Below are 576,716 nucleotides of genomic sequence, written 5' to 3'. Positions count from 1 at the left end.
TTTGTAGGTACTGTATGAAACATAGTTCTTGTATGAAGAGCTGCCACTTTAAAGAGGACTGGACTGAAGAATGATTTATTTAAGTCTACTCACCCACCAATATATGTGCAGCTAGAAATTGCGGTCATGCATAAGGAATTCATTTCTACCCCAAATCAATATGCCATATGAATTCACTGTTTCCTCCTGTCTTCCACTCACCTGTCCTTGTGCATTAGTGACTAGTTGACCTGTGACCCCCTGTAGACCGGAGAGTGCATTGCCAAAGGCCTGCGAGCTGGCTATGGAGCCCATGGCGGCGGCTGCCGCTGCTGCCGCTGCTTGGCTTGCTAGAGGATTATTAACCAGCTGGAAAAAAAGGAAGAAAAGAGCAATGCGTAAGGCCACTCATAGCAACTCAGCTGCTACATACCTATATACTGCTAATGGATCTTAGGGTATCAGCATGATGGGAAAGTACCGTTGATCTGAAAATTTCACCGTGTTTAGAGAGCCTGTTAGATTATGTGCGTTATCGGCCAGTTTGAACCCAAACTCTTTGCAAGTCCTGCTAGGATCAGCTGAAATGATTCCACATGAAGTGACTCATTGTCAAGAGGAACATGCCCAAAGAATCTTTTCCATCTGCAGGGACTTCTTCACCTGAGGATTGTTGTTGTTTAAATTTATATAGCCACCCTTCATCTGAGGATCACAGGACGGCTTACAGTTTAAAAACACAAAAATACTTAACATAAGAAGAAGAAGAAGAGAAGAAGAGTTTGGATTTGATATCCCGCTTTATCACTACCCTAAGGAGTCTCAAAGCGGTTAACAATCTCCTTTCCCTTCCTCCCCCCCAACAAACACTCTGTGAGCTGAGTGGGGCTGAGAGACTTCAAAGAAGTGTGACTGGCCCAAGGTCACCCAGCAGCTGCATGTGGAGGAGCGGGGAATCAAACCCGGTTCACCAGATTATGAGTCCACCTCTCTGAACCACTATACCACACTGGCTCTCTAAACAAACAAAACAATACCCCCCAGCATGGTTTAAAAGGCCATAGGTTGTTTAACTGGCCAAATGCCTGGCACCAGGTGAGCTACTGCAGAAAAGGCCCATTCTCACATTGCCACCCTCTGAACCTTTCATGAAGGAGGCACATGAAGAAGGACCTCAGATGATTGCAGAGTCTGGGTCGGTTCATATGGGGAGAGGTGGTCCTTGAGTTACTGTGGTCATGAGCTGTTTAAGGCTTTATAGATCAAAAGCAGCGTTTTGAATGGGGCCAGGAAGCTAATTGGCAGCCAGCGCAGTCAGGCCAGTATCGGTGTAATATGCTGAAACCATCTTGCCCTGAATTCTGCGCCAGCTGAAATTTCCAAACCATCTTCACAGGCAGCCCTACATATATCGTATTGCAGGAATTCAGCCTAAGATAGGGGGTACAGCTGGGCCACCAGCCGAAGCTGATGGTAGGCACTCCGTGCCACTGAGGCCACCTGAGCCTCAAGCAATGGATCCAGAATGGACCCAGAAGGACCCCCAAGCAGTATACCCACTCCTTCCAGGGGTCTCCAAGCTTTCCTTGCCTTGGGTCGGTGTCTCGAGTGAGGGTGGGGGAGCGCGCGCCGTAAGCACACACTATTTTCGGTGCACTTACGGGTTGGAGGAGCACTAGAAATAGCTTGTGCGCATGTGCACAGGCCTCCTCCGACCCGGATGTGCACCAGAAATAGTGTTTGCGCATGACCCTATTTTCGGTGCACATCCGGGTTGGAGGAGGCCTGTGTGCATGCGCACAAGCTATTTCCGGTGCTCCTCCGACCCGGAAGTGTGTCCCCAAGCTGCACCGGTAAGAGCAGGTGGCAGCAGGTGGCGGGCCAGATAAACGAGTCCCTCTGGCCTTATCCGGCCCCCGGGCCTTAGGTTGGTGACCCCTGGCATAGCCCCATCAAGAGCAGGCAACCTTCCATCCATTTGTATAACCACCCACTAACAGTGCCTCAGTTTTATCTGGACTGAGCTTCAGTTTGTTGGCTCTCATCCAGTCCATTACTGAGGCAAGCCAACGGTCCAGCACTTCCACTGCCTCACCTGCAGATGTAAAGAAGTAGGGCTGTGTGTTATCAGCATATTGCTGACAATGTACCCCAAAACTCTGGATGACTCCACTTAGCGGTTTCGTGTAGATGTTAAATAGCATGGGGATGAAACTGAGCCCTGAGGAACTCCGCATTGAAAGCTCCACTGGGCTCCTCTGGGACCGACCATCCAAGTAAGCCCTGAAACCACTGCAAAGCACTGCCACCCACCCTCAACTCAGACAGCCACTTAATTCTCACTAAATTTTAGTAAGTTAGTATTATTATTTTATTAATTGCCTTCTAAACCCCCACCTCAAGGTGATTTACACAGAAAATAGTTAAACACAGTTTAAAATACAAAACAAATAAGACTAAAACCCTGAACAATATTCTGTTTTCTTAAAAGTTCTGTGCACAGTTGTTTGACACAGGAAATTTGCGGCTTCCTAGGATTATAATAATCAATTCACATGTTATTTAATACTTTTTCCTACTAAAGAGAGGAAACCTGTTTTTGCATTTAAATTTAGTAGCTTAACATCATAGAAATATGTAGACCACAATATCAAAAGGTTTGGTTTTTCCAGTGACTTTAAAAATAGCTGGTTTTCACAGATATCTGCTCATTATATACATTTGTTGTGGCTGAGATATTTGCTGTCTAAATCTACTTAAAATCAAATCTACTGCTCTCAGGAATAAGTTCTGATAGGGATATTGCTGATGCAACCTGACTTGATTCAATATGAATTGACACAACCTGAGGTGATGAGAACAGCATATCCTTCAACATACATCCTGGTTCCACTCATTATGTGGCAAAGATTATGGGTGGTCTCCAGCCATTTTTAGTGTGATCAAATTAGAAACCTAACCAAAATGCTGCCATCCCAAAGCAGCCCTGAAACAAGTGATTTCCAGCTGTAAATGTATTTAAGCAGCATTATTTTTAAAAGTGTTCTTTTGTGAGGATGTTGTTGCATATCCGCATATGCTGATAACGTATGATTAGGATATAAATGTGATAGAAGAAAGTTAAGGAATGCTTTTAGGACCCGGTCCAGACTCACATTATCAGGGGAAAGGGGTGCATATTTGCTGGTCAAATATGTAAGTTGATAAATTACTAAGAAAATAATAATTTATTTCCGCTCAGTCTGCTAACATGGTCAATGCACAGAAGAAAGCCATAGCTAATCTCCTGTTGAGAACAGGAATATATGTAAAAATCTTGATCCAAGAAAGACAATCATATTTTCCTATCTGTTTGAGATTCCCTAACTGTGTGTCTTATTTTGTATGTTAACTGATTGTTTGATTGTGAGATCTGTTGATTGGATCAATAAATTCATTGATTGACATACATTTTGAAATGTATTATATCTAAGGCATTTTATGCGTATACCTAAAAAGGCAAAGTGTCATTGCAGGCCATCGGTAGTGTTTGGGTGCCACCTGATGAATCAGGGCACAGGGTTAATGGCAAGAAGATCTTTGTTGGGCTGGGTCCTTCATTTTGCAGCTTTTCAGACCTTCACACTAGTCATCTATCAGAGCACTGTACAGTAACAAACACAATTTCATGAGTCCTACTATATGATGGCCAGGCAGCGATACTAACCATACAAGAGTGTATCTAACTAACATACTGGATCAGAATTATGTTGGCGGCCGACACACAAAATAATCACAATACCTGTGATGCCGCGCTGGCACAGGTGTGTGTGTGCAACTTTCAGATGGTGCTTTGGTGATGCACTAACTCAGGTGAAACAAAATGTACAAAAATTCCAATTCTGATTTTATTTGAATATTGTGCAAACATTCACTCTCCCCCTTTGTCACCACTGGGCCTACAGCTCTTGCTTTGGCACCCTCAGCTGTTCCCAGGGGTGTCAACTTGAATGAAATATTGTGGGGGCCCAGATAAACCCTGCATAATTGATCACATGGTGCAATGCACACAGATCATTTGAATGGGAATGCCTATCAACTTTGTGGGGGCCTGGCCCCCTCCAGTCTTTTATTGTCTCCTATGGCTGTCCCTGTTTCCTCCCTGGATCTGCTGGATCCTACAAAGATCCCACAAGATCTATACAATCAAGGATTACACCAACGAGGATGTCACTGTAGGAAAATGAAGGCAACTGAAAATGAAGATAAGTGAGGTCAATGTGAATGAAGAAATTAATATTTCTGAATTGAAAAACTGCCAAAACGGTGAGCTGTTTAGGGTTTTGTGAAAAACTGAGTAGTTTTGACTCAGCTTCAGGTGAAATGAGAACGAAGTTAGAATCCAAATAAAGAAATACGTATGCAATTCTTTGTCAACAAAAAGCACCCTATTTGTTTTTGTGCTAATTAGAACGATATTGTCACAGGCTGTAATTTTTGCTCTGCTCTAGAGGCTGAATGTCATACGAATGATTCTGCTATAACTGGAGCTGTATATGAAGGGAATGCCCAAGGATTGATGTGGAAATTGTTTCCACAGAGAACCCTCCCTCCTCGGCAGACTTTCATGAGATTCAGTGCCAGCAAGACACCTACTGCCAAAATGAGCTCTAAGTCCCGCTATGGACGCTGCTCTGTCAGGGGTCTATTAGAGAGGCTACACAGGGCTTACAGTTACTGGCTAGGGTTGGGACCAGTTCAATTTCAGGCCTTAACAACAAGGTAATTTCAGGTGGAGTTTTGTTAAAGCTATTTTAAGAAGCTCAGGAAACGGCACACCGGGTGTTCTGAATTCTTAGTGTTCTTGAATCCTTAATGTATTTTGTGCAACTTCTATCTGCCACCCATTCATGCTCCAAAGCTGAATTTATTTAATTTTTTATTGCATTTTACTCTTGTCAGCTCTGTTCAGTCAAAGCCACAATTTGGAAATCTTTTGATGAGGACGGTTGCAGCATGAACAGAGAGCACGTGTGTCAGATCAGGGTCAGTGTGGGGAAAGTACTGGTTCCTTGCTCCCTGGGCCATCATTACTGTTAATATGTGGAGGGAACTGAAGGTTTGTCAAACCAGCCAGAAAGCTGTAATGAGTAACTTGCTAGCTGCATCTTTTCAAACTGGAAGACAGGTGAGCTACAGGACACAATAGTATGCCACTTTCCCACGATTTCTGCATCACCTCAACGTTTCTGGCTCAACAACTTGTGAGGACATGACTGGCGGCTGATGGGAGTTAAGAGCCCAGCAATATCTAGAGAGCAACAGACTCTTCCTTCACCAGATTCAGTTGCAAATATAACATTTTAAGTCTAAGTGCATTATACAAATGGGACACTAGATGGTGATGGTAAGCTAATGGCAAATTCAATATATATATATATTTAAAGCATTTTCACAGTGTTTTTTTTTTTTAATATGTGCTAGATTCCACCCTAGGCTAAGTGGCTGTATTGAACCCAGCTTCTTCAGATAGGTGGAAATGGACTGATATGTTAGGCAGGTGGCACGTAAATTGGGCACAGGATCTGTGGCAGGTAGCTAGTCTGGTGGCACAAAGGGAGCATCTTGTTACTTCCTTCAATGACCAGTTACACAGAGGGAAGGCTGTAGGTTTGGGAATCTGTATTTCAGCAACTGGCTGTAGTGTTGCAGCTTCTTAGGTCAGGGGCCCCGTGTTGGTGTGCGAGAGAAAATCTGAGCTGTAATTCCTGTAGTTCCCTCTAAGCTGTGATCCTGGTGATGGAGGAAGCAGAGAACCAGGTGTGATTGGCAGGACTGTTGTTTGGAGACCCACAACACCTGATATCACAGCAGGATAAATACTCTTGGGATAAAGAAAGGAAGAATGATGCTCCAATATAGGTACAGTACCACAGGTGGACTTGAGCAAAAGCAGCCAAAATTAAAAATGGCAAACTACCTTTTCCACAGCAAATCTGGAAATCTGTAACAACCTGAAAATCTGTAGGTTTTTCATTAAATCTCACATTATTGCCTTACAGTTCACAAAATCTTGCTCTTCCACAAGGCATTGTTGATAGACAGCGGAATTTCTTCATGTATCAACTCTTTCCTACTTTTATATCTTGACCAGCATCACACAAAATATTTATGGACCCTTTAGGCAATCTTTTGCACTTTATAAAACAAGGATATTTTTTGTGGTAAAAAATAATAAAAGCTCTAAGTTTCTCTCAGGTCTGATTTTGATATCTTTCAAGTCGATGAAAACATGCAGTGATCACAATAAAATGTGGGGTTTTTTTATTTAAAGGTTGGGTATATACAGATTAGGGCCCTTTGGCTTCATATGTACTATAGATATTAACATGGCAGAGCCATTTAAAATCCCAGTATCTGTAAGACAGACTGATGTTTTACGAGTTTGTACTTGGTATTTATCTATACTCTGAGTATGTTTTGTTTTCCTTTTGGTGTACCTCAGAAATAACTCCACTGAAGGTAGAGAAGTTCCAAAGTCACAATGGGAAGGGAATAACCCAATAAAATGCAAGGGCCTTACTCCTCTTACTAAAGTATTTCTGAGTAGCTGTTAAGTTGTGGGTGAACATATCAGACGACACAGCGATTCTTCAAACAGCTCTTGTTTATTCAGAGGCCAGAACAGAACTGAGCTGAAGGGTTCAGTCAGCCTGCTTATATAGAGCTCCAGTACAACGTAACTGTAACAACTTTCTAAAACTATCCAATCACTGAACGTCACTTTCGATCCCTTATTTGCATAACTATCTACAGTATCCCCCTGCTGGCCCAGGGTGAGAACTTCAGTACATAACACCAGCAGTGTAAAGGTATGGACTTCAGTGGACCTAAATCACTTGGATATGAGCATTTTCTTGTGTGAGGCACCGTGAAGGGAATCATTGCTACCTCAAGCACAATGATGTTCCTCTCAGGCTCACAGTCTATATCGACATGGCACTTGACCAGACCCTTTTGCATTCCCTTTAGATCCTTTCTCACTTTGATTTGTGGTCACATAGTCAGACCTGAGGTGTTTCAAAGCCTTGTGTATAAGTAAGCGGTGGTGTTTCCAGAAAGAAACCACACAGCAAACGGTGTGCATGTAAACATTGTTATGTCTACATGGATTTCAGTCTTGGGAACCTTGACACAGTAACTTGTACAACCTCAATTATGCTTGTGAGAGCTCAATAAAGGCAGGCTTTGGCAGCAAAAGACATTGCTTGCTTGTACAACAGTTCAAATCCTTTCCTCCTAATACAGAACAAGAGCCAAATTTTTATCCTCAGAACTGAAGAGAGAACACGACCTCATGTAGTTAGCCGGGGGGGGGGGGACCGGGACCGACTTGAGGTAACTCTGAAAACAAAGAATATTTCTTACGAAGAACAGCCACTGCCTCAGTAAAACTTCCTTTTATCTCCCACATTTTTGTCTCCTAATTGTAGTTTCCAGTACCAGTGAATGTCACAGATGTTGAATGTTCCTAGTCAGCCATATTTAATTACAGTAACATCACTTTATGCTAGGCCCCTATCTTTGGGAATAGTGGTCCCTGCCTTGCAAAAAAATAAAATAAGGATGTTAATATGACTTTGTACTGACATGAACTTATAAAAGTAGACACAGGTGGAACTTTCTAGTGGAAATTGAAACAAGAGATGTGATCCTTTGGGTAATCTGGAATGGTTCTCAACAAGGAAGTATTTTTATGCTGAGTAATACTTTAACCTATGCTGTGCTCGGAAGATAAGGTGGGGTAAAACTAAGCAAATAAATATGAATTTACCTGTAAATTCATAAAGTACAGTATTTCAGTGTAATGGGTGTGATGCAAAGCTCTTAAAGGCCAATTGCTTTCTATGCAGAGTTAAATATATGTGTTTAGCGCTCTCTCATTGAAATCAATAAGACTTCCAAGTGAAAGTCTGATTGGATCATGGCTGGAACATGCCCAATTATTGTATAGTATCACCCTGTAGTTTGAAAGAGTCATATTAAGCATTTCTCTTTTCTCGCATACATTATATTTAAGGAAATATTTTATTCATTTCACTCTATAAAAAAGCTGCAAAGTTTATAACTGAGTCTACTTTGAGATAACTTGGTACGATGTCACTTTATGACAATTTTAAATATGTGGGAAGATTCTCTCATTTATTAGTTCCAAAGAAAAAAAAGCTAAAATTATGCTAAGCAAATATCATATGCCGATGAAATCAAATTCTCTTTCAATCAAAAATGTTCCTACATTCATATACATTTTCTTCATTGTGATCTTTCAAGAATTTTGCAAATTTGCAAAATAGCAACAAACCAAAGTACCTTGCAAATAGCTTTATTGTAGAGAGAAATTTCGTCACATCTAGAATCAGATTCTTGTTCTGCCCAGTAATCAAGCGGAAAGAAGCAGCTGAATAACATTGATGCAATTCTTTGGTTTTTCTGCTTTTCATAGAGGATTAAGGTCTGGAAACCTAATTTGCTCTACTAAACATGCAATCAATAAAAGGTGTTCCCTATCTTGCAGGATTTCCATTTTGCCAAAAAGCGGAACTTTAAAAGCACCCATTCATTTAATACCTATAAGTTATCAGTGCCAATAGGAAATAAAAACTACATTCAATTAATCAAATAAAAAGTTTGGTTTCATCATTACTTTCTGAAACACTGGTTGAAACACTGCACATTATAAAAGGAACTGTTTTATTGTGCACTAGTGAGAAACCATTCATCAATGTGAAAGGTAAAGAAATTGCATTCTACTTTTGTAACATTTTAATATGAGAACTTATAATTAAGAAATATAGCCTCAGCTAATGTTTCATATAGAAGGTTTGGTCCTCCTTTAGAAAATCACGTCCAGATTTGCCAGAGATTTCCTATGTGACCTTGGAGAAATTTCTTAATCACCCAAGTTTTGCATTTGAATAGCAAAACTTTTTGTTCCTATTTCTCTTGTTTTGATTCCTAGAAATGGCAGTGATAACTAATTGCTCCATTTAACAACCATCAACTGCAGTAGGTGAACATTACACTACACTGAAACAACAAGCCATCAATAGGACTGTTTTGATATGATTGTACAAAGTTGTAGGGTCTCTATTATCAATTTCTATGCCATCCTGTGGGAGGTGATCTGCTGTTGCTGCCCATTGTAAATGGCTCTAGGACCACTTGTATGTGACTCAGTGGCAGGCACCATTATGCATAGAAATATAAATATTATTTTTAAAAGGAGCTATTAAGTGATTAACAGAAGAGGGCACTAATTTAAAAAGATTAAAAAGAGAAAGAAAACCACACATTCACATCGTGAGTACAGGTTTCATTTTATTGGTCTTAGTACAGACCTGCACAACTTCTGATGCACTGATGGTCCACCAACCCTGTATTGCAGTGTTCTTCTATATCACTGGTCTTCAGCTTTGGTTCTCCAGATGTTGATGGACTACAACTCCCATTGTCCCTACATTGGCTGGGGATGATGAGAATTGTAATCCAAGAACATTTGGGGACCCATAAGTGAAGAAAACTGTTCTATATGCTTGAAAATCCCCTTGTTTTCAGTCTCCTAAGACGGAGCCGAAGGCAGCCGTTTTTGCCTCCAAAATGTAGGAAGGTAGTGTTACAAGCCCTACTCAATAAGCCAAGGCCCTTCTACCATTCATTCCCTGCTCCAAACATTCCAAACTCCACTTAATGCCACTATCAATGGAAGACTATCTATAAGCCATGATAGCTAAATTGAATCACCATGTTCAGAGTAACCATAAAACTGAATTGCAGGTGCTGGGGACTAAGTACAGGTCAACCATGTTGCCCTCATGCCAACATGAGTAGTCCAAAGTGATGGGCTGCTAGGTGGAAACAAGTGCTACAAACCAAGGTTACAAACCAAGGGTATGGCAGGTGGGGTGGGGTGGGGGTGGAGGGTGTTGTTCAATTAATTTACCCCCAAGATTAGTTTCCCGCCCATATCTCTCCAAATCAATTTGCCAATGAATAATTCTTCCAATTCATTTTTCATGCATATCCTAAAAATCACTTCCCATTCATTTTCTCCAAAATGTTTGTTTCTCCATCAGATCTCTACAATTAGTTTACTCTTCTCCTCAATTAATTCCATTTTGGCTGTGACTCCTGGAAGACCTGCTCCCTGCTTTGCAGTCCTTTTCCTATCTGACCTGGGAGGGCAGAGCCCTGACTGACTTCAGCTACCAAAACTGAGGCTGCTGAACAAAATCTTGGCTGGAAGGGTGGTTTTTTGGGGGGTGGGTGTGTTGCTGTTATTGATATTAATATTTGTATTTTATTTAGATCTTATGGGTTATGTGGTTTTTTCAGTTTGGTTGTGTACTTTTTGATGTTCTGTTTATTGCCTGTGACTACTTCTGTTATGTTTGTAATTATGTATTTTTCCATGTTGCAAGCCGTCTTGAGCATGGTTTGAAACCTATGGAAAGCAGGCATACAAATAAAATTATATATGTATGTAAAGTATTTCTCATGGTTTCATCTTGCAGAAACGTTGTACATTCCCAAATGAACATTCCCATTTTTTAAAATCCCTTTTCAGCACAATCCCCCAAATTAATTTCTTCCTTTGCTTTCTCCCTCTGTTTTCCACAGTCACACCCAAACATTTGGAGAACTCAGTTGAGTTCTGACCTTAGCTTTTTATTGGGTGGGTTTATGTACTACTGTTGCAAAGCACTCTGATTTTTTTAAAATAGTGACGTCTTTCTTATAATTAAATAAAATGGCATGTTTTGCTTTGTGCAAAAGATTTATGCTACCGTTTCATAAATAAAAAAATAATGTTTTTGGGAGGGGTTTATTGGTTTGTGGGGGTTTTTGTTCTTTATTTTATTACGTATTTTGTGTTTTTATATTGCATTTTTATCTTGTGAACCACCCTGAAATCTACAGATGAATAGCAGTATACAAATTTAATAAATAAACAAATAAATTTACTTTCTGTTTATATAGGAACAGTGTGGTACAGTAAAGCAGTGCTGAAGTTGCGCCAGCTTTCCAGTGAAGGCTGCCTTAAATGCCTTGGGAATTCTCCTGGTGCAGTAAGAATTTTCAGATTTCTCAAGATCACTGCTTATCACTTGAGTAAGTGCAGGAGAGCAAATGAAAATATTCATTCCCAAAAGTGACAAACAGTGTGTTCCAATAATGGGCAAAACCAAAATGCCATCTCTGTGTTGATAACAAAAGGTTTAAAGGACATTAATGTCATTTTTCAATGCACTTGCCACCTGACTATGGGTCAGATAGTGCCACAGTGCATGTAATCTCCTGAATGGAAAAAAATTAGATTCAAAGTGCCAAATAGATGCCCACAACATAATATCAAGTAAAACAAACATATTCCTTTTCTGTGCCCCCACCTCAAATGTTTGAGAAATAGAGAGAAATCCCAGTCATTTCTTATTACTGTGAAGGTCAGCCTAGCTGGGAAAATTGTTTCTGCTTTACAATTCCCCAAACTGTAGAAAGCAGTTAGAGTTCTGGACAAAAACTAATGTTGCATTCAAAGGGAAAAGAGGCTGATATGGCATTGCTGAAGTAATAAGAGAATTTTTTACTCTTTCCACTTCCCTGTGAACCTAATCAACTGTGACATGAGAAAATACACTGGGCTCACCCAGCTAGAATCTGACTGCCATCTGAAAATGTCCTCAATATTCCACTGTTTGGGACTTTACAATGATCCTTCCGACATCAATTTTGTACATGTACATCAAAATGCCATTAGAAATGCTTACAAACACCTCCTTGCTCACAGGGCTGCACTCAGGCTCCATCCGAAGCCCACCTGTAAAATGCTCCCTAGTGGTTGGCAAAAGGTTTCTTTCGATTACTCATATGAAATAATCTGGCGATGGTAAAGGCATCTTGGGGGGACGGGACATGGAGGCGATCTACAGATCTCTCCCTTGACTTCTCTTGGAAGCTTTCTTAAATGTCATTAGATGTTCAAGGAGCCTTGAAAACAAGCTTTGAACGGGAACCTGTTGACTTGTCTCCTTTGCTTTTCATGGGGCACACTAAGCAGGCGGTAGCCATTAAAGGCTAAGAACATTATTATACAGTATTATACCAGCTGCACTGGCTCCCGGTGGAGTACAGGATCAGGTTTAAGGTGCTGGTTTTAACCTTTAAAGCCCTATACGGCCTAGGACCCTCGTACCTACGGGACCGCCTCTCCTGGTATGCCCCACAGAGAAACCTACGGTCTGCAAATAATAACATCCTCAAGGTCCCAGGCCTCAGAGAGGTTAGGCTGGCCTCAACTAGAGCCAGGGCCTTCTCGGCTGCGGCTCCAAACTGGTGGAATGCTCTGTCACAAGAGACTAGGGCCCTGCGGGACCTGACATCTTTCCGCAGGGCCTGCAAGACAGAGTTGTTCCGCCAGGCTTTTGGTCAGGGCGCAGCCTGACTCCCTCCTCTGGCAACCTGCACAGAATTTTGTTTAATCGGTTGCCATCAATTTGATTTTAACTAATTTTTATAATGAAATATTTTTAGAATGTGTTATTATTTGATTGTTTATTTGATTGTTGTTAGCCGCCCTGAGCCCGGCTTTGGCTGGGGAGGGCGGGATATAAATAAAAATTATTATTATTATTATTATTAACAGCCCCTGGTGCAACAAGAGACTATACAATACTTACAATAAGCTTTGTTGAGACACGTGTACTATTTATTAAAACAGCTTGCATGGATGTATTTGACATGCATGGGCACATGTATAAATGAAGTAGACTGCCTTGATAAATGTACGGTGTGCTTAATAAAACTTTTTATGACAGTTTTATTATCTTTTCAGTGATGAAAAGCCAAACAATTCTAATGTGACTGAATACCATAGTATTATGAGTCTTCTCCTGCGTTCTAATATTTACAGGAAATATTACAAGTGTTTGACATATAAATGGGGCATTGGGCTGACTTTAATAACCATGTGATCAATAAGAAGTGATATTTTTATAGCTTAAGTTCAATACATAAAGGGCCGTAGGTGGCAAATCTTTAGCAAAGCAATAAGGCTAAAAACTTTGTAGTGAGAACCCAGAATTTTTAAATGTTGGGTTTCAATTCTTAGATGCCCAAATCTCATATGTCTTCAAAATGTCTCAGTTGCCTGCTGTACTGAGATGAAGATTTAAGACTGTTGTTTATTTATTAAATATTTATTGGGTATAACATCCTGATGTTTAAATATGTCTAACATACAGTACTTTTTTACTTATCTTTTTAAAAAATCTGCCAGCCAGCTGTTATCTTAATGCAGTAAAACCTCCGCAAACGTCCACCTTGTCTAGCGTCCATTCCGGTGAACGTCTGCAGCAAACCCGGAAGTACCAGAATGGGTTACTTCCAGGTTTGCAGCTCGTGCGTGTGCAGAAGCACTAAATAGCGCTTTGCGCATGCGCAGACACAGCACTTTGTCCTGCGTCCTTTTCGGCTAGCGGCCGGGGCTCCGGAACAGATCCCGGTCGCAAAACAAGGTACAGCTGTACATATACAAGAGGTCCTAGATGGATGGATAGATAGGGTGTGTGTGTGGGGGGGGGGGCATTGCTTATTTCTCCACTCCTTTTGGAAAAAAATAGTACCGGGAGCCAGATAACTATTTTAGAAGTACCCAAAGTATGGCAGGTGGTGAATGATCTCCCTATCATTCTTTGGGATGCAATTGAAAGTCCCATTCTTCCTACCCCAGTCCCTCACCCCATGGGAGCTTTCAAATTCCTTTCATTAGACAGCACCACCCAATTCTGCGAACCAAGATGCTTGGTAAAATTAGCTGATTTTAATTGTTTCGAATTTAACACATGAATTTCCTCATTTAATAGATTTACATTCCAACTAATTAAAGGACTATTAAAATATAGTCAAAACAGAAGAATAAAAAGCAGCAGCTTCATTCACTACAAACCGCAAAATTTGGGATCCTCTCCAAACTGGTGCCAGAGTTTTGCAGTAGTTTTGCAATGAAAACTCTACTTGTGCTGTGCCTTCTTCCCGGAACAGCCCTTTCTTCAGGGTGAGAGTGTGGAATGGGTCACATGACTGCTCCCAGAAGGAACACATCCTGGTTTTTGATCTTAAAAAGTTGGATGGTATGTAAGCATTGTGAAGGCTACAGGCCTTCCAGCAATATTGCCTCTCAGCCATTTGTATAGATACTTTTGCATGTACTGAACATTTTCTGATCCACAATCTGCATTTCGCATTGCCCTTTGCCTTAGGTTTCTGCAGTTGGAATTGTAAAAAAATCAGAAATGTTTTATTTGTTATAAAAATCTCAATAAAAAGTACTTTAAGAAAACACAACTCCATATTTCCAGTTACAGATAGGTAGCCGTGTTGGTCTGCCATAGTCAAAACAAAAAAATTCCTTCTAGTAGCACCTTAAAGACCAACTAAGTTAGTTCTTGGTATGAGCTTTCGTGTGTAAGCACACTTCTTCAGATACCAAAGGGGTATCTGAAGAAGTGTGCTTGCACACGAAAGCTCATACCAAGAACTAACTTAGTTGGTCTTTAAGGTGCTACTAGAAGAAACTCCATATTTGTAACTATTGACTTGTACGTTCTGCTTTCCAAAGAGACAGAGTTATGTCAAAACTTTGGCACTAGTTGGGAGTGAATTGGACAATACAGTATTGGATTTCTGGTTGTTAACTACAAAACCTGACTTGCAAAAAGTGGGGTTCACACTGCTAAACGACTGCAAAACTTTGGCACTGGTTTGGAAGGGACCCCAAATTTCGGGGTTTGTAGTTAATGAAGCTTGCATTCTTAACCTTTTTGTTGCAACTTGCCCAGGCTCCCCCAGCCACACCCTTCCCCACGGGATTCTACATAAAAGGAAGTTGCAGACAAACAACAACAACAACAACAACAACAACAACAACAACAACAACAACAGGTGGGGACCACTTCTCTTCAGGCTACCCCATCTCCAAACGGCTTTAACAAACATGACTACCTTAACTTTTGTTCCATATGTCTGCATCAAACATTTAATCCTTCCCTAGAGAATATTACTAGTGGCTATTTTATAAACAATGCTCTAAAACAGGAATATCTGATACTTGTTGCGTATAGATTGAAAATATGGGTGCATAAATACAGATACACCCACATATATGCTGACACTTCAAGTCACTGTTTTCACATTTTAAAAAAAATAATTGCACTCTTGAAGGCAACTATATATTTTTGCTGACTCCTCTCCTCTTTGACTTGTAGCCCCCTCCCCACCGGGGGCTAAAAAACTGTTTCCTGTGTTCCAAGTCACTGTTGTTTAGTGACTTGTGAAAGTGTATGCCTTATGCTCAGAAGATTTTGCATTTTGCTACATTTCCCCGTGAAAAACTCTAATGCCACCCACTGCAAATTATAAATACCTTTAAAACATCATATATATTACATACCCAATACTACAGGAAAAATAATCTGTTTTAAAGTGCTTATTGAAGTGTCATTTTTTGGACATGCTTGGTAATCTTGAGAAAATAGGTACATGTTGCTATCACATTAGAAGAAATAGAAGTTAAATAAAAGATCTTCAGCAGCAAACATGGAGGTTATCAATACTGTCACTCAGATGATTTGGAACGGAGGAGGGAGATAAGAATTTTCCAAATGGCTCTTCAAGGTTCCCTGCCCCCCTCTAGATTGTGAGTTCTTAAATATATTTGGAATAATCAGGGCTTTTTTCAGCTGGAACTCTCCATAACTCAATTCCAGCATCTCTCACATGGGCACCATTGCTATCCTAAGAGAATGAGGAAGGTGATCATGGTGAGTTCCAGCACCTCTTTTTCTAGAAAAATAGCCCTGGAATAATATATAAATAATTTCTAATTTTGTTTTATCCTTGCTGCAGCAGGGATTGCTGAAGGTGCTATATATTGTAATTTGGGTGGCTTAAAATGGTCGAATCCACTAACAAAGCTTGGGCACATGTTATATTGGCCTCGGTTTTGGCACCATTTGTCCCTAGAAACTTCCCAGAGCCAGATACCACAACTTTGTTTCCAAAAACTGCCTTGGTTGCAATGGGGGAAAGATCTTGCAACAGTAGAGTCAGGGCTGGATTCAGGTTTGATGAGGCCCTAAGCTCCTGAAGCTAATGGGGCCCTTTATAGGTCCAGCTGTCCTTTGTCAACAACCAATTGTCGCTGTTAGAAATGAGCAAACCAGTGATATTTTAGGGAGCGGGCTAGCATCACTTACATTATAGGAGCCAACACAACACAAAATGCTGTTATTTTATTTGTTTTTTATCTTATATTTTGGAAATGTACACCCAGTTTTTCCCCTTTTACATTTTTTGGGGGCCCCCAAGAGAGTGGGGCCCTAAGCTATAGCTAGTTTAGCTTATATGTAAATCCAGCACTGAGTGGAGTCCTCATTTGGAAGGTATCCATTGCTGACAGGAAGCCGTTGAACTATAGTTTCCAGTTCCTTTTGATTCAATCCATTGAGACAAGCAGAATTGAAAAGTATAATTCCTGGCAGGAATTAAAGCTTCTGTGGATATCCACCACAGGCACTGGCTGAACTTAATGATGGGACCTTAACCTTTGCAAGCCTTCCTTGCTGCCAGCTTTCCTCTCCTCGTCTCAAGGTAAATTTGCAACATGGGGGAGGGAGGATGATGGTGGCAGGGGTTTGACAGAACCTTCCTAGGCTTAGTTGGTATTTTTGAGCTTTCTCTGAAAATTCTCCAATAAAGCTCAGGAAGACAAAATTAGAATGTTTGCTGTAGGAAGCTCGCTTGCCATTACAAAATGTTACAGATGTTACAAAATGTTACCTATAGGGTTAAGGAAAGGGAATAGATTTCCACAAACATATTCCACAGCATTAAAACATTTTCAGAAACATTAAAACCTGCATGTTACAGTATGAGGCTATTGAAGGTGCATAAAAGGTAGTCAGCTTCAAACCATGGTTTATGGTTTGTTTCAGTTAAACATAGTTAAGATGAACCACAGTTTAGTGTTTGGACAACACACCAAACTGTGGTTCATCTAAAACAGAAGTTTCCAATCTCCCCCTTGTGGCCATGCCAGATAATAGAGAAGGGATAATCCAAGGTTTATGGAGGCTCATTCTTGTAATTCTACACTATTCAATACCCTGAACATAGCCAGATGGATAGGTGGACCTTTTTATGTGCCTTTAATAATTCTATGCTGAAGAAATACAACCTGTGCCGTTAATTATGATTGTGCAACCCTTACAGCACATAGGCGACAATTATTCACACAATTAATGTTCTTGTTCAAAAACAAATTTTCACCATTTATCAGATTTGTGAGAATAAGACAACTACTTGATTTACTGATTTGATTGGGAGCCGCCCAGAGTGGCTGGGGAAACTCAGCCAGATGGGTGGGGTATAAATAATAAATTATTATTATTATTATTATTATTATTATTATTATTATTATTATTATTATTACTTACAAAGTGCCATAAAAACTTATAAGCTATCTAAAATAAAGTGAACTTGCAGTGTCAGATTTTACTAAGTTCTCAAAACTTCTTGACTCTATTTTTGTTTTTTCCTTGTTTTTTAGGTAAGTTCAAGAAGAAGGTAGGTAAGTTCAGCGATGTTCCCGGTAGCTGTGAAGTACAGATGGAAGACAGGGTGCCAGCGTTCTATCTCCATTTCTCCCTAGCAGTCCATAAAGTTGAAGAGCTGCTATCTCGCCCCCGACAAGGCCAATTTATTGGGGTTGGCTGATAGCCCACTCCCTGAGCACAGTTTTCTGGACTTCCTCAATAGTCTTGAGCCATTACTGTGACTACAGTGGACACTCGGGTTGCAAACGTGATCCATGTGGGAGGCATGTTCGCAACCCGCAGCACTGTGTCTGTGCACACGCGGGTCATGATTCGGTGCTTCTGCACATGTGCAAGCTCCGAAACCCGGAAGTAACCCATTCTGGTACTTCCAGGTTTGGCACAGTGCGCAACCTGAAGCATCTGTAACCCAAGGTATGACTGTATTAGTACTAAATGTAGTTATAGAACAATTTCTTGGCTTAAGCATAAATAACTGAATAGCTGAATAACTCTATAGCATACAGGCATTGGGAGGTGAAGCTTTTCCCAGCAAAGGGCTCTATTCATTTTTAAAACTTTATATGGACATAGTTATCTGGGGAACACAGGGAATATAAATGTAAGTGATCAGTTGATATGGATGAATGAAATTCACATTTTTCTGCATATTTCTATCCGATTATATAAGTATACCTTCAATTTACACTAAAGAAATGTGGATAATTTTAATAGCAAAGAAACCTATTAGAAAATAGATGAAGTATAAAGCTTACTCAGCAAACAAGGCAGACTGGATCAAATGCAAACATCATTACATGAACTGTTTTCATGTAATCGGGTACCATTATGGTTGGAACTGTCAAACAAGCTGTAATTGATGTCATATGGTGCTTTATTTACTTTCAATCGGAAAAGACCTAGAAACATTTAAAACTGCTCATGAATTTTGATTTGAAGACTTTGGGTGTTCATCCAGCTCACACCCATTTCTGAAAGTGTGACACAGGAAGGGATTGAGTTCAATGAAAATATATAAACAAGACAGTACTTGAGTTGTTTTGAGTTCTTGGCATCCTAGTGTCCTGTCCTGCATCATTGCTAAATTATGCTTTCAAATGCAGATATGACTTTTAGGACCACTCTCATCTTTTAAAAGGGGCATTTAGTATAATTTCATCAGGCTATGGCCTGGAAATAGGTTCATTAAACAGGGGAACCTGTCATTAGACTCCCATATTCATTACGACCTTGACAGATTAGAGAATTGGGCCAAAACAAACAAGATGAACTTTAACAGGGAGAAATGTAAAGTATTGCACTTGGGCAAAAAAAATGAGAGGCACAAATACAAGATGGGTGACACCTGGCTTGAGAGCAGTACATGTGAAAAGGATCTAGGAGTCTTGGTTGACCACAAACTTGACATGAGCCAACAGTGTGACGCGGCAGCTAAAAAAGCCAATGCAATTCTGGGCTGCATCAATAGGAGTATAGCATCTAGATCAAGGGAAGTAATAGTGCCACTGTATTCTGCTCTGGTCAGACCTCACCTGGAGTACTGTGTCCAGTTCTGGGCACCACAATTCAAGAAGGACACTGACAAACTGGCACGTGTCCAGAGGAGGGCAACCAAAATGGTCAAAGGCCTGGAAACGATGCCTTATGAGGAACGGCTAAGGGAGCTGGGCATGTTTAGCCTGGAGAAGAGGAGGTTAAGGGGTGATATGATAGCCATGTTCAAATATATAAAAGGATGTCACATAGAGGAGGGAGAAAGGTTGTTTTCTGCTGCTCCAGAGAAGCGGACACGGAGCAATGGATCCAAACTACAAGAAAGAAGATTCCACCTAAACATTAGGAAGAACTTCCTGACAGTAAGAGCTGTTTGACAGTGGAATTTGCTGCCAAGGAGTGTGGTGGAGTCTCCTACTTTGGAGGTCTTTAAGCAGAGGCTTGACAACCATATGTCAGGAGTGCTCTGATGGTGTTTCCTGCTTGGCAGGGGGTTGGACTCGATGGCCCTTGTGGTCTCTTCCAACTCTATGATTCTATGATTCTATATGTTCTGGCCAACATGGCCTATGGTGAGGGATGAAGAGAGCTGTGGCTGCACTGGAGGGCTAGTGGTTCATCATTCCTGGACTAGAACTTCACCTCTTGTCAGCACTATTTGCCTCAGTTCTTTAGACTGTGGAATTTTTTCCAGTTCTAGCGATCAGCCCTATACCTTCCCCTGTGAAGACTGAAGCAAAGAATTCATTCAGCTTCTTGGCAATCTCCTTTTCCTTCTGTAGCACACCTTTGAGTTTGTTGTCATCCAAAGTGACTCAATTGCTTTCCGAGCCAGTCTACTCCTCCAATTCTTTTTTAAATACCTCTTCTTTTCTGCTTGCATTTCATTTGTAAGTGTTCTCTTTTGTTTTCTTCTTTGGGGCAAACCTTTCATTTTCTGAAAGAAGAATTATTGCCTCCAACAGGTTTCTTGATTCTGATTTTTGACCACACTGAAATCAGCGCACTTTGAGACCTAAAGGATTCCCCATTCAGCGCATGTAAGCACATGTTTTTATACTTCCTTGTTGGATGGTACCAAACTCTGACTGCAAGTTTGGGTACAGAGTTGCTTGAAAAGCCATCCCTCTAGTGCTCTGACATTTCAGTGCATTTACGTGCTCCGTGTGTGTTTTTTTAAAGTTAATTTCAGCTGTGTACTTAATTGGTATCTAATGTATCTGTTCACCTCATCACAACCTTCTTGTTTGGACACTCAGTCTGCTTGGACACTCAGACCACACAACAGTATTATATGGATGTAACTTAGTTTACAACATGATTTCACTAAATGGCTAAAATTTCCAAGGATATGTGAAATCCATTTATACATCCCTCCCAAAGTATTCATTCTATAACATGGCTTTTAGTCTGAGCTGTCTTTCATTGCCCTCATCCAGCCAAGGGATTGTATGGATCAGTGCAAACTTTGCTGGATTCCATGGTGAATGTGAAAAAAGCTGCCAGTTTTCTGAGTGTAAACTAAGGCTACCACAGTATTCAGAAAAATGGAAAATATGTATGTCTGTGGAATACAATTTTATTTTCATGATTTATATATGCTTCTAAATGTGAAATTTGGATTTTAAGGAAATGTTCAAAAGTTTGTGTTTTGAAAATTCTTTAACAGAACATGTACATATCTCACTCCTTTGACTTGTCCATTATGAATCTCTCACAAAATCAAATTAACCCATTTTCTCCTGCCAAATATTGCAGGGCAAATTCCAGAGGAGTAGCTGTGATAAGGATAGTGGGGTTGCGGTGGTAAGGTGAAATAGCACTTATAGCACCTTCAAGATTTACAGATTTACATACATGTTTATCATCATCATTTCTCCTGCACAATCATCTCAGCTGAATAGAGCCCATTTTATTAGATGCATGCGCGTAGATATATTTGTCCAATATTATTGATAAGTTGTAAAAAATGGAGGAAAAAGTTGATGACTTTCGTGTGTGTATGTAAATAACATTGTGTAAGGATACCACGTGTATCTGATGAAGTGGAATCTGGTAAATAAAAACCTAAAGCACAATAAAACCTGGAAGCCTTTAACGCAACATAATATAAACTCTTGGCAGGTTGCAGAATTATCCTTTTGTAGGGCAGGCACAGGCAGCAAATGAGTTTTGGAATTTGTCCAGCTTGCCAGCACAATTCGGGACCCTACTTAGTCTTCCTCACAGTCCTTATTTTCCTGGGTTTAGAAGAAGACACTGAGAAAGAGGTTGCTACATATGCCATAAAACCAGGAGCAACGCAGGCTCTTGCACATAGGAAAGAGTCTTTCGTGTAACTAGGTCTCTTTCCTTTTCTGACATGTCTGGGTAGTGTTAAATCTTGTCATTGGGAAATGTATAAACCTTTGCCTATTTCACATTTTTAAAAGCAGAGGTGGTAACAGACCCTGAAAAAGGACTGAACAGTTCGGTGCAAATACATCTTGCATGTAAAATATCATGTTGCATTTGAAATCTGATAAATATTTATTATCAATGCTGTTTGCTTTTAATCTCTTCTAGATATCATTTCTCCAGCTTTTTAGTACTTAAACAAAAATGGCATTTACATTGCAATATTGCTTGCCAACAATCTCATTTTCTGGTTTAGTCAGCAGCCTTCATGCTTGATTAGTCTTTAATTATACAAATACCTACATATTAAAAAAAAGTTTTTTTTTTCCATACTTTGAGCATGTAATTATTTTCTCTTGCATGCAATAACCTTTAATTTTAGGATTAAGCAACTGATTCTCTTTAGTATGGATGGATTTTTTCAAGTGTTAAAGTAAATTTGTTTATTGTATTATGAGTGGGAAAATTAACTTTAGGAAAACCTTTCATTAGCACATTTGACAGCACAGCGATCAGCTCCTTCAAAAAGAAATAAACCTTCAAAAATATCAGTGCTTGGAGGGAAAAATGCTTGGAGGTTGGTCCTGCTACCTTAGGGCAATTTCTAAAGTTTCATCTTCCTGTTCACCGTTTGAAAGTATCTGTGTAAGGAAGTGGCTAGAAAAGCAATGGCAGGATGGTAAATTCTTAGGACTTGCCAACTAAGGAGAATGTTCTGTGATCTTGCAAGACCTCAGTTGCTTAGCATTTTTTCAGACACCTGTGATATTTTTTCTTTTAAATGCACAATTATTGTTATGTTGATGGAACCCAGGTTCCCTTCATTAATAATAATAATAGTAATAATTGTTTATTTATACCCCGCCCTCCCCAGCCAAGGCCGGGCTCAGAGCGGCTTACAAGCAATAATAAAAACAAGATGAATGATTACAACTTAAAAACAAAAATAAAATACAACATTAAAATAATGGAACATTAAAATATTAAAATGTAGCCTCACTGCAGGAGGAGAAGGAAAAGAAAAAAGAAAGAGAGGGAGGGAGGGAATCAAACTGGCTCCAAGCCAAAGGCCAGGCGGAACAACTCTGTCTTACAGGCCCTGCGGAAAGAAATCCGATCCTGCAGGGCCCTGGTCTCATGAGACAGAGTGTTCCACCAGACCGGAGCCAGAGTTGAAAAGGCCCTGGCTCTGGTTGAAGCCAATCTAACTTCCTTAGGGCCCGGGACCACTAGGGTGTTGCTATTTATGGACCTTGAGGCTCTCCGTGGGGCATACCAGGCGAGGCGGTCCCGTAGGTACGAGGGTCCTAGGCCGTGAAGGGCTTTAAAGGTCAAAAGCAGCACCTTAAATCTGACCCTGTACTCCACCGGGAGCCAGTGCAACTGGTAAAGCACTGGGTGAATATGCTCCCATGGCAGAGACCCTGTGAGGAGCCTCGCTGCAGCATTCTGTACCCGCTGGAGTTTCTGGGTCAGCTTCAAGGGCAGCCCCGCGTAGAGCGAATTACAGTAGTCAAGCCTGGAGATGACTGTCGCATGGATCACTGTGGCCAGGTCGGGGCGGGACAGGTAAGGGACCAACTGCTTGATGCGGCGAAGGTGGAAAAATGTCGCCTTGGCTGTTGCTGTAACTTGCGCCTCCATGGAAAGGGAGGCGTCAAGGATTACACCCAAACTCTTAACGGAAGGCAATGGCACTAATTGGGCCCCCGCAAGAGAAGGGAGTTGGTCATTAGCCATGTTTCTATTGCCTGCATATCATGCTTCCCTCTCAAGGTGCTTCCCAGTCAAAGGAAAGCACATGGCAGATAGTTAACTCTTAATTGTCAAAGATAACACATACAGTTGCTTCTGGAGCTCTGAAGACCTATGCACCCCAATCTAGCATATAGGAAATTATTCCCAGGTTCCTGCTCTACAGAGCAGTTTCAGCAACAGGGGACCACTCTCCCTCTACCAGTTTATGTACCTTCCCCTGACAGGCTGCACACATGGAGCCAGAGACTGTGCCTATGTTCCCCTGCCCATCCCTTTTCCATCCCTTTCTGGTGCTGGGAGACAGTGGTGCAGGCGAGGGTGGGGGAGCACCTGGACCTTCACTTGCCTGACCTACCTCTTCCTTCTCTTCTTCCCACCCATCCTGTGCTCCACCCTCCAGCTCTGAAGCTTCCCTTGCCTCCGACTCTTGCCTCCTGGCTGGTACAGTTCCCCACAAATCACTGATCCCGTCTCCCAAATCAGACTTCACTACCCCTGTGCACATCCGGCCAGCCCCTGACACTCCCCTAGACACAATCCATAAATGGTACCAGGCAGGGGGACAAGAGGGCGGAAATGTGTGGACACCATTAAATGTTTTACCCCATTAAAACCAATGTAACTTGTTTAAGAAAAAATAAGTTTAAGATAGGATAATTTAATGTGAAATATACCACTATTTCTCTTTTAGCAATCATACCTAGGATAAGACCCTCCTGCCCAGACATTCACTTTGTACACCCCCACCATGCTTTTTTGTAAAGAAGCACGGGCCCGAATGTGAATATGTATCCTTCACCCAACAAGTTTTGCTCGGTACAATATAGTGCAGAGATGTTTGAGCAAATTTCTTTCAGGCTTATTATCAACAGCAGCCTTAATGGAGTAGGGCAAGTGAGACTTAAACTCCGACTATATAAGAGCTAATTTCCATGTTTAGTCTGCGTTCCTATTGAGCTTAGTTACCATTTTTAATATGTTACATGCTCCTTTTTATCCAGATAAATGTAACTGAAATTAGACTTGCTTTTTGTTAGAAAATAGTTTTCTTTCTTTCTTTCTTTCTTTCTTTCTTTCTTTCTTTCTTTCTTTCTTTCATGAAAATTTTCTTCAGTGAAAGAGCTGTGTAGCTTAGCAGCTAAGAGTGTGCTCTCTGATCTGGGAAGCCTCCAGTTCGAATTTCACTCTAGCCATGCAAATACTAGGCAGCCTTAGGCAAGCAACAGTTCCCTCAACCAGCAGTAGGGTGGTAATAATATTGTACGGACTACTGAGATAATATGTCATACACTTGGAACACACACACACGCTCTCTCGAGTATGACTTTTTTAAAAAAAAAAAACAACCTCTCAATAGTCTTACATTCATGTCTTCTTCTTTTTTTAAAAAAATAAAGTTTTATTTCTTTCTCAATAATTGTTTTGCTACACACCTTGTTCATGCTACATTTGAATGCATAGGTGTGATTTCTCTCATCCTTTCATAGAATCATGGAATCATAGAGTTGGAAGAGACCCCAAGGGTGAGCTAGTCCAACCCTTGCAATGCAGGGATCGCATCTAAAGCATCCATGACAGATGGCCATCAGGGGTGCTAACTTGGGCCCCAGGTTATGGGTGATGTCACGTTGCATCAGTGGCGCTTCCAAGGTCTTGCGGGGTCTTGGAGTTTATGTCCGAGGCCTTGTGAGACCTCTGGCATGACTTCCAGTTTCTACTGGAAGTTGCGTTCAGAGGCCTGGCGGGGTCTCGGAGATCACGTCCGAGGCCTCGCGAGACCTCTGGTGCGTCTTCTGGTCTGGGGGTTGTGTCGGCACTCAGACAGTAGAAACTGGAATCTGTGTTGGAGCCCTGTGTTGTGGGTGCCCTGGCACCCAGAACCCTCTAAACCTGGCGTCTATGATGGCCACCCAACCCCTGCTTAAAAACCTTCAGTGAAGGAGAGTCCACAACCTCCCAAGTAAGACCATTCTACTGTCCAACAGCTCTTCCTGTCACACACCCTTTTTGGGTTATTTGTACCCCTCCTGACTTCCCTAGAGCTCACACATGATCTATCCAGGGTACTTTGCAGCATGATGAAGAACACGACAGTTCTATGATTTAAAAATGAGACTTCATATCCACCAGACAGGTGAAATGTCTGATGTAATTATTGATCTACCATCTTCCACAGGATTTCCCTGCCCTCGTGTGCTATTGTGCCCATTTATAGTTCTCAGCACTAATTTTAAAAGCTTCGCTTCCAAAAAATAAGACAGACTTTGTTTGTCCCAGGCCGCACAGCTGGCCATCGTGACCTATTGATATTTTTTTTCTTTGCACACTTCAGGAATAGTGTGTTTGTTTGTGGGTGGGCTGGAGTATAAGGTGTGGGAGAGAATGTACCGTGTGCATAAAAGAAGAAAAATCTCCCCATGTATATATGGTGTGACCACGGGGATAAAATGATATATCCTTCTCTCCCCCGCCTCTATTTATTTAGCCCTTATTTGTTTCTAGTAGCCGCAGTAAGGTCAGACGAAGCCAAGAGAACGAATGGAATAAGCGTCCTGATGGGCTGCCCGAAGCTGGCTGGTGTTACGGATCAGCGTAAAAGCAGCTCTTTTCCCTGTGCCTGGGCCGATGTAACTCACTGGAGTGGCAAATTACATCAGACCTACAGCTGTAACCCGGCATTATGATTAATTTGATCAGTAATTTCTCCTGTTTTTCATTTTAATCGGTGTGACTATTCTGCTGTGGCAGGTCTTTCAGATCTAATTAAGATAAATCTCAGAGTAAAAGACTTGGCAGAATTTTCAAGTCAAATCCGAGCGTCAAGTGTGAAAGACCTGCAGCACCAGTCAATCAATCCCCGGTAAAAAGATGGCAGGTTCTAACTCAGCAATCAACAAATTTCATACATTCCAAGAGTGCTTAGTCACTCTCTCAAATGATCCTGGCTTTGGAAAAAAAGAAAGTATCATTTTTATTTATTTTCAAAGCATTCATTAATCAAATCAACTGTAACTACACCAGGATCCACAGGTGGACATGATACGTTATTTCCTAGAGTTTGCTGCAAATGTTCGGTTTTACGTTTCTCCGTATTTCAAAGCAAAGCAACTAGCCTTTCAGAGTTCAGATCCAGAGTTCTCTGCCTGCGGCGTCTTCCACATACTTGGGGCTTGTGGAAGGTCCTTGACAGAAAGAAGTATGTACTATCCTCTCTGTTCAGCAGTTCATAGTTGGACAACTGTAGGAACCCATCACCATAGGAAGTTGTTGGTTGTATGGTTCAGGGACGATGAAGACAAATGACCTTTTGCAACGTAACCACTTGGTGAGCTAGTCATCTAACTCCATTCAAGCACTAAACTACCTCGTGGTGAGGTCTCTTAACCAAGGGTGGCTTGATCCTGTGCTTCCTTCTTGCCAAATAGAAAGAATATGATTACACACTGGATGCAAATGCACAGTAGTTATGTAGTAAAATAGTATCATGTATCCACCGCAGTCCCAGGCATCCATTCTGCATTACATTTCACACACCCCTGAAGTGTGCTAAAATCTTCTTTTGCCATTTGGCAGAATCATACAAATGACTAAACCAGCTTGGAGAAACCTTGGTGCAAAGTACCTTGGTTTTCTGAATGGACTCAGTTGTTCAGTTTACCAAATGGTTACATGCATTACCTTGTTGTGAATCTCGCTAATCTCAGTTTCTATCAGCTCTCAGTATTGCTCTGCCATGGAGTAAGGAGAATATTTCTACACTCCTGATTTCTGAACAGATCAGGTAACTTATCCTCCTCACCTGGCTAGGGTGATACTGATGGTATGCAATGTTATGAATCTTCACAAACTTGCTTTTATCTTCTCTGCAACTGGAAGGTGTGGAGTTGGAAGGAAAGCATCTGCACAGGAAAGTGTTTGTAATCTGTCAATTTCAGTTTCAAATCTGTCCATTTCAATTTCTCTCAGTTTATTTTTCACTTAAGCTCTGTTTCCCCCCATTCATGAACGGTTTCTTAAAAAGTCTACAATGAAATTCACACATGTTTTTAAGTGTATTTCTCTTAATATACGCATTTTTGTAAGGAATTTCCACTAAGATAATGCTTTTCTCATGCAGTATTTTCATTAATATACACAGTTTTGTGCACGCTGTCCCCTGATATATGCTGTTTTGTAGACTTTTTATTGGCCGCTTAACTGCATCAAAGGTTAACTGTATTTCATTTCATGTATTATTTGGGAAATGTAAATTATGCAGGTTTACATTAATGCAAGAACTGCAGGTCCCTCTGTATTTATTTGCAAGCTATTTCTTTTTTGAATTATGGAGGTGGTTTGGGGAGGGGACAAGGGACTGGGAAACCAACACAACTGATGTCCCATCCACACACTTCAGTGAATTCTGCAGCAAATGCTTTCTGGTATTCAATTCAGGGCTAGCCTCTTGGGCTTTAATAATGCCAATTGTTTTACTAGAAGATTAATTTCTTTCACTTTAAATGTGACTCAGAACAATTCTTCCTGCGCTTCTAAAAATAGCAACACCTGCAGAGAGTATATTTGGATGGACCAGCCAAGCAGGGCATCAGCAGAGAAGAGCTTTCCTTAGGGAATGGAAAGGTTCTTGTACACATTCCCTTCCCAAACCCCTTAAACATCACTTTATTCTGTTTAAATGCAGCTTTTCAAAACCCTGCAGTGAGATGAACAAGTGCTTAATCAACCCAAAAGGTAGCAAGCTCCTGGAATAGAAAAAGCTTGCTGGAAAATATACCTATATATATATTTTTTTGCCTAATACAGGGTAGGTATACAGACTGATCAGCATATAAATCCTACTCATTTTCTACAGTTGACGGACTGTACTCCAGTAATTCAAATCCATTAATAACACAGGCAGAAATCAGACATCTTAATCAGGGATGGAAACCTCAGGCCAAAGGATAAAATATGGCACCTCAGGCTGTCCCCAGGCCATATCCCTCACAGCACCCCCTTGAGTGCATTTGCCCGGCTGAAATGTGTCCTTTGAGTGCCACCGGCTTGTGTGCATGGAGGAGAGAAGAGTGTGTGTTTGTAGAAACTGCAGACATTTGTGTGGCTGGAATGTCGCCTGTACAGAGGTAAGAGACATATATGTTGCTCCACCCCTTTTGCCTCTGGCAATGCCCACCAATGTCAACACAGCCCCCATCAAGCTGTCCAGCAATGATTGAAAAGATTTCTCACTTCTGGCTGCAGTATTCTTTTTGGAAAACTCTGCCCAGAAAAATCCTATCTAGAAACTGAAAGTTTATATTCAACCATATAGCCTTTGCTCCTTTCTATTTCTTCCTCCCATCAGTGAATTCTATGATAGTTGGTACAAACAGAGTTCCCCCCCTGCTCCGTATTCACTTTTGATGTTCTTGGGATGGAGGATTCACAAAGTGTGTGTGTTGGGTGGGGGAGCAAATGGTTGTCTGAGAAAGGAAGACCCCCCAATTGCCTCTTGATTCCCCATTCCCTGCAATGATTCTCCCTGGTAAGGTGAACCCAGCATTAGTCACGAAGTGGAGGCGGAATGAATCTGATTTGTGAACAACCAGCAGACACTTGCAGTCTACCAAATGAGTATTTGAGAGCTTTGGCTGGATAGGGTGGGCAGAACTCATGGCATCTTGGACATGAATGCTGACAATTACAGTCCTACCTCTTTTGGAGCCCCCTACTTTTGTAGAGGACTATCCAACTGTGAATAAATGTTGTCGTGTCAAATTTCTCTTAGGCCTGTATTTTGGCTCAAAAGGATGTGTCTCTCACAACCACTTCATCATGTGGTAACTGTGTGGAAGAGCTTTTCCATGTCAGTTTCCAGCTCTGCCCACTGAGGGACAATGTAGTCACCTGTACTCATCACCATGTGCTGAACTGTATTTTTGGTTCACACCTGATGGTGTGCCTAAAGCTGATTCTGGTGCACAACCACAAATGAACACAACTGCCTTGGCACATAGCAGATGCACACAACTCGTGGCTCTCACATAAAAGATGCAGCCAGACCCATCAGAGGCTTTTTCACCAGGATACCACACCCTGAAGTGGTGGTGAGAATAGGCTTTTAAATCAAGGAAGCAAGCAATCAAACAATGTGCTGTTGCTTTGCATTCTAACAATCTAGTGCTTTATTCAGTGCTACTGATCCATAACAACTTTTGTAGATGGCCATTGATATTTTAGCAGGCTTTTCAAAAGTGGTGCACTCAAGAAATACTAAAGCAGGGACAGGCAACTGGCAGCCTGAAGGCTCCATCGGTTCCCATGGGCTTTCCGTTTAGCCCCCACCATAATCCCAGGGGACCCTCCCTCTCTTGCATTTCAACTAACTTCAGTCACAGGAGACAGACAACTCTAGCACAAATAACACCGGTGACATTCTTAATGCTCTGCACAAGTCAAGGCACCTGCAAAGGAAAGCATACAGCCAAGGTATCTCCTTGCCCAGTTGAGGTCGGGATGGGGAGAAGGGTAGGTGGACAGGACCAAGCTAAACCTGAAAGTGGCAGGTCCATGCCAGGGTCAGGCTGCTTGCTGTCGAATCCCTGGAAAGCACAACATGGGCAGCTGAGAGACCAGAGCTAGAACTTTCCCCACATCTTCCTTATCCTAGTCAACTTGCCACACCAAGAACATGGGGACCTGTCCTGCACTGAGCCAGACCCTTCATCCATCTACACAGTACCCTGACTGGTAGAAGCTCTTCAGGGTTTCAGACAGGAGCCTCTTCTACCCCTATCAAACCATGGTCGACCACGGATCTATGGCTCTTCCTCAAACAACTACTCTCAAATAGAGATGGGGGAGGGGAGAAATTTGACTCAGTTTTCATTTAAAGCTGAATTTATCAAATTCACACATTCCAAAACAATACAAGAACCACAACGCGGCCATCCTTCAAAATCTGCACTTACCCAAATTTGGCAATGCAGTTTTCTGGAAAAACAGCGTTTACAAAAATGCATATTATCAGGGGTAGTATGTATAAAAATTAATTATATTAGTGAAAATAAGATACATATATAAGGAGAAAATGCTTGTAAAAGTGTGCACGTTAGTTAAAACCACAGACAAAAATGTGTTTCTTAAGAGAAATCTGCACTAAAATGCTGAAGAATGTGTGTGTGTGTGTGTGTGTGTGTGTGTGTGTTTCTTAAAAATCACAAATCGCTGCAGAAAGCTGGAGAACTGAATTTAAGATTGGGAAAATGAGAAACGGAGAAGTGAAACTGACAGATCCTTCCATCCCTACTCTCAAAGCAATATAATTTTTGCTGTCCACACCTCTCCCAAATCTTAAAGATTTGTAGCAAATTCCTGAAAGTGTCAGTGAACGTTGAATTGAGCTCCTTAGAAAAACAGTTTTATCTTCTTCTTTTAATGGAAAATCAGCCCTTGAAAGCAACGTTTGTTTGTTGTGTTTTACTTTCACGAAGATGCAGGTTTTGGGGGCATCTGTGCAGGTGCTCTTTCTCATTTAAGCTTGAGCTTTCCCATCTATTTTCCGTTGCCATAAAATATCTAGGTGCCAGATATATTATTTAAGATTAGCATGAAAATTTAATCTGAAGTAGAATCTGGTTTTGCAATCTAAGGTTTTGCTTTTATTTGGGCTGGTTTCTTTGGTAGTTATAAGTCTTGATGTTCCACACCTCTCCTCCTGCCTACCCAAACACCCTCTTCTCTCTTTTTATTTACCCGTCAAGTTCCTTCTTTGGCTTTGCTTATTTTGTGTAGGTTTCAACAACACAAAGGTGCTTTATCATTGAGTTCTGAAAATGGTCAGAATAATTCTACAGTCAAGGCAGCCCTTGGGAAATCTCCTCATTTTCTGTCGATCTTTGTAGGTGAGTAAAAGAGTGAGAATCAGTTGGGTTCTTTTTCCAGCTGCAGTATAGCTCTTCCTCTGCATAGCAGATTTTTCTCGTTTGTGTGGTTCAAATATATGGATAGAACTGAATCGAACACTAGCACCAGCTAGCGTCAAAATAAAATACCACCATCCCCCAATTTACAAGGATTCAAAAATAGCATAAGACTACAATTACACATGGTCCTTCTAGTTAAACAAGAAAAAAACAAGATACATAAAATGTGATTAGATATTTCATGCTATCAGTTTGGGCCTGAGTTTGCAGCCACCGTGGTAGCATACCTTTTGCTACATATAAAGTTCACATTAATTTATGGCTAGGTAAAGGTAAAGGTACCCCTGTCCGTACGGGCCAGTCTTGCCAGACTCTAGGGTTGTGCGCTCATCTCACTCTAGAGGCCGGGAGCCAGCGCTGTCCGCAGACACTTCTGGGTCACGTGGCCAGCGTGACAAGCTGCATCTGGCGAGCCAACGCAGCACACAGAACGCCGTTTACCTTCCCGCTGGTAAGCGGTCCCTATTTATCTACTTGCACCCGGGGGTGCTTTCGAACTGCTAGGTTGGCAGGCGCTGGGACCGAACGACGGGAGCGCACCCCGCTGCGGGGATTTGAACCGCCGACCATGTGATCGGCAAGTCCTAGGCGCTGAGGTTTTACCCACAGCGCCACCCGCGTCCCAATTTATGGCTAATGGTGTCTTAATTGTGCATTTAACAGGCTATGCATGTGGCCTCATGAGCAGTGTAACATAAAAAGGGAACTCACTGTATTTCACAGATCAATTGGTTTCAGAGTATACTTTGCTCACAGAAGTTGATCTGTGAAATTGTGTGAATTCCCTCTTCAGTGGGATGTTTGGCTCACATGAGTAGACACATGGAGCTATTAAGGTGGTGCCAATGCAAATACTAGCGCTTCAGAAGAGGGGTTTACCTCAGGACCACACCGGGGAAGGGAAGGGTTAAATTCCTTTCACATGCCAAAGCTGTGGCAAGGCAATGCCTGAATCAGCTGTAAGTACAGCCAGTATTTCATGCATCCCCCCCCCCCCCCAGTTAGTGCAGAAAACCTGAAATAATATTACTTAGGTCGAGAAGAAAGTCACTCTGGTCAGGCAGAAAGGAACTGAAGTCAGTTTCTCTAGAGTCTAAGCTTACTGACTTACCGTAATCCCTGACCATGCTAGCACCACCTAAGACTGGTCTTCTAGATTACTTTTTGGCAACTCTGTCTTATCACTAAACTGCTAGCTTTTATTTTTAAGGCTCTTCACTACTCTCCCCTTTCTTATTTCCCCTTACCTCCTTTTAATTCCCCAAACACAAAAGCAGTGACTATTCGTTTTTATCTCTAGTAGTCAGTCATATTTTAAGATTTATCTGTTTTCTCACCAATTGCTTGGTACTGTAAGTTGATTAATTTATCACAAGTAAAAAAATGCAGATTTTAATCAGATCCTGTTGCATTAGATATGGATTTATAAGGGTTATTTGTATAATGAACCAATATGATCTGGCAACTTCATATGTATGATTGAATAAAAAATGAAAAAAATCCTTCCAGTAGCACCTTAAAGACCAACTAAGTTAGTTCTTGGTATGAGCTTTCGTGTGCATGCACACTTCTTCATGCACACTTTTTCGTGCATGCACACGAAAGCTCATACCAAGAACTAACTTAGTTGGTCTTTAAGGTGCTACTGGAAGGAATTTTTTTATTTTGACTATGGCAGACCAACACGGCTACCTATCTGTAACTGAATAAAAAATGGTTCATGCTTGGACGAGTGTATGAGTGTGTACTTTTAAAAGAAGGACCACTGAGGCCTGGAAGTCCTTGGCATGAACTGCAAGAAATTAGAACCCAGACCTTCAGCTGCTATCCTGTTCCTACCACAATGTACGGTATGGTTTACTTTAATTGTGCAAACTGTTTTCTGTTCTTACTCTCAATCACATGCTTGAAAGGATACTTCATGTTAGGAACTCTGGAAGTACTTTCTCCTGAAGGTTGCAGAAATAAGTCTATGCACCTGAAAAGCATGTTTGTGCTGTAAATTCATGACTATCACAATCTATGTGAGGAGTAACACCACCAAAACAGGTTAAAAGTGTGGTCAAAATGGCCCTGGTAACCAGTACAGGTAGCCATATATATTATTTGTGTATCTCTCTCTCTCTCTCTCTCTCTCTCTCTCTCTCTCTCTCTCTGTGTGTGTGTGTACACACCCACACCTACACACATCATGCAACCTGGAAATGCAGCACTGTCTGCTGACCTAAGTGCAAAACAGTAATAAAATCATAGCGTGACACAGAAAAATCTGACAAGAATCATTCTGAATTTTGTAGCTCTGTTTGCAGCCCAACACCACCATCAATTTAAAATCAACAAAAGAAAGTAAAATACCTCACTCAGGTATATGTAACAAAGTCACTTTCATTTAATTTTCTGTCTGAAGACATGACAGCACCTGTACATTTTTAGTTATAATTGTTGTTATCCTTCAGAGCCTTTTGAAATAAATGCAATCATCCTTCTGTATTACTGGCTTCTCCATGACAATCTTTCTAAGTTGCCCTGTTCTAAACCAATATCTTTCAGACAGCCGCTGAATAATGTAAGAAGATAAAACCCACATGAAAAATCAAGAATTCAGAAATGAAATTTAACCTGTCAAATTGTAACTTAGTTGATCTTTATTCCCTTAATATTCTTCAAACTGAAACTGCTTCGTTCTAGTTCATAAAGACCATTTACCTTGGAGGCTATTATTTCCTAGAATTTAATTCCAAGTCAATATTTAAGTTAAAGCAACAGACAAAAAACAAAAAACAGACACAAACACAAACCGGCTTCTTATAGGCTTTTACAATAGTGGTTGTGGAAAATGGTGTCAAGTACCTGCTGTGGGCTATTGTAAGTCCCCTTGTTCTAATGTAGGCATCAGCAGCTAGAGAGCCGGGGGTCAAATCTGGCCAGTGAGGAATATCAACTGGTCCCTGAGCTTAGTGGCAAGAAGCAGTGCACTGTGGCAACAGGATTGCTTGGTACCTGGAAAATACAGGGGAGGACTGGCCTCCCACACTCTGATCCTTCCTCAGAATGGTTTCCTCATAAAACTAGTGGCCAGTCAAGGGTCAGGAGGAAACAAAACAAAACACCTCCCAGCAAATCCTACAGAAGCATTCAAATAATTTTAAAGATGGCAAGACGAAAGGCAACAGTAGCTGCTTAGGAGTACAGCAAACAGATGGGTAGTTAACAAGCAGTTTAGGATATGTCTCATGCAGAATTTACTCATCTATGCTGGCTTGGCAGCGGCACTGAGGCAAAAATGTGACAGCAACCCCTTTGGATCTAACTCTCTTCTTCTTCTTCTTCTTCTTCTTCTTCTTCTTCTTCTTCTTCACCACCACCACCACCACCACCACCACCACCACCACCAATCAACCTATTAAAGAGTCCCTAAGCTCTTGCTAACAACAATAGACTGCCCACGAACCTTAAGTACTCATTGGCACTATATTATTGCCATGCCTTTTAAAGAAACTTGAGCTTTTGAGGCCAAAGAATTCTAAACTAATACCCTTTGCACTATGGCTACATGGGAACCTTTGCAGCAAATGGTGGATTTCTCTTTCAGAACAACAGGTTTTTGTGATGAAAACAGAACATGCTTCCCCCGCCAATCAAGATCCAAACTGCCTCTCCCCACCCCGTAAAACTTGGCCCACATCTGTAGTTCAGTCTTTGGCATGTTGACTCAGAAGGAATTTCCATTGTATTCAGTAGGGTTACCGGCAGGCACAGACCAGGGTGCCATATCTGGCACTCTAGGTCTCTCTGTACAGCCCTAGGTGACTCTAAGGACATTCCCCTTCCCCAGGCTGCTCTCCTCACCAGTCCTGCTCCACAGCCTCCTCAAGTGCTATTGACTGGCTTGAATGTGTCCTAGAATTGTGATAACGCCATTTGCTTGCCTGATGGAGAGAATGTGTTGGGATGTGTGTCTAAAAGCTCTGACTTTAGTATGACTCACACATGCATAGTAATTGCTCTCATTCCTGGATCCTATCTACAGGTAGAGGTACATTGTCCATACAAATGGGAAGTGATCTTTTGCACTGATCACCTATTAATCTATTCAGCCAATAGCATGACAGCATGGCACACAACAATATTTATTAGTATGTGCATATGAGTGAGATTTTCCCATCCCCTCTTTAATCAATAGAGCAAATCAGGTCAATAAGAAAATAGCCTGGATTGCTTTTTATGCAGGAATCAGCTGGTGAAACTCTTTACAGGGTTGACATACATTTTACCATCTGGTAACATTGCTGCAGATCAAAAGGCTGTTAAAGGGACAACTTCAAGAGACAAAGATAGAGGTGTGGGGTGGCCAAAATCTTTATCTTGCTTGCCATCTTGTGGAGTTCTCTTCTGTTTATGTTTCGAAATAAATTTGGCTGCCTTTTCTGTATCATGTGAAGGATAGTTACCACAGAGGACCTGTCCATACTACCAATTCATATTGGTGGCTTCCCCCAAAGAATTCTGGGAAGCGTACTTTGATGAAGGAGGTGGACCTTCTCTGTGGCAAATACTAATCTCCTCTCACCAATCCCAAGAGTTACCTGGGTTTAAGGTTGCAATCCCATGCACATTTAGGAATAAGTCTTACACGTAAGCACGCAGGGGGCATGGCTGCACGTTTGCAGTGCAGAGAACATCCTGAGTGAATGAGACTTGTGTATGAGCTTCCCCAAAGATGCTGGGTGATGAACGAATAAAAATCCACCCCACTTCCAAAGCTGTGGGAAACACATTTCCCTGGCTTTCCTATACTTGTGCCTATGGCTTATTTTGTGTAAGTTGCTGATAACACACTAGAAAAAGAGGCATTTACCCTTCAGTGGAAAGCAGTCTAGGAATTCCCACTGTTCGGTTTTGCTTTTTTCTTATTGCTTACGTAAAAGCTGCTGGTTTGGTACAGCATGCATACAAAAGATTGATTTAAATTAGCTGGCAGCAATCAGCATGTACATGCAACCCCTGCAGGGTTCATTTTATTTTCCCTGCAGTGAGTGGATCATTGCCTTCCTGAGGAATGAAATGGACTCTCCTTAGTTACCACATGGGGACTTAGGGTACATTCGTACCAGCTGTTTTTCACAGACTGCTTTTCTTATTTGCAGATGCTTGCAGACTGCACTATACGTCTAGTCATCAATACCACCATACTCCTGTGTTTGTGTGTGTGTGTGTGCGCGCAGCCTGCATCCCTTCTTTAAATAGGTACAGATGATAGTGTAATGCTATATACCTGGGACAAACCAAGAATGAAATAGGTCTTGGTGCTTAAGAGTGGGTATAAACTGGCTGATAGTTGTCAGGTTGTTGTGGGAAAGTATGAGGGGCAGGAGAGTGGTGACCAGAAAGAGGTGGAGGACAATAGCCACTTTTATGGGCAAAAGTTAATTTGGAAAAAAATATTTTCATTTAGCCTTGAACAAATTAAACCCAAGTCCTGTTTTGGGGCTCCCCATAGACATCTGGTTGGCCACTGTGAGACCACGATGATGAACGATGTAGGTGATTGGCCTGACCCAGTAGGCTCTTCTTATGTCCACATGCCCTTAAATCCCTGCTCAGCCATGAAGCCCACTAATTGCCCTTAAGTCTCTCACTCACTCTCAACCCAACTGGTCTCACAAGATTGTTGTGAAGATAAAACGAGGGGAGAGAGAACCATGGAGAGATGATATCTCTGCCCATCAGTAGCTGAGCTGGCAGCTTGTGGGAGGCATCTCACCTTTCCCTTCAGTTATCCCATAACTCTCCATCTCTACCCACCTGCCCCCAAGGTCGTAGACAAGAGAAATAGTGGGTCAAACGGTCAAGAAGGTGGTTTCTGAACATGCTGTAGAGGAAAGGGTAGGGCAGGTGGGGCTCATCAACCTGGGAAGGCAGCCCATCTAGGAGAAGGAAAACTCTGATCCTCCATATTTGGGAGAAGACAAGTCTAAGAAGGAAACCCTATATAAATCCACAGTGAATTCTTTAAAATGGTAGGATGGCATCGTTCTGGCAACCGCTGCAGCCAAGCTAGTGCAATCGTATTGCTCTGCTTTCCTTTGGACCACATCAGTGAGGTCAAGGGAGGGTCTTGTTGTCTGGGCAGCCCAGGACCTCCATACACAGTGCCCAGGCTTGTGCCCTAGGGGAGGTCACTTCAGTACTGTTAACACAGCTGTTTGATTTCATCCCCAGATGTTTGTTCCATTGTCTCTCAAGAGTCAAGACAGATGGATGCCAGCAACCAAGTGAAAACAACCAATGGATGCCAGCAACCAAGTGAAAACAAGCAAATGGTTACTCAAACAAAACGAAGAGGTATCCTGAGAAGCAAGAGAAACTTTGGAAGAAGTGGCCAGAACAAATTCTCAGATAACCAGGGGCCTTACCTGGAGTGAGTTTGGTGACGTGAGAGGTGAGGGAAGGCCATGCCCTGGTGACTGGTTGGGCTTTTGAGGAGAGCTTGAAGACTGCTGGGCTGGTGGCGGCTGACTCTGGCTTTGGGTTTGCTGCGTCTGTGGTGGAGGCGGGGGCTGCGGCTGCTGAGGCTGCTGCGTCTGTGGCTGTGGCTGAGATTGATGTTGTGGCTGGCTGGCTTGTCCCTGTGGCTGCTGGCTAGTTTGGCCTTGCTGTTGTTGCTGCTGCTGCTGCTGCTGGAGATGTTGAAGCTGTTGAAGCTGCTGAAGCTGGGAATTCAGGGATGAGGTAGCTACAAGTAAAAAATAAAATAAAATTCAAATCAGAATTACATGTGTTTCTTTGTGTAGATTGCAAAGATATACTGCCAGACTCCAGAGCACTGTCAGAAGAGCAGAGGAGAAAACAAAAGCTGGCCACCTCTGCTATAGGCTTCTGCCTGCAGATATAAAAGCTCAAAATGTGAGTACAGTCTCAATGTGCATGATTTTCCTGCTCCCTCTGAGACACATTCTTACAGTAACAGCAGTCCTCATAGACAGCTCACTCTTCTTTTGCATAGGTAGGGGAAACGATTTGAACATAGATAGAGAAAGCACCATTGGTCAAACCTCTTGAAGGAAACTAGAATCCAGAAATTAGTGGGAGCCAAGAAAGTGGAAGCTGGAAGAAAAGAAGAAGAAGAAGAAGAAGAAGAAGAAGAAGAAGAAGAAGACGACGAAGAAGAGGAGGAGTTTGGATTTGATATCCCGCCTTTCACTCCCTTTAAGGAGTCTCAAAGCGGCTAACATTCTCCTTTCCCTTCCTTCCCCACAACAAACACTCTGTGAGGTGAGTGGGGCTGAGAGACTTCAGAGAAGTGTGACTGGCCCAAGGTCACCCAGCAGCTGCATGTGCAGGAGCGGAGACGCGAACCCGGTTCCCCAGATTACGAGACTACCGCTCTTAACCACTACACCACACTGGCTCTCTAGAAAAGATTGTAGGGCAGGTCTGTACCGCCAGTCACTTGCCAAGTGAAGAGAACCCGACAATTAATGTTTGGCAGCTGAACAGAAGCGTTAAGAAATGTTTTTTGAGCCTGTGGGGCAGTTGCCAAACACCTGAGATGCCAAAACACATAGTTGGTGTTCAGTTCTATGAGTCTCAAATCATGAAGCCCTCCTATAAAGATACTGAGTAAAGTAATAGGCTAACGTTTCTTAGCAACAGAATGAATGCTATCACTGTAAATCATGGACACCTAATCTGTGGCCCATTGGATGTCATTGAACTACAATTCCCATAATCTCTGACCATTGGCCATGCTTGCCTGCAACTCCCATTATCCCTGACCATAGGCCAATATTGGAGTTGAAATCTAATAACATCCAGAGGACAAGTTAGCCGCCCCTGCTATAAATTGTGTGGTGACAAATTTTTCAGCAGTCAAGGTTGTCCACCCGAAAGTGGCCTAGGTCTGGGAGAGAGATCTCTGTTTGAATCCCAGTTCTTTTTTCTTTGTCTTTGCAGATCAGCTTTAGACAAGTTAGTGTCTCTTGGCATCAGTTTCCCATCTGTAAAATGGAAATACTGGCACTTTATAGCTCACTTCATGAGAATGTGATGATGGGGTAACTGTACTTTTTAAAAGTCTTTAAAAGAAATATATAATTGACAATCACAAGCCAAGAAGGAAATTCCTAGGAGTCTCATTGTGCAAATGGATAAGAAGAAAACGGCCTCAATTTGTTACAGCTGTTTTATGGCTGTAGAGCTCTGTGGGCTGGTGAAGGATATTAAAAGGAATAAAATAAGATTCAGTGCTAAAGTGCAAAGTTGCCTGGAGGTCCTAAATGATTATACATGGAAGCATATGCATGGTGCCAAAGAAATTAAGATGCACGTCAGGATAAAACAGATTAAGACAAGAACTTTAGAAGAGAGCCAGAACCCTGGAGATTTGCAAAACAAGTGTTATTTTAACTCTAGACACAATCAAGCCAAATGCCAGCATTTTTAGATATCATGGTCCTTAACTTTAACTGGATGGTGTGTTACTATAATTAAAATAGTATCCAGAAAAAGATCAGCGTATTTTCTAATTTTTGGAAGGTTAATGAAGAAGAGTTTCTGTATATTGAAAAAAAAAACATTAGACAACCCCTCTATGTAATAGTTCAGAACCACTTGACAAGATGGAAATTGTTGGCTACCCTTCTTCATGAGTCCCTCGGGATTCAGATCTTCCAGTGTCTGCTGGTCCCACTGCCCAAAGGGCAGAACAATCCAAGCATCCATTCCACCATGCAAGAGGGGGGTTGGATAAGATGGGGGGTGTCTCTCTGCCCAATTGCGACATGCTCCACTGGTCAGTGGCTTCCACTACTGGGAACTCCTGACTGCACCCACCTAAACCGCAGGTGGGCACAAGTGATTGCTGAAGTCCTGGCATATCCCTGGTGGAGACAGCCAGTGTATGCCCTTGAGAGAGGCCATATGTGTGGGGGGAAGGGATGGAGTCAGGACAGCCAAAGATCTGCTGGCTCCAATCTGTGCTACCCTCTTCAAATTAAATCCTGCTTGAAATGTATCCACCTTGCTGTACGGGCTCTAATCTGCTGTAGTGGGAAGCTTTAAGGTCTGCCACCCTTATCCAGCCAGAGAGACCTGTACACAACCTACTATGCTGGTGGGGGTATGGATGGGCAACGGGCTCCACTAGGATACCCATCAGACCGTATTGAGCAATTTGGCTGCAGATAAACAGGGATGCATCAGTAGATATACCTGACTAGTTTCTGTGATTATAGCTGGATCAGGGTTACATGAAACCATCTGCAGCACACCTTATTTTTGTTTAAAAATATTCTTTCTAGTGCCTGGAAACACCCAGCGCTTTACTCAGTGATACAGCCCAACATGATCCTGCTATAGTAACTGGCAGTAAATTTGTCATTTTCATCATGTTCAAGATGGCATCTTTAAAACAATCCTGTGATTAGCTCAAGGTCCTTGTAATCATATAAAGGCCAGACCATCTAGTTGGTGCCACCTAGTCTAGCAGTTTCTCGCCTACTCTGACCAGCAACAACTCTGCAAGGACTGGAGCAAATACCTTTTCCAGACCCTCTACCAAGATTCAGACATGCATTCATCCATTGAGCTATGTTTTCCTTCTCAAAAGCTCTGCTGGGAGGACGGCAACAGTCAAATGTAGAACCCCACCAGTACAAACCTACCAAGATGGCATGATCCAGGCTTCTTGAGATAATTCCCCCTCCCCTGGAAGACCTTAAGACCCAGCTCCTCCTCTGTGGTCATGAATCATAGAATCATAGAGTTGGAAGAGACCACAAGGGCCATCGAGTCCAACCCCCTGCCAAGCAGGAAACACCATCAGAGCACTCCTGACATATGGTTGTCAAGTCTCTGCTTAAAGACCTCCAAAGAAGGAGACTCCACCACACTCCTTGGCAGCAAATTCCACTGTCGAAGAGATCTGAAGCCACAGCCATGTGGACAAATATCAGTCACACCTGCTGAGCATGTCATCACTGAGCTGGGTTTGGAACTCAGGCACTCCCATCCCCTCACTATTTAATCAGGTCCAGAGATCTAAATCCAGCATTTTTCATATTTGCAAAATCTGAATGTTTAGTGTAAATGTTGTATATGCCAAGATGCCAAAGGGAAGTATGTTCAGTATCTTTTCATAAGTTTTACTGGAATGCCAGTTACCCCCCATCTTATATTTGTGCATCTGGTTCTTCCTGCCTAAGTACAGAACCTTACATTTGTCCCTGTTGTGTTTTATTCTGTTAGTTTGGGCCCAGTTCTCCAATAAGTAAAAGTCATTTTGAATTCTGATTCTGTCTTCTGCGGCATTATTTCCCCCTGCTAGTTTAGTACCATCTGCAAATTTGATCAGCATCCCCTCAAGTTGTTTATAAAGACAAGCAACAATGGGCTCAGGACAGGACACCACTTGTCAGGCTCTGCTGCTGCTGGGCTTTCTCTCCCAATCCAAAAACTGTCCGGTTGGAAGGATCCTAACAAGTTTTTATATGATGATAAAGGCACCTCATGAGAAAAGAAGACTCCCTGGAAAAGACCCTGATGTTGGGAAAGATGGAGGGCACAAGGAGAAGGGGGCAACAGAGGACGAGATGGTTGGACAGTGCTCTCGAAGCTACCAGCATGAGTTTGACCAAACTGCAGGAGGCAGTGGAAGACAGGAGTGCCTGGCGTGCTCTGGTCCATGGGGTCACGAAGAGGCGGACATGACTAAACGACTAAACAACAACAAAGGCACACACACTCGCCAATTTATGCACACTCAATTTGTTCACGACTGTGCATACACACATCATGCTGATCCAAAAATGCCAAAGAAAGAGGTGGAACGGGGCAGGGCAGAACAGGGTATTTGTAGACTTTTTCAATGGTGGTTCAAATATACACGAGTTCACTGATGTGCATGGTGCTTTAGAATGTAACCCCCACAGCTGCAGTTTGTTTTTTAATGCAGTTTTAATGTTACTTGTAAGCCAGCTTTAATGGATTTGTATCCTGAAAGGCAGGATATAAATAATTGCAACCAATCAATCAAATTAAGAGTTCCCTGTACACTCTAAATGTCTTCACATAGCTCAATGGATGCATATGGCTTGATTCTGCCTGATTACTGAAGTGTACTTGTATCAGGCAAAATATCTGTTGGGCATCTAAAGCAACCCTCTACCACATGTTCTGTTGTGTTACTTTCCCCCACAGTCTTTTATTTCCATAATTCTGCAGATGTTACACAATTGTGCCTTAATGCGAAATAATGCAATGTACAATGGACTAAAAAGGAGAAAATCATACATTAAGGCTATTCGTATTCGACTGAGCAGAGAATTTGGCTCTCGCTGTTTTGAGAAGACTAATCCCTTCCTCCCCACCCCCCACCCCAGTAATGGAGAATAGATTTATATATTGCCTCAAACTGAAAAGTGTAACTAACTTAAGGATCTGGGCCTGTGCTGACATTGACATTGTCTGCTTTTCTTATCTTGTTTATCTTTTAATGAGCAATACTCCTTTTATTTTCCTTGAAGTAGATTTCTAGAGACTGAATGCACACAATGAATAGACTAATGTAAGCCTGCATTTACACTGCTACGTATTATGTAATGAAGGGTGTGGGCAAATGCCTGTTTTCCCCCATACATGCTCAATTTTCTCTTTTGAGGAGGGAAAAGTTGCTGTTTTTATATGATAGAGGGGGGTGGGCAAAGAGGGTGAGGCTAAAACTTGATGCCTCAACAGATTACTAATGGGTTACAGAGCATATTACTTCTAGATCAGTGGTTCAAATCCAGTCTAGGTCAATACAGGGAACAAAAGTCAAGGCATCCTGATGGTTGCAGAGTGCCCTATATTGTATAAAATTAATTGGCTGTCTCCTAGTAAATACATTGGCTGCAAAAGGAACTGGCAGCCTCCTGACTACCATAAAATCATGTTTGGGGTTTCAGGGCAGAAGTTTAAGAATTAAAGAATGAAGAGCTAGACCCAGAGTTGAAAGCATCCCTGCACTGCCCATTCCAAGACAACATTGTGGTGACTGTGATGGGATGAGTGTGAGTTCACTGGTGAATCTTCATAAACACCAAGGATCTTCACATATTGACAAGAGACTCATGGTATGTTTCCCAGCTGTTATGGAAAATCACCAAACAGTGATCAACAATTTGAACCGACCGCAGATTTTGTACACCCCTCATTTAATAGCTATAGTTTCCATGCATATTAACTTCCAAAGCAATCATCATAGGGTTGCAAATGAATGGAATTGTTGCACTTAGGTCTCACTAAAATAAACTGGAAGAGCTGGCCTTGACTTAACTCATGTCCCATTGATGTCAATGGGAATGTGCGCAGCTAGATTCAAATCAGATAATAGAGACGTTGATAAACTACTGTGCGAACTACCCAAATGATACAACACATGTCCATTTCCTAATATAATGGAAGACCTATGCATGTCAACCTGGCCACATGTGGCCCTATTCATGCTGTCACTTTGCATACATTCTCTGATAGGTTATCTTAATAAATAAGGGGGAAATAAATGTTTTAAAGAAATCCTTATACTGGAGCCGGCCTTATCTATCTTTGTGTCCAAGGCAACATACTAAAAAGCCTTTACTCTGCATTCTTTTTGGGGCTAACTACAACCTTAATTTTTTGCTGTAGAATAATTTCTTTGAGAAGTTCATGCAACTTAAATATTGAATGCAACAAAATTCAAACATTAAGAAATTCTAATAACTTATCAATAATTTGTGATCTTTTAATATTGCAAAGTACGGAAATGTCTACCGCAAAACTGATTATTTCTCTCCTCCCTCCCCAACCCTGTAATGTTGAAAAGTGGAATCATTTTTCAGGATGTTCTGGTTAGGAAGATCAACTAAAGAGCAGCATAAAATATATTTGAAGCTGCTTTCACCTGAAGGTAATGTAATTGTTTTCTTTTCCTCTTGGTTTATGACAGTGTTTTTGATTCAGTTTCCCTGTGTGCACTGTAAAAACTGTACTAACTTATTTTAAATGTCCAAATGCAAGAAAATGGCTGAAGAAATTAGATTTTAATACACTATTTGCTTCCTTGGTGCAAATGGGAATTAAAACACCATATTGTATAGAGGGCTATAACATCATTCTCTAGATTGGTTTGACTCATGAAAAAAGGTAGCAGAGCAACATTTGGGGCCTTTCAAAATGGTGTGTGTGTGTGGGGGGGGTTGGAATCCCGTCTTATATTTATTTATTTTGGTTACAACAGAAATAGAACACCTAAGCTGCACTTACATAGGATTAAGCCCATTGATTCTAACTGGATTTGCTTCTGAGTAGAGAAGGTTAGCTCTGCAACCCTAATTATATATAGAAAATAAAATTGCATCCCTGTGGTCTTGATCCAGCTCCAGCCACACAGCACTAGTCATGCACATGGCCCCTGGCGCGCACACCCAACAAAAAATACATGCACCCAGTTCGACAGGATGCAGTTGAGCATCACCATCCGGAGGTGACTAGACCATTCAGCTGTACATTCTCATGGCTGCTCCCAGATCTCCCTTGCTGATGGGGAGTAAGTATGTGTTCAGCTGTGGCTGCTAAGTGCTGTTCTAAGCAGGAAAGGCTCAACAGCATTCAGGCTCCTGTAGGGGAAATGAAGTTCCATCAGCTCTGGTACAGCCACTGAGCAATATCTCTGGGTCCCTTTGCTCTTCACACCTGGAGCATGGTGAAGTCAATAAGGCACTTCTGGTTGATATTAGTGGTCCTGATGGGACAAAGGAGAAAAAGCATTCTCTGAGGTATATGGGACCCAAACAACTAACTGTTTTATGGTTTAAAATAATAATAAAAATTCTTAGTTCAATAGATGATTATTTGAACAATAATATGGTATTGAAGAAGTTGTTCTCTCCAGTTGCTGCCCCATAACCAAATATTCTTGTCTGATATCTGGTTTGTATGATACACCTCTCTTGGAGAAGAGGTGCAGAACACAATAGAGGTTCTGAACTGAGATTAGATAGATAGATAGATAGATAGAGATAGATGATGGATGATAGATGACAGATAGATAGATAGATAGATAGATAGATAGATAGATAGATAGATGTCATCATCACAACCCACACATAGCTCTAGCTTCTCCCCATTACTATTCTGGATTTCTTTGTCCCACTCATTTCAGATTCCCCTGACTGCAAAAGTAGCACTCTGGGCTCTGTTTTTGTGCAGCACCCAGGGATGGAGAACAGTGGCCCTCTTGATGTTGTTGGACTCCATTTCCCATCAGACCCAACTGGCATGGCCAATACATAGGGATGAAGGGAGATGTTATTAAACAACATCTGAAGGTAAACAAGTTTCCCATCCCTATGCTTTAACGTACCGTATTTTTCTGTGTATAAGACTAGGGTTTTTCCTTTAAAAATAATGTCAAAAATTAGGGGGTGTCTTATACATGGATACATCTCCCCCCATTTTCTTAAATCTGAGTCCCCCACCAGCTCAAGCTGACTAGCAACCCTGGTCTTTGTTTTGCTCCCTCTTGATCATATGATTTCACTTACTTGCTTGAATGAACAAGAGTTGGACTCAATTTAAACCCAACATGGCTAAAATTACATGGCCATGCAGAATTCCACACAACTGGTGTCACCCCCAAAACAGGGAACCCACTCCTATGCATACTGCACCCTAATGTATGTCCAGCAGCCAGCAGGAACCCAGTGCAGATGTGTGATGTTCTACTAGCAAGTTTCAGTGCTGTATTCAACATCTGCTGGTGGTAATACATTGTCTAGATCACGTAAGCTGAGCTGGGTCAAAGAGGCCGTGGCTGAAAATGTCACACAGGGGCTTGGAATAAGTGACCTTTTCTTCCCCTTTCAATTCTATGATTTCAAACAGATTAGGAAAATTTCGCTTTGAAATGCCAGGATCTGAATTTCTACTTTGTTTTCCCCGGCGGAAATTTCAAATGGTTTGTGTGGTCAAGGCCAGGCTACCTGCAAAACTACCTGGCCCATTCTGTGCATTTTGATTACATTATCAGTGCAACATTCATTCATCTAACTTGTTTACAACGAAACTGGAGGGTCGGTGGGTGCTTTCGTTTTGTTTTTGTGTCGTTCGGGAATATTTATCCAGGAGTAACAAGGGTTTGCTTCTTTGAACATCAGTCATCATTACAAGTATCTTCAAAGAGACACTTTGAAGTAAATCATCTTTCTCCTTAACTAAAAGTGAAGTTACCACAACTGAAAACAAGGCTTTCAGCAATACAATGGGATGGTGGATCAAAGTGTTTTGGTTGGGGGAGTTTAAATGGCTGGTTCCCAGTGTCAGCTTATCTAAGGACCCCCCTCCCCACGACAAAACAAGTCACGTACATAGCGCCCTCCCTCATTCCACCAAGGAGCGCGGCAGAGAGCATTGTGTCTGAATGATGATTTAGGCTTGTGAAACGCTTTATCTGAGGGCCCTTATTATACCTCTACACGGCACCTCGTTTTAATGTCAGTCTGGTAAGCATCTGAATAAAACCAAGAACCCACTTTATTTAAACATGTGAATTTTCATTATATTCCTCCTCTCATCTTGTGTGTGTTAAGATGGCTTCAAAATAAATGAAAAGCTCTTTAGACCAGGGAATATCTCGTGCTAGTAATTTGTAGTGAGAGGAACACAATGGGAACCTCTCATAATAAGAGCTCTAGACACCAGTGCAATACAAATTTGTAACAACAGTATCTTAATAGTGAGGGAATCTTAACACAATAGGCGGTCTAACGTGCCTAAAATCAAACCATCAGACATAATGCCAACATATTGACATTGCTTTTGCCCTTCCTTTTGTTTCCTTTGAAAAGGTATCTCTACAGCTGTGCGTGAATATGGGGTGTACAGCAGAGCTCCTACATTTGCCTATGCAGTCAGCAAAATATCTAATTAAACACATCAGGGTCCTGCTTGTCTGACAAGTTATTCTTTGTCCCCTGCAGCCTGGGACCTCACCTAGGAATTGTGTGGCATTCACAGAGTGATCTAAAAGTGACTTTGAGGGCAATTAAGGAGATTTTAATGTACAACGGGCACAAAACACATTCATTGGTGAAACTGAAGTACAAATAGTTATTCGCTGGTGTGTTGTGGGGAGGTTTATACATAGATATGCAGAAGTGAAATAGACAATGAGTCTGTATTATTAACAAATAGGTGGGCGCCATTGCCATTATAAGAAAACAAGGGAGACGTTCATGATGAGTTCTGGCACCTCTTTTTCTAGAAAAATAGCACTGAATTTATCACAGGTTATTTTATCATGTGCTAGCAAGCAGAGTGACAGAAGTTTGAAAACCTGGTTTAAATCAGGCTAACCGAGTGATCCTTCATCTTCCGTGAACTGAGACAACCCCCTGTTACAGCACTTCTTAACCTTCCTTGGGGCCTCTTTGAGGATCTGTTGAAAGCTATGAACTCTCTTAATAACATTCTACAAAGAAAATTTTCAAACATAAAGGAAATTGAAGTTAAAAAGCCACGATTTTTGTGTGCGTGCCTTGTTCGTGGACCCCCTGAAGCCTGTCCAAGGATCACAGGCTAAGAACCGCTGCCCTGCTCTGCTTTTGGTCTTCTTCCTGGGCTGTCACCTTTTCTTACCTCATAATCCAGCCATTTCCAACTTGGTGCCTTCCAGATGGTTGGACCGCAACTCCCATCTTTCTCAGCTGACACAGCTGTAGGGGCTGGAGGTGATGGGAGTTGAGGTCCTAAACATCTAGAAGGCACCAGGTTGGCTTCACAGCCAGAAGGAAGATGCTGCCAAGGTCACTTGTCCAACTACTTCCTACTCTAGAATCTGATTCCCATTCAGCAACTTCACATTTCATTGACATGTGGCAGGAGCAGAAGGGCTGTTATGCCGAAACTCCCACAAGTTGTCTTCTGATCCTTTTCTTGGATACATTCCACTTATGAACATAATTCTCTGTGTTTAAAGCCTCCATAATAATTTGTTTATAGATTAAAGGCCATACAATATATGCTGTTAAATGTGTGAATGCGTTCCACACGTGTAGCTTCTGCTCACTCTAAAAGTGGGAGACAGGGAGACAAGGATCAAGACAGGAGAAATGGGTGTGGTTTTTATTAGTTGATAAGCTGCTTTCACCTTCACAGTGGTCCCAATGTTAATGCACCACAACCTCCAAGTTACTGTCATCTCTGGGAGGGAAGTTCCATTGGAGCCAGTGGAGGCCTTCTCTTCTGGGGCACCTATCATTAGCTCATGGGGAGGAAAAAGAAGAATCCCCAACACTGGTCCCAACATGGTCTCAATTCTGACGGCCTCCTCTTGCGTGTACTTTTTTATTTATTTTTTGGCGGGGGGAACTGGACACGTTAAATGAACATCGCATCGCATTTAGACGAGCTGGGATGCCTGAACGTGGGCTAGGCTGGTTGGGGCTGACAGGAGCTGGAGTCCAGCAACATCTGGAGGACCACAGCTTCGCCACCTGTGCCTTAGAGGAAACTTGTTTGCACTTTACAGAGCATGTTTGCTTCTTCTGCATGCACTGTCTGATTCAGTATTGTGGGATCTGTTTCACCTGTTACTGCCTGAGGATGTAGACAGGAGGTGCAGCCAAACCCAGCCAACGTGGGCTGGGCCTTGCTGTTCTTGGCTAATAAAAGCAAGGTGGGAGGGACCGGCCAAGTGTGTCTAGGTCATGGGAAATGCCTTTGTGAGAACGGGTGGTGCCATACAGAGAGAGCAGTATGGCCTCTCCTCAGCTGGCCCTTTCTGGACCCTGTGGATAGCTACCACCTTGCCAATGGGGAATGTCCATTGTTTTGGGTGCATCATTCTCTGTGGTGGCACCTCAGTTGTGGAACTCCATCCCTGACAGCTTAGGAGACATCCTTTTATCCAGTATTTTGTGCGTGTCTTTGTGTGTGTGCTTAATTTTCTGCCTGATGGCTGCTGCTGACGTTTTTACGGCATCAGTGCGTGCTGCTTGACATCCTTATTGCTTTTGAAATTTAAATGTATATTTGTACTTTAATGTTGCAATTTGATGTTGGTTTGTCTTGCAAACCTCCCTGGGACTCTATGGGATGAAAGGCAATCTACAACTGTAGTAAACAAATACAGACAATATAAAAAGGAAATGTACAAATGTGGCTTTGCAGCTTCAGCCTACGTGTTCTAAGTGCCCCAGTTTCTCAAGGCCATAGCCTGTTTTCTGGTGCATGCCACTGTGCTCTCTCCCCATAACAGTGTATTCTGAGACTTAATGTTGCTAAATATGTTTACGTTTCAGCCAAATCTATTGTGAGATTAAACATATATTAAATATCCATCAGTTTTAAGAAAGAAAACTTCTTCTGACCAGTTTCTTAACACATCCGTAAGCCCATCCAGGACGTACGTAATATTGCACAGGAAAGAAATAAAGCAAGTAGCAGGAAAAAGCATTTAGCAATCTATGGTGGAGGGTACTTAGGTCTTGTTGTGAAAACAGAGGTGTAAAAATACACAGGAGCGTCCCAATTGTCATCTATGGAATGCTGGAGGGTACCTTATGGTGCAAAGGTGGAAAGTTTTAGCGAGGAAATTGAAACTTCCAGACACTTTTCTTAAAATCACACTCTGTTTTGCTTTGATTTTTAATAAAAAGAAAGTTGGAGTTACACAGTGTCTCTCAAACCACAGTAACTAAGCGAGGATAACACTATGAGTGCACTGAGAAATCTGAAACCGCTAAAATTGGATTTGTTTTGCCAAGTTTTAACTAAATAGATGCAAAATGGTTTTCTTCAGGGGACACTGCCAAGCAGTTTTTCTTTACTCTGTTGATCTTAATAGCCTGCTTGGAAGCTTGGAAATGAAAATTTCTTTCCTCATCAATTTTAAACCTTTTCCATTTGGCAATCATGGATTCCCCCCTCCTCTCTTACATGTTTCCAATGAAGCTGAAATTAATATAACTCTGGTTGGTTTTGTTTCATAGCACCAGAGAGCAGAGGGCTAGTCTCCCTGATCCTGTGCAGCCAGAATTTTTAGCACACATAAAGACCTAGCAAACCTCTGAAAATCTTGAGCAGCTGTCCTGGAAGTTTCAATATCCTTTCTGAGTTTAACTGTAACAGTTGCTGTCATCATAACTAGCGGAAGCTTCAGGAATTCTTCCCAGCATCTACATCTGGTCCAAGCTGGACTGTAGGGGCTAACATTTATGGCATTTACTTATTTACAGGGCTTGTACGAAGGGACGTTTACAAGTTATATGGTGTGCACATATAGCCACTTGGGGGGGGGGGCTGTCTGGGAGGATACAAACAGCCATGTTATCACATGTCTGACCACACATTTTATCACGCATCAATCCCTGAGGAAAAATACGTCTAGCAACACAGCAGGATGATACAAACAGTGAATCTGCTTTGGTGACAGAACTTAATATGGGCAGTTTGGCTGTCTGCAAAAAATAAGTAAAAATTATATAATTGCCAATGGAGCGTCCTTTAATGGGGATAAAAATCTGCACTCATTATGTCTGATACTGGGAACAGACTTTAGCAATCTCATTTCTTCAAAAAGAGCTCTGCAGAAACAAAATCTCTCATATTATATTATATTATATTATATTATATTATATTATATTATATTATATTATATTATATTATATTATAGTACGTTTCCGAGCACGATTCAAAGTGTTGGTGCTGACCTTTAAAGCCCTAAACGGCCTCAGTCCTGTATACCTGAAGGAGCGTCTCCACCCCCATCGTTCAGCCCGGACACTGAGATCCAGCGCCGAGGGCCTTCTGGCGGTTCCCTCATTGCAAGAAGCAAAGCTACAGGGAACCAGACAGAGGGCCTTCTCAGTAGTGGCACCCGCCCTGTGGAACGCCCTCCCAGCAGATGTCAAAGAGATAAATAATTACCTGACAGTCAGAAGACATCTTAAGGCAGCCCTGTTCAGGGAAGTTTTTAATATGTAATGCTGTACTGTTTTTAACACTGATTGGGAGCCACCCAGAGTGGCTGGGGAAACTCAGCCACATGGGCAGGGTATAAATAATAAATAAATAAATAAATAAATAAATAAATAAATAAATAAATAAATTATTATTATTATTATTATTATTATTATTATTATTATTATATTAGTGTTATGTTATGTTGTTATTTTCCCTACATAGATATCATCAATATTTTGCTTGTCCAGTGTGTACAGTGAACATAGTGTTAAAATTTAGAGTGTTGGAGTAGGAATGGTAAGACTCTGAGGTTCAAATCTCCACCCAGACACTAAGCTCAATGGGTGGCCTTGGGTCGGTTACCATCTCTCAGTCCAGCTACCTCACAGGGTTGTTTTGAAAATAAAATGGAGGGGAGGATGTATGCCATCTTGAGGTCCTTGGTGGAAAGGCAGATTTAAATGTCATAAATATATAACTCATCTGGGACCAAACACTCAAAGCTTTTCATCAGGGATAGGCTTGCCATACATCAGGAAAATTCCCGACATGTCTCGGTTTTTGGGTGTAAGAATGGCGCCGGGGGGAATGTCAGGGAGAACTCAGAAGTATGGCCATGGCAATGTGATGGGAAAAGCTCAGGAATTTTACTTTTTGAAATATGAAAACCCTAATCAGGGAAGACTCAAAAAGCAGGCTTTGGATATTTGCTTTTGCTTTAGTGGCATCTCTCCCCCCCCCCCCGACACTCGGAATGAATCACCTTTCTCTATGATCTCCTAGTAATTAAGCTCTCTTTTAAAATTGCTACTCAAGTTTAGAAGCATTACATAAACTTGAATAATGTGAAATTGTAAAAAAAAAAGTAAACCAATGAACCAAAATTATAGCTGCTCTCATATTTCACAGTTTTACATGCAATACTCCTTCCTCAATAAGTATTAAATATTGTCTCATCTAAACCAAACTACTGATAAGCACTTTAGGGAACATCTGTCTCTCTCTCGTGTGTGTGTGCGCGCACACAAAAACACACACACGCACATTTTCTCTATGACAGCAAGTAAGGCAAAAGAAAGCCCAAAATGAGGAAAGATAACAGAGACAAAAACAAATTCAAGTGAAATAACTACGAGCCCCAAGTGGGCTTATTATATCAACAGACTGAGGGTAACTACATACTTCTACTGTGGTGGTTCATAAATTTTGTCATCTTGTTAAGACTGCAAAGACCTCTGACCTCACTTCCTCCATTAATAAGGCTGTCCTCCTTTACTCTTTTTAAACTTTTGTTGTTGTTATGAACCATGCACACTGCATCAATGTCTTCTATCTGCTGCCATTGCTGCAAAAATCGCAACTCAGGAAGAAACTGACACTCCACCACCTTAGAGCTCTAAGGAAAAGAATTAATACGAGCATCGCTGAGTCCAAGAGCATGTTACTGGCACCACATGGAGGGAACTTGTAGACTGCCATTTTACCTGGAAGAAAAATCATTGAACTCAATGGGATTTAGTCCTAAGTTGGCATGCATAGGATTACACTGCAAATTGTTCAATGGGACAGTTTCTACCACATGGCGAACCATTTGTGTATAGTGACTTATCACAAAGATCTGGTGTTTATGCTTCAAAGGTTGATTATCTATTAATCTACCGTATTTTTCACTCTATAAGATGCACCAGACCATAAGACGCACCTAGTTTTTGGAAGAGGAAAACAAGAAGAAAAAAATTCTGAAGCCCAGAAGCCAGGACAGCCAATGGGATTGCAGCAGAGGGGAAAAGTGCATCTTATAGAGCGAAAAATATGGTATCTATTTTTAAAAGGAGTTGTGACACTTGCAATGTTCACATGGTTTGTGCCTAAAAGAGCAGATGCGACTCCCGCTAGTATGGACTGGCTTCGCCCTCCCCAGGCTGGATACCTGGAGGTCTCCATCTATCTCAGCCAATTGCCCAATCCCACCTGGGTAGGTGTTGCTAGGGGATTGGCCAGGTAGGGGGAGGGACTGCCCTGCCCACACAATGGAAGGTGAATCTTACCTGCGAAGTGTCAGTTGGCTAAATGGGGGGGGGCATGAAGCGGTGACCCACATCCCCCTTGCAGCGGTGATCCCAGGGTTCCCTGTTAAAGGGGTCTTGAGGGGAGGCATTGGCCATATGCTGAGAGGCTGTCATTGCTCTCCCCTGCAACGGCAGCAAAATGTTCTGCTTGAACATATGTTCTCCAGAGGCAGCCCAATCACCACACATTTTGGATAACCCTGGTGTCTCCCAGATCCCCGGCTGGGGACTGGGAAGGGTAAATGCCCAATGCCTCAGCCAAGGTCTCCCTACATCTGAAACTTAATAAAGTTGTGGCCAGTTTTAACCCCATAGCACGTTGTCTTGAGTCATTATTCTGCTCAGGGGTCGCCTGGGGTTGGGAGGACTCCACCTGCCCACGCAAAAGTCACAGATTTAACAGCCAAAGTGTGCTAGCCAGTCCCAGCACCTTTTTTTCAACTAAAATTATGGTTGTTGTACATCCAAAGAGAAGACTGGTGTGTGTGTGTGTGTGTGTGTGTGAGAGAGAGAGAGAGAGAGAGAGAGAGAAAAGACTGGCTTGAGAGGTTTTTTAAAATTACAATAGTTGCAGCTCAGATATTATTATTATTATTATTATTATTATTATTATTATTATTATTACAGTGGTACCTCGGGTTAAGAATTTAATTCGTTCCAGAGGTCCGTTCTTAACCTGAAACTGTTGTTAACCTGAAGCACCACTTTAGCTAATGGGGCCTCCTGCTTCTGCTGCGCCGCCGGAGCATGATTTCTGTTCTCATCCTGAAGCAAAGTTCTTAACCTGAGGTACTATTTCTAGGTTAGCAAAGTCTGTAACCTGAAGTGTCTGTAACCTGAGGTGCCACTGTATATACCACCTGGCACCTGAAGATCACAGGGTAGTTTACAACATAAAGCCCCAAAATAAAAACACAAGATGTAGTGATGACCACCAACTAGGACAGCTTTAAAAGAGAATTGGACAAATTCATGGCTAATTTCTCATATGCCTGTCAACATCAGTTGCTAGGAATCACAAAAGCAGAAAGTGCTGTTGCACTCAGATTCTGCCTGCATGCATCTTGTAGGCATCCGGCTGGTCATTGTGAAAACAGGACGCTGAACTTAGATAGGCCTTTAGGCTGATCCTGCAGGGCTTTTATTATGTTCTTAACACCACAATGATGATGATGATCAAATACAATTATACAAAAATATGCATCTCACGGAAAGGAGAATTAGAAGGATCCTAAAGCAGGACAGATGCATTTAATACTACTGAAACGGGTGTAATCATACATTCAGTTGAGCACCTGCTCATGAGGAATATGCATAGTGTTGAGTCCTAGAACTGTAGAATCGTGGAATTGGTCGGCCAATTGGTGCCAAAGAAGGACAGAACTTTTTTTATGTATGCCACAACAGCAGCAAGAATACTCATTGCAAAGTATTGGAAGACACAAGATCTACCCACCCTGGAAGAATGGCAGATGAAGGTGATGGACTATATGGAACTGGCGGAAATGACTGGCAGAATCCGAGACCAGGGAGAAGAGTCGGCGGAAGAAGATTGGAAGAAATTTAAAGACTATCTACAGAAATATTGTAAAATTAATGAATGTTAGAATGATGTTGGATAGAAATTAAGTGGTTTTCAGCTGTAATACTATAAGGGAATATGAAAAATGGATTATTAATAGGTAAAAATTTAACGTTACAATATTTTAAGAATAAAGACTAGGATAAACAAAGAGGCTAAGGATTTGCTGAACCAACAAACTGAACTGGAATACAAAAAAGGGAGGTGTGAGGAGGTCCGGGAAATAAGCTAATGAAAAATAAGGAATGGAAATAATGAGTTGTTTTTAAACATTTTTATTTTGTATTTTCTTATTTTTTATTTTTACTTTGTAATACTTTGAAAATCTTAATAAATATCTTATAAAAAAAAATAGAATCGTAGAATTGGAAGTGACCCCATCTAGTCCAACCCCCTGCAATGGAGGAACATTTTGCCCAATGGGGACTCCAACCCACAACCCTGAGATGGAGAGTCTCAGGCTTGACGGACGGAGCTATAAGAAGACCTACGGCTGGTTCACATGTTGGTCTTGATGAGGACCAAATGAGAGCCAATCCCTTCTCCCTGGAATTCTGAATCAGGGAATTTGGAATTCTGAATGAAGGAAGAACCTTCAAAGGGGGCGGGCCTCAGTTCGTGGTACAGCACATTCAACCCTTGGCATCCCTAGTTTAAAAAGGTCAAGCGGTAATGCGAAAGATCTCCGCCTGAGACCCTTGATTGCCAGTGATAGTCAGAGTAGTCAGCAGTGGGCTAGATGGACAAATAGTCTGATCCAGTCCCTGCAGGTGAAGATCAGTGCTCAAAGCCCTTGTTGGCCCCTGTGATCCTGGGGAGAAGAGAGACTGCTGCTGCTGCTGCTTTCTGCTCTTTGGCAAAACATTGTCAGAGGAAATACGAAATTGCTGGGTCAGGCAGTTGCCTTCTTTGTTATTATGCAGTGGTCCTCCTATTCCCTCCCCCCTTTTCTTATGACACAAAGCATTCTACTAATATACTGTTTATAAGCACATACACTTGTGTGAATGTGAAGTTGCTTGTTTTAATCACCATCTGGAATATTTCTCTTGATTATGGAATAGTTACATGTAATCGTTGAATAAAGTAGTGTGTGTGTGTGTGTGTGTGTGTGTGTGTGTGTAAGTCAACTTGAATGCCTCTAGTGCTATTGGAAATATCTTCCATACATCCATCATTTCATCCTTTAGCTGCATAAAGTACTGTACCAGCATTCCACGGACAGCGCATGTATGAGTGCGCACACTCAAGGATTGGGAAAGCGGCTTGCTTTGAAATATTGCCCACCATTTCTGAAATGCACCTATAGCTCTTTAGATCATTGGTCTCCTATCAGCTGCTAACTACCAGTGTCTACACCTCTGCTCTTCTTACTCCCCCTTCTTAAGAACATCCTATCTTTTTTGGCTTATGGTACTCAAAGCTCACATTTATCTTCTCGGGCTCTGAATTCACAAAGAAAAAGTTTTTGTTTTGTTTTTTAAAAAGGAATAGTAAAAATCTAGAGTCAAATGTGAGTGGCACAGCTATAATTCTTTATGAAGCAGCAGGTAAGATTGATTGTCAAGGGTCAAAAGGCTAGGTCAAACTCTGCTCATTCGTCAGCTGAATGTCATTTTTGTTTTCCCTGTCACCAGATAGCTTTAAAAAAATTGCAACTCCTTCCTCATTATCTGGGACTTGGCTCCTTCCCTGCCATCCAGTATTAATGAAACTGTGCTTCAAGTCTGGCCTTCATCTTTGTGGCTCTCCTTCATGTACCTCTTCCCCTTCCTTTAAAGCACTTCAGAGCAAGCACAATTTTATTGAAAAGATAGCGTTCTTGCACAGCAAAGTTGGAAAATAGCTGCTACACTGAGAATGATCTGAAAACATACATGCAGTAGGAACGTTTGAATGAGCAAAAATGTAATCAAATCATAGCAGGTCCAAAGCTCTTACAGCAGCAAAGCTGAATTGTGACAATGTCTGTGATCATGACTGTCATATAGAATCCACGGAAGCCTATTATGATACTGGTACTATTATGATACTGGAGATAGATAGATATTCATTCATTGAGTAAACATGGGACAATAACAAGGAAATCATCCATCAATTTACTTTGCTTCCAAGAAGCCAGATGGCTGTAACCCTGATTTTTATGTAATTATTTCTCTAAAAGATAACTTTATGTTTAAAAAAGCTATGAAACTGAAATGATACCCAAATGGGCAGGAATGTTACTGTAGAAATAAGATATTTGGGAGTCACTGTTTAAAAGCTTGCTTTAAAAACAGTAGTAGCAGCAGCAGCAGCAGCTACACTGTCATTTGTACCAATATCAAATGTGTACAAAGATGGGTGAATTTTGTGTCTTTTTAAATGCAACCTTCAGCCTGGCCAGAAGGCTGGCCCTAACAAAGGGAGTAGAGCATAGGGGAGACCTCTCCAGCCTCCAGGCGGGAATTCAACCATTCTTCCCACCATCCACTTTTGTTCTGGAAAGAGGTTTACGCAGGTCCAGGAGCTTGACCCACAAATGTTCTCAGCATCTTTGTGCCATAATACTGAAAGGTCCCAGTCCCTAGACATTTTTGCACCCAAGGTCAAAAGTCACAAGATCCTTCTCCACTCATTTCTTTTACAGAAAGGATCTGAAGGCAAGAGCATGCTAGCCTCTGGGAGTTGTGCTACCCATGCAGACATGAAAATGTGGGTCCTGGCTATGAAAATGTTAAGGCTTAGATATTGGGGTGCGGTTTGGTCTTGCATCCATATTCTTCTAAGGCCAACTTCTAGGAGAAGTGGTAGAGGGATTAGATTATTCCCAGTCTATGCCACTTAAACAGGTGTTCATTCATAGGTTTGTTCCATTCCATTCAATATAGTGCAATTTTGTGCACTATATAGAGAGAGCGCACAAAATTGCATTTAAATATGTGCTTGAGAGAATATTTTTCTCAAATTACTCATTTCTTAATGCATTTTCTCTCAAAACACACATTTTATCCCAAAACAATTTTTTTCTAATGGAGCTTATATTAAACCAAGCAATTTTAAATGCACTTTTGAATTTTGAAACTGTATTACAAAATTCAGAGACATGTGAAATTTGAATGGTGACCATGTCCCCATCTGTACCTTAGTTCAGAAGATGTGGATCGGGCCAGTTAAGATCAAAATTCATAACGATCAGATTTTTCAAACATCCGTATCTAGGACCCTAATGAATTTTGGAGTCCCCGTATGAAAGCTAAGCATCTGAAAGACTGCACTGTGATGGAGCACATATAAGTCTCACAGTATATACCACATATGACAGACTATGACAGCCTTCGTTTAATATCTTCATGCCTAACATTTTAAGGTCAAAGGATATTGAAAGTAAATATTTCATTCCTTGGTTCCTTGAGGTAGTAAAAAGAAAACAAGGAAGATTTTGTGGCTATGTTTTCATCCGAAAGCACTGTATTTTTTTATTGCTTCTGACCAGGTTGTTGGTATGACCAGTTAGAATAGACAAGTGAAGCTAAGAGAGATTGATGGATAACATTTAAGATTTCAGTACTCTGCTAGGTGATACCACAGTAAAGCTCTTTAAGCATCCTAGTAGTAGAAAAAGTGGAAAAGCCATTGTATTGTGAATACTTTAGGTATTCTACCTTAAGAAGAATACTGTAGTTTCCATCCAAGAGAGCCAAAGGACATTCCCAAGAGCACAAAATACCTGTATTCATTACACTAGCAACAAACAGACACCCTCCCACCCACCCCATTTTATTTCCGTACAGTATAGTAGTTGCATTCTAATAAGACAGCACCATATTTTATTTTAGTATGTGGATATGAGTGTGTTTGTGATCTTTCTCGAGCTATGATCTGCTAGAGGGGCAAAGTAAAACTGGGGATGATTGATGGATAATGTGTACAGTTTCAGTACTCTGTCTGATAGATAGCATCATAGGTGGATGAAGCTTTTAAAAACCATTCCAGCAGTAGAATCCCAAAAGCCAATGAATACTGTGAGAAATCATCCAGCTCTCAGGGAAAAAGTTCTGTCTCTATTACTGGGACAGCAACATGAGGGTGTTCTGGCAAAACAAACATCATACAGAATTTAGAAGTATCCATTGCACCAGCAGTGAAACGGTTAGCATGAAAGTATTCATTTGTTTTATTTATACCTTGATCTTACTCCAAGGAGCTCAACACACCTTTCACATGGCATATCTATACACTGCTCTGCGCAAGACACCCTTAGATTTCATAGCTGAACTATGTTGTGTTCATTCGGATCATTCTCTGGGCCATCTTTCATATCATAGTCAGTTTGCACATTTCATTCAGTATCAACCCAAAGATTAGTAAAACTAAAATACAACTGGCAAAGGGGTGGAAAATCTATGCATTCACTGCCCATCCATTTGTGCAGAGAAGCAATAAACATATGTAATGGATCGTGTATCATGGACCAAATTCACTTGGCCTTATTCCATCTACTCAAATTACCCGTGGCTAATAAGTATGGTAAATGTATTAGCATATAATCCAAAATTTGCAAATCATAAACATCATTATATAATGTATGTATCAGTCCATAAACAAGAAATAGTCAACGTAATGAATTGCTGTCGATGCAGGCAAAATGCCTTTCAATAGATAATGTCCAACAGTATTGTAGTGGTTGGTGCTCCGACGTGTAGCTGAATTCTTGTTTATGGACTTATACATACATTATATAATGGTGTTTATGATTTGTAAATTTTGGATTATATTCTAACTACTAATAATAATGCATTTACCATACTTATTAGCCACGGGTTGCGGCTGTATTTGAGCAGATTATTCTGTATTGCAACACAGCGGTTTTGTTTTTGTCACTCATCCCATCTATAGCATCAATTATCTAAATTATGGAAACAGAAAACATGCATTTTTGACTCTGTTCTGTGAACTTGTGTTCCAGCAAAACAAATGACTGCATTGTGTGGTAGAATCTCAGCAAAGACCCAAGTGTCATTGCATTGTTGCTGGAACCTAAAACCAGTCCCACTGCAAGCAGAGAAATCATTCTATTTGTGCTTCCCCTTCCCCTTGCTTAAGCCCAGCTGCACTACACAATGGCATCTTGGCTGTGGTTGGTATGGATCAGGAATGGGAAAGGGAATGTTCTACTCCTGCTGCCTTGAATGCCTTCCTATCTTTTAAAAAAATCCTTGCTCATGGTATCAGAAAAACTATCATTAAGCTTAATCACATACAGGCCCTACACTGGAAAGGCCAGGCCTTCTCTTCCCCAATCCTAAATCAGGAGAAAACTGAAGATCTGGCAAGATAGGTCCAGTCTACCAGTGGAGTCTGGTTGCTTAGGGTGAATGGGCACTGCCTTCTCAATCTCAGTCTGTCTCCAGCCAGCTCTCACCTATCCTGTCTTCTTACTTATAATTCCCCATCAACTTCCTCCTCCTCCTCAGTCTCAGTATTGTCCTTTTAGAACTCATGAGGGAGGAGGATGGGACAAAACAAGAATTATTTGGCCCTGGCTCCACCTACTGTTCGTCTCTCTGGCTTCCACCCAATGGGCACTAGTCCCCACTGCAGTAAGGGGACAAGCAAAGCAGGAATGGTGCTCTCAGCTATAAACCCAACTTATATCGAGAACCGTCTAAGCTTTGAAGGTAGTCTGCTACACAAACATCTAGTGACTCTGTCACTGATAATTTTTGAAATAAGGCAAAACAGTAATAATATTTTAAAGGAGAAACTAAGACGATGGAGAAAAACATTGCTCAGAACTTTTCAAAAGTGCTCCTCCACTACCTGCCCCCTCCGAAACCACCCATTACTTGGTGAACATCTGAGTATCTCACTGCCAGCCACTGGCGGGTGCTCCCTGCCCCATGGCACCTTACGAGCTTCTAACCAGCCAACAAAGGCTTTTCTTACAGCTGGAAGTGGGCCTTATGGTGATTATTGGCATGCACAACTTTCTTCCCACAACAAAGTGAGACTGGAAGCAAGACGTCACCACTTGTCTCCTTGACCATTGCCCCAGCATCCTTTCTCTCACAACGGTCTGAAAGCATATGTTGCTGTTAAACTTGGAGTTTTCCTGGTTTGGCCCTATAAGCTCCCTGAATGGGAAACTGCCTGGGAACCTCATGTAAGCCCCTTTGAGCAATTTGGAGGAACAGGGAGGGACTACTGTAATGAATGAATTCACTCAGCTACCTCTTCTTCTTCTGCCCTCTGATGGGAGGATAGTGGCCTATTGGTGGAATTCATTTTTAGGGTGGTTCCATTAGTGCTTCATAAGGAATGCTCTTCTGCCAACCCTTCAGAATGTTGTTTCCCTCTCCAACTCCACTACATTTACTGCCATAAAGGTGTTGTAAGGAAATGTCACTGACAATTTATTGCGACTACTTTAATACACATATGACCCACTGTCTGGAAGACAGTGAAAATTATAAACTGACCACAGATTTACTGACACCCTTGGCAATGCTGTTTTACAGCAGTAAACATTTAATTTGATCTTCATTGCCTGGAATAGCGGTCTTGCTTCTCATGCAAGAATGCAAGGCCTCCTTTTGAAGAAACCCATTTCAGATCCCAACCATTAGCCTTCCCGGTCTGCTTTATCTGTGCATATAATAGCAAATGAAAGGAGTCACATGAAATCTCCATTTAATGTATAAATGAAAGCAACAAATTGATACTGTTCACATTTTGGCATTAAAATCCTCATAAAGCCCTACTAGCCCAATCTTGAGATATCATTTCTGCCCATGATCTTTTAAAAGTGATTTTCATGCAGTTTTCTGGGCTAGCAATTTATGAACTCTTTCTGCATAATATGTAACTTTTGCAACACACCCAGGGCCAGTCACCAGCATATGTATGCTTGACTCTGATTCTCTTCTCTAGGTTTAGTTATTTTCTCTCCAGAGATCCAGAACGCATTGGAGAACAGGCTTTCCTCTTATTACTTTGTTATTTGTGTGTTGACTATTGAGGCTTGATAACTCATTCAAGCTCTCAATAGGCCTTGGTAACATAACAGGATTATTAAGCCGGTTTATATACAGTTCCTCGGCAGGGCTCCTAATACAAGCCTGCAGCAAGATTTTTTTTAGTCCAAGGAAATGAGGGAGGGGGAGTCTGAAGTCTGAACTATTTTAACGGGACACGCTTAATTCACTGTGCATGAATGCAATACAAGCCATATTGCCACAAAGCTTCATTTTTCACTGGTTGGGGAGGCTGACATCCATGGAATTATTATGTGTAATTTCTGTTTCATTTCATAATACACTCTTACCTTAGTCATCCTTACAAAAGTCCTATGAGGATGGAGAGAGTTATATTCTCAGTAAGCTTCATGGCTGAGAGAAGTGATTCAATGCCTGCCAGTTTTTACATTGTGTTAAAAATCTAGTACAAACGTTCAACTGTGAAAACAATTCTATCTTTAGAAAATCAACACTTCTGTTAATTTGGGCCATATGTCTCTCTTACTAAGAACCCATCTACACGTTCAAACGAAACATGTGCCACAGACCGCCTTGGACTGTACCACTTCAGAATGCAGATGGAGGACTGCATTATTAAATGATTTTTCTCCATACAAGCACACACAATATTTTTTTAAGAACCCTTCTTGTCACAAAGAAGGTTTGACCGCTGTGGGAAACAGGGAGCAGTTCTGGATGGACCTTGGATCCAATCTAGCCGGACTCTTCTTCTGTTCTCTACTCTCACTACCCTGTTAGGCTGTGCAGGATGCACACATCAACTTTGTGAAATACATAACTACGGGTATTTGTAAGTACAGTCGTACCTTGGTTTTCGAACAGCTTAGTTCTCGAACGTTTTGGGTCCCGAACACTGCAAATCTGGAAGTGACTGTTCCAGGTTGTGAACTATTTTTGGAAGCCAAATGTCTGACAGGGCTTCCGATTGGCTGCAGGAGCTTCCTGCAGCCAATCCGAAGCCGCACTTTGGTTTCTGAACATTTTGAAAGTCAATTGGACTTCCAGAATGAATTCTGTTTGACTTCCAAGGTAGAACTGTATTCATTTACAGTACCTCAGGTTACAGACACTTCAGGTTACAGACTTCGCTAACCCAGAAATAGTACCTCGGGTTAAGAACTTTACCTCAGGATGAGAACAGAAATTGCGCGGCTGTGGCAGCGGGAGGCCCCTTTAGCTAAAGTGGTACCTCAGGTTAAGAACAGTTTCAGGTTAAGAACGGACTTCAAGAATGAATTAAGTTCTTAACACGAGGTACCACTGTATTTAACAACTGTCCTTATATATAAGTAAAAACAAATCAATCAGTTTTATATCAATAACATGTTTAATTATAGAGGATATTTGTGTCTATAACATGGAGGTGGGCAGAGCATAGGAGCAAGAACTGTGCATCTACAGAGGTTGGGTTCAAAATGGCTCACAGAGCAAGCCTATAGATATCAGACAGCCAGATTGCTGACTGATCCCACCACCCAGCTCACATGCTGAGAGAACGTTGGTGGGGTGGCAAGAATCAAAGGTCCACTACCATGAACTGACAGTTGGCTATTCCTGCCATCTGGGCATGTGGCCGGTGTGCCAGCCTCTGAGCTGGACTGAGGCCTTGGCATGCAAAGATGCCTAAAGGGATCAGCCAGTGGGGTGTGGGAAGACCGCCCCCATTTACCCCTGCTATGGATCGTGCTGAATACTTCCAGCACATGCACGATGAACTCATGATGAAATATTGCAACTGGATGACAAAGTGCAAATAAGTCTATGTGGAAGGTGAAATTGCATCACAGAAAGCAATCATGAGTGCAGGTTCATGGCTCTGTCAATTGGTAGCTCACCTCTGTCCATAGCAAAGCAACAAGAGCTGTAACTAGGGCAGGGGACACTGAAGTAGGTGATGGTGGCAATGCCAGGTCCCTAAAGTTTCTCTATGAGACCCATCCTGACGCTCTGTCTTCAGAAAACACCAGTTTCAGGTTCCTCTCTTGATATATTATTTGTATAAATCTACCAAGCACTTCCTCTGAGCTTCTTGCCATTCATTCTTACGAGACTTTTTTTTTGCAGAATATCTTCTTGGTTTGCATCTGCAGTGCACAGCAGATTAAAGGAAGAAATATTTCTACTATTTCTTTGTTCTGCTTGAACAAATATTAAACTCTGTGTAATAGCATTAATACATGCTATTACATTGCTGAAGTATGTTCAGAGCTGGGTGTGGTGGACTAAGGTCATATTTGGATTGATATAGTGTAGACATTATTGAGTTCTCATACATGTACAAGAATACTTTGTAGAGACCTCATGTAGGAAAGGACAACACATGGACTGATAAATATTGTTTAAAAGGCTAGTCCAATGTGAATGGTTCTGTCATAGGATTGGTTAACTGAATGAAGGAAGGAATAAAGGGGTGTGGGGGTGGGGGTGTAAGCTAGCTTACTATACAAAGCTAACATTTACATTAATTGTTCAACCAACTTTTGCCTCAGGCATGTTGCCGCCCCAAGGTTGCCCAGTAGTTGATGCCTACAGCTTCATCATCTGTTTTGCTTTCATTTTAATAGATTAAATCAGGAAGTATAATTTCCCCCTTTGCATTTAATCTATATAAAGGTAAGGGAAATCTTTGAATCTAGCCACTGAAGAGTTAACCAAACTTTAGCTAATAAGGGACAATTCTTCCCCACAGGTCTTCAGAGACACTTGTAATTAATTTGATCTTCTCCAGTCATTAACTCAGATTCATAGTGAGTGCTCTATTAATTCACTAGAGATCAGTTCTCAGGATTCATTTAGTTAAGCAGCCTTGCTGGATTACATTTTTAAAACTTTAAAATGGGTTGTAATTGATGTCTGTTTATAGAACCTTACTTTAATGGAGTCCAACAGAGATGAAAACCTAGCATATTACTCAGAGGGTAGTGCCTTTGCTGTTTAAAAAGCCTGTCTCCAAAGGCATCCTTTTAAATGAGAGACACTGCAAAATAAAATAAAACCCTCATTAATCACTAACAGTTCTTGATGTTTCTAAAAATATTTCTTGGCTCTCCTTCCTGCTAGTACCTTGGAAATGTATGCATTGTTGGAATTCAACCAACAGTTTTTTTGTTTGGGTGTAATGAACATAATTATCAGCCCTTGATGAGGCAAAAGCACCCACTATAACCCTCCTACACTTCCAAAATACCCAGCACGTCCCAAACATTAGGAATCTGTGTAGTATACTCAACATGTGGACGGGAGATTCAAGATTGCACTTCCTGCTCCTTCTCCAGACTTCCATGTATTGATCAGTTCTGTGTGCACATAGCCTCCGAGTGTGGAGTATAGGGTCCAGTATCATACCACCTGTCCTCACACAACAAACTCCACATGTCGACTGCCTTGGTGAGAATGCACATAGTATTTCTGTACATGACTGGAGACCCTGACCATGTGCTGCAGAACTGACCAACATGTGAACATTGAGGCAAGCACTATGGACATGATCCATGCAGTGATAGAAATAGGTTCTGGATGTCCCAAAAGAGCTCCAAAAATGTTTTAGCACTTTTGTATCCTGTTCTTAGTTAAAATATGACTTCCAATTTGGATGGCTTTGAAAGGGTATTTGACAAATTCAAGATGGGAAATGTTATCAGTGCTATTGATGGCGGCTACATATAACCTCCAGTATCACAGAATTTGTTGCTCGCTAGGAGTGCTAATGTTGCCTGCCTCTATGTTTTAGATGCATATTTGTAAATAAGCCAAACAATTTTTTAAAAACCTTTCATTTCCGGTGAGCTTTCCAAAAGCAAAACCCATAGAGCTTAGCTTCTGGAGCTTCTCACCTCTTTGTGAAACGGGAAGCATTCTTGATGAGATTACCTTAAAATGTTTTATTTTGTTGATTTTTAAAAATCAAGCCATTATATAAATGTTCATTATCTGTTGATGGAGACGCTAAGAACAATTGTTCCACACTCAAGTATGTGAGCCTGTTGTTGTGGCTTCTGTCCCCTGCGCACCCATGGGAGAAAGAAGGGGAGTGGGTTTTGTGTTTTTAATATTTTGTCGTCATCATCATGTGACATAAAAAGTAACCACAACAAATGCTCCTGTAAAACATACTGAGCTGAATCCAATTACTGTAAGTTCTACTCAGAGTAGAAAGTCAAATCTGGAGAATGCAATTTCTGACTAAACACTGAATACATGTCATGTACATGACATATAAATGAATGAAGTCAAGGTCTAGATGAACATAATATATTACTTTAACACCTGTATGTAAGAATTTGAAATTACATCAAAATATAACCTATAGCTGATTCCTTATAGAATAGGCACAAAATAATATTGTGTGGCCATATAAGATTATTCAGCTATTATTTCATATTATACTGGCTCTTAGCCATTGGTTGTATTTTGGTACACTGTACAGGCAGCGACCAATCTGTGTGGGGTTTCTGTTCCTAGCCCCTGCGCACATTGTTGAAGCATGCGTAAGTGTGCCATACCCTTGTTCCGCCCCGATTCTGAACACTTCCGGGTTCAAAAGGACCCATGTGTCAGCGATCGCACATTAATTGGACATCCCTAAAATGGCCGCAGCCTGTAGTTTTAAATTCTAACATGCATATGTTAAAGTAATACATTATGTTCATCTAAACCTTGAATTTGTTCATTTATCTCTACCTAGACCAGACCCATTGAAATTAATGGACCTAGGTTAGTAATCTCAACAAATTGTGGTGAGGACTTTTGGCAGGATTTACAGATGTGGATGGAAGGGTTTAACTCCCCCTCCCCATGTGCAGTAGTCCTGCGGGAAATCGCATCCCCACTCTCCCCCCAACACCGAGGATTAAATGTTACATGGCTGCAAGCCATTTCATTAACAGATAGGCATTGACTAGGCATTTCACCAGACTATTGTAAGGATTACAGAGATACCATAAGTAAAGCCCTTTGGGCAGTTAGGTAAAAGCATTAGGCAAACTCTGGGCTGTGCTATTGCGGACTTTTACCCCAAAGTAAAAGTGAATTTGAAGAGTGCAATGGATTTTACCAGAGTGAAATGAATTGTGGAAATGGTTCTTTCTTCTCCTTCAGTACATTTTGAGTGTTTACGAGAAAAAGAAGAACCTACTGTTTACCTGTGGCACAGCCAAAGGAAACTCAAACCGTCCAAGTGCCCCTATTTTCCAGGGGTGTCCCTGGTTTGGTGAAGCCATCCCGGATTCTGATCTGATCCTGGAATATCCCACATTTCCTTAGGATGCCCCTATTTTCATCAGAGAAATGTTGGAGGGTATGGAGTTCTCTGACCCCTGAGCTGTCTGAAGGCAATCCTGTACAGTATAATGGAAGTCAAATGGAATCTGTTTTGGAAGTCCTTTCGACTTCCAAAAGGTTCAAAAACCAAAGCGCAGCTTCTGATTGGCTGCAGGAAGATCCTACAGCCAATTGGAACCCGTATCAAACATTCAGGTTCCAAAGAATGTTCACAAACTGGAACACTCCCAAGTTTGCACCGCTCGGGAGCCAAAACATTCGAGTCGCAAGGCATTCGACTTCCGAGGTACGACCGTATAGGGAAAGTTTGTTTAAATGTTTAATACTTTATTATGTTTATATATATATTGGAAGCCACCCAGAGCGGCTGGAGCAACCCAGTAAGATGTGTGGGGTATAAGTAGTAAAATTATCTTTATGGAATGGGACGTCCCTATTTTCATCAGAGAAATGTTGGAGGGTATGGCAGGCATTGTGAGATCTGTGAGAAACCCTGTTCTGACCTCGGAAGTAGAAGTTGCAGCAGCTGGGGGAGAATGATGGCACCAAGCACAGCAAAATACGTAAGGCTGCAGTCGTCTCCCCACTTTACCTGGGAGTAAACCCCTACTGAATTCAATAGGACACTTATGAGTAGGCATGGTTAGGACTGCATTGTAGGGACACAGCGAAGGAAGCACACTCCAAATATAAGCCGAGCCTGCTGTCTCCAAAGGCACTCCTCTACTTCCCCACTTTTTTTATTTAGCTTTTTCATTGCTCCCCCCCCCCCTTTAGTAGGGCTGTAGTGGGCATTCTTGTTGTTGCAAGCAATAGGGAAAGAAGCAAATTGTTGAGGATGGATGCGCAGCCAGATACGCCAAACTCCCGTTGATTTAAATGGGGCATAAACATGCTTGAATGTTTGCCGAATTGATCAGACTGTCTTCAAGCCGTGGCCCAGCCTAAAGACGGCAAATTGAAGCAGGCCTCTTGTTTCATAAGCGTTTCCAAACTCTCCTGCCAAGTGGGCCTTGATTTTTGTGTGGAGAAGTGATTACCTTTTAAACACAAACACTAAGAAGCAGGGGAAATGCTGGCTGAATCTTTTCTTATTATGGGACCCTAATTGGAACAACATATTTACTCAGCCTGTTTGAGGTCCACTCAAACCTCCACGCTAAAAGTATAGCTTGAGTGCGTGGGGGACAGTATATGCTTTTACAACAAGATGAGACAAATTGCCACAATCTTCCTTAATGTGATCTCATACCAGATGAGCTGAACAATGCGCAAGGGGAGAGGCAATGGCAAACTTGACTCTTTTCTGCCAAATAAAAGTGAGGTGGAAATGGAGGTCGGTGATTTTCTTGGTGATAGCGTTCTTCTTGTCAGAACAGAAGTGAAAAGGAGTTGGGCAAAACTCACAGCAAATGTACCGGGTAATTTTGTTAAGTATATGTTATTCACTGCAGCTTATAATATACAAAAAAATAGAAGAAAGGGAGGGGGCACCTTGTCTGGCTCTCAGTGGCTTGAAAGAATTGACAAATACCACACAAGCAAAACACAAACTTTTGAAAGTTATCCCTTTGCTTCCATTTTATAAAAGTTTCTTCATGCTCTACGAAGAATACACCACTGCAAGTGTTTGAAAAAGCGCAAATGATCCATGCTTCGGATCTTGCACCTCTGGAATATTCACCCTCTGTATGATCAAAATAGGGTGTTCTCAGTGGTGGCACCTGAATGTAAGAATTAGCTCCTCAGAGAGACTTCCCAGTAGGCTGGTGATTTATTCATGAGCAAAAATAAGAAAAAGATAAAGAAAGAAAAGATAGAAATCTGCATAATCTATGTATAGGATGAGACGCAGATTTAGAAATAATCTCCATAATTTCAAAAGCAATACCAAACTCAAGACAGAGGCTCCACAAATGAAAAAAAATGAAGAGATTAGGTAGGGCCAGACATAACGATTTGCCATATGCTGCTGTATATCCCATGAGTTTGTGCACATTTTCTCCTCCCCTGCACCATTGATGTGCAAACACAATTTATCCATCATTTACACAAACATAAACAGATCAACACCTCTCCCTCCCTCCCTTCCACCCTACTCTGCTACCCCAGGCAGACAGATGGTGCAAGGAGGTGGGGAGGACATTGCCACCATACATGCAAGCAAGCAAGCAACTTCCTTTCATGCTTCTTTGTCTCTTCCTTATAGGTCAACTAGAAGTTGTCTTCCCTCCAGCTGCCAGTGCCCTCCCCTAATCTAATCTAAATCCATCTATATCTAATCTAAATAATAATAAAAATATATCAAAGGTAGGAGCACAGACCACTGTCAAGTCTCTACCCAATGGGGCGGTCTGGGTATGAGGAGACAGGATTCTTGGATGAAGCTGCCTGTACCACTGGAGAGTTTGATTTCTGATACTAAGGCAGGACAAATTCCAAGTCCTCAAACAGCAGACAGAAACTTGTACCATCTGGAGAAGAATCTGTCTGCAGGCAAGGTCTCCTTGGAAGGAAGATCCTTCACTTGAGGAGGCCTTGGACGAAGGATCCAGCTGAGGTCAGGGTGGAGTTTTAGCAGCAACAGCTCAAAACAGTTCCAGTCTTTAGAATCTTAATTTGTACATGGCCCTGTGCACCATTGGTGGGAAGGCAAAATAGAAATTTTAAAACTATAATGGGATTTGTCTGATGCCAAGTGCCATTTTGTTTCAGAAACCTGGTTCCCCCAACCCAACTGGAAGCCACGGGAGCAGAGAAGCAGGGTGAATCACATTGCAAAAGGCTACTACAGGTAGAATTTCCCAGAATGGACCTGGCAGGCAGGACTGTGCACATACAATCCTGTAAACAAGCAGCAACATGGGGGGCGGTGCTGGATTTTGTCTCACCAACTCTACTCCCCCCAACAATGTATAGATATGGTTGTAGCTCACTTTACAATGCTATACAAGGCAAGTCTACTTAGGTGATCTAGCCAACCACTGCAAAGTTAGTTCTGAAACTGGTCTGTTCACTGTTTTAACCTAAGCATCTCCTTTTATCATTTAGTCACAGGAAAGGTTACCATTTTAATCAGGTACATCAAGAGGGTACTTTATTTATTTATTTTTAAAATAATTTTTATTAGATTTTTTCTCTTATAACAATACAGTGGTGCCTCGCATGACGAAAAGAATTCGTTCCGCGAGTCTTTTCGTCTTGCGATGTTTTTCGTCTTGCGAAGCACGGTCCGTCGCAACTGCGCCTCTTCAAGAGGCTTTAAAAAAAAAAGCGCAAGACGTTTTCGTCTTGCGAAGCAAGCCCATAGGGAAATTCGTCTAGCGAAGCAACGCAAAAACGGAAAACCCTTTCGTCTAGCGAGTTTTTCGTCTTGCGAGGCATTCATCTTGCGGGGCACCACTGTATCTGTAATCATTACATTCAAATTTCAATTTCCCCCTTCCCTGCTGACTGCCCTCAACTTCCATCCCTGGTTTATTACATCTCATATTACATTCTGCTGTTTGTATATACTTCTATGTTGTCATACTATTATGTTTCTTGTTTTTTATAAATAAAATTGCAAATGTTTATTTAAATCCTGCCAATGACTCTATGGTTTTTTTTTGTTTCTGCAAATATGGTGTAAAAGGTTCCCATTCTTTTTCAAAGTCACTATTGTATTTTTCATGGAGTTTATCTGTTAACTTTGCCAACTCTGCATAATTCATCAACTTCTCTTGCCATTGTTCCTTTGATGGTATTTCTCAAGTCTTCCAGTTCTGTGCTATCAGTATTCTCACCAAGAGGGTACTTTAAAGCTCAATAGTTGCTCTTCTCTTCTTCATTTTTAACATTTTCACTGTCTGAGTCAAATTTAGACTGTAATGCCCTTAGGGCAAGCACCTGTCATTACATTTGTGCATTAACTGCAACCATCTTCTGTTACATGAATTATCCCCACAAAAAGCAAACGTCTTGTTCTCCAAGTGCTCAGTTGTTGCAAACCCAGTTTCAAACTATTGTAGCAGTGGGGAATATACGATGGGAGGGAGAAATAGTAGTGATTGGAGTCTGACTTGCTGCTAATGAGGAAGCTGTATCCTAAAAAGCCAGAGGTGGAACAAAATATGCCTGCCCCACAAGGAAATTCCAACCACCATCATGACTCTCTGCCTTCTTCCTCCCTAGATTCTAGGGCTCATAGTTGCCATTTTGATTGGGCAGGCAGCTGCCTTCTTGATGAGCACTGCTTATGCTTACCAAAAAACCTCATAAAAAACCTTTTTATGTAGTATTTACTTTAATAACTGAATTGGCCTTGATTACCCTAGTGGGTGACCTTTATCGGGAGGAGAACAGCAGAAGTGTGACCCTGTTATTCCTACTTGATCTCCCAGGAGCTTTTGAAACTATTGATCATGGTATCCTCATAAACCATCTCTGTGTGGTGGACTTTGTAGGCACTGTTTTGCAGTGGTTCCAATCCTATCTCCAGGGTTAGTTTCAGAGAACAGCACCAGGTGGGTTGCATTTTGCTGCCATCTTGTTCCCAGTGCTGTTGAATATCTATATGAAGCTGCTGGGAGTGGTCAGGAGGAAGCCTGGGGCAAGGTACATTCAGTATGCTGATGTTACCTAGCTCTACTTCTATGTAACATCTTAATCAGTAAGTGGTGCACAAGTCCTGGACTGCTGCCTTGACTTGATGGTGGGTTGGATGAGGGCCAACAAATACTTTGTCTCCTTTGACAGACCGTGTAAGTTTGCCATATACTGATTATTGGCCCCAGCTAACCCAGCACTATCTAAACTTCCATCTGTTCCCAACACCAGATGCTGCCTCTGGCAGTGGAGGGAAAACATAGCTATCATGACTAATAGCTGCTGATAGCCTTGGCCTCCATGAATTTGTTTAGTCTTCTTTTGAAGCCATCCAAGTTGGTGGTTATCATTGCCTCCTGTGGGAGCGAGTTCCATAGTTTAACTCTTCATGGCTACAGCCTTGCATTTCACCAGAAAGCTAATAATACTGAGTAGTGAGTTGACATGCTGCAAATTCTCTGGACCATTATACAATAGACACCATGAACACTACTGCTGGGAAATATTGCTCAAGGTTTGCAGTGGCAGATTGAAACATGCTTATTCCAATAAATGCTACACTGTGAAAGCTAGAGGTGGATGATAGTCCCCCAGACTAATTTTGGATTAGGATTGAAAATGATGAACAAAAGCAGTGAACACTCGGAAAATATTACCCTTGCACAGGCACACCGAGCGTTCTTAATTTGCTCAGAATTACTACTCCTGCTCCATGAATAACCAGTTCCCCTTTCCTGGGAGTCGATCTGCTGCTGGTTACTGGTGTGGCTGCATCCTCTTCTGCTGTTGTTGTAAATCTCTGGATAGCTCAGTTGGTTAGAGCCTGGTGCTGATAACACCAAGGTTGCGGGTTTGATCCCCGTATGGGACAGCTGCATATTCCTGCAAGGGGTTGGACTAGATCACTTCTTCTTTCTGTCCCACCCTCCGCCTAAAAACTTTTGCAAAATGTTCCGCATGAAGAAGGCTTTCCTTTATTTAATTATTTTCAACCACACATAATTCTGGAAATTTAACTGAATACGATGTGCCTACCTCCTTTGTTCCGGCACCTGTATGGCCTTACATGACAAGGAGAAACTGAGCTGGGTATCATCTGCATACAGGTAACACTGCACTCCAACCCCAACACACCATGATAATTCCCATGGCTTCATACCTATGGGGTACAAGATGTGGCCCTGATGAACCCCATGGCATAATTTCACTTTGGACAAAAAGCACTCTCTCCCTGCAGGTAGGAGGAGCAGAACCACCATTTCACCGATCCCTTGCTCTCAACTTCCAACCTGTCGAGTGATTCCGGGAGGATACCACACAGGTCATCAACCAGAACGGCCAAGACCATTTCAGTGCCAAATCTGGGCTAAAGCCAGAAGGAAATGGGTCTAGAATAATCCACTTCTTTCAAGCATACTGGAAACTGGACAGCCACTATGTCTCTGAGCACCTTGCCCAAGGAGAGATATTTGTGGCTGGGTTGTCACATACCTCTGGGTCCAGGGAAAGCTGCACTGTCACCTCTTTCAGGACAGCAAGAACCCGTCTCCTTTCCTTCAAGCATCTTGTCTACACCATTGGGCCACATCAAATGGACGGCACTGAATCAACAACTTGATTCAATGGCACTCCCTGGATGCCTCCTTCCAAACTGAGCTAATTGTTGTGTCAAATTCAGTATGAATGCAAGCAACTTTGCCCTCCAAGTTCTTGGAAATTTGTCACAGCAAAGCCTCTGAGGGCTCCAAAATCTCTACCATTCACCTCTCAGAACAGCTCTGCTGAACAGTTACTGAAGAGTACAATGGAGAATGGAAGTGAGATGCTGATCTGAGAGAAGAGAGTGCACTGACAGTCTGAGCAAAGCTGGTAAAAACATTCCAAGTCATTGCTGCCACCTTTGACTCAGGTCCCCAGCCTGCATGTATACTCTTTTAGGCTCCGAATGGTCCCAGATCTGGGCCTCAACCACTGACTCTAGCCAAGCTTGGAGGAAAACCTGTCTTCCATCTCTCTCACCTCCCTGCTCTAGGACCCGGGAAAAGACTCATTTCTTAAGGGTGAGCTATGCTGATCTTAAATTGGACATCTATATTATTTCCTGAAAACCTGCATATCCTTTCTGAGGGGCATAAATTTCTGTTTTACGACTATGACAATGCAAAGCAATTTTAAATGCCCGGAGGAAAGAACAAGAAATGACGAATGGAAAGCAATTGAATGATTCATTAGACTCAGAGTATGATTGGATGAGGAATTCTATAATTTTGGAATTCAATTTAATTTAGTTGACCTTCCTTTAATTATCTTTCTCTTTGCTTTCATGTAGCTTTGCGTAAAATATAGTTTCTGAGGACCACATGCAGTAAGAAATATAGTATTATAGTGGGAAGAATACGTCTGGTAATACAACAGTCTGGGGGTGACCATTCTACAGAATCAAGCAGGTTGGATAATTTTATTGAAGGCTTAGCTCACATATCTGTTACTGTCTCTAAAATGTATATTCTCTAGCTAGAAAATTGGATCTTTGTTACACATTCATATGAAATGAGAGTTTGTTTCAGTTACATTTCTAGAGAGGTTTTTTGGGGGGAGAAGGGCTAATACATCAATATAAAAAGGTCTTGCATATTTGCAACTGATTGAGCTATTTACACTATTCATATTCACAGATTGGATCCCAGAATCTAAACCCAGCCCTGACAATCATACCTGTGATGATGCAACTTCATATGAAAAACATGCTTGCCCTATATTCACTAATGTTTGGGGCAAAAAAATGTCATTTAAATGCACTTCTTCAAGAAAGAAAGTATGCTAGATGCTCAATGGACAACAATCATGGCTCTTCTGTTGATTTCCATTGCATATCGTGGACTGGGTCCTACTGTACCTTTTTCTAGAAATTTCAGAGTCGAGCAACTTGCAGTTTTGCTATGTGAATTTACTACTACATGGCATTTTCTCACATGATCAAATATCCCTTTAAAAATATGTACCGGTACGTCAAAATAAGCCTTCTAAGCAGATAACGTCTCTTCCCAATTGGTTCCAAAAAGGGAACTGCAGCAATGGTTTTGTTAGTTTAGAAGCTTAATGTTTGACTCTAGATGTTGGATTTAAATGAGGGGAGGGGCGAATACTGAGCACAACCAAAAGGGGGAAAAGGATACCCCCTTGATTTCAGAAAAAGCTTAAGCCTTCCCCATAAAAATCAATGTGCAGCACAATCCTTAAAATGGTTAGTAAGTGCCACCAATTTGAAATACACTCTAATCTTTTGCCTTGTTTGCCTTTACAAAAACTGTGAGGCAGATCACTGTCGGTTGCAGGTAGAAATAATGAGGTTGATAAGGGAGGGCTGAACTGGCGTTTTAACTCATGACCAGCCATTAAAACTCACCGTTCCCTAATCCACATTGTCTCTTGTTCAATCATGACTTGTTCTATTGTTTTGTGAGCCATGCAAAAGCTTTACAAAATGTATGAGCAAGTAGAAGAAGAAAGCTGTGGGAGGAGCAGGACTCTGCTGCGTCAAGTGAGAATTCTAATTATTATTAATTTTTCTTTAAATCCTATTAAACCTATACGAATAAGCATGTCACGCCCAGTTACATTTTACCAAACAATTTGTTGTTTTCTCATCTTCCTTAATGTTTTAATTACATTAATTACTGGGAGGAGGGAGCAAGGAGAGGGGGCTGGAGGAGCACCTGCACTTTCTAAAGATTAATCTATAAAAACCAGCAACTCTTCTCTTGTTATGGTCCCTTGACATTCTGGGCTCACGTACAACCCCTCCTGCAGGAACTCAGGCTCGAAAGTGTCATTATGCTCATTGTCCTTCTGGAAAAAGTTCATTTCAGAGAACACAGTTCACCATAATAGCTTTGGTTTTAAACAGAGAGATCTCCTGTGATACACATTGACTCTGAAATAAAAATAACAATAATTTCACAACTGTTCCCAATAAAGCAAGGACAATATTTAGAGAGCAACCATGCTGTGAGCATACAGTGCATCTAAAGGAAAATAAACGAAATGAATAAAGAGAACCTGAAATAACCTCACTGGTAGAAGATTTGCTTTTTTGTTATCATCCTATGGCACATTCATGTGAGAAATCTCACCATCAGCCTCTGACGTGCTTTCAACTAACTCCTCTTACTTATACATTTTACTTTAATTTTGTATACATATGAGGACAGCTGTATTATTGTTTATGGCATCTTTCCTAGCCTGAAGAATACTTCCTGCCATATGATGACTATGCTGAAAATATATCTTTTGCAAAATGAAACCTGAATTGATTACAATTATTTGTACCCATTCTTCTCCTTATAAATGTCTTCTGGCTGTTGTTTAGAGTAACTTTAACCTTTTCACTGACTAAAACTGGATTAAGCGGTGTAGGCTTTGCTTACAAATAACTTTCCCTCCAGGTCAATTTAGCTTAATTTGAAAAAAGGTTCCATTCCATAATACTCTTAAATTAATTATATCAACAGCTGTAGTTAATGCCATTTAAACAACAGTTAAAGCACTGCTGTCCCTTTTACTGCTATTCCTGGGATCATGTTGGGCTTCCTTCTCTTTTTACATCCAACAACATGATCTCATAACAGGATGAGTGGATTTCGAAATGGAGCATTTAAACAATGAAAGGAGAGAGAGGGGGGAGTCAGGGAATATTAACGAGAAGAGAGACTCATCCATGGCTAAGGGGAGGAATGAAGAAGACGTTGCTTTAAGAGGCATTTCCACAACTGCTTCTCTATCACGGGGTAAAATCTTTAGATAAGGCTTCCCACCCCTCCCCAAGCACTGATACAAGATGTTATCAAACCCAGCTGTATGCTATTTAGTCTCAAGGGCTGACTTAAAAGAAATGGCACCAGCCGGAAAACAGCAACACCACGGCATGCGCACAAACTGGGGAAGTAGTAAGGGAAGTAGAGGGAGATATTTGGCTTTGATACATCACTAGAATCAAAGCTTTGCTTTCACAGTAAACAGATTTTCATTTGGAGTGGTTGGTCACTGTTGAGGAGAGTGTGTGTGTGTGTGTGTGTTTGTGTGTGTGTGTGCGCGCACACACACACAACCACACACACACACAATCTCAAGACATGCATTTATATATTTCCCTGTGAAAGGGGGGGGGCTACGAAAGTGTAGAGGAGAGATACAGTAGATAGAAACTAAAATTGAATGCCGGCTGCCAAGATGGAAATGATATTTGTTTTCTATCACACCAGAGAGGCACCATCCCTGCTTTTGTCCTTCAAAGCTGCGAGCGACCACGCTTTAATGCCTGCAGGTTGACCATGCCTTGTTATTATCCAGTCTCCATGTTCACATCATGTGTCATCTGACCAAAGGAGAGTCTACAAAGTGAAAGCCTCATGCAAAATTTATGCTTATATGGCTGTTTCAGTCAGTGGAAAAATCAATACTGCAGGCTTGATGCACAGAAATGACTGAGTGCTCTCTGACTGACACTAAAAGCACTGGGAGATTGAGGGGCTGCATTTGCCGTTCCAAGGAATCGAGTGTATTAGAGCTCTCATAATAGTCTGCTCACCTTATATTAGCCTTTCCTTGGGATTATTTTTTGATAACAATTATGATTGTGGGGTTTAAGGCAATTACACTATTACAAAGAAAAAGCTGCTTTTTATGTCCTGTAAAGCTGTCATATATTTCACACCACAACTGCCTTCCAATTATTTTTGCTACAATGCACTTTGGAAGCAAAATGTCCTAACTGATATATATTAGTCCTTTATGTTTTATAAATAAAAATCAAACCCATAATGTAATCCTTCAAAAGAAGCGCCTCACATGCCCAGATGTGATTTTTAAAAGAGCAAAAAGCAACATATTCTGAAAGTCTTGGAATAAAAAAGGAGGGAGAGAGGGAAAGAGACATAGATAGCTGAGGCTCATATAGCGGGGAGTAGCGTATGCCAAAGAGTATATTTAAGCTTCACTCATAGCTTAAAGAGTTACTGCAACATGATAAGGTTGTGCCCGGGATTGTGGAGTTTAATGATACAGGGTGCACAATAAAGTGTCCCAAAACGGAAAGCAGAAAAAAGAAAGTAAAAAACTAACTATATCGTTTAGAGCCAAAAATGAATATTTCACACTTCATTTGGATATGAGCCCATAAAGTCTTCTTGATCAGCTTGAAATGAATCACTATCAAATTGGGTCCTGGAGACATACTATCTTCATGCTTCAATATTTTTATTACATAAATAGGTTTTTCATTGGGCCGGTCGTATAGTATAGTCATATGATACTGTCTTAATTTCATATATGGTACTGTCATAATTTCACCTATTCAAAGAGGGAGATTTAAACACTGGTCCTACATACATTAAGGGCATTTTCACATGTTATATACCTGACTTGCCACTGAGTGTTTGCTTTGCAAGGAGCTCTGGCCAACCCTGGTCTTCTGCCCCCATGCCAGAATGAAGGTGTGAGTCAAAATACGGATATTTCTCAAGGGCTGCAACTTTATCATGGCATATGGAGATCTGCAACAAGCAGCAAGATCCCTTCCAACTAAACACCACCCCAAAAGTCCAAGCTTTCTAACACTTAAGCTAAGAACTAGAAGTGAACTCTCCCACTGCCTACTTTAAGAAGAGTGATATTGCCATGTACTGTACATGCTGGACCAGTCAATAACTGAATATTACTTTGCTTTGCCTGTTCACCTTAAAAATGTGTCAAGGAAGTGTGTCTTAACAATTTCTGTCACCCCAGTTGGACAACTGGAACAAGACCACCAGCAGCCCATGGGACCTCCCTCTCCACCTCCCCTCTCCATCTCCCCTCTCCACCTCCCCATTTGAGATGGCTTAATTTCATATTCAAGACGTCTCAGGATACTCACTTCCATTGGTAAATGTAAAGGGACCCCTGACCGTTAGGTCCAGTCGCGAACGACTCTGGGGTTGCGGTGCTCCTCGCTTTACTGGCTGAGGAGCCAGCATTTGTCCGCAGACAGCTTCTGGGTCATTTGGCCAGCATGACTAAGCTGCTTCTAGCGAACCAGAGCAGCGCACGGAAACACCGCTTCCCTTCCCGCCGGAGCGGTACCTATTTATCTACTTGCACTTTGACATGCTTTTGAACTGCTAGGTGGGCAGGAGCCGGGACTGAGCAACGGGAGCTCACCCCGTCACGGGGATTCGAACCACCAACCTTCTGATCAGCAAGCCCAAGGTTCAGTGGTTTAGACCACAGTACCACCTGCTGACTTCCATAGCCTGCCCTTAATTCCCTCCCAACCTGCCTAACATGGTTAATGGGTACAAAAGGAAGAGAAGCTAAGCTGTAGACTCTTCACTCCCCAGGTGGAAAAAGGCATTTCCAATTGTGAGAAGCCTTTAAATAATAATAATAATAAATACTCACTCACATGAAGAAACTGGCCAATCCCGCCCTACTAGGCTTTAAATGGATGGTTGTCTGCCAACTCTGATTGGCTCTGTAGCAGCATCACCACAGAGCACCAGGTCACCACTGCTGAGGCCGTGACAGAGGCGGCAGTCACGAGGGTGGGAGAAGGCGGTGGGCGAAGGTGCAAGGAAGGGAGTCAAGAATATGTAGCAACTGATGTAGATTACAAATATGATAATGACGCATCTCCAAGTACCACCTGCTTTTCTTGGCTAACCCAAGTGTATCCATGAAGCAAACTAATCTATTTTTCACGCTCCCTATTACCGTATTTAATGTTAATAGTTCAGCCGCTTGTATCTTTGTTTGGCTGCTTAGTTTGTTCGTTGCTGACCATCTTCCAAAACATTCCAAGCAGCCTCTGAATATCATGCGCTGCACTTGGCTCAGGTGTCATAAAAGATGCAGCTCAAATGCTGCCACTGCAGCAAACGTTTAGTGGCATTTCACAGACCTAATTGGCTGGTTAATGCATGAATTAACACCAGACGATTCACAGAAGGGGTGTTAATCATTAGTCCTATTCTCTGTCACTTACATAAATCTAAAGCATAGTGTGAAAAGAACAGAATGTTCTAAATGGTCCCCGTACAGAAGATAAGGATGATAAGGATAAGAATGAAGCACCCATCTACCCCATGGTAAACAGGTATAGATATTAATTCATCCCAATGTATAGTAGAAGAGGGCTTTAATTTTCTTCTCAGAGTGCAGTGTCTCACTTGAAACATTACTGCGGCAATATACAATAACATTTATAAATGCACATACACAGAGAACACATGGCACATCTGAGGGTTCAATTCCCAGGTTGCAGCAATCAGTTTCTCAGTTCCCACACCCTGCTAGGCTTCTATATATTGTTGCAGGCCACTGAGAGGTGTGAGATTCCAGGGGTTCCAGATTCTTACTCAGGGTTCAGTTTCCTCGGAATGAGGGTGTGGTGTCTTTATGACATATGGTTTATTTACACATATATACAACCTGATGGTGACAGCAGTCACGAAATTAAAAGACACCTGCTCCTTGGGAGAAAGGCGATGACAAACCTAGACAGTATCTTAAAAAGCAGAGACATCACCTTGCCAACAAAGGTCCGTATAGTTAAAGCCATGGTTTTCCCAGTAGTGATGTATGGAAGTGAGAGCTAGACCATAAAGAAGGCTGATCGCCGAAGAATTGATGCTTTTGAATTATGGTGCTGGAGGAGACTCTTGAGAGTCCCATGGACTGCAAGAAGATCAAACGTATCCATTCTGAAGGAAATCAGCCCTGAGTGCTCACTGGAAGGACAGATCGTGAAGCTGAGGCTCCAAGACTTTGGCCACCTTGTGAGAAGAGAAGACTCCCTGGAAAAGACCCTGATGTTGGGAAAGATGGAGAGCACAAGGAGAAGGGGACGACAGAGGACGAGATGGTTGGATAGTGTTCCTGAAGCTACCAGCATGAGTCTGACCAAACTGTGGGAGGCAGTGGAAGACAGGAGTGCCTGGTCCATGGGGTCACGAAGAGTCGGACACCACTAAACAACAACAACAACAACAACAACAACAATCTGAGCCTACAATCGAAGGGCTCATAGTATTCAGAACCCAAGAGCTTCTTGCTTCTCCCATAGCCAGGGACTTGGATTCAAACAGAGATCTGGCACGCCTCTGCATCCCTGGCTCCCAGCCGACTGCCTGCCGCTTTTAGATTCTCCCTCACACACCTCAATTCTGGCTTTTGTCCTTCTAACTACCAGACAGTTGAGCAACTGAGTAGGCACAGAGCCACTGCCTTTGTTACCTTAATGACCCATACTTGTGCCCTTATCAAGAAACTTGCCTGGCGATTCCAATCATAGGATCCTTTTTTGTATCCAGGAATTAGAACGGACTCAAGCATACAGCCAACCCACCCCAAGCTCACAACAATGTCTTATTCCAAATGATGGCGAAAGGTACTCCCCTCCTCCCCTCCTGTGGTTCTTTGTCTGGGGTTTACACTTGATAGAACCCAATTTCAATGCCGCATTTTTCAAATCCAGAAAAATAATTTCTCATACCGCTCACAAAACCTCCTCCCTCTCCCCACAACCCAACCTGGCTATTAGCAGCATGTCAAACTGGAGATGTGGAGCCAGTGAAACTAAAGGATGCTCCTTTCAAACAGATGAAAAATAAATTAAGAGCCTGAACCCAGCACTCTAAAGTCGAGAAGCTCTCTGACCTCTGGGCTAGGAATATAAGACCTACCTACGTTAGATGAAACCAAAGGTGCACCCACTAGTTCAACACTCTGGCCGGGATCTAAAAGATTGCTAACATGTTCTACATGGGACTTTCCAGCCTTCTCATTCTTACTGCAGCCCACGTGCCTCTTCCCCCCAAAGCCCCTCCGGAAGATCAGAGCAGGAAAATAAATAACTGTTCCAAGTGCTCTTTGGACTCTGGTCTCTGTCTCCCAACTACATTTATTTCTGATTACATTTTAATTCTGCACTTCCTACAAGGAGCTCAAGGCAATGGACATGGCGCTTCTTTCATCACAACAACCCTGTAAAGTAGGTTAGGCTGAGAGATAGTCCTAGCCCAAGGCCTCCCCGTGAACCTCATGTGGACCAGGTCTCCTAAGTCTTAGTCCAGGAGTACAGACCGCCCCTGGCCTTGTCTCCTTCACTTATTCACTTGCTTCTAAAAAGTGTTTGTTCTTTTTCCCTTGGGTGAGTTGGGATCCATATGGGAAGGTACAAGTCAGTGTCTCCCGCTATATTTCTGTTTTTGAGCATTACTGCATGGTTTCATGGAACTCAGAGTGAAGTTGGCCACAGTTGCTCAGGGCTTGAGATTTACTGGATCATGGAGAAGGGCATTGGGACTGACTGAAGGTCCCTCCAGAGTATAGCTAGCTGGCTTTCTGCTCCAAAAGGATACCTCTGACCTCTCCCAACCCAAATCGAAAGCTAAGTCTCCACTGAGACACTCTGAACTCAGCAGCAGCTCACACTGAAATGCCACTCTCCTGTGCTCATCCTTCTGCAGGGCAGGTAGCCCATTCTTGGCCACCCGTCTCTCTAGTTCAGGCATGGCCAAACTCGGCCCTCCAGATGTTTTGGGACTACAATGCCCATCATCCCTAGCTAACAGGACCAGTGGTCAGGGATGTTGGGAATTGTAGTCCCAAAACAGCTGGAGGACCAAGTTTGGCCATGCCTGCTCTAGTTGTATTCCATGGTCTTATTGTCCTCATTAAAATTCCAGCTGTTTGTATGTCAATTGTTCCCTTTCCATATTCTTCTTAGTCTCTTTACTGTTCTGCTGTGTTTAAATTCCCAACCCAGAACTCTATATAAGACCAATCTCTCTATTTGCATTAAGAACCGTTTAAGTATGTGGTCCAAGCAATGAAGGCTAGGTGACCTGTGTAATTTGTAAAAAACCCCAGCCATTTTATCCTTTCATATTTATGTATTGCCGCTTCCAGTCACAAAATCCATTTTTACTCTCTGTAAATACATATTTTAAGCATAGCAATTGTACAGTTGTGCTACTTCCCGAAGTAAGCGAGATAAGATTGGCATTTATTAGTCTTGGCTAATTTCCCCCCAAAATAAGCATGGATGTAATATTGGCATTTTTCAAGGTTACCGTGCCCATTGCAATAATTTCTAGGGGCACATCCATCTTCAGTATAGCTCCCAAATTAAAAGTTTCACAAACAACACTTGTAATATGTGTATGTGTACACATATGTAGGCAGGCACATAAGCAGATTTGGTACCAAAGGGTTGATTCACACAACCCTTTAAACTGCAAGTTCATTTTTCTCCACAGTGGTTCTCCCCTTAACATCTTGTTCTTATAATAGTTTGTTTTCAGATTATTTTGGAAACTTGCTTTACCTTTTTTCAAAGACACCTGAACACGACCCAGCCTGAACACAATTTCAGTCTTTTTGTGACACTACCCCTAACTGGTAGGAAGAAATTAATCTCAATAAATCAATTGATTGATCAATAGACACACATGCATTCATACTGTCATGCTTTTGTATTTCAATTCAGAAGATAATGGTTGTGTTTAGATAAGTTCAACCTTCTTTGAACCATAATTTTAGATTCAACGTTTTAAATTTAATTTTTTGTCAATATGTTGTTTATTTTAAATTGAAAATAAAAGTATCAGGAGGTGAAATATATTAAACTGCTGTGAAATCAAAAACTCAAATTAGAGTTGGTAGAATACATAATGACAACCCCCAGTTTTATCTGGCCACGGATCTCTTGAATTTTTTTTCTGCCAGCTGAACTGGGAGGACATTTGTCCTAGTTTTCCTTTAGAACATGGTATTATGTTGGTTGATATGTAAGTAGTACTCAAAGCAGCAAAGAACACAAACATAGGAGCATATTCTGCCATTGCAGAATATATCAAGCCTGTGGTTTATTTCAAAATGTAATTCAATTATTTATAAACAGGTAGCATTTTTATATCATTCAGATCTATTATATCCCAAATCACAAAACCCAGATATTTTTCTATTTGTATTTGATAGCATGTAGTTACCAAAGCTATAAAAAATGAAATAAAGTGCACTTTTAGTGCAAATCGTGATTAATTTTTATTAGGATGATATACTTATATATTATACACAGACACTTTATTTGTAGATACTTTCCCCTGCGAGCTGATTTCTGTGGTGTAGAATGCAGAATTGTATATAAGATATTTGAGTGTCTAAAACGATGTATGATAAATGAAGTAGCATGCCACTTATACGCTTATCATGTTCCCTGACTAGCAACAGGTTCAGCAAAGGGCAAAGCCAGTAAATGAAATTTTCCACCAGGACAATATATCATCACAAGAAATGTATGCACTGGAAACTTACAAGCTCGCTCGAGATGTGGACAAGGTGTGAAATGGTAAAAAATGAAAAGCAGAAACAGCATATAGTAAATTTCAAATTCAGTTGTATTTCCATATTGGCTGAGGCTGCATTTTAACTGTTTGAAGCCATGCAGTTTGTGTACATACACCTATCTAGTATCTGCCTTAATGCACAGATTGCACACACATGTGCCCCACAAAGACATTGTACATACATGTATTGTGATTTACCCTTTAACTAATTTTAGCATAAATTGGAGCGGACTAGGTTATAGTTATGTATCTTAACCTATCATTACTGCCCTGAGCATTCAAGACGTAGTAGCCCATAAATGTGAAGGAATGAAGGAATGAAAGATAGTGGCATAAAAAGATAACATTCTCCTCCAAACCCACAGAATCGCGGTTGGCAGCGTTCCTGAAACACACATTTCCATGATAGGAAAATTCAAATGGATGAAGGATTTATTCTTGAAACTCTTCTAACTTTTGTTCAGTGTTTGCTCAGTGTTTACTGAAATACTGGTCAATTATGCAGCAACAAAAAGTGGCTTTCGTTACCCTAGAAAATACATTTTGCTTTTCATTGCTTATGCTTATGATCAGATTTAGTACGTTATTTCTGAAGGACTGAAGACTAAAACTGATATATTAATATATGTTGGGGTGAAACCAGTGAGACTTCCACACCATTGCCACAGACTAGCAATCTATGTGTGGAAACAAATGTATGTACACTATATTTTTCCACGAAAAGGATGAGGTATATGTGTGGCACACCATGTTGGCTCCCTTGGTCTACATTGAATGGCAGCAGCTCTCTAGAGTTTTGAACTGGAGTCTCGCCTAAGAGATGCTGGAGGCTGAACCTGGGACTTTTTGCCTGCAAAACATATGCTGTACCACTGATCTCCATTCTGCCATTTTCTCAGTCCTCCAGCAGTGGCATGGGGCTGCTAATTAGTTTGAAGAAAAAGCAAATCCCAGCAATGGACCTCCATACCCTCCAACATTTCTCCGATGAAAACAGGGACATCCTATTCCATACTAAGAAAATTGTTGTTATTATTATTATTCATACCCCACCCATCTTCCATCTGACTGGGTTGCCAGTCACTCTGGACAGCTTCCAACATATATAAAAACATAATAAAACATTACACACTTAAAAACCTCCCTATACAGGGCTGCCTTCAGGTGTCTTCTAAAGGTTGTATGGTTACTTATCTCCTTGGCTTAAAGGGTAAAGGGACCCCTGAACATGAGGTCCAGTCGTGGCCAACTCTGGGGTTGCGGTGCTCCTCTCACTTTATTGGCTGAGAGAGTCGCCGTATAGCTTCTGGGTCATGTGGCCAGCATGACTAAGCCGCTCTGGTGAACCAGAGCAGCGCATGGAAACGCCGTTTACCTTCCTGCTGGAGTGGTACCTATTTATCTACTTGCACTTTGACGTGCTTTCAAACTGCTAGGTTGGCAGGAGCAGGGACCAAGCAACGGGAGCTCACCCCATCGTGGGGATTTGAACCGCCGACCTTCTGATCGGCAAGCCCTAGGCTCTGTGGTTTAACCCACAGCGCCACCCACGTCCCTTTATCTCCCTGGCTTAGGGGCCGCATAACTCTAACACTTCTCTGATGAAAAGAGGGGTGTCCTAAAGAAAATTGGGACATTTGGGGATCAAATCAGAAACCGAAATGGCTTCTGTAAATCCAGGACTGTCCCTGGAAGATAGGGACACTTGGAGGGTCAGGATCCCATGTGTAACATCTGGTCAACCCTCATTCATCTCGGTGCAGGAGCAAGCATTGTGCTTTCTAGCCTTTAGGAACATAGTCAGCTGTGCAATGCAGAGTGAGGCCGCTGGTCTGTCTAAGCTCAGTGCTGTAAACAGCGATGGGCAGTAGAAGCTCTTCAAGATTTCAGGGTATGGAAACTTTCCCAGCCCTATCTGGAGATGGAACTTGGAACCTTCTGCACACACACTAAATGCTCTACCTCTGAGCTAAGGCCCTACACTGTCCACCACAGACCACAGGCACATCTGCAAATGTGGCAGGAACTGTTTTGCTTCCCATAAAGAGAGAGAGAGAGTGCTCACTTCATTAGGAAACACTTTATGAAGAGAATAAGCAAGGAAGGATGGCCAGCCCCGAGAAAGTCACAACAGCAGCGTCCAGATGCAGAGGCTGGAATAATTAAATAGTATGTCCACTCTGGGATTTTGTTGTTTTTAAAAAAATCAAAATGACATTATTTGAAGCCCACCAGAGAGCCTGCAAGAGTCTGTCTCCTTTACAGAGGCAATAAGAAGTCAGGCGGAGGGCATGGAGTTTGCCCTCACTTTCCAGAACTTTTAGTTGGAGGCTGCCTTGTCAGATGGAACTGAAGCACTGCTTCCAAGATGGGAAGATCCATAGATTCAGAAGCAGGTATGCAGCCCACTCTATGAATGATCTCCAGACCAAGATCAATGGTTGCAACCAAGCAGAGATATATGCATTCCATTCTTTGAACGTTTTTACTGCCTACTATAAGGTGTGCTCTGGTCCATGGGGTCACGAAGAGTCGGACACAACTAAATGACTAAACAACAACATAAGGCATCAAACAGGATGAGGTGAAGAAACCTAAGATAATCATTAATTTTCACAGTAACAAATAAGATTTAATTAGTAGCACAAGGATACAGCGAAATAAATGTATTTTGTCTAGCATAGTGTTTAAAGTGAAGCCCTCCTCTCCAACACAATCAAGGCGAGATTACATGTCTCAGGAACTTACGGATGTAATAGATCTTTCCATTCAGCTATCGCCTAAACGCAATCCACTATTTGGTGGTCTACAAAGATGTTATCTGATCACAGAGTGATGTACTTGTGGTTCAGAGAAAGTGGGTACCCTAAAGATCATTAGAGTTTAAATCTTCTCCCTGAGGACTTTTTACCCTTCTGACATACTCAGCAATTCTACCAAAAACACACTCGACAGAACAGTAATCATTAACTCATACATAAGCACAGGGGCAAAGGCCTGGGTTATAGCAGCTATTAATTAGGATAATTATTCCCAAGACTACAATTACAAACCACAAGATCCACTTAGCATCTATTCTCAAATTTTCCCTTCCTGCCATTCTAATGCTTCTGAGAGGTTCATTTACCACCATTTACCAAATGCATCCACTGTCGTATATTGTTTCAGATGGGGAGGATGGAAAGCCAATACCCAATATTGACCTTTTGAGTATCCTGTGATTAGCAAGGCCGCACCCCCCATCATTAGCTACATAGGTTTATTGAGAGACAGAGAGCGTGCAATGGATTTGTGATTTTCTTTTAGAAGCGCATATGAAATAAAACACCACTCAGGAAGGTTTGAAAGCATTTGCTCTCAGGAATTGTTAAATCGCAAACCTAAGGGCAGGGCACTTCTTGAGTCTCAACCCCTAACACTTTTTTGATGCTTCCGAAATATAAAAATGAGAGAAGGGATTATTCTTTCCCCACCTTAGAATATTGCTATTACCTAGGCTGCTCAGCATTCCGCCTATCACTTAGATGCCGCTACACCCCCCCTTGATATGACAGTTGGAGATACTAGGGACCCCAGAATGGGGTGGGTGGGGGTAAAAAGAGATGAGAGCCCCCAAGATTATACACCCACCCCAAGACCTGACAGAGAAGGCTGAACCCCACCAGGAACAGTCATGCAAAAACCCAACCCCCATCTTTGACCGTAGCCATGGGTATCCACGGGGGCTGTTGCCTCTCCTTGGATGAACTATAACCTCCAGATTATTGGCTTTCATTTCTTTAAAAGAGTGCATTTCTATAGCCTGAGAAATTAGAAAAATATAAAGACATTCTGCTTTTACGTTTTTGAGAAAAAGCTGGAGGAGACCCTTGTGAGTCCCATGGACTGCAAGAAGATCAAAGCTATCCATTCTTAAGGAAATCAGCCCTGAGTGCTCACTGGAAGGACAGATCCTGAAGCTGAGACTCCAATACTTTTGTCACCTCATGAGAAGAGAAGACTCCCTGGAAAAGACCCTGATGTTGGGAAAGATGGAGGGCACAAGAAGAAAGGGACGACAGAGGACGAGATGGTTGGACAGTGTTCTCGAAGCTACGAACATGAGTTTGACTAAACTGCGGGAGGCAGTGGAAGACAGGAGTGCCTGGCGTGCTCTGGATATGGGGTCACAAAGAGTTGGACACGACTGTAAAGGAAACAACAACAATTTCAATATTTTATTCCTCCCCCCAAAGGCAACCCCCAACAGTTCCTGCAGACATCTATGGCTATAGTCAAGGTTAACCAATAAAGGTCAGTTTTGCTTAGAGGCCCAGCGAGCGACTGCTATGCATTGCTTGCTATGATGTGGGAGCAGAGCTTAGCTGCGTGGAAGGAAGAGCTGAGCCCTAATGTGTGGAATGAGAGGATGAGAGCTGAGATGCTTATAATTCTCCTATTATTCTATAATATGAATGATCTGAGTCTTTTCAGTACCGTTTGGATCACTTCTGAATTTTATTTAATATAAATCTGCCTTGAGTTCCTTCCGTACTGGGCAAACACTGCCAGGATATAGTGTCCAACACATGGCGTACTTCTTAGTACCAGAGGCAGATTTAGAGAAGCATGACTCGTTTGCCCGCACTGGGAGCCGAGGAGGCGCCATAACAATGACGAGCAATTGAATGTGAGCAGCAGTGACAGAGGTATGAATTTTGGGTGTTGCATGGGGCGCCACTGAAATTTTAATGCCCCAAGCCCCCTACTGCTTGTCCCATCAGCCAATGGCATGAAGGAAAGAAAAGTGTGATCTATTGAAAAAGGCAGAAATACTCATACCCACAGGGCTGGCTCTCCTTATAGGAAGGACTGGTGCCATACTTGAAGGCAGGAGGAGCTCATGAAGAAGTGTCGTTTGTGCCAGGGGAGCCCATTTGCCCTCCACCCACAGAAAGAAATCAGGGGGCCATGTTGGAGGACGGGCCACGTCCCATGTGACCTGCTCCATGGATAGACCCTGCCAGGCAAATGCTTCAGGCTGATAGCTCTCACGTTTGTTGCATCTTCTGGAGATGCTTTCCCCCCAATGCTCCCTAAATTCCATGCAGAAGCAGTAAATGGAAAGTGGAGTGTTTCTTTTAAACGTGCTGTTAGATTGTATTTGCAAGCATTTGATGTTCTTCTTTAATAACCTCAAGTACAGGGCTGAATGAATTCAACAACAGTGGCTTGGAAAAAAAAGTGCAATGACTCATATTATAAGAAAATGGGGAAAAGGATACAGGACTCTCCACTGAACACAATCCTATATTGTAGGCAATCTGTGATAACACCCTTTTCATTTCAGTTCAGTCCCATAAAATTACCACTAACATTACAACTCATGCAGAACACAGATAAATGTAAAAATGTCACCGAATTCTTCCAGATGGGACTTTTAGTTCCACTAGATCACCATCTACTTTTTTACTTGTCTAATATTTCATTACAACCTTCCATAAGTTAATTTTCTTTCCACTGACCATGTAAATCACAAATCAATTTTCATTTAAAATGCCTGACTACAGATTGCTCCTGAAAGCTCAAGGCATATGCTTCAGTGAACTCTCCAACGTTCTTAATGCACATTAGAAAAATGTTGTGGCTTTTTTCGGTAAATATATATATATATATATATATATATATATATATATATTTGTTTTCGTAGATTTTCACGGGTACAGGAATGCAGGTTTTGGTGTCCTCGGGTGTCTTCCCGTGTAAAAGTTGGGGTGTCTAGGCGACGTTTCGACGAGGTCTCACTCGTCATCTTCAGGCTGGTGCTTTCGGCTTCTTGTTACTGGAACAGAGCCAGTTACTGGAACAGAGCTCTGTTCCAGTAACAAGAAGCCGAAAGCACCAGCCTGAAGATGACGAGTGAGACCTCGTCGAAACGTCGCCTAGACACCCCAACTTTTACACGGGAAGACACCCGAGGACACCAAAACCTGCATATATATATATATATATATATATCCAAAGGAATTAATTTTACATTAAAAATACAAGGCTTCAATGGTCTGGGTTTCCTTCTCTCCCCGGCCTTAAATGCAGTTGTTTTGAGAAACACAATTTCGTATATAATTACATATTTGCTATAATATAATCAGTAGCATATCTAACTCTAATTCTCAGATTATGCCACAACTTGACTGAAAGAAACTCAAAATAAGCAGCCCCTGGTGTATTCTCGGACTGTATTGCATTCTCATAAGGCCTGATCCAGCTGTTTCTTTAGATGTGCCATCAGGCATGTTCAGCTGTCCCGTTATGTAAGCTTTCCCCTTACTCTCCCCTGGCTATATATTCTGCTTTTATTACGGTTTGTTAGCCACCCTGAGGGTGCATTCAGACGTGTGGATTATTGCTTTAAGTTTTCCTGGTTAGGATGCCAGAACGTTTGTCCCAGTTTCTAACATTCCTTTTGCACTGCATTTCCTGTTGAACTAAGGAACGGTGGCTTTCGACAAATATACCACCATGCTGTGCCGTGACGTGGTGTGACACAGCAGCAGGTGTTGACATGCACCCAAGCTTTTATGCACATGTGTGCTTCTGTTGCCCTGTGATCCACCCACAAAAATAATGGGGAGGAGCTGTAGGACAAAAGAGCACTGAAAATTTAGTCACCTCCATGAAAACCAGGGGATAATTACAGCACAAAACTCACACAATTTTCTGGGTTAAATTGAGTACACACACACACACACACACACAGAGAGAGAGAGAGAGAGAGAGAGAGAGAGAGAGAGAGAGAGAGAGAAATAAGCACTAAACCTTAGCCAGATTCTGGTAGATTTCCAGAAATAGCTTTTATATCATGTGAACGATCACATAACCTGTAGCGTTCAGGTAAAGAAACACCAGGGAAACAGAATAAAGTGCTGTCTGAATGCAGCCTAAGACTTTTTGGAGAAATAAGCAGGATAAAAATTGTAATAAAGAAATAAATAACAATAAATAAACGATAGATGGGGAAGAGGAAAAGCAGCAGAAATCCCTGTGCGCTGAGCAGTGCATGACGAAGAAGGCAGGGAAGATACTAAAGGGCTTCGCTACTGAGTCATGCAGGGAACAAGAAATTGATCGTGTTAGCCTGCTGATTTATGATTGGCCGTGCAGGCCAAATTTGGCAGGTGGGAGGGTTTGTCAGCCTGTCAATCACATGGCATCGGAATGACATCATGTGCAAGGTACCGTATTTTTTCCGTGCATAAGATGCCCCCATGTATAAGACAACCCCTATTTTTTGAGCCCAAAATTAAGAAATAAACAATTGCAACATTCCATGTATAAGACGACCTCCAATTTTAAATTTGGGGGAAATTGGGGAAAAATATAGTCTTATACATGGAAAAATGCAGTACTTTGAAGTCAAACACCTTGCAAGGCACTGCTAAAACAAAGGGCTTCTTCCCTCATTTTAAAAGGGGTCTGCAGAAATCCCCTGCTCTAGGCAAGAGTTGCAGGAAGCAGCAGGGCTTTTAATTCTGTTTGTGCTTTTAATTCTGCTGGGAGCCACCCAGAGTGGCTGGGGAAACCCAGCCAGATGGATAATAATAATAATAATAATAATAATAATAATAATAGAAATGTGGAGTGTATGTACAGTGGTGCCCCGCAAGACAAATGCCTCGCAAGACGAAAAACCCGCTAGATGAAAGGGTTTTCCGTTTTTCAATGCGCTTCGCAAGACGAATTTCCCTATGGGCTTGCTTCGCAAGACGAAAACGTCTTGCGAGTCTTGCGATTTTTTTCGCTCCCCCCCTTTTCTAAGCCGCTAAGCCGCTAATAGCCTTTTAGCCGCTAAGCCGCTAAGCCTTTAATAGCTGCTAAACCGCTAATAGCGCTAATCTGCTAAGCCGCTAATAGGGTTGCTTCGCAAGACGGAAAAACCGCTAGACGAAGAGAACCGCGGAACGGATTATTTTCGTCTTGCGAGGCACCACTGTATAAATAACCCTAACCTCTGCTAACTCAAGGGACAAAATAGCCCTACACCTACTGCCGAGTATGCCAGACGAGCCCCCAATGCTGTTAGAAAGTGATGGTGGCACTTAGTCAAAGACATGCTTGAGTACCATGCATACCCACACACACAGGCACAAAGATCTACAATCAATCCAGTATACCATGCCTTAAAGCCAGGGAGTAATTTAATCTTCGCCCCCTAGCGCATTTACCTGAGATTTCCATCTCAATGTATATGCTTAGAAATGTGGTGAAAAAGACTTCTGACCTATTCTATCTTAAAGGTTCAGGACAGATGTGAAATAATAATAATGATAAAATGAATTCAATAAAAATACACTAAATCATATAAGGAATTCACTTACAGTGGTGCCTCGCAAGACAAAAATAATTCATTCCGCGAGTCTTTTCGTCTTGCGAAGCACGATCCGTTGCAACTGCACCTCTTCAAGCGGCTTTTTTAAAAAAGCGCAAGACGTTTTCGTCTTGCGAAGCAAGCCCATAGGGAAATTCGTCTAGCGAAGCAACACAAAACCGAAAAACCCTTTCGTTTAGCGAGTTTTTCGTCTTGCGAGGCATTCGTCTTGCGGGGCACCACTGTATTTATGGAAGCGAATACTACAAAATGTGGTGGCCACTATTTTTGTTGGCTTTTTGAAAGATTCCACAAATTTATGGGGGATAAGCCTGTCTATGGCTGTTAGGTATCACAGTTCAATGCAACTAGGGATGCTTGAGGAATATGATCTTTCTGAATTCTGATATTAGCCAGCCTGACCTGTGCTCCCCCCAGACTAAGGTACAGATTGCAGTTTTCTTATCTGCTGGTTTTTGCACTTCCCAAACCTTGTGATGCAGTTCTTGGATTTTTTAGAAAAGTTCAAAATGTTAAAAAATGTGTACTTTGAGAGAAAACACGTATTTTGGAGATGCATATTTTGAGAGAAAATGCATTTCTGTGCATATTTTTTTTCAAAAACAAAGATTGCAGAGAAACAGGACAGGACAGACTTATGGGTGAACCCACAGACTAGAAATTGACTGACTGAACTATTCAACAGCCATATAAAGAGATGCCTGTACACCATATCTATTGTATTTTTATTATAATTGTCGGATATCCTTGCCTAAGCACAGATGTATATGAATCATTCACTGCCAGCACATTGCACTTTCCCATGTGAGTCTTGCACCTACCATTTGACTGCTTGAATAGTGAAATATGGATTATTATCATGAATAATTTTCTCATATCACTTATTATAGCTTGCTTCCCGTCATTAGATAGTCAAGGTGATATTGTAAGATAATGATCTATGACCGTAACTTCTCATAAACACATTATGGTTCAAATGAACAAATCAAACTCTGCAAAATGCTATCGTTTAAAATGCAACACAGAATTGAATCCTTCTATATCAGACATTTGCAGTTTAGCTCTGTTCATTCTCATCTCCCACCAATCTCCTCTCCTTCCCATCTCCCACCAATGGACTATTTCCACATGGCTCTGATGTCCTCTGTTTCTTAAGATCCAATCTCAAGCTCCTGTATCTGGGAGTAAGCCTCATTGAACACAGTGGGATTTACATCCGAGTAAGAAGAAGGGACGCGGTGGCACTGTGGGTTAAACCACAGAGCCTAGGTCAGCGGTTTGATTCCCCGCGGCAGGGTGACCTCCCATTGCTCAGTCCCTGCTCCTGCCAACCTAGCAGTTCAAAAGCACTTCAAAGTGCAAGTAGATAAATAGGTACCGCTCCGGCGGGAAGGTAAACGCTGTTTCCGTGCGCTGCTCTGGTTCACCAGAAGCGGCTTAGTCATGCTGGCCACATGACCTGGAAGCTGTACGCCGCTCCCTTGGCCAATAAAGCGAGATGAGCGCCGCAACCCCAGAGTCGGTCACGACTGGACCTAATGGTCAGGGGTCCCTTTACCTTTACCTTAAGAATGCACAAGATTATGCCTTTCCCACCACAGAGTTGCCTCTCCATACAGTATCTGAAATCCATTTATCTGCTGGGCTTCACCACTCCATGTGTATACCATTTGTCGGCAATAGAATTCAAACTGACCGCAGCCCCTACTTCTCGAAACATTCTGAAGTAGGAATTTTAGCTTGCGGGGGTTGATGGAGAGGATGTCACTTTTCATAAGCTGAATGCTCATGACAATTGAAAGTACTCCTATGTTAAGTGGGTCTGTTTGCGATAATGCAGTGTGTCAGCACTGACCACTGAAATTGAAGGAAGGAACGTCCAGAAGACCTTGCTGGGCAGTATCCAGGTTCTCTAAGATTATTGGCCAAATCTTTAGGTCTGATTGTGGTTAACCCTCAAGGAAAGGTTCGTTATATTGTTATATTGTGCAGAATATATTATTATGGAATATGCTTTACTACAATGTCTTCCCCATAGGGCTTGGCCACTCATGTTTTGTGCTAATGGGCCATTTAGCTCCTTTAGGACAAGCTTGGACTATGAGTCATATCTACCAGTCTGTGTGTCGCAAACTAGCGCATGAATGCCCTTCTGATAGCTGTCTGTAGTTGGCTGACATTTATTTTGCTGGACTCTCTTACTTTAGGTTGATCTCAGCTGCTGTCTGGGGGTAGATCTCCTTCCTGCCAGTCTCTTTTGCTAACCTTGTCCTCATTATTTACCAAATGGCACGCTGACACATAACCAAAAGAGACACATGCATGCTTGCCAACTTCTGTGGTTTTATGTCAAGACTTAAAGTCTTAAGTGTTTTAGTAGCCCCATCTGATAAAATCATGACATACTCTGCTTCCACTTATTAAAAAGTATATTTTTAGCCTGTGTGGTGTCAGAGAAAAGATTTACAGCATGACTGCAGTGCACCCTAAAGGCCTGGAATCAGAAGGTACATAAAAACAAGCCCATGTTATTTTTAAGCCTGTCATATGGTGGAGAAGGCTGAGTTATGATGTCTGAACATTTGTGGTTGACAATCGCATGCATTCCAGTTCCTGATTAGGAACCCAAGGCAAGCAAAAAGAATGCCAACCAGCCGAAAGACTAAGATGCTCACAAGAATAGCAATAAATTACCATTCGTTTATAAAGAGCAGTCAAGTGCCCTTTGAAATGGCTATGCAGCCGTGGCTGGCAACAGGTTTTCATCAGAATTCAGATCTGGACTGTGGAAGAGTTAGAGGAGAGGTAGCCTTGTCTCCACCCACTGACACACTCTCATACAAGAGGGGACGTGGGGAAAGGATTTATCATGCCCCTTAGGCTCCCCGAGACCTTTTAATCCACTGTCCTCCCTGATGAAACTATATGGGAAATTGCTGAAGAGCTCTTTGCTTGCCCAGGAAAAGCAGCTGAATTGTAGAATTCAATATGGCAAGCCTGGAATGGGATTCTCTTTCGTTTTCACTGTGTGAGTCCTTTGGCATTGGTGGAACATCTGAAGCCACTTGGACTAATTTGGGTTTTGCATGTGGGACACGGGGGGCACTGAGGTCTAAGCCACAGAGCCTAGGGCTTGCCGATCAGGAGGTCGGCGGTTCAAATCCCTGCGACGGGGTGAGCTCCCATTGTTGGGTCCCAATTCCTGCCAACCTAGCAGTTCGAAAGCACATCAAAGTGCAAGTAGATAAATAGGTACTGCTCCGGCGGGAAGGTAAACGACGTTTCCGTGCGCTGCTCTGGTTCGCCAGAAGTGGCTTAGTCATGCTGGCCACATAACCTGGAAGCTGTACCCCAGCTCCCTCAGCCAATAAAGCGAGATGAGCGCCGCAACCCCAGAGTCGTCTGCAACTGGACCTAATGGTCAGGGGTCCCTTTTCCTTTACCTATGCCGGGCTCTAGTCTTCTCCATGGGATTATGATTTGGTAGCTTACTCTCTAAAGGGGACAGCTCCTCCTTGTATCTAATGCAGCTCAGCAGAGGCCTAGAGGCCTTACTTCATGAAAGGAAAAGGAAACACAGTCAGTGGGAGTGAGATGTGAGATCTTGCACTGGAAGCATCTTCCAAAGTTCTGGAGAGAAGCTAAGATGGGTTTTTTTAAAAAATAAAAATAAGGAAAAAATGAACAAATAACCTGGAGAGAGGTCTACCAATGGCTTCTAGCAATGATAGTAAAATGGAATCCTTGTGTTCAATGATAGGGTGTCTCTAACACCATATGATGAAGAACAAGCATTATGGGATGCTTGTTACATTTGCTTATAAGCTTCCGGATTGTTGCCCTGCCCCAGTTGGAAACAGAACTAGATCAGCCTTCACCCACTTTGTGCCCTCCAGATGTCTAGAATACCGCTCTCATCCGCTCTGGTCATGTTGGTGGGGCTGATGGGACCTGGAGTTTCCAAAAATCTGGGGGGCACCAGGTTGGTGAAGGCTGAGCTAGATGGACGCCTTAATCCAATTCACCTGAGCTGTTTTGATATAGTCTTTTACTCTACCATTTCCCCTTTTCGTTACTATGTCTGTGAGTATATGTGAATGCAGGCGATTTGCTCTGTTTTTTCAACGTGGCATATTGTACGTACCCGCAGTGCTAACACACAAACATACAAAAGCAGGTCTGAGTCAACAGCGTTTCTAAACAACAGTGCACAGTGGAACATTTATGCATCTTCTAAGCTCCACAGCTACAATTTCCAGATCCCCTTACTTCCAGCTACCATGGATGACTTGGCCACTTGGCTGCATCTCTCATCTAGAGCCCTCCAAGGTTAGAAGTTGCCCCTCGCTTCCCCCAGCCCGGCTCCTGCATTCAACTGCTGTACTGAAGACATGAATGCATCCCATTGTGAGCTGCGCTGCCGTGAGGAAGAGGTGAACTAAAGAAGAGCCTTACTGCTGGGGTGGGTAATGGCAATCCTGCTCTTGCAGCAAACCCCCGCTAAGCAATCCACAGAATGACACTGATGGTTGCTCCGGAGGGAGTCACTTACCCTCCAAGCTAGAGGTAAGATGCCAGATAAGCAGTAGCCTGTAAAAAAGGATTTAGAAAAAGAGAGAAAACCAGGGGGAAAGATTAAGATAATTTTGCCTTCCACGTTACATCCATCACATAACCCAATGTCAGTATCTATTCCATTGTTCAAGTACCTGACACAAACTTCCATTTCTATCTTCTCCATGCAAGCGCTTCTTTCATTTGAAAAGTTGCCTACCTCTCGTGGTTTTATAATAAACTGGAAGTGAGTAACAGTATGATATCAAAGGAAATAAAACTCCAGTTGCAATTGCTGCTGGGGTTTGCCTTCTGAATGTGGCTTCTACAATATTTCATCTGTGCTGACACCTTTCACTCTCAATTATTTGGCTGCTGTCAAAACAAATCAATCAAATTACAGCGTAGTGTGTCTTCATGTTACTGTTCCATTGTACGTTGGCTGCATTAGCTCTGAAATATATGGAACTATAAATTTTTATCTCTATTATTTATTTAATGCAACTTTTCCCTTGTGAGGTGGCTCACAAACATAGGAAACTCAAATTAGTTCATGTCAAATGTTCAATATACACACACATCTATATGTATATGAAAAAGACTGCTCAAAAAATCTAAAATAGCAACATACATGAGGATGTTATTGCATTAAAAATGATAGATATCTTGGTCTCTCTAGATTAACTGTTTCAGATGTATTGTGCAATTTTTAAAAATGAAAACAGGTAAAAGAGAAGATGTGCATTAAAATTAATCACAAAGTTTTGAGAAGTGTTGCTTATATTTCCAGGATAAAAAGATGTGAAATGAACACACCCAAACATTTTTCAAAACAATAAATTTTGTGAACAAAACATTTTAAAGCTTTAATGCAGCGTCCTACACAATGGTGCTGTCAGCGACAGTAATGGATCATTTTGGTAAACAGCAGACAAAGGCTCAGGTTTTGCTGAATGAATTCAGAATATTTTGATGGCACTTTAGCCACCGCAATGGGTATAATTTTGTCAGGACAACGCAGTATTTCTATCTGTCTGTCTTAAGCTTTATGCTGGTTTTGCTGCTAAGGCTTCCCTGACAGGATCAATTTGTAGGAACTGTAGCTTAGTGAGGGTGCTGAGATTTCATTTTTTAAAAAAAAGTTACAATCTCCCCACACAGAACTACAATTTCCAGTCCTCACAGGGGAAAAGGAATGACAGCATTAGACCTGAATCTAAACAAAACATACGCAGAGCAACACATCCGATCAGCAAAATGTTGGTGTGTGTGTGTGTAGCTAGGACTGCACTGGCACAACCTAGCTATGGGGTTGTGGGATGACTTTAGCACACGATTCTCCATTTGTTTAGCTCCGCAACAGCCCCAAGCTGGATCAGAAAGGCTCAAGTGCAAATCTGGCAACCCAGATCTACTGCAAACACAATAAAAGCAGTGGGGGACAGCATAACTGGGAGGAGATAAAGTTGTGGGCAAAAAAGTTGTGCTCCCTCTCCTCTGCACAGCCCATCCAGTGCAGCCTTCTTCCAGCATAGCAAGCAGTTGCCTGACTGGGGGGAAGCAGCTGGGGAAGTGAAATGTTGAGGAGAAGTGGCAGGCATGGAAAGGGTTAAGCCACACTCCCCTACATGCGCTTCTGCCATCCAAATCCTGCCCCTTCCCTTCACCACTTTTCAGATGCTCAGCAAGACCCACACTCCCTGTCCTCCATCTCCTGCTCACCATCTTGGCTGCCTTGCAGGCTGCCCAAACATGGAAGAAGCCTGCGCAGCAAGCGGATCTGGAAGCATATTTTTGAAATGGGAAACCACATAGACATGAAACATAGTGGGACGGTCACATATGCTAAAATATATTGTGCATATTTTAAAATGACAGTAATTAACAAGGGGAGCAATCCCCGGGTGTGAAATGTGGTTATGAGATGAAAAAGGCTAGCAATATATGCTACGAATGAGCAAATAACAGAAAATGTGGGCTCATCATAGGCTGTGTACAGACTGCTGTTTACTCTGGCTCCAAAGCACTCCCACCATAGACATATGACGTGAGCCACAACCCACCTCCATCCCGTAGTTTGATGCTTTCCCCCATCCATCAAGCTTCAATCTGTAAGGAAAACATAAGCCACAGGCACTTGGTGGTGAAGCTAAGGTGAGCACATTTGAGGCAGCCATTGCTCAGGTGCAGAGGCCCACAAATGCACAGGTGACAACTTCATGAATAGGAGTTTGGCGGTGGTGCCAGTGCAGGCAAACCAAACGGGTAATGCACACTTGAGTGAAAGCATCCCTGCCCTCTCTATCTGGTGTGCACAGCAGTGTGCAACTGTGGGGAAAGCAACCTTGCTGGGTTTTAAGCCACTAATGTATATATGGCCTTAAACAACAAATGTGAAAATGCTCAGCAGTATCAGTTAAGCAGCACCAATAAACTATGCCATGCAAGAGGGGTGAAGCAGTGTGCATTCCTGGCCTGGAAGAACAATTATTTTATACGCCATAGAGAGAGTGCCCAAACAGTGTGTGTTGCAGTAAGTGACAACTTAAGCATAGGTAATGTGCATCACATTAATCTGAATTTCAGCCCTAAGTAAAATGCAGGGCAGGTTCCAAAGATTAGTACTGTGAGCATAAAGGGGCTCTCTGAGTAGCAGGACCACCCTCACCCTGCTTGCTTTTGAAAGTGAGGTAGGCTTGCCATACGTCAGGAAAATTCCTGACATGTCCTGGTGTTCAGGTGTGAAAATGGCCGGGGGGGGGTGGCATTCCCCCCCCCAAAAGCTCAACAATTTGGGGTTTTCCCCAATTTCGGTGGTTCGCTATAAAAAGCTCAACAATTTTGCGGGTCTCAGGAATTTTACTTTTTGAAATATGTAACCCTAAAGAGCCATAAAAGCAGCAGATAGATAGATGATAGATAGATAGATGATAGATAGATAGATAGATAGATAGATAGATAGATAGATAGATGATAGATAGATGATAGATAGATGATAGATAGATAGATAGATGATAGATAGATGATAGATAGATAGATAGATATAGATATAGATATAGATATAGATATAGATATAGATATAGATATAGATATAGATATAGATATAGATATAGATATAGATATAGATATAGATGATAGATGATAGATAGATAGATAGATAGATAGATAGAGATAGATAGATGATAGATAGATTCGTATTCACTGGGCTAGTACAGGCCCCTGAAATGAACCCTTGCCCTTTTTAGACCCCAGACTGAATTTGGATTACCAGGGACTGAGATGTCTATCATGGAGTCTCCTGGAGCCTCAGAAAAGTGGCATACAATTTTTAAAAGAAATAAATAAAATACTGAAAGCAACCCAAGGAAGCCCATGGGCACCTCAGTTCCAATGGAGCTTAAACATGCTTAACTTTCTAGAGAAAGCAGACCACAGATACAGAAATTTGCAACAGGCAATGGCGGGGGGGGGGGGGGAACGTGAGCAGTTTGGATGACGGGGGTGGGGTGAGAGAGAAAGAAAAGAAATTGCATGTAAAATCAGGCAATATTTCCCTTCTCGTTTCCTGCACCTGCCACTCAAGTTCACTCTTGTGATCCGTAATGCCACTGGAATACCTTAGTGGAAAAACCCTCTGCATGTTTTGATCCCAACGTATTACTCCACTACGATGTTACAGCAACAAAAGTGTGTGTGTGTGAAGGGAAGAACACTGCAGTTGTAATGGATAGAAGGACAACAGTAGCTTCCACCTAGAGCCAGAGAGCACACAAGCCTTCACATGTCGTCGTCTCCTCCTCTGAAAATGACTCTATAAATATCTCTGCTTCACCTCAGCGTTGATGTGGCCGCAGGAGACTATTACCCAGGGGCAACACTTGCTCCTGGCTTTCTCCCAGTGCTAAACTATTTACAATTCATGCACTTCATTTGGGAGCCTCCAGTTAAATTAATGCGCCACCGCTTTGAAAAGACTATTATATGCATACAGGGAGGCACTCAAGACCCCTTTTGGCATTTCAAAGTATACGAGCCGCAGAATGTTTTTCCGTTTTTGTTTCAAAGGGTCCCTAAGAAATGCATTGAGAACTTTTGTAACCCTCCCTCCTCAAGTTCTATTGATTTTATGGTAACAAATATTCAGAGGAATTACTTGATATTAATTTATCTGCTGGAAACTCTTGACTGCACATGAAGCCAATGCTTCTTAAAATACAAAACAGACCTCCTTAGGAAAGGAAAATTCTCTCCATGGCCCCAGCCAGATTTCTACAAACTTGTATGTATGTATGTATATATATGAAGCTGGTTCACAGGTTAATTTCACATTGTTTCACATAAGGATTCTTGGCAGATTTTTTTAATGAATCAAAGTGGTTATGCACAAAAGAAATGGGCAACTGCCTCAGAAATGGTAACTTGTTCTTTGCCAAGGCTGCAAGACATACAAATGGTGCTCATTTGTGGGTTTCAGAATGCAGTATCAGGTGGCGCTGTGGTCTAAACCACAGAGCCTAGGGCTTGCCGGTCGGAAGGTCGGTGGTTCGAATCCCCACGACGGGGTGAGCTCCCGTTGCTCAGTCCCAATTCCTGCCAACCTAGCAGTTTGAAAGCACGTCAAAGTGCAAGTAGAAGGTAAACGGTATTTCCGTGCGCTGCTCTGGTTTCGCCAGAAGTGGCTTAGTCATGCTGGCCACATGGTCCAGAAAAACTGTCTGCAGACAAATGTCGGCTCCCTCGGCCAGTAAAGCGAGATGAGCGTCGCAACCCCAGAGTCGTCTGCAACTGGACTTAACTGTCAGGGGTCCTTTACCTTTACCTTTACAGTCTCTACAAAAAAGGATGCACAGAGAAAGCAAGGATAACATCTCTTGGCAATGTAACACATGCTTTTGGTAAACCTCAGGTAAGCATAACCCATGACCCATCACAGCATGTGTGATGTCCCTCTACTGAAAAACGGAGGAAACTGGTGTTTGATCTGTGAGGGCTCGTTTTGATTTCTGTTGTGTTTTTAGGACATGCAAGTTGATTTGGACAGGCTATGCCTATAAATACCTTTATAATTGATAAATACAGTATAGGCAACCACTGATTGGCACAGGGGTTGCGTTCCAAGTCATTGTGGGTGATGGCAGAATGCCATTTCCAACATGTTATGCTCCCACCCGGTTCTGCCCCCTTTTCCGGCCACTTCTGCGTTGCTGTGATGTGTCAACTGGATGTGAGTAAACTGATCATTGCTTGCGCAGAGTCATATATTCAAATCACCACTTGCCATTACAGTAATAATGGAATGGATGTATATGTGTAAAGCAGCTCAAAGCCAGCTATGTGAGCTGGGACATCAGTACCGCAGTATTGTGGGTCCAGCTTTGTGGAACCCCCTGCAGTTGAAGTCAGACAGTCTCCCAGCAGGCTTCTCAATTAAACTCTGATTTTATCTTTTCAACTCATTGCTGGTCTTACTGCATCAGATCACCTGTATGCCACTTAGAGATGACTATGATGAAGCCATATCTAAATTGTTGAAATAAGCAAATAAAATAAATTACAATACCTAAACGAATAAGGGTTTTGAGGCCTTATTTTGATGCCTTATAAACATCATATTGTTTTCATTTATCCTCATCATATGCATCTTGTATGTGCCTGTTATATGTGCTTAATCCCATTGATTTTAATGGGGCAAAGCATACTTCTGTATCAGATTGTTGGTAGCCATTGATTTTACTAAAACTTTACCATACCTGTCCTTCAGTTATGTGATATATAGTAATGCAGGGATTATATTATTTGCAGTTATGGCTCCAAAGTGAAATTACTATTGAGCATAGTCCTTCTTCTTACTGTGTCATCCTTGTTTTGGTTATGTTAGTACCATGTAGAAGTACCTGGGAATAAACTATTCCTCTAAGTGAAACATCATTTTGATTATTACTGACATTGGTGCTCATTAAAATACATAACCGAAACACTGTTTTCTGTAGGCTCTGAAAGCTATTTCGTGTAACTAGATGGGGAATACAAATGTATAGGGACTGCATCACTTTAGTTAAAAGAGAGAATGCCCTTCTGAGGGAAAAGGGGCTCTGGACTTTAGATCAGTAAGCAATTGAAGTTGGCACTTCAACTACGTCCCCTCCCCCCTTGTTGCCTAAAAAAGCCCAATACAGAAATGCATTAAATGAATTAATACAATTTTTTGATATTTTCTTGCAATCAAATTATACAACTATGCTAAAAAATATTGTGGCTTTTTTGCTGTTTTTTTAAAGGGCCAATTGGACCTCTAAGCAATTCAAGATTAAAGAAACCCTCTTTCTAAAGTGTTATGATATATGAATAAATATCGGTCTGAAGATTCTAATGGCCATCTTCTAGCTCCCAGTTCTTTTGCTGTTTAATGCACATGTTTAGCCATGAAATGATGCTTAAAATAACCTGCTTCTTCTTTTAAAAAAAGGAAATTTAAAGATCTAACAGTTTCAGAGGAAAGCAAGGTCTCATTTCAGCACAGGGACATTTCACTAATGATAAGGGAAGACAATTGATTGTTATTGGCTGTAGGATCCATAGATGGGGAAACAAACTGAGAAACATTCAAAGTTTGGGAAATAAAATGTTAAGTTTTATGGTGTGATAATCTTTCAATGCTTGACACTGTTTGCCCATGGCTTCTGAAGAACAAATAAAAGTATCACACCCTAATAATAATAACCTCTCATACTTTGCAGGCTCAAATCTGGCGTTATGTAGTATAGATATCTATTTAATCCACAAGGCAGTAAGGAGAGGACTGGTTATCACCCTCCCTTCTCCTCAAGAAAACCAGGAATTGAGTGATGAAATAGAAGTGCAGAAAGGCCTTGAATTGTCCGACTATGTCAGAGCATGCTCAGAACAGCAGCAGCCCACCTGCCATGGCCCTGGCTTGCTGGAAGAAGCCTTCGGGAACTGCTCCTCTGGACCTCACTCTCCGCAGCCCTGCACCGTGCAGGATGAAATTTTGACAGTCATTTATGAAGGATCTGTTGCTGGCTTTTTAAATATCCAGATATTTTATAGAAGGTGCAACATCACTTTTCTTCATGTCCAAGCTTCATGATCTTCTCTTTTGCAGCTTGGCTTCTAATGATGGTAAGGTAAGGTAAAGGGACCCCTGACTAGTAGGTCCAGTCGTGACCGACTCTGGGGTTCCGGCGCTCATCTCGCTTTATTGGCCAAGGGAGCCGGCGTACAGCTTCCGGGTCATGTGGCCAGCAGGACTAAGCCGCTTCTGGCAAACCAGAGCAGCGCACGGAAACGCTGTTTACCTTCCCGCTGGAGCGGTACCTATTTATCTACTTGCACTTTGATGTGCTTTCAAACTGCTAGGTTGGCAGGAGCTGGGACTGAGCAACGGGAGCTCACCCCGTTGCGGGGATTTGAACTGCCGACCTTCTGATCGGCAAGTCCTAGGCTCTGTGGTTTAGCGCCACCCACGTCCCAATGATGTATAGTAGTTAAAGAGAAATCAAGGACAGCTAGGAATGCAGGACACACCTCTCTGTGAGGGTGGAGGCTGAACCCAGAGCTCTGCTTCAGAAGGGATACCGAGATGGAGTGTGTGTGTGTGTGTGTGTGTTCAAGATCACGACTGCCAGTCAGTCTAAAGGCCCGCCTCTTCCCCACCACTCAACTTGTACATTTAGAAATTAATGTACAAAACAAAACAAACCTCCCAAGTCTCTACTATTCTCTTCTCTTAAGGAAACTGGCCCTGGAAGATTATTCCTGTGGCATCCTACGACTTGGGGACGGTGGTGGTAGAATATTATCAGGGCTTGTGATTCCTGACACCCACCGTAGCCATTCCCAGCCATCCTGGTTATTGTTTGCCAGGATATATTATTTCTTACCTCTTAACACTGCTTATAGAACAGCTTCTTAGAGGTTACTTTGTGGATTATGGAGAAAGCTAACTAAGACCATGACCATCACCTCCTGGCAAATAGAAGGGGAAGAAATGGAGGCAGTGAGAGATTTTACTTTCTTGGGTTCCATGATCACTGCAGATGGTGACAGCAGCCACGAAATTAAAAGACGCCTGCTTCTTGGGAGAAAGGCGATGGCAAACCTAGACAGCATCTTAAAAAGCAGAGACATCACCTTACCAACAAAGGTCCATATAGTTAAAGCCATGGTTTTCCCAGTAGTGATGTATGGAACTGAGAGCTGGACCATAAAGAAGGCTGATCGCCAAAGAATTGATGCTTTTGAATTCTGGTGCTGGAGGAGACTCTTGAGAGTCCCATGGACTGCAAGAAGATCAAACCTATCCATTCTTCAGGAAATCAGCCCTGAGTGCTCACTGGAAGGACAGATCCTGAAGCTGAGGCTCCAATACTTTGGCCACCTCGTGAGTAGAGAAGACTCCCTGGAAAAGACCCTGATGTTGGGAAAGATTGAGGGCACAAGGAGAAGGGGACAACAGAGGACGAGATGGTTGGACAGTGTTCTCGAAGCTACCAACATGAGGTTGACCAAGCTGTGGGAGGCAGTAGAAGACAGGAGTGCCTGGCATGCTGTGGTCCATGAGGTCACGAAGAGTCGGACACGACTAAACAACTAAACAACAACAACATCAACCTAAGGGTAAAATGTCATTTCTGCATATACGGTAAGTTCTAACTTAGATATTCCCATGAATCCATTATTTACTCCATCTGATGTTCCGGAATGAACCTGATGGACCCCTGGAACTATACAGAGAGGGCTAGAAGGCATCCCATCTACCCTTCTGTGATAGTCCTATGGCTGACCCATGCAAGCCCCATTTGAATGAATGGAGCCTGCACCACAGCAGGGCTTGGAGCTGAATCTTCACATTTCCTTCAGCCAAACTGGCGCACATAAGGTAGCCATAATATCCAAATTAGTAAGGCAGAATGAATTTGCAATAAAAAAATGTGTATCAGCTTATGTTTATTTATAATACTATATCCACAGTAACCATAAGCTAGAATCCCCTGGAGCCAAGCGATACACTTTTATAATGCCTGTGTCTTCATTAAGATTTCATCATCCACCTACACTAAAAAGCCTCTTCCTCCACTTTGTTATATCTGCTTTTACCCGGACCCTGTCCTTGCATTATTTTTTTAATCTCCAGTTCCCTACTTTACATGCACTCTCAAATTTTAAACAAGCAAAATTTGTGCATTAGTGTGTCCTTTTCATCTATGATTTATGAATGACAGGTTCCTTGGTGCAGCTTAATGGTATGAGAGGGAGACATTATTTTAAACATTAAAGTGAAAACCATTTGCAACTATGATAAGAGAGGTCTGTTGACATTAAAGTTTAAAATCTGCGCAAGGTAAAGGCGAGCCTCTGAGCCAACAGGTGAGGGCACACCATGCGTGCCGGTTGTAAGGGAGTTTGTCCAACACATTAGCTGCCTCCCTTTCCTACTGTTTCACAACCTGTAGCATTCGGTGCATCACACAATCCACAGTCATGAGCAGAAACTGGAGTTTAATCACTCAAAAAGTACTTTAGAGTGCTGTGCAGAACATTCACTTAACAGAAGCTTTATTTTATCTGTGGGATACTTTCCCCTTCCAATTATGTCAGCAAAATATATTTTAGGAACACAAAAGGGTGGGTGTGGCTGTGCGTACATGTGGGTTTGTTTGTCTCTCTATGCCAGGCATAGGCAAACTCCGGCCCTCCAGATGTTTGGAACTACAGTTCCCATCATCCCTAGCTAACAGGACCAGTGTTCAGGGATGATGGGAATTGTAGTCCCAAACATCTGGAGGGCCGGAGTTTGCCTATGCCTGGTCTATGTAGATCACATAATATATATATGATGTGTGTGAAAGAGAGAGGAAGAGAGATGAAGAGGAAATAATAATAATAATAATAATAATAATAATAATAATAATAATAATAATATTTTTGTACCCCACCCATTTGATTGGGTTTGCCCCAGCCTCTCTGGGCGGCTTCCAACAGAATACACGAAAACATAACAAACATAACAACATAACAAAAACATAACAAAACATAACAAAGCATCAATACAGGGCTGACTTCAGATGTCTATGGAAGGTCGTAAAATTGTTCATCTCTTCAATGTCTGAATACATATATACGATGTGCACCCCAAATCATAAAATGCTAAATGGTGTAATATCTGAGCTATTTGTTACATGATCTTCTGCTCTGCAAAAACCTCTGTCTGCCCTAGCTGCTCTGCCACTTTGCAGGAAGGCAGCCTTTAAATGCAGCGCTATGTGCCCAGGGTTAACTGGGGAAAATTAAGAAACAAATTTAAAACTCAGAGGAGAAGATCTCAATTCAGATTAACACCTGATGTTCCAGAGGCCTCTAACTGGCTGGATCCTTCTCTGCCCCACATCCACAAGGTGCAGGTCATCTCGTGATATGGGTCCCTAATTTCCCTCCTGTTGCATTTAAGTTCATTCTTCTGTTGCCCCTCACTGTCCCTGACATTTAATCTATCATCTTATCTCCAACTGTTTCCAGCTAAATTTTGGTACACGCTCACAAAAGGGATGTTTCTACATCCTCTGAATGTTCTCAAATGTTTTTATAAGTGGCTTTCATATTGTTTTGAAATGTATTTTTTTTAATGCGTCATTTTGACTTTTTGATGTTTCCTGCTCTGGGGAAGAAATGTGATAATTAAAATATAAACGAATGAATGAATGAAGGTGATGGCCTTCCCCAGATGTTTATCTGTAGCTGCTAGTACTCAGGGTAATGCTGAAAATAAGGTTCCATTTATCTGTTTTGCTATATATTTCCTTCACGACTGTCATCATTGGGTTGTTGTTGTTGTTTTAAATATAATTTAATCTAGTGGGCATTATGGTATATTATGACAACAAATTTCATACACGTACTACGTTTTATTTCTGGTGCTGTGATATACAATAATAGATATTTCTGTCTCTCTCTCACACACATAACTGTTTAATTGTGTTTTTTTTTTTAAAAAAATTGCTTCTTCCCAATGTTTTTCGCTGTTTCTAGGCTTTATCATTCCATGCCAAACCACCTGGTGTCATGTGCTCTCACGACTCAGATTTTCTTCAAATTTTTTTATGTGTAGATACTATGAAATAAACTCAAATTAATTTTTTTAAATTTTTCATCCAAAATTGGGTGCAGGAGAAATTTTTTAAAATTTTGATTTTCACACAGTTTAGGCTAATGCAATTTCTGCGTGAGTTTAGAAAAAACAAGGGATCCCAGATGTATTTTGTTTTTATTAAATAATTAATAAAACTTTTTAAAAAAAAAATTATTACCACAAAAAACACCCTTCTTATTTTTAAAGCATAACAAGTTCATGGTTAGCCCATCCTACAAAAAAAGTATGATACATATTGTTAGTTGTGGTTTGCGTGCTATGGCTTATCGAACCTACCAAGGTACAAAATGACTAAAATTCACTTTGAATGGTCAGTGACCCTTTTCTGTGGCACTCAATACCATATTTATACCTTATTTTGAAAGAGACCAATATTAGCTTTATTTTGATACCCAAATATGCCCAACTGGTTGAAAAATAAGCGAATCAGGAGGTTTTTTCCCCTAAACTGACACAGAAATTGCATTAACCTAAATCGTGCGAAAATCGAAATTTGTGAAAATTTCTCCTGCGCCCAATTTTGGACCAAAAAATCTTTCAAAATGAATTTGAGGTTATCCCTTGGGTATCTACAGAGAAAATATTTTTGAAGAAAATCTGAGTTGTGAGAGCACGGTCGTGTACAGTCCAGAGCCCCGGATGCTCAATGAAAGGGACGCTCGACAAAGCGCCACTCTGTGCATGTGCAAAGTGCAATTTAGCACTTCTGCCTGTGTGGCAAACCCGGAAGTAACCCATTCCGCTACTTCCGGGTTTGCCGCAGACGTTCGACGAAATGGACCCTAAACGGGGCGGACTCAAAACGAGGTATGACTGTATTGAAATCAGGACATTTGACGTGGGATGACCCTAATAGCTTACCCTCTTGTGTATGCACAGTTGGGGGGGGGGCAAATACGACCCAGGAACAGAGAGGCAACACTGTCAAGGAACTGCCATTGGAACAGGGAAGGGAGGTAGAAGGGCCGTTGGGATACAGGGATCTTCCGAAAGTCTTGCGAAGCAGTTCCTCTTCCTGCGGTGGGGAAAGCCACACCTCCAGTGGGGAATAATAATAAAAATAATTTATTATTTATACCCCGCCCATCTGGCTGGGCCTCCCCAGCCACTCTGGGCGGCTTCCATAGAAACCAAAAATACAACAAAACATCACACTTTAAAAACTTCCCTGAACAGGGCTGCCTTAAGATGTCTTCTGAATGTCAGGTAGTTGTTTATCGCTTTGACATCTGCTGGAAGGGCGTTCCACAGGGCGGGCGCCACTACCGAAAAGGCCCTCTGCCTGGTTCCCTGTAGCTTTGATTCTCGCAATGAGGGAACCACCAGAAGGCCCTCGGCGCTGGACCTCAGCGTCCGGGCAGAATGATGGGGGTGGAGACGCTCCTTCAGGTATACTGGGCCGAGGCTGTTTAGGGCTTTAAAGGTCAGCACCAGCACTTTGAATTGTGCTCGGAAACGTACTGGGAGCCAATGTAGGTCTTTCAAGACCGGTGTTATACGGTCTCGGCGGGAAGAGAGAAAGGGGTCAGGGGATGCTGCTGGTCAGGGGATGCTGCCCAGCACCGCTCCTGGTCAAGCCGGCCAGGAGGGAAGCACGCCTCTTCCGTCGCCCACCTTGCACAGAGGGGTAAAGCGCAAAGAAGGAAGGACAAGGCTGGGGGTGACGAAGTTCTTATGTTGGGGACAAAACCAGAAAAAGCCACTCCCAGATTCTGCTAGCGATTGAAGCAGACATGAACTTTGGGGTTCCGCCCTGCAAATAGTTTTTGCACTAAATAAAACCTGTAAAACACAGGTGGTTACTCGTGAGCAACCACCATTGCCATCTGACACAACACATTTCAAGTGCAAGAGCGGAGGGAAAGAAATGTTCTGCACCTGGAATGGCCCTGACAGGGATGTGGAAAGGGGAGGATGGTCTCTGCTCCAGACTCCCGTGGTGTGGATGTAACCATGGAGGTCCAGCGTAAGCACTGTGGCCCATTCTGCTGCTTGAGGTGAAATGGGAAGTGCCGCCTTGCCCTGCCTGATTGGAGCAAGATTTTGCCGAAATTGGCATTGACACCAGTACTGCTTCTTCATTGACGTGGGAGGTGGCAGGGCAGGTGGGGCACCCAAGGAGCTGCTGCCACCTGAGGCAGCCGCCTCAGCCTGCCTATGAGCTGACTTGGTTCTTGCATATTAAGGTCACAAAAAACCCTCTTCGAGGTCAGGAATTTTCCACCCAAAACACATAAGGCACACCAACATAATTAGGAAGGCTAATACTCAACTGGTCTTAACCAATAGGTCTGAAATAAACTTGAGCTATAACATGTGCTGTTAGAGTTTCAGTGGCCCAAAGGAATGGAAGTAATGAATTTCCTTTTTGAATTCCAGATGCTGTTTTTGTATTTGCAAAAGTTTGGTGTGTCAAAACCGACCAACGAAATGAATTTCCAATGTCTCTGTCAGGTATCTCAGTCAACTACTGTAAATCTGAATTCCTCTTAAAAAAATTACGACCTAAAACTGAAAAATTAATTTATTTTATGTCTAAAATTACAATACGTGCCAAAATAATTGAATATTTAAAAATTCATGCAAATAAATGTTTGCATTTATATGCAAAGTTATTTTAAATGAATTATAATCCAATTACATGGAAATTAGAAACAAAAACATGCAAAAAACCAAAAATCTCTCAATTTTGAGGAGAACAGCTACAATTCAAATGTTGTTTCTAGCAAATTTTCTATTTTTATTTCAAACTTTACAAATCCTTCTTTCTGATAATTTTTTGAATAAATGGCAATTTACAGTAGTGGATTTTATTCTGTCCCTTAAAAAAAAAAGCTAGACTAAATTAATCCTTTTGTTCTACAGAGCTCAACCTGATGATGAGGTATACCATATATATAATTTATATAAATTATAAATATATAATTTATATTCCGCCCTATATCCAGAGGTCTCAGGGCGGCTCACAGAACAAAACCAGAACACAAATTCACAAAATATATAATCAAAATAAAAACAACACTACAACAAAATAAAAACTACTCTGTACCCTATAATCAATGGGGGACCAAATTAACACTGGGGAGACACTGAAATCAGACTTTCTAAACATCTCTTATTACAAGCTCTTCCATTTAAGAACTTTAAACCAAATCTACTGAACTCAGTCTACATACCTATTTTATAGTTTTGTTTTTCATCTTTTAATTGCCTTCTGTTGTTATGATTGTTCACTCGGTTTTATATACATTATAAAATGAAACAATGAAAAAATCAATGGAAAAAGGAAATGGAATTTCCAATGCGATTTACCTTGTAGATTTTGCAACGGCAAAGTCATGATGCCTCCTGCTGCAGCTGCGGCCACCAGCCCTTGGATGTTGGTGAGATTAGCGGTAGGCAAAGTCAAGACCAGTCCTTGCTGGCCCCCCAACTGACCCGCCATGTTGAAAGGAATAAGGATAGGTTGATTCAGTGCTGGCGTGCCTCCCGGCATCACCCCTGCGACAGCTGAGGCTAGCTGCTGCGCCGTCAGTAGTGGCTGAAAGGAGACGTAATGATCAAATTTTAACATGTAACAAAATAAAGGCACAACAGCACGGCTGCAGTGGTTTCACTAGAGGAGCCTCCCCCCAAGCTGGTGCCCTCCAGTTGTTGTTGGACAACTCCCATCAGCCTCAGCCAGCACAGCCAACCTTCAGGTATGACAGGAGTTGCGTCTCGAGGTCCCCAAGCCAGCCCAATAAAATACAATTGACACTTGATTTTAGTTTAAGGATTTTGGCATAATTTTGGCCACAACTTTATTAAAATTACAAACAATGTGAGTGGTTGCTTGGGCATTGGTTACAACTATCTGACCCCGCACAGGGACAGACTGACATTCGCACGCCCGCAAAGTCAGAAAGGGAAAACATTTTGGGGAGAGAGACGGAGCTGGGAACCATGCCTCACCTCTCCCCGAATGCTCCCAGGGGCTCTTGCATGGCCCTAGCCCCTTGGCAGGTGTTCGGACAAAAGCATGGCAAACCCCTGGATTCCTTTAATGGAATTCCTTTGCAGCAGCAGCAGCATTGTGGAGGGGCAGGCACAGCCAATCCATGCCCCTCCACCAACCAATCTCTAAACCAATGCCTAACCGCAACCTTACAAGTTGTGACAATTTGCTACGCAGTAGGCAAAAACCAAATGGCACCAGCCAAATGGACAAAATTCCTACCAGGCCCCCGCCCCAAAAGCAGACGACCCCGTGACAGGCATAGTAAGGTCAATGCGAACAACCTGAAAATAGGGAGGGAGGGTGATCCAATGTGCGCAGCGAAAAGAGAAAGCTCAACGCTGCATGCAGGGTATTTAAAGGCTATGGCTGTCAATCACAAAATGGCAACATTCAAATCTCCCCAGCAACAGAAAGCACGTGTTAATGGTGGCCAAAGCAACAGTGGGTGTCTTGCTAGCCCCCACCGCAACACGTGCTCTCCATGAAGGAGAACATGCTTTGTAGTCTAAAAGCTCTGGTGGACACCATGTTGTGCAAACTGACCCAGAGCCTGTGACTTACTTCTGATTTGTTTTAGATTTCTGACTACAATCACGGGGCGTGGGGCGTGTGTATTAGGCCAGCAGCATTTAGAAATGCTGGATTATTTAGATCAGGCACATCCAACTCCCAAGAGACTGCAATCTACTCATAGTATAAAAAGACCGGCTGTGATCTACCCACTGTCATTGCCAAGAGTTGTTGAGGTTTTTTAGGGCAGGGTTGGCCAAAGCTAATCACTAAACTTCAAACCTGGGACACCCAAGCGATTTACTGGTAGATCACGATCTACCTGTTGGACATGCCTGATTTAGATTAACTAGTTAAAAACACTTTTAATTGACTGAAAAAGGTGTCCCAATCAGCCAGCAGTTGTAGATACAGATGATATAGATACAGATATAGATACAGACATTCTTCTTCACTGTGATTAAAAAATATAGCTGGCAAGTGTCTTCTCAAAAGAGGCATTCTCTCTTTTCCATTACGTTGGGAGGAACACCTCTTCTAAGACGATGCCTCCCACAAGAAATTTATGTGCCGTCTAAAAACAAAGGCAAAAATGCTTCTGGCATCAGAAACATTGTTTTTACCCATATGCAAGTTTCGCTGATTAATCAACTAAAAGTAATATGAACAATCAATTTCAATTGATAAATTTGCAGGGAGTTTATATAATAATTTATGAAAGGAAAAAATCAGTGCCTGAGAGCTTTCTCAGGCAAAGCTTTCTAGAGAAGGTGTTGCTGCACTACAACTTTAATGCGCAAACTGGCTTCCAAGTAAATATTTTGTACTCCATGTGGTCATTGGCCAAATGGGGGCCCCATTGTTTGCCCCACTGGCCTGAGAGGTTCCAAACCCCTGATGAAAACACTTACTGTAGGTACCCAATGATATTTTAAAATGCAGTAGCTATTTGCCAAATTTGGTGATAATTAAAGCCTTTGTTTAAGATTTGTAAATCACTTTTCAAACAAAATGCTTCCCAAAGCAGTTTGGACACATCCAGCATACCAGTAAACCCAACATGACCTACCAACCCAAAATAAGTTTGTTGGCCTGGTTTTTTTTTACTAACATTCCTTCAATCATATTCTCAAGGTGGTTTTCAAAAGAACAAAGCAATAAAAATGTAAATACAGGGCTGTTCTTTGTGTTTGCTTTTTGCAGAGGTATTCTGCAACAGTAATAGTGCAACAATAGTGCATTTGTACGGAACATCATTCCACTTTATTAGTTGCTTCCCCAATATGAGCACATTATGGCCACTTAAGAGGACCGCTCCTGCACTGCTGTGCAACAGAAGTGGCCCAGAAAATAAATTGGAACATCTGTGGCATAAACAGTTACAGGATTTCAGCAGGAAATTACAGGACTCGTATTTATTGGAAACAAAGAAGTATGTCCGCTCCTAAACATTTGCAGGTGCAAACAGTACTAAAAGTGAGATCATATATAACTGTCCCAATACAAATCATCACCAAAGCACAACAAAAAGGATATCTGGATGGACCGGCTGTTGTTGCATAGACAAAAAATAACCAAATTTGTAACCCCCCCCCAAAAGCTCAGGAGGTCAATCTATAACCCACATGGAGTTGTTGTTCCACATATACTTTTATGCTGTGAAGAGCCCTGAAATCTACGGATGAAGGGTGGCATACAAATTTAAGAAATAAAAATAATATAGGTCTGATTTCTGGCAGTGAGGGCTGCTCTACAGGCTGTCCCTTCTCACGAGTAAGCAGATCTGTTCAGAGATCAGAGGAAGTGTGTTCCTCTTTGCTGCTCTCAGTCTCTCTTTAGGAAATATAATACTCTGCTCCTTTACACTCACAAACGCTGATTTGTTGATTTCCTCTGAATTCTTTCCAGTTTCACATCCATAGCATATACTAGACCAGGTCGGGTAATATGGACCCCACCTGTGCTCTGAGCTGCGCCATCTAGAATATAAGTATTGGTTGCTCTTGAAAGGACGGCTTGATTAAACCCAATCACCGTACATTTCCTAAGAAACAAAGCCAAACAACTCTTTTGAGCTGGCAGCCCCCAGGGGGCAGATCTGCAAAAGCTGCCAACTATAGTTCTGGGGGTGCTACTCTGACTGGCTTTGGCCCTTCCGGGTCATAGACAGAGGTCTTGAGCATCACATGCAACTTGATGGTTTTGTAAAAAAATAAATCAACGACGCCAAGCATTGAACATGGGACCTTTTGCACGGACAGTTTGTGTTGTACCATTGAGCCTAGGACCCTCCCCAAATATGTAAAGCTTCGTGAATCTGCATGTAATCTTTGTGCAGGGGTCACGCTCAAATTGCTGCATAGTTCAAATTTTAATACAAGTGCTGCCAAAGCAAACACAAATTGTCAGACTAAAGCTCGGAGGGTTCTTAGGAGGAACTTGTGGCAGTTCAAATGGCACCAGCCAATTTAATTCTCCTGTGGAGATATGCTCAGAAACTGGGGGCCAGAATGTCTGCCAGCTCTTCCCTAGCAGCCTGGCTCAGTCACTTTGTAAACAGAAACCCTTCAAATTTTTACTTAGCATTACAGCACAATCCACATAAATACTTGTTGGCTCCCAACTAGGATAAATGTAATTTGAAACAAAGTCTGTTCGCAACACACACAACTGTCAAACCCAAACTGTTGACTCAAACTTACATTAAAAGTCCATTTAGCAGTTTCACATCACCTCAGGCTGTATTTAAAGCAGAAGGCTGATGTGAGGCTCCAGTAACTTAAATTAAGGAGCAAAAATCCCTAGCCCAAATCTGAAATTTGACTTGAAAACTGTACATAGATTTCTATCTTTTTAAAAAATGAGATGAACAAACTCTCTCACACATGCACACACACACATTTTTAAAATGTTAATTGCTAAGCATACATTTCAAACGACAGCATGCAGCCAAATAATTCTACTTTATCCATTTAGCTGATTGTTAATATTTGCTTTCAGAAAAGCAAATTTTATTTCGAGTCAATGATAGAAACTGACCTGGGGCCCGACAGGGAACGCTGGATGGGATTGACTGGGTTGGTGCTGATCAGATGTGCTTGTATCAGACAGTGCTGTGTTTCCTCTGGCTCCTGGAATTCAAAGAAAAAGCTCTACCTTAATATCTAGCCTGGGGACTAGCACATTACATTTTGCTGTGATGTCACATAGCATCAAGCTGAAAATGATATGCTAAAGCGGTTTATCAATAACTCAAGTGCTCAAATCACTTATCAGCTGCATAAATTATGCTAACATTCATTCAGGCCAGCCTACTCACTCGGAGGGAGATACGGAAATCTGACAGCAGTGAAACTGAAGCCATCATCAACACAGCTAATGTGGATTGCATTATACATCCATTTACATAAAAAAAAATAAATCGCACAAGCTCTCTGCAGGGGAAAGAGCCTCTTTTTTTTTAATGCTAAAGTGAGCAACAGCTATCCTAATTTCATAGAGGAAGAATTAACTGGGCCAAAGTAAAGTGACTTTTACTGTTTATCTCTGTGAAAGAGTACAATATCAGTAAAATATCACAGTGCAAACTAGTGGATCCAAGGCGATTGGACTTTGCACAGATGAAGAGTCAGGGTTTGGGACTAAGAGTCAGCCTAGGTTCTACAAATTTCACAGAACGAGAGACTAGAGGTACTACTTGATACTAGAGGTAAAGGGGCTTTTAAAATTTGTTTTAATGCTCCTCCCCATAAATGCCCCAACAGGTAGACAATAGAGGAGCATAACAGAAAGAGGGCTAGATTACACTTTCTTACTACATGTAATGTACCATTCATTTGGGGAAGTGTTTCAATTAAGTTACCGTATTTTTCGCTCTATAAGACGCACCAGACCACAAGATGCACCTAGTTTTTGGAGGAGGAAAACAAGAAAAAAAATTCTGAATCTCAGAAGACAGAACAGAAAGAGGGATCGCTGCGCAGTGAAAGCAGCAATCCCTCTTGCTGTTCTGGCTTCTGGGATAGCTGCGCAGCCTGCATTCGCTCCATAAGACGCACACACATTTCCCCTTACTTTTTAGGAGGGGAAAAGTGAGTCTTATAGAGCAAAAAATACGGTACTTCACTGGCAGCAGGACGCATTGCCATGCCACCTCAACTGACTAGTATGTTCTGCACAGATTCCAGAATAGTTTTAAGCAGGGCCAGCCCAAGACATTGGGGCACCTGAGGCAAGCCACAAAATAGCACTGACACCCCACTTCCTTGCCACCAGAGAAGAAGGGGAGAGTAATGATCTACATCAGGGAAAATGGGGGGAGGGGACACACTGAATCAACCCAATGGAATCAAAGGTCTGGGGGGGGGGAGGGTCTGCTCCGAATTGTGGTGGGCAGGTGTACCATTGTAGAGGCAGCATTGCCTTCAAGGAGTGCACAGCCACGGGCACCCTAGCAGCAACAGCAGGCAATGCATTCTTGGGAGGCCAGATCTGCCGCTTTGTGGAAACTGGCACCCGAGGCAGTTGCCTCACCTTGCCTCCTGGGTGGGCCGGCCCTGCTTCTAAGAGACGTAGAACCAAATCCTTGCTCTGGAACAGACTGCCCCAGTTCCTAAACCTGCCCTCCAAATGCTTTGGATTACAACTCCTATCAGTCCCAGCCTGTATGCCTAAAAGGTAAAGGACCCCTGACAATTAAGTCCAGTCATGAACGACTCTGGGGTTTCGGCGCTCATCTCGCTTTACAGGCCGAGGGAGCCAGCGTTTGTCCGCTTCCGCAGACAGTTTTTCCGGGTCATGTGGCCAGCATGACTAAGCCGCTTCTGGCGAACCAGAGCAGTGCACTGGAAACGCCATTTACCTTCCCGCCGGGGCGGTACCTATTTATCTACTTGCACTGAGTGCTTCCTAACTGCTAGGTTGGCAGGAGCTGGGACTGAACAACGGGAGCTCACCCTGTTGCGGGGATTCGAACCGCCGACCTTCCGATCAGCAAGCCGTAGGTTCAGTGGTTTAGACCACAGTGCCACCTGTGTCTCCAGCCTGTATGCCTGGAGGGTGCCAATCGGGACACTTGGAGGGTATGAAATAGTTACCTGATTGCCACCAAGTTCCTGAAAGAAGGTCTATGCAAGCAAGAAGCTGGGCCTCAGCCTGTTGTACCTGGCCGTGGTGCTGATCAGCTGAGTACCCCCCACCTCAACACCTAGGAGTCCTATTGCCAATCAATCTGACCAGAAGAAGAAGAAGAAGAAGAAGAAGAAGAAGAAGCAGAGTTTGGATTTGATATCCCGCCTTTCACTCCCCTTCAGGAGTCTCAGAGCGGCTAACATTCTCCTTTCCCTTCCTCCCCACAACAAACACTCTGTGAGGTGAGTGGGGCTGAGAGACTTCAGAGAAGTGTGACTGGCCCAAGGTCACCCAGCAGCTGCATGTGGAGGAGCGGAGACACGAACCCGGTTCACCAGATTATGAGTCCACCGCTCTTAACCACTACACCACACTTGCTCTCAGAGCCATACAGTGTTGCCTCGCAAGACGAATGCCTCGCAAGACGGAAAACTCGCTAGACGAAAGAGCTTTCCGTTTTGGAGGTGCTTCGCAAAACGAATCTCCTATGGGCTTGCTTCGCAAGACGACAATGTCTTGCGAGTTCCTGCTGGTTTCCCCCCCCCCTTTTTCTAAGCCGCTAAGCCGCTTATCAGCTGATCCGATCAGCAGATAAGCCGCTAAAAGCCTCTAAAAGCCGCTAATAGCGCTAATCCGCTAATCCTTCAATGGGCTTGCTTCGCAAGACAAAAAAACCCGCTAGACGAAGAGAATCACAGAACGGATTCTTTTTGTCTTGCGAGGCACCACTGTACTTCCTCTAGCAGCTAAATTGGAGTACCCATCTGTCGATGCCGTTCAATATCCACTTAGAGATACATGCACGTAAGCCTGCTTTCACCTTCTTATTCCTCAATAAGTAGGTAGGGGTGTGTGCATTATTTCTGCAGGTGAATGGCTATTAGTAGCAAATAAAAATAATAAAAAATAAATCAATGAAGCAGGAGCCTGCCTGTTTATTGTTTCTGGGGCAGGTTGCATGAATGCATATGGCAAAGAAGCGTCAGGAACGCAGGTGCCTGTGTATCCCAGCAACAATTTTTAGGATTTCTGCCAGACAGTTTGGTGTAGATTTTGTTTTCTGTGGTTTTACTGATGGCTATAGAAATGGAATTCCAACTCAACCTTAATAAGATCCTCTCCCCCCACTCCCCACCCCACGTTTGTCCTATGAATAGCAAGTGCAAGGCAATTCAGAACTATTTTATTGCCACGCCATGGTCTGTGAAGGGAAAAAAAGGGATCTGATTCTGCCATACTTATAAATTTTAAAGAAGGTATTATCTGCTCATTTAAAACAAATTCTTCTATATATTCTCCAAGGGGACAGACTTATAAATAATGTAAATGTGAAAGAAATACATCACCACATTAAGGTACAAATAAAATAGACTGCTACATATTATTCAATTGACTTCTATCTCTATAGCAATGTGTCAATCTTAACAATATTTTATATGGGGATTAAGCAATAAATGCAGAGAATCATTAGGCAGAAACCTGGGAATCTTATTAATTTGTAATTTAAAAAAAACCAAAAGGAAGTCAGAGAGGCACATTGGTTTGGGAATACTTACAAGTGTTGTATTGAAATTCTTACATTGATTTAGAACAGGTTAATAATAAAAGCATGTTGATGTTTCTATAAAATGAACAGTGCCAACATTGATATCACATTTAATGTTCTTCCTCTCTTTAAAAAAGAAGTTTTTAAATGTATATGAACTCCAGCAGTTGGCTATTACATTTTTTTTAGGACATACAGTCATCAGAACATTAATTTTAAAATAAAACCAGTGCAATTGTACATTCCAGTTCAGGAGACGGGGAGCACACAGTCACCAAAGAACAAACAGATAACGCCAAAGTTCCACCCAGGATTAAGGGCAATAGCTTAATAGAGGAAAAAGGCATAGTCTTATTGGTGTTTGCCACTTAGGGGAAAAAAGTAACACAAAGTAGAAATAGTAATACATGCAACATCTTTACATGGCTTGCGTATGTTGTGGCAGTTTCAACAAATTCATATCCAAATTGCTCAGGTTATGTCTGTCAAAGTGCAAGCTGATGTGGTTCAGTGGCTAAGAAAATGAATTGCAAGTCATACAATTCCCTTTTTTGCTTCTGCCATGTTCTCAGTAGAGTCATCTTCATAGAATCTTTGCACATACAGTGGTACCTCGGGTTACATACACTTCAGGTTACATATGCTTCAGGTTACACACTCCGTTAACCAGAATTAGTGCTTCAGGTTAAGAACTTTGCTTCAAGATAAGAACAGAAATTGGGCTCCGGCGGTGCGGCAGCAGCAGGAGGCCCCATTAGCTAAAGTGGTGCTTCAGGTTAAGAACAGTTTCAGGTTAAGTACGGACCTCCGGAACGAAATAAGTACTTAACCCGAGGTACCCACTGTACACAGAATATGTATGGGGTGGGGGTGGGGCGGGGGGAGACATGGAATCCCACCAGGAACCCCCACCATATGTAAGTTTGATTTGTGGGATCACCAGTCTCATATAACCAACATGCTTAAGTCTAATTAATGCACGAAGGGGTTAAAGCCATAGAGTAAGCTGTCCTGCCAGGCTTACCTAGGTCACTCCCCCTCACCTTGGGAGAAAATAGGTAATCAAGCTTATTGTTGTACCTCAGTCTACCTAAAAAGCTCAGCGTGTAAAGAGGTCTGAGCTGGCTGCTCTAAGCTCAGACTTCATGGCGCTTTCAAGTGTTCTTATACCAATAATTTAGAAACTTTCACCCCTGCAATGAAGCCAAGTTTTACTGCCTGTGTTTTCTGACTAATGTATGGAAAAGCTCATGAACTTGACCTTTGGAGATTTTGTAAGTAAACCATTTTTAACTTACCAAATGTGTGGTCTTTTTCTATGCTAGGGGAAGAGAAGACTACTTTGGAACTTGCAAGGGCATATTTTAAAGGTCTAATAGCCTATATTTCCACGCTTTACTTTGCTGCACATTTTATTATTTTAAATCTCTGCTGGGGTTCTCTCGCCAAACAGTACTTGCCCCAAACCTGGATCTTGGTATCCAAGAATTCTCCTTTTATACCTGTTTGTTCATTGCCAACCAACACAACTGACAGTCAGAACTTCTTGTGTTTAAATACTGCATAGCCAAATTCTCTCCACATCATCTTAAACCTTCAAAAGAAGCCACAAGTAGTATTGGAGGCAGGTGTCCCTCCTCACTGCTCGTGTAATGACAATATTCTCCGCCTTGCTTCTCTGCTGCTTTCACCCTAAGGATCAGTTTGTACAACGAGAGGTTTTCAGCGAAATAATTGCAACAACCAGGTGAGCTTTGTTTTGTGAAAGAGACCCAAACCGACCCTTTTGGATTGTCTAGTATAGAGTCATAGATTTGGGACAGACATTGAAGGCAATCTATCCACCTCAAGGCTCAGTGCAGGAACTACAGAGCAGGATTCGACTGCATCATCCCTCATGCAGTGGCTCTAGCCCAGCAACAGAAAACATGTCTGCTCCTTCATCTGCATGAAGGTCCTTCAAATGTGATTCACAAGTCAATTCACATATTAATTATCATCTGATGAGCTTGTCGTGTTCTTCTCCACTGATAGGTGCTATAGGCACATGTTTAAAAGGTCGCACCTCTGTCAGTTAAAATATGATGGAAGTTGCCAATTCCAAACTGGTGATCGTCACATGAAATACAGTAAACACATAATTAGGCAAATCCTTCCTTGGTGAGAAAGAAAGATGATAGCAAAAGGCTATTCAGATGTTAACTTCCACATTCACATATAATCACTGAGAAAATTGATTCTTCAGGACTTATGCCCATGAAAGATGACAGCATTATTCTGATTATTTACATCAATTGGCCTTGGCATGGCCTTGACAGCATTCCTGCTTTCTCCTGTAATGAAAGTAATGCATGAGCTATAAAAAATTAGCCCACTATTCACTTCTCAAACATCTTCCTCAATCTGTCTAAAAGTAATGGGCCGGTCCATACATACTAGTTCAGGGACAACCTATATGGCGCCCTTCACATGTTATGCACTATTACAACTCCTACAATTGGCCATGCTGGCTCAGGCTGATTGGAATTGTAGTCCATGGCATCTGAAGGGTAGAACATTTTCCTTCCTCACTTGATCACTGAGAAATCAAGTGATGGCTTTCAAAAGTTATTGAGCCATCAGAGATCACGCCCCGCATGCAGAGCCGTCATGTGACTTCTTCCTTTAAACCCAGGGTTCATTAGCCGTGAACCATCAAGTGTCAAACAGTGAAGCAATGCACATGGTTGTGTGAATCAGCCCCTTGTCTAACTCTGTGTTGCTTAGCACAGTGCAAAAAAAGCTAAAAATCACCTAGTTCCTTACTGAACCTAAAGCACACCCCCAGTGAATTGAACAATGACTTATTTTATTGTTTAATAGAATATAAACAAATCATTTATTTGGAAGAAAGCAAATAATGTAGAATACCATCTTCAGTGCTTATACAAATAAATTACTGTCAGACCTTAACTATCTACAATATTAGTTCCAATAATTTACAAAGTGTGTCCATTTTTCAACAGTTCTAGTTTTCTGGTTATTGTTACACCTTCTATGTAACCCACCCATTGGTTAATTTGTCTAACTGTGAGATCTAAACACATCAATAACCCACACAGTCATGATTATTCCATTTATGAACCCTCGTAATTTTTGCTAACATTAATAGATTCATAATTAGAGATTTTATGCACATCTGATTTTTTAAAAAATAATAATCCAATGAAATAAGAACAGCAAAGGTCTTAATCCCAATCCTAACCTTGCATTTTCTGATACTGTGGTCATTACATTTCCGAGCACAATTCAAAGACCTTTAAAGCCCTAAAGGGCCTTGGCCCAGTATACCTGAGGTCCAGCTCCGAGGGTCTTCTGGCGGTTCCCTCCCTGCGAGAAGCAAAGTTACAGGGAACCAGGCAGAGGGCCTTCTCAGTGGTGGCACCTGCCCTGTGGAACACCCTCCCACCAGATGTCAAGGGAATAAACAACGACCCGACTTTTAGAAGACATCTGAAGGCAGCCCTGTTTAGGGAAGTTTTTAATGTTTGAAGTTTTATACTGTTTTTAGTGTTCTGTTGGGAGACACCCAGAGTGTCTGAGGAAACCCAGCCAGATGGGTGGGGTATAATAATAATAATAATAATAATAATAATAATAATAATAATAATTTTCCAATAATCATGTGCCACCTGGCACACCCACACAGATGAAGTAAACAATGAGATGCACATAACCAACATTTGTGGCTCTGTGGAACGAACGCCCCCAACTGAGATACATCTCACTCCAACTTTGTCTTCTTTCAAATTTTTTTAAAAATATTTATTAAAGGTTTTAAACATTAAATTCACATATAACACAATACAAAGCACAAAAAAACAGCAAAAAAAAGAAAACCAACTTTGTCTTCTTTCAGACAACAGGTTAAAACCCATCTTTTTCACCAAACTTTCAATGACACATTAAACGTCATTTTATGTTTTTAATTATGCTATGTATGGAATTTATTAGAATTATGTTGATGCTTTTGTTTGTTACATGTTAGTAAAGGTAAAGGGGACCCCTGACCATTAGGTCCAGTCGTGGCCGACTCTGGGGTTGCGGTGCTCATCTTGCTTTATTGGCCAAGGGAGCCGGCGGTACAGCTTCTGGGTCATGTGGCCAGCATGACTAAGCCGCTTCTGGCAAACCAGAGCAGACCACAGAGGGGCCGTTTACCTTCCCGCCGGAGTGGTACCTATTTATCTACTTGCACTTTGAGGTGCTTTTGAACTGCTAGGTTGGCAGGAGCAGGGACCGAGCAACGGAGTTCACTCCATTGTGGGGATTCGAACCGCCGACCTTCTAATCGGCAAGCCCTAGGCTCTGTGGTTTAACCCACAGCACCACCCGCATCCATGTTACATGTTATGTTTTTATATAATTTAATATAGGATCAATTTCAATGGGATTACTCTGAGCATGGCTTTGTTAACTGTCATCTTACGTCTAGATCTAGTTGTATATTTTTTTAATTTTAAAATATTTTTGTCCTATCCTTCCTTGATTCGCACCCAAGGCTGTTTATGCAACAAATAAGTTACCAATTATACCAAGTGAATTCAACAACAATAACATTTCTATTATGTCATCTATGATCTATTCTGTCATATATGATCTAGTTGCAAGGCGTTGGACTAGAGTTGGAGTCCCTTCCAACTCTAAAATTCTACAATTTAATAATAATAATAATAATAATAATAATAATAATAATAATAATAATAATAAATTGAGGAAGCCAAACAAACAGAACCACCAGCACCAAAAAAGCAGTAGGCTAAGATAATGCTCAATCAAACATCCTTTTAAAGACAAGGTACCATAAATGAGAAGTTCTTGCCTCCATTTCCCATCTGTCTAATCTCTAAAATTAAGCATATGTGATGACCAGAGTTACACAGAAGAAGGCAATCCTCCTTCTGGGTTCAGATGTCCAAGGTGTTAATGCCAAAACCAGAACTCTGAACTGTTCTCAGAAACAGGTATGATAAAATTTCAACAAGCAATTTGGGGGGAGGATTCAGAACAAGATTCTTGAATATATTCAAGAGCTTTAAAAATGAACTTATTTTTAAAGCATGTGCTTTGGATACTTTTTGTACCTCACAGTTATAACCAGAGACACAGCTGCTATGAAGGCAGAATTAAAAATATGTGGGACCCTGCATACATTCTGCTTTTCACAGAGGTATTTTAGCATGAAATTTTGCATAACCTTAAATGGCTGTACTTCCCGTTGCACAATATTCAAGAGGACTCTGGTTTGAAACTCAGCATCTGATTTGTCCAGCTCTTTTTCCAAGCCAGTTTAGCAATGCCTGGGAAACAGCATACAATTTCATGTGTATGAATGAGGCTTTACACAGCCTCAATATGAGATTATTCATGCTGGCTTTCCAGGATCAAAGAGGGATGTATCCTCCCGACACACATATCTCTTTCACTCATGCACTTGTACTTCACTTAGCCTCATAGGCCCTCCTCCTAAGCTACCCACCGTATAGGAATTGCACCAGAAGCAGGCTTTGCTTGAAAACCAGAAGAATGGCCAGAAGAAGAATTGTGAGTTAAGAACCAAGAAAATGCAGCAAAGCAAGAATTTCAAGCTGGCTGGGAGCTCCATTGCATCCAGCAGTCCTGGTGAAAATTTATTCTCTGCCATTTATTACTGTCTGTGAGAGCATAGGTGGAAACACCCAAGAATGAAAACCACAGCCACAAAACATTCAGATAAGGCCATGATTCTTTGTTTACTTGAAGTGCTCTCTATATGAGCCAAACGGGAGAAGGAAAACTCTGATCCTAAAACTCTGATGCCTTGTGGGATATCTTTGGGAGAAGAAAAGGCTAAGTAAACCCTTACAGTCTAAAACGGTTGGATGGTGCCTTGTATACCTCCTTCCAGCAACTCCTGCAGACAAGCTAGTGCCAAGTGTATTGCTCTGCTTTCCCTTTAACAACATCAGTGAGACTGAGAAGGGGGTCTTGTCCTCTGAGTACCCCCAGAGGTGCACGCCATTGTCTCTCAAAACAAGCAGATGCCAACAATGAAAACTACAATAATAGTGACTATTATTTGGTACTTAAAAAGGTAAAGAACGCCTGACAGTTAAGTCCAGTCATGAATGACTCTGGGGTTGTGGCGCTCATATCGCTTTACTGGCCAAGAGAGCCGGCATTTGTTACGCAGACAGTTTTCCAGGTCACGTGGCCAGCATGACTAAGCTGCTTCTGGCGAAACCAGAGCAGCGCACGGAAACGCCGTTTATTGGTATCTATTTATCTACTTGCACTTTGATGTGCTTTCGAACTGCTAGGTTGGCAGGAGCAGGGACTGAGCAACAGGAGCTCAGCCCGTCATGGGGATTCGAACCACCGACCTTCTGATCGGCAAGCCCTAGGCTCAGTGGTTTACACCACAGCGCCACCCGCGTCCCCTATTTGCTACTTAGACATCAACAGTTGAAGCCTCAAATTTGTTGCTGTCCACTCTTCCTGAGCAAAGAAACCCCTCTACAGCTGCTTGACCAAGTCATAGCCACCACTATGGGCTGCTTTGACTTATTCTGGCTGCTTATATATGAAACTGCTTGGAGTGGTCATTCAGAGTTTTGGAGCAAGTTGGCATCAATAGGCTAATGACACTCAGCTGAATGTTAGGGAGAATGGAGAGGCCAACCAGTGCTTGGATGCAGCAGCGAGATGGACGAGAAAGAACAAGCTAAGTTGAATCCTAGCAAGAGAGGGGCACTGTGGGTAAATGGCTGCCATGTATGAGAACTTCTGGATGGGGTTGTCAGACCCCTAAAGGAGAATGTTCTCTATCTGAGAGGGTTCTGGATCCAGCTTTGTCACTGGAGGCCAAGGTAGCCTCAGCAACTAGAAGGTACATTTCACCTGCTGGTACATCAGCTGCGACCATTCCTGGACCAGGAAAACTTGGCCATAGTAATTCATGAATTGGCTACACACACACACACACACACACACACACACACACACACACCCCTAGCATGCCAGTGCAATGTGCATCGCAACACAGTTCCTCTCCATCTCTCTTCTATTTAGAGGCTGATGCAAGCCTTACATCCATACATCCATACTGAGCACAGGGGAAACGAAGGAGAGCTGTTCTCAGGATGATCCTGTGTGCTAGTCATTATCAAATTAAAATGTCCCTGAATGCATGAAGCATTCAACAAACTAGATTCAATCTTTACTGGTTGAAAACTAAACAGGACCCTCTACTTTTATCATTGAGGCCAATCCCAGCTTCCTGGCAATTTGAACTACGTGATACACATTTTTGTCACATTCACACTTAACACTTTTAGGTGTTCAGCAACCCTTTTGCTCATTACTTTTTCGTTCTCTCATTTCCACGCAGCAGTCCATTATTTACATTATTGCCAATCCCACATCTTGATTTATGCAGTTTTGCAAAATAAAAATGCATGTTCATATTGGAGCATCTTGTATTTTTACAGTCTAAATGAGAGCTGAGAAGCAAGGTCACTACATGAAATGGGAAGAGATATCATGGTAAAATCATGTTCCTTATTTAAAATAAGCTGACGCCCCTTCCCCCTGCCTCTCCCCGCCACCCCCGCCACCCTGAACGGTGCACAAAGATCCCTCTGTTAATGGTGCATGCATCTTTTATGAACTGGACCCTGCCCATTGTGGGTTGTAGTTTCTTTGCTACTGAATGCATTAGCACACATATAATCATATTAAGGTCACAAAGACTCTATCAATTTTCTACGAATTCATACAATATTTCTTTTGCTGTTAGCACTGCTGAATATAGTGGTGATAAAGGTTGCCTATTAGAAGATGGACAGTTGAACACATTATTATTTTATGTTGGACAGCTGATCCCTAACTAAACAGGGCAGAAGACGCTCTAAATTAAACTTCCTTTCTTTCCATCCTTGCATCCTTACTAAATGCCAAAGGGGGAGCATGTTAAAAGAACATCTATTATTTGGAGCAACTGCTACTATTTGCCTTTAAAAAAATATCGCCAGCCATCAATTTCTCGTGAGGTTCTTCACTTAATTTATATATGTTTTCATCTGATTATAAAGTAGAAACGATTTTATCTTTAAGCAGAGTTGTAATCCATGCTGTAATCCTTGCAGGGTTTACTAATCCCAAATGTTGACCAGGCTCATCTCCCAAGATTAGCTTCTCTTACTTAATAATAATAATACACCTAGTAGATCTAAACTACTGATCTGCCATTTAGCCTCATCAATCACAAAACATTGGAATCGGTCTTTCATAACTCTTTACCTAGAACCATAAATTTCAGAAATTTGCAAAAGGCAAGGAATGCTGAGATTCTTTCTAGCCTCCCTAATTGGTTTCCAAATAGGGTTGCCACCTTTGTTCTGACAAAATATGGGACAGGATGGCTGGGGCTGGGGGCAACCCCCACCCCCCACCGCTGAAATGACATCAAAGCAATCCATTAAAATCTATTGCAGCCTAACCGGATGGCCACTCTGGAATTTGTCGCACCCACACATGAATTAGTAAATTTGTGCTTTGCTACCCAGAGCTTAAATGGACGACCTTTCACATACCCTTGCACACATGCACAGAACTGTACAGTGATACATGCAGGCCAGGGCAAAAACTAAACAGGGGGGCATATTCTGATGTGGGGATGAACTATGTTCCACATATTAAATTTATGAAGGAGAGAAAATAATATTAGAGGGCAGTGGAAAGGGCAAGCCTTGTGGGGAGATACGTCTCCCCCACCCTCCTCTCTCAAATATCATGTGGGGCTTCTGGGCTACACTGACACAAAACCGCTTGTTTCTAGGGACTCACAGAACTTGTAGTTCTCTGAGGAACAGGGCCCAGCACTCCCAGGCTGCAGCTCTGCAGATGGCCGCCTTCACCCAGCCAAAGCTTCAGGGAACTGGAAGCAACAACCTGAAAACCTTGCCCTGATTTGTTCCTCTTTAGGGGTGGGATGAGGAGAGGGAGCAAGGAGAAAAATGGAAAGGAAGGAAGTGAGAGGTGGAGAGAGAGAGAGAGAGAGAGAGAGAGAGAGAGAGAGAGAGAGAGAACAGCAGAATACAAACTACGGTACATCCCGTATTGAATCAATACAGGGCATAGGATTTTACACTGAAATAATGGACAATCCTGTATTATACAGGACAGGTGGCAACCCGGTTCCCAGGGCAAACAGGCATCAGCACTGAGAACCCTGATCTTAGAGCAGGGGCAGGCAAACTAATGCTTTTGAATTCTAGTGCTGGAAGAGACTCTTGAGAGTCCCATGGACTGCAAGAAGATCAAACCTCTCCATTCTGAAGGAGATCAGCCCTGAGTGCTCACTGGAAGGACAGATCCTGAAGCTGAGGCTCCAATACTTTGGCCACCTCATGAGAAGAGAAGACTCCCTGGAAAAGACCCTGATGTTGGGAAAGATGGAGGGCACAAGGAGAAGGGGACGACAGAGGACGAGATGGTTGGATGGTGTTCTCGAAGCTACCAGCATGAGTCTGACCAAACTGCAGGAGGCAGTGGAAGACAGGAGTGCCTGGTGTGCTCTGGTCCATGGGGTCACGAAGAGGCGGACATGACTAAACAACAACAACAACAAGGCAACCTAAGGCCCAGGGGCTGGATCCGGCCCAATCCCCTTCTCAATCCGGCCTGCGGAGGGTCCTGGAATCAGTGTGTTTTTACATGAGTAAAATGTGTGCTTTTATTTAAAACGCATCTCTGGGTTATTTGTGGGGCATAGGAACTCGTTCTTTTTTTTCTTACCAAAATATAGTCTGGCCCCCACAAGGTATGAGGAACAGTGGACTGCCCCCCTGCTGAAAAAGTTTGCTGACCCCTGTCTTAGAGCAATGAAGCAGGATTGCGTTTCCCCACCTCAAAATTATGACCATTCCTTTAGCAAACTGCAACCTTTTACTCAAGTGGCTTGGAACGTGCAATATATATATATATATAATATTCAACCAACCACTAGAACACAGAACTTAATTATGTTTGGGTTCTCTGGACTATTTGCATTTATTTACAAATAGTTGCATTTATTTACACATACTGTACTTGTGAATCTCCCTTGCAAACAAATTACATTGCTCCCACACCAGTTCCTTAGGGTGGCAGCTAGCCCCCAAGTTGCTTTAAACTCAGCTCCTTGTGACTTTCTCAATCTCGCTCTCAGTCTGTGATGCATTGTTCTTTTCACACACAGAGAGACACCCCCACCTCACCCTGCCCCCACCCCTTGCTAGAGGGCTGAAGATCTGGATGAGTCATCTTTTTTGACCATCACCTAGCCTTCTGGAGCCATATTAGCTCCCATGGAGACCCAGCAACTGAATTTTAAAGGTCATATTTTTGTCAAATCCAGGTACTGCCTCAGGTCGACCCACACGAGGGCAACCCACCCTGATAATCCCAGAAGTCTGACAGGAAACCCACAACAAGCCCTTTTGGAATTAGAAGGTAGAGTGGGCTTGCTTAAATCAACAGATAAAATAAACAAAGTACTCATGGGTAAAAACTCGAGTCCATGCTTGAAATGGCACTGGCGGCGACAGTGGGGGAGCTTATTCATAAGGAATCCATTCTGCTAAGACCCAAATCATTATCAGTTCAGCTACTTCAGATTTTGGATCTGAAGCCCCAAAGCTGTTCACAGGAAGCATGAATCAAGATACTAGCTTAGAAGCCAATGAGCAAGCTTAAAACAAACCAAAATATTTAATTGGTAGAAGGGTTAGGAGTGCAGAAGAGGGTCTCTACCCTGGGAAAAAATTAGCATCTTTTCATTACTGAGTTGTGTTTTCACCAGATTGTGTTAAACTGTGAGAGCAGACAGGAGATGGTGCTTTATGAAACTCTCTCTCTTGGTACTTAGTCCACTATTCTGGTCTTGCTTCCAGCAGCGTTTTTGACAATTTCCTACTCTGCTCTGTGGTTTTTATGCAGCCCTACGGGGCGGCTGAATCAAGAGTCTCATTACAGGTTGTTCAGCTGCTCAGACTTTGCTGAGACTCTTAAAAGAGTAGCCCCACAGAGAGGCATACAGTAGGAGCCAAGCAGTGAGCTAAGGGGATGACAGCAGTTTTGGTCTGTGGACATAAGGCCAGGCTTTAAGATCAGATGAAATTACAAGCGAAAAAGAAAGAATAAAAATAGAAAACCCTGCTACAAATGAACATGCATATAGCATGCATTGTGAAATGTTTGTGTTTGCAAAAATTCTGATACACCCAGCCCCCCTCGGCAAGACCTCAACAGCATGAGACCTATAGCAAAGATCTCATGAAATGTCTCAGCAGGGCAAGCCATTATTTCAAATGAGAGCATTGGCTTCTATCCGTAGCAACTCGTGGTATATTTGTGGCTGAAGATTGTGTGTGTTTTTGACGGAAATTAACCTGTGATTCTGTTTGCAATACAAAACCCACCAAAGGAAATGGCTGTGACAGAGCTTGACAAAGGATTCCCATATCATGTCAATTTAGCTATACTGATGCAGTTCCTAGGGAAATAGTTCACATGCTTGGTTTGAGAATATGAAAAGCAACACGCACACCCATACAACATGTCTATTCTAAATTCAAGAAGAAAAAATGTACTGAATGAAGAAAATAAATGCTAATTTGTGTTTAAATATTGGGGAAACTGGAATTAATAAATTGAGGAACAGAAGTATTAGATCTTAAGGCAGCATAAAGAACAGAAAATGTAATAAAATATATTGTCTGATCTACAGGAAAATCAAGAAGACGTAGGAATTTTTACATATCAGCCCATGAAAATACTTACCTACAAATAAGTATGAGTTCAATAGGACTTAATCCCAAGTAAGTGTGAACTGGATCACAGCCTCAGATTGATTCAGTCTGATTGCTTTTATAATGCATAAAACTTGGTGACATGCTGAAATATCATCTCCAAACATCTTCTTTATGGCAAAACCTTTCCATAATAACATGCTGTGCGGATAGCATGTATGCAAAACAATTCAGGTCACCTACTGAGTCAAAAGTGACTGACAACCGGCAACTGAAAATGGCCAGGCTGTTCAATACCTACCAATCTTTCAGAGGCAAAATTAGGCGCACTGGTTCTCCCCTGTTCTCACACCAAATCATGTGGCTTCCGTTTACTGTTTACCCTTCTCTGCCTACAGTCAATTGCTATGAAGAGTCTGTCTGCTCCTGCAGCCTTTCGAAGCAGGCTGCGCTAGTAGGGTGTTGGCCATAACAGTTTCCTATTTATTAAAATAATTGTGGGTGCGGAACCCTTGATCTCACAATGGATTTATTTCTTGCATTTATAGCTCACCTTTTCCTCCAAGGAGCTCACAGTTGCATACATGGTTCTCCCCCTGACCTATCTTAATCGCCACAAAAAGGAGGGTAGGGAAGGCTAAGAGGCAAGTCACTGGCCCAAGGTGAGCTTCATGGCCAAGTGGAGATTTGAACCCTGCTCTCTACGGTCCTGGTCCAATACTCTAACCTCAATGTGGAGTAGAAAAAACAACAACCATCATTTGCTATCAATAGGAGGGAAGAAGTAAATGTCATTTTCTGTCTGTGTGTCACATGGAACATATCCCACTCTCAGGTGCGAACTGCAAGTTAGAAAACACTGGTGACCTTGAGGGGGTTGGGGGGGGAGTGCCTTTGACAGGGGCACATTCTGAGCATAGAAATGGGTAGGTAAAGGTAAAGGGACCCTTGACCATTAGGTCCAGTCGTGACCGACTCTGGGGTTGTGCGCTCATCTCGCTTTATTGGCCAAGGGAGCCGGCGTACAGCTTCCGGGTCGTGTGGCCAGCATGACTAAGCCGCTTCTGGTGAACCAGAGCAGCGCACGGAAACGCCGTTTACCTTCCCGCCAGAGTGGTACCTATTTATCTACTTGCACTTTGACGTGCTTTCGAACTGCTAGGTTGGCAGAAGCAGGGACCGAGCAACGGGAGCTCACCCCGTCGCGGGGATTTGAACCGCTGACCTTCTGATCGGCAAGTCCTAGGCTCTGTGGTTTAACCCACGAGAGGAGTCATTTAACCCTTTCCCCACTCAAGTCCCCACACCCCACAATCAGAAGCTTCTTTTGCCTTTTGGAGGGCTTCAAATGCAGGCAAAGATTTGCTGAAGAGCCAGGGCCGTCTTAAGCATATCCGGTGCCATGTTGCAAAGATCCTTCCAGTGCCCCATCCCCCCCATTTCCCAGAGTTGTCGACCTTTTCCCAAGGCTCTGCGGGGATCGCTCTCCTCCCACGGGGGCTTGGGGAGGAAGCTGCACGCCTGCCAGCCATATGACTTGGCACAGCTGGTGGGCATGCAGGAGGGAAAGGGGAGGTCACCGGCAAAGCCACGCAGCTCCCCCACTCGCTGGGGGTGCCCCTGAGAGGCCGGCACCCTGGCCCAATGCACCAGTAAACCCAATGGGAAAGACGGCTCTGTTAAGAACATAAAACGGGCCTGTTGGCTCAGGGCAGTGGTTCATCGAGTCCATCATCCTGTTCTCACAGTGGCCAAGCAGAAGGCCTTAAGCAGGACTCTTCCCTGCCATAGTTTACATCAAATGGCATTCAGAAGCCTACTGGCCCCATCAGCGGAGGCAGCACATTGGGTTTGTAGCCACAGTGGGCTGTGTATCTGAAGAAGTGTGCATGCACACGAAAGCTCATACCAAGAACTAACTTAGTTGGTCTTTAAGGTGCTACTGGAAGGAATTTTTTTATTTTGACTATGGCAGACCAACACGGCTACCTATCTGTAACGGTGGGCTGTGTTAGCCTAATCCTCATTCAAAGCCTTTCAAACCTGTATGAATGGATTCCATTGCAAACTACGCACTGTGTGCAGAAGCACTTATTTTTGTCTGCCCTGTCATGGCACCCCCTCTGTGGAATAGTTTGCTTGGGAAAAATCCACTTGAACGGCATCGTTATATATTTCAGGCCAGGTGTTTAAGACCTTTCTTTATCTGCCAAGCATACCCCTACCCTCCGCTTCCCTGCTTTTACAGTGGAATTATAATTTTCTGTGTTGTGTTTCTACGGCTGTACTTAGTTAGGTTATTTTGAATTAATATTCAATACCAGTTGGGGTTAATAGAATTAATTCTTACTGACATGCTGCCTGTTGCCTTGAAGTCAAGGAAAGGGATCTAAGAAAAAAGTGAATAAATAACTGTGAAGAATCCTATATTTTAAATATTGGGTTTTAAAAGGAATTTTAAGCTATGCCACTTGCAATTCATTCTCTTAGACAGCAATCTTAGACACAAATACTAGGTCTTGAGGCTGACTGAACACAGTAGAACTTACTTTTGAGTAAATAGGTATAGGATTGTGCTGTAATTATAGTAATGCAGTAACTGCAAAGCTCAATTTGTAAACAAGTGTGTGGTTGTCTATATATTGTTAGTATATTAAACAAGTACCCCTTTTGCTCATATATAAACTCATTTTTAAACATTGATATTTTTTGACGTTCCTCTGAAGAGCATCTGTGGAATACTATGGCAGCTCCCCAAATAGCAACAATGGATGAACACCAGCTTGAGAAATTCATGTCTATATTATTTATGAAGCTACAATTCTCCTGTAAATAACCCAGTTGTTAAAATGATATGTATCTATGTAATTGAGTCTTCTGTATACAAATAAATAAGGCTTTATTGCAATGTCAGAAGTTAACAGACCAGTCAATAAAATCAATAACTCACTTTTTCTTGCTTATATATCTACCTTTTCTCCACCTTTCTTGTGTCCTCTGTTTGTTCTCATTACATATTAACACTCAAAGGATATATTGTGCTTATGTTACTGTTTATTAAATGGCAATGAGCAAAAGAAGGCTTAGGAATCACAACCTCAGCAATTTAATAGACAGCCTATTTGTTGTGTGATTTCATGTATACCTACTGGAGATATACAAGGAGGAGAGAAAATGTCTCTCTTGATATATCAGAGTGCATGATACTTTTTAATATGAATGACTAGATGAAGGTTTAAATAAATTAGGTTCATGTTGATACACTTAGCTAAAAGTGCTTCAGGGCTGTATTGCATTATCCCATAACTGCTGTCAAAACAGTGCTTCCAGATTACAGCCTAGCACCTCTATTGCAAGGTTGTGTCAGCAGTTCCGATTATAAACTAGGTTTTTTCAGAAGTTTCTGACTTAGCCATTAAAAAAACTAAGCCTTTAAACTGTATGCATATAACCTTCATACGGGAGTTATCAAGATAAGGCCTATACAACACACATCCAATTAGTTGGTTCTTTTAGTATAGGAATCCGGATATTTGTATGATTTTTCACAATGCCTTTTACACATGTATTAGTAATAACGATAATGATGAAATACCATATTTACGCAAATCTAATACGCCATCAAATCTAATAGGCACTCTGATTTTCGTGACATAATTTGGCCAAAAAGGGGGTGCATTACATTCAAGTAAATATGGTAATCTTTACTAGTAGGAATGTCAGATGCCATCAATAAGAAGGCTTCCTGGATCAGGGAGGTTTGCCTCCTGCCCCCAGCCCTGGTTTTTAAATTAATTCTATTTGCAAATTTCAGTACAGAAAAAGGGCATCAACAAAACAAAGAGCTGAGAGGGAGTTGGCGTACAACTTCCGGGTCATGCGGCTAGCATGACTAAGCAGCTTCTGGCGAACCAGAGCAGTGCACGGAAACGCCGTTTACCTTCCCGCCAGAGTGATACCTATTTATCTACTTGCACTTTTTGCCTGCTTTCGAACTGCTAGGTTGGCAGGAGAAGGGACTGAACAACAGGAGCTCACCCCGTCGCGGGGATTCGAACCACCGACCTTCTGATCAGCAAGTCTGTGGTTTTAACCCACAGCGCCACCCGTGTCCCTAGTTGGGTAATTAGGAGATCGTGAAATCTCAAGAGGTGGGTTTAAGAAAGTTAAGAAATTGTGCCAGGTTAAATTGAGTAGAAGCAGTTTGGCTCCTCGCTTTCTACCTATCATGCATTAGGGGTGCCAAACCTTTTTTCAAAGAGGGCCAGATTTGATGACATGAACATGCGTGAGGGCCGACCAAAGTTGTTGAGCTATTTTTAGGATTTTACCCCAGGACATATACAGCCACGGCGGCCAGATTTAATCGACCAGCAGGCCAGATTAGGTCTCCGAAACGGACTTTGGACATGCTTGCATCAATCTTTTGATGAATTATGAAAGCCGGCTTCTGATTTGATTTGATCCCAGAATGTCCCCATTTCCCCCACTGCCTCTGCTGAGCTCAGAGAGGAGGATGAGCTGGTACTTGTCCCGAGCGAAAGATGCGGTGGCAGTTGTGAGGGACCATCTTGTTGCCAGATATTATACTGATTCTGGCCTGAATTAGTTTCCAGGCTCAATTTAAATTGCTGGTTATAAGGCTTTATGTTGCTTAGGACCCCAATACCTCAAGGACTGTCTCTCTTCTCATGAACCAGCCGGGACCCTGCAGACTCCGTCTGAGGCCCTTCTCAGTGTGCCTTGTCCAAGGGAGGTGGGGAAGAGAACTACACAGCCTTTTCCAGTGGTGGCTCCTCAGCTTTGGCGAGACCCTGGAAACATGCCTGGTGCCACCACTGCCAGCTTTTAGGTGCCAGGCAAAGGCATTTTTATTTACCAAGGTTTTTGGTGCGCAAGTTAGCCTCTACTAGTGTGCTCATCTTTTAGTCGGGTGGAACAGGACTTGCCCTTCTTATGGAATGATCATTTTTAGGCTTTTTTTTTACTGTGCATCATTTGGCTTTTAGCTGTTCGCATATTAAGTCACTTTGAGGCATTTATTTTACGTATACAGCGACTAACAAATTCAATAACTGATAATTAATAATATGATATCTATGATTCTTCAACCGGGCTGCAGTCTTGAAGTGTAAGAGCATGCAGGGTAATTTAAAGCCAAAGACTGCATGTTATAGTTGTCTCATGGAATTGGCACTGCCGTAAAGAGCTCTCCAGCACCAGCCACTCACAGCACCATTTACTGTCATAATGAGCTTTCCCATTTATGCTCCACGCCATCTGTAGCCAGTGTGGTGTGTGCTGCAAAGGTGCAACTTGCTACGGGGAGAACACTGCAGCCCTGGTGAATGTCATGTGTACTCTGGACCAGAGCCTAGAAAGTTACTCCAGCCTTCTCACAGCAGAGATGCGAGTCTCCTTCCGCTTCCAAGGATAAGGATTATTGTGAAACATGCAAGTACCTCACACCATGCCTACAGTATATTTTGCCAAACAATAGCCCTGTTCAGAAGCGATCCTTTATGTGTTACAAGAATGCATGGGAGCAGTCAGAAGGATTGTATGTGCTGCTAGTCCCAACGAAACATCTCTTGTCTTCTCCACCTTCACCTCCAGACCTTTGTATGCTGGGTAGGGGCATAGGAAGTGGGGTGGGAGCGGACTGCCCCGGGTGCCCTCACTGAGAGGGGTGACATTCGGCACGCCGCCTGCCCGTGACTCCCAAGCCTACCCCGAGCCGTTGGGGTAAGGGGGGAGTTGCGCCACTTTGCTGGTGGCATTCCCCCCCTTCCCCCTTCGTTTTGACAGCTTGGGGGAGGCTTGAGAGTCACGGGCAACCAGTGCGCCAAATGTCCACCATGGATGGCTCATTCTGCCCCCGGCTGCAGAAACCTGGTTGAAAGAATAATTGTGGAAAAGGATGTAACTGAATTACAGTCATACCTCATGTTGCATTTGCTTCATACTAATTTTTTTCATGTTGCGTCCCGCAGCTACCCGGAAGTACCGGAAAGGGTTATTTTTGGGTTTCGCTGCTCGCGCATGCGCAGAAGCATTAAATTGAACTTTGCACATGCGCAGAAGCGCCAAATCGCGCCGCACACCTGCGCAGATACGCCGCTTCAGGTTGCGGTCTTTTCATGTTGCAAACGGGCCTCCGGAACAGATCCTGTTCGCAACCAGAGGTACCACTGTATAAAGAGAAGCAATAGGCTACAATAGACTCCTACTACCCTTATTCAGAAACTACCCGCCATATGTTGCACCTCTATGCGTTCTTGCAACATACGGTGAGTAGTTTCTGAATAAGGATAGTAAGAGTCTACTGTAGCCTATTGTTCCTTTTTATAATTCAGCTGCATCCTTTTCCACAAGTATTCTTTCAACCAGGTTTCTGGCAGAGCCAGAAAGCCAAGCAATTGCACTGTTTTATAACCCAGTTTTAAGCCTGCCTCATCCATCCATTTCCTGTACTGTGTCTAACTCAGGACTACTTTGCAGAACCATAGCCTGTGCTCGCCTTTGGAAATTTCCTGGAACAGTAGCCACACATTTTATTCCAATATATTGGCGATAACTTTAAAATATTTTTATTCAGCATTGCACATTATAACATTCATCTGCTAAGTTGACTATTTCTTTGGCTCTGGCCTTGGCAACTTGTAGAATTCCACTTCCCACCCTTTCTCATATTTTGTTTGTACAGTATGGAAGTCAAATACTTAGTTATACTTAGTTTCATACCCTCCAACATTTCTCCAGAGAAAATAGGGATCTCCTATTATAACAAAATGGGCACTGAAATTGGTTTTAAAATAGAAGTTGTAAAATCTGAAAAAATACAGATTGTGATCTGTTCATTAAAACCTTGGTGGCATAACAAAAAGTGCTGATTACTCTACTGTGCTATAAAATTTGAAATACTCAATCTTAGCAAGGCCACATCTCATTTAGCCACTCCATAAACACTATGTTCACTTTTCCTTATAAAACAGCACTTAAAATTTGTCCCCTGACTGAGATTAATCTTAGAGGCCCTTCTTTGGGTCTGATATTTTGGCCTGACTAGTGGCATATAAATCAATCCTACTAATAAATAAGTACCGTATTTTTCGCCCTATAGGACACACTTTTCCCCCTCCAAAAATGAAGGGGAAATGTGCCTGCATCCTATGGGGCGAATGCAGGCTTTTGCTGAAGCTTGGAGAGCAAGAGGGGTCGGTGCGCACCGACCCCTCTCGCTCTCCAGGCTTCAGGAGAGCCCCACCGCCAGACCCACAAGCTCGGGGGACAGCGGGGAGGCGCAGCGCGCCTTTCCCACTGTCCCCCGACTTGGTTAGAAGGCTGGCGGGGGGCTTCCCCCTCCTCCAGCCCCGCAAGCTCCCAGAGCCATGCCAAAGCTGCACGCAGCTTCGGCATCACTCTGGGTCCTGTTCTGGGGGCCCCACGCCTGGGGGAGGGGAAAATAATTTTTCCCCCTTTATTCCCCCCCCCCCAAATCTAGGTGCGTCCTATGGGCTGGTGCGTCCTATACGGCGAAAAATACGGTAAATATGTGTTATTTATAAATAAGAGCAAGGGAATATGCATGCCCAATTTGTAGAAAAGCCATAAGATGTCAACTTTTCCCACATGACGAACCCTTACTGCCTTCAGCTTAGAATACTTCAGGGTTTTTGTACAAATATCAGAAAACATGTGGTGGTGATCATACATTATAAGATTCCAATATTGTTTCTTCCTTCCAGTAATGAAGAAGCAGAGAAATTATTCAAAGAGAACTAAAAGGGTATTTTACATAAAGGGTATCTGTGCTTTGAAAAACAAAAATGTTTTCTTTTGCAACCAAAATGTTATAAATCCTATCCCCTTAAGTAAAGTGAAGCAAGTTTTACATTTTCCCTCAAAAGCATTGGTCAATACCTAATGCAAGTTAATTTCATCTATAGCAGAGACTGCAGCCCAGACCATGTTTACTGCAGTAGGATTTACTCCCAGGTAAGCATGCCTTAGCCACGACTAACTCGGGGCACTTAGTTACAAATAACCATTTGACGGATTTTGTCCATTCTGTAATAAAATATCCCTTTTCTCTCATTCCTATACATTCTTCTTTCCCTTGCAATACACCTCTATTGTCATGGGTACACCAATGGGTCTGGAAAACCTTTTTCTTTACCTTGTGTGTGGGAGGCAGAAATCCAGTCAAGAGACAGGATAATTCAGCAGTAACTCAAAATATTCACCAAGGGAATCTATTTTAAATATGCATTGTTTGCAACAAAGGAATAAAGCTATGAAAAGTTTCTACTTGAAAATTAACTGTGGCTTTAAATTAATTTCTGTAATCACTGGTCATTAATATTTAACATATTCTTATAAAAGGATATTCTGCTGCAATTCCCCCAAGCACCTGACATTTAATATTGTGGAAATACTTCATCGTCTTGCCATCCCTAGGACTAGATTTGCAATAACAAGTAATGTTAAATGTATTTTTTGATAAAAAAATCAATAATAAATAAATACATAAGCACTTCCCAGCAGATTGCTCCTGATGTTATTTACAAAATTAAAAAACAACGATGGAGTGACAGGGGATTTTATAACCATTTCATTACTACCTCTTTAATTGTATATGGTGGAACTGCATAATCTGTTTATTGAAAATGAAATCTTTGGAACTGATTCTCCCTATAGACATTTGCCATAAGCATCCGGTGCAATAGCACAGCATGTAACGTAATATTAACATTATATGCATCAAGCTTTAAACATCCCTGTGGTTTCCCTGCTGGATCTGAACATTTTCTAACACTCTTGTGTTTTGCCAGTGCATTAAATCTCATATCTAATTTACAGACTGTAAAATACAATATTCACAGATTACAATAAATAAAGAAAGATACGTTCTGAAAACACACTTGAAATTGGTACATGGACAAGCTAGGCAATATTTAATAAAATGGAAATAAAGCAGACTCTTCCAGGAAATCTGAATGAGGCTCTATTGGAAAGAGATCACTTTCTTTCCACTGGACACATCAGGATGCTATTGACACAGAAGTTAGTTCTGGCCAGAGTATACTGCTGGGTATTTTCTAGTCATAAGTAATGCCCATTGGGTGATGGGAGGATCCTCGCTGGGTGTAATCCTGCTCCCTTTGAAGCAAACAGCCATTTTGAGATGGGTTATTAAGACAGGTAGGATTTCACCCACTGCCTCTGCTGGGAACACTCACCTAAGCAAAAGTATTGATGTGTTTGCTTGTAGAATTTATCCCAAAAGGATTAATCAAAACTAAGGAAAGCTCACATGAAGAATCCATACCTAATTCTTATTGACTTTAAACGTGAACTATATATATAAAAAAAGATTTTTACAATGGATTGATGCTGTTTTTTCCTTATCTTACAATACAATGACCAAAATGAAGTTTTAAAACTCTTTCAGTTACAACTTGTAAGTGGTGTGTGTGTGTGCGGGGAGCGTTTCTCATTTTGATCCATTTATGGAGTTTTTCAAAGAGCCTGAATGCTGTCAATATGTTCTAAAGAAAACATCACTGGGCACTCCCTTGCACAGATATTATTGCCCTATATTTGGATTCTCTTTCCTCCATGTGATGTAAATTGCCTTACTCCTCCTCATCTTCTCCACCTTCCCCACTACCTCATTTGTATGACCTTAAGCCTTCAATTTGTTTAAGTTTCTATTTCCCAGAATGACAAAAAGAGATGCATTTAAAACGCACCTTTAGCTTTTTGATTCGTTTTTAGCTGTCTGTCTGCAGTACTTTCTCACTGAGCATGATGTGAAGTAATAGCAGAGTGAAGACAATGTATAAACATATCATACATGAAAGGAAACTCTTTTAAATAAGGACACAATCTAAAGACAGTTAGGTACGCGTAAAGGTAAAGGGACCCTTGACCATTAGGTCCAGTCGTGACCAACTCTGGGGTTGCGGCGCTCATCTCGCTTTATTGGCCGAGGGAGCCGGCGTACAGCTTCCGGGTCATGTGGCCAGCATGACTAAGTCGCTTCTGACGAACCAGAGCAGCGTACAGAAACGCCATTTACCTTCCCGCCAGAGCGATACCTATTTATCTACTTGCACTTTGACGTGCTTTTCGAGCTGCTAGGTTGGCAGGAGCAGGGACCGAGCAACGGGAGCTCACCCCGTCGCGGGGATTCGAACTGCCGATCTTCTGATTGGCAAGTCCTAGGCTCTGTGGTTTAACCCACAGCACCACCCACATCCCTTAGGTACACCTAGGTGCTAAGAAAATGAAATGCACCTGATATTCTTTGGATTAAACCCTCTTCCACGTTTTTGTTTTTGAAATGGTTTTGATGGTTAAAGAGACTTACAGCTGATCAAACATCACTGGGATGTTAGGGGACCAATCCTATGTCCAAATGGCTGGTAATATTTGTAGAGAGGAACCTCATGGCAATGGCAGTGCCATCATTCTTTCCAGTACTGGAAGTCATGGCCTGGAAAGCAAACATGCCCTCCTGCCAGTGCAAGGTGGCTGGCTCCTTTCTGCATATAGTGTCTTGAGAACTGCAATGTTGTTGGCAACCTGGGGTGGTGGAGGAGGATCTCCCCTTTCCCACCCCTTGGAAGAGGGAGCAGGCATGCCAACTCTCCCCTCCAACCTTCCTGTGGAATGGAGAGCCTTGGTGGAGACTGGGGAGGGAAGCTGAACAGGAGGCAGCAGCCTTAACAGGACAGTGTTGTTTTGTTGCCTAGAACCAGGTGCCACCTTTGCAGATGGGAGCAGACCCACCTTCCCTGACAGAGTGCACACTTGCAATCTTGACAATCCCATAAACTCAGAGCGGTAGGATAACCAGACTCATATAACCAAAATGCTTGTCTAATTCATGCATGGAGGGGCTAATGCCATAGAGTAAGCTGTCTGGCCAGGCTTAGCTAGGTCACCACCCCTCACCCTGGGGAGAAAGATGTCAAGTCTATTGGTTCCTCCAGTCTAACATGTGAACTCTTATATGTAAAGAAGTCTCAGCTGGTTGATCCAAGCTCTGACAGCATGGCTTTTCCACTTTGGAACTAACCTAAGTTTTGCTGCCTGTGTTTTCTGACTGCTGTGTGGAAAAGCACATGAATCTGACCTTTGAAGTTTGTAAGTAAATCATTTTTAACTTACTAAACATGTGGTGCAAGTGGGAAACTTTGGAAGGAACTCAGAAGGGCATATTTGAAAGGCCTAACTGTCTGCATTTTCACTCTTCACTTTGCTTTTTGTTTTGTGATTTTAAATTTCTGCTGGGGTTGTCTCACAACAGAATACATGCCCCAAAGCTGGATCTTGGCATCCAGGGAATTCTCTTTTTATACCTATTTTTTCCTTGCCAACCATCATGAATCTCATGACTGAGTGCACCATGCCTTGCCTTCAAAAGCTGTTGGGAGGGGCAGGAAAACTTGTTGGGACATCTTTGTCACTTCCATCCAGTTCTGAATTTCTTGCCCTCTTCTGGAACTCCTGAATCGTGGCTCCCAAGCGCTGTGTCTGATGCCGAATCTGTACCACTACTTGCATGAATAAATACATCTCCCCTACTTAAACAGCCTCTGTCCATGTGTGCTGGGCTGGAGTCAGGACAGATATACCCAGAATGACATGGGATCCAGCCACATAGAAATGGCTGCCATTAATACTGTAATTAATGTATAAATTGGCCCTTAGTAACACAATCTGTGGAGTTCACTTGCAGCTGTTTGGCTCCCTCTTTCATAAAGAAAAGGGTGCCTGCCAGTGATTCCTGTGGCTTAATGGACATCCTGTCTTGTGTGAATCACTGGCACAAACAGAGAAGGTCACGCCCTGTTTCTGAAGTTCCTGGACACATAAAATTTGGTTTGGTTGGCACTGGAAACAGGATGCTGGACTAGATAGATTTTTGGTCCAGCAGGAGCGGTCTCATGCTCTTATATATACAGAATATATTTCTGTAAGTATCCAAACATGCAAAGCATTTATCACTGGAAACATTTTGAATCTGAAAAACCAATTTGAATTGACTATTAGAAGACAACCCTAAGAGAGTTGCACACTTTGAGATTGCTCATGATGGATAATGAAGGGCCTCTGTGTTTTGTTTTGTTTAAAAAAAACACAATTTTTTTTAAGGGTTGCAAGAAAAAAGCCAAGGAAAAAGAGAGCTAAACCTTTGTTTTCTCTACCTTTCAGCTATAAGAAATGTCAGGTTTCATCTTTTTCCATTTTTTCCTTTCCCAGTGACAAAGTTTGCCTGTTATTCAGAGACCAAGACTGGGAGCCTTCACAGCCCTTCCAGAGAAAGGGCAAGAGTGCTGACTCTTTCTTTCTGCAGCAGTTTGGGCATTAGATAGATGTTAACAAAAAACAAAGACCACAATATAACAAATGAAACTTTTTCATTTCCCAATACGCCATAGGTCCATACCTAACCTGTTGTCCTATGCTATCTCCTATTGTTGCGAAGGTTTTTCATTTCCTTTTTTTAAAAGGCTGGGCATTCAGTCTGAAATGCTAAAAAAGGGGGTGGGGGCGGGAAGAAATCAAAGGATGCCAAACACTTTGAAAAAGCCTTTCAGGTCTTTTTCATATATCATTAGAAACCCAAACATGAAAACAATTTGCTGCAGGTTGAACTAGATGACCCCCCAGGGTCCCTTCCAACTCTACAGTTTGTTGAGTCTATGAATTTGCCAGACTGTCATCACTGGAAAATATTTATTACTGAGACATATATAAGATTTATTACATTTAGTTAAAATTCTTATTACAGCTGTGCACAGAAAAGTATTCAGTTTTGAAACCCGCCTTGTTGGCTGAGATAGTGGGCCACTTCAGCTTGGAGCCTGAAACTCTGCTTCACGTCAGACTGAGCCAAGGCTGAGGTTGCCTTGACTCGTTTTGCAAATCCTCCGGTGCCTCCCCCACTGGCTCTAATGGGAAACCAACAAACGCTATAAACTTTTCATACAGAATTGGATGAAATCTGCAAGCCTAGTAATGGGTGTAGCTCTCCCCCAACAAAAATCCTCTGCTAGTAGTCCCTTCTGATTCTGCCAAATTTCAAACCAATAGGTACAGGGGCTAGGCTGTTATGAATAAAAAACAGTATTTGAGGCTTTTTCAAAAAAAAAAATTATTCTGCTCAGTTTGCACCAAAATCACAGAATATGCAAAGCTGATTAGGATGAAGTGCCTATGGACAGAGGCACTGAGAATACCGTGTTCATTTGTAACATTGCTTGGCAGGCAAGACTCTGTGTTGGTTTTCATCCTGTGTTGCGTACAGGTATATTGTGTCACTGTGTTCTGGTATAACAAGCCCTAATGAAAGACTCTTCTTTCTTGTAAAGTCTTAAGAATCCCTGTCTCAGGCAAAAAAGAACTCACTGCCTAAGGGTTGGCTCATTTGAGGGATCGTGGATGAAATGAGTCTTTAGGCAGAGCTGGAGAGTACTAGAAAGGAAGGTGAAGAGATGGCTCTTTCATTGCAACACTCTTTCACCCGAGTAGGACTCTTGCAATGGAGCTCAAATTTTGCTTGAGGCAACCTAGTGATATATGGCACGCATGCTGAAATTTCACTAACCAACGTTATTTTAATTCCCATGAAATTTCCACAGAGCTTTTGCTTGAACCAGACCCTACGCATTCTCATTTAATTTGCTTCCATCAAATATTTCTGAATTTATAGTTAGAGGAACAAAATGGACATCTGCTTAATAAGGGACGCTTGGCATAGGAATGGAACAACTTAAATGCCTTTAAGTGTGCTTTGACAATCTCCTTCATTGCCAGTTCAATTGTCTTCCTATTCTTTTTTTTCTTAGTAACCCAACACACTTCTTCAGCCAGAGTGGCAGTCTTGCTACAGAAAAGGCCAGTAAAGCTATTTGGAATTATCTATTGCCATAATGCACACAGTTACTCAAACAAGTTTCTTGACCATTCTTTCTCTTCTAGGAAAACAAGAAGTCTGACGAAGGCCCTCTAACAAATCTGCACAAGGCTCCAAAAATGCTAGGAGAAGTTCTGGCAGTTTCCAAATCCTAATTCTTTAATGCCCCTAAAGCCTGAGTGGAATTAATGATTCCTGACAAAAGTTATAATAAGACCATCTGATTTTAAAGGTGGGGGTCACTACAGTTGATATAAATGTATTAATGACTGTGTCAGACTGATTGTACAAATACACATATATGCAACTGAGAGGATGAAACTTTATAAAAACTTTCAGTCATCTTCATTTGGCTCACAGATATGCCTTTCTCTATGCTGTTATCACTGGCCTTAAAAGGAGAGGCATCAGTAGCTGATGCACAGACCCATCGGCTCCTGCTCATGCAAGTTGCCCCAATCATGGTGAGGGCAGCTCTGAATCCATAGGAATATTCAGATGTTTCCACTTCCATTGAAATGGAAGGGGAGGCTCCTGCAAGGAGGAAATTCCACGGCGTATCAGATCCTTTCTGTCTGCAATAGGCGCTGGATTGGGGTAAATAGTTTTCTTCTCCTTGTGACGAAATATTTGCCCAATTAATTTACAGAAAAGGGCAATGTGTGGGCTGCATTACAAAGATCTAGATTTCAGGCAACTTTTGCTTTGATGAGACCATAATCAAGGTGCATTGGCGATTTTCAAAATACAGGAGGAATCCTATGACTATGAGAATTACAGGTGGTGTCATTAAGCACAGAAATCCTAAAGCAGTCTTGACAAGTATGCATGAATTTATCTTTGCCACTCTATCATGCCAAAAGCTTTCCATCCTCTCATTTGAAGGATTAAGACTCTACCTAGAGATGTGTCAAACAGGCCTCCTATGAATCCTAGATGATGAGAGCTGGGAAATTTTATTATGAAACCTCCTTCACACGCCTGTGCTACACATTATAATACATGGTAAAACTCTCACGTGCTACTAAGGAGTTGTCCTTGGTTGGACAATTGAATAAGAAAAATATCAGCTGCAGCCTTCCCTTTAAGATGAATTAAAGCTCCACGTGTCATGAATTCAGGAACTTGAAAGACATGAGTCAATTGGAAGGCACATTTCAATTTTATTCTGTGGTTGCATTGCAGCGAAAGAGACTTCAACATAGAATTCTGTATTAACAGTAATAAAAGATGACAATGAAAGCAGTACTTTCTCAGAAAGTTTTACAGATAAGCATAGTACCTGGAAACTCATGCCACATTTAATTGCTTTCCAACTGTGTATTTTATAAGTCAACTGCTGAGGGAGTTAAAATCACTTTGTACAGCTTTTAATCAGCATTCAATAATGACTGGTAAGGACCATTTTCACCCAAACCAAGTTCCAGTTATCATGTGTATAATGAATAGATTCTACATGGTGATTTTTCCTTGTCATGTGTGCCAAAGCCCAGAAAGGATTCCGACTAAATGGGCCGCCATATGGGGAGAGCAAAACGTACCACTTCTTGGGAAATCATAACACAGGGTGCAATAATCTATCAGTTTCACCATTCCTATTAAATATTCAACAATTCATTTTTTCCACTGACTTGTAGGAAAAGAGCCCATTCTTTCTGGCCATATTCTTCTCAGCTCAAGACTCTCTTTTCCTGTCGCCTCATACCCAGTTGCCCTGACAAACCCCCAGTCTCTGTTCACACCTCAGGGCAAAGGGGGAAGGACAGTTCTCTGGCATTGCCAATGGCCCTCAATGGCTCTGTGTTGTTTCTGAAGGGCCTAGCTTGGCCAGGTCGTTTTGCATACGCTAGCCTGGGAATTCCTCTGCAGCTGGTATTTCTCCCTTCACATCTCAAATAATCAAAATCCTACCATTTATTAATTTCTAGGATTTAGGAGAGCCGCCCTCCCAAATCTATAACAGCATTGACATTTTTGCTGTTTTCCAAGAATGGAGTCTAGACAGTCTGATCTGCCAATAATCTTTGAGGAATTTCTGTTTTAACCAGAAAACAGTACTATGGAGAACATGGATAGAGACAATTGTTTCTCTTTCCCTCAAAATAATAGAATACAATGAAATTGACTGGCAGTAGTATGAGACTGACAAGCGGAAGCGCTTCTTTATGCAACACATAATTAAATTGTGCAATTCACCACCAGATGTGATGGCTACTAGCTTAACTGAAAAGCATTAGACAAATTCATGGATGATAGGTCAATAAATGGCTATTAGCTATGATAGCTGGATGGTACCTCCATATTTAGAGTCACTATGGCTCTAGGGCTGACACGGGGTGCCTGTCACGTATGGTCTAGCGCTTGTCACATATGGACTAGTGCTTATTACATATGGGGACACTGGGGACAAAGAAAAGGGGATACTTATCATGTTTGTGAGTTTCCAAAAGCATCTGGCTGGCCACTGCTCAAACCAAAATATGGAAGCAGAGCCAGAGGGCAAATGGCTCCAATGCTTTTCTGATCATGTAAATTGGACTTTATTTGGGCTGTTAGACTAATCAGTGCCTCCCAACAAATTTAAAAAATGGAGATAGCAGTCATGAGAGGGCTGACATACAAATTTATCCTTTTGCTGCTCTTTCACTGCTTCAGGGTTGCACTGCCGTTGTCCCATTAAAGTCCAACCCGGAGCACTGGGATGTTAAAATGTACCTGCCAGTCCATTCAGCAGAACAGTAGCTATATTCTATACTAAAGCACGGCTGCAATTTTCTACCTAAGTTTTTATTTGATATTCATCATGCATGTTGGTGTTCAGCAGCAGCCAGGAGACGGACCGTAACAAAAATGTTACTTTAAAAATAGTTTTAATTTAATGCATCAAAGGAAAGCCAGCATTTGTAACGGCTAACAGAGGACTCAAAGTATGGCAGGAGGAATGAAGAGCCGGGGAGCCAAAAATCTGAGCAAAGGAGGAGGTTATCGTTTTCTGCATAGAATTATTTGAACTGCCATGTGGTGGATAATTACAATGACGTTGATGAAGTGAATATTGTACGTAAAATACATTTTTAGTAACTTGAAATACAACTGATGTCATATTTTCAAGTCAAATCCAGCTTCAGCAGATCTATGGCAAGGTGGCTAGACGTAAAGGAATTAGGGTTTCCAGCTACTTTGAAAATCTCTTATTTTAGTACCTAAAAGGGAGTGGATAAAATGAGGCTTGAATGCAAACAGAAATGCTGGAGGAAGCCAGACAAAGCAGATCCATGCTTCCCTTCTCCACACCTGTGCATCACGCGCATGTGAAGAGAACCCCACAATGGAGAGGTGTCCATGCTGGCCTAACAGGAAGAGTTTGAGAGCCCTCTTCCCCTTGAATGGGTGGAAGTTATTACACTGCTTATTTTTGATGTGGCAGAGAAATGTAGAGATAGGAAACCCAGGTCATTTGCGCCATTTGTTTCCCCTGTATCAATATCTAACCCACGCTTAGACACAACTCTGATATTATTGCAGTAGCATTCGAATCACTTCCTTGTGCTTGAGAGCTATGCACTTCAATAAAATCAGGCTGGGCGAAGGGCACCGTTTCTTCCCAGAGCAAATGTAAGGTAAAGGTAAAGGTAAAGGTAAAGGTACCCCTGCCCATACGGACAAGTCTTGTCAGACTCTAGGGTTGTGCGCTCATCTCACTCTAGAGGCCGGGAGCCGGCACCGTCCACAGACACTTCCAGGTCACGTGGCCAGTGTGACATCGCTGCTCTGGCGAGCCTGCACCAGCGCAGCACTCAGAACGCTGTTTACCTTCCCGCTATAAAGCGGTACCTATTTATCTACTTGCACTTAAGAGTGTTTTCGAACTGCTAGGTGGGCAGGAGCTGGGACCGAAAGACGGGAGCTCACCCCGCTGTGGGGATTCGAACCGCCGACCATACGATTGGCAAGTCCTAGGCACTGTGGTTTTACCCACAGCACCACCCGCGTCCTCCAGAGCAAATGTGCCCCCACACAAAAAAAGCATCTTGGCTGTTAAACCAGCTTCCAAACCAGCTTCTAGGTGGTGACGTGGCCACATCAGTTAACCAGTCCAGGATAATAATAATAATTTATTATTTATACCCTGCCCATCCGGTTGGGTTTCCCCAGCCACTCTGGATGTTCTAGGGTGAAAATTTACAGAATCAATATCTTAATGTCATAAAGTTTGGGCTCTTTGAAATTGAGCATGAGCCATCAAGATGCGATTCAGCCCTGCCCCATATTTTGTGACTTGTTTGCAATGTGAAACCACTGAAAATCTGCTCTAGACAAAAATCTTACAGAGATGTTTCTTTTGGCTATCCGGATGCTAAATGTGGCACTTCCTTTGAATGGGTTGTTCTACTACGCTATCTGAGGACAGAAAGGCATATTATAAGTACAGGGGGCCTATTGCCCCAAATGGAAGGTATATGTTGAGTTCTCCTGTTGTCCTAACATTTGTGTCTCCCTACCCTGCCCCCCATTACCAGTGCTGTGGATTGTGCCTGTACTGGTAGTGCTGGGGCAGGAAGAACACTGTGTGATGGTGTCAAGACATAGAGTAAGTTTTACCACTAGTTTAGAAGAACTTGACACAGGACTGTTACAGGATGGCAGAACTAAATGAAAAGTGTCCAGTCCTGCTTATTATACCAAATAGGTTTATGTTCTGTGTTCTTCTTCTTCTGGAATGAAGAATGTAAGCAATGGTTTGTTCATTTTTTAAATGTTTTGCTAGATTCAGGGTGAGCAAATACTTTCCCCAGCCTCTGCTGCATAAACACAGAGCCTAAAAGCTTCAGGCGACTTTTACCCCTGGACTCTGTTTTTGTCAGATCAATGACAAGTCACGTTAACAGCGGTGTTTAATTCTATCAATATGTGACCAATTGTGTTAGATTGTTTGGCCATTGATTTCACTTAGTGCTACTGTTGAGCTCTGAAAAGGAACTAGTTCTCCCTACATTACCTCATACAGTGACAAATGCCTATGCCGACTTTCCATCTCGCCAGCACACAAGGCATGCTTTGAGAGGAGCCTCTTTGTATATTAGATGAAGGCCACCTCAAGAGAATATTCCTCTGAAATACAATGGCCTATAATGACTCCCTGATTTTAAAGAAAGAATAAATTAACACAATGCCACTACAGCCCACCCCACCCCCAAAATAAATGGACTATTTTTTGGCTATGTTAGGTGTGATAGTAGTTTTACTACATAAAATACACTGAAATAAAAATGCAATTAAATTTTATGATTTATATATATTCAAAACCTGTTTATTTAAACATGCAACAAGAATATAGGTAATGCCTCAAAGCTCTTGAGCCTAAAGGTTTCCTGTCATAATCAAATGAGACTTCTTTATATGTTTTTAAATCTTCTTTTGCCAGCCTCATCTGCAAGGTTTGAAATAGTCTCGTCTAGACAGAAGTTGATCAGTATTTCATACAATTCCATGATGCCTGCAAACCACATGTGATGCCATCATGATGAGATTATGCCACACCACGTACTAGATACTAAATAGAAGTGAAAATCACTGCACAGAGGTGGTATGGATAGAGTTATGTGTAGACTAGCTGTAAATGCAAATTAAGGACATTTAAGAAGGACCACTCTTGGAGAGAACTAGCTGCTTCCAGCAGCCTTCTGAAAGATCTGAGTACTTGCTGGGAAGGGTACTCTACTCGGGTGTTAAATCTCTCTTTATGCTTACCTTACCTCCATACATTACATGGGCTACATTACTATAGCTGTTTTTTCTTTCTCCTCCCAGACCTTTTTTAAAGTATCTACAGAATCAATGAGCAGTCAGATTCTTATTGAGTGCTGGAAAAGTATATTCACTGGGGCCTGGGATATAGATTTACACATAATGTGAAGACGGCATTATTAAAATGCTTCTCTTGTGCCTGTTCATCACTTGGTGAGGGCACTGCCAAGGGGTCATGTGCATGTGCTAATAAGCAATCGCTTATCAAAACCGCATGTGAAATTTGCATATTGCCTCCTATCACCTCAGACACAATGATTTTCAATGGAATTAGTCAATACATTCAAATGTGAGGTGTCAAATTTTGAGTAGTCAAATAATGCATGCAAACGTGAGATCGGGATGTCAGACTTCTGAAGTTTGTATTACAGCATGCTTTTTCTTCTTGGGTCATCTCCTACTGCCAGCTTACTGGTGACCCATCCATTTAGCTACATACTGTATCTTGATAACTCAGAAGCTTTCTCCCTTAACTCAAGTTTTCTGGTGATTACTAGACCCACATCTCCCAATTTTGGGCTTCCCACAGGTATCTGATTGCCACAGCAGGGAACAAAATGCTGGACCAGAGAAGCCTTGGGTCTGATTCATGAAGGCTCCCCTTCTGTTATATTCTTATCTGTCAACCACACCTGACTACTTCTACATTTTCACCCAAGTTGAGGTTGGTAAGGTTAAAGTCTGGGGAAAGCAGATCCAGAGCAGGTCAGATATGGAACAGCATCTCAAAAGATTAATAACTGGAATCAGAAACAAGAATGTTCAGATACAGGATCCTAGAGAGATCCCACAGAAAATTAGACATGTTCCAAAGAGTGCTGGGGTGTGTGTATTAAGCTGTGACCCTATTGTTACCTGCAGTCCACAGCATAATTTCATGTGGCTCTCAGCCTAGGTTAAAAGCCCTCTGCAAGTGATCAGTTCAGACCTCTGGTCTGTCCCTCCAGAAAAGCCCACTGGGTGGGAAGAATGGGGGGCAGAGGGAGATGGGATGGCAGAAAGTGAGACAGAAGGAGTGGTCCCTGCAATCATTTAGCTGTGACCCTAGCAGGTATGTGGTCCTGACAGATTCTAGCCCATGGAACACAGCCTTTGACGAAAATAAAAATCCCAGCTCTGCCTTAGGTATTTCCTGACCTTGACTATGTCTGCCCATTTGCTGATGCTCTCTATTATTATTGGCTGGCCGCAAGCATAATGCCCTTGGCAAGATGGAAGATGATTTAATCAGAAGCTGCCTTGGCTCAGGGGTCTCCAGCCCAGGGGTCTCCAATTCAGGCAGTTCCTGGTTGCTGGACTCACACTCAGTGTCAGGACCCAAAGGTTGTGCTTCTGTGAATCGCACAGCCCCCCACCCCCGGTCAGTGGCCAACTCCAGTGGACAATCTGGGGTGTGACCGCCCCATTGCCTCTCCTTGGCATCTCCAGCTAAAACTATACCAGGGAGAATATAGGGCTGGGGAAAATATCCGCCTAGAATCTTGGATAGCCCCTGCCAGTAATAGGCTAGATGGGTGAATGGTCTGCCACAGTATAAAGCAGCATAGCAGACAGATTCATAGGAATCCTGAAATTCAGCTGGCAAAACATAATTGCTTTAGATGGTTGTCGTTCACAATACAGAAACGTACTTAACACTTCCTCACTGAAGTCCACAGCAATATTCAGTGTAATTTCAGTGTAATGCAACACACACGGAAACAAAAATTGAACCAAGAGACAAAGAAAAGGGAAAGTATCCATTATTCCTCTAAGGTAAGGTGCCATAAAGTTCAGGGTCTTGTTTTACTTGATTTAAAGCTCTGCTGCCTTGAAAGCAGCATGTCGGACACCCAGAGGTGGCTGCATGCCACTCTTAATTAAGATCGTCAGGAGGTGGGCATACATCAGGAGATCCTAGCCAGTGGGCTGCTGGTGCAGCTGCCTAAAGCTCTCGCCCACACAAGCCCCTTTTCCTAGCACTCGGCTTATCAATTTACTTGCAAATGGCTCTCTGAAGTATTAACCCAGGTTAATTATTCGTCAAATATGATTATGCAGTCGTAATGTAAAAAATCGGAAATGTAGGATGGAATTTTTCACTCCAACGGTTTGGCAATTGTGGCAGCTGGTGGAGTCGCTGGAGTAATTACCAGCCCATTCCAGTCGGTGGATCAGCCTTCTGGTTCAGCGAGGGGAGGGGAAGGAGTGGCAGGGAGGTGGAGGAGAGAGAGAGAAGGAAAAAGCAATAAAGAACCAAGGGAGCGGGAATATGAGCCTTGCCAATCGACAAGGGGGGGGGGGATTTCACAGCTGCTGGTGGTGATAAATGAGAGACGGTGGCCCTACTTCTAATCAATACATGTAAATGCTACTCATTACAGCTTTTATACACACTTCTCAATTAGCCTTTCCTCCCACTGGTAACAAGGAATGTCATGCTTTCTGGACTGTGAAAGTGGTTGAGCACTAAGTTCACCTGCATCTGAAAAGACACAGTAACAATGCTTCGGGCTCAGCTTGGCAGCAGGTGGTAGCAGTGGAAGTCGAAATTCCTTCTGTAATGCAAACTAAATAAAATCCCAAGTGCTGCCATTTAATTAAATGGGTGCTTTTTGTATTTTAAATACAATTTCCTTTCTCTTTCTCTCCACCCTGGACCCCACAGTTCACCAAACTTGAGAATTACAATTTTCGCACCTTTGGAAAAGGAAAACAACACGTGCACCTCCAAAGGGCAGGCGTGCCACTGGAAACCTAAAAGCATTTTGGGCACAATGCTTCTACGAGTAAGGTCTTTCGTGCAAGTCCCATATATGAGAGCTAAGCAGTAGCACAGGGGTATTTTCATACATTTCCAATTAATTTCAGTAGGGCAGGAGATTCTCCCTCTCTAGTAGTTTGAGTTCTCTCTGAGTTTTAAACGCTTCCAGCAATGATTTAAAGAAAATGGTTTCAATATAGTCTTAAAACATTTGATCCAAAGTAAAAAGTTTTTGTGAAGTTGGTGTTTTAAAATACACACCTCAATAACATTTCAGGGAAGCAGATTTTCTTTCCGGTACTGTGCAACTGAGAAGAGTGGAATTTGTAGTACAGCCTGTTCCATTTGTGTGTGTGTGCGATGGGAGGGGGCAAGGATGTCTCCCTCCATGTCAGAGGAATTCATACAGGCACCGAGAGCCAGATTGTGACCTTCCTCATGAACATGGAAGGGAGCTGATCACCTGAGACAATGAGACTGCAAGTCCTGTGAGTAATTGCTCAATAGTAGGAGAAATAGGTTGATGATCCAGACTTAAAAGAGACCGTGTAACCAGGGCCTGCTGAAAAACCTGCCTTTGCCGAACAATAGACTCTCCAAGCTCCATTGAGAAGGGTATTTTTCCCCATCTTCAGAACAAAATGGCCTCATTCCATCAGGTCACCTACTTCTTTTCTAAACTGACATATCCTACTTTGCTCAATTAAGAAGCCATTAGTTATCAATTCCTCTGTTAATTGTATGTTGTGTAAGTTTTCTTTTTAACTCAGGGTTGCATACAAAAACAGAGACCTTCACCGTAGTTCAAAACATTATATGTGTGGACACCTCACACAACTGTGAGGTGTGTATCTGAAGAAGTGTGCATGCACACGAAAGCTCATACCAAGAACTCACTTAGTTGGTCTTTAAGGTGCTACTGGAAGGAATTTTTTTATTTTCACACAACTGTGTTTGTTGTAAAGTTTAATATCTTTTTGTAAACGAGAACTGCTGGTGCATGAGTGTATATGCACACACATTGTGTCTTAAGGCTACAGAACTGTCTCTCATAAAATTTATTTTTTAAACTCTGAAACCATGTTATCAGTGTTGCCACTCACATATTCCTGCATGAATGGGACCTTTGTGGTAATTTCTTACCTGATTTCTTGAGTGATGTACTGAGGCCATGTGTGTGGTAAACTGAAAAACAGGGAGAGTAAATGTTTCTCTGGGGTTTACTCCCCGTCTGGTACAAGTGCTGCGTATTTTCTATAAACGGCATCCCTCAAGTGAAACTCCATAGCACTCCTAGCTTGTCAATCATTGTGCTTCAACCTGCACACCTGCTGTGCCTGGGAGTTGCACCTGTCTATTTCTGCACCTTTTATCACACAGCACTAACTTGTCCTGCAGTTAGGAACAGCCTTACAACTTGGCATATTCCAGAAACACTCTTGTGAGCGAAAAAGGGTTTGGCAAAAATAACATCTCATGTCAAAGGCAACCTTTATGGCTTCATATGTTCTGGCATTGACTATCGCAGGGCCTTTCTTGAAGATGAAACAACAACCCCCCCCCTTTTTAGCCCATCCCAGTGCAGCACCAGAAACACAAGACCTCATCCCTAGCTAAAACATAAGCACCTAGAATTGCTCTAGAGGAGGGCAGCTCTTTCAGAGGGTGCAGGCAGAAGAAATGGGAGGTGTGGGCTTCAATGCTGGAGAAGAAAAGCACACAGATAACTACATTTTCAGATGGGGAGGTGAGTAAGTTTCATAATTTCATTCATAATTTATTTATTATTCTATTATTCTATCATAAGAGCTCAAGGTGGCATAACACTTCTCCCCTCCATGTTATCTTCACAGCAACCCTGTGAGGTGGGTTAGGCTGAGAGACAGTGACTGGCCCAAAGTCACCACAGGCTTCATGGCTTAGTTGGGTTTGGACCCCTGGTCTCCCAGGTCCTAATCCACCACTCTAACAACTACCCCACTCTCCCTCTCATGATACAGAATGTATTGCTGAGAAAGAGGAAGGAAGTCTTGATGACATTCACAACTTTCCTTTTTTCATAGGGCTTCCTATGAAATCCTTTCCGGCATGCGGCATGGAAATGCTCAAATGCTGTATGGAAAGCATGAGAGGAATTACTTCATCAGTGATGTCATATTCACTATCCAATAGATGCCTATAGAATATTTGCAAGAACAGTTAAAACTAGAGGACAGTAATGTGTACAGATGTTGCACATTTCCAGAAACAAAAGATTGCTAGTTCTCCCCATCAGAAGTGTTTCATTAAAGGAAGATACCTGGATTGCCCCCAACAACTGGGTGACAACTGACCAGTTATGTGCTAAAGCCTATCATCTGAAATTAAGAAGCTAATAATTATATTTTAGCATCAATAAAGCATCTTTCTAAAGGCCCCCACGGTGTACCTTTTACACACTGAAGGCTCATCCCATTAGAAAACCATTTTAGTCTTTTTGCTTACTGGCCAAAAAATTGTTAACAAACTCAAAATTAAGTTGGTAACACTCAAGTCAGTATATACCTATCATGTCCTTCAGATTGTTGTTGTTTTTTAACTATTCAATTTAATGTATTAATGCTTATCCTGAAATCTGATGTTTGGCACCTATGGGACAAACAGCTGGTTCCAAAGATGTCATAGTTAGCTGACTTAACTAAGTATGACTTAGTTGGAGAAGGCAGGGAAATGGAAAGTTCCGTGTAAATAGTTCTATCCTTTTTGGGGTCTACTTACAAAGCAGAGGACAATATATTTAGCTTCCACATTTTCCCCTTGAGGGCAATCTCTAAGAATCTGCTATATTGCATGGACAAAAAATCATTAAAGACTTTGCTACCTGTCATTGCCCTGAAGCCCAAGTAAGACCTACGGGCTTCAGATTCTGCACCTATTCCTCCAAATTCTGAAGGTGCAACTCTGAGGAATGGAATGCTGACTGCTTTGAGGATTAAAAAAAAACTCCTGCAGGGCTTTCACAGACCAAGCTCCTGGAAAAACACAATGACTGCTCCAAGAGACTGGGTCCATAATGGGCTGATTGCAGGACTCAGAAGGCAAAGTTTGGCCTTGAACACCCAGGCCAGGCTGTTAAGATCTGTGTGGCGTTTGCCTCCTAGGATGGGTCATAAGGAAAGGGTTAAAATAGGTGTGATTTGATTGGCCAGTGAGAATGCAAGGGGGGAATAAAAGTTAGAGTGGGAGGTTTTGAAAGTTAGTTGAGTTGAGGTTGAGGTTGAGGTTTGGGAGTTGAGTTGAGGTTTGGGAGTGGAAGAAGGAAGAGGGAGGTTTAGGTGTGGGTTGGTAGAGTTGTATTGTGAGAGAGTGAGAAGAATTGTTAGGCGGAGTCAGATAGATAGTTGGTATAATCAATTTGGAGTTGTTAGGAACTAAGAATAAGAAACTGCCAAGTAAAATGAACTGTAACCATAAGCTTGTTCCTGCATTTAAAAATAAACTTGATTATTTGTTTATGTTAATAACTGACTGGACTTCGTGTGCCCCCGTGAGATATGGGGTGGTGGCAGCGGAAAAAGCAATCGCAGGGTCAATAGACCGCCAAACGTCCGGGGGCCCTGTGTGTGATTGCCACAATCTGGCAATTGTAGCAAGCCTGCATTGTAACAATTGGCTTTTCCTATTCTCCACTCTGGGATTGTTGCCAGTGGTTCTGAATCTCTTGCGCCTGCGTTTGAACCACATCCCTGTTCATCTCTGGAGTCTTGATATCACACCAGCATGCAGCTGGTTTGGGCAGCTCTCTTGAGCACACAGAAACGGGCCCTCAAAGCCCTTTTGTAAGCCTTGCTTAACCAAAGCCTACAGCAAATGATCCAATGCCCCATTACTGTCCATGAATATATGAGACCCCTTAATGCCTAACCCGTTTCCCTCCATTTTATCTCTTAAGACTTCCCCTCCATCCAAAACACTTAGGGTGAATTCGGATTGCATAGTGAAGAAAGCAATTAAGAGGCATGAGTTCTTATCTAATGAAGGAATACTAATGGGGAAGAGCTAACTGAAAGGACTAATAAAGTCTCAAAGCATGCATAAACAGGGACTAAACTGAAGTTGAATTTCTGAGTTTTGTTGATTTTTTTTCTCTTTGAACATTATCTTCACGGAAACATAACCAACACATGGAGAACAATCGCATAATAACTCAGTGGCAGAGGATATGCTTGGCCTGCAGCAGCTCCCAGTAACAGGTGATGGGAAAAACTTCTCCTGCCTGAGACTCTGGATGCCTCCTGCTAGACAGAGTTGATAAGGCAGTTTCTTATGTACAGTGGTGCCTCGCAAGACGAAAAGAATCCGTTCCGCGAGTCTCTTCGTCTTGCGGTTTTTTTGTCTTGCGAAGCAAGCCCATTAGCGGCTTAGCGGATCAGCTGATAAGCGGCTTAGCAGCTTGGGAAAAGGGGGGGGGAAGGGGAAAAAACCCGCAGGAACTCGCAAGACATTTTCGTCTTGCGAAGCAAGCCCATAGGAAATTCGTTTTGCGAAGCACCTCCAAAACGGAAAACCCTTTCGTCTAGCGGGTTTTCCGTCTTGCAAGGCATTCGTCTTGCGGGGCACCACTGTACATCTAACAGGAACAGCAGCAACAGCAACAGGAGTTCCTGTACGATACAAACACGGCCACATACATGTGGAATATTGTAAAACAGATAGTGGTACCTCTGGTTTGTAAAACAGTACAGTGGTACCTCTGGTTACAAACTTAATTCATTCCAGAGGTCTGTTCTTAAGCTGAAACCGTTCTAATCCTGAGGCCCTTTTTGCTAATGGGGCCTCCTGCTGTGCGGACGCCTCTGGTGCTCGATTTCCATTCGCATCCTGGGGCAGAGTTTGCAACCAGGAGCAGCTACTTCCGGGTTAGCGGAGCTCGTAACCTGAAGCATTCGTAACCAGAGGTACCACTGTAAATAAAAGCAGAGCATGTTTAAACTGCAATCCTATGTACACTTTCCTGGGATTTCTAAATAGTCATACAGAGGATTGCATAGTATTTTAAGGCTTCTGCTCTCTTGAAATAGTGTGATCAATTACAGCATTTGAACTATATGAGGTGAACTATGTGAAGAGATTTCTATCCAGCTGTCCAGTAAGCATCTTGTTAAGATGCCAAACTACCAGCTTGCATAAGATTTACCACGGATCTCTCTGTCTGTCTCTCTCACTTCTGAGCTCTCTTCGTACTCTCCTGAGTCTAGCAGGGTTGTTCCCTCCCCTCCCCCGGCCGCCCTTCAGGGTCTCCCTGTGCTTTCAAGTAATGGCACCATATGCAAGCACCAAGTCTTCCCCATATTAGTCTGGAGAGTGCATGGTAATTGTTTTGCCCCCAAAGAAGCACTGAGAGTCAAAATAAGCTGAAATATATTTATCCACCCCCCAGTATCTTGCTAGCTGCATTAATTTTGCATGCAACCATATTAATTTGCACCTGTCCAAAGGGAGAATGTAGCCAGCCTCTATATGCACATTGTGGACATTATAGCACAGAGGAAAAACATGGTATCCACTGCCTTGCACACACACAAAAAGCTGTTAATGAGAGCTACTGAAATGGTAGCTGTCACCTTGCATCGGATCAGGGCAATCTGTACAATGTAAGGGGAAATTAAAAGCTCCCCGTGGCAATGGATCCTATTTCAGTCATTAACTGCCAGGGAGTGACAGAGACCATTCAGAGGACCAAACCCCTGTGAGCTTCTTCCATCCTCAGGGGAATTCACTGCTAATGCTGTTTTATGACCCACTTCCTTATGATGTGTAGTGAGCAGAAATGAATAGTTGCATTTATTTATATATTTTGATGCAGCTTATATTTCAGGGCGGTGGGGAGAGAACAGCACAGGCTGACACACAAAACCCAGAAGCATTGAACTAATAAGCAAGCTAGCAATTCGCAACTCGCTCGGCACATATATAATATTAAAGCCTTTGTCCAGCTGTGTATGTAAGGGAAGCAACATGGAAATGGATTAGAATACAATGAATAACAAGTGTGAAGTTTTTCATCCTCTCCCATTCTCCTTTGAAGTATCTTCTACTGAGAATGAATAAGAAAAGCAAAAGCTCCAGTAAGTCACATTCCAGTATCAGAAGCATGAAATATATATTTCTATATGTGTTGGAACAAGAAGTTTCCAAATATTTGCTTCAGTCCTCCCGTTTCCAAAAGCGAGCGAATCAGACAGAAGGACAGAAGGTTACAGATTAGTCCTGGTCATTGCTCAAAGAGTGTGGGTTATAAATAATAAAGGAATAAAGGGTGAAGGACACTCAAATATAACTTGGGGCCCAGAACAGAATAATAAAAAACAACAAATCTAATTTTCAGCTTTAAAATATCAAGCAACTTTGAATTCTGAGATATATAGACACCCCTCCCCACCCTCAATACAAAACATATAAAGATATATCTTTATATCTAAAGATATAACTATACCCACACGCTTACGGTTACAAATTGAAAAATGTACAGAAATGACCTATTTTCTAGCACATGTAAATAACAATGTATGTTGTATAGGACTGTTAAATATTAGCTACGGTAATTCATCATACACAACCTTCACCTCTCATTGGGACAGAAGAGAAGGCGCTGAATGATTTTATATATGGAGGAGACACAATAGTTCTATCACTTCCTATTAGGGTTGCTGAAGATCCTTCATTTTCAGAAACATCCTTATTCCAAAGGATTGTAATATCTTACTGGGGGGAAATTATAGCTCTGTAGAATGCAGAGGGCATCAAACTTGGCAAACAGCAAATTTTAGAAATTTTGACTGAAAAACACTGTTTCCCTTGGTTGAATCCTTCAAAATCAACCTGCCCAAAACCTTTTGCAGGCAGACTCTATCTGTGCTGAGAAAATGAGGGAAAAAACCTCCTCTATATTTTCTTCGCAGTTCATAAATTACATAAGAAGTCAACTGTTAATATAAGAAGTCCATCTAGCCCAGTGTTTTCTACTCCAATAGGCAGTTACTCTCAAGGAGCTTTGGTAGGGGTGTTTGCTACCCCAACTTCCTATGCTCTTTAAGCCAGAGATACCAAGAACTGAACTAGGGACCTATTATGGACCCTGCGAACATCTCCAGTCGATTTCACTTGGGCTTCAGTGCTTCACAGAACTGTTATAGCTTTATTCAAATGTCTACAATGCACACCTGTGCAAAACAATAGGCTGCCAACGTTCATTCATTTGATGATCCAAACATGAATCTGTGGTCTGTATTTTTGTCCCCATATGAAGCCATAATGGGAAGGGAACTCAAAAGAGAGTCGGGTTCACAAGGAGGGTCTCTCTAAAAGTGTATGGAGAAGCTGTTGGCAGGAGAACAGGATGGAAGAAATACTATGTCTGGGTGTTGCCGAACCCCTAACTGGAATGACAATATAGGGCAATGGAGAAAGGGCAGCAAGATAAGACGGTCCGTGCCTACTAGCTAGGATGGCTGTGTTCTGCATCCATGGTCAGAGGCCATCACTTCTAAATAACAGTTGCTGGAAACCACAGAAAGAGAGAGTGCTCAAGGACACAAAAGTTGGACCATGCAAAAATGTCTGCTACCTATAATGTAATCCTAAAGGATCTTCTTTATCATCATTTATTGAGCTGTGATCTTCAGTTTTGTAGTGATTTACCTACTGCACAGATAAACGTGCACTGGGTTTGATATTTTGTTTATGACGCGGCCCCCACGCCTTATTTACTACACCCAGCAAAAACTGTACATCAGAGTGTAGAATGATCAATTTCCGTATACATGCTTTTTATGATGCTACCATTATATTTGACACTTTCATAAAAATGAACAACTCAACACACCAGTAAGGTATGATGGTATTATAAAGATCCACTGATGTACGCTTAGATGTACAAGTTTTCACTTTAAAAAGAAAGAAAATCATGGTACAAGAAAATGTGATTCAACAGAAGATCACACTTTGGCATCTCCCATTCCTTTAGATAAACTTTGTTAGCAGAACCCACAACAAAAAACATAAAATAAAAACAGGCATGTATATAGTACTTCAGAATGTTCAGAGTGCTTCGTACCTCTCTTCTTGTAACCCTCACAACTATCTGTCAAGTCAGGTCATTACTATTATCATCATCTCCATACTGAGATGTCGGTTTCATAAACTCTGCAACTAGGCCTGTTCTTGAATTCTCTAAAACAAAAACATGGCACCAGAGGAACCAGGTGTCCTTGAGAGAAGCTTTTACTTACTGGTAAAGCCCAACCCCTAAAATGCTATAGCTGTGCACAGAACTGAGGCAGGCACACTGTATTCCCCCAAAGTTTTGGGCTGGCCCTGCCACTGGGCAGAGTGAGGTGGCAACCTCAGAGGGCAGGTGAGGGCAGGTGTTCTTGGGACAACAGCCCATCTGGCCATTTGCTTCTGGGTCTGTTATTCTCTTTGTTCCCACTTCGGAACCTGTCATTATTTGTTTTGTTTAAATTCTGCCCTTCTCCTGGTGCAAGGCCCAAAGTGGCTCACAACATCAATTAAAAACGGATGCAGATAAAAAACAACAACCCCAAAACTATCAGCTACAAATATATTTATCAACATATATAACAAATTAAGTTATAATATTTTTTTAAAAGCACAGAATAAAAACAGCTTAAAACCATTTAAACTTTAAAACCATTAATAGGAATATGAAGTCTCATACCCTTTAAACTATTTTCCTACTTTTTTTATCAAACTGAGAGAGTTCAAGGAGAATCTGGGTCGCTTGCTCCATGCGGGGTTCAAGAGAACCTATAAACACTTGTTTGCCTACCTTTGGCTCCCCGTCATACCTTTTTTCTGGTTGTTTCTACATAAGATGGGGCATCTTGTTATCTGAGACCCAGACGGTTTGGCCACCCAGCTATTTGTACCTAACCAATAAAAAAACTTCATGTACATGCATCGCCCTAGACTCCCAGATCACCAAGTCTATCCAAGAACCTGCTCCTGTGTCTTCCCCCCACTCTAAAAAATTGGCCATCCACTTCCATCTCTCTTATTTCCCTGACCTTACTCTCTATTCTATCCTCATGTGGTTCAACTCCAAGTCATTTCAGGTTTCCCAGCTGTTATCTTAGCCACTGTCCATCCCTACTTCCCTCCCGTCTCATGATACAGCAATAGAAATGTTCTCCATTGACTAGTTTCATGGAGAGCAAGAGGGAGAGATCGTTGGAGGTCTCTCTCACCCTCTTACTCCACTTCTCCACAGAGCTAGTCAAGGAAAATGTTGGTTCAGGCAGGATGGTGCCTGGAAACTCTTGCATATAGAGTTTCATTAACTGCTGCTTTATATGTAATGAATACAAGTTACTTTTCACTCAGTTGGGAGTCTGTGTTCTACTGGCATGCAAGGGAATGTCCCTGATGTGCGCTGTGACTCCAGGCCCAGGATCTTGGAAACTATGCCCTCTTTGGCAACACGCGCACACTGTCAAGTGATTGAAACGTGTGCTAACACTATGCAGGACACTGTGATACGGGAATCATTTCAGTATTCTTCTGCATATTGCTATGACAATGTACACAGAATGCATGGTGTACTGCTATAAACAAAATTCATCCATTGCCAGAACAAAGTTGTAGTCACATTTACAATGACAGAGCCTATGCCACTCTGGTAATAAATGTTGTCATGTCATAATTTCCAAACTACAGTGGTCAGCTTCCACAGAAAATGTACCCTTGGTGTGGGAAGTAGCCACACCAGTTGCTCAACAGATGCTACAAGACACATGGAATACAGACCCACAGAAGTGACTTTCAGGCTGCTGCCCTGGTGATCCTAGAGAAATGCAACTCTGCCTGCCTCTCTCTCTCTCTCTCTCTCTCTCTCTCTCTCTCTCTCTCTCTCTCTCTGTGTGTGTGTGTGTGCATACATTCACACACATACACAGAGCATTCGAAATTTGAAACTAAATGTTTTTGGCTTTCTCTTTGACAAGTATAAAATTGTACAAATGTCAGCACACGTCACTGTAAATAAAGAAAACTCTCAATAAAGGTCAGTCCAGAGGAAAGTGAAATTCTTTCCCACAGATATACAGCAGAGTACAAAATTAATACCTCCCCTCCAAGTACTTGCTCTGTTCAGCTTCTGCTTGCAACTTTCCTAACTTCCAATCTTAATGCTAAAAATACAGCTGCTGCGTCCCCCAATTCAGCTTTGGGACACAGTGCTGAGGAAGGGGCTTGCTAAACCTTTTCCTCCCCATTCTTTTTCCAATCCAGATTTCCCCCTCTGAAACAGCTGTTTGCTTTGAAGTGCAAAACATGTGAGACTCTGTACTCCTGCTTCTCCCACCTACATGCTTCCAGACTCATATAGGCTCTATACTCCCTGTTAAGCTGTGGGTGAACATATCAGACGACACAGCGATTCTTCAAACAGCTCTTGTTTATTCACAGGCCGGAACAGAACTGAACTGAAGGGTTCAGTCAGCCTGCTTATATAGAGCTCCAGTACAACGTAACTGTAGCAACTTTCTAAAACTATCCAATCACTGAACGTCACTTTCAATCCCTTATTTGCATAACTATCTACAGTATCCCCCTGCTGGCCCAGGGTGAGAACTTCAGTACATAACACTCCCAACTGCCCTCTTCCCAAATTGTTTTGCTCAAATAAAAGTGATTCACTATCACCAACCTCATGTATATCTATATAAAAAGAATTGGGACAAAGCACATTCCATAAATAAAACTCTTTACCCCCGCCCCACTGCCACAAAAGCAGTGAAATCTCATCTGCCTTAAGTGGTATTAGGAAATTTACCAAGGATGTACATTGTCATTAGACTACTTGGTATGAAATTAAATTTTAACATTAAATCAGGGAGCATGCAATCAAAACAAATTACTAAAATGCAGAGGTGCTGAGTAAGAATGGTTTTAAGGATGGGCAGATGGGACACGACTGTGAAATATTTATAGGGGATAAATTTAAATCACTGACTTTGCCCATAATTAAGAATATAAGAATAACCTTCTGGCCTTGGACCAAAGTCTATCTAGTTCAGCTTCGAGTTTGCACCATGGCAGCCAGATGCCACTGTCAGGACATGCAGAGAAAGATATAGAGCCATAGAGATTACGCAGGCATCAAACACAGCGCAGTTCACACCAATACATACCAACAAACCAGAACACCATTTTCAAATCAAATAAAAACAAAAATGTAATTACCTAAACTGCTCAAAATACTGCTAACCCCGGGACTGACTATTCTCTGTGAATTTATTCAGTCCTTTTTCAAAACCGCCTAGGTTAGTGGCTGTCTTATGGTAGTATATTCTAAAAGTTAGCCAAATGGCTGCTTGCTGTGTGCAACTCACAGCCGGCATCTCACGTTTACTCTCTGCTTTCTGTGGTGCTTACTCCCAGGAAAGTGGACATAGGGCTCCAGCCCTGAATTCTAGAAAGTCAGAATAAAAAGAAAGGGGTGGGGCTCTTGATTCTAATCAAATATACAAAATGACGAGAACGTTAAAATATAGCCAATGCAAACAAGCCCACCATAATTTAACTGCTAGAAGAAGAAAAATCAATACATGCACAGTGCAGAAGTAGACCATGCAAATATATTCTAAAATAAAGAGAAAGTACTATAGTCACACATACCATAAGCAATAGTGAGAAAAGACCCAAAAGAGTAAAATTAAAATACTGGTAAGTAATATACACAGTGACTGACTTTGATCCTAGATCTCTGGATCTTGTAAGGATTCCCCGTGGCATGTATGACATAATACCACCTCTTGGTTTTATATAATTACCTGCTTTGAAGGTTAATTACATGACTTTCTTTCTACCCTGGCCTTAAGGTGGCCATAGTGGAACAAAATAAGTCCAGAGCAGCGCATGGAAACGCCGTTTACCTTCCTGCCGGAGCGGTACCTATTTATCTACTTGCGCTTTGACGTGCTTTCAAACTGCTAGGTTGGCAAGAGCAGGGACTGAGCAATGGGAGCTCACCCCGTCGCGGGGATTCAAACTGCCAACCTTCTGATCGGCAAGCCCTAGGCTCAGTGGTTTAACACTGTCATTATTGTTACTTTTCTGCATTTCCCTTCCTTCTGTTTTCACTGTTTCTGATCACCAGCAGCAGCCTCACAACAAAATGCATTTATGTACCAGCAACTCGGGGTACCACTTCATGCATCTGATGTACTTCACAAAATAAACTGGCTAGTTTTTAAGATGCCAGACTACCCTTCTGGAAATCATTTCTACATTGTTGTTTTATTCAGGATACTGTGCATGTGCAGGTTTGTATATGTAATTATTACACTCAATCCATGAAGTGCTTCTTCTTTAAAATGTGAGGACATTTTCTGTTGGAGCCATCTTTTTTCACACAACACAACACACTTAACCCTACACATTTAAAGCAGGTGGGGAATGGGGCTTACTGGGTTGTGTGTTTTGTTCTTGTTCTTAGCACGTATTTTGCTTTTATATTGTATTTCTATGTTGTGATCCGGCCTGAACACCTACGGATGAAGGGTGGTATACAAATGTAAAAATAATAAATAATAATAATAATAATAATAATAATAATAATAATAATAATAATAATAATAATAGAAAAAGCCTTGGCTTCCCCCAAAGAAGTCTGGGAACTGTAGTTTGTTAAAGGCGCTGAGAGTTGTTCGGAGGCCCTTATTTCCCACCCAGGGAACTCTAGGATTATCTTTTGGGTACACCAGCCAAATATGCTTTCCTCAGAAAACGGGACAATAATGGGATAATTTAACTTTTTTAAAAAAGCTAAAAGATTGTTTAACATCAAGAACAGTGTTTGACATATAGTTGAATATCAAGTTTATCTAGGTACGCACAGAATGTAAATAGTCTCCTTTTCTTTCTGTTGATAAATGCTGTGTGATGCCAGCAGCATAAAATATATGCATCGTTTTGGACCCGAGTGGCTGTGCCTATTCTTAATTGATTAAAAAGCAAGACGTCTCACAAATGTGAAAAGGGAAACAGCTCTGTAAGCTGTATCAGTGCTTCGGGTTTACATTTCCCCTAGTGCAGAGGCTCGCCGAGTCTATAATGTATTTTTCACCTTCTCGTGTTTGCTCAAAGGCTTTCAAGCACAATATAAATTCCACTGTCAACCTGCACAATTATTTTTACTAATCCGTTGAGAGTGCCACAAGCCAGAAACATTTGAACACTGTCAGTCTTGTACAATAACCCAAGAGCTCATTCAAGCACGTGCAGGAAGTGTTATGTAAATTCCAACTAACTTCTCTCTCTCTCTTTTAATGCATGAGTTCATTATGCTAATAATACTCCCCAGGCATCAAATTCATTCCTGTTACAGTCACTACCAGCTCATCATAGCTCACTAGAGTGGGATCAACTGTAAGAACTGCAAATGGGACTTGTTTTACAAACTACTCTGCCTAAAAGGGCAACAATCCTAAAGAGAGATCCTGGCTTTTACTTGTACAATAAGTAATCAAGAGCAACACTGCGGTGCCTCACAACAACGGACAGGCTCAGGTTTCCAGGGAGCTGCTCCTGCGTTTAACTATATATTGAACATTTTCTTCTGAAACTAATCGGAAAGCCCTCCCGTTGTGTATCTAAGAGAAGTGTCCACATAACCAGAACATTTGTGAAGATTAAGGTGGAAACACCACTATAAACATGTTTGCCAGATAATAAGCTCGATTTCTAGCATGGACCATTGCAACTGTCTGGGTGTGTGATTTTTATCTAGCTTTCTTTTAAAAAACACGTATCTTCAATTTACATATTGAATATTGAATACCAATCAGCCAAATACCCCATCACAAATTATCATCAGCTGCATGGCTGTGAGAAAACTAAAATGTGCATTTGCTAATATTCTCAGTTTACCATTTTTAACCCAATTTGCCATTCAAATTCCAGTTTTGAAATCCTAATTTGCGCCATAATGTGCATACAGTATAAATCTTCAGGTGCGCAGATATGACGCTTTTCTACCGAGCAACAGATTGGGCAAGATTCTAGCAGGTGAAGGCTGCAGTGGGTTCAAACTTGGCCCCACCTGCTCCTTCCTTGCCACATACTGCTGACTGCCTTTAAATGTGTTGTGAACTTCTAGACAGACTATCCCTGATTCCTTTTGTTTTATGAAGAAATCTCCATAATAATAGGATTGTTTTGAGCTTTCTAATATTCTGTCAAAGCCTTTGGAATTTATGAATTAATGTCTCAAGTAATCCACGGAATGCAGGAATTGACTCTGAAGTTATTGCATTTCAGACAAACACAAGAATGACGCAGAAATTACAGACATATCTAATAGACTTTGCCCTCTGGAGATGAAAATTTCCCAGGAGAATTATCTTAGAAAAATCTCTTTGCCAGCCGCCCTCACTGACACAGACACTGCATGGATCCTGTTGAGTGTACGATGAAAGCAGGTAACACAGCAAATTCACATACACATTCAGTTTTGACAGTAGGAGTTTCTCTCTCATGAGATCATACAAGAACCTGTTAGGGTGTGACAAAAACACTCCAATTTGCTCTCCAAAATGCAACCCTGGGCTTTACTAGGCAGCTGGAGAGTCACATCCGTTAGAGACCACTAAGAAAGCCATAGCTGTCAACTTACAGATTTGAAAATAAGGGACCAGCAACCTCGAAAATAAGGGATCAGCAGCCAAAATAAGGGATTTTAGTCAACCAGCAGCCAAAAGAAGCCTCAAGTGGTGGTTCCCATAGTGCAGCAACCCGGCAAAGGGGATGCAACAAGGAAAACCACCGTCACCTCTCCGCTGGGAAGCGCTGAGCAAAGGCGAGTCCCTAGGCAACGTGGATGATTTGATCGGCACAAGGCATGCAAGCTCCACCCCCCAGTTGTTCTTAGACTCCTTATTGGGTGAGCAACGCAGCCAAGAAACACAGTTGGAGCCTCCCTCCTCCCTGGCCGGCAGGGAGGGAGAGAGAGAAGCTGCTTCCTTTGAAACCCGGGAAATTTAAGGGACATCATCAATAAGGGACAGCAGCGGGACATGGCGCTGGGATAAGGGACTGTCCCACCAATTAAGGGACAGTTGACAGCTATGAAGAACGTCCAAAAGTGTCCCAATATGGAGAGTGTTTCTTGCCTCTCTTGGCTTTTCCCTATTCTTTGGGCAGTTCAGGCAGTGGGATCTCCCTTGTATCTTCCACAGAGATGAGAGATGCAAAGAATTAATTCAGCTTCTCTGCAATCTCCTTTTCTTTCTTTAGCACAACTTTGACACTGTTGTCAACTGAAGGCTGAATCTGTATGTGGAATGGGACGGTGAAGGATATCTTCCTTCACATCAAGCAGAAAAATGTCTTGGTCCAACCTTGGAACCAGGTGTTATCTCCCATTACGCCCTTCCTGTTAATTGTATTAATAAACAACTGCTAGTAAAAAGCTATGCACTTTGCTTCTCCTCTGCTTTCAACACCTCTAAGAATGTATTTCTAATGAAAATATGTAATACACCACCTTTTCTGAAACCTAAGTTTTCTATACACTTTGCATAAGAGAACCGTCATCAAAATATATCAGACAAACTTAGGTCCAGGACTCGAAAACACTGTTTCTAAACCATAAACTAGTAGTAACACACACAAAAATCTGCTGAAATTCATTACATTTAGAACCTTGCAATTTCTAATTCTCCTTCATATTGAAGAGAATGATTCTATGATTTGATTACGTTATATAGTTCTGATCAAGTTAACCTTTCTCCTATTGTACAATATACTTGACCTATTCTTCTCAAAAGTTGGTTTTTAATTTGTGTGATTGTTTTGGTAGAAAGATGCAAAATACCCTGAAATAGATTATACCAGTTTTATTTCTGTGTGTATTATAATGACTCCTTTAAGGGAAAAAGTTCACTGAAAGTGGTTAACAGTGGAATTAGGGCATGGTGGGGAAAGTGGCCCGGTGGAAGAAAAACCTAAGGATTCACTTCTAAGCATGGCCAATCAGAAGTAAGGACAGGACGGAGTCCTCTGCAGCAGTCCATTTAGTGATTGCAGCTTACGTAACTCAAACTCAAGTCCCACAGGTGTGAGGAGCAAAGAAAAATAGGTGACTGTCTGAATTCAAAAAAGTACATGGGGCTCACTCTTAGCCAAAACAGTTGTTTTGGCAAATCTATGTAGCATTTGCAAAGTGTAGGAAATGTTAGACTCTTTTATGTTCCAGTATTGAGCACTTTCATTCTGCTTCTCTCATAGTGAATAGGCCACAATCTTGACTAAGTTGAATTGCTTTACTTACAGTAACCGATCAATGCTACAGCGGAAACAATGCAGACAAGGTATTCTTGGTTACAAATTGCAGAAGTTGGTGGCAAACACAGAGTCTGGGCATAGAGCTCCAGGCTAATGCATCTACTCAGCTTACATGGTTCAAACAGAAAACAACCCTTGCTCCTCACTCCCCAAAGCTGAAGGGTCATGGCCAATCTGAGTCTTCTCTACCACTTAAGAACTCTGTGCTCCCTAACCCCTTTCATATTGACAATTATGCATCAATCTCCTACAGGGTGGTGGCTGAGGAGACTTTTAAAATGGAATATTTTCTTTTCTTTTTAAGGAACAGCAAATTACCGTATGTTCTGGGTTTGATAACAGAGATTTTTTGGTGTGAATTTTTTTTTATGGTACTGATGACTGTGAACTCTCACAGGGGAGGCAACAGATTGCATTGTTCACGAGCACATGAGCTACAGCCAGGCTTGCCCTTGGGTTTGCTTTTTATGAGCTTCGTTCCCTTCCCTACTCATAAGTAAACCATCCTGAAGTCAATGCAACAGAGTCAACGTAAGCTAATGGTCCAAATCCAGCTGTACTTGTACATAGTACCTGGATGACAATTGATAAATTATCTTGCGACCTTAATTCCACATTTGTTTGATTTAAGATTGTGCATGATTTAAGACTGCACATTTCACATTCACTTAAATGGAGAGGGCAGATCTGGACATGTGTACATGTGTAGATCAGTGTCTTCCACTATATTGAAGGGTGGGTGCTTCATGTAAACATGACAGATCCTTCAAATTTGGTTGGCTTGGGAGAAGCATAGTTTAACTTAGAAAACAGAAAAATTAGTATTTTCTGTTCAAGAATATCCTACATCTGTCTTTATTCTATGGATCATATTCCAAAAATAAGGGTAAAACAACATTACTCAATATTTTTATGCAGGGCTTTTTTTCCTGCCAGAACTCTCTGGAGCTCAGTTCCAGCACCTCTCAGGTGGGCACGGTTGTCATTATAAGAGAACAAGGGAGGCGTTCAAAGTGAGTTCCAGCACCTCTTTTTTCTAGAAAAATAGCACTGGTTTTTATGAAGCATCTTCAAAGAGACACCATTTTTAAAAGTGTTTTAATAAAAAATACAATTCTAAGGGGAAATTCTATTCCTAGATGTATTCTGGATGGATTTCCTTCTCTCCAAGGGTTACACTAATCAATTGTAATCCTGATGTAATTAATCATTTATTCGTTCAATTAACTAGCTTCAAGGAGATGAACTCTACCGGTATGTAATTGTGAAACTGGACTGGTAAGATGTTCAGTTCATAAACGGGAGTATAATGGGAAAGAGGCAATGCAACTGAAAATTCATAAGCAAAAGAGTGCAGTGAAAGTACCTGCTTGGTCTCAAGTGGCAGGCAGTTCCAAAGTGCCTGTGAGGTGGTGGGACTGAGGGAAGGGCCTCCCATGAAGATCTCAGAGTCCAGACAGGTTTCTGTGTGGGAATACGGTCTTTCTGATAGCTTGGACCTAAGCCAAATAGGGCTTTATAACCAGCACTTTGTGCCCAGAAGCAGATGGTTAGCCCGTGGAACTGTTGTGTAGCAAGGCAGCTGTTATGGATGCTCCCTATACCAGCCCCGGTCAACAGCTCCTTGAGCCAGTTGAAGTGTCCGAGCACTTTTTCAAAGGCAGCCCCACATAGACCACACTACAGTAATCCAAATGGGATGTAACTAAGGTGTGTATACAAGACTGGCTCCAAAAGCTGACAGAATATGCCGAATTAGATGGTCTATCAGAAAAAATAAAGAATAAATCAAGACAGGAATTTGTTTCAAAATGGGAGGTTTTCAAAAATATTTGAAAAATAAATACAGTAGTTTAAATTCTGTTGCAGCATTTGAGGAACTTCAGTAATAGTTGCAAGGTAGATATAAGAAATTAGATATATTAAGAAAAAGTTTAATTATGATAAAAGTGTGTATTGGCAATAAGTAATATGAAATCGAAATATGGAATAGACGGGAGGTTGGGTCTTTAGTGTCAAGACCAATATATGTTAAGAAAGTTATGTGTCTATGGTTATTCCAGTGTGTAATTTGGTATTTGTGCTTTTTTCTTTTTTCTTGCTATACCAATATTTTTTTTTTTTAAAAAAGGTGTGTGTCCTTGTGTCAAAACCAGACATCTCGAGGAAAGGGTGCAGCTGGCACACGAACTTAAACTGTGCAAAGGCCCTCCTGGACACCACAGGGACTGGTACCCCAGGCAGCACAGGTCGAATCCCTTTTCCCTGTTCTGCATTCCGACTGACCAAGAGCACCTCCGTCCTGTCTAGTTTAAGTTTCAATTTGTTCACCCTCATCCTCTCCATGACACCAGGAGCACAGCGTGGGGAGGGCCAGGGGGGCTGTGGCACACAATATTTGAGGGGGCGCGAACCAGGTGACCCCAGAGCAGTGCAGCCTGGGAGGCACTCCAGCAGCGTTGGCGGCAAGGGCCGGGCTGGCGCCTCCCCACCCGGTGGGCACACCCCTGCCCTGCATGTGCAAGCGCAACCACCCTTGGCACTGCCTTGGATTTAGCTGGAAACAGAGCTGGGTGTCGTCAGCACACTAGTGACACTGAACCCCTAAGCTCCAAGCAACCTCCCCAGCAGTTTCACATAAATGCTAAATGGGGAGAAGAGAACCCTGCAGGACCCCACAGACCGACAGTCAAGGTGTCAAACACCGCCCCCGCCCCCCGCACCACCTTCTGGGTTTGCCCCTCCAGGAAAGAACAGAGCCACTGTAAAACAGTGTGTGGATAGGAAGCATAACAGGGGAATGTTTCTCTTTTGTGGCACAAAAGGGGAACGACACACAGGAAACAACACAAGACGTTTTAGCCATGTAAGAAAGCAAAGGTGCAATCCTATACACCCGTACCATGCTTCTAGCATAGGGCTTGCTTCTGAGTAGACACACACCGGATCATGCTGTACGCCTGCAATGCCCACTCAGTTCACTGGAAGTGAGTTTTATAGAACCCAATGTGGCTTGCGTATAGGATTGTACTGTACCTGTGAAGTTCTATGCATATCTCAGATAAGGGTGCATAAGATTGTGGCTTTTAAAACACCCTGAGCAAGAAAAATGTTAATGATAAGAAAAGGCAGGTGTTTTACTTCCTAGCCATAGGTTTCATTATTAATTGAAAAGCCAGCTCAATAATTTCAATAATTCTACAAGGCCAAAACAACAGCCCCACTTCAAAAGGGAAAGCCCATGAAAGCAGCGGTAGAATTGGATAAGTGCAACATTTGTTTGGTTTGGTTTGTTTTAAGTAGATGGAGGCTGATATTTTGTGTTAGATAGTATTTTATTTTCTTAAACCTTTTAAAGGATTTAATGAGCTGCCTGTTTGTTAGCTTATACTGCTAATGGTTGGACAAAACTAACTGAAATAAAGAGAGAGAGATTGGTTTAATCTAGGTAGGCATGCATTCAACTCTGACCCTCACTGACCCTCACTATTGGCAATAAGTAATATGAAATCGAAATATGGAATAGACGGGAGGTTGGGTCTTTAGTGTTAAGACCAAGTATATGTTAAGAAAGTTATGTGTCTATGGTTATTCCAGTGTGTAATTTGGTATTTGTGCTTTTTTCTTTTTTCTTGCTATATCAATAAAAAAAATTTTTAAAGGTGTGTGTCCTTGTGTCAAAATCGGACATCTCGAGGAAAGGGTGCAGCTGGCACACAAACTTAAACTGTGCAAAGGCCCTCCTGGACACCACAGAGACCTGGGCATCTTTGCTCAGGGCTGAATCCAGAAGAAACCTGTGTCTTCAGAGGGACTGGTACCCCGGGCAGCACAGGTTGAATCCCTAGTCCCTGTTCTGCATTCTGACTGACCAAGAGCACCTCCGTCCTGTCTAGTTTAAGTTTCAATTTGTTCACCCTCATCCTCTCCATGACACCAGGAGCACAGCGTGGGGAGGGCCAGGGGGGCTGTGGCACACAATATTTGAGGGGGCGCGAACCAGGTGACCCCAGAGCAGTGCAGCCTGGGATGGAGGCACTCCAGCAGCGTTGGCGGCAAGGGCCGGGCTGGCGCCTCCCCACCCGGTGGGCACACCCCTGCCCTGCATGTGCAAGCGCAACCACCCTTGGCACTGCCTTGGATTTAGCTGGAAAGTAGAAACAGAGCTGGGTGTCGTCAGCACACTAGTGACACTGAACCCCTAAGCTCCAAACAACCTCCCCAGCAGTTTCACATAAATGCTAAATGGGGAGAAGAGAACCCTGCAGGACCCCACAGACCGACAGTCAAGGTGTCAAACACTGCCCCCCCGCCCCCCGCCCCACCTTCTGGGTTTGCCCCTCCAGGAAAGAACAGAGCCACTGTAAAACAGTGTGTGGATAGGAAGCATAACAGGGGAATGTTTCTTTTTTGTGGCACAAAAGGGGAACGACACAGAGGAAACAATACAAGACGTTTTAGCCATGTAAGAAAGCAAAGGTGCAATCCTATACACCCTTACCTTTAAAGCCCTAAATGGCCTCGGCCCAGTATACCTGAAGGAGCGTCTCCACCCCCATCGTTCTGCCCGGACGCTGAGGTCCAGCGCCGAGGGCCTTCTGGCGGTTCCCTCATTGCAAGAAGCAAAGCTACAGGGAACCAGGCAGAGGGCCTTTTCGGTAGTGGCGCTCGCCCTGTGGAACGCCCTCCCATCAGATGTCAAAACGATAAACAACTACCTGACATTTAGAAGACATCTTAAGGCAGCCCTGTTCAGGGAAGTTTTTAATCTGTGATATTTTACTGTATTTTTGGTTTCTATGGAAGCTGCCCAGAGTGGCTGGGGAAACCCAGCCAGATGGGCGGGGTACAAATAATAAATTATTATTATTATTATTATTATTATTATTATTATTATTATTATTATTATTACCATGCTTCTAGCATAGGGCTTGCTTCTGAGTAGACACACACAGGATCATGCTGTACGCCTGCAATGCTGACTCAGTTCACTGGAAGTGAGTTTTATAGAACCCAATGTGGCTTGCGCATAGGATTGTACTGTACCTGTGAAGTTCTATGCATATCTCAGATAAGGGTGCATAAGATTGTGGCTTTTAAAACACCCTGAGCAAGAAAAATGTTAATGATAAGAAAAGGCAGGTGTTTTACTTCCTAGCCATAGGTTTCATTATTAATTGAAAAGCCAGCTCAATAATTTCAATAATTCTACAAGGCCAAAACAAGAGCCCCACTTCAAAAGGGAAAGCCCTTGAAAGCAGCGGTAGAATTGGATAAGTGCAACATTTGTTTGGTTTGGTTTGTTTTAAGTAGATGGAGGCTGATATTTTGTGTTAGATAGCATTTTATTTTCTTAAACCTTTTAAAGGATTTAATAAGCTGCCTGTTTGTTAGCTTATACTGCTAATGGTTGGACAAAACTAACTGAAATAAAGAGAGAGAGATTGGTTTAATCTAGGTAGGCATGCATTCAACTCTGACCCTCACTGTCAAAGGATTATTAATGTTTGCATTTTCCTGAAGGGAAATAATGAGACAAAAACTTATGTGTCCAGAGTAGGTGTAGAATTTGAACCCAGGGCCATTGTATCCTGATGTTGTCACATTTGATGCTGGTTATATACAAAAATTAAAAAATCAAAGATTCATTTATAAGGTATTTGCATAGCTACAGTATACATTTGCTTGTGTAGTATATATCTGATACTAGCATATCCCTTTGTGACATGCCTATATTGCAAGATTAAGTCCCATATGCATCACATAGTTGCTCACGCTGCTTTGCCACTGAGGAAACTGGCGATTCTGCCTGACTTTCTTATTATTTCTTTTCTTTCTTTTCTTTTCTTTATACTGTTCCACAAATCCCTTGAGATTCCGTGTTAAGTGAAAAAGCCCCAAGACTGTGAGACTGTTTCAGGTTAGTGCTGCCTTTATTGCTGTGTATAGGGAAAACAGAAAATCCCAAGGCCTTTTTCCTTAAGGCAAAAAGTAAAAATAAAAAACCCCACCTGTTCATAGAATAATCTCAGTGTTCCACATCAACCAAGAAGATGTGCAATTGGGATGGCTTTCTGTCCTTAATTTATAAATATGCTACTTGATTCTGTTTCTTGGTGTCAAGCATCCTAAAGTTTCTTTCAGTAAACAAGGCACGAGCCCAGAAAAAAACTTTCAGGTACCAGTCTTTAAATTGCCAGTTTGTGCCCTAGGGCTTTTCTTAGGCAAAGATTTTATTAACCGCAGGTTCTGTTCCGCTCAATTTTGCCTCTGCTACTGAAAAACTGAAGCAACCTAGAAACAAGGAAGGCACTTTTGTGCTGGTCCCTGCGTCTTGATAACTCTTCCTGTCACTTCCTCACCAGTAATTGTCAGCAAAAAGAAAGAGGTGCATGAAACCGAAATGAGAAGCACCAAGAATCTGCCTGATATTAATAAAAAAACTGGCCAAAAGGAAACCCTCAAAGAAACTGCCTTCGCATAGCCAGCGATGGTTCTAGAAATGCGTTGCCTGCAGTCCAGGATTAATATAGGCCCTGAATAATTGTTACATTTGCATTTACTTAGTTATTTCTTCACTAAACGTGTCTCCTCCTGCTGCTCTAGCAGACCCACATATACATAATGAAGGGGGGAAGTCTTCAAAGACCTCTGAAATTAAGGCCGTGTCCTTCACACCAGCTTCTTCCAACCTGTCACCCTCCAAAGGCTTTGGAATAAAACACGAGCCCTGGCTGGGGCTGTTGGAGTTGTGATCCAAGACATCGGAAAGGCACCAGGCTGGCAAAATGCACACTTACCAGGGAGTAAGTTCCACTGAATTCAGGCTTTCCTTCTGAGTAGGCATACCTACAATCAGAGGCGTACCTAAGGGTTGGTGAAACTGCTCCTTGCCAGGGGCGTAGGCCGAGTGGCAGGGGGCAAAAGCTGAGAGCTGGGCGTTAGGAGAAATGACAGTAGACTGCTGGAGACTATGGAGTGTAGTGACCGACCACCACTGTTCCGGTGACATCAAATGCAGAAGAAGTGGGGTTTTTCTGGGGGAGAGTGCCAATACAGCTCCTGGCAATTGCACTGTAAGTTACCTATGCCTGCCACTAGAGCTGTTGGCTTTGTGTTTAAAGATTTAAAGTAAGAAACAACAAAGAGGCTTAGTAGCTTGGTTTTTTTAGGTAAAGGTAAAGGGACCCCTGACCATTAGGTCCAGTAGTCACCGACTCTGGGGTTGCAGCGCTCATCTCGCTTTATTGGCTGAGGGAGCCGGCGTACAGCTTCCAGGTCATGTGGCCAGCATGACTAAGCCGCTTCTGGCGAACCAGAGCAGTGCACGGAAACGCCGTTTACCTTCCCATCGGAGCGGTACCTATTTATCTACTTGCACTTTGATGTGCTTTCGAACTGCTAGGTTGGCAGGAGCAGGGACCGAGCAACGGGAGCTCACCCCATTGCAGGGATTCGAACCACTGACCTTCTCATCCTCAAGTCCTAGGCTCTGTGGTTTAACCCACAGCGCCACCTGCGTACCTGTTGGTTTTTTATGGTCAAATTAATGCTTTCAGAAATCCCTGAAAAGAAATCATATGAACATAGGAATCTCCCTAGCCCAATATTGACTACTCTGACTTGCTCTCCGGAATCTCAAGAGAGAGAGGTCATTACATCACTTCTTACCTGATCATTTTAATGAAAAACGCCAGGGGTTGAATTTGGAGCTTTCTGAACAAAACCCTCTGGAACCTCTACCTTTAGATTTTAACGAGGGGGATTTCTCTTTCTTCTAGCAATAATTACCGTTCTCGTCAGAAGAAACAGGTAAAATAACATTGATAAAGCAAGTTTCTTACATGCTTGAAGTGTTTTTTTTTTAGTTAACTCAGCAGTCCTGAAAACAACAACCCTCAAATCCCAGGATAGAAAACACGGTGCCCATCCAATGTTTCCAACTAGAACTCCCACCAGCCCCACTCAGCATGGCCAATATGCAGGGATGTCAGCACCTGTAAGCTAAACATTTAGAGGAAACGACAATGTCTGCCACCGCTTATGGAAAACCAGCAGTGGGAAGGGACAGGGTTGGGGAATATGCAGAAATAAAGCAGTTTATCTAAAGCTATCTTGTGTGTCCATGGGTGAGCCCGGGTTTGAACCCAGAACTTTCTTGTTCTTAGCACATGCTCTGCTAACCAATATTCTACTTCAGTTCTTAAACCTGCCCCTTGGGGGAACCTGTACGGACCACTTGAAAATTGCTGGTGGTCTCGGCAGACCACTTAATGACTTTTCTCCCTATTGTAGCAACTGTAATGCACTGTGCTTCTTAATTGTTTTATTATTGCTTTTTTATTTCTTATGCTGTGTTTTATCGCACTGCAATTTGCATTCTGCAGAATTCAGACTGTAACATAACAAAATGCAATGCAAGACATAAAAGGCGCAATAGATATACAGTTAAAAATCAAGATGAATATTGAATGCAGACATGCTGTGTACCATGTGAATGAAGCTCATAAACCACTGGTGGTTTGTGGACCACAGCCTGGGAACCCCTGCTCTGTCTGAGAGAGACATTTCTAATTAATGCATCTGAGAAACTATTCAAAGGACTTCTGATTGGTAGTTAAAGAGAAAAGTGCCACTAAAGCAGAAAGCATATTTAAAAGTCTAAACTCTCCCATGCATTTGTTTAAATAAGGATCAATGGCCTCTTATAAAGCGTCTTGCTTTGCACTCTAGGTCAGTGTTTCCCAACCGGTGTGCCGCGGCACACTACTGTGCCGTGAGACACCGGCTGGTGTGCCGTGGGAGGGAGGCGGGCGAGTCGGGCGGCGAGAGGCGGCGGCAGCGGCGAGGATCCGCGTCGAGCCGGGGGCGGCTCCGCGGTGGTGGTGCCGAGCGGCGGGGCAGCTCGCGCAAAAGGGAGGAGCGCGAGACAGCGGAGGAGGAGGAGGCCGGCATGTCCGGGCAGCAGCAGCAACAGCAGCAGCAGCAACTCCCGGCGACGGCTCCTCCTCCGCCCGCTATCGCCGCCGCCGCCTCAGCTGCCCTCGCTCTGCTGCCTCCTCCCACCCCGGCAAGGGGAAGGGAAAAAACGTTCACTTTTGTGCGTCCCCCCCCCCCGCGTGACGCTGCGCGCTGACGTCACGGGGCGGGGCTTTAATGGTGGTGTGCCGCGAGATTTTTTTCCGGTAAGCAGGTGTGCCGTTGCCCAAAAACGTTTGGGAAACACTGCTCTAGGTATTTTCAACAGGGAGTAGCTTGGTAGCTTTTCCACTTTGTATTTTCCATTCTTTTGTTGTTATCATTCTATTGGTAAAAGCATTTCAGCCAATTCTACCTTTGTTGGAGCCGGGACCCCTCAACATTCAAAGGGTGTTCAGCTCCGCCCCCTGGCTCCTCACAACATCACACAACATCATGCACAAGTCATCAGGATGTCACGTTGGGACCCCTCAATCATCTTGAGAAGATGACAACTCGGGAATGAGTTCTAAGTTTTGGCCCAGTTCTTCAATCCATTAAGATCATCTTAAATCCTGATTCTACCTTCTGCAGTATTAGCTACCCCTCCCAGTGTGGTGTAATGTACAAGTTTGATGAGCCCCCCCTCAATTCCTTCATCCAAGTCATTTATAAAGATGTTGAACAACACTGGGCTCAAGGCTCTTAGGCCCTTAGGCTCTCCACTTGTCACTTTTTTCCAGGGTGATGAGGAACCATTGGGGAACACTCTTTAAGTTTGATCAGTCAAACAGCTACAAAGCCATCTAACGGTAACACCATCTAGCCAATATTTTACCAGCTTCTCTGCAATAATTTCATGGGGAACTTTGTCAAAAGCCTTAGTTGAATCAAGATACGCTACATCCACAGCAACCCACTGATAAGAGCTTGCAAAAAAGAAGTAAATTAGTCTGGCATAACTTATTTTTGAGAAACCCATGCCTGCTCTTAGTAAGCAGGGCATTCTTTTCTAATTGCTTGCAGAAAGACAAGACAAATTATCTGTTCTAGGACCTTTCCTGGTATTGATGTCAAGATGACTGGCCGGTTCTGGCCTGGGTCTTCTTCCCCCCTCCCATTTTGAAGATGGAGACAACAGGACCTTGCAGGCAGCAACAGGTGCAGCCTCAAGTCTTTGCTACTAGAGAGTTGGTAGCCTGAACTTGGACAGCAATGATCATTGCTTGGGGGGAGTTCACTGATTCCCCTCCTGCAAAAGATAAACGGTGTTTGACAAAGGAACAGCGCCCACAATCTCCGTTAGCAAAGCAAGCGCATGTTGCGCAAGAATACCCTGTGTGCCTGCCTCTGGTGCTGAATGTGGGCAGAGTGTCCTTTTCAAACACAGAGCTGACTTGGAAAGGCAAACTGCATGGAGAACCTGGTTTCTCTACACATCAGCTGCTCTTGCTGGATTGAGGCAAGAACAATTGTGCAGTATTTAAAGTCTCAACCTAGATTACTCTCTAGATTAAATTGGCTGCTTGTTATACAAGGTATCTGCATATTCCATCAAGGCTCATCCTTTACAAAGATGTTACACATTTGGTATAATGACTAATAGAAAAAAATGCTACAAATTGTTGTGGTTGAGGTATAATTTGAAATCAAGCTGGATTTCAGTTTGTTAGTATCTCTGGAGACCTTTCTCTTACATCATGGATGTTGGATCATATTATGGGTGTATGATGTGTATTGTTTTATTGCGACTGTTGCTACAGGTTTGCCTCTGGCTAGAACAATAAACTTACATTGAACTGAATATTGGATATAACAAATGCATATTGATTCACAGCCCTGTCCAAGCCCACTCTTGCCACTGCTATCAGTAAGACCTGATTCTTCAACTTAAAGGAAGGCGAGGGTGAAGTTTGCTTTGTAGGCTATCAATATAGCACCACAAGGTAAGATTTTATGCTGGTGCAAACCCAGAGCAAATGTTTAGGTTTTAAATATTAAGAATTGGACAAAGCTCTTCTTGATAAGGGATAAGGAATATATTGAAATATCAAAATCTGCACACACACAAATTCATTTCTAGCTGTTTAGTAAGCAAGTTTACTTCTTTTATTTTTTTTAAAAAATACAGAAAACATTTTAATTCCGGGTGGGGAAAAGCATTTCAAAATCAACTGGCAAAACATCTTTGAAATCTAACAGAAATGTGCCATTTTAATGCCTCCTAATCACACAAATCGATACCCAAGATTTTTGTACTTGCACATGACCTTCCTCAAATTATCCCTCTATTTTGGCTGAATCAGAATGAGCGGCGGCTATTTGATAAAAAACACTAAGTGTGTGAAATGAGGGGCCCTCGTCGCTTCTGCCAGACTCCTCTTGACAGCGTGATGATAGAAGCATCACATCCCTGGGAGAGTAAATGCAAACTGACAAGAGATGAGCCTTTAGATGTTGAATATAATCTTGAATTGTGCTTGAAGTGTCTTATTATCTTGTCTTTTGATGTCTGAAGGGGTGGCTCATTGTTAGAAAAAGGAAAAACCCTTGCACATCTTTTGCCATCTTTAAAAATTGTTTGGCCTTTAACAACTGCTTTTCCAACTAATGTCCATTTCTCCTGACAATAAATATGGCAGGTCGTCAGCAAAGTGACAAACAATTTACTTTACATGCCAGGCTTTTATGGGTTTTGAGAGCTCATGTGGAAGCATATTTTAAAAAGCACTGGGAAATTAGCACCATTACAAATGTTAAGACGACTGAGGTTTGGGTGTGAGTATATATTGTGCCTCATGGTTACGTGATCACTCATTACCCCCATTTCCTGCTGTTTCTGTTTTGTGGGTGCCCTTTAATGTCTTTCCTCCACCACAGTCAGATACTGCGGATGTTTGTTTGTTTTAAAGCAAAGGGGTAATAAAGAACGAATTAAGGGGGATAGAAATAAAAGAACAAAAAAAATTACCCTCTTTCAGAAAAGAGAACCAAGTACAATACATAGGGAATGCATAAAATCACATGTATTAATCACAACAAATCGATATCTGTATCGGTGTGGCACAGCTTTGCATGCATTCTAAGCATCAAACAATCACAAGCGTTTCCCCCCCCCTCCCACGTGCTTGATATCTCCCTCCCCTTAACTTAAAAGTTTAATGATGAAATCGGATCAATATGATTTCTTAGCAACTAAGTCACGGGCATGGCTCGGTGTTTCGCCAAAGTAGTCAGCTACTGCTCTCCAGGTCTCTGTGACACTGAGGTTCTATGAGAATTCTCAGATGAATCATGAACGGTTACAAGGTTCAGGTTATTGCATCATTATAAAAACGTCTTGATACGCTACAGATGACAAGACATTGCTGGGTCTGTGATGGTCTACTACAAGTGCCACCTGAAAAACTAACTGCGGAATGAGTCAGCATGAGTAAGAAGGAAATACAGTGGTGCCCCGCAAGACGAAATTAATTCGTTCCGCAAGTTTTGTCGTCTAGCGAATTTTTCGTCTTGCGAATCACGAAATCCCATAGGAATGCATTGAAAATCAATTAATGCGTTCGTATGGTCAAAAAAAGTCCAAACAAAGCCAAATTTGGTACAACAACAGTTTATTAACTGCTCTTTAAAGTCACACATACTGTAAAGAGCAGTTCAAAAATTGAAGGGAAAATAAATTAACTTTATAAACAAAACATGTCTTTGTTTTTAGACAAAGGAAGCAAAGTCGCGGGACGTTTTCGTCTTGCGAAGCAAGCCCATAGGGAAATTCGTCTTGCGAGGCAAATCGAAAACGGAAAAACCTTTCGTCTAGCGAGTTTTTTGTCTTGCGAGGCATTCGTCTTGCGAGGTACCACTGTACTACACTGACAAAAACACAAACCAGTTGATTAATATTATACTGAATTCTAACCGTATTTTTACATTCACCTCTTAAAACATTCAGAGCAGAATGCCTGATTTGGTTCCCGTTTATGTTGAGGAGTACCTTTTAAAGGAAGTTAGGAACATTGAACTCTCAATGGAATAAATGTGGCTACAGTACACCATTAAGCTTTTGTGTCCTCTTGAATTCCATAGGACTTTAAACAACATTTGTCTGAATTGCATTCAGTGCTCATAATCCTGAAGATCACAGTTATCAAAGTCAGCTTTCCTGCATCCACGGATCATATTTCTCAGAATTCAAGCCAATGAGCAGAGCTTGCACAAGTCTTTATGAAGGGATGGAGTGGGCAAGTAACATAAATACATGATATAATTCTGTAAGTGTTTCACAGATTAACAGCACATGTAAGAGCTGAGGGAGAGCATCAAAGCAGAGGACCAGGACATTAAGAATTAATTGCATTTTAATTTGTGGATGTTATTAACTACTCCAGCAAGTCAATGTTTGCTTAATTCAGCCCTTGACTCTAATATGTATTTTAATTACTTGTAATATAACAGTGGAGGGACAGTACAGAGTTTCAGACAGACCAGGGAGATTTGGGTTCAAAGCTGGTTCACCTTTGACTAGCCATTCTTTCTTTGTCTAATTTTATTTATTGATTTAGCAAACTTTATATGCCACTTCATTCTTTTAGCATATATTAAACCACCTTGAAAACTCTGTAATAGTGAAAAGGTGGAAGTATAAAATGGGTAAATAAATAAATCATAACAAAGATTTGGGGGGGGGGTTATTCCACAGATAGTACTGGATTTTATTTTTTTTCGAGAACAGCAAGTGAATGCTATGAAGAAGTTTTTTATTATATGTATGCAGGCACAATGGATAGTATTCAGAGATGCTTCTTTTACTGGAGGAAACGCCTCCCTCTTGGGATCCTGCCCAGAGTATAGGAGTTGTTCAAGAGAGGTGTCCAACCCATGCCAAACATTAGAGTGGTCTTTCTGGTCAACAATAACAGCAAAATGAAACTGACTCACAGAACTGTGGTTCCCTGCTGGATAATGTCAGTACATATGTGTATCAATTACACAGCGCAAAAATAAATAAGACCCCCCCCCCATATTTGCCTGTTGTAAATTGCAAAGAGAATGGTGGCCTCATCCAGGAACATAGCTACTGTAAATCATTAAAATCATATCTGCTCATCCATTCTATCCATTCAGTAAACTCTTCTGTGTGGGTGGGTAACCCGTGGCCCTCTGACATTTTGTGGCAGCAAAACCTGCAGCACTTTTCATCTCTCTATCCCCCAAAACATCTCCTTTTAAAGTATGTGTTGTTAAGAGTTGCCAATTTTTGGGGGGGGGGCACTATTAATAGATGTTAAGCGATCTTTCCCAAATGTAGCCGACAGTTGCTGCCTGTGTTGCTATCAGCGGCTGAAAACTGAAGAGGAGGCAGAGACTGGAAGCAAGTGATTTTAATTTTATTTTAAAGGAGGGTCTGGGTTGGGCCCAGAGGAGATGCCGCATGGCAGTACACAAGGTTCTAAAGCAGGCAAAGCTTCTGCCTTCTCAAGTCTGGAAAGTGGATCCTCTTCCCAGCACCTGGGATACCTCAGTTAGTAGAGAAGGAGATTCTTAATCTTAGGGTCGTGGGTTTGAGGTCACGCTGGGCCAAAGATTCCTGCATTGCAGGAGTTGAACTAGGTGACCCTTACAGACCCTTCCAACTCACAGTTATTTGATTGTATGATATTTTCTTTAAAATACCTTGAGTCGCACTTGCCAAAATCTAAGCATGGCATTAGGTGGGTTGTAGCCAGTGGTGTGCCTCTGGGGATGGAAGGCTCCCTGATCTAGCTGAGGTTAGTGCCAGCGGGTTAGGAAAGGAAGGCAGTTTCCACACTCGCTGTCAGGGACTGGGCAGAGGAGGAATGGTGGAGACCACCTCCTCATCCTGACCCTTCCAGGGATGAGGAAGAGGAAGACTGTGTAGACCAGGCTTCCTCAAACTCGGCCCTCCAGATGTTTTGGGACTATAACTCCCATCATCCCTAGCTAGCAGGACCAGTGGCCAGGGATGATGGGAATTGTAGTCTCAAAACATCTGGAGGGCTGAGTTTGAGGAAGCCTGGTGTAGATTTACAACAGGGGTTTGAGGGAGGTAGACACTCAGAGGCAGATGAGGGGGAAATCATGGGAGAGTCAGAACAACACCCAGCCGACATGTCATTCGAAAGCATTCCAGACCCTCCATCTCCTAGAACCTGGCGAGCCTTGAAAGTAGGAGAGCAAAGAGCTCAAAGACAGAAGGCACGTAGCAGCACTCATAGGAGAGACAATGGGAATGACCAAGGAGGGAGAGACGGAGGGTGGAGATTCATTCGGGACAACGCCATTATCCAAGAGGCTGGGTTCTATAGCCTCTCTCTGTAAAGGTTGAAATAAAAAAGGATGGTACGAAACTTTTCCTTTCCTTTATACTTTCCTGGGCAACCAGCCAGGAGTCGCTGATAGCATCCTGACACTTGCACACATATACTGTGAGGCCCCTTTGCTGCCACCCCCAAATCTGCTCCAAACTTGAAGAGCCTTCCATCAGTGGACGATACCGCAGGATACAATTCCCATTGGTTTTAATGGGACTTAAATGTATATTGGACTATGTAATGGATTTATTTCAAATGAAAATAGATATACAGGACACAGAATATGACCAAATATACCTCTTAAACAGCTTATACATGAGCAATTCTTACAGTAGTCACTCTGGAACACACACATGCCGCTCATGTGAGAATTTAATGCATCTAGTCCCAGAAAAGATCATGACTTATTCAAATTCTTGAATAAATATTGCACGCCCATTGCAAATATGAGTATTTACCAAGGGCTTTCCATGATGAAGCAGATGGTTTGTGTTAGTGAGACAATCTATATCTTGTAGAGCTGCGGGCAAGCCTGGAAGAAAATATCATCTTCATTATTACTACATTTATATCCCATCATTCCTCCAAGAAGCTCAAGGTGGCCCGTGTGTCTCCCACCCCTTTTTATCCTTGCGCAATCCTGCGAAGCAGGTTAGGCTAAGAGACAGCGACTATGTCAAGTGAGCTTCACAACTGAGTAGGGATTTGAACCCGGACCCACAGACTCTAGTCCAACAGTCTAGCCGCCAGACCACATTTGTTCTCAGGGGGAAAATGTTCGCCCATGCAATTCCATTGGCTTCAGATTTCATTGTACATTGATACCCTGCAGTGGTATTATGCACTGAAAAAGCTATGTGTGTATACAGTTCTTTTACAAATATAGGGCAACATTGCAACAGGCATGTACCATCAACTTTCTTTTTAAAATGTGGCTGCTTATAAGAGAGGAATGTTTTGTCTGATGGGTAGCTTCCCCTTAGAAGAAAGCTATTTGCCATTGCTGGACCAAGCACACACACACACACACACACACACACACACACACACACACATATGGAGTGGATACACACTGATGACAAATCCTATTATAACAATCTTAATGTTTTAGAATGGCAAAATAACAGGCGTAGTAGAAATGTCATCAGCTTTCTGTGATGCTATTTACCCTCCTGTAAAAACACAGGGTTCAAACAAGTAGAAAAGAGCCAGATAAAAGTGTATCTCCACTGATCGCAGGATAAGATCACTGGCAGATAAGAGAATGAGCTATAAGTTGGGAAGACTGTGGTTCAAATCTTACCCCAGATAGGAGCTCACTGAACAAGATCATCTCAGCTTCGCACTACCCTCTCGCCCCACTGCCACCTCCTGTCATATAGTGATCCTCCTTTTTTAGTTTAGTGCATTTGATTTATACGTTGCTTCGGACAACTGAAAGCGGTTTACAAAGAACAGAAAATACAAACTATCTAAAATTAAAAATAGATTAAAACAAAACAGATATACTAAGAGTTTTTGTCTAAAAGTACTCCACCCCACTCTGAAATAAACACAAACAGCCAGCCACTAAAAGCCGTACTATTAGTGTTGCCCAAATGCCCAGGAAGAAAAGAATAACGTCTTTGGCAAGTGCCAGAAAGAAAGACATTTTCTGAAAGTGGCACTCCCTCTCCCAAGAGATGGTTCTCAGTGACCATCAGTTAGGCAGGAGAGGGTCTTGGGTACCATAAGAGAACATGGGTCAGAGAGGTCATTGTGGGTGCATTCAGATGTTGGCGATGCCACGTTAGTTCTCCTGCTCACAACGCCAGCACCTCTGTCCCATTGTCCAGTGCTCCTTTCACACTGAAGTGCCTACTGCTACGGATGTGACGCATACCCAGCCTCCCCTGTACCCTTGGCAAGGAGCTGCATCGGTGCCTCCAGAGCTGGGAGAGACCATGGACCAGATACTCAAAAAGTTTGCTTTCCATCACCTTTCACACTCCATCAGTGACCTCCTCCGTGGCAATCGGCGTTGACTCTGCTCTGCTCTGCTACGGGAGAGGGCTGCTGCGATGGCCTATGCCAGCAACCATAGAATCATAGAATCATAGAGTTGGAAGAGACCACAAGGGCCATCGAGTCCAACCCCCTGCCAAGCAGGAAACACCATCAGAGCACTCCTGACATATGGTTGTCAAGCCTCTGCTTAAAGACCTCCAAAGGAGGAGACTCCACCACACTCCTTGGCAGCAAATTCCACTGTCAAACAGCTCTTACTGTCAGGAAGTTCCTCCTAATGTTTAGGTGGAATCTTCTTTCTTGTAGTTTGGATCCATTGCTCCGTGTCCGCTTCTCTGGAGCAGCAGAAAACAACCTTTCTCCCTCCTCTATGTGACATCCTTTTATATATTTGAACATGGCTATCATATCACCCCTTAACCTCCTCTTCTCCAGGCTAAACATGCCCAGCTCCCTTAGCCGTTCCTCATAAGGCATCGTTTCCAGGCCTTTGACCATTTTGGTTGCCCTCCTCTGGACACGTTCCAGTTTGTCAGTGTCCTTCTTGAATTGTGGTGCCCAGAACTGGACACAGTACTCCAGGTGAGGTCTGACCAGAGCAGAATACAGTGGCACTATTACTTCCCTTGATCTAGATGCTATACTCCTATTGATGCAGCCCAGAATTGCATTGGCTTTTTTAGCTGCCGCGTCACACCAGATTCCTCCACTGAGGTGCCCAGAGCCAGAGTAAAGAGGCATGATTTTTGCACCCACCAGGACTTGCACCCTGGCCCAGGGCCAACTCAGCCAACCCCTAGGTACGCACCTGTATGGAACTGTTTTTTGGGTTTGTTTTTTTTACCGCTATACTGGCATGCTGCACAATATTTCATTCACTCCAGTGGGCATGGTGTGACACGACAACAAATGTCATTAGACAGTGTCACTACTTCCACCCCTCTTCCCGTGCATGCATGTTTCCATTCCTCCATGAACCGCCTCCTGAAAACAACAGGAAAGAACAGTTTGCAGGGATACTGCCCCAAATTTTGTCACTTTACGCCAGCAATTTTCCAAGTTAAATGGGGCTGCAAGTGGATATTTCTGGAATCAAATATCACCGAAAGGGGCAATAAACATACACTATATTCCATTAGCTTTCCAGAAGTGGCTTTTATGTCATGTGAAAGCTCAAATGTAATGTGAAAATTAAAGCTAGGGAAATAGAATAAGCTGTTGTGTGAATGCAGCCTGCGTTTTCGATCGGGGTACTTCACTCTGAAGCAACGTAGGTAAAAAAACATACAGTAACTGCTTTATTTTTCATTCCCTGTTACAGTAACTCACCAGAACCAAAATCCTATTAAAAATAAACAAGTGTGGTCTTAACTTTCAGCCCCACTGATTAATCAACTAGTTTTAGCTGATTAATTCACTGATTAAACTGGCTGCAGCTTGAAACTATACTAAGAATTGTTGGAGTTTAAACAATAGCTGGAGGCAATTCAGGGTCTCAGAAAATGAAATTTCATTTTCCAGAGAGGAACAAGTTCTTCTTCTGTTTTTTACCAATTTGAAAAGGGAAAAATTGACACTGAACTAACAAGTAGTAGGTTAATGTTAAAGAGACAGACAACAATTTTAAGGGGCTGCACCTTGATTAAGTACTTGAAATACTTAGAAAGCAAATACAATTTCAGCTTCTTTAAGGAGAACAGTCTCTTGAGTCAGAATGGAAATGGAGTGTTATTCTTCTCCCGATGATCTGAGCTTTCAAACTAAATAGGCTTTGTCCCATTTCTGATAGTGTCAAAACTGTATCAGAACATAGGCATGGAGATGTCACATCCAAACGCACTTTTGTTCCCTTCGGTTTTACAGCTGGTTTTTACAATGATACATAATCAGACAGGAACATAAAAAATAAAATAAAATTCTCCCCCAATCAGGCTTTTTAAAGGATATATTACTGATGGAACTAATTAATTGGTATTGCCAGAAATAAGCCCCAAATTAGAAATTTGTGGTTGCAGCCAGAGCTGAGGGGAAAGAATATCCGCAAGTCAAGGTGAAATGGCATGAAACATAAATGCAAGTGAATATATGTGTTAACACGATAGGTATTTGAAATTTTAAGCCATATTAATAAATTTAATGCCAAGTGCTTATAAGACATACCATATTGCTTTGGGTGTGTGAGTGGTCCCTAATCTTCTACCTACATCCACATTGTGTGTTTACATGCCATACTGATGATGTTCCACACAATCTCTAAATGGGATTTATTACATGCAAATAACTCTCACTATTTTAGTAGAATTATCTTCCTAATAATGGGGTATGAGATCATCTTAAGTGCCATTACTTCAACTTAAATTTCATTTAAATCTGTAAGTCTTATTTGCAGATAAGCAGCTTTAGGAATGTGGTGCGTGGAAGATTTTGTGAAGGGCCCATTGCCCAGTATGAACATCTAAAAATACATTAACTGATTTCTTACTCTCCAGTGCTAAATGCCAAACATATGATGAGGAAGTTTTGTATAGAAAAGGATTTAAAACCGAAAATTACAGAAGCACCAGGAAGAACAAAAGCTAAAATAGAAAACACAATAACAGAACTATATAAGATAGGATATTAGAGAGAGAGAGAGGTATGCAAGAAGGCATTAAGTGATAAAAGGCTGGTGCATATTTGGGCAAATCTAACTTTTCTTCTGGCTAACCTCCACATTCCCATGGAGAGTTTGAATAAATAACTATGTCCCATTCTCTCCCCCTTCACATCCATCTCCTTTTAATGTGTGAATATCTGATGTATTATTAATCTCAACCACAAACCAGCAAGGTTCTCAATCAAAGAACATACCCGTTCTCTCTCAAATTATCTGTTTACAGTTTGCTAAGAAATATGTTCCTTTAGAAACAGCAAGCATTTAAACTGTGGTTTTATAAAAACAAATCTCTCTGGGGTTATGTTTTTCTATACAATGCTTAACCGTTTGGCTGAAGTTGATGAAACTAACTTTTGCTCAGAAAAGACCCACTGAACTTAATTACTAACTTATTAATTTTAATGGGTCTACTCCAAGTAAAATTACTAACCTATTAATTTTAATGGGTGTACTCCGAGTAAACACTAGCTGAACACAATCCATATGGATTATGTCAAGGGAATTTGTTAGAAAATTGACGGCCAAGATGTGACCTTCCTACATGTTTGATGGAGTTGCCCGAAGCTGATGTCATTTGGTAAAAACACTTTAAAAGAAACTGAGAAAAGTATAGTACACATCAGTATTACCTGATATGCCAAAAGTGTAGAAATTTAAGTAATGAAATGAAATCTGAAGGTACGGAAACTATTTTTAAAATTTGCTAACAGCAGCTAAATCAGTCATTGTGGGTTCAACTACACCAGACATCTTTGTCTCTTTGGTCCCAATCCACTGGTACACATGCATAGCAATGAAATTAACTCTATCTGCCAATCAGATGATTGGCACTGTCAGTTTTGACAGCAGCAGTCATATGTGCAGGAGCAAGAGGAGACTGAATGCCATGTCCTCATTTTCCAAAAAGGCCATCCATGCTGACAGCTCTAACTGTCAAATCTGGGGTACAATTGCAGTTCCAGATCCAGAAACAGAAACTGTGGGTTCAGCTCTGATTGCTAGAGGAAGCAGGAAAAATTCAGTAATCATGGAAACAACATTCACTTGCCTGCATGGTTCTTGATCTAGCTGGGTATGTATATATGAGAGCCACCTCATGCTTTTGTGCCAACCTCTCTGGATCAGCAGAGGGTAGCTGCATTCATTTTTCAATGAATGAGAAAATGAAGTCAATAAGGCTCATTTCTTTGAATTGTGTTGTATGTTCATGTCACATAGAGGCATTTTACATTAGGCAACACATAAATGTAATTTAGGGACGTGAGTGGCGCTGTGGTCTAAACCACTGAGCTTCTTGGGCTTGCCAATCAGAAGGTCAGCGGTTCGAATCCCCACGACGGGGTGAGCTCCCGTTGCTTGGTCCCAGCTCCTGCCAACCTAGCAGTTTGAAAGCACAACAGTGCAAGTAGATAAATAGGTACTGCTCCAACGGGAAGGTAAACGGCATTTTCGTGCGCTGCTCTGGCTTCGCCAGAAGTGGCTTAGTCATGCTGGCCACATGACCCAGAAAAACTGTCTGCAGACACTGCCAGCTCCCTTGGCCTGTAAAGCGAGATGAGCGCCCCAACCCCAGTCGTCTGCGTCTGGACATAACTGTTAGGGGTCCTTTACCTTTACCTTTAGAAATGTAATTTAATAAAATCATCACCATCATTTTCATTCATTCAAAAATGAATGCTCTGTGGAATGAATGAAGGGCTCCAGTTTTTGTTATTAACATATCCATCCCATTTAGGGATAAGGGGGCCTTATCTTTCTCCAGAGCGGCAACAGCAGAACTAATTTGGGCAGATACTCTTTCCATCCGACATTTTATTTTCCCCAAATGCCCTGAACTTTGGATCATTGCAGGGAGAAAGCTGACATGTTTGTGGTGGCCAGTGATTCTCCACCCCCCCCACACACTTGGAATGCCCCAATGATGCAACATTTAGAGCATTCTGTGCATATAAAATGGACAGCCACCCAAATCCGCTTCATTGCTGTTACCTCCATAGCAAAAAAAGAAAAGTCAGATAAAAACTACAACAATAACAATTTTATTATTTCTATCCCAATCGTCTGACTGGGTTGCCCCAGCCACTCTGGGGGGCCAAGTCAAAGAAACAAGTCAAAGAAAAATTAGAAATTTGAGTCTAATAAATTAATAAGGAAACAAATGGTAATTGATACTGAAATGAAAGGTTTCAGCAAAGGAAAACAAATGGACTAAAATAATTAGGAAAAATGTTCTGCATACACTTAGATCAGATGGTTAACTTGACATTTTACATTAATGGCAAAAGTTAATTATGCATAGTTACATATGAGTAATTTCTATTTATAGCAGTGTGGCTAACTTCCAAGTAAATAGTTTTGGGGTTAGATTGTAAGAACACTTTTAAGTAATAGGTTCTAGTCATTGGTTATGAAACAGGAGTGAGTATTGGTTTCCCTCAACTACTGCAGAACACAATGTTGCACGTGTGTGTGTGTGTGTGTGTGTGTTTGTGTGTCTGTCTGTCTGTCGGTTTCATTTGCTCTGTTTTGCTAGTATTTTGTGACTTTTAAGCCATGACTAAGCATATACACTTTCCAAGTCTAAGTCATTGAGTAATAATCACACCATATACAACTAAATATATTGCACATTTTAATGATGATTTGCATAGAATACCCAGTCCTAACCCTGCTTCGAAACGATGAAAACTAGGGACAAATTACTTCTTTTGAATTAAATAATTACAGTGCTTTTTAATTGTCTTTATGAACCTGAAAAAGGTCCAAAAAAACTTGATCAAGAGAAAAACACCTGAAAACCATAATCTAAGTACATGAATATATATTTTAGCACAACCTTTCTCTACAAACCATTTTCATAAGCAATTTTGTTTTGCATGATTACCCAAATTGCTGTTCCTGAACATGTCTGCAAGGATTTATACTTAAGACCGAGAAATCATGTTTTGATGGTTCTTTTGTATACAACATTTACTCAGTATTTGTTTATTTGTTGTGAGGTCTCCTTCCTCCGAGTTGCTCAGAGCATCAATTTTAGACATTCATGTGGTCTGCCATACAAAAGAGAAATTAGTGCCTGATTTATATCTATAAGGGAAATATTATGGCTGTAATTTCCCACTCATACACTCCGTGAAGTTATGTGGAGCCCAGGTGCAAAAATGTACAAGGAATACAGGACAGGACTGCAACCTAAAAGCTACAACTTGTGGGTGCAAGAACAGGTGGCATCATATACTGCTGTAATAGTTTCAGCATATAGAGCAGGAGTATTCTCTAAAGTTTTCAGCACAGTTGTTTCTGCTGCCAAAGAGGCAAGCAGATTTTTATACTGAAAAGCAAAGTACATGTCTGGCAGTCAGAGAGCAGTTCAGTTGCAAACTGTGTTTCTCTGTACCGAGATTTCATTTTTCTTCTTCTCTTTCGGACTACAGTCTTTGTTACTGAAGTAGTTTGCTAGATAATTAATGACAGATTGATCATTAACTGTTGTTTATTTATTCATCAAAACTATACCGTTTATCCATTTTGGGGGGAAAGTTTGGCTTATTTTAAAGCTCACAGGACTATGTAATATTGCACTCCTTTCTTGTTCTGAGCAAAGCACATAGATGGGGAAATGTTGCATATGTTAGATAAGAATATGCCCAAATGCTTTGATATATGTTGCAAAATCATGAATGTGTTTTAACCAGAGCAGATATGCTTATATACAACTCTTAAAAGCATTTTGTTCAAGAACATGAACTCCCTTGAACATGGAAAATTCCAAAACATAACAAGGAGTCGCAAAGTATTTTCCACCATCCAATTCATTCCCCAAACTTTCCATTAAGAAAAACCTTAGAGTCCTCTATAGCATGGATAAAAACCTCAATCTCCTAATAGCGGTCCTTTCTGCCCCAAACCAGTTTTTCAGGCCTTGGTCTCAAAACATCAATACTTCCTAGTGGTCTACTTAAATAGCTGCCAATATTTGGTGTTGGTCTGTCCCCTAAAATGTCTATGGGCATCTGACAGCAGATGAATGAAAGCAAAACTAAAAAATTGTGTTTTTTAACTAGCCAGTTAAGCACTGAAAGTCTCGCCCATTTAATTGGGAGAGCTAAGAACGTGCATAACTCTTTCCCAGTGAAATCAATGGGAACCAAGCCTGCAAGGGTAATTCCATAATTCTTATACACAGTTAACTGAGAGTACAGGCCCAAGGAGATGAGGTGCTGAGAGATTCATGATCAGATCTTCTATGGATTTGTTTGTTTGTTTTAGTTTTAGTTATTGGGGAAGGGGCTGAATAGGAGCAGGTGTGAGAGTATGTAACCTTTTAGAATTGTGTTTTTCTCCCCTTATCTAAATCACCTACGAACCTTTCCCTGTAGATCAGGTATGTGGTGCCTGTTCTAGTGCTACAGTGGTGCCTCGCAAGACGAAATTAATCCGTTCCGCGAGTCTCTTCATCTAGCGGTTTTTTCGTCTTGCGAAGCAACCCTATTAGCGGATTAGCGCTATTAGCGGTTTAGCGGCTATTAAAGGCTTAGCGGCTAAAAGGCTATTAGTGGCTTAGAAAAAGGGGGGGAAAGCGAAAAAAAATCGGAACACTCGCAAGACGTTTTCATCTTGCGAAGCAAGCCCATAGGGAAATTCGTCCTGCGAAGCAGCTCAAAAACAGAAAACCCTTTCGTCTAGCGGGTTTTCCGTCTTGCGAGGCATTCGTCTTCCGGGGCACCACTGTATTCTCCCCGTGCTATTTGGGGATCCCCACAGCTGTTCTAAACTAAAGCAAACACTAAAAGAGATCTAATCATATATCTCCCAGCATCTCAACTAGTTATTCTACTGAAATCAGGGGGGCTATACATAGGATATACATTTGGCTATGCCCTGTTTCTTTTTCTTTTAAGGGAGTAAACCACTGGATTTTATTATTTTAGCACTTTAATTCTGAAAAGTTATGCAGCATATGCATAAAGCAACTGACTTCACCAACTTGCTGCTCTCCTGATGTTTTAGACTACAACACCCATCAGTCCCAGCCTGGGGCCGGTGGGAATTGTAGTCCAAAACAACTGGAGGGCACCAAGTTGATGAAGGCTGTGATAAATCCACTAGTGCTAACAAAGAGTACTATGCGTGTGTGTGTGTGTGTGTGTGTGTGTGTGTGCGCGTGTTTTTTCCAGGCACTGTTGTAATGATCACTAAACAGTCTTAAATGTTCACAACACATGTCAAGAAGTTGGCTCAAATGTTCCCATTTCCCACACCATAAATGGATTTTCACTTTGGGTTACATATATAGGAAAGCTGGAATTGGATTCTATCTGACTATTAATGTAATGTATTATTTTCCTCCACCCGATTGGGAGGACCAGTCAAAATTGTCGGTCACTTCTAAAGCTGATTTCAGGGGCAGTTGGGCTGTACCTCAAATGGAAGACTTTGGTTTTGCAGATGAACTTTATTTACTATACGTTCTAAATCCCACGCTTCGATACAGTGGTGCCCCGCAAGACGAATGCCTCGGAAGACGAAAAACCCGCTAGACGAAAGGGTTTTCCGTTTTTCGATGCGCTTCGCAAGACGAATTTCCCTATGGGCTTGCTTCGCAAGACGAAAACGTCTTGCTAGTCTTGCGATTTTTTTCGCTTTCCCCCCTTTTTCTAAGCCGCTAAGCCTTTAATAGCTGCTAAACCGCTAATAGCGCTAAGCCGCTAATAGGGTTGCTTCGCAAGACGATAAAACCGCTAGACGAAGAGACTCGCGGAACGGATTAATTCCGTCTTGCGAGGCACCACTGTACTAACAGCATCGTTCTGTGCTGCCGGGGAGTAGGAGCCTAAAAGAGTTTCTTATCCTCTTCCTCTGGCAGCCCAACCCACTCCTTGAACTCGGGTAGTGACAACGACCTGTGGGAGGCAGCGGTCTCTGCGTGGCCCAGCACAGCCCCACAGAGCAAGCCAAGGGGGGGAGCTGTGGCAAAAGGAGAAGAAGGTCTGCCAGTGGCCCTAGACCACCAGAAAGAGCCTGTCCCCTAACCCGAGAACAACTTTGGTATTCCGTAGGACTGCAGCAAGAGACTTTTTAGGGACATGCAGGGCACAGGTGGAGGTGCAAACCTCTGAGATACTACAATTATTATAGGGAATATGGTCAGGGCTGTTGCCCTTGGTATTTTATGCCTGTTCACATGAAGAGACTGGTGGTGAATGCTTAAAACAAAAATATAGTTATGGTGTATATAAATGCCATGTCAAGGATTAATAATTATTTGTTCTAAAACTGTTATTAGGTTTAAAACATCATGCGGGAAATAGTATTCACAGAGTCAAATTATATAGTACACATTCTGTCTGCTGTTAAGCTTGTAAGAGACCTAAAAGTGTGCCAATGTCATGAACTGGAAATGCAGAACTACAGTGAACATATATTTATTAATTCTCTGCACGGCGGCAAGCTTATAAATTAAATCATTCGACAAACTTTTTGCTTATTTCTTAATATTCTCATGCTAACTAAAATAGGGATCAACTCCCCTCATACCACTATTAATAGGAATAAATAATGTATCACTTAAATGCTACATGGTCTTCTGTGACCTCATGTTTCTCAATGAAATCTGGATTTATATCACATTAGTGTAATGTAGCTCTTAGAACTATGCAAGTTAAGCAAAATATTACTCTTGATGTAATACTTTAGTGAACACAGTGGTCCTTTATCACGACTTTTGCATTCACTTTAAATGGAACTTGGGTTCACCCAGGTAATATTTCCCCAGAATTAAGCACAGGAAAGATATCAGATGTTTATAAGCTGATGAGCACAATAATTAGGGTTTCATTGCGGAAGGAAGGTACTTTTTAAATGAAGGTACTTCACAAAAATGAAGACTAGGACATAAAAATATATTAAAACCAGTGACGTTAGCCAAGGATCTTTGTCAAAGTTCTTAGCATTTGTTTGAAAGCTAAATAAACTCAGACTAGCGTTCTTCAGTTCTCTGGCACTGGTGCCAAAGTGTAAATTTTGGAGGCGAGCCAGACCTGTGTTGTATTGCCTTCACAAGCCAAAAAAGAAAAAGGTGGAGGAAGAGGAGAAAGTAGAAAGAGTACTATCAATCTTAATCCTGAATCTCTGCCACCTAAACCTGGAGCTGCTGCCTGGACAATGTCCTATCAGATATTAACACATAAAACCGTCTAACACTACAATTGTGGGAAACTGTGAGATACTGCAACGCCGGGGGGGTGGGGGGTGGAAGTTGAGGGCCTCAGCCCTTATTCCATCCCCTTGTCTGCGTTAAGAAGAGATGCACTCTTGGCAAAGATGCAGAGCCCTATACAATAATAAAAATGTTTAACTAAATGATGAAAGCGTGACATCCGGATACATAAACAATGATGATAAAATGTGACCCAAATAATGACATCAACTTTTCTAAACACTGGGAAAGTGTTACGGAAGACAACAGCGCCGTGGGGAACTTTCTCTTCTACAGACAAGAAAATTGAATGTCCTAATTTTGTTTAATTAAATATACAAAATCACACCACAAATTACAGGAATTACATGGTCTAAACATTCCCACGTGTCTCTGATACACTTCTATTGCCTTTTATAGCCAAAGCCTCGTCCCTTTCTCCTCCTACATCTCCCCTTAACTAGAGGTATATATAGTCTGAATGCAAAGTACAACTCTATAGAAGTGCCTTCTATACAGGGATATTTAGTGCCGCCCCCCTCGAGCATTGTCACTCAAATCAATGAAACTGTTTCTGATTAAGGCTGCAATCCTGTGACATTTACCTGGGATTGAGTACTATAATCTCAATGGGTCTTGTTTCTGAGTAGACATGTATAGGACTGGCCTGTTAGTGGTTTAAAGAGGATTATTTACAGCTATTCACTCCAGCTGCATCAAATACATGCAAACTAGGAACTTGATCTTTTGCTCTCTTGGTACTGTTAGAAGAAGGAACCATCAGCCAAAATTCAACTGTTTCAAGTCCCATTGATACAAATATAAGATTTAAGTGCTAAATATCCGTTGAAATCATTGAGATTTCACATTGTTTATATTAATTGAAGAAGATCTAAATTTTAGTCACTTTTCTTGCATATTTTTCATCATGAATTGACCTGTTGCAATTTAATTCTATGGCAATTTAAAACAATATGGAAATATTATTCTTATTCTAGCAATACCTGAACAGAAGTTTCCTACTATAAATAACCATATAATCATCATTAAGGAGATGCTATTCTTTATTATAAAACTTGTGTCTGTACTTAAAGCACATAGCCTGATTGAACAGCAATCAAGAGTACAAATAGTTTTGTTCTAAGTTTGATGTCTAAATGAATTTAGCAATAAATAGTGTTGGATAGCCAGCTTCCAAAGCAGCCAGATTTTTTAAATCGATCTCTTACTTTTCAAAATACTTGGACATTTAAGATTATTAAAATTGTTCAGATGTTACTTGGAAATATCAGCTTTATAATTTTTGAAAACATCACATGTCACTCCCTGCATGAAATAGATTCAATTAGACGGCAGCTAAACATTCACATGTGAAAAGGAAATTGTCTTATTTTTTCTTCTTTTCATAGAAATAGATATCACTAACAACTTGCATTTAATAGGAAATGACACTCTATAGTAGGCATTATATAATTCAAATACAATTATGCAGTTGGTCATGTTATATAATTACATTATTTTTGTGCATCTACCTGTCTCTCTAAAATGATAGGGCATCTCTTTTGATCAATATTGCATGAACCTCTTGCAAATATCATTTTGCAGCTTATTGCTGTAGTGAAAATACAGACATCTGAGTATATCTTCACCTTCCTTACAGATTTCAAAAATAATAATAATTTTGGTTGTTGTTTTTTAAAAGGTACATTCTTTTTCCAAACAAGATACTTTTGTAAAATACAAATGCATGTTTCCTGTACAGGCTTCCTAGCCCTTTTTAAAAAAAGAGTAACACGTGGAAATAATTAAAAGAGACTCTTTCAGAAGCAATGGCTGTAGAATCCAAATGTCACATTCTGCTGTGTAGTAGTGCTCCAGCACAGACATATATCAACATCTATCACTCAAGCACACCCCCCCCCCCCCAGAACATGCTCTGCTCCCTTTTCTGATTAGAGATTACAGTTGCTTGAGTTGTCTTACAGGGTGTCACTGGTTTGAATGACAGATGTCTGGGCTGGAGTGTCACACTTCTTATTTTCATTTTGGATATGAAACCAATATTCCTGAAAGGCTACGTTTTCTTTAGCTATTATCCAGCTGTTTAAAACACACAGTTTACTCACAGTGTGCCAGAATGTACCATTCAATACATTTCTAGCCCACATTTCATTTCCTTCTTTCATTTAAAATGCATCATTCTGAATTAAACTCAAATCAAATTTCCCAAAAGTGGAATTATAATGGCTAACCAAAGGTGAAGAAACATGATCTCTTTTTAAAGAGCGACAAAAAAAAAAAAAAAAAAGAGGGGGGCTCCTCTTCTAAATATTTAAGAAAAGTTTACTCTGGACAAGAGAGCGTTCAGAGACAGCGCAAGGAAAATCTGAAAAGCTGCCTGCACCCTCCAGATTTAACGCAGTAATTCATAATAAAACCAAAGCAACTAGCCCAGGTGATTACTTTTTTCTGGACAACATGGTAGCACAAGAATGAAACATCCAAGAGACAAAAGGTAGCAAGAGCAGCATGGGGGGTGGGTGTCCCAAAGATGCCTATGGGGCTGTTTGAGAACTGCCCCAGAGCGTGCGGCTTGCAGGTGGCAGCTGGGCAACTGCACAGAGCCACCCCCCCTCCAAGATCAAACTTTTGCCAGCCACCAAGCTGGACAGGGAGGCGACGTGGGCAAAGTGGCTCCGCAGAAAGTGGTCCCCATCTCCTCTCGCCTCCCATCTCTCGCCTCCTGTGACACCAGCCAGTGCGGAGGCAAGAGCCACCCAAAGATGCCAGACCTAGGCAGGCAGACTTACCGAAGAGCTTGCTGGGAGCGTCCTCGTTGTCATTTGATTCCACAGGCGCAAGCAGGGGCTCATTCAGCTCGTTGTCTGAAGCAGCTGCCTTGTCCTCACCTCTCAACTCTGCATTCATTTCACTCCGCAGTGACAGCAAGGGCTTACTGACTTGTCCAGCTATCATTGGATCCTAGGATGCGGGGGGAAAAGAGTGAGGGGGGGAGGGAAGTGGCAGCTTTGGTGCGCGTATTCCTATCTCTCACTCCCTCTCTCCCCTTTTTCTCTCTTGCGCACACACACACACACACACACACACTCCTTCTCTTATCTCTGGCTGCTCCTGCTGTTATTGCTGGCTGCAGTCAAGTGAAGAGCTATTACAGATCCAATGAGTTTTCCATTACTCCCCACCCTATTAAAGCTCAACTAGCATGTGAGAGATTCCGGATGCTTGGGAGAGAAAACTTCAGGGGAAGCGACACAGGCAGCGCAGCTTTAATTGTGGGACGTGCTGCTTTCGTGTGCATGTTTTTACACCTCGCTCTTTTACTTTAATGCGGTAAGAAAAGGGTGATGGTCCAGCAGCGCTTTTTTCTTTCTTTTTTTTAAGCCTGCGAATGTCCTAGAGCTCTCTCTCTCTCTCTCGCTCTCTCTCAAAAGGAAGAGCTTTCTCACTCCAATAGCAATCAAATCAGAAGCAAAACAGCAACGCTCACAATATTAAAACTGTTTCCACAACACTGCAAAGTAATAATTCAAATGGCACAAGTATTTCATATAATCAAAAAACAATCAAGGCAAGGAAAGGAAAGGTTTTCTTTTGCCTTTGGGTTATTAGGCTCTGAAAGTCCATAATCTCACACTTAAGGAAAAAGATAGATATATACAGGCAGGCAGACAAATAAAAGAAACATATATATTCACATTTGAAAAAGACAAAACTAGGAAAGGATACTTACTAAATTTTTGCAATCATGCTGGTGTTTGGGACATTATAATTCCATAACGCATCTACGCAATATATATGTATAGTTTTCAAATGTTTCCTGATTATCTGAATCTATTTGATCTTCTCATTCAGAGGAAGGCAGGGGGAGGGAGTTCAGTTATGATTTCCAAAACAATCTAGCATTCTTCAGTTTTGCCAATAAACAGCAGAAACTGGGGTGGGGATGGGGATGGGGAGCCGAAAAGAAACAAGTGACCTTGTTGTGCGATCTCCCAACTATTTATTGCTAAGTTCATGCCTAAATGGTTCTTATGCAGAGAACAGGTGACCAGCGCAGAAATAGGTTGGTTAGCATGTTCCCTCTGCCCCAACCGCACATTGGTCGATGTGGTTGCCTATGGGTTTTTTTAATGTATTCATGTCTGAAAAGTGAATTTGATATGACACATGATAATCTATGAAAATGTTAATCAATACAAATAGTTTAAGCTGTCATCAAATGCACTTCTTTAGTCAATACTCATATCGCCGAAAACAATGTCACTGTCACCAGGGTTTAATTTGCACAGCACTTAAATATTGGACTCTGTGCATCAATGCACTCTTCTTCAAATACTGTAGGTAAACACATTTTCTCCCTATTTAAGGCTGAAGCACTCAGCGCGCATTTAGTTCAAGCCGAACCCTCCCTTTTGAATACCTTGATAGGTCCACTGGAGGGCAAAATTAATACTTAATTGAATCTCACAGTCATCAAAATAATCAATACTTTTTTATTATTTATTCTTTACAGTCTGTTGACTGTTTCAAACCTCAGAGGGAATGGGGTGGGGGGGGGAGGATTCATGGCTTTGAAACACTGTCATTTAACAAGGTAATTTTCAGTGGGACATTAGGGGTTGTGAAACATATAATAAAACAAAAATGGTGGCTTATAATAGGAAGAAAGAAAAGAATTATATTTCTGCCATCTAACAAAACAGGATAAATAAAAAAGAAGCAGCAAGTGCAGGGAGAGAGGGAGGAGGGAGGGAGGGAGACTGGCTTTTGAAGGGTTTTATCATATCAAGAGCAGAGCTGAGCTTTCATAATGCTGACATTTCTCATCCTGACAATCCTAAACAAGTGGAAAGGATGAGATCGGAGATATCATCTTTCATCACATTCCCCAGCTTAAGAACCAACATGACAGCTTCTCTCCCCTTTACACTGTTAATTACTAAATAAAATACTACTCTCTGTCAGCATTAGATTATTGCAGATAGGAACCAATAACATTACTCCATTGTTGTTGTTGTTGTTTGGCTGGTGGTGTTTTATTTTTTAAAAGTCCAGCAATACTTACCTTGAGCTTTTCAGAAAATAAATTGGGCTGTTTTCATCCTGCCTGGAATGTAATTAAAGCTGCGATCCTGAATCCGCTTACATGGGAGTAAGCCACATTGAATTCAATAGGGCTTCCTTCTGAGTAGGCATAGTAAGAATTGCACCGTTAATCAGCGATGCCAATTTGCCTGCTAGTATTTGTGATGTATTAATTAGTGTGAATGTGGCAGACATTTTAATGAACTTTGAGGTGTGTAGAGTCAGGCATTCGTGGGCTTTAATTAATTTTTTTTTCCATAATGCATTTTTATAGCATCTACTCAAGTGTATGCTGCTGTCAAACAGTCTGGTTTTCAAATAATTTGCATCTAAGGTGATCTCCAAGGAAAAGACAACATCCATATTCTTACTCTATTTTGCCCTTAAAACAAACCTTGAGGCTAGGTAAAGCTGAGATAGAACAACATACCCAAGCCATCAAAGCCACCTAGATGGAGTGACCGAACCCAGGTCTCCCTTGACCAAAGCCAAAAATGCTATCCATCAGAAATATCTGGGTGCTAACCGGATGGAGTCCAGTCTTGGCAGTGCCTTGGAAATGCTGGTTACCCTCCGATCCCTTTGAAACCTTCCATAGACCTGCAGATCTGAGGGCATCTCTCCTGATGGGAAGGGCTTGTTGCAAAACCTTTCAACCAGGAAATGAGAACTAGTTCTCATAAGGAACCAATATGTTGGCAATATACCACTTTCTGGGCAGACAGCAGGCGAGCCCAGAAGTCTGGCAGGAATGAAGCTCGTCTAGAAACCACCTTCCCAGGTGCTAGTTTTCAGAGAATATTTTGCGTGGAGGAGGAACTCCGTCATGTGGGTTCCTTGTCCAGACATCACCTCATTTACTGCTTGTGGGAATGAGGCCTCAGAGTGGGATTTGTTTGTTTGTTTGTTTGTTTGTTTTTTAAAGCTCTCTCTTGTTTTTATTGTTGCAATCTACAATTTTAACTGTGATTTTTTAAATGGTTTTGGATACCCTGGACAAGGGACACGGTAGCTTATATATGCATAAACAAACAGATTTTTTGTTGACATCTGTCTGGATGAAGTCAAACTGTGTAGTGACCTCTCGGGGGGGGGCAAGCCTGGGCAGCGTATATGGAGGTCCTGGGCTGTCCAGAAGACAAGACCAGCCTCCCCACCTTTCTGATGTCGTCCAAAGGAAAGCAGAGCACAAATGCAGGATTTGCTGGAAGGAGGCATACAAGGCGCCATCCAAGCATCTTAGGGCCTCCACTCCAGATCTGTGTAGCATTTACAGTGGTACCTCGGGTTACAGACGCTTCAGGTTACAGACGCTTCAGGTTACAGACTCCGCTAACCCAGAAATACTACCTCGGGTTAAGAACTTTGCTTCAGGATGAGAACAGAAATTGTGCGGCGGCAGTAGGAGGCCACATTAGCTAAAGTGGTGCTTCAGGTTAAGAACAGTTTCAGGTTAAGAACGGACCTCCAGAACGAATTAAGTTCTTAACCTGAGGTACCACTGTACTCTTTAGACATTACTTCTCCCGAAGATGTTCCGCAAGGCAGTCGGTACAGATTTTTCCTTGGGGTTTACTCCCAACGCCTTTCTCTCACAAATGAGTACAGTGGTACCTCAGGAGTACCTGTTAAGAACTTAATTCGTTCTGGAGGTCCGTTCTTAACCTGAAACTGTTCTTCACCTGAGGTACCACTTTAGCTAATGGGGCCTCCTGCTGCTGCCGCCACGCGATTTCTGTTCTCATCCTGAAGCAAAGTTCTTAACCCAAGGTACTATTTCTGGGTTTGCGGAGTCTGCAACCTGAAGTGTCTGTAACCTGAAGCATCTGTAACCCGAGGTACTACTGTATAGATACATCCTCAAAAATGGTACCATGTATGTCCCTTGTGCTGTTTTCACAGAAGAATTTCCAAGGGAAACTGTGTCAAAATGCATGGAAGCATTTATCCTGCCTCTGATACCAAAGAAGGCAAATCAGATGCAAGGGGTCGGCCACACTGGGCAGCTGGGAGGTGAGGAAAGAAGGCCACCAGGGATGGCTAACCTGTGGCCCCCTCAGTGTCGCTGGACTACAACTCCCAGCATTCCTCTCAGTTTTGCTGTCTGGGGCTGATAAGAGTTGGAAGACAACAGCATCTGTAGGGACACAGGTTAGCAACTCCTGCTATGCACACTTACATGGGAGCAGGCTTGCATAGGATTGCGCTATAAGACTGTCTCTGCCAAGTGTCTAAGCAGAACAGTTTCAGGCTGATATATATTTGTAAATACTGAGGGGTTTTTTTTAGAAAAAATTAAACATCCCTATCATAAAACAATTAAAAAGAAAAGCCCCCCAAGTGTTACTATGACTAAACACAAGCTATCAAAGAACTTAGTGCTGTCAGTTAGGATGAAATTTATGACAATTACACACAGTCAATTTATTATCACACATTATTAGCATGCATTAAATGAACATACGGCTTCTGCCTGACCCCCGGGGCACCCCCAGAGGTACAAGGCTCATTGAAATAAATGAGATTTATGTTAGCACAGTATTTGAAGAGGAGACAATCATTCATTAGGAAGACTGGGAAAGGGCAAGAACCTGCACAGAGACACAGATTTTAAAATAAATAAATAAGCGATCAAGGCTATCAAAGAGCTGAGTTATTTTCCTTGCGGTGATTTGCCCCCAATATTTGGCAATGCCCTTTCATAGCAGAAAGGCTGCAACATTTGCAAGTCCCCGTCTGATATTCATACTGTGTGTGAAATTGTGATGGAAGTCCTGCTGTGCTTATTGTTTTATTGGTGCTCCATATTAACCAATGGAGACATGTTTCTTGAATTTGTCTTTTTCACAGTTACTGTCCACAGATTCTAACAATGCCATAGCTAGTTGGCCCCTCATTACTTGACCTCATCAGAAAACTTGTCCGGGAGAGTCAAGAGCAGGAGGAAAGAGTGGGTGATAGAGACAGAGAGTGGGGGAATTGCTGGGCGGCAGGAAATTGGGGGGGGGGAGGATTTGCTTGGGCTTCGTTTCTTAGACCAAACCCTCTTTTCAAAAGGGTGACTCTTTTTTTTAAAAAAATGATATTTATTGAAGTTTCAAAAAAGGTTACAAAAATAAGAAAACGAAAAAAAGAAAAGAAAAAATACAAAATACAGAAAAATAAAAACACTTAAAAACAAATCAATCTTTCCATGTCTTGTCTTTCATTTACTTGTTTCCCTGACCTCCTCACACCTCCCTTTTTTGTATTCCAGTTCAGTTAGTTAATTCAGCAAATCCTTTCCCTCTTTGTTTTTATCCTAATCCTTTAACTTAATATATTGTAACTTTGGATTCTCACCTATTAACAAACCATTTTTACATACTCCTTTGTAACATTGCTGCTAAAACCACTTAACTTCATTCTGACATCATTCTAACATTCATTAATTTTGCAGTATTTCTGTAAATAGTCTTTAAATTTCTTCCAATCTTCTTCCACCGACTCTTCTCCCTGGTCTTGGATTCTGCCAGCAAAAGGGTGACTCTTCTGATGTTTTACACTTTGAGACCCCCTTGCAGTTTCATGGTTATTGTTTGTTTAGCTAATGTATATAAAGGCTGGTTGAAAGTCACTTATTACTTCTTCCAATTACCTGTCTCAGGACCAAACTACACTGTGACATTAAATGTCTTTGCACTGAATACATAGGTTTTTTTAAAAAAGCAAATTGTGTCAGCTGATGGTGCTGGTAATTAAAAGGATGAGAGAGGAATGGAGAGGGAAGTTAACCCTTTCCTACCCTGCTGCATTTCAAGAGAAAGTCCATCTTCTGATTTACTTTCCTCCTTGTGCAAAGACTGCTTCTGGCTCCACAAGTCTGGACCGTCTGGGGAATTAAAGATGCACAGTATGACTTTCAGGGGCTTCACTCTGGCAGTGGCATGCCCACTGTGAATTTAAAGCACACCTGTGTGGCTGTGGGGTCTCAGACCTGTGCCTGACACTCTGGCTGAAGAGGCCTCACTGCCTTAATCCCTTGATCGGATACTGATCCAAAATTTGTATGGCCACTTCCGATTCAGATGTTAACAGAGAAACACAGTTGGGTGCCATCACCACTTCTAACAGCTTCATAAGGATGTTGAACAGCACCTCATGCCTCACCTGCCAAGGCTTTGGCCTCACAGTGAAATGGAGGAACCTATTGACATAGTCGCTTCTGAATGTGCTCTGAAATCTGCAGTTCCTCCTGGTATTTTGGGGAGATGTATGTGGTGCAGCAGGCTGGATGACATCTATTCTAGAGCACATAGGTGGTGTAGAACTGGCTCCCAGGCTGGCGGAACACAGGTCAGGGCTCTTCAGCCCCCTGCTGTTTATGTCATGGGATGCCATGGGAAAAAATTTGTCCCCAATGCTAGCCAACAGCTATACAGTATGAAGCTACTGGGAACAGTCATTAAGAGTTTGGGGTGATACCTAAACTCTATTTCTCCATTACAGCTGAGTTAGGAGAAGGCCTGGAACGCTGCCTGGAGGCAGTGGTGAACTAGACAAGCATCAATAATCCACAAGGCCCCAAATAACTTAGGCCCAAAGTAACTTAAGGATAGTGTCAGGGAACTGACATCGGAGCGAGAGGCGAAGGGGAGGCTCCCAGATGATGCTGGCGAAGGACCCAGCAGCAGGGGAGAAACAGCTCAGTAGAGGGGGAAGCCAATCAGCGCAACACCAGGGATAAAGGGGGGCAAATGGGGGAAGTGGAGAGGGGGCTCCAGGACTCTTCACTGGACATCAGTGAGGAGAGCCCAGGTCCTCCGCTACCCACGCCTTCCCTGCGCAGAAGACTCCCGCGCAGTGAGAGGAGGAGGAGACTGGGTGTCAAACAACTTTTATGTTGGAAGAGGTTCAAGAAACGCCCACTGACGGATTCTGCCAGTGACTGAGGCAGCCACCATGAGAAGGGGCTGTGCAGTCATAAAGGTTTAACAAGGCAAATTAACCGAGAAAGGCACCAGTTTACGCACGAGTAACTCATACCCCTCTCTACAGATAGTCTGGTGACTTATATGCTGATCACTAAGATCCTGGGATGGGGCACTTCTAGTGGTTCCATATCTTCACTAGGGACTGAGCCTTTAGTCTGGCAGGCCATGCCCTGTGGAACTACCTGCTAGTGGAGGTTCAGCAGGAACTATCTTTGCTTTTCACACATCATCTGAAAGCTACCATTTAGACTGGCCTTCACAATATGAACTTCTCTTTTGAAGCAACCAGTATCTACTGATGTTTTATTGATGTTTTTAATTATGGATGTCTATTGACTAATCTTATAGAATCACAGAATTGTCATCTAGTCCAATCCCCCCCCCACACGTATATAGTAAGCTGCCTCGATATACTTGATTGCATCTACAACAGTGAAGCTAGGGACGGGTGGCGCTGTGGTCTAAACCACTGAGCCTCTTGGGCTTGTCAATCAGAAAGTTGGCGGTTCGAATCCACTCGACGGTGGTGAGCTCCCGTTGCTCTGTCCAAGCTCCTGCCAACCTAGTAGTTCAAAACCACATCCGTGCAAGTAGATAAATAGGTACCGCTGTGGCGGGAAGGTAGACGGCGTTTCTGTGCCCTCTGGTTTCCGTCACGGTGCTCCATTGCACCAGAAGTGGTTTAGTCATGCTGGCCATATGACCTGGAAAGCTGTCTGTGGACAAAGGCCAGCTCCCTCGGCCTGAAAGTGAGATGAGCACCACACCCCATAGTCACCTTTGACTGGACTAGGGGTCCTTTACCTTTACCTTTACAACAGTGAAACCACATGCCTTCATCTGCTCCAGCTGCAACAAAACACATCTTTCCTGCATTGATGTCTACAGCCACAAGAGACGCTATAACTCTCCAACGATTTGACGTTACCCCTGATGGCGCGCTCTTCTATTGTCTCTCGAGACAAATGGATGTCAACAATTTTTTTTAAAATAATGAATAAATAAACTTCCATGGGGCTGAGTTATAATCACTCCACAAATGCCATTTTCTAAAATGAACCTTAGCAAGAGTGGAGACCACTGAAAGACATTGCTTCCAACTGCCAACTGACAGAGCTGCTCTGGGAGGATACCGCGGTCAATGGTATAAATGGCACTGTCAAACAGTGCAAGAACTACAGAGCTGTACTCTTCCGCCCCTCTGTTGACTAAAACTGATCCATTCCCATAACCAAGTCTTAACCCAGAATGCTATGAGTCTACATAATCAGTTTCCTCCCGGTGTGTCTGGAGCTCCACCACCCCTTGAGCACTTCCCCCAGAAACAAGGTATTTTTGAGTGGGCTGCAATACTAGTGCTTGGAGAGGGGCAAAACCAGCTTATTCAACCCTATTCCTATCCTGGTCACAGTCCTAATCAGCTCTCATTGGGATGACATTGTTTAAAAACTTCTTTTCCTGACTGTGAATCTGTCCAGTCAAGGGACACCTTATCAACATGATGACATCCCACCACCATGCAGCCGGCTTTTTTGGGGGGGGGGGTGGATCATGGAACCAATCCAAGAGCGAGAGCTGGAAGAACTGCCCTTAATCTGAAAGGGTTCACACTCTTGCCCCAGTTCCCTTGGTGAAAAGTTTGGCAACAGGCAGCTTGCAAAAACTTTCACAAAAAGCACTCACTTTCCCCCTTAGCCTTAGATGAAATGTCCAAAAATCATCAGGGGTCCATGGAACTCACCAAAGCTGAAATTTGCAAGAACAACTTTTAGCATCACTGCAGAAATAATTACAGGTGTTTTTTCTCTCTGTTTCAATGTATGAAAGAGCTTGCAGAGCTTGTTTGAGATATTACAAAACTCTTACATAAAAGGCACATTGCTGCATCCTACATGTAGATCACCATGTGCACTGATGGCACCCATGGCATTTTTTTTGTTATTGTTTGACATTAAGCATATATGTCATGGAACCTGAAGACAGAACACATCAATGAGGAATCACAATCTGCAACGAAGCTCATTTTATTTATTTCCAACAAAAATGTGGGCATTTTCTTATCTTTGGAGTAGCTTTCCTGCAGATTGCACCAGCTGACTTGTGTTGCAATCCTACCCACTTACTTGGGAGTAAGTCCCATTGAATTCAATAGGATTTACCTCTGAGTAGATTGGTTTGGATTATTATCGCTGTAGGAATATGTGATTGGACTATCTTGGACATAGGGGTGCAGAAATAGGGGAAGAAAGAGGGTTATGCACAAGGATTGTGGGAATAGATTGGAACAAACTGGGATTTATTGTCCACAGTTTGAGATGCTGGAATTTGGAGTATTTGGTGATGGCTGGAGGGAAGAGAAGTTGAGGATACCTGAATAGTCATGATGGTGTAGAACTGAAATCACATAATAGATGGAAATATTGGAAATGGTCTGGTTTCTGTGCACATGGGGGCTTGAAGGAGTTGGATACACAAATTAATTAAAATGGCAAAGTTTAAATTCCAAACACCTGTAAGATTCAAACTGCACCATGGGGAAAGCAGCCAGCTATCACATAAACCGCATGAATCCACAGGTAAATCTAGAGTGTGGCTTGAAAGGCTGGAAACAGTATCAAAATTGAAAATTGGTTTTCATTAGACGAGAACATAAACCTTTTTTGAAAAGAGACAAAGAGACTCAATTTGTATATGATAATACTAAGCTGCAAAACTGGCTCTTCTAAGCCTTTGGTGAGTGGTGAGTTCCACAACATACTCATTAATCACTCCTTTAATTGAGCACCACCTAAAAGCTAACCATATTTGGTAGTGAAAAGAGCCAATTTCATGATTAAGCACATAAACAAATCAAAGGTCCCACCATTTTACAAATACATTACTATTTGTGGTTCTTTCTTTCGTCAGCAAAAGTCACGAGAAAGTTGTCTCTTCACTCACTTCTCATGGCACCTGATGACTTTTATCCTGGTGTTTCTCAGAGTATAAGAGGAACAAAACTGCTGATGTTTGAAGTTTTTTAAAAAACTTTTATCTTGAGCCAATCTCCATCCATCAACCATATTCTCCTTCTGTAGCATCTTATGCCAGAATCTGGTGTCTCCAACATTTTTCTTTTTCCAAACACCCCCTTTATGGTTCTGTTGAGGGATTTATTTCATCCTATTCCCGTAACTATGAATTAGTACTTCTCTGAAACTGTCCAGAGAAATCCATCCCTACTTCTGTCCTTCTGATCTTCTGAAATGGATTCTGACTGGAAGATTGGATCCCGCGTGACATTTGTCATGTATATTGCATTACATGTATGCATATTTACTTTAATATCAACTACTGAGTAGCAGCTCCAACACTGACCTCCAAGGAAGGAGTTTCAGAAAGCTCAGACATTCCAACAGACACAGTAGCTCCATCTGAAGAGGACTCCCATGTAGGGGGTGACTGCTGAAACAATGACCTGAATGAGCAGCTTGAGACCTCTGCAAAGACCTCTTCTCAACTGCCCATGACTCCATGCTCCTGTGTAATTCATTGCCTACTATAATCTGCCGTTCTTGTGAGATCTTTTGATGAAGGTTGGTATATAAATCAAAAGAAATAAAAATAAAATGAAAGCTACAAAGCACCACAGACTTCAGGTCAGAGTACAGAGCTTTTATGCCCTTTGCATTGATGGCTTGGCACAGTCATCTGGGCCCACCCCTGGATTTCAGCTATGCTCTGTGGAGCAAGTTGTCGGCTTCTTCTTTGAGCCACCTAAGACCTGGTACATCCTCTGTTTGACCTAAAGCTCTTTCTCTCCCGGTGCTTTCCCCCTTTAGTCTGCCCCCCCCATATGTCTCCTTGCTCCAACTTGCCTTTCATCTGCCCACATACACCTCCAAGTCACAGTGGACTATGTGCAGCACAAACTGGACACCAGTGGAGACCAGTCCATTAGGGTGAATGGGAAACAAACCTCAGGGGGCCCTCAGCTAGCCCCTATCTCCCTGCTTTACTAGCAACCAGTCCAAGAGGTAACCCTGCCCATAAGCTTCCTCCTCCTTATTCCCTAGTAGAATTCAGCAGGGAAAAGGATGCGTACAAAGCTATAATTAGTTGTCTCTGGCCCCATCTACTGTTGGTCTTCCTGCCTTCCATCAGTCCCAAAGGGCATCAATGACTGCCAAGTACAACATGGGATAGATACAAACAAGATTTATAAAGAAGATGAAGGAGAAAAAAGATATTGTGAGGACAGAACATGGGAGAACTATGAAACAATAGACCAGATTTTCAGGGTTGCTCATGCCATCGCATTAACGAATGCTTTGAGGATGTCATCTGCCTTCTACTACTGTTGTCACAATCCCAAGTAGCACCAATATTTTTGTACACAACCTTCTTGCCTCATTTGGATGTCATAATATCAGCTTAGGACCAACACAATATAGCAGACATAGTTCAGTGGTCGCCACACTCCCCCAGCCCCGAAGAACACTTAACATTTATACAAGTTTTTCTTCAGTACTTTAATATCCTCCCCATTCTTCACACCCCATTTCTAAGGTGTAGAATCTTGGAAACAGAACTTTTAATATTTCTTCCTCAACATTTTACCACTTTATGGTGTCAGCTGCTGTGACTGCTTTCGGTATTATTATGATCTTTTCTCTGAGGAATTAATACTTACTTTCATCACATCCCACTTTGATTACCTGTACGCAGAAGACGTTTAGGGCCTTCTAAAACCACCTGTTTCTAACCTCAAGGGGATTTCTAACTCTACTGCCAAGTTAATTCCTCTTACTGGGGAAGAAGTGTATTATTCTTGCTTCTCCCATTCAATTCCTTGTCAGCATCACCAGCTTTTTACTGCTCTTGGCATTTAAAGTATACTAGCATCTTCTACAGACACTCACAAATCTCATTGGGCTGAGTCACATTCTGCCTTCCAATGCCGCTTTAGGAACTTCCACTTATATTCATCTTAGTATTTATATTCTCTCTTCTTCTGTCAATACTAGAAACACTACCTGACAAAATCATACCACTGCTGATTTTTTAGTAGCATTGTAAAGCATTGTCCATATACATCTCTGCTTTTTTTAAAAAAGAAGAGAACTATGTAGTTTGCACTTCTTGTCACCTATCTAGAACTTATAAGAATAGGTTGTGCTAAATAGGAAAATATGTGCTTGGGTGCTACTAATGGCATCCAAATGTATTTATTTATTAACAGTATGCGGCCTAATAACTAAGTTCTTTGGGTATCTTGCAATAACACAATTGTAAATCCATGGTGCTTAAGGAATCCTTCCCCACTGCTTGTTTCAAGAACTTGAGTTGAAAGTAACAACAACAACAACTAACAACTTGACAATATTGTGTGGTATGAAGTTTATATCCAACAGACCTTTGTGATCGCTAATACTTCAGAAATATTGTTGCTCACAATAAAACATTCACAAATCCAAAATGTTAAGTACGAAGTAGGCTACTAAGTGGGACACGGGTGGCACTGTGGTCTAAACTACTGAGCCTAGGGCTTGCCGATCGGAAGGTCGTCGGTTCAAATCCCCGCAACGGGGTGAGCTCCCGTTGCTCGGTCCCTGCTCCTGCCCACCTAGCAGTTCAAAAGCATGTCAAAGTGCAAGTAGATAAATAGGTACCACTCCGGCAGGAAGGTAAACGGCATTTCCGTGCATTGCTCTGGTTTGCCAGAAGAAGCTTAGTCATGCTGGCCACATGACCCAGAAAATCTGTCTGCGGACAAACGTCGGCTCCCTTGGCCAGTAAAGCGAGATGAGCGCCGCAACTCCAGAGTCGTTCGTGACTGGACTTAATGGTCAGGGGTCCTTTACCTTTAGGCTACTAAGTACTCAGCCTTTCGCCCAGCAATCCTCTGTCAGTGCCCCATATAACTGCTGACTTCACCTACTGCTCTCCAATCTCTAATTGATGCAGAACCTGAGATAGTCAAAAAGCATAGCTTCCCAACTTTAGGGAATATGACATATTGCTGGGTATCATCAATAAACCTACAGCATTATACCCCAAAGCCATTTCTGAGAGGTCTCACGTAAACATTGAGATAGTGGAATGGACACCTGCCCAAAGATTGGGACCTTTAATACGAATGCTCATCACTTGCCAGCAACCAAATTCCTCAGTCTTCTCAGAAGTAACTTCAAAACCACTTTAATCCCTCAACCAACCAACTATATTATATTTATTATAACTCATTTATTATATTTATATTCCACCTTTTCTCTAAGGAGCTGAAGGTGGAAAACATACTTCTCCCCCTCTCCATTTTATCCTTACCACTCTGAGAGGTAGGCTAGGCAGAGAGAGACTGTGACTGGTCCAAGGGGAGCTTCCTAGCTGAGGGGGGAATCGAAATCTGACCTCCCATGTCCTAGTCCAACACTCTAGCCACTAGGCCACACTGGCTCTCAATATCTTAAAGAGACAATATGCTGCATTCAGTAGATTGAATATAATCAGGATAGTGTTTCTCCCCTTACCCTTGGTTGGGATAAAATTATCCACCACAGACGAAAAGGTCAGTTTCTGTGTCTTATCAATCTCAAAAACTCAACCGCAAAAAGTCAAGGATATTAGCGAATCAACCACTACTGCTTGTTTACTGGTTCACTCACATACACAGACAACTCACTCCCAGTTACAGGACAACATGGTCTCAGCCGAGCTCACTACTGTACATTGACTGCAATGATAATTTTTTCTTAGCATGTGCATGGCTTGACCTTTTATGTATGTGTCTATATTGGGTCATTGTTGGAGTGGCAATCCTTCCTTTTCAGAGCCCTTCCTCTCTCAAACTAGACGGACCATTAGCCGGACTCTCTTTATCCAGTGGTTTAAATAGGTTGTGCAGCAATGCCACAAGGACCTAAACCTTCTCTAGATGTTCTACATCAGTGTCCGTGAGTACAGGAGGGTTCTCACTTGAGAAGCTCACCCTACAATCACTGGCGGAGGAAGAGGAGTGCCCCCAGAAGAGCGATCCTGGTGGGGTGCCATTGCGGCTGCTCCCCACCCGCAGGCGGCATGCCATGCCCCCAGAAAGTGCGCCATCTGCTCTCCACGCCGCCCCCTGGTGCTGGTGCTGGAGCATGAAGCTCTGCCACTGCCTACAATTCTTGGAGGGCAACAGAAATGGTGACTGGAGATGGAGCTAGCACATTTATTCTCATTCCCCCCTTGCATCTTCTATTTAACTCCGATGCAGAATGCCTGATGAGGGTTATGGACTTTCCTTCTCCCTTCAGTCAGTTTGCTTCTCACCTTAATATGCAAGTACGTCTCAGCAACCTTTTGGTGTTTTAGGGCCATTTTTTTGTCATTAAAAGGGCTTCTGCATGGCAATGTCTCTCTGTCGTTACAATTAAAAGTTTACTATGAAGTAGCACATATATGAAGTAGCACATACTGTATAGTATTGGGGGTTATTACAAAAGCCAAGATGGCTTCGGGATTTCTTAGTGTATTCAAATAAAGTGCCTCCCCCCCCACCCCAAGAATATTTCCTAATTTTGAAGGGTGAAGGATTGGTTTTCTGGGGGGGCATGTCTGCTATGTGTGCACCTTATAATTCATGTAACATGAGTATGGTAAGAAAGACAAATTCTATTTTTTTCAAGTTTAACTTCTGTTTTCTTGTCTTCCTTTATAAAAATCCACATAAACAATGCAGCCCAATTTTAATGGGGAAACCAATTGGTGACCTAATCAAAACAAAAATACGCAGCTTCCATTGTTATTCCCCCCCCCCCCACAAGCCTTTTCTTATTTACAAAAACGGATAAATTACAGTAATTGTTCAACTTCACCATTCAGGAGTATCTAGCACAAGTCGCCTTTGATGACATAAAGTGGACAATTCTTTTGATTTTCTAGAAACACTAAATCAATCCTGCCTTTGATGTCATATTTTGGTTTTAAATGAAGGTTGATCATACGTTCATTTTAACAAACTCGTTGTTTTCCCCATCGACATCAACAAAGCAGGATGTAACCTGAGTCTCTTATATGTGCATGCTGAAGAAAAGCAATCGGGAACGATGGCTGTGATCTTCCTGCCAATAAAGCAAGTGGCAATGTTTTCACTGCGTTAAAAAAAGTGCAGGGTTGCACTTAATGGCATTGTGCTGGCTTTCTGTTGTTTTAATACAGGTTTCTATCAAGTCTCATAAAAGCAAACATCAGACATACAGATATTTGAGCATTCCATTGATAACTGAGCATACAAATATGCAGCCCACACTGTACACAGTAATAGCCTTTCATTCAAAACAGAGAAAGTTCCATCAGACACTTTTATCAAAAGAATGGATGTTCGTACTCTTTGGTTCACCATTGGCTCAGCCAGTAACTGGCTGCTAGGCATGGCTTAGATCATTTGCATTGCATTCAGGACTCAACCATCTGCAAAATGGGCTATGGAAAGCATGTCTAGTTTCATTCTCAGAAAGTAAAAAATGGAACCCCTCACATATTCTCTTTCATACCAGCAGAAATCTGAGAACGTCATTCACAACCAGCTTTAGCGCTGATGTCTTCTAATGGCTCATTTCTCTTTTACTGGAAGGTTAGTTGCCAACTGCCTCCAGACTTCTTAAAACAAACGAACACAAATAATAACACAAATCAGTTTTTTAGTGCTCTGACATTTTCTGACATAGCTGTAGAACATTTACCTTACAGTGGAATCACATCAACAATAATGTCAAGGATTATATCATTTTAGCCCTGGATTAGTAGCCATAGGATTAGTAACTGGTATCCTGTTAGTAGTAGCAGAAGTAGCAGCAATATGTAGTTGCGGTAAAGATTGCTAATAGCCTATTGCTGCAGATATTAAAATTTCCCTCTATAAACTCACATAAATATATGGCACTCAAAGGCCAGCACCTCTAGGATGGGGTTCATAATGTTCTTATTGTGTCCCTTGACCTTTCATGGGAATTTACTAGCTCCACAAGATTCAGGAAGTGACAACCATCGTCTCGTGGGCATTTGAACAGTCCCCTCTTATTTATAGGTGTAAAGGTTTTGCTTGAAATGATGGACAGAGTTGGAAAACTCTCTGCCTTTTACCTACAGTATCTTGCTTGAAGCTGTTTGCTACTGAGGCTAAAGCATATTAATAGGATCTGCCTGTTAGTTGTGAAATCAAGTTGAGTGGGCAATGGCATTACACCATGTGTAAAGTTGATACCAAGCCTTTCGGTGAAAGATTGCAGATCAATAAATTATATTGTAGCCATTGACAACACAGTTTTATTGGCTTGGTTTCCAGTTTACCATATGGAAGGTGGAAGCCATATGGAACCATATGGAAGATTTGGAAGCCACTCTCCTTTAATCCTATGTACTCCTGTCCTCCTGGGAGGCCTAGCACATGGCTCTTTTCCACAGAGTCAGCAACGCACCAGGGAGGACAGCACCAGTTCCATGGGGAAAATCCCACATGGAAGACCATGGTTGCAGACTTTTCAATATTACACCAATTGTTGGCATCCGTCTGTCAGGAATGAGCCAGCTCCCACGGAAGGTTTGCAGCCAGTTGCAACAAACTGAAGAAAGCTGCCAGGAACAGAGAGGGTTAACTGCCAGGCAGGATGAGTATCAGCGATGCCAACTCCCCTGCCCCTTGGAATGCCAGCTGATAAGAGAATGGCTGAGGGCGAGCAGGAACTCAGCCAATTGCTCTACTGGCGCGAACAGAGAAGGAAGCAGTTTGTCAGAACGGGAAGAGATTGTTCCTGAGCCAATCCCTCCTAAGACTAGCCTAAGGGGAGAGCTTTTAGACCGGAAACAAGGCAAAAGGCGCAAAGTGAGAAGGTTCTATACCTTCTGTAACCAGAAGGGAAGCTCGGAAGGGTCCTGATGATTGATGGTGGTGGCGGCATGTTAGAGCCATCCAGAGAACTCTGTTTGTTTTTGCAATAAATCTTCCTTTTTAATTAACCACGCTTGCTGTGTTATCAAGTCGGAAACCAGGACTCCTGACGCAGTCTATCACAAGAGACGATGGAATGAAGTCAAACCACAGGAGAATCACAGCGCCTGCTATGGCTGGAGAGACCAGTAACTCATAACTGCTGCCTCCCGCAGTGTGTTTATGTATAAAGTTGTTGTTTATGTATTTTATTATGTGAATCATTCCTGTCTCGGTGACATCCACGCTTAGTCATATCCACTGAATGGAAGATGGCGCGATCCCCAAGGACATGCTGTACAGGGAGCTGACTTGAGGGACCAGGCCTGTTGGCAGACCAACTCTGTGTTACAAAGATGTCTGCAAAGGTGACATGAAGGCTGGCAGTATCAACCTCACCGTGTGAGAATCCCTTGCAGGTGACCACAGTGCTGGGAGACAGTCAGGTTTGTATCCACAGCAGTGACCAGAAGAGGAATAACTGCTGGGAGGAGCGCAGAGAGAATGAATTCCATGGTGTATCTGTAAAAGCAAAACCAGATGCCTTCATCTGTCCCAGCTGCAATGTATCGGTCTCTATGGCCACAGCAGGCGCTCTAACTCTCCAATGGTTTTTCTTCACCCCTGATGTTCCATTGTCTCCCGAGACAGATAGATGGCAATAACAATGTGAATCATCTGGCATGGTTTTATTGTACTCACTCTCTCACTCTCTCTCAATCTGTGTATGTTTAGCTATTGTAAAGCACTTCCAGATATTTCAGTTAGCAAGTGATCTAGAAATGGAAATAATAAATATATAGATTAAAAAGCCAACCCAGATGAAGGTGGTATCTGGACCTGTAGCCTTAAAAATAATAATAATAATCTTCCACAAAGCAGGCCAAGTCCTGGTCAACACTGATTGCTTCTCTCACAAGAGAGCCTATACCTTCAGTATAATTGTGTCACAGTGGAGGTGTGCAGGAGCATAAATGTGTGGCTGCCATTTCCAATGACATCCACACACGTGGTCCGGAGGCTGGACTCTAGGGCTTCAAGCTTTTCTTGTCTCATCTCCTTAAGTGCCCCAATAGAAAAGGAGTAATTTTTAATGTGAAAATAATACCGATGTCTTTTTTCAATATTTGAGACTGTACAATCTCTGAAAATAGTTCGGTATTTCTTTGCCTTTTGTTAAATCACTGAAATACCTTTACGTTGCTTCTTAAATGTGTTTTGTGTCCTTTAACATGTAATTTTCTTTTATGTCAATCAGTTTGGACTTTGCTATTACCTGCCACTTTAAGTACTTAAAAGAAATGAAGTATTTCCCCCCCCCCTTTAATGTGGCACAAAAATTGAACTTGAACATTTTTGCAATTGTGGAAGATAACATGGTTGGCAGTATTGGTATAATTTGAAAAGAAGCAAAAAGAGGACATCAGACAAGAAAGCACGTATGTACGTGAACGGAGCCCATGCTAGGGATAGGAAAAGGAAACTCTACTAATCTTTTCTTAACAAGATTGCATTATTTCATCTAAGATTAACTACCTATTGCGCCCGACTTTTCCTTGCACAGTGGGTTGGACAAGCTAGTTCAGTGTTTCCCAAAATAGGCAATACCACCCCCTGGGGGGGCAATGAAACAATCTGGGGGGCAGTAGTAGCCTCAGGTGCAATTGGGGGGCATTGAATAAAAATAAGGGGGCACTGGAAGCATGAAGAAAGAAGAGAATTTTGAAAAACCATTTGCATATGTTTCGTGTGTTGTGTAATGACGCTTACCAATGTACCATTGAGTTAAAGTTGTAGTGATTATTTTCCAAATAAACACACAAAAGGCAAATTATAGGATGTAAGTAGAAAAATAGATAGGAAAATTTGTTGTTGCATCTTTCTTTCTGTTTTTTGCTTAAAGAAGGTAGATTTCCAGGGTGGGGAGCGCCCAGTATTCCCCCCCCCCAGAAAAAAGAGCAGTGGGCCAAATAAATTTGGGAAACTCTGATCTAGTTGCACTTACGTTAGCCATTCCGACTAACTTTTCACATTTATTTAAATGGATTCCAAGTTAGTGACTACGCTAGTATGAACCTTCAAATATTGCGCAGTATTTACTCAAACCTCTGCCACTGTTTTGAACCACTACTTGCTCTCTGTCAGTGTTCCTCCCTTCTTACGCCCAAGCCATAGCATATTGCGCAACCTGCCTTCCCTTGTGCAACCTTGCTCCCCCACCCCACCCTGACTTCATGCAAATCCAGGATTGTGCTGCAGCACTACAAATCCTCCAATCAGGGCTGCATGGTGATATTTTCACATAGATGTCAGCACTATTTTTATTGTCAGCTGATTTTCCTTTCCCAAAGGGTTAGATCATTGCACCCTCCTCAAATTCTAGGGATGCGAAAAGCAGACGAGTGCTTAAAATGGTTCCTCGGAAACTACAGGGTTTTGTTTTGTTGTTGTTTTTTTGTATAAGCTCTTCCATCATAAATAAGGGCCTCCATATAGCCTGCTGCCTGATCTACAGAACACTCTGGAGAGAGGGAGTAAAGGCACATTTTGGATGAGAATTATCAATCAAAATCTTCCACAGAGTTAGAACTGCTGTTGGAACAGATCGATAAACACTACTTGTTGATCTACAGCAATGCAACCATGACATAATATATATCTTACATAAGTGAGGGTGTGTTATGTATCCGTAGCTAGATGAACACGCATATACTAATTATATATTAATATAAAATATGGGCAGAATTTTACCTACAAAATCGTCCTATTGACAGCTTGCAATGAGGTGAAGTCACACATTAATGGAAAGTGGGTTTTGTTTTTTTTGTTTTTGTAGAGCACCAATAAATATAAACCTTGAGATCAAATTAGGCTAAAACAAATGCCTCTCTCTCTCGGATACACACACAACCCATGCGCATGGTGCTCCAAAAGCACTTCTTACCCCAGTAGGCTTGCAATTTAGAAAACAGATACCAGAGAAATAGCAGAGGGAGGGAAACTGAGCATGGGGAAAGAGAGGAAGAAAATTTGGCTCTTTCAGTTATGCTAGGGAATGGCTATGAGGGGGTTGTGTAAAAGAAAGTCTTTGTAGAAAATGCTTTGAGGAGGGAATTTAAGGAAGTAAGAGAGGTGTTCATGCATAAGAGGACAGCAAGCAAATACCACCATGGTACTATTAAAGAAAAGGAGTTTGTGTTCCACACAAGTAAAACTGCCTGGAAAAGATTTGGCAGTGTGATGATCTCTTGTTTCTAAGTGCCCACAGAAAGCCTTAATTTATGTGTCTAGTATATTAATTCCAAGATTTCATGAAGGAGAAAAATGGATAAGCCAACATTAAAATCTACATATGCTTTTAGCCAGTAATATGGTAATCAGAATTTCAGGGCCCAATACTGTGAAACTTGCTCATTTGAACAACTGATAAATTTTACTATTTGCACGCTTCATCTTGCATTAAATGTATTAATGTGTTCATTAAAGTGTACAGAAAATCATATACTTAAAACCAGTGTTTCTGTAGCAACCTAATCCACAAATGGCTTGAATTTCTTCTGCAACCCAGTCCATAAACCTTGGGAAATAATGAAATGAAGGCGACATTTCCTGAACAGTTAGGAAGTCGGTTGTCACTGAACTCACTTGCAGTTTGTTTACGTATCATATTATTCAGAATCACTATTTGACACCCAAATATATTTGATACTAATTTTGAATTGCTATTTGCCTTAAATAGTTGATTTTAATATTTGATATTTGTCCATTTTTTTACCACCAGTCTTTGACAATTGGCATACAATTGTTTGTAACACCTGAAGGCACGATAGCAGACATGCAATATTTAGTATTTGCCTGCATTCAGTAGGTGCTATCTATGCAGTAGTAATTCGTGGGTGACTTGCAGTGGAATTTTTATTGTATAGCACTCAGTAACTAAGATGCAAGGTATGTGATCTAATAGCAGGAAGGGTACAACCCTAAATCCAAATATTCTTGTCAAGTCTAGCTACTAGTATAAATGTGCTCACCTTCCCTTTTATTCCAAATGGGCTTGTTACTTCATCCCCCAAAACAGAAAGAAAACAAAAGGAAAACAGTCATGACATTACATGACATCCAGTTGTTGTGGAACCAGGCACAGTGGACTAAGCGGGGGGCGGGGTGGTACTCACACAATAAAACACAGGACAGCAGTGCTGGGATTAAATCAGGCCACAATTTTTATTGATTAAAGGTGTTAGAAAGTTTTCGTGTAGGTGTCGGGTGTAGATCCTGAAATCAACCAACTTCTGGGAATTAGATTCCTTCCCTGGTTGTTGGAAATAAGCGGATCAAATGAAAAGGAGCGTTCTTACCAGTTAGTTTCTTTAATAATCACAGCGAGAGACAAAGGAATGCTTATCTCTCTAGAGATGGTGTTGCTCCCAGTAAAGGTTCACTCCTCCGTTCCCATTAATCTACGTCATTCCTACGTCGGGTAATTAGAGCTTGTTGCTGCTGAGCTCTCTGTTCTATCACTTTCAAAGTCCATCTAGTATTAGGCGAAGGGGGGTCAGGAATGCTGTCCAGGGACACTGAATCTGCCAGTTGTCCCTCTCCTGGTGTTTCCTCTTCTAGCTGTTCCTCACCCAGTATTTCCCAGCTTTCCCCCTCTGGACTATGCCCTTCTGCACACCACTGTTCTAAATCAATTCTGCCCTCCTGCCCCTGGGAAGGTTCAGGAAAAGGCGTGTGTGGCTCCCACCATTCCTCCTCAGTTCAGCCCCTGACACCAACCCAACTGCTGACTGATGGTTGAAAGGGATTGACCAAGGTTAAGGATCACCCTATGGCATGCACCGTATCACCGGCAGGGGGCGCTAAAGCCTGTCAGCCCCTGAGCTGGGCGTCTGCACATGTATCACCCTCACAAGCTCCCTTAAAGGGATACCCAAAAACAGTGGCATAGGAGGGCCTTCACCCTGTGCCCACCTGGTCTAAGGATCCAACCCAATGCCTTATGCACAGCAAGTTGTGATGGTTGTTATGAGATAGTGAAAACCCACATTGCTCCCGAGCCATGCTCCCTCGCACACACCCAACTGGCTGCTGAACCTTGCAAGCGTGTCACAGCAGATGGCATGGCAAGATGAGGAGGAAGCACTAAAGCTGTGAGGGGGAAGCTCTGCCATGGCTATGACACAGCATCTGCTCCCCATGATTTGGGGGCAGGAGACAGGCAGCTTGCTTAGTGTGATGGCCTGGGACTCAGGCTTGGACTTGGAACCAGAGGAATCTCAGTCTGCACCAGATCCTTTGCCTCAGGCATCATCTGAACCAAGTCTGGGGCCTGGTCCTGAAGAGTTCCAGTCTGCACAGGTTCCCCTGGAACAAATACCAGCTGGGTTGAGTCAGGGGCCTGAGCCTGCCCTGGTTCCAGATGCCTTCATCTGGGCCATCGCTTACAGCTGCTCCACTACCGGTTGGGTGAGGGGAGGCTGAGGCTGGCTCTGGGTCTAGTAACCCACCGACGTCTCCCGAGCTGCAGAGACTCATGTCTGAGAGAAGGAGAGACCTGAGTACTCGCAGGAGGAGTGCTTGCCTTCGGGCGAAACAGGGAGGTGAGTCGCCGGGGGATCAGGACCGGCCGCTACCCCGACAAAGATAAAAGGCTGCTGGACCCTGCCCCAGGTTGCGGGAGCAACATTGCTGTATGCTAGATCCTGCCTGAGATCCTGTACCTGTCCTTGCCTGGCTTCCTGCCTTGGCCCTGTTGGACTGACCTTCGGATTCTGGTCTGGTCCTGGACCACGTTTCATGGGTTACCCCTGGGCCCAGCACACTTAGGTACTGAGTCTGTGACGTAAACACGTTTTTCAATTGTTCCATTGTGAATTTTAAATTGCCATTTACAAGATGGGGTTCCAAATCTGAGAGAAAATGATTTCCCAAGGCCGTGGAGTGAGTCTGTGGCAAAACATCGTAACATTAAACCTGTTTCTAACATTCCAGCATGATGGAGAATCAGAACATAGGATGCAGAAGCAGTCTGAACCTCAGTCGTTGGATTCAGTGGAGGGGTATGAGAGACAGGGTTTCGTTTCAGGCCCAGTGATGTACATGGATCTCTTCACTTTCTTCTATAAAGATGAAAATGCCTTTCAGACCCAAGAATGGGAAGAAAAGTGCCACAGTTTTGGACACTAAAGGTGGACTGGTCAAAATCTGTCCTCCATTATTACTTGCAATATACATCCTTCTGAACACATTATACACATCAGGGATTTTGCTTGCCATTCAATAAGTCCCACAAGTCCTCAAGGAGAGGAGCTTGTGGCTGTCTGGGGAGGGAAAGGAGGGGCAGCAAGTGGAAAAATTGAGGGAGATGTATTTGGGACAAGAAGATAGAGAAGGGGGCTCAAGAGTACATGTTCACCAGGAATAGAATCATAGAATCATAGAGTTGGAAGAGACCCCAAGGGCCATCGAGTCCAACCCCCTGCCAAGCAGGAAACACCATCAGAGCACTCCTGACATATGGTTGTCAAGCCTCTGCTTAAAGACCTCCAAAGGAGGAGACTCCACCACACTCCTTGGCAGCAAATTCCACTGGCAAACAGCTCTTACTCTCAGGAAGTTCTTCCTAATGTTTAGGTGGAATCTTCTTTCTTGTAGTTTGGATCCATTGCTCCGTGTCCGCTTCTCTGGAGCAGCAGAAAACCACCTTTCTCCCTCCTCTATGTGACATCCTTTTATATATTTGAACATGGCTATCATATCACCCCTTAACCTCCTCTTCTCCAGGCTAAACATGCCCAGCTCCCTTAGCCGTTCCTCATAAGGCATTGATAGGGGGCGGGGTGTCTGAGTGTGTGTACAGTTTGGATGGGGTCAAGAAAATGGGACCAGAAAGAGGTAGAAATTGCTAAGTAAACATGAGACTGGAGGTTTTTGAAAATGTGCTGGCTTCACACCTTCCACAAAAACAAAGCCAAGATGGCGTCCTTCTAGTTGACAAAGACTGGTGGTGGTGGTGGTGGTGGCAAAGTGGAGAGGTGCAATCAGTTAAATATACTGGGGTTCTCTGAGAGGAAAATTTATGTGAGGAAACTCAAGCAAATGTTTCTTACACATTAATTTTTGCCAAAGAGGAAACATATTTATATTACATTTTATAAAGCACAATATATTAAAACCTATTAAAGAATGCAGGGCTGGTCCTATCATTTACTGTCTAAATTGAAAGAGATGATAGTATCACTTTAAACAATCCAATATTCTAGACGTATATAATTTATTATATTGATAAACTTGGTCAGACTCCCACTAAGTTTTCTCTGAACCAGACTGAGGTCCAACGTTCCAGAGAGAGGGAAAATGTTAAAGCCATTTGTCAGCCGTCATTAAGTACTTTTAAATTTAAAATTAGCACCAGGTCTTAGGAAGCTTATATTGAAACCCATTTTAGGAAGGCTCAGGTGCTGTTTTAAATGATAATAATATAAAGTGAAGTGCCCCTACTCTGGGCATAGAGGACAACACAAACAAATCCTTTCGGGTGAGCGTACATTCTGCTTGAATTGCAAATGACCCTGCTAAAAGAAATTATGTTGAAGTAGCATTTTAAGTTATTCTCCTGCATGCATGTATTTCAGCACTCTTAAGGGCATTCTCCTTACTTTTAGCAAACAAACTTCGACTGCCTTCTGCGGAGGAAAGAAGATTTTTCCACAAGCTCTTGGTTAATTTATTATTAAATGTTTGTTTGAATTAAGTAGCCTGTCGGTGCCCTTATTTAGCCAGGGTATTGTGACCTGGCTTTGCACCCACAACCATCAGTTTCTGACACAATCAGTTCCTTACGTTTTGACTCAGTTACTGGAAAGGATGCTGAAACTACAGAAGGCTTGCTGATTTTTAATTCTGAACAGTATCTGTTACCATCATCATTATCATCATCATTTCAATGCATTTATGCAAAGAATAAGCACGGATAGAACAAAGTATGCTCATGTAAAGTATGCTCATGTAAGACGGACGCAAATCACCCAAAAGAAATTCTCAGAAGTATTATTTTGAGGATAACAGCAACTTTGATACATAAAAAGTCAAGACCACTTTCATCAAGTATTCATTTGCAAGACTCTCGTCCTTCCATAGTTTTGATGAAGCTTGTTTACCTACTTTGCCTGCACAGCAAAGTTTCAACAAGTACCCCTCTGCTGTTAGTGCAGTTTGCAATCTCTGCTTGGAAACATCTTACACAGCTTTACTCAGGTGTCAGCTCAGCTGAATTCAATGGGGCTCCACAGCAAAGGATTGAAGCTTAATTCTTGTCCCACTGCTGCTATCACGCGACATGTGTGCAAGTCTTGCCCATGGAAAGCAATGGATTTTAAAAAATGCTCAATTTGCATTGGATCCTGCCCATAGTTTTATCTTTTGCATCCTTACATATTTTTCATATAACATATTTTAAACAAAATCTAAATATAAAGAACACTTTAACAATAATATTGCTTTAGAGCAGTTTTTGCAAGTCTAAAGTGTTTCACATACTACATTTATCTGTGATTTCTTTATAACAGCTCTGTATTCTGATAAGGTGCTGATTTCCTTCACAATCTTATGTATGACTTTAATCAGTACAGTAAAGAAGGCAATTTCATAATTCTAATCTCAGTTACTCTGATGACTATCTGAAACCTAGTTCACAATCCAGTTAAATCACTTTACATACTAATTTTAAAGGCCAAATCCGCTTAAGTATTGGTGATTTGGCTTAGCTAGGTTTTAGGCTGGGTTTCTTTGATCTGAATTCCATTCAGACTAAATTTCTTTCAAAATGTACACGGACAGACAAAAAACCTGGCTTCATGCATTCAATACTGCCTTAAAAAAAAAAAGACTCCTTGCTACAATTATGCGCTATTGCAACATTGCCAAAACCTCTCTTTTCATTACTTCCAAATGCTTTCTTCACCATGAAGTAGTAATGCACTACAATGAGGAGGAAATCCTAAAAGCACTTTCAGCCACTTTGGAAACTTCTTTAAAAGACGGCACTTGTTAGCTACAAGTTTATCCCAAACTCCCTTAAAAGAATACAGTATCATTTCAACAATCCACAATAATTGTCAGCATCCTGTAGAAATCTAGACTTATTAGACGGATCTGTCTGTAGAACAATAGGAAATCGAAAGGAAAAGATATCGTACATTTAAAAGTTTTCAAAAACCATCTCAGTCCAGTCACCTAGGAAGAGAAATATATCTAAACAAAATTTACAGCAATGAGTATCCATTATATTTGTGCTGCTGATCTTTTTGCTTAGTCTTCACCCGACAGGTTCTCCAGCTGACTTGCCCGGCTGTGCCCCCATTGTGACAAGTCCCAGTTACAAAAAAAGGGAAAACAATGCTTTTGCAGGGTCTCTTGCACTTAGCCTTCCTGAACTACAGAAAACCTGGTTTGAAGCTCTGAGACTCACACCCACCAGTGTCCACTTTAAATGGGGAGGGGGGGTCTCATTGATTGCAGGGAATACTCCCGTCTCCCTCTCTCTTTCTGGGTTTATTATTATTATTATGAATCGATTCCCTTGGCGACCTTCTGCAGCATCAAAGCCCGGAGCGAACCCAATCTGACCTCAACTTTATGTGCATTGTTATATTGAGAGACTGAAACTACTTACAGTCCATGCCATTGTGTCCTAAGAAATGTAATAAAAGTATTCTAGAACTGCTCCTGCAGAGAACACTTCATGCACTTGGCATTTCCTTTCTCTCTCCCTCCCCAACAGTCTTAAAATTCTTTTCTTTGCTGGGCACAGAATATCTCTCTCTCTCTCTCTCCCTCCCTCTCTCTCTCTCTTTCTCTCTCTCGGACAGCTCAAATGAGCAACTTCAGACTTTGACTAATACTCACATAACTCTCAGTAAACAACATCCTTCACACAGATCTATAACTAATAATAATGCCCTTTATTAAGCTCTCCTGTGAAACAATATGTCTAATAAAAGCTGCTCTCTATGCTGTTTTAATTATAATAAATCACCTTCATTATGATGCATACTTCAATACAACATGCCTAATGTTTAGCTACCTAGGATACAACTGTAATGAGAACAGAGAACAGACACATCACAAACAAAGATATTTATACGTACACACACTGGAGAGGGCATGCGGAGGAAAATTCAGTCATACCCTCCTGCTTTGCAACCTGAATTTCAACAACTTTTATCTTACCTTGCTGTTCATAACATCACTGCTGAGAAGTGGGAAGAGGAAAGGGGGGGGAGCCCTGAAAAATGCTGTATACACAAATAATAGCACCCTGAACGCCATTCACTAGCATAGAAAAATAAGTCCTTGCAGTGCAATCATTTCTCTATAAATGTATAAAAGTATTTTACCACCCTGTGCAACAAATCAGCAAAGAGACTATAGGCTGTTGTGCCCTGGTACCTGGGGATTTCATGTCAAAGTCAACTTCCTTGGCAATCCCATGGGAACTGTGCTGTGCACATTCTCATGAAAGGTGTGAAAATCTGATTTTCTAAAATGGATCAGTAATTCTCTATGAAGGGGGAAAGGATCGATAAATCTTTGCTAAGTAGATTGTAAAGGAAAAATTATTCTTTCAGTGACAGTACATTAGGATCCTCCAAACAATCTCAATAAACTAAAGACATAGCATTTCTCCACCAGCTACTTTTGACTCCTGATATATTTTTGTAATCTCCGATCATTCTACAATGCACATACATTTATATTTCCTAAGCAATGTTCCACGTTGAGCTTGATTTATGAGGATATGCCTTTATAATGCCAGGCTGTGAGTAGAAAGAAGAAAATTATTAGCTGCTTCTAACCTGATAGATGCGATACAAGGAAATGTCATTACAGCCATGCACACATATATGATTTCTACTATATCACTCCTTTTCTACATTTACGCTATAGAAATTGCATGTATGGATGTATCCGGCAGTTTGGATCTGTATAGAAACATTGACCATACTTTGCATGCTCATGTCTGTAAAAGAGCAAGTGAGATGGGATCTGTAAGTATCCTAAACATTTGATCACAGCAAGGGTAGATGGATCGGGCATAATTTGGTCCATGCCTCTTGTGCATGTGAATGACAGTAAATCCATCCCGTCACATTTTCTTATTAAAAAAGATATATTTTAGTTCAAAAACAGTAGCCAGTACATCAAATAAAACAACATGTATGCTACATAAATGTACAGAAGAGAATACACTGGTACCTTGGGTCACAGACGCTTCAGGTTACAGACTCTGCTAACCCAGAAATAGTACCTCGGGTTAAGAACTTTGCCTCAGGATGAGAACAGAAATTGTGTGGCAGCGGTGCGGTGGCAGCAGGAGGCCCCATTAGCTAAAGTGGTACCTCAGGTTAAGAACAGTTTCAGGTTAAGAACGGAACTCCAGAATGAATTAAGTTCTTAACCCGAGGTACCACTGTACTCAGAACTCCCCTCAAACAAAAAAATGAGTGAACGAATCCCCCTGCATCCAGAACACACATCCTGTACATAAGGCACACACCTTACCATTAAGACATGCTTATCACTAAACAGTAAATATAAAAGAGGGGAAGGCATGCGCATGCTGTAGGACACAATAAGAAATGACTACCCCACCTTTGATATCACACCTTGTCAACAGGATAGATGAGCGAGAGGTGGCCTGGGTTCCCTTGGACTGGAATTAATTTAAGACAGAGAAAGGACACCTTTGACTTCGCCTGCTGCTAGTTTTCACCCAGCTGGGTAAATTTTTCAGATAAAGCTTCTTGCCTATTTCAGCAGATGGAAATGCTGAAAAGTTATGCCTTTAAAGATGATTGATTACTTTTGTAATATACACACCCATGTATTTAAAACTCCTTAATCCAGGCCTGTCTTAGTTGTTGAAGGTATGGCCAGTGATTTGTGAATCCGATCAAACAGAAGCGCTTCCACAGCCAGTGCAAAAATGAGAGGGGAAAGAGGATATCCCTGTCTCATTCCACAATTGATCTGGATAGTCTCAGATCACTATTGTTGACCAAGACAATGCTACCAGGGCCACTATAGACCTGTTTAAGAGCATTGCTAAAATGAGGGCCAAGATTAAATTTCTCACAAACACATATTAGAAAAGGGCCACTCAATGCAGTCAAATGCCTTGAACACGTTTAAAGACAAAAGGGACAGAATAATGTATCAAATTTAACACCCCAAGAACCAATTCAGTTGTCTTCCAGGCATAAGGCCAGTTTGATCCTCAGCAATAAATTTGGTCAAAAAGCAATTTAATCAAGTGGGCAAAACAGACAAAGAGTTTGGTCGTTGGTATGATCACAGGGACATTGGATCCCTGCTCAGCTTTGGAAGCACTACACATCAGGAATGATGCTCTATTTCTGAAATCCCACCTTTGCCCAGAATGCCATAGCAGAGCTGCTGCACATATGGGAGCAGAACTGTCTGAAAGGCTTTGTAAAACTCACCTCTGAACCCAAATACACCTGGGACTTCCCATTGTTTAGTTAGTTCGTTTTAATTGCTGAGGTAACTTCCTCAGCAGATCTTGATGTTCCAGGCTACATTGGGGAAGATCAACTTTATCAAAGCAAGTATTGATAATGGCAGGGTCAGGAAGATCAGAGGAATACAGTACAGTACAACATAAAGTATGCAAAAGCACGACATATATCCATTTTTATACCAAACATCCCTTTGGAAACCCACAGTGGTGAATTTGGGCAACTTTTTTTCTCTAAAATTCTGGCCCGTAACCTAGGACTCATTTCTGAATACAGAATACATTCTATTTAGATATGCCATAGACTTTTGGATTTTATGGGTATCTGCCACTGCCATCTAGTTTCTTTTGCCCACAATTCTATGGTATACCCTAACATTACCAGTGCATTTGTGCTCCAAGCAGCAATGTCCGATATCTATTGTGTCCAAATAGCTTCCCTCTGCCTTTTTAAGGTAGAAGTGGCATTGATGCAGGCCCCCCCACCTAAGCACAGCTTTAATGGAGTCCCAAAGCAATTCAGCTGAGATTTCTGGGAGGTCACTGAACCGAAAGAATTCCTCCATGTCTTTTCCCAATTGTTGCTTCACTAGGGGGGAGTCACAAAGAAGTAGGGGTTTAAGGCATCAAGCACAAAATCTAGCACTGTGGTTATCAAGTGAGTGTAGGACACAGACTAGTGCATGGTCCAAAAGACTGACATTGACATTACCTTCAGACAATACTTCATTAATCAGGGCCAAATTAAGCAGAATGTGATCTATACATGAGTAGAGCTTGTCTTGTTGAGAAAACAGAACAATCTCTTTACATCAGATGCAGTATATCACACAAGGCCTGGTTGTCAACAACATTTCTACATTTTTTACAATTGCCATTTAAAGTACTTGTTTGCTCACAAGCTCATTGGTGGTTTGAAGGATGCCTTTTAATTTTTGTTTATATATTACAAACAACTAGGAAGTATAAATAGGTTGCAAATCCTTGTGGAAATATTCCAGGAAGTGGCCATACATGATTGTATGTGGGGAAATATGGCTGAAATATCCAAACCCCACCCCCTGTACAAAACTCCTGGCAGCCTGTGGCACAGCAGGCACCACACTTTCAAATTGCACCAATCCCCCCCCCCAAAGGAGTTATCATTTTGTCAACTGTAAGCAGTCTGACCATGCAATAGAAAGATTACTAGAACTGTGGATTAATGAGATCAATGGAGTGTGAATCAGTGTGAGTCATCCAACAGGGCGGCCAAGGTATATCCAGGTCCAAACTCAGACCGGAATGAATTCAACAAGCTGTGTAAACATATTGTTCTAAAGATGCTGCTTCCACCACTGGCCTAGTAAGTGGAGTTTAAGGGAGAAAAAGTTTGGCAGTTTGGGATGGGTGGGAAAGAAAACAGGAAAGGGGGCTGGGGATAGCAGCCTGTGGGCCAGCCTAAAAGGTAAAGGTAAAGGGACCCCTGACCATTAGGTCCAGTCGTGACCGACTCTGGGGTTGCGGTGCTCATCTCGCTTTACTGGCCGAGGGAGCCGGCGTACAGCTTCCGGGTCATGTGGCCAGCATGACTAAGCCGCTTCTGGCAAACCAGAGCAGCACACAGGAATGCCGTTTACCTTCCTGCCGGAGCGGTGCCTATTGATCTACTTGCACTTTGACATGCTTTCAAACTGCTAGGTTGGCAGGAGCAGGGACCGTACAAAGGGAGCTCACCCCGTCGCAGGGATTTGAACCGTGACCAGCAAGTCCTAGGCTCTGTGGTTTAACCCACAGCGCCAGGCCAGCCTACCAAGCCACAAAAAGTGGAACACCAGCCAGCCCCAGCCCTATTTTTTCTCTTAATCTGACCAGGAGGTATCTGTCTGTTCTTTGGAGAGTGATCAGTACTTTAAGTCCCAATCGGGAGACAAAATCTCTCTGCCTGCCCTTCAGAGATCCACTCTAAAGAACAGTCAGAGGGATCTTTAACCTCTGGTCTCAGTACAAAACACCACAGTGCTAAAATTGGAGATAAGGCCTTTTCCTGCTCTTTTAATCTTAAAAGATCAGATGCAGGGCTTATCTCTGATCTTAACTGTTGCGGTACCTTGCATTGAGATCATAGATAAAAGATCCCTCTTTCTGCACTTTAGAGATCCCCCTAGGTATCCTTTATCTCAGCACTAAGAACCACACCATTTAAACTGGACAAGAAGCCTGCCTGCTCTTTCAGACTAAAATACAAGATTTCCACTCTACCACAACCCCAGAATGATCTGTGCAAAAATAAAACGTAGAGTTTCCAGCCACTTCCATCCCAGTGCTTGAATTGGGGAAGACTGGAAATACCAATTGTCAGTGGCGTAGCGTGGGGGGTGCGGGGGGGGGCCGGCCGCACCGGGCGCAACATCTGGGGGTTAGGGTTAGGGGGCACAAATCCACAGGTTAGGGGGTGCAAATTACTTGCCTTGCCCCGGGTGCTGACAACCCACGCTACGCCACTGCCAATTGTGCCTACGTTTATTTGCATGTGTGTTTGTGTATGAGATGTGCACGCATGTCTGTATGTGAGAGTGAGGGAGAGAAAGAAAGAAAGAGAGGGAGGGAGAAGGAGTGATGTGTGCCTGCATGGCCAGTTATTGTGGGTGTTGCATATTTATTATTACATTTATATCCCACTTTTCTTCCAGAAGCCCAGTCATCCTCCTTCTTCCCATGAGGCAGGCTAGGCTAAGATATAGAGACTGAGCCAAGGTCACCCAGTGACCTTGCAGATCCTAGTTTTACTCAGAGTAGACCAGGGGTCAGCAAACTTTTTCAGCAGGGGACCGGTCCACTGTCCCTCAGACCTTGTGGGGGGGCCGGACTATATTTTGGAAAATAATAATAATAATAATGAACGAATTCCTATGTCCTACAAATAACCCAGAGATGCATTTTAAATAAAAGGACACATTCTACTCATGTAAAAACAAGCTGATTCCCGGACCATCCGCAGGCTGGATTTAGAAGGCAATTGGGCCGGATCCAGCCCCCAGGCCTTAGTTTGCCTACCCATGGAGTAGAGTGGACTCATGGAAATTAATGCATATTCCTTAATTTCAGTGGGTCTGCTCTCAGTAAAACTTAGTTGAACTTCATAGAAATAAAAAAAATCTAGATTTTCTGTAACTTTACCATGTATTTCCACAAAGGCTGGTTATTTCATGCTACCACAGGTGCTGAGTGCTGTGCTGTTTTTAAATGAAGGGTAGTGTAAGACTTGTAACTTACTGTGCTCAGTCCAGGTCACTTCTAATGCTAGTAAGAGCCCTTAAACACTGGAATGGGGAAACTGAGGACTCAACTACATTAGTCAAAAAACAGTGCTTTGAATGCATTATAAACATGCAACACCAGATGGCGCTGGAGAACAAACAAATTTTCTAAGCGATTTTTACATAGGTTTTCCCCCCTTTTGTTATAACAATTTAATTTCTGACTTATTTATAGGTTTTTTCCTGTGTGTAGATCCACCCTAACTACGCAAGACATTTCATTCCAAGTAAACACTTCCTTGCATTTTTATTCCGCATTTTTAAAAAACCAGAACTAGAGCATCAGACTTTAAGCACTTTAATTAATAGATTAACAATGGAAGTTTTAGCTGATTAATTTGTTGTGGTTGCATTGATAAGAAATTTAAATAACCTGAGGAAAGTTAAAGGCAGCCTTGTATACATTTACAGGCAATGTTGATTGTGCTATTATTATAGCAGGAGCTATTGTTTCTTACATTTTCAACAGTTTTACATATCCTTCAATATCTCAAAAAGACACAGTGAGATTTTAGCAATATTTAATGACTTTCCATTTAAATGACTGGTTTGTTTAAACTCACATTACTCAAATGAAATTATTTAATCAGGTGTCAGACTTAGGCTGCTTCCGGATTAATTCAATTGTAACAGGCATTACAAAATATCATCTTACAAAATGTATACCAGTTGTGCAATTAAAATGTATTTGGTATTCTTGCGCAACAAACCCACTTCCAAAAAAGCCAGCATTTCTGTGATGGGAAAATGCACTAGAAAGTAAAGGATGACAGCAACTTCATCTAACCTCTGAACATACAATTTTTGTGCAAACAAATCAGGAGGAATTCTCATTAAATAGGTCACCTGGAAGAGCCCTTAGTTGAAGCTCTTTGTCTCAAATCAGGAAGAAAAATACAACAAAACTAAAGACTATTAATCAATTCAGAATATGTCCCCCTGGCCTTAATGGGGTTCTAGTTCTTCATCCATATTGCTATCCTCTAACCCTTCCTGAACCACTACCAAACTGTACTCTCTCGGTTTATGTTCATGTTCTCCTTATCCCCTTATACATCTTTCTGTTTCAAGGAGTCTGCGGCAATCAACACTTCATCTTTACAGATACAGCTGCAGTTCCTCTCTTCTTCCTTTTATTTGCTCTTGTGAGCAATGTATGGGTCACCCACGAAGTCAAGTTCACCATTTGGGAACTAATTGAATGCCATCTTGCTGTTGAATGGAGATGGCTCAAAATCAGCCCAGGCTTGTCTACTCAAAAGTAGGCGCCTTAGAGGTGAAACAGGCAGATCTTTCTCCCTGCTGGCTTGACAATATGGGCAGACTATTAGGGTGTGACAAGTATAGCATTGTTGATGAAGAAAAAGGCAGGGAGGCTCTATTCTGTATGGCCCGTAATGAACCCCCTCTTTAAAATTTATTTGCATTATTCCTTCTTTTGCACAATTTGATCCTAAGTTTATTAATATGCAGTGGTGACCACATTTTCCTTCAAATATGAAGCAATAATAATAAGAATAAGAATAAGAATAAGAATAAGAATAAGAATAAGAATAAGAATAAGAATAAGAATAAAGGTGTAAACTAAAAGGGTGGTGACTACTTTCCATGCAGAATAAAATGCAACAGTAAGCTGACAGTGTATTTGAGAAACATTTCAGTTTCATAATGATGGTCCACAAATCCCATAATTAATTCTATAGAAACACCTGCTCTATGGCCCATCAAAGCAACATCACAATGGTGTACTTTATGCATAAGGTTGACACATCTTTTAAATATTAAGCTCTGTTTGGTTCTACGGTTCCACACATCATGCTCCCATTAATGTCAATGGGAATTATTGAGAAAAGGGGGGGGGGATAGAATATGGTCTTTAGCAACTTTTTAAAAAAGATATTGGGGTGGGATGGGAGACATTTCAGTACATTTATTTAATCCGTCAGCCTAGCCTAGCACATGCCTGCCTCAGCTGCTGTCAATGCTTGGTCAAGCCTTAAAAACCACCAAGCTTAAGCAAACCTTGACACAGTACAGAAGTAGAAAATGAAGACTGCCAACTGCTTGAAGAAAGCAAACTTTTTTAATAAAAAGAAACAACCCAAAGAATAAAGGATTAGTGAATGGAAAAAATAATTATTTCTCCCATTTTTCTATATTAAGGAATATATGCTGTTAATTGAAAAACTGCAGTTTGGAGGTGTTTTAATAGAAGAGCAGGAATCAGCATTCCACTACACTGTCATGTGAAAAATATGTATCAAAATTAGGGTAGAGCTATTGAAAGAGCAGGGGCTTTTTTTAGCCTCCCCCCTTTTTTTACAATATTTGGGCCTTTTTACAGCAATCCTGTCACAACTGAGTGCATTTGTTATTACTGCAGATCATGAGAGTCTATCAGGGTTTGGGTCAAAAGGCAGGTGTTTCTCTTCCAATGTTGTTCCCTAACCAGGGCCAACCTGAGACCTTTGGGGGCTGAGGCAAGGCATGACACCAATGCCGCCCCCCCCCCCCATGATCTGGGCCCACAATAGGAGCATGTCGGTGCACTGGCCATGCTAGGTGTTATGTACTGAAGTTCTCACCCTGGGCCAGCAGGGGGATACTGTAGATAGTTATGCAAATGAAGGATCAAAAGTGACATTCAGTGATTGGATAGTTTTAGAAAGTTGCTACAGTAACGTTGTACTGGAGCTCTATATAAGTAGGCTGACTGAGCCCTTCAGCTGAGTTCTGTTCTGGCCTCTGAATAAACAAGAGCTGTTTGAAGAATCGCTGTGTCGTCTGATATGTTCACCCACAACTTAACACTAGGGCAGAAAGCTAGCTTTGGGGCTGCAGGGCAGACCACGTGGCAACGTTTCTACCCATTTTCCACCCCTCACTCTGCCTCATGGTAGGGCCGGCCCTGTCCCAAACTACAGCCTGCATACTCTCTCTCATTCAAATTTACGGGCCCAGTTGACTTACAAATAAAATAGCTCAGATCAGCAAGACTATTGGGGTTGGCAAAACCTGTCACAGCTACTTCCAGAGGTCTCTGCAGTGTATGAGCTGTCTCTATCTGTTATAATGGCAAATTGATTAATTGCATATAAAAGGACAAAAGGTATAGGTCTTCTTGGACATGCAGAGAGAGAGAGAGGTTCGTTGTGACCTCTTTGAAGAGACCAGTGATAAGGAATCATGGATCAGCTACGTAGTTATTCTATAGTACAGTGATATTTGAACCCAATGGGCAAGGAGCTTCTCTCTCATAACTTGCCCCCCTTGCTTGGAGGTGGATTCCTTCTAGAATATTGACTCTGACCCACTATTCTCTCTAGAAATTAATCCTGAAACTGAAGCTCCGATCCACTTGTAAGGTTGGAAATACTTGTTTATTTTATCTTAACTAGAGATAAGGGTACCTCACAGCCACACAGATAGGTTCACCACACAGATTCAGCACTCCTGCATCAGCTATAAATGGGAGAGAGCACACATTCAGTTGTAATTTTTGCCAATATGCTGAATTGGCATAGGAAAAAAAAGCATGAATAGTTAATTTAGTCTTGATAAGTGAAGAACCGTTTCAGTAGTGACTCAGCCAACACTCCATCTAGAAATATATCCTGTTACTGCCGCTGCCCAGCAAGAGATATTTAAGAAAGTAACTGATCACCTGCTTTGGCTATCACAAGTTCACACACAGTTGAACATGAAGTTGCATTCTTACCAGAATATTAAAGTATTTCCCTCCATGCTACCCATAAAAATTAACAGATCATATGAAAAACAATTAGTGAAATCCTACACATGCCTAAGTCTAGTAGGGACGGCAATGAGTTCAATGGGGCTTACTCCCAGGTAAGTGGATATGGTATTGCAGCCATAACATTAGGAGGTAAGGTGAATACAACTACAAAAGCCTTACATATGTACTACACTTGGGGGGGGGATTACTTTTAAGTTTGGCTTTTAATCCATTGGGATGCAAACGTTTTTCCCAGTGTCCATTTTGAGTCAGTGCGTCAGTTTCAATGTGCAGTTGCCCTGAAGCAGCAGACCCTGCTTATCCCATTCCTGGATTTTTGTTTTTCTTTTAGCCTCTTTCCAGAGCAACAGGGGGAAATGTAGGGACCTAATAACCTGACAAGCAGAGTACATAAATTAAAAACATAAATTCTTTAGAAATAGGGCTCTTGGTAGCACATTTAAAGTATAACTTCTGCAAGAGACCCAGAGAGTTCATATTTAAAATGAATGGAATGCTCCCAAGAAGAGGACACTTCAGAATTATTTCATCTGCTGCTATGCTCTTATTGGCGCCACTATTTCTAGTGTTTTGGGGCAGCACTATTAGAACTTAAGCTGCTTAAGCAAGATCTGTAAACTACACAACATTCAGGGAAGTATGCATATGAAAGCCATTAGCAGCACTAGGGACTGGATTAGTTCTCAATTTGCTATCAAAGGAGGAAAAATTCCACACACACTCCAAATGCAAGCAGAAGGTGCTGCTGGGTTTTCTTCTCTACATCTACTGTTGGGGGAAAAAGAAATCTCCCCCCCCCCTCACCCCGCTGCAATCTTCTGACTTAATAATATATCTCAAGGCGAGTATTTGTTTTACTATTTCCTGCTGAAGCAACACAAGAATGTTCTCCGTATGGTGTGTAACAGATAACGAAGAATGGCAACAGTACCCAAGGCAGTTTGTTTCTTCTGGGTTTTTCAAATTAAAGAAATCAGACCCAACACAACTCTAAGAAATGGAAAGCACGCATCCATTTCTAAAGGAGGGTCACCAAAGCATGAGAATAAAACTGGACCGAAACACAGTGATAGGCTAGCACAGAAACTAAGTTGGTGTCTTCGGTTTGCTCCTACAACCAAGCAAAGACGCCTCTGGCATAGCATAGCCGCCAACGTTTCCTTTTTTCAAAAGGGAAATTCCCTTATTCCGAATAGGATTCCTCGCAAGAAAGGGGAACAGTTGACGGCTATGTAATAGTAATAGTGCCACTGTAATAGTGGCACTATTGCTATTAAAGTAATAGTGCCACTGTATTCTGCTCTGGTCAGACCTCACCTGGAGTACTGTGTCCAGTTCTGGGCACCACAGTTCAAGAAGGACACTGACAAACTGGAACGTGTCCAGAGGAGGGCAACCAAAATGGTCAAAGGCCTGGAAACGATGCCTTATGAGGAACGGCTAAGGGAGCTGGGCATGTTTAGCCTGGAGAAGAGGAGGTTAAGGGGTGATATGATAGCCATGTTCAAATATATAAAAGGATGTCACATAGAGGAGGGAGAGAGGTTGTTTTCTGCTGCTCCAGAGAAGCGGACACGGAGCAATGGATCCAAACTACAAGAAAGAAGATTCCACCTAAACATTAGGAAGAACTTCCTGACAGTAAGAGCTGTTCGACAGTGGAATTTGCTGCCAAGGAGTGTGGTGGAGTCTCCTGCTTTGGAGGTCTTTAAGCAGAGGCTTGACAACCATATGTCAGGAGTGCTCTGATGGTGTTTCCTGCTTGGCAGGGGGTTGGACTTGATGGCCCTTGTGGTCTCTTCCAACTCTATTATTCTATGATTGTATGTGGCACAGCTGAGCATAAACCCAGCTGTGTCAGAGCTGGTGAGTTGTTGGACCCGCCACCTGCTTAGAGATAAATAAGACACAGGGAGACATGAATTCAAGGTTAATGGGCTAAAGAAGGCCACAACTTTCTTGGTTACAGCATGTGAGTGGTATTGGCTTTAGGCACTGGATCAAACAGTCTATACATGGCTCAGCGGAGAGTCAAGGTGAACAACCAGTGGGAGGAGCTTGTTGATGCAAATACAACTGGAGGCTTCCCCTGATGTCACCGGGGGTCATGCCATGGCCCTAGCCACCAGCAGGGCATCGGACAGGATCCACGACCGCCAGATTCCTTTAATGGAATACCCAACAAGGGGAGGGGTAGGTGATGGCCACACCTGCCCTCCAACACACGACACATATTCCAATGCCCAACCGCCAATATCCAAAAAGTTGTGGCGGTTTGCTATGAGGTAGGCGAAAAACCAAGCGGCTGGTTCCAATTTGCCAAATGGATAGAAATTCCTACCAGTCCCCCTGGGCAACCAGGGCAACCACCCACCTGAGTCCATAGCAAGGTCAGACGCATAAATAGGACCTAAAGGGAGGGTGAGCGGGTGATCCGAGGACGAAGGGGCGCAGAATGAGAAGATGGAGCTGCCGCGGCCACTTGAATGCGGCTAAACCCCGCCCACAAGCTAGCCCTATTGGCTGGACTATGGGCGTGGCACAGCAGCCAGGTAAGCTGGCGCAGGGGGCCAAATACGACCCCTGCCAAGGCGGGAACCGGCTCCCGCTCAAAACTCCTCCCCTGTTAGGAGGAGAGGCTTTGCAGCAGAAGGGGCTGGCTACCTACCCATTCATATTGAAGGAGTGAAGGTCAGGCTGACCTGTTGAGAGCCAGGCCAGAGTCATGTTTAGCCTTTAGAAGCCATTTTATAAACGCAGGCAGCTAAAAACTATTTTTCTCTCTCTTGCATTGCAAGAGCAAGCTTTGCAAACAGCAAGTAGGTCACAGGAAGATTCTGCAGGTGCAGGAAGTTTGCCAGTTGAGGTTAAGCCATTTCTGAGAAACGACCCCTGACAAACAGGACGTAGCTAACCTCAAAAAGTCCAGGTATACCTCTTAGAGAGAAACTGTCAAAACCACAGGACATGCATCGGTACATTTCTGGGAAACATCTGCTCAGGGGTAGTTAGTGGAATTAAGTAAATAGGTTAAGCAGTTTATAAGCTTCTGGCGCCACCTAGTGGATAGGGCAAGCTTGGAACCGAACACGGCCACCGCCAATCTGATTGGCAGAGCTATGATGAATATGCATTAAAAAGGGAAGTGCCAAGGGGCTGGACTATGCTTAGCAAGAAGGTATATAGGTAGCCTACCCCCAAGGAGGGGTGGGCATTTTCTCATTTTTCTGAAATGCACCCTTTGCTTTTGTCTTGACAAAACCAATAAAAATCTTCTTCTTTAAGAAACTTGCTGCCTGATTTTTACATTCCTGGTCTGAATGCCGATGTCCCTTTCATTTGGTGCCTAAAGTGACTCGGATCTGAAGGACCCTAAGTCCTGACCAGGAGGCAGCTCCCTTGCCCTCTGGGCAAGGACGGCAGGGGGCCAACGGACCTCCTGCCTCCAAGGCGCGCCCCGAACTTTTCTTCGGAGGAGGACAGAAGGGGACTTGACCCTCTGTTGTCTGCATCCTGGAGGAGAGCAACGGATTGACGAATCGAGGTTCCTAAGTCACAAAATCGGCCGTCAGTGGGTGAGTAAATGACAACGGGTCCCGTTAGGATAACCTCCTTATTTAATAATTAAGGAGAAGGCGGATCTTGATCACATCCGCAGGGTGCCTGGATAAAGGGGAAGGAGTGTCCCCTTGGTATCCAGTCACGCTTAAGTATTGAGGAGAGAGAGAAAGGGGGGCGGAATTGTTGGGTGGTTAGTTTGTTGTACAACGTCTGGCGAAAGAGGCACTCATTGTGCATGTATGTTACAGGGTGACTGTATGGATGAATGAGCGGCCGGGATTTAGGTATCCCTTGGTCAGGCGCGAGTAGGGTTGTGCAGTTCTTCGCCCGGGCGACCGCGGCAAGTCACAATCTGCAGCGAAAGTTGTATGTTTGGAAAGAGTGACACCGTCCGGACAAAGTGTGAATTGAGTCTGTGAGTCTGTGAATTTTTGGTGTGGTGACGTTGTAAAGGGCCATACTGAATATGGGTGGGGGTGCATCGACCGGGAATGTCACTCCCCTTCAATGTATGTTGAACAACTTTAAAAAAGGATTCAGTGGAGACTATGGTGTCACAATGACGCCGGAACGCCTAAGAACTCTGTGTGAACTAGATTGGCCGACCCAAGGAACGCAATGGCCGTCCATTGGCAGTTTTGACCGGTCCCTGGTCGCCAGTTTATGGGCAAATATCATCAAGGACCAGGGGGGACATCCTGACCAAATCCCCTATATAGACAGTTGGCTGAGTGTGATAGACCACAACCCCCCCTGGTTGAAGAAGTGCAGGACTGAATATTGCAAAGTCATGGCCCTCAGGGCTGAAGTTAGGGGCGTAAAGGCAGGAAAGTGCCCCAAGAAACCCATTTACCAGGGACCCGAGGCAGAAGTCCTAGCCCCACCGCCGTACGTTCCACCAACCGTGGTGGCCCCCTTAGGAGAACAGGGGCAAGTCCCTCAGGTCCCCAACGCTCCACCACTGCCGCCGCCCCAATATACCCCAATAGGGGCTGAAGGGGGAAAACCTGTCACCCCAGGAGAAGACAAGACAGAGCCTAGTGAGCAGATCCTAGAAGAAATATATCCCCACCTTAAAACTTTGAGGGAAGAGGTGGCCAAAAAGAGGACCAACACCACCATGTATCGAGACGCTGTAAAAGCTTATCGCCATGCCCGAGACAAAGCATTGGGCTTATATATAAAACAATGTAAGGCCGTTACAGACGCAGGAACAGCAGTCATGACCCCCCTCCGCGTAGTCTTCGACAACCCGCCTCCAACGGCCCCGGCGCCTGCGGCAGGAGCAGCCGGCGCCGGTGCCCCACCGCCACCTCCGCCGCCCCAAAGAACCTTTACCCTTCAATATGTTCCTTTTACCACTACTGATCTGTTTAACTGGAAGACCCACACCCCGCCATTCGCTGAAAAACCCCAGGCAATGTTGGACCTACTGTCCTCTATATTTGCAGCCCATGAACCCACCTGGCCAGATTGCCAGCAATTACTGAGCACCCTTTTCACCTCTGAGGAAAGGAGGAGAATCAATACCCAGGCTTTGGAATATTTGAGGGATCAACAGGTGGCTGAACAGGAATGGCCAAATCGATATCCCCTAGCGGACCCACATTGGGACCCAAATGATGCGGACAACCGCACCACCCTAACCACCTATCGAGAAATTCTCTTACATGGGGTTCGTAGGGCAGCTAAGAAACCGACTGACCTGTCCAAAGTTTCAGGGGTCCTGCAGAGGCCAGATGAATCTCCAGGCGATTTCTTGGAACGCCTGATGGACGCTTACAGAACTTGGACCCCCTTTGACCCCGAGATCCCCGCACATGAGTTAATGGTCAATGCCTCCTTCATAGGACAGTGTGCAAAAGACATCAGAGTAAAAATTCAAAAACAACCGGGGTTCCAAGGCATGACCAGGTCCCAACTCATGGCCATCGCCCAGAAAGTCTTTGAGCAAAGAGGGGATGTTGAGAAGAGGGAGAAAAAGCAGTGGATGAAGGAAAAGGCAGCCGTAATAGCCGCGGCAATCGCGCACCGGCCAGGGAACCGGGAGGTCCGTCGCAGTCAGTCAGAGCCCCGCAGCCGGGGGGGGAGGAAGAAATCAAGCCTTAGGAAGAAACCAGTGTGCTATATGTAAACAAGAAGGCCACTGGAAAGCCGAGTGTCCCCAGAACCAGCCAGGAAGGATGGGGGGAAGCCGAGGACGGGAACGTCGAGGCAGGATAGTGGAAGGAAGATACGCCAGAGGACCAGACCGGACAGACCTTGTGGGTCTGGCAGCCATGGGCGAATATCAAGACTAGGACGGACCGGGTTCCTCCCTTGTAGGCACACAGCCAGCCTTCTCAGGTTCCCAATCGGAACCCATGGTCAAAATCAAATTAGGGAACCGACTTATCAATTTTATGATCGATACCGGTGCCCAATACTCAGTCCTAACTACCCCCCTTCAACGTGAAAGCCAGAGAACAGTGAACATAGTGGGGGCAACTGGCAATTATTCAAGAAAACCTTTCCTACAACCCTTGGACTGTCAGATCGGGGGGCGTCACCTGACCCATCAATTCTTGTACATACCCGAGTGCCCAGTGCCCTTGTTAGGAAGAGACGTCCTCTCCAAACTACAGGCTCAAATTACCTTCACCCCCAAGGGACCTGAGTTGAAACTGCCCCCACAGGCAAGTGGCATAATGTCAGTCACGGTGCCCAGAGAACATTCTTGGGGCTTTTTAGCGGCACTGGCCGCCGAGCCTCAGCCAGTCTCCTCGAATGACCCTATCCCGAAAAACCTCAGAGCGCCCCCTGGTGTCTGGGCCGAAGACAATCCTCCGGGATTAGCCATCAATATACCACCTATCATAGTCAAATTGAAGCCTTTTGCGACGCCAGTGTCTGTAAGACAGTATCCCTTGCCACGCCAGGCAGTGGAAGGAATAAAGAAACATTTAGACCGTTTGCTCCAATACGGGCTGCTCAAACCTTGCCAGTCTGAATGGAACACTCCTTTACTGCCAGTCAAGAAGCCTCACACCAATGACTACCGTCCGGCGCAGGACTTAAGGGTTGTCAACCAAGCCACAGAGACCCTACACCCCAACGTACCAAACCCATATACCTTACTAAGTCTCATCCCACCTGAGGCCACCTTCTTCACCGTTTTAGACCTTAAAGACGCCTTTTTCTGTTGCCGCCTGGCCCCTCAAAGCCAACCCCTTTTCGCCTTCCAGTGGGAGGATCCAGTGACCGGTACAAAAGGGCAACTCACCTGGACAAGACTTCCCCAAGGCTTTAAGAACTCTCCCACTCTTTTTGGCACAGCACTGGCCAAAGACTTGGCAAGGTACCCTTCTGTACCTGGCCACAAGGTGGTGCTACAGTACGTTGATGACATCATTCTGGCTGCAGTAGACTATGAGACTTGCAGGGAGGGCACCGAAGAATTGCTCCACCTGCTGTGGGAGGCGGGATACAAAGTTTCCCGGAAGAAAGCTCAATTATGCCAAATAGAAGTGAAGTATTTAGGTTTTAATGTGTCACACCAACAGAGGGCACTGCGCCCTGAGAGAAAGGAAGCCATCTGTTGCATGAAGGAACCCACTACCAGAAAACAGTTGAGGGGTTTCCTAGGAGCAGCAGGCTTTTGTAGAATCTGGATCCCAGGCTTCAGTATTTTAGCCAAACCTCTCAATGAGAGTACTAGAGGAGGAGAAAGAGATCCCTTTGAATGGGGACCGGCCCAACAAGAAGCCTTTGAGACTATTAAGCAATGCCTCATGGCCGCACCAGCCCTGGGTTTGCCAAATCCCGGGAAAGCATTCCAACTGTATGTGCATGAGCAAAACGGCGTGGCAGCTGGGGTCTTGACTCAGAAGCTAGGCAGTTGGAACCGGCCCGTCGCCTATCTCTCCAAACAATTGGACCCTACAGCGAAAGGATGGCCGCCCTGTATGCGGGCCGTCGCCGCCACGGCCACAATAGTAGAAGAAGCAGGCAAGTTCACGTTCGGCCAAGAGATGCATGTGAATGTGCCCCACTCCGTTCTTACCCTTATGGAGTTTAAGGGGAACTATTGGATGACCAATCCTCGCATGGCCAAGTACCAAGGACTTTTGTGTGAGAATCCCAGGATACACCTACGGGTTGTCAATACCCTCAATCCAGCTACTCTACTGCCCTTGCCTGACACGGACACAATAGAACACCACAATTGTCTCCAAGTCATGGATGAGGTTTACTCCAGCAGACCAGACCTGAAGGATGAGCCGCTGAAAAACCCAGACGTTGTGTACTACACAGATGGCAGCAGTTTCATTTTGGACGGCGTCCGGAAAGCCGGCTATGCTGTAGTGACCAATGAGGAAGTTGTGGAAGCAGAACCCCTGTCCCCCGGCACCTCTGCCCAAAAGGCCGAACTGATCGGATTGACCAGGGCCCTGCAATTGGCAGCTGGATGTAAGGCTAACATCTATACAGATTCCAAGTATGCCTTCTTGACCCTGCATGCGCATGGAGCCCTCTGGAAGGAGCGCGGCTTGATCGGAGCCCACGGGAAGGCCTTGAAATACGGTCCAGAAGTTGAGACGCTACTGGAAGCGGTGTGGGCCCCCGAAAAGATCGCCGTGATGCATTGCAAAGGCCACGGGAGAGGTCGGGACATGGTCACTAGGGGCAACCGGAAAGCAGACAGCGCGGCTCGTGAAGCAGCTTTGAAACCTCCACCAGCACTCGCTGCAGCCCTCATCCCGGAACTCACCCCAGACGATGTGGAACCGCGCTACACACCTGAGGAAAAGCAGTGGGCACACCAGGAAGGAGCAACACTCCAGGAGGGATGGTTCCGTTTACCAGACAACCGGGTGTTTGTGCCCCAACATCTGGCTAGCGTGATTGTGAAGAACTACCACGAGTCCACTCATCTAGGGGGTCCAGCTGCCAGAGCACACCTTGGGAGACTTTTCTATATCACTAACCTTTCTCAACTAGTTGCTGCTATATCCCAGAGGTGTGTCCTGTGCGCCAAGAACACCCCCAGACAAGGCCACCTCCCTCCACCGGGTGTACAACATGTGGGCTTTACCCCTATGGAAAGCCTAATTGTGGACTTCACTGAACTACCACCAGCTAGGGGCATCAAATACCTGCTTGTGTTTGTCTGCACCCTCACGGGTTGGGCAGAAGCGTACCCCACTAGAACGGAGAAGGCTCGTGAGGTGACCAAGAAACTGTTGCATGAACTCATACCCCGCTTTGGCCTCCCCAGGAGTATTGGCAGTGACAACGGGCCAGCCTTCATTGATAAGGTTGTGCAAGAAGTATGCAAAGCGTTGCAGATTAGATGGAGGCTCCACACAGCCTACAGGCCCCAGAGTTCGGGGAAAACCGAGCGCATGAATCGCACCCTGAAGACCCATTTGGCCAAACTGACACAGGAGACAGGACTATGCTGGATAGATGTCCTGCCCCTTGCCTTGTTTCGGGTCCGGAGCGCTCCAACCAAAAGACTGAGACTCTCACCCTTTGAACTTTTGTATGGCAGGCCACCCCCTTTCGTCAGAGACATCCCCGCCAGCTTGGGCCGGGTGGGAGACCATATTACCCAGGAACAAGTGCAATCCTTGTCCCGTGTGTTTGATTCCCTTTCCAGGTACACCCTCGAGCGCACGCCGTGCAGTCTCGCTGAGCCGGTCCACCAGTTCCAGCCAGGAGACTCCGTGTGGTTAAAAGAGTGGAAGCACGACCCGCTCATCCCCAAGTGGCGAGGCCCATACACCGTCCTCCTCTCCACTCCAACTGCGGTGAAAGTAGCCGAGGTGATTCCCTGGATCCATCACACGCGCCTGAAGAAGTCTGAAGGTGTCTGGACTTGCAAGAGAAACCCCGCTGACCCTCTGAAGCTGACTTTCTCCAAAAACCCTTGTGTCTGACGCCACCGGGAGTGCGTTAGGCCACGGGCAACGAGACCCTGCGACGGAACATCACCCTTGTGTCTGACGCCACCGGGAGTGCGTTAGGCCACGGGCAACGAGACCCTGCGACTGATCACAAAGACTTTCCCTTTTTCCCATTCTGTCTTGTATCCTATGCCCTACAGCCCTCACCCCACCGAGCCATATCAACCCTTCTGGCCTGCTGACCGCTGCTACGAGTGGTTCGTCTTGCCGGTGGTAAGGGACGGGGTGCTCGTCGACTTCTGGGAACGAGGGCCTAACAGGGCAGCCGCGCTGAGGCATCCCACTGACCCCCTGTGGCTGATTGTCCACGATACATCCCAGCGCACGTGGGTATTGCTCCTACGGGAGGTCGAGGATACGGTCGAACTCTATCGAGTTTTCGCCCGCTCCTGTTTTGGGGGGGGGGGATATCCAATTGTCTAAGGGGAGGCGGAGCACAGTACCAACCCCATTTGGTACATCACGCCCAGACCTTGGCCCGGGCGTTGACAACACATTGGTTCAGGCGTTGAATGGGAGGGAGCTTGACCCCGGGGCGTATTGAAATTGCTGAACAAGTGCCCATAAACCCTGCAGCCCCGCCTGTAGTTGTTGTGGTGGCCCGAACCTCCCAAAATTCCAGAATAAAACCTGAACTAATAGGCTTGGTAACTCCACACCTAATACCCTTGGATGTAGCAGGATATTCGTGTGGCTGCATCAGGGTTGCCACCCCAGGATTTCAGCCTCCCTTCGCCCTGCTCAGAGGCCACGTGGGTGACAACCACCCAGTAGGACCAGCAGGTCGACAGACAGTACTCCTAGCCCCAGAAGAATCAAAACCCTGGTATAGGCCCTGGAATGTTGACGGTGCTGAATTAGCGGAGCTCCTGGACATTGCATATCTCCAGGCCCAGACAGGACGCTACCGGTGGTATCTTGGTAACTAGGTATAGAAACCCCACCGTATGCAGAGACGCCCTTCCCCTTTAGAGCCATATCACGAGGACTGGTCAGAGCAGCAGTGTTACCAGTGGTTTGCCCGACCAGTAACCCGAAGAAGCTTCTTTTTGCAGGAAGGCGCATTCAGGTGTGGCCACTACACCTTTACCCTACGTCAACACATCACTCTTCCCTTGTGGCTGGTCTATAGAACTTCGGAGGCTCAGGAGTGGGTTCCCAGACCTGCCGGCCTAATCCGGGGAGTAGGCCCCGCTTTTGAAGCTTACAGGGTCTACTGCCATCCCCACAGTTCCCGAGGCCTAGCAGTGTATCACTCCCGGACGAACACTTTTCCCTGGGAAGAGTGGGAACGCTACGTGTGTGCACGCTGTTCACGCCGTAGCAGGGCCAGAAGTTAGAGGCCCCATGCCCTGGCCTTGGTGGGCCACCCTCCTTTTTGCTTGCGGGACTGCCCTTTTTGTAGCATTTCTGTGTTGGTGGTACAGTCCCCTGTTGTGGGGCACTGAACAAGATGAGGAATCAGGTCATCCCCTGGCTCCTATGGGCCCTCACCTCGCAAATGGCCACAGGGTGGAAGGACAACACCTTCCTGAACATGACAACGGCGGTAGCCAAGAGCCTGAATAGGTCAGAATGTTGGGTATGTGTGCATGTCCCCATGCACCTGGGGCAGGGGATCCCCATAACGGGAGTACCTTTCCCTATGAATGAGACTTCCTTTCAACGTCTGCCGATATGGGGGCCTCCGTGGCTGAACGAGACCTACAAGGTTCCCCAACACCACATTTGGAGACTTGACAGGGTCATAGAGGGAGGCCCGTGCATCCACAGGAGTGTAGCACCCTTGGACAGTGCCTTTTGGAGGGCCAAGTACCCTACTGACCTTTGGAAGGACTATTGGTGGCAGCCGGATATTCCAGACGAGATTTTTGTGGGCAATCATTCAGGGTGTACGTACATATATAATGTGACTCGCCCTAAATGGACCAAAGACACCTATCCCCCCACCTTTCCCCTTGCCACACCGGGGTGGAAGAAGGGATGGTTTTGGCTATGCGATCACACCGCCTACAAAACATTGCCTCGTAATTGGTATGGGACCTGCACCTTAGGAACCTTGGCCCCAGGGCTCACAATCCATGACACTTTCCCGGGAGAGGTACGCCCCCGCTACCGCAGGGCAGAAAATCCCCTGGCAGTCAGAAACACCGGTTTTCACTCCTTTATGAGGGCATTTTTCCCTGGCCTTGGAGTTTTTGAGGTGGAACGAGCATTGGTCAATATTTCAGCCTCCCTGGAAATCTTTGCGGCTTCTACCGCAGATGCTTTAACCACCCTGCAGGAAGAGGTAGCGCAAATGGCCCTAATGGCTAACTCCACGGCTGATGCCCTTATGGCCCTTCAGCTGGAAATCAGGCAGATGGCCACCACCACTATACAGAACAGGATTGCTTTGGACTACCTACTGGCCAGCCAAGGAGGGGTTTGTGCCTTTCTGAACTCCTCCTGCTGTGTATACATTAATCGAGACCAACGAGTGCTGACTGATATTGGACGGATAAGGAAGTTAGCATCCATATACAACCAAAGTAAACGTGTGGAGGATGATGTTGAACGCATTAGGAAGCAGGCCGACTTGTTCCACAAGGTTAGTCAAGACGGGGCAGGTCTACCCAGCATATGGAGTTGGCTTACTTCTTGGCTCCCAGGTTGGTCATGGTTAAAAGAGATTTTGCTTGTGATTCTGGTTTTCTTTCTCATTGTAATCGCCTTATCATGTCTTGTGCCTTGCCTTATTCAGATTGTACGCCGAATGGTGAGCCGCTCAGTTAATGCAGCAACACGCACACAAGTTCTGGCTCTCTACGACTTTGCATCGATAGATCCATCAACCGAAAATGAAGAACCATAACCGGTCTGCATTTTCGTGATGGAAAGGGGGGAATGAAGGAGTGAAGGTCAGGCTGACCTGTTGAGAGCCAGGCCAGAGTCATGTTTAGCCTTTAGAAGCCATTTTATAAACGCAGGCAGCTAAAAACTATTTTTCTCTCTCTTGCATTGCAAGAGCAAGCTTTGCAAACAGCAAGTAGGTCACAGGAAGATTCTGCAGGTGCAGGAAGTTTGCCAGTTGAGGTTAAGCCATTTCTGAGAAACGACCCCTGACAAACAGGACGTAGCTAACCTCAAAAAGTCCAGGTATACCTCTTAGAGAGAAACTGTCAAAACCACAGGACATGCATCGGTACATTTCTGGGAAACATCTGCTCAGGGGTAGTTAGTGGAATTAAGTAAATAGGTTAAGCAGTTTATAAGCTTCTGGCGCCACCTAGTGGATAGGGCAAGCTTGGAACCGAACACGGCCACCGCCAATCTGATTGGCAGAGCTATGATGAATATGCATTAAAAAGGGAAGTGCCAAGGGGCTGGACTATGCTTAGCAAGAAGGTATATAGGTAGCCTACCCCCAAGGAGGGGTGGGCATTTTCTCATTTTTCTGAAATGCACCCTTTGCTTTTGTCTTGACAAAACCAATAAAAATCTTCTTCTTTAAGAAACTTGCTGCCTGATTTTTACATTCCTGGTCTGAATGCCGATGTCCCTTTCAATATATCTGCTGAAATCTGTGCCCTCTGTACTTAAGTCTAAAATGTTGGCCCAGGGTTCTTCATTGATCACTGTCTCCCCAAATATTTACCGTATTTTTCGCTCTATAAGACGCACCAGACCACAAGACGCACCTAGTTTTTGGAGGAGGAAAACAAGAAAAAAAATATTCTGAATCTCAGAAGCCAGAACAGCAAGAGGGATCGCTGAGCAGTGAAAGCAGCAATCCCTCTTGCTGTTCTGGCTTCTGGGATAGCTGCGCAGCCTGCATTCGCTCCATAAGACGCACACACATTCCCCTTACTTTTCAGGAGGGAAAAAGTGAGTCTTATAGAGCAAAAAATACGGTAATTTGTGCTTGGAATATTCTTTATTATAGTGCACAGTAGGCTTTGCTCTTCATATTTAAACTGTGGTTCTGATATTGCTGCTACGGCGGTGGTGATCTTGATTTCAGATTTTAATCTCATTAGTAATATCCCTTTATGCCATTTGGGATATAATTTTGTCCTGCCCGCTCTATAGCTGATCCAAAAAATCAACAAAGCTTTTGAATTACTTTGTCGTTCAACTTTATTTATTTTTTATTTTTTGCAACGGGCTTACGAAACCTGAGAAATTACACCAGGTGATCGCCAAACGTACAAAACCAGGGCAAAATTCCAAATTCCTCACACTTTTGTCTGTGTCATCCATTAAGGCCAACTCCTTTTCATGTCCCATTCTAATTATTGCGGATTTTAACCCAGATCTCCAAGACACCAGGGGAAGACCTTAGATGTTCAAAGAAGCCAAGGCTTTCTCTCTCTACAGTTTAGAAGGTAATTGTAATACTGACTGCGTGTACTGAAAGAGCGTCCAAGGGGCCTGCCACTCTCACAGAGTGAATAAATATTAATTTGGATATGGCAATGCCTCATTTGCCGCTTGATCTCAAGCTGAGAGAAAATCAAGCCAATTATTTCTGAAGTAAATGATAATGCAAGACGGGTAAGGAAAGGATGTGCTTCAGGAAAACAAACTTTCCCCAATTTCTTGTGAATAGTCAAATCTCCCTCAATAAACTGAATAGACCGAAGGAAGCAAGGTGGCATAATTGCATTTGAATTTGCACTCAGCAAAAACCGCAGCTATGTCTTTCTTTCTCCTCACCTCGCACACTGAAGGAATACACAAGGGTAGCAGTGAAAAGCCTATCGTTGTTGACAACAACAACAACAACAATAATAAAAACCATTCCTTCACACTGAAACCTTCCAAACAGGGTCTATTGAGACAAAAAATAATTCTATTTCTATATAAATGATATGGTACCCCTCTTCCACCCTCCAAAACTATCAGGAAAGCATATCATTGTGCTGCTTTACGCAGATGGCGCAGCCATTCTCTCAAGAACTCCTACAGGACTTCAAATAATAATAATAATAATAATAATAATAATAATAATAATAATTTTTATTTATATCCTGCCCTCCCTAGCCAAAACATGGCTCCGGGCAGCTAACACCAAATATAAAAACAATTGATTTAAATACAGCTTAAAAACAAGATTAAAATACAACATAAAAACATTAAAATGCAGCCTCATTTCAGTGGAAACTTAATCAAAAACTTTTGGGGGAATGAAAACGTCAAATCTTCACCAAGGCCAACTATCCAGACTGGTCCTACTTGGGCCAGAAAAAAGCCAGGGAAATCCCCAAATAGGAGTTGCATCACAGAAGGAGAAAGGAAAAGGGAAAGAGGAAAGATGGGGAGGGGATCAAGTTGATTCCAAGCCGAAGGCCAGGCGGAACAACTCTGTCTTACAGGCCCTGCGGAAAGAAAGAGGCATGCAAACACTGGCAGCATACTGCAAGGAGAGCAAGCTAGAACTAAATTATCCAAAAACCAAAATCACGGCCTAAGATTGAGCAGGTCACCTGCTTCAAATATTTGGGTATAAGCCTTCATTCCTTGGGAAGCAGGAAAAACCACGGGGATTACGAGGAAGGAAATGCCCAGAGAAGCGTAAATGCAATACTCAGGACTAAAGGCGGACAATATATACCTGCAGCCCTCAAACTGCTTGAGGCCAAATCCATTGCGCAGCTTGTATACGGTGCCCAATGAGCCAAATTGTGCATCATTAGAACTGGTACAATCTAAATTCTTAAGATCAGCCCTACAAGTGCCTAAACACACCTCCGATGCGACCATACATCTCGAAAGCAATGGAGGCCAGAGTATGGCTCGCCACGCTAAATTCCTGGTTGCGACTATCCCTCCTCCCATGTGGCCTTGCTCCCTTTAAGGACGGTTTCCAAACAACATGTAAATGTGCTGTGATAAACATAATGACAACTCTGATAATAATAATAATAATAATAATAATAATAATAATAATAATAATAATAATAATTTATTATTTATACCCCGCCCATCTGGCTGGGTTTCCCCAGCCACTCTGGGCGGCTTCCAACATAACACTAAAATACAATAACCTATTAAACATTAAAAGCTTCCCTAAACAGGGCTGCCTTCAGATGTCTTCTAAAAGTCTGGTATTTGTTTTTCTCTTTGACATCTGGTGGGAGGGCGTTCCACAGGGCGGGTGCCACCACCGAGAAGGCCCTCTGCCTGGTTCCTTGTAACTTGGCTTCTCACAGCGAGGGAACCGCCAGAAGGCCCTCGGCGCTGGACCTCAGGACTCTAGGCTTCAGCCCGCAGATCCTAGTTGACATGGGGTGTGAATAAGCCTCCATCAAACAGCACCTGGAAGATACCTGGTGTTGGACTTTTGGAGGAAGAGAGAGGAACTAGCCCCGTTGTATATCAGGGGTGGGTGGGTGGAGAGAGTCTCTTCCTTTAAATTCCTGGGAGTTCACCTTTGTGAAGACCTCACTTGGAAAATCAATACAACCTGGGTGGTTAGGAAGGCCCAACAGAGACTCCATTTCCTCAGGGTCTTGTGAAAGAACAATGTCAAACAAAAATTGATGATCTCCTTCTAAAAAGGTAAAGAGACCCCTGACCGTTAGGTCCAGTCGTGGCCGACTCTGGGATTGTGGCACTCACCTCGCTTTACTGGCTGAGGAAGCCGGCGTACAGTTTCTGGGTCAAGGGAAGCTTTTAATGTTTGATGTATTATAGTATTTTAATATTCTTTTGGAAGCCGCCCAGAGTGGCTGGGGAAGCCCAGCCAGATGGGCGGGGTATAAATAATAAATTATTATTATTATTATTATTATTATTATTATTATTATTATTATTATGTGGCCAGCATGACTAAGCCGCTTCTGGCAAACCAGAGCAGCACACGGAAACGCTGTTTACTTTCCTGCCGGAGTGGTACCTATTTATCTACTTGCACTTTGACATGCTTTCGAACTGCTAGGTTGGCAGGAGCAGGGACCGAGCAACGGGAGCTCACCCCGTCGCGGGGATTCGAACAGCTGACCTTTTGATTGGCGAGTCCTAGGCTCTGTGGTTTAACCCACAGCACCACCCACGTCCCTATGTATGGTATAATCACCTTTTAATTACTAGTTTTGATCCTGTGCCTCTTTAAAGTCTTACATGTCCATTTTATCCAATGTTTTATCATAAGCTGGTCTGTAACCGAAATAAAGTTTGATACTGATACTGTTTGAGACAAAGGGGGGGGCGGCACACCCTATTTGTGTTTATGGGGAGAAACAGTTGTCCGCCACATTAGTGGAAAACAACAACTTCAGACAGCCAGTCCCATGCTGAAATGTTTGAGATGAAATCAAACTCTGAGAATTTTTTAAAATGTTTTCAACACATCAGCATGAAGCATCGACCTAGTTGGAATCACTTAGATCTAAAGCAAATGCACTGATTGTTTTCACAGCATGCTCTTCTTCTTCAAGCTGCAACAGGCAAGGCTGGCAAACTGCTGTTCGGAAAGGTTTTCAGCCCCCTGCCTTGGTCTACCGTAGCCGGTGACACGATCAATAGCAGGGTTAGAAGGCAGAGGAAGCCAAGGGGAGATTATGAAGATGAGGTGAGTGGCAGAATTACCTTACAGGATTTGTTCTCCATCACTCACCTTGAATCTCATCTGCCTCGGACAAAGATAAAAACCCACCGGACCAGGAAAAACACGCACGCCAGAAAGGGGTAGGAGGAGGCCTTGTGTGTACGCAGGCAAATGTTTTTAAAAGGCAGGGTTAAAAGAAGCCCTTTAGAGGAAGAGAAAAGAATTCTCCTGGAAAACATTGCTTCTTTGGTACTGGCAACTGGTCTCTCTCCCAATTAAAGAAATCTTGGCCCATTTATCGCATAGGTTTTAAACCACTGATTATTCATGATTCATTATCTTTATTAGTCACTTCCCCCCCCCCCAAAAAAAAATGAACCTCCAAGTGACTTTTTAAAAAATGAACATTGAAAACAATGATTAAAATGGCCTAAAATACGTAAATAATAATGAACTGCATAAAATTGATTTTGAGGAAAACCTGGTGACATTGAAGGAGCAAAAGTAAAAATTAAAAAAGAGTATTTTCTCTGTTTTCATATGATGCAGACACATAATGCAGCCAGCAGCACCTCTCATGTGTGAGGGAGGGAAAGCCATGTATCTTTGCAGTTTTTGTAATTACTGATTATTTTTAGAATATAACCCTATTTACATTTTTCCAGCTCTAAGCTCATTGAACACAGTGAGACTTCCAAGCAAACATGTACATGACAGAGCTGTTAAAATAGTTATTGAGATTTTGCTTCCCAGTTAATCCCAGGCACCTTTTAAATCAGTTAATCTAATTAACCAGTTAAAAGTTGTAGCCATATAGGTTCGTACAATTAAAGTGGATTAAAGCGCAGTACTGTATTGCTGTGGAACTAAAAATTCGCCTTTCAGAAATGGACTTTTGCAGTTAGGAAAGTGATAAGGAAACATACTAAAAAAGTGTGGGATGAGCAGTTGATTGAATAAAAGATGTTTAAGCTCTATACATCAAATTAGGATGAATGTTCATTTTTTTGCATAACCATGCCACAAACTAATTATTATGTGAGTGTAGGTGTGTTTGCTCGGCACTGGGACTCAGGGTGACTCACAAAAAATACCGTAAATACAGATAAAACACAAATAACTGATTACTTTTTAACAATAACTTCCTATAAATTTTAAAACTATCTGTGGAATTTAAAATATGCAAAATAATATCTATATACAAAAATGCAATAAAAACCAGTACAGTGGTGCCTCGCAAGATGAAATTAATCCGTTCCGCGAGTCTCTTCGTCTTGCGGTTTTTTTGTCTTGCGAAGCACGGCTATTAGCGGCTTAGCGGATATTAACGGATTAGCGGCTTTAAGAAAAAGGAAACAAACTCGCAAGAACTCGCAATACGTTTTGTCTTGCGAAGCAAACCCATAGGGAAATTCATCTTGCAGAAGGATGTTGGATAGAAACTAGGGGGTTTCCAGCTGTAATGCTTTAGGAGATACGAAAAAAAAGGTTTATAAATGGGTAAAAGCTTAATGGTAAGGATTTGCTGAACTAACAAATTGAAGTGGAATACAAAGAAGGGAGGTATGAGGAGGTCTGGGGAAATAAGCGTAAGGAAGATATGGTATGGAAAATTATTTGTTTTTTAACTGTTTTTATGTTGTATTTTGTATTTTGTTTCTTTTTTATTTTTTCATTGTTATATTTTAAAAAAACTTTAATAAATATCTTTGGGGGGGGAAGGAAATTCGTCTTGCAGAACGACTCAAAAAACGGAAAACTCTTTCGTCTAGCGAGTTTTTCGTCTTGCGAGGCATTCGTCTTGCGGGGCACCACTGTACACCACACTATTAAGAGTTCTTTCCTTAAAAGCATTCAGTTGCCAAAAGCCTGTATAAAAAAAGTTTACCTGGCCATGGAAGGCCAACAAGGAAGAAGCTAGTTAAGCTTCTCTAGGAAGGTAGTTTCAAAGCCTGGAAGCAGCCACCAAGAAGGCCCCTCGGAACAAATTGGAACAAGTGCTCAAGACCTTGTACAACCCCATGTAAGCTTTGTGGGCAAAAGTTCGGACTAAACAGGTCATCTGGAGGAACCCTGGACATTCAGATGCCTTCATACTCTTTCAGATACTGTCGCTGACTCATCAATGAAAAAGGGACCATTTTCACTACTGCAAGAGTTTGCTATTTTGAAAAACATCCTTTCCATTCACCTCAGTCTGCCAATATGATACGCTGGATTTCTGCTCCACTAACTCCTAAACAGAAGTGATACTACCGACCATTGGCTGAAAAATACTTGTCTATCAATGGGATCTGACTTGACTATTCATCCAGCCCCAAGTGTTACCTATTACAGCTACTGAATAACAAAAGAGATTAGGCGAAAGCAGCTGTTTTCAAACATTTTCTTACATCCAAGGCATACTTTCCTCAAGAATTTGACTGCCAAAAAACTTGATGCATTGCAAATGATCCTGAACCAGTGCATATGGTCTCAAACCAGAGACTTGAGCAGTAAGGCCCCAGGCACTTTGATCTCTGCTGTGCAGCAGTACCATCCCTGCAACAGCCAAAGACAGAGCTTTGTCAGCTCAGCGAGACCATGTGACCCAAGGAGTGGTAGAGGTCTAGCTGGCCCTATATAAGTATTCCTACAGGCTTGGTTCCAGCTGGGATGGTTACAGCGTGGTGCTGGTTACACCAAGGTTGCAGGTGTGATCCCTGTATGGGACAGCTGCAGGGTCCTTTCAAACTCTACAGTTCTGTGATTCTACGACAACTGCCCCTTGTGCTTAGCCACTGAGCTTTAGGTGATAGATTCTCAGTGAAGCATCCTCAAGTGACTCTGTCCACCCTCCTGGATGTTTAAGAAGTTTAAGAGGGCTTCGTACTCCAGTTGCCCTTGCTCAAGCAAAGTGGAGTCCCTTAGTTGTGGCCTGTTCCTGTACCGTTGGTTGTCCGGTGTCCTTCTGGCTTGCCCCTTGATCTTGCTTCATGGTTCATCACCTGGTTCTGACCTTTGATCCTGATGCTTGGCTTTGTCCCACAGCTACTGGTTTCTGACTCACCTTAGACCTCTCCTTGGTCTGTCCCTGGCAGGTCCTCAGTTTGAGCAACTCATTTATGAGAAAAGGTGCTAGAAGACTCTGCTTCCCTCGCACTCACTTTGCCTCTAGACATAATACATGTGCATGTCAAAAAAACAACCAACAAACCCCTAAGCAATAGCTCATGTCTAGGAAGATGGCCACTCAGTCTGTTAACTGCTGTTATGTAGATAAATTTAATCGGCCACTGAGGTGCCAACAATTATGCACTACAATTATGGTGAGAAGATAAAGGAGTATCCAGGGTTAGTGCAGATAATTATGTGAGCTGAGCAGATATTAGGCCACTGTATAATAAAATCAATAATGTTGAAGTCTGTAGCTTTAATTCCACAAATGTGTCTGACTTCTGTGTGTCCTCCTATTCATATAATGTTTGTACTACCAACTGCTTATCATTGCTTATCTTACTCCATGAAACATGATGAAAAGCCATTTGTCTTTTGGCCACTGAATACAAGTTACTCTGTGAAATATTTCAGTATTATCTTCCTTCCCGTTCATCATAATCTCTAGTTGTTTTTCCAAGGTTAAAAGTTTTAAATAAAGTACTATAGAATGTCATAGGGGACTCTCTGTGAATTGATAGTAATTAAGCAAGCACAGGTTAAGGCACATGCCAATTTACCTCATGCTAAATTAATTCTGCTATAGATTTCGTGTATAGCTTTTTAAAAACGTACATTTATTAAGTTGTGTACTCCCTTTCATTTTTAGAACTAGTATAAACCAACAGCAAAATGCAAACAAGTATATGCTAAAGCGGCAATTCTAAGCACAAGGCTTAAGCCCAAAGGGAACATGTTTTCCAAACATTTTTGGCGGTGTCAAAAAATTTGTCCTCTTGTTTAGAAATTTTTCACACACTGAAACAAAGAGAAGCAAAAATATTCACTCATTGAGAATGAGAGCAACACTTCCCAAAGGCTGCTTCATTTCCTGCAATCCTATACAGGAGTAGACAAATCTAATTGCCTACATACTGATGTGGCATCATCCTGTGCTGGCCCACCCATGAGACAAGGTGAGATCCTGATGTTAAAATCATAGAACTGTCAAATTGGAAGGGACCCCAAGGGTCATCTAGTTCAATGCCTACAATGCAAGAATCTCAACATAGTCTCCCATCCAATTTGAAACCATACTGGACCCTTCTTAGCTTTGCAAATGTGCTAGCAGCTTTATTGTTACACCAATCTTTTCCACTTGTTCCTGATTTAGATCAGCCCTATCTCCTCCTCCTTCTGTCACCTCAGGTGCCAAAATGTATTGGGCCAGCCTTGACATCATCCAACCTACCACATGATCCGTGATTAGTTTGGATCATTCATGTAACTATTCCCAGCCAGTAATCAAGACAAAATTTTGCCAAAGCAGCATCAGATTGGAGGAGTGATGGCAGAAAACTGCCTTGAAAAAATGAGAATATTCATATAGCCATGTTAGGGAGGACTATTTAGGGTCTCCCTGAAAATAATCACGTCCTGAAAATGGAAATGGCTAAATATTCAGCATAGCTCTGCTTAACCCATTTACAAGAAGGTAAATGATGTTTCTTAGAGCCAGTCTACAAATCCAAGATACTTACAGTCATACAGTATTGCTGGGACTGTACCACTTCAGACTATAGATGGGGGATCATTACAGGGCAGAATTTTTCTTTTCTTTTCTTTTCTAAGGAGGGAGTCAAACATGCGTGCTCATCACCCATTTCTCCTTCCTCAGTGACTTGTATTCATAAAACTGGGGATGTCAGTTACTGAAGAATATTATTTCTGAATGATATGAGGGAATCACAAGGAGATATCATTGGTGTACAGTCTGTGACATGGAAGCCATCACTTGAAGTTGCACTCACGATGAACACATAGGCCTCACTCTAATAGCATGTTCATATTTTGATAAGAGACGAGTATATTAATTTGCATCAATGAATAGCAAGCTGCATGTTTCATCATCATGGTTTGGGATAATGGTGGAAGTCTCTACCAATCCATAGCTAATATTCTTCCATTTAAATTGTTGTAAATCCTGTTGACTTGCATGGATTAGATAAAGCTCAACAGGCTACCTTTTGTGGTTAAACAGAATTTCCACAACTATGGACAAGCTTGGGGTGGGTTGCTTTTCCCATTATTGCTATGGACGTACTACACTATAACAATAGCAACATGACAACTGAAGGATGGTTTACAATGCCTAGGCCTCCCTTGACTCCAAAGTAATTCTCCAGCTAGAGAACCAAACCATTTGTCTCTTGTCCAGCATTTATTATGATCATGACAGAATGCCCTTAATCATAAAGAATCTAATCTGTAAAACGAAAGCCAACCTGATAGTTCAGTCTGTGCAATCCTCTGTATTCTTCCCCTTATCCCCTCTGGCAATATGACACTGATATTTTGATTGTTTTATGAAATTTGTTAAGGGCAATCTACTGTAACTCACAATTATTGCTATGAGAAGTACTGTGCAGAAAAGAGCGAGATAACACAGCCTGATCCTAAAAATGTTTCCTTGGAAATAAGTTTTATTGAGTTCTAGGTGGGATCTCTTAGTACATAGTGTTCCAAGTTTGCAAACCAGACATGTGCTCCATAACCTTAAAATTACCAATAAATGCAGGACAAAGAACCTAAGGCTTCTCCTTCCCACTGCTCCCTTCGTTCACTGCTTGCCTTGTTTTATAGCACACCTGGAATCCCTTTTGCGGCAACGGGCATGCATGGTAGAAGACTAGACAGAGCTGGGGCAGGGTGCCAGAAGAAGCCACACGTGCTTTGTTTACAAAGTATTTCGACAACCTTATGGTAGTTAAGGTGAATTTCTGGACTGCAACCTGCAATCCTATCAGTAAATGCTTCTTAATTACCCGTAAAAGTAAAGGGACCCCTGAGCATTAGGTCCAGTTGTGGCCGATTCTGGGGTTGTGGCGCTCATCTCGCTTTATTGGCGAGCCGGCGTACAGCTTCCGGGTCATGTGGCCAGCATGACTAAGCCGCTTCTGGCGAACCAGAGCAGCGCACAGAAACGCCGTTTACCTTCCCTCCAGAGCGGTACCTATTTATCTACTTGCACTTTGACGTGCTTTCAAACTGCTAGGTTGGCAGGAGCAGGGACTAAGCAACCGGAGCTCACTCCGTGGTGGGGATTCAAACCGCCGACCTTCTGATCAGCAAGTCCTAGGCTCTGTGGTTTAACCCACAGCGCCACTCGCGTCCCAATTACCCATAGATGGGTTATAAAATGGTAGCATAAACAAATCCTTAAACATGGCAATTCAGCGAATGGTTAGCCACTACATCTAAGGGTCTTTGAAGCTTATCACAAGGATTAGCTATATACAAACACTGGTTGGCATTCGGGAGACAATGAAGGGGTGTGCCTTGGGGGTGAGGTTTAACTGTTGGGAGGCCTGCTGTGGCTGTATAGGCTGATGTGGGAGAGACATGTTTTGTTGCAGATGGGGCAGGTGAAGGCGTCCAGTTGTGCTGATGCAGAGGCACCATGGAGTTTTTCCCCTCTGCACTCCTCTCAGTGGTCATTTCTCACTGCTATGGATACAGGACTTGTCTGTCTGTCTCCAGGCACTGCAGTTGTCTGCAAGGGGTTGCTTACAAAATCAGGGTACCTGAGTTTGTTCCAGAGGCTGTTGACTCAATACAAGGGAATCCCTTTTCAGCTCACTACAGGAACAAATGTTTAATTATACAGTCTCTCCCTTGCTTTCTTCTTATTTTGATTAATTCCTCAAGCGTGAAAATTAATCAAAAGCACAAACTGAATTATGTGGCTTGTTTTCTTATGAATTCTGAAGCTGTAATCCTGTTCTGATTTACCTTGGAGTAAATCCACTGAACTCAATTCGACAGATTTGTGTAAAGAAGTCTGTGTAAACAAAACTACAGTTATTTCACTTACATAGGTAGTCAAACCTGCAAAAAACAACAACACCCCACCCACCTAATAATAATTTATTTTACACAACTCCATGAGAGCAGATGATGCAGCCACTTTGTTGAAGCTAAGCAGGTCTGAATCTGCAGTGGCGTAGTGTGGGGGGTGCAGGGGGGCCGGCCGCACCGGGCGCAACATCTGGGGGTTAGGGTTAGGGGGCACAAATCCACGGGTTAGGGGGCGCCAATCCACGGGTTAGGGGGCGCAAATTACTTGCCTTGTCCCGGGTGCTGACAACCCATGCTACGCCACTGTGAATCTGGTTAACACCTACATTAGGGTTGCAATATATCATTAGAGTTTTGTGTACATCACTGTGGATATATGTGGCACATATATACCTACAATAAAAAATAACACAATTTACAGCTAAACTTAAAGTTAACTTTAAGTACTTTTATTTTAACGTAGATCTGAAAATCAGCTGGAATAAAATGTACTGGTTTAAATCCTAGTACTTCAGTTTAAATGGGATCTGGATTGAACTATCTGCAACATAGTGTGGTCTGCAGATTAAAGTCATGATTTTATCCTCTCATGTCCTCATTGGCAGTACAGTGCTATATTTATGCCTGCCTAGAAGCAAACCATCCTCGCTTTTTGCAAAATAAAGATGCCTGTTGAGTATGCTGCCATCCATATGAAAGCTGCCAGCTACTGAAGATAAAGAGGAACTCTGTTGGGCAATATGATTAAGGCATAGTCTACACAAACAGCAGGTCAGAAAGCAACCTCAGAGCAGCAGTCAGGGAGGGCTGTATGTCTGAAAGCTACGAGGAAGAGCCAACTAAGTCATACTCCGAGTAGACCCACTGAAACCATTGGACCTCTGAGTATGACTAATGTTGGGTATTGACCTACAGCTGGAGCTGCGAAGGTCACTGGGTGACAATGGTCAGTCACTCCCTTTTAGCCTGACACCTAACCCACATCGCAGTGTTGCCATAAGGATAACAGTGCCGGGAGGGACCACTATGATGATGATAATATTCTCCCCATCATATTCCCTGATTTCTAATTTTCATTGCATGTTGTCCTCAGTTTCATCTGCAGCCCAGTAACAGTTTCACATGTGATCCATGGTCTAGACAGAAACACATATTTCTTCCACATACACCCAAGTTATCTTTAGAATTGCACCACTCTAATTTATCCACAGGTTCACATAGTGAGCACCTAATGTTGCATATACTGAAAAAACACTGGTATTGACTTGAACTGATGCAATTTTTTCCTCCACAAAACATTTCTTTTTTTAAAAAAATAATAATGTCAGAAATGGAAAAGCAGCTTGCCTGGCAATATGTCTGCTGACCAAACATTGAGCATAAATCACCTTTCAAACTTATTTCTATATGGGTATTTCTTTTTAAAATTTATCAGGCAGCTTTCCAAAAATCTTTACTGAAGGCACAGAAAGTTTTAATTTGTTTTACACTACTCTATTGTGGTTTTAACTTTTGTATGTTTTAAATTATGAATGTAATTTTTTTAGTGATAATTTTATGGTCTTCCCTTTTTTTTGTAAACCACTTTGGGGGTTTTTATGTTCAAGTGGTATATAAATTTTATGGATGTATCATTTTAAAAAATGAAAAACAAGGTTCCAGTAAAACCACAACTATACATAATAAAATATCCAATAATAAATTAACATAGCAAATTAATATATTAAAACTACTTCATAGCCAAAATGCTAGTCCGAAACAGAAATACCATTATGAAAGGTAAGAGCTTCGCTTGGAAAGGAATTGTGCAGGTCAGGTGTCATGATGGAAACAGCAATAGTCCATGTCAGTCAAATATTTCATTGAGAAAGATGTGAAGCGAAGAGTCCTAAAGATTACAACAAAAGCTATGGTTCAATACACACCATGCTTATTATGCTAAGAATCATAGAATCATAGAGTTGGAATAGACCACAAGGGCCATCGAGTCCAACCCCTTGCCAAGCAGGAAACACCATCAGAGCACTCCTGACATATGGTTGTCAAGCCTCTGCTTAAAGACCTCCAAAGTAGGAGACTCCACCACAATCCTTGGCAGCAAATTCCACTGTCGAACAGCTCTTACTGTCAGGAAGTTCTTCCTAATGTTTAGGTGGAATCTTCTTTCTTGTAGTTTGGATCCATTGCTCCGTGTCCGCTTCTCTGGAGCAGCAGAAAACAACCTTTCTCCCTCCTCTATGTGACATCCTTTTATATATTTGAACATGGCTATCATATCACCCCTTAACCTCCTCTTCTCCAGGCTAAACACGCCCAGCTCCCTTAGCCGTTCCTCATAAGGCATCGTTTCCAGGCCTTTGACCATTTTGGTTGCCCTCCTCTGGACACGTTCCAGTTTGTCAGTGTCCTTCTTGAATTGTGGTGCCCAGAACTGGACACAGTACTCCAGGTGAGGTCTGACCAGAGCAGAATACAGTGGCACTATTACTTCCCTTGATCTAGATGCTATACTCCTAGTTACGGAAGTCAGAATCCCTGGCTGCATATTCATTATGATACCTGCTGAGCATCATAGAATTAAATAAGATTCCTTTCTTCTGTGGTGATTTATTATTATGAATGCGCTCCACAACCCTCCACACCATGACGAACTGGAAATATAGCCACACACACTCCTTTGATTAGATTAAAGGTACTTTTCTTGCATGTGAAGACCCCCAAGACCTCCCAAAGAAAGACACAGTTGACCCCAATATTAGTTTAAGGTTATTGGCATAATTTTGGCCATAACTTTATTGATTACAAAATGTGAGTGGTTTGCTTAGGCCTTGGTTCGACTAGCTGCACCTACAACTGGACACCGGCAGAAGTCAGGAAGGATAAACATACTAGGGGAGCGTTGGTCCTACCACAGACACAACCTCAGCCCAACATGCTCCCAGGTCCTCTGTCATGACCCTAACCCCTGGAAGGGGATCGGACAAAAGTATGGTGAGCCCCTGGATTCCTTTAATGGAATACCCTATCGCACACTGGGAGGGGCAGGTGTGACAACCTCCCCTCTACTACACCTTGAATCAGTGCCTAACCACCAAACCTTACAAAGTTGTGATGATTTGCTACGCGGCAGGCAAAACCCAAGTGGCACCGGCCAATCAGCCAAATGGGAAAATTCCTACCGGGCCCCTGGCCCCAAAGCAGACGACCTACGATGGCATAGCAAGGTCATAGCAAGACCCTAAATATAGGGTGGGTGGGTGATCTGGTGCACGAGGCGCTTAGAGGAAGCTTGACGCAATGTGCAGCGGTATAAATAGGTCCCCATGCTGCAAATTCTCTCAACCCCATTGGCCAGAATTACCCCAGCAACCGAAGGACCCAATCGGGTTGTTGCGGCTATCCAAACGATCCCACCAACAGAAACTGTAAGGTCTCACCGCAGTGCGTGCCCTCCGTGATGAGGACATGATTTAGGTGTGTCTGTTTTTCACTGTGAGATCTCATTCATACTATAATCAGCCACAGAATAATGAGAGTGGTTTCTTACTCGTTGGTGAGTTTTCCCAGTAAGCTGTAATCACATAGATTCAGCCTTGGTTTCCAAGTCACTGGCTATGAAGATAGCACAGGGAGTTAGGACCAAATGGCAATGGTTTTAGCTCTTGCCAGGAAATAGAAGGTAGTTGATGGTTTTGGTGAAAGCTTCCCTTGCCTAATGGTTGGCAACCATTTTTATTTTAGTCTTGAGTCAGGTCACAAAGTATGTTTTAAGTATTTGCATTACTACACTCCAAGCTATTACTGGAAGCAGAGATTTCTACATCTGTACAAGGCAAAGCCTTTCTATGACCAAACTAGATGTCATTTTTTTTGCATAACCAGTGTTTGGCTACAGTAAAATAATTAACCCAATCTATGCAAGCAGAAAACAGCTATTTTGAGACTTCATATATCAAGAGAAATATCCCAGTGTGATTTGTTCATCAGTTTTTCTGTTTGATCGTGCTTTGGAACTCTGGAGTGGAAATCACTCAACTTTCTATATAGCCCTCTGCCAAATTTATTGCTTGGCACAGATTAACAGACTTTTGAGTAATAATAATAAAAAAGAATTTGACAAAGTGGCGGGTTCTCTCCCACCTTACAGGTTCAAGGTGCATTTTTACAAAATTCCAACAAAATTAGAGAGATTATTACAGCAATTGGAAATAATGTTAGAGACAGTTAAGTAAGCTGCTCAGACAATTACCCCCCAGGAACTGAAAATTGATGTGCAGTATATAAAATAAAAAGAGGGTTAGTGCTGAAAGCAGCAATTATATCTCTTAAGAACTAGTAGAGAGTAATAATGCGGCATTCAGATGTCTCTGTAGCAACTTGAAACTTTTACTAAAGAAATAAAATGGTATATTCAGTTTTGAAAAAGTGCTAGTTTGATCAAAGTCAAGTTCCTGATTGATCTGAAAGGAAAGATTAATAAAACTGTTAAATTTTTATGCATTTCTTATAATCTTATCTAGTAAAACGATTTGTTCACATGAGCAGTTTCCAAAGAATGAGTCAGAGAATTACTTTTTTTAAAAAAAATGATGGTGGTGATGATGATGATGATATAGATTGTTAGGAGGAAGCAAAGCAAATACTGGCAGTAAACAATAAAAAATGGGGGAGCAAAAAGCAACAGAAACAAAAGGACCCTGTCTGCTGGAGGATTCCCCATGCACTGGGAAAATATGGCCAAACTGTCCTCTTTTTTGCTTCTTAGCAATCAAGTCTCCGCTTATAACCAAATCCGGCATGTTTGTGCAGGAGTACATCAACTGTACTGCACAGTAGACTTTTAACAGCCTTGAAGCACAAAGGTCTGGAAAAAAACTAAAGTTATGGCTAAATGAATATATCTTTAGGAGAATTAAAGTATTTTTTGAGCCTAATATTCTAAAACTCTTGGCATACAAAAACTCAGTACTACAAGTGAAAGTCAATCAACATTTGTGTTAAGTTTTATCCCCGTTGATTCATTTTGAAATGTATCTTCCCATCCTATCCCATCCCACTAACCACAAACACATTTGCCCTGAGCGCATTAGCCACCAGAAAAGATTAAGATCACCTCCCTGCTAGGACACAGAAGACACTCAGATAACAACTGCATGGCACATGTACCTCCATGATTCTGTAGTCGGGGGGGGGGTCCTGTTTGGGATTTTGTTTTTTACGCAGTGCAGTAATTGAGACTGTAATTTGAAATGGAACATGTACACTGGGGAGAGAGGGACTTAGAAACCCTTCGTCCTCATCACATTCTTCATCTAAAAAAACTCCTCGGCCATTTTTATTCCTGCTGGGGAAAAGATGCAGCAGAAGAAAACTCAGCTGGGGGAGGCACTTTGGTGGGGAAACAGTGCAAGGGAGAAAAGTTAAGAAACCAACAATTCTCCCACAAAATATTTGCCATGCTCTCTAAATGGCAAACTACATGCTATGCTTGCAGTTCCGTAAGTGTTCCCAGAGGCTGTTCCTCATATGAGACTGGATGCGACTCTGGGTGAGATAAAAGTGGTTGCAAAGGAGTTGTTGCAGGGGGGTAAATTACAGCAGGGTGGGAGGTTCAGCTCCCCTCACCCAAATCCCCCCTTTGCTTTTTAAAATTAGATCACCTTTAACCTTTTTACACGACTGGAGCAGCTCTGTTTTCAAACACATTGCCATTTCCAGTGCGGCTCATTAGCTCCATGTGCTCAAAGAATGAAACGAAACCAGCAATTATGATGATGTTGCCCATTGAACTGTACTTGCGAAAGCAAAGGTGGGCAACATTTTTCCTGCCTAGAGTTGCATCCCCTTAGGGGTAATTTGTAGGGGGGTGCAGAGCCGACACCAGAGACAAAAGTGTTCTGAGTCAACTAGCCTGGATTACAGACCATTCTGTTTCAACTTTCATCATGGCTGCATCAGATTAGACTTTCCCATCTTAACCTAGAAGTAAGCCCTACTAGATTGATGAAAGTAACTCTCAGATATATGGAGAATTTTGGTTTGGGGGTGGGGGAGTAATACAAAAACAGACCAATATAGCTACTGTTCCAGAACCCAAGTAAAAAGCACTTTTATGTGACTTTAATGTGCTATACACACACATATTAAAATAAAATACTGCTCTTCCCAGTTGTTCTGAAGCTACAAAGAAAAAGAGAAAAAATGCTTTTAGAAGCTCGGAATAAGAAGGAAGGAAGGAAGGAAGGAAGGAAGGAAGGAAGGAAGGAAGGAAGGAAGGAAGGAAGGAATTCATGGGATGGAAGAATAGGGCAGGTTCAGGAAGCCTGTCTAAAATCTGGAAGCTACAGGTTTTTCACCTGTGTGCTAGAGAATTTGCAGGGCTAAGCAGAGTATTGGAGATGGCTAATTCTTTCCAGGAAAACTATTTCACCTGGCATTTAGGAATGAATTCAAACAACAGATAAAAAAAAAATGTGTGTGTCCATTTCCAAGATAAGCTGTTCATGCTCAAATATTCTGAAGATTCCCCCCGCCCCTCGCCCACCCGCCGGTTGCATGGAGCAGTGCTGAGTATCTCCAGAGGGATTCACGTCTGTTGGAAAACAGGTTATGATGATGCATAGGCTCTTGAGGGAGGAGAAAAAAGGTTAAGTAGTCAGATTCTCACAGTGTCAAAGAGGACAATCACAAAAGCAAAAGAAACATCTGAGGGACATGAAGGTTTTTCATTTTCTTGCTGTCTGAGCTTCTAAAAGATTTCTCATCCAATTTAGCCATGGCATTGTGCTTGGGTTACATGAACCTCCTCTTTTGGGTTTCATTTGTTCCAGGCAATGTGCTATGAAGCTAAGTAAAACACAGACATTTGGAACTTGCTTTTATTATCACAAATATTTCCAAGGCTTCTTTTCACCAATTCATGCACTGAAGTTTGGATATAAAAATCTGTTGACACTTTCACTGCTCACAGTGAAATGTCTGCATGGGGTGGGGGGTGGGGGTGTTACTGAAATCTGCTATCCTGAATCCAGCAAATGAAAATTACACCCAAACACATTTTTCACTGTTGACTTTTTTCAGCTTGCCATCCTACCAGCATCTCATCAAATCTGGCTGCAAGATTACATATTCTGATTCTGAATTCAATATTAACAAACCCAAGGAATGGTCAAGTGAACAAACCCAGAGCACAAATAATGCATGGCAGTCTTTGCCACGTGGGTGCCAACTCATCAGCACTGGGGCTGATGGCAGTTTAAACCCTCAGGAGGGCACCAGATTGGCAAAGTCTGATGTGTGAACTGATCAGATAGCAGCAGTATTACTCCTTTCATAAATATGTCCCATTACTTATAAATTTACTTAAGTAAGTGTTTTCAGTGTTGAGAAATGCTGTGTAGTTTGTGGTTATGGAAACAATCAACACTGTTAATACGTGAAATATATCAGCATATGTGGATCTTACAAACTTAATTGGGGCCAGTTTGTATTAACAAAGAATTAATACAATTAGCCCTCTAAATATAAATGTTTAACGATATGCAAAGAAAAAAAAACAGTTTAAAGTAATAAGAACTATGGATAGAAGAATCATTAAGAACCTGCATTCAGTTTTGGCATACTTAATGCCAAATATCAGTGGCAAATATTAGGAATGATACTGAATGTATGAAAAACATGACACAATCTTAATAATTAGCTGTATTTCTTGTAACTAATTTTTTATTATGTAGAATACTTGTTGATTTATACATCTGATTCAAGAAAAAATCTTTAGTATTGGCTTTCTTCCTTTTCCTCCCCCTTGAGAACATTCTCTTGATCTTTTGATACAACAGTTAGATAAAACTCTCCTACGGAGAAAGAGTTCCAGTCGAAAGAGACTCTCTGGCAAATATCAATAGCTAATCTGTCATTTTTGAAGAAATAGTTCTATCACCTAGGTTTCCAACCAGCTATTTTTAAAATGCCTGAAGCTATAGGTCATTTACCCGCAACCGTAAGATCCCTTAAAATAATGTGGAAGACCTTTAGCCTTTTATTGTTTTCCAGCTATATTTAAATGCATTCTAAAACATATACATCAATTAACTGATTGCAATGAAGAGTGCCTCATGTTCATTCATACAAAAATGTTCTCGGTGGGGACTCATGCACACAAACACTTTATAGACTTTTTAATCCGCTATGTTTTTGGTCACCCAAATATCTGTGGTGAGATAGCCATTTGAATGTATTGTCATGGATCCATGCAGTATGCCACAACAAATGCTTTTAAAAAAAGATTCTGGTGGTTGCCAAATCAGAAATGGAACGGTCCATCTCATCACAGCTATTCTCAATTTGAGGTCCTATCAACCGCCACTACAGACTGACCGAATAAAGTAAAGGTAAAAGGACCCCTGACCATAAGATCCAGTCATGGACGACTCTGGGGTTGCAGCGCTCATCTCGCTTTATTGGCCGAGGGAGCTGGCGTACAGCTTCCAGGTCATGTGGCCAGCATGACTAAGCCGCTTCTGGCGAACCAGAGCAGCACGGAAACGCCATTTACCTTCCTGCCGGAGCGGTACCTATTTATCTACTTGCACTTCATGTTTTTGAACTGCTAGGTTGGCAGGAGCTGGGACCGAGCAACAGGAGCTCACTCCGTCATGGGGATTCGAACCGCCAACCTTCTGATTGGCAATCCCTAGGCTCAGTTTAACCCACAGCGCCACCCGCTGTGAATAGGAGCTTCAAAATGGCCACCCAAATTGACTCAACTACATATTTGTGTTCTTAAAGTATTATTAACCAGATGAATAGCATAGACTAGCATAGATCCATATTATACATTACGAGAACCAAATCTAATCCTGAATGTTAATGTTAGGGCCAAACCCCCCACCCCACCCCCGGAAGTTCAGTGTTTAAACATGATTACTTGGAATTGCTGATCATTGGTTTCAGTTGCAAATTTGCATGGTCCAATATGCTGAGACTGTCATGGTCTGCGATTCTGCAGCGGTGCAACACTCTGCTACCTCAACACTCTGCTACCCTAAACTGTCTTTTATATAACCGACTTTTATTTTGTTCTGTGTATATCGCAATGCTTTTTGTTGCGATGGCCGACGGCTGATGCAAATAAAGTTTCATTCATTCATTGACTCTGCTACCTCATTCCCAACTTATTCTGCAGCATGTGAATACCAGAACCATTTGACCGAATACTTCATTTCACATTACAACCCAGGTATGAAATCCGTAGATATTCAAATGTGGAGATGCTATAGGATTGCATCTGTTGGGTCTGCACAGAACATGCATGCAATTCCTCCCCTGTACAGTACAGATCTCATGGAGAGGGGCTAGGCACATACAGATTATATGCTCACAGGGTACTTGCAGATGACCAAATCAACTCATGATGGTAGGGAGGGGGCAACTGGACATTAGCCCCTTTCTGTTTCCTGTCATGCTTAATAGCTGTGAATTTCATGGCATGAATTTTGTGGCAAACCAGAGGGAATTTTAAAAATCACATTTCCTAAAATATCAAGACAAGCATCTCTGTGTGTTTTAAACCACACACTCATATTTTTTTTCTGCAGAAAAATGATCGTGACCTTTTGTCTTCTTTAGTGGGAATTTTTATTTTCATCTATTTGATATTCAGCAAATCAAAAAGTTTTTTTTTAAATCTTGTTACAGCTACAGATCATTATAAGATAAGAAGCTCAACCATGTCTCTTCCATGTATAGTACACAAGAACAGTAGCCCTGGCTGGTATTTAGCTTATCATGAGAGAATCGAAGAACCACAGAAAAGGCACTTGAATGTAAATGTGTTGCCGGAAGATAAACATCTGCACTACTGAAAGACTGCAGCATGGCCAACAATTTAAAGGTCATATAACAAGCATTGTATGCTTTTTCCTCTAAGAGTTAAAATGATGATAATGTTTGAAACTGTGCTTTAAAAAACAGTCTGACCTCATAATTGGCTTCAATTATCACCAGTTATGCTGAATGCAAAATTAAAAGCCAGGCAGAATAAAAATAAACAAGTGTTCCTAAGACCAATTAGTGAGAAGCACGTTTGCAGAGGGCTACTGTCAGTTGTTGTAATGAGAGTAAAACTATTTACATAAGAAAGCAAATTAGGTTTAAGGAAGGAAATATATCCTCCTGTAAAACAAAAAGGCCCACATACTTTAGCTGGAATCTAGGACAAGGTCCAAAGAATTGCATGGAATAAATTAACTAGATAAAAAATATATATTCTACTGCAAATATTTATATTGCAAAATATCGCTGCAACATTCCTGCATCTTCTTACAATAATAATTTTGGAGTGAGTGGGTGCTGTGCTTAATAATGTAAAATAGTATGTTCCTCTAGAGATGCTTCATTTTCAAAGTACAAAGGTATTCATAAATATTAAAAGAGGTTTTTAGACATGATGCTTCTTACACTGGTATTTCCTGCACTCAAAACCTGTATTCAACATGTCCTTGTCCACAAACATCCCACTAACTTAGGAGTCAATGAATTCAAGTTACAAGAAGGGAGATTCTGACGAACAGCAGGAATAACTTTCTGACAGTGACATGGGCTTAGTCAGTATTTTTGTTAGGGGTGGCAGGCCTTTTGTTGGGGGGCCAGAACCTCAGTTTGCTATGTATTTTTACTGAATTTTGGGGGGGAAGAGCTGCCGCTCTCCCCCCCCCCCGCCACACCCACAGCAGAGCAGACTTCCACAAGGGGTGGGGGGTGGACTCAACAATTCTATGGCAGGGGTCAGCAAACTTTTTCAGCAGAGGGCCGCTCCACTGTCCCTCAGACCTTCTGGGGGGCCAGACTATATTTTGAAGAGAGAAAAATGAACAAATTCCGATGCTCCACAAATAACCCAGAGATGCATTTTAAATAAAAGGGCACATTCTACTCATGTAAAAATACGCTGATTCCTGGACTGTCCGTGGGCCAGATTGAGAAGGCGATTGGGCCGGATCCAGCCCCCGGGCCTTAGTCTGCCTACCCATGTTAACAACCAGGGTTTATCACAGTACCTTAGTGGGGTTCAGGACTAGCCTTTTCATTAGGCAGGGTGAAAAGGCTGTTTCAGGCAGGAGTCTTGGCCACAGGGGCAATGTTAGCAGACGGAAGGCTAAACCCTGGGGATTTTTGTGTGAAGCCTCCCTGCCCCTCGCCTTTTTAAAAAACAGTATTTCTTTATTTGCTTTCATGGTAACTGAGTGTCCTGCAAAAGTGACCAGCTGCTGCTTGGGGGGGAGTTTATATTGTAAATGGCAGGGGAGTGGGTTGTTTCTGCTCGATATTTCTGGGTGAGTCTGGGTGATCTGGGGTGAGACCTTTTATAAGCGTCCCCCAAATTTCACCTGGCCCCAAAACTTGCAGTGACCAGAAAATGAGGTGCTTATGTATCTAATTCCTGCAATCCTTCCATCTTTCAAAGAAAGAGCAGAAGGGTCTCAGGATTATTTCATACTCTGCACACATGTTTTCCCCAGTGGTGGAGGAACCCTCTCTGGCACCCGGGGTGGAGCAGCCCGTAGGGAGTGCACATGCGCAAGAGCCCATACGGTTGCTGTGCAAGAGGCAGCCCGTACAGACACCCATACGGACGGTGCGTGAGAGCGGCGGCCCTTATGGATGCTGTGCAAGCGGCACCCATATGGACTGCGTGCACCCTTAGCCGCTCTACAGCTGGGGGGAGACAGAGGCCATCTTGTCACACATACACACCCCAGAGTGGCACCCGGGGTGACCTGCCCCCTCCACCCCCCACTTTGTGCACCCATGGTTTTCCCAATGCATTACTGGTATACAAGGAACATGGATATCAACATGGCGGCCTGCGGAACTCCATCTCAACCATGATTTTATAGGCCTATCTGCAAATAATGGCGTACATTGAGAGAATAAGTGAACCATGCCGTACAATACTTCTCACCACTGTGTTAAATTGGATTAAAATAAGAGTGCAAATTTTAATAAACTTTTTTGGGGGGGAGGGGGAGTATTAGAAATGCTAGGTTTGGTCTCTGAGAGAGCTCTTTTAGCTTTAAGAGTTGTATTTCACGAGGTACTGCTTTTTCTATCATCTTTGTGCTTTGATGCTAAAAGCCAAAACTATGGGCCTTTCCCTTCGAAACCAAACATGATGATATTGGCTCTCTCAGGGCATTGGCACAGTCTGTATTGGGACCTGTGACTCTTTATTCTGCTTGGTGTGAACAATATAAGATAAACATCATATTTTTATAGGAAATGCAATCTGTTATTAATTACAAGTTTCTTCTCAGTATATTCCTTTTCTTCAAAGTTACTTTAAGTCACAGATAAGTGAGAATTTTATCATAAAACACCTATTGTACATCCATACAGAACTACTTATGGCAATACAGTAACAAACTCAAATTATAGCAACATGCTGCTACAAATTTGGTTAGTGTTATCATCTGGTTAGTATTCTGCTATAAATTTCGTTAGTGTTACTCTTCTGCGTAGAATGCTGAACTACAGTGGTGCCCCGCAAGACGAATGCCTCGCAAGACGAAAAACCTGCTAGACGAAAGGGTTTTGCGGTTTTGGAGCCGCTTTGCAAGACGAATTTCCCTATGGGCTTGCTTCGCAAGACGAAAACGTCTTGCGTTTTTTGCAAGTTTGTTTCCTTTTTCTTAACACTGTTAATACAGTTGCGACTTGACTTCGAGGAGCAACTCATAGAACGCGGTGCGGTAGCCTTTTTTGAGGTTTTTGGTGATTTTTGAAGCTTTTCCAAAACCTTTCCGACACCGTGCTTCGCAAGACGAAAAAACTCGCGGAACGAATTAATTTCGTCTTGCGAGGCACCACTGTATTGTAAAAGAGGCATTTGAAATTAGAAAATAAAGCTGATATAAACCAAAAGGATGCCACTGATATGTGCCAAATAAGCATAAATGGTTTCTTTGAAAATGTATATGTAGTTATGTAAATAACTACACAAAATGGGAATATTTACAAGCTGTTGCTTGCTTGATAGGGATCACTCTACCTAATTAATGTCACCCTTTTCTTTCACCAGCTCATTTAATCTCTTCTGTTCTATTGTGTTTGCGAAACCCGGCAAACGTAGAAATGTACAGCTCGACTTGGGCCCTGAGGCCTGAGGATCAAGATGGTAGGCTGGCTTTGGTTTCCCGAGGGAGCGCAGAGCCAGAAGGGTGATTGGACACAGTGACCTGTCTGCATGAGATGAGACAAAAACAGGAGGGCTGTAATACTGATGAACTAACCTGTCACTCACAAACTCAGGTCTTGGGGGAAGATGGAGGGGGAGGGGAAAGAAGTTAGAGCCAAGACTGGGACTGAGCAAAACAAAAAGACAGCATAATGGTTAAAGTAATTAGATGACGCAGTGGGCAGCAATAAGAGAAAGGTACAGGAGGAAAATCGCAACCTTTCTGAAAAGGTTTTTTTTTTTTAAAAAAAAGAAACAATAAGGAGATAGTGGGTACTTTGAGGCAGAAGATGTTAGCAAGGTTGCTGCATCTGTCAAGGATCAGAGTTTGATTCCAAACACTCTGGATATGAATCAAAATCACAATGAGCTTCTAAATCTTGACATGCCGGGCAGGGAGGTTGTTCTTCAGAGTACTTGGCTGCTTAATTGCTTGCTTGGGGGGGGGGTAGAGGAAAAAATCCAGAGGGAAGTTGCACTTGCAATTTTGCACACCCCCCCTCCAGTTTGCCCTGTTGCTAGAAGCTGTCGTTCACATTGTAGCTGTCACGGTTACCTATTGGCACTTACCAGTGGGACCCAATTTGGAAAGCGATGCTTAAAGGCAGCTAAGTATCAAGATGAAAAGATCAGGAAATGCCTGTAATTAACTGAGGGAGCAGTCAGAGTTGATTATCCTTTTAACATTAGGCCTGCCACTTGTTCGAGTTTCTGTTTCAAACAATACAACTATTTAGGGTTTATGTTACACTTCTACGGGCAATTTTATTTTTATGGAGTTTTGACAGTCCTCCTTGTGTCTGTTCACACCTTGCAACGTGGTAGTTGTTCAAATGGCTGTTCATTAAATAGTAACCTAATTATTGTGCTCCCAGAAATATTGATCAGTAATGCACAGCTTTAAAGATAACACTATTTTTTAAAAGAAAAGTTTCATAATCACAGTAGCATGTGCAAATTTTTTGAATGAACTTTTTTTCTGCACAGATTTTCAGTATGTGAAAGAAGCAGGTTGTAAAAATAGATATGAAATGTGTCAGTTTCCCTGCTGATTTTTAGTAGTTAAACACGTGCCTATTTAATTTTGGGACATATCTTAGAAAATGAGCCATATTACTCAACTGTCGTTTACTGCTGACACTGCCCAAGTAATTATATTTTCCTATGAAATAAGCATTTTCATTAATCTGACAAAATAGGGAGGCTGCCTGTTATGTCTTTAAACACTACATAAGACCTGTGGGGAAACAATCCGAGTAATAAAAATGTTACCTTTATTTACTGTTTATCTTTCATCACCCTATGGGGTGGTACCATCGGCTCAGTCCAATTCAGCATAGGTTCATTAAAATCACTGGACTTTAGTTAGTCATGACAACTAACTTAAGCCTACTGATTTCAGCTCTTTGACTTTGAATACGATTTAGTCTGATTCCATTCACCACTTCTTTTTTGAAGGAAAGACTAAAGTGCTACAAGGATACTCTTTTGCACATTTGAACAGCATGCGTTCTATGTTTCACAACATACACATGTGCATTGTGCACAGGTATAAATGGAAAAATAGTCTGAACTGGTATATCACTTGCTACATATTAGGTTGCATGCATAGTAATAAGATGAGTTGCCGTTTTACATTTCACCCAGGATTCACACCTGCTTTAAAATGTCATTGTTTTCTTTAAAGTGTTTGTTTTAATAGCTGAAATGCACATATTTTTTCAAAGTAATTCAGTTAACTTTTTATTCATTAAAGCAAAAATATTGGAGTATCTAATGTTTTCTCAGCTATTTATAAGTGTTTAAAGCACAAACATGTAAAACGGCTATTGTGCTAAGGAGGAAGTTATATTAAAGATGACCTTACAAACACCACCAGTGTTTGACAAATTTCCCCTCACACTTTTTAGTAAAAGTTGCATATGTAACCAACAATGATGCAGCTGTTTTAATACTTACTTACTTAATACTTAAATACTTAATACTTAAATACTTTAAAAGGGTACATATTCCTTGCTGAGAGCATTTTTGCAGATGACATTAAAATTTTTAATATTTCCACATATTTTTATACTACTTTAACATGTGCACCCTTTTTTAAACTCGAAATGTGCTCACCAAACCTATGCATCTGAACCTAAGTTTGGGAATGGTTTCGATAAATATGTCTGTGTATTTTCACACACATATATTTACAGCAATGCAAAGCTGAGGTAAACATGATACTGCATATCTGACCTTTTCCATCTCAAATGCATTACTGAAGATGCTGATATTAATAAACCATGTGCTCTGTGAGACTTCTACATTTCACTGTAACTTAAGTTAAAAACACACACACTGAAAGATGCCTATTTGCTTTCAGCTTCATATCTCTATTTAGGAAGCACAAATACAGAAGCATCACTTTTAGCAGATTAATTGCATTGCCTTCGAAAGATATTAAACACAAACTTTTAAGGATTCATAAATGCCTTTTCTCTTTCACTGACACACAGGTCAGTAGCTAATGAGCAGGTGTTGAGTACTTAAAATTTTGTTGGCAAATGTAAAGAACACCCCTAGCCCCTTTCCCTTCCTCTACTCCTATATTAAACTATCCTCTCCCCTCTGTATCAGGTCTCTCTTATCACTTTAGGTTATAATTTGGAGCCACATGAAAAGACAATGATTCTCTTTTTTTATCCTCTGGTAAGTCAACATCAAGCTCGCAACACCACGTTCACAAAATAATGATACACACAGACTATGCAGACTTCTCAGAAAATCACAAAACCAAATGAAACGTCAAGAGAAGGACTCACACTGACCCATTTGGAAGACAAAGACGGCAAAACGGAAAAGCTCTAAAAAGCAGCTTGTGAGGCCTCTGAGAGATGTCCTTCTGGCATTTCATCACAGCAGCCCCAGACCAGTTTCACCTCCCTGGATACAGCGAAGGGAGAACTAAACAGAGCTGTTTATTAGAGCTGTTGTGCTGGATTGCATTAGGAAACACGAGCAGACCACCTGGACCTTTCAGATTGTGGCAGTGTGTTTAATTTGCAAGCTGCCCCTTAGCAGCAGCAGCAGCAGCAGCAGAAGCAAGGGCTCCTATATTTACCAGGCTGGATATCACACATTATCTGGGTTAGAAGGAAAGGAAAAGAAACACCCACATGCTACACAGTCAAAGAAGACAGTCGATCCACAAAGAACAGAGAAAACAGAAACCGCAACTCCCTATGTAAACATTACAAGCACTTTTTTACACTTCACTTCTTCCTGCTTGCACATATTTGAGCCCCAAACAGAAAGATAGATAGATTAAGCAGGGGCTAAAAATTCCAAATTGGATTCCTCAAAAGCAGAGTGTCATTTTTTAACCTGTTCTACCCATGGCCAGATTAATGTGGCCTTTTGTTGCTTTCCCTCACTGCCTCATCCCCCCCTTACTTTCTGCTCTGCACTTGCTGGTCGCTGAAGCTACAGACAGAAAGATGGTACTGTAAATATGAATTATGTGAATCATATGGTTAGAGTCTTGTGGGGTGGGGGAATAAAAGGGGAGTTGAGAAATGGCTGACTCCATACCTGACCAATTACAGCTTGCATGGTCCCTGTGTCCTGCTGAGCTGCAAGATCGCAATCCATCATATGTAGTCTTTGAAAAAGAGAATGGGGGTTTCTGGCATGCATCTGTCAATCAACTTCTGCACTCCCAACCATCACCAAATGCAACGGGGGGAGAGAAAAAAAGTCAAGCTGCTCCACCAAATAGGATGAAACAGTCATGTGACCTTCAGCACTCTCTCTCTCTCCTACATTCATATACTTCCATATAACGTATGAATTTTCTGCAGATATGAAATGACATTGACAAATACTCGATATCAAATAAATAAAGCGAAACAAACAGCTATTCATCCGAGGCAAAACACTTGCTGAAAATGCAGCCTCAACACAGAATTATCCTAACAAGTTTGTGGCTTTATTTAGAAAACCAAAACTTTCCTACGAAAGGGCTATGATTTACATATGCCTGGTCAGAGAGAGGTAACCCTTTGCTTCCTGTTGCTCTCCTTTTTTCTGCACTGTCCTAGTTTGATTCCTCTTCTGTTAAGTTTCTTTGGTAATCAAAATACTCACATTGCGCTCTTAAGAGTATGCACACACCTGTAATTACGAAAGCACGAGAAATAAATTTAGGGAAGTTGGGAATTTGTAGCGGACAGAAAGATTTTAAACTTTAAGTGTTAACTGAAAGTTTCACATGTGCATTGCATTACACCTACCAGTGGCAAGCATTTCCTGTCTGACTGCGATGAGCACTCCAAGTATAAAATATTCAAACTATGTAAATCCTACTTGCGGCATGCTTTCCATTTTGAAGGCTCGTGGAGTTTTGGTTCATTCGCTGCTCCACTGAACTGACATAAACTGTTGTTACTTATGATGGCAAACATTACCATTTCCCCCTCCTCCTTAATGGAAGCAGTTTGTTTCATATTCTGCCCCCTTTTCAAGCTAAGACTCCCACAAATACGCAATACTATTTTTCTTGTCAAAATGCACCACACATCTGTCTCCAAAACCTAAGTGTCACAATGAGCAACATTTCAGGGTATTGATTGCTGATAAATTATTGCCTGTGATTGCTGACGGGTGACATTAATGCAATCCAGTGGTATTTTAAGCACATGAGGATGAATACAATAAACTGGTAATACGGCTGTTCAGCTAATGAACAGTACATCAGTTAATGCTTCAGACAGCAGATCACAATTGCTAATTGATGCAAGTTGTTTCCCCTCGCCATATGAACATGATCAATGGAGGAAAATCAGCAAAAAGCACTGGATGGAAATACTTCATGATCTGGACATGTCAGGGAATGAGTTGCTGTTATGAAAACAACAGAAAACATAAGGTATATTAGAATTAAATAACAGGAGATTAGCCAATATCAAGGAAAGTATACGATGGACTTCACTTGGTTCTTCTAGGCCTGTAGCTCAAGCAGAGACATCCACTAGTAGTGGGAGAGGAACAGTGCATTTTGTTATAGAATCCTAGCATTGGAAGGGATCCGGGGTCATCTAGCCCAACCCGCTGCAATCCAGCTCAACTAAAGCATCCATGACAGATGGCCACCCAACCTCTGCTTAGATACCTCTAAGGAAGGACAGTCCGCCACCTCTCGTGGAGGTCTGTCCACTGCTGAACAGCTCTCACTGTCAGAAAGCTTTTCTGAATGTTTAGTTGGAATCTCCTTTCTTGTAACTTAGAATCATAGAATCATAGAGTTGGAAGAGACCACGAGGGCCATCGAGTCCAACCCCCTGCCAAGCAGGAAACACCATCAGAGCACTCCTGACATATGGTTGTCAAGCCTCTGCTTAAAGACCTCCAAAGTAGGAGACTCCACCACACTCCTTGGCAGCAAATTCCACTGTCGAACAGCTCTTACTGTCAGGAAGTTCTTCCTAATGTTTAGGTGGAATCTTCTTTCTTGTAGTTTGGATCCATTGCTCCGTGTCCGCTTCTCTGGAGCAGCGGAAAACCACCTTTCTCCCTCCTCTATGTGACATCCTTTTATATATTTGAACATGGCTATCATATCACCCCTTAACCTCCTCTTCTCCAGGCTAAACATGCCCAGCTCCCTTAGCCGTTCCTCATAAAGCCGTTCCTTGAAGCCATAGGTTCAATTCCTACCCTCCAGAGAAGGAGAAAAAAAAGCTTCCTCTATCTCCCATGTGACAGTCCTTTGGATACTTGAAGAGGCCTATCATATCTCTTCTCAATCTCCTCTTTTCCAGGCTAAACATGAAGGAAGCAACCCATCTCCTTCAAGCACTCCTCGTAAGGATTAGTTTGTTGCTGTTCTGGAGGTTTGGACAACCCACCCAAACAGATTGGAGGGACCTGCAAAGGAAGACCAGAATCAGGAACAATTTCCTTCCACTGGAACAAAAGCTTCTCCATGGCCGCTCACTGGATGCAGCCGAAGGGACCAGCACTCAGCAGGGCTTGGGACATGTGTTTCTTAAGGAACAACTATCCCATGCCACATGGCAAACTGCTGCTGATCACAATTAATATAAGAGATGCACACGGCACACAGCAGCTTTCGTGCTAATTTGCTTAACACATTTCTTGCCCTGCCAATTGTAATAGACTGTGCTGGTCCTGGGGGGGGAAGGTACTGATACCGTAGCCGAAGTTCAGTCCAGAGTCACTAGCAGGGTAGACGATCACTAGATGAGACGCGAGGTCCGAAACAGGGAGCCAGGCAGGGGAACAGGAACGCTGGTAGGGCAGCAGCAGAAAGCCAGGCGGGGAACAGGAACACCGGGAGTGCAGATCTAGGTCTGGGTAAAAGCAGGTACTCCACAACGACGTTGCTCCCGCAACCTGGGACCGGGCTGCCTGGCCTTTATCTCCTTCTAAGGCCGGGGGCGGTCCCGGCCCCCAGGAGCCCCGCCTCTCCTGGCCTTAAGGCGAGCACTCCTCCTGGGAGAAACCAGTTCCCTTCGCCTCTCTTCCCTAAGCCTCTGCAGTTCAGGAGAGGCCGAAGGGTTACTGGGCCCCAGGGGAGGCTCACCTGTAGACACTGAGTCCTCCAGCACCTCTGGGGCCGGAATGGTTTCACCTGGTGCCTGCCCCTGAGGATCTGGCACAGGTGCAGGCTCCTCAGCATCTAGGCCTTGCCCCAGTTCAGCCGGCCCTGGAGGCGGGGACTCCTGTGCCGGCTGGGATTCCTCCGGTTCACTCTCAGACTCGGAATCCCAGGCCATCACATAGACACTTGTTGAATGACATGGAAGTACAGTGGTGCCTCGGGGGTAAGAACTTAATTCATTCTGGAGGTCTGTTCTTAACCTGAAACTGTTCTTAACCTGATTGATTGATTGATTGATTGATTGATTGATTGATTGATATTTATTACGGCCATTGGCCCATCACACGACAGTTTCCCACCGACATATATATACTTAAACCTCCAAATTTAAAACAGCCAAAAACTTACAAAAACAGACAAGAACCAAAGCAAAATAAGCAAAATAAGCAAAAGACCAACACATACATTACAATAAATTTGCAACATAGACATCGCCCTCTGCTCATAAATTAATAAAAGACATCAGTGGTGATATCACCTAGTTGCATGCTAAAGCATAGATCATGGTTTAAAAGGGTTATCCGAGCCACACAGGAGTCCGTTTTTCTTCTTTAGGGATAGGACGCTGATCAAAAATCTGGCAACCGTGAGTGATCTTAGGGGGTCTTCATCATTTAGTAGAAATCCCCATTTAGCTAATAGGGCCTCCCGCTGCTGCCACTCCACCGCCATGCAATTTCTGTTCTCATCCTGAAGCAAAGTTCTTAACCTGAAGCACTATTTCTGGGTTAGCGGAGTCTGTAACCTGAAGCGTATGTAACCTGAGGTACCACTGTACTGTGGATTTATTCTATTGTTTGCTGGTGATCAATGGTTGATCACAATTCACTTTCTACTGAGAGACCTCTGAATCAAAGTCTGCTTCATGGTGTTGTGGTAGCAAAATGTGGTCACTTGGGGATGCTTCTGTGCAGCAACTTCCTGTTGTGGCTGTAATGTTTGAAAAGTGACCGGTCACCTGGATCATTTATGTCACGTGGAAAATAGTGTTACATGTGCTATGTGAAGCCATTCATTCCTACGTGGAAATATTTATTGACGGCCATCTGCAGGATTGCCTTCATGACTGAAGCAACAGAAGTGACTGAGTCATGTGATGCAGAGATATGAACAATCCTCAAGTATGATCTGAATCCCTTTTTTCAGAAGCTGTGGAAGGTCTTACTGGGGCTTGCTCTCATTACCATTATGTCCTATTATTTTTTCCAGAAAAATCTATAGTGACATAAATTAGCCCCACTATGTCAGATGTGTGACAAAGATTAATTGCCATGGTTAATACAATATTAGACATGTTTTGGTTGAATCATTTCATTATTTTAAGTTTTCTTTAATTTTGATGCTCACAGGTTCTTTATGTGTGGGTTAAACTTGCTCTGCAAAATAACTGTAGGATAGAAATCATAATAAATTTCAGCTATCAAGCCTTTGTTGTGAAAATGTCCTTAGTTTCCTTTTCACTTTAATAGATTGTTGAATAAATGAATAGATTATTAGAATGAGAGGGAAATTCTTTTTTTAAAAAAAATGTAAACATTTTTGGATGCAATTTATGTTTTTCTTCTTCTTCTGTGTGTCTTAATATAGTGATATCAATATAATGAAACGGAACCAGTCAGCCTTTAGACAAACAGATGGAGCTGTTGTCGAGTTTCCTTGAGCGTCTCTGAGCTCCCACTGAAGTGCTTACTTATAACTTCTTACAGAACCAGCCGGTGTACTCCTTGGTGAATCAAAACAGATGTGCTCTTGCTTCTTACAGCAACAGTACACTAGGGGGACTATTTTTCCTCTTTCTGAAGAGATGGAAATACAATGATGTCAGAGCAAGCAATACTATTCTCAGAATGTCAGCCCTTTCCTCGGTGATGTTGGCAGGTTAAATGCATATGACAAGAGCTTTGGATTTTTAAAACATAACGATATTTTGCTGCAAAATTAAATTGTGTGTCCAAATCCTACACATTTGCTTCTGATATTCATCTTTTTCTTTTTATAATTTTTAGAACTAGCTGGAAGAATTTTACGCCAGAGACCAAAGATTTATACCTAGTAAATAAGGAACCAATAACTCAGTTTGCAATATAAGTCCCCATTAGACTTAGTCTTAATTCATTCTTGGATTGTCTTGGAGATATCAATTTTTTAAAAAAGTAGAGGCTCCTTGGCTTGGCTTTTGAAAAACAGGGGATCCACAGTTCTTAGGTGACTGGGAACCACTGCTCTAGACAATTTTTGCAGCCTCATCTGATTCAGATGGTATGGAGAAATAGAACCAGGTATCATCTCCATATTGTTGAAGTCTGTATACTCGTGACCTCAGTAGAATCATAACATCATAAACAACAGCAATACACAGCCTTGAACTTTCCGTACTGAACTGAAATCTGGTCAGTTGGCAGGGCTGGTTGTAGGTGAGGAGCAATGCTACCTTGAATGGCATTTGAAAGATGAGGAAGTGAATTCGGTAATGAGACACTGGGCAAAAGACTTTGGGTATAATATACAGCTTGAAGAATGGGAAAGGTTGTGGAATGGAAGGATAAAATTTACAGCCTGTAACGCTTTGAAAGAGAATATGATGAAAATGATGTATAGATGGTATATTACACCAGTGAAATTAGCTAAAATGTATAAGACAAATAATAAATGTTGGAAATGTAAAGAAAAAGAAGGAACATTTTATCATATGTGTTGGGAATGTAAAAAAGTAAAGAACTTCTAGGAAATGATATATAATGAGATGAAAAAGATGTTGAAATATACATTTTTTTAAAAAACAGAAGAAAGACGTTAAATTGTTTTTATATGCAATAACTGCAGCAAGAGTATTGTTAGCCCAGAAATGGAACCAAGAAGAAATTCCGATGAAAGAAGAATGGCAGACAAAATTAATGGACTATGCAGAATTGGACAAAATGACAGGAAGGATTTGAAACCTGTGGGACTAGAGATTTACAGAAGATTGGAAGAAGTATATGAATTATTTGAAGAGCAACTGTAATCAACAAATTATGCTAGAAGGACTACAAGATGTTTTGTAAGGAGAAATATATGAAGTGTTACAAAGTAGAAAAAGATAGAGGTATTGGTTATGAGTTTGAAATGTAATAGGGAAGAGAAGAAATGCATACTGAGAGATTAGATTGGAAAATTTTCAGACAGGATTGATGGAAGTCAAAAAAATTGAATAAGATGTAAAAGTATGTTTAATTACTGTTGAAAATGATATGTTAAAAAACTAATAAAAATGTGTGTGTGTGTGTGTGTGTGTATATATTACCTTATTAACTCCGGGTGACAAGAACAATTGGTCCACCCAAATGGTATCATTCAGCGTGATACCAGAAGTACCAGAAAGCTGCATTGGGACTCAGCCCTTCGAGAAGTCCATCCTTTCCAAAAGTTGTTAAATTAAGAGGATTTTCCCATATTTTATTTATCTGGATGCTGCTGAAAGCAAAGTTAATAGGATGCAGATAATCAGGACAGCTACCTCCATGAGACAAAAATGCAGAGAACTAATTTTATCCTATTACACAGAACATGTGATCTGCCACCTTCATAGCTCAACTGCACTTCTGCAAGTGGCTTTGTTGGGATATCTTTAGGTTTTAATTACTCTGTCAATTACAATTAGCAGTATTAATGTGGCAGTGAAATGCTACAAATTGCTTGTGGCTTTCCGTTTCTGCCCATTCGCCTTGATTGGTCTTGAGGGCTCTCTTGCCATGGCCCTAGTGGTGAAAATGGTACATCAGCTGAAACGGAGTAACAGAAAGAAAAAGAAAAACAGAAATAGCATTGCAGTAGACAACCGCAGCCTCATACCATGCCATTTCAATTGGAATGCCTCTTTTTGCCAGCAACCACTATGCAATGCCACCCATAATATTGTCTTTATTGATAATGGAGGGATGCAAGATAGGGAGAAGCAATAATGTTGGAGGCTGCACTATTTATGAACCCCTTTTTGATACCTAACAAGGGTCCCCAAGGAAGTTGAAAACTACAGTAAAATCGCATCACACTTAAAATAAGAGAGCATTAAAAGCTGGTGTCAAACGTTTAAAACAGTCACGAGAGGGGACAGGTTTCACCCTCAATGTAGTATTGTGCCCAAGTGCACCAGGCTGACCTGGGTCAAATGACAAGATTCCCCCCCTGTTAAGTTGTGGGTGAACATATCAGATGACACAGCGATTCTTCAAACAGCTCTTGTTTATTCACAGGCCAGGACAGAACTGAACTGAAGGGTTCAGCCAGCCTGCTTATATAGAGCTCCAGTACAACGTAACTGTAACAACTTTCTGTAACTATCCAATCACTGAACGTCACTTTCGATCCTTTATTTGCATGGACCTGAACTATCTACAGTATCCCCCTGCTGGCCCAGGGTGAGAACTTCAGTACATAACACACACACACCCCACACACCTCACCCAATTCTTTCTTTCTTTCTTTCTTTCTTTCTTTCTTTCTTTCTTTCTTTCTTTCTTTCTTTCTTTCTTTCCTTCTTTCCTTCTTTCCTTCTTTCCTTCTTTCCTTCTTTTATTTTAAATTAATTCACGTTACGTGTTAATTGTCATACACATTCAACATTGTACATAACATATAATATATTATTTCTACAAATTCCACACATCTAACCCTATGACCACCTCCCCTTTTACCCAAATACCCATGTGACTTCCTTCACCCACCTGCCTGATATGCAACTTGTTACTTTAAAAAACTCTAATATTGTGTTCATTTTTGTTCATTAAATTGATCATTCATCTATTAAAAACATAGCTTCTTAACTTCATGGGTTCAAACTATACTTATCCAGAGATTTCTAACAGAATGATTTTGTACAATATATTCTTCAACACATTTCCATTCCTTTCTTAATTTTTGTTTTGATTGCATTCTGATTGACGCTGTCATCTTAGCTAGTTCAATATATTCGCAAAATTTAGTTTGCCACTCTAACGTTGAGGGAATCTCCTCACTCTTCCAATTTTTGGCCACCAGTATTCTGGCGGCCGCTGTAGCATACAAAAAAACCTCTAACCTTATCCTTAGGAATGTCGCCCAATTCTATGTACAGAAATTTGACCAGACCAGAATTTGACTCATTATTGTCAGCAGAACAGCATCCTCTGCAATTACTGAGGAGGCAGGTTATATTAGGGGGATTGGTGCAGCAATAAAACTGCTGGCACATTTGTAAAGCTAAGCAGGGAGCATAGGAGTATATAGCATCTAGATCAAGGGATCAGTAGGAGTATAGCATCTAGATCAAGGGAAGTAATAGTGCCACTGTATTCTGCTCTGGTCAGACCTCACCTGGAGTACTGTGTCCAGTTCTGGGCACCACAGTTCAAGAAGGACACTGACAAACTGGAACGTGTCCAGAGGAGGGCAACCAAAATGGTCAAAGGCCTGGAAACGATGCCTTATGAGGAACGGCTAAGGGAGCTGGGCATGTTTAGCCTGGAGAAGAGGAGGTTAAGGGGTGATATGATAGCCATGTTCAAATATAGAAAAGGATGTCACATAGAGGAGGGAGAAAGGTTGTTTTCTGCTGCTCCAGAGAAGCGGACACGGAGCAAGGGATCCAAACTACAAGAAAGAAGATTCCACCTAAACATTAAGAAGAACTTCCTGACAGTAAGATCTGTTTGACAGTGGAATTTGCTGCCAAGGAGTGTGGTGGAGTCTCCTACTTTGGAGGTCTTTAAGCAGAGGCTTGACAACCATAGGTCAGGAGTGCTCTGATGGTGTTTCCTGCTTGGCAGGGGGTTGGACTCGATGGCCCTTGTGGTCTCTTCCAACTCTATGATTCTATGATTCAGGGAGCAGTATGGTTTCAAACTGGGTGGGGGAGCACGTGCGAAGATTTCTGCATTGCAGGGGATTGGACTAGATGACCCTCGGGTTCTCTTCGACCTTTATGATTCTGTTTCTCTAATGCCACTTTCTTACCCCTCTGCCTGGCACTTGATTGTTGCCCATTCAATTTGCGCATGGGCAATGCCTGCCGAAGTTCATGACCTGGCCTGGCTGCTTTTTCTGCCTGCTCACTCAGTCAGGGGCCTTTCCAAAAAGTGCTGCCTTTGACACACAACCACCAAAACATCGTTGCTGTGTTTGTGTGTCTGCATGTTTTTCTGTGAGGAGGGAAAGAAACAATGTTTGTGTCGTGGGGAGGAAGTGAACAATTACATACTGACAGAGCACTACCAAAGCATCTGTGTTAGATTTACGTATAAGCTAAACAAGCTATAGCTTAGGGCCCCACTCTCTTGGGGGCCCCCAAAAAAATTAAAGGAAAAAAACTGGATGTACATTTCCAAAATATAAGATAAAAAACAAATAAAATAAAACCTACATACATCAAGTGTTTTGTGTTGTGTAGGCTCCTATGATGTAAGTAATGGGCCCCGCCTGCTAGCCTGCTCTCTAAAATATCACTGGTTTGCTCATTGCTATATATAGGGTGCCTACATTCTGCATGTGCAAATGGCTTTAGATACCTATTAGGTCCATAAATTACCATATAGCATATATTCAACACAAAAAACAGCAGCAATTTGTTGTTGACAAAGGACAGCTGGACATATAAAGGGCCTCATTACCTTTAGTAGCTGAGGGCCTCATCAAACCTAAATACAGCCCTGATCCAACCTATAGAGGGGTGAAAAGCTACGATGAAGTGTGGACACTTTGAGGCACATTTAAAACAGCATCATAACACTTTAAAAAGTCCAAAGAATCTTGGGAAGTATAGTTTGTAAAGGGTGCTGAGAATTGTTACCCTCGCAGAGGTACAGTTTCCAGAGTGTTTTAACAACCATTCCATCTTTCCAGGGAACTCAGAGAATTGTAGCTCTTCTAAGGGAATTGCGGTCTCTTAGCAACCTTAACAAAACACACTTCTCATGATTTGGGGGGGGGGGGAATGATACTGTTTTAAATATATAGTGCAGATGGGACCTAAACTGCAAGCGAAAGCAGCAAGTGAGACTACATAGCATGTTTAATTTTTACATGGCACCAAAGTTAAGCCCAGGTGATTTCCATGTTTTAGGGCATCAGTGAATTCGTAAGCACCTTAACTCTTTTCTCTACCACAAGGGTTTCTTTTGAAGCCTAGACAATAGAGAGAGATGAGAAAAACATAACTGAAATGTGCACAATATTGCAGGAAATATGTGGCCACTCCGTGACTGCTTTCTTGTGTCATTTGCCTGGACCATAAGACCTGGTTTGATGGCCACCAGCTTGGGTGGCTTTAAAAGAGGAGTAGACACGGGTGGCGCTGTGGGTTAAACCACTGAGCCTAGGACTTGCCGATCAGAAGGTCGGCGGTTCGAATCCTGCGACGGGGTGAGCTCCCGTTGCTCGGTCCCAGCTCCTGCCAACCTACCAGTTTGAAAGCATGTCAAAGTGCAAGTAGATAAATAGGTACCACTTCAGTGGGAAGGTAAACGGTGTTTCCATGTGCTGCTCTGGTTTGCCAGAAGTGGCTTAGTCATGCTGGCCACATGACCCGGAAGCCAGTAAAGCAAGATGAGCGCCGCAACCCCAGAGTTGGCCATGACTGGACCTAATGCTCAGGGGTCCCTTTACCTTTACCTAGATAGATTCATGGAGGGAAAGGCTTTCAATGGCTGCTACCTCTACCGTCAAATGCAGTACTCCTCTGAACACCAGAGCTTTACTTGCCGGCTTCTCATAGGCATTTAGTTGGCCACTTTGAGAACAGGGTGCTGAGCCAGATCCAGCATTCTGGCCTGATCCAGCAGGATCTTCTTATATTCTTAATGCTATTTCTTCCCAATAAGCAGGATAATACATGGCAGCATCCCAGCAGCTCTTGGTCAGTCAATCATACCATATGCTGGTTCTGCTGAGATGTTTTTGCAATCACGGCTTCCATCCTGCCTTAGCAGCCGTGGCTGTCTGGAAGGGAGAAATGAGAGAGATGTGCAGGAGTGTGAACTGATACAGTGGTACCTCGGGTTAAGTACTTAATTCGTCCTGGAGGTCTGTACTTAACCTGAAACTGTTCTTAACCTGAAGCACCACTTTAGCTAATGGGGCCTCCTGCTGCCGGAGCACGATTTCTGTTCTCATCCTGAAGCAAAGTTCTTAACCCAAGGTACTATTCCTGGGTTAGCAGAGTCTGTAACCTGAAGTGTCTGTAACCTGAAGCATCTGTAACCCAAGGTACCACTGCATTTGCTTGCTTGCTTTGGTCCACATTGAGTTGGTCAGAGCCTTTTTCTGTCTAGGTTTGAAAACACACACACACACACACACACACACACACACACACAAAGATGAGGCACCAGCAAAATGTTGCTGCTCCCCGCACACTTTTAAGGGTTAATTAGTAGATTAACAATAGTAGATTAACAGCATGTATTGTGATTTGGGAAAGGACTGTGTGTTTTTGAACAATTTGAACAGTCTACAGATTATGTTTGCATCTTTTCTATTGCACTTTTTCAGGCAAAAAAAAAAAGGCAGTTTACATCGAAAAAGGCATGCAAAGATCAAAATATGCAACGGCAAAACCCACTTATCCTCATTTTACTCTTGTTATATAGTTTTGCTACTATTTCCTCTCTTCTGTGAAATTGATACTGTGTATCACAGGACTTTCTATTTGATTATCCAATCTCATTCAGAGAGAGTCAGATCACAAACATCCAAAGGGCAGATATGTGTGAGAGTTCCTCAATCAAATCTGACAGAAATTAATTTGAGGCTAACATCTTCCTCTGAGATGTTTTTCCTCGTCTGCTTGTGAACAAAACAGCCGCCGTTCTTGCTTGAATATAGTTTGGTATTTTAGGGAACAGAATTTTCCCTTGTGGGACAGTGAATAGGATCCATTCCGTTGCCATTCCCATCTTTTCTTATTCTTAATTTTTGTGTTTTCATTAGATTTTAAGCCAGCATGCAGGACCTTGTGCTGCACTTAGCTTTTAGGGACTGGATAAATACTAAAATTTCTTTTATAAATAATCATGTCTGCACAACACATTTTAAAAAGGCAGGGAGAGGTTGTTTGTCCACAACATGTGGACAATGCCCTGCTTACGAACTTGCCACAGCGTCTGTCTAGCAAGTGAGGGAGACAGAATGCTCCCTTGGTCTGGGCCCTTGGTCTGATCCATTCAGGCAGTTTGATGTTCTTAGGCAACATTTTTGCATCTGAGAATGCACATTTCATAGAGTTGGAAGGGATCCTGAGGGCATTCCAGTCCAACCCTCTTCTATGCAGGAATCTCAACTAAAGCATCCGTGACAAATGGCCATTCATATTCTGCTTTAAAACCTCAAATGAAGGAGAGTCCACAACCTTCCCAAGGGAGTCCATTCCACGTCAAACAGCTCTTACGGTCAGAAAGTTTCTCCTAATGTTTAGTTAGAATCTCCTTTCTTCTGACTTGGATCCATTTGTTCGAGTCCTACCCTCAAGAGCAGGAGAAAACAAGCTTGCTTCATCTCCCGTGTGACAACTCTTAAGATATCTGAAGTTGGCTATCATATCTCCTCTCAGCCTTCTCATAAGGCTTGGTTTCCAGACCCTTGATCTTCTTGGTCTGCTCTCTGCCCATGTTCCAGCTTATCAATAGCTTTCTTAAATCATGGCACCCAGAACTAGATGCAGTATAGTGTGGTACTATGACTCCCCTTATAATTTACTTGCTAGAAAGTTCCATTCAACTCAGAAGAATTATTTCTGGGTTGAGATGCTTAGGGCTGATGTGTTAAGGCCCCGCCACTACAGAATACTTGCAGTCATATAGTTTTGGAATGGCTCTCCATGGCTCTCCATGAAGCAAACTTGCCAAACTGTGCTCTGTTTAGCAGTTTTATTTAAACAGGTAGCATAGTTTATTGAATTTGTGAATCACTTCCCACACGGTCAATTTGCAAGAATCAAATACAACGATATAGAAAACAAAACACACAAACATATGAAAAACATACCCTGTGAAATCTTTGATCCATTTTTAAATTATTTCAGATGCATCCCTTTTTTCCAGGTAGTGAGAAACAAATGAGCAGGCAGCTGAATTTAAAACTGACACATGAAACTTCATTCACAGATGCTAATGGTTGGATAACAAGGAAGGGAGAGAGATGGAGGAGAAAAACGCAGATGTTGTTCTAGAGCCAGTATACGTAATCAGTGTTGACATCACTGCTACTTCCAGTTACCTGACTGACAGGTTGTTAATGATTGGCTTTCCAGCATGACAGCCAGTAAACTCTGCTTTCTATGAAGTAAGGCCTGCTCTTCAGAAAAAAATTATCAATGAAAAGTGTTGGATGTGTCACTCAAGTATTCAGCTACTTTAAAAAGCAACCACGTATTTTTTAAAAGCACGCAAGGCTGAAATGTATATTACAAGCTAGTTGTTGTCTTAGAAATATTGTTTATTATATATGCTCATGGCACATCGGGATCTGAAATTTGTGAGTTTATCCTTTTAGGCTGAACAGGAGCAGTTCTTCCACAACCCCACATAAGGAGAGGGAAGAAAAAATACTGTGCGCGCACACATGCATTTGTGCATGGTTCACATCCACCCATATCTGCATGCACAGGTGTTTTGAATTTGCACCTGGCCTGGTGTGCCTGTCAAGATAGCAAATGACCTGTCCATTAAGCCACTTACAGGTGGCCCCCATAAGTTGCCTTTGAGCCCTATCCTGGTATTTGACCTGTAGTCATATCTGGCTCTCTGTGAGATACACATTAGTCACCCTTTGTATTTTTAGATTGCTCTCTGTCCTCTTGTTTGTGTGTCAGGGACTTGTACTAGGACAGAGTTTTTCCAAACTTTTCACGTTGGTGACACACTTTTTAGATGTGCATCATTTCACAACACAGTAATTCAGTTTTACTAGCAAACCAGAGGTTAAACTAACCCCTTTCCAGCCTCAGGAGGAGCGTTCGCACAACACACCTACACAGTGCCGCCGACACACTAATGTGTCACGACACACAGTTTGGAAAACTTTGTACTAGGAGCCTTTTGATTTGAGGGTGTGGCTTGGCTTCACCTGGGTCTGTCTAAACGCAGGAATAGGACGCACAACATTGATCTCTGCAATTGGCAGCCTATATGAAACTTCTAGATTGGTCACAACTGGGTCACAGACCTTGAATGCTGGACTTCGGCCTTCCAGCAACTGAATTCAAGGATCCCAAGTTGGAGACAAATTCCTGCTCTGGATTCAGCTGCAGCCACCCACCGCCACAGCTAGGGGTGCAAGGATCTGTCAGTTTTGGTTATTTCAGTTGGAACTTTCCCCATTTTAAATTCAGGTCTCCACATTTTGCAATTTCGGTTTTATTTTATTTTTTAATCCTCATGAAAATTCACCAGTATTTTTGTGTGAATTTTTCCTAACAAACACATGTCCTCCCATCAGAATTGCGCAGCTTTTAGAAAACATCTGAGGGCAGCCCTTCAGGGAAGTTTTTAATGTCTGACATTTTATTATTTTTTATATTTTGCTGGAAGCCACCCAGAGTAGCTGGGGAAACCCAACCAGATGGGCATGGTATATAAACAATAAAATTATTATTATTTATTTTCATGTTCATTTGTACGCATACTTCCCCCTGGTATATGCATTTTGGTTGGAAAACTGCACTGAAAATTTTGGATGAGTGTAAGTTTCGAAGGATAGCTATGTTTCAGTTTGCATATCATTTAAGCACAACAGCCCCCCAAAGTGCTGTGCAAAGGGAACCAAATCTGCACTGGCTTAATGAAGAGGGAAGTTTTTTGGAGGAAGAGAAGAACTGTTAGCATAGTCAGTCTGCTTGTGAGGAGAGATCACGGGGTATATTTTTGTGATACCTATTTATTTACAAATACAGAATAGAATCAGTTTCTTAAAAAGCAGACAACAAACTGCAAGATTCAAATTTGTGTCTCATTTGCTAGCTCCATTTGTCTTATGCAAAGCACTTAGGGTTTTTTATTCAATTAAGTGATATATGAATCTTTTAAAATAACAAAGAAATAAACACATTCCAGACTGTTTCTCTCCTGCTACATACATTTCACCGGCGGAAGAGTGGTCTCATCCTCTGTCCAGCCCATCTTTATGTAGCTATTAACTACCACTGAGCTCATTTAAGCTAATATCTTCTAAATATCAGTGCCTCCTAACATCTGAATGATCAGCTGAACCAAAGATTAGAGTGGTCATCTCTTCACTTGATGGCAGTAACGACACTTAATAATGAGTAAATTCTAGTTTGCATGTGCTCAAACATACCACTGTTCCAGGATTCAATAATGTAAAGGAAAGGAATATATGATTATATGGAAATATCTAAAGTCACAGACCAGCAACTGCATGAATTTCCTTGCACTATTGAATGGACACACAGCTGTCAGAGAAGTCAGTTCACATTTATTTAGCTTTTTAAAAAAATAAAATACAGAACCCATACTGGCAATTCTACATCCTTCTGTACACTAACCAAAATGGCATTTCTATAACACACACATGCACAACTGCAAACATTATGCAACTTTATCTCTATATCAGCTGTTTTAGTGCTCTGTGGTGAAAAGGAATATTTGTCTGGAGGGGGAGAAATATACAGAAGATGTCTAAAGCCAAGATGTAAATCTCTCCAAAATATTTGCCTAACTACTCCAAAAGAAGCATTGTTACTTTTTCAGCTGATTGGACAATAGCACTTATTCAGAACTAAAAGCATCCTGGTTTTGAATGCTTTTTGTAGCTGTGGCTATTATTTTCTTATCTATTTTTGCAAAGCATTTTGGCTTTGCCTAGTTTACAGGAATCCAGAATTCTGTGCCGTTTCAAGGCCTATTTTGCTAGATTTCAAAACGGAATGCAGGTTACATTTCCCTGCTGGGCTAAGAGTAGCATCACCTTCAGACTGTCAGTATTGTGTGGGAGGAATTAATTTACATGCTGAAAATGTAGGTTTGAGCAATTAAAGCACCCTTGTCACACACAAAAAGAATCCACTAAAAAAAACACACCAAACATTTTGCAGTTAGGAAAGGGACAGAGAAAAACATTAAAAATTGCAGGGAATAATGGGAAGGTGAATAACCACCACGCAAGCAAATAAAGATGAATGACCATTGTCAAATAACCTCTCCATAAACAATTTAGTACAAATGCTCAATAAATATCAGACATCATCTAAAATCAGTGTAAGCTTTGTGCAAGCAGATCAGGGTGATGCTCAATAAACAGGTTTTCTGGAGGAGCTCAAGTGATCTGCTTAGAAAGTGTGCACCAAGAGGTGAGAAACGGGGAGCTTTTATTTGCATGAAGCTGCTGAAAGAGGGGAAAATCAGAGTTTTTGGAGCATGCTACAAAGAAACAGCCTTGGGGCAGGGGGCTGATCCATCCTGTTGCTTTCAGGGAACTGATACTGCCTTGAGCTGCTTGCTAAGATGTCTGCCTAATCTCTGCATTAAGAACGGGAAACTGGTGGTCCCCCAGAAGCTGTGGGGCTCCGGCTTCCATCAGCCTGGCCAGCTGACAGGAGCAAGCCAGCAGTAAATCACACAGTGCACATTGAAGTTAACTCTTTATTAGCAAGAACAGGATCTGCACAGACTTGGTGGAGGCCTACTGAGCAGAGGAACTCATCCTCATAAGGGAGGTGGTCCTGGAGGAAGAACCGTGAGGGGAGAGACTCCATCAGGCAAGGCCTCTTTCCCCCTGCCTGGCTCTACCCTCTAGTCGCTGCTTCTCAATGTGTATTGTATTGTTTTATGTACTGTGGCTTGCCGTTGTTTTATTGATTATATTTTAGATATTCTTTACTGTAACTGTTGAGTGGATTTCTGTTTAACTTTTATATGTTGCTATTATTATTTTATACTATTCTAATGATTGTTGAATGCTACTTTTTTGACGTAGGTTGCCTATTTTAAAGTTATGTTTTATTATCACACTTTTGTATTGCATTAGATTGTTATAAGATGTGCATTTTTTGTTTCTTCAGCTTGTAAACCGCCTTGAGTATTGTAAGATAGAAAGACGGTATACAAATTAAAAATGATGATGATCCCGGGGAGGTCTTGTCCCCATGGATCAGTTGCTGAGACTAAAGGTCCCCACCTTCCCACAGCCCTCTATGTCCCCTCCTCTCCAGGGTTCCACCCCCCCCCGACAATCAGAGACTATGCCTGTGTGTCTGTCTTTGCTCCTCTTCGTGCCTCTTCTGGTTCTGGGAGATCGGGGGGAGGGGAGCTGGTCACAGGAGGAGGGGGAGACTCCCTGGCTTCTTCAGCAATGTGCCTCTTCTCGCCTCTTGGCCTCCCTCCTCTCCTGCTTCAGCTTCTCCCTCTGATTATGGGCTTCTCTCTGCCACAAGCCCTCCCAACTCACTAAGCCCTGTGACCTCCTCAGCTTCCAACGCCTCCTCTTCCCAGTCTTCTCCCTCTGACCACTCATTGTCATCTGAAATATACTCGGAGTCGAGTGTGGATTTCATGCTCTTTATTCAGCTCATAGTAGTGAGGAATGAAAGTTCCCCCAAAATATCTGCTTTATATACGTTATTTACACAATGGGTCGCACGTGATTGGCTAATTCTGGGATTCTCCTGTAGACCAATCAGGTTGTGGATTCACTTCCACCTGGAGCTGGATTGGGTGGCTCCTGCGGACCAATCATACTGCTGCATTGTTCTAGGACCAATCAGACTGCTGCATTCTGAATCCTATTGTTCTAGGACCAATCAGACTGCTGCATTCTGAATCCTATTGTTCTAGGACCAATCAGACTGCTGCATTCTGAATCCTATTGATCTAGGACCAACCAGACTGCTGCTTTTTGGATCCTATTCAACTCAGTACATAACATCATCCCACCACCAATCCCCGGGCTGTGAGTCTTCTTCCTTGGGGGGGTCTCCCAGTTGGTGCCTCCCAACGTTCCTCTGTGTCCAGCCAGTCCATGACACCAGCAGAACCAACCATCAAGTATGACAGAACGACGTCTGGAGGGACACAGGCTCCCCACCCCTGCTCTGCCTATCAACCCCTGCATATTTGCAAGCAAGCAGGTATTATAAAACACTACAAGTTTCTATCTCAATTTCCCTGAAACATCCCACTGCAGGTGGGAATGGAGAGCATGAAAGATATTTTAAATGATTTAAAAGCAAGACTATGAATAAACCCTTGGTTGTCACCCTTCATTTAAATGTGATAACTTGATGAAATCTCCTTTGCTTTGAGATACCTAGAATTATGAAAGCAATTAACAGCAAGATCACTAATTGTTGGCAGAGACTGTTAATCTAGTTAAACGTAGTCAATACTTCACAGCTGAAAGACTGGCTTGTGAATGTGGCGAAGAAAATATTTTTAGATGTACTGCAAGATATGAAAAGGTCGTTCAGTGGCTTTTCCACATATATAAAAGAAATGATTGAATATGGCTATGATTTCAGTCAGCCTGGGCAATCATGTGGAATGTGATACTTCAGAAAAGTGGTTGCTTATTGTCCTTAACTGCTTAAATTTGGTTAAAAGCCAAGGAAACCATTTCTACTTGCAAAACACATGTGCTATCATGCTTTAAAAGCAAATAAACTGGTGCAGTGCTCCAAACGCCTCGTGCACACCAGAATCCCAAACAAGTTCACTAGCTTCCTGCAGATCTATATTAATGCTTCAAGGAGAAAAGCTGCAGGTGAGTGATCCCTCATTGCTAGTTCTTATTCTCCTGCCTGTGCCGCTTTTGGTTTTCTTATATACTTCTATCAGCTGGAGACTTCCTGCACTTGACCTTGACCTTGGGAAGTAGTTCACATGGTGCTTCGCTCAGAAGTAAGTTTCTAACAGAACATGTAGAGGGTTGTGCCAAAGCACATGTGGTCCCTAAAATGAGCCCAGGTCTGGCAGGCCAGGGGAACTGATGTCCTCCTTCATAATAAACCAAGGGTTAGATCCAAGAGGGAGTGGAAAGGCACCTTTGGACCCGGCTCCATATTCTAAGTCAAGCGCAAGTGCCTAACTATTTACAGGTGGGAAAAGCTTCCTTCGGTCACCCTCTGTTTGCCAGAATGCTGTCAAATTATAGAGGATATAAAATGCCTGAGCAGTATGAGCAGAAGGGACCAAGTACAATTAAGGCACAAGTATAGGGCAATTCAACAAAGAAAGCAAATATGAAATTTAAGTGGGACTTGAGAGGCATCGTTAGAAATACTGTCTCCAGTTCCATAATGAGTGAATGCCACAGAGAGCGGCACAGTTGCACAGGGAGATAGTTATTCAAAAATGGGTCTCAGTTTAGCTGTTGCAAGGTTTTCAAGTTACTGGAGCAATTCCATGAAAATAGTGATTATGCAAGAATTCCACACACATAGACCTTTCTTCTCTTTCTTATGAGCTTTTTGTGTTGCACTGTCCAGGCAAACATGATCATATTCGCAATCACAGAACTACCAAAAAGGGCACCTGAAAGATCTTCCTGAAATTAGTGCGTTCACATTCAGGTAGATACAGTGTTGTCATCTGTGAACCTAGGAGGATGCCTTGTGCAGAGTCAGACCATTGGCCTCCCTACCTCAGTGTTGTCTACACTGTCTGGTAGCTTAATCAGTGGCTGGTCTGTGCCTTTAAGTAAAAGGGGTACATTTCCATGGTCCCTGGGAGAGCATCCAAGGGGCAGCAGGACGGAGGGAGTAGACCTCTAGACTTCCTTCTTTGCCTGCAGAGACGGAAGTCTGCAGAGAGCATCCATCTTCACTAGCCTCCCCATTGTGGACATGGAACTTTTCTCCAGAGGAGATAATGCCAAAAAGCGGGGGGCGGGAGGGGAGGCGAATTTGGATCTGCTGGATCCCAAGTCCTCCCATTCCCTCAACACATTCCTAGAATGGTGACGGAGTTTATTTTTTTTATTCTGAAAAAATAAACTGCCTGGGGAAAAGGAGACACACATACACATTTGAGCTTTTGCCCTGCTGGCATGAGTCTGGCAGGGCTTAGGATGTGGTGGCTCCACAACCTTGGATCTCTCTCTTGTGTGCTTGTAAGATTGACCTGTTTACTGACTCTCAGTAAACTGAATTATCCTGTTATCAATTTCTGTGGTTGCACAGCGCCAGCCAACAATATGAATGTTATTAGATATTATAAATATATTTATTTGGGAATTTCATGACTAAAAGAATTGTGAGGGGGGCTGAAATGTCACCTTTCTAAACAAGCTGAACAGAAACCCCACTTTTCTCGTCAGTACAGAAGTTTCCTACATGCCTCCTCTTTCTCTCCTATCAAGATAGGTGACAGACAATCCAAAGGGAGTGATCATGATTTGCCATTTATTAGGAAGGCTTGCTTTTAGCTTGGTAATCAAGTACAAGAGATATTTTGTGGGATGAGGTTGTTTTTTCTCACAGCATCAGCGATTTCAAATCGTGTTCATCATTTCGTATTGGCCGGAGCGCAAGAAATAATAAAACATCAAAGGCTCTGTTTTGATGAACAGTTTCCAGCTGGTTGGAGGAGAGGCTGGCGGGACAGAATGACCAACAGGGGAGCGGAGATGGACGGCTCAGGAAGAGTCCTGAGGGGGCCGGGTTGTAACATGTTATAGCAGGCAAAGCCCGTTGCGGAAGCCATGGAAGTTTTGCCTCCCTGTGGCTGAAACCTTCTGCATAGGAGCCACTTCAGATGTTGCATTTCCAGGTAGGGCACAGGAGGGGAATCACTCACATCTCTTAATATTGGGAATGGCAGGGGGTGGGGGCAGCAGGCAGAAATGCAAACTTAAAAGTACAAATTTCTCACACGGTAGATAAATCTAACTTTTCCGTTTGATAAATTCCGTGTGAATCTTTTCAGTTCCGTTCGCACACTTCCAAAACTAAATCAACCCAGCCCATAATACAGAAGCAGCAGCGTGCCTCCCTGTCCCATGGACAAGATGTAAGGTTTAAGTGAATTCCTAGAGTCCTCTGGGCATACACCTAATACAGTGGTACCTCAGGTTAAGAACTTAATTCGTTCTGGAGGTCCGTTCCTAACCTGAAACTGTTCTTAACCTGAGGTACCACTTTAGCTAATGGGGGCTCCTGCTGCCGCCGCGCCACCGGAGCACAATTTCTGTTCTCATCCTGAAGCAAAGTTCTCAACCCGAGGTACTATTTTTGGGTTAGCGGAGTCTGTAACCTGAAGCGTCTGTAACCTGAAGTGTATGTAACCCGAGGTACCCCTGTATAAGGCATGCCCTTCCATCCCTGCCCCCAAAAGACTGTGTCGTTGGCTACATGCCCTGGGAATCTATGCTCACGGGAACAATGCAAATGTCCCGTACGACCCACAAAGGGGGTGGAATGGGAAGTCCATGGTTTCCACAGCCCCAATGCATGTTGAAGAGAGGCCTGCCACATTTGCAGCAGGCCAGATTTATTAGCCCATTTCAGTTTTGATCTCGAGTTGGTGTCCTCAAGTTGATCGCTCGATTCCTTGGAACCGCTAGTGTGTGCCAGAGGTGATTTCTATATGCCCCCAATTTGGATTCCCTCTTCCTTCACCTATAGGTAAACACCTATCTATTCCGGGAGCGCAATATGTATCTCTGTAAAGTGAGCCGCAGACGATTGTTGCTCCTACTACAGTAAACATGTGAAAGATTTAATGTAAGATTTGGCATACCCTGCCTTCTTCATAAAACCTACAAAGGGCAATTTAACAGCAGGTGAAAAGGAGTATTGGGAGAGTAGAGAGAGGGAACATGGGAGCCCTTGAGGAAGTAATAACCCAGAGGTTTAAAAAATATTGATCAGGGGGAAAACATCTTAATCAAAAAGTATGTCTTTTAGCAAAGGAACAAAAGGGGTGGGTAGAGGAAAAGAAAATGAAGTGTGTTATGAAGACGCACGTTTAATTTGTTGTGATGTTCCCTGAATATTGAGTTGAACTTTCTTCAGTCCCGTTGCAATCTCCAGTCAATCATATGGAAAGGCTTAGGAAGAAGGCAGAATTGCTCCATTTATTATAGAAGAAAAATAGATTAATCAGTGTAATTTTAACGCCATTTAATCAACAGAACTATGTTTTTCTACACCATGTACAATACATTGTATTTGTGTGGGTAGCATTTTCTTAGGAGGCACAACCTGGTGTATTTACTATAACTTCCTTCTGACTGCATTTACTTCTAATGAGACATGATTCCCACCTGATCTTTTTCATCTGTCTTCAGAGACAAAAAGATAAAACAAGTAGCCTGTTTCTGTCAGAATCTGCGCTTTGGTGTTAAGAAAACATGCTATAGTTTTAGTTCTCCCTCTTCTAAGTTTTTTGCCTTGATCTTATAAAACATTACAAATAATCAGACAAAGCAGGCCTGCATATAATTTATTACAGTTTCATACATTCAGATACATTTTCTGCTTTATAAGGTTTCAAATATCATTTTAATGCTAGCAGCAAATTCTGAACAGATTTTAGTACAGCTTGATGTAGTAAGTGAGCTGTTACTTTCTGATGTAGCTTCTCTTTTTCATTACCAAGGATGGATTGATCCAACTAAAGGTAACAAAATCCTCATAATAGTCCATTGGTAATAGACTAAACTGCTAATTGATACTAATGGCCTGCTTTGCTCATTGGTTTCTCTCTCCTGGACAAGCCACAATATGTAAACCATAAGACAAATATTGGCTACATCTCATGGGTAAATAGAATGACCAGCTATCATGACCAGATAGAATGAAAACAGAAGCCCACGTTCAGACAACAAAGTATGGTCACATCTGCACTATACATTTAAACAGTGATGGCTTCCCTCAAAGAATTCTGGGAATTGTGGTTTGTTAAGGGTGCTGGGGACTGTTAGGAGACCCCTGTTTCTTTCACAGAGCTACAATTCCCAGAGTTCCCGTGGAAGAAGGTTGGTTGTTTAACCACTCCGGCACCAAACTTAGTATCTTCTAGGAACGAGGCAAACTTTATTTACTCGTGCCTTTTGATCTTAAGTGTCATAATTCGGCTCTCTTCAGATGGAATCTAAAGTTTAAATCCAACCCATGCTGGTATGTAACATGACAATATCATGGCTGTGGCCCAGGACTGATCATTCCAGAGTCCAATATTTTGATAGCTTCTAATCCACCCAACAAAATGTGGAGGAAGATTTAATTGGAGGAGACCCTAAGTCTGCTAAGAGGAGGAAGCTGCGATCAGACTTCCAGAGTGCCTACATTTCTGGCCCTACCTACTAAAATGCACCAAGTAGCTAAATGTCTCCGTCTCTGGACATCTGCAGCATTAGCCCTGAGAATGGTGGTAAAATGAAGAATAACAACAGCACAGTACCTAAAATTCCTGATTCACAGTCTTCATCCTTGTGAAGGGTAGTATATCTTAAGAGAGGCAGGATGTCTGCTTGCTGTTTAAATATTTAAAAGTGAGGGGTACTCTTTTGTCACAGAATGAGAGTTGCAAGCAACTGTTATTTAAAATACGGGTATAAAAAAAATGGTGTGTGTGTGTGTGTGTGCTTGTGTGTGTCCCATTGGATGAGCAAAGAACAGTTAACTAATAAATGTTATTCCCAGATGGTCTACAAACAATGAAGTAACCAAAAAGAACCATATTAATTTCTATTCCATTTTCAAGCAAGGGAAGGAAATCAATATTTGCTTAATGGAAAAAAGGCAAGACCGGAGGCAGGGCAACAGGGAAGGAAGAAAAGAAAGAAAAATTGTGGTTGAAACCCTGACCCTTCGAAATCTGTAGTGTTAGGTTTTGCTCTTGCAGCCTTGCACAACTCAGGTAATAGTGCCCCAGTGTCTCCACACCCTTAAATGGAAATAAAACTGAACAAAATTGTGTTCTGAAGTCATAAGGCTGTAATTTATGTCAAATGTTTCTTGGCCTTAATTCTGTAAGAAGTGAAGTAAAAAATCAAGTTTGCAGAAGCAGCAAATAAGAAGATAGCACTGTTTCAGAATCGTAGCACTTTGGAGAACGGAAGGTGGATAGCATAACTGCATGCCCTTCCATATAAAATAATCCCCAAAAGACAGAGATAACTAGGGAGAAGTGCTCTAGCTAGTATTGATTGTGCAAGGGGATTTATTTGTTGGGGATACATTTAACCAAGTGTCTAGGTGGCATTGACTAAGTTAAATACTACTTTTTGTCTATTTCTTCTTGTTTCTACTTTGTCCTAACGCCTCAACAACACACAATCTAAATAGTGTAGAGGGTGATAAAGCAGGGAAATATAAGCATTTTCACAAAGAAACAGAGTTCCATCAGAAGAAAGAAACGCCAAAACGCTTGATCTTTTTTGCTGAGTTTCCAGTTGAAACCATTTTGCATCTCACAAACAGGACTAGAAACTTAAAGCCACAAATTTCTTCGTTTGCCTACATCGTTACAAACTAGCAGTCAAATAGTTACTATAGCCTTAGATATTTAGGCCATGTACACATAAAACTTTTATTACTCACAAAATACCTTCTTGGTCTAAAGAATGAGAAGAATGGAAACAAAATTGCTTTTACAGCTGCAGCTTCCTTTTATTTCAAAGACCCAACTATAGTCACATACCTCTCCTATATGAAGACGGTGGCCACCTCATTAACATTTTCATGTCCAGACCATATGCGTCTGGAATTAGGCACAATCTTTTTTAAACAAAACAAAAAAACCACATCGACGCACAACTATCCAGACTTCTGTCTTCAAATTCTTGGAGGTGAATATTTGACTCGGCAATCTCTGTTTACCTTTCATTAGTTTTGCTTCCAAGGGAGAAGACAGCAAAGCTGAACCTCATTCCTCAAAATCAGAAGATTTGGGGTCTTTATAACTCACAAAGTTATATATTTGCTTATTTGCATGCAGGCATTTTATGCTTACTTTCTGACCTCTAAAACCTTAACTTAGTCATTCCCCAAGATCAAAGAGAAAATTCATTAGAAATCCCTCCAGTTATTCTACTGGTGGACAGCAAAGGCTTAAACTGCCTGTGTATCACCTCAGGCATCACTGAAAGCCACTAACCTGCACACAAGGGATTTGGATGGGACTCTGACGTTGCTTCATAATCAAGGATTGTCCTGGGGTGACCTTCAGCGACGTGGTTTAGGGTCAGTTCCTGAGGGGGAGCAGGCATTGGGAAGAGGAGGGGGCAAGATGGATAGAAAGCCATTTGCACAAGGAGAAAAGCAGTTGAAGATGTAGCGAAGCAGCTGTCTTATGGGAGTATTTTCTTTTTCTTCTTTGGCTAAGCCAGCTGCACTGGCTCCTGGTGGAGTACAGGGTCAGGGTTAAGGTGCTGGTTTTAACCTTTAAAGCCCTATACGGCCTAGGACCCTCGTACTTACGGGACCACCACTCCTGGTATGTCCCACGGAGGACCTTATGGTCTTCAAACAAAAACTGTGTCTGCTCAGTCTGCCATATGACCTGTATATGTATTTTTGTTCGGGGAGGGGTAGTACCTCTGGTGGGGGGCACATTGTGATCCTTTGGGGGTAGTTTGTCTCCACCCTGCACTCAGCTCTCAGCTGCGGCTCCTAGAAGCTGTCAACACATGTCAGCGGCCACCCCCACCCCGGGTAGTGCTTTGATTGGCCAACGAAACCAGGTGATGTTTTCTGATAGGTCTCAAACCCTCAGTAAGTTAGGGACTTCTCCTGCATATGAAGACAGGTTCTTGTGGATTGAGCAGATGAGACGACTAGTGGGCCCAATGGCCAAGAAGACAGTTTCTGCACGTACTGTAGAGGGAACTGAGGGGCAGATGGGGCTTGTCAATCTGGGAAGGGACTGGACGCAAGTTTTTGTTCCTGAACTAACAACAACCCCTGTAGAGGTATCAAATTTTTGAATTAGAATGTTTTGGCAGCGGAACAGGAAAAGAAACCTGAGAAAGTGAGAAAAAAAGAACAAAGGACTGATGACGACTTGGAAAGAACAAGGGAGGAGTAGTATTATTGTGAAAGACCAAGGAAAACTAAAGGCCTGTCAGGGGCCTCTTTAAGACTGGGCGTCTGAAGTTAAATATTATTAAAAAAAAACAACCCAGCAAGGTGGAACTGGAAGAAAAAAACCGGCTATGGACGTGAGATCTCCAGGCTGACAGTAGACAGACTGATGGACATGGGGAATCGAAACCGGGGAAGGGTGGGGGGAGATCTGGAATCCAAAGGGTGTACAACTATTTTTTGAATCTTTTTATATTTTTTACCTTGATTGGACATGTTTATCAAAAAGAGGAATTCGTGGAATGAAATTGGGGTGGACCTTCGGGGGAAAATTTTCTTTTAATGATGAGGGATGGTGGAATGTAAAGGGAAAGTGGTTATATAACTAAATTGAATAGTGGGTTAAACAAAATAAGTTTTAAATTGGGATTAAGAATTTGTGGAACCAAATTAATGAAAGGGGAATACAATAGGGAGGGGGATGGGGTAGTCCCGGAAAGATGTTAATGAAAGTAAGGCTTAAATTGTAAAGGTTTATTTTCTCTTTTTCTTTTGTTTTTTCTTTTTTGAGTTTTGGAAACTTCAATAAATATGATTTAAAAGAGAGAGAGAGAGAGAGAGAGAGAGAGAGAGAGAGAGAGAGGCGGTTTCTGGAGGAAAAGCGTGAATGCAGAACCTGTTTAGCATCCCTTCCCTTTTATAAGAAGAAACAGGATGTGCTCAGGAGTTCCAGGCCTAATGAGCATAGCTTCTTCGGTAGGTCTTGCCCCTATGGGGCAGATGCAGATCCCTACATTTCCACAGCTCCCTAAGTCTCTTTCTCTCCAGGCTTTTCCCAAAGCAATCTGAGACTATGCTGGCATGCCTGCATTTGCTCCTCCCACTTCATGCCTCTCCTGGTCCTTGGAGATGGAGGTGGGGGTAGCTTGTTACAGCAGGAGGAGGAGACCTCCATGCTTCTCCACCTGCCTGACCTATCTCTGCCTCTTGGCCTCCTTCCTCTCCTTTTCAGCTTCTAATTCTGGACATCTCTCCGCCACAGATTCTCCCCACTCACTAAACCCTGTTGCCTCCTCACCCCAGTCATCTTCCTTTTCTTCCTCTGACCACTCACTGTTATCCCACCAGCAATCCCTGGGCTCTGAGCCTTCTCCCCTGGGGGGTTCTCCCCCCCCCCAATTCCTCTGCATCCAGCCAGTCCATGACATTTATCAAAGTAATATGTTAAAGAGCATATTCTATATAAAGTTTTAGTGCATATTCCCATTATGCCCTCCCAGAGTGTAGATTAATTTGCTGCGTTAGAGGTGGGAATATGTCTGTGCTGCATAGCTAAGCGTATGCAAGGCCTATAAAATATGAGAAGGACTTAGATCTGCAAATATTTCAAAATGTAAAGAACAACTCTAGGTTTTCATTTATATGTATCTCCCTAAACATGGTCCTTGCTTCTATTTACAGACATCTAAACAGAAACAAGAGTTTTCATCTGGAAGTAGACTTTGACAACCTCCATCAATCATTTCTCTATGCCAAAACACAAATTCTTTAGTAGGTGGAAGGCTAAGTACTTCTCCTTACATATATGTCAGAAGGAAAAATCAAACGTTTCTCAGAGTAAAATACAAATGAGTTTTGACTGTGATCTATTTAACATGAATAGCAACATCATCAAAGCTTGCTGTAGTGGGATCAGACAGGAAAAAGTGAGAACGAAATACATGTTAATATACAGGTGGCATATGAGCAGAGAAAATCACCAGATTCAGAATCCTTAAACATGGAAACAGGTGGCAATAAGCAAAATTAATATTTCTTTCTATGATGTTTACTTAGACCTAAATCACTACAATGCCTACGAAAGTTGGCACCTTTTTCAATCTAGCATGAAAGCTCCTGTGTCTTTAGCATCAAGCAGGTAAATTCTTACCCACCGTTGCAATGCCATTGCAACCAACACCTTTTGATTTTTTTACTGCTTCTTGTGCACTTATTAAAAGCACAGAAACCCAGGCAGGAAAAAAGGACACATTTAGTGTGGCAGCACCTGCCCTTTGGAACTCCCAGCCTCTTGAGATGAAGCAAGAGTCTTCACTGCACTCTTCTTGGTGCCCACTAAAAACACCCTTGTTTTGACAAGCCGAGCCAGATGCTTAGAAAGTTGAGGCAACGTTAATCTGTTTTAGTATTTTTTTGTTTGCGTGTTTTAAAGCAGGGCTGTTAATTTTTCTTGGTTTTCTTGTTTTATCTTTTTGTAAACCACTTTGAGGGTTTTTTAAACTCAAGTGGTGCATAAATGCTATGAAATGAATAAATGAACACCCTCCCATCAGATGTCAAGGAAATAAACAACTATCTGACTTTTAGAAGACATCTGAAGGCAACCTTGTATTGGGAATTTTTTAATGTCTAATGTTTTACAAATTTTTATATGCTGTAAGCTTCCCAGAGTGGCTGGGGAAACCCAGCCAGTTGGGCGGGGTATAAATAATAATAATAATAATAATAATAATAATAATAATAATAATAATTGCATGTGCCACTCTTGCACAGAACATTCCTGTTTGCATGAAAAGATGAAGCTGGCAGGGCTATGTCCTCCTTGAATACAGGAGGTGTCCCACTTTTAAAAAAAGGTATTCAGAGGCTGAGCTGTTTTTCCAGGGCTGACGAGTATATTTTGCAGAAAAAACTAAAACACACAAACACACAACTGCAAAGAGGTGACATGCTGCCTCTCTAATTAAGCTATATTCTGTGCACCAAAGCTACTGTTAACACCTTCTGTTACGTGGGGAAGGAGCGCAGGTGAACCAGTGTGAAATATTACTTTTTATTTCCTTTTTCCGGTTATTTATTCGCTTGTTTTAGCCCCATGGAACACCAGTATTACTGGGTCCTGTCCCCAGATAACAGAAGGGACCAGCAGATCTCAAAGTAATAATTTTTCAACAAACCTTTTTGATTTAATTGCTGCTGCAGCTTGAGGTGTGGAAGAGACTCTACCACAAGATGGGCATATAATATCCTGGAAAGCAAGACCACCAGTTTGAAAAAGGCCATAATGAAGGACTGTCCGCTTCAAAGGGAGGCATTAATCCATATTATGCAGGGCTTAGTTCCAAAGGGCTTAATAACACAAAAGTAAAAGCAATACTTACCCAATAATTCAATTACATATTTTTTCCGTTCTTTATTTATTAACTGGCAGAATAAGGCTTCAGTTCTACGAACTCAGCAAGCAAGACCAATATCTGAGTAAACACACATTATTCTTGCTCTTATGGCTGTTTTTATTATTAATAATATTAGCTTGATGTTTTGTTTTTGTTTACTGTAATTTACAATTTTAGAATGAGAGAGAGAGAGAACTGGGCTGCACAGGCAGTCCTTCTTTTATCTGGATTTTTAATAGAAACTTTACCTGCAAATCCTACATACAGTGAGATTAAGATCTAATTTGGCACTTATTAATGACAGCAAGACTATCGCTAAACACTAGAGGAACACAAGTGGAACTGCTCTTTAATACAAGTACCGCAAAGTGTGGTATATCACATTCATGGAGAAGCTAACCCCCAAATTAAGAGTTATGGTACTTTTACAGACACCTTTGCTTCAACTTGGAGGTCTTTTGGGAGTTATATTAATAAGGAAGAATCCTCATACGATGTGAGCATTTGGAATATTTATTTATCTTGTTTGTCCCCCACTTGTGTTTTTTTGTGTATGTGTGAAGTATTTTTTTATTGGTTTTACAAACACAAAACGTAAATAAACAAAGCGATACTTACACAACTAAATAAAGAGATTCTCCACATCTTGGGACTTCCCCCCCACCCATGGAGTCTCAATATAAACATCTACAACTGCATATTCATCTGTACTCCAGATTTTATATCAAACCATATTGCCCATTATAATTTTTTACACTACAAATGAATCAAAATCCTGCTCTTGTTTCCATCTGCTTACAGTGGTCACTTTGTTGTTGTTTAGTCGTGTCCGCCTCTTCGTGACCCCATGGACCAGAGCACGCCAGGCCCTCCTGTCTTCCACTGCCTCCCTCAGTTTGGTCAAACTCATGTTGGTAGCTTCAAGAACACTATCCAACCATCTTGTCCTCTGTTGTCCCCTTCTCCTTGTGCCCTCCAACTTTCCCAACATCAGGGTCTTTTCCAGGGAGTCTTCTCTTCCCATGAGGTGGCCAAAGTATTGGAGCCTCAGCTTCAGGATCTGTCCTTCCAGTGAGCACTCAGGGCCGATTTCCTTCAGAATGGAGAGGTTTGATCTTCTTGCAGTCCATGGAGCTCTCAAGAGTCTCCTCCAGCACCACAATTCAAAAGCATCAATTCTTCGGCGATCAGCCTTCTTTATGGTCCAGCTCTCACTTCCATACATCACTACTGGGAAAACCATAGCTTTAACTATACAGACCTTTGTTGGCAAGGTGATGTCTCTGCTTTTTAAGATGCTGTCTAGGTTTGTCATCGCCTTTCTCCCAAGAAGCAGGCGTCTTTTAATTTTCTGACTGCTGTCACCATCTGCAGTGATCATGGAGCCCAAGAAAGTAAAATCTCTCACTGCCTCCATTTCTTCCCCTTCTATTTGCCAGGAGTTGATGGGACCAGTGGCCATGATCTTCGTTTTTCTGATGTTGAGCTTCAAACCATATTTTGCGCTCTCCTCTTTGACCCTCATTAAAAGGTTCTTTAATTCCTCCTCACTTTCTGCCATCAAGGTTGTGTCATCTGCATATCTGAGGTTGTTGATATTTCTCCCGGCAATCTTAATTCCAGCTAGGGATTCATCCAGCCCAGCCTTTGGCATGATGAATTCTGCATATAAGTTAAATAACCAGGGAGACAATATACAGCCTTAGTTACAGATAGGTAGCCGTGTTGGTCTGCCATAGTCAAAACAAAAAAATTCCTTCCAGTAGCACCTTAAAGACCAACTAAGTTAGTTCTTGGTATGAGCTTTCGTGTGCAAGCACGAAAGTGTGTATCTGAAGAAGTGTGTATCTGAAGAAGTGTGCTTGCACACGAAAGCTCATACCAAGAACTAACTTAGTTGGTCTTTAAGGTGCTACTGGAAGGATTTTTTTTGTTTTGAATATGCAGCCTTGTCGTACTCCTTTCCCAATTTTGAACCAATCAGTTGTTCCATATCCAGTTCTAACTGTAGCTTCTTGTCCCACATAGAGATTTTTCAGGAGACAGATGAGGTGATCAGGCACTCCCATTTCTTTAAGAACTTGCCATAGTTTGCTGTGGTTGACACAGTCAAAGGCTTTTGCATTTAAGTGGTCACTTAAATAACTTCTAAAGGATGTTTTTCTCCCACTTGAAACAGGGTTTGGCTGAAGGGCTATAAGGGAGGATGCACTTTTGTGTGGATTGCTAACCAGGATTGCTAACCAAAGGATAATTTTATTTGGAGGGGGTGGGTTTATTTGTTCTATTGTTCATATTGTTGCAGTCAACCCACCTTTGCAGTTAACTGCTGCTGACTCAAAAATGACAAATACCTGTACTGCTGGAGACCTTTTTATTTCTGCCCCTAGAGATCACCCTTGAAAATAAATCAAAATATATCCATAAAGCGCAACCTTAAACCCTATTGAATCCAGCGCCGCCGCCTCTTGGGCAGTCTGAGATAGCTCAGCGCACAGAGCACGGGACTTAAAACTCAGGGCCGTGGGTTCGAATCCCGCTCGGGCAAAAAAGGAGTGTTTCTTTAAGTGACAGCAGCAGCCAGAGTGTTAATAGCAAAATAATGGAAAAATGAGTTAACACCAGCAAAAGATGAATGGCAAGTGAAGCTGCGCGAGTACCTTGAACTTGCTAAAATGGCGGAATTAATAAGAATTAATAAATAATAAGACAATTAATTAATAATAATAATAAATAAGATAATAAATAAGAATTAATTATCACTCAGGTGATAAGATTCAAAAAGAATGGGATTGCTTTAATAATTATCTAACAAAATATGGTTCCAACGACAACACTTGGCTGTGCCTAGACTAACTTCTAGAAGGGAATTTAGTTTTTCAACAATGGTATACAGATAAGTTGAATGTCAAAGAAATATGGAAACCACAGAGATAGAGGGAAGTCAAATAATACAGAAGGGACTTAAACCAGTTTAGAAGAACAGTAAGAATGTGACGGTAAAGAAGAGAGAAAGATAGAATATGAAGGTAACGTCACTCTAGGAATTTCGGTATAGAGTATTTAAATTATGGCTTGTAATCCTTAAATAATTTTGTATATTTGATTAATATTTTTTGTGCTTCCCCCCCTTTTCAAATCTTTTTATTTTTAGTTCCTTTTAATGTCATATTTTGTTTATGTATTGTTTTCTTTTCTTTTAATGTGAGCGTAAGGAATTTCTTGTTATGTGAATTTTAAAGCGCAAGGCGCCGAGTTGCCGCGCTCCTTCCTCCCTGCTGGTGAAGATGCTCTTCCGCAAGGCGGCCAGCAGAGACTACATTTCCCAGCGTGCCTTTCGCTCCCGGGCTCTCTCACGTGACCGGCGCCATGGCGGAAGCAGAGCCGCAGGTAGAGAGCTTTGCCTTGCGGGGGCCGAAAGGAGGGAAGCTGAGGGCCGAGAGGGGCCGAGAGGGGATTTGGGGCTGGCCGTGAGGGGCTTGGGGGGGCTCCCCCTCCGCTTCCCCCAGCCGGGGGCCTGGAGAGATGGAGCCCATTTCCGCGCAGCTCTTCATTTTCAAGGAACCCCCGAAACCACAAATAACTGGAACAAGGGGGAGCAGACTGGGGGCACCCCAAGGCAGCCTGAGTCATGCCGAGTTGGGAGAGGGGTGCTTGAGGGAGCAGGAAGGGGGGCATTCAGGAAAGGGACCCCCATGATGTTGGGGGGCTGGGAGCAGCAGCTTGGGCTGGGGGGGAATTGCTTAGGGGTCCGGTTGCTCTTGTCAGTACAGTGGTACCTCGGGTTACATACGCTTCAGTTAACAGACTCCGCTAACCCAGAAATAGTGCTTCAGGTTAAGAACTTTGCTTCAGGATGAGAACAGAAATCACGTGGCGGCAGCAGCAGGAGGCCCCATTAGCTAAAGTGGTGCTTCAGGTTAAGAACAGTTTCAGGTTAAGAATGGACCTCCGGAACGAATTAAGTACTTAACCAGAGGTACCACTGTGCAGTCATACCTCAGCTCACAGCCGCTTCAGGTTCCGGTTTTTTGGGTTATGCACCCACCGAAACCTGGAAATACCAGAACGGATTACTTCCAGGTTTTGGCTGTCGTGCAGAAGCGCTAAATCGTGCTTTGTGCATGCGCAGAAGACCGAATCGCAACCCACATGTGCGCAGGCGCGCTGCTGTGGGTTGTGAACATGCCTCCCGCACAGATCACGTTCGCAACCCGAAATCGGTGGGAATGACTTCCAAATAAATTGGAATAAGCAGGGCCTTTTTTTCTAAAGAAAATGTTTCGGGGTGCTCTCATTTTCCTACTCATTGAAATGTTGGCCCTCAATGAGACCAAACTTAGATTCACAAAATGTTTAAGGGGTAAAAAAAGCACTGGGAATAAGATTGTGCAACATGTGCTTAGTATCAGGGAAACAGATGGCTACATACAAAAATGTCACTTCGTTTGGTTTGTCTGTAGACATTTACTTTATTAACAAAATTCCTATATTTCCTGATTGCAAATAGCATGTCTAAGCAGTTAACAAATTTTATATTAGTATATTCATTTTCTTGGCAACTGTGATGTTTTAAAAACCTTTGGAATCTTTCTTTTATTTTCCAACGATTAAAGTATGCATAACAGCAAATGTAGCATTTTATTTACAGTTTTAATTTAATATTAATAATATATGATTTGGACTTGGACTACAGTCATAGGAACACTTTGCTATGAGTAAACCCCACAAAGCACAGTATGACTTAAAAAGGTAAAGGACCCCTGACAGTTAAGTCCAGTCATGAACAACTCTGGGGTTGTGGTGCTCATCTCGCTTTACTGGCCGAGGGAGCCGACGTTTGTCCGTAGACAGTTTTTCCAGGCCATGTGGCCAGCATGACTAAGCCGTTTCTGGCGAAACCAGAGCAGCACATGGAAATGCTGTTTACCTTCCCACCAGAGCAGTACCTATTTATGTACTTGCACTTTGATGTGCTTTTGAACTGCTAGGTTGGCAGGAGCTAGGACTGTACAACGGGAGCTCACCCTGTCGCGGGGCTTCGAACCGCTGACCTTCCGACCAGCAAGCCCTAGGCTCAGTGGTTTAGACCACAGCGCCACCCGCGTTATGACTTACTTTTGAGTAAATTGATTTCCACCGTATGACTTACTTTTGAGTAAATTGACTTCCACTGTTAGTCTTTAAAAGCTATAATGTGCACATTGGTTTCTGAAGCCATCTTTAAACAGTATATATCGTTCACAATGTGATTTGCAACCGATCCACACTGTGGTATAGGAAACGGTTAACTTGTTTAGTAGAGGTTCTCTATAGCATCACTAAGATTTAGAAACCTTTGATCTGATTTCAGAAAGGCATTTTAAAGAAATTGCCTTGACAAGGTAAAATGGGAGGGTAAGTCAATTTCAAATGAGCAGCTACACTTCCTAGTTATACTAGTCCTAAATTCCTTGGTTAAAATCCCACTTTAGCCTTGAAACTCATTAGTTGTCCTGGAGGCAATCTTGTCAATTAATCCAGAGTTATATTTAAGCCTGGTAGCCACAGCCAAGAAGGATGCAGGCAGGTGAGTGAGTGGTCTGGCAGGCGAGTGCTCCATCCGTCCTCTGCAGCCAGCACAGAAATTCATCAAAATGCTGCAGGAGGACTGGAGCTTGCCATTCCTCTTCTGCCAGCCCACAGCAGGCCAGTAAATGTATTTGAAAGCTAGGAACTTTTGTGGACTCACTACTTTTACACATCAGATAGCTAAACAATGGAATTTGCTGTCTTAAGACTTTTTGATGGCTACCCACTTAGATGGCTCCAGAAGGAGATTAAGACAAATTCATGGACAATCAGGCTGTCAATATCTGCTAGTCACTAGGCCATATATTATTTCCAGGATTAGAGGGTGCATGTCTGTCAGCAACTGTTGCTGGGGAAGAATAGAGCAAGGACTTATTGTCCTACCTTAAAACATGTATTCATGTTTCACTGTAAGCTACTACGTATGGAAGTTCTTTTTTAGGGTTAAAAAGCAGGCTGTAAATGATTTTATAAGGAAACAAAAAAAATGTTTACGTGCTGTTCTATCCTTAATAATGGCAATTAGAATATTAGCCTGCAGATTTACAGTTGAATTCTTTTTTTAAAGATTCATGTAGATGATCATCTCTCATTTCATTTGATGAACATGCTTGCATGTGTGCGCACACATATTTACAAGTAACAGGCATGGTACTGCTTCTGCAAATGCTTGGCTTTAAGAGACAGCACCTAAATCTTGGTGGTTTCATTTTTTATTTTGCTTAAAAAGCAGATGTTTAATTTATATAACTATATGAAACCTGATGTGTGTAACCATATTGTTTGCTTTTTAAAATGCTGTCCTGCATATTTAATTGCAAGAACAACAATGGTGTGAGGAGGTTTATATCTACAGGAGTTCTTCTCTGGAGAATTGTTCTGTCTCTAGAGAATTCAGGTCCATCTAGATTCTTTTTTTGGTAGTCAGGAAAGAGAATCAATATATGCTAATGCTGACGGACTCTGTTTTTAGGCCAGTTTTTCAAAATCCCAGTAGGAAAGGTTTAAGGTAGGATTTTTGGAATCTGGGAGCTGGATGTAATATTGAGACAGAGTGACAGGTGTCACAGTTGACTGCTGCTTGCTGTCTGCCATGGTTCACAAGAGGATCAAAGGCAGAGCAGTGGGAGGAAAAGAAGTTTATCTTTGACTGGGAGAGGAATATTATACTGGAAGGTAGACAAAGCAAGACGCTAGACCATTTGTGGGGGGGAACCCCTCTGGATTATTTCTTTTGTTTTGTTCATTTGTTAATAATGTGACTTACTAGATTTATATGCGTACACACACAAATGTTTCAGGAAACTATATTATTGCTAGTTCTCAGGGATGAAAGTAGTATTTTGCATTTGTAAATATCAGTCCCCGGAGCTGGCTTTCTGCAAAGCATGGGTTGCAAATCAGGATCCAGCCTCATCAATACATGGCCACTCCCTTTCCAGAGGGATTTCTCATCTCTCCTTTGTTTCTTTCCTGGTGCTTAAGCATGACATTATGATCACTTCTGAATAGATACAAACCATCATGGTTGCAAGGGACTTTGTTTTGCATAGGTACCCATCAATGGCTAGGAAATGTGTTTTGAAGATCTGTAAACCATGGTGTTCAAAGAGTCAGCACTGCCTCTGAACCTAGTTCCAGTGTCAAAATTTGAGATAACTAGGTCCCCCTTGCCTCAGTCAGTACCAGTCTCTACTTCTGTCTTCTCATATCAGCAAGCGCTTTTCATTTTCAGGTCACTCCTGGAATGATCTTACTTGCAAAAACAGTATGTCAGTCAAGTCCAGATACAAAAGACAAATAACAATTATCCCACCAAATAATCAAAATAATCAGAATGCCAACAAGAGAGAAGGGAGCCACACGCACACTGAAAGAAACAACTTCACATATATTCTGATGGAGTCTGAACTGGTGGTGATTAACTAGGAAAGGGATCTTGAGATTGTGATGGAGAATTAGATAATTCCTGGAGATAGTCAAGATGGCTGCATTACTTCCAATATCAGAGGTAGGATGACTAAATGCCGGTTGCTGTGTGTCAGGGGCTGGCTGGACGACGAGGAGTGGTGGGTGGGAGGCTCCAGCTGGAGAACCACCTAGGGATGCTCAGAAGAGGAGTGGTGGCAGGACCCAGAAGACAGGTCTGAGGAGGGGGTGGGCAGAATGGTTGGATGCTGAACCATCATCAGGCTTGAGTGAGAGAGAGGAAGAAGAGGCAGAAAGCACTGTAGACGTAGGACAGGCAGCCGAGAAGGAGGAGGTGGGGACGGAGGCTGCAACAGATTCATGGGAGTCTGCCAGTCCTACTGTATTCAGCTCCCATCTTCCCTTGTCTCCAAGGGCACAAGAGGGCATTGCATATAGCACAGCAGGGAGCCCCACTCTGACAAAGTTTAAGACTGTTAGGAAAACAGTCTTAGGAGGCAGTCAGCTCTGGCAACTGCTTCACTGGGGCCAGTCTCGCCTTAGGTTTCTCTGTTTGTATTCTGTTTCCTTGGACAAAGAATAATCTTTACAGCTCATTGGGGTCTCCATGCTGTCGTCCAGCTGAACCAGCCCTGACACTGGGGGTCACGAGCTGAATACTCTTTTATGCCCTGCTGTCTTGGGATTCCTATAGGCATGTCAAAGTCCGCTATGGAAGCAGAACGTTGGACAGTGAGGGCTTTGGGTCTAACCCGGCAGGGCTTGCCTTAGGGGTCTAGGAACTAGAAGTGCTTTCCAGCCCTATGCAGACCAGGTGCTAGGATTTAAAAGAGTTTCAGAATAATTTTGCAATATTGGAAGTGGCATTGTATCACCACCATGTATCTGGTAGGTCTGAATTTTATAGAGCTCATAGTGGTAGGGCAGTCTTGATTTCAAAAAGTTGTCTCAACAAGAATCTATTTTGTGACGTTACTGCCCAAAATTCACCCTGTGGTGTAAACGCAGACAGGGGATTTTGCCGTTTTGGGTCTCTCCCACCCCTTCTCCAGCACCCACCCTGCTACAGTTATTCATCTTATTGTCAAAATGTTGCCTCATAAGGTTTGAACTGCCTTCTCTCTTGTATAGTCTTTGTTTCCATCATGCAGTTGTTAAAATGCTTACGTTCACTGTCAGCATATTAGTTGTAACCTTTTATTGCTATTGATAACTGTAAATGCGTTAAGTAAATCTTCATTTTGCTGACCTCTGTGGAGGCATGGCATCAGCAGAATTTACCACTGGACAGGTGAGAGATTAGCAAGAATAGACTCAATTTCTTGTGTGTGTGTTTGTGTGTATGCGGCAGGAAGATTCATTGCCTTGTGAAGAAGAGATTTTTAAGTCATACGTTCTTTGAGAAATGTAACAACAAGAATAATGTTGGTTTTTAACATACGTGCCACCGAGAGTTCTTGAGTGAATTTAAATTGAGCAATCCTTTAAAGGGAATCCAGTGTAATCAAAATTCCCGTGTAAAGAGAAACAGCTATCTCATGTGAGCCACAAAAGTGAAGAGAGGTCTTCAGAAATAGAAGTGTGTGGGATTAACCATATACCCAACAATAATGGCATATATTTTGTGTGTGTGTTTGCTGCTGAACATCTCTGACATCCATGAAATTGTTACGCGAAAAGTTGGCCGTAATAAATACGTTAACAATTTCTCAAGGAAGAGCCCAAAATGCACTTGTAAGAGAGAATGTTTCACTGTTTGGTCCCTTGTTACAGAAGTTTAACTTGTTTATTTCTTAATATGAAGCGGCCTTGAGTGCCCTGTGGGATAAAAATAATACATTGACTTCATCACTGAAGGACATAAGAAGAACCTGCAGGATCAGGCCAACGGCCCAAAAAGTCCAGCATCATGTTCTCACAATGGCCAGGCAGATGCGAAACCTTTAAGGTCCTGAGCACAAGAACAACTCTTCCCTTCTGTGGTTTCCAGCAATTGGTAGTCGGGAGCATTGCAGCCGCCAATGCCTAGCCATCATGGTTAGGAGAAGAACGACTTGGTTTGTCTAATACAAATTCAGTGAGGTCAGATACAGTGGTACCTCTGGTTAAGAACTTCATTCGTTCTGGAGGTCCATTCTTAACCTGAATCTGTTCTTAACCTGAGGTACCACTTTAGCTAATAGAGCCTCCCGCTGCCGCTGCACAATTTCTGTTCTCATCCTGAAGCAAAGTTCTTAACCCGTGGTACTATTTCTGGGTTAGCGGAGTCTGTAATCTGAAGCATCTGTAACCCGAGGTACCACTGTATTAGGCTAACGGACTAATAGTCCAAAACAGCATAATTCAGGTCCTCATAAAAGAAATGGAAAGCCTGTATCATCTTTGCTGACCAATCACTTGCCACTTAAGGGATTGTGAGATGGGACACGTACAATGAAGAGACACCCCAACAGTGAACCATGAGGAGCCCTACCTGGCTGTAGGAGACGCATGCGATGAGTGTATTTTTGTGTGACCAAGACAGAGAAACCACAAAGTATTTATTAGATAAACAAGAACAAGCCTGCGTGTAAAGTTCTGATGAAACATTTGTTCTTAAAGGATGCGCTATATCTGTGGGACTCCAGATTTAAATCTTACTATCACCTGGTGTACGAGATGAAGGGCTAGACTCAAGCAAATGTTCCATTTGTTATTAATCTCCACAGCGGCAGAAGCAACTGTTTGTTCTGTGCTGGTGGTGGTAGCGTGCCTTCTTCATTCCTAGAAACAACTGAATAAGTATAGTGCTCATTGTGTGTGTTGTCTGCTTTAGGTATCTCGCAACAACATGACAATTATCTGCTATAATAATAATAATAATAATAATAATAATAATAATAATAATAATTTATTTATACCCCGCCCATCTGGCTGGGCCTCTGGGCGGCTTCCATAGAAACCAAAAATACAGTAAAATATCACATGTTAAAAACTTCCCTGAACAGGGCTGCCTTAAGATGTCTTCTGAATGTCAGGTAGTTGTTTATCGCTTTGACATCTGCTGGAAGGGCGTTCCACAGGGCGGGCGCCACTACCGAGAAGGCCCTCTGCCTGGTTCCCTGTAGCCTCACTTCTCGCAATGAGGGAACCGCCAGAAGGCCCTCGGCACTGGACCTCAGCGTCCGGGCAGAATGATGGGGATGGAGACGCTCCTTCAGGTATACTGGACCGAGGCCGTTTAGGGCTATCAGTGTGTGATTTCACATAACATATCCTGGTACAAAGGATGCAGAAATCAACATCGCTGCTGATCTAGAATATAATCAGATTCTTTTAGAATATAACCAGAATCTTCTAAATCTTTGCGAGTTATTTGCCTTTTAACTTCCAGAAGCAAAAAAAGACCATGGGGGAATACAGTACAGCCACAAATCCACAAATTTGTAACCTCTTCCTTCCCTTTTTTGTATTGTCCTCAGGAGCCCAGGTGCAATGAAGAATCTACAGATGAGTCTGAGGTAAGGTTGCTTCAAAAAGAATTCATACCTGAGCACTGCCAGGTGATGTTCCAGTTGTATTAAATGTCAGTCCTTTGTCAATAAGTAAGGAAAACACGCTCTTCTCTCCAGCTTCTTTGATTCATTTCAAATTTGGAGGCTGCTTATTTACAGAGAAGTTATGGCAAGTGATTTTTAGGCTTCGATTACAATTAGGGGACTGTGTTGCTACTGAAAACACAAAATGGATGATATTTAAAAATAAATATGGATAGTCACACAGCTCTGGTAAAATAATGACTCTTGACAAAATAAATCTTGTTGAAAGTTGAAAGCAGAATGCTGCCAGTTTTGCTCCGTGTCAATCTCGTTTTCATTTACTCAAACAATGTTTGTATATTACAGATTTTTTAGAAAGGAACTGATATTTAATGGTGCTCTGAACCAAGCTTAGATTTATGTCTGCTATCATTGCTTTGCAAAATAACATTGCAAGGCATGAGTATCCATGTTATTTCTGTGCATGTTTATTCTAAAAAAACTATTTTTTTTTAGGGGAGAAAGATGTAAAGACTGTCCAAAGGGCAGGAAAAAGATGTGACAAAAGGCCTTAGGATCCTGGAAAGAATGGATTAAAAAATGGCCAGGATCCTAAGGAACAATATGTAATTCTGCATAACTAAAGGAATTTGCTGCTGGATTTTATGGGTGGTAGTTCCTATACTTTGTTGTTGTTTAGTCGTTTAGTCGTGTCCGACTCTTCGTGACCCCATGGACCAGAGCACGCCAGGCACTCCTGTCTTCTACTGCCTCCCGCAGTTTGGTCAGACTCATGTTTGTAGCTTCGAAGACACTATCCAACCATCTCGTCCTCTGTCGTCCTCTTCTCCTTGTGCCCTCCATCTTTCCCAACATCAGGGTCTTTTCCAGGGAGTCTTCTCTTCTCATGAGGTGGCCTCAGCTTCGTGATCTGCCCTTCCAGTGAGCACTCAGGGCTGATCTCCTTAAGAATGGATCGGTTTGTTCTTCTTGCAGTCCATGGGACTCTCAAGAGTCTCCTCCAGCACCATAATTCAAAAGCATCAATTCTTCGGCGATCAGCCTTCTTTATGGTCCAGCTTTCACTTCCATACATCACTACTGGGAAAACCATAGCTTTTACTATACTATACTATACTATACTATACTATACTATACTATACTATACTATACTATACTATACTGCATAGCAAACCTTTTCAAAGAGGAATAATTTGCAAAAACTCTTTGTCATAATGACAAGTAAAAAAAGCTGTTGGAGGTGCCCAGAGTAGCTCTGTCCCAGGGGTGGGGGACTTTTTTGGCTCTCTAAAGAAGTTGAAAAAGCAATAATTCTTCAGACCAATTCTAACAACAATAAGATTATTATTGATTTTTCATGTAAAAAGTGGAGCTGCGAGGGCAGCTGGTAGCCCAAACGGATGATTCTTGCATTGTAAATATCAACCTTTGCCAAAGGCTTGATGTCCTGCTCTGTGTAATGCCACATAATATTATATTTAGCATTTCTAATTCTGATGGTCCAGTTTTCGTTTCAGAATGGAGAGAATGAGAAACACAAAATAGGTGTTTAATGGCAATGTTTTTATGGTCTGATGCCTGCAAGCCTCTGAGTTAAATGGAAATTTAATTTGGCAAAATGGAAGGAAAAGCCAAATTGGGGTGGGTGTGTTATTAGGTTTATTGCATGCAAGGTTTGTTGCATTCCCTCTCTTAAAAATTTCTGCCTTGCAGGGGGTTGGACTAGATGACCCTTGGGATCCCTCTACAATTCTATGATTCTATGATTCTAAGTATATTCTCTCTGGTCTAAATTTCTCTGTGTGCCCATTCAAGCTTGCTCCACTTTTCTCTGTAACTTCTCACACTTTCGTTCTTTTTGAGTGCCTGTTAATTCCACCATCTTAAAGCAGCCAAGGGTTTGAGTGGCCCTTCCCAAAAACCCATTTCTTCCTTAAAGTCTTTGGCTTAACAAGGACAAAATCTTAGCATAAGTTAATTGTATTTGCTTAAAGTGATCCCTTGTTCCCTTGTTGCCCTCGCCTTTTCCTTTCCATCCTTTTGTTGTATTCTGAATGTCAGTAACTTAACGTATTTTTCGCTCTATAAGACGCACCAGACCACAAGACGCACCTAGTTTTTGGAGGAGGAAAACAAGAAAAAAAAATATTCTGAATCTCAGAAGCCAGAACAGCAAGAGGGATTGCTGTGCAGTGAAAGCAGCAATCCCTCTTGCTGTTCTGGCTTCTGGGATAGCTGCACAGCCTGCATTCGCTCCATAAGATGCACACACATTTCCACTTACTTTTTAGGAGGGAAAAAGTGAGTCTTATAGAGCAAAAAATACAGTACATGTTACTGGAGTAAGAAGTTACAGGTTCCAGCGCTTTTGTCTTCTTGCCCCCCGCAAACCCTCTCTTTAGCGCTGCATTGGAGCAAATGTCAACCTGGAGGAAACCTGACTGACAGGTGTAAACTGCAGGGTTTCCCCTGGAAATTTTTAGAATTTGCAGAAACTTCTTGATGGTTCGTGCCCCGCCTAAAAGTAACAAAAGATTACCGCTTGTGTAGATCCTGACTAAAATGTTATGTGAGACGTTTTATTACTAAGTTCATGTAGCATTTAACTGTGGGATTTATATCTATCAGTCTGACAGACAATCATGCATGTTTACTCAAAAGTAAATCCTAATGTGCTCAGTTGTTCTTATATTTATGTAAGCGGGCATAGAATTGCAGTTCTAGAGCTATTTACTGTATAAGTGTCTGTCGTTTTCCAGGTGTTTAAACTAGTACATATAAAATATTTCCCTTATTTATCACATTACTCCATGTGTCAAACAAACATTTTAGCTGAGGTGATTCCCCCCCCCTAAATATTTCATGTAATTGTACCAGATCATTTTTTGTAAGTGCTTGTCAGTTTACTGTCTTACGTATGATTTGGAGCAGTATGAACTCTTTCTTATGAAGTAGATGGACTACTCCTTATTCCTCCTTGATATGCTGAGCAAAAAATAATAATCTCAAATAGTATTTTAATTCTCAGGAGGAAAAACTGCTTTAGCTTGAAAAGTATATTTCCTGCAATCTTGGAGCACTAAAATCTTTTCTTTAACTTTGTATAGGGTTTCTGAAATTGCATGTATGATGTACATTAATTTTATTTTTTCCTTTCCATTTCTCTTTCACCCTACCAATGATAAAGAGAATGATCAAAAGTGTTACTTGTGAGCAGGTTTCTGTTTCAGTTATTACTCCTAGATGCAATTTAGTTTTGTTTGCTTATTTGATGCTTTTGTCCATAATCTGGAGTTACACGTTAAGGCAGATGAGGTTATTTGGGGTGGGAATATAGCAGGATAAACTGTTCATAAAGTAGAGAATAAAGTTTGAATACATTTGTGGCAGGGGCTCATGTAATAATAATAATAATAATAATAATATTTTTTAAAAAAATTATTTATACCCTGCCCTCCCCGGCCAGAGCTGGGCTCATGGTGGCTACCACCAGTAAAATTACAATAAAAACATAATTGGGGGGGGGGGGGACCAATTTAAAATACAGGTTAAAATACAATTTAAAATGCAGCCTCATTTTAAAAGTAGCCCATAGATCAAAACCATAAGGGGAGGGAAACATAAGGGTCAGGCTGAGTCAAAACCAAAGGCCAGGTGGAACAGCTCTGTCTTGCAGGCCCTGCGGAAAGATGTCAAGTCCCGCAGGGCCCTAGTCTCTTGTGACAGAGCGTTCCACCAAGTCGGGGCCAGTACTGAAAAGGCCCTGGCCCTAGTTGAGACCAATCTAACCACCTTGTGACTTGGGACCTCCAAAGTGTTGTCATTTGTTGACTTTAAGGTCCTCCGCGGGGCACACCAGGAGAGGCGGTCCCGTAGGTACGAGGGTCCTAGGCCGTAAAGGAAGGACGAAGTAGAACACAAGGGTTCTGCTAGAAAGCCAAAGAGCTGCTTTAGGCATGGTCAAGAGCTTGGACTTACTCAATGAACTTTTGACGTTTCACGTTAAACCACATCCCTCTTCCATATCAATAACTTTTGAAAATCTCTGTTTCAAAAGTGGCTTTCTATGTGGCACGGAAATTTCCTACTGAATAAATGTAAGCCAGATGTCCCATTGGGCATGCATGGAATTAATTGTGCAACAAACTACAAAAATAAACAAATCCCTTCTTGTTATTACTGCACACCAACACAACCGTGTTTAGGTGAGTTCAATTAAATATTCCGATAATAAATCATCAACAGCATAGCTTTAATCAGCATTACCTTGGGGACTTTTCTGTTTTTACCTAAGGATTGTGTTATACAGGAACTTTCAAGAACTTACAAGAATAAGCAGTAGGAAAAGATAAGAAAAGAAGAAATTGGACTTAGCCCCATAGGTTATACACCATACATATAAACTGTATATGTTGCACATACTGGGCTAGACCTTTACGACAGGAAATAACCAGTAAAATTTTCACAATTCTTATCATTCGGCATGTTGCGCTTTGTGTATTGTGACAACTGTATTTGAGTTTCAAGGTATTGAACTTGTTTTAATCAGCATTAAAGCATCATCACGGTAACCGGAGGGTCAGGGAACCAGAACTAAGGCTCAGGAAACGGCTGTGCAAACTGATGCATCTTTGATAGCTGCTGGAAGCATCCCCAATTGGTGCCTGCCTGATCTCATTGGTGAGAGCATTCCACATGGGAGGTGCCACAGCAGAGAAGGCCCTTCTCAGCGCTCCACCAGAGGAACTTCTGCAGGTTGTGGTGTGGACCAGAGGGCGATGTATATGAGAGGAGACAACCCGTCAAATAACCTGGTCCTGAGCTGTTCGAGGTTTTAAAGCCCAAACTAACACCTTAAGCTTGGCTTGGTAGCTAATCACTTGGTTCTTGACAAGCATCTCAGCACAGAAGATTTCACAATCACTGTACTGTTATTAGCGCACAAATTATCCCTGCCCTGCAACGGGAAATTTCTCTGATGAGCCTTAACGAGATATCAGGATTTAAAAATTGTTTAAAAGGGGCAAAAAAATTAATGAGGCTATAGAAATAATTCATCATTTTGAGCCTATAGGATGAGTTTTAAATAATATATTGGCGTTTAAATGGAATCTTTTGCTGCATCAATTTTAAAAAACAAATTTCTGGTGATGTGTAACAAAGATAATCGTATACGTCATATTAGGATTGACTTGTAAACCAAGTGGATGACTCTCTGGATTTTCTAGTATCTCCTTTTCTTGGGTGAAATTAGATGGCTAATTTAATGAGCTATTAATATTAACTAGAAGTTCCAATTCTCTTATTTGAGTGTCGTAGAATATCTAAAGTATAAAAATGCTGCAGTGCATATGACATGAATGAAATTCAATTTGAAATATTACTATATCAACAGAATTGTAATGTCCTCACAATATTAATTCATTGATGTGGACAGAGCAGTGCTGGAAGTTTTCTTTCCTGCTTTGTCCTTACATTTTAGTTGTGCATGAACATAACACGGCCTACTATTTCTGGAGAAGGAAAAAAGATTCTGAGCAGTGCTGCGTATTCATGCACTACAGCTCTTTGCACCCAGGTGTCAGTCTGTGGGTCAGATACTTGCCAAATGAGGAGTGGCCAGAGACAAAACGCCTTGAAAAGAGGCCGCTCACAAGGGACATCAGTGAACAGAAAGCAACAAAATGTGATGTAATAAAGAGCAGTGGGATTTTGTTCAGGTTGGAGAACGTTTTAAAGAGACAGAACTTTGTCGGAGTGCTCTTTCATGGATCTTTATGAAGTTGGCAGTGTCTCTTGTACAGAGCTTGCATGTTCTGACATCAAGGAACCTTTCTGAACAATGGCTCAGGTTTGAGGGAAGAATATGGTACCTTGAAGGTTTGTGGAGCTTGGTGAGAAACCAAGTGGTCCTTTTGAAGGGTGACAATTACTGAGTTTTGAGAGGAGTTGGCTGACTTTATCTTGAGAAAAGGAGGAGTTGCTGTGCCTCTCCTATTGTGTATACCAGGCTGTGGATTTTATAGTCTCTGTCCTGTTGTCCAGGTGAGGTAAGAGTGGAGAAAGCACTTTCGGCAAATACTCATTCCCTGTTTAGTTGGTACAGTGCACAGTCGCAGGTAAGTGATCATTTTTTGCAAGGGTAATGAGGGACATCTTAAAAAGCAGATTGATAAGAGGGATGTGAAATTCATTTTGCTTTTGATGGGCCAAAAGCATTGTGTTAATTAGCCAATCAGATATTTAACACATAGTTTGTTAAAGCAGTAATAGATCAGAGAGAATGATGCTAATTCTCAAAAAACCGGCCATCTTCTAGAAGTCCCCAGTTCCTCTCAGAAGCTTTCATCACACTATGCTAAATCCCACAGAGGCTCTTCCTTCTTCTCTTGTGACCCTGGTTTAAGACGGGTTATTACATCAGTTTTCTGTGATGTCTGAACTGTGAAATTGTGGTTTAACCGTTGTTTACAAGCGGTTTGGAAGCCATGGGATTTATCAAGTCAAGAAGTTCCTTCTTTAGTTGGGTGTGGAAGAAGAAAGTGCACGTGTGTATATGTGTGCTTGCTGCTTACTCCTACAGCAAAAATTTCCATTTGTGGCAACATGACAGCTGAAACACGCCTCTATATATATGTGTATCCTGCTGGGCTATGCGTTCCTTATTAGAGACATAGGAATATCACATAGCCAGGAGGCCAACTGACAGGGGAGAGGGAAGAAGCTTTTTGGAGTGTGTTGAAGCATGGGAGATGTCTCCTCTCAGAGCAGGATGCAAGCATTTGTACCCCTATTCCTGAACTGCTGGGGAGCAAAGAGCTCTCCCTTCTGCCATTGCTGTCAGATGCAATATTATTCTGCCCCATAGGCAAGGTCATCCTTGACTTCATAGTACTGTTGGCTATGTAAACCGGCTTATTTGGACCTCTTGGCTGGCTTAGATTGTGACTGGACTTTTGGACATGCCATTGCAAGCCTTCAGAAAACGGGTTGAGCAGATTGTCAAGCCTCTATATAAACGCCGCATGAAGCTTCTTGCAGCTGCAAGACATTGACATCTTGTTATGATAGGGGGAAATTATACTTCAGAACAATCTTCTTTGCACATAGTTACATGCATTGGTAGCTCACATTAATGGGTTTTCTGAAGTAGTATTTAAGTATCAATATACTTTTCCTGTAGCTTGTGAAAGCAGTGGGCCATAGCTCAGTGGTAGAGCGCATGCTTTGTGTGCAAAAGATCTTTGGTTCAGCATCTTCAGATAGGGCTGGGAAAGGCTGCCTGCCTGAAACCTTGGAGAGCTGCTGCCATCAGTGCAGACAATACTGGGACAGATGGACCATTATTCTGACTCTGTATAAGAAGAAGAAGAAGAGTTTGGATTTGATATCCCGCCTTTCACTCCCCTTCAGGAGTCTCGAAGCGGCTAACATTCTCCTTTCCCTTCCTCCCCCACAACAAACACTCTGTGAGGTGAGTGGGGCTGAGAGACTTCACAGAAGTGTGACTGGCCCAAGGTCACCCAGCAGCTGCATGTGGAGGAGCGGAGACGCGAACCCGGTTCCCCAGATTACGTGACTACCGCTCTTAACCACTACACCACACTGGCTTAGTAAGGCACAGCGTAGTAAGGCAACTTACTACGCTGAAGAAACCCTTTTTCCCTATCACAGTGGCTCAGATGACCTATAGGTTACTTCATATAACCTCTTGTCATGAAGGAAATGCATAGAAATTGAATTGGGTCATACGGGATTAACTAACAGCTTTCGCCAATGTGAGCAAACACAGTCAACTTTAAACGCCTCATACCACATGCACTGAGAGAATTGTTGCTGCTGTTTTGGGTGCCTGTTGCAAACCACTTTGAGCATAATCGTTTGCAGGACAGCAGCATCTAAATTAAAATCTAATCTATTCGCTGTTGTGCAACCGTCTCAGAAGCTGTTGCCTAGGATTTGCCAGCGTAGACTTCCTATGGTGGCGCTGGGGCGAGTCAGGACAGCGCTGGGTTGTGGGTGGATTGTTCAGTACGGGATCTTGTGACACATTGCAGAATTCAGCAGAGCCTTTGCTTTTCATAACCCAACTCATCTTCATTGCTGGCAGACTTCTAAAAGTGAAACTGAAGTTGGCATTTCACGCTGATAGCATGACTGTAATTTAGTGGCAACTCGGAAGAGCAGAAAATGTTGTTTGCTTTCTTTTCACCTGTATATTGCATTCTGTGCTCTCAATACAACTATTTTAATATATATTCAGTGGTAGTAGCCATATCATCATAATTCTTTGCCCTACTGTGTGGTACTTTTCCTCAAGAAGGCGAAAAGCTTAAATAAATCCTCTGTGGAAAAGGAATAAAAAGAGGGAGAAGGAGATTGCTGAGAGAAAGCCAAATGTCATAATCCATCTTGACCAATTCAAGAATCATAAGCTTTCGGTGATTAGGCTTGTGGGAATCAAACTCCAGTAATGAAATGAAAGGTGTAATTCCAGGGGAGGTGGTGAGAGCAAGGCTGGTGCATTTAAATATCAAACCACTGCCAAAATAGAAAATAACTTCTTCCATTGGCTGGGGTAGCTTTATGTGGTCTCTACATGGCCTGCCATTCAAAGCAACGTGATTAACAGGAAACTAAAATATTATCTTAAAGATTTCGAAATAAAACATTACAAAGGAGGTCAACCACAGAATGCACATTTAATGCAGCAAAGTTAACAATTATTATTTCTTTTTTTAAAAAAATATCTTAAACATTTCAAGAGAAAGTAGCCCAAAAATGGAAAACTCAGGAAATACCAACATAACATAAATACCATCATAATATAAATGGAGTGGCAGACAAGAATGGTTGAATATGTAGAATTAGCAAAACTGACCCACAGGATCCGTAACCAAGAAGAAACAAAGTTCAAAAAGGAATGGAGTAAATTTGTTGAGTAACAACTGTAGAAGTTTAAAGACTGGAGCAGGATTACAATAAATTTTGTGATGTGGATAGAATATAACTAAGAATCTGTGAAAGAGAAAATCTAATACGAAAGCCGGATGGAGGGAGGGAGGGAAGTCCGTGCGCAAGAGAGCGTGTGTAAATAAGTAGACACATGATGGTTGAACTTTAGAGTATTTATTTTGTTTATATATGTTACAGAAAACTCAATAAAAAGCATTTGGGGGGGAAATGAAGAGGATGTCTAGGAAAAGTCAGGGGTTGTCGAGGTGATGCTCTCTGGATGTTGCTGGACCACAACTCCCATCACCCTTGATCTTTGGCCATGCTGAGTGTGGGGCTGATGGGAGTCGGAGTCCGACGATATCTAGAGGGCACCAGGTTGGTTATAATGGAGTTCATTGGGCACTCTAAAGCTCCCTTCAGCCCCAGCCATCTGGCCGGGGGTCAGGGGCAATGAGGAGAATTCCAGTTCTGCAACATGACTGTTCCAAAGCGTTATATAAATGTCAAGTTTCTATAAATTTCCTGCTTTAAGACTAAACAAGAATAAAGAAGCGACCAGTCTGTTAAAATAGAGAGAGAGATTCTATATCAAATAATATTCCTGGTGTGTGTAGCTGGGTAGGAGTGGGGGGACTTAACAAGGCCTAGTGCAGGAGTTGTTAACCTTTTGGGGCTCATGGTCACCTTTGGCAACCAGAGAAACTATTTTGGGCAGCAAATCAAGGACACCCTGCAGGCTGCAGCCCATTCTATGGTGGAATACTTCTTTCAAGATTAATTTCATCAGAAGGAAGAGTCTTCCCTGGGCACCAGGAAAGGCCTCTGGGGTTAGGTGTGCCCATGGGTGCTGTCCTGCAACCCTTGGTCTGTGGTCAGTGCCAGATTTAGGCGCAGGCATGTATTGAAGTGAGAGCTGGACCATAAAGAAGGCTGATCGCCAAAGAATTGATGCTTTTGAATTATGGTGCTGGAGGAGACTCTTGAGAGTCCCATGGACTGCAAGAAGATCAAACCTCTCCATCCTGAAGGAAATCAGCCCTGAGTGCTCACTGGAAGGACAGATCACGAAGCTGAGGCTCCAATACTTTGGCCACCTCATGAGAAGAGAAGACTCCCTGGAAAAGACCCTGATGTTGGGAAAGATGGAGGGCACAAGGAGAAGGGGGCGACAGAGGATGAGATGGTTGGACAGTGTTCTCGAAGCTACCAACATGAGTTTGACCAAGCTGTGGGAGGCAGTGGAAGACAGGAGTGCCTGGCGTGCTCTGGTCCAGGGGGTCATGAAGAGTCGGGCACGACTAAATGACTAAACAACATCCAATTTTGTCCTCGCTCGGGGCGCCATTTTACCAAAGTCCGCCCTTGCTATGATGAGTGGGCTCTGTTCTATTGGTGCAAATGATTGAGACCAAGGAAGACTGAATTTCTGGTGTGCTTTCTGCTGCACCGTGAACATCTCTTGGTGGCAGACATGAGCAATGTGCTCTTGCTCCCCTCTCCACCCAGTTCCCCTTTAAGGCCCGTTTTCTTTCCACCATGAAGAACTCTACTTTGGCTTTTCCTTTGAAGAACCAAAGTTAGAATGGTTCAGTAGTAATCACTTCTGCGGGCTGATGTATAATTGGCATGGAAAGATACGGGGCAGGTTCTGGAATCACGAACTCTCTCACCCAGGCCTTCCTTCTTCTGGTCACGAATGCCATCCTTCATCTTAACAGCAGTTGAGCATATGTGAGCATTGATGTTAACTATGTGCATCAAGCCCAAGTTAAAAACAAACCCCTGTGTTGTAGTGAGAACCAATCACAGAAATATAGACAACACATAGGTTAATAACTGTTAGAGCAGTCTTCTAACCATGGTTTAAGAGACTGTTGTCATCATATGTAAAATTGGCACGATACTTCACCATATTTAGGCTTCCTGGGTTGTTGTGTGGGTAAGTGAGATAAGGATCTGTTAATATTAGAAATGCTAATTAAAACTACCATATTTTTTGCTCCGTAAGACACACTTTTTTCTTCCTAAAAAGTAATGGGAAATGTCTGTGCGTCTTATGGAGCGAATGTGTGGTCCCTGGAGCCGAATTGCCCTGGGAAGAAAAGCAGATAATGCTTTTTTTTTTTTAAAGAAAGTGGGAAGGGGGTGTTGAAACAAAGTCACTGATCGCAAGCAATTGGAAGCGAGATAAGGGGCGCTAGCAATAAAGGAGGCTGCCTGGGAGGGGGGGAGGTAAAGACAGCGAACTTGCAAGGAGAGGAGACAGGAAGGCTAAAGCAATGAGGAGAGAAATTAGAAGAAAAGGAGGAGCAAAAAACTGCTCCAGCTAAGGAAAAGACACTAAGGCAAAGGAGAGGGAAGGGAGTGTTGAAAGGAAGCAGCTGATCGGCAAGTGATCGGGGAGGGAGATAAGGGACGCTAGAGATAAAGGTGGCTGCCTGGGAGGGGAGAGGTAAAAGCTCAGGATTTTTGCTTTGGGTCACCCCAAATTCACCATCAGATCACGTGTCTGTGGCCACAGCATGAACCACAAAAATCGTACATACACTCTTACCTTCAGATTTTTTTTTTCTTGTTTTCCTCCTCCAAAAATTAGGTGCATCTTATGGTCAGGTGCGTCTTATGGAGCGAAAAATACGGCAGTTGATCTTTTAAAGTTGTATAAAGAATCCTAGAGTTGGAAGGGACCCCAGGGGTCCTCTAGTCCAGCCCCCTTGCAATGCAGGAATCTCAGCCAAAGCATCCATGACAGATGGCCGCCCAACCTCTGCTTAAAAACCTCCAAGGAAAGACAGTCCACAACTTCCCAAGGGAGACCGTTCCACGTTTGAACAGGTCTTCCAGATTTTTTGTACTAGCCCCCAGTGCTCTCCATCACAGCCATGCTGGGTGGAGCTGATGGGAGTTGTAGTCCCAAGCATTTGCAGGGCACCGGGTTGGGGAAGGCCAAGGTAGACCAACCTGTAGTTTGATTACAAGAAGAGAAAGAGAAGCCTGCCATTGATTTGCTCAAAGGAGTTTGGTCTTAATGAACGATACAGCCCTAAACAGTTTTCTGATCTCGTTACTTAATTGCATTAGTGTTATGTGTGGAGCTTTTAGCAGAAACTGTCCACAGAAAACTGAAGTTCTTGCTGGGTAATAACCTGGCTGTTCCTGTGCTTTCGGATGCAAAGTGAGAAGGTAAATAGTGAACATCTGGAAAATGATTTTGAATTGATTACTATGACAAATTGGCAATTAGTTATGCAATAGCTGAGTTTTATGCTTGTTTTCTTTAAAATCCCAAGTATAGGTTGAACCTCACATTTTCTGTCAGTGCGGTTTAAAGTTTTCTTTCAAGTTCTGAACTGCACACCTGCACACAGAAACACCCTTTATGTATAGGCCACAATCCAACACGCGTCTACATATGCAGTACGTTAATTTCAGTAAGCTCATTTATTTTATTGCTCATATTTCTTGGCTGTGATTGAATTCTGTATTGGACTGTGGTGGTAGTTTCTTGGATCCAAAGAAAAGGCAACTTAAAAAGGGGTGTGTGTGTGATTTTGAGCAGCGTTTTGTTATACATTGTGGAACATGTCTGCTGTTTAAAGTGAAAAATATCTCTTGATTATGTTGGAAGCTGTAGGGAGTAAAATAAGTCTGTGGTCCTGGCATTATGTGTGTATAAAATGTTAATCTTTTGACTTGGTAAAATACGACACCAATAGCTGAGGGATAGATCACAACTATTTCATACGTCTTAAAATTGAGTGTATTTTCCCTGCAACAGAAATGTGAGGGGGGAACAGACGGAAATGTCAAAACAGTGCAAGCGACAGTGATATTATTATTTTTCCAAATGACTTGAGAATCCTTTAGGATAGTATACAGGACTTTGCCTTTAATTAAAAGTGCCATATACTTAGTAAAAATCCATGTTAGTTGAGAAATTGATTTTTTTATTTTTTTTTTAAGAAGAAAGCTGTGAGTTTTCCTGTATGGAGTAAATGTCACTCTGTTCATATCTTAAGCTTTGCTGCAAGTCAAGACTTGTACTGTTCAACCGGGTTGTCATAGAAACGCAGCTAACTGTCATCTCAACTCAGGCTGATGATGGTTTTATTTGTAGGTTTGCAGGATTATTAAAATTTAACAAAAATTATTGATTTGCTTTTTATTTACGCTGCCGTGTGTTTACCTTTAGAAGTTCATGCTGCATAAAAGCTTCTCCTAAGAGAGAGAGATGGGGATATATATATATATATATATATATATATATATATATATATATATATAAATGTTAAACTCTGATTCATCAATTGCCGTTGATGCTTTCCGTCTCTTTATTTAGAAGGTGATATATAGTCTGCAGAAATGGAGTAATCTTGTATTTTACAAATAGTTTTTCATTTTGTTTGTTTACAGCAAAGAAAAAGCCTCTCAAATTCACCTTTAGCTTGACTTTTATTTAACATAAGAGATACCTGTCAGAAAATCATGAAATGGGTACATCAGTGTGCGCAATATTTGAAGTTTCTCGCTTTATTCATGTTTTTTCTTGATGCCTGGCGGAATGCTTCAGTGAGCTGAGTTTTTGAAAGTATATGTTTTTTGTATATGCATGCGCAGGAGGAATTACTTAGTTTTCACTCATAAATAAGACAGGCAAAACTTATTTACAGTAACTTTATCTAATGGTCCGTGGATGAATGCTTTTATGCAAAATACTCGGGAGACTAGAATTAACTTTTCACTTTGGCTGCACATTTGATGTCCAGACTTCAGCAACATGTTGGATCTTATTATAATGACTTTGATGCCTAGAATTCACTTTTAACTCTACATGTTTATGCCCAGAGTGTGCAGATCATTTGTACATTGCAAGTGTCTTATTCATAATAAAAATGTACGTAAATGCAATTATGTGCTAATTGTCACATAACGTAGAAGCTGCAGACTGCGCTAACTTTTTTTTTTATTTTAACTGTTTTGCATCTGTCAAGAATGAAGAAGCACAGGTAATTTGTCTGATTATGCCCTGCACTCTAATTTGACATTGAGTCTGTCTGACTGGTAACAACTTTGTTCAGTGTTGGATTTACTGAATAAAAATTGCATCTTGCTGGACATCTTGACACATTGTTTTCGACAACTGTGTCGTTGATTGTTGACATCCCTATATTAATCCCTTTTTAAAAAATTCTGTCATCAAAACTTAACACCAAAGTCCCTGGCTGTTGTAGGTGAAGAAGAAAGTTGAAATTTAGGCCTTTCTACTGTAGCTTGTCCTTTGTGGTTTTGTGAGGATACTATTTCAATAGCTTAGTGAAATTGTGAGCTACCTCACTGGTGTGCAAACCAGCGTATGGCGGCACTTAAATCCTGCAAATGTGGTCATATTAAGAAGGTATCTGCTTCTTAGTTGCCTCCCAATATAAGGAATTGATATTATATAACCCTCAACCACTATTGTGGAAGGATTCCTGCGTTTTTTTAAAATTTTAGATATGAAAGAAAAACAGTGTTATGAACATACAGTAATTATTCAATGAAAGGGCTACTTCTCACATTGGGTTGGATTCAGAGAAGCTGGCAGGAGGAAATCTAAAAGTGCAACATGGGAAGGGGGCAAAAAGGTGTTTAAAACATACTGGATTGCTGGCAAGTCATAGAATCATAGAATCCTAGAGTTGGAAGAGACCACAAGGGCCATCGAGTCCAACCCCCTGCCAAGCAGGAAACACCATCAGAGCACTCCTGACATATGGTTGCCAAGCCTCTGCTTAAAGACCTCCAAAGTAGGAGACTCCACCACACTCCTTGGCAGCAAATTCCACTGTCGAACAGCTCTTACTGTCAGGAAGTTCTTCCTAATGTTTAGGTGGAATCTTCTTTCTTGTAGTTTGGATCCATTGCTCCGTGTCCGCTTCTCTGGAGCAGCAGAAAACAACCTTTCTCCCTCCTCTATGTGACATCCTTTTATATATTTGAACATGGCTATCATATCACCCCTTAACCTCCTCTTCTCCAGGCTAAACATGCCCAGCTCCCTTAGCCGTTCCTCATAAGGCATTGTTTCCAGGCCTTTGACCATTTTGGTTGCCCTCCTCTGGACACGTTCCAGTTTGTCAGTGTCCTTCTTGAACTGTGGTGCCCAGAACTGGACACAGTACTCCAGGTGAGGTCTGACCAGAGCAGAATACAGTGGCACTATTACTTCTCTTGAGTGTGCATTCAGTGGCAAAGCTGGGTTGATTTCTGTGTAGGGGAACCCTGTGTAGGGTTCTTGCTCTTCTAGCAGAAAATTGAAATTTATTCAAGTACAGTGTTTAGTGGCATACTCTGTGTGCTTATATACACACAAAATGAAAAACCTTGTCCAAATGTAAACTGTATCACAGTTCTATCACATAGATTTCAGATTCAAACAGAGGTTGGATCATCCACAGAGTATTTACCCCTTTTAAAGGCATGGAAGTGATTGGTTGCTGGTTTGTGAACCATATGGTAGTATTTGTCAGTTGTGGGAGTTCAGGAAGATATAGAAAAAGTTGGAATAAAGAGAGAGGGTTGCTGGTGGAGGAGGGTTAAACAAATTCTAAGTAAATGGGTATTTTTGTCATCACTTGGCAAATCAAAGCTCCCCTGATGCTACGCCACTGAATCTACTTCCAAAGCACAGCATGAAGTCTCTGAGATTACGCCATCCTTCTCCAACTTGGTTCCCTCTCTATGGTCTCAGTCCTGTCTTCCCTGAACATTGGCCATGCAGTCTAGGACTAATGGAAGTTAGAGTGCAAGACATACAGATCAGGGGTCAGCAAACTTTTTCAGCAGGGGGCCGGTCCACTGTCCCTCAGACCTTATGGGGGGCTGGACTATATTTTTTGGGGGAAATAAATGAATTCCTATGCCCCACAAATAACCCAGAGAGGCATTTTACATAAAAGGACACATTCTACTTATGTAAAAACACTCTGATTCCTGGACTGTCCATGGGCCGGATTTAGAAGGTGATTGGGCTGGATCCGGCCCCCGGGCCTTAGTTTGCCTACCCATGCATTAAATCTACCCACTTCAGGGGGGTCATTGGTGACTACAATGATGGCTGACCACCAAGCCAATCAAAATATGTGGATCCCTGATCAAACAACTGATCAGGCAGCAAAACAACTAGAGTTGGGCATGTAGAAATTCACCTGACAAGCCTTACAAGCCCTAAACCTGCCCATAATGATTCTCAATACTTTTTTTTGGGGGGGTGATCATAGTGGTGTGAGCTTTGGGAGTCTTACGAAGCTCAAATATCCATGGGGCTGGCTGATATAAGCCTATACTTGAAGGATGGATGGGTTCAGAAGTTACCTACCTCAGAGGTGAGACACGTGGAAGTTTTGTTCTTGGAGTCATTCTTGAATTGCTTGGCTTTCTGACTACTTCAACGTTGGGATTTTATTGGTGGGTTAGTTGTCTTTCCTTAATCTTGAGTATTTCCACCTCTAGGAAGCTGATGCAGCCTAGGAAAACATGCATTCAAATCTTTCATTTACACCAGGGATGCCAACATTTTATGGCTCCGGAGGGCAGCATGCAAATAGAGCACCGACCCCCTTCCTTATACACAAACACAGCCACAAGCACACTCACGTCTCAATCACAGACACATAGAGCCTTCTGCCCACTCACTCTCACGCAGCATTCAAAGTTTGCCAGGTGGCAGACGAAATTTTGCACTTGCGACCAAGTGAAGATGCCTGCGTGCCAGTTTGGCGCCTGACGTCTCCACCACCTGGAGGCACGTGCCTGAGGATCCTTGCATCTTGACTGCTTTCACACACGAGCAACACATCCTGAAGAATTCTGTCCGTTATATTTTGTCTGCACAATCAGAATGAATTTCAGGAACCAAGAAGTTGTAATGAAAAATACGACTTTCGAACCGTCTGGCCCCAAAATGGCAACTAGGCATTCTGTTTTGGCGACTGTATCCCTGGTTTAAGGAGCCATTTGGTGTCTAGCTTATATACCTGAGTTTCTAACACTGTTCTCACGTGTACACACATGTACACACTCCCTCACCCCCAGTTTGGTGCAAGGTGATAGGGAGTTTTAAACCTCTCCTCCTGGTCTCATAGCACCTCCTTGCTCCCTAAAGGTAAAGGGACCCCTGACCATTAGGTCCAGTCGTGACCGACTCTGGGGTTGCGGCGCTCATCTCGCTTTATTGGGCGAGGGAGCCAGTGTACAGCTTCCGGGTCATGTGGCCAGCATGACTAAGCCGCTTCTGACAAACCAGAGGAGCGCATGGAAACGCCGTTTAACTTCCTGCCGGAGTGGTACCTATTTATCTACTTGCAATTTGACGTGCTTTCGAACTGCTAGGTTGGCAGGAGCAGGGACTGAGCAACAGGAGCTCACCTCGTTGCGGGGATTTGAACCGCCGACCTTCTGATTGGCAAGCCCTTGGCTCTGTAGCTTAGACCACAGCGCCACCCGTGTCCCCCCTTGCTCCCTCCTACCCAGTAACGGGCACTTGTGGGAACAGCTGAGGAATGTGCACATCCATGGGCTCTTCGCATTGCCAGCTAGGTGGGTAGAGGGTAAGGGCGAGGCAAAGCATGGAAAAGAATCTTGACGGCTGCATTGTGCACCTGCCCTTGCTTCCCAGCTGACAGACAATCTGCTGTTTGGTGGGTCGCAGGAATGCAGTTGTCAGCACAGGACAACGAGTGCGTGTGTGTGGTTGAGCATCCTTTGAGGAACCCGCAAAGCTACCTGCACATTGTCCACGTGTGGTTATCACCATCAGTTAGCCAATGGCAGATACAAAGAATAGGTTCAAGTGACTGAAATACAGTGGTGCCTCGCAAGACGAAAAGAATCCGTTCTGTGATTCTCTTCGTCTAGCGGTTTTTTCGTCTTGCGAAGCAAGCCCATTGATGGATTAGCGCTATTAGCAGCTTTTAGCGGCTTATCGGCTTATCGGATCGGCTGATAAGCGGCTTAGCGGCTTAGAAAAAGGGGGGGAGGGGGAAAAAACCGCAGGAACTCGCAAGACATTTTCGTCTTGCGAAGCAAGCCCATAGGAGATTCGTTTTGCGAAGCACCTCCAAAACGGAAAACTCTTTCGTCTAGCGAGTTTTCCGTCTTGCGAGGCATTCGTCTTGCGGGGCACCACTGTAGTGTTTTGATTCTGCCCAAGATTTCAAGGTCAGAAGCCCTCTTTCCTCTAGTGGTCTACTCTAACTGGGAATGTTGTGAGGCTTCCACTCTGTGGCTGGCTTTTCATGTCATTAAGTAATATGTAATTTCTACTTTTTTATATCTGTAATTCCTGTAAGCCTAAATAGATGTAACGGCAATCATTGCACATTCTCCCCCTCTCTTCTCCAGCCTTCCACTTCTTCTAGATTGCAAGCCCCTTGTGGTGGAGAGCCGTCCTTTCATTCTTTGTAAAAGCACTATGCACACGGAAAAATAATGTGTTGGGAATACTCTTTTAAAGAAACTGTTGCTTCCTTTGGCAAGAGGGAGTGGGTAGGATACAAATGGAAAGAAACGACACTGAAAAATGTATGTTTCCTAAGCTTCAGAAACATCCTTTTTGATGTTGTCGAAAACCCATAGGGTTTCCATTTCGAGGTGCACAACGGATTGTTTTGACTCTGTTTTTATATTATTTATTTGCAATAATTTCTATACCACCAATATTTTTAAAATATCATGGTGTAAAAATCAACAATGAAAATACATATAACAGATACAGAACGTTTCATAAATCAGTGGATTAGATTGGTGCATCAACATAGCTGGATCACTCCATGGAGAAAACCTGGGTAAAAAGTTCTAAGTGGGCACCTAAGTGCCAAAGAGGAGCTGCCTGCCTAATATTCAGGATTTAGAGTAGAACTGCAAGTGACCTTTTTGCTTCTGAGAGGTTCCTTGGAGTACGGAGAGTGTGTTCTCCCCACCACCACGCAAAATAGGGTGGATATTTTTAATTTTTAGTCAACTTGTTTTTAACTTCTGACTTTTCATTGATAATTTTAATGTACACTATATGTTCTGTTCTGTGTAAGCCTCTTGGAAGTTTCAACAGTTAAGAAGTATACAAATTTTGAAAATAAGTAAATATGTGATGTATTTTGTGTAGTAATTAGAATATTGGGCTCTCTTTTATTTTGTCAAGTACACTTCTGGATTTTCCCCTCCTGCTTTTAAGAAATTATTAAGCATTTCCTGAGCTACAGCAGTGTTGACTAACATGTTTATGAAAAGAAAAAATGCTGTGAGAATTTGGGTGCCAGGAAGTTGGTATTTTGGCTTCCATTTCATAATGGTTTATGGGGGATCATCTATGGCTGTTGCTATGCAGTATTTTTATTTTGGGGTTGGGTTGGGAAGAGTAGAAGTGTGTAAACCTGAGGAAAACTAGTATCCCTCTTTTCTCTTAAAATTTATTAATCCAGGAAGATGACAGTGAAGAGGAGCCCAAGCTGAAGTATGAAAGGCTTTCTAATGGCGTTACGGAAATTCTTCAAAAGGACGTCGCCAGTTGCATGATGGTGCATGAGAAGGTAAGAGTTTGTTTGTTTTTAATGCACACACATACGTAATATTTTAAAAATGTAGATTTGTGCTGTTTTCACCAAAACAGTTGAGATTTGGGTATAGATGATACCAGAAGCTCTAAATTGTGGTAACAAACACTGTAGAGATACTTCCAGTTGCTGAGAATTTGTTTCCCGGCAAGCAAGAGGGTGTAGGCAATTATTTGCTTAGAGATTCACTAAGTGAGTTCTGACTACTGTGAGCTCTTTGCACGCTGCCCAATTTGTCCCTGGAGTAGTTCTGTGTTAGCTGCCACTTCTGAAGAAGTGGAAGACAGGGGAGGTGGTTTTGATTTAAATTCTTTACTTGGCAAATCTCCTGCAGCCACCTATTATCCAATCACTTTTTTGACGTTTTTGTCAAGTGCTTGGTGAATAAACATGACCTCCACTCAGCCCCGTGCTGGGATAAATTATTTGCATTTACTGTTTTTCTTCAAGTCACCCACCACTCACCCATGCTTGAAAACCTTACATTATATTCCTGGGGTCAAGTGCACCCCAGTTAAGTTAGAGGTAATAGAAGGGGAAAGAGAGATGTAATGTAAGGAATCTAAGCGAAGGGTTGGTTTTTTTATATATGTACAAGGATGTGACTATATATTAGTGTTAACAGGCATCTGAAATTAGACTTCCGTTATCTTGGACGCGGGTAGCACTGTGGTCTAAACCACAGAGCCTAGGACTTGCTGATCAGAAGGTCGGCAGTTTGAATCCCCGCAACGGGGTGAGCTCCCGTTGCTCGGTCCCTGCTCCTGCCAACCTAGTAGTTTGAAAGCACACCAATGCAAGTAGATAAATAGGTACCGCTCCAGCGGGAAGGTAAACGGCACTTCTGTGCGCTGCTCTGGTTCGCCAGAAGCGGCTTAGTCATGCTGGCCACATGACCCGGAAGCCAGTAAAGCGAGATGAATGCTGCAACCCCAGAGTCGTCCGCGACTGGACCTAACAGTCAGGGATCCCTTGGACATGCAATGTTGACTTACGTCACATACCCCCTAAGTTGGTACAGTGGTAATCTTCCAGGGTTTACCTCTGCAAATAACCGATGATTGGTCTACTTACCTGGACAGGATAAGTTTAGTTGAACAGTTTGATTTAAGCTTAGGGATATAAGTTTTTCTCTTGCCTATAGCATCATACATCTCCTTGTTCAACTTGGGCAAGCCTCAAATTCCTTTAAGGCCCCCACCTCACCTTGAGATTAGAATTATACACCCTTGGCCAATACACGTTGATCCTTCCTATATTAAGGTTTTGGATATGTTTCATAAAACAGCCGTCTCGTGTAATTCTACAATTCTATGTGTGAAAAGATCTAACGCCTACTGAGCTTTGACTAGTTCCCTTTCTGCTTGTAATAAGAAATAAACTGTTTTTCATACCTTCACACAATAATGACATAAAGGGATACGATCCAAAAGCCCATATCTTTTTCTCCACCCCTTCCCACTTCTGTTTCCTTCCTTTTTAAGAAAGGGAAAAAATACCGGGGGTTGGACTAGATGACCCTCGTGGTCCCTTCCCATTCTGATTTTATGTTATTTTGCAGAGATTCCTTGTTGCACAAGCACAGCCTGCCCCGGGTCATAAAAGGTTCCTCATAACAGGAAATGCCCAGTGCTTAATGAGATTATGGATCACCAAAGGTTCAGCAAAACTGATCTTTGAAAGTTTCTGTGATCTGACAGCTGACAATTTTCATCTGGAACTATGACGCTTCCTTTAAAAAGAAAAAAAGAAGAAGTAAATTTATTGGGCAACACTATAAGTATTTTCTATATTTGGAGCTGTCCAAGTTCTACCCTAATTATAGTGTCACAGAGAACAACACAACAGCAGAGTTGTTTTAAGTAACTGAGCACTTTTGGTTTTCTAGCAAACTACACTATTTATGAGTAGGATCAATAATGTTAGAAGCTGAAGTCTAGGTGTCTTTTAGGAATTGGTCTCTTACAATGCTGAGGCTAAAAACTGAGGGCGGTGTGTGTGTGTGCATGTGTATCCCTTAAAAAAAGAAAGAAATCAAACCCTATGAAAGATAAATAAAACCGCAGCCTGTATGATAGATGTACGTTTTGATTAGAACAATTTGGCTTTGTTTGGAGTACCGAAGAGTGGCATATATTCAGACTAATTTCCCTCCAGAATTATTATTTTTTTCCTTGCAATGCTAAAACATATTTTCACTGGACTCGCTGTCTGCATTGGATGACTAATCGTCATGGCACCTGGTGCATTCAGGCAGCCCTGTGCAGTGGAATAGTCATACCTAGTTATGTCTGCACACCTGATGTTTTATTAACTAGTATTGATTTTTTTACCCGGGGGACTTTTTTCTTCCTGTAAAAAGGCAACCTTGCAGGAGTGAAAGGCATTGCAGGGGATGAATTTCTAATGAACCCCTTCTCTCCTCTCTCTCTCTCTCTCCCCCCCCCCTCTTTTTTGACTTCTCTTTAATGTGGCTTCATATTTTAAGTGCCTGAACTGAAATTTCATTTTAAGCAATTCCATTTTGATAAATCCTTTTGAACCTTGACTTTCTGTAAGGTTATTTTTTTTTAAAAAAAAAAAGATTGTGCTGCTTGACTGACACACTTAGTAGTGCCTGTAAATTTGAGCATTTCATTATAGGCTGCAATGAAGCATGCTCACATGCAATGAAATACAGAGAATTTAGGAGTCTGACCACTTGAGTAATGCTAAAGAAAAGGTGCGGGGGCGAATGCATCCTCATCTATATAAAGGAGCACCAAACATTTTGTTGGTTTAATTTGTTTTTAGTCCTCAGAATTCGGTAGCATAAACTAGATCTCTGTTTAGAATCTAAGCATATAAATAATAACCCTGCCTGGGTTTTTGTTATATTATGAAATAGCAAGTAGAGCACTTATTTTGTGGGGGGTTTGGAGGGTATTCTATGTGCTCATGCAGCACATGTGCTCTATGCACACTGCACACACTTAATGCTGGTTTCCGACCTGCTTTTATGGCTGAAAGGTTTGACCGCAGGACCAGAGCAGGCTGGGTCATTTGCATTGCCATCTTCTTTGTAGATTAAACTGGGACTGACCTGTCCGAGAGAGAGAGAGAGAGAGAGAGAGAGAGAGAGAGAGAGACCTTTTCAAGGAATGCATGCCATGATTCTGTGCTAACTTGCTCAGATGTGCAATTGGTCTCTTACCTCTCCCGCCCTGATCTCGCCACTGTGATCCACGCGATGTTCACCTCCGGGCTTGATGATTGTAACTCATTCTATGTGGGACTGCCCTTGAAGCTCCAGTGGGTGCAGAATGCCTTACGGAGTCTTCACCACTAGATCACATTCGTCCGGTGCTATACCAGCTGTACTGGCTCCCGGTGGAGTACAGGATCAGGTTTAAGGTGCTGCTTTTAACCTTTCCAGCCCTATATGGCCTAGGACCCTCGTACCTACGGGACCACCTCTCCTGGTACGCCCCATGGAGGACCTTATGGTCTACAAATAATAACACCTTGGAGATCCCGGGCCTCAGAGAGATTAGGCTGGCCTCAACCATGGCCAGGGCCTTTTCAGCCTTGGCCCTGGCCTGGTGGAACACTCTGCCACAAGAGTTCAGGGCCCTGCGGGATTTGACATCTTTCTGCAGTGCTTGCAAGTTAGATTTGTTCCACCTGCAAGACGGAGGTGTTCTGCTAGGCCTTTTGTCAGGGCTCAGCCTGACTCCCTTTTTCTTTTTGTATAAGAACAGCATTCTCACAGGCCCATATAAGATCAGCGTAAACAGTTGGGCCGATGGGCACTTACTGTTCCCAACCCTAACCCTGCGGAAAGCCATCTAATTGGACTTTAATTTGATTTTGACCTGTTTTTAGGAGGTAATTTGATTATTGCTTGATTTTATACTAATGTTATATATGTGGTGTTAGCCACCCTGAGCCCGACTTCGGCCGGAGAGGGCGGGATATAAATAAAAGTTGTTGTTGTTGTTGTTGTTGTTGTTGTTGTTGTTGTTGTTGTTGTTGTTGTTGTTATTTATTATTCTATCTCCCCACGTGGTTAAGAACTGGATGCAGGAAAAATAGTTGAGATAACCTCTGTGCTTGTTGGGACTTTAGGGATGATTTAAAATGGAGGGGCAGTTTTAAAAGCAAGCAATCCCTTTTAAATGTTGTGGGGTTTTTTAAGTGACTTGTTTTTGTGCCACAAGGCTTTATATGTACTATCTAACCACGTGCCTTGGACAGGTGGTGGCAGAGGTACAGAAAATTCTCCCTCCTCCAGTGTCCTGGCTTCTTCACTCCACTATTTGCTTTCTTCTTTCATTCCCACTTCTCAGGTGCAAAGTTACCTCCTCTTCTGAACTTTCTTGTGACATGTTGTCTTGGGTATCCACCCCTCCTCTGTAGGTTAGCAGCAGTACCACTTTTACACGCTTAATAAATACAACCCAGGTAGTTAAGAAAGCCCAACAGAGACTCCATCTCCTCAGAGTATTGCGAAAGAACGATGTCAACCAACATTTGATGATCTCCTTCTACCGGTCCACAATAGAAAGTGTCCTTTCACACTGCATCACGGTGTGGTACGCTGGTTTGACATCAACTGATGGGAAGTGCCTACAGAGGGTGGTGAATACAGCACAAGGTATTATGGGCTGTCCTGTGAATCTGCCGGATGAAATAGCGGAAGAACGTTGCCTCAGGAGAGTGAGGAAAATTCTCAGGGATGAGTCACACCCTGGCTGGCACTTTCTTGATCTCCTGCCCTTGGGCAGAAGATACAGAAGCAGGATTAGTCGCACCAACAGGGTAAAGAACAGCTTCTGTCCATGGGCTGTTAGGCTTCTGAATGAAAAGATAACAACAGGGCAACGGACTTCCAGTTTTGGTGGGTGTGCGTCAGTAAACGAGGGGAATTAAGACTAAGAGAGCTGAGTGAGGGGTGCTCGTGTAATCTCACTGTATGCAAGTTGTACAAGTGACAATAAAGTATTTCAATTTCTATTTCAATTAACACGCACCAGCTTGATGCTTCCGTCATGATGAAGGTGCAACAAAGAGGCAGAAGTCAGGAACTGGCTTTAAAAATATCTGTGGTGGCCTTAGTCATGGATTATTTTGTTTCAACTCCTCGGTCTAGCTAAGCCAATACGGAAAGTGATAGTTCATCAAACGTTATCATTTTATTCTTCAGCATATGCCAGGATGAGCCCCTGTCTTCACACTGTCTTTGTGATTTGCCACAATAGACTAGGAGGCAGCAGGAGGAGACTGCCGGCCAACATTTGTCATCAGTAGATGACTTTTGACAGCTAGCATGCACCAGCACAATAATGTACGTAAATCATGGAAAGTCTTAATTTTCACTGAGTATCTTCTTTTTCCTCTCTTCAGTTTTTGGCGCTTGGAACACATTATGGCAAAGTTTATTTACTCGATGTCCAGGGGAATATCACCCAGAAGTTTGACATTGTAAGTACAACCACTTCTTTGCAGCCTCATGCTATATTTGGAACAACCCACCACTTCCAGAATTTCGTTGCTCTCCTCTGAGCCCCTTTTGTGACAAGTGTATTACTGCCAGCTGTGTGACCTGGACTTAAGTAGCACAACACAACAGGCTTCAGATCCACTGGAGCAGACAAGGAGAGTCTCCTGCACAGCAAAATGGCAGCCATTGAAAAACAAATAGCAGCCAGCGGTTCCCCCAACCGTCTCAACTAGGGCCCAGTTCATGTGTTACCAAAGCATTGTGGTCAGTGCTGGTGGCTTGGCCCCACAGTGTCTTTGGAATATGGCTATTTTCAGGGCCACACTTGGTGCCGTAGCCCCGATCACAATTAACACAACTCATCTGCATGCCTTGGGTCCTTGTGGCATCTATAGGCACGGAGCAGTTCGTTAGCTTCACTATTGTTGATAGTTAGTATGTGTCCTATCATATTGAGATGCCAAAAGTAATTGAAAATTGATTGATTGCCTTGCTACTTCAGTTTATCTACTGCAAATATATAAAGCTAATATTTTATGTGAATGTCCTGAAGCTTGGTCTCTTAAGGGATTGTATTGATTGAAGGAGAAGAGGAAGATTTTTTCCCCCTCTTCATGTGATTTCCTGGAATCTTAGAGAACAAACACAATGCAGAATTTATGTAAAGTCATATTCTGGGGCATAAAATATACCTCTTGTAGGCCGTATGCAGTTGCTTCTGAAGAAAAATATTTATAGTATTTGTCTTGCATTGTCACATGTTCCAGTAGGCGTTTTTTGTTTTTTTAAAGACCATTGTCAGCACTTATCAAAGTGTCCATCACAAGGTGTCAACATGCTTGCAAAACATAACGTGTGTTCCGATGCTGACATAGCAGTCTTTTATGTGAAAGGTGAAAGGTTACTTTTTTATTTTTTAAAAAATCTAATTATACAATTGTTCCCCCAAACCCACTGCTAGGAGCAACTATTTGAAGGGTTGTTGTGTGTGTATGAATAGACAGACAGACAGACAGACAGACAGACAGACAGACAGATGCTATGGGCCACCCCGCTGTGCTGGCTGCCCTTGGATCTGGTGCCTGTTAACCTGGGAGTAAGCTCTGTAGAACTCAGTGGGACTTCCTTCTGAGTAGACAGGGGTAGGATTATGCTAGAACTGGTGTGTCCAACAGCCTTGATAAGAAAAAGGGGTTGGAAGAAGAAAATGGATCCTTCCCAGCTGCCTTGTAAAGGCAACAGGGTTGGGTTGCTTGTGGTAAGGAACAAATCCTGCGTTCTTTTGTTTTTGGGGTAAAAACAAAGAAAAGGAGACACTCCTTTTCCGCTGCCTGGTGGGGTAAAAAATGGGAATGAGGGAAGAGGGGAACAGAAGAAGCAGTTGGCGAGTGGGGAATGGGGCACACAGGGCATGTGCCTGGACTCCTCTCAGACGTGGCGTCAGCACCACTATGTGCCCTCAGGTACCTCTGAAGTTCTAGATCAATCTGTAGGTGACGGAAAATGAGGTATCTATTGCCCTCTTAGTTCTGAGTAGCTCATGACCATTGCCCAAATATAACTGTTTATCCAACTTTTGTTTCAAGCCCTCTTTGAAAGGTGAAAGTAGTGGGAGATACGAAAGGGCAGAAGGCTACTTTTGTTCAACAAAAGAGCTCCCGTTCTCCAAGCTTCAGCCTGAAATACAGTGGGGAGGCAACTTAAACGGAGGGCGGGTCTTCCGAAAACGTTGCAGAATCCCTAACGACTCCTGACCGCACGCTGATTATTTCGATATGTTTCTCTCCCGCCCGCCTTCCCTCTCACAAAGATGGCTGCATCTTCGTCGGTGACACCTGCTTAAGATTAACCGATATGTGTTCTTGGATCCTGAGCATTTGACATACTGGCGTTCTCTTGTATTAGGGTTCAGTGCTTTGAGTGAGATGAAATGTGTCAAATGAGTTGAAAATTATGACTTAAAGGCAATGGAGAAGAAAAGCCTGGCAAACTCCACTGACAAAGGAAGGTGCGGAAGCGATTTACAGCATATTAATTCCAAATGCCTCTTCATCTTTTCTTAAGGTGGCCTACAATTTATTAATATAATTATTGCCGCGACTGACATCCTTGTAGATTAAAGCGTTGTAGATGTGAGAGCTGTACAAACACATTTAGCTAAGTAACAAATCAAAAAAATGCTTTCAGAAGGGGCGGGGTAGAGAGAATTCATGCCCTGTTGCCTGGTGTTTTTAATAAATACATATTTAGAGCAAGTATAGTAACAAGAAATGGCTTGTGCCAACAAAAGTGTTGCACTTCCCTTGGAGAGGAGAAACTGCAGACTGCTTTATAAGCAGGGCTGGTTTTTTAATATTTAATGGTTTAGTGGTGATGCATGAGTGTGGAAAACAAATTTAAATATATAATGTTTTGAAGCGTTCTTTGGGTGGAAGGAAATTGAAATCTTTTCAGCATGTTGTTCTTCTAAGGCCTTTCTCAAATGGGGGGATTAAGAAAATAGCATGAAATATTTAAGAACCACCCCCTTGCTGTGGAATTTTTTAACATGTGTTTGCACACTCCTTCAAGGCCTATTTTTAAATATTTGATGGCTTTGAGAATTCGAAATTTTTTTGTTTAATCAGAATGGCAGAAAAAGTTAAAAGTAGTCAGGTTGCCTCTTTGCAACCTTGAAAACCCAGAGGTTTTTGTAGCACTTAGAGCCATATTAAAGTTTCAGTGTTTAAGAACATCGAAAGACCCCTGCAGGATCACACCAAAGGTCCGCTTAAGCCCAGCATGCTGTGTCTCGAAGTGGGCAGCTTGATGCTTCTGTGAGCAAGACGGAAAAGCTGCGGCCCTCTCACAGCGCGTGTGCAAAGCATCTCCTGCCAGAAGTGTCTTGTCTCTAGCTGTGGAGGTTTCATTTTTGGGTCATGGCAGACATAGCCTCCACAAATTTGTCCAATCCCATTCTCGGGGGGAGGACCATCGCTGGGCGGTAGAGTGTCTGCTTCAGCACAGGAGGTTCCAGGGTCTATCTCTGGTATCTTCAGTTAGGCCTGGGAGAGTCCTCCTCTTGAAGCCTTGGAGACCCTCTCCCAGTGAGCATAGGCAGTGCTAAGCTAGATGGCTTCCCCTCACTAGAAGGCAACTTCTGGTACACTGCCTTGGTTTGTCAACAGGTAAGCGGGTGGCGCTGTGGTGTAAACCACTGAGCCTTGGGCTTGCCGATTGGAAGGTCGGCGGTTTGAATCCCCGGGACGGGGTGAGCTCCTGTTGCTCAGTCCCAGCTCCTGCCAACCTAGCAGTTTGAAAGCACGTCCAAGTGCAAGTAGATAAATAGATACTGCTCTGGTGGGAAGGTAAACAGCATTTCCATGCACTGTTCTGGTTTCGCCAGAAGCAGCTTAGTCATGCTGGTCACATGACGCGGAAAAACTGTCTGCGGACAAATGTTGGCTCCCTCGGCCAGTAAAGCGAGATGAGCGCTGCAACCCCAGAGTCGTTCACGACTGGACTTAACTGTCAGGGGTCCTTTACCTTTTTAAGGATTTCATGCTACAGGAACTATTGAGGTTGATCTGAAGCTTCTTATTACCTTGATGGGATTATCCACAAAGCGTGTCATGCTTCGAAAGTCCTTTTAAATCACCCCTCCACCCAGTGCCACACTTTGCCCTGCTTCAACCCATATTCAGTCTCTCCTTTCTCACAAGTTCATCTTCCTCAATCCCATGCACATTTGATGGGTGACGCATTTTGTAAACAGCCCCGATACCGTTTTCCATTTGACAGGGAAGCAAGCCTTATAGTGACTCTGTTGGTGTTATTACGGTGAATGATAAAGAATCCAGTTAATTGCTTTCAGAAAAATAATGCTTCGCTCCCCCCTGCCCCCACATAGCATGGAAGTTTACTTCTATTGATTTAAGATGGAGAAATATTTTACTTCGGGTTGCACTTTCATATGCGTTAGTCTTTATCACTTCACATGTTTTGACAGGCCGTGTAAATGTTTCTGTTTATTACTCTAACGGCATCATTTCAGTTGTCTTTGTCAGTAGCACAGAAGACAAAGCAGCGAAACGCCAACTAGACCGCAGAATTGAATGTTTACGTGCTTTTGAAAATAATCTGCCAGGGTACTCTGCTTATTAACTCTGTGGGTGCAATTCAAGAAACGTTAGTTGCATCGAAGTCTCGTTGAAATCAACAGGACAAATCCCCTCGCTTTGAAACGGGTTGTTCACATTCGCAGACGCAAAGTACAGTGGCACCGCAACTCACGTAGATTTTGCTTGCGTGATCACAGCTTTATGCAGATTGCCAGGGAAGAAGGAGTGAGTGAAGAGCTGCCTCAGAAACAGTGGAGGAATAAAAGATATGCATCAGGAACGGCGGGAGGAGGGGGAGGGATGTGGTGGCGGCAGCAGCAATCCTTGGAGGCCTGATCCACCGCAGCTGTGCATCCTGCCGCTTGAGGCAGTCGCCTCACCTTGCCGAATGGGTGGGCTGGCCTTGTCTGGTGACACTTGCAAGATCTTGCAGGGCAGTCCATCGTGTTGTGATAAGCAAACTGGTTGCTGAACCCCTGAACTACTTGCCTGAAGTCACCTCCTTGCTTTGGCATATTACCTTTGGTATGTTCCCTGTTGTAGGAGCTCAGCAGAGTTAAAAGACTACGCTGTGCCAAACTCTTTAAGAGACAGGAAGCTTATTAGATAGATGTGCGTTTGCTAAATCCCAACAACCTTTTAAAAGTATTGGGGGATTTGGAAAGGATTGGCTCCTAAGAAGCTAGCATACTGCTGATTCCCTTGGCTTTCCCCCTTTCCCCTAAGCTTCATTTTCTGCTTGCAACCACCATTTTTCCTGTGAGAAAGAGACAGGGAAGTGGGTAGTTGTTTAAAAGTTGCAAGTTCTCAAACCTTATGAGGAGTAAAGATAAAAGTATATCCATTTTAATTCCAAGTTTTTATAATTCATCCTTGAACAGTCAACTGCTCTCTAACATATGATACCCTAAGGAATCTCTGTTTGGTGATCCAATATATCTTTGCCTTCAAGATCTCTTCATCTAAACAAAGAGGGCCATAGGAAACATAATGTTTTGAGGGGTCTCGCAGCTGTCAGTAACTCAGCAGTGTCCTTTTGCTTTGCCTATTAGCCCTTTAGGTTTCCCATTGGCAAAGCATTTTGGGAGTAGCCAGTATGGTGCCCCTCAGATGTCGTTGGGCTTCAACTCCCATCATACCCAGAAAGTCAGGTTTGATGAGAGTTGTAGTCCACAATATTTGAGAAGCACCATGTTGCCCAACATGGGATTTTGCCATTGGCTGTACGTAGGAGTTGGCACTCCCAGGAATGGGAATGGGAAAGAGCTCTTTTGTCTTGGCCTAGATTTTTTGATGTTTCTGGAGAGATGGTGAGGGCCACTCTGCAGCAACTCCCAGACCGCTCAGAAATGTCTTATGATACACCCAAGTGCTCCGAGAACAAAAGAAACAGCAGATTGTAATGTTTTTGTTTCTGTGCTGCTGGCCTATACAGGGGAAAATAGCTTTGAATTCAGATTTGGAGCTTTTCAGAATTGGTGGCAAAAATAATAAGGCATGTAGGTGACTCCACTTCCATTCAAGATCTCATAAATCACTTGAGGGAAAGGTTAGAGAGAGAAAAGGCTGTGTACTATTAACGGGAGGGCTTGTGTGCTCATATGCCAAACACAACCACTTAGAATTATTCAGAGTTCTTTCATTAATAGAATGTTGTTTACGTTGAGATGTTTTTCTTGTTTGAAAGTCAAAAGCAATGGAATTAAAATAGGACAGCACATGTTAAATAAGGTGACGTTAATGGTGGACTTGCAGCCCTTTGTTGCTATTTAAAAAGAAAGCCAGACATGAATTTTTAAGAATAAAAAATGACATGTCAGGGAAATAACATGGTGAACAAAGCACACGAGTATGAGCACACATTATTCCCAATGGGTGTTAAGATATTGTTGATAATGAACTTTGTATAGCTAACAGCTTTACCTCCACCAGGAAGTTGAACCTTATTCGTTTTAAAAGCCATGACAGGGTATATGATTGCTCATTATTGCATTCCTGATAGAATGCTAAATAATTCAAAGAAAATTTGTGGTGGCAATTCCTTTTTTTAAAAAAAGGAAAGAAAAAGACATCAAATGTAGAAATAGTCTGTGTATGATTTTCTTGCTCTTACCATCTAAGAACTGGCCTTTAATTACAGCCCTGGGGACGGCATGTCCCTCATTGCACTGAAAAGTATAAGTGGGCTTGGAAGCTTCTGCGTAGTCCCATTCCAACTTTAAGAAATAAAGAAATGAAGACATAGAGCTATCTTATGCATCAGAAATTAAAACAAAGCAGCTAGTGCAAGTCACCTGATTTTGAAGCTAGGAATAAAGTAGGACTGCCACCAACTAATGTTCAGGGTCATCCTAGGCAGGTTTACTTGCCTGCCTGCAGCCTTCGCGAATCATGTTGGGATCAGTCAGTTAATTGACTATCACATTTGCATATGAATGAAAACTGTTGTTCTGAACCTTGCCTATGCTGGAAGAGGCATGGTTTACCGTGCGAGGGAAAAGGGGATACGTAACTTTTCAAATGGTGGTTATCATTACAGTGGTTTTATATATATATATAGAGAGAGAGAGAGAGAGAAAGTCTTGTATGTATTAAGGGGGCACTTACAAGACTTTAAAAATCTGCTGTTATAAGCCTCAAATTTCTACCGCATATAAAAATGACACCTGTTGATTGAACCTTAAACTGCATCTGCCTGATGAGGTCTATAAATGTGCCAAATTTCAAACAAACCCAATTTTACTAGAGCAAGCTAAAAAGTGTTGCAAATTGGCACTATGCCTCTTTTTACTCCCAATTTTTACACAAACACCTCCCATTACTCATTTATTGCATTTGTCCCACATTTTCTCCAAGGAGCTCAAGGTGGCGAACATGCTTCTCCTCCTTCTCATTTAATCTCCACAACAACCCTGTGAGGTGGGTAAGACTCTCAGTGACCCAAGGTCTGAATGACCCAAGGTCTCAAAGCATCTTCATGACTGAGTGGGGATTTAAACCCTGGTCTCTCAGGTCCTGACACTCTTAAGGGCTATACTATACTGACTCTTTATCCTCCCGCCCCCCCAATGGTTGAAATCTAGTGATGTACTTTATTCAGACTTCTTTAAAGAAGACATACTTTCTGAACATTTGCTACAGTTTATTTACAGTCACCATACCCCATGGTTTATCAGTAGTGGAGCCCTCCCTGTGGAATGCCCCCCCCCATCAAATGTCAAGGAAATAAACAACTATCTGGCTTTTAGAAGACACCTGAAGGCAGCCCTGTTTAGGGAAGTTTTTAATGTTTGATGTTGTATTGTGCTTTTAATTCTGTTGGGAGCCGCCCAGAGTGGCTGGGGTAACCCAGCCAGCAGATTGGTGGAGTATTATTATTATTATTATTATTATTATTATTATTATTATTTAATGTGACATCCAATCTATTGCAGATTAAACACGCTGGTTGTTTTTCCCCCTCTGGCTGGTAATATAGCCAAAGTCATGGACTGTGCCCCCATGGTAGATGAATGATCAAAGCTGTTGACTTTCCGATCATCACATTGATCACTTTGTTTTGAGGAAAATCTTTGGGATCAATTACTGTTTTTAGATACATTTGCATATATGATAAAATGTTGTGACCAGGCTGTGATGGGATTAGCTGAGATTTTTTTTCTAGTGGGTGAGTCAGCAGGTCCCTCCTGTCATGAAATGTGCTTTGCCATAATTGCAATTGAGCACCAGTCTGCTTTTCACACCCCTAATCTGTGTGCTGCATGCTTGTTAACCATGGCTAAAAGGCATGAAGTCACACAGTCAACTTTTTAAAACGTTTAGAATTCTAGCTCGCAAATATTGCCTCTCTCCCAGAAATGGAGTCAAATCCAGCCCTAATGTTTGTTATTCATTCTGCCTCCCATCCACGGGGATGCAGCATTTGTGAAAGAATCAATTATCCATTTGTTAGTCAGAGGAGCTTTACAAATTATACATTAGCAGATTGATTTCTCAGGTTCACCGTTGAGGGACTGACACTATGAGGTGGGATGATGATGAGCATCTAGGGAAAAGAAGTTGCCACACAGTTAAAAGAGGCTCTTTGAATGGCCATGAATTTATTCCTAATTGAAGAGCTGACATAATCCATACTAAGTGTATTTATTTCAAGCATTTTACATTAGGTAATTGATTATCACACAGGCTGTATTTTGCAAGTGGAAGCTTTTCTTCAAATTTAGGGTTTTGTAGAAAGCTTTTCTTATCAGATACTTACTGGCCTCCTCCCCTGCCAAACGCACAGACCATTTCTCCTGAACTTTCCCCCTCCTATTAAAGTTACATTTTTGTTCTAATAGTGTCAGCCTGACGATATTGATTTCTTTTGAACAGTCAAACTTATATTGTCCAGAATCCCAAACAGGTCTCCCTCAGAAATAAAACTGCAGCTAATGGGAATTCAGTGAGGGACGTTTATTCCTCACTGACACAACTTTCAAGACTTTCTTCATGAAAACCTGATTTTTGTCCTCAAGTTAATCATCTAACTCCTAAAGTTCTTTAGAGAGGGAACTTACTCAGCTAATTTCCAGTCTTATTGTTCATTGCTTTTATACTTTGTCCTTGCTATAATGTAATATTCACATTGCTGCAGCGCAAAATCTGAATCCTCTGAACACTACTGTGAGTAATCTCACTTTGGGACCTGCCTTCTCATGTAAGTGGGAGCTGCTTTGGCTAGAGTGAGGTTCAGCCATCCACAAATCTGCTCATGCAAGCAGTTGTAATGGAGCCACAAACTGGCAAGATTTCCCCAACCATTTTCTGAATTCAAATGAGCACCTGATTAATTGTTAGACCTGACTCACCGCGATGCAATGATGATGGTAATTGCTGTTCACTTGCCACGAACAGCTAGACATCTCTGCAGGGCAGCAAGGTGTAATGGAAGAGTCATAACCCTTCACAGCTCTTCAGTGTAGTAATGGCTGCCACCAGCAGAAAATATTCCATATTATCAAGCTCCTGAGGAACATAGGCTACAGTCTGTGACATATTAGCCCCATAAAGACTTTGGGCAGGCTTGCAAATAGCTACTCTTCTGGTCACCAGCTTTTTGTGACTAGGCATAGAAGGCTCATGGAAGTCTGTTCTTCCCACTCCAGTTTATGTCACAGGTTAGTAACCTGTTTGATGAGTAGACCTGTTTGCACACCTGACTTCTGGGACACCACTCTCCTTGCTTTCTTGGGCTGTTTGAAAATTGGTATTCCATGGAATCCTTAGAAGCATATCAGGGATATGAGAAGACAAGAAATGGCAGACAGCCTTGCCCACTACTGCCAGTTTTATATTGTAACTTGGCAGTGCCAAAGGCATTCTAGGTGAAATTAATAATAATAATAATAATAATAATAATAATAATAATAATAATAGAAGATGTGTTTGCCACGCTGGGCTCCATCAGGAGAAACAGTTGGATCTAAATTGACTTGAGTAGATAATCTATTATAATATGCCCCAAAATTCTTTGTAATGTGCAGTGGACAAACGAATAGGAATGATGTACCCTAAACTACTGAGATTGTTTCGCGATATTTAGCGAAGATTTTAAAAGTCAAATTAAAAACTACTTAATTTTACTTAATGGTGGCTACCGAGTCTGTTATATGTTTTATGTGTTTGAAATATGTCTGGATTAACAACGTTTTATGGATTTCCCCCCCTCTCTCTTTTATGATTTTATTGTCTAAATTATGCCAATAGGGAAAACATTCTGGGAGGATAGTAAGTCTGAACACTACTGCCAAACAGCAGCAATACTAGTTATCTGTTGCAGCCTGCCCAGGAGCTGCACACACACACCTTGTTCTTCCTTTTGTTAGCAGTCCCAGGCAGGCAGCAAAACCAGGTTGAGATTCTGATGAGCCACTACATATGACTAGTGGGCAGCATTTAATTTGGTGGGTTGTTGGTACTGCACACCTGGTTTTTGTATTGGGTGTGAGATGGAAGAAACTTGCTTCTTCTGCATTGTGCATTCTAAAATGTTCTCTCTCTCTCTCTCTCTCTCTCTCTCTCTCCCTCTCTCTCCAAACTTTTAACAGAGTCCAGTTAAGATAAATCAAATTAGCCTGGATGAAAGTGGAGAGCACATGGGTGTTTGCTCTGAAGATGGCAAGGTATGGCTTTTCCACATTTAGCATGAAATGGTGATGTGCCAATTTCCAAGTCCTCAGGAGATCTCTGTACAGCAAAATCCTATAACAACAGCACCTGGGTCTTGTGTTTTAGTACCTGACTCACTTACAAAAAACCCCTCATAATTAAAGTCAAATATATTTGGCCCAAATGTGCCTAAGGAAAAGTAATTACAAGAAATGTCAATAATGTTACTGGTATTAAACTGATTAACAGCCGTGGCACAGGGACTTGTCACTGTAATCATTACTACTGTGCCAGTTATACTTCACTGACTAGTCTGATGTTCCTGCAAGACAGTAGCTTAATGCTTCTCTGCTATAAATCCACAAAATTGGATTTTTGTGGGCAAGATTTCTTTGGGCTGGTGGTTTTGGTTCTGGCTGTTTTTTTAAAAAGCACCTTATGATTGTTTCCTCAGAAATCTTTTGATAAGCAGTCATAGTTTATCAGAGGAATATAGTGCCTTGCAGTTGCTCCTTTAAACAAATGTGAAATCAATACATATAATACATGTACAGTTTCCTTAAAAATGTGGCACCTTCTTCCTCGACTGGAGACATACATCATTTTGTGTACCGCACAGCTAACAATTAGCATTGTTTTCCTGGAATGTTAAGAGCTGTGACATTTTAGTGATTTTGGTGATCGATTTCCCCACTTATTAGAATGTCTTTGTTCATTTGTTTGCTTTTAAGACCATGGCAGTCTTTGCTAATATTGGTTGTGATAATAAAATTCCATATCGTAACCTATTCAGGATGCCTTTTCTGGGAATAATGCTGCTAGCAGCCACAGTGTATTAACGCCATTTCCCAAGATCCATCTCACTTAACTGGATAGAACACTATTTGTTACTAATCACATTCTTAGGCAGGATTTTTAGGAACAGTAAACTAAAATAAATACTGAAGTATATATATATTTCTTCCCACAGGAGCAAAGAGTAGTAAACTCGTTTAATCTGTGCTTTTAGTGAGCGAATAAATGCCATAAATAAGTTTACGGTTCCCAGTGTGTTGTCCTCCGAAGAAATCTTGATGTTACAATAATTGGCACAATAATTGAGATACTATTGCTGGTAAAAGAGGTTGTAGAATTTTATAACCAGTGCGAGAGGCTCTTAAGAGTAATGCAATTGTCTTGGCAAGATAAGACAGAAGCCAATAATTGTGTACGATAATCAAAAGTGATGTGCTTATATATTCAAGAAGTAAAGTTTTGGTGTGATTTGATGTATTTAGATTACAAAAATATATTATTATTTTTTTTGCAGTTGAGACTGCCTGTGCATTTGCACACTGAAGACTCAACACATGCTTAGAAGGACAGGCAGCATACATTTTAGTTCTCCAAGTTTATTCATTTAAAATAGAAAAATTCCTTCCAGTAGCACCTTAAATACCAACTAAGTTAGTTCTTGGTATGAGCTTTCGTGTGCATGCACACTTCTTCAGATACACAGATGGACTTCCATTTCATTTATTCATTTAGTTTTGGTAGTTATAGCTCACCTTTCCAACCACAGTGAGACACTCAAGTAGACTAGCAGCCGTGTATTTTTACGAACAATCAGACAAGGAGCTAAGAACAAAAGGTATGAAAGAACACAGCAGATTTAGGAGCCAGCCATACCACAAGCCTGCAGAAATAAAAGCATTTTGGTGTAGCATCCAAAGGCCATAGCTGAAAGGGTCAGGCTGAAATCAGCAGGAGGTTTCATAGCCTGGACTCCCCTGGAGCCTTGCCTGTTGTGCCTCTCATGGTGGCAGGACATGGAGCAAAATGACCCCAAAGTCCAGAAGATCTGAGTGAACAGGCAGGCACTTGTGGGAGGAGATAATTTGGCACCAAGCTGCTGGCAGTGTTAAAGGTAACGTGCTTGGAAATAAATGGAAAGCCAGTGCAGATGGAATAGCAGTGGAATAATATACTCCACAGGGACCTGGATGGCACTGTGGGTTAAACCACAGAGCCTAGGACTTGCCGATCAGAAGGTCGGCGGTTCAAATCCCCGCGACGGGGTGAGCTCCCGTTGCTCAGTCCCTGCTCCTGCCAACCTAGCAGTTCGAAAGCACGTAAAAGTGCAAGTAGATAAATAGGTACCGCTCTGGCGGGAAGGTAAACGGCGTTTCCGTGCGCTGCTCTGGTTCACCAGAAGCGGCTTAGTCATGCTGGCCACATGACCCAGAAACTGTATGCCGGCTCCCTCGGCCAATAAAGCGAGATGAGCGCTGCAACCCCAGAGTCGATCACAACTGGACCTAATGGGCAGGGGTCCCTTTAACTTTTAATATACTCCACAAAATTGCCTATAGTGTAGTTGCAGCATTTTGAACCAACTGAGGTTTCAGAACTTGGATATGATTGTGGGTATTTTTGCACAAAGACCCACGAGTCTTTCTGCGCTGTATTATTGCTGCTATGCATACAGGAACATATGAATGCCTTTTCACATTTTCCAGTTTCCACACTGTTCTAAACCCTTTGGCAGAATGGTAGGGTGTTTGTTTCCCTCCTTTTATTCTTTCAGCCATCCTGTGAAATAGATTAGGCTAGGGGATAGTGATTTGCCCAAGACTGAGCGCCCTTGGAATTAAGATGGGATTGCAACTGCCCCGCCAATCCTAATTCAACCTTTTATCCTGCTGAATTAGTAACTGAGAAAACAGGAGGTGTGGCGAAAAGGGGTAGTTTCTTTTACAGCACATTTCTTGCTATGCATTTGAGGGCCTGTCATTCAGATATTCACCACTGTATTATCTCAACATTTAAAAGCTTTGCTTGGCAGTTATTAGGGATAAATATATGATATGATGATATGACTGAAATGTAACTGGGAGTATTCCACAAGGTAAATCTGTTAGCATTTAGCACCCTTGAAGCTGCATTTTAAAACATAATGAAAATATGTATAATGGTAGAAAAGCAGAGCCTCTGAGATAATAGAAGGTTTCCATTTATGTTCTGTTTATTGTAGAAATGGAAATTATTTTCTGTTTTAGTCAGGTGGTTATCAATTCAATAAAAGTGTTTGGCATAAAGCGCGGAGAGTCCTTTGTCCTTCTGGTGGTTCTAGCAGATTAATTGCGTAGAAGCACTTTCGTGTTTCCATTAAATACTTTAATGGAATCAAGGAAAGCTTTGGATAATTTTAAACTATTACAGTGTGCTGCAAATGTATTTGTTTTTGTGTTGTTTTTTTAAAAAAACAAACAAACTATGATGTATTTGCTGTTGCCATTTACACTCACCTTTTGACTTCTGAAGTGGGATAAATCATAGACAATTTAATATGGTTTTAAAAGCATATCCTTTAATTTCAGGTGCAGGTGTTTGGATTGTACACAGGGGAAGAATTCCACGAAACATTTGATTGCCCTATTAAAGTAAGAGCTTAGTTAAGTCTTAACAAATGTACTATTGTTGCATTCAGCAAATAGCCACGACCATTTCTTTTCTCCAAAAAAAAAGAAAAAGAACATGAATATATCATAGATTTCATTCAAAAGTTTTGGTATGGACAGTGATGGTGTTCCTTCATGATTCCTCTGCAAAGCAGAGAAATTTGTCCTCTTTGTGCTTGCTTTTTAGGTCCATGGGCACATTTGGAATTTAGAGTGAGTGCTTTGGGTGCCATCCTCCTCTGCTCACCTATCCCCACCGCCCCCCAGATCAACCTGCCCCACAGAAAAGTAGAAGGGCAGAGCACAAATGCACACAAATGTGGGTCCAACTCAGAACCAATAGAATAATCTGTGCCTTGAAAAGGTGCATCAAAGGCATCTCTTCACCCGCAGGCACCCTGCTGGCGACTCCTGCTGCAAGGGCTTTCCTGGCCAGTTACTTCTTCTTCCCGCCCCAAAATAATGTGGAATGTTTCAGAAACATGCTCGGTAGACAAGCCAGAGAAAGCAACAACGAGAAGCAAATCACAAGCCAACAATATGTGATAGTTCTGCGAAAGCAAACTAGCTGAAGGGTGTAGAATTTGATTGAAGATAGTATGTGGGGTTATAGTAAGTAGGACCACGGACTCTGTACCGGAATAATTGTAGGGTCTTTTCTGTGGTGGCTACTTGCTTGTGGGGTGTTCTCCCCAGGGTGGCTCGCCTGGCGCCTTCATTACATATCTTTTGGCACCGGCCAAAAATGTTTTTCTATAACCAGGCCTTTGATTTATTAAACAATCTATGTTAAAATATGCATTGGGGAGTATTGTTTTTCTTTGTTATGATAATGTATCTTTGTTTTTTTAGATTGTAAACTACCCTGTGATTCTTGGATGAAGGGCAGTATAGAAATTTAATGAATTTTAATAATAATAATAATAATAATAATAATAATAATAATAATAATAATAATACCTAAATAATTCTACAGCTCATAAAACCACACAAGAACAATATCAATAATAACGCATAGTTTTCCTTCTTTATGTTCAGATTGTCGCTGTTCACCCTCAGTTTGTGAGATCACACTGCAAGCAGTTTGTAACTGGAGGCAACAAAGTAAGTTTCTCATGTCATAATACTGTGTCCGTTCTCGACAGGCAAAGTTAAAGTTCCAAAGGAACTTGTGCAGATATTTCCCTGGGGTTTGTCCCCCACCCCCAATCAGGTAATTCCGGGGTGCTTTCAAAGGAAAATTATGGGGAAATAAAACACAGGTACCAGCATCTATTTCCCCTCTTGGCAAAACTACTACTGTTTGCCTAACTGCCAAACATGGAAGAGTCGGAAGCAGAGTCGATGCAAGAGGTGGCCTTGCACACTTCTCTGATCTATCCTTTTCTTACTTTTACGGTTTTGCTGTTCCTCATGCTGCTCCTCCATCTCTCTGCCTTGCTCTAAGAAAGGGAATGGGATCTGCCTCAGAGCACCACAATCTGGGAGAGGTGGCTTGGAAGGATGTCCGCACTTCTCTGCCAGTTTCTGAAGCATTTGACCCAAGCTCATAGTTTGTTTTGCTCCAGACAAACCGGGAACTGCAAAGTTAGTTCCTAGTTTACACGAGCCATGAGCATGGGGTTGGACCTAACACAGAGCCATAGGATGCGTGAGCCCTGATAGCATAGTGACAGCCGGAATGGGAGGAGTTCAGTGGCTGTGAGTCCATACTGTCAGGGAACTGACATCAGAGTTAGAGGCGAAGGGGAGGCTCCCAGATTCTGCGGGCGAAGGACCCAGCACCAGGGGGAGAAGCAGCTCGGTAGAGGAGGAAGGAAATCAGCGCAACACCAGGGATAAAGGGGGGCAAATGGGGGAAGCGGAGGGAGAGCTCCGGGATTCTTCTCTGGAGATCAGTGAGGAGAGCACAGGCCCTCCACTACCCACGCCCTCCCTGCGCAGAAGACTCCCACGTAGTGAGAGGAGGAGACGACTGGGAGTCAGACAGCTTTTATGCTGGAAAAGGTTTAAGAAACGCCCACAGACAGATTTTGCCAGCGACTGAGACAGCCACACGGAGATTGGCTGTGCTGTCAGAACGGTTTAACCAAGGCAATTAAGCCTAGAGAGGCGGCAGTTTATGCACAAGTAACTCATACCCATCACACACACCTTTGTTTATTTGCTCTAAGTCATGGTTTGGAGGAGTGTTATTTTTTATCTATTTATCTATCTATCTATTTATTTATTTATTTTCAATGCATAATCATAACAAAAATTACAAACATTGAATCCAAAATAATACTATACAAACAAAAAAGAACGGAGCATACAAAAAAAAACACAGAAAAAAGCAAAGGAAACGAAACAACACTAAACAAAAACGAAAAAGCACACATCTACAGAACACCTAACACTTTGGATGAGTGTCATGTGTCATTTAACCGGGCTGAGACTTCAGTCTCAGTGAACAGGTTTTTGCATTTTCCAAAACCTGAGAATAGCGTGTACTTTTGGAAATCTGTTATTTGAATTGATTTTTAACAGAATTCACATTAAAGAATGCAGGCTTTTTTAGTTTTCCGAAAGCTGGTGTCATTTTCCCATCAAAAGTTCCCAAATTTTAAAAATCCCTCCGAATTAAGGAAGCATAGCCCTAAATATTTAAGGCGATAATAGGGCTGTCATCTATTTTCTCAGAATGAAGTCCCCCAGAATTGACTGAGGCTTGTTTTCTGGAGGTTGTGTTGCTTAGGATGGCATCCCATGATTTATTAAAAATAAACTGAACTTAAAACTTTAATTTGTGCTATAACACTATGAGTGCAAATATATTGAGTGTTGGGCTGCAGAAAATTGTGACCATGATTACTTTTTACTGGTCCTTGGCATTTTAAATGTATAAATGGCATAATGGGTTGAGTTCATTGAACAGGGTGTATGAGATTTAACGCCATGAGAAGATTTTAGAAAAGTCTGATCAGTAACAAGATGTATACAGTTTGCCTGTAATTACATGATGCGTTATTTCTGGGTTTCAGAAATAATGGTTAGTCCACTTATTATAGGAATGTTACACTAAAAAAAGTACAAGAGTGTGCCTTGTGAAAGCATGGTGAAAGTGTTTTGAGTGTTGCTGATGTGATCAAGAGTTTTTGGACTTGGAACCAAGCAGCCTTTAGCGCTTAGCCTTTGACTCTCAGACCAATAGGGTTGTTTCAATGATAAAATGAGTTAAGCCTACCTGAGCTTCATGGAAAGAAGGGTGGGACCAAAAAATGACAAACAATTCTCATCTTTGCCACTCTATGGTTTTAACATTCTACTATTTTGCTGCAAGCTAGTATCCACTTTCATTGTCTGGTTAGAGTATGCTGTGATGTTTCAGTGATACTCTGCCACACTGTATGCAAAGCACTTTTGAGCACTCGAAAGTGCCAGTCTAATTATTAGTTTTGTTAGTGTGTCGGCTGCAGTGTGCAGTGCGTCTCGCAAATGTTCCCCTCACTCCTCCCGGGGCTGGAAAAGGGTTAGTTTAACCTCTGGTTTGCTACTAAAACTGAATTACTGTGTCGCGAAATGTTGCACGTCTAAAAAGTGTGTCACCAACATGAAAAGTTCGGAAAGCTCTGTGTTACAGTATTCAACTGAAACAGGAATATTGTTAATCATCAGATGTTGAACTCAATGCTTGCTCTTTGACCAAAATGACTGTTTCCTGATATTAGTTGCTTTTGTGGCACCGAACAATATATGCTCTTGAAAGGCTCTTGAAAGGTGTAGCAGAAACAGTGATCTTCTTTGACCGATGGGTATGTTACTAACTAACAGAACCCTTCTTGCCCATTTCACACTGCAATTAAGTTCAGCAAGTTTTGAATGGAGCACTTGGCAGATGATGACAACCCTGCAATAATAATACATTGTAAATAACAGGGCATCCCCAGCCCAGGAGGGCGGTGGAGCTTCGAGGCAAGAAGAAAAGACAAATAGTGCTATTGTAGGCCATAACCTTCTGCCTTTAAAAGAGGGTCTAATCTTAAAAAATAACAGGGTGAAAGCTTGCTAAATGAAGGTGGGAAAGCTGAAATAAAGGTGTTCTTTGGTTAACCCTCAATGAGCTGCCACATTTTTCAACCTGCGAGCTTAAATGAATCCGGAACTTAGAGAGTGCAAACGCACCAATATTATCTCGAGGTTTAAAAATTCCAAAAGAAAATGAAAGGCTATATAACTTTCCAGATAAACTGTTGATCACTACCCATACTTCTAAATAGTTTAAACTTACGGGGTTAAACCCGAATATAGTGTCATAAAGAAATATTGGTAAAACTTGACAGAAGAAAATGATTAATGAAGATGATACATCTGTGGGTTGTTGCTAGGAAAATGAAATTTTGTTGATGACTTTGCATTGTCAATTTTCAATTAATATACTACTCATTGCCTGTGTTAATTATAATGCTGAAGATAATACATTAATTGGAGAGGTGTTCTGTTGGTAATTGGAGTTGATGTCTTTCATCCCTTCAGTGGCTTGGAATCTTTGTTTTTGAAGAACATGCAAGTATTTGCTGCTGATCTTGATCTCTCAAGTTGTGGAGCCTGAAATAAGTAATTGCCAGCGTGTGGTGGTCCTTGGCATTTTCTGACTAAATATTGGAATTTATAAAGGGGCAGGAAAGAGCTGAAGTTCTTTCTGATCCAACTCAACCAGATAGATAGACTCCTCCACAGTGGCTGAAATTCCTGCATTTTTAATGCATCACAAGACTCACATCTATATTTATCGGCCTCTTTGGCCAAAAGAAGTAGAAATCTTGGGTAGCAAGTAAGTTGGGTCAAGACAAAAATATTCTGAAAATTCAGCTGCTGTAATTTCAAGTATAATGATAGAATTTGTATGTTTGCTGTAAAATCTGCCAAGTACTGTCTTGGATTATTATTATTTTAATTGCCTTGATTTTTAGTGTCAGCAAATCCGGTTTATCTTTGCTTTGTGAGTACGTAGGTGACCTTTACCTCTGAACTCCACAATATGTGCTTCATAATAACTGGTTGGATCACTCTGACAAATTATTAAATTGTCAGGATGCTGTTTGCAGCACAGTCCATTTTTAGAAACAGGGTAGTCAGCTGTTTGGCGTTGCGTTGGTAGATGAAGAGTACCAGACAAGAAAGGCAGATTGCTTTGTAAGCTGTAAAATGTCAGTCAGTAAATACTGAGAGGTCCCATTTAAGTGAAGTAAGAGTAAATACCAAGGCAATCTCTGTCCAGGTATTGGTCGATGTGCCTTAAACCGCTGTACGCCTTTATTGCCTCAGTAGCTTCTAGCTTGAAATTGCTGTCTAAAATGGGTGACCATTAGAATGTTTACATGACTCAATATCCGTGTATATTTACAACACAAAAGCCAGTGGTGCAAAAAACCCTTGTTGCCCCACCAGTATAAAAACTGAGCCTAGCGAGTGGTGCCAAAGCCGAACAGGAAACTGGTATGTGCTCCTTCCATACGCCCTGCTGCGTCTTATACCTCGTTTGCTCCCTCCCTCTTGGTTTCTCTGTTTTATAATTTGAACCAGAGACCAGAGCACCTTTCCTTGCCAGGAGCTCTGGACGATATGAAGTATTGTGGGTGGGATAATAGCCATTGAGAATTGGATACCTCCTCTCAATAGTACACCTGTCTCTCCCTCCAAGCAGGAGCCTAACATTTTTGCGAGAAGAGAATCATGTGATAGGTCAGGGAAGGCTAGAGCAAGGGCGGGGGGCCTTAATTAACCATAGCTCCCCATTGCATTTGAACTGGAAAACGATGCTTATTGGCTTCCAGCAAGGCAGGATCTGGAAGCCAGCTTAAACTATGGCTTCCTATCCTGGTTTGCTTGGGAACCATTAACTATAATTTCCTGATTCAGCTGTAACAGGGAGCTGTGCTTAAATGCAGCTTCCTGGCTCGTCTCTCCGTTCTCACCAAAAGATGCTCATAATCTACTTCAGTTTATTCAATAGGGACTTGATAGCTTAAATGCAGCCATTTGGTATGTACCTATTTGCCACCTTGGAATGAACTGTGCTTTTAAAGCATTTTCCAAAATGTAACAATTCTGCTAATTTTAGTTCCGAGAGAGGGAAACGATCAATTTAAATTTCATCCCATTGATGTTGTTTCCAAAATTGAACTTCTAATTTAGATGACTGAAGGATTCCTCTAAGCACTCTGGAGACAGGGATTACATGTAATTAGCACTAGTGTTAATTGTTTGACAAGCTCCATTAGATTGAAACACTACCCGCACTCTGATTCACCGCTGCTCTGTACAAAAGAGACTGTCAGCCTGATCCTCAACGTAATGCTAGTGTTCAGCTGTCCAAGTCTCTCTGAGTGTAACTGAAATTTGCTTTGCAAGCTTCCTTGCAGTGGTCATTCTTGGACTAAACAGCAAGCAGATCTAAGGGGAAGAGTGATTTCTTAGTGATGAAGCGTTAATAAAAGAGGTAACACCACAGTCAGCATGCCTATGTGCATGCCGCTCTTTCCATCCCTGAAATGAGAAATACTTTTCCTGTTAATACTGTCCCCTGAAACTTCCTCCTGAGTATGACAGAGTAATTGTGGGGATGGGGGGAACATCCTAGACCTAGTGCCCTCCGTCGTCTTCAAGCTCATTCTGGAGCAAACCTAACTTCCTTCTATACACAATTTAAGAGACAATTAGCGCTAATAGTGACAAGCTTGTGTTGTTTTATCTCATTGCAAAATCCATCTAATTGGCTTCTAAGGAACACCAGAGTTCCCTGTAGATAGACAGACAGACAGATAGGAACTTTATTTGCATTAGCCAATAGCCATAGCAATAAGATAAAATATACTGGGGATACAGCTAAATAGTTAGCTGTACAAAATACATTTACATCAATACAAATGACAGAATTGATACATGATCCCTGTAGGCTATGCAAGACTCTGTGGCACAATGGGTCAGTGCATCTGGCTGTTAACCAGAAGGTTGCTGGTTGGAGCCCACCCAAGGATGGCTGTGGGCTGGATTCATGCATTACAGGGGGTTGGACTACAACTCTACAAGTCTGTGGTTTTATGATTCTAAGTCCTCTCGTGCAATGGAACTCGCTCCCTCTCCTCCCCACGGATGCCCCCCGTGGCCCCCTAAACCTCTTCTGGGAATTCCACTTAATCCTGCCCACTGTTGGTAAACCATTGCTTTATGAAGCCCCAAATTAAGATGCTCCAAGGATAACAGTAGGAGGAAAGTGTCCACACTTCCCGGTGCGAGCGATTAAAAAGGTGATAAAACATAGCATTGCCTGTGCTGTTGTCCAGATTTACTTGTTTCACATTATTCTGGCTATGTAATGATCTGCTATACATACGGCAGCGGACGGAACGCGCAGCTTAAGTGCAGCTGTATTGTAACAAAGCATTAGAGAGATTTACCAGCAGAAAACAGATAGGCGAATGAAGCGTATTGCCGAGGAAGTGATTTTGCAACAGCTGCTATTGAAATATAAGTACTGAGAATGCTGACCGCTGGGATGTGGATTTATGGGAAATAAAGCCCTAAAATACTTTCTCCAGCCAAGAAGAGGGGGAAGCAACCCTTTCTTGAAAACAGCTTTTCCTCCCTCCGTACTTAGCTCTCATTGAGTTTAAATTGCTCTCGGTATAGTGGTAATGACAATTCGATACTGTTGGTGAGTTGAAGATTAGCTAAATAAATTAACCAACTTCTACTTCTTGTTCTTGCTGTTAATTACCCATTCTTTACCCGAAGGTCTCAGGCTGGGTTACAGCAATTAGAACAGCATGTTAAAAAGAGTTTAAAATAATTCACAACCACAGAAATAAGGGTTGCTCCCTCCCCTAAAAATATACATTTCAGGTGCAAAATTCCAGGGTCTTCAGCATTCACCAAAGGCTCTGTAATGAAAATGATATCCAGCTCTGTCTCTCTGTTCCGTCTGAATCAAGAGTGGTAGCTGAGGTGTCAGAGCAGTGCTTGGAGGTGGTGATGAACTGGAAGTGGGCCAATAAACAGAAGCTCAATCCTAAAGAGACAGAGTCCCAAGTTCTCATGTCCAGGAGGTGGAGAGCCTGTATGGTCTTGCCTTCCCCTGTAAGAAACAGTTTGGCGATTCTCCTGGATCCAGTGCTGCCATTGGAGGCTCAGGTGACGTCTCTGGAGAGGAGTGCTTTTCCAGCTATGGCTGATTCACCAGCTACAACCCCTTTTGGACAGAAACGACTTGGCCGCTGTACTCCATGCTCTGCTAGCTTCCAGACTGGAGTACAGTGGTGCCCCGCAAGACGAATGCCTCGCAAGACAAAAAAACCCGCTAGACGAAAGGGTTTTCCGTTTTTCGATGCGCTTCACAAGACGAATTTCCCTATGGGCTTGCTTCGCAAAACGAAAAAGTCTTGCGAGTCTTGCGATTTTCCCCCTTCCCCCTTTTTCTAAGCCGCTAAGCCGCTAATAGCCTTTTAGCCGCTAATCCGCTAATCCTTTAATAGCCGCTAAGCCTTTAATAGCCGCTAAACCGCTAATAGCGCTAATCCGCTAATAGGGTTGCTTTGCAAGACGAAAAATCTGCTAGACGAAGAGACTCGCGGAACGGATTAATTTCGCCTTGCGAGGCACCACTGTACTGCAGTGTGCCTTTAAAGATGACTTAGAAACTTCAAGTGGTCCAAAATGCCTCAGCCAGGTTACTGCCTGGCATTCTGTTTAGATCTCATCTAACCCCTCTGTCAGAGCTGCTTGAAGATCCTAGCTCACAGAGGATCACGCTAGCCAGCGGTCATTAAGTAAAAGTCTTTATTGAATTACAGTTTCCATTCTCACGCTGCTGCGCGCAACTCTACGCCTAGTAGCTAGGTCGGCGAAGCTCCGTCTGAGTCTCCGCCCTGTGTGCACCAACTTAATATCCTAGCCTTGCTCCACCTTTTCCTCCTGACTGTCCTCCTCTGGGTCCCTCTACCCCCCGGGGCTTCTTCCTTCCGGGATTCTTCTGACGCTGACCCAGACCCTCCTGCCTCCTTGCGCCGGGCTTTAGGACCTGGCTCTCTTTCGGGGCTGCTTACTGCGCCGCCTTCCTCTGCATTTGAACTTGGCGCGCGCGCCCAACCTTCCACTTTCCTCTCAACCGTTTCTTCGCTCCCCGATGGAGGTGTGGCCATCCCCGACTCATGTCCTCCCTCCTGTGGAGGTGTGGCCACTCCTGACTCATGTCCTCCCTCCTGTGGTGAGCTGCCAGCGCTTCCCCCCTGGCTCCCTTCCTCTTCCCTGCTTCCTGGCGGTGACGCTGGTCCCGATTTCCAGCTGCTCCCCCCTGAGTCCTCTCTGGCTCTGTCTTCCTGGGGTGCCCCCCTAGACTCCCCCCTTGCCCTCGCCACTGGTGCTCCTTTCTGTGAATCCTCTGATTCACTGGAAAGACTAGGAGATCTCGGGTCGTCGTCGTCACTCATCTTTTCTTCTGCCTCCTCCCCTTCGCTCTCTGTTTCCTCCCTTGCCCGTGCTTCTGCTCCTAAACCCCTGACATCCATCCCCCCCTCGAAGCCCCCCATTCCCCCCTCCCCTCCTTCCGGTGCTGGAGCTGGGGGCTGCTGTTGCAAAGGAACGAACGTCGGGTATCGGTCGCTTCCCGTGGCAGGCCTCCATCTGAAGTCTCCCGGGTCTTCCTCCCCGCTCTCGTCGACGACAGTCACCTCCGCTTCCATCTCTGTGCCGCCGTGCTCGAAACCAGGGTCGTCCCCGAAAACGTCCATGTCCGTCTCTCCCTCACTTCCTCCTGTCGGTGTTGCTCGTCCTGGGCCTTCCAGCCACCGTCTGCGCCACTGCTCCTCTGGCCTATCGTCCCACCAATACGAGGGTTCTGATGCAGATCCCGAGGGTGACCCCTCCGGGGAACGGACGTCTTGTGTCGGGTCCTCGTCCGAGTCGAACCCCCGGAAAGTGCTGGCCGAAAGTGTGGGCGTGAAAAGCCAGTCGTCAAAATATTCTGCTGGCATAGGTCTATGGGGAAAGAGGGCATGAAACTCGTCTTTGAGGAGAGGTTCGTCCAAGGCGTAGCCCGGCACCCAGCTGTTCGCACTGGCCGGGGTGCCCTCCTTGGCGAGAAAGTATTCTACCCCCTCTTCCCCCCATCTGGAGTCCAAAATCTCAGTGACTTCGTTGATGCGCTCCTTCTGTGCCACTTCCGCGTGCCCTGTTCTGTCTCTGACCGGACTCGGCGCTGTTCCGGGTTCCTGGAACCTGTGCGGTGCCTTGTAGGGAGTGAGCACCGATCTGTGGAATACCGGATGCATTCTGGAACCCTCCGGAAGTGCCAGTCTGAAAGCTACCGGGTTGACCTGCTCTTCGACTTGGTAGGGCCCCAGTTGCTTATGCCCTAGTTTCTTCTTGGCCAACGACCTGGCCGGCACTGCGTGGGCTGCTAACCAAACCCAGTCTCCCACGTGGAGCTCTTCTCCAACCCTTCTGTGCTTGTCTGCTTGTACCTTGTATGCGTGCTTGGCCAGCTCCAGGTGGCGCCTCAGCTGATCGTGGACCTCCTGCAGCTCCGACGCGAACGCATCTGCTGTCTGCGGCTCCCCCTCCCCCATTCTTTCCAGTCCCGGGAAGGTTCTGGGGTGCCTCCCGTTGTTGGCGAAGAACGGCGTGACCCCCGTGGACACGTGCTTCGTGTTGTTGTAGGCGAACTCGGCAAGCGGTAGGTAATCCACCCACGTCGCAGGCTGTTGATTTGCATAACATCTCAGGTACTGCTGCATGATGGCATTGACCCGCTCCGCTTGCCCGTTGGTCTGCGGGTGTCTCGCCGACGCCAGGTTGATCTTGACGTTCAGGAAGCCCATCAGCTTCTGCCAGAAATTCGAGATGAACTGCCGCCCCCGGTCGGACAGAATAGACCGTGGCAGACCGTGAACCTTGAACACGTGGTCTATGAACAGTTTGGCGGTTTGCTCCGCCGTGGCCACCTTCGCACACGGAATGAAATGCGCCATCTTGGAAAACAGGTCCACCACCACCAGCACTGCCGTCTTGCCCCTTGAGCTGGGCAGATCCGTGACAAAGTCCAGGGCCACTCTCTCCCATGGTTCGAACGGTGTTTGCAGCGGTTCCAACAGTCCGGCCGGCGGTTTGTGCACTGGTTTGGCCCTCTGGCAGGTGTCGCACCTCGCCACGTAGTCTGCGACCTCCCCTCTCATTCCAGGCCACCAGAAATCCCTGGCTACTAATTCCACCGTCTTCTCCTTGCCAAAGTGCCCGGCCGTGGGCGCGTCGTGCAGCTGCTGCAGCACCTTGGCTCGAAGTTCGTCTCCCGGCACGTAGATGGCCCCTTTTCGGATGAGCAATCCATCTCGTAGCCGGAAACCGTCGGCCGCTGCCTTGCCCCTTTGCACCTCTGCCATCTTTGCTTGTGCGAAGGAGTCCTCCTGCAACGCACGTCGCACCGCCTCTAGGTCCACGGTCGCCGCGGCGCACGCCCACACTGCTGGTGCGAAGATGTGCATGGCGGCCGCTGGTGTTGCGTCCTCCAGATACTGTGGCTTACGGGAGAGAGCGTCTGCCATGATGTTGGTGTCCCCCGGGACATACTCTATTCGGAAGTCGAAGTTTGCAAAGAACTCAGCCCAACGTATCTGCCTCTGGTTCAGTAACTGTGCCGTGCGCCAGTGCTCTAGATTCTTGTGGTCCGTGCAAACCTGCACCGTGTGCTTGGCGCCGATCAGAAAGTGCCTCCACGCCTTGAACGCTGCGTGAATGGCCAGCAACTCCCTGTCCCAGATGGTGTAGTTCTGTTCGGACTTGCTGAGCTTCCTGGAGTAAAACGCTCCCGGTCGCCACACCCCCTGCGGGTCTTTCTGCAACAGGACCGCCCCCACGGCTCTGTCCGAGGCGTCTGTCTCCACCCTCATCGGCTTGCTGGGGTTGACATGAAGCAGCTGCTCTTCCGACGCGAAGAGACGCTTGAGTGCCTGAAAGGACTGCTCCGCCTGCGCTGTCCAAACGAACTTCTTCTTCTTGGAGCTAAGCGTGTCAGTGATGGCCGCTGTCTGCATCGCGAAGCCCTTGATAAACTTGCGATAGAAGTTCGCAAAGCCGACAAACCGTTGGACCTCCTTCCGGTTGCGCGGACTCTTCCAATCCAACACCGCTCGAACCTTGGCGCTGTCCATGGCGAGCCCCTTGTCAGACAGCTTGTAGCCCAGAAAATCCACCTCCGGCACGTCAAATTGGCACTTCTCCAGCTTGGCGTAGAGCCTATGTTGCTTTAGCCTGCTCAGCACTTCCTTGACGTGTCCGTCATGCTCCTGCTGCGACTCCGAAAAGATCAGGATGTCATCTAAGAAACAGACGCACGTCTTGTAGAGAAGTCCCGCCAACACGTGATGCATAAACGCTTGAAAAACGTGGGAGCCATTTTGCAATCCAAAAGGCATAACTCTATATTCGTAGGTCCCCAGTGGCGTGAACATGGCGGTCTTCCACTCATCTCCTTCCCGCATGCGAATGAGGTTGTACGCCCCCCGCAGGTCCAACTTGGTGAACACTCTGCCCTTCCGTACCTTTGCGAGGAGGTCGTCAATACGGGGCATGGGGAAGTCCGATGGCCTAGTCAGACTGTTCAAAATCCTGTAATCCACTACCAGTCTTTTCTGGGGCGTGTCCCGCTTCTTAACAAAGAATACGGGACTGCCCCCCACTGCCCTGGACTCCCGGATGAAGCCGCGTTGCAAATTATGGTCAATGAACTCTTTGAGTTCCTGCAGTTCGTCCTCTGACATGGAATACAGTTTCCCTTTAGGCAGCGCCGCCCCCGGCAGCAGGTCAATTTTGCAGTCATATGGTCTGTGAGGGGGTAGCCTGTCTGCCTCCTTCTCGCAGAAAACTTCCAAAAATTCAGCGTACTTGTGTGGAATCGCTTGCAGCGTGCCTAGCAGCAGCTGTGACTCCTCTTCCTCTCCTTCCTGCCTGGGCACGATGCAGTGTTCAGCACAAAAGGAAGAGCCGAAGGTCAGCTGCCTCTGGTACCAAGCCATCGCTGGGCTGTGCTTGTCCAGCCAACTCATGCCCAATACAATGGGCGTGTCAGATAGTCGAGTGACGTTGAAGCTGATGATTTCTCTGTGATTCCCAAGTCGCATCACCATTGGTGGCGTCTGCTTCACCACTTGCCCCCCGAGCAGCTCCCTGCCATCCACCGTGACAACCTGCAGGGGCAGTGTGGCCGGCAGCAACTGCACAGCGTGCCTGTCGACAAAGTCCTGCCCTATAAAGTCCGCATTGCTGCCTGAGTCAATGGTGATTGGCACGTCCATGGTGATTCCATTGGGCAGTTGGAGAGACGCTGTGAGCCTCACTACTGGTTTGGGCGGGAGGGGGTTCACGGGCTGTAAAATCGCTGGGGACTGCGTCACTAACACGTCTGGCTGGGCCCCAGTGCCTCTTCCTCCAGCCAGACAGCCTCGTTTCCCTGCTGTGGTCCTCCTTGCTGTGTTGCTGCAGTCACCATTGCTGAGGCTGCAGTGAGCTTGTGGGGCCTCTGGGGACACTCTTTCGCCATATGCCCTGGCTCCTCACAGACGTAACACTTCCTGTTCCCTCTAGGAGGCTTCGCTTTCACTGCTGCTGGTGCTAGGGCTCTGGTTGCTGACTGAGCCCTTGCACCTCCCACCTCCATAGGTTCGGCTCCTCCTCCTGGCGGAGGCGTGGATTGCGCCCGCGCTGCTTCCCTGGGAAAGAAGGAGGGGCCCCCGGCTGGTTCGCGCCCTCCACGCCCTTCGTCCCTGTTCCACGGACGTCCTTCCAGCCTCACCCCCACTGCCAGTGCCCTCTGAACGACCTCCTGGGTGGTTCGGGGTCTCTCCCCCCTGGCGATCTCATCTTTAATCGAGTTATGCAGCCCCTCCCAAAAGAGGTCTCTTACAGGAGCCGAATCTCTGTCCCATTCCAGGGCACTGACCAAGGCGAAAAAGCGGGCATGGTACTGCCTGACGCTGGCCCTCCCTTGTCTCAGCCCATGCACCTCCTTCCGTGCAAGATCCACGTCAATACTTGATAAAAAACACCCATCCATCGCTTTAATAAAGGCATCTGCATTCTGTAGCGCCGGATCCTTATCTCTCCATAAATTGCGTAGCCATGCTCTCGCATCCCCATGCAGATGGGACATGATGAACCCCACTCTCTCTTGTTCATCTCTAAAGTCTTTATGCAGCAGTTGCAGTGCGCACAGTACGTCGGCTCTAAAGTTGGGATACTGTTGCAGGCTCCCATCGAAGTGAGAGACCAGCCCGCCTGTCCGTCTCGCCAACCCAATGCCCTCCTGCCGGGGTGTCTGCTTTGTCAGCACGTCTAACCTGACCTGGAGATCCCTGCAGGCTGCGGCTGCTTCCTCCTCCCTCTTCCTGGATGCTAGAGCCTCGGCGTTCAGTTGTGCCACCGCGTTTCTGAGTTCCTCTATCTGCTGCTCAGCCGTCATGTCGTCTGCCGTTCGTGAGCTTGCTAGTAGGCACCTGTGTCTCTCCCCTCCTCGAGGCTGTAGATGCCCACAAGTGGAGACGGAGCTTACTGTCAGAGCTGCTTGAAGATCCTAGCTCACAGAGGATCACGCTAGCCAGCGGTCATTAAGTAAAAGTCTTTATTGAATTACAGTTTCCATTCTCACGCTGCTGCGTGCAACTCTACGCCTAGTAGCTAGGTCGGCGAAGCTCCGTCTGAGTCTCCGCCCTGTGTGCACCAACTTAATATCCTAGCCTTGCTCCACCTTTTCCTCCTGACTGTCCTCCTCTGGGTCCCTCTACCCCCCGGGGCTTCTTCCTTCCGGGATTCTTCTGACGCTGACCCAGACCCTCCTGCCTCCTTGCGCCGGGCTTTAGGACCTGGCTCTCTTTCGGGGCTGCTTACTGCGCCGCCTTCCTCTGCATTTGAACTTGGCGCGCGCGCCCAACCTTCCACTTTCCTCTCAACCGTTTCTTCGCTCCCCGATGGAGGTGTGGCCATCCCCGACTCATGTCCTCCCTCCTGTGGAGGTGTGGCCACTCCTGACTCATGTCCTCCCTCCTGTGGTGAGCTGCCAGCGCTTCCCCCCTGGCTCCCTTCCTCTTCCCTGCTTCCTGGCGGTGACGCTGGTCCCGATTTCCAGCTGCTCCCCCCTGAGTCCTCTCTGGCTCTGTCTTCCTGGGGTGCCCCCCTAGACTCCCCCCTTGCCCTCGCCACTGGTGCTCCTTTCTGTGAATCCTCTGATTCACTGGAAAGACTAGGAGATCTCGGGTCGTCGTCGTCACTCATCTTTTCTTCTGCCTCCTCCCCTTCGCTCTCTGTTTCCTCCCTTGCCCGTGCTTCTGCTCCTAAACCCCTGACACCCTCTTTTAGAACAGCTGCGCTGGCTGCTGGTTTAATTCCAGGCCCAATTCAAGGTGCTCATGTTAAAGTGTTTAAAGCCCAGAATGACTCAGGCTCCAAATAGCTGAAAGACCATCTCCTTCCCTACAAAGCCCATTGGGTGCTAAGATTGGCAGAGGAGAGCGGGTCCTCTTGCTTCTTCCATCATGCTAAGACGTTTGAGAAGGTGGCATTCTCTGTGGCAGCCCTTAAGTCAGGGGTCAGCAATTTTTTTCAGCAGGGTGTCGGTCCACTGTCCCTCAGACCTTGTGGGGGGCCGGACTACATTTTGAAAAAAATAATAATGAACAAATTCCTATGCCCCACGAATAACCCAGAGATGCATTTTAAATAAAAGGACACATTCTACTCATGTAAAAACACGCTGATTCCTGGACCATCAGTGGGCCGGATTTAGAAGGCGATTGGGCCAGATCCTTCCCCCAGGCCTTAGTTTGCCTACCCATGCCTTAAGTTGTGGAACACAATGGAGTTGTGTCTGGCATCTTCAGAAGTTGCTGTGTGACCAGTTGCTCTGTATTGTCTCCCCTCCTGCCCCAAAATTCTTGATTTACAGCATGCAGCCCGTATGCTTCAGGTATCCGTGATGCATTGATGCTCTTGCGTCAGTAGTGGGCAATCCTTGACCTGTTGCCAGGCTCCCAAGTCACACCATCTCTGTCCATTGGTTGTGCTGGCTGGGGCCGATCAAGAGCAGCATCTAGAGGGTCACAGGTTGACCTGAGAACCAGACATTCTGGCATAGAAGTGGGGCAGATTCTGCTGTGAAGCTGTTTTCCCCTGCCAGTGCATTGTTGGTTGAAGAACCCATGGGCATATGATGTATCAGGAGCACACACTCTTAACAACTACATATGCATGTTAGTTGCTGAATGGAGAGGTCACTGCCATCTTTTCTTCCAAGTACCCATCAGCCAACCTCAATTTGGTAGCTTAATTTCAGTTTGTTAGGGGTAACAGTTTGTTTGGTCCCTTCCAATTCTTCAATTTTATGAATCTCTGAAATTGTTGCCTGATGTGCATACTGATGGCAGCTGCCCTGAGATAAAACTAATTTCCTAATTAAAACAAATGTCTAAGTAAATTGTATACAAGCTCTTACAATGCAAGTCAGTGTTTTAATTTCCACCGGCTTCGTAGATAATCACGACTGTGTTAATACTACTACTGAGTAAGGAAAACTGTTCCTGTTGACATGTGTGCTTTAATAATGAAGAAAGTATAAACAAACAGAACTTTACAAATATTAATATTTGTGGTTTTGGATGACTACTTGCCCCTTTGGCAGAACTTTGAATTTAAATTAGTTTGAAGTAACTCAAGTACAAACATTGGATCTCTTTTCATTTAGTATTTTATTTTGGATGTTTGTCATTATTATGTTATGCAAAATAGGGGCATTTGATATTCTGAAACTAGGTCCATGTCTGGAATTTGTTTTGAATTTCATAAGGCATTTGAATTTGTATAGGTTATGGTTTATAGAGTGAAATGTAACTTTCAGATCTGCCCATCAGAATGTGTTAAAATTATTGGGAAGTTAAAATGATTAAAATCCTCTATTCATTCCACAATAAATATGCAGTTCTCTAGTAATTTTACCAGAAGTAAATAAGTGTTTCTGATGAGTGAGTTGACCAGACATCCCAGGAAGGATTACTATACCTATTTATTTATTTTTATTTATTAAATTTGTATACCGACTTTCATCCAGATATCTCATGGCAGCTCACAACATAAAGATATAAAATAAAACACTCAAAATACGTTATAATATAAGTAAATCTAAAACTCCAAAACAAGCCCACTTTTTTCTCTACATTGCTCATTGGCTCCATTAGATGAAGTGAAAAGTGTAAGTGTATAGTGCCCACTACAAGTCTTTGTAGGTTGTTGACTTAAATGTTGTTGTTTAGTCGTTTAGTTGTGTCCGACTCTTTGTGACCCCCTGGACCAGAGCACGCCAGGCACTCCTGTCTCCCACTGCCTCCTGCAGTTTGGTCAGACTCATGTTTGTAGCTTTGAGAACACTGCCCAACCATCTCGTCCTCTGTCGTCCCCTTCTCCTTGTGCCCTCCATCTTTCCCAACATCAGGGTCTTTTCCAGGGAGTCTTCTCTTCTCATGAGGTGGCCAAAGTATTGGAGTCTCAGCTTCAGGATCTGTCCTTCCAGTGAGCACTCAGGGCTGATTTCCTTAAGAATGGATAGGTTTGATCTTCTTGCAGTCCATGGGACTCTCAAGAGTCTCCTCCAGCACCAGAATTCAAAAGCATCAATTCTTCGGCGATCAGCCTTCTTTATGGTCCAGCTCTCACTTCCATACATCACTACTGGGAAAACCATGGCTTTAACTATACAGACTTTTGTTGGTAGGGTGATGTCTCTACTTTTTAAGATGCTGTCTAGGTTTGCCATCGCCTTTCTCCCAAGGAGCAGGCGTCTTTTAATTTCGTGACTGCTGTCACCATCTGCAGTGATCATGGAGCCCAAGAAAGTAAAATCTCTCACTGCCTCCATTACTTCCCCTTCTATTTGCCAGGAGGTGATGGGACCAGTGGCCATGATCTTCGTTTTTTTTGATGTTGAGCTTCAAACCATATTTTGCACTCTCCTCTTTCACCCTCATTAAAAGGTTCTTTAATTCCTCCTCACTTTGTGCCATCAAGGTTGTGTCATCTGCATATCTGAGGTTGTTGATATTTCTTCCAGCAATCTTAATTCTGGCTTGAGATTCATCCAGCCCAGCGTTGACTTAAATAGCACTTTGCTTATTCCATTCAATTTTAAAATAAGATTGAAATTGGGCATAGTTGCCATCATAGTTGCCATGATTGTTGCCATCAATCTGAAAAGTTTAATAAATTCTTCATAATACTAGTGCTTGACTTTCTTACGAAGGTTAAACGTATTGAGATAAAGACCTCTTTTTTAAGAAAACAAAAAAAAACTTCATTCTATTTCCATGCTACTGCACTAGCGAAGACCCCGGATACAGCTGCAGAAAGTTTGATGGAGGCAGTGCTACCCCCAGGGTAAAGGTAAAGGACCCCTGACCATTAGGTCCAGTCACGGACGACTCTGGGGTTGCAGCACTCATCTCGCTTTATTGGCCGAGGGACCTGGCGTACAGCTTCCGGGTCATGTGGCCAGCATGACTAAGCCGCTTCTGGCGAACCAGAGCAGCGCAGGGAAACGCCGTTTACCTTCCCGCCGGAGCGGTACCTATTTATCTACTTGCACTTTGACGTGCTTTCGAACTGCTAGGTTGGCAGGAGCAGGGACCGAGCAACGGGAGCTCACCCCGTTGCAGGGATTTGAACCGCTGACCTTCTGATCAGCAAGTCCTGGTTTCTGTGGTTTAACCCACAGCGTCACCCGCGTCCCTACCCCCAGGGTAGCCAGTCCCAAAGTGGGACATGGGGGTTGGAACTGGGTTGGCTATGGATCTGACCTGTTGAATTCTAAGTAGGGCAGCTCCAAGGGAGGGGGGGGGGCTGTTTTGGGTCCTTCTGCTGCATCAACATATAGGTGGCACAGCAAAAAAGACTGCCTTTCATTCAGGCCAGGCAAATCTGCAACCAGTTAGGGTTGCTCTTCCCAATCACAAGAGATAATTAATAATTTCTCAGCATATGGATTATCAGTGACTGACCTAAGACTACACACAGTACTTACTCTCAAGCAAGTTCAAGACTGCTTATAGATAATATTTAAACACACACACACACACACACACACACACTCATTGATAGTAGACATCCCCATTAGAAGGATTCAAGATATTACAAAGAAAAATAGCAACGCTGTATACCTTAGCTTCCACTACTATGGAAATACCACATCACACGAAAGAAATCATCAGTTCTGCTGGTGCATAAATGATTTGCCTTCCTAATTCACTGCCCTATCCAGTCCACAATCCATTTAATCAAATGCATTGATTTAAGCTGAAATCCTATTATCAGAGGCCAGCTGTGGGGTCATTTGGTTGTTGCCGGTGGGTTAGCGCTTGCACTAGTTCTCCTCCCCACCCATGGGTGCCTGTGATAAGCTTCATGGGTTTAGGGATGACGCCACCAGTAGTTTGCTGTAGGCGGGGGAAAGTGTGTTTTGGGTTTTATCAGGATAGGATCCTTGGCCCCCTCATTCCTCTGCCATTGCTTCCCAGAAGGACTCTTTAGTTACCCTTGTCCCAGAGCAATGAGAAGGGAAAGTAAAATATATAATTGGCAACCAAAATAAAAGTAAGGAAAAGACGTCTCCTGCCCTCACTGGAGCAAAGCAGAAGGGCTTAGGAAGCTGAGGTCTATCTGCCGCAGAATTTCTCCACCGTACATTTGCTGTGTTAGTTTCAGTGGAGTGAATTTAGCTCTGCTGAAGTCAATGGGATTCAGCTAGTTTTAAGTCCTGGTGTCCCAAAACTGTGGTGTAATTTGGAATGCGAGCTTCTGTTTTCCGTGGCAGGTGGTTGTTGCCGTTTCCACCAAGTTCCCTCAGTTTTATTTGCAGTGACCAATTCTGAAGTTGTTTCTGAACTGTTTCAGCTGAAATATCTGTCCTTTGGTACCATCTTGTGGCTGCATATATAATAGGCATGTTGTATTCATCTCGGCCAAAAAGCCCTTTTAAGCAGTTGAGTAATAGCTGTTTTATATAAAATTTCTTTATGTCTCACCCCCCCCCCGCAAAAGGGCCAACGTCCAGCGGAAGGGGGTTACACAAACAAAGTATAATAGATATCCCAGGAATCTTGCTTTTCCCTACTGTTTCCTTTCTTGTAGCCTGACAACCACTTTTTAAAGTTTTGAGGATAAAAAAGAAGTCTGGTTTTTTGTAGAGTAGCGATCGTCATCTTTTACGAGTATGAGGACCCTTTTTTGCAAACTCCTACAAGCTGACTCTTGTAGTTTTAGGCTCTGTTAATAGCTTTTTTTGTCTTCTCCCTCTGACTACTCCTCTTTGTCCCACCACCACTGCCCAGGCACTGAGCCTTCTTCACTTGTGGTTTCCCCAGCTCTTTCCTCCCACCATTCCACTGTTTCCAACCAGTTTGTGACAGTAAGTGCGCATTGCTAGACAAGGAGCATGACTTTCAAAGCTCAGCAGACCCCAGCCAAGGACCTGTGCTCCACAGCTTGTAAACCGCTGCTGTAGAGAAAAGCCTTTTGTATGAAGCAGGGACTTGATATAAATAACCAATTGCTAGGGCATCCAATTTGCACATTTCTCTCCCATAAAAAGGAAAGGGAAAGAAGACCATGTGAGCTGGGAACCTGCACAATCAGGTATCAGTAGTGGAACGCAATCATTATATGTGAGGCTTATAATGTGTTGAGGAGAGAGGTGCATTTGTTGTCTACTCTGTGAAGAGGTGAGAATAACCAGGACTCTTTGGGTTGTATCCAGTGGGGGCTTTAGACCAGCAGAAAGCAACTCTTCGCATGTACGGTGAGACACCTGATTTTTGGTGAGTTCCCACTGCCTTTTGCAGATGGTTGCCGATACCCAACAGCAAGCTGCTCCTGATGTACCTGTATGTCAGGAGGGGCTAAGCTGTGGCCCTCCTTATGTTTCTGGACCTAACTGCCACCCATCCCTGACCATTTGGTTGAGGCTGAAGCGCTGCGTGCCTCTTCCCAGTGGATTTGTAACTGGCTGACTGACCGAACCCAAAGGGTGCTCATCAATGGTTCCTCTTCATCCTGGAGAAGAGTGACTAGTGGGGTGCCACAGGGTTCTGTCTTGGGCCCGGTCTTATTCAACATCTTTATCAACGACTTGGATGATGGACTCAAGGGCATCCTGATCAAATTTGCAGATGACACCAAACTGGGAGGGGTGGCTAACACCCCCAGAGGACAGGATCACACTTCAAAACGACCTTGAGAGATTAGAGAACTGGGCCAAAACAAACAAGATGATTTTTAACAGGGAGAAATATAAAGTCTTGCACTTGGGCAAAAAAAATGAGAGGCACAAATACAAGATGGGTGACACCTGGCTTGAGAGCGGTACATGTGAAAAGGATCTAGGAGTCTTGGTTGACCACAAACATGACATGAGCCAACAGTGTGACGCAGCAGCTAAAAAAGCCAATGCAATTCTGGGCTGCATCAATAGAAGTATAGCATCTAGATCAAGGGAAGTAATAGTGCCACTGTATTCTGCTCTGGTCAGACCTCACCTGGAGTACTGTGTCCAGTTCTGGGCACCACAGTTCAAGAAGGACACTGACAAACTGGAACGTGTCCAGAGGAGGGCAACCAAAATGGTCAAAGACCTGGAAACGATGCCATATGAGGAACGGCTAAGGGAGCTGGGCATGTTTAGCCTGGAGAAGAGGAGGTTAAGGGGTGATATGATAGCCATGTTCAAATATATAAAAGAATGTCACATAGAGGAGGGAGAAAGGTTGTTTTCTGCTGCTCCAGAGAAGCGGACACGGAGCAATGGATCCAAACTACAAGAAAGAAGATTCCACCTAAACATTAGGAAGAACTTCCTGACAGTAGGAGCTGTTTGACAGTGGAATTTGCTGCCAAGGAGTGTGGTGGAGTCTCCTTTGGAGGTCTTTAAGCAGAGGCTTGACAACCATATGTCAGGAGTGCTCTGATAGTGTTTCCTGCTTGGCAGGGGGTTGGACTCAATGGCCCTTGTGGTCTCTTCCAACTCTATGATTCTATGATTCCCCTTTCCTTCATGCTTGCAAGGAAGTTACTGGAAGCTTCCATTCAACCAACTGTGGTTTCTGGGTAAACAATGCTAAGTGTTAAACACTGGCTTTTGAAACAAGTCAACTTCAAATTGTGGTTAATAATCCTGGATGGTTTGTACTAACTACAGTTTCTAGTTCATTGTAACGGGAAACCATAGCTGCTTGAAAATTGAAGTGAATGGTTCCAATCTCCTCGCAGCCATAGTGAAGGAAGATTTAGTACAAAACACTAAAGGAGGGCTCCACATTATATGAGAATCATGCCTGTGTTTTTAAATCTGTTATTCTACCACTTACTGTACAGTGGAAAAGATTTTGTTTGTTCTTCTTACCGATTTTTGAGTTGGAACTAACTTGGTTGTAAATTAGAAGCTTTTCTCTTTTTTTTGCTGTGTCCATTTTGTATTAAATCTCATAAGAACGAATGAGTAAAATGACAAAAGTAAAAAAAGATTCCTTTTGTACCTGTCTTTTATCAAAAGCGCTGTAAATTCTTGTGATTCTTTTTTCCTAGTTGTTTTTATATGAAAAGTCATGGATGAACAGATGGAAACCTTCAGTTTTACATGAAGGAGAGGGAAATATCAGAAATGTTAAATGGAGAGGAAACCTGATTGCTTGGGCCAATAATATGGTAGGTATTTCAGAGTTAGCTGTTTTCATTATGTAAATTTCTAAATTGCCATTGCACTGGATGTCTTGATATGTTTAATTTTTCTTGATGTACAGGGTTTCAAAATCTTTCTTATATTCCCATCTCTTTTCCAATGCCCAAGTGGCCACAAGTTGACATTTCATGCATTAAGATAACCATATGTTTAATGACATTAAAAACAGGAGTCAGAAAATAGCAACCTAAAATGTAGCAAGACACAAAGGTCACAAGGGAAGTGCCTACTTCAAATTGTTGCCCTCCATTATCTACCCTGAGCCCACAAGAATAGGTTTGGTCATAATCTTTAATCCGTATGTAAATAATGATATTGACAGAGGACATTCAAGAGATTAAATCACAAAGAACAGCAGATTGAGCCCTGATTGAAGCCCTGTTCAGGCATTCAAAGAATACATGTGAGAACATAGAGGAAAAGTGTTCACACCAACATTTCCCCAATATCTCCATCCCCGCCATGTGTGCTCATGGCGTTCCCCCTTTGGCAAGGGGGTTCTTTGGGAGTCCAACTGAAGACACTCGGAATCCTCCCCACAATTACAAACCTAACAAAAGTAGTCATAAACAATAAATGCAACGCATCAAAAAGCAAACAGCCATAACGGGACAATTACCACACAAATCATTATAATACCTAAAAATAAAGACACAGAAATTGAATACCAACAGCAGCAGCAGCAACAAAAACCCCCTAAACAATACCCAATGCCCAACAACACCTTCTGCCTCAGTGCTCAACATTTGGGGGGGGGGGAGCCAGAGGAGATGGGAAGGTTTGGGGTGAAGCTGTGAGATGAATATACCTCCATGCCACTGATGCTGCCAACACGTCCTTCTCACTCATGTTGATTGTATGCCTGAACATTGCTACAGCTACAACTACTACTATATTGCATTTTCTACACATTTGTACTCATAGCAGTTTAGTGCTTTTATTATTATTATTATTATTATTATTATTATTATTATTATTATTATTATTATTTCCTGGTTCAAAAACTGGGCTTAGGGCAGCTAACAACAAATTTAAAACACTTTAAGACACTTAATTATAAAAGCAGCATAAAATACGGTATAAAAACATGAATAACAATAAAATTCAAAAATCAATCAGATAATCGCCAGGGCTAGCTGGCTGAATTAGTCCTACTTGGGCCAGCGAGGGGGCCAGGGGAGAATTAGCTGTGGGGTCTCAGAGCGGGTGATCTTCATAAAAGGGGGGGGGGGAGGGAAATGAAAGATCAGGCTGAATTCAAATTTTAGACTTCTTCCGTAACTGGCATTCTATAAAAAAACATTTTAGCTGGGTCCATTTCCCTGCAGGGCTCCCTTAGCTTCGACTGAGTGCCAAGAGGCCTGTGAGTGAGAGAGGAGGACCAGACTCAGAACGCAAGAAGCTGCTTCTGCAAAACAGCTCTCTCCTCCAAATTTCTTAGAGAAATGCGCCACTTCCAAGCATGGTTCCCCCTTAACTCTGTCCTCTAGGTGGAAGATAGCACCTCTTTCTTTTTTAAGCAAGACTGGAATGTAGTACACAAAAGCCTAGAAATTTAAAAGACGAATACGCAAATCAGGTTGTTGTTAACCACATTTATTTTATTAAATCACAGGCAGTTCTTGAGTAAATGGGCTTAGTAGATTGAAATACTACTTCATTTTATATATATATATATAGATATGTTGGGCCTTGTGGCTTCTGTGTGATGTGGTATTCTGCGTTCGTCTCGAGGGAGGATGCTCTTCAGCTGTCACATCTAAACCCAGTAGATCCTTGAAGAATATAGGCTTTAGTTGTGTCATTTTGAAGAGAAGGTGCCACTGGTAGAGATGGTGGTAAGAACCAGAATAAGATTTCACCACTGTATTTCCATAGTGTCAGGGACATCAGAGCGAAAGGCGAAGGAGAGGCTCCCCGATTCTGCAGGGGAAGGTACCAGCACCAGGGGGAGACGCAGCTTGGTAGAGGGGGAAGGAAATCGGCGTAACACCAGGGATCCAGGAGGGCAAATGGGGGAAGCGGAGGGAGAGCTCCGGGATTCTTCCCTGGACATCAGTGAGGAGAGCACTGGTCCTCCACTACCCACGCCCTCCCTGCGCAGAAGACTCCCGCGCAGTGAGAGGCGGAGACCACTGGGAGTCAAACAGCTTTTATGCTGGAAAAGGTTTAAGAAACGCCCACAGACAGATTCTGCTAGCGACTGAGGCAGCCACGCTGAGATGGGCTGTGCAGTCAAGATGGTTTAACCCAGGCAATTAAGCTCCCTAACGGGGACAGTTTACGCACGAGTAACTCAAACCCATTACACATAGCATAGCCAAAGATAGTCAAGGGGAAAGTTGCTTTCTACAAAAGGCCCATGTATGAGATGCAAACAACTAATTTGTCATAATTTGTGAAATAAAAATAAATAAAAATTGAAGGGGTGGCAGATAAATAATCCTCTAAATTTTACAAAGAAGTGTTACAGCACATTTGGCTCTTGGATGAAGATGTTTCTATGCATATGCAACTCCTGATAGCACACTGCGCCTGCAGAGATTTAAGTTGTCACTGCCTGCTTGCCTTGCTCATTCATGTCCTTTCAAGCAAAATGATAGTTTGCTGTGGCAGAGACAGACCAGTGTGGGCAGTTTCCTTCATCTGGCTCTAGCTCTTTGTACACAGTTGCCAGGATCCTTTTCTGCGCCTGCCAGTAGGCCTGTGCCGCCACCTTAGCATAACCTGTAATATGATATTTCTGGACCATGGTTTGCGTATGTGGTGCCACACTGAATTCTCTTGCTGTGTGTTAAACTTTCAGGGCGTGAAGATACTCGACGTGATTGCTAAGCAAAGAATCACCAACGTGCCCCGAGACGATATAAACCTCCGTCCTGATATGTATCCCTGCAGCCTTTGCTGGAAAGATAATTTAACACTGATTATTGGCTGGGGAAATTCAGTAAAGGTACAATTACCTGTCTTTGTAATAAATGCTTGCTGCTATCACAGACAAACAGAGGATTATTTCTGAAAAGCGAAGGCGATAGGGGTGGGGGAGAAGAGAATTTGATTTGACTACTGTGTGGCGAACTCCTGCTGCCATAGAAATGTCATTGGGCTGACCTTCATAAGAAGGAATAATGACAAATGCCCAGTGGTCAGACGGATTTCTCTGAGCGTGTGCAGTAGGCAAGGCTGTGGGCTGATCCTACTTTCTTTGTCTTCAAGAGATGCATTCAGAGAGCTGTTAAAAGAGAGTCCTGAAATTCATTTGCTCTGCTTAGTCCAGGCAGGAAGTACTTAACATGGGCATTTGGGCAACCGTTTGTCATTAGTGGGGAGTGAAACCTGAAACTGGGTTGCTGAATGCATGATTTATCAGAGACGTCATAAAACAGCAGTCAGAATTCAGCTGCTGCCCTCCAAAAGAAGCTTTCTGTAAAGAAGTGCCAGCTGTTAATTTCTTATCCATAAGACAGAATGGAAAGCCAAAAGAAGATAATTAACTGTCTAGGACTGCTATCCTATACACACGTAGGTTGAAGTAAGTCTAATTTAAGTCATTGGGACTTACATCTATTTAAACACGTGCACTGTAAGAAGCATACAAATTAAAGCTTAAAAAATAATAATCTTACACATTGTAAAGCTCTGGAAGTGTTTTTATACCTCATTTGTAAAAGTAGACATTTTCCAAGTTAGTAAAGAGTTTATTAATATAAATGGGGTTGACATTTTGTTATTCATAATGTTAATGTGCAATTAGCAGCATGGAAAGGTTTTTTTTGGGGGGGAGGGGCGTCTTAAAGGCTACCAAATTTTTGATGGCATCAGATTTCCTAGACAAGAATCTTCTCAGATGCATCTGATGAAGGGGAGACTGGAGAAAGTTGGTAGCTATCAGAGTGATGTAAAAGTTTGATTTGCTACAGCAGCTTAATGTAGCTGCTCATCTGGAATATGTGAAAGCACTAGTAAAATTACTGCTATGTTAGCAGTTCGAAGAAGCTCAAACTTTTCTAGAATTCCATACTCTCCTGAGATGCTTTCTTGCTTTATTTGTAGCTCTTTCCTGCATCTGTTTATTAAAATGCTATCTTGTAATCATGATGATTGCAAGTTCTTGGGAGGCTTTGCCTATATATATAGTCTGAATTAATTGTCTGAATTAATTTTAAGATGTATTGTAATTAATTGATGTCTGTTTTTATACATATTGTGTTGCTTTTATTATGTTAGCTGCTCTGAGCACAGCCTCGGCCGGGGAGGGTGGAATATAATTATTATTATTATTATTATTATTATTATTATTATTATTATTATAAATGAACTCTCTCTATTTCCTAAGGTAACTAATCACAATTAACTAACATAATGATTTTATTTTACAGATATGCTCAGTGAAAGAGCGACATGCCAGTGAAATGCGAGATCTGCCAAGTCGTTACGTGGAAATAGGTATGAGTATGAGATGTTTGCCATTAATTTGCAGAAAAGCTTTTTGCAAATAGCTGCTTAAAAATAATGTAATCTTTTTTGTTTTGTTTTAAATGTGAGCCTCATTTGCAGAAGCATAATTCAGTGCATGCAACATTTCACTTGGGAATACTTTGTAGGGGTAGATTTAGGGCTGTGGTATTGCAAAGTATGGCAAATCGCTTCATTGAAAAAAATTAACACCCCCCCCCAAAAAAAAATAGCCTAAGGACAAAAGGAATATGACACTTTGGAATCTGTTTGATCTTCTTTTGTTTGCTTCCTAAACAATGCCCTTCATTTCCTTTCACTTCCATCAGTGTTTACCCACCTGTGGTGATTTTTTGCTTTCATAGGAATAGTTTTGCAGTCACTTCAGCCAGGAAACAATACAATATTAAGATAGTATGTAATCTGCCAATGTAACTCTGTCATACTTACCTCCTTTTTTGTATATCTGTCTTTGGCTTTTGGGATTTATTTGTTCCTAAGGTGCCTGCTCTGGGTTGCAGGGGCGTGTTTTCTTTGTGTTTTGTGTTCATATGACACGAAAAAACTGTCTGTGGACAAACGCCGGCTCCCTCGGCCTATAAAGTGAGATGAGCACCGCAACCCCAGAGTTGTTTGTGACTGGACTTAGCTGTCCGGGGTCCTTTACCTTTTTAAATAAAAAGTAATGTTCTCAAGTATCTTCTTGGTAGAAACCCTCTAATAGGCAAAAAACAAAGCCAAACCCCAGTAATCCTTCATGTTGGTGTGGCCTGTATGGTGCAGTGTCTGGAAGACTGGCTCTGGATGACCATGTTGTGCTTCTCTGACCGCATGTGTGGTCAGAGAACATTGCTCTGCCTGACACGTGGCCATCTGATTCCCACCACTGTTTCAACTGCTGTCAGGAAGTGGTTCCACACACGTGGTCTTCCTGATGAGTGAACAGTTGCAGTTGACTCAAGCATATGAGTGGATAACGGAGGCCGTTTAAGCATATTCTGCAGATTTGCCAAGAGAACGAGGGCGGGAAGAGCGCCAAAGAAGAGCAATGTTGTCATAAATCTGCCCAGACACATATTGTAAGGGTGGAGTATTTGTGGAGACAGCTTCTTTATCTTCCATCTTCCAGCACAGAGTCTTCCTTACATATTTGAGGATCAGTGCTTTATCTCACTTAGCTTCTAACAATCCGTTTGAGATTTCCCATTCTGGTTTCAGTTCACAGCACTTCAGCTCCGTTGAATGCTCTGAACATCACTCCTTTAAACAGGGGCTGGATGAGGCTGGGGGGAAGGTTGTCATTTATCCACGTTGTAACAGAGACTACAATGCCCTTTTGATATCATTTAGGGGCATCTTGCTTAACATTCTCGTGTCGTACCAGAACATCTCCTCCTGATTCATAGTCGTCTAAGCTTTTACTTGAGGCAGTTCATGATATATGATAATCTTCTTCAATGATACCAGATACCCCCAGTGACCAGTTGCGATTTTGTTATTGTTGACAAAATGTAGCCTATCAAGTGCATTGTGGACTGGCTCATATACGGCATTTGCTTGCATGACTGGCCCTCCCAGGGGAGGAGTGTCTTTGGTGCGCACCCCTCCCCACTCCCGTTTATTCAACTTTTTCATACCTTGTTTCGTATCACAACTGTAGCACTTCCTCTCCTCTCTTCTCCTCTCTGTAAGGATGCACATAAAGGTGCAAAATGTGTTTATGTCGGAACATGGGAAGCTGCCTTATAGTGAGTCAGTCCAGCTATCCATCTAGCTCAGGATTAGTGTTTTCTTCCACTCCATAAGACGCACCTGACCATAAGACACACTTAGTTTTTAGAGGAGGAAAGGGGGAAAGCCCTGTTTTTGGAGGGGATCAGCTCAAAGCTGTGCAGCTTCTTTTGCAAAGGTGAAAAATCCTGTTTTTATGGGGTTCAACTCACAGTTCTGCAGATTCTTTAGGAAAGGAAAGGGAGCCGTTTCTACAGTTTCCAGACAGATAATCTAATCAGCCAGTCACATGTCGCTGGGGAAACAAACGGCCTCCATCTGCAGAACATTCAAAAATGGAGGTCTGGGCAAGGGGCTAGAAAGGGAGCCAGCGAATGACCACACACTCGCTCCATAAGACGCACAGACATTTCCCCTTACTTTTTAGGAGGAAAAAAGTGCGTCTTACGGAGCGAAAAATACGGCAACTGGCAGAAGTCCTCCAGGGTTTCAGAAAAGGTTTTTTTTCCAGCCTTCCAAAAGATTCCTGTGGCTGAATCCAGGACCTTCTGCATGCAAAAGTAGCTACTCCGCCACAGAGCCATGTCCCTTCCCTAGTTTTGTAGAGAGGCTACAAAAGTTGACAAATGATTTGCTCCAGAGCAGCCCTGTGGTTCAAGGGGTTTGCTATTCTAGAATACGGACCATCTTACATATTTTTGGGGCCAATGGGTTCTTTTGCGCCGTTCACCTGGCCTCTTGGCCTTGGGTATCTTGGCCAGTTAATGATAGGAGGAGGGGCGCTGTGAGGGCCTTGCCCACCACCTTTCCCCTCTGTTGCTGATAGTGACTGCAGTGTTCAGAAGCCAGGTAAGCAGAGCCACCTTACCCAGCTCCACCAATTGCTCCCATTCACTTCTGCCCACTGTGTTTCCAAACACAGGGTAAGCATGCACCAGAATACTTTAAACGTTTAAATTGTTTGCTAGTGAAGAAGATCCTCAGAACACAGTTGTGATGTCTTCCAACCATGGCCAGGAGACGCAGACGTGTGTGCATTCAAACCACGTAGCTGCCCTGTGGTAGTTTGTTAGGCCATAGGCTCTATAAGACTAGGGTTGTGATTGCATTCACCGTCTGCATGGGCTCTCTAGTATAGAGGTCAAGAAATTAGGCTCTTCCAGAGGTAGCTACCAGGGCAGAGCTGCCTCTCTTTCCCTCTGTCTGGACAGACTGTTGGAAACCTGACTATCCGGTCTTCACAGGGCAATGCTTTTGTTACAGTCTCTCTGTGTGACTGATGCCCTAAGTCCTTCCTGCTACATCCCACAGCATCTGACAGTAGCTAATAATTCCCACTTAAAGTTAACCGTTGCACTTGAATTGTGTGTCTGATGCAGCACAAGTCTTATGGTGATAACAGTATATTCTGGTTTGGCATTATATAAATGTATTTTACACTGTCTCGCCGCTTTGTTCCGCAGGGGGTGGGGGAGATAGAAACCCTGAACGCTTGCCTTTTAAGTTTTGCTATCTCTAGAGCACAGTATTGGGAAGCACTGCTTCCTTACCTTCTCATTCTGTCGTGGTGCTGCAGTAGTTCTCATGGGACAAAAGGGAAAACATTTTCCTGCCTAAACTTTGTTAAGCATCTTTTGATTGGTGCTGCAAGATAATGCTGGGTTTATGTCTAAGAAGATAAAACCTGGTCAGGTTTGACACTCTTAAAAGGTGGCATTAGGTGCAAAACTTGCTTGCCTTGCCTTTCTACATTTAGGGGGAAATGTCATAATTTCCACCTTTTATCTCTCCTTTTTCATTTTTCAATTCATTGATTGCCTTCTTCTTGATGCCTCCTATAAAAACTCTAGCAAAAATGCATCTGCCTAGCCAAGATGTGTGCTAGATGAGTGGATTTTATAGGTTCCGTTGATTATAGCAAACTGTATTTTGGTTGGGAAATACAGATACAGGATTCAGAAAGAACACTTAACTACCGTATTTTTCGCTCTATAGGGCGCACCGGACCATGGGGTGCACCTAGTTTTTTTGGGGGGAAATAAAGGGGGGAATTAGGGCACCGACCCCTCTCGCTCTCCAGGCTTCTGCGAAAGCCTGCATTCGCTCCATAGGACGCACACACATTTCCCCTTCATTTTTTGAGGGGGAAAAGTGCGTCCTATAGGGCGAAAAATACGGTATTTTCTAAAATTGAGAATCTGTATGTTATTAATGGCAGTTGTGGATATGCCAGTCCAGCCTGTCTCCTGGAGCTTCATCCACAGTGCACCTCTACCATGTCCTTTGTACAGTGGTGCCTCGCAAGACGAAAAGAATCCGTTCTGTGATTCTCTTCGTCTAGCGGTTTCTTCGTCTTGCGAAGCAAGCCCATTGATGGATTAGCGCTATTAGCGGCTTTTAGCGGCTTTTAGTGGCTTATCTGCTGATCGGATCAGCTGATAAGCGGCTTAGCGGCTTAGAAAAAGGGGGGAAGGAAAAAAACCCAGCAGGAACTCGCAAGACATTGTCGTCTTGCGAAGCAAGCCCATAGGAAATTCGTTTTGCAAAGCACCTCCAAAACGGAAAACCCTTTCGTCTAGCGGGTTTTCCGTCTTGCGAGGCATTCGTCTTGCGGGGCACCACTGTATGCATGCAAGTAGTATGTAAATTAGTCCGAACAATGGAATGTATGAGTGGACTGCTACAGCTTCAACTCATGGTAGGTTTCCACAGTGGTCCCTCATTATTAATCATTGGACCAATCCAAAAAATGGATGCTTCCTTTGCTTTCCAGTGAACTGTAGTTCCCTTACTGGGAAGACATTGGATTCCCCTGTGCACACCCAGGATTTAAAAAGACTTGTGTGGTCCCAGTCATGACTCAAACGTGCACACCTTTTACCATCATAGAATTTGTAACAAACAAAACAACATGTAAAATGTTTAAAAGACAAATACTGATCTATTTCTCTGCCAATTTATTAGCGTAACTGTTAGGATTACAAAATTCATTTGCCTGCTTCAGGGACTATGTGTCTGAATGGTGCTTTATGATGATAATACAACTCTTAGTTAAGGTCAGTATTAAAGCCAGTTTCCTTTTTTTGTTACTTAGTTTCCCAGTTCAACACTGAATTTTACATCAGTGGAATTGCACCTCTCTGTGACCAGCTTGTCATACTTTCATATGTAAAGGAGATTTCAGAGAAAACTGTAAGTATTTTTCTGCACGTAAACTTCCAAGTAGACACACAAAAAAGTTGTGAGCCAGGCATAAGGTTTCTTAGGTGGCCAAACGGTTCTTAAGCACTCAGACGGCAGTGTTCCACACCTGTTTGTTAGTTGGCCCCAATGTGCCCAGTGGGACTCGCCCTTGAGGGAAGTTCACAGAAAATTCCAGACTTATAGCTCTCACCACTAGGAAATACGGGGGCCAAGGCTAATGGAAACGAGTCCAAAATACCATGACGATACCATGTTGGGGTAAAATGGGCTAGTAGTAACCGAAGGGATTTAAGTTGGGTGACAGACTGTTGCAGCTATACTTCATTTTCCAGACAAAATAAAAAAATTCCTTCCAGTAGCACCTTAGAGACCAACTAAGTTTGTTGTTGGTATGAGCTTTCGTGTGCATGCACACTTCTTCAGATACACTGAAACAGAAGTCACCAGACCTTTATATATATTGAGAGGGTGGAGATGGGTATTACTCAGAAGAGTGGTGGGAATGGGTGATTGGCTGATAGGTGTGGTAAACCTGTTGACGACTGTTAACGACCGCAATTGGTCTTGCAGGAAAAAGCAAGGGATGAGATGGCTAAAAATAGCTTTATCATGTTTGGTGCATTACTGTATTTTAATATTTGGTTGGAAGCCGCCCAGAGTGGCTGGGGAAGCCCAGCGAGATGGGTGGGGTATAAATAATTATTTATTTATTTAGTATGATTATTAATTATTATTATTATTGTTATTATTATTATTATTATTATTATTTAATCCAATGTCTCTAGTCAGACCAGGTCTCTCCATGATTTTAAGTGTGGTAATAAGTTGCAATTCAGCAACTTCTCTTTCCTGTCTATTTCTGAAATTCTTTTGTAATAAGACAGCTACTTTGATATCTTGTACAGAATGTCCATTTTCCAGGTTAGGCTGCAGTTTTAGCTTTTGCAGTACCATAAACTCTTCACACTTAAAACAGCTAAAGCCATATATTTTTTTTTTTTGGGGGGGGGTGTTTTGCCCATCTCATAGCAAACAATGGATAGAATGCTGAAGAGCCAGAAGTTGTTCATTCCTCTGTGTTTGTTTTAAATCTTTAATCTTTTGGCACGTGTATGAACAGGAATTAAAGCTAAATTGCAGAGTGGCGCCTTGACATTGCCCATGCTCTTAAATAAAGCCTGTAAAGATGATTGGCTGCAGGTCACTCGTGTCGCTGTGAGCGATGTGAGGAGAGCAGCTGTTTGGTGGCGTTGCCTCCGTTATATGTGTCCGGCTAGACAAAGGATATATTGGATCACCAGCTCTTCTCGAGAGTGAATCTCCAGAGTCTTCACGACGCATTAGTTTAACAATACAAAATGAAAGAGAGGACGGGAAGGAAGAGGAGAAACCCTTGAAGTTACAGCATTAAGAGGGGCAGACGCTCTTGATCATCCCTTTGATAGCAAGCTGGCATTAGACAGCCATTGCTATAGTAACCTTGAGCAATGGGGTGCACACTGTTGCTAGGCAATGAAATGCCGTTGGCTCATGGTAACGCTCAAGTCTATTGAAATCAATAGGGTCAGCGTCTAGCCCTCTTGCAGGACAGCCAGATTATTATTATTTATTATTTTAAAGGAAAGGAACAAAGGTGTTTGTGCAGCTTCTCCCGAGAGAGAGCTAATACTGTAGTTCCTCTCTATGAGTGAGTCAAAGAAAACTGAGCGACCTTAGGAAGGAGGAGGGGATGCTGGGAAATGAGGGGCTGGTAGGAGGCAATTAGTAATACTAATGAGTCAGGATAAAGAAATCTGGCCATTCAAAGTTTACCCCTGCTTCGTCAAAAAGCTGACACAGGGTAGAGGTTCATTTTTCAAAGCGCTGATATGCCCTAGATAGCAATTTAGGAGATCTCTATGAGCTTGTAACGGCAGGTGTTTGGCAACAACATGGGAAGAATGAAACCGTGTTGGGGATTATTTGAGAATTCACAAGGGGAAATTATCATGAGCACATACCACCTATCACCTGCTTGCTGCTCCTTCATGGATGTTAGATTTTTTTTAAAAAAACTTTTTAACCTTGAACATGCACAGCTGAAACTTTTTATGTATAAACTGAAAAAACCAGTACCACAGTATTTCAACCATAGGAGATATATTGGCTAGCAAGCCAGTGTTGCTCATCACATTTGCGCAAGATGGGAAAATGCAGTATTTGTGTAATGTGTGAAGCAGCTGCTATTTGTGGTGTTTAAAGAGACAGATTTTGGGAATTCTCAATCTTTAACATAGTTTTAAGTAAAGGGAAATGGCTTATATAAAGATCTTCATGATTTAGTGCAGTTCTTTGAAAATTTCAAGTTTAATAGGCATTCTGCTCATATTCCAATGATATTATGAATCCAACTGCAGAATGGAGACATTTGTGATCATTTGTAGCCAACATTGCGCTTTGTATATCGTAGACGTATGTGTAAAGAAATCCTACCAATTAAAGTTTGGCTTTCCATTCTGCCTGATCTAAGTTTTTTTGTGTAAGCCAGCAGATCGCATATATCATCAGAATCTGGCCAATAAATTTGTTCTGGTTACAATAATGTATTTTAACAACAAATACATTATTGTAACCAGATTCTGCCATGTATTACAAATATAGGCAGTCAAAGGAGTAAAAATTCACTCATTCCATCACAAGGATGAGAAGATTTTGTTGTTTGAATATATGTGCAGGTGGCGGTATTGATGCTGTTACAAAAAGGACTTTCTTGAGATTTATAAAGTTCAGAGGATCGTTACAGAGTCCATTTCCTTATAATGAGAGAGTGCTAGAGACGTGTTTTTGAACAACCAGATGTGCAAATATGCGAGCAGAACATTTGGGGAGCAGGCAGATAGAACACAACAGCTAATCCTGGATCACATTGCCATAGAATGACATTTATGAGCCCCCATAGCTCTGCTATGGCTGTTTCCAGTTTAGCTAACTCCTATTTAGTTCCCAGCTCAGTCTGACAATCTCTCTACCCAACTAGCACCAAATTGTTCCTCTGTCTTTTCCACTATCTGGAAGTTGTGACGTCACAAAGGCATGAGATGGATTTCCAGTTACTAAGGACCATTCTGTTCTCTTGTTTAGCACCAGATGCCAGGTTATTCAGAACTATTTAGCAGTAGGTCCGCTGACAATAATCAAGACCTTGTTACAACACAAGTGATATTTCTGTGGCTATATTAAGTGTTGGCAACAGGGAATCCAAATAAGCAGTTGGAAACCCCTGGGGCTTCTCATCTGACTCCTAGCATAAACTTTCATTCCAATGAATTGCTCCCCCTGCGCCATTATTGCACACATCAGGCAAAAGGCTTTTTAGGGAGCAGCGTAAGACATCTTCTTGAGACCCTGGGAAAATGCTGCCAGTCAAAGTGAAGGCAGCACTTGGCTAAATGGGAGCTATTTGGCTGACACAGTAGAAGGCAATTCTCATTGGGGGGTTTCCATTGGCTGCTTATGCAGAAAAGAACTTGGTTGCAAAAGGTTACAATTCAGATGATCTTTTCAGGTATATTAGAAAACATCAACAGGTTGTGCGCTTCAGTGCTGTGTGTGGTTTTCTTTCCCCCAGGAAAAGGAGTGTTGTTCCAGACCGAGGCTGGATATAATCCAGCCATTTCCTGAATCTTGTGAAGAAATCTCCTCCGATGCTCTAACTGTGAGGCGCTTCCAAGAAAATGAATGCCGTGATTATTGTTTGGGTGAGAAATTTGCAGTAGTCTGGCCATTATTTTATATGTTATTTTGATTGTCAATTTGCGTTCAGCTCCAGGATTCCATTATGGTTAAGCCATTGTGCTGCGAAGCACAAGGAGCTAAGAGTGGAATTAGAGCATTGCTCCGGTTGTCAGGGTCGGCACGTCTAAATGTTACAGTTTTTATCATGGATGATTTCAGCAAGAGCCTTGGAATTGGTCGCGTGGCAGTACTCTGAAACTGATCCCATGTATTCTTAGTTCTTCTAATGGACCAGTACATTTGTTCCTGATCTCTTAACCAGTCCCTTAAGAGAGAGCAGCGAGTGTTTGCAGAGGTCCATTGTCAATGAGTGCTTTCTCTGTTTGTTTCATTTAGGGGTTGTTGCTGGGTTTATTTTGGGTAATGCACATGGGTGAATTTAAGAAATACTGAGATGCAACATTAATTTGCTCAAGCAAAAGGCATCCAGAACACCTGCTTTCAAAGAGGTCAAAGCTTTTACTAAGTGGTGAAATGGGTAAGCTTTTACTAAGTGGTAAAATTGTTCCTGTGTCTCTTGCAGAATATTCAGAGGGTGAATCACTGTTTTATATCATCAGTCCAAGAGATGTTGTTGTGGCCAAAGAACGTGACCAGGATGACCATATTGAATGGCTCTTGGAAAAGAAGAAATATGAAGTAACTTTTGCACTTTTCTCTTTAAATTCTTATCATCGACAATGAGTAGGCCTCGCTGAATGTCTTGTTTTATGACTTCTTAAATATAGTTCAAGTTTTTTACAGGAATTATTCCTGTGTTAATTAGAAAAACCCAACAGGTTTAGGTGACAGGATGGTGCCTTATCCATCCACAGCTCATTGCTGTGCATTTGCCATAGTGTTGGAGGCTAGGAGTTTGACCCATTGAATTCAGTAGGATGTATTTATAAGCAGACATGTATATGATTGCACCCTGAGCAACATACGTGAGAACAGCATCTGTTTATTCCTGAATTGTACTATTTGTGTCCTCTTTATTTTTTTCTGCCCTTTAAAGTGTCCCCCCCCTCCCTCTGTGGTGTTTCACAACAATTAGAATTAAAAATATATAGGTTAATTGCCTTAAAACAACGAAACTGTCCACCAGATGTATGACTGGAGAATTTCTCTCTCTCTCTCTCTCTCTCTCTCTGTGTGTGTGTGTGTGTGAGAGAGAGAGAGAGAGAGAGAGAGAGAAAGAAAGAGAGAGACAGACTAAAATCAGAGTGGAGTTATTTGGGAATTACTTTCACTTGCTTATCAGAGCAGACCAATAGTCTGTTGTCCTAGAGAAATCCTCTATATACATGAGAGTGACCCCATTATTAAACCCAGTGGGACTTACTTACTCAATTTGATTTAATTAATTTTTATAATGAAATATTTTTAGATTGTGTGACTACTTGACTGTTTGATTATTTGATTGTTGTTAGCCGCCCTGAGCCCGGCTTCGGCTGGGGAGGGCGGGATATAAATAAAATTTATTATTATTATTATTACTTCTAAATAGACCTGCATTGGATTAGGAGTTCTAATTTGAGATAACCATGGTGAAAATTGAGGCAGGGTGATCTCTGTTCCAGTTTAGTTCATCCAGAACACTTTTGCTTCTGGCTCCACCCATCAGGCCCCAACAGGGAAAAAGATTGCATACCCTGGTCTAAGGCTTAACAGTTGTCGGAAACTGCTGATGCAGTGGTTGCAAGCAGTCAAAATGAAGTATGAAAATTAAAGTTAATTTCCTGATTTTGCATACTTTATTTCAGTTTTTAATCCTCTTAAGTTTATTTGAGGGACGCAGGTGGCGCTGTGGGTAAAACCTCAGCGCCTAGGACTTGCCGACCGCATGGTCATCAGTTCGAATCCCCGTGGCGGGGTGAGCTCCTGCTGCTCAGTCCCAGCTCCTGCCAACCTAGCAGTTTGAAAGCACCCTTAAAGTGCAAGTAGATAAATAGGGACCGCTTTATAGCGGGAAGGTAAACAGCGTTCCGTGTGCTGCGCTGGTGCAGGCTCGCCAGAGCAGCAATGTCACACTGGCCATGTGACCTGGAAGTGTCTGCGGATGACGCCGGCTCCTGGCCTCTAGAGTGAGATGAGCGCACAGCCCTAGAGTCTGTCAAGACTGGCCCGTACGGGCAGGGGTACCTTTACCTTTACCTTTACCTTTACCTTTAAGTTTATTTGACTGCATAATACAGCACTTTTAGCTCAGAATTCCAGCTTGTGCATTAGGAGTTGTTGGGGCTCATCAAGCTATCTGTTAGGCTTTACATTTATCAAAGAAAAGGAACCTGAAAAATATATGTGATAAACACTTTATGCAACATTTAAGTGTTCAGTTGCCTTTAAGACTGGGTTCCCCAGGAAAACATGGTAGTTTCTAACACAGGTTTTTGTTACGAAGTCTGTGAACTCTCTTATGCTGCGAATAACTACAGTACAGGTAAATAAAGGGATCAAGCACATGCTTCTGTTCCCGGTTTCTTATAGTCTCATTTGCGTTTCACTCTGAAAACGTTCAAGTGGGTTAATTCTTCCCAAGGCGTATATGCAAGTTGGTCCACGTTGAACGTCATTATGCACGAAGCACTGTTTCATTGGATTGGAAAGGCTTTCAGGCATATTCCACAGAAAGCCCTTTGTTTAATAGTCAGGGAATAGCTTGTGTTGTAACCCACATTAAGCTTTCACTTTTCATTTTGGGTAGCAAGAAGGTAGCTCTATTTCTGCACACGCAAGATGCCAGCTCAGTGGATAAGCCACAAATTAAACTTAATGAAAAATCATTCTCTTATTAGTGCTGGATTTATTCTTTGTCTTTTAGTTGAGCACTCAGAAAACAAATCAAGGTCCTTTTTTGACAGGTGTCTTTACAGCAGAGGCCTTTTTGCTGGAAAATGAACTCCTGTGATTGTACCTCATATGGTGCCATCCTCCCGAAATTTGATCTTGATACACTAATGTGGAGTGAACCCAGATGGAACCCAAGATTTTTTCCCCCTTTCTTTTTAACAATTGCTTTTGTTTGAGTATGAATTCAAAGCTGTTCATTCGGCCATGACATTAAACGTTCTAGTGCTTTCAAACACAAGGCGCAAGAAACAAAGCCGCAGTTTTCCAGATTTCTCTACAGAAGTTTTGAATACTTGACTCGGGTGTCATCTTTGCTTGTATTTATATAGGAGGCTTTGATGGCAGCTGAGATCAGTCAGAAGACCATGAAAAAACACAAGATACAGGTAAGTCTGCAAAGTGGATTTGAATTCTTTTAAGAAAAAGAAGGAACACAAAAGGCTCCTGACCTTTCAGAAATAAATTAATAGTTTCTCTCTGCGCTAAGCGAGGCCTAAGGTTGCATGTATGGGTGTTTTGTGTCTAGTCCCCCCCCCCCATTCCATTTGTAACATCTAGTAGCACTTAACTTGCCCCCGGATGTCAAAGTGCCCCACGTTTCTCTTCCCTCTGGGCTGTGGGGCTGTGGTAGAGAAATCCCAGTATCGGGATGCAGATAAATTGCATATGTCACGGTAGGAGAGGGTTTGGCCCAAGAACGGATCATAGTCACTGCCCAGTCAACCTTATTACATACACTGTTTATCTTAGTGACACACTCAGCCAGTTTAATTTGCCACTCTAAACCTAAGGGCACCCCAACCGGAGTTTGAGCCAGGGCTTGTAAGTTTTAGCTATGGAGTGCATGACTCAGTCCCAGGGTCACGAAGCAGAACATGTTTCTAAGCCTATGCAAACGAAACAGAAACGGAAACTTTGCCACTTGGCCAATATGGTCTGTTCTGCGTGTGAAATTACCGTATTTTTTGCTCTATAAGACACACTTTTCCCCTCCTAAAAAGTAAGGGGGTGTGTGTGTGCATCTTATGGAGCGAACGCAGGCGGGAGGCTCTGCTTAGCACTCCCTTTAAAGAGCCGTGCGGAGCACGTGTGTGGCTCTTGGAGGCTTTTCCCTGAGGAGGGAGCATGGCTCTTGGGGGAGCCTTAGCCGCTCACAGCCTCTCCTGGGCAGGGGATGAAGGCTCCCCTTGCCCAGGAGAGGCTGTGCGCTGCTAAGCAAGAAGCCAGGACAGCCAGCAGGATTGCTGGGATTCAGATTCTCTCCCCCCCCCGTTTTCCTCTTCCAAAAAACTAGGTGCGTCTTATGGTCTGGTGCGTCTTATAGCTCGAAAAATACGGTAGTTTCTAGGTCAGGATTTTGCTTTGAGCCTCATAACTCTTTTACCTTTTCCTCTGGGATTGAGAGAGAGAATGAGAGAGAGTTTTGGCTGCTGTTGCCTGCCTCAACTTCCATGATCAGAGCTCTGGGCTTTCAGGGTCCCATGCATTCCATATTCACAAGGCTACCGTAATTTCTGTGCTTATATTTGTATTTGATGTTTTTCCCCATTATAAATTAAAGTTAAATGTTTCTCAGACTTTCAGTGAAGCAAGTACTGGAAGAGAAATACTGTTGTTGTTGTTTTTAAAAAGAAACCCAGTTTGCACTACTTTTAACTACCTGGATGTTTGTTCGCTCCACCCTCCCTTTTCCTGTGTAAACGTATCATGCTGCAGAAATGTGAAGTAATGTGTTAAGAGCAAAAGCATTTTTCTAAGCATGCTAGAAAGTTGCAAACTAGTAAAATGGAAAATGATATTGGTATAGAAATTTAATAAATAGTAATGATTATCCAGAGGAGGAATAGTGGCATTTAGTCCAATATGATCAGATGTTGGACAGGGAATGCTCTCCAGATGTTGTGGTTTCCTCCAGACATTACTAGATTACATCGGCTCCTCCTGAGTTAAGACAGTTCAGAAAGCAGAATGGAATGTTATCTTAGTAACCAACAGCAAGGAACTTGTGGCCCTGCAGATGTCGTTGCGCCAACTTCCCTCATCCCTGGTCATGGAGACTGGGGATCATGGCATGTGGAGCCCAATCACACCTGGGGGACCACATTTTTCACATCCCTGTTATATAAGCATTCGTGAACAATAACGCTTCATGGTTTAGACCAGCCTTTCTCAACCTTGAGATCCCACCATCCCTAACCACTGGTCCTGCTACCTAGGGATGATGGGAGTTGTAGTCCAGCAACTTTGTGAAAGGCTGGTGTGGACTGATCCTCTCTATTAATGCCCTACACCTCGGCAAGTCTTTCTTTCTTTCTTTCTTTCTTTCTTTCTTTCTTTCTTTCTTTCTTTCTCTCTCTCTCTCTCTCTCTCTCTCTCTCTCTCTCTCTCTCTCTCTCTCTTCTCTCTCTCTCTCTCTCTCTCTCTCTCTCTCTCTCTCTCTCTCTCTCTCTCTCTTTCTTTCTTCTGCGTCACTTTCCCAACATAGGAGAATTATTACCCAAGAGCTGGAAGGGACAGGAAGATAATAGAAACAAGACCAAGAAGAATATCATCTGATTTGCGCCTATATTTAAAACCTGTAAATTTAAAATTCTTTTAAATGCTCTTTATAGTAAGCCCTTTGATCATTCACAAACAAGCATATTTGTTACCAAGGAATTAAGAAACCCTGAAAAAATACATCCTGGTATTTGATCTAACAAGTCACTTGAATACAAATGCCAGACACTTGGCTGTGGAAGGATGTGTGCAATTTTTAGATGTACTTTTAACTAATTGGATTTTATTTTCACCCCAGGATATAGGTTTGGCCTACATAAACCATCTGATGGAAATTGGAGAGTATGACCTGGCAGCACGGTAATATGTTTAGCTTGAATGCATTGGGGCACAGTTGTGTGCACCTCTGTGATTGTGTACACTGTTTGTGTGTGCAAGCTGTACACATGGCTGGTAGTATTATCTGGATTATTCTGAAACGTTGCTAGTTTGCTTACCCAGATGAATGTTAGTACAGTGGTGCCTCGCAAGACGAAAATAATCCGTTCTGTGATTCTCTTCGTCTAGCGGTTTTTTCGTCTTGCGAAGCAAGCCCATTGACGGATTAGCGCTATTAGCGGCTTTTAGCAGCTTTTAGCGGCTTATCTGCTGATCGGATCAGCTGATAAGCGGCTTAGCGGCTTAGAAAAGGGGGGAGAGAGAAAAAACCCCGCAGGAACTCGCAAGACATTGTCATCTTGCAAAGCAAGCCCATAGGAAATTCGTTTTGCGAAGCACCTCCAAAACGGAAAACTCTTTCGTCTAGTGGGTTTTCCGTCTTGTGAGGCATTCGTCTTGCGGGGCACCACTGTATGCTTTTGATGCAGGTGACAATGACTGAGGTTTAATGCACATAACCACCTACTTAGGTGGGCTCCCCCATTTTGTTTTGTTTTTGCTCTTTGGGCTCCCTCCTTGTGCTGAATGGTTCTGAGGTTAAGTGTCCAAGAATTGTTGGAGCTCCATGTACTTTCAGCAGGCTGCAGGATCCCTTGTGCATGTTGGGCTCTGGATTATGGTCACCAACTTTGTGTTCTGAAAAGTGACCTCAGCCAGAATTAGAAGCAATACACAAATGGTGCTGCTGTGCATAGATGGAAGATGCTTTAGAAATGGCAACCTGATTTATGAGCCTCTTCTCCCTTCTATATACCAGAAAATGCCAGAAAATACTTGGCAAGAACACAGATCTCTGGGAATTTGAGGTGCACAGGTTTAAAGAAATTGGACAACTTAAGGTATGTAGAGTCATATATTTTTTGAGGAATTTCTCTGGCTGGTTATGTCAGTTCATAGAGCCACGTGCCAGGATTATATGCACGTGGCGTGTGACTGAACGCACTTCTTCACCATGCGCATAAGCTACTGCCTGGCTAGTGTGAGCATTATACCCTTTTACAGCATTGGAATATAGGCTTTTCCACATTTTCCCCCACCCCGTTTTCCATGAAAGAACGTTCACATTCCTAGTACATGTGCCACATGTTACCTTGCCCACATGGGAGGTTTGTGTGTATCTGCATAGTCCTCCATCATGTATACAAAATCCCTTCCTAGGTGAGTGTGTGAGCAGAGTTAAGAAATAGCATCATGTAACTTTTGATTCCAAAACATAACAGATTGGTATTCGTTGCCACACGGAAAGCTTGGCACAATATGCTGCAAAACTGTTCCTGAAGTTTAAAATGCAGCAAGATGCACAGTTTTCCGGATCTTGTACAATATGTTATGTGTTAGTAGTAGTGACTAACAGCCAAATCGCACCCCCTCCCAGGTTGAAGTTTACCCCTTTTCCTTCCTCGCAGAGTTGTATTTGTTCACAAAAGCCCCTGCTTGGAAGAAGAGAGCAGAGACAGTCTCTGTGACCTTGTGACTCACTTCTTTTGCGCATCCTTTGACTCATTAGTAAGAGCACCAAGAAATAATTACGTTTCAGTCAAACAGATGGCTGTTCTGTTGTGCACTACAAAAGATAGGAGGGAGAGGGAAGAATTCTGCCACTTTCTGTGCCTTGCTAGCATAGCAAACCAAGTAATCTAATGGAGCATGTTTGTTAGCAAGCTTTTAAGTTAATAAATTGCCCGTGGCATACAGCTAAAGGACTGTCACTTCCAGAGCAGTAGAAAGCATTTATGCACATGCCCTTTAATAACATATACACATTTTCTTTCTGAGTTTTATGCTTTCCTATTCAAAGTCGATGAGCCAAAAGGGGCATATTATTAAGATCTCGCAGCAGGTGGCCCCTTGCTGCTTTTTGAGCTGTTAAATTCTGTTCAGGAGTGTGGAGGTGTTGCAACATTGCGGCTTGTCTTGTAGCATCTGCCTTCCTATGGAATTAAAGATAGAGGGGGAAACAACAGCACTACTTGCGGGTTTTTAGAGGTTTGGTGTGTACTTTGCCACATTGGAAGATAACCTCTCAAGTCCGTTTGCCTCTATTTCACTTCAGTAAGGGTCTTCAGAATGTGTATAGGTAAAATTGTGATGTGCTGCTTTCACCACTCCCTCCTGAATTTATTTCCTGCCTGGATGTGAATGTCTTGAGCAGATGTCTCCACTTATGCCATCCAGCAGACTGTAAAATTTAGAAAATATTCGCAGGCTTTCCAAAAAGCCTCTCTGTTAAATTACTGCCTTTCTAAACAGGTGGTTGTTTTCACCTTTCTGAAAGCAGATCACAGAAAGACAGGAGATGCTGTGCAATAAAGCTCCTCTCTTGTAAGCTGCAATGTTAACATCTGCTGCTCTTATCCCTCTTGCAGTGATTCTAATCTACCTTGAGCCACTATGGTTCCGTGGTGACGTAGTCAACAAGTGCTAGGATCTGTCATGTACATCCAGCTTAATCACATAACAGGGTCCTCAAAATGTGTCTGGGCTGCAAGTTAGTTTGCTCCTGCTGCTAATTTTTTTCTTTTTTTCTTTTTTTTTTACTTGGATCACTTAAAAGGCCCTGAAATAAAGAGTTATATCTAGTTATTGACCCCTTCCGTGCTGCTTTGGAAATGCATTTTGTGTCAGAATATAGTTGGGCTCAGTTTTGCACAAAAGATACTATTTGCTTTCTATTACCCTCTTAAGCACCACTTTTCCCCCTGGCCAAAATCCCTCCCCAGCAACTGTACAAGGGACCATTTATAGGCATGGAAACAGGGAGTCATGTGCCCTTTTCTAGGTTTGTTCTCCAGTGTAATCGCTTCCCTTACTAGAGAAGAGCTCAGTTTCCTGAAGGAAGAAACCCAAAACGCCTTAGAACTTCAGTCAAGCCTACCCTCTTTTCCTCCCCCCTATTTAAATGCAACCCCATTTATCTGAATGTGTTAGGTGTTCTTTGGACCAATTGGGATAAATTTTATTGCACAGCTCTTTCAAAATTGCCACCGGTATAATTTTTCGCTACTTCTGTTGAGAGCGCTCTCAGAATGTCTTGATGCTGGTAGCATTTTACTGCATTCTAGTTTTCCATAGCAATTTGAGGAGTCACACAAGCACTCGCAAAATTTTGTTCTCTCTCAAATGCAAGGTTTGAGCCTCTTTTGTTCCGTTTCCTCTCATAGGCGATTAGCCGCTATTTGCCAAGACGGGATTCAGTCCTGAAGCCTTTTATCTATGAAATGGTCCTGCATGAATTTCTGGAGAGCGACTATGAGGTACCACATTATCTCCCTTGAATGCCATTGACAGGGAATAGCAGCTAGCAGCGCAGTGGTGAAGCAGAGATTGGGGTGAGGCATAGCAGCTGTCATAAAGATACATGGCTGTCACACAACCAACAGTGAGCGTCAGCACTGTGAGCCAGGCAAGGATCTTGTAAGGACACAGCAGACAGTATAATTTCATGTGGCCAGCAGCTGCCACTCTGCTTCCTGGTATAGCACAATGGTCCAGTTCACAGCTGCTGCTCTCGTTACATTCACCCAGAGTCCTTGATGCCGTCACAGCTATGTATATCCTACGTAGAGTACCCTTAAAGCAGTGTAAGATCAGCGGGCTTCATTCAGCCAATGAAGAATTTCTCCCTTGAAAAACTGGCAGTGACCCATCCCACATGACACCAAGCAAAGAGAAAAACCTTTGCAGTCTGAATGCTTGCAAGAGCTCTTGCATGGTCCATCCTTCCCACTTCATGCAGTACCACTTGCACTCTAAGGCAATATAAAAATGCAAGAATGCCATTTATTGGTTCGTTCATATGCAACCATGTAAAAATCCCAGAGCAGTTTATGTCATAAAACCTCGAAATGCGAAAGAATCCACTCAACATATTCAATTTGAATTCTGCACCAGTCTCCAGCAACCTCGTTCCCTCCCTCACTGTTGGCCTACAACTCCCATCAGCACTAGCCAGCAAAGGCTGATGGGAGTTGTAGGCCAACAATATCTGGAGGGAACGAGGTTGCTGGAGACTGGTGCAGAATTCAAATTGAATATGTGCAGGGAGGGCACCACATTGCCAAAGGCTGCCGTACGGTATTATCCGGTATACAGAAGAATACTGCAAAACATAGGAGCGTTCAGGAAGCTGTTTGACTGCAGGCTGGAATAGGCAGCAGTTTATATAAATTTGTTGAGTTAGCTGTTTTACTAAATGAAAAAGGGCTGTGTTGCATTTGCGCCGCAAACAGCACAATAGTCTCCAAAGTACTTGCAGGTTAACTTCAGCAGTGATAAGTGAAAACAAAGGGAACTGTAAAATGAGCAAATAAATGCATGAATAATCAATGACCTGCTCTTCCATGGTCTTGGGAGTGTATTATCTTATAACTATTCTGGGAGAATTGAAATAAGCAGAATATTACTTTCTTCCTCTGTTCAATTATTCTAAAGTGTGACAATCTAGTTCCACTTCGTTATTCATAATAGTAAAGGTAACATCTCCATACTCTATATTTGAAAAATGTCAAATGTCTCGGTAATTTAAGCGCCCCAGAATAGGGGGGGGGGGGATCCACTTCCATTTGTTCAATAGCAGGCTCTCCTTTATATATTCCCGCACATAAATCACCTTGGGTCAATACAGCCAAACACTTACTAAAGGTAGCTTACCAGAGGGTAAAGGGAACCACTTTGTGATCCAGATAGATAGATATCGCCCAACTTGTGTGGTGAACAGAGTTTTATAGCACTTCAGCACTTGAAATCCTGGGAAACAGGGAGTGGTATGGCTATTCTCACCACTTGGGAAGATCTTCAACTTTTTAGGCAATGGCTTTGCTTTTTTAAAAGTTTGCATGCATGGGTTGATGAATGATGACTGATTTATTTTTTTTTACATTTCAAGGGTTTTGCAACATTAATTAAGGAGTGGCCTGGGAACCTTTATAACAACGCAATCATTGTCCAAGCAGTGGTGGACCACCTGAAGAAAGATCCACAGAACAGGACTTTGCTGAAAACTCTTGCAGAGTTGTAAGTCTATAATGAGTTTGAATGGCTGCCCTGAGAGATTGTTTCACTGTTTCTGTTCTTTAAAGAACTGAGCATGTTTAACTACAGTTCCCTTCCTTGGATCGCCAGGGTTTAACACCTTTATCTCTACAGAGAATTAGTTTGTTCTTCTCCCACCCCTTATTTCACAGTAGCTGGGCAGGTTTGCATCCCCTTCTCTCTCTCTCTCTCTCTCTCTCTCTCTCTCTCTCTCTCTCTCTTTCTGTGTGTGTGTGTGATCTGTTGCACTAGGGAAAGCAGAATAGAATGTGTCATAAGGAAGCCATTTTTAAAATTGAAATTAGCCTTGGTGTGTATTACTTAAGGGGTATTTTGCAAGGTATGGGAGGGACTGAGTCTCAGACTGGGGCACCCAGAAACCAGAACCTTCTGCACCTTCCTTCCTTGTGTCGCTGGTGTTCTGCACCCCTTGCAAACGAGGGTAGGTGCTGCCATATGGGGCACCCCATGGGCATGAACACTGGCATGTATCATGCCAATCAGCTCATACCAGAACCCATGAAGCCCTAACATTCATGCCAGCTCTTTGCTGAGCACCTTGTCATTGGCAGAACCTGCCTCATCCATCCCTCCTTCCTTGCCAACCTTCTTCACAACCTAAGCACCACTCTCTCTGAGATCGCATCCTCAGCCTTTTGCATCTTCGCCTATTTTCAATGGAGCCGGACACTGAGCAATGGAAGCAGTGGGAGAACCCTCTTACTTTATTTTGTTTTTACACATGGAAGCGTGGTTTCGTTCTCTCCCCTTTCTGAGTATCTCTGCCGGTCCTCAGGCCAAGCGCAGTCACTTGACAGTCGCCCCTCGTGTTGGCCTGGCTCACACATTTTGGTAAGCCAAACTGTGGCTTACTGGGACCACATGAACATTTGGGCTCTCAGAGAGAAGCTTGCTGCCATTTTGCTCTTGGCCAGCCTTTTTCACTCCTGTACTGTACTGAGCTAAGCCCAAGGTTTGACTCTGCATTTCATCCCAACCCAGTCTTGTAGCTAAGTTTTCTCCTTGCTGAGCATGAGCTGCAGCCCAGATTTATTTGCATGGTTCCAGGAAGCCATAGTTTGGTTTACTGTGACGTATGAACCAGGTCATCGTGTTCCCACCGCTCCCCTACCCAAAAGAAAGCCTAAGGATGTCTAGGTGAAAGGAAATACACCCCTACAAATATCCCTGTGTTGAAGTGCAATTCTTCACCGTTTGTGTGAAGCTTGTGGCAACCTCTGAAATGTTTCTTAATGAGAAGATGGGCCCTGGGTTATGGGTCATTGGTGTCCAGTACACAAGAACAATGAAGAACCGATTGCATCCAATTACTTTTCTAATACATATATATAAGGAAGAAAAGTATTTTCCATTATTCTAAATGATGGCCCAATGTTTAAGCAATTTGTGTCAAGCTTTTAGCAAAACTGTGATTTCTGTGCTGGTGGGTGACTTTTTCAAAAGGCCCACATCTAGGTCTATTCATAACGTATGATCCTCTTTTTCAGGTACACCTATGACCAGCGCTACGGAAAGGCCCTTGAAATTTATCTCACACTGAGACATAAAGATGTTTTCCAGCTGATCCACAAACACAATCTTTTCAGCTCCATCAGGGACAAAATTGTTCTGCTAATGGAGTTTGATTCAGAGGTATGATGGCTTTAAAGTGGTGGGGGTTTTTTTATATACTCTTGGCTGTAAGAATTTTAGCAGATAGGAAAAAATATTATTTAACCAAGTGAACTTCATATTTTGGATAAACTGATGTGTGAGAATGTCGACACCAAATGGCTGAATTGGTTATATTTTCACAAAAAACTTTTTACATTGAGTTTGTTTTTTACCCTAATGCTTTTGGGGGGGGGAAACCTTTATTGTTTGACATTAAGGAAAAGAAAATAGTCATGTAACCTTGGGGAAATCATATTTTGTGTTATTTGCATCCATAAATCTAGGTGGAAGAGCCAAATATAAACAGCAGGAATCCAGACATTGTGAAATTTGAAATAGGTCCTTTTTGAAGATCCCTATAACCTTTTCCCCAAAATATGTCACTTAATGAACCAAAGTGCTAATTGTTTGAAGAAACAGTTTTAATTTAGCACACATCACACATGCAGTGTAGATATTCTTGCCATTTCCCCAATTTTCCGTTGGCTAATCTACTTGTGAAAGCTCTCCATTCTTTAACCTGTGTTCAAAAAATAAAGTTGTGTGCCTGGAAAAAATCCTCTTTGCTTTCGATCAGTTGACCCAAAACTCTCAAGTGTTGGAAAAGCTTTGGACAGGGAGCGTCAGAGGCATTGAGCATTGGAACCTGCTTTCATTTATGTGACAGCAGCTGTTTCTCAAGTCTTAAGGCAGATGTAAGCATTTAAAATAGGACCAACTCTGGCAGTATCTAGATGCTGTAGACTACAACTCCCATCACTGTTTCCCGGTTGAGCCATTCACTTCTAACTGCAGTGAAAAGAGCACTGCAATAATGAGTTGTGCAGATCTTCCGCCCCCCTTCCTAAGGGTGGACATAGCCTTGAGGAGGCCTTGGGATGAAAGCCACTAAATATTGCGTTTAGTTTAATAGGAGTTTACGCAGAGAATTTGCATTGTTATGGCTTTCACCTTTAATACGTGTTCTGTATGCCTATATAGATCCAGCACATGTGACACTCTTCCACTGCCAGCCAAATTCCGGAAAGCATTTTGCTTTCTCATCAAGCACCATCTGTCTTCGCTGGCTGTGGAAGCCCCACATACGCCGGGGCTTGTAGCCTTATTGTAATACAACCAGCAAGCATCTTGTTCTTCTACCAACAGTCCTGCAGTCTCCTTCCCAACACACACTATAAACTGCATAGCACTTTTTTCTTTTTCATAAGACAGAGGAAGTTCGTTCAAAATCTGTATGTACATATAACTGTGTTAAATTGTGATTTTACATATCTCTTATCTGCCATGGGCATTTTGTTTGTTTTAGAAAGCAGTTGACATGCTTTTGGATAATGAAGACAAGATCTCTGTGAGTACAACCATTTCGTTATGTTTTGGCTGGCTACTTCCTATCCCTCTCTGTGAGCAAGAGATTTGGCCCAGAAGCCAACTTTTCTTATCTTTTCGTATCTTATCTCTTTTTCTTTTTAGATTGATAAAGTGGTGGAAGAATTAAAAAACAGGCCTGAATTGCAGCATGTGGTAAGTGGTGGTTTAAGGTTTCCATGCAGATTTCAACAGGTGTGTTCCTGGTGCAATCAGAGGCATGAACTGATAAATATCCTCAATGGCAACTGAACAGGTCTCCAACTTCCAACAGTGGTGTTGCAATTGGCGTGGGGGAGAATACTTTCATAACTGACACTCAAAAGACGCTGGTTGTGGGGAGACATTTCATTAGTCACGTCAGTAAGGAACCACACTGAGTAAAATAAATGGTTTGCCCACAAAATCTGTGCTCGCTAGGCCCTCTATAGCAGGGCAGCCCAACTTTTCATACCAAGTGGGCTGCGAGAGTACTTCAATGCGGAACCCACAGGACACCCTTGTCAGGAAGGTGGGGAAGCACAAGGTCATTTGACTCATGCTGCCTTCCCAAAACAGGATAAGTGAGGCGCTGGGCTTTGGGAAGGAGGTGTGAGGCTCTGGCAGGGTCCTAGAGCCCTTCCACCCTCTTCTCAAAGCTGGGAAAGTGCTAACTAGGCTTTGGAGGTTGAAGGACTCTAGGACCCTATCAGAGCCTCTCTCCTACTTCCCAAATCCCAGCACCTCTCTTACCTGGCTTTGGGAAAGCAGTGCAAGAGCTGGGGGGGGGCCTGGGGGTCAAATGTTGCTGAGGGCAGCCAAAAAAAAAGGCCTTGAGGGCCGAATGCGGCTCCTCGGCTGCGTGTTGGACCACCCTGCTCTGTAGTAAAACAGCTGTCTATGCTCCCAAGAGAAGTAAGATTTATCACTGTATGAATCCAAAACACTTCAGGACTAGCCTAGCAAAAAGCCTCCCTCCTTCCCTGTGTGTGTTATAGCCCCCGAGATATACCAAGGACAGGCCTGGGCATCAGCAACAGATGTTAAGGCATCACTGTTGCAAAGTGAAATATTTTCGGAGGCTGCTCCTTCCCAGTCTCTGGATATAGTCAGCCACATCCTAGCCTGAGCGCCCTTCAAGAGTATTACAAGACCTACCACTTCAAGCTGTCTTTTGTGGCTTAGGACCAGGGGGCAGACAAGATGAGCTTTGCATGGTTCCAGGGTACGGATCCTTTCCTGGACCAGGAGTGGAGGGTGAGAGGCGTGTTTAACTATCCTCCACTGATTCTCTCTTTCAAATGCCAACCGCTCCCATCTCCTCTGGCCTTTGGCTGTGCTGGCTGGGGGCTGATGGGAGTTGGAGGCAAGCAACCTCTTGAGTCCAGCGTGCAAGCTGCTTTTGCAGCTAGATCTGCTCCTGGTTTCAGAGGAACAAGCCTAGAGTGAGGCTATTTGTGAAAAGAATTACTAGGGCTGGGGAAAGTTAAGCAGCTCTTTCTCACTATGGATGATTTGCTGCAATCTCCCCTCATTCCATCACTTCATTCCCCATGTTGGTATCGGTCAGCAATGCTAGAGGGGTCTGTAACACCTGGACGCAGTAGTATTTTACCCCGTTTCCTTGGGGAATTGCACTTCTGGAGCTGCAGGTCTTGGGTCAGGTGTTAAGATTAGTCTGGAGCCCCTGTTTGGTCCTGTGGCCATATATATATCCAGAATGCGGCAGCTAGACTGGTGACTGGGGGCGGCCGCCGAGACCACATAACACCGGTCTTGAAAGACCTACATTGGCTCCCAGTACGTTTCCGAGCACAATTCAAAGTGTTGGTGCTGACCTTTAAAGCCCTAAACGGCCTCGGTCCAGTATACCTGAAGGAGCGTCTCCACCCCCATCATTCTGCCCGGACGCTGAGGTCCAGCGCCGAGGGCCTTCTGGCGGTTCCCTCATTGCGAGAAGTGAGGCTACAGGGAACCAGGCAGAGGGCCTTCTCGGTAGTGGCGCCCGCCCTGTGGAACGCCCTTCCAGCAGATGTCAAAGCGATAAACAACTACCTGACATTCAGGAGACATCTTAAGGCAGCCCTGTTCAGGGAAGTTTTTAACGTGTGATATTTTACTGTATTCCTGGTTTCGATGGAAGCCTCCCAGAGTGGCTGGGGAGGCCCAGCCAGATGGGCGGGGTATAAATAATAAATTATTATTATTATTATTATTATTATTATTATTATTATTATTATTATTATTATTATTTATCATGGATGTTTCTGTTTTTTCGTTCTTTGGGTTGATTTTGTAGTACCTGCACAAGCTGTTCAAGAGAGACCATCACAAAGGACAAAAGTATCATGAGAAACAGATCAGTCTGTATGCTGAATATGACCGGCCAAATTTACTTCCGTTTCTCAGAGACAGCACTCATTGCCCTTTAGAAAAGGTGAGGAAAAATCATTTAAATGTATCTTTTCCCCCTCTCTATTATCTTTGATAAATATTAAAGCTGTTGGTTATTTAGCAGTGGGTTTGGGGGAGTTCTTTTTCTCTTTTTCTTTTCCTCCTTCTTTTTCCAGTTGCAAGGTTCCCCCATCCCACCCACCCATGTCTTTGTCACATTTTAGTTGATCTCAACAAAACTGTTACCAACTGTGGCTTTTCAGTTTGCAATTGTGACCCGACTTATTGTGGCTACTCTGTGTGTTATGCTGCCATCTGCTGGAAAGCATGAAAACCACATTGGTTTAGATCTTGACTTTAAGTACCGTATTTTTCACCCCATAAGACGCACCGGCCCATAAGACGCACCTAGATTTTAGGGGGGGAAATAAAGGGAAAAAAATTTATTTCCCCCCCAGGTGCGCTGCGCTACACCAGGAGCTTGGGGCGTGCGGAGCTCAGCGCGCCCCAAGCTTCTGCGTGCCGGCAAGGTCTCCGCTAGCGTGGGAGAGCCGGGCGCCTCTCCCAGGGCTAGCGGACCCCTGCGCTAATCCAGAAGCTTGGGGCGTGCTGAGGTCAGCGCGCCCCAAGCTTCTGCATGCCGGCAAGCAGTCCGCTGCCGCCCCAAGCCTCCCGCACCCGGCAGGAGGTCCCACCGGGTGCGCGAGTCTTGGGGCGGCAGCGGACTGCTTGCGCGCACCTAGAAGCTTGGGGCGTGCTGAGGTCAGCGCGCCCCAAGCTTCTGCATGCCAGCAAGCAGTCCGCTGCCGCCCCAAGCCTCGCGCACCCGGTGGGACCTCCTGCCGGGCGCGCGAGGCTTGCAGGCATTCGCCCCATAAGACACACCCCGATTTCCCCTTCATTTTTGGAGGGGAAAAAGTGCGTCTTATGGGGCGAAAAATACGGTACATACCATGATGACTCAGACACGTTTTTCATCCTGTTCTTAATTTTAATATTATTTGAGGTTTTTAATATTTCATTCCCGTCCCCTGATTTTTGTTCACTCCACCAGATGTTTTGGTTACAATTATGACTGAGGTGTTTGTCGTGTGAGCGTGGAATGAAATGTTGAGGAAATGCAAGAATTTATCTGTCTGGGCAAGGGACATGTTTATTATTGTAGGGACAACCCCTAGGCGCCTCACCCCAAGTCAGACCATTGGTCTTTCCAGTTCAGTATTGTCTACATGCGGTGTTTCTCAAACCCTGGGTCGCCAGCTGCTGTTGGACTACAACTCCCATCATCCTTAGCTATCAGGACCATTGGTCAGGGATTATGGGAACTGTAGTCCAAAAGCAGCTGGTGACCCAAGTTTGAGAAACACAATGCATGACAGCTGTTCTGCGGGCCTTCAGTCGCAGACCTACCTGGAGATACCAGGGACTGAACCTGCGGCCTGTCAGCTTGCAGAACGAAAGCTCTGCCACTGAGCTATAGCCCCGGTAATTAATCACGTAGGCATGCAGCCCCTTTGCCCAAGAAGCTCATACATGGTGGCCATCCTATTCCATTTCCACAGCAGCCTCTTGAGGCATACAAGGGATAGAGAACGTCTGGCTCAATTATGCTTCACAGACTAGCATTAAACTGTGGGGTGTCAGATTTCCTTTCCACATTTAGGAAGGCAAGCATTAGGTTCTGTACATGGAGCTTGATTAAAAAAAAATCAGGAGATTCTGTAGTTATGAAATATACTTTAGAAAACCTTTATTTGGGGAACAATGCGTGACTTATAGGTTTGTTTCATTCTTTGGTAGTGTTGTTCTTTAAGAAACTCAAGCAGCTGTTGGCTGTAATTACTTTTCTTTTATTCTTAGTCCAGATTTTTATAAATATTTACCGTTTCTGTTACATGAATTATGTGCCTTTATAGAAAAGTACTTCGGGAGCCCTGGTGATAATTTTTGGCTGTTATTCCACTGGACGCGGTGCGACTTATTTCTGAGTAAACGGGTACAGGGGCTGTGCTGCTAATTTATGGCAGAGACAGGCTGGTTGATAACTTAAGTTGTGGTCATATTAATTTTCTCCTTTTGAAATCCCAGGCTCTTGAAATCTGTCAGCAAAGGAACTTTGTAGAAGAGACAGTTTATCTTTTGAGTAAGTAGCTGCAAAATCATAGAATCATAGAGTTGGAATAGACCACAAGGGCCATCGAGTCCAACCCCCTGCCAAGCAGGAAACACCATCAGAGCACTCCGGACATATGGTTGTAGCATTTTGATTAATAGCAATGACCTGGTGGTTTTGTTTTTATTAAAAGGTGACATCCTCAACTCAGTATTTCCAGGACCAGGTTCTTACATTGTATCCCTGCTGATCCAAAAACTCATGACCAGGCAAGGTGTCTTAACACCCCCCCAAACCCAGAAATATTAAAGCCAATATTATGATCCCATACCTGTGTAAGCTCTAGGTACCATCTATCAACCCAGACATAAAAGTCCTGGTTTTGAAAAATGCAGATTCTTAAGACTGTGGCAGATCTCTGCATGGAAGGATGTTGAGATTCCTGCATTGCAGGGGGTTGGACTAGATGATGATGATGATGATTACTATTATTATTATTATTATTATTATTATTATTATTATTATTATTATACCCTGGCCAGAGCCGGACTCAGGGCAGCTAACACCAGTAAAATTACAATCAAAACATAATAGGGGAGGGGGGAAAACAATTTAAAATACGGGTTAAAAATACAATTTAAAATGCAGCCTCATTTTAAAAGTAGCCCATAGATCAAGACCATAAGGGGAGGGAAACATAAGGGTCAGACTGAGTCCAAGCCGAAGGCCAGGCAGAACAGCTCTGTCTCGCAGGCCCTGCGGAAAGATGTCAAGTCCCGCAGAGCCCTAGTCTCTTGTGACAGAGCGTTCCACCAAGTCGGGGCCAGTACTGAAAAGGCCCTGGCCCTAGTTGAGATGACCCTTGGGGATCCTTTCAAACCCTTCAGTTCCATGATTCCTTGTCAGATTGTCACAGCCACCAATGTGCCTGTGCTTGCTGCTCAATGATGGCCATGGCTGTTAAGGAGATGCTGCTGAGCATGACCCTGTCTGGGGTCCTTTTGTCTTGCAGGGCAGTTCAGGTTAAAACCTTGCAGGGGCACATCCTGATTCTGAAATGGCCTGTGCTGTACCTTGTTAGCGCATACTGAGCTTCCCAGCTCAGTCCTATGCATGTTTTCTCGAGTTCCATTGACTTCAGTGGGGCTGATTTCCCAGTACGTCTGTATAGGATTGCAACCTTAGTCTGTTCTCCCCACCCCAAAAAAGTCTGGCTTTAGTTGTAGGGTGAACCTGCATCTCTGGACACAATCACAGATGTAGCTCAGTTCAGCAAGCAACTATTAAGACATACACAGGACCCATGTATTTCAATGGGATTGAAATATATTGCTTTAATTTAGACATCTACTCATTTGTGTTATTAAAATATAAGCCGTAAGTGGGAAAGGTTTTAGACAATATAACAGAGGATGTTGTTTCCCCTAAACCCTGAGGCCTAGCTTAGCTTGGTGGCGGTAGGCTGTTCTTTCAAATTCCTGGTTTCCTTTGTCATTTTAGGCAGAATGGGCAATAGTCGAAGTGCTCTGAAGATGATCATGGAGGAATTATATGATGTGGATAAGGCTATTGAATTTGCTAAGGAGCAAGATGATGCAGAACTGTGGGAAGATCTCATCTTGTATTCCATTGACAAACCACGTAAGCAAAGTAGTCCTTGCTCAGTTAATTTACTCTGTGTGTGTGTGTGTGTGTGAGAGAGAGAGAGAGAGAGAGAGAGAGATATTTTAATTAAGTGTGAGGCAGTGAAAGAATATAATTCATCCCTCTACAGAAGAAAAACAGTGTAGCCAGATTGATTTGGGATTAATGCCAGCTCGCATGGGGCAGAAGTCTAAATTGCAACGTAATAATTGGAGTATTACAACGTGCTGAGGGAGGAAATGTCCTGGCATCCTGCAGCATCTGGCACTGATAAACATAAGTAATTACATTATTCCACAGCTGCTGGCACATGTGCTGTTGGCCGACAAATTGGATGAAATGCTAGCATGTTTTTCTATCTCTGCATCTTCACTGCAAAGGCCTTCAAAAGTTGTACTTTATGTGATTATTACACATCTTTATCTTTCTTAAAATAAGTATTGTTTTAAATGAAAAGGCAAAAAAGATAGATAATAGGCCAGCCATGGGCACCTGTCCGCAGGTGTGATGCCTTGGCTGAGCTGCTGTGATGGAATGGCATTGTAATCAGCAAGAGTGTTCACAAACAGTCCAGCTACTGTGAGGAACATGAAAGGTCATTGCGGCTGGGGGGGCGAGGCAGTGAATTCACCCCACAGCGTGTAGGAACAGAAGGACCTGTGTGAAGGCAGATGGAAGCTGAGAAGAAAGAGGTGTTTTATGAAAAAGTGGATGAGGTAGGAAAGCTAAGTGATGGGATCGCTGAAGGTGGAAGCAGAGGAGCCGTGGACTGAGAAATAGTGATCTGGAGGAATCAAAGATGATGTAGAAGAAAGTGGATACTTATAAAAAGGGAGACGGGGGGGGGGGACATCACAAGGAAAGAGGCAATGGCAGTGCTGGAAAGTGTGAAGATCAGGTGGTGTGTGGAATCCAGAGCCCTGTGTGAATTTAGAGATGTAGCATGGAAAGGTCTGATGGAAAGAGGAGGCAGGAAGGTTGTCAACATCATTGTCGGCCACAAAGATAATACACAAGTAAAATGAGGCCCTGTTACTGATGTTTGTAGACCCACGGAATAGTTCAGTAGAATATCTCAAGTTTATTGCAGCTTGTTTATATGGTATGCAACCTTTATTTCTATGCGTAGCTTTATAAAATGTAAATTTGAAAACTAGGCCTCTTGCTAGTGAGATCTCTCCCACTTTAGATGTGCCAGCATACTGTTTTCTTTTTCTTTTCTTTTTTTAGAGAGCAGTACATGCAGTTAAGAGACTAGGCCTGTCTCAAAAAAGCAGTTCAACATTATGCTTAGGTTTCAGATTACGCCCCCCCCCCTTGTGTTTCTACAGCTTTTATTACCGGCTTGTTAAATAACATTGGGACCCACGTTGACCCCATCCTCCTGATCCACCGCATTAAGGAAGGCATGGAGATTCCAAACCTGAGAGATTCACTGGTAAAAATTCTTCAGGATTATAATTTACAGGTAACTGTTACTGCTTTTCAGTGTCCATTCTTCTCATTCCACCACCAAGCATGAATAATAGAGGGAGATCAGTAATTTTAAAGGAACAGAATACTGGTAAAAGAATAATCATGCTATGAAGGCTTCTTGTGCAATAATGCTGAACAGTTACTACCATTTTAAAATAATAATAATAATAATAATATTTTTTTTATATACCCCGCCCATCTGGCTGGGTTTCCCCAGCCACTCTGGGCGGCTTCCAACAAAGATGAAAAATACATTAAAATGTCACACATTAAAAACTTCCCTTCAGATGTCTTCTAAATGTTAGGTAGTTGTTTATCGCTTTGACATCTGCTGGGAGGGCGTTCCACAGGGCGGGTGCCACTACTGAGAAGGCCCTCTGCCTGGTTCCCTGTAGCTTTGCTTCTGCAATGAGGGAACCACCAGAATGCCCTCAGCGCTGGACCTCAGCGTCCGGGCAGAACAATGGAGGTGGAGACGCTCCTTCAGGTATACTGGATGCTGATGATGTTACTTTTGTGACGTAACCATTCTCATAACACAACCTCACAAAAACTTTCTGTGGCCTCCCAGTTTAGAGGTCCGGTACTGTGGCTGAGGTAGCGACTTTGTGAATTCAAGGCAGAGCTACTTTCCCCACTTAAGTCAGTGGTCAGCCCCACTACTGAAGGATATCCCCATCTCTTCTCAACCACTTGACAGCAGGATGGGGACCAAGTCTGTGCAGCTGCTGTTTTGTAGTTGATGGCAGCACAAGTGGATTATGTCCATGCTTGGGTGGGGCATCAATGGATCTCAGCGCTGCCCCCCTCCCCTTGCTTCTTAATCTTTAATTCCAGGGCACTGGGGAATTTCCTTCCTCGCCACAATCCTCCTGAAAATGGTCTGTTTTATTTAGAATGCTCATCCTGCTCTGTAAATCCACAAGTCTCTCAAAGTGGCTTTGAGCAACACAGTCGCATTCAAAAAGACTTGCACCTATGTTCAAAGGAGCATGGCACTGGGTTTTTTCAGGACACTCACCCCCCCTCCAGTCATTCTTTATATTCCCTTGTGATGGAAGGTAGCAGGCCTTCTGAGGATTTCTGAGGTGAGTGGGAGAGAGCAGCTGAAACTCACACAGGTCTCCCCTTACAATACACCTGTGGTACCCCTGATGTATGCTCACATGCCAGGTTTCTTCCACACTCTTTAGGGGCTGTTACTTGCATTAAGCAGCAGCAAATACATTGCCACATGTCCAGGAAGCTTCCTTTTACCAGGTCCATCTAGCCCAGCGTTTTCTACACCGACTGCCAGCAACTTCCCAGAATCTCTGGCTGCCCCTGATTCCTTTTAACTGGCGACACCAGGGATTGAACCTGGGAGGTTTTGTGCAGCGAGGAGCCAAGGCTAGTTAGGGCTCCCAGTTTGTGTACAGTGGTACCTCGGGTTAAGTACTTAATTCATTCCGGAGGTCCATTCTTAACCTGAAACTGTTCTTAACCTGAGGTACCACTTTAGCTAATGGGGCCTCCCGCTGCCGCCACACGATTTCTGTTCTCATCCTGAAGCAAAGTTCTTAACCTGAGGTACTATTTCTGGGTTAGCAGAGTCTGTAACCTGAAGCGTCTGTACCCCGAGGTACCACTGTATCTGTATAGTATACTAATTTGTAAGCTTGTTTTTCCTCATATGCATATTCGGCGTTTTTACATGTACGCTTTGCACTGTTTGTAAAAAAAATACAGTGTGGAAAGGAGTCCTGATAAACACTCAGATGTCCCCCCCCCCCCCCAACCTCTGCTTAAAAACCTCCACCACCTCCTGAGGGAGTCTGTTCCACTGTCAAACAACGCTTACCGTCAGAAAGTTCCTCCTGGTGTTTAGCTGGGATCTCCTTTTTTTGTAACCATCTTATATTTGTGCATCTGGTTCTTCCTGCCTAAGGCCTTACATTTCTCCCTATTAAAGCTCATTTTGTTATTTTGGGCCCAATCTGTTACGGTCATCTTGAATCCCGATTCTGTCTTCTGCAGCATTGGCCACCCCTCCCAGTTTGGTCTCACCTGCAAATTTGATGAGCGTCCCCTCAATTCCTTCATCCAAGTCATTTATAAAGACATGGAACAACGGCGGGCCCAATGCACAGATGATTAATGTAATTCCAAATCACGGCCCAGGTGATAGTGTTACCCAGGCTTGTTTTGCTTTAAGCCCCGTGCCCCAGGGGCTCGCCACTGTGCTTAGAAAAGTAGCATGAAGATCTCAGAATTTAGCAATGCCGTTGTCATCTTTGGTGGGAATGATTTAAGCCTGCCTAATAATGATGGCAGTGCTATGAGTTGAAGGCGTTCCAGTATTCATGGCAGGGCAAGACAGAGTTGTCTGTCTGGAATTAAATAGAAAGTAAGTTAAAGCTGCATTCTAAAAGTGCTTGTAGTTTATATCTCGCTCTTCAATGAGATGAATATTAAATCATAAATAAAGTACACTACTGACAGCTGCAGTTTAATTTATATAGCCATAAAATTGTGCATTCTCTTAAAGTGGAGGCACTCGTGCATCAAAAGTGACACATGCCTGGGAGCAGTGTTTAGCTGGAAGAGAATAAATTGCTGTTCCACTGGCAGTGTTTTCTTATTATAATTAAATCACAATCGGAACTCTGACAAGCCTGCCAGAATGAGCAAGATTACATTGAAATTTAGGCAATAAAACAGTAATTTCCTAATTTCGACTCCTGACATATATATGAAGTATCCTGTATTTTCAGCAGCTGTGCTTTGGAAAGCTTATGGGCGAAATCAATATTTTGCTTTCACATATAGATTAAAAACAAAAACAACAAAAAATGGCCATTTACCCAGGGTCAGTTGTAGGATTTTTCAGTACCGGGGCAAGTTAAGTTTTGCATCTCTCTCCATCCCGGCTCTGCTTCCCAAATCAACTGGGGCCATCCACACAGCCTCTAAGCCTCCACCTTCTTCTCTAGCACTGGCTTGCCTGCCTAGTTCTGCCCTTTCTGTTGCTGAATTCCAAGCTGGCAGTTTTGCTGACAGAAAGGAAGGGTGTGTGTGTGTGTGTGTGTGTGTGTTTTATCTTGTGGTTACCACCCAATTTCAGGATGCTTATTCTACCACCACACACACGTGAACTCATGCACACACATACCGTAGCTATTTATTTATTTTATAACAAATACTTGTATTGTCGTTATTCATAATTAAAAAAAAAATCAGAGCGGTTTGCAACAGTTATACATAAAGCCATAAATAAAGATGTTAAAATGAGAAATCAGATAATTCTTATTATGGACTTCCCCGGCTGCAAAGGCAGAGAAGGCCTTTATTTAACATGTTGGCACACCACCTTTCTTCCAAGTTGGGATTCAAAGCATTTGAAAAGCATCATTTTGAAATATGAAGTACCGTATTTTTCGCTCTATAAGACACGCCGGGCCATAAGACGCACCTAGTTTTTGGAGGAGGAAAACAAGAAAAAAAATATTCTGAATCTCAGAAGCCAGAACAACAAGAGGGATCTCTGCACAGTGAAAGCAGCAATCCCTCTTGCTGTTCTGGCTTCTGGGATAGCTGCGCAGCCTGCATTCGCTCCATAAGACGCACACACATTTCCCCTTTTTAGGAGGGAAAAGGTGAGTCTTATAGAGCAAAAAATACGGTAATAAGAACAAACTAGTAGTGAAAGTACAACAAAACACATTTAGAACCAGCATTAAAATTCTGTTGTGGGCAACATCATCACTATTCTGCCTTGCTCGGACCCCACCTGGAATACTGTGCTCAGTTCTGGGTGCCACAATTTAAGAAGGATGTGGACAAGTTGGAATCTTTGCAGAGGATGGAGACCAAGATGACCAAGGGTCTGGAAACTAAGCCGTATGAGGAGTGGTTGAAGGAGCTGGGTGTGTTTAGCTTCAATCCTGGCTAGGCCCTACTCTAGAGAATGGGCAAGAGTCTGGATTTAGGTCTGGCCAGTCACAGCTTCATATTGGCCCCAACATGTCAGTATGGGACCAGCCACTAGCAGAGGCACCCCATGTGTCTGGATTTTGGAAATCAAAATGCACCGAAGTAATATCCAGAATTAAAGCTGTCCAGTCGCTTAAGATCCAATTAGAAAAATGTAACAATTAAATAAGATGCCACTCGTGTAAAAGATGGGTCCCTTTCAGGCCACACCTCATAGATCAGATTGAATAAGTGATTTCTGGTCATTGCCAAGGGGCCCAGAAATCACTATGTATGTTTTCATCTCAGATCATTTTGGTTGAGGGTGGCGAACTGGCAGGCTGTATACAGTCCCCAAGACATTCTTTCCCAGGGGCTCTTTACCTCCTGTTGGTCTCACAATCTTGCCCGGGTGCTTAATTATTGTGCCACATCTATGCCACATGAGGCAACAGGGTGAGATCTGCAATGGTGCTTCCTTCAGCTTTGTACCAATGAAATATTTAGTAACTGGTCTCTAATGTGTTCTCAAGAGCAGCCGAAACACAAAGCTACATGATGTGCACAAAGTGTTTTGCCTACGGGGAGTGCCATAGCATATCCCCCCCCCCTGCATTTATTGTTCTCTACTCCTCCTCATGTGGCATACAGGGACACTTCTTGCTGACACTTTGAAGTTAAGCTTTCATGTCTGTGTCCGTGTGTCTCCCCATCACAGCTGAGTGTGTGCTTTCGTTTTGCAGTGACTTCCGAGCTCTGATGCATTGCATTATTCACCGCAGAGAGGGGGCCAGTCCTTTCCCAATCAATATATCTGAGCATTTTAAAGGGACACAAGGCAGAGCATGGGTCTGCCTTTTGCAAAAGCGGCTATGTTTGTTACCTTCCGATCAATATGAAGATAGCAACCTGGAACATTTTACGCTTCCCCCTCTCTGGGGCCAGCTAACACAGCAAGGGCAAATTGCATCCTAATGGGTTTCTGTTTTAAAATCAGTTTGCAAAAGTTGGCCAAGTGGCCGCTAGGAGGCGTGTCGTCACCTGCTTAGCACATGATTGCAGCTCTGCCTGAAGGCAATGTTAGTGCAGTGAAGTGGGTCTTTTTCGCTGGAGAGGGGCTGTGACTGTTCCCTGTGAGAGGCTGCTTTATTTAGCTCATCCAGATGGTTGGTATCTTTCGGGAACTGACAAAGCATTTGCTACTTCGGCTTCCAGGGAGTAGCATCCAAAACGACACCTCTGCTGTGCTCATCCTTTTAGACCTTGTGCCCTCCAAGTCAGTCCAAGGGGGTGCTATGGGGTGCGAGAGAGAAAGCGACCAGGGCAGTTCAAAAAGGAGGGGAGAGGAATTGTGTCCATGACGGCTGATCTGCGTGCACAACAGACTTCCACTGGCACAATGGAACAACTTCTCCTTCCTTTCCCCACCCCACAAACCCCACCCACAGAATCCGCCCCAGAGGATGGGGGGGACCCTTCTTATCAGATTTATGGGGTGCATGGGGAGATGAGAGGAAGTCCTGTTGCATGAGTGGAACTCCGGGCAGCGTTGAGGACAGTCCTGTGTAGGAAACAAATACAAGACCTGCAACACAAGCTGAATAATATTAATAAACGGCTCATCAATTTCTGGCACATCTAACCCTGTCCAGTTGTACCTGCCTTTTGCAATTAGTCTGGAACGTTGGTCACACTGACAGTGTAAGTAGCTTGGTTCCTGAAATTCACGAGATGAAGAGCTCCGTGTGACTTTTTTCTCTTTTACTGGCTTAATTTTGCACTTTTCATTTTCATATTATTCTCTGGAACAGCTTGTGGTATCTGTTAGGGTGGAACAATCCCACTTACAGAGTCCCCCTGCTGTGCTATTCAAAGCTCTGTGTTAGGTCCTCTAAGAAGTAGCTCTGACGATGAACTGTTGTGATTACCAAATCAGTTTTGATAATGCCCAAAGTCCAGAAGGGTTGCTGTTAAATATTGTGATCAAGCATGTGAAAATTTACCGGGAAAGGACTATTTTAAGGAAATTATCCCATCCAATAGCTGCAGGTGCCCACTGCAGGGCACTTAGAATAACTAATGTATAATTTTGATTACTACATTTTGAGGCTCCGAGTGAGTCATTACCAAAAAGCTTTACTAGTAGGAGAATAGACCTTGGCAGCAAAGAATAATGTAAAATGTGTAATTTCAGCTTCTGCATAACTTGAGAGTGAAAACCAGCTGAAGCATTGTCACAGTGTTGCATCCGTTTGTGCCTTAGATTTTGCTCCGGGAGGGGTGCAAGAAGATTCTTGTTGCCGACTCGCTTTCCTTGCTGAAAAAGATGCACCGAACACAAATGAGAGGCGTCCTTGTGGATGGTATGTTCAGCGCATCTCTGGAGATTTCTGAAGCATAAAAGCTTCCATTGCTCGCATCCAAACTCTTTGGATTACTTCCATTTTATTAAGTTATTGACATATCCTAAGATGTAGGTTGCAGTAGGTGGTTCTTAAATCTTTATTGGACTTTGAACTTTTTACCATGGGATTACCTTTATTAGTAACAAAACACACGACAGAAAACATCTAAATACGTGTACAAATTTTCTGTTGCCTTATTTAGCCTGCAAAGTAGTTTTTAGGGGATATTAAAGGTATCAAGTTCTTATCCTCATGGAGTAGCAGTTAATGTGCATTGTGGAGAGTCTCTTTATTGAATATTACCTATACAGGGGGCCAGTTTTGCATGTAGTGCTAAGCCAAACTATGGTTTGGCATTAATGTGTGGGTTCCTGCGAAAGAGGTTGTAGCTGCTTTGCTCCTCTGTTCCTGCTGCTGTGAGCTGAACCATGGTTTGGCTTGGTTTGGCATCTGAACCTGGATCCAGACCAGCCACAATCCACAGTTTGTCTTTAGGTAAACAGTTTGTGGTTGGTTTGCTCGAGACAAACCATAAGCCCAGGGCTTAGCTCACTGCAGTGGGAGGTCTGGGGGAGCAGTACAGCAACTACAGTCTTCTCTCTGGGAACCCTTGTTCATTCATGCTAAGCCATAGTTTTGGGATGCGGGTGGCGCTGTGATCTTAACCACTGAGCCGATCAGAAGGTCAGTGGTTTGCATCCCCGCGACGGGGTGAGCTCCCGTTGCTCGGTCCCTGCTCCTGCCCACCTAGCAGTTTGAATGCAGGTCAAAGTGCAAGTAGATAAATAGGTACCGCTCCGGCGGGAAGGTAAACGGCGTTTCATTGCGCTGCTCTGGTTTCGCCAGAAGCAGCTTAGTCAAGCTGGCCACATGACCCAGAAAAAGTGTCTGTGGACAAACGTCGGCTCCCTCGGCCAGTAAAGCGAGATGAGCGCCGCAACCCCAGAGTCGTTTGCGACTGGACTTAACTGTCAGGGGTCCTTTACCTTTACCTTTTTAAGCCAAAGTTTGGCTTACCATTGTGTGCAAACCATCTCATTGCGTGCAAACCTGCCTGAGATAGGTGGTATAACATTATTCAGATAAATTGTCGTGACTTGTACCTGTTCTTTTTCTTACAGAGGAGAATATATGTGAAACATGCCTTTCCCCTATACTGCCTACAGGTAAGATATTTTGTGTCCAAAATACAAAGCCCCCCAGAGAGAAGATCTCTGGCTGTTAGGGTGCTCTGAATCTGTGGTAGTTGTGGAAGATAGTGAGCAGCCCTCAGAGGTCTGTCCTCAAACTCAGTTCCTGCTCCTTTCCCCTTTGCACTACTCGAAAAAAATGGTGGTGTTGGTAAGAAACCATTTCAGTTTTGATTTCCTGCGACCCTGTACAAGCAATCTAATTTAATAATAATAATAATAATAAATTTTATTTATATCCCGCCCTCCCCAGCTGAGGCCGGGCTCAGGGCAGGGCGGCTAACAACAATCAAATAAGCACACAATTTAAAAATATTTCATTATAAAAATTAGTTAAAATCAAATTGATGGCAACCAATTAAGCAAAATTTTGTGCAGGTTGCCAGAGGAGGGAGTCAGGCTGCGCCCTGACCAAAGGCCTGGCGGAACAACTCTGTCTTGCAGGCCCTGCGGAAAGATGTCAGGTCCCGCAGGGCCCTAGTCTCTTGTGACAGAGCATTCCACCAGATTGGAGCCGCAGCTGAGAAGGCCCTGGTTCTAGTTGAGGCCAGCCTAACCTCTCTGAGGCCTGGGACCTTGAGGATGTTATTATTTGCAGACCGTAGGTTTCTCTGTGGGGCATACCAGGAGAGGCGGTCCCGTAGGTACGAGGGTCCTAGGCCGTATAGGGCTTTAAAGGTTAAGACCAGCACCTTAAACCTGATCCTGTACTCCACCGGGAGCCAGTGCAGCTGGTATAGTACCGGATGAATGTGATCTCGCAGCGAAGACCCCATAAGGAGTCTCGCCGCGGCATTCTGCACCATGCATTTACCTGTGCATCATGGGTGATGTGTTCTGTTTAGCTACCTGAGGTGAAATTGGAAGGTGCCACTCTGCATAGCATCCCTTACCTGGGTCATGTGGCGGCGGTGGCAGGTTCAGGTGAGGTTCCTTGCAGAGATTTGGGGAGATCTTCCCAGAAGCCACTGTTGTTACCGCCTCTGCTTCACTGGCAGCAGCAGGGCACCAATGAAGCCTGAGGTGGCTTCTCCAGCCTTCCTGCTTCAGCTGGTCTTGCTTGGCATGTACTACAATATACCACATACAGTAGCCACATCTGTGTTTTTCTTCCTACGCAGCTTCCCTGGAAGGGACAAGCTAGGTTGTTCCGGGGTATAGAGGAATCAGCCTCTATATCTTTTGCTTCTAGGCTTTCTTCTGATTCACTTAAACCAGGGAGGGTGGGGGGTGGGATCCAAGAATTGAAGGTTTATTTCACAATAGATGCTAAGAACAGGTTTTCTAATGCAATACGATTCATGCCCTCCATCAGTTTATGTATGTGCAGCAGAATGTTGCGGATATGCTTAGAATGCAAATGACCGTCTCCAGAAATGCAGCTGTTTTAGAATCATAGAATCATAGAGTTGGAAGAGACCACAAGGGCCATCGAGTCCAACCCCCTGCCAAGCAGGAAACACCATCAGAGCACTCCTGACATATGGTTGTCAAGCCTCTGCTTAAAGACCTCCAAAGGAGGAGACTCCACCACACTCCTTGGCAGCAAATTCCACTGTCGAACAGCTCTTACTGTCAGGAAGTTCTTCCTAATGTTTAGGTGGAATCTTCTTTCTTGTAGTTTGGATCCATTGCTCCGTGTCCACTTCTCTGGAGCAGCAGAAAACAACCTTTCTCCCTCCTCTATGTGACATCCTTTTATATATTTGAACATGGCTATCATATCACCCCTTAACCTCCTCTTCTCCAGGCTAAACATGCCCAGCTCCCTTAGCCGTTCCTCATAGGCATCGTTTCCAGGCCTTTGACCATTTTGGTTGCCCTCCTCTGGACGTTTTATTTGAAGGACGTGTTGGGTGCTCATGGAAAGCTAGTGTTGCTCTTGAATTGTGGAGCCCTGGGTTCAAATCTCCACTTGGACATCAGTCTCTTTCCTGGAGCATAGCCAGTCAAGCACTGTGTTTCTAAGAGCATGGAAACATTAAAAGAACATTTTAACATGGTCAATGTAAGGTCATGTGATGTTACCATAGAAAGGTAGGGAACACAAAATTAATTTGCCTGCCTTTTGAAAAGTGTGTGTGTGTGTGTGTGTGTGTGTGTGTGTGCGCCCATGTCCACACACACACACACACACACACACACACACACACACTTCAAAATGTCCTTGGATATTGCTGCTTAATAAGCTGCTGTATATTGAGGTAGCATCTATCTTGGTGCTTTTTATAGCCTTCAGCTCATGTATTTTGCTAATACATCATGTATTTTTCTCTCTTCTCTTGCCAGATGCATCTAAATCTTTCAGTGTAACAGTGTTTCACTGCAGGCATATGTTCCACAAAGAGTGTTTTCCTGAACTTAGCACAGTAAGTAACCAGCTTAATCTCTGTGGATTCTAGAAATTGCTATAGTCAAAGACAAAAGGACAAATAAGTTATTTTTGCCGTCTGCTGAGCAGGGCAAGCATTTATCATGGATTATAAAATAATTATAGTAATTGTTCTTAGCTGGATCTCAGTAGGTGTTTAATACCAAAATATTGAGCCCATCCAAATAACCTCTTCCGCCCCTTCGCCTTACAGCACCACAGGTTTTAAAAACTGCTTCCATTAGCAAGAAACTGTGGTCTCCACTCAGCCAGATATTAAATGTAATTTTGATATCAAAGGGGAAACATTCAACTTGATTCTGACAAAAAGGAAGTATTACTTTCTTTTTCTTGCAAAGATAAAGAATAATGTACATATTTCGATATGATATTGGTGAGAGCCCCAAATATAGCTTGGTGACTGCAAAATTAAGGAGACACTTCAATCCAGGGGTCAGCAAATTTTTTCAGCAGGGGGCCGGTCCACTGTCCCTCAGACCTTGTGGGGGGCTGGACCATATTTTGGAAAAAAAGAAGAAGAAGAACGAATTCCTATGCCTCACAAATAACCAACCCAGAGATGCATTTTAAATAAAAGCACACATTCTACTCATGTAAAAACACGCTGGTTCCCGGACCGTCCGCAGGCTGAATTTAGAAGGCGATTGGGCCGGATCAGGCCCCTGGGCTTTGGTTTGCCTACCCATGCCGTGACCTGCAGAACGAACTCTTATGCTACATATCAAGGTCAAAATACTTGGCAAGTGATTGAAGACATGGTATTTGGGTTGCAATCCTAGACACACAATGACAAGCAAACTGCAATTAGTTTAAGGAAATGAAGTGAATATAAACTCTGCATTCACCATCTTGCTGAGAAGCCTGTAACATCTATTGGACAGAGAGAGAGAGAGAGAGTTTACTGTTTCTTGAAAGAATTCTATCTCGTGACACATCTTGTTTTACCAATTTTGTTGTAAAATTAAATCTTTTTCCTGTTTAACTTCCATAAGTCTCCAAAGTGCTAGAGCTTTCTTTTCTTTTTTTGGTGCACTGTTCCTGGAGGTGCTGCAATACCAGGTTGATGCATGGAATGGCCGGACCATCTCTTATTTCAAACTGAGATTATATTGAGTGAACACAGCCAATGCCCATTTTTTGTTTAAGTATGTATGTTGCCTTTCCAGGCTATGCATGTCAGGAGTTCAGCCTACACTCGAGTAGGACTCTGGCAGAGACACATGCCCAACTGGCATGTTCCCTCCCTCCTGGTTGTTCGTTCGGGAGCTTCAAAAGCTTTCTTCTGGCTGAACATCACAGCAACCAATGCCAACTGACACCGGCACACTTAGGGATCTGCAGAGTTTGTGCATCAAGTGTAATAGACCTCAGCAACTCAGCATTTTGGCTAATCTACTTTATTTACATATAAACACACACGGAGCGCTGCAACATGGCTCCCTCTTTCTCTCTCTAGCATCAGACAGCAAAGAGAAAAAGGACAAAAGTAGTCCCACTTCACGGAACACAGTAACACAAACATCCTGTCTCCATCACTTCCCACTCTGTGGAGTCAAAACATATACTATCATGTGAAAGACAAAAATCCCATGACTGCAATCATAGATCAGGAATTCTAACAATGCAGCCCTGCTCAAGACAGCTCACATCATATAGCAAAAGAATAAAATGCAATTTTAACAATAGCAATTTAATCTAATAGCCAGCAATAAAATAGTGAAATATTAAAACAAGAAAATGGAGCAAAACAGAATGTGTGAAACTTAACTGCGTTTTCTATAAGGCAGCAGCAGTATCATCATATATCTGTTTTAAAATTATATTTACTTAACTGCCATAATCTTTTTATGTGGCATGTAAGCATTATATAAATCCCGAAAAACTAATACCTTCCATAGGCCTATTGCACAGATAGGTTAGCATCCAAATAACCATGTACCGTATATACTCGAGTATAAGCCGACCTGATTATAACCCGAGGCACCTAATTTTAGCACAAAAAACTAGGAAAACATATTGACTTGAGTATAAGCCGGTTCACCACAACACAAACCTGGTGGTGGTGGCAGCGGAGGAGGAGGAAGAACAAGCAGCCCAAAAGGGCTGCTTTTGGGCTGCTCCTTCCTCCTCCGCTGCCGCCAACAGCGGCAAAGGCGGCGGAGGAGGAAGGAGCAGCCCGAAAGGGCTCCTTTCTCACCGCTCGTCCCTCCCCCACCACCGCCCGCCTCACTTGAGTATAACCTGAGGGGGGCTTTTTCAGCATAAAAAAATGTGCAGAAAAAGTCGACTTATATTCGAGTATATATGGTATTATGTCTGTATGCCTAAGGGATCATTGGACTTAACAGTTCTCAAACAGAAGCCACCATAGAAGCCAACTCCCAATAATATATTTATTAAGTTAAGGGGCATTGCCATTCAAATGGGATGTGGGTGTTGTGATCAATTATGCAGGGCAGAGCTTACCTGCCCCCCCCCCAATATTTTATTCAAGTTGGTACCACTGGAAGCCACTATGCCACACAACAAACCACTTCCAAAACTAGGGTGTTATATGACATGGGAGGCTGATGTTCAATGGATATTAATAAACAGTGGTGCCTCGCAAGACGAAAAGAATCCGTTCTGTGATTCTCTTCGTCTAGCGGTTTTTTCGTCTTGCGAAGCAAGCCCATTGACGGATTAGCGGATTAGTGCTATTAGCGCTATTAGCGGCTTTTAGCGGCTTTTAGCGGCTTTTAGCGGCTTTTAGCGGCTTATCGGCTTATCAGAACAGCTGATAAGCGGCTTAGCGGCTTAGAAAAGGGGGGGGGGGAAAACCCGCAGGAACTCTCAAGACATTTTCGTCTTGCGAAGCAAGCCCATAGGAGATTCGTTTTGCGAAGCACCTCCAAAACGGAAAACTCTTTCGTCTAGCGAGTTTTCCGTCTTGCGAGGCATTTGTCTTGCGGGGCACCACTGTAATATAGTATTGCTTTTTACCGCTACCAACTTGGATGGCTTTGAAAGAGGATCAGACAAATCTATGGAGAATAAGGCTGTCCTTGGGGGGAAATGCTCAAAATTGCACTTCTTGCACATAAGCTCTTAGGCATAGCTCTTTGGATCTTAGCCATAGTCTATTTGTTTTTGGCCATGTGCATGTATTTTGGCACAAATGTGCCTAGAAATAATATGCAATCGATTTACAAAACCAATATTGTTTTGTTTTTGTTTTCAGGATTCGTCAGTACACTTCTGTAACATCTGCAGTGCTAAACACAGAGGTCCAGGCAGTGCCATCTTGGAGATGAAAAAATAATATTCTTTGGCATGTTGAGAGCTTATATTCTTCTATGTGTGACTACTTTAATGTGGCTCAGTGGAGCAGTGCTTCATTGTCAATATGCTACACACTGTGTGCATATGCGTATGTAACTTTGGCTGTGGATGTAGTAAGAGGGACTCTTTAAATCATCCAGCTCACTGATATTTCCTATGTGGATTTAAAGTGCTGGCAGCCAGGAAGTAATCAATGTGTTCCCTAATACACCATTGTGCAGTTCAGATGCGGTCACCTGTATGCTTGCTTAATCTCTACTAATTAATGAAAAGTAAACCTAAGTGGGAAAGTCATTGAGTTGATACGGTCTGTTTACAAAGTCAAAGCCTGTTAACAGGCTTGAAGTCGTAGCTGAAATTGCAGTTTGATCTTTGTACAAAAACTCTTTGGGGCTCCACATTCAGGAACATGTACACGCATCGCCTTTCCAAGATCAACTTGTGTTCTGTACATTTTATCCTTTTATTTAGGGGACCTCAAAACAGTTGTAATTTCTAAGATGTGAAGATGATAAAACTAAAAACAAAAACAAAAAAAACCTGCCAATTGAGACCAGGGTTCTACCTACTTTGAGCATCCTAGTTACAACACAAGCCGATCAAATGCCCCCAGGAAGCTGACAAACATGGCGTGAAGGCACAGCCCTCCCCTGTAGTGTGTTTCCAACACCTGTTATTCACAGGTATACTGCCTCTGGTCTTGGAGGTTCCATGTCAATCTGTCCATCTATTTGCCACGGCGGCGCATACCTTTCCTGAGTTTTTCTAGGCTGCCAGTTGCTAAGCAGTCACCAAGCGCTTCCATCTCTGCACCAGAGGTACTACCCCATCCCCTAAACACCTGGACCCCCTGGACCATAGCATGCCAGGCACTCCTGTCTTCCACTGCCTCCCGCAGCTGGTCAAACTCATGCTGGTAGCTTCGAGAACACTGTCCAACCATCTCGTCCTCTGTCATCCCCTTCTCCTTGTGCCCTCCATCTTTCCCAACATCAGGGTCTTTTCCAGGGAGTCTTCTCTTCTCGTGAGGTGGCCAAAGTATTGGAGCCTCAGCTTCACGATCTGTCCTTCCAGTGAACACTCAGGGCTGATTTCCTTAAGAATGGATAGGTTTGATCTTCTTGCAGTCCATGGGACTCTCTAGAGTCTCCTCCAGCACCAGAATTCAAAAGCATCCATTCTTCGGCAATCAGCCTTCTTTATGGTCCAGCTCTCACTTCCATACATCACTACTGGGAAAACCACAGTTGGTGGGTGGAAAATATACGATGTGTAAAATGTCTATAGCAGGAGATCTTTGTAAACACATTGGGAAGGCACATACGGCTCCAAAGATGCCACCCCACATATAGTGGGTTCTCTGCGTGCGCCAGTCTTGGCCCTTGCATGCATTCGCATGAACCAGATAGTTGCCACAAGCAGAAGGCAAACAGCATCTGCTTCAAAGTGGGATGGTTGTGCAGTGGCTCACTTCTTTGTCATGATGCCACAGCGAAGCAAAAAGCCAACGCCCTTTTCTCCAGAGCCCCTGGATTTGCAGTAGCTACATGAATGTGCTACAAAACGTTCTCTGCTCGCCCCCCACCTCCTGGCTGCTAAACAGGTTTCGTAGACCATAGCATCCTGTTAGTAAAATAAAATAAATCAAATGGGGAGAATGAAACTGTCTTTAAGTACATGTAACCACAGTATTTTCCTGTGCCTCTTGCTGTTTAAACCTAAGTCTTTCTGACCCATATATTAGTACCGTCATCTGGATTACATAATCCCAGATGTTTGCATATTGTTTCGTGAGCTCATCTGTCCTCTCTGAACTATATTGTGCTATATGATGGAGTCACAGCTTTTTTTTTAAAAAAAGGAGGAAGATTAAATCCTAGTAAAAGCTTACTTTAGCCTCGTTTTGTGGATCTGTATGATTGCAATAATATCTGTTTCCATAGCATCTACATGGATCCTATACAAAAATCAGTAGCGAGGAAAAAAATTTCCATCCGTTCTTAGCATGACTAATGCTTTTGTCTGGCTTTTGTCCATTGTAATGGTTCTCTTTATAAGTGAGCATGATGTGCGAACGATCTTGTCTGCTGCAAATAGGACCTGGTTTTTGGCATATTACATTGTTTCACTACGGTTTCTGTAATTGCCTTTTTCAGTTAATAGACAGTAGCTTGCAGCTTTGCATACTGTATTTTTCCATGTATATGACTATGCTTTTTGCTAAAAAAAATTAGGCAAAAATTGGGTGTCCTCTTATACACGGATAGTGAATGCAGGGGAGGGGGTGTGTGATTAATGGCAGTAGCAAGCAGGCAATTGGCTGCGGCAATTGGGCGGGTGATTGGCAGCAAGTGGGCGAGTGGGCAGTTGATGGCGGTGAGCAGGCAGATAATTGGTGGCTGCGGCGAGGTGTGCGATCGGCAGTGACCTCCCCCACCCCACCCCAAAAAGCTAAACAACTTAATTTCTTAATTTGGGGTTAAAAAAATTAGGGGTCGTCTTATACATGGGGGCGTCTTATACACAGAAAAATATGGTATGTTAGGGCAGTGGTTTTCAAAGAGTGAATCCTGGGTTTCCTCTCAAGTCACAGGTTTCCCATGCCTGTTGTAAGGAAAGCTCTTTACCTTCCTCAGACTTTACCTTTTCTGTCCTTATTTAGTCCTATGGACAGCTCAGTTGGCAGAGCATGAGACTCTTAATCTCAGGGCTGTGGGTTCTGTTGGAAAAATGCCCCCAGGAAGGGTGCCAACTTCCCAAGACACCGAGGCGTCTCTCCAGTGGTCACTCTCTGGCTGGAAACTGCCCTCAGTCCAGAGAGACCGGTAATAAGCGACCCCTCCATCCTGAGAGGAGCACACTCGTCTTCTGGTATCCCATCACAGAAGAAAGAGACAGTCAGTAGTCTACTCACTACTTTATTTACAGACTGTACACAGAGCTCTCATCCGACATGTCTGCTCTCCTGAGCAGCAGGCACAAAAGTCATACTCGACACACACTTCAACTCAGAAGCGAAATTAACTCTCTCCAGTTACTGAGAACAAGCAGAGACTTCCTGTCTCACGCTCACAGACATCACATGATGTCAACAACCGTTGTGTTGCTCCTTGCAGCTGGTGAGAAATAAAAATCCCAACAGGTTTGAGCCCCATGTTGGGTGAAAGATTCCTGCATTTCAGAGGGTTGGACTACATGACCCGCATGGTCCCTTCCGTTCCAGCTCTTTGATTCTTAGTCCTGCAGTCCTGTGCATATGTAGCTGGGTGTAAGTTTGTTGAACTTAGTGGGATTTATTTCTGAGTAGTCTTGCATAGCGTTTGGTTGTACAGTGCTAAATCCTCTTGCCACGTTCAATTTTGCAAACTTTCCCCCTAGAGGTAAATTCAATTCAAATTAAGTAAGAGACAGAAATAATTCTCCCCCACCCCATAAGGCCAGTGCACTTGGAATGAAAATTTAAAGGCATGTCAATTATGTAGACTTTAATCTATTTCCCATGGTTATTGGCAGGAGATAAACCCTAAGATGGAGCTGCATCTGCTGCTAAAGCCAAATCTGACTTCAGTTGACGGATTTAAAAATAAAACCCTGAACTAACATGTACTAAGAAGAAATGTTTTTAAAGATGTCCGCCCACCCGCTTCCCCCATCTCCCCAGGAAAATATTAACTGGCAAAAGTGGTTCCCAGGAGTTTGTGTGGTGATTCTTAGATGGGAAAATGAGAAGAAGAAGAAGAGTTTGGATTTGATATCCCGCTTTATCACTCCCCTTCAGGAGTCTCAAAGCGGCTGACATTCTCCTTTCCCTTCCTCCCCCACAACAAACACTCTGTGAGGTGAGTGGGGCTGAGAGACTTCAGAGAAGTGTGACCGGCCCAAGGTCACCCAGCAGCTGCATGTGGAGGAGCGGAGACGCGAACCCGGTTCCCCAGATTACGAGACTACCGCTCTTAACCACTACACCACACTGGCTCTCACAAAGATGATATATCTTCCCTACCGAGAGAGAAACTTGCACCAAAAAACCATTGTTCCTTTTTTAATTCAAACAACTTGAAAGAGTAGCTTGAGACCATCTTGGAAAGTTTAACGATCACATGAACAGCAGAGAACCATATCGTGTGTTATCCTGGAGACACCTCAATTTGCCGACAAATCAACCAGCCTTGATGTACATGCCTGTATGATATTGCAAGTGTGTGTGTGTCACAGTCACACTTTATATTTTTAGGTCAATCCAAAGTATGCCCTCAATATTATGTGAGGCTTGTGAAATCAGGAAGATTCTGCTTTGTACAAAACTGCTAATTTTAAGTGCTGGGGATTGTCCGTAACTAGAATCCTTATGCAGTGAGACACCGAGACATTGAGGTTCTGCTTCAGTCCAGAAGCTGCCTTGACAGATTGTAGAAGGTCTATTTTGTCTTTTATTTGCTTTTTGTTTTGTGTTGTTGAAGTCTTTCTCCCCAGGTGCACTGAGAAGGAATAATGCCGTGAAATACACTTCTAGGCACGGGTCCTTCTTTGGATTGGGTTTCCATGAACGGAAATGTGTTCTGCTTCAAAAGCCCAAGGCTATGAAGTAAGTGTGGGCTCTGGGCTGTGTGGGCATCTGTTAGATACGGTAGTTCTTTTGGGGGGGATTAGCTCCTTCAGGCAGCACTATGGATGCTCCATGTTTCTCCACTCCAGTATGAATGAGGGAGAGTGGGACAGCTGAAAAAGATTGGTAGCTTGGAAGTAGTTTTCAATTTAAAGCTAATGGGGATTATAATGGGGATTCAATCACAAGTACATTTTCTACAGAATTTCATTTAAAGTAAACATTCGGAAATAACAATATGTGCTAGACTCTTTTTTTAATTAAACCTGCCATTCTGCTGCAAACCGTGAATTGCTGCCAAATGCTGATATAAATCCTTCAGAAATTACAGCATCTCCATTGCTCATTGATCCTGGCCAAGCAGCCTAGAACTGGAATTCTTCTGTTGAATTCCTGTTGAAATTATCTGTGTGACCAGAAACTTTCCGGTGCTCATATGGGCATGGTTGTCCATGTATTCTGGACCCTGATATAATCAGATACAGTTAACTCTCATGTTTACTTTACATTATGCAGATGGACTCATAGTCTAGCCAATCTGGCAGACACTGCAGTTGGGGAGAAGGCATGCCAAATGGGAAGGACAAAAATGGGGGGTGAGCTGCAATTGGATTGATGTACTTGAGTCAGAACAGTTAAATATTTTAATTAAAACATGCAGTATCTGGCTGGCTGATCTGCCCCCTTTTGGATATAGCATCATCTCTGCCTCCCCACCCAGTATTTTCAAAGCCAAATATTTATGGCTCCAAGGTTTAATTGGTAGATAAATGAACTAAAATTTCAGTTGAGTAATAAACTAGGCACCCATTTTAATAGGCGAAGTTGTGAATCAAAGGACACATTAATCTCTGAGGCATTTATTTATCTGGAAGATTTATAAGCCACTAAACATTATCAAAGACAACTGTGCTGTACAACAGATGAAAACATTTCTGCAAAAAGGAATATAATACAGTGGTACCTCTGGATGTGAACGGGATCCGTTCCAGAGCCCCGTTCGCATCCTGAGTAGAACGTAACACACGACTGCGCATCTGCCTATGCGCGGGTCGCGTTTCGCTGCGCAATGCACGTGATGTCATTTTGAGCGTCTGTGCATGTGCTAGCGGCGAAACCCAGAAGTAACACGCTCCGTTACTTCCGGGTCGCCGCAGAGCGTAACCTGAAAACACTCAGCCTGAAGCATATTTAACCCGAGGTATGACTGTATTGCACTTCAAGTATATTACTGTAGTAGAAAATGAGGAAAACTATTAGGATACCCTGTACCATGCACACTTGTTACTTTCTTGTGCATTGTCTTTTCTCTCACACACAACTGATAGAGGAGAGGCTGATACAGGGAGAGGCTCTCCTGCAGGTTTTTGGGTCTCATGCCATTTAGGTTTTAAAAGTGAGCATCAGCACCCAGAACTGGGTGTTTAAGCAAATGGGAATTCCATTGCAGGTATAATACGATCCCTCTAGGTTGTTCTGTTCAAAATTCTGCACTAATTGAAGTTCCATGTAACCTAAAAGGCAACCCCACATACAACATTACAATCCTAGGTTACCAGAAAATGGGCAACATTTGCCAGGCTATTCCTATCCAGGAATGGATGTAGTTGGTGAACTAACAGAAGCTGGGAAAAGGCTGTCGTCGTCACCAAGGCCACCTGGGCCTTGAGCAACAATGCTGGATCCAGGATTACTTCCAAACTACATACAGTGGTGCCCCGCAAGACGAATGCCTCACAAGACGGAAAACTCGCTAGACGAAAGAGTTTTCCGTTTTGGAGGTGCTTCGCAAAACGAATCTCCTATGGTCTTGCTTCGCAAGACAACAATGTCTTGCGAGTTCCTGCTGTTTTTTTCTCCTCCCCCCCTTTTTCTAAGCCGCTAAGCCGCTTATCAGCTGATCCGATCAGCAGATAAGCCGCTAATAGCGCTAAGCCGCTTATCAGCTGATCCGATCAGCAGATAAGCCGCTAAAAGCCGCTAATAGCGCTAATCCTTCAATGGGCTTGCTTCGCAAGACAAAAAAAACAAACGCTAGATGAAGAGAATCACAGAACGGATTCTTTTCATCTTGCGAGGCACCACTGTATTTGTTCCTTCAAGGAGAGTGCAAACCACCCAGAACAGGCTTCACACCTGATTCCCAGACACACGAACCACAGTATCCCCATCTTGTCAGGATTCAGATTTATTTGCTCACTAGGTGGTCATAGGTCAGCCATTGTCTCCCAGAATCAGTCCCTGCCTGCTTACATGAGGTTGTGTGCGTGTTTATGGCTAGCTATACATCCCTGCTCATCTATATATGCTGAGCATTATGATGATTGGGGAAGGCAGGGTGCATTGTTTAACTTTACATAGTTTAAAAGACTTTGCTTCTTCGCAAATGGCTAAGTAGAAAGTTAACAAAGAAGCATTTAAAAGAAATCTTCAAGGAACAGATTTTTTTGGAATTTGTTATTGAGTCAGACAATATAGAGGCTAATTTTATTCTATTCCATCTTACATTTTTGCCATGTTGTCACTGGAATTATGCCAATGATAAATTGTTTTGCTCCATTCAGCGTTATGTAGAACATCCCTGAGGACTAATAACGGGTTGCAGCATCAGATTCCATCCATGATGAATGTTCCAGAAGAGCTATAAAAATCTATAATCTAATATCCTCACATATTATGATAAAATATCAAGCTACTCAAAGCGCTGAGTCACCCCAAGAGGAATACTTATCTGGATGTAGGAGCCTAAGGGATGAACAACTTTCATCTGGTGTTAGGGCTGCAAGGGCTGCAACTGTTATGGTTAACCAAAAAAAGTATCGTAACCTCACTAGACAAATTATACCATCAGCCTAATTATAAAACATAAAAATAACAGTTCTCAAACGATCATCATTCGTGATCCTTTGGGAATGGGAAGCCCCAGCCTTAACAGTGTTATGGCCTCTGCACCAACTGTTTAAAAATTCATCTTAGTCCTCTATTCATACTGCACCACTTCAGCTGGATCACTTTGCAGCATTTGATACTCAGGTTAACCTCTTTCCCTTCCCCCACTGCCTAGTCACTGACTTGCATTCCTGGATAAAAAACAAACAAAAAACATTTAACATTGGCTATTTGTGTGTTGTAAGCAGATACTGTAAGCCAGGGGTCAGCAAACTTTTTCAGCAGGGGCCCTCAGACCTTGTGGGGGGCTGGAATATTTTTTGGGGGGGGATGACTGAATTCCTATGCCCCCAAAATAATCCAGAGATGCATTTTAAATAAAAGCACACATTTTACTCATGTAAAAACACCAGGCAGGTCCCACAAATGACCCAGAGATGCACTTTAAATAAAAGGACACATTCTACTCATGTAAAAATACGCGGATTCCCGGACTGTCTGCGGGCCAGATTGAAAAGGCGATTCAGCCAGATCTGGCCCCCGGGCCTTAGTTTGCCTACGCATGCTGTAAGCAGTCCATATCAGCACCCTGGAGAGCTCCTTTGCCATTTCTCCAAGGATCCAATGTGCTTCTGTTTAGCAACGTCTGCCACTTGTTAAGTATCATTCGAGTTTTGCTTTTTAATAGTAAAAAAGCACAAATGTAGTTGGCACCCTTGCTGGCTGTAAAATAAACCTACCATGGCAGGAAAAAGAAAATGATGATAGATGTGCCTTCTAAAAATAGAGAAAGCAAACTTGTACTGCAAAGTCTTGGTGTGTCTTATTGAGCTTTCCAGCTGTGAGGGAGTTGCTTTAAAACTATCCCAATTATAGCTAACTTGACTGTACACCAAGCATCTACTACAACTGCACCAACAAATTAATGAATTGATGAATGGCTTCCTCCTGTTCCACACCTTAACGCTCTTAGCCAATTCACCTCCAGGCCTGGATTTCCTATTTCAAGGTAGGTTAAGTTTTATTTTTCTGCTTTTTGTGAGGGAAACATTCTGCAATGGGTCATAACTCAAGTCATAGCTTTTGCATGTAAAAGGTCTAAGGTTCAGTCTCTGATAACTCTAGATGGGGCTAGGAAAGACTCCTCTCTGGGACCCTGGAGAGACATACCAGACAGTATTGACAATACTAAGCTAGATGGAGCAACTAGCTGACTCCATATGAGGCAGCTTTGCATGGGCACATTAGGGAAGATGCTCCCAGTGGTCTTACCCACATACATAGACAAGCCTTCTCTCTCCCCTCTGTCACAATGGAGACTGTAAGCTCCTTGAAGGAGTAGCCTGTTCTTTTGGTTTGTGATATTCTGTCATGTTCTACACCGGTAGCATTTTATGAATGATAACACTGGCGGTTAAGAGGACTTGTCAACAACTGTGGTGCTTTGACTCTGGGCAGCTTGGCTCTTCTCTGCTCTTGATTGTATCTGCCACACAACTGTCATTGACCGTTATTTTCTGGTAAAATTTGACAGTGTCACCTAGCAACTTGAGAGTTTATTATTATAATAATAATTTATTATATTTATTATGTCCCACTCTTTATCCCAATAAATTCAGGGCAGTGTACATAGTACTCTTCTCCTCCCCCGATCCTCACAACAACCCTGGGCAGTGGGCTAGGATGAGTAAGTCTTACATGCACAGAGTTATTACCGAGTGAACTTCATGGCTGAGTGGGGATTCAAACTTAAGTCTCTCAGGTCCGAACATGGCACCATCCTGGAGTTAATACACAATTTTTCTCTCAAAGTTGCACAAGGCTTCAATGACACTCAGCAGTGGTTAAAAATAAAATGTTTGCCATTTTGTTGTTGTTTAATTGCTTGAGCTCTTCAGTTGCTCAAAAGATTCCATCAACTGTGTCTCCGAAAAATTTTACACATCACTTGGGAAGACAGGCGAACTAATGCTAAAAGCAAAGATCACCAGTGTTGAAGCAATGATTCTTCAACATCAACTTCATGTTGATGTTGGTCATGTGCGGATGCCTGATTATCGTCTTCCAAAGCAACTATTCTATTCCAAACTTAAAAATGGAAACTGTAATGCTGGTGGTCAACAAAAGAGGTTTAAAGACTGTCTCAAGGCAAATCTTTAAAAATGTAGTATAAACACCAACAATTGGGAAACACTGGCCTGCAAGCGCTCCAATTGGAGAACAGCCTTTACCAAAGGTTTCATGGGCTTTGAAGATGCTCAAACTCAGGGCACAAAGGAGAAACGTGCTAAGAGGAAGGCACCCTTGGCAAACCCACACCGTGATCAACTCCCACCTGGAAACCAATGTCCCCACTGTGGAAGGACGTGTGGATCCAGAATTGGCCTCCACAGTCACTTACGGACTCACTGTTAAAACCGTGTTTATGGAAGACAATCTTACTCAGCTATTGGAGATCAGCAAAGAAGAAGAAGCTTGAGCCTTTCAGCTGCTGGTCATGTACAGACAGAGGAAGACAGTATGCCCATATTTCTGTTTCTTGATGTAACTTTGCAAATGACACCCATGCTTAACCTGCTCAGAAAACAAACTTTGCCCCCCCAAAAATAACAATACACTGTTCAGCTCATGTTCACTTTTATGTTTAACCACAGTTGCAAGATGTTTGCAGGTTATTTTTTTATTTATTGAATTTATATACCACTCTATACCTGCAGGTCTCAGGGTGGTTCACAGAATAAAATAAAAATAAAAAACCACAAAATGCATATTCAAAATAAAAACAACAACCCAATAACCCCCTCCCCCCCAAAAAAATCACCCCACGTTTTAAAAGGGCACAAGATGTCAATCAAATCAACCAAAGGGCTGGTTAAAAAGGAACGCTTAGAAGGTTGCCTTCTAAAAAATACTAAAGCAAATCTATTAAACTAAACAGATTTTTTGGAGAAGGAGTGTGAGAAAAAAAATTCTTATAAGAGATAGTTGAAGAATTGTGTTTCTATAGTGATGTTTACAAGGATGGAAATTTAGTTAGAAGGAACATCTTATATTTTGAGGAACTGCTGTTTTTATTACTCCTGCTTGAGATTCAGGCTTTGAGTACGTCAGTAAATATAATTTCTTAATTTGCAGTCCCTGGACTATATCATTTATAAGCTCTGCTTCCTCAAGTGTTAAAGACAGCAAATACCTGGCAAAACTCCAGAGAAATGGGAAGTCAAGCTATTTTAGGAAATGCCTGCGAAGAAACGAGAGAGAGAAGCAATCTCCATCCATGCAAATCGTCTACAGGATGCAGCCCAGTCCGATACCTTCACATTGGAAGCATCATTATGGCAATAAATCTCTTGGGAGTGTTTGGATTAGGAGAACAGATGAAGTTGTGGAGAGGATGCCTGGACTACAGGCTTCATGAGAGAGATGTTCAAATCCACACTTACAATATTGGCGGTGTATCCAGTTAGAAGAAGTGTGACTAGCTTGTGCTTTCTGTGTTCGTGCAATGCCTAAGTCACTCCTTGCTTTTGATAAGATAGAAAGTGAACTTCATGTAAACTGTTTGATCTGTCTAGGGATGAGCTTATTCCTTGCGAATGCCTCCTTCAATAACCCACACAGGACATGGTCCTGCCGAAGTTAAGCATTTCAAAGTCCATTAGTTTCAACGGGAGAGTGAAGTAATTCCTTTGGGACTTTAAAGTGCTTAACTGGGATTGGATGTGTCCATATTATTGTTTGGTTTTTAGCCAAGAATTAATAAGGATATGTCTTTTTCTTGGAATTACTTCTACATACCTCTAAATCAGGGGTGTCTAACTTTGGCAGCTTTTGGATGAGATCTGTCCCAAAGCCATTTTTTCCTGGTCCAACCCAATTTGATTCAGGGAACTTAAAAAACACACACCCAAAGAACAAAAAATATCAGCTGGGTTCCACATTTTTTCATTCACATGTGAGTCTGGATTGCTTTGGTATGGGATACTCCAGCTACCAGTTATTTAGAGACTCAGTGTAGTAAGAGTCTGTTGCTCGAAGGGAGGGCCATCTGAGTGGCAAAATCCACTTCCTTGACCTCTGTCTGGAGCAATGGCCTTCAACCCTAGCTCTTCCATGTGCAAAACAGTGAAGTCCTTGTGCCTCAAACAAGATCCTAGGCCTGAGGGCAGGGGTAGTCAACAAGGTGCTCTCCTAGTGTTGCTGGACTGCTTATCCCATCAGCTCTAGCCAGCATGGCCAATGGGCAAGGATGATGGAAGCTGGAGTCCATCAATATAGGGAGGGCCTTGTGTTGGCTTCTGCTGCCCTATGGCATTGTCAAAGGTGCTTCCCAGCCAAAGGAAAAGACACAACAGATAGTTAATTGTCGAAGATTACACAGGTGCTTCTACTGCTCTGCACCCCAATCTAGTGTAGAGGCTTCACACATGCAACCGGAGACTGCGCCTGCGTGGCAACTTCCTCTGCTCATCCCTTTTCAGTCCCCTGCTGGTTCTGGGAGACAGTGGGGCAGGCAAGGGTGGGGAAGCACCTGGACCTTCACTTGCCTGACCTACCTCTTCCTTATCTTCTGACCCATCCTGTGCTCCACCCTCCAGCTCTGAAGTTTCCCTTGCCTCTAAATCTTGTCTCCACAAAGCGTTGACCCCCCCCCAATCAGACTCCGGACTCACTCCCCCCCCCCACACTCCAGCACCTTGCCAGTCCCTGACAGGCATGTGGCAGGAATAGCAAGTAGTAAATTCAGGAGATCCACTGGCTAGGATGGATTGCTTTTAATCCCTCTAGATTTGACCAGCGAATAAATTGCTGTTCTAAAAACCAAGCTTTCCACCTTTTAATGCATCTATTTTGTGAATAAGCATGCACAGTAATTAGTTCCTATAAACAATTGAAGCCATATTGACTCAGAGCCTTTTTGCTACGTAGTAGCATTATCGGACACATTATCTAAGATTAAGATGGACTGGAAAACAAAAAGGGACAACTGCTGCTCATTTTGCGGGTACATGTTTCCTACTAGATTGGCAAACCAGCCTTAATCCTGGCCGTGGGTACCCGAAAGTAATCCCCGCATCTTATTTACTTCCAAGAAAATATGCGTAGGATTGGAGCGCCCCCCTCCCCAGCATCCTACGCACGTCTGTTCAGAATTAACGAGGAGGGCTGCACGGGATTGCAATCTGGGCGTCACGTGTGAACACGCTTGACAAGCCCTCCTCGCCTCCTCCGCTCGCCGCCCAATCTCTCTCCGGCTTGGCCACTGATGCACCAGCTCCTCGGCCGCTGCAGCTTTAAGACACCTCCCTCCGGCTTTCCTTTGTCCCTCCTCTTTCTCTCCGGGATCCGACCTCCATCTCTCATCTCCCTCGCTCTCTGCAGCCGGGCTCCGTGTGATTTCCCTCCTCGGCAGGATCCCTGCACCAGCCACCATGGCCGACATGAAAACAAGCGGCGTCTTTGCGAAAAATGTCCAGAAGAGACTCAGCAGAGCGCAGGAAAAGGTAAGCCGATGGAAGGACCGAAGGGGATGCAGGTGGCGAGGAAAGGAGGCGACTGCCCGCCTGGGGCACCTTCTGCATCCACCGGGCTGCGGAGATAACTGGAAGGCTGTGGGGGCAACGGGGGGCGGGTGGGGAGAAGGTCCCTGCGGCAGTTTCTGTGGGGGTGCAGAGAAACCTCCTCCGGGGAGGGGAAAGCGCCCCGCGACGCCCGCTTGGAGCAGAGGCTCAGAACGCGCCTTTGCGCGCAGCTGCTTTGCATCCTGTGCAAAGGGCCTACGAGAGGAAAACCACCGCCTCCCCCCGGGTCCACTATTCGGTTTCTCGATGGATCTTGGACACAGCGATCTGGCGGAGCGCTGGCATGTGGGCAGTGATGCTGAATTACACACACACACACACACACACACACACACACCTGAGGCCCCCGCCCCGCCGCCGCCGCCTTAAAGGTGCGCTGAAAAAAATATCTCTGGAGCAGCTCCTCGCTGCTGATCCATATCTGCCTGGGCTGCTAACGGAGGGACTAAGGCACGTCCTTCAGGGGAATCCGAGGGCATCGGCTGCAAGGCAAGAAACAAGGGCTTTCTGAAGAGAGGGATGCAGAGAGCTGCGCTATTCTGGGGACACGGGGAGAGGCGGGCAGCAGCTCGCAGCGCGTGGCTTTCTGGCTGTTTGGGCTGTTTGAAATGCGCCCTTTGAGGCACGTCCGCAACTGGCGAGTGGATTGTTGAACGGGGCTCTCCAATGCGCGTTTGGCTAATAAATACCTAATAATGATGGTGGTGGATTTTCTCCCCTTCTCCGCTGGCAAGCTGCCAGTATCAGTGATGTTATGTAATATCCCTTGTCCCATTTAGTCATTATTCTCTTGAATGAAGTGATCCGAGATGGACTGATGCAATGGCACAACTTGTTTTCAGCCCAGTCAGTGCTGTTCTGTCGCTAAGGGATGAACCATGTATTGTTGGCACGCAGGCTGGGACCCCACACAATGGCCGAGGCTGCACCGATCTACCTGGGACATTACTGGAGAGGGTCCTGAGTTTCATACTTGGGCCAGTCCTTAGTTTGGAACAGGTGCTTGCATCATGCATGTGTGCCAAGCTGCTCTGATAGGTGGTGCCAGATTGAGAAATTTGAGGTCCCTTGGGCAAAGTGCCTTCAGTGGACCCTCAGAAAGAAGGAGATGTGGACTGGGTGCTCCCCCACTCCGCCTCTGAGCTTCTGGTGGGATCCATGCCAAGCACAGATGTCTGTGCTGTAGGAGCAGTCGTGCCTTTGGCACTCTTGAGACCTCGAGCAGATGCCCGACTTGGCCACTCTCTGGAGACAGACTTGCTGATGGTGGCTGGTGCAGAGGACAATATCACCTTGCACATTTTCATAAAGGTGCTGCCTGGGTGAAGTCGTTTTGCAGTTACTGAGAGAGTTTTGTGGTCCTTCCTTTACTCCCTTCCCATCTCTGTGAGAACATTCAGGGCATCAAGCTAGATTTTCTGAGCCCCCGTAAAATTTTTGGTTAGGAGAAGAAAATTCTTGGGGCACATTGATGGGAGCCTCTACGGTGGGTTTGCTTGTACCACCTCCTTGTTTGTGGCCTTGATAAAACCAAAGGGAGACTAAGTCCCTTGGTAGCCTGCAGTGTAGAAGGAGGATTGCATCTGCAGAGCGGATCTATTCACAGACCGAAAGATTTGGCTGTTCCTCGGCCCCACCTCCATGCTTGCACACTTTCCATACTGTAAGAGGATTGTGTTTCTTTTAATAACCACCCAAGCTCATCGTGAACTAATGTGATCTTCCTTGCCGCGCTCACTTGGAGAGCGGGGCAATCAATTGCTAAGAAGGCTGTCTCTAAATCACCTCTGTGGGCATTGCCAAAGGCCACCTTGCCCGTGTCACTGGACTTTATCAGAGTCTCCTGCCAGCTCTTTGGTGAGCAACACCTAAGCATTCAGAGACACACCTGCATTTCCAACTGATTGAAGATATTCCTCCGGGCACTGATGGTCTGTGTTGTCCTGTTTCCTGATGGTCTAGACGTAAGGCTTCTTAATGTTCAAGTAAATGCTGGCAGGGACAAGCAAGAGATGGTTTGACTCAAAATGGAAGGATCTAGGCTTCCATTTTGGATCTAGAAGACCATCTTCTAGCCAAGTGGTGAGCAAAACACTTAGTTACATGTAGTTTCATGTGCAGAGTGAGTATCAGCCAACCTACCTGCAATATCTTCCTGTGCAAGTTTTGGATAAGAGTGCAGAGAGGGAAGATATCACAGTAGGTTTTGTCTTAAATTCCATTTAATAAATGGCACATGTATAGCATGTGTTTGTTTGAATTTGTTGCATTTCCCCTCTAGGAGTGAGCAACACTCACCTAAGTATAGAAGACAAGCGAGACCTGTAACAAAATGTTGCTGTGTGGTGTACTCTTGTCCTGTGTTCTGGCCAGCCAGTCATGCCCTTTCCCAGGATACTCTATTGAAGCATTGTCCTCTCCACTCCACAACACAGCCAACATTCCACGGCTACTGAGCATGCTCAGTCATCATCAGGCTGCTTTGGTCTTCTCCCTCCTTAGAATTTCCTGGCCTGGCCTACATGGGTAGCAGAGAAAGAGATGGCGGAATGAACTGGGCACTAGAGGTGGTATTTCGGGAAGTCACATTTTGAATGCTCTCTTGTGTTTATTAGCTCCCTGAAAATGGAAAGCCTTCTAGAACAGGGTGGGGAACTTCAAGCCCATGGGCCAAATGTGTCCAAACCTCTCTGTCCAGCCCTCAGGACACTTCTCAGACCATGCAGCCTTTGTCAGCTCTGCTCTGTGCGATCCTAACGTTTTTGCCTGGCTGAAACGCCTCCTTGTCCTGTGATAGTGCCTCTTGCTTGCCTTAATGGTGTGTGTGTGTGTGTGTGTGTGTGTAGAAACCTCTGACTGTTGCATGGCTGGACTGCAGCCTGCAGTACAGTGGTAATAGTCAGGGCTGGCGTATCCATGAGGCCAGGTGAGAAGATCACCTCAGGCAGAAGGATCCACAGGAACAGCAGATCTGGCCTCCAAGGAGTACATTGCCTGCTGCTGCTGCTGTTGTGGTGGCAGTGACAGCTGTGGCACTCTCCTTGGAGGCCAGATCTGCCATCTCCTCAGCAACACACACCCCCCCCGCTGCCTCTACAGTGGCCTCTTGGCCAATAGGAGGCATTGCTGGTCTCTTCCCACCCTTGTTCCTGATGTCAGTCTTCACTCACCCCTTCTTCCTTGGTGGGTTGGGGTGGATGCCATTTTGTGGTTCGCCTCAGGTGCTAAAAAGGCTTAGTCTGGCCCTGGTAACAGTTTTCCACCTCTGACACAGAACCTCTCCCTGTCTGCTTATTTCCTGTTTTCTGGGGTTTTGTCTTTTAAGCAATGCAGGGCAGGGGTGAGGGATTTTTTCACCTCAGCAGGCCAGCTGTTGCCCCTCACCCCTTGCAGGCCACATTTGACAGAAGGGTGGGTGCCCACTTCAGCCGACCATCTTTGCCCCCCAGCAGAGCCCCTTTCAAAGCACTATTTTGTGCACTGCCTTGAAAGGGACTGTTGAAGATCTGGCCGTCGGCTGGTGTCAGATATGATGTCAGCTGGAGGCCAGGTGGCTGTGGCTTAGCTGAAATGGATGGACTTGTGGGCCCAATGGGAGAGGTCTGGAGGGCCTAATTAGGCTGGTGGGCTGAAAGTTCCCCATCCCTCCAATGTAGAAGTTGTAATCTCACACTGGCAGTCTGAATTCAGTCTATTCTACTTCCTCATTCTGCTGTATGTGTAGACCTGTGTGCTAGGACAGGGAAATTGGGGGAGGCCCATAGCTCAGTGGGAGAACACCTGCACAAGGTCCCAGCTTCAATCCCTGAAATCTTCAGACAGGGCTGAGAAAGACCTTGGCCTGAGACCCTGAAGAGCCAGATGGTCTGGCTTGGAATAAGTTCGCTTGCTATGTTCCTTATTTATACCCTGCCCATCTGGCTGGGCTTCCCCAGCCACTCTGGGCAGCTTCCAACAAAATATTAAAGTACAGTAGTTCATCAAAAGCTTCTCTAAACAGGGCTGCCTTCAGAAAAAGTCATCTAAAAGTCTGGTAGTTGTTGTTCTCTTTGACAACTGGTAGGAGGGCGTTCCACAGGGCGGGTGCCACTACCGAGAAGGCCATCTGCCTGGTTCCCTGTAACTTGGCTTCTCGCAGTGAGGGAACCGCCAGAAGGCCCTCGGCGCTGGACCTCAGTGTCCAGGTAGAACGATGGGGGTTCCCAGGTACCTTGTAGCTTAGAAATTGCATACCAGGCCTTGGGAATATGGACTTTTCATTTGGTTTTGTGCTTGGCCGGTGCCTAAAATCTAGTGCTGGATCCTAAACAAATGAAAGCTGGAAATTCTGAAATCCTTTCCAAGCCCCATTGACCCCTCAGAGAAGTTGAGGTTATTCCCCAGTTGAGCACTTTGAGTCATCAATAGTTGGTTACACAGATTACCCCCCCCACAAGACTATTAGTAAATCTCTTAAGGCAGCCCATCCCATTTTGTATCTAGCATTCCTTGGACTGAAGTGCTCCAAGGCTGTGGTTCAGAGTAATCACTGAAAGCCCAATAATCACCTGTGCTTCATCATGCGGATGAATGGGCTGCTTTGCACACTGAAGGTCCCATATTCAGTCCCTGGCATCTCCAGGACTGAAACCCGGAAGAGCTCCGACCAATGATGAGGCAAATAGGCAGGTGGCCAGACACAGCACACAGAAACCTCTCAGGCAGACACTCAGGCATTCTTCACCTGTGACATTTTGTGCGTCTTGTGTGTTTATATTTTGTTCATTTATTTACAAGATGGCTTTTCCATCAGCCTAAGTCTTCGAAGTGGCACACAGCATGAAAAACAATAAAACCCAAACAACCACAACAATAAAGAAAGGTTTTTAAAAAACATCCTAGTGCACAAACCAGCAGAATATTTCAATAACTACAATATAGCCATGAATTGAGATCCAGGGTGGGAGAAAATCACTGTGGGATAGCTTTTCCCAACGTTTATTTTCGGGGGGGGGGATGCAAGGGTGCGCATACCCCTAAACATTTTGTGAATCTATATTTGGCCTCATTGAGGGACAGTATTTCAATATGAGTAGGAAAATGAGAGCATCCCTAAACATGTTTTAAGGGGGGGAGCACTGGCTTTTTCTTCACAAGAGGATACAGTGTACCTCTAGTTGTGGACACGATCTGTTCTGGGGTGCCGTTTGCCCCCCCGAAAAGTCCACAACTAGAGCGGCGCTTCTGTGCCAGTGCAGAGCACGATAGGGCGCTTCTGTGCATGTGCAAGTGCGCAGAACTCTTCAAAACCCAGAAGTATACACATCTGGGTTTACCACGTTCGCAAGCCGAAAAGACACAACATGAACCTAACACAACAAGAGGTATGACTGTATGTAATAAAATCATGCACAAAGGTGTTTCCCTTGTCTGCCATTGTTCTTTGGAACATTTATTAACATCTTCCTTCTTTGCACCATTAATGCAACGCTTCAACCTTTTCCTTATGGCTGTTTCACAAGTGTCAAATGCCAAGGGCAATATTTTTTGGGGGGGGGGGGGCTTTCATATTTCCATAGACTTGCAAATGGTTAATACTGTGTGAATCCAAATAGCCATAGGTAGAAGGTACACCCCCTTGGGGTTGGAGCGGGAAAGCTCAGTGAAGATGGCAACCCAGGATGTGGCAGCTGTGAAAAAGGTGAATGCCACGCTAGGGAATATCAGGAATTGGATTGAAGCTAAAACAGCCAGTGCCATATTGCCACGATACACATCTATGGTGTGACTACATGTGGAATACTTTGTGCAGTTCTGTTCACTTCTTTCACCTCAGAAAGGATATTACAGTGTTGAAGAAGACGAAGAAAAGGGCAACCAAAATTATCAAAGAGATGGAGCAACTTGCTATGAGGAAAGATTGGAACATTTGGGGCTTTTTAATACAGAAAAATGGCGAGTAAGGAGACACACAATAAAGATGTATAAAATAAAGTGTGGTGTTGAGAACACAACCAAAATGACGAATCATTTTTTGAGAATTAGAAACCTTTTGTAGGCTAGCTAAAGAACTATTATAGTTGCATGAAAACGCAAGCAGGGTTTGAAATACGAGAAGCAGTAGAAAGACGTTAAGCCTAATAACTCAGGACATACATGGTATGTTAAAATATGCAGCATTAAAGGAAAAACAGAACATCATGGGGTGGGGGGAGTCAATGGATAAATTAAAGGGTGGATGGTAAAGTATTGTGGATGGTATGTATGTAAACTTTTGAAAACTAAATAAAATTTAAAAGAGAAAGTGGACACGAGAGACAATTCTTCCTCTTTTCATGATATTGGAATATTTAATGAAGTGGAATATCAAAAGATTTAGACAGGCAGAAGAAAGTGCATCACATAGTTAAACTAGAAGATGCAGTGATAGCTTGATTCGTCAGATATCTTTTAAAGCCATCAGTGATGACAGGCCGCGATGGGCATGGTCTACCTCCACTGCTGGAGACAGTGGGCCTCTGATGACCAGTTCCTGGGAACTGCAAGCAGCAAGAATGATGTCGTCTTCAAGTTCTGCTTGCAGACTTCCTTCCTGTAGACCTCTGGCTAGCCAGGATGAGGACAGGATTCTAGACTAGGCAGGCCTTTGATCTGATCCAGGAGGACTCTTTTTATGCGGGCGCTCTACAAGTGGGGTGCCACCACAGAGAAGGCCGTCGCTCATGCCACCACTGCCCTCAACAGTGGGATGCAGAAAAGAGCCGCCTCTGAAGATCTAGGGGCCATCTGTTTGAATTTAAGGCCATATGTTCATTACTTACTTAACGAGGCACTGTAATGAGCTGCTGTTCATTATCCACTTAATTTCTCCATTTCCACATCACATTTATATGTGGACATACATGGATCGAACAACATCTAAATATCAGTTAATTGACTTTGATAGCAGGTATTAAGTTATTTGTAGTGCAATTCTGTACATGTCTACTCAATAGTAAGCCTGGTTGTTTTCAGTGGGGCTTAATCCCAGCTAAGTATGTATAGGATTACAGTTTTAACTTCTTGTTTTGTGAGTTTATGTAAGGGGGAGTGCTTTGTGTTTCTCCGTTTCGGTTATTAATTATTATTTGTGGGCCACTTTCCCCTAAACTTGTACCTAAAACAGCTAACAATGCTCAGAAAGTAAAACACAACAGCACAGATCAAAACATGGGTTGGAGGTGATGGCAACTGAATTAGTTACCATCACCTCCAGCAGCCAGATGACTGGGTCTTGCCTGGGAATGGGTCTTCCTAACCTGCCTGAAATTTTCAGTTGGCCCATTTGCTCTCTCTGCTGTCCAGGCACTCATTGCAGCAAAGGGATAACAAGAGCACAAGAGCTATCAAGCTCAGTTGGCATGCTGTTTATTAGATGAGAATCCATTATCCTCATCACACCACCTGCCACCCTGCCTGCTGCTCTCCTGCAGCAATGAAGAGGGCTATTGTTCCTTCATCCACCTCCAGACATGGCTCCCAAGAGCACCCTTGGCTGCCACCCTTGACTGCACATCTGCAGTGTGTGCCAAAAGGACCATCTATGGCTGTGCTATTATAGTTGCAGGGTGGTATCTGCACTGAACAGGGCCAGTAGAATGGTCCTCATGAGGAATTTCCCTGCAATATTAGAGAGCAATGTGAGAGTCGGTCTATATTTTGTGCATGGCACTAGTGAGTTTTCCTCCCCAGCCTCCTGCTGTGTTGTTGAGTACAACTTGTGAGTTTTGGTATCCTTGATGACTGGCAACTGTGGGAGGGAACTTTGTAGGGTAAAGTATAGGGAAAGGTTCAGGTGGGGTCTGGGAAACTTGCCACAGGGACAGTGGCGCCATCTTCTGAAGAACGTTGAGGGGGCCTGACGCCACGTCCTGATGTTACATGTGCGATGTTGCATGATGTCCTGACATTGCTCTGAACCCATCTCCATGTTTTGCCTCAACAATGGGGGTCCCCGGCCCCCCAAACAAACACTGAGGGGGCCCAAAGTGCCTCAGCCCCCAGGAGCCAGCGCCTGTGTGCAGGGATGTTAGCCTCCATGTTGAAAGTATTCCGCAGACTAGCTCTCAAGATAAAACAGGGTCTACCTCAAGCTATACAGAGAATCTAGGATGGTTAGATTCCCAAAATGTAAAATGCTGAAATTTAAGGAAGAAGAGGATTCATATGTGTGTGTGTGGGGGGGGGTATTAATGATTGAAAATGTTGATTTGTTTCAATTTAATGCTGTTGGCTGTTCAATGCCCAGTTCATCGCTGGAGCCATGTTTCAGAAATGGCTGGCTCATGGGACAGTAGGTCATTTGCTTAATTACAAGTACTGATTTTTAAATAGTAACATTTACTCTAAAGATCTCTCATCCATATATATATATATATATATATGCGTTTTCAAAAACAAGAACAGAGAGAACATTTAACCCCCTCCCCTCCGCCTGTCCCACTTACAACTTCGTACCAAATACAGCATATATACACATACCCTATGACTTCCCTTCCACCCTTTTCCTGGTCCCTTTGCTTTCCTACTACTCCGCGTAATGCACATCTTTTTAATCATCAGATTTCTTATCTATTAAATACTCTTATCTATTTCAACTGCTGGATTTACACGAGACCTGCTAAGCCATGTATTTCTCCATACTGGTTCTTGAAATAGTCAATAAACATTATCCATTCCTCCTTATATTCCTTACCTTCCTTTTCTCTTATCCTGTTTGTCAGACCAGCCAGTTCAACATATTCAAACATTTTACACTGCCATTCTTCCTTAGTGGGTGCTAGACTTGTTCTCCACCTTTGTTCCAACAAGGTTCTTAAAGATCTCTTACGCTGATGTTCTCTGGGCTCACCCTTGTCGAAAGCAGCATCTTTGTTTTTAGCCAGAGCAAAGGCAGATTCCTTTGGGCAGGAGTTGATGTGGTTGCGCACTTGAAATCAATAGGTGTGCTTGGGGTTGTTGTTGTTCATTGGTGACAGGTGTTTGGTATTTCTCAAAGAAAGAAATTATTCTGTCTTTTTGTGACTTGCCCTGATTATTCTTTTAACTTCTCTACGCTCTATGTTTCTTAGGGGGAGCTGCATGCTAGAGTGGGAAAGATGAGGTGATTCTTTTGTTGTTTATCGAATAAGCGCTTGTGGAAACGAAACAGACAAAAAGCACTACAGAATTTGCAACGAGAATTGCACCACGGAAGCAACTTTTAAATGTTACAAAATTAGGATGAGCAAGGTCACTTCTAGGTTAGAAGATTAGAAGGTTAGAAGATTCAATTCCATAACTTAAAACAGCTACTGCAAGCCAGTGTCCTTTGACAAGGACCCGGGGCAGACAGGGTGCTTTGAAAACACCTGCCGCCCCTATAGGCATGTACCAGTTGCTGGGGCAGCTCTGTAAATCATGCCTGTCTGGGGGCAGGGCTGCCCTCAGCAAGGCCACCACCAAAAGGGGGGGCAATCAATGGAAACAGTCCCTCTGGGGCTCCACTTCAGGGGTGGAACGAGGGTGTGGGCCAGCCCACTTGTGCTAAAATTATTGTTTGAATGAGGATGGGGTTTTAACTGCAGTGGCTGTTGTTTATTTGGGGGGTGAGGTTGTTTTAAATGATCCTTAAGTGTCATATTGGGGACACGGGTGGTGCTGTGGTCTAAACCACTGAGCCTAGGGCTTGCCGATCAGAAGGTCGGCAGTTTGAATCCCCATGACGGGGTGAGCTCCTGTTGCTCGGTCTCTGCTCCTGCCAACCTAGCAGTTCGAAAGCACGTCAAAGTGCAAGTAGATAAATAGATACCGCTCCGGTGGGAAGGTAAACAGCGTTTCCATGCGCTGCTCTTTTGGTGTTCCATTGCACCAGAAGCGGCTTAGTCATGCTGGCCACATGACCCAGAAGCTGTATGCCGGCTCCCTCAGCCAGTAAAGCGAGATGAGCGCCGGTACCCCAGAGTCGTCTGCGACTGGATTTAACTGTCAGGGGTCCTTTACCTTTAAGTGTTATATGTTTATTTGTTTTTTGTATTTGTATTTTTTTGTTTTGTTTTATAAGGCTGTTTAATATTTTCCAGCCTTTTAAATATGTTAATGTTTCATTGTTTTTGATTTAACTATTTGCCTTGTATTTTTATCCTGTGAAACAACAACAACAGGAGGCCTTTTTTTTGTGTGCCTCCTCCGTGAGAGGTCTGGAGGGCAGCAACACAAAACAGGGCCTTTTCTGCTGTGGCTCCCCGTTTGCGGCATGCTTTCCCTAGGGAAGCTCGCCTGGTGCCTTGGTTACATATCTTTAGGCACCAGGTGAAACTGTTCCTCTTCTGCCAGGCCTTTAGCTAATTAAACAATCTATGGTCTTTCTAATTGTATGTGTCACCTGTTGTACGTGTATTGCTACTGCTTTATTTGTTATTATGGTATGTAACTTCGTGTTTTTAAATGGTAAAACTCCCTGAGGTCCTCAGATGAAGGGTGGTATATAAAGTAAAGGTCTTTTTTAAGGGGAAGGGGGAAGAAGCGCCTCAGTGCTGCCATGGGGAGAAGGTAAGAGACTTTCTCTTTCATGTTAGATTACCCACAGTATTGCATGTTGCCAAATCTGATGGACTGCAGCTAATCTTAACAATTGTTTGCTGAAACAAGCCAAATTCAAACTGTAGTTTATGAAGCTGGTTTGTTTCAACAAACCACTGTTAAGATTAGCCCTGGCTTCGGATTTTTTAATCACACAAAAACTGGAGTGAATGGAAATTGGAAGAGAAAGCTTTTTAATCCCTTGAAGTTGTGCAGGCAGAGCTCATCTTCACTGCAGCTCATCTTTGCAATGCCAAACCATGGTTCAGCTCTGTGTGTGAAGTGGCTCACGAAAAGATCTCACAATATGGAATAGTTCCATGTGTTTACCTTGATTAAACTTCCTTCTAAATCGTGTTTGGAGCCCCATAGAGCCTTATTTACCACGTCTCTTTATTTGCTCATTAACATTATTGTGAGAAACTTCACTTTTCTTCAGTAGTAACCAGTTGCGTTCCCAAAGAGCATAATGCTCATTTTTTAAACGATATTGTGCAATTATCCACGAGAAGCAGTAGTTACAGATTCTTTACTTTTGTGTTAAACTACATGAGTCTTGGAGAGATTAATGATCCCTTCTGTGCTTGGTGTAAAGAGAGACTCTTATAATTACCTGCCTACCAAATATAAAAACCGTGTTAATTTTGGCAAAAACGAAGGAGTGTGTTTTACAAGCAGTTGGATATGTCAGTTGGATATTTAGTAAGCACTATAAGATTCCAAGTGAAAATTCTATGGCATGTCAATCTGATTTTTCAGAGTGTGTTATCTAGCTTGTTTTACATGGTTCTCTATTATTATTTTACCCGTATTTATCACATTTGTATCCTGTCACTTCCACCAGGAAGATCTCAGGGTAGTGTATATGGGCACATCTTACTCTTTCCTCAGTATGATCCCGTGGATTAGGTGAGGCAGCGTAAGGGTGTCTTGCATAAAGCAACTTAATAAGATTTCTGGATAAGGGGAGGCACAGATCCAAGTCTGTGTCAGCATAGATCACACTTCAGCGTCAACACAGAGGCCTGCTTTACATGTCCCACTAAGCCAAACCATTGCTTATTGTGACTGTGTGAGCATGCAGCCTCCCTGAAGGGGATCGCGGTTGCTTCTCTCCTCCCTGATCGTTTTACTACTGCACCATGCTGAGCTAAGCCATGGTTTGGTTTAACACGTTTTCTAAATCTGGACTCATGGCTTAGCTCACTCTAGACTAACATTGAGCCGAAACAAGGGACTCAGCTACACAGCTGCAAATGAAACGTTTTAAATGTCTTGTAAAGTGCAATATATAAATGTGGCACTAGATGGTGACAGTGAGCTATGCAAAATTCAGTGTATTTTTCAAAACTGTTTTTAAAAAGCATTTTCACAGCGTTTTTTATATGTGTGTAGATTCCATTAAGGTTTGCCCTCTAGTGTCAAGTGCACGGTTTGTCCAGGAGAGCTAAACCGTGAGCCTCTGTTCTCCTTTCCTGGAGCCTCTGCACACACACATTTGCACTAAGTCGTGATCTGGCTTAGCATGCAGGTGACCAATCTCAGACCCTGGCGCCAAATTTGGCCCATGAGACTCTACCTAGGCAATGCCTTTCCCATACCACAGCCAATGGGCCCCATATTAAGGAATTAGTTTTTCTCACTTTGAGGATTGATGATGATTATTAAATTTTATATCCTGCCCTTCATCAAAGGGTGCTTCACAGAATAAAATACAAGATAAAACACAAGTAAGTAATTAAACTAAAACAACAAAACAATAACACCCCGCCCCCAGACACATTTAAAAGGCTGTAGGATAGGCATAGGCAAACTTGGCCCTCCAGATGTTTTGGGACTACAGTTCCCATCATCCCTAGCTAACAGGACCAGTGGTCAGGGATGATGGGAGTTGTAGTCCGAAACATCTGGAGGGCCAAGTTTGCCTATGCCTGCTGTAGGATGTTAATCAGTCAAAGGCCTGGTTGAAGAGGTACATATTTACCTGGCACCTAAAAATATATAATGAAGGCACCAGGTGAACCTCCCTGGGGAGAGCACTCCACAAACAGGGAGCCACCACAGAAAAGGCCCGTTCTCGTGTTGCCACCCTCCAGACCTCACGTGGAGGAGGCACATGAAGAAGGGTCTCAGGTGATGAAAGCAGAGTCTAGGACGGTTTGTATGGGCAGAGGCTGTCCTTGAGGTATTGCAGCCCTGAGCTGTTAAAGGCTTTATAGGTCAAAACCAGCGCTTTGAGCTGGGCCTGGAAGCTAATTGGCAGCCTGTGTAGTTGGGCTAGGATCAACGTAATATGCTCAGACTGTCTGGCCCCAGTGAGCAATGATTCAGCAGCTACTAAGCTGTAATAAAGCTTCCTTTTCTGTATCAACATCAACTGTGAGCCTGTGACTTATAGCACTGCAGGGTGCAGTGACTCAGCCTGTGCTAAGGGCAGTACTTCTTTTGCATATGAATATGTGTAGCAAAAAACCCTTCAACATAGCTTATAAACATTTACGTGCTGCACAGTGCCGAAAACTTTCATTAGTTGACTTTGGTCCCAGAAATGAGGCCAATGGGGACAGGACTGGTATTTGGCATGAGTAAATCAATGTTGACTATCTCACTGTTGACAGTGTTGGATTGGACTAATGGTACCCATATTTCTGAATGGCTTTCAGATGTGTTACCAAGAGGGTCACCCTTCTGCCATTTTCTTCTTCTCACTAACGCACCAGAAGCTGGGCCATGCAAAGCCCTTTTCTTCTACATAGATGACCTCCCATGGTAAACCTGAGGTCCTGGGAGCTGGGGCTGGGGGAAAGCAGAAATGACTTCACTTGCTTTAATTTTCTATTATGCCATGGCCTCGCAGCACTTTCTCAAAATTCAAAATGTGCTTGCTGGTCCAAAAAGTCTAGCAACCCCTGATGTAACTGTCCAAATATTTTGGAAACAATTTCTTAGCAGACATGTTTCTCTGGTGATGGAAATGGAAATGGTTTGTGATCAGAGTTAGTAATATGAATGAAGTTTGAGAAGGATACTGTAAAATGTGATTAATAAAATGTCAATGCATTTACATCTCTTCCGGATGAATACTTGATAGTAAAGGGGGATAAAACTGGAGAGTGCCACAAAGATCAAAGTCTCCTCCCGTTGGGTTCGTGCAATTTGGTGCGTGGCAGTCAGATGGCTAAACAGTCGTCCAGCCTAGTGAGACGTTATTGACGTATGTGCTGGAGATTATTGTTTCCAAACATGCAGTTTTTCATTGCATAGAATATAGAATGGTTGGATGGAATGGTTTTCTTGTAGCAGAAAACCATTATAGATAAAGATTGGGCAAATCTACTATGGTGGGGCGTTTTAGCTATGAGTATTATTTGGGGTGTTTCCTGCCCAATTTATAGCCTGATATGCTTTCTCTAAATAAACTTTTGTTCTTCAAGATCACTCATCGCACTGGGTTATTGTAAGTCTCTAATCCACCCGTGAGCTGTATCCTTGCTTGGTACCACACCACTTGACCATTGTATTCAGAAAGAGGGAATCTGGTTGGCCTTGCCCCTAAATGGTCATTGCCATCCCTCTCCTCTCTAGGCAAGCTCCACTGTTACACCCACCAACCCAAGGGTTGGGAAAAAGTAAAGGAGGGTACCCATTAGGACTTCACTGAGTTCTGTGTGAGACCTATCCTGGGTTCTGTTTCTTGGTCACACACGAGTGTGACAGAAAGTTATGAAATGGTTTTTCAACATCCAATAAAATTATTCAATATTTAAGCTTCATATATGATATATGCACAATCCTCTGCTCTAATGGGGAACATAGAAAGCTGTTTTATACCAGATCAAGCCCAGTATTGTCTATTCTGACATAATTTTCCAGGGCCTCAGGTAGAGATTGTTTCCATCTCCTGGGTATTTTTAACTGGTGATGCCACACTGAGCCAGGAGCTTCCTGTAAGCAAAGCATGTGACCTAACACTAATTTGGGGTCTGTCTCAATGTTTTGCACATTGAGATCACACAAGGTGTCAATTTAATGACAAAACAGCATTTGAACTTTGAGGCTTAGTTAATGCGTTGAATGCTTGTGGTGGAAGGACTTTAACAAAGTCCTCCCTTTGCTGAAAAGAGACGAAATCAAAAGAAGAAAAGGAGCAGCCGAATACCGTGCGTACTGCAGGCAGCAAGTGAGGGGAGGAGGCGAATGAGCCAGATTAAATGCAGCAGCAGCAGACAGCCTGAAACGGATGTATTAAGTCCTCTGGATGTGTGCGTGGGTGTCTGCTTGGGGAAGAGCAAGCCGCGGGATGAGGCGAGTGGATCTGCATGCAGTCCTTGTAAATATTTTAGCAGAAAGCCTGGCATGGGCATTTCCCCGCAATGGTTTTGCAGTGAAGGGACAGCTATTTTGGCACAGAGGCAGTCCGTTGAGTACCTTGTGGCCTCAGCAAAATGTATGTCTGTTGATGAGCAAAATGTGGAGCATGAGCTATTGTCATTCCTAAATTAATGGGAAAAGCAAAGGTCGCAGAGGATCTTTGTAGCCAGGGGGTGTTTTCCTACAGCTGCTGTAAATCAGAGAGCACCATACAGGACCACAGGCACTTCTGTGTGAGTGCCTGGAGGCGGTTGGAGGATGGATGGCGGCTAATGGATTGAAGTTGAATCCTGACAAGACAGAAGTACTGTTCTTGGGGGACAGGGGGTGGGCTGGTGTGGAGGACTCCCTGGTCCTGAATGGGGTAACTGTGCCCCTGAAGGACCAGGTGCGTAGCCTGGGAGTCATTTTGGACTCACAGCTGTCCATGGAGGCGCAGGTCAATTCTGTATCCAGGGCAGCTGTCTACCAACTCCACCTGGTACGCAGGCTGAGACCCTACCTGCCCGCGGACTCTCTCGCCAGAGTGGTGCATGCTCTAGTTATCTCCCGCTTGGACTACTGCAATGCGCTCTACGTGGGGCTACCTTTGAAGGTGACTCGGAAACTACAGCTAATCCAGAATGCGGCAGCTAGACTGGTGACTGGGGCGGCCGCCGAGACCACATAACACCGGTCTTGAAAGATCTACATTGGCTCCCAGTACGTTTCCGAGCACAATTCAAAGTGCTGGTGTTGACCTTTAAAGCCCTAAACGGCCTCGGCCCAATATACCTGAAGGAGCGTCTCCACCCCCATCGTTCTGCCCGGACGCTGAGGTCCAGCGCCGAGGGCCTTCTGGCGGTTCCCTCATTGCGAGAAGCAAAGCTACAGGGAACCAGACAGAGGGCCTTTTCGGTAGTGGCGCCCGCCCTGTGGAACGCCCTTCCATCAGATGTCAAAACGATAAACAACTACCTGACATTTAGAAGACATCTTAAGGCAGCCCTGTTCAGGGAAGTTTTTAATGTATGATATTTTAGTGTGTTTTTCAGTTTCTATGGAAGCCGCCCAGAGTGGCTGGGGAAACCCAGCCAGATGGGCGGGGTACAAATAATAAATTATTATTATTATTATTATTATTATTATTATTATTATTATTATTATTATTATTACAAACCCACTTTGAACAACTGGCTTTTTATTGTTGTCAGTAGCCAGGAAAGCCTGATGTTCATTTGAGGGAATGAAAGCCTCTAGTCTTTATGGACACAGAGGTTCAATTAGAAAGTATGGTGGCAAGAACTTGGGAAAGGAGAAGGAAAATTAAAAGTGGTCAAAGCCTGAATTATTGTACCAATATGTTTTGAGGAGGACACTTGAGGATTTGCGTATGAAGGATTCCTAAGAACATACTTGTCTGCTATGGCCTGGCATCTCCTATGTAAATCATGACGTTACTAGAATTCAAAAGTTATCAAGGCCCCTTTACTCTGAGCTGGTGTTTGTCATCTGGAAAACACTTGACTGTTCTCCAGTCCAGACACAGTTGCTTTGCCCTCTCTCTTGGATGTTGACGGGTTGACCCTAGTCTCTTATTAGACATTCTTGGTCCTCTTGTTTTGGTTCACTTCTTGAATAGCTCTTTGTGTCTTCCTTTGGATATTTACCGTCTCAAGTTTTCTGGCTGTTACTTAAGTTAGATACAGTAGCTCCTTAGTGGTCTGGATAAGGCCTGATGAAGAGATTTGGTCCTACATTCTTCTTCATAGGGAACAGATGTCTTTACTGTTCCTGCTTGTTTAGTCTCTTTTGTGGGACAAATCTCTCCCTCTTTCATCATACCTTGGCAGACATTTTCTTCCTCTGAGTCCTGGAAACATCAGCATGACCCCACCAAGATCAGGTAGCTGTACTCTGGGGCATGAAACAGAGACAGGCTGCAGCAGCTACTCCCAGAAATCCCAGCTGAGTGTCTTTCTGCATCAGGGATGGGGCTGAGACTACCAGTTCCAGAATCCCTGGACAGAAAACTTTGCTATTTGCATTATTCCCACCAGGGAGAATATTATCAAAGGGCCTCCCCTGCACCCCTGCAGGAATAATGCAAACAGTTTTCTTTTTCCACTGGGGATTCTGGGACAGGTAGTCCCAGTCCCATCCCAGTCAGGGAAAGATGTCCTGCTGGGACGACCTGTCTCCGTGTTACCCAGCTTTGGGAGTTGAAGAAGGGACAATGCTGCTTCGTTGGCAAAATCTGCCTTCCGTCTCTGACACTCCTCATTGACTGGAAATTTGCTGAGCTCATTACTCTGCAAGTCATATGCAAGCAGCCCCTCCACACATAACTTGCCTGTGTTGGGCATTTGGCTACTCCGAAAAATAATGACACTTTTGCCTCTTGGTTAGTGCATCCTCTAGGCAAGACTGGCTAATCCGTGGTCCTTCAGATGTTGTTGGGCTACAACTCACCACAGCCCTGGCCATTGATTTTGTTGGCTGGGGCTGCTGGAATTGGAGTCTAATAATATCTGAAGGGCTGTATATTAACCACCCCTGCTGTAGCCCTAGGAAGTTATTCCCTCAAGCATCTTTGCTGTCTGAAGGAATGCTTCTCTGCCTTTGCTAAACCCAGAGCAGAAGGAGAGGGATGGAGGCTTTTTCTTAGCAGACTGTACAGGTGAAACTCGGAAAATTAGAATATTGTGGAAAAGTTCATTTATTTCAGTAATTCAACTTAAAAGGTGAAACTAATATATGAGATCGACTCATGACATGCAAAGCAATGTCAAGCCTTTATTTGTTATAATTGTGATGATCATGGCGTACAGTTGATGAAAACCCCAATTTAACAATCTCCAAAAATTAGAATATTAAATGAAATCAGCAAAACAAGGATTGCAAATAGAGCAATATTGGACCTCTGAGAAGTAGAAGCATGCATATGTATTCAGTACTTGGTTTGGGCCCCTTTTGCCTCAATTACTGCCTCAGTGCGGTGTGGCATGGATGCTATCAGCCTGTGGCACTGCTGAGGTGTTATGGAAGACCAGGAAGCTTCAATAGCAGCCTTCAGCTCTTCTGCATTGCTTGGTCTCATGTCTCTCATCTGTCTCTTGGCAATGCCCCATAGATTCTCTATGGGGTTCAGGTCAGTCGAGTTTGCTGGCCAATCAAGCACAGTAATCCCATGGGCACTGAACATTTCCATGGTATTCTAATTTTCCGAGTTTCACCTGTACATTTACCAGGAAAAACATCAACTTCCTCACCACTATTGCTCCACTCAAAGTAGTCATCTGGTCTGGGCATGGCTGGTGACAAGAGACTATGACCCACCAGGCTATTGTGATAGGTTATTTCTTGAGACTGCAATGTGTGAGCTAGGGGAGAAGGGGAAGCAAGTTCTGAACTTTATCACACAACTTGTATTCTGAATTGCAGTCTCTGTTTGGGACACTGACTAGGATGCTTTTGCCGTAGCTGGTTCCCTTCAGCAAAGCTCCACAATCATCTTCCTATAGGTGTGTTTCCAGTTCAAACACTTGTTTCCTTGGGGAGCTTCTCAACATAGAAGCAGCATGGCCTTGTTCTCCAAGCCAACGGAAGGCAATGATAGCAACTGCGGCCATTGGGGCATGGAGCACCATCACTGACACTAGGCTTGCCATATGTCAGGAAAAGTCCTGACATGTCCTGGTTTCTGGGTGTAAAAATGGCGTTGGGGGGAATTTTGCAGAATTGGTGAAATGTCAGGGATGTATGGCAACACGATGGGAGAAGCAGTGGAAACAGCTCAAAAAAGTACTCTTTTGGGGATAGGTTTCCCCCAAAAAATTACTTTTTGAAATACGGCAACCCTACTCACCCAATCCCTTCACTCCCCTGCAACGTCTTCACTGGCCAGTCTTTATGTAAGGTCTTATATAATAGGAGATCATTGCTGCAAAAAAGGTGAAGGAAAGGAAAAACCCCTGTATTGAAAACTGCATTGCCATATTTTTAAGGCAAATATTTGATTTACAGTGGATTAATGTACTCAAATGGACTGTCTAATCCAGTAAGGTCAGGTTGGACCAGACAAAATGACCTACGTCACCCAACACTGTACTCTTCTTGACAGTGGACTAAAATATTTTAGCTATATTTTCTTTTAATCAGGAGGCCAGCTAAGGAGCAAACATCTTAACACAGCTATTTGTGCATGATAGTAGTGTATATATAGCAACAATCAGCTTGAATTATCTACTCCAGTTAATGGTCTTTGAAACATTCCAGTTCTTGCTTGCAGCTGACTTCCTTTCCGAGTTCTTTGTTCCAAAATCTTCCTCCAAAAAATGATGATCTCTGCTTCTTGGAGGATTAAATGCTGGCACCATTTCCTGTGGTTTAAGATATTTGGGATGCTTTTCTTAAACCACTGTATTTCAGTTTAATCAAAAGCAGGTAATTCAAATCAAAATACCCAAAGATTACAAAATAAGATCCACTACTGGTTGATGGGACTTCAGATAAACTAAATGAAAATTTCTTAGCCTCCACCCAGTTTTCTGGGGTGAAAAACATGCTCCATGTGCACTTTTCATTGTGCAATTTACACATAAGTGTACATGGTAGTCCTTCTATGACATCTGTACAGTGTCTCCAAATTTCAGACAGTAGTGACTTACTATTTTCCTTCTGGAAACAAAAAACCGTCTGGGGCATAAAATACCCCAGAAATGCATTGAGTTTTGCCATTAAGGGTGTGTTTATTACTGTAGAGTATGCTAGAAGATTAGGAAACCCCATCATTTTCCCATAGGAAAGTGGTCTGAGAAACGTCAGGAAACCTTGGGGGGGGTGTCAGAAGGTTGGCACAAAGCACATGATGTTTTCTGGGGACGAAGGATAGTTGTCTTGCAGGTTTCTGAATGGGGTGGCAAACATACCTCAAAAAACTGTTATTGTTAGTTTTCATCTGAAAGGCATTTCTTTTCTTAAGATTTTATGATATTTTCAATATTTTCACCTTCAAAGATAGTTTTCGTTGCTTGTTAAAAGGGCAAATTGTGTTGCTTATTCCATGTGCAGGGGCTACTGGTTGCTCCACAGAACAGTTCTACCATCTCTGAGTGTTTTCTGGTTCTGGGTGTTTTGGTTTTGTCCAGGAAGCTTATTATTATTACAATTTATTAAATGTGCACATCCTCTCACATCACAGATGTGAATTATTTTCTGGGGTCTAAAATCTCCAACATCCATTGGAAATCTCACTGCAGTAGCAAAAACATCCTCAAAACCTTTAGTCTGATTCTCTTTTTGTCTTTTTAAATATACCGCAAAGAGGAAATGAAACCATCAAATTGAGGATAAGGGACTGAGCTGTTGCCTTTTCATACTTCTGTGCAGCCAGCACTACAAGGTCGTTAGTTCTCCTCTAGGGAGGAAGACCCTGTAGAAAGCAGTCAACCAGCATCAATCCAAATAAGCGAATTGTACTACCAGAAGTAATGTCACTGCCCTGGAATGCCTATGGGAAATTATCTTCTAGTTCTGTTTCAGCAAGCTTGTGATTTTTAAAACACAGCATTCCTCTAGATCTGTGGTCTTCAGGTTGAAGGTGCTGGGAATATGAAAGCTACACCTGGAAGTGCACCCTTAAGAGTTGTGTCAAAGAGGAAATTCCAGCAGGTATTATTTGTCATGCAAGTCAGCATGCAGTACAAAATAATAATAGTTGGCACTTTTATGCTGGGAATATTTCTGGATGTTGAAGGAAAGAAAGTACTGGGAGTGGTTTGGAAATTTTTGTTGGATTTAGGGTAGATCCCAAGGGAGATGAATCAGGAGAGCAGTACCAGTAGCTAACTGGGAGGTCTCCCACCAGTGGAGAGCTCAGCTTCAGTTCACAGCAAACTAGAGAACGTACACTTTTCAGTTAATAGAATTGGCTGCCAAAGAGGAAGCAGCTTACTAGAGCTTGGCTATAGAGGAAATTGGATATTATTGACATATGTGAGGAGCATTTGGAAATCATCATGCCAGAAGAAAGTGCTTTTGCCAAGGTTGGCGCTAAGGGCTGGCACAAATGGGCATATGCTAAGGGCCCACATCTCAGCAGGAAGCCCCCTGACAAGAGGCCCTGGTCATGGTCTTCTACCATTTGCAACCTGCTTGTTCACAGTCCTTTCTCTTCTAGCCCAGACAGAGCAGTAGACCGGGGGGGGGGGGCTAGTGGATGTTGCTGTCTGCTTCCTCATCGGCTCTTTGGTACTACCTGTTATGTACTGAAGTTCTCACCCTGGGCCAGCAGGGGGATACTGTAGATAGTTTTCACTCAGGTCCACATATGCAAATAAGGAATTGAAAGTGACATTCAGTGATTGGATAGTTACAGAAAGTGGTTAATGTTGCTTTGTAGTTAAGCTCTATATAAGCAGGTTGGCTGGCTGAACCCTTCATAGAATCATAGAATCATAGAGTTGGAAGAGACCACAAGGGCCATCGAGTCCAACCCCCTGCCAAGCAGGAAACACCATCAGAGCACTCCTGACATATGGTTGTCAAGCCTCTGCTTAAAGACCTCCAAAGTAGGAGACTCCACCACACTCCTAGGCAGCAAATTCCACTGTCGAACAGCTCTTACTGTCAGGAAGTTCTTCCTAATGTTTAGGTGGAATCTTCTTTCTTGTAGTTTGGATCCATTGCTCCGTGTCCGCTTCTCTGGAGCAGCAGAAAACAACCTTTCTCCCTCCTCTATGTGACATCCTTTTATATATTTGAACATGGCTATGATATCACCCTTTAACCTCCTCTTCTCCAGGCTAAACATGCCCAGCTCCCTTAGCCGTTCCTCATAAGGCATCGTTTCCAGGCCTTTGACCATTTTGGTTGCCCTCCTCTGGACACGTTCCAGTTTGTCAGTGTCCTTCTTGAACTGTGGTGCCCAGAACTGGACACAGTACTCCAGGTGAGGTCTGACCAAAGCAGAATACAGTGGCACTATTACTTCCCTTGATCTAGATGCTATACTCCTATTGATGCAGCCCAGAATTGCATTGGCTTTTTTAGCTGCCACGTCACACTGTTGGCTCATGTCAAGTTTGTGGTCAACCAAGACTCCTAGATCCTTTTCACATGTACTGCTCTCAAGCCAGGTGTCCCCCATCTTGTATTTGTGCCTCTCATTTTTTTTGCCCAAGTGCAATACTTTACATTTCTCCCTGTTAAAGTTCATCTTGTTTGTTTTTGCCCAGTTCTCTAATCTGTCGAGGTCGTTTTGAAGTGTGATCCTGTCCTCTGGGGTGTTAGCCACCCCTCCCAGTTTGGTGTCATCTGCAAATTTGATCAGGATGCCCTTGAGTCCATCATCCAAGTCGTTGATAAAGATGTTGAATAAGACCGGGCCCAAGACAGAACCCTGTGGCACCCCACTAGTCACTCTTCTCCAGGATGAAGAGGAACCATTGATGAGCACCCTTTGGGTTCGGTCAGTCAGCCAGTTACAAATCCACTGAGTGGTAGCATAGTCAAGACCGCATTTTACCAGCTTCTTTACAAGAATATCATGGGGCACCTTGTCAAATGCCTTGCTGAAATCAAGGTAGGCTACATCCACTGCGTTCCCTTCGTTTACCAGGCTTGTAATTCTGTCAAAAAACGAGATCAGGTTAGTCTGACATGACTTATTTTTCAGAAATCCATGCTGACTATTGGTGATCACAGCATTCCTTTCTAGGTGCTCACAGACTGTTTGCTTAATGATCTGCTCCAGAATCTTCCCTGGTATTGATGTCAGACTGACTGGGCGGTAATTATTTGGGTCCTCTCTTTTCCCCTTTTTGAAAATAGGGACAACATTTGCCCTCCTCCAGTCTGCCGGGACTTCGCCTGTTCTCAGTTCAGTTCTGTTCTGGTCTGTGAATAAACAAGAGCTGTTTGAAGAATCACTGTGTTTTCTGATATGTTCACCCACAACTTAACACTACTGGCTCACCAGACAGTAATGAAGAAGAGAAAAATGGCGGTGAGGAACATGATTTGTTGCAAGAGGGGGAGCTGTGAAGGGTGCCTTGCCCAAGGACCCTCCAAAATCTGGACATGGCACTGGCACCTGAAGGTGTTTGAGGTGTTACAGAAGGTGTTACAGTCCCTGTAACCCTGGGACTGAAGACTGGCTGCACCTCACTTTCCAGCTCTTGAAAAAGGACTCCTTCGGCAACTGACACCTTCTGCATCAATGGCTGCCTTGTGCTCTTCTTAGTAAAGTATATATTTATTACAAAATTGTGGCCTTTTGCAAAGTGATGCTGTGGAAGATAGGGTTGCCATACGTCCGGGAAAACCTGGACATGTCCTCTTTTGGGAGGCCAACATTCATTTGTTTTCTTTTTCTTTTTTTGTTTAATAATTTTTATTAGTTTTCCATTAAAAATATCCAGTCAATAAGAAATCAAATCATAATCCAATTCAAAAAAAGAAGAAGAAGACCAAATTACAATCCAAATTATTAATTAATAAATTTCAAACAGACTTCCCATATTCTGGACCTCTGAAGAATCATCTCACACAATTATATATTTCTGCTTTCTTCTTGTTGTGCACATATTTTCCACATTCTGATCTTAAACTCAAAAGTCCTCAGTCCCTCGTTGATCGATTCTCCTCATGTTGAACAGCCATGCGTTCTTTCATCTTCCAAGTACAGTTTGGGGTGTGTGTGTGTGTGTGTGTGTACTGTATACCGTATTCTCTTTTTATTCATCTGTCAGTGTTTTTTGGGAGGCCAACATTCCAATCCAGACAGATTTTTACATTTTAAAGGAAATGTCTGGATTTTTTCGGGCTTGGGCTGTTCTGCACACCACAGCCGCTGCCAACCCAAGCCAGAGAAAGAGGCATGTGGGCATGGCAGCTCTGCGTGCCTCTTTCACCAGCTCGGGCTGCCCTCTTTTTTGCTCTTCATGATATGGCAACCCTAGTGGAAGATGTATTTTGGTTCTTCATGCTTTGCTCTGAACCACTTTGAATGCAGCGTATATTGAATGACTGAAATCACCAAAGAAGGGGGTTCATCCCTCTATGCCCATGGTTCTCCAAGGGTGTGGTGTCCCACACTAGTGTGAGAGGTGAGGATGGCAAGTCTGGCAGAAAAAGATTCAAGGACAATCAAAGAAACATTTAAACATTTCAGTGCAGCGTAATATCAAAATGTGTGGTCCTCCTTTTGTAGAATATGGACAGATAACTTTTCCAAATGAGAGCAAGAACATCAAGTGATACTGAGGACAATCCTAGATGTGATCCAGAATCACTGTTCAAACATTTATAATTATATTTTGGGACTATTCATGTTCTTACGTAGCTGCATTGTTTTATACTGTCTGGATGTCCTATGATCATAAAACAAAGTAGTTGTGTTCCAGGTTTTAAATCAAGCACTGCTAGGCGCAGTTTCCTTTTGTTTTCCTTTTTTCATAATATTTTATTAGGTTTCCAAATTAATAATCCAATAAGAACATTATATTCTGAATTACAATACATTAAAAAGGGCAGAATATATTGCCAAATTAATTATCTTTGGGTGACTTCCCATGCTCTGAATTTCACGGAGTGCTAATCTGTTTCCTTTTGTTTTCCAACGTATTTCTTAATTTAAAAAAATGGTGTGGTGTGAACAAATCTTCCTTCTGAAAGTATGACCCAAACTGGCTGTATAGACCAGCAGAGCCAACATCATACTGTCTGGATATAGTTGGGCTCCCAGCTTCCATCACCCCCAGCCAGAATGGCCCAGGGTCAAGGATGCTATGTTTTGCTGGAACAAGGCCGTTACTATTAAATAACCTCTTAAGTACATCAGAACCACGCAAGATTTCTTTTTTAAAATTAATAATAATACTCCATCTGCTGGGAAGCATTCTAAGGACTGTACTGCAAAGGGTGAACATGAGATGTGTGTGATATTGATAGACTTTCTTCCAAGGTTGAACCTTAGTATAATGAGAATCTGATCTTCTGATAAGATAGTAGCATGAGCTAGATTCCTGCACAGGTAGGGATATCATTTTATTCCTGCAAAGCTTCTAGTGGCCAAGATAGACAGGTGATACCAGAAACATTTGCTGTTTATAGATCCTGTCCTTTTGTGACTCTTGATAAGTTTATCTGTCCAAAATGCATACCTGAGTGTTGTTGAATTCAAAGCTGACACGGCATAAAATCGCTTTTAGTGCTTTGCCCAAGCCAAGCTTGGCAGCGCAGGATCTTGCAGAATCCTCATCCTTGTGAAACTCTTTCTACATTTTTCTCAAGTCCAAAGTTCCTTGAAAGCCATCATGGTAGAAAAGTGAGTTTTCAGGGTGAAGGGTGGGCTGAAAGGACTAGGAGGACTATGTTGGAACCAGGCTTACTGACCCATGCAGTACGCTTCCTGAATTGCTCAAACACTATATTCCCTCATGTGTGTCTATATTATGTGAGAGCCTTTTCCAGAGGAAGTCACACGTGAAACTTGAATGTGAGGTCTGCATGCCAGATTTGAGCTGCCCCATAGATTTGGCCCAGGGTTCCTTAGGCAGATTTGGTCAACGTCTTTGACCGGGTCTGTGGGCTATTCTCTGATGAATGCCATCTCCAATGGCTGGCTGGGCATGCAGGAAGCCACTCTGTAGAGTATGTAATGTAGTTTTGGATTTTGGCAACTTTCTCTGCTTTGGCCATGACGGTCCCTGACTAGGCATTCAAAAAATGAACGAAGCCTCGTTCCTGTCATGGCCTGTGTTGTTGTTGTTTAGTCGTTTAGTCATGTCTAACTCTTAGTGACCCCCTGGACCAGAGCACGCCAGGCACCTCTGTCCTCCACTGCCTCCCACAGCTTGGTCAAACTCATGCTGATAGCTTTGAGAACACTGTCCAACCATCTCATCCTCTGTCGTCCCCTTCTCCTTGTGGCCTCCATCTTTCCCAACATCGGGGTCTTTTCAAGGGAGTCTTCTCTTCTCATGAGGTGGCCAAAGTATTGGAACCTCAGCTTCACGATCTGTCCTTCCAGTGAGCACTCAGGGCTGATTTCCTTCAGAATGGATAGGTTTGATCTTCTTGCAGTCCATGGGACTCTCAAGAGTCTTCTCCAGCACCAGAATTCAAAAGCATCCATTCTTCGGCGATTAGCCTTCTTTATGGTCCAGCTCTCTCCCAGTCATGGCCTGTAGTGGGGTTTAAACTGGCCTTCTTCCTACACACCTGTTACACAGCAAAGTAATAGAAAGTGCTCCTGTAAGAGATGGCATTGTGGCTTCTTCCTTTGTTGGCTCTCCCTGTTCTTCCATTTCCATACCTGGAAAAAGCCTCTTTTGATCTTGGTAAGTTCATGGCTGCGGTACCTTTATTTAGGTACCTTCAACTGGCCATACGGGGTCGTAGCCACATCAAAAATGGATCGCAATAACAGCACACGCAAATAGATGGTGAAAATTTAAGAAAGGTGTTCCCCAATGCATGTTAGGGTTAAAGTTGGATCCGAGGTTGGAAACGGGTGACATAAAGGGAATCAAACTATGTTTGTGGGGATTTCTGGAGACTTGTGTTTGTGGGCTCCTTCTCCTTGTAGCTCATGCAGTTGGGCTTCACTGAAGATAGTGGCCTTGCTTCTGTGTAAATAGGCATAGGATTGTGCTGCTTGCCAATGCATGTTGGACTGTTTAAATAATCCTTCACCAACCACCAAGGGGAACAGTTCCTACAGCATTCCCGTGTGGTTGTTATTGATATATTTGACTATAAATTAAAATTCGGGGGGGGGGGGTGAAATGTATTTCAGTATAAAGGATAGACTTGAGTTATTATTTTTTTAAGGCCAAGGCTCTAGAGTGCCTTTACGACAAATAACTAGAATATTTTTTTAATAACTCTCAAATAGTGCAACCATTTGTATTGCTATATAATTGCATTATGCTCAGACTCAAACTCAACAGAGTTTTAAACTAATAAGCTGGGAATAGTTTCTGCTGCTGAAGTTGCTTCCAGCTAAATAGAAAATTGTCTATTACATATAATGAAAACAGGCTCGAACCTCTTCTAATATGTAAACCCACAAGTGCAAAGTGTCAAACTAGTACCGGCATTTGGGAGGGGAACAAAGATATTTCCGAGAATCACTTGCCTCTAATTGATGTAATATGAACTATTTTGGCAAAGATAGAAAATATTTAATTATTTTCCCGTAGGATTGTTGGATTTTCTATGTTATGGGTGGAATTCAGTGCTGCGCTACAATGAACAATTCTTCTGCACAAACACTGCAGCTTGCCTCCTCTCCTCCCATGTGATGTTCTTGGGGGTTCTCCTTACACACACACCCCAAGCCTATTGTGAAGAAGAAGTATCTGAAGAAGTGTGCATGCACACGAAAGCTTATACCCAGAACAAACTTAGTTGGTCTCTAAGGTGCTACTGGACAATTTTTAAATTTATTCCCGAGCCAATTGTGAGGAGATGGGGGCACAAAGAGGGGAGGGGAGTGGGTAAAGCCCCCATTGCGAAGTTTTTGTGGAGGGGCTTCCACTGATAGGACTTGCTAGCTGAATTCCAAGCAATACTTCAGCACAGCAGCTTTCTGAATGCCGACTTGTTTGTTGTGGGCAAACTTTTTACGAATGAAAAGGTTAATTTGAGTGAATGTGAATGAATTCATTTTGCAAAAGGACCAAGTTGAACTGGTCCCTGATTGGACAGAATGAACTAGAACTAGTTTATTTCAAAATGAAATTTCCAAACACCAACTGTTTTTCCCTAAGGTCAGGTTCTGGATATTCCTAAAGAGTTGTCAGGAACAAGATAAGGAAGCTTGGTGGGTCCTTAACCCTCACCTTTAATTTTTATGTTTTAAAAACTATACAGCGTAACTTAGAACAATAGAATGCCTAAAGATTTTTAGACTATATCTAAATTTATAACATCAAAAACAAAGTGGGAAGTTTGCATTTTTAAACAAACTGTGCAACATGTACTGAAACATAGATTGCAAGATTGCACATTTATACTAATATTTAAACACTGAGAAAGTTGCTCATTAGGATATAGTTGATGGGCCCTTAACACAAGTCAGCTCTGCACAAAGGCTAACTCATGTGTCTTCAGAACAAAGGCAAAGGCTCTGTGACTCTTTGTGCTGTATCATTAGTAGTGATTAATAATCACAGGCTATGGAAGGAATGGATGGAGTCTTACCTGTGTTTTATGGAAGCCTGGGAAAGCATATATTTGCCTGTGTGCTATAAAAAGAATCGGAGGCTTGGAAACTTATCTATACTTCCAGGCACATACCCAACTTCAAAAGTAAAAAGATCATCAAAATGTTATGGATCAGATTCCACGTTTCAAAGCCACACATCAAAGGCACACAGCCAGCCATGTAGAAGGCAAAAGGAACTCTTTGACCAGAGAAAAGAAAATACAGTGGTGCCTCGCAAGACGAAATTAATTCGTTCCGCAAGTTTTTTCTTCTTGCGAGTTTTTCGTCTTGCGATGCACGGTTTCCCATAGGAATGCATTGAAAATCAATTAATGCGTTGCTAGGGAAACCGCCTTCAGACCAGGTCCGGGGACAGTCTGTCCCCGGACCTCTTCTGAAGGCTGGGGGGGGGAACAAGGGCTTTTCTTCCCACCCCCAGCATTTTAAAAAACCCCGGGACAGCGGAGGACTTCTCCGCTGTCCGGGCGATCTTAAAATGCTGGCGGGCGGCATTTTAAAATCGCCCCGACAGCGGAGGACTTCTCCGCTGTCCGGGGCGATTTAAAAGCCCCTGGGAAGGCAGGCAGGGGGGACAAAGACTTTTGCCCCCCGCCAGCCTTCAGAAGAGGTCCTGGACCTCTTCTGAAGGCGGGCGGGGGGCAAAAGTCTTTGCTCCCCCCCGCCTGCCTTCAAAAGGTGTCCCCGCGGCGGCGGGAGGTGTCCCCTGCCCCCCGCCCGGCTTCGGAGCACCGGGAGAAGCGATCTCCCCGCAGCCCCTTGCTGCAAAAGACGTCCGGGGGCAGCGGGGAAGAAGCGCTTCGCTTCCCGCTGCCCCCGGACCTCTTTTGAAGCAAGGGGCTGCGGGGAGATAGCGATCTCCCTGCAGCCCCTTGCTGCAAAAGACGTCCGGGGGAAGCGGGGAAGAAGCGCTTCGCTTCCCGCTGCCCCCGGACCTCTTTTGAAGCAAGGGGCTGCGGGGAGATCGCTATCTCCCCGCAGCCCCTTGCTTCAAAAGAGAAGACCCGCTGTCCCCAGGGCAAGCTTCGTTTTGCGAAGCAAGCCCATAGGGAAATTCGTCTTGCGAGGCAACTCGAAAACGAAAAAACCTTTCGTTTTGCGAGTTTTTCGTCTCGCGAGGCGTTCGTCTTGCGGGGTACCACTGTATCTAGTTTTTCCCCGTGAAGAAAACTGTGTTTTGGGTTTTGGGTGTTAAGCTGGGTGCCAGACCCCTGTAATCCTTGGATCCAGCAAATGTTAGGATTTTATCAAGGCTTCTAATTCTTGGAATAACCAGGCTAGCCTTCTGGTGAGGTAGTAGAAGGTGATGAGCCATTAAGAGGGGGTTAAGGGGCTCAGTGTGAGACAGCAATGGGTGGAGCCCCCTCCCTCAATAGAAAAAGCAATGTCTGAGAGCAATGTTTGATTTCTGTTTGATTCCCAAGCTGTGGCTATGGGTGAAACCCCTTTTGGGGTGTGAATGCCGCGAACCTCTCCATTGTAGGCTCAGGTTGCATATAAAAACTTCATAGTCTCTGCTGTGCCTCATTCCCAAAAGGAAACATGAACCCCAAGTAAGTACATGGAACCCCTCGCAGCGCTCCGAGATTGGGGTAGTGTGCAACTGAGTCTCTTTTCCCCCGCAGCCAAAGCTCACCAGAGCTCAGCTCCGGCACCTCTCAAGGGGGCGCCTTTGCCATTCCAAGAGAACAAGGGAGAAGTTCATGGTGAGCCCTGGCACCCTTTTCTTCTAAAAACATAGCACTGCGTCCAACAATATGTATGGTGCCAAGTCTTCTTGCTTTCATGAGACACACACTTTGCAATGTTTCTGAGAGCAGCGGTTCAGATGATGGTCTGGGGTGGTGTTGCTTGCAATGGAGTATTTTTGTTATTTAGGCATTTTAATCTTTTCTTTACCTCATTCAGACAACACTATCTTTCACCTTACTTTTCCTTTGCTACTGCTACTGGCATGTTAATTGTATCATGCTTTGGGATCTGGAAGCAAAGTCACTGAGTCACTGCTCTAATTCCTGGGACTTCCAGAGCCTTTTTTTCCCTTGTTATTTTATTTTTTGAACAGCAGACATGTTATCTCACAATCCCTTTTTGACAATCCACTCAGTTTCAAATGAGAGATACAGTTCCAAAGCTCGCTACACAGTACATCCCAGACAATACATTAAAAACCTGTCCATTTTATTATTTGATACACAGTGCATACACAGACACTGATGTAGCTACCAGGTGTTACATTGCTGAGTTTTGCAAATGCTGAGTTAAATATTTAAAAATCTAAGGCTCAGAAAAAAACTTAATATGGAGGCCAAATGGCCAAAATATTGGGAAATTTTAGAACAAGAAGGAGACAAATTGAAATTGCAGAGTTTTGAGAAATTAAAAGATAAAGTGCGAGACTGGCTTCATTACTATCAGATAATGGAGGCATATAACTTGGATAAGAAAATTGGCTTCCAGGTGGAAAAATCAAAATTAGAAACAGAACTGTTAGAACCTAAAACTAAGATTTTGTCAAAGATGTATAACTTGCTGTTGAAATGGAATACTCAGGATGAAATGGTCAAATCTGCTATGATTAAATGGGCACAAGATGTTGGACATAACATAATCCGAGACCAGGGAGAAGAGTCGGTGGAAGAAGATTGGAAAAAGTGTAAAGATTATTTACGGAAATACTGTAAAATTAATGAATGTTAGAATGATGTTGGATAGAAACTAAGTGGTCTTTAGCTGTAATGCTATAAGAGAATATGAGAAAATGGTTATTAATAGGTAAAAAATTTAATGTTATAATATTTTAAAATTGAAGATTAAGATGAATGAAGAGGGGAGGGATTTGCTGAATTAACAATTTGAACTGGAATACAGAAAAGGGAGGCGTGAGGAGGTCCGGGAAATAAGCAAATGAAAAATATGTGACGGAAAGACTGAATTGTTTTTAACTATTTTTATTTTGTATTTTTCTTTTTATTTTGTAATTTCTTGAAAATCTCAATAAATATCTTATTAAAAAAAAATATTTAAAAATCTGTGAAGCAGCATGGTAGTTTTATTTTGAACACAGGTGCTGTTGATTGCTTGGAACCTAAAGTGTATGTAGTAAAACCAGTCAGTTCTTAGGATTGTGGCACAAGCTTCAGAGCTGTTAGAACAGAGGTGGCTACCCTTTGACTCTTGACATGGTGGACTTGAGCTCTCATCAGCTCTAGTCCACATGACCACAGGTTGGCTCCCACCTCTCAAGTTGGAATATAAGAAGTTGCCTTGTTCTGAGTCACACTCTTGGTCCATGTAGCTCAGTGCACTGGTACCTTGGTTTACGAACAGCCCTGTTAACAAACTATTCAGTTTACGAACTCCGCAAAACCAGAAGTAGTGTCTTGGTTTGCGAACTTAACCTCGGTCTAAGGACGGAAGCTGAATGGTGGAAGAGCACCGGCAGCGGGAGGCCTCATTAGGGAAAGCGCACTTCAGTTTAAGAACTGTTTCAGTTTAAGAACAGACCTCCGGAACGGATTAAATTCGTAAACCAAGGTACCACTGTACTGTCAACAAAGCAGCTCTCCAGAGTTTCAGACAGGTATCCTTCCCAGCCATACCTGGACTTGCCCAGCTCATCAGCCAGAGAGACAGAGATGGATGTTGACTGCAGTTGCTTTTTTAAAAAAACCCATTGAAAATAAATAAAGATACAATTAGCATGATTTATTTGGATCAGTCAAGGTCCGGAGTATTAATAGGTTTGAAACTGAGTGGAAATTTTTGAAATGTCCAGTAATATTATGCACCTGCTCTTTTGTGTGTTTCTCTTTTGTGTTTGGATTGCATAGTTTATTTATATCGATATTTTATAAAAATCTGAAGTATATTTTAAAAATCAGCTCAATAATAAAACAACAACAACTGCAGCTGTTTGGCACAGATGGAACGTGACACTTGCTCGTGGAATTTAATGCACATTATCCTCTGCTTGTGTGTGTGGTTAAATAATCAATTTCTGCTTGACCTGGATAAGGTTTGGAGAGGAAATCCATAAGCAAATATTGCCTTGTGGGCTAACGGAGCTAACAGCACGTAAATGCTTTACCAGAGCTTCTACAGCAATGATAAATCACCAGTCCCTTAATTTTTCTTTAAAAAGCAACAACGTGTTCTATACTCAGCAAACCCACAGAATAAAACAGGCGTACACTTGAATGTCCCTATCTTCATCCGAGAAATGTTGGAGGCTATTTTAATGTCAGGATTCAAACTGTGGGCTCAGGTGTTGCTTTGTTATAGTGGAGGCTGACAACTGCTTCCCTTCCCCCAGTGTTTGAGGCAATAGTAGTAGTAGTAGTAGTAGTAGTAAGCATGCTGTTAGCTTTTGAAGGTGCTCATTATTAGTAGGATGTTGATATTGTGCATCAGCCTTCACTAACTTGGTGCCCTCCATATGTTTTGGACTACAGCCCCTGCGTCATGCTGGTGATATGAAGGGTGCCATATTGGAAAAGGCTGATTTACATCAGCAAATGTTTCTATTTTATCTCAGCTACTTTATTGGATCACCTATCAACTGTTGAGGCCATTATTAAATGCAGTAATATCCAGCTTACACCTGACTGTGAGTTCTTTACAGTACTAGTACAGTGGTACCTCGGGTTAAGTACTTAATTCGTTCTGGAGGTCCGTTCTTAACCTGAAACTGTTCTTAACCTGAAGCACCACTTTAGCTAATGGGGCCTCCCGCTGCTGCCACACCGCCACTGTGCGATTTCTGTCCTCATCCTGAAGCAAAGTTCTTAACCTGAAGCACTATTTCTGGGTTAGCAGAGTCTGTAACCTGAAGCGTCTGTAACCTGAAGCGTATGTAACCCGAGGTACCACTGTATCTCAAGAGCTGCTAGAGCTGCGATAGCATGCAAAGAGCTATTGGTTCTCATTGACTCAAACACCGTACGCAGAGCTACTGATTCACACATGCATGTTCTCTTTCAATTACTGCAGTAACAAGTGGCAGCTTTGTGTGTTTGTCAGTGTGTATGAACGAGCCATCAGAGGGAAAATGCCGCAGGCAGAATTTTGGAATGAGATGCTTTCCTGCGAGGCAGCAAAATGTAGGTGTGTATTAGAAATGGCTTCCAATCTGTCATGTTACCAAAAAGAGTGTTATGGAGAAGAACTGGAAGGAGGAAAATGGTGCAAATTGATGGTGATTTGGCTGTATGCTTATTTTGGGTGGCATCTAATGCTCTTCTTGGGAAGCCAGTAAGTTCAGTGTAACCTCTCCCCTCATGTAAACCAGCTTGATCACCACAAATTAAAAGATTTAACCTGTGCTTAATAGGATTTCACACCCTCAGGTTGCTGAGTTTCCCTGTCTCTGACTGCAGAATAATTCCTGCTTCATTTTTATATTATTCAAGCAGGCCATTTTTGAAGGAATAGAGGTAGCGACGTTCCCTCAGGCTTTTGGCAGTGTGCATTTGAATTTCATGAAGTAGTAATGCAGCAGCGTCTTGGCAGACCTCCCAGCCTTTGGTTCAGGCGTGACTGCAGTAACAATTAAAAGCAGAGGTGTGACGAGGGCAGAACCAGAATCCTGATTCCAAGGGGCTGTTTGTTCTTTGCAGCTAGGAAAGGAGTGGAAACTGCAGGTCACAGCTAAAATTCTACCCCCAAACAAACAAAACTTCAAACAGCTGAAATCTCTCCTTACAATATTCAGTGGGAAGAGAATTGGATATAGTTGTGCAAGAGGAGCCAATAGATATTTGGGAGTAAAAATAACAAGTAAAATAGGAGACCTGAACAAAAATAATTGCAGAGTCTCTGTGCCATGAATTTAGTAATCTGCTCCTGTAATGGGAAAACTACTTTTGTTTTTGCTAAACAGGGTCTCCACAGTAAAATGGCATTGTACATCTTTCCCTGGTCACTTATATCTGTGGATAAAGATCTGCTGGTGGTGACACATCTCTCTGCAGTGCAACATGCTGTGGCTCATACATATACTAGAGTAACGAGCTCTGGCACTTTGTGGTACTTCATTGTTTAGTTGTTTAGTCGTGTCTGACTCTTCGTGACCCCATGGACCAGAGCACGCCAGGCACTCCTGTCTTCCACTGCCTCCCGCAGTTTGGTCAAACTCATGCTGGTAGCTTCGAGAACACTGTCCCACCATCTCATCCTCTGTCGTCCCCTTCTCCTTGTGCCCTCCATCTTTCCCACCATCAGGGTCTTTTCCAGGGAGTCTTCTCTTCTCATGAGGTGGCCAAAGTATTGGAGCCTCAGCTTCAGGATCTGTCCTTCCAGTGAGCACTCAGGGCTGATTTCATTCAGAATGGATAGGTTTGATCTTCTTGCAGTTCATGGGACTCTCAAGAGTCTTCTCCAGCACCACAATTCAAAAGCATCCATTCTTCAGCGATCAGCCTTCTTTATGGTCCAGCTCTCACTTCCATACATCACTACTGGAAAAACCATGGCTTTAACTATACGGACCTTTGTTGGCAAGGTGATGTCTCTGCTTTTTAAGATGCTGTCTAGGTTTGCCATCGCCTTTCTCCCAAGGAGCAGGCGTCTTTTAATTTTGTGACTGCTGTCACCATCTGCTGTGATCATGGAGCCCAAGAAAGTAAAATCTCTCACTGCCTCCATTTCTTCCCCTTCTATTTGCCAGGAGGTGATGGGACCAGTGGCCATGATCTTTGTTTTTTTTGATGTTGAGCTTCAAACCATATTTTGCGCTCTCCTCTTTCACCCTCATTAAAAGGTTATTTAATTCCTCCTCACTTTCTGCCATCAAGGTTGTGTCATCTGCATATCCAAGGTTGTTGATATTTCTTCTGGCAATCTTAATTCCAGCTTGGGATTCATCCAGCCCAGCCTTTCGCATGATGAATTCTGCATATAAGTTGGCACTAGTTCTCTGCAATTTTATCATTTTTCCTGATGTTTTCCCTCTTACTCATCTTTATCCAGCTAATAGACTCGGTTGTTACTAATTCCAGTTCAGGTAGGAACTACACTGGGTTTTTTAGCATCTGGACAATGCCACCCATATACAAGCTTATGTTTTCAATATTTTTACAGATGTTTTGCCCCATTTTCTCCTATTCCTTTTCCTTTTTAATTTCCTTTTTATTCAGTTTCATTTTCACTTATTGTTTCATTTTCTTTTTTCTTTTTTTTCTTTTTTCTTTTCTGCTTTTCTTTTAATTTGCCAGGCATTCTAAATCTAAAATAAATAACAAAACTAACAAACCAACTTCATCTACCTTTTGGTAGGTCAATAATTTTTAAGAAATTATTGCTTTGGTCTATAGACCATTAAGAAATTAAAAGGTTCAAGTGTTTCAAAATAGAAAAGAAAAGAAAGGCCATTCAAAAATGTCAAAGGCTTTTTCTTTATCTATAATGTCAGCAAGATGTCCTTTAAAGTTTTGGACTTATAATCTCTGATGGTATGTTATATTTTCCTATGTTGTTGCTCAGTTTTCTCTTCCATTAAAACACTGTTTGATCTTAATGTGTATATTTATATCCAATGCTATTTAACATCCTTGCTAAGATACTGGTAAATATTTTTAGTCATCCTTTAAAAGTGATAGACTTGTATAATAAGATAGTAATACCAGATCTTTACCTTTTTTAAAGGAAACACTGCAGTTATGCTTCTTGCCTTGATTATGCCAACCTATTTTTCATCAGGATATTGCTTTTCAATGGGGGGGTTTGAATAGGTTTTATTTATAGTAAGTTTGAAAGGGTTCTATTATACTATTATATTTACCACTCAGGACCTGGGGCTTTGTTCTCCTCTTAAAGACTTAATGGATTCCAATATGTATTTATTTCAAATGGGTTTATCTAGTAATTACAATCAGAAGCAAAAAAATTATACCAACCAATTTACTTCAGTAAACACAAGATCTTTCAATGAGGGAATAAGCAGTGGAATTGCAGATCATTTGAAGAAAAAACAACAGATGGAACAAATTCTCCCAATAATGAAAGGAAATGATACAGCTAAATCTCTTTATATCAGCACATTTAAAAAATATAGTATTCTAAGTTATATAAGTCAAACAACCCAGATAAAGAAGAAATAGTGAAGTTTATATGTGAAATAAATAACAGGGATATTTGAATTCTTGCAATGCTGAAAAATGGATTTGCCAAGTCTCTTTTGGACTATCAAATGTTTTTTAAAAAGGCATTGGAAAGTGTGATAACATTGGCACCCTGAAGTTTTTAAATACACACACACACACACACACACACACACACACACACCCTTTCCTGATGATCATTGTGAACTGGAATTATTAGAGCAGATTCATAGGCAATTAGTTTGTTAATGAGCTGCTAAAAACATACATATTAAGGTGGACAGCCCAACTGAACATGTGGTTTCACTAGAGCAGTATTCTATTTTACTATTTTCCCAAAGATATGAAAAGAGGTGAGTTTTGTTAGTGGCCCTGTTCTCTTTCTTCCCCCTCCCCCAAATATAGGACAGGGTGGATTTGGATTGGATTGTTTTAAATTTTGCTGTGGCTTTTTCATTTACATCAAACTCTGGATTTTCTAATTTCAGGTGTTAACTATGGATATTTTCCCTCTGGTACAAAGAAAAAAACCATGTTTGGGTCCATCAAATTTATATTCTAAACAGACATGTGTGGAAGGATTGCTTGTAGGGGAAAAACATGCAATTAAATTTAGTACACCTCAATACGACATTGGCAGTGATTTGGATTAAGACTGACAGAACTTTTAGAAGGCCCAGAGAGCAAAAGAATCAATTAATTTAAAGAGAATCTGATTGCATCCAGTGTGAGCAGCCTAATTCAGAGTAACTAGTAGGGCTCTCAAGTCTGTGAGAGGGTATAATATTGTCCAGCAACACAGTGCTATTAACAAGCCAACTTTTGTGCTGGGTGGGTTTCATGCACAACAGCTCTAAGCTTATGGTAGTCAGGAGGGATTCTAAAGGTAAAGGGACCCCTGACCATTAGGTCCAGTCGTGGCCAACTCTGGGGTTGCGGCGCTCATCTCGCTTTATTGGCCGAGGGAGCTGGCGTACAGCTTCCGGGTCATGTGGCCAGCATGACTAAACCGCTTCTGGCAAACCAGAGCAGCACAGGGAAATGCCATTTACCTTTCCGCCAGAGTGGTACCTATTTATCTACTTGCACTTTGACGTGCTTTCGAACTGCTAGGTTGGCAGGAGCAGGGACTGAGCAACGGGAGCTCACCCCATCGTGGGGATTCGAACCGCCAACCTTCTGATCGGCAAGCCCTAGGCTCTGTGGTTTAACCCACAGCGCCACACACGTCCCAGGAGGTATTCTAGTAGGTGCTTAAAGGTTAAAGCAGAAGGCAGCTGCCTGAATCTCTATTGGCAGAGCATCCAATAGGAACCTTCAGACTGGGGTGGGATTATGTTCATACTCTTTAATGAAGGCACTTCAAACCTAAAAGGGTGACTTGTTTGCCACCAATTGTCCATTGTTTAGAAACCCCATCCTTTCCAAAGTAGACAGCCTAAGAAAGCTGGCTCTTAGGGAGCTCTTTTTACTGTCTTGCCTGATATGTCTTCTCCTACCCTTTAGCCTTTCAGACTCCTCCCTCTGAGTGAATGCTGCCTCTGCTTCCACTTTTTTTTGGCTTTTAAATTGCTTTATTGAGCTTAAAAAAACAACAACACAAAATCAAAGTTATCCATAATAAAAAATGAACAACAAACAAATTATCAATATATGTTATACTTTATCACAGTCTTCTTTTGGTTTCCAATGACTTCCTGCCAATTTCATGTAGCTTTAAATATGTATTTATCTAGTGCACTATTCATCTCTATTTTTAATAATTACTTAACAAAGATAATGTACTTTCTTAAACTTATTAAGTGGATTACAGAAGCTATTCAAAGGCTGCCACAGACTTCATACTGTTACAATCTTTAATGTAACTTTTAAATAGATACCATTTATTAAAAAATACTTGATCTGCATGGTCTCTTATTTTTCCTGATAACTTAGCCTGCGTATTCCATAAATTTTTGTTGCCACTCTGACTTTGATGGTATTTCCCCTCCTTTCCAGTTTGAGGCTATTAAAATTCTTGCGGCCACTTGCGTAGAAAAATAGTTCCCTTGCATTTTTTGGAATGCCAGGACCTAATATTCTGAGAAGGAAGGCTTCTGGGGTTTATATATATATATAAACACAACCTTAAACATTTTTTAAAGTTCCATATGTATTTCATCCCAGAAATCCTTAATTTTTTTGCATGTCCACCACATATGCAGCATAGATCCCACTGCTTCTCCACATCTCCAGCTTTTATTTGATACGTTTTTGTACATTTTGGATAATTTTAAAGGGGTCCTGTACCAACAAGACTGCATTTTTAAAAAAAAATCTCTGTGTGTAGCAAGTAGTGAATCTCATATTAATTTTCCAGAGGTTTCCCCAATCCTTCATTAAGATATTATAACCAAAGACAGATTTTACCTCCTCCTCCTTGACTTCCCATTCAAGGAGGAGTTGGTACACTTTAGAAAGCGTCTTTACTTTAGAGTTAATCAGGTCATTCTCTAGTCTAGATGGTTCTGTTGTGAATCCTTTTCTTTTGTCTACTTTGAATGTCTCATACAATTGATGGTATTGGAGCCATTGCCGCTGCTTCCACTTAATAACCTGAGCCAGTGCTTCCTGGGAATAATAATACAGGGAGCTGCCTCACACTGAGTCAGACCACTGGGTCCATCTAGCTCAGCAGTGTCAACATGGACTAGCAGTGGTTTTTCAGGCTTTCAAACAGGGAATCTCTCCAGCCCTACCTGATATGCTGGGATTGAACAGGGAATTTTCTGCCATGCAAGGCAGCAGCTGCTCTTCTAGTGAGCTTTGCCCCTTTCCCAGAAGAAAGTCTTTGAATCAGTGCTCCACAAAACTAAATTGTGCATAGGATTGGGAAAGCAATGTGGTCACCTTTGAAGGTTGGTTTCCTTTAGTACTTGGGTGTTGTGTCCCAACGTGTTCTTTCCTCCAGACCAATATAACGTTCTCACCTATATTCATGTATGCTGCACCCTATGGAATTCTTTTCAGTAACCGCCTGACGTTGATGGAATAGCTCAGTCAGTAGAGCATGAGACTCTTCATCTCAGGGTCGTCGGTTTGAGCCTCGCATTGGGCAAAAAGGTTCCTCCATTGACAGTCCAACGCTACAATGCTATGAGTCTGTGGCCACCTAGGGAAGGAGCTTGTGCTCTGCTGCATTTATTATTCTGAGTTCTGTTTCTGTCCAGTGAGTAAGAATCAAAGCATCAGGGGCGCCATCTATGGGGGGCCAAGGGCTCAAAAAAATTCAAGGAGGGGGCCACCCCCCGTATTCTGTGGCCTGCCCGCTGGGACTTCCCACAGACACACAGGCCCTGTTGGGCCTTCCTGCAGCCATGACAAGTCCTGTCTGGCCTCCTTGCTGCTGCAGAGCTGGACTTCCGGGTTAGTGCCATCGGCTAATGGCGGATTCCCTCCGAGCTCTGGAGGGAATCGGCTCCGCAGGATTTGGGTCTAGCCGCTGCGGCGACGCGGGGACCCTTAAAAATCACAGGCGGTGAAGCCTGTGAACCTGGTGACTCGGCGGGCACCATTTGCGCCCCCCGACCCGCAAAGGAGCCTTTTTAAAGGCTTCGGAACGGGGGACGGGGTGAGTGGCGTGGTGCTGAGAGTCGACTGCTTCTCCTGCAGAGTGAAGCCGCAAGCCATGGTTGGAGAGCGCTGACTTCTTCTTATGAACAATTGGACTTTAAAGCAGCAACCCGTGAGTAGTACGGAAATTGGACTTGTAAAGAAAATTTTTTTCTTTGAATTAGGCACGATCGGGGAAGGCGCAAATAGGAAGTCCGTCTCCCCGTCTTGTATATAATCTAAAGCAAGGACCAGCCAACTAAGGTCGAGAGGATTTTTTTTCTTTTTATTGGGTAAAGACTTTAATTTCACGATTTGGCAGTTTAAGTAATCTAACTGGAGGATAAGAGCTAATTTGGGGAGCTGAAGTGCCACCCCCCCCCCCGGACCCGGGAGTGATCTGTGAGAGAGCCTGTTGAAGAGATATTGAAGAGTTTGACAGCTGTCAAATTAGCTGTCAAGACGGGAAAAGAGAAATTTGTTTTTTATTGTCTCTGCTGGTTATATCCGTTACAATTTAGCTATATTTTGTTGAAAACAAGGAAAAACTGATACAAACTTACTTGACTTTTGGATTTGAACTGGAAGGAATACTAAGTAACCAAAATCCCTCTAGGGGGGGTTTTGGGACATTACAAGAATGGCTGAAGGAGGGAAGATTCAAGACAAATTGGACAGAGTTTTCTTTCTCTTGGGAAAGTTACAAGGCCAAATTGATGTTTTGGCTATCAACGTTGCCACTCTGGACTTAACAGTAAACAAATACATGGAATTTGATAAGGATTTGATCCAGGAAGTTCATGCAGCTGGACAAGAGGCGAAATTTGAGAACTTTGAGAGTGTGGAGAAAGAGATACATGTTGTTTCTGAGGAAAAGGAAGGAGGAGATGTAATGTTGCAGATGGCAAAAGAGAGCCAGAGGCCTGACATGATAGCTATAAAGGAAAATAAGAATTTGATGAGGAAAATCTGGTTCGAGCTGGAGATTGAAGAATGGAGGGATCTCCTTATGTGGAGATCTGAAGACCCAAGGATTACAAATTTGATTAAGGTGAAAGTTGGAGCTTTGGGGACATTTGGACTTGAAAGGAGTAAGAAACAAGTTTTGAGCTCCACTTTGAAGTATGGCGGTCTGGCTGGAAGAAACACTGTCCCTATCGGGCCAGAGCGCCTCCGAGATCTGGCGTTTAACATTAAGGACTATCAAAAAAACCGGCAGAGAGGAACTGAGAGAGAATTAAGAGCCTTGGACATGAGATCTCCGGGCTGATAGTAGATTAAGACTGTTGGACATTTGTTGGGGATTGAAAACGGGAAAGGGGACGGGGTGGGGTTTGGGGATCCAAAGGGTGTATAATTATAACCTGTCTTTTTTCTTTTTTATTCTGTTTTGTCATTAATATGAAAAGTGGGGAATTCGTGGAAGGGAATTTGGGTCGACTTTAGGAAAAGGATTTAAGAATGAGCATTGATGTATAAACTTTGACGTTGTAAAACTGGTTTTTGAAATTGAACTAATTATAAAAAGGTTAAAAAATTGGGGATAAGAACCTGCTGAATTAACAATTTGAATTGGAATATAAGTAGGGGAGGTGTGGGGAAGTCAGGGAAATATGTTACAGAAAATAAGGATCGTAAACTGTATATGTTTTCTTTTTTTGTTTTTTCTTTTTGGTTTTTTTTAATGGAAAATTCTCAATAAATATCTATTTTTTTAAAAAAAAAATCCTTGCTGCTGCAGAGCTACTGCTGGATTTATACAGATTTGAAACTGAAACTCCATGTTGTTGTTTTAAAAAACACCCTTAACAAAGCGCAAGATCACATGGCTTGGTTGCCATGGGGATCATTGCTCGGTGTTCTGCGTGAACCATGTAGCTAGTAACCCAAATCCACCTTGCCGAGTTTCTGCTGACGCAGGAATTTGGAGGCTGGAGAGCAAAGGGAATGGAATGCTCTCTATGTCCATGTGACCTGGTTTATTTCCAGAGCCATCTTGGGAAACTTCTGCTTGGTTGCAAACTGGGAAAACGAAAAGGCTACTGTATAGGAACATGGTGTTTTTATATTTACCCTTAATGAGGAAAGGCAAAAGCCTGTAATTGGAGACTCACTTGCTTGTGGTGTTTCTGAAGAAAGAACATGTCACATCCCGATTCTGAGTTTATTCCAGATGCGCAAAACAAGGATTCCGTTTACTCGGCCTGCCCAGTAGTATGTCACACCATTCAAAATCAAATCATTATGCTTTTATGTTGCTTCTTGGAGTGAGGCAAAGCCAGATGTTGTAACAGATGCATGGCTGCTACCAAGAGCAGCACCCCATGCCCACCCCAAGCCTGCTTTTTCTCTCTTCTGTAATGCCTAGTAATACAGAAAGCATAACATGACATTGATGGTCTGACTTTTCCCATCTCCGCTCCCACCTTATTGGCAGCTGCTTGTATATGGAGGAGTTCGCTGTGGAAATACTTCGCCATTTGCACCCAGCTGCATTCTCCTTTATTCCTGCTCTTGCATCTGTTGCCAAGAGAATGAAGCTTTATTCCCAGACTGCTTGTGATCACATTAGCAGGTTTCTGCCACCCTATCCTTAATCCCATTAGACTTCACAAGGGCATCTGTTTGGCCCATGTAGCTTGACTAGGAATAACCCAGAGTTTGCTGTGGGGAGACTTAAGTGCACTTAGCCCAAACACTAAGAACACATAGAGCCTTCAATGGCATTCATATTTTACATTGATTTAATGCAGAAATACGCTTAAATGGCATACGTTCTCATCAAATGCTGAACGGCCTTCAGCAACATGTCTAAGGCCACTTAGATGTTTAATCTGTAGTCTTCCCCATTTTCCGATTGTGACCTTTTAGGGAGCCACCTTTTAAATGTTCATCTATACCTGGCTATCTCCTTTCTCTCTCTCTCCCCCACCCTCTTCTCCTTCTCTTGAAGACATAAGCAACCCTAAACCAAGAAACAGAAAATAGTGGTAGCGCCATTGATGAGGCCTACCATTGGTAGGGGCAAAATGAAGTTGTGAGTCATGACCCACCAGTTGGGGATCAATGATCAAGGGTAGAGAGTCTGCAGTGCTCCAAAAGTTCATTGAATCATAGAACTGTAGAGTTAGAAGGGACAACGAGAATCCAACCTCCTGCAAGGCAGGAATCTTTTGCCCAATGTGAGGCTCCAACCCACAACCCTGAAATTGAGTGAGTCTTGTGCTCTTACTGGCTAAGCTGTTGAACTCCAACTCTCATCTGCCGGCTGGGGATCAAGAATGCTGGGAACTGTAGTCAAGCAATATCTGGAGGGAGAAGTATCTCCAGCCCTGGCTTAAATGGTCCTCTGTTTTGGTGGAAACATGGAGTAGATAATTCTGTACCCAAATGAATCCATCATGTAGGAAACTCATGCTTTAATTTTGTGCTGCTTGTGTCTATACATATGTAATGCATCTCCTCAGCGCATTCTCATGAGACCTGCAGAATAATCCATAACCACATCTCTTAACTTTCACAAAAGGTTATCTTATTCATTAGTCTCTTCCTAGGGCAAGATCTCAGTATTTTGTTAAAAGTCCCTCTTGTTCCTTCCTACCTTATTTTTTATTAATAAAGCTTTTTCATAACACTGTTTTATGTCCAATGTTATGTACTGCTAGCTCTAAACTAAGCTGAAGATGATTTCATGCCTCATTAGAAGTCAGACAATTTCAAACATTTCACTTTCTCCATTACTGTGTGTTTAAAATTCCATACAAATTAGAATAATGCTGATCACTGCCGTGTATAATGAACTTTAACATGTAGGGGGAGGCCTAATCAAGTCTGGGTTTTAAGACCATGCGCTGAGACAGAGGTTATTGTTCCGAATCTCTCCCACACTTTGCTGCAATGGAACCTCTGGGATTGTTCATCGACAGGAAGATCTATCGCTTCATAAAAGCAGGACAAGACCCTTGCTGGCTCTGAAAGTGTTTCTAGCCGCCCACACAGGCACAGAAAATGGCTCTGTGATTTGGAATCTCTACTCCCCCCTTGGGGTTTAGGTTTTCAAACAGCAGACTCAAGGACGTGCATTTGGGATCAGTGTTGCACTGTGGTGTGCAGCAGGCATAAAATATAAGAATAATAAATGTTACGAGCAAATAATGAATGGAGGGGGTTAAAGTAATGTCATTGTTCTGCCAAGATTTTGAGTGCTCTGCTCGAGGTAAGACTTTGCTATTTCCTTCTCTCTCGTAGGTGCTTCAGAAGCTGGGGAAAGCTGATGAAACAAAAGATGAACAGTTTGAAGAGTATGTTCTGAACTTCAAAAGGCAAGAGGTCAGATTCTTTGATGTTGATGACGGTTGGCTTTTATAAGCTTTTTATGTCTGTTTGCATGTAAAGTTGTAAGGCAGGAGTGGGGAGCCTGTGGCCCTTCGGATAGTTCCTGGGCTGCAACACCCATTGCCCTCGACTGTTGGCCATGCTAGCTGGAGCTGATAAGATTTGTGATCCAGCAACATCTGGAGAGCCAGAGGTTTCCCCATCCCTGTCGTAAGGCAACATGGGAAACCAATGCTGGGGGGAATTGTAGGAGCTAAAGCTTTCAGACTTTGCTCCGTCTGTTTGTCTGTCATGGATGAAGAAGAGTTTGGATGTGATATCCCGCTTTATCACTACCCAAAGGAGTCTCAAAGCGGCTAACAGTCTCCTTTCCCTTCCTCCCCCACAACAAACACTCTGTGAGGTGATATCCCGCTTTATCACTACCCAAAGGAGTCTCAAAGCGGCTAACAGTCTCCTTTCCCTTCCTCCCCCACAACAAACACTCGGTGAGGTGAGTGGGGCTGAGAGACTTCAGAGAAGTGTGACTGGCCCAAGGTCACCCAGCAGCTGCATGTGGAGGAGCGGGGAAGCGAACCTGGTTCACCAGATTATGAGTCCACCGCTCTTAACCACTACACACTAGATCCTTTACCTATTTGCTATGGAATGCCTACATGTCTCCCACAAGGCCCTCTAAACTTCATGGGAGATACAGGCCAAGCCTCTTTGACTTCCTTGTGACCCCACATGGACTGTACCCTAAAATACAACACTCCCCTGTAAGGGCTGCTAGGAGTTGTCCTCTTTCAGGGAAGCTTATCCACCTCAGACTCTCAGGGCAAAATTTCCACCACCACCCAGAGACAGGCAGAGGTCTGTCGGTTGGTTGCTTTTCCTTGCAGTTGCTGCTTGCCCACTTAGAGAATTAAGTGCATGGTAGCAGTACTGCTAGAAGCAGCAGCTGCTCTCTGTCCTTCGACTCTGAACAGGAACGTGGAAGAGAATATGCCACCATAGGTATCAGTGTGGTGCTGAGGTTCAATATGTTAACCAAAACTCTATGGACAATTGCACTTCTCTGATTTCGCAGTGCAGTTCTGCAAGCTGAATGTGTGCGTGCTTTTTTAGTGAAAATAGCAAAAATGCATTGTATTGGGGCACATATTAGGAAAAATGCCCACAAAGATATGTACATTTTTTTAAAGAACAAGTTGAGGTGGATAGTGCTCAGGTTCTTTAAGAAATTAGTCTTACCCTCGCATAAAACGCTCCCAAATCAGCAGTTCTTATTAAGACTGACAAGAGAAGTAATGGTAATAAATCAAGACTGTGTAGCTCAGACTGTCCCCAAGGTTTTCTCTTTTACTAGGAGGCATCAAATTAAAAAATCTGACAGTTCCACTGTTTGTGTTGGATCCACTTGGGGAACATCCATTTGGGGCCATGGAAGGGAACGGCCCATTGCCCCATAGATATGAAAGCAGAATTAGGTCCTATCTTGGTAAATTGCAAACTAAATTGTGAATTTTTATTCTTTTATGGTGTGTTGCTGTATGCTAATGTGCCCCATTTATGTGGAATATAAACCTGTCCATCCTTCCTTACAGCCATCTTAATGAACACGTGTCTGATTTCCCAGCTTACAGACGGACATCCCTCAGTGTGTGTGTGTGTGTGTTTATGTTTTCTTGTGCTAATGAAGTTTTTTCTTTTCGTGCTGATTAAAGAGTATGCTTTTGTAGTGTAGGTAAGCTCCCCAGGCAAAATTCTGACTACAATCTGACACCTTTACAGTAGCTTCAAAGAAATAATTTAAAGGTTATCAGGCAGCCAGCAATGGGTCTGTAGGCCTTTCATAATTACACAGTATATTCAGCGTATCATGAAGAAGAGCTTTCTGACTCTAAAGGTCTCCTTAAGGACTTTTGACAAGAGCCTCTTTCTTTTGTTAATACTCCTTTGATAGAGGCAGATGGAATCCATAATAGAGGTAGCTTGCAGCACATAAGAAGTTTCAGTGGATTCCCATCCCTCTCTCTGCTTTTTGCAGAAGTTGCAATATGCACTCCCACATTTTTTCTGGGTTGCTTTTTGTCAGGGCTGATCTGGGAGCAGCTGCCGGAGTGGAGCTGGGAGCCAGGAACCAGGCGTTGTGTCAGGAGATCAAGACAGGCACACCAGAGCCAGGGAGACCGTAGCTCCCCAGGCAAAGAACCAGGGCAGACAGGAAGCCTTTTGTAGCTCTACCTGCCCAGGAAGCCCTAGTGGCCAGGATGACACACAGATTGCATCCCTTGTGGCTTGTCACATGGAGCAGGCACGTTCTGAGCTGAAATTTACTATTTCTGGCTCTGTGGCTCTGGACACTTCTTCAGATTCCAGTTCCTCAAAGCTTCCCTGAAAATTCAACTCAGTAAGATGTGGGTTGGCGCATTAGAGTCATGGAGCTGTGAGGCTGGTAGGAGATCAGAAGTTCATCTAGTCCTACAGTGTGTGCTGAAGCAGGATCTTTTGAGCCAGCTTTCCTTTCAGGCAGCAACCATGTTATCTGCTGTTTGTTTCAACCGTCTAGAATTCTTTCTTTGCTGTAGACACCAGCTATACTACTCTTTTGCTCAGTAGATACCTTCTGAAATTTTGTTTGTACTTAAAGTGGAAGAACAGCATTGGTGTTTCTTTCTTAGTGTTCTTATTTAAAGAAAATGCTGCATGCAGATAGCTAATTATTTAGAGATATGGGAATGTCCTTCATCTCTCCAATAGATCCACATTTGTTCCACTGTGTTGCATATGTGATATGACATTGTTTCTTTAATTGCTTTTCAGGCAGAAGGTACCAGACTCCAGAAAGAGCTCCGGGGATATTTAGCTGCCATTAAAGGTAATTGCAGTTAAAATGCATCTTTTAATTTTAATTTTAATTTTCGCTGCAAATTTTAAAAGTTCAAATGAATCGTTTGTTTTGTAGATCTTATAATGTACAGTTAGGTTGCTTCTGGATCATGGGTAGGCAGACTAAGACCCAGGGGCCGGATTCTGCCCAATCGCCTTCTCAAGCCAGCCTGCGGACGGTCTGGGAATCAGCGTGTTTTTACATGAGTAGAATGTGTCCTTTTATTTAAAATGCATCTCTGGGTTATTTGTGGGGCCTGCCTGGTGTTTTTACAGGAATAAAATGTGTGCTTTCATTTAAAATGCATCTCTGGATTATTTTGGGGGCATGGGAATTCATTCACCCCCCCCCCCAAAAAAAATAGTCCGGCCCTTCACAAGGTCTGAGGGACAGTGGACTGTCCCCTGCTGAAAAAGTTTGCTGACCCCTGTTCTGGACAGTTGCTTTTTCCAGGTGCCTCAGTGTCATGGCAGATGACTAAACGCCAGGGGTTACCCCTCCCATCCTGTTTCACCGCCTGAGGCGAAGTGAAAAGGTCTGCCCCCCCCCCCCGATGAAGCCTCACTTACTGGGGTTTCACAGCAGCAGCACCTTCTTCCACTGAGTTTATCATGAGATCTTGTGGAATTTTGGCAAGGTCTCGCTGGAAGAAGCCACTGCAGCTGCCACGGCCACACAACCCGGGTAGCAGGGTCAGGTGGGTGGCATTGCCCCATGGGATTCTACCGCCCGAGGCAGCTGCTTCAGCCAACCTAATGGGCAGGCCTAAACTCATTCACTTGGAAGAATGCGGCTGCTAGCCTACATGGGCTGCCATGACCAGCATAATGAGAAACGCCAATCTTGTTACTAAACAGCTGAACATCCATAACTCTTTAGTGCGGTGCTCCCACCCCGAACATCAGTTGTCTCTGTGCTATCTGACCAAATAAAAACTGGAATCTACTCTAGGTTTAGGATAAGAAGAAATGCACTTTAATCAACCAGGTAGCTGAATTCTGCTTTAGACTAGAGTGTGTGCACATGGCAATCAGATTCTTTTTCAACAAGTAGGTCAAGTATGAACAGCCAAAGTTTCAGGAAGACTTTTTTGATAGGGTAGTGGGGAGAATTAGGGAGTTGTCATCCATACCTTTGCAGGGTAGCATGTTGGCTTCTCCCGAACTACAGTCTGAGGAGCTGGAAGAAGGTTTGCAGTGTCAGCTTCACAAGTGTCCTAGTTTGTTAACTTGCATTTGATAAGTTTTATGTTTGCTTTTGAATGCTAGATGAAGGACAGGTTTATAAATGGATGAAATAAACAGCTCCAATATTTTTAAGGGCAAATATAAGGGCAAAGCTCTCCAAAATATGGCCTTCTTGAGATCCCATCTTTGATGAGATGATTCCATCCTCTTGTTCACACTCTTTCCCTGTGCAGTTTTGTCAAGAGGAACTAAATGAGGTGTAGAAACTGTTGCAGCCACTAGTTTTGATTTAGGAGAGGTGTGAATATGTAATTATATAATTGGATGTGCCCAAATAACTATTTTTTGGTTGCCTGGCTTTTAATATAGGTTTTGTTTTGTTTGATCTGCTTTTGGAGCAACAGCAATGGATCCTGGATAATTGCTGCCAGTCTGAGTAATAATTCTGGGCTTAATGAGTCAATGGTCTGACTTGGAGTGAAACAGCTTTATATTTTTTCTTGCTGCCTTGAGATCTGGCCATAAATATTTCTAGTATCTGCTTATTAAATGGAATGATTCAGCTAACTAGCAGCAAATGATACTGTTTCAGAAATTGATTCCACATATTAATTGCTTATTCTTTCATGTCTGGTTCTGACTTATCTCCGCACTTGTTTCATTTAATTTATCTACCACTGTGGCAGTAATGGAAAAAACAACCTCAGAGCAAAGAACCTAATTTAACTAATCTGCTCAAGATTTGATAATGTGCCCCCTTGTCTCAGTGTTGTTCTATATAATATGAGGCCATGCTCTCTGTAAGTTCATTTGCAATATGAGACATATAATTTAATGAGCTCATATTTGATTTTTATCATCTCCGGTTGCTATTTTATTAGGAATGCTCTATAATTATATTAATTAACTTGTTGATTTGTATCTTTTCTTCTTGACTGTAAGCTGCTGTGATGGTCATTGAGCACTAGAAGAGTAGTATCTTTGTGTGTTGTTGTTGATGCTGATACCAATAAGGCAGTTTCATACCCACTTAAATTAATGACACTTTTAAAAACACTTGACCTCATCCTGCACTCTTGTTTATACATACACACAAAGCATGGTGGTTTTCTTGACTTGCCTCGAAGTGTCACATGACTGTCTTTAGCCTTAGACCAATAGATGCAGTTCCCCATTCTCTGTAATAAAATTCCTATAATCCACGGATAACTCTCAGATACGCCATTTATGTCCCCCTTCCCCCTTCAGCATTCCCCTTCTGCTATTCATCCACTGTTCCAAGACTTTATGGTAGTGATCCAGGAAATGAGTTTCGTAATAAACTGTAGTGGATTTACAAGGTCTGGTGGTACGGCTGGGAGCCCTGATGCAGTTAGCTCCAGGATTCTGCAGGGCCAACAGTCAAGACACGACAAATTGTCTGGGTGTTCTGCACAGCAGCCTGTGTAGGCTTTTCTGTACAGCTGACAGGCTCTGTGCAATGCCCTTTGGGAGTGTGCGGGAACTCCAGCCTGGATCATAGAATCATAGAGTTGGAAGAGACCACAAGGGCCATCGAGTCCAACCCCCTGCCAAGCAGGAAACACCATCAGAGCACTCCTGACATATGGTTGTCAAGCCTCTGCTTAAAGACCTCCAAAGTAGGAGACTCCACCACACTCCTTGGCAGCAAATTCCACTGTCAAACAGCTCTTACTGTCAGGAAGTTCTTCCTAATGTTTCGGTGGAATCTTCTTTCTTGTAGTTTGGATCCATTGCTCCGTGTCCGCTTCTCTGGAGCAGCAGAAAACAACCTTTCTCCCTCCTCTATGTGACATCCTTTTATATATTTGAACATGGCTATCATATCACCCCTTAACCTCCTCTTCTCCAGGCTAAACATGCCTTCGCATTGAGGATTGAAATGAGGCTCTCAATACATGGTCACCGTAGCTTGGAAAAGGCTGTCATACCTACACAAATCTTAGCAATGATTTGTGCATTCTCCACATTAAAAGCTCCATTCCATCCCAGAGACAGAGGCGGATTTAGGGGGGGGGGTGATAAGCTGAATGGGACGCTGCAACAGCGAGTTGCCAACAAATTTTAGCGTCACAGAGGGCGCAACTGACATTTTAAAGCCCAAAGTCCACCACTGCTAGAGACCATTGCATGAGGACCGCCCATATTGTAAACCTATAAAAGTCAATACATTTTCCATTTCATTGTTGTAGGTTCATTCTCCTCAGGGTTGAAGAGTACTTGCTCAGAATAGGTCAGGATGAACATTGCTTTTGTCATGCGTGTGTGTGTTTGTTTGATTGTGTGTGTGTTTTAAGCAACTGAAGAGCTCTACGATAGTTCATTTATGCTCAGTCATGCTTTCTCATTTCTGTTTGTGCTACCTGCACTGATTGCACAATGTGGAAAATGGATCCTTCCTGGGGAGAAAAGCATGGTGAAAACCACCCTAGTTTGGTATACTCAGCTGCATTCATTATGGAAGGGGAGAAAGCTCTCTATGTAATTCTGCAATAAATTATCTTTAACAAATTATAACTTCTCTGTGACCATGCACAGACAGTTATTCGTAGACTTGAAAGCAAAATGGTGGAGACATCATTTTTCAGTTTAGTTCTCATTTCTGTTATTTACAAATGGATTTTTTTCTGGAAGCAAATAACACAGACACTAAATTCGCAGAAATCAACAGTTAGGGAAATATCGGGGAAATGGAACAAAACTGCCATGTGAACACAGGTCTGATGTCTGTCACATAAGTTTAATTCCCAGGATCCCTAGGAGACAGGCGCCAATAGTTAGTGCCAGTTTACGTTGTGCTAATTCTGTGAGCCCCCAGTCTGTGATGGAGGGGCAGGTGAGGGCGAACTGAATAAAAAAGACACTCTGATTGGTGGCATTCTAGCCCATCCCCGTGCTAAAGTAGTGAAATGTTGTAACTAGTGGGGGCAATTGGGGCATATGCCAAACTTCCTCCTTAAACCTTCTTTGAAGTGTACCGTGTGAGGCTGGAACTATGCATTAACTCAGCAACCACATGTTCCCAAATTCTTGTATGGGAAAGAATCCTGTGCTTGCCAGTTTTCCCATGCAAATGACTCTGTTCAAGGCCTTTTCTCCCCCAGCTACCTTCTTTCTTGTTTAGAACCTGGATGGGGAACAAACCTATTTTGACATAGCCTCAAGGAGTCTGTGCAAGACCCAGTAAAAAGAAGACAAGGCTTTCTGCACCTTTAGGAGTTGTGTAGGAGAGCAAATATCAGCAGGTGCAGCAGGTCACGCAAGCTATAGCTGCTGACGTTCCCTCTTCTGTTGAACTATGAGAGGTGCCTCTTTTGCATCTCGGCACCCTAGGGAAGGGTAAAGCAGCCCTTTCAAGCTGCTGGTTTCCCCCAGCATGTGCCACCCCCTCCTCATATTAGCACTAAAAGAGAAACAGTGTTCCCACCTCTGATTCCCAAGCCCAAACCTATATCCCAGGCATAGGCAAACTCAGCCCTCCAGATGTTTTGGGACTACAACTGCCATCATCCCTGACCACTGGTCCTGTAAGCTAGGGATGATGGGAGTTGTAGTCCCAAAACATCTGGAGGGCCGAGTTTGCCTATGCCTGCTATATCCCTTGTAAGATGTAGCTCCACCCTAAGTTCTGTTCTGTGCCAGCCATTATCCCTACAATACCTTATAGCATCTTTTTCCAACCGAGTGCCTTGCCGGTGTTTTGGACTAACAACTCCCATCTATTATTCCTTTCTAGTTCTCCGTTAAAAGGAGGGCTATTGATGTTACCCTGGTTCCCTGTTTCTGCTCCCTGATTATAACCAGGTTTTGAGATCATCTGAAGTCTCCACACTCGTGGCACACAAAACATCAAATTCAGTAAAGTTTCCTGTAAAAAAGGGGGAGGGGGGTTGTTTAAAAGAAGTGAAATTTTTATCAAAGCTGACTCATTTTTTCTTGAGATATTTTTAAGACAAAACAGATACACTAGAAATGTTAAAGATTAGGCAGGGAACAAACAAAAAACCCACACCAGTTTATTTTTACTAAGCTATTGCTAATTTTAGTAGAAATTTATGCTCAACTGTGATAATGATGATGATTTAAATAAATGAATGATAAACAGAGGTTGATCTTTAACCTTATTCCATATATACAAAATTCACATACTTATTGACTTCAGCAATGGCAGTTGCTAAGCTAGATGAAATCATAGTCCATTTGTGACATCAGCAGTTGTCAACAATGGGTTCTCTGTGCTCATAAATTTCAGGCATGCAAGAAGCTTCAAAGAAACTTACAGAGTCTCTACATGAAGTATACGAGCCTGACTGGTATGGCCGAGAAGATGTAAAAGTGGTTGGAGAGGTAAGAATTTATTTATTTAACCTTATAGCTCCACTGTTCTGTGTAAGGAAAAGCCCCAAGGTGGCTAAAAACATAATAAAATACCAGGGAAAATATCCCTAATGATGAATGAAATCAAGATGATGGTTGGTGATCCCATCCATTTCCAAAATAACTGTTTTAACCCAACATCTGGCTAGTTGCGGTAGGACAAAATCATTTTCATAGAATCATAGAATTGGAAGGGACCCTGAGGGTCATCTAGTCCAATGTCCTACAATGCAGGAATCTCAACTAAAGCACCCATGACAGCTGGTCATTCAACCTCTGCTTAAAAACCTCAAATGAGGGAGAGTCCATCACCTTCTGAAGGAGTCCATCCCACAGTGAAACAGCTCTTATCATCAGAAAGTCCTTCCTGATGTTTAGTGAGATGATGAGAAACCATTAGCAAGCACTCTTTGGATTTGGTCAGTCAACCAGGTACAAATCCATTTAACAGTAACCTTGTCCATGGGGGACTTCGTCAAAAACCTTACTGAAATCAAGATACACTATGTCCACAGCATTCCCCTGATCCACCAAGTTTGTAGCACCATCAAAAGGAGAATAAGAGATTTGTTTGGTGTGACTTGTTTTTGAGAGACGTATGCTGGGTCTTAGTAATCACAGCATCCTTTCCTAAGTGCTCACAGGCCAACTGTTTAATTAACTCTTATAGGACCTTTCCTTGTATCGACATCAAGCTGACTGGTTGGTAGTTACCCAGGTTTTCTTCTCCTTCCTTTTTGAAGATGGGGACAACATTTGCCCACCTTCAGTCTGCAGGGACATCACCTGTTGTTTAGGAATTCTCAAAGATTATAGAGGCTCCATTAGTACCATTGGATACAACTCATCAGGCCTTGGAGATTTGAATTCATTTAAAGTAGCTAATTTTTCCCTTACCACCTCTTTTCCTATCTTGGACTGCAGCTCCCTCCTTGCATCATTTATTCTGTTATCACCTGGTTGGGCACTGCTTTCCTTGGTGTGAAGACAGAGGCCCTTTTTATGAAGATTACCCGCTCTGGGATCCCACAGCTAATTCTCCCCTGGTCTCCTTGCTGGCCCAAGTAGGGCTAATTTAGCCAGCTAGCCCTGGTGATCATCTAAAGTTTGTTGGATGGATTTCCCCCCTAAATTGTTTTTTGAATTCTGAATTTATTGTTATTCACGTTTTATTTTTATTTTTTTTAATAAATTTTTTATTGATTTTACAAAATTTTTAAGACAATACAAACATATAAAAAGACATACAAACACGTATAATTTCATAACCTTTTTTTCATAAACCGTGTTTCTCAGACTTCCCCATACCTCCCCTTTCTGCATCCCAATGTCCAAAAGTTTTTAGCAACTCTGAATATATCTGTCAGTCCTCTGTCCTCTTAGTCTTTTCTTCAACCTAGTCTTATATCGCTGCATCCCTTTCTTACTCAAACCTCGACATTCTAACATTCATCAAGTTTATAATAGTCCTTAAGGTAGATCTTGAATTTCTTCCATTCTTCTTCCGCCGTCTCCTTTCCCTGATCACGGATTCTGCCAGTCATCTCAGCTAATGTCATATAGTCCATCACTTTCATCTGCCATTCTTCCAGGGTGGGTAAATCTTGTGTCTTCCAATACCTTGCAATAAGTATTCTTGCTGCTGTTGTAGCATACATAACACATTTTATACTGTATTTTATGCTGCTTTTTGTTGCATCAAACAGGTGTTTTAAATTTGTTGTTAACCACCCTGAGCCCAGTTTTCTGAACCGGGAAGGGCAGGGTATAAATAAAAAATTATTATTATTATTATTATTATTATTATTATTATTATTATTATTATTTCCATATTGTAGACATGAGGCTGGAGGGATAGATTAGCTTGGGCCTATGGGCTGCCAAGGAGTTCAAAGTAGAGGCCTCTTTGTGTAATGGTTAAACTATCAGACTAAGTCTGGGATTGTTATGAGGATAAAACCAGTCAGGGAGAACCATGGATGGCAGAGCTGCTTGTAGTATCATCATCAACCTTTTATTCGACCGTCAGTCAGAAAAAAAGTACATTTGTCAATACACAGTTAAAAGCTCCAGGAAAATTTTAGAACTTAGCCAACACTAAAATGGGCTAAACAGATAGCCCCATATCAATACAGTCAATTATAATCTTGCGACGCTTAAAAGCTAAAAAAAGAAATTTGGCCACCAAGGAAGGTATAGCTCTAGTGACGTTATTCAGCAAGTGTAAAACCTGGTTTCCAAGCTGCTTGTAGTAAAGACAGGATCTAATTGCTATTTATAAAAGAATAAAATGTGAATAAGGGATTTCCCAACATTCATTCATTTAATTTATTACATTTATACTCCTACACCTTTCCTCCAATGAGCTCAATGTGCCACACACAGTTCTCGCCGTTCCCCCATTTTATCCTCCCAACAACCCTGTGAGGTGGGCTAGGCTGAGAGATAGTGACTGTCCCAGGTTCACCCAGTGTGCTTCCTGGCTGAGCAGGATTTGATCCTGGGTCTCCGCTGTCCTAGCCCAACACAAACCACCGCACCACACTGGCTCTCATGTTTTTGGCCACTACAGTACACTCACACTAAGGTCTGCAACAAATCTTAATTTCCAAAACCAGCCTATGCAGACAGGGAGGAGGGGAAAAAAACCTCACTCTGTAAAAGATTAAGAGCCCCTGCAGTACAGCAATGCTGATTTCCCCTCTTCCCTTCTCTGCATTCCTGATGCAAACAGTAACCTTGAAGTCTATTTTCTAGCAACTCTGAGGTGTGGGTTATACTATAAGCAAAGACCATGGTGGATGGCGGATGCCACAGAGTTCAGCTCATTTGGAGCCTGCCTCCTGCTTTAATTGTCAGCCGTGAGTTATTACTACAATCTATTAATCGTTGCTGAGGAAATAAATTCCACTACAGTACAATGTTTAATCACAGTGGTGCTCAGAGTGGCACCGATTACTAGATCAGAGCACATTAACACCAATCTCTGTGGTTTTCCATCATTTTACAGAGACAAGTTCTACATAAATCAAAATCTTGGAAGTTCCCTGTAAATTAAGAGGCCTGAATGCCTTTTCCTGAATAAACAAGTAGTCTTCCCTGCAACAAATATCAAGGTCACTTGGAAGGAATCACATAAACACCCTGCAGAGTCTCCTGGACAATCCTTATATTTTACTTAATCGTATTTATCACCATCCATCCCATAGAACGGGCACAGAGTCTTGGTTTCATCACCCCCTGCTTTTCTCTCCTTTGCTCCTCATATTCAGCCTGCTGCCAGATCACTTTGTGCTCAAATAGTGAAGGTGAAAATGGGGGTGCAAAGGGGGTTGCAAGAAGGGAGGAGTCTGGGTGGAGTCTGAAGATGAATGAATAAAAGCACGGGTATGAAAGGATCTGGACAGAGGAGATGGTGGCTTCATAACTGGGCAGAAAATGAAAAGGGTTCTTAAAAGTTGCAATGTGTGGCAGAAAGACACTAGCAAGGGGTGGGAAGCGGTTCATGTGGGTGGAATGGCAGGGGTTGGCAAGCAGAGCAAGCGGTGGCACACCACTAATGAATGCTAAATATTATTACTATACTCTGATGATGCTTGATTGTGAATCCGAGATCTGAGACTCTATACCCAAAGGCAACAACAACAACAACAACAACAACAACAACAACAACAACAATAACAATTTATTATTTGTACCCCGCCCATCTGGCTGGGCTTCCCCAGCCACTCTGGGCGGCTTCCAAAAATATATATTAAAATACTCTAATACATCAAACATTAAAAGCTTCCCGAAACAGGGCTGCCTTCAGGTGTCTTCTAAAAGCCTGGTAGTTGTTCTTCTCTTTGACATCTGGTGGGAGGGCATTCCACAGGGCGGGCGCCACTACTGAGAAGGCCCTCTGCCTGGTTCCCTGTAACTTGGCTTCTCGCAGTGAGGGAACCGCCAGAAGGAAAGAGTCTGAAAGAGTCTCCGGCTGCTGTTTTCCGCAGATGCAATAGAGGCGGTGAAGAAAGTCTTCTTCGCCGTCGCTATCGCCACATGGTAGGCTCGACATTGAGCTCTAACCCGTGTCTGGTCAGATTCAGAATGGGTTATCCGCCACTGGTACTCTAGCCGTCTCAACGATTGTTTCATCACCCTCAGCTCTGGGGAAAACCAAGGGGCTGTCCGGGCTCCATGCAATCGGAGAGGGCGCTTCGGAGCCAAACAGTCAATAGCCCTGGTTAACTCCACATTCCAGCGGGCCACCAGGGAATCAGCTGAAAGGCCATCAGCATGGGATAAAACATCCCCTACCACTCTCTGGAAACCATTTGGATCCATTAAGTGGCGGGGGCGGACCATCTGAATCGGCTACTGTTCCCAAACACAATTTTCCCTTGCCCACCTTCAGGCTATAGAGCCCTTTCGGTTCTACCTCAAAAACTATCCTTTTCTATTTGGGGTTGTAAATTTACATTGCAATCTAAAAAAGGTAAAGAGTAAAGGGACCCCTGACAGTTAAGTCCAGTCGCGAATGACTCTGGGGTTGTGGTGCTCATCTCGCTTTATAGGCCGAGGGAGCCAGCGTTTGTCTGCTTTCACAGAGAGTTTTTCTGGGTCATGTGGCCAGCAGGACTCTAAGCCGCTTCTGGCGAACCAGAGCAGCGCACGGAAACGCCGTTTACCTTCCCGCTGGAGCGGTACCTATTTATCTACTTGCACTTTGATGTGTTTTTGAACTGCTAGGTTAGCAGGAGCAGGGACTGAGCAACAGGAGCTCACCCCGCTGCGGGGATTCAAACTGCCAACCTTCTGATCAGCAAGCCCAAGGCTCAGTGGTTTAACCCAAAGCGCCACCCACGTCCCTTCAGGGCTCCCCTGGACAATGCTAATACCTCTCTCTTGCTCTCAGTGGCCCTGTTTTAGCCACAATCCTGCTAGCGCTCACCACCTGAGTTCGCTATGAGAAGCAGGACCGTAAAACATAAGGGGTAGAAGGATTGCAGAACAGCAATTGCATTATTTCTTTCTTTTTATGGGCAAAAGTATTATCTAATTCTGAAGAAGAATTTATTTATCTACTTCACTTTGACGTCCTTTCAGACTGCTAGGTTGGCAGGAGCTGGGACAGAGCAACGGGAGCTCACCCCGTCGCAGGGATTCGAACTGCCGACCTTTCAATTGGTTTAAACCATAGCGCCACCCGCGTCCTCACATTGCAATCCAGCCAACAACAAAACCTATTCTCTTCCTTTCCTACTGGTGCTACGCTTTCAGATAAACTGTCCACCCTTCATGATCTCATTCCATTACCCATTCGTTCCTTTGTCTTTCCGCCGTTGCAATCCAGGAGGGTCACAGGCTGAATTTTAGACAGCATTTTGAAAAGGACCTTTTATTTGAGCAGCATCTGCAAATTTTAAATTTAATTGAAAATGCTATTTTTATCTGCCATGTCACAGCCCTGTTGTCTCTGGTGCATCACATCAGTGCTAAGAGGCTTGTGGACATGAGAGCGCCAATGAGTGTTTCCCCTGAGGGTTTCACAAAGGACTAAGCTGCAGAGTTTATGCAAAAGAATTGTCTTGTTTATCTGCTGATGTGACGGCAGAGAATGTCTACATCCTTATGAAAAAATAGATAAAGAGAATGTTCTGTAGTGCAATTTTAATCTTGCATTTGATTTTTTTTTAAGGTACCGTAAGTGTTGAAAATTAATGGTCTGCCATACTTTATATCATCTAGTTTCTAATTAAATTGGATCCTAGAAGTGGGAAAGAAAGATAGATGCATGTACACATCCATGGGTGCGAACACACAATTTGTTGCACTAGGGATGAACTATTTGCTTCTCCAGATATTTGACCACAGCTAATATTGTGAAAGTCAGAATTCAATGCAGCTTGGGCGTGCACAGTAAGGTCTAGCGGTTCTACATGTTGAGAGTCTGGTGACCTAGCATGGCTCTGGATTCAGGAAGGCTAAATTAGTCTTTCTTCACAGGCATGGAGATATCTGGGCTAGCCATTGCTTGCAGGCAAAGCATAATGACTTTGCAGCCTGTCTGGGGGGTGGCCTCAAACTTCACCTTGCCTGCTGTTTCTGGAACAGAACCAGAACCTGCTGGGATGTGGTGGGTCCTGGGCCCATCCAACTGGAACCTCGCTTTCCAGTCTGAATTCTGGTTGGGGCAGAATTCCTCCAGTCAAGATAAATACCAAGTTTGAACGTTTGTTCCATGCACAGCAAAGGGGGTAGGTAGGAAAGGTTGCAGTACAATATTTGCCTCCTCTGTGACCATGTTGTCATCAAGTACAGTGTGTTAAGCATACTGTATAGTTTAAGCATCTTAAATACACTGACACAGAAGTACATTCCATGGAATCCAAAGTGACTAAGGATGTATTTGATTTTTTAATGTCCTTTCCCCCCAATATTAACATTCTTTATTTGGGTTACTGGTGTCAATTGCTTTCTGTTGTATTCTCACCCTGTTTCTTTCCTCTCTACAGAAATGTGATGTACTTTGGGAAGATTTCCACCAAAAGCTCGTCGACGGGTCGTTGTTGACCTTGGACACATATCTGGGACAGTTTCCTGATATAAAGGTACTGTAAGGTCTCAGCGTGGGCTAGTTCACATGGTTGACAATAGCAGTATTGTAGTTGAGGAAGGAATGTCTGCAGCTGTGTGCATATCCACCACTACAAATACAACGTAACATGAGCATCGCTCAGATCCCCATATATCTGTATCCACGCACATATTTCCTTCCTGTGAGCCTTCCATGTCAAAAAGGGGTGGAAGAAAACACTGTTCATCCAACACATGTAACAGTATCCCTACCTTTCTGCCCCGTGAGCCAGTTCTAAGTAGCTCACGGTTGTTATTCAAGCCATAAAAACTAAAAATTGATCTGGGTCAAAGCTATAGATACCTGGGGTAGTTTTGCTATATTTGTGGTATGCTGTAATCTGGATTACATACAGGCTCATCTTTGGAAGGCTGTTGTGAAAGGTGTAGTGGGGTGCACTAAACACGATTAGCCCCCCCCCCCCAATATTTCTTCAGTTATCTAGGTCTATCAAGCAAGGCTTGTTCATTATTTTTATTTTATTTAAGGTAATTTAGGCAGAGCTTTTTTAAAGGGTCAAAGCTCACAAGGCAGCGTGGTACAACAAATGCTCATTCTTTATCCAACAAATACTCTTTAAAAAACAGCAACAGGGGCTGTTCTAAACAAATGGGTCTTTTAATCCTATTTAAAGGCCGTTTGTTATTCATTTGGAGGAATTTCCACTTGCGAAAGTGTGAGGCCCCTGCTGAGAGAGGCGGTCCTTCAGGCCTGCCAGCCTAAGTGATCTCACCAGTGGGCCCACGGATGGAGGCTTGGAAATTGATATCAAAGTATGGTGACAGCTTACATATCACTAAAAAAGGACAACCCTTTTCATTAAATTTGAAACTAATTGCTGTAATTTACATGGAAATACATCTCCCTGTAGTAGGGAAGACAGTGAGTGACCAGGTGAGCTATGGGCACGCTCCGTCTGCTCTCCAGGTGCTATTGAGGGGAAATTCAAGGCCTCTGATCTCCTCCCTTCCTTATTTTTAACCAGACTTGGACCAGATAGCCCTTCAAATGGAAAACTCCTCCAAATAAGACTTCAAACATCCTATGTAGAGTAGTACTCTTGGACACTTCATCTCATAGCGCAGGCAGGGCTGGTGTGAAAGGCCCAACTGGATTAGCAAAGTTTTTAGTTCATTTTCAAAGTTTTCCTGAAGGACTTTCATGGAACTAGTTTTGGTACAGTGGTACCTCTGGTTATGAACGCTTCAGGTTGCGACCTCCGCTAACCTGGAAGTAGCTGCTCCTGGTTGCGAACTTTGCCCCAGGATGCAAACGGAAATCGTGCGCCAGAGGCGCATGCGCAGTGAGAGGCCCCATTAGTGAAAGCGCGTCTCAGGATAAGAATAGTTTCAGCTTAAGAACGGACCTCTGGAAAGAATGAAATTTGTAACCAGAGGTACCACTGTACTAGAAAATACATTTTTCATGTGTTTGACATCTGTGTGACATCAATGTTAGCATTTGCCGTATGGATTGGTGTACGTGGAGTTTTGTTTCACTTGTTGACTGCCTTGTCTTTTCTGTGAAGTCTCCTTATTGAACCCAGGCTGCAAGTTTAGAGAATGTGGAAAACTCTGCAAATTAAAGACCTTTACACTCTGTTTGCTGACAGTTGAAAACCTGCCTTCCCCCTGCTCCCAACGTGGTGCCGGGGCTTATTTTTTTGGAATTGTTTTCTAATCTCTTCTTCTGCTTATTTCTGTTTTATACTTTTCTGTATTTCTCTCTGTATTTGCTGTATTGATTTTTCTCTCTCTCTGTAGAAAGGGTCCTACTGATAGTACCTTATTGTAGCAGGTAATGGCCTATTTGTGGAAAACAGATTCCAGGCAGAATCCTGATCTCTTTAATGAGAGGCCCAACTGGGGCTGATGTCAGGCTACTGTATTAATTAACTAAGCCACAAACATATGTCAAAATGGGATTTGTTTGTTATTGCTTAGTGCAGAGGAGCCCTCTAAATCTATTGACTTTGACAGAATATTCACTTTGCTGATTAATATACATAGCGCAAGATTAGGCTCAGGGTAGCTCTTTGAAGTTTTAAATAAGTTTTGTGGCAGTATGTTCTAGAATGCCTTTGAGTGAATCTGATGTGGGAATTTAGAAATTCAGCCTTTAAAATGTTGACGAAAGAAAGCTATGCATTTTATTTTACCAGCAGTATCTGAGGTTAAAAACAACAAGAATGTAGGTGAAGCTTAGCTCTTAAGTGATAGGAGAAAAAGATACAAATGTTTTTTGAAAAAGACTGAACGTTTCAAAATCGCAAAAGCTGTGTCTTAAACTATGCGGAGGCATAAGGAGAACGGCGAGTTTTGATTGGGTATCACTGTTTGTAGAATCGTATTGCAAAGCGGAGCAGAAAGCTAGTGGACTATGACAGTGCAAGACATCATTTGGAAGCCTTGCAGAGTTCAAAGAGAAAAGACGAAGGCAGGATTTCCAAGGTAAGACGTGCCTTTAAATTCTAACCACCAGCAGAATTTCTGTATGAAGTTGCTCCTTGAGAAGTGCTTGCTAAATCTTCTTTCTTTCTCTTTTAATGCCCAAGCTACAAACTCCACAGAACAAAAGGGTAGGCAAAAACAAACAAACATGGGCTTTATCTAGAATGTGCTAGACTGCTGTGGATGGTTGGCATACCATGTAATGACCTAGAGCTATAACTTTTCCATAGAGCTTTTACCAGCCTAGAGAGACAAGGCTGGCCTTCCCTAGGGCCAGATTGGTGTTCCCAGTGTTGGCTTATGTGCTTTCCCCTTCTCCAGTGCAGTGCAAATGGTTTTATGCACCCTGTGGCCCAGAGGGGTAGAAGGGGTTGGGGGATTCTCCTGACCCTTCGCTGGCTATGGGCATAATCTCCTGGAGTGACACTGGCAACCCTTTCTCGCTATTGAGGTGTCATACTTCTTGATATGTGCCATGTGTGATAAATCCTGCCATCACTTCATTATACGAGTGTGTGAAATTGCCATATATATATATATAGGCTTGTGGATATATATATATAAACTAGTTAACATCCTTGAAGCAGAAACTCATAATTAGTCAGAGTAGACCCATTGGAAGTAATTGGTCCGTTAATTTCAGTGAGTCTACTTTGTGTAGAACCTTTTGGATACAGCCCATAGTCAAGAGGTATCTTATGCTGGGGACTTGGCAGCAGTCAGGATCAAGTTTGTAGCTGGTGGGACCCAGCAACATTAGGACTGTGAGGAGGTGGAGTTCAGTCATCTTCCACCACCCCCACAGGTGCCCTAAAGCTGGTCTATGCATTGGGAAAGAAGGTCTCAGTGGTAACAATTCATGTCTCCTATAGTTCGACCATTACTCTCTGTATCTGTATGGCACCTTTGCAATAGAGGCAAATGTTGCCTCCTTTCTGCTGCACTTCACAAGATGGCTATACCATAAGGCAGTACTGCAGCTGCCATAGAAAGGTCAAACGATACAATGGACCAAGAAAGTTCCACCTCATCTGTCAAGCTGCTGATTCTGACCTGATTCCTCAGTTGAAGGCATTTCTTGCCTGCCTGCCAACTTCCCAGCTGTCCTTAAAAGATTACCAGCCCAGAGGAGAACCCACCCAGAAATTGACTTGTTTGCTTTTTCATCCAGTGCCCTTTTGTTTTTGCACCAATTTGTGCCAATCTGTTTGATTTTCTTTCCAGGCAGAGGAAGAGTTTCAGAAAGCACAGAAAGTGTTTGAAGATTTCAACATTGATTTGCAAGAAGAGCTGCCATCTTTATGGTCAAGGTAGCTATAGCAGATGGTGCTTTGTGTCCTTCAACTTTTCATGGAAGCCCAGAGAACTAAGGCTGTCCTCTCTTTGTAATGCTTTAATGCAGGCATCCCCAACCTTCGGCCTTCCAGATGTTTTGAGATTACAATTCCCATCATCCCTGACCACTGGTCATGTTAGCTAGGGATCATGGGAGTTGTCGGCCAAAACATCTGGAGGGCCAAGGTTGGGGGTGTCTGCTTTAATGAGACTTGTGTAGCTTCAGTAAACACAACCAGTTATTGCAGCAGTGGGTTTTTTCCAGTTAGCAGACATGCAGCATGTTTGGTCCAAAAATGAAACTCGTAGACAAAATTGAATGTTTATATGCTCCTCACTAGAACCTAGAGGAAATCCACTAAAGATGCAAATCCACAGCATAGTCGATGCGTCATAGACCTGATTTCCCTCTTTGATCCAGTATACATATGTTACAAATGGTCTACCTATGGGCAACTTTGGGCTTGCATTTTTCCATCACTGACATTCAGTCCATGGTGTATCGTGACTCTGGTGTGGGGTTCACCATTGATAAGTGGTGCTGGGGTTGTATTTAAAGGAGGTTTACCTTAAGTCACATCACATTGGAAATTTGGTGATGGGGGAGATCTGTTGCCATGTATATGTTATATCTAGATGGTCCCTTTTGACATTTCCAAATTGGATACTGTACATATGGGAACAGAGCATACTTTTGCAAAGGCATAGGGAACTTTCAAAGCCATAGGAGGAAACAGCATTGGACAAAAAAATACATTTCATTATTTTTTCTTTCTCTTTACAACCTTTTCATTTTTTACCTTGTCATCCTTTTAGACGAGTTGGCTTTTATGTGAACACATTCAAAAATATCTCCAGCCTTGAAGCCAAATTTCACAAAGAAATAGCTTTGGTGAGTAATAATGAATGCGCTGTGGAAGAAATTCAACAGACACCTTTGAAGTGGGTTAAAAATGCAGGTGCCAAGATGAACACATGTAATCTTTTTCCTGCTTCCTCTTTCTTTTCTGTTACAAAAAAAGATTCCTTTTTACTATGATTAACATTAGTGAATGAAACTAGCAGAATGCAGTAATTATTTTTAATGGTTTCCCACTGTCTACTGCTTAAGTTTGCTGTGTTAAGTTGTGAGCCCCCTGATGAACTTGTGGTAATGAAATGACAGAGCTTTTAGAAGCAAGGGTTTAGGATAATTGGCCCCGGGGGAACCCCAAGACTATTTGCAACACACATCTTCACTATTAAGTGCGAAGCCTTGCACTCTGCGTGTGTTGTGTGTCACTGTGATAATATCCTATTTTTAAAAAAAGGGTGACTAAACTTAGTCCCATAGTGGAACAAATATGTGGTTTTTAGTTTGTTCTCCCCACCCTACCTAATGTAGCTGTTATAAAATGACAACTGTTTTTGTCCCTTCAGCTATGCCACAAACTCTATGAGGTGATGTCAAAGTTGGGAGAGCAACATGCTGACAAGGCCTTCACCATTCTTGGAGCACCCAGGTAAAATATTGTCTATCAAACTACATTGCACATGACCTGAGCCACATTCATCCAATAATACAACCAGTAACTTTTGACAGTACAAAATTAATCAAAGTTTGTGAATATATAACTTCTTCTTTTTCCCCAGTTGAACATGAATGTTTCCCCTGGTTTTGCCTCAACCCCTATTTTATGTTGGAAGCAGACTTTAGTTGCTGGCAGAGCTATGGCTGCAGTCAATTATGTAGTGTTACATCAGAAACAGATCAGGTGTTCACCTATAGTAATGCAACCTTTTTCACCCACCATGTTCCTTGGCTGAAGAGAGTCCTTAGTCCTAGTGAGGTGTTCGAAGAATGTGTGGGTAACAAACAGCTGTGGCCCTCCAGCTGCTGATAGATGACAACTCCCACCATCCCTGGCCATTGCCCATGCTGGATGGGGTTGGCTGAAGCTGTAGTCGGAGCTTGGCACAACTCCTTGCACTTTATCAGATGAGGGGGGACCTTTTGGTCTCCTCTGTGTCTGCAAGCTTTGTTCCAATGCTCAGTTCTTTGCACATCCCCGTATAGTTTCATGCAGCCTCTGAACTATGGCTGTACAAACTTGATAAGTACTTTCTGTATCTACACAGTGCTTGCAAGTTTACCATGATAGTAGTAACTGTGGCACAGGCAGCTGCAGACTATTAGAAAATGTTCAAGTTGAGCCAAAATGAGGAGAGAGCATTTCGTAAATACTTTTCACACCATGAAGAGCATCTGATTTTTTTTTCAAGGTGTGAAAGGGCGCCTTAGTATTTACAGTGCAGCTGCCTTCGAAGGCTTTCTGCCCTCATTCTGAATTGGCTTTGTGAAATGGATGTGATATCATGGCACCAGCTTCATGAGTCCTGATTGGATGGGATCAAATAGCCAGGAAGAAGGTTGATTAAACAAGATAGATTGTGCCAGAGCAGCAGTTGTGTAGCCAGGGGCATAGGAAGGGGGGTGGTCCGCCCTGGGTGCCACTCAGGGGGTGACAAGATGGCCCCTGCTTCCCCCCAGCAGTAGAGCGGCCGAGGGTGCACGCAGTCCATACAGGTGTCCATACAGGCTGCCGCTCTCGCACCCCGTCCATACGGGCTACCTCTTGCATGGCGACTGTACGGGCTGCCGCACGTGCACACTCCATAAGGTAGACATGCGAGAGGCAGCCCATACAGCCGCCATGCAAGCAGCAGCCCATGCGGTCACTGTGCACGAGCGGCAGCCCATACAGAGTGTGCATGTGCGGTATTCCGTACGGACTGCGCTTGTGTGGGGTGCCGCACATGCGCACTCCGTAAGGGCTGCCCCGCCCTGGGTGCCGGAGAGGGTTCCTCCACCACTGTGTGTAGCGATGTTGAATCATAGCAAAAAGGCATGAATAAATGTAAATTGGAGGGTGGATGAGTAGATTCAGGCAGCTGCTGCACCTGCCTCCAAAAGCCAGCTTTTGCACCAACAATGTTCTCTGGAGAACATTCAGCATAGCCCTACAGAACTGTAGCTTCATTGAAAAAGTTGTAGAGAAATAGAATAGAAAGGAAAGAATGTTTTAATATCTCATCCTTTCTTTTTGAAAAAAAAATATATTTCCACAGAAAGAGGTGGTGAGTGAACACTTAAGGTGTCTCGTAGCTTATGAATAATCTTACTTTGATTTAGTATAGAGAACATGATTGAGGCCTGGTCAATCATGTCTTCTTTTAGTTTTCCACAGAAGTGCTGAAGCCCATGTGTCAGCTTACCGAGTAGGATGCTTATAGAATGCATTAGCTGTATGCTTCTTCAAAATACAACATTATAGTTTTCACAGATTATAGATCTTAGATTGCACAATGTTTCTTAGATGTTGGGTTCCATAATTTCTGTTCTTTAGCCACATCAATTTAGACAACAGAACTGTAGTCACAGAGGATCTGGCTCAACGGTTTAAATAGCTTTTATATTGAAAGATGTCCCTTGTTGAGACATGATGGCATCTGCAGAAGTGACATGAGATCCTGTCCCTCCCTCAACACCCCCATGCTTCCTAGAAGATTGAAGGGAGAGGCATGATCTTCTCTGCAAAAGGCCCTGTCAGTGAGGAAAACCCCCAACTCCATACAGCCCTGGGTTTGAAGGAGACAAGGCCTTGCCAGACTTGCGTGAAGCTTTGACGAAGGGCAGATACACTGGAAGAAACACCTGTGTGTTTCCTGTTTCCGTTGTCAGTGCTTCCTGCAAAGGAAACAAGGCATCCACCTCTCCATCCAGTCCTCTCAGAAGCACAGAGGACCTGGAAAAGATGTGAGGATTTTTTGTCTCTCACTTGTGAAAGGAAAGAAGACCAATTTCTCCCTCTGCCTCCTCTCTTAGTTACCACACCTCTGCGCAAGGCTCTCAGGCCACACCCTTCCAATCCCAAACCCTTCGCTTGCTAGATGAGTGTGGATGGAATTAGTAGTGAGCTTGGTTATAGCTGAAGACATTCAGAAATAACTTTAGTTCTCATTTTCAGATACAGTGTTGGGTCCTAAAGAGATAACAAATGAGCTTGGGAGAACACACACAAAATTCTAACAAATGAGAAGTTTCAGAATTCTGGAAAACAGAGATCTTAGACATCTAGACAAATATAGGATTGGTATCCCAGGATTTAATCCATTGTACTATCACATAATGAACCAAATGTACACATTGTAGACGGAAGCATGCAGACTTCATGGGTGTGTCTTGTGGGAGCCAAAAAGCAGTTCAGTATGTTGAAACGACAGTATTGTATGTTTTATAAAATATTGGTTTGCATTCTATTAGCGATTCAGGTCCTCTCCGCATTGCAAAAACTCCATCACCGCCTGAAGAGGAATCCCCTCTGCAGAGCCCTGAAGCAAGTCCCAATCACACATTGGCTGCTCCTCCTTCTCCAGCACCAGCACGGCCTAAATCTCCCTCACAGGTAGGAGGAACAGAATTAAGATGGAATACCAAAAGGGGGCAGGGGATAACCCAGCCAAAAGCAATGAAATTAGCCAGTTCTTCTAAAAGCTTGGTGTTAACAACCAGCTAATTTCCATCAGAATTACTAGAACCTAAATATTGGTGTGGAGAAGAGGGTCCAGAGGGAGCCCTTGTCTTATCACTTCCTGAAATGAGAGTTAGAAATCTGACTCCCATCACTTACCGGCCTTTGTTCTCCATTTGTTCCCCATCCTCAGCCCCCAACTGGTGGTAGCTATGTTTGTTGACCTTCTGCTCTTCCACTTCCATTGCTAGTCAGGGAAGAACCTTTATGATGGGACCAGAGTTCCTAGAGGACCTGATAAGGTTTCTCAAGGACAGCGCCATCTTGAGCAAGGTGCTGGTGTTGCTGCTCCGGAGAAGCCTCATGATGACACCGGCGCCATTTTGGGAAAAATTGCCCTGCCCAAACAGGAAGAAAAGGAAGCTGGCATAGTTGCGCTGGCAGCAGTGAGGGATGGTCGAAAGGAGAGGAGATAGTGAGATCTGCCCATCTCTTTCTTACCCCTCCGTACTGCAACGTGCCAAAGGACATCTGGTTACTTTGGGGGGTATTTATTCATTTTTTTAAATCAAAGGAAATCTAAAACGTTTCAATCGCATTACAAAGAAAAGGACTGTTACCCCATTACAATTACTATGGTGAAACGTCTGAAGGCTGCCAACTGCATCTGGCTTCAATCCAAACAGTGGATTTACTATGGCTATTTTTATCCGCCTGGTATAAAAGGAATATAATTTCCTTTCCTGCAGGGTAAATGTGATTTGATTTCTTTTGTCAGTGGCTCTCCGCTACTTTGGAAGAAATGTGTCGGCACAGCATGCTCATTGCAGCTGGAGAGATTCTGGGTTGAGCACGGACAACCAGCTGGAATTTATAATAATGTTCTGACCTGCACAGATCTAGAGAGTATGCAAAATATGCTAGCATTGTTTTCCTCTCCTCGAGTCAAACATTGTCATTGACTTTGATTGGTCATTATTTTACAGTTTAGAGGCTGTCACCCTCAAGCAGTAATATTTTTACGGGATTTTGATGCCTTTAGATATGCTTTAAAGAAGTAAATTGCCACGTCATGTGTTCAGTTACTTGGAAATTAGTGTATTTTTCTACACTGAATGATCATACGGGGTGGCGTCTAGAACAGTGATGAGAATTGGTCCTCCGGATGTTGCTGGACTGCAACTCATCATTTCTGACCACTGACCACCTTGGTTAGGGATTTCAACTGCATTTGGAGGGGCCATGGGCAATTCATTCCTGATGTAGAAAATCAGGAAGGGAGATCCAACGGTGGCTTCTTGTCTGTGCAAGGGCCTATTCCATGAATGCAAGGGCCTTCCATTTTGCAGGGCCTTCTGCAAATGGAACGTGGGAGGTGATTTTCATTGATTCTGCCTACGGTTCTACTTCCCAGTGCTGGGCTTCGAACTCTCAAGTTTTAGTGCCCTATGCAGTTCAAAAAGTTGGTGCCCCCTTGCCTACTTGGTTTTAGAATATTTGGTGGTGTCAAAGTCAAAATGATGCAAGGCTGATCAGTCCCAGGCTTGAAACGTTGACAGATTTGTGTTTATTTTATCCCTGCCACAAATTATCTCAATCTTTGCCTTAAAGATTACACTTCCTAATGTGATTGTTTTTTTTTTGTTTGTTTAGCTGAGGAAAGGACCCCCAGTTCCACCGCTACCTAAACTCACACCGACAAAAGAACTGCAGCAGGAGAATATCATCAGCTTATTTGATGACAATTTTGTTCCAGAAATAAATGTGACAACTCCTTCACAGGTGAGTCAGGGCCTCAAAAGCTGTTCCTTAACAGCTTCAGGACACCTCTCCCAGTTATAGTCTCTGGGATAGTCCCTGTTTATCCCTACAACAATCCTGAGGCTGTGAGTTAATGAGTTGATCTGTGTATTTCTTGGCTGATGGAGAACCTGTGGCCCTCTAGATGTGATTGGCAGTGGTTGCAGAGTTGATTCCATAGCAGCTATGTAACAGGAAAGAGAAGTATTGCTTAAAAGTCCTCGAGAACCTCTTCAGGTGCTCAGAAAAAGTATTTGGTCTCAGGACTTAGCCGCACTTGCTTTTTACTCTGCTCTTTCCAGGGACAAGTCCATGCTTCAAAACTCTGAGCATGCTATTTGTTGCTCCAGAGCTTTCCCCACAAAAAAACTGCTCTTTAGTGCTCAACCGGAGCAAACATCAATTCTGTTTTTCCAGAGACTGCTGTTTGCTCCAGTAGAGCACTAAAGAGCAGGTTTTCGCAGAGAAAGCTCTGGGGCAAAAATAGGGGCCACTTGGACACGGATCTTTAAAGTGTGAAAAGAGCGGAGGAAAGGCAAGTGTGGATCAGCCCACAGTCTAACGTGCTAAGTTCCTTATACTGTCAATTTTGTTTTACATAATCTTCATTATTGTGGATACTTTTCATACAAAAGCAGTTTGTAAATGCAAGCAATAAACTTGCATTTGAGGGAGAGGTGGCAATAAAGCATGGTTTGTAAAGAGGTGGTTGAGGGATTGAGGATTGGGTAATCGTTCTGTGGTATTATGGCAGTGGACAAAGCTGAACTGTAACTTTTGAATAAATGTGTTTAAAATTTTAAAAAATTGTAAAGATGTGGTTGTTCAGTGTTTTCCCCCGCCCTAACAGAATGAAGTTCCTGAAGCTAAAAAAGAAGAGTCTTTGTTAGACCTAGACTTCGATCCATTTAAACCTGATGCAGCAGCTACTGTGGTAACCCATTCACCAATGTCTCAGGTAGGCTTTTTATATGAAATATTTTTTAAAATATGTACAGTTATGAAGCCATCCACCCCATAATCAGGGTTGTGGATGCACCACAGTTCCATGAAGGCACCAAGAAAATGTGGAATTCGGGAAATATGCGACCACGCAATCTGGCCCAAACTTATTGGCAGAGACCGGGTGTGGCATGGGAGCAACAATGAAGAGGGAGCAATTGTGCTCCTCTGGATAGCATATAAACTGCGTCTTAGAATGATCTCTAAAGGGATGTGTAAACCGCATGTTCGCAGATCTTGCTGACTGTACTTCATGACAATGTCAATTTGCCATCTACTTTGCAGATCTCACAATGAAGAATACCGTGTTTTTCACTCTATAAGATGCACCAGACCATAAGACGCACCTAGTTTTTGGAGGAGGAAAACAAGAAAAAAATTTTCTGAATCCCAGAAGCCAGAACAGCAAGAGGGATCGCTGCGCAGTGAAAGCAGTGATCCCTCTTGCTGTTCTGGCTTCTGGGATAGCTGCGCAGCCTACATTCGCTCCATAAGATGCACACACATTTCCCCTTACTTTTTAGGAGGGAAAAACTGAGTCTTATAGAGCATAATTGAAATGAGTGTTACTACTGTATTTTTCTCTGTCCATGTGGATGGGTCTATATTATTCCTAGTAAAAATGATCCATCTGATTTTCTACAAAACTCTTCTGTATTTAATACTCTTCTGTATTTAAACAGCTTTACAATACCAGAACTTCATATTCCTGAGACAGAATTCTCTCTCCTTTTTTTCTCTTTATATCCTTCTTGCTATTTTGCCCCTGCTCCCTCCTCCTGACAAAAAAAATTCTCCTGTTTTCCAGTATATGTCTTTAGAGTTTGAAGTAAACTCCAGTGCTGATATTCCAGTTCCCCTAATAATCTTGTCTGTTATTAGAGCATTAGAACTCCTCCTCAAGCAGTTAGACATTCACAGGAGTTGACAGACAGATATTGATTAAAGTGCATTTGACAGCTGAGTGTCTCATATTTTTCAAACACATTTTCATCCTTATGAAGTGCAGAGGATGCACATGACGGATGATATTTTAATATTTAAAACTCTGCACATGGAGATGGCTTTGGAAAACAGTTATCGAAATTCCTGAAGAACAAATCTGTTATCTGTAGTTTAGACAAAGTCACAAAGAAGACCCGCCCTCTCCTCCATGACAATCACCGGCTCCTCCACTTCCATTGAGAAGAAGCTGCCCTGAAGATCTTAAGGAACAGACAGGCTGAGACAGGAGAAGACTGTCCTTAAGAGATCCTGGACTCAGGCCATATAGAGGAGCTATTTACATAAGACGCATGAGCAGAGGAGAAGAAATCAAGGCCTTGAACTTGAGAAGCCTGAACAAGTCAAAATTTGTTGTACTGTATTGCCCTTTTTTGCACATCAGAAAATTGTTTGACGTGATCCAAGTTGCCGTTTTGCTTGTGAGTCAGTGAAGGACTATTTTAAGAAACTGAAAATCAACTCTGGATGCTTTGCAACAAACTGCAAAGAGAAGCTTCTGTCTGATAGAACAGTTGTGTAGGCAGGCAGGTTTTTAGTACATAAAGAAAATGGAATAGACTATGTCACAATTTATTTGTTTGTTTCATAAGGTTTTATACACCTCTTGATTGTAAAAAAAGAGCCCCTCAAAGCAGTTTACAAAAAGATAAAAACAGTAAAATTGGAACAAGAATACAAAAGTTGGAATACTACTAAAAACAGATTAAAATTGCCCCAAATTTTGAAGCAGGCTTGTCTAAACAGGAATGTTTTTAGCAGGCACCAAAAAGAATACAGTGATGGTATCGGCTTGATCTCAGTAGGCAAAGTGTAGGAGCTGCCACACTAAACAATTGAGGTCTTACAAATGGAGAATGGGTCTTGCGTGGCACCTCTAGTAGTTGGCAATTCTGCCAATCAGTTACAGGATTTGCTTGTGCTTTCCTTGTGCATCTCAACATACCTATGCAGTCCTGCAAATTTGGAAATAATCAGTCAATCAATCAATCAATCAATCAATCAGGCCTAAATAATTTGCTGTGGCAATATGGTGTTGCCTGTTGAAATCCTGTTTTTGATCTTTGGGAAGCCCAGTATACTAAGGATTGAGGATCATTTCACACCTTGCACAAATAATAATAATAATAATAATAATAATAATAATAATAATAATAATTAATAATAATTATACCCCGCCCATCTGGCTGGGTTTCCCCAGCCACTCTGGGCGGCTCCCAACTGAATATTAAAAACACAATACAGCATTATTGTACAGCTGCCTTGCTGTTGATCATAGCTCCTGGGGTGTCTCTGTGTAATCCAGCATGCGGTAATGGGTGCTAATTGTATTACATTTTTTATCAAAGCTTGAAACATCTTGGCGTATACCTTAAAATGTAATGTTATGAACTGGCACTAAGTTCTGCAGTTGCCCTCTTGAGCCGTGACTATTCCCGTAAGGCTTGAGCAGGTTCACTTCCCGCAGAATTATGCCTTTAAAAAGTAGAGTCTGAATCTCTTTCTCCTGGTGCTGTGAACTCAGTGAACCAAACAAACAGAATTTTGTGAAATGCCTTATAAACACACTGCCCCCTCCCAGAAGAGAATGCTATGCTGAACTCTATGGAGCACATGAATAACCATGCTACTGTCTAATTATGCTTTGCAGCACATAACAGGGTGTACAAATGAGGTTTTCAACACTGTCCTTCTTTCCCCTGTTCTCAGACGCTTCCTTGGGATTTATGGACGGTAAGTTGGTTTCTTTATCTTTGCATGTTGCCTTTTTATTGTTGTTTATTTCTACGGTGCCATTAGTATGCAAGGTGCTTTATGTATCAACAGGACACCAGAATGGTCAAAGGCCTGGAAACGATGCCTTATGAGGAACGGCTAAGGGAGCTGGGCATGTTTAGCCTGGAGAAGAGGAGGTTAAGGGGTGATATGATAGCCATGTTCAAATATATAAAAGGATGTCACATAGAGGAGGGAGAAAGGTTGTTTTCTGCTGCCCCAGAGAAGTGGACACGGAGCAATGGATCCAAACTACAAGAAAGAAGATTCCACCTAAACATTAGGGAGAACTTCCTGACAGTAAGAGCTGTTCGACAGTGGAATTTGCTGCCAAGGAGTGTGGTGGAGTCTCCTCCTTTGGAGGTCTTTAAGCAGAGGCTTGACAACCATATGTCAGGAGTGCTCTGATGGTGTTTCCTGCTTGGCAGGGGGTTGGACTCGATGGCCCTTGTGGTCTCTTCCAACTCTATGATTCTATGATTCTATGAGAAGAAAGGATGGGTTTCAGCCCTGAGGAGTATGTAGTCTAAATTTTGACAGCAGAGGGAGACAGAGAAGGGGAAATAAACGAGTAACAGGATGACTGGGCAAAAATGCACTTATGTGAAATAAAGAATGTTGCTAAATTTGAGGAGGAAAGACCAAGGGTGACATCCTGCTCTGATGTCCTTCTTGAACAATGGATTTTTGCTTGCACAAATAGGACTTGCCTTTCCCCCTCCCCCCTGCTGCTGCCTCCTCCATCCACTTGTTTGCACCCCAAATCTGCTCCAGAGGACTTGGGGGGGCCCTTTGGAGGAGACTGAAGGGCAGGAGGAGGGGAGGAAGGAAGGAAGGGTTCTAAAAGACCTGTGGATGTGATGTTGGATCTTCCTGAGGGGTTTTCTGTGCCTGCATTTCTATATACCCAGAAGCTTTGAAATTGTCTTCACATAGTGGGATGAGATATCTGTGATTGGCCTATGGTAGCAAACGTGTAGTATTATTTACTAGGGGAAGGAAAGCATCCCTGCTTAAAAAAAGAAACCATTTCTCCAGAATTGGTTTGGAAAGGTTAATAACTTCCACCTGCACATTAATGATCTTTCCTGAGATGTGAAGGCCGGGGGGGGGGGGACCAAGAGAAAATCCTGTTTTTTCCCCTCATTTTCCCCTCTCCCCAATTTTTCAGAAACAAATAGGGGGGGAAACCCAGAAAAACTGAGTGGTGGGGTGGGAACTGAGGCTCCCCACCATTTTGTGTGTCTTCTTCCCACCTCACCCCAGACTTTCTCTTCAGTTGCAGTAAATGCAGCACTTACTTCAGCCATATTAGTGCTGTAGAATCTGTTTATTTTCTTGGACTTATTAAGTCTTGGCTTTGAACAATTCTGAATGAACCTTCTTTACCAAGAACCGAAGGGAAATTTGCCTTAGTTTGTCTAGCGTTACAAATCACAACCATGTGGACCCATTCAAATTTAGTTGTAGTGCATGGATTTGGCTGTATAAAACTGGTCTCTTTATATGGTTAGGATGGTAATTACTGGCATGGAATGTGGCATGAAATGTGGTGTAGATCGTGGGAAGTGAAATTTCTCCCTTGAAGCTTCTCGTGAGAAAATCCTTAGAACGATTTCATTTTATCCTCAGAAAAAGTCCTGGGAGGCTGAGAGATAAAAATTGGTTTGGGTTACCCAGTGAGATTTGAGATGGAATGGGGCTTGACTCAAACCAGGTGTGCTATGCTATATTAGGGTTGCCATATTTCAAAAAGTAAAAAACTAGGACACCCCAAAAGGGAACCCCCAAGATTGTTGAGGATCCTGATCACCTACAAATAGGAGCACTGGGTGCGTGGCAGCAGTTCCTATCATTGCTATACCATACCCAGGGGCTGGCAACCTTTTTGGATTAGTGGGCACATTTTGAATTTTGAGAGCGTGCTGGGGGTGTCACTCATAAAATGGCTACCATGCAGTGGGCATGGCATAACACAAAATGGCTGCCATGGGGAGTGTGGCATAACACAGAATCAGAAAGACAGCCACTCAATCCTAGTTTTATTGATTTGGTTTTCTTCTGTACAGACAAGCAATGAACTGGTGCAGCCGGTAAGCAAAACTTCTCCCTTTCACCTGCCAAAGCTTCTCTTTAGATAGATAGCTACTGTCTCCAAATATATGTTTCTCCCACAAACATTACAAACTGTGCTTAAATTCCTTAATTTAGCAGTCGCATTTCATTTCTAAGCTAAAGTTGCCGTAGTAAAATACTGAATTTTGTGTTTTCTCATCAAGACCACCTTTATCTTTTTCATCTTGTTTTTTTCTTTGCTTTTCTGTCTGCCTAAAGCCTGATTCTTCAAAAAGTCTTTCCTTGTGTAACCTGGTCATGGAGGAAAACCCAAACAATGGGTCAACAGAAGATGTTAACAAACCCCAAACTGATCTAGGCTCGCTCAACTTGGGCCTAGATGGTAGTGCAGCCAGTGAGAGCCAGGAAAGAGCTGCAGGTCTTCCTTTGCCTTTCCCTGAGGCAGAGCAAACCTCAACAGCATCATCTGTTGCACTGGCTACTACTACTTGGCCTGCTGTAGGCGAGCAAGAGGATGGTGCGTCTTGGACAGCTTCCGTAGATGAAAACCAAACCACTTTCCCGGAACCGTACTTGGACACTAGTCACGTTGCAGACAGTGGCACAGATCTGGTGGAGACTAACAAGCCTTTAGTGAGCGAAACTTTGGCTGAGAGGCCTACAGTGGGAACTGATAGCTTTTTGGATGGAGACCCGTTTAATGTGGCAAAGTCAGAAGAAGAGAAGCAGGAAACAGAAGAGTCTTTGTGGGCAAATGTGGAGCCATGTGAAAAGGTAGAAACCGGAGATGTTAGCCTCAAGAAACTAGACTACACAGAGGAGTTTGAAGAGAGAGATAAAGGCTACACTGAAATAGGACATCTTGAGGCCTTAGGAGACCATGAAACCCTAAAAAGCACTGAGATAGAGTCTATCGGGGATTCAGAGCATAATACTGGGCAAGGAGAGACAACTGCTGGCAGTTACCTTCAGGAATTTGGCCTAGAATTTAATGGGGATGCTCTGCTTTCAGGGACAAGAGAAAGAGATGCTGAGGATGTAGTGAACTTAGGGTTGGGGTGTGAGGTGAGTGACGGTAAATCTGTAGAATATAGTGGGTCTGAACCAGAAAAGGGTTTTGGTCCCTGGAATCGGGATCAAGGAAGAGAGTGTGTGGGTGGCTTACCACTTTCTGGGAATACAGCCACCAAATGCACACAGGAAAGAGAAATGGCAGGTATTACAGGATTGGCTGACCTACATGTCAGAGACAAATCTACTGCAGAGGTTGTAAATCCTGTGTGTAGTGATGAGATATGTGGTGCAGAAGAGATTGAAGACCATAGCAGCAGCAGCAGCCCTCAAAAGAGTAATATGACTGGTGAATGTCAAGCTTCCTTGATGCCCTTTGAGAAGGAGATGGTTCTGCAGCCTGGTTCTGTTGACGCAGCTGGTGCAAACCTTGATAATTCTTGGCTAGGTGATGTGGAAGATAAATTTGTAGACAGGGAAGCATTTTGTGTGGCCGAAGAACTTAATAGTAATGTTAGTTGCCCTGAAGCGTTGGAAACAGATCCCTGGCAAGCCAATTGGGATCCAACAGTTAATACTGATTCCTGGGGGTTTTCTAGCGAGACAAATGGGTTTGATGACTGGCCCTTTCCTCCCAAACAAGACACCATGGATGGAAACGTGGAGATTTCCTGGCCAAGTTTTAATGATAAGTGGTCTACGCAAGATTTGGGAGGTATAGATAACTCCTGGGGAGCTGTGGGTGTGACACCAAGTCATCAGAATCAGAAGGCACCTTTAAAGCAAGGAACATCTGGGGAACAGGCAAATGTTAGCAGCTGTGGAACAAGCAAGGAGATAGGTAGGCCTATGGTCCTGTTCCAAATGGGAAATTCCAGAAATGCTAGCACCGAGAGCTCAACTAGCCCCAAAGACAATGAGACCAACAGCTCAGATTTATCTGAAGATGAAATTGCTAACCGGAGATATGGATTGTTGTACCAGGAAATAGAGGCTGATAAAGAAGAGGTACCTACCCCAGTGTGTAGTGTAGTCTAGAAATGAGAGTTCCTTAGGTCATATATACATATATATAACCTTGTGTTTTATGGACAGTCCTTCTTTTATGTTCTCCCCCCTTGCCCTCTTTTGCTAACTTAATGGTCATACGAACATGCCAAATTTGGCAGAGTTCAACCACATAGTTCTACTGGCTGACCAGAAAGAGGCTGGTTGTTGAACACACCATCTGATTTTACCATGTCTCGTTATTTTTGAATTTTGTGTTTTCTAATATGATACATGAACCTCCAGTCTTTTCAAACTCTTTAATGTGAATCACTATTCTTTTCTTTTTCTTATTTTTTTAGCCATTTAACATAGCTTCATACTGCTTGTCAGAAGTGTCACTCTTTCCCTTCACTTTTTATATTTTTGATTTTTTTTAAAATTGTGCTTTTTGTAATGTGCAAGCAAGAGTTTGTAAAAACATTATTTACTCCTTTTTTTATCTGAATGCAAGACTAACAACCATTTTGTTCTGATTTCCAATTCTGCTCAGGCATCCAGCAGCGCCTTTAATGGATTCACACAGGTAAGACGTCACATTGTTTAAAAGAGAGCATGTCCTCTTGAGACCAGAAAGAGGACTGGAATTTGGGAGCAATGGGATGAAAGATATATAATGCACTATTTTCAGGTTAGCAATATCATGCTCAATGGCATAAAGCTAATGCAAATGTAGATTGTAAATAGGTTGTTCATGGACTGGCTGAATGCTAAGGGGTGGTGGGAGGCATCAGTTGGGGAGCCCCCGAGGGAAGAAGGCTCAGAGCCAGGGATTGGTGGTGGGACGACGAGGAGGAGTCAGAGGGAGAAGAGAGAGCAGACTGGGAGGAGGAGGTGTCAGAAGCTGAAGAGGCAACAGGGTTGAGTGAGCAGGAAGAGGCTGTGGCAGAGAGCAGTGCAGAAGCAGAGACTGGAGAGGAGGGGCAGCAAGAGGCAGAGTTGAGACAGGCTGCTGAAGAAGCCAGGGAGTCTCCCCCTCCTGCTGTGACCAGCTCCCTTCCCCATTGGTCTCCCAGGGCCAGGAGAAATATGAAGAGGGTGGAGCAGAGACAGACAAGGTGATGATGTCTCAGATTGCTTGGGAAGGACCTGGTGGAGGAGGAGACATGGGGAAATGTGGGAAGACCTTTGGTCCCCACAACTGCCTCATTAGGGAATATCTACCAGGAAGAGCTGCTGTGCTCACTAGGCCTGGCCTCCTGAGCTGTTTTCATTCCTGAATAAAGAGTTAACTTCACTGATACCATCTGAGTTATTATTGACCTGCTGTCTGGCAGTTGGCTTGGGTATTTGTTTGAAAATGTGTTTGGCTAGGAGCTTCCTTTCCAACTTGCTTCCGCCTGGCTTGTGGCCTGTTTTAAGGTTTCAGAGCTTTATTGGTTCTGTGCTGTTTGTGTGGAGCTTGTTGTTTTACTGTATTGCATTCAGCATGAATAATTTTTATTTATGCCTCTAATTCAATGCCCTGGAATCTATTTTTCTGATCGGCAATCTAGAAATCTAGTAATTACTTGATTAAATCACATTCAAAAGTCAGGTATTTAACATTTTCATCAGTTTTCCCACACCTTCTTTGCTGTATGAATGTTAATTAGCATGGCTATGGTCATAAAACTGCTCGCAAAAGAAAAGCGGTTTGAAGTTTGCCATCAAATCCACTAAACTACTGAGTCTCATTTTTTACCAGCTAGTTAAGTTTTATAACCTACCTTTCGATCACACCATCTTCAAAGAGGCTTGCATCAGATGAAACATAAGGCCAGGCTAGCTTTCTTCTTGCTATGATGTCGTCGTGTCTTTTCATATCAGAACTTGTCTGTGAATGAAGCTATTGGTGACTGAACTTACAAATATGCATCAAAGATGAGTGCAATAACGGAAGTGAAATATACTCCTTGCATTCATATAAGGAAGTAGCTATTGAAGAAAACCCTGATACCCAGAAGAAATATAAAATCTTCAGCAGCATTTAGTATTGTCTCAGTATTAATTGAAGTTGATAACAAACAAAACTTGATTAAATCCAGCCAAGGATAATACATGGCTCTATTGAAATCAATAGCAAATGTCACGTGGGATCCTATAATGGTGGGTTTTTGACAGGGAAATAGTTTCACAAACACCCTGCAAAATGAAAAAGCAACTTGCAAATGAATAAAGTGCTCAAGGGTTGCTATGCCAATAAACAAAATATAATCTGTTTTGTATGACATCCATATTCATATCCAACATACAAAAGGAATTGAATGAAACCCATCAGGTTAATAATATAAATGTTCTGGACAGAAACAATTTTTAATGGAGTCTAATAATTTGCAAGTCCAAGAATGATACATTTGATCATAGAAACCCACTTGATTTTATATAGACTGATGAAGCAAAGGTTTTGCAGATTACAGTCCCAATTCAATCTTAGAAAGGCCACTTGATCCCAAAGCTGTTTTGACTTCCGTCTTAAACAATGGCCATCTTACAACATGCAACATGGGGGGGGGGGGAGGAATCATGGACTTCTAAAATTCAGTCTGAGGGCTATGGAGTGGAAAAAATTAAAAAAACAAATAGGCAAAACTGTGTGCTGCTTTAGGGACCTTTGGATAGAAGAGTGGCATATTAAGCAGGTATAAACCAACAAATTAATGTAAGATGATCATTTTGTCATACATAATTGGATTCTGGGACAATTTACAAGCTTATCCTTAATTTTTCTGTGTACCCTTTTCCTAACCCTATATCCTTAGGATACTTCCCTATTCTCAATGCAAGCAAGCCAGAATGTGATGGACAACTTGGTAAGTTGCTGTTTTTGTGTCGTTTGTTAAAATGGGCGTTTCAGTCCTTTTTGTTCTCTCCTGTTATTTGTGAGGCCTTCTGCTCCGTTGACTTGCATTCTCTGGTTGTATGGAGTATGGAACATGAAAAACATGGGCTAACCAAGCAGACTTGGTTGCATGGCTTGTGGAAAGAGTCTGGGCTGGTCCTGCTTTCAGAAGAAGCACATGGTGTGCTGGACTCTATGTGCCCAAACCAATATACTTAAAATGTGCAACAGCAGGGTTAGTAGCCACGGATAGCCTTTCCCTCCACGAACTTGTCAAATCCTCTTTTAAAGCTTGTCTCTCTGCTCAACCAATGTGGGGAGAGAACAGGTGAACAGTTAGTGTGCGTCTCCTGCTGCCTTTGGAAAAGAGCCAGACTCATGGGGAAATGAAGCGCAAGTTATTCCTTCCCGTTCTTTCTCAGACTTTTGGGGACATCTTACCGTAACGAGGATTTCTAGTACTGTACAGTGGACGCTCGGGTTGCGAATGTGATCTGTGCGGGGGGAGGCACGTTCGCAACCCACAGCGCCACGTCTGCACACGCATGAGTCACGATTTGGTGCTTCTGCGCATGTGCCAAGCGCTGAAACCCGGAAATAACCCGTTTCAGTACTTCCAGATTCGGCGCAGTGCGCAACCCAAAGTGTCTGTAGCCCAAGGTATGACTGTACTGATCCTGGTCCCACAATGCCCGGCATTCTTTAATGCGTGTCATTTGTTACCTCCCTTTCAAAAAACAAAACTCCCCATCACATCCTGAATTCAATAACTGAAGGCTGAGACGGAAGAAGCTCCACCTTTAGCGCCCCAAGCAGAGGAAGCCCCAAGTGTCCCAGAAGTGGCTGACGCTGCTCCCGAGGCAGAAGCCCAGCCTGCAGAGGCTGCTGAGCCAGCGGCTGACGCTGTGGTGAGTGACTGGTGCTTCAGGTGCCCTCACACTCGCCCAAAGAGCCCTGCCATGTGCGTACGCATCACATTTCATCCCGCCTCCTCCATTTTCACCTTTCTTGGGCTTTAGAGCTGGGTAATGCAAGAGTCCAGCTTCAACAGAAGGGGCAGTTTCCATCGGGGCCCTGGACTCGGGGAGAGCAAAGTTCAAATGCCATCCTCAGTTTGGGCTCTCAGTGGATCTCCTTTTGGACAAATGACTTATAAAATGGGTGACTTGAATCTGAGAGGGTTGCATGTGGCTAGGGGTCCCAGAGAAAGGATGCACTTTCATACAATAGATAGGTGTTGTATATATTGTTTGCAATTTGCATTTAAAACAATGCTACAATATGGAAAGATTGACATAGTTACAAACATAGCAAAGTATTCATAAGAATAAATAAAACACAACAAAGACTACATAACCAAACTGAACAATTTCCACGTAAAAATAAAGATACAAAAACTTAATATCAATAACAGCAAAAACTCCCGACAAACCTTCCCCCAAAATCATAGAATCATAGAGTTGGAATAGACCACAAGGGCCATCGAGTCCAACCCCCTGCCAAGCAGGAAACACCATCAGAGCACTCCTGACATATGGTTGTCAAGCCTCTGCTTAAAGACCTCCAAAGTAGGAGACTCCACCACACTCCTTGGCAGCAAATTCCACTGTCAAACAGCTCTTACTGTCAGGAAGTTCTTCCTAATGTTTAGGTGGAATCTTCTTTCTTGTAGTTTGGATCCATTGCTCCGTGTCCGCTTCTCTGGAGCAGCAGAAAACAACCTTTCTCCCTCCTCTATGTGACATCCTTTTATATATTTGAACATGGCTATCATATCACCCCTTAACCTCCTCTTCTCCAGGCTAAACATGCCCAGCTCCCTTAGCCGTTCCTCATAAGGCATCGTTTCCAGGCCTTTGACCATTTTGGTTGCCCTCCTCTGGACACGTTCCAGTTTGTCAGTGTCCTTCTTGAACTGTGTTGCCCAGAACTGGACACAGTGCTCCAGGTGAGGTCTGAATACAGAATACAGTGGCACTATTACTTCCCTTGATCTAGATGCTATACTCCTATTGATGCAGCCCAGAATTGCATTGGCTTTTTTAGCTGCCGCGTCACACTGTTGGCTCATGTCAAGTTTGTGGTCAACCAAGACTCCTAGATCCCAAATACCCTAGTCCTTGCTGGGCAGCAGCAGTTATGAAGCCCATCAGGCCCTGCCCTGGGCCAGGTGGAGAGAGGCAGGAACGGGCCCCTCAGGTGTCAGGATTGAGGGCGTTGAATGCCTTTGGTCGGGTATGTGTCACTGTGCAGATCCAGATGCTTGTCTGCATCCCCATCTGTACATCTTAGGCAGTGGCTAATATGAAGACCATACATATGATTTGAACCATTGCATGTCATGAGATTTCAGGTGTTGCATCAACCATCTGAGCACTGCAGCATGGACATTTGGGGACATTTCATATGGGGGCTGCAATATCTCCACTTGACCTTGCTGCAAGAGGAAACCACTGCTGTGAGGATGAATTTATGCTAGAAAGCCCCATGCGATTGTTTTTTCTTGGCATTCTCTCAAGACACAACTTTCGTATGGGTGCTGCTCACACACAGGGCTGGTGCACGCATAAAGGTTCATGATGTAATCATTGCATCATCAGAGATGGCACACTCCCACACATAGACCAGAAAGAAAATGCATAATCAGCTGATAAAGTTTTGCGGTTTTGACAGCTTCTGTGTTCACCTGTGGATCACACAGTGATTGAAATATAAGTGATATATATTTATGCATGGGATGCAGGTGGTGCTGTGGTCTAAACCACTGAGCCTAGGGCTTGCCAATTTGAATGTTGGCAGTTCGAATCCCCGTTATGGGGTGAGCTCCCGTTGTTCGGTCCCTGCTCCTGCCAACCTAGCAGTTCGAAAGCACGTCAAGGTGCAAGTAGATAAATAGTTACCGCTCTGGCGGGAAGGTAAACGCTGTTTCCGTGCGCTGCTCTGGTTTCACCAGAAGCGGATTACTCATGCTGGCCACATGACCCAGAAAAACTGTCTGTGGACAAACGTCAGCTCCCTCGGCCTATAGAACGAGATGAGCACCACAACCCCAGAGTCGTTTGCGACTGGACTTAACGGTCAGGGGTCCCTTTACCTTTTTTTGTGCATTGCACTTTTCAGAAAACAGAGATACTCAGTGCTTACTCCAAGGTAGACAAAATCTAAGCTAGACCCAGAGAAACAGCAGAGAAAGGGGAGAAATAGAGACATGGGCAGGCAGGGGAAGAATGTGTGATTATTTCAACCCCACAAACTTTGTTACCCTTTCGTGTGCGCGCCCCCCTAAAATGTGAACAGTCTAAAGCTCTGGGTCAGTGGAAGCTGTGGAAACTCCACGGTATCCATCTGGGGTGTTTCATTATATCCCATTGCCCCTATGGCGCACTTTGTGTTTCCAGAAAACCAGCGCTTTCTCTCTCTGGAAAACAAAAATCCAGCCTAAACCTGCCAGCCTTCAAGTGCTCATTTGGTATAGCTGTTAATATCAAGGAGTAGTTTTAGTAGGTTAGAAAATAAGTACACTGTTGAAATACAGCAATTGTACTTGTTGCCAAGTCTTAAGGCTATTCATGTGTCTCCAGAAGTTTTAAATAGAGAGCCTGAAAGGTCTCTTTGCAGGGATAGCTCGGGCTTTGATAAAATTTGGTATTTATAGAGACCACATGGTGTCCTTCAAAAGCAGCGTCCCTGTGCCCTCTCCTTTCTCCTCCAGGAATGTTAGTACGGCTGATGGTGTGGTGCTGCTGTACTGCTTAATTTCCCACCCTGCACAAGCAGCGCCAAACGCAGTAGGACTTGGATGGGGAAGCTCCCTGCATGGTGACGCATCCTGTTTTGTATGGGTTAATTTCAAAGAGGAAGATGAGTTCCGGGGTTGGTGCTTTCTGTGGCAGCCACGTGTGGGTTAATGGGAAGTTGCCTTTGTTCCAAGCCAGACTAGTGGTCCATCTACCCCAGTATTGTCTGCACTGACCACCACCAGCTTTCCAGGAACCAGTGCAATTTTTCTAGAAAAAGAGGAGCTGGAACTCACTGTGAACACCTCCCTTGTTTTCTTAGAATGGCAATGGTACCCACCTGAGAGGTGCCGGAATGGAGTTATATCCATTTCTCTCGGTTGCTGCTAGGACACCTAATTCCAGACTTAGAAAGATGCTTTTCTGTTATTCATAGGAAATAAGGGCTTCCTTGACCTGCTTACTGTAGACCATTATTCAAATATATGTGCTCATAAATACATGCGATGTTGCCACTTGTACAATAAAGCTTTTCAGATACATTTGTGCAACTAAGTCACACTTGGAAAGCAAATAACAATAGTCCAACCTCAGCTGTGAGAGCTCCAAAAGAATTAATTATATGAAAAAGGGGGTTATATAACACTAAAATTTTAACAGGATAATGCTGTGAGAGGTTTCCATAGCAACGAATGCAGCTTTCAGCCACTGATTCGTCCTGGCATCTGGACATGTTTGGAGTTTGTGAAGCAACTACAAGCAATGCTAGAAAATTTTTTGTTTTTTGAAATGATAAAGACTGGATAGAATATTCTGGATAGAATATGAAATCCTTTATGAGAAAATTAGCTTGTTAGCTTTAACTGAAGTCTACAAAGCCTCATTTCCAAGGTGTAGTTAGAGATTTGGAATAACACGATCCAGGTTTAGATTTTGATAGGCGCTACAATTCATAAGCCATGCAATATATTTGCCATTCACACACAAGACTTTTACAGGCTCTTGTACAGCTGTACTTCAAGAGCACTGTAAATGTTTGCTGACCAGCTATTTTAAGAGTTCTTCTAAAAATCCACAGTTCAACCAAAATACAATCTATTTTAAGTCCCATTATTTCAGTGGGGAAGTTAAAATATATACCTGACACTCTCTAGTTCAATAAATAAGCAACTCACTCCATTGATTACAGGATTTAATGATCATCTTCAAAGAAGCCAAGGGCTAGAAAAATACTTTGGATTCTGAATGGCTAGGGTTGGTTCTTAAGAGCCAGGGTTTTAGCCACTCATTTTGGAGGGCTGAAATTCAGATTTCTTGACACATTTTATGATGGGCAATCAAGGCCTTGGGATTTTTCATTCTAGAGTCACGGTGCTTTGCCTTCCACTGGAGTCCAGGGGGAAGCCCTAACAGTTCTCAGCATGTTAATATATTGATAACTCTGAGAATATTGTGAAATAGCAGTGGCTTGGATCTTCCTTGCATCACCATTCTCATCATTACAAGGCTGAAATCCATGCTTCTCCTTCATCACCTGCCCGCAACCTCCATTCCTCTACTTACTGCCTGATCTTCCAAACATGCTTGCACAACATCCTACCACTCGGTGCCATTGCCTAATACTATAAATGCTTCGGATGCACCCCACTCCATTTTCATGCAGTGCGCAATGCTAATATTTCTGACATTGGTGCTATAAACATGTCTCTGGTTTTATGAAGGCTGCTGTGGAGGAAGGGACAAAGGAGGCACCAGAGCTTGCTGAGAAAGAGTGTGAGGTATGTATGAACAGCAGAAAGAATGGGTGGTTGTTTCTGGATAAAGGATAGATGTTGTCCATTTACAGCACTATCCAGCCAAAGACTCGAGCAGTTGATCACATGCTTTTCCTTTCTCTTGAGAAGAGGGTTTCACTTTGGCTGGCTGCACCCTTTGGTTATATCTAATCACGTTGCTTTGTGTTGGTGTCTTAAGTATTTTGTATCCGTATGTGATTTTATGGCCAGTGGGTGTTTGGGCTATCATCAGTCCGAACCAGAATAATTGTCAGCTCTGGGCTAACATCCTGTCGCTTGCTTGCAGGGACCTACTGCAACTTTACAAACCATACTGTGTAGATGTTACAGGAGATCTGTAGGAATAATCTTTGGATTTCTTTGCTCCTGTTGTAGTTACAGATGGATTCTGTAATACAAGGTCCTGATGTAGCTGAGGGTGTTGCTGTTGCTCCTGGGACTGAGGCTGGCGAAGTTGCTGCTCCTGCTGAAGGAGGAGTTGGGGAAAGTGACATAGCTGGCACTGAAGGAAAAGCAGGCGAATCTCAGGTAGTCACCAACATACAAGTGCTTCTCACCCTCGGCTTCTTTTTGAGTGGTTTTAGGAATTCCATCATCCTGCCTACATTCCAAAACTCTAACCAATTTCATACTACTTCAATGGACACAGGTTGCTTCAAATAATTCTGACAATCGTAACTGATGGAGAGAATTCTTTTCAAGATCCCTCATCACCCTTCATAATGCCCAGGGTTTCCTGGGAAGACATGTCAATTACACAGATTTAAATCTGGAATATGATTCTTTGCACTGTAATTATACATTTGGTTTGAGAGCAGTTCTAAAACTATTCTTGTAACCATTCTTGTAAATAGTTTGAGACGATGCAGATTTTTATAAATATATTATTTTTAATTTGTCTAATTTCTAAATTGTGTATTTTGATTCTATAAGCCTTTGGCAAGCCTGCTAAAGCTCCCCCCCCCAATATGGGTTATATGTTGAACTCAAATTGTAAAGGGGGTGATTTTTGCAACATTAGATGTCTAATTGCACAAGCTTTTAGTTCTCATAATTGTGGAAGAAATATTAGGCAACAAGGGCACGTTTGTTAAGATTCAGAAATAAGAGGTGGTGCCTATTTTTCTAGGGTCATGAACCAGAGAGCTTTAATGTTACTGTCATGCTTCTATAATTTTTTATATCACCTTTTTAAATAAAGTTCAATGCAGAATATGAAAATATGAGCAAATACTGTCTGTTCACATGTCCTATATAGCACATTTCCCTGGTACCTCACTCCTCTCTTACTTTTTGGCCTTTTAGACTATGTCAAAGGCCTTCCTCAGTTACTCATCAAAAGTAAACATTGCCAATTATGGGCACAATCCAGCCCAAGCGAAAGCTGTGCTTAAGTGGAAAAGAGAAAGCCATGTTACCTTTTATCGTATTTTGCTGGAGTTTTCCAGGTGCAGTTCTTTAGCAAGCTACCAAAGGCCTCAGAAACTGGCACGAGCCATTGGTTTTTGCCATCTTTAGTATACTAAGCTTTATATCTCCTTGAAAGCACAGGATTTGCAAATGAATTATTGTGTTTTGTTTTAATCATTCTAGCAGTTTTGTAAAAAAGGGAAGAAAAAAAAACCATTTGCCCCCACCCTATAGGGCTAGAATAATTTTTAGTGCAGATGTTGTTGTTCAAACTGTTTTCCCTGGCACCTTTCCCCTCTAAGGAAAACCTCAGCAGCATCCCCTCAGTAGTAATAGAACCCGCATCAAACAACGAAGCCGATGGAGAAGATCACGAGGTTCTAGTGAACGAAGCTAAAGATGCTGCGGAAGATGTTGGTGCTCAGAGTGCTGAAGGCCCAGCTGGTGAAACTTCAGAGGCTGCAAGTGAGCCCCAAACCACCCAGTCCACATCTTCTGAGGAACAGCCTGTATCAGCAGATGACAGCATGCCACCGGGCTTCCGCTTTAAGGTTTAATTGAGCATTTACTTCTTCCAGTTTCCTTTGACACTGCATGATGACTCGATTGTGGAGCAAGATATGCAGAGGCCATTTGAACCTTTCTTATATGCAGAGGACATTAAAAAATAGAGTTATATCCAGACCCCTTTGTGGAAGTTTGACTTTCACATTCTACTAATAGGTGAGCAGGCCCGTGCCAAGTAGTTATGTTCCCAAGAGCATGTGGACCAGCTAGCCCTAACCGTTGCACAATCTGGTTTCCCAATCATGTGAAAACCTGTGTCCCTGCTGACATTCAGGGGCTGCAGCTAATTCACATGCAACTTTGGAGGAATGGCTACTTATGCAGACAATGTGCAAAATATTTGAATAGGGCTCAGGGCTTGTGAATATGGCATAGTTCCCATCAAAAAAAGCTCCAACTTGTGACACAGGTTGCAGCCTTTGACTTGCTCAACTTTCATTCACCAAAATAATACAAAGCGTTTTTCTAGGTCCTTTAGCTGGATATACACTTGTTCATTTGTGGGCAACACCTGATGAAATGTCAAAAACCAGAGGGGTAGCTGAAGATATGCAATAGCTAGGCCTGCAGCTTCAGCACCCTTTGTCTCTCATTATACCTAGCAAAATAAATATAAATAATGGGTATGGCTAGTATATCACATACCCTCTTCCTGTAGTTTTCAGTGGCAGGCCAAATTATGTGTCATAGCTTCCATGCAGTTTGTGATTAAGAGGCTATGATACTGATTTTCCCATGTATAAGGTGGCCCTAATCCTAGCCTTATCCAGGGGGCAGTACTAGAAATATCTAACAAACTTTACCACCTGCTTTCAGAAGAAAATATTTTCAGAATATGCCCTAACCTCCAGCATATCTCTCCTTTTTCTGCTCTACAGGTTGAAACCCTGCATGATTTTGAGGCAGCCAATAGTGATGAGCTGAACTTGCTCCGGGGAGATATTGTATTAGTAATTCAATCTGTGGCAGAAGCTGATCAGGTAACAGCAAAGGGTCTTTGATTCTCTGCATTTTAAAATATCATTTTTAAAAAAATAATGTGGCCAAATATTTTGAACCAATTTTCAGCTATAAAAATGTGCCTGCCAATAGACGTGTGCATTGTTTGGAAATGGAAATGCTCTAAGAAATAAAATCAAAGGGGGTCACTTAGGTTGCTTCCAGATTGCCTGTTTATTGAGCGTACATCTTGGTGTATGGTTATTAAATTTGTTTGTGGGCATGTTTTATGATGTTGTGTCAAGTGTTATCCCACACTTATTGTTCCCATCACTTGCCCTATAACAAAAAATCAGGGGGGGGGGGCTTGTTTTGTTCTGCAACAGCACCAAATCAACTTTAATTCAACTTCCTGAATTTGCTGGTATATGATTGAGCCCCACCTGAAAAGAGCGGTTGTCTGGAAGCGCCTTTACAGTGAACGATAGCCGCTTAAACTGATTGGAGATCTACCATAAATAATTTGCTTATTTTGGCTCAGAAATAATGTGACTAGACTTTTTAAGTCTGCCTTTCAAATGCTGGACTTCTCTCTGCTAGGCAAAGCCTTTTGACGTGTTTAAGCAATACATATAAATGTGACTTTTATAATAGAGGCATTTGAAAACTGGAAACGTTTCTGTCTCTCTCCTTGCAGGAAGCAGGATGGTTAACAGGGATTAAGGAATCCGATTGGCTTCAATACAAGGATGTAGCTACTTATAAAGGACTCTTCCCTGAAAACTTCACCCGTTGTTTGAAGTAGTTCTCAGCTCAGGCATAATATACATGGTAGTAAGCTCGGTCCTTGCATTCTGAATTTCTCCAATACACAGGAGCCCACCTTTATAGTTGAGCTGTCATGGTTTACAGACTGGTGCCAGACAAAAACTTGGTGACACATATCAAATGAGCATGACTGCAAGAAGTTAAAGCTAGCATATTCTGAAACAGTATGTGGAAAAAAATGTCCTTATTTGTTCACTTTTACGTGGCAACAGGTTTGTTTGTACTTTGTCAGAGCTATGGTGATCCTGTAACCTGATCCTTTCCCATGCAAATCTTGATTAGCCTCCTCAATACCAGAACCTTAACTTCTCTGCACTAATTGTATTGTATTGAGTTGCTGCACTGCAGAAGACTTGATTAGTAAGTAATCCTGTAGTACTGAGGTCAAGCTATTTTAATTTGAGTGTGTTTTTAAAAAAACCTGCAAAGTTTTTCAATGTTATTTTCAAACGCACATACATACATACATACATACAGACAGACACATGAAGATGCATTGTATGTGTATATAGAGCATAAGAATCATAGGTGGCCAACTAGAAGCATATGTGCCAGAGTGACATTGACAGCAGGAAGGAATTGAGGTAAAGCTGGACAGGAATCGGAGGGTGCACACATCTGGTTATGACAGTAAGGCTACACACGCCTGCTTGCTGCCTAGGTTAGACTAGAAGGAAACGCCAAAATGGGTATGAGTTGCTTATGTACTATAATGTGCCCTAAAGCAATACTATCATACTTTGGCCTTGATTTATGGCATGCTCCCCAAAAGGTTGACCACCACTGATTATATGCATTTGCACATATCTTACCCAACATTGTAGTTCCTTGATGTAGTATTTGTTCATACAGGCATTTGCTCCGATTGTCTGGCATTACAGTAAAAAATATATGTTCCAACTGGCAACTAGCTGCTCCATTGCCAAAATATTAAGACAGTAATATCTGCATTTGTAATGCAAAATCATCATTCCAAAATGACAAAAATGTTATCAAACTCAAACCTGCTAAAACACCAGGGAAGGCATGGCTCAATCGCCTATATATTACCACCTGCTATACCTAGGGATAAGATAATTATGATAAAGGGTGTTATAATGCTAATTTTCTTACTTTAAAAATGGAATGGGTTGTATGACTAAATAAGATGCTAATCTAAGGAAAAGATAAACACAATATATTTTCACTATATGTATTTATGCAGCACACCTTCAACAATCCCTTGAAAGTTTAAAAAATGTATTCTGTATCAATAAGTCATATGTAACTATTATGTTTTCCAGTGTTGTGTCATTCGAAATAAACCTTTGATCAGCTCCAGAAGCAGCTCAGTTGCTTCTCATCACTTGTACTTTTTCATTTGCTTGTGTGTATTAAATATCCTCCCTATGCATCTTGATGAAAACAAAGCAAGTGGCTTCACAACTAGTACTTGCTCTGCAGACAAAAATCTATAATCAGAGGCACAGGGAATGTGGCATGAAGCCTTTGAATGTGGGGTTAGTACGCAGGAATGACCAAGTCACTGTCCCATATTCATTTGGCACAACCATGACTGTCCTTGCAGCCTTGTGATTTATCAAGTCTCACTTCTGCAAGAGTTCTGCTTCATGGCATCTACGCACTTAATATGTAATGGCTACCTTTTAGCTTAATTCCTACCGTATCTGAATGCCATGGGTGTTGCTCTGCTATAGTTGTATTCTGGGCTACATGGGGTAAGAAAATCACAAGAGCAGCTCCTACTGAAAATTAAACAGACTTTGGCAATACATTCCCCCCTTAGCTTCTTTAATCTACAAGCTCTAGGCAAGACGCTGAATCCCACACCAACCAATCAGAGACACTATATCCCATTGTCTGCTCTAACTAGAAAGTCTTTTTGTACTGGACAATGTACACAGCCATTCATGTGACCCACTGTTTCAAATAACCAGCCCTACTTAGAAAACATACTGATAAAGTTTTACCACGTCTCTAATTTTCAGAATGTTAACTGCATCAGCTGGCATTTACATTTTTAAAAACAAGACCAAAGCAATCCATATGGCTTAGAAACTGGCAGCACTAAGCCTGCTGTTTCCATTTTATCATCAGGCACAAGAGATCAAAACCTTACATTAACATAATAGTTTATAGTTCTATTTAAGAGGAGGCAAGGCTTTCCCTCACATGTTGAGAATGTACACCACACAAACACATCTTATTAATGTGTTCCTTTAATTTACAAGGAGCGCTTATCTCCATCTTTTTTTAAAAAAGAGTTAAAAAATAAAAAGTAAAATGGACGACATTAACAATTTTGTGAATCCAATTCTTCATTAGATGAGACTTTCATCATAAAGTATTACTTCATATACTATTACATCTATAGGTTAGATTCACAAGTACGCCATTCTCCAGTGGCTTCCTGGTCATTAGAAAATGGGCATCATCAAGCATCATTGATACATTACACACAAGCACTTTTTCCTATTAGGCATGATTCAGTCATTCTCTCATATGAGATACAGAATTGGTGAGGTATTAACAGAGCCCAGGGATAGTTTCCCTTGATAAATAAATAAATAAATGTTTCTGCTATGAGTTCCAATAATAAGTGAAACATAGTCATCATTCATTACAGTTCCAAGAGTAGCAAATTCTGAGTAATTCCACATTCTGGTTTTCACTCTGAAATAGAAAGCCAAACATTCAAATGCAAGACAGCCAGCAAAACTGAAACACCACCACACTTCAAAACTGGAGTTAAGGAGAAGGGAACCTTTTCCCAACCACACCTGTTTTCTCTGCACAGGGGCTTGCTGGATAGAGGAACATTCAACCACTGGCTGAAACTGTACAGCCAAGAGCAGGTTTATCTGCTGCTTAATTATGTAGTTACACGATACCCAGCTGTATCTTGTACCTAACCTCACAACCTGTATCTATGTCTTCAATATAAGACAAATTTATTTTCTTACTCAACAGCGCAAGTAAAGCGCACAGAAATAAAATGCTACAGTGAAAATTTGTTCTATACAGTGGTACCTCTGGTTACGTACTTAATTCGTTCCAGAGGACTGTTCTTAACCTGAAACTGTTCTTAACCTGAAGCACCACTTTAGCTAATGGGGTCTCGCTATGCAATTTCTGTTCTTATCCTGAAGCAAAGTTCTTAACCCGAGGTACTATTTCTGTAACCTGAAGCATATGTAACCCGAGGTACCACTGCAGTAGTATTTGGGGTTTAGCAATCTATAGTCTAATCTTCAAGCCAATTGTATAAATAATACACATTGGGACAGGAGAACATGCAGGTTACAGCTGCTAAATTGTGGACAAACTCTTGACCCAGTGCTTCAAATGTAAGAACTTACCTATTATTTTTTTGTCATATTTGCTATACAACAGGTTTTTCACTGTCCTGTTTTTCTTCAGATTCTTCATCAGATCCTTAAAAACCCAAATAAAAAGTTATAATGCAAAATGAAGCTCATAATGATAATTTTTTACATTATATATCAATCATCATGGGGAAATACCGTATTGGTCTGAATATAAGCCTCACCTTTAAAATTCAAGAGGAAAAAAGGGAAAAAAAGACCGCAGGCACTCACACCCGTACATGGCAAATGTAGAAGAAAATCCTACGGGTACCATTCCCCCACACTCCTGGGCTACTATCTGGGGCCACCCCTCCCTTACGGAATGTGCACAACAAAGAAAAATAACATATTAATGAGATACTGCAGAAGCCCACTCCAGCAAAAACCATGGTATTGTGTTAAGGATTCTTTCCTTATCCCTACCAGACAGTGAAAGTGCTCACCACTATGATTGGTTTGAAAGCAAATCTCTGGTTCTTTGAAAAACCCATCTGAATGCATAAACAGCAGCTCTCTGGAAACATCACTGGCACAAGCTTTATGAAGTCTCGAAAATATATTCTGGCACCAGCCTCTCATTTGAAACGAAGACACAATTCTCATGAAATATATGGTGAAATAAAAAAGCAAAAGAGTTGGACTGATATATATTGTACCTGCAGCACCCTAAATCAAAAACTGGCCTTGCAGTAGCATAACTAATTTACAAATGCAAAAGTTTAGATTTTTATAAGGCAGGTCATGTGAGTATTTGGGTTTTCTGGAATTATGAACATATAAATTAAGATGGACATGGTAAAGGCATTCTAGTTTTTGGAATAGGGCAAACGTGGTTTTTTAAAACTATCCCTAATATGCTGAATGATTTTTCTACTAGTGGATGAGGAAGGACATAGCTCAGCAGTATAATAAATGTTTTACATGCCGACTACTGACATCTACAGTAAAAGAGTAACAGGATCTCAGCTTGAGACCTTGCAGAGTCACTGACATTCATGAGATAGATGGACCAATGGCAAAACTCAGTACAAGGCAGAATACTGAACTGACTATATGTTCAGAATGATAATAGGGATCCACTTCCAGCCCCCAAGAATGGAACAATGATCTCTCTTGCGGGAGAGTGGTTAAGTAATTCCCTTAAAATCTACGCAAGCATCAAGTTATGTATCTGCAATAATTTTATTGTCTTACAGAGAAAATCAGCTTCAGTCCTTCTGTACACCAAATAGTGTTTAGAAAAAGTATTGTTTCTTCAAAGTCAGTATCACAGCTACAAAATAATGATCTTTGATTTGTTTCAGCATAACTGTGTCCCCTACTCCTGCAGTAACTGAAGCTCCCAAGAGCCTAATGCTCATCACTTTCTTTGCTCACCACTAGATGGAGCTAAAAGAAAATTAATTCCAATTCTATTTCCTCACAATTCCCCAAAGCAATCCAAAATTCACTGTATTACTGACATTCACTAGTGACAGTCATACAGCCAATATCACCTATTTAACAAACATACATATGAATAAGGCAGAACACAGAGGTAGCAGGCTGCTTTGCAAACCTTTTAAAACTTTAGACTTGCACCCTGTTAACTTTCTTCTCACACTTGTCTCTCGGACATCAAGATGAGAGATCATCTTTAACCTATCCTCTAAGACAGGAGTGTCCAACTTCCAAGAGACTGAAATCTACTCCCAATATAAATAAACTGGCAGTGATCTACCCATTGGATTGACCAGAGTTATTGAGCTTTTTGGGGGGAGGCTTCATCAAACTTTGTTTTTGTTTGGTTGATTGCTGAAGATCATGCGATCAACCAGGATTGATCAGGAGGAGCCTGCAATCGACCAGTAGATCACGATCGGCCAGTTGGACAGGCCTGCTCTAAGAGAACAAAGGAGCAAGCATGGCTGCCTCGTTCTTCCCTAGACTAGTTAGACTAGAACCAGAAACTGTTTGATGCAACAATAAACAACTGTATTATTTTCTTACCTACAAGTATCTCTGTGTGTGTGTGTGTGTGTGCGCGTGTGTGCGCGCGCGCACGCACGCACGCAAGCTCCCAACAAGTAAAATCTACTCTCTAACCAAGATGCACTAGCTAAATGCTGCTCATTCTGCATACTAAAGGATTTGAAAACATAACTGACAGTGTTATTCCAAAACCTATCCAGTCCGCGTCCTGTTTCCCATAGCAACAAATCAGGTGGCTATAGGAAACCCATGAGCAAGGCATGATTCTTTCCTGTTCTTGTTCAGAGGCATGCTGCTTTTAATACTGAAAGTAAAATATACAGTGGTACCTTGGTTTACAACCATAATCCATTCCGTAGGTCCATTTGTAAACCAAAACAGGTTGTAACCCAAGAAAAAAAATTTGTTCGTAATCCCAAAAAAGGGGTTGTAATACAAAAAAAGGTTGCAAACCCGGACACACACTTCTGGGTTTGATGTGTTTGTAATCCAAAACGTATGCAAACCAAAGTACCACTATACAGCCTTCATGACTTTGAACAAGCACCCCTGCCTGCTGCCCATGCCCACGTCACCACTGGCTGCTGACGCTCGCTGCTCCTGCCTGGGCACACAATGGCCTAACCCCTGGCTCAAAAGAAGGGAGACGAGGGGCTGGGGCAAGACGGGCCTGCTCCCCCCACCCCAGTCCTGTTTCGCTCAGGTTGGCGCCACAACCTCCTGGCACATGAGGGGAATGGATTCCCCATGGAATTAACATACCACAACTTCCAAAATACCATTTTTACACGTGGCGTCCTCCCCTTCTTTCATTTCGCGGAGCCACAGGAGCCTTTGCGGCCTACCTGTCTTAGGAGCTATGAGACAGAAAGGAAAATAAAAGCAGAGGAAGAGGATACAGATAGGAAATGTCTGGGAATCCCAAAGTCTAAACTCAGAGACCCTGGCTTATGTCTCGCAGCAGGACTCAGGATACACCCTGGACCTCAACCTTCCTCTGTTCCCTCCCTGTGTCAAATTAAAGATTGTAAGCCCCCTCGGGGCAGGAACCTCTTTCTCAAGGGTCAAACGCAGTGATGGTGCAAAGAAATAACCAAAATAAATCTTGCTACGCTCCTGACCTGTGGAAGCTGAAGTCCGCTAGAGGCCTTTCCCTTAAAACCAAAGCTGTGTACACACTATCCATCGGGTCTCAGTCTGCAGAGCTGCATTGCTGACAGGCAGGGGCTTGGACCTTAGAAATGCAATTGGCAGAGAGGGCTCTGTGTGAGGTCCTGTGTGAAAGGAGCATGGTGCACTTTATGTTCCCTCTTCCTTGGACCCGTGTTGGATGCAGACATGCCTCTTCCGCGTGTGCCTGGCATTGGTTATGTAAATTTCAGTTTTGTTACAAAAGTTGGGTGCCGCCAAAGAAAACTGACATTTACATAACCAACGCCAGGGGGGTCCAGGCACTCACCCAGGGTCCATGTTCCTTGGGAGACTGGAGACACAGAGACGGTCAGCGCTCCAAGAAATATGCTTTATTCTCCTATTGCCACTTTCCGTCTGGATGGAGGGAATCCGCATCTGACAGCAGGGTCTTGTCAAGAGGGGCTTGTTCTCCACAGCAGGGCAGCCCTGGAGTCCAAGGCCTCTCTCCCTGGCTCTCCGATGGGCCATCAACCCCCTTTGGCATGTTTCTGTCTCTATCCCAGGTGAGGCCCTGGCTTGGAAAGAAATTGGAGCCTGCACTTTCCCACTGACCTCCAATCTTCCCTTCAATACTTCAAATCCTCAAAATCCTACCATTTATTAATCTCCAGGTTTAGGGGTGTCCCCTGCAAATCCAGAACAGTATTTTGCCTGCAGTTTTTATCGCTACTGTTGCTGTGAATCAATGTATGATAATAAAATAAGGCGTATTTTTAAAGTTCTCAGCTTGCTGCCTGATTCTTTCTGAAGTGGTCTTTCTGAAGTGAACTTGCTCCAAACAAGGTTTCGCAGCCTAACTCCTTGGTTTTGCTGCTAAAGAGGGGATTTTAAAACTCTGTTCATCTCACATTTGTGGGTGTCTGGAGGAATAAATTTCAATTAATGTATACTCTCCTTCCTGTTAAAACCCATTCCACACAGGGGCAAGATCCTGAAACTTTGGGAAATCCTCTTTAAAAAGATCTAGAATGTGTTTAGGATCAATGAGTGTGTATGTTGCCATTTTACTGGAACGACCCTGTGATTTAAAGGTGGGATGTGAAAGCAACCTTAAAGAGAATAGAGGCATGGAAAGGCCATATGGTTCAACCTTGTAAGCAACCAGATATTCACAACAGAAAATATAATCTGGGGACCACAGCTGAGGACCTGCCAAGCTTTCAACATCTGTGGACAAGTCAAGTCAGGAAGCCAAGCCACACGCACCAGTGACGGGTGACAATAACAATAATAATAATGTTTCTATGCCACTCATCATCTCTGGGCCTCAGAGCTGCTCCTACCTTCAGATTTCCTTCTCATGATCACTGATGGGCACACTTGATCCTACTACTGATCCTGAAGAGCTGCCCAGCCCAGCTTCATGTCTCCCACCAAGTGCCCTCCTTCTAGAACCCACCGCTCTCAACCGACTCTCAACAACCTCCCCCCCGCCCAACATTCCTCTCCCTTTCTAAGCCTCCTCCAACCTTCCGTCTCCACCAGAATTCCACTCTCTCTCTTCCCCCCTCCCTCCCTGCTTGACATTCACTTGGGAATTCTAATAGAATCACCTTACTTACCCTATTGCAAAAAGGGAGGAAGAGGTTACAGATGGGAAATGTCCGGGAATCCCAAAGTCTAAACTCACAGACCCTGGCTTATGTCTCGCAGCAGGACTCAGGATACATCCTAGACCTCAACCTTCCTCTGTTCCCTCCCTGTGCCAAATTAAAGATTGTAAGCCCTTCAGGGCAGGAATAGCGATAGGAAGGCCTGGGAAAAAACCCAGAAAAAAATTGAGGGTGGGACCAGGTTTTCCCCCTTTTTCCAAAGCCGGTTTTTTCCAGAAAAAATGCAAAAAATAGTTTGATATACAGTGGTGCCTCGCAAGACGAAATTAATTCGTCACGCGAGTTTTTTCGTCTTGCGATTTTTTCATCTTGCGAAGCACGGTTTCGGAAAAGTTTTGGAAAAGCTTCAAAAATCACCAAAGTCTTCAAAAACCTCAAAAAAGGCTACCACACCGCGTGCTATGAGTTGCTCCTCGAAGTCAAGTTGCAACTGTATTAACGGTGTTAAGAAAAAGGAAACAAACTTGCAAGACGTTTCCGTCTTGCGAAGCAAGCCCATAGGGAAATTCGTCTTGCGAAGCAACTCAAAAAACCAAAAACCCTTTCGTCTTGCGAGTTTTTCGTCTTGCGAGGTACCACTGTACTTTTAATATTCCACACACTATTTCCCCCCTAATTTTTCCTTTAAAATGGTTTTGGGGGGAAAATGGGGAAAACCCCCCCCCATTTTTCTGGTGTGTTTTTTTCAGGCCTTCCAGCTTTGGAGCTCCCTGCCAACTGACACCAGGCAGGTGATCTTACTGTACTCTTCCCAGTAACTGCTCAAAACGTTTTCGTTAGTGCCAGCCCATCTGAACACGTAGAAGCTGCATGCGATTTACTTCCTTTTAACCACTGTTGACTTTAATCATCTTTTGAATACTCTTAAATACTTGCTTTTAACTGTGTTTTATCAATCATTTTAATGTTGTGTTGTATATTTTTGTAAACTGTTTAGAAAGCTCTCTTACCATCATGTGGTTTATAACATATAATAACAAATTCAATTTTAAAAACACACACACATCTTTTCCTTTCAAACGGAGTTGGAGCCTTAGTGCAACATACTATTCAGTAAGTGGATGTTGGTTCCTTCTGGGCCTGGCATGCAAAAAATTTGCCTTATGCTGTGCCCCGGCTGTCCTCAAGTAGAGATGGGAAGGCCTAGAAAACCCCCCAGAAAAAACAGGTTTTTCCTGTTTTTCCCCAAAGCTTTTTTTTTTTTTTTTTAAGAAGTCCATGAGAAAAATAACAAAGAGGAAGAGGAAGAAGAAATGGAAAATGATAGTAGTTCAGAAAATGAGAGAAAATAAACTGCATGTATATGTTTTGTCTTCTGTTTTGTTTTTTTAAAGCACTACTCAAAAGGTAGATCTTCTATGGAGCTTAAATACTGATAATCTGATTATTATTTATGTTGATGATTTCTTGCTTTGTTGTTTCTTTTGAGGGAAAGGAGGGTGGTTACCTGTTTTAATGCAAGCATAGTACTTTTATATACACTACGTTTCACGCAATTTGTAAAACTACTCCACCCTGAACTTTTTTTCATTTTTTCCAAAATTTCCATTTTTTTTTCTGCAGGAAAGGGGGGGGGACATCTTTTTCTCATGGCTTCAAAATTTCCGGAAATTTTACATCTCTACTTGGAGCCATATTTTCCCTCAGTAAATCTGTCTTTAATTCTCTTTTAAATCCATCATTACATTCTGTACCTGCAAATAGACACAAAAGTGCAAAAGTACTTGAAGCCAGTATTAGCACTTGATTCCAGTAGATGTCAGATAATTTTTCTAGACCTTATAGATTTTGCTTTCAGTATTTTATTATGGTTGTGGATTTTTGGATATTTTATTGAACTAGTATTGTAATGGCTGGTTGAAATGCAGGATACTGTACAAATATCATAAATAAATGCAGGTGCCAACTTTTAAATTAATTTATTCTGACTGCAGGCCTTCAAGCTTTTTTGACTACAATATTTAATATTTATACAGTGGAACCTTGGTTTAAGAACAGCTTAGTTTATGAATAACTTGGATTAAGAACGCTGCAAACCTGGAAGTAGGTGTTTTGGTTTGTGAACTTTGCCTTGGAATAAGAACATGGTTAGCTTCCTGCTGAGTGTGTTCTATTTGTAAATTGAGTCCCCCGCTGCTATAGGAAAGCACGCCTTGGTTTAAGAACGTTTGGTTTAAAAACGGACTTCCGGAACAGATTAAGTTCGTAAACCAAGGTACCACTGTAGTCAAAAAGAATGAGACAATTGAAATCTGAATAAAATCAATCCCTAAAGTGCCATGCATTATCTTGATCTGATGAAAAACCTCAGTACCTGCTTCAGATTCAGGTGGGGAATAGAACTGTCCATCAGAGGGGAGTCCCGAGTGAATAAGAGCAGCTCGTTCAGAGGCATCCTGCACCAACAGTAGTCCTGAAAGGAAATGAAAGCATTCCATGACTACAGTATCTTTCAAAGGAAGTGTCCAGCTTTTAAAATCTAGGGCTGTGCACAGTCCCCCAATTTCTCCGTGGCTCCAATGGAGGGGGGGAATCAGGCCAACCCACCCTGAAATACGGGTCCCAAATTAGTTTGGGAGCATGGCAATGTTTAATTGGGGCTTTGGTTATTTTAATAGGGGATCAATTCTAGAGGGTGGCCCTTTGCAAGCAGCTTCTGATTCCAAATGAGCACACAGGAAAGATGCGAGGTGAGGTGCAGTTTGCAAGTTAGTTATCTGCAGGGAAGCCACCCTACAAAGGAACACCTTGCACTGCACAAGATTGTTGCTGCCGCACAAAAGCTGTTGAGTGGAGGCATCAATCCCTTCAGGGTAGGGTGTACGGCAGGAAGGAGAGTCAGGTGGCATCAGGCTCCTACCTTCTCCTGGGAAGACACAACTGGAGGTCAGGTAGATCTCAGCCTTTTCATGGAAAAGGCCATGCCTTGTCTCTTCTTTATGCCTGATACCCTGACAGCGCTGGATCCCTAAGTCAACAAATCTGACTCACAGTGATATGTGGCTATCTCAACCCAACTCATCCAAGGCCTGAATCCCTTTCAATAGGTCCAATTTGGTTTGGGATTTGGGTCTCACCTGAATTCAGTGCACAGCCCCTAAAAAGAGCAGTAACTGCAGTAATCTTTAAATGTCCTTCTTGTATGAATGTATTTCAGGGAAAGTCATTATAACAATTTTATTCTGTGGATACCACAGCATCACTCTCCCTCAAGCCCTATGTAAGAATATTGTGTACTTGAAGTTCCTTCTGTTTATAAAGTAAAGACGCTTCCTGGGGCAACTGCTAACTGCACTGTAAAGAAACTTACTGTTTCCTTCTTCTGCTTCTTGTGGTAAAACTTTGAAGTCTAGGAACCAGGTTTCAATCCAGGCAAGAATGAAAGATATGATGGGCAATACATAGCCAAAAGCCCCTTGAGTTAATAGCTTAAAGGGGATACATGAAGAGGAGAGAGAACAAGTTATGTCAAAACATCTCACAGCAAAACAGTTACATGATATAAATTAGAATTCACTGTTATAATCCATACCTTGGACAGAAATACTTTTGCTAATAAAAAGGCACTGGTTACTGCTGTTGTAAACTGAAAGAAATATTAAGAGTTATGAAAGAAACAAATTACTTTTGAAATCCATAGCACGACACCATAACAGTTAACCACATAACTACAATTGTCCTCATTAAGCTCTAAGCAATACTCAGCAATCTCACTGTTTGCTAATGTTATGGCCACAGGGTGTTTAATAAATGGGCAGAGCAATCCTACTAAGTATAGGAAACTGGTGGAGTTTTCTCTGACTTAAATTCAGACAGTTTAAATTACCCCTACTACAAGCTCCATTCAGGGGCAGGACTACTGCCAGCTGAGCCAGCCTAAGCCTGGCAGAAGAGAAATGGGCCTTTAAAATAGGTTGAATTATAACATCATTTTTGCCAGTGATAAGTTCCACCAAGTTGCTATGTCAAATCACTGAGCAGAAAGTTTTAGAAAAGTCTCTCCTCATTGCACCCGCAGTGTCACGTTTTTGCAGCTTCCTTCAGCTTAAGTTCTAACAGCTGAGCCCCAGCTGAGTTGGGATGCGGGAATTTAAGTAAGCATAGCCCCAACTGACTCCCAGCTCAGCACAAGAGCTTCCTATTCTAAACTTGATCATTCTGGCAGATCTTGTGTTTGGATTGTGTCGTAAATGGTATTGGCCAAAGATTAAAAAATACTTTCCATACTTCTGAGTTTCCCAACAGAGGAATTTGCATCCACAGGACACCCACAGAACTTTGCTCACCATTTGAAAGCATGTGTAATTTGCAATATACTATATGCATTCCCACCTTGTGAAAGTAAATCCAACCAATCCTAACAACACAAGCACACAATTTCTCTTCAAATTCCTCAGAAAACAAATCTTTAACACAAAGAGTTGGGCAAAGTTGATGCCTGTCTTGCACATAACTGGTATTCGTGGCTAACTAAGTCCCTTCTCCACTGACATGAATTTGCACATTGTAAGAGTTATGCAAAGGGACGTGGGTGGCGCTGTGGGTTAAAACACAGAGCCTAGGACCTGCCGATCAGAAGGTCGGTGGTTCAAATCCCCGTGACGGGGTGAGCTCCCGTTGCTCGGTCCCTGCTCCTCCCAACCTAGCAGTTCGAAAGCACGTCAAAGTACAAGTAGATAGCTAGGTACCGCTCCAGCGGGAAGGTAAATGCCGTTTCCGTGCGCTGCTCTGGTTCACCAGAAGCGGCTTAGTCATGCTGGCCACATGACCCGGAAGCTGTACACCGGCTCCCTCGGCCAATAAAGCAAGATGAGCACCGCAACCCCAGAGTCGTCTGTGACTAGACCTAATGGTCAGGGGTCCCTTTACCTTTAAGAGTTATGCAAGAGGAAATATTTTTGTTAGCTAGTGCAAATGCAAGTAGAACACGAGAGCTACATCTCACACACCGTATCATCTAAATACCATTTTTCAAAATCTTCCAACTTTTAAACTTAATTTGAAGTCTACTACTTACAGCTATTGCCCACCAGTGTTGAAGTCTACACAATGCATATGCAAGTATCAAAATCATAAACCGAAAGACTGCCAGGAGCTATAGAGGAAGGAGGAGGGAGAGAAAAAGGCATTAAGGTCATTTTTTAAAGGAACAAAATAATAATAATCAGAAACTAAAATTATATACAGTGGTACCTCGGGTTACATACTCTTCAGGTTACAGACGCTTCAGGTTACAGACTCCACTAACCCAGAAATAGTACCTCGGCTTAAGAACTTTGCTTCAGAATGAGAACAGAAATTGTGCTCCGGTGGCGCGGCAGCAACAGGAGGCCCCATTACCTAAAGTAGTGTTTCAGGTTAAGAACAGTTTCAGGTTAAGAACGGACCTCCAGAACGAATTTAGTACTTAACCTGAGGTACTACTGTAAGTGATTTCTTCACAATCTAGATGACAACAAACATTTTCTGTGTGACACACTGATTTTACAGTTCTCCTCCTTTCGTTTTCATGAAGTCACTGAAACTGCATTTGAGCAATACTGCTGAGCAGAGTTTCTTCTTCAAGCGGATAGAAACTTCATTAAGAATAAGAAAATTCTGAGAGTGTAATTGACAAATATCCTGTCCACTCTTAGAAACAATTTTAGGTATCCAATTCAGGCAAGTTTCACAAGACTACTTTACATTATAATTACTAATACAGTTGTACCTCGGGTTAAGAACTTAATTCGTTCCGGAGGTCTGTTCTTAACCTGAAACTGTTCTTAACCTGAAGCACCACTTTAGCTAATGGGGCCTCCCGCTGCCGCCGCACCGCCGGAGTACGATTTCTGTTCTCATCCTGAAGCAAAGTTCTTAACCCGAGGTACTATTTCTGGGTTAGCGGAGTCTGTAACCTGAAGCGTATGTAACCTGAAGCGTATGTAACCCGAGGTACCACTGCAAAACAGAATTAAGATACAGGAAGCAAATACTTACGAAGATATCAAAGTACGAAGAATGGTAGTCATACTGGAGGACTTCTTTTTCTAATGTTTTCTCAATGCCTCCATTTACCTACAGAAAACAGAATTGATCAAGCTATTAACATAATTAATTTTCAGTTTTTGAAAGCACTTCAGCAGAGTTCTGTGGTTCTCCTTTTCAAAAACCAAAACCACATGGTGCAAAGCAATTCAAAACATACATACAATAAATCACTTGGGTCCTAACAATATAGCAGAACTGAGTTGAGAATAAAACCAAAGAGACTCGTGCAAGAAGTCTACTCACAGGAGCAATGTAAGATGGGAGCCACAAACACATAAGTCACAGCTCCATTTCCATGCAAAGGAAAACTGCAACAAGATTTTTACTTCCATGGAATAAGAGCTTCAAATGTGAATACAAGTTCACGGTTCCATTACCCTTTTTGATCAAGCAGACTACTGTATGAGCAGCACAAATCACCCCCGGAATACGCCCACCCTGGCATTTTAACTTCAATCATACTAGAGATCCAAGGCTGAATCTCATATGCAAGGGTCACAAACATTAGTGCTTTGCTTATCAGAAAGAAGGAAAGGCCTGCCATGTATACACACAATTCACCACTTCCACCACCATTCTCTTGATTATGGCCATTTACAGCCATGCAAGTGAACACAGACTTGTTGTGTAACCAGATGCATTAACAAAGCAGTTCAAGACTTCCACCAAAAATCAACTACTGTGAACAGGAACTTATCATAATATAAAATAAAGATCACTTGCCAGCTACCACTGGAAGATGCAATTAGAAGTCATGAATTGGCTTAATTGCTGCTGGTTACAGACAGATTATACAAACTATGTAGAAAGATTCAATGCTCCCTTAGCATATTTGTTTTAATACATGTACAGGTATCACAAGCTAACTGGCTGAAAGTTCTCATATAAAAAAAACCCTAGTGTTGTTCGCAGACAAAATCAAACTTCTTCCACACCTCTTTCTTACCTAGGTAAATAAATAAAGAGCCTTTTACAATACTCCTTGCATATTTTTATCAAATGAGTAGGCTGGTTATGGGACACGGGTGGCGCTGTGGGTTAAACCACAGAGCCTAGGACTTGCTGATCAGAAGGTTGGCGGTTCAAATCCCCGCGACAAGGTGAGCTCCCGTTGCTCGGTTCCTGCTCCTGCCAACCTAGCAGTTCAAAAGCACGTCAAAGTGCAAGTAGATAAATAGGTACCACTCCGGCGGGAAGGTAAACGGTGTTTCCGTGCGCTGCTCTGGTTCGCCAGAAGCGGCTTAGTCATGCTGGCCACATGACCCAGAAGCTGTACGCCGGCTCCCTCAGTCAGTAAAGCGAGATGAGCGCCACAACCCCAGAGTTGGCCATGACTGGACCTAATGGTCAGAGGTCCCTTTACCTTAACATTTAGGGTGGTTATGAAGCCAAATTTTCAATTATTCACAAACACACCATGCTCTTGTATGAGCAGTTGGCCTACTGCATACCCAACATTTAAATTACTAGGCTCTTACAAAGCAGCACTGGTTATGAAGGCTACAGATTTATAGCCAACTAATCCAAGAGAAATAAATAAATAAAAATTAAAAATTGGCCAGTAGCACCTTAGAGACCAACTAAGTTTGTTCTGGGTATAAGCTTTCATGTGCATGCACACTTCTTCAGATGCACACAAAAGCTTGTACCCAGAACAAACTTAGTTGGTCTCTAAGGTGCTACTGGACAATTTTTAATTTTTTTAAATTTATTTTGACTGTGTCAGAACAACATGGCTACCTACCTGAATCTATAATCCAAGAGAGTTTACAGAACAGAAATTCATAAAATTCTGGCATCATGGTGGCTCCCTGATGAAAACTCTGATATGTAGGAACATGGTGGAGTACCAGCCTACTTGAGCACTTATACAGAAGGTAGCAATGCACAAACTGAAGCCATCTCTGCTTACACAGGTGATCTGTAGCTGCAATTCATGCCAACCTCCTCCTCCGTATCTAATCTGTTCACTCTTTTCCCATAAGTCCCTCTAACCTTCCAGCCTCACTTTTCAGGGGCAGGGTGCAAAAGCCTTTTTCTGCTCACAATTTGTTGGATCCAGGCCTTTCTGTCAACATCAAAGGCTGTTGGAAAATGTTTATTCTACAGTTTAGACAAGCCTTCCCCAACCTGTTACCCCCAGCTGTTTGGGACTACAATTCCCATCAGTCCCAGTCACCACACAAATCCCCAGCTTTACACCCCATAGTACACATGAAGGAAGCCCTTCAATTGGCTAGAATAGAATACTTTGTTCAAGCATAATTTCAGGGGAGGGATCCTGTGGTTGCCAGGGAAGACCTCTTTGGGCACATCCAGTGCTTTTTTGGGGGGGGGGGCGTGCTGGGTATGCATACCACAAAACATTTTGTGAATCTAAGTTTGGCCTCATTGAGGGGCAGTATTTCAATATGGGTACGGAAATGAGAGTACCCCTAAACATGTTTTTAGAAAAAAAGCACTGGGCACAACACTGGTAAGCCATGATGTAATCTGCATCTTAACATTACTGTTTCAATTATATTTCATAGTCGAATGCAAAATGTTCTTATTTATTATTCTGGACATTCTTACTCATCTGAACTGAGAGTGAAATACCTTCCAGAAATGGTTGAAAAATTCAGTGCAATCTTACACTGCTGAACTGGTTCATTTTGTTTGTTACAACTCATAAATAAAATTCAGTTTCAAGATACTAATTTAGCAAAGACTAGAGAAGCTCACTATTCTGGATCCAAACTTTTGTCAGAAGTACAGTTTGAAAGACACTCACATTTAACTCTATTATCCACAGCAAGGTTATAAACAAGAGGTCAAAGGTGACAAACAAACAGAAAGTCCTTCGGACATCAGATATGCCTTTTTTCTCTCTGCTTTCATAAGACTCAATTCTTGCCATTAGCTGTGCTGGGTTGATGGAATGAACATCCCGTAAAGAAGGATGAGAGCTCAGACTGCTGCCATGGGCATTTTCTTGATCGTCTAACAGCCGACTCATCCTGTCTTTGGTTACAGCAGCTTTTTTCCAGTTTCAACATCACTATCAGGCTTATCCATATACGAGATTTCTCTAGAAAAAAAAATTCCACAATTAGTCATGTCAACATGACCATTATTAATAAAGAAGCCCTACTTCATCATGTAAACACATCACAACTTAATAAAAGTGAGCTCAAATGAGTGACATGTTGCCAGGCAAATATAAGGTGGGGAGGAAGTTCTACATTCTTGGGGGACAACCTAAATATGAAGAAGCCTGTAAGACTGCAGATTGGGGGGGGGGGATTGATGCTGGGAAAATGGCACCATGAACTTCTACAACCTACAGAACACTGGAGAGCACAGAAGAAAATGCTAAAGTACAGTGGTGCCTCGCAAGACGAAATTAATCCGTTCCGCGAGTCTCTTCGTCTTGCGGTTTTTTCGTCTTGCGAAGCACGGCTATTAGTGGCTTAGCGGCTATTAACGGCTTAGCGGCTTAAAGAAAAAGGAAACAAACTCGCAAGAACTCGCAAGACGTTTCGTCTTGTGAAGCAAGGCCATAGGGAAATTCGTCTTGCGGAACGACTCAAAAAACGGAAAACTCTTTCGTCTAGCGAGTTTTTCGTCTTGCGAGGCATTCGTCTTGCGGGGCACCACTGCAATTTATTATTCGGAGAAGTAACTTCTTGATCCAATCTGAGCAGTTTTGCCTCCTCCAGGATAGAATTATCGCTGCCTAGAGAAATCAAGGATTCTAGTGTAGCTGTGGTTGTACATCACTGTGTTCACATTCCCCCTCACACACACCAAAAGGTAGCAACCATTTCTAACTCAATTTTTATTTAATCTCCCAAAATAATTACTAAGAGTTTTAAAACGTTTTTAAAATGCCACTTCAATACCATTAATATTATACTCATAGTGCAGGCTGGGGAAACTTGACTATGAAAGAGGGACTGACAACAGTCCAATGTACAGTGGAACCTCGAGTTGAAGACGTAATCTGTCCCGGAGGCATGCCTGCAACTCGAAGCGTTCACATTCAGAAGTGCTGCGTCTGTGCGTGCGGCGCAATTTAGCACTTCTGCGCGGGTGGCGAAACCCAGAAGTAACTGTTCCAGTACTTCTGGGTTGCCACAGGGTGCAACTTGAAAAGACATAGCCTGAAGCCGACGCAACTTGAGGTATGACTGTAGTGCACTGTTTTATTGCAGATAAGAGGTGGATCAAAAAACTATTTGAAAAGCAACAAAGAAGGGAAATAATATTTTTTTAGTCCCCATACCAGTTCACAGTATCCTGTAAGTATGCACTAGTAACAGAAAACTGTGCACCAAAAGATTTTTTGAAAAAAACAAAACACTCCCAGGTTCAGGGTTGGCAGCTGAAACAGCACTCCTGTTAGGAGCTGGGAGTGCACTGCAACATTTTGTTACAGGACAACTTGGTATTCTTCTATTCCTACATTTATGGAACAAAATATTATTTTTATGCTTTTCTCCCCAGTGTGATCATTACAGGGAAACAATGTTTAATTTTTCATACATAGTGTAAGAACAGAAAAAATAACTGCACCTCTGACATAACTGCTCAATGACATTGTTTCTCATATCCAGCCTGTATAATACTGGAAGTCTATTTTTTAAATATATTTTCCAGTTGAAGATAGAACCTTCTGTTAATCTGGACCTTGCCAGGCCTGCAGAACCAGAAACTACAGCAATCTGAAAGCACTTGGTGGAGCAGCCACAATAGATCACAATAGGCGGAACGTACAACTTTGTGTCATTTTAGTGCAAACTGGTGGGAACTTTGTGTAAGATTTTGCTGCCTGCAATGTGGAATCTTGGCATCCTGGTGGATAAGAATAAAGGTGGAAGAAACAGCAATGAAGCCAAAACAAGAGGAAAACAATAGCATGTTTTGGCAAGCCAGTGCTAGAGTATTTTGAAGTGCTGGGCATGGAGAAAGGCAGGTAAAGGACGGGCCTCAGGTATACAATTTCCTATTCAAGGAAGGACTATTTAATATTTTGCACTAACTTCCTCATTCATCTGGACATACCAATATAGTGCAGGTGGTAAATATTAAAGGACAGCAGAGTTAACAAGTGGGTAGCTAAGCCTCATTGCCTAGATTCATGACGTACCATAGCTACTGGGATGTGTCTTGATACTCAGCTGCATACCTTTCCTGGTGTCTCACTTGCAGCTAGGTGAGATATGAGAGTAGCATTTTTCCAGTTCATTATGTATTTTCACATTTGAAAATGAGTGGAGATTAATTCATTCTTGAAGTTCAATATTAATTTATGTTTATTGTATTAATGCAACCATTATATATAAACAGACCTGAGGGAACCAACAATTAATTATTTCCTTCTTATTCAAAGAGACTCAAACACCGCTAATAAAAAGACTACAGAAGAAACACTACTTTCCACATGCCACTACATTTGTCAAGTTACATATTAACTGTTTGGAAAAAATGCAGCCATGTGGGTTTTCTCACTAATTTATATTTTAAAAATTCAGTTAGCATTGGGAAATTTTCAGATGCACTAGAGAGTGATCTAATTTAGCATGTTTATTTCCCTGGTATTTATAAACAGAGCTAAAACCATTGAATACCAACCTTGCCTATTATTGTATTTGCAGTTGCCATCCATTCATTGTTATTAAATAACTAGCAAATAGAAAACTTTCCACACAAAAATAAAGCACTGGAAAATTAATTGTCCAAAGCTTGATACCTAAGCATGATACCTAAATAAGGTGGCAGTATTTTAATTTCTTATTGCTTATTATGAAAATGGATACATAGAGAAGGAAGAAAATCTTACCAGTAGTTACTGTCAAGTCACTAGATAAATTTTACTATATACCAGACTAGAAAAAATTCAGGTGCCTTATTCTCTAGATATCTAAGGGTTTTCTGCAATTTAAAAATAAAACAGAGTGAAGCAAGAGGGGGGTGGTAATAGGCTAGAGTGTTAATGAATTAAAGAGAATGTATCCAATGAAGTAAATGGAGAGTGAAGTAAACTATAGGTCAGGATGTGGAATCAGAAACATTTTTATACACAAACATTTTTACTAAACAGGCAACTATTTAGCTGCATATCTCATTATGTAAGTAAAAACAACAAAAATACATACCATTATTAAAGATATACTCCTCGCCAAATTGGTATACATTGGAAAAGATGGAAGATGCAACTAATCTCTATTATCAAGAATGCTTACAGCATCATCAAGTCAAATGTGTAATAAAGTATGCTGTTTACATTATAAGCAGAGAGTACATTTGCACTGTCAACTCATCACTAATCCCAAATGTAAAGAAAAGAACTTCCAAGTATTTAGGAATCTTCTAAAATACTGAAATGTTGTGCCTATATTTTGCTTGCTGACATGATTTATTTATTTTAAGCCTTCTTTATGTCACTAACATTAATATCCAAACTCATAATCTTACTGGGCATGCCATTTATCTCAGTCTGTTTTCCACATATATAATGGAAATTAGTGGCCTATCTTTGTTTCTACCAAGTATGACAAAGATGGAGGAGTGATTTGCATGTTTACTCGAATTCAAAGTAAATCCTGACACGTACCCTCAAGAAAATGTGCATAGGATTGTTGCTGTAACCTATCAAGATACTTTTCCTACCACCTTCTGCCAATTCTCTATTCAGCCCTTAAACTGGAATTCAGTAGCTGAATACCTACATGGCACCACCTCTCTTCCTTCAAATGCCTTTTCAAAACCTGCTTTGGCATAAATGACAGCTTTCCAACTACAGTGGTACCTTGGTTCTCAAACTTAATCCGTCCCATGAGTCCGTTCGACTCCTGAAACTGTTCGAAAACCAAGGGACAGCTTCCGATTGGCTGCAGGAGCTTCTTCAACTCAAAAGCCACGTCAGATGTTTGGCTTTTGAAAAACGTTCGCAAACCAGAACATTTACTTCTGGGTTTGCAGCGTTCAGGAGCCGACCTGTTTGACAAAGAAGCCACCCAGGAACCAAGAAACCATTGTAGTACTCATAATAAAATATCCCTATTTCCTCCTTCAGTTAAAAAAAAATAAATCTATTTGTGATTATCAAAAAGGTTTACAAGTTGAGTAAGATAATATATCATCTATAAAACACCACATTCAACCAAATAAAAGAGCAGCACGTTAATACACGCATATAAAACTTACAGTATTTTTCGCTCTATAAGGCACACTTTTTCCCTCCTAAAAAGTAAGGGTAAATGTGTGTGCGTCTTATGGGGCGAATGCAAGCTGAACAGCTATCCCAGAAGCCAGAGCAGCAAGAAGCATCGCTGCACAGCGCTCCCTATTGCTGTTCTGGCTTCAGGGATAGCCCCTCAGTCCCTTCCCCCACCTCCCAGAAAAGCCCCCAAGAGCCACGCTCCCTTTAAAGAGCTGCCCTTCTCCCTCCTCGGGGAAAAGCCTGCAAGCGCCGCACGAACGCTCCACACGGCTCATTAAAGGGAGCGCTGAGCAGAGCCTGGGATGCATACAGGCTCTGCTCAGTGCTCCCTTTAAATAATTTTTCCCCCTACATTCCCCCTCTAAAAACTAGGTGTGTCTTATAGTCAGGTGCGTCTTATGGAGCGAAAAGTATGGTATCATGTTCTGAGGTCAGCATTTATGACCCTGCACTCTGTTCTGCAACCATTAAATGTTCCGCGATCAGTACAAAATGTTTGGCAAGTGTTCTTCTTCAGCAGTCTAAAGAACAACCTCTTGGGAAGAACAGTCTAGCATTATAACTGGCTCATTTCCACAGGGCCATCAAGAGTCATCTATTTAGAGTGTCTGTTTAGACAAACTACAAACAGTAGAAAATGTTTGTCCTTGGCTTACCCACATCATTTGTTTGCCGGGGGCAGGGGAAGTAAGTCACAAGTCCAGGTTTGCACAAAAATGACAAACCAAGCGCTTCAGTTTGCTGCTCTCAGTACACAAAAGGGAAGGAGCAAAGTGGGGACTTTCAGTGGATAGTGCTAATTCATGTTAAACTATAGTTAACCATTAAATATGGGTTAACATTACATGCAGACCAGGCTACTGAGGCTGTGCTATAAAATTCAGTCATATGTAATTTGGTACATAGTTTTACAATGAAGAATGTTAAAAGCCCGTACTTTTTCAGCATCAGATTCTGCTCCACTCTCCTCCCAGCTTTAGCTAGGTATTGGTCTCCTCCCAATTTAACTAGTCTCAGAAAACACCTGCTGCCACATCACCATATTGCATAAGTATCACACGCTACTGCAACAATTCTTCCATTCAAAGAAGTAACAGTCCATCACCATGAAGTAATTGCGCATCTCTATCCATCTCTCAAATACAAGTCTGACAGACAGACTGCAACCTCCGAACACCATACTTTAGACATGATCTTATCTATTTATAAATATGTGGAAATTTTTCAGATTAATTGACCTACTTATTTCACTAAGCAGATATACATGTTTACATACACTACTGAGGACAGATGAGTCATGGACTATTAGGGTTGGGAGCGCCTTGAAAGATAAAAGCATTGTCTAATACATCTTTCATGCCCTTAAGCAACAGAATAATTTACTGTGCAATTTTACTTTTGACACTACTTGGAAGCAACTCTTATCCTTACTCCTCTGGGGATCAAAAAAAGATAAAATTAGGCAGACTGACAGAACAGTTCTAAACCCTAATTCTTGCTATTGGTGGGGGTTGTTATGATGGAGGTGACATCATAATTGACCTCTGTCAATTTCTGCTGTCCTCTGCCCTAGCAGGGGGTAAAGGACACCACTGCAGAAGCCCCCAGTGTGCAGGAAGCTACTACCAGTGGTTCTCCCACTGATGGTAGCCTGAGGAAAGCCTCAAAATGTGGTATTTTGGTGTGGGGCACCAGTGGCATTAGGTCCTTGGGGGCCTTCAACTGCAGCAGCCTGGAGCTAGCATAGCACCATGTAAAATAAATCCAGTCCCCACTTTCTGCCATGGTTGGTGCAAGTGGTGCATGGGCCTCAGGTGCACAGGTCAATCTCCTACTTCACCACGCACCTTCCTAGCTGGGGATCAGGACTGCTCTGTAAAGCGTGAAGTGGAACCTCATTTGTAAGACTTCATGCAGTTATATTTTAAGATGTACAGTGGTACCTCAGGTTACATACGCTTCAGGTTACAGACTCCACTAACCCAGAAATGGTACCTCGGGTTAAGAACTTTGCTTCAGGATGAGAACAGAAATCGTGCTCTGGCGGCGCGGTGGCAGCAGGAGGCCCCATTAGCTCAAGTGGTGCTTCAGGTTAAGAACAGAGCTCCAGAACGAATTACGTACTTAACCCGAGGTACCACTGTAATCCAAAAACACAAAGTATGAGCACATCAAACTCATGTTTCATACAGGAATCCTCATCAGTGATCTGCATTAGATTGGTGGTTTCTACACTCCACAAACAGCCCTTAGAAAAGATCCCAATCATCAAGATAATCACGTTCGGATGATACAAAGTTTTAAAATAGGCAGTCAAAAACCATCACTCTCTTCAAGCAAAACATCTCTCAGCCAAGTTACGAATGACTAATTTCCGCAGCGTCTGCTGGCTGAATTCAAGCCACAGAGGCAATTCTGCTATTATTCCCTCAACCCCATTAACTGCGACAGCTCACAAAACCCAGATTCTTAAAGCAGTGGGATGCTGGGAATTTAACGACACATTCTGTATTTTGCGTGTTTGCATTTCCAGGGCTCTGTTATTTCGAAGGGTTCCTGTTATCTGCTTTGGGCACAAGCTCATCCACAGCGGAGTACAAGTCCAGCCCATCGGTCCATCCAAGCCCCTTCCCGCGGGGGGAGGGGAGACGAGGGGGGGAGGGGGGGCGGCGGGAGGCCGAGAGGTTAAACATGGGGCGGGGTCGGTGGGTCCACTGGCGACAGGAAAGAGGAAGGGAAACCGAAACAGGGAGAAGGGACGTGACCCGTGAAATTTAACTTGTGCTATCGCGGGGGGGGGGGGGGTGAGGAAAGGTCACTAAAGCGACCGCGAAGGCCGGGCGGGGCGAAGGGGCCTTATCGCCGGTGAGGGGACTCGGGCGTCGCGCAGGACGCGGGGCTGAGGGCTCCTTACCGGGACGCGCCGCCGCTCTCGCTCCTGGCCGTGGTGGGGAGGGAGGCTCAGGCTGGCGGAGGAAGCCCCGCCTCGGGCGGCTCCTCCCGCCCCGCCCCGGCCGCTCCAGAGGGCGGGCAGAGGCGAGGCGACGAGCGGCCGCTTCCCTTAGCAACGGCAAAGCGGGCCTGGATTCGGAGGCGGAGAGGGGCAGGTGCGCGCGCAGCGGCGAATTTACCTCAGCCCGAGCAGCCGAGGGGAGTGGGCGGGGCTCGCGCCTCTGTTCCGCCCTGCGAGCCAGGGGGCGGGGCCTTGGCGGAGCAGGTGCGGCCAACGGTCGCTCTCAGCGGATGGGTGGGAGACGGTTGGTTGGCAGCAGCCGGGGGTGGGCGGAGCCTGTGTGACGCAGGCGGCGCCTGTCTTCGGAAAAACGCAGCCTCAGGGCGGGGCCGCCTGAGGGCTCCGAATGTTGACAGACTCCCAGCATGCCCTCCGCGTGGACTTTGCCGGCGGGGGCTGATGGGAGATGGAGTCCCAACAGCATCATAGACCGTGTCTGTATTGGATGGTCAAGTGGTTGCCTTGTCATTTATTTTTGAATTTGTATACCAGCTTCATAGGAAGATCTCAGGGCTCACGGCATAAAAGTACATAATAAAAAATGCAGAACAGCAACAGAAACGAAACCCCTAACTGGTAGCCAATGCTGCAAAAGACAGAATCAGGGTTCAACCTTAACAGATTGGAGAACTTGGCCCAAACTAATACAGTAGTAGAATTAAATTCATTTTTTCCTTTTTTATTAATTTTCCAACATTTTTTAGACAAACAAACATATATCTTAACTGTACTTAACCCAATCTTAGTAACATTGTTAAGTGACTTCCTCGGATCCCCCTGGCTGAGTTTCAGTGTATATCATTGTAACAGTTTTCCAAAACCAATTTTCTCATAAAATTAACTTAATCACTTAACACCTTTCTTTCTTTCCATTTTAACTTTAAACATATTATTCTCTAACATTACATATTTAAATCCTAAGCCCATCTGGTATTTGCAAGTTTTTCCAATTAGGTTATCTTAACATATTTAACTAAATAGTCTTTGAATTTTATCCATTCCTCCTGGTACTCCTCCTCCTTCTGGTCGCGGACTCTTCCAGTCAGGTCAGCTAGCTCCGAAAAGTCCATCATCTTCATCTGCCATTCCCCAGTAGAATGAAATTCAGTGGGGACAAGATTCTGCACTTGGCAAGGGGAACCACCTGCACAAATATAAGATGGTTTGCCAATAGCACATGTGAAAAGGATATTGGGGTCTTAGTGGACCACAACTTAACATGTCAGACCACACCTGGAATACTTTGGGTGCCACAATTTAAGGATATTGACAAGCTGGAAGGTGTGCAGAGGAAGGAGTTTTGAGCACCCTTCCAACGGGTTAGTTTTCATAATTTCATAATTATAATCAGTCAAAAAATACAGCACATAAAGCTGTGTGAACTAGGTCTATTAAACACCAATGAGTGGCATTTTTGATTAATTTCCATTGTTCCAATTATGCATTGGGTGTAAGGGATATCCATTTTTCCTCTTGTAGATGGGCACAATTGTTATTTTCTAATATTTTTTATCATGATTACAAGCACCAAATGGTTCATATGTATACACAATACAATATTTACATGTAAGTTTGTTTTAAGGAAAAGCTACAATTCATAAAGCATCAAGCATTGGAGAACATCTTTTTTCTGGGTTTTAAGGAGTTTTTGGTAAAGTAGGCACAGGCAATAGGGAAGAATATTCAAATCCAAACAGAATATATTTGGGCAGTAAGGAACATTTTTTTGTTGAGTATTGGGGGGGGGACTATAAAATTATGATGAGGTCATATGATATATTGATATCAGTATAGTTTTAACTAAGTTAAAGAACTTGAGATTTCTGTCATCTGTAGTGGACTTGCCTTCTCACAAAAGAAATGAAGAAAATAAGCGGATAATGAAAATATGGAATATCTAATAATAACTCAGTATTTTTTTCATTAACATTCACAAAGGATGCAATTAAAAAAGAACATGCAGAACTGGCACATTATATGTGGTAACAGCCCATTTATCAAATGCCAAATACTAGAAACAATAACAAGTACCAAAGTTAATGAATTGGTTATTATAGGATTATGTGGTAGTAGCAAAATTTACAAAAAAGACTAAGATAAATGTCAGAAATTAGACCTCTTTGTCTAATTAATATTGGGGGAAACAAGGACCGTAGCTCAGGTAGAGGACATTTAATTTATTCCTTAAAAAGAAGTCATTTGGGTGGCAGGAAGACTGGGATACTCTTTCTGTAAAAGACACTGCTTTATATATATATAAAAGAGAGGCAGTGGGGATATCAAAATGTTGCCTAAGAACACACACTTTCTGAGAAACATTGCATTTTGGAATTTTCAAATGTGGATATATTGAAATTGAAATACTTTATTGTCACTTGTACAACTTGTATACAGTGAGATTACACGAGCACCCCCACTCAGCTCTCTTAGTCTTAATTCCCCTCGTTTACTGACGCACACCCACCAAAACCGGAAGTCGTTTGCCCTGTTGTTATCTTTTCATTCAGCAGCCTAACAGCCCACGGATAGAAGCTGTTCTTTACCCTGTTGGTGCGACTAATCCTGCTTCTATATCTTCTGCCCGAGGGCAGGAGATCAAGAAAGTGCCGGCCAGGGTGTGACTCATCCCTGAGAATTTTCCTCACTCTCCTGAGGCAACGTTCTTCTGCAGTGTCATCCAGCGGATTCACGGGACAGCCCATAATACCTTGTGCTGTATTCACCACCCTCTGTAGGCTCCCTCAGTTGATGTCAAACCAGCGTATCACACCGTGATGCAGTGTGAAAGGACACTTTCTATTGTGGACCGGTAGGAGGAGATACAGTGGTGCCTCGCAAGACGAAAAGAATTCGTTCCGCGAGTCTTTTCATCTTGCAATGTTTTTCGTCTTGCGAAGCACGGTCCGTCGCAACTGCGCCTCTTCAAGCGGCTTTAAAAAAAAGTGCAAGACGTTTTCGTCTTGCAAAGCAAGCCCATAGGGAAATTCGTCTAGCGAAGCAACGCAAAACCGAAAAACCCTTTCGTCTAGTGAGTTTTTCGTCTTGCGAGGCATTCGTCTTGCGGGGCACCACTGTAATCAAATGTTGATTGACATCGTTCTTTCTCAATACTCTGAGGAGATGGAGTCCCTGTTGGGCTTTTTTAACCACCTGGGTTGTATTTATTTTCCAAGTAAATATATATATATATATATAATATTTATATTATATTATATAATACACACACAAACACACACTTCTATCAGTTTTATACCAGTTTAACTGCCATGACTTTCCAGTTTTGGAAATTTTGTCAGGGGTGCGAAGAAGCATCCAAAGGAAATTTGCCAGGCTTCCATAGGCAGAGTAAATTACATGTCAACCCTGTTTAAGTTAGTCCACAGCATAGATATTTAATTCCCTTCTCTATATACACTCATTTCAGTTCACCAAATGACAGCTACCTCTTTTTGACTTGTTTAAATTTAGCCCTTTCACTTTTCTGTGAACCTTGAACATAAAGTTTCCCACTTCCTCTTTCCTCCTCTTTGGCCGCATAGTCATGAAATGAGGAACCAGACCTCTGTGCAGCAGCATCCCAACTGAACAGTCCTACCGGGAGTTTCATCTTCAGCACAAGCCTATGCTGACCTCACATATGATTTCACAGTGATAGTTTGTGATGTCACAATGCAAAGCTGTGACAAGAGGCTGCTTTGTCCTGAGTCATGTCTGTATTACAGGATGAAATATGGCCGGCTTCTGGTACAAATCCTATGTCCTGTGCACTGATGCTGATACAGGACAGACAAGCTGTTTTGTGTTTTGTTTTGTTTTTGAACTGAACAGTGGCTTATCTCTTCAACAGCATTGAAAATAAAGGTCCAGTTGCGCTTTCTGTTCCTTCTCAAATGTACATATTCCTCCCTGGCCATAGACAACTTTCAGCTCAGTCTATATACCTAATTGTGTATTTGAAGTCTGATTCTCTCTGTATAGACTTACTCTCAAATAGGTGTGTTTAGGATTGTGAATCAATGGGAGCACCTTACATAATGTGAGAGAGTCATGATTAGAACCATATGTTAAGATGCATCTGAATTAATGTCGGCAGGCAAGTGGAAATTGCTTGCTTTGAATGCTAATTGACATTTTCACTGGTGTCCCGAGGTTATAAAATATCTAGGGATTTTGTTTCCTACAGATATTTCTCAGATGATTAAATTAAATTTAAATAGGTTAATAACAGAAATCTTTGTTGACACTACTTAAACTTAGTGCTTGGGGTAAGGTTTACAAACTTCAGGGGAATGTACTGCCACAAATAATGTGGGTGGCACTGGGATCTAGGTATGTAAAATAGAAAGAAAGAAAAGATCAATGCCACCTTCAGTTACAGCAACTAGAGGGACATGTTACTCAGCTATATAGCTGCAAATAAAATGTTTTTAATGTGTTGTAAAGTGCAATATACGAATGTGAAACTAGCTGGCAACAGTGAGCTATGCAAAATTCAATGTATTTTTCAAAACGTTTTAAAAAGCATTTTCACACCTTTTTATATGTGTGTAAATTCCACCTAGCTGTATATTGGCTTGTCAGCTGTAATTTGATCCATATGCTCATGATAAATTGACTTTTGGGGTAACCCTGATTTGAAGATAGTGAGGCAATCCTTTTTGCGTGGACAGGCAGAGTCCCCAGATCCCGAGCGGTCCCCCCCCCCCCGTCATGTGGAATAACGACTCAAGACAACGTGCTATGGGATTAAATTGGCCACAACTTTATTAAATTTCAAATGTGGGTAGACCTTGGCTCAGGCATTGGGCGTTCTCCCTCCCCAGTCCCCAGCCGGGGACCTAGGGAGCATCAGGGTTATCCAGTGTGTGTGTGGGGGGGATGGGTCGGCTCTGGAGAACATAAGTTCAAGCAGAGATAGCCGCCCCCGTTACGCCGCCGCCGCAGGGGAGAGCAATGACGACCTTTCGGTGTACGGTCAAAGCCTCCCTTCAGAAACCCCTTTAACGGGGAACCCTGGTATCGCCGCCGCAAAGAGGAAGATGGACTAAAGGATTCCACCCAAGGCCTGATACCACCACCCAAGACCATAAAGATTGCGGTCTCACCGCCAAGACTACCTACATCTGAAAAGCCCCTTTGCCATCCTCCAACCAGTCAATCAGGCCATGCCTGATGTTGCTCAGCCAACGCTCATTACCAAGGTCCAATAGGTGCACGCCATCGGGCCGAAATAGCTCCTTCATGTAAACTTTAATGTTGGAACCAAGTGAGGATTCCCAGGTAAGATCCTCCCTCTATTGTGTGGGCAGGTAATCCCTCCCCTACCTGGCCTGGTCTCCTTGGCAATGCTTCCCCCAGGTGGGATTGGACAACTGACTGAGGTAGGCGGAGACCTCCAGGTATCCCACCTGAGGGAAGGCAAACCAAGCCTATGCTGTTGGAGCCGCTCCAGATCTAGGGGCTGCGCGCGTCCACGCAAAGGGCGCCCCCCGTTTTAAGCGGGGAGCGGTCATTATGGAAGAAGTGGGCAAACTGCGGAGTTTATATATCAGATTAGCTGATATATATGAACAAATGGATAATTTTTACAGTTTTTTAATTGAGGGCAATATATTATTTACCAATGAATTCTGAATGGCAGTATTTTCAAGTACAACACCTGCTGGTGTGCATTTATAGTCCATTTACTTTGTGTGCGTCAGCATCTGCAAAATTTCTGGAAGGAATAATTGGGCCTTCACAAAACATCAAAATGATCACAATTGATTATCCCGTATTTTTTGCTCTATAAGACTCACTTTTTCCCTCCTGAAAAGTAAGGGGAAATGTGTGTGCGTCTTATGGAGCGAGTGCAGGCTGCGCAGCTACACCAGAAGCCAGAACACAAGAGGAATTGCTGCTTTCACTGCGCAGCGATCCCTTTTGCTGTTCTGGCTTCTGAGATTCAGAATATTTTTTTTTCTTGTTTTCCTCCTCCTAAAACTAGGTGCGTCTTGTGGTCTGGTGCGTCTTATAGAGTGAAAAATACGGTAAATGTTTATTGGAAACTTGTAACGTACATGGTCAGCAACTTAGGTTAGAATGGAAAAGGGAATTAGAAAGTACTATACAACCTAAACCATTAGGAAATTGCTTTAAAATATATACAGAACGTTTCTTTAGATTTAAAATTGAAATTGATTCATCAGAAATTGATGTTTCATGCATATTGGACTCCACAATGTTTCAACAGGAAAGTGTTGTCTATCTTATTGAAACATATGACGTGTCCAGTGATATCTTCTTTTTGATCTGAAGTTGCTGCCCATATTAACCTCATACTGGCAAAAGTTTATACTTTGCAGCCTATATTTTCATGCTTTTCTTTGCCACATGTTTTGTGATGTTAAATGTCTGCTTGGGTTCTCTCACCAAAGAATACTTGCCAAAAACTTGGGTCTTAGCTTCCAGGAATTCCAGCACACTGTCATCTAAGCAGTGGCCTCTGGCTGCATCACCAGGATGAAGCTGCGGAGGACAGGGTCAGCTCCTGGATCCCTGATGGCACTGCAACCATGTTGTGGCAGATCTGGTGGACGATCTGGTGGACTGGCCAAGGACAGAAGCCAGGTCTCCATCAAAAGCGCCCTGGACACACTACATGGTTGCCTCCACTGCCCACAACAGTGTCAACACCTCCCCAAAACAACAATGTAGGGTATGCATTCTGCCAGAAACATACAGCTTCCATGCAACCCCAACCCCACCACCACATGAGGGAGGGTCTGAATAGGACGTGGTCCTTAGGTGCTCAGCTGGATGAGTTCCTCAGCCCCATACTCATCCTTCTGGTCCTCTCCCTGCTAGCCCTGGGTGAATAGGTCTGGCACTTTCTGCAGAGAGGCTGGGTGGCATTGTCTGGGTTGTCCCCTAAACATGTGAACTACAAACTGACACAATGTCAGAGATCTGGCAAAGGTATATCTTACCCTAGGAGTTGTTGCAGCAATATTATTTTATGAGCTCTCGGTACACAGGTTAAATTACTAATGGGAACAAAGTCCAGGCAGCTTGTGTGAGGCAGCTGGCAAATAGGCAAAACTAACATTTTGTTGTAACATTTGAACCTAGCCTCGGGGGAAGCCAAGGTCTGGCAGTGTTTCAAGTTGGAGTTGCTTGTTAAGATTTCCTGCAATAGCACAGAAAAAGAGAAGAAAATGGGAGCGGAGGAGAAAATGTGATTCTATGCCAGCCCAAGTCGCAGTGCAGCTGGAGACGCATCAACACCTCCCCAAACAATTTCATGTTGGAATACAGGGTGGGGTTTCTGTGGTGTGAAGTTACAAAAACAAAAGACCAACTATAGGGTTGTTGCAGGAGGAAGGACAGGTAAAAGGAAACCATTTCCCTTTCCCACAGTGCAGTGCGTACATGCACAGACAGCAATAAAATACATAATCTGTGGCTGGCATTTAGCTCCTAAACCTGAGCCCTCGGGCCTTGAGAGAGGGGAGGGGAGGGAATGTGTTTACTTCCTTTGCCCACTCCTGACCCCTCCCCAAGGGCCTGAAAAGCACTGCAAAATCTCTGCCTAAGGAGGGATAGATGTCAGGGCTGGCCCAAGACATTTTGGCACCTGAGGCGAACCACAAAATGGTGCTCCCCTCCCCACTAAGGAAGAAGGGTTGAGTGAAAATCTATATCAGGAACAAAGGGGGAATAAAGATCTACATCGGGCTTTGCTGCCCATGTGGATCCTGCTGCCTGAGGCAGTCGCTTCGCCTTGACTCATAGATGGGCTGGCCCTGATGAGTGTGCTGTGTGTGTTATGTACTGTAGTTCTCACCCTGGGCCAGCAGGGGGAATACTGTAGATAGTTTTCACTCAGGTCCACATATGCAAATAAGGAATTGAAAGTGACGTTCAGTGATTGGATAGTTACAGAAAGTTGTTACTGTTGCGTTGTAGTGGAGCTCTATATAAGCAGGCTGGCTGAACCCTTCAGTTCAGTTCTGTTCTGGCCTGTGAATAAACAAGAGCTGTTTGAAGAATCACTGTGTCGTCTGATATGTTCACCCACAACTTAACAGTGTGTGTACTCAGGCACAATCCCTCTGGATATCAGCTGTTGATGGACTACAGTGAGGGATGGCCATGGCTCATGGTTTTCTATCTCAGGGGCGATGTGCCAATCTGAACCTTTTCTGTGGTTTATTACTGTAGATCATGGCATGAGCTGGCCTAACTTAACATGAAAAGAGATCCCCATTATGAACTTTTCTTGACCCTGGTACCAGTCTTATGTCAAATGTGTCCTGGAAGGCATCGGGAGAAATCCTGCACTTGTGATGCTTTGTGTAAAGATCAGCACATGTAATTGCCAGTAGAATCTAATCAACACTTTTGAAAGAACAGTTGCCACACAGACAAATAGTAAGATAACTTTAAAACAGGAAACAAGGATAACTAGTTTAGTCATTGCTCATTAGGGTTATGTTCTGTCAATGTCCAATTAAGCAGAGTAAACAAAATGGGAAATAGGCAGGAAATTCTAGGAAGAGACAATAGAACAATAGAAATATTGGAATTATAAGAACTGCTCATCCACCTCTCTTCATTGGAATGTAGTGGCTCAAAACAGGACAAACCATGGATTTTCAATGGTTGGTTGGTTAGTTCTCAAAGCTCCAACATGGACCCCTTTTCACTCTATGCTCTCAAGGACCAATTTGACACCATGCTTTACTTCAGGGCAAGTAAACCTTTCTGCTTCCATTTCTTGCATTGCTATTAGTGTGGGTTCGGTGGCAAAATTGACGTGCTCACTTTCTGTAGGCTTTTGAGAATAGTTAGGGATTTATTTCACTTTTTAGATCTGGATGCATACGTACTGTAGGATTTGCTGCGTGATTAAATTTGTAATTTTGCTGTCTGAAGCAGAATTTTTATATTCTGTCACATTTCATGTAATAAACCTTTTGTCTGAGAACTTCTTGCGGACATAAGGTTAAGGGTAAAGACATATTCGTAATGAACACACATCGTAACTCAAGCAAAATATCACAAGCCTGATAGCGTGTTTACGAATACACGTGAATGCTGGACACACATGTGTGGTCAGACACATTCCCTAATGAGTGTAAACACAAGGTAAACAAAAATGCAGAGATTTAAGAATGCTTTAAGGATTCATGCAATACTCTTGTAATGTACCTAAGACAAAATCCTGAAAATTCTATTTTGATTTTTGTATCTGAAACAAGCTCAGGGATATGCAAGAATGCATGAACCAACTACAAAAGAATATAGGATTAATGTTCTTGTCAAAGCCCTGGAGAAGCCTGTAGCAAAAATAAAAGAAAAATAGTATTTGTATCTTGCACCACCTAATGGAAGTAACTGAGGGGGGAAAAGAAAAATGAGTAGAACATAATATATGTAGCAGTTCTTCATTCTAAAACAAGCAAACTGAATATCTTGAGACATTTTAGAAACCCATTTAATTGGTTTAAAGGAGCAGGAGTATTTTCAGCTGTACGCTTAAATTATTTTAAGCATACATTTTAAAATGTAGTATGAGAATCAGCCGATGTTTTCAATCACAGCTCAGAGAAACATTGTTTTGCCAAGAGGGGTAAGGAGAAGGGAAAAACTCCTTGACCACTGTACATAAATGTCTTGTCAGCAACACTCAGAGCATTTCACCACACTGGAAGACACCCAAGGAACATCTCTGGCACCAAAATAGCAGAACAAGTTCACCCAAAGTACAGTACATATGAAGTTGCTGCTAAATATCTTCCCTTGTGTAGGATATTCAGACTAGACCAAATCTCACAAGACACTGAGCATCATATACATCCTACTCTGTCTTCATGAAATTGTGTTTTTATTTTGTTAGTACACTGCTCTGCCTCCAAGGAACTCTAAACAACTTCATATATGGACCCCTTTTAGGTATCTCATGAGGCAAAACCTGCCTAGCTTCAGCAGTAAAACTCAAGTCTCAAAACTGTTTTATGGCTGATTCCATGGCCAGAGGCAAGACAGTCACCAGAACTGGCAGTGCCCAGTTTCTAGATAAAATAAATGTCACAGCTTAGATCTGTGTGGGAACACAGCTGTCTGATCTGAGAGCTCTTTCCCCTAATGCATCAACTCACTGTTAAGCCTTGAGAACTGGCCAGGGTTAAGGACACTGTGGCTAACAGCCAGAATTGGTTCATAGGTTACTGAAGGTAGCCAAGGCAACAAAGCAGGTCACAAACAGACAAGGCTTAGGGTTGTCTAATACTGAAACACCAAAAGATGGTGAATGCAAAATTAGTTATGGATCTTCTTTCTGTTCTTCAAGTATTTCATGGGAAGTCTGCACTGCCACTGGGAGCACTCACATCTCCCCACCGCCGCAAAGAGACATGCATCTGCTTTGTAGAAAATGTGTGGCAAGATGCGTGTATCACTCTTGCAGCCTCTATTTTTGTGCCACATGCTGAGCATAGCTCTCAGGTCATCAGGAGTCAAATATCAGAAGTGGACCAACACTAGCCAGTGCCTTAAATAATAGTGAGCCTGGGCAAGTCTTGTTGGCACCGCTACTTCCTCTGTGCTGCTGTTGAACATCCAAGGCCTGAGCAGCTACTTACTGAACTGGCATCTTGAAAGCATATCTGGTCAGCTGGCAGTGGGGAAGCCCTGGTCCTGGATGGCTGAGGTTATAGTGCATGGAGAGTATCGAGGAGAAGGAGTTGTCTTCTTTGAGGAGGAAAAAGGTGGTGTATTTAAGACTACAAGATAGTGAAAATCGTGTTGGGTGCTAACCTTGCCAAATGGATAGAAAAAACACACATCTTGGCCTAGCCAAGCATGTTGCATTTACATTGAGTATTAGAGGAGTGATGGACACAGATGCTCCTTTCAGCTCCCTCCCTCAATAAATGTTAGGTGAATAGACAGCTTTTTCTTGGACATATTCCTGGACCTCCTCAAAATCACTGAGCTCTGCCTCAGCTTACACAGCTGAAGCCATTTCAGAATCCATTCCCAGGCACCAGATTTTCTGTTTATTTCAAGAGCCTGACCACCCTTCTAAATGGTATTAGAGATTCTCCTGCCAGGAAATCTTTGGATCTCTGCAGTCGGCTTCCGATGACAAAGAGCACTCAGGATGCTTGTGATCCGATACTGTAATGATGAGCTTCTGTTGCCAGAGGGGTCTTTGTGCCAATCAAGAATATGCAGCCAACGATTGGCTCCTAATAATATTATCAACATAACTGCTAGGAGGATCTTTTTAAAAATGTACACAGTGCCAGCTGCTTTCCTTATTAGGAAAAGGTGGGTGCAGTCAGGAGTCTGCCCCAGTTGGGAAAGCTGGGGGGGGGGCATTATCGGAACAACAAAATAGCCTGCGAGGAAAAAAGCTTAAGCTCCCTCCTGCTTGAAACACCTTAAGGAAGCTACCCAGACCCCTCCACCCTTACATTTGCCTGCATTTACCTTTTGTATTAAAACACACACACCCCAACATTAGGAATGCTGGATGATGACAGTGGACTACACCGCGGGGCTCCTGTAGGCCACTCGTGGCACAGACCACACAAACCTGCCTCCACCCTGTGTGATTGGGGAGCAATAATAATGGATGACATTGACCCTGCCTAGTTAATTTCTGTGTGCTTAAAAATTCAAAACAAAACAAAACAAAACAACCCAACCCATCATAATGTTGTCCCTTGGCAAAATAAAGGCTGAAGTACCCACAGAAGGGACACTTATTGTTCCTGCTTCCTGGTGGGCTTCGTGGGATGCATGCACTGCTGCTGCTGCTGCTGAGTCCCAGATGTGCTACTACCTTTCCGTTCCTCCTTCTTATGGAGGTGCTACCAGACCGCCCTTGCCCCTCTGCTTCTTCCCCGCCAGTGAGTCTCCTGCCATGGTGTCATTGCTTAGCATCCTTCCCCTTCTTCTCTGGCAACTCTGCTCTCCTTGCTCTCTCCCCAAACTTGCCTAGGATCACCAGGAACGGATGTTGCTGGCATCCATCCATAGGCGCCAGGTCCCAGGGGCCCTGGGTGCCGTGGCAACCACAACATTTTAAATGAGGGGGCCCGGGGGGGGTGTCATGATGACATCACATGCACCACAGTGATGTTGAATGGCCTCAGGCGCCTGCAGTTGCAGGGACAAGCCAGCGCTGCTGCAATCCTTTTGTCACTGGAGACAAGAGAAGTGTGTACCTTTGCTGGTGAAGTCAAACCGTTGGAGAGTTACAGTGTCTGCTGTGGCTGTAGAGACCAATATGGGAGAGACAGGCTTTGCTGGAGCCTGGTTTCACTGCTGCATGTGCCCAGTGGTGTTTCTTCTCTCTGAGCTGCTGTCTCCTGCAGAATTATAACCCGTTCCCTTCCTGGTGCCATCCAGGAGCTGGGGAGGGCGAGAGGGAGGTAAATGCTTAAACTAGTTGCATGTTGCTGCTCAGCAAACCCCTTGCAACTGTTGTTTTGTTTTTCAATAAGAAAAATGAACCCTGGCCAGCCGCTCAAGATGCAACTTGGTAAGTAGGGGAAAATGGAGAAAAAAGAGTGGAAGTTCTGGGGCAGCTCTGCTGTGTCCTGCTGACCACTTAACCAGGCAACCTCCAGAAGGTACATGCTTCATCCCTCTTCTTCTAGCAGGTCCGTGGCAGCAGGCTTGTCACAGCGAAGCGCTTCAACAAAAGCAGAATGGATGCTGCTGCCTGTCTCTCACAACTGTTTGAGTGCCCCCTAGACTTCTGCTCAGAAGTCCGTTGGTAATGGGTGGCTTGTGTGCAGCATGCTCCCAGTTGAAAAGAGGGGAACTTTGAGGAAGTCACCCACCTCAAATTTTATTGTTTGATCGCAGGGCCAATCAACTCCAAAATGGCATAATGAAATAAGGCAAACTCGTCCATTTTTCTCTAAAGAATCTGCACAGTACATTCCTGCAGTGAAAGCAATGTTTAGGTGCCAGGCAAAACCTTCCCTCTATAGCCAGGCCTTTGGCCTTTAAGTATTTATGGACTTTTAGAAGCGCATAAGATCTTTTTAATATATTAACACCCCCCTTGCAGTGTTTAATGTATCTATGGGTTGTTTTTTTATTTGGTTGGTTGGTTGGAAGTTGCTTCGGGTTGCCTTGGGCAAGAGAAAGCAAATAACACATTTAATAAATAATAAATAATAATAGTTAACATTTCATGCAGATGGCACCAAAAACATGGACATAAAGATCCCACCTGAGTGGATTTGCTATAAATTTGAGCTACAGTTTAAGGAAAACTATAGTCCATTCATTATCATCAAAGCAGTTATTAATACTGATGCAGCTAGCGAAGGACTGTGTTTGGCTAACCCACCTCCAAGCTTTGACCTTTGAGTCCTGATTCTCACAAACTGCAGTAAAGGAATCGAGGACACCAGATTGCTGCTGACTCTGCAGTGTTGAGAAAGATGGGAATAGTTTGCTCATCTGCTTTTTTCTTCTTTTCTTTTCTTTTTTTAAAAAAGCCTGCTCTACTAATTGGTATCACCACAGACTAAGGAAGTGAAAAGTGGTCAGAGAAGTCAAAGGCAGTCATATGCGATTCTGGCCACATCACTCCCTTGTGGTGGTGTAGCACTGGGCTTTCAGTTCTGCTTGTGGTCAGGACAGTTCTTCACTGCATTTCGTTTCAGTTGCTCCAGCTTAAAAACAGAAGGTAGTGAAAAGCAGCACATGATTCCCATGTCAGCTCAAAACCTCTATAAACAGAGCTTTGGCCTCAGAAGTACACACATCATATCATTTGCATCTCAGAAGCAGTAACTGTACCAACCGTTTTCATAGGCAGTTGCGCATATTTAGGACAGCCAAGTTTCCAATAGTTTTGCTTATCTAGCCACCAATAGGTGATAATTTGATAGCAGAGTTTTCACACATGCAACGGAAACCGTGTAGGAAGCACAGCACTGGAAATTTTTGTTGCAACAGATAGTAGATTTATATTACAAACGTATAGCAGTTTTCTACCAGTGTGATTGTTGTGTCTGCCGCTGGAAAATCCTTGTGACTGTAGACTGCTGGCAGGGGTGAGACTTCTGGTTGAAACAGGTAGAAAGTGCAGCAAAATGTTGCAGTGCACAGCATTCCTGTTCTTCTGTCTGCCAGCTAGCCACCATTCCTACCAAAGAACAGGATATTCTGTTCTGTTCCATTCCACCAACACTCACTTTCCCATTTCCCCCCTTTTAATACAGTGGTGCCTCGCAAGACGAATGCCTCTCAAGACAAAAAACCTGCTAGACGAAAGGGTTTTCCGTTTTTCGATGCGCTTCGCAAGACAAATTTCCCTATGGGCTTGCTTCGCAAAACAAAAAAGTCTTGCGAGTCTTGCGATTTTTTCCCCTCCCCCCTTTTTCTAAGCCGCTAAGCCGCTAAGCCTTTAATAGCCGCTAAGCCTTTAATAGCCGCTAAACCGCTAATAGCGCTAATCCGCTAAGCCGCTAATAGGGTTGCTTCGCAAGACGAAAAAAACCGCTAGACGAAGAGACTCGCGGAACGGATTAATTTCGTCTTGCGAGGCACCACTGTAGTTAGTTAATCAACATTCCATGGAGCTGTTTTTGGAAGACCATTCAGTTCCCCCCACAAACTGTTGAAAAAGACCAAACTTCAGCAAACATTGGGATTCCATTGAACCTGCTGATACCTCCCTCTTGTAGGTGATGCTATTTTGTTTTTGTTTTTAATAATATTTTTTATTAATTTTACATTTTTACAATTCCAAATAAACATTTTATAAACTTTAAAATATCCAATGATTTCCCTTCTCTTTCCATGGTCCATTTTACATATCACACATCCCTGGATATTTTACTATAACCGTTCAAATCAGTTCCCCACTTTTACATCCATCAAAAATTACTTACTCTGTTGAATTTGTCTCAATGCTGTGCCAGCGTTTTCAGGTGTATACAGTTATTTTCCATATATTCAATAAATGTTTCCCAGTCTTCTTTATATGTATGTTGTTCTTGCTTCCTTATTCTATTACTTAAATCTGCAAGTTGTGCATATTCAGTCAACTCAATTGCCAATCTTTAGTTGGGACCTTGTTCGCTTTCCATTTTGGGGCTAACAAAACACAGGCCGCAGTTGTTGTATACATAAATAAACTTTTCTGACACCTGGGAATTTCAGTCTGGATTATCCCCAACAAAAAGGACTCTGGGTTTTTTTGGGAAAGTAGTTTTAAACATTTCTGTGCCATGGTCAGATCACTTTCTGGTGCAACTGGACTTCTCCGCGACCCTTCCCCTCTGCAGGGAGGTGGGACCGATTCGGATGGTCCGCCCCCGCCACTTAATGGATCCAATTGGCTTTCAGAGAGTGGTAGGGGATGTTTTATCCCAAGTTGATGGCCTTTCAGCTGATTCCCTGGTGGCCCGCTGGAATGCGGAGTTAACCAGGGCTATTGACTGTCTGGCTCCGAAGCGCCCTCTCCGATTGCATGGAGCCCGGACAGCCCCGTGGTTTTCCCCGGAGCTGAGGGTGATGAAACAATCGTTGAGACGGCTAGAGCGCCGGTGGCGGAAAACTCATTCTGAATCAGACCAGACACGGGCTAGAGCTCAACGTCGAGCCTACCAAGTGGCAATGGTGATGGCGAAGAGGGCCTTCTTCGCCGCCTCCATTGCATCTGCAGAAAACAGCAGCAGGAGACTTTTTCAGGTGGTTCGCAATCTATCGGAACCACCTGTACCACCGGGGCCTGATAGGGACCCCAAGATCTCCTGCAATGCTTTTGCAAAGTTTTTTGCAGATAAAGTCGCTCAGATTCAGAAGGAGGTAGACTCCACCGTGGGAGCAGGGCCAGGGTGGGAGAGTGCTAGAGTTCTGTCTGGTCCTGTTACATGGGATCAATTCCAGTCCGTTACCCCCGAGGATGTGGACAGGCTGCTTGGACAAGTGAAACCGACCACCTGTCTCCTTGATCCTTGCCCATCCTGGCTGATAAAAGCGAGCCGGGAAGGGCTGGGCGATGGGCTCTGCGGGGTGGTGAATGCTTCCCTCCGTGAGGGAGCCTTCCCAGACCCGCTGAAAGAGGCAGTTCATTAAACCGCTTCTTAAAAAAAATCTTTAGACCCAGCCAATTTGGCCAACTATTGCCCAGACTCAAATTTACCATTCTTGGGCAAGGTGATTGAGCGGGTGGTTGCCAGACAACTCCAAGCACGCCTGGAGGATGCGGACCATTTGGATCCCTTCCAGTCGGGATTCAGGCCTCACCATGGGACTGAAACTGCCTTGGTCGCGCTGGTTGATGATCTCCGGCGGGCTAGGGACAAAGGTGAGAGCTGTTTCCTAGTTCTGCTGGATCTCTCAGCGGCCTTTGACACCATCGACCATAACATCCTTCTGGACCGTCTAGAGAGGCTGGGAGCTGGGGGCACTGTTATACGGTGGTTCCACTCTTTTCTCCTGGGCCGTGTCCAGAAAGTGGGGGGGGGGGAATGAGTGTTCAGACCCCTGGGCTCTCACTTGTGGGGTCCCTCAGGGTTCCGTCCTCTCCCCCATGCTTTTTAATATCTATATGAAGCCGCTGGGAGAGATCATCAGGGGGTTTGGGCTGGGTGTTCATCAGTATGCAGATGACACCCAGCTCTACCTCTCCTTTAAATCAGAACCAGTGAAGGCGGTGAAGGTCCTGTGTGAGTGCCTGGAGGCTGTTGGAGGATGGATGGCAGCTAACAGATTGAGGTTGAATCCTGACAAGACAGAAGTACTGTTTTTGGGGGACAGGGGGCGGGCGGGTGTGGGGGATTCCCTGGTCCTGAATGGGGTAACTGTGCCCCTGAAGGACCAGGTGTGCAGCCTGGGAGTCATTTTGGACTCACAGCTGTCCATGGAGGCACAGGTTAATTCTGTGTCCAGGGCAGCTGTCTACCAGCTCCACCTGATACGCAGGCTAAGACCCTACCTGCCCGCGGACTGTCTTGCCAGAGTGGTGCATGCTCTAGTTATCTCCCGCTTGGACTACTGCAACGCGCTCTATGTGGGGCTACCTTTGAGGGTGACCCGGAAACTGCAATTAATCCAGAATGCGGCAGCTAGACTGGTGACTGGGAGTGGCTGCCGGGACCACATAACACCGGTTCTGAGAGCTCTTCATTGGCTCCCAGTACGTTTCTGAGCACAATTCAAAGTGTTGGTGCTGACCTTTAAAGCCCTAAACGGCCTCGGTCCAGTATACCTGAAGGAGCGTCTCCACCCCCATCGTTCAGCCCGGACACTGAGATCCAGCGCCGAGGGCCTTCTGGCGGTTCCCTCATTGCGAGAAGTAAGGTTACAGGGAACCAGGCAGAGGGCCTTCTCGGTAGTGGCGCCTGCCCTGTGGAACGCCCTCCCAGCAGATGTCAAAGCAATAAACAACTATTTTACTTTTAAAAGTCATCTGAAGGCAGCCCTCTTTAGGGAAGTTTTTAATGTTTGATGCTGTACTGTTTTTAATATTCAGTTGGAAGCCGCCCAGAGTGGCTGGGGAAACCCAGCCAGATGGGCAGGGTATAAATAATAAATTATTATTATTATTATTATTATTATTTCCCTCCCAATTCATTATAAATAATTTCCCAATACACATTTACCTTTTTACATGACTCCATAGGATCCATGCTCAAAGAATGAGTCTGCTATTTGTATATAGGATGCCTACCCACCACCCTTGGAGAATATATTTCCCAGTTTAAGTCTGTCACGGACAAATAAGCCCCCAGAGATCTCCCTGTGTTTAAGTTTGCTTCTGCTACACTTATGCAAGCCACCATCATTTGCCACAGCCCCTTAATAACATCATACGGTGTTATCTCAACAAATTGCTTCTCTGAACATATGCGAGAAGTAAGACCCTCTTGGGCTGTTAATGCTGTGAACCCCTCCATCATAGGCTCAGGTTGTATACATGTGTAAATAAACCATATATCCTAAAGACACCACAGTCTCTGCTGTGCCTCATTTCAAAGGAAACATGAGCCCTGGGTAAACACCTAGAACCCCTAGAATCTCTCACAGCTCGGAGATTGGGGTTGCATACAACAATATTTAATAAACTAATATACCCTTTCATTGTAAGAACATTTCATGGAAGATCCCCAAACAGGCAGTGTACAACCAGTGATAATATCAACATAAAAGTAAAATAAAGCTGAACATTTTGTATGAAAAGCATAAACTGAGGCTGAGACACTAACATGCTTCTGAAGTCATGCTGCAATGAATAACCTGTTTGCACATTACCTCAGCTATCTAGAGACACATGCAAGTCCTTTCCGTATTGACCCTTGAGACAGATAGCATTGTAAAGCATCTTATAATGAATTCAGACCTAATGACCATGAATTCGTTTCCCTCTGGGTACCAAACAACTTTGTAATTGCATGAGGTCACCTGATTAGAAATTCAAATTAAGAAAATCAAATAAAACAGTTGATTTGCACTCTGCTCTCATGCCTCCCCGTCTTCCTCCAGTTCATCTGTGTTACGTTGCAGCAGTTCTATTTTCTGAGAAAAAGAGGTGCCAGAATTCACCATGAACTCCTCCCTTGTTCTCTTATAATGGCAATGGAACCCACCCGAAAGGTGCCGAACTGAGTTCTGGAGAGTTCCGGCTCGGAAAAAAAGCCCCGATCAGCAGGTTTACAAACAATTTAAACTATTTTTTTAAAATCTAAAATGTAGTAAACAAGTGTGTTCTGCTGATCCGATTCCTGTTTAGGCATTATTTCTGAACAGGGAGCCTCCTTCTGGGGCTGCTCACACCAGCCTTGTGGGAATGTTCAGGGAGGCAGGAGAGGATATATTGTTTATTAATATCCTTCCTAATTTGTGCTAGCAAGTTCCTTTACTTAGCAGAGTTTTGCATTCCCTTTAAAACACACAGCAGATAGCTGGTTGCAGGCTTGTACAATCCTCTGGCTATCATACAATTCAGTATTGAATTGTATGTTCCTGGTAAATTCCCTTTTTTATCCCTCTTCAAAAGAATAAACACACGACAATCTTATTCAAAGTATATAAAAGAAGTTTACTCACATCAGTTCACAGATGGATTCCTGAAGGCAGACTGATTTACTGACACGACTAAACGACTAAACAACAACAACAACCCCATATGGGGGAATGATCCCAGTGACTGTGAGCTAGCAGTCACTCCAGCTCACACGACGAAAGAAAGATGGAAGAGAGAGAGTGTGGCAGCATGTCTTGCCCTTTTGTTACCTGACAGGTAAGGTCGCGCCCACCTCTAGTTACATGCAAAGGAAGTATGTCCCAGCCAGGAGGAAACAGGAAGTTCCGACCAAACATCCCCTTGCATGTCCACTCTAGGAAAACAAGGAATGTTGTACTTGTCTGCTACCTAAGTATCACATCCCACAAGCCTGGCCCTCAACATTGGCAGCCCCACTCAGTCTGCTTCCCCCATTGAATGGGGAAGGGCTGAAGGGGGATTTTTGCTTGAACATGACTAAAACCCTCCATACAATGAAGGAGCCTACTTTATCACAACAAGGAAATGCAAGTAGAGCTCCCTTTCGACCCCCTCCCTCACTTAAACTACTACTACCATCACCTGCCATGGGGGCCACCATTTAAATTTCACACAGGACCCCAGAGTGATACTACATTTAGGGAAATTTTTAATTAATTTATTTATTTATTTCATTCAATTTATGAATTACTTTTAATTTTTAAAATTAATACAGGCCCCAATCCACCAGTGTACCAGTGAGCCAACCTCTTTGTTGAAGATAGCGAACTGTGTTTGCATGTGAATGAGAAACTACCGAATTTGCACTTCTTGAACCAAGGCGCAAAATGCAACACAACAATCCTTCTAAATGCACACTACGACAATTTTTGAAATGCAGTTCTTCAACAAAATAATGTGCACATAAATGTGTATATTAGTGGAAAGTTGATATATTAGTCAATATAAGATTAATATGCATCACATTAGGGGAAATTGCTTGCAAAAAATGTGTTGAAACTGCAATACGAAAATGTGTCTATTAAGAGAAATTAGCATTAATTTGTTAATGAATTTTCATGAGGAGTTAAATAAAATTTGTAGATTTAAACAGTGGGCAGACAGGCCTGCAATGGTCAAGGCATTCTTTCAGGTGGCCTGGTCCTTGTTTAGGACTTTGTAAACTAATTTTAAAAAGCATAAATTTGCATTTGTGTGGCAAAGGGAATTACTTCAGTTTTAAGAAGAGGCTCGGAGATGGCTTCTCATCCTGAAAGATTTTCCTGGACGTTATTTATTTATTTCATTCAATTTATGAATTATTTTCCATAAAAAGACCTTGAAGCAATTGTGCAGTAAAAACATTGGCAATAAAAACAATTCCATGTGGGGGGACGACCCCCAAAATAACCATATATTGACAGTATGATTTACATTTGCTTACAAAATTTGGACTTGATTCAGTATGGACTTGGTCGAGCTGCCATTATAATTTTGGGGACTTTTATCATTCCCCTGCCCCCCATCCTGATCATCGTTCAGAAGGGATATATTTGGATAATCCCATTTTATTTTTGCTCCTCACAACAACCCTGTGAAGTTGTTAGGTTATGCTGAGATATAATGACCTGGCCAAAGTCACCCAGTATTTTTAAGGGCTGTATTGGTAAACTCAGGCCTCCTTCTCCACCCCAAGACCACCATTCTACAGACTGCAACATGGTGGCTCATGGTGTTTAGGGATCAGTTATGGCTGGTGGCCAGTTGCTTTTTGACTCATGCCTAAAATACCGTATTTTTTGCCCTATAGGATGCACTTTTTCCCCTCCAAAAATGAAGGGGAAATGTGTGTGCGTCCTATGGGGCGAATGCAGGCTTTCGCTGAAGTCTGGAGAGCGAGAGCGGTCGGTGCGCACCAACCCCTCTCGCTCTCCAGGCTTCGCGGACCTCTCCTCAAGCAGCGGGAGCGCTCCCGCTGCTTGGGGAGAGTTGCCGGCATCCCGAAGCCTGCGTGCGCTGAAATCAGCGCGTCCAGGCTTTGCGGACCTCTCCGCAAGCAGCGGGAGCCAGCGCTGGGCTCCCACGGCTTGCAGAGAGATGCCTGTTTGGGGGCTGGGGTCAGGGGAAGCTCGGGCCGCCCCAGCCCCGCGCCTGGGGGGGAAAATAATTTCCCCCCCTTAATTTCCCCCCCAAAAAACTAGGTGCGCCTTATGGGACAGTGCGTCCTATAGGGCGAAAAATATGGAGACTCTTTTGAGTGGAAGAGGGCAGTAGAAGAGAAGGAAAGAGTTCCTTGTTTTCTGCTGCGTTCAATTAGACAGCTTGTACAACTGACGGGAAGGGAGATACACCCCTGTCTCTAAATATCAAGTTCTCTCTGACCTACAAAAAATACCCTGCTGCTATTCTTTCCCATTCTGCCTGCCATATAATTGTGGTGAAGTTTGAAACATGTTTCAAAGATGCGGTATTTTGAAGCCACGAAGGCATTTCCCTGCGGACAGAACTCAACAAATGGCTTGTAGGGTTTCTGTGTTCCTGAACACAACATCCTGAAGGATTGGCTTGAAGTTGCCAAAAAAAAAAAAAAAGAGGAGGAGGAGGAAGGAGTTAAGGATGCCAACAAAAATGACTGAGCAAGTGGAAGGTCACAATTTGGTCACAATCCACTGCCTCTGGTTAAGAATGCCAAAGGGATCAGCTTTTAGAGGTAAACAGGAGAGTCCCAGAAACGGCTGCTACTGAATTTGATCTGCTTGTGGCACTATTTAAGAATGCATCTTGCCTTTTCAATCACAAAAAGTGCTGAATGCCTTTAGCAAGTTCTCCACTAGGCAGCTAGAATATATTTTCCATGGGTGCCGTCCTCTGAATAATTAGTGGTAGGTGAGGAGGCTTCACATGTTGTGTCAACTTTTCACATGGTAGGACACACTCAACTGGACTCACAGTGCTCCAAATTACTGGTTCCACTATGCTGGGCTGTGGAGAACTTGCCACCAGTGGGTCCTTTTCAATAGCAACTCAGGGAACCATGATGTTTGTTGCAGCTGTTGTTATGGCCAGGAACACCGGGTAAAAATGGCACAAAAGTTCCATTATAAAATATGAACCGCAAATCATCAATCTTCCTTTCTGATTTTTTAAAAAAATAACTTATTGAACTTGATGTTGACTTTTAAGAGAAGTCCTAGGAAGTAATTTACTAGAATGTCTAGCTGTTAGCTCAGCTGACATTACAAAGGAAACAATCTTACCACTAATCTTAAAATTGGTTTGTGGGTTGAAAACAAGAGTTGCTCCAGACACGCTAATGGTCACTTGGACTTTGTGGGCAATGCATCAATCTATTTAGAGAATTTCTTCATTGCTGTGAACAGAAAAGTAATCAGTCTCAGTAGCAGTTAGGTGCCTTCAAAAGGCAAAAATAGCCAAATGTTATCTTTGCGGAGCTTAAAATATCTGCCTCTCCTTCTGTGACCAAGTATCGCCATAAACTTCCCACAGAAATCATTG

General features: G+C 42.9%; 4 protein-coding genes and 2 long non-coding RNA genes across 16 annotated transcripts in view; 3 read left to right on the top strand and 3 right to left on the bottom strand.

Annotated features, from left to right (window-relative positions):
* Positions 1 to 277,802, bottom strand: part of POU6F2 (POU class 6 homeobox 2) — a 310,874-nt gene extending 33,072 nt beyond the window's left edge. Inside the window, exons 1-6 of one of the 2 annotated variants that reach the window (XM_083468803.1) lie at positions 277,673 to 277,802; positions 200,018 to 200,189; positions 115,785 to 115,876; positions 111,548 to 111,776; positions 37,657 to 37,976; positions 202 to 348 (exon numbers count right to left, since the gene is read on the bottom strand). In XM_083468803.1, the coding sequence (XP_083324929.1) occupies positions 202 to 348; positions 37,657 to 37,976; positions 111,548 to 111,776; positions 115,785 to 115,876; positions 200,018 to 200,189; positions 277,673 to 277,777 (1,065 nt within the window). In that variant the 5' untranslated portion in view covers positions 277,778 to 277,802. Of the gene's footprint in view, positions 1 to 201; positions 349 to 37,656; positions 37,977 to 111,547; positions 111,777 to 115,784; positions 115,877 to 200,017; positions 200,190 to 276,909; positions 277,021 to 277,672 lie in introns of those variants that run through there. The other variant, XM_083468804.1, reaches the window with a different exon arrangement.
* LOC310690212 lies at positions 108,868 to 134,147 on the top strand. The gene is made up of 5 exons (XR_014517983.1): positions 108,868 to 109,042; positions 110,615 to 110,689; positions 120,747 to 120,791; positions 131,210 to 131,300; positions 133,958 to 134,147. It is a non-coding gene; the product is annotated as an uncharacterized lncRNA (long non-coding RNA).
* A 32,465-nt stretch (positions 277,803 to 310,267) lies between the features above and the next one.
* VPS41 (VPS41 subunit of HOPS complex) lies at positions 310,268 to 429,237 on the top strand. 2 transcript variants are annotated; one of them, XM_083468780.1, is made up of 29 exons: positions 310,268 to 310,316; positions 317,888 to 317,926; positions 337,381 to 337,488; positions 342,898 to 342,975; positions 353,184 to 353,258; positions 356,604 to 356,666; positions 357,723 to 357,788; positions 379,326 to 379,445; positions 382,286 to 382,432; positions 383,859 to 383,925; positions 388,760 to 388,857; positions 392,477 to 392,606; positions 393,167 to 393,282; positions 395,805 to 395,861; positions 398,273 to 398,334; positions 399,170 to 399,251; positions 401,574 to 401,666; positions 403,298 to 403,425; positions 404,952 to 405,096; positions 406,424 to 406,465; positions 406,588 to 406,638; positions 408,761 to 408,898; positions 410,944 to 411,002; positions 412,473 to 412,609; positions 413,944 to 414,080; positions 420,303 to 420,402; positions 421,566 to 421,610; positions 423,924 to 424,003; positions 427,247 to 429,237. In XM_083468780.1, the coding sequence occupies exons 1-29, from the start codon at positions 310,296 to 310,298 to the stop codon at positions 427,325 to 427,327; spliced, it is 2,565 nt and encodes an 854-aa protein (XP_083324906.1). In that variant the 5' UTR covers positions 310,268 to 310,295; the 3' UTR covers positions 427,328 to 429,237. The 2 variants fall into 2 exon arrangements, with proteins under 2 accessions (XP_083324906.1, XP_083324905.1); XM_083468779.1 differs by having other exon boundaries at positions 310,269 to 310,316; positions 410,944 to 410,998; positions 412,469 to 412,609.
* Positions 429,238 to 431,988: 2,751 nt separating this feature from the next.
* LOC310690204 lies at positions 431,989 to 436,699 on the bottom strand. The gene is made up of 2 exons (XR_014517975.1): positions 434,036 to 436,699; positions 431,989 to 433,654 (listed from the first exon to the last, which is right to left on the bottom strand). It is a non-coding gene; the product is annotated as an uncharacterized lncRNA (long non-coding RNA).
* A 3,244-nt stretch (positions 436,700 to 439,943) lies between these two features.
* Positions 439,944 to 531,149, top strand: AMPH (amphiphysin). 5 transcript variants are annotated; one of them, XM_083468809.1, is made up of 23 exons: positions 439,944 to 440,346; positions 484,525 to 484,605; positions 487,420 to 487,474; positions 492,947 to 493,041; positions 499,569 to 499,664; positions 502,033 to 502,140; positions 503,365 to 503,450; positions 504,292 to 504,367; positions 504,895 to 504,977; positions 507,779 to 507,920; positions 509,640 to 509,768; positions 510,637 to 510,744; positions 513,501 to 513,524; positions 515,636 to 515,659; positions 515,901 to 517,661; positions 518,194 to 518,226; positions 520,442 to 520,492; positions 521,298 to 521,429; positions 525,980 to 526,036; positions 526,430 to 526,600; positions 527,767 to 528,015; positions 528,910 to 529,011; positions 529,668 to 531,149. In XM_083468809.1, exons 1-23 carry the CDS (start codon positions 440,275 to 440,277, stop codon positions 529,773 to 529,775), a joined length of 3,843 nt encoding a protein of 1,280 aa, XP_083324935.1. In that variant the 5' UTR covers positions 439,944 to 440,274; the 3' UTR covers positions 529,776 to 531,149. The 5 variants fall into 5 exon arrangements, with proteins under 5 accessions (XP_083324935.1, XP_083324931.1, XP_083324933.1 ...); XM_083468805.1 differs by lacking the exon at positions 515,901 to 517,661 and adding an exon at positions 502,245 to 502,268 and having other exon boundaries at positions 440,032 to 440,346; XM_083468807.1 differs by lacking the exons at positions 515,901 to 517,661; positions 521,298 to 521,429 and adding an exon at positions 502,245 to 502,268 and having other exon boundaries at positions 440,032 to 440,346.
* Positions 530,257 to 554,414, bottom strand: STARD3NL (STARD3 N-terminal like). 5 transcript variants are annotated; one of them, XR_014517945.1, is made up of 9 exons: positions 554,096 to 554,293; positions 546,748 to 547,044; positions 543,924 to 544,001; positions 542,962 to 543,039; positions 541,477 to 541,530; positions 541,255 to 541,372; positions 540,259 to 540,357; positions 533,010 to 533,233; positions 530,257 to 532,814 (listed from the first exon to the last, which is right to left on the bottom strand). XR_014517945.1 is itself a non-coding variant. In XM_083468895.1 (9 exons), exons 2-8 carry the CDS (start codon positions 546,970 to 546,972, stop codon positions 533,181 to 533,183), a joined length of 705 nt encoding a protein of 234 aa, XP_083325021.1. In that variant the 5' UTR covers positions 546,973 to 547,044; positions 554,096 to 554,332; the 3' UTR covers positions 532,000 to 532,471; positions 533,158 to 533,180. The 5 variants fall into 5 exon arrangements, 4 of the variants coding, with proteins under 4 accessions (XP_083325021.1, XP_083325022.1, XP_083325024.1 ...); XM_083468895.1 differs by having other exon boundaries at positions 532,000 to 532,471; positions 533,158 to 533,233; positions 554,096 to 554,332; XM_083468896.1 differs by having other exon boundaries at positions 532,000 to 532,469; positions 533,154 to 533,233.
* Positions 554,415 to 576,716: the final 22,302 nt, after the last annotated feature.

Source organism: Podarcis liolepis, assembly GCF_965112155.1.
Source record: "Podarcis liolepis genome assembly, chromosome: 12".
In the NCBI taxonomy this organism is placed as follows: domain Eukaryota; kingdom Metazoa; phylum Chordata; class Lepidosauria; order Squamata; family Lacertidae; genus Podarcis; species Podarcis liolepis.
This window is presented reverse-complemented; position numbering and strand designations above follow the sequence as displayed.

Excerpts from the sequence above, each read along its gene's own strand:
- AMPH (XM_083468809.1), top strand. The coding sequence starts at position 440,275 with ATGGCCGACATGAAAACAAGCGGCGTCTTTGCGAAAAATGTCCAGAAG. Across the intron at positions 499,665-502,032 it reads GACAGTTTCCTGATATAAAG|AATCGTATTGCAAAGCGGAG; the intron begins GTACTGTAAGGT and ends CACTGTTTGTAG. Across the intron at positions 504,978-507,778 it reads ACCATTCTTGGAGCACCCAG|CGATTCAGGTCCTCTCCGCA; the intron begins GTAAAATATTGT and ends GCATTCTATTAG.
- STARD3NL (XM_083468895.1), bottom strand. The coding sequence starts at position 546,972 with ATGAGTCGGCTGTTAGACGATCAAGAAAATGCCCATGGCAGCAGTCTG. Across the intron at positions 544,002-546,747 it reads TGTGGATAATAGAGTTAAAT|GTAAATGGAGGCATTGAGAA; the intron begins GTGAGTGTCTTT and ends TGTTTTCTGTAG. Across the intron at positions 543,040-543,923 it reads CTTCGTACTTTGATATCTTC|CTCCTGGCAGTCTTTCGGTT; the intron begins GTAAGTATTTGC and ends CTTCCTCTATAG.
- VPS41 (XM_083468780.1), top strand. The coding sequence starts at position 310,296 with ATGGCGGAAGCAGAGCCGCAG. Across the intron at positions 382,433-383,858 it reads GCTGGGGAAATTCAGTAAAG|ATATGCTCAGTGAAAGAGCG; the intron begins GTACAATTACCT and ends TTTATTTTACAG. Across the intron at positions 401,667-403,297 it reads TTCTGGAGAGCGACTATGAG|GGTTTTGCAACATTAATTAA; the intron begins GTACCACATTAT and ends TTACATTTCAAG.